The sequence below is a fragment of the Haemorhous mexicanus genome, chromosome 9, assembly GCF_027477595.1.
Source record: "Haemorhous mexicanus isolate bHaeMex1 chromosome 9, bHaeMex1.pri, whole genome shotgun sequence".
Taxonomy (NCBI): Eukaryota; Metazoa; Chordata; class Aves; order Passeriformes; family Fringillidae; genus Haemorhous; species Haemorhous mexicanus.
This window is the reverse complement of record NC_082349.1, coordinates 26,528,505-27,047,665: the sequence shown is the minus strand read 5'-3', so window position 1 is coordinate 27,047,665 and position 519,161 is coordinate 26,528,505. Positions and strand designations below refer to the sequence as shown.

The 519,161-nt window shown below is 42.6% G+C and overlaps 7 protein-coding genes and 5 long non-coding RNA genes across 43 annotated transcripts; 5 read left to right on the top strand and 7 right to left on the bottom strand.

Annotated features, from left to right (window-relative positions):
• Positions 1-25,705: 25,705 nt before the first annotated feature.
• On the bottom strand, positions 25,706-29,521 carry LOC132330799 (uncharacterized). The gene is made up of 2 exons (XR_009487438.1): positions 29,259-29,521; positions 25,706-26,427 (listed from the first exon to the last, which is right to left on the bottom strand). It is a non-coding gene; the product is annotated as an uncharacterized LOC132330799 (long non-coding RNA).
• Positions 29,522-56,834: 27,313 nt separating this feature from the next.
• Positions 56,835-90,176, top strand: TNR (tenascin R). The gene is made up of 21 exons (XM_059854603.1): positions 56,835-57,388; positions 60,082-60,558; positions 61,747-62,010; positions 62,814-62,929; positions 65,289-65,439; positions 68,013-68,282; positions 69,971-70,156; positions 73,030-73,119; positions 73,232-73,495; positions 74,070-74,339; positions 74,450-74,569; positions 75,087-75,230; positions 75,883-76,002; positions 76,288-76,431; positions 77,012-77,142; positions 78,105-78,237; positions 81,186-81,337; positions 82,248-82,344; positions 83,091-83,252; positions 84,704-84,867; positions 85,393-90,176. The coding sequence occupies exons 1-21, from the start codon at positions 56,893-56,895 to the stop codon at positions 85,510-85,512; spliced, it is 4,071 nt and encodes a 1,356-aa protein (XP_059710586.1). The 5' UTR covers positions 56,835-56,892; the 3' UTR covers positions 85,513-90,176.
• LOC132331293 (uncharacterized) lies at positions 60,817-100,774 on the bottom strand. 5 transcript variants are annotated; one of them, XR_009487543.1, is made up of 10 exons: positions 99,531-100,772; positions 82,170-82,322; positions 80,663-80,781; positions 79,654-79,799; positions 72,195-72,273; positions 71,270-71,995; positions 70,997-71,154; positions 67,203-67,380; positions 66,839-67,052; positions 60,817-62,116 (listed from the first exon to the last, which is right to left on the bottom strand). It is a non-coding gene; the product is annotated as an uncharacterized LOC132331293 (long non-coding RNA). The 5 variants fall into 5 exon arrangements; XR_009487541.1 differs by having other exon boundaries at positions 72,195-79,799; positions 99,531-100,774; XR_009487542.1 differs by having other exon boundaries at positions 71,270-72,273; positions 99,531-100,773.
• Positions 98,859-107,948, top strand: KIAA0040 (KIAA0040 ortholog). Its single transcript, XM_059854602.1, has 2 exons — positions 98,859-98,936; positions 104,492-107,948. Exon 2 carries the CDS (start codon positions 104,603-104,605, stop codon positions 104,933-104,935), a length of 333 nt encoding a protein of 110 aa, XP_059710585.1. The 5' UTR covers positions 98,859-98,936; positions 104,492-104,602; the 3' UTR covers positions 104,936-107,948.
• Positions 107,949-125,847: 17,899 nt separating this feature from the next.
• Positions 125,848-127,271, bottom strand: LOC132331290 (uncharacterized). The gene is made up of 2 exons (XR_009487538.1): positions 126,815-127,271; positions 125,848-126,190 (listed from the first exon to the last, which is right to left on the bottom strand). It is a non-coding gene; the product is annotated as an uncharacterized LOC132331290 (long non-coding RNA).
• A 134-nt stretch (positions 127,272-127,405) lies between these two features.
• On the top strand, positions 127,406-130,168 carry MRPS14 (mitochondrial ribosomal protein S14). Its single transcript, XM_059854600.1, has 3 exons — positions 127,406-127,546; positions 128,274-128,432; positions 129,680-130,168. Exons 1-3 carry the CDS (start codon positions 127,502-127,504, stop codon positions 129,860-129,862), a joined length of 387 nt encoding a protein of 128 aa, XP_059710583.1. The 5' UTR covers positions 127,406-127,501; the 3' UTR covers positions 129,863-130,168.
• A 1,190-nt stretch (positions 130,169-131,358) lies between these two features.
• CACYBP (calcyclin binding protein) lies at positions 131,359-137,102 on the bottom strand. Its single transcript, XM_059854601.1, has 6 exons — positions 136,921-137,102; positions 136,187-136,379; positions 135,403-135,499; positions 134,781-134,880; positions 133,362-133,456; positions 131,359-131,670 (listed from the first exon to the last, which is right to left on the bottom strand). The coding sequence occupies exons 1-6, from the start codon at positions 136,939-136,941 to the stop codon at positions 131,511-131,513; spliced, it is 666 nt and encodes a 221-aa protein (XP_059710584.1). The 5' UTR covers positions 136,942-137,102; the 3' UTR covers positions 131,359-131,510.
• A 3,404-nt stretch (positions 137,103-140,506) lies between these two features.
• RABGAP1L (RAB GTPase activating protein 1 like) lies at positions 140,507-367,792 on the bottom strand. Of its 15 annotated transcripts, none has more exons than XM_059854584.1 (26): positions 367,658-367,792; positions 348,273-348,440; positions 346,887-347,076; positions 345,437-345,647; positions 343,363-343,537; positions 342,479-342,639; positions 341,900-342,010; positions 338,152-338,218; positions 336,797-336,899; positions 335,734-335,900; positions 331,458-331,602; positions 319,508-319,601; positions 314,904-315,054; positions 245,674-245,787; positions 234,895-234,969; positions 231,367-231,492; positions 229,866-230,009; positions 217,303-217,344; positions 199,401-199,529; positions 159,020-159,112; positions 151,586-151,696; positions 149,760-149,864; positions 148,512-148,595; positions 147,963-148,034; positions 146,644-146,841; positions 140,507-146,312 (listed from the first exon to the last, which is right to left on the bottom strand). In XM_059854584.1, the coding sequence occupies exons 2-26, from the start codon at positions 348,405-348,407 to the stop codon at positions 146,157-146,159; spliced, it is 3,159 nt and encodes a 1,052-aa protein (XP_059710567.1). In that variant the 5' UTR covers positions 348,408-348,440; positions 367,658-367,792; the 3' UTR covers positions 140,507-146,156. The 15 variants fall into 15 exon arrangements, with proteins under 15 accessions (XP_059710567.1, XP_059710568.1, XP_059710569.1 ...); XM_059854585.1 differs by lacking the exon at positions 367,658-367,792 and adding an exon at positions 349,511-349,530; XM_059854586.1 differs by lacking the exon at positions 234,895-234,969.
• On the top strand, positions 177,073-186,269 carry LOC132331287 (uncharacterized). The gene is made up of 5 exons (XR_009487537.1): positions 177,073-177,211; positions 178,024-178,143; positions 179,729-179,785; positions 180,092-180,248; positions 184,034-186,269. It is a non-coding gene; the product is annotated as an uncharacterized LOC132331287 (long non-coding RNA).
• On the bottom strand, positions 292,653-294,480 carry GPR52 (G protein-coupled receptor 52). The gene has a single exon (XM_059853503.1). The coding sequence runs from the start codon at positions 293,964-293,966 to the stop codon at positions 292,881-292,883; it is 1,086 nt and encodes a 361-aa protein (XP_059709486.1). The 5' UTR covers positions 293,967-294,480; the 3' UTR covers positions 292,653-292,880.
• A 42-nt stretch (positions 367,793-367,834) lies between the features above and the next one.
• Positions 367,835-368,805, top strand: LOC132330797 (uncharacterized). Its single transcript, XR_009487437.1, has 2 exons — positions 367,835-368,458; positions 368,548-368,805. It is a non-coding gene; the product is annotated as an uncharacterized LOC132330797 (long non-coding RNA).
• Positions 368,806-371,087: 2,282 nt separating this feature from the next.
• CCDC180 (coiled-coil domain containing 180) lies at positions 371,088-399,511 on the bottom strand. Of its 14 annotated transcripts, none has more exons than XM_059854574.1 (37): positions 399,393-399,511; positions 397,671-397,894; positions 396,767-396,849; positions 395,442-395,551; positions 395,225-395,353; positions 394,951-395,061; positions 393,729-393,824; positions 393,322-393,485; positions 393,026-393,145; positions 392,287-392,366; positions 391,508-391,596; positions 390,967-391,086; positions 390,188-390,361; positions 389,559-389,674; positions 388,187-388,313; positions 387,703-387,766; positions 386,872-387,101; positions 386,084-386,202; positions 385,373-385,548; positions 384,045-384,225; positions 383,359-383,505; positions 382,956-383,100; positions 382,629-382,745; positions 382,097-382,219; positions 381,126-381,239; positions 380,210-380,448; positions 379,565-379,617; positions 378,700-378,796; positions 377,629-377,700; positions 376,567-376,633; positions 376,245-376,389; positions 375,728-375,888; positions 374,771-374,908; positions 373,717-373,828; positions 373,367-373,472; positions 372,707-372,845; positions 371,088-371,319 (listed from the first exon to the last, which is right to left on the bottom strand). In XM_059854574.1, exons 2-37 carry the CDS (start codon positions 397,763-397,765, stop codon positions 371,188-371,190), a joined length of 4,491 nt encoding a protein of 1,496 aa, XP_059710557.1. In that variant the 5' UTR covers positions 397,766-397,894; positions 399,393-399,511; the 3' UTR covers positions 371,088-371,187. The 14 variants fall into 14 exon arrangements, 13 of the variants coding, with proteins under 13 accessions (XP_059710557.1, XP_059710554.1, XP_059710553.1 ...); XM_059854571.1 differs by having other exon boundaries at positions 399,346-399,484; XM_059854570.1 differs by lacking the exon at positions 399,393-399,511 and adding an exon at positions 399,052-399,196.
• Positions 399,512-519,161: the final 119,650 nt, after the last annotated feature.

The window sequence follows — 519,161 nt, the reverse complement described above, 5'->3', positions numbered from 1 at the left end:
ATGATTTCTGGTGTGTCAGTGGGGGGAGAGTGAGGAGTGAAGGAAAGGAAAGAGAAGAGAGCACAACAGCTTGTGTCCTGCTCGGGAGTGCTACCTGCAGGTCTCCCTTGGCTGAGAAAGCTGAGTCACTGTGGCAGAAGAAAACAAAATTGCTTCCTTCTGCCTGATGGCAGCTGTCTGACACATCCCACTGAGCACTAGTTTGATTTCCATTTTGCTGCATTTTAAGAGAATTTGGTGTGGAGTGACTGTGCTGAGCATCCTTCCCAGCCAGCCCTCTCCAAAGGCAGGCTGATGTGATGACCCATTACCATTGCTCTTCCTGCTTCCCCTGGTTTCAGGTCTGGGTTTCCCCCAGCCTCTGGCTTCTTTATCAGTGCCTACTAATTTATTTAGCAAACTGCCCTGGCTGCTGTTGTACCCCAGCCTGTTGGCAGGTGACCTCATTCCTTCTCTCCCCCCCCACTTGAACACCCTCTGTTTTTTAAATTGAAATTGCTCTGACAAAGCCAAGATCTTTAAAACAGAAGAAAAAAAAGCAGCTGTTTTGAATGCTGTAAGGTTACTCCTTGAATTAAACAGGGAAAGATGTTTAACATCAGCTGCCTTTATTTTTTCAGTTTTCATTCTCCTTCAATCAAGATAAAATGCAAATTTGGTGTCTGGCCCTAATTAGAAACACAGCAGCTCATAAACACAAGTTGATGGCAATTTTTTGCCTCTGTCTCTGTCACAAGAGGTAATGCTCCTTATTTTAATCCCCTTAATTTTATTTCCTTCAGGTAACTCTTCACAGTTGACTAATTAAGTTGCATATAATTACTGTAATTTTGTTTGTATTTTTTTAAACAGCATGTGGCCAATATTTTTTTTAATTAGTCACCAACTCAACAAATGGTTCCTGTCAGGTTTTCGGCCTTTTTAGAGTTGGGGGGTGATTGACTTTGGGAGGGATATGCAGAGGTCTTTGGTCCAACCCCCTGTGCACAGCAGAGCTCACTCAAAGCTGGATGAGGTTGCTTCAGGGCCTGGAGATGTTCACAACTCAACCAAGCAAGGATAGAAGATTCCTAAGTCCCTCTGGAAAACCTGTTCCAGCACTTAACCATTCTCCCTTTGGAAATTAATTGCAGAGGGTGGGCACTTGGAGTCTTTATTCTCATTTTCTTCTTTTGAGAAAACCAGGTTACAAAGCCCTTGACTGGAAACTGCCCCAGAATGCATTTGCCTCCAGCTCTCGTGTCCTTGCGAGAGGTGTTAGGTGAGTCACATTTTTTGAGAAAGGGAATTTAAAACCTTTCTTGGCCAGCCAGCATCTTCAATTAACTTTAAAGCATTTAACAGAAGAGTAGGAGGAACATGCCTCAGTGCTTAAAAAATTCAGTGCTGTAGGGAATTGAAAATGATGGTCAATAGGAAATGTAAATTAATATCAATATGTCAGGGCCCTCCCGCAGTGAGTGTGGCCAGCTGCTAATGCCAGTGTTCCACCCCAGTGCTGAGCCCTGTTTGTTTAGGGTAATTTTGTTTAACTATGGAAGGTCATAATGACATCAGCAGATAATTGAGAAGGCAAATTAACTCCTTTCCAGCTGAAAAGTCCTCTTTCCTTTCCCATTGCTTTTCTGGAGGCCAGAGATACCCAGCAAGGACCTGCAGCAGTCCAGGGGTGAATAGAGTGTTCACTGTGGAGAGCTCCTCTTGTGTGCCAGCAGCTCCTGGTGTCCTGGCAGGCAGCTGGGGGGGTGATGGCATCCTGCCTCCTGCCAGCCTTCCCAGCCTCATGGGATGTTCCTCACCTGATCCCAGAGGGGGGTTTTCCTTGCTCTCAGCAGTGTGGAGACCATGTCCTGCACCTGTTAATGGAATATCTGTAGAGGTCAGAGAGTGTCACCTGCCTTAAATGCTGGGCATCTGAGAGGTTTGGCTAGTGGGAAGATGAGCTTGAGACATGGGAATCCACAAATTATAGCAGCATCAGTGCCACAAAGACCAGAGCCCACATCTGTCTCCTGGAGCTCTAGTCCCCCCAGCCTTCTTGTAACCACCACCACGTGGGTTGCTTTAATTTTGCTTTCAGAGCAAGCTGCAAATTCTTGAAGTAATGATCATCTCGTCTCTGTTCAGTTACAAGGCAGTATTTGGGTATGTTAAGTCTTTAAATTCTTCTTAATTTAAAAATGGTTAGTTGGGTTAAAGCAAGATTAATTCTCTGCTCTGTGTGTTAACCAGCAATTTGAATTAAGTAGGTCTTGCCAAAAAACTGTTTTAAATCTCTCCATCTTAGCTTTCACCTGTTAAATCTGGCTCTGGCTGATGGCTGGCCACTGTTACTCAGCAGAGGCAGGAAAAGAATTTGCCCTCCAACATCAAGCAGCAGGGAAAATTTCCTAGGAGGGGAAAGAAAGTGCCGGTTTTTTGACATCCCTTAGAAATAAATTGTGAGAAAGAAAACTAGCATGAACTTTGCTGACCAGTGTGCAGGGGAAGGGGAGAAGGTGGTTCCACCTCTCCCAGGCCACAGCACCTCACAGGGCTCCCTGCATCATGAACATTTCAGGTGAGGGAGGGCTCCACATGTACATCACAGCCTCTCATCTGCCTGGAATAGAAAGTCTGCAGTGTGCCTGCTACCATCAGTGGGCTGTGGTGGAAAATAGCTCATCAGGGAGTGAGGGGACAAAGCCAATCTCACCTGATAGCTGCTTGCCTAAAGCCTCTGATCCATGCAGAGAGAGACAGGTTTTATTAATCTCTCAGTTCTGCCTTCTCCAGTATCTCCCAAATCTGTTCAGGGAGTTGTATTACCTCAGTGCTCTTGTTTGACTCCCAAAATTTGGGGGTGGAGACTTGCGTGAATAGCAGAGGAGTGTGAGTGCCATGGGAATCTCTAACACCATCATCCTCCCTGAAATCCTTCCAGTGCCTCCAGCCATCCAAGAACTGGGGAGCACACTGTCTCAGATAAGAATTTGGGAAATAATTTTGGAGGTAAAGGCTGTCTTTAGGAGGCCTGAGTAATAGCACATGAGAGCTGAAACTGAGCCAGCAGCATAAGCACAACACAAATCCCAAACCCACAATGTGCCCTTCCAGCCCCAGGAGCCTTCAATCCGTGAATTAGAAGTGTTTGTTTCAGGATTAACTCATCATAACCCCCTGAACATCAGGAGCCTCCCAGGGAGGGCCACCCAGCACGGTGTGTCTGCAGGGAGGCACAGGCACAGTGCTGGGCTCTGATGGCTGAGCCATGGAGGTGTGAGGGCACTGGAACCTGAGTGTCCCCTTCTCCAGCCCACAGTGACCACTGGGGGATGAGCAGCTCATGCTGCAGGCACGATCCCAGCAGCTGTCCTGCCCACTGGGATGGGCAGGGCTGGGGAGGGAAAATGCTCAGCAGCTCTGAATTTGTCCATAGGGGACTTATTTCAACAACAAGTTTGTCTTGATTACGGTGCTTAATCTGACTTGTCAGAATCTCCATAAAACCATTTGGGTTGTTTAAGAGGGAAAATACACTCCTTTTATCCTCTCAGACCTGAGCAGGAGCTGGTCTGAAGCCACCAGGACAGCTGCTCCTGTCCCGTTACCTGTGTCCTGGGTCAGAGGCACGTGCTAGGGTCCTGCCTCCAGGGATGAGCTCTCACACCCCAGCATAGTGCCAGGGCCCAGCTACCCATATTGCACATTTTAGAGTCATTACTCAAGGCACTTTCAGACTGATTGGAAGCCCTGATGTCTCCTGTATTCCTGGTTTTTCCTCAGTCACAACTCCATTTTCAGCCAGGGATCCATGTGAAGACACAAGTGAGGATTTAGATTCCTCGGATTTTGACTTAAGTTCTTTGGCTACTTCTGCTGAAGCAGCGTAAGGAGGTTTGCCATAAACTACAGAGACTTATTTTGTTTATTGCCTAATAGTTACAAAAACAATTACCAAGAGCCAGTGGCTCTTTCCTGGTCCTGTGGTGACCAAAAAACATCCTGAAGCTGGCACTGATCTGCAGAGAGCAGAGCAGCCTGTGCCTGAATGGGGCAGGGGGTGCTGAGGGCAAGGGAAGTGGGGCTGACCCCTCAAAGGCAGCAGAGCATCACGCTCCAGCTGGCACCAGGCTGGGCTGAAACGGGCCAAAGCCCAGCAGACCGTGATGGCACAGCCCCAGGCAGGGCTCTCAGTCCTGGCAGGGACATGGGACAGCCTTCCCTGGGGCTGTGGGGATGGCAGGGGGGCATCCCCTGCTCCCCAGCTCTGCACTGAGGAGGGGGAGAGCTGATTTCCAAGCTCTTGGAATGGGATGAGAAATGATGGGTTGGCATTGCTATCGAAGGGCAGTGCAGCCAGGGAGAGTTTGGAGCAGCACATCTGTTTTGTGAGATCTTAAGAAGCAGCTTCTGTCTGGTGTTAGTGGAGAAGACATCCCTGCATGCCCCAGAGAGAAGAGGAGAGGATAGCATCGATTACAACCTGTCCCCAACCCCTGCTTTCCTCCTGTTCAGTTTTTTTCCCTGTAGGAGATTAATGGGAACTCTTTGTCTTCTAACATGACTGTACCTTATGAATTCCCTGTCTCGTCCTCATCCTTTAAATTATCCACATAATAAAATATGTATTCAGTGATTCCAGGTCATAATTTGATCTGCTTAGGGAAGAAAAGGAATGATAGAGAAGAGTTGCCAGCATGCTCAGCTCTCCTCCATTTATCTTTATTTATCTTCTTTTTTCCTAACAACTTGTGTGCAGCCAAGTGATGGAAATTCCAGTACCTGTGTGCTGGTTGCTTCCAGGACAAGCATCCCCCTCGTGCCCCCCAGCTGGGCAGGACCCACTGAGCTGCTCTGGCTGCCCCACCCACCATCTGCTGGCAAAGGAGATGTTTGGGGTGATGACCCAGCCCTGTAACTGCTTCTGGGATCAGTTTTATCCAAACTGTGAAGTGGGCAAAACCTTTCCTCCATGCCAGCCCCACGTATGTGCTGGGTCCTGCAGGAAAGTGGTTGTGCAGGAGTGAGCCTGGAGAGGCACATGGAGCACTGGGGATGTGCCCAAACTGCTGGCAAAGGCACAATGGCATGGCCTCACCCCAAGGCAGAGACATGGGGTTAAGGTTCCTTCCTTTGTGCAGCTTCTGTACAGCTCTGGAGCTGCCAGAGTTTCATTTTAATACCAGATTTAAGGTCTGAACATGGGTTTAAATTATTTCACTACATTCCTGTGACATCTAAAAAGCCTTGTGCATGGCAATAGCAGTGCTAAAGGGCATCTTTACACTTGAAAAAACCCCAGGAATCTGTAATGTCCTGATGTTGCTGAGGTGTGCTGCAATTCCCACCAGAGCTGGGAAGCTGTCTGTGCCCCACAGGCCTGCAAGGAGGAGGAGGAAGAGGAGGAGGAGGAGGGAGAGGGAGCCCAGCAGCTACAGTGCAGTGTGTCCAGGCATGGAGCACCCCCATATATATACAGGCATGTTGGCTTCACACACCTGCTGCAGCAGCTGGGCTTCACATCAGTGCTGCTCCACAATATTGAGATTTATTCACAGGTAGCACATTGGAAACTGCTTGGTCACTGCAAGACAAACTTCCCCTGGCTGCATAGCAAAGGTGTTTGCTTCTCCCCAGCAAGACCAAAGATGGACACAGCCCAGGGGCAGCACAGGTTGGAGCTGCCAGCACATCACCCACCTGAGCTTCCTTGCATTTCCCACCGCTGGAGCATCTCAAGGGCTTTCTCCTCTCCTTTGGAAACACAACCTGCACTGAAGGAGCTCTTGGCAGTGCACTGGGGAGAGGTTTTCCCAGCCCATCCCCAGGAGGACTGAAGCCCTGCTGGTATGGACTAACACAGGACCTGAGCTGCCTTGCCATAATGCTCACATCTGTTTGGTGGGATGGTTTTTTGGCTCTGTTGCCATTCTCCACACCCTTGCCAGTGCTCACATTCTATGACAGCAGATAATCTGGAGGCTTTGATTGAAGGGTTTATTGCTCTCATGATTACAGTCAAACCATTTTTAATATCTCTTTGGTTTACAGCATGCTGCTCGCTCTTATTACAGCCCCTGTGTATTCTGCAAGCTCCTGCTGTCAGCCCCCCATGGCCCCTTACTCTGAGCATCCTGCCAGGGCCCTGAGCACCCCATCCATGGCTCCAAGTATCTCCCCAGACCTCCCCAGGTCTCCAAACTTCCACCCTAGAAACTCAAAAATCCACCCAGAGCCCTAAGAACTTCCCCCCACCATAACCCAAATCTACCTGAGGTCCCTAGATATCTCCCCCAGCCTCTCCACAGCCTCTCAACAGCCTTGAGCATCCCTTCCATGGGGTTCCAAGGGGCTGCAGTGCCTGGTCCCCAAATCTACCCGAGGTCCCCAGATACCTCCCCCAGCCTTGAGCATCCCCTCCATGGGGTTCCAAGGGGCTGCAGTGCCTGGGATGCTGCCCTGCCCAGACGGAGCCCTGCGGGCTGAAGACCTCTCCAGGACTGTTCAGCCTTCTTGGAGCTCTGGGAGAGGAAGGCGGTGCCTGTCCTTGTCTATAATTGAAATAGATGGAATCAGGACGGATCAACATCTAATTCCTCGCCTGGGTGAATGGAGACATATGTTTAATTTTCTGGTAATTCGGGCTGGGAGCCGCGCTCGGTTCCTGTGCGCTCACGGGGGATGGCGCTGCCGGGAGGCGGCTCCGCACACGCGGCTCTGCACAAAGAGCTGCTCCCTGGGGCTGCGGTCTCCGGCGTCCCCGAAAGAAGGAATAAAAGCCATCTCCCGAACTTTTTCTGCCAGAATTCCCATTTTTCTGCAGAATTCCCACAGCAAGGATGCTCAAAGCCCAGGGAAGTGGGCGGGCACTGGCTGCAGATCTGTTTCCACACAAGTTTTTTTTTTGAGGGATGTACTGAGAGGGGAACAGCAGCAGCTCACTGCTGGGCATCCCCCTCAAGACTGCACAAGGAAGAGATCTCGGGGCTTTCAGGCCAGTCCAGAAGGTCTCATTCACTGGAGAGTGCTTTTCCTGTCACTGAAGTGATGGAAACCCCTGGGGTATCCCTGAGGCTCAATCCCCACTGGCATCAGCAAGGCAGCCTTGTGAAACATGAGGGTGCCTGTGCTGTGTGGGTGATTATTGCCCAGAGTCCCAAAATGAGAATGAGCAAAACAGAGAGGAAAGGGATTTGAAATGATCTCCCAAATAATTTTTCTAAATTAAGGTCTCCAGTTCTTCCCAGCATGGCCCTCAGGGACCCCTTCAGACCATCTATGCCTCATGCAAACCACATGCTCTATCCTCCAGAGACTGTCCCTTGGAAAACTTCTTGTGTTGGCTACAAAACAAGCTGGTTTCCCATTTTGGGGTGCACTTTGCTCTGAAGTACATGTAAGAGCAAGGGATTTTGTCTATGTCTCCTCAGCATCATTAAAGTTTCATTAAGGACCCTCAAACAGAGGTGATAGGTTTGGGCTCTGCTTGACCCTGCTTTTCCCTTGCAACAAAGAATAACCTTCACAGGAATTGGAGCACATGGGTTTTACAGCCAGGTACCTGCTCTGAGGGACTTGACTGAGAAACTCCTTAGTGGGTGGTCACACTCAAAACGTGAGTATTGGGGACATTGCCCTTGACTTTGACTTGCAGGCTCATTGTGGTGGCTGGGCAGTGACTCCTCCAGCTGGAGAAAGCCAGGAGGGCCTGATCAGCTGTTCCAGTCTTGGTACTTATGGCTTCTTGGGCTTTTTTCCATCAGTGTGGTCCAAGGAAAGTGGTCATGCTGGTACATCTGTAAAGCCAAAGCTGAAATACCTCATTTCCAACTCAGGCTTTTGCATGACTGTGATGCCTTAGGCTTTAGCTTTTATGTTTTTCAGATTCTGTGATGCTTTAGTGTGTAGTTCTGAGCTTCATATTAACTGTTGGTGAGTTCTCTTCACAGAGTAGGGAGACAAAACAATTTCTTCTCCAGCTGGGGACCAAGGACAACCACCCAAACTTCAGGCCCAAGAGAACAAACATCTTGGCCTGAAGAGAGAAAAACAAGAAGGATGGGACTTCATAACCTAAAGCTATTAGACTATTAACTCCAATCGACAATTAACAATTAATTAAAGCTATTAGAAAATTAATTCCAATATGCAAATGGACCAGAACTGATAAAGTGAGAGACCTTGTGACCGGGTGTCCATTTTTGTGACCATTTTGGTTCATCTTGGGTGTAGCCCTGGCTGGGCTCTTGTGCTGCCCAAGGTGGATCCACTGAAGCCTTTTAATAAATCCCTGCTTTATTCTTTAACTCTGTTCTAGGTCAGCCTTGACAAGGCATCAATAGTCTGCCAAGTTGCCTCCCAGCTCACTGGTGGCACTCAGGGTGTAGCTCAGCCAGGGTTAGTTACCTCCAGTGTCTGAGAGCATCCCAAAATCCCTGCTGGCTTCCTCAGAGTGGTGGGTTTCACTCTGTGCAGGATGTCTGTGGGAAGGTACAGGTACACTCATCTAGGTGAGCAGAGCTGAACAGCTCATCACTTACCTACAGAGCTGAACAGCTCATCACTATTAATGGCCTTTATACTTCTCACTGAGCTTCCCCTTTAGGGAGGCAGGAGGTAAATTAGGCAATTTACCCAAAGCAATGTGAGGAAATTGGGACATGAAATTGTATCTGAGGAGTCATGGACCATTTAGGACCACCTTGTTCCTGTGACTGAAAAAGGTCTGTTTTGACACACCAGGACAGAGTCTCTAACCTGAGGAAGTAGCTTGCCAAGAAACCTATCCAAGTTTTGCGCAGAATCAGGTGGAATTGCTCTTCTCAACTTCGGTTCACCAGCTCAGCTGGGAAAAAATACTTTCTACTGTCAACAGTGCTACTCCTTGTTGAGCAAAAAGCTTTTGGAGGCTCATTACTTTCAATATTCTGGTAGGTTATGATGTTAAAAGGAATTAGAGTGCTCCAAATACGCTGTGGGTGCCTGCTCCCTCCTCCCCAGGCAGCTCTGTTCCCCTGTCCTGTCATGTATAACTGACACCCCAACCTCCCAGCTGAGTAACAACCTTCCCCTCCAATGTTAATTAACCTTTGGGGGCTGGGGGTGTCAGAACCCAGAGTTGTGGGTACCACCCACACTTGTTGTGTGGAATTACAGAATTACAGAATGGTTTGTGTTGGAAGGGACTTTAAAGACCATCTCGTTCCACCCCCAGAACACCAGGTTGCTCCAAGCTCCTTCCAACCTGGCCTTGGACACTTCCAGGGATGGGGCAGCTACAGCCTCTCTGAGCACCCTCTCCCAGGGCCTCAGCACCCTCACAGGGAACAATTTCTTCCTAATATCCCATCTAACCCTGCCCCTGGCAGTGGGAAGCCATTCCCCCATCTCCTGTCACTCCACCCCCCTTGTCCAAAGCCCTCTCTTTGGAGCCCCTGCAGTCACTGGAAGGGGCTCTAAGGTCTCCCTGGAGCCTTCTCTTCTCCAGGCTGACCAAGGCTTGTCAGCCTTCCCTCACAGCAGAGCTATCCCAGCCCTCCGACCATTCCTGTGCCTGGATTTGCATCCAGACCCCAGCAAGGCTGAGAGGTCAAGCTCAGTTGGCTCTTTTTTTTTATTTGCACCCCATTTTAGCCGCTTTCCTCCCTCTCCTCTCTCCCTCCCCTTCCCTTCCCGCGGCCCCGCTGCCCCGGAGCCGTCTCCGGGCGGTGCGGGGGGGCTCGGGGCAGCGCGGGCGGTGGGAGGCGATGCGGCGGCGGTGCCGCCCGGGTGTGCGGGTGGGATTTTCCTCCCGCCTCTGCCCGCTAGGCGGCTGCGTGCGGGAGAGCCCGGAGCGGGGAGCGGAGAACAGGGGAGAGCGAGGAAAAAAAACGGGGGGCGGGGGGGGGGGGGAACCAAGCTGCTGAAATTTAAGGAGGGGACGGAGCGGCAGCGAGGCAGTCCCGGGGTCGCTCCTCTCGGCCGCAGCAGCCAGAGGGGCTGCCGGTGCCAGCAACGGCGCCAGGCCGAGCCCGGGCACCCGCGGAGCGGGGCCGCCCCACGCGCATCCCGGCGGCAGCAGCAGGAGCCGGCCCGGCTTGGCCCGGCCCGGCCCGGTGAGTGTGCTCAGCACCGCGGACAGCTCCGCGTTCCGCGCTCCGCCTTCGCGTTTTGCGCTCCGCGCTCCGCGCTTCGTGCCCCGGCTCCGCGCTCCGCAGGCTGGGCTCCACGCTCCGCGGCGCTGAGCTCCGTGTCGCGGCTCCGCGCTCCGTCTCACGGCTCCGCGCTCCGTGTCACGGCTCCCAGCTCTCCGTGTCACGGCTCTGAGCTCCGCGGGCACAGCTCTCAGCGCTCCGCTGCCCCGCGCAGCCCAGCCGCGCCCGGCCCCGGCTGTCCGTGCTCTTTGCTCTGTGTGTGTTTCCCCTCTCCAGCCCTCGGCCGGGCAGGCGGAGCGGAGTTGAGCGCGGAGGGAAGCGGCGGTGGGCAGGAGCCGCGATTCCCCCGCCGCGCCGCGGCGTCTGCCCGGCCCGGCCGCGGGCGGCTGTGCGAGGGGAAGAGGGCGTCTGTTGGGTATTTTTTGGGGGTGGTAAAGGCTGCCTGCACTTTCTGCAAGTTCCTTTTGTGGCTGGAATGAGATTGAAGAAATTTGGCTCTCGGCACCTGCGTCATACGGAGACAGTTCGTGGGGGGAGGAGGCTCCTTGCTGCATCCTTGCAGGCAGCGCTGGGGGGCTCATTCACACCCTCTCCCCGTCAAAGCCAGGCTCCATTTCTCTTTCCCAGCCCGCTCCCTCCCTTCTACCCGCGACTCCCACTCCCCGCAAGGCCGCCGGAGCAGCAGCATCCCCAACTCTGGGAGCTGGGAACGAACCGGGCAGCCTCTCCCTCTCTCCTTCCCTCCCTCCCCGGCTGCCGCCTGCGCCTGGATGCTGTCGGCGAACGCGAAGCGCACCCAGGCTCTGCTAAGCCTTAGCCCCGGCTTTCTGCTTCAATTCACCAAAGTTTGAAAGCAGTTTTTGCCTGCTCAAGCAGCGACGCTGCCTTTCCGTAGGAGAGCTGACCCCTGGAAGAGGGGAGAGCTTTGGGCTGAAGGATGCTCCCTGAGCCTATGCACAGCTGCGACTTTTAAAGCCAGGGAGCGGAGCTTGCTTGGCGAAGTCACCGCTGACGGAGGGGTGGTGGAGCACCTGGAGGAAGGGACGCCGAGGGTGTGTCGGAGCAACGCATTAATTAGGGGTGCTTCATTAGCAGTCACCTGCTGTGGCTTCTGACAGAATCCATCCACCCGGAGAGGAGGAGAAGGCTGAGCCCAGTGCGGGGGATCCTTTCTGGAGCGGCAGGGGGCTCGATGGAAGGAAGCATCCCTGTGTTCTGCCGTCCTGGCTGGAAATGGGGAGCACCTGGCCTCTTTAAGCTCTTGCCTGTGTGTCGGCTGGGCAGCTGAGAGCAGACATCTCCTGCTGTGGCACTGAGGGCTCAAGGAAGGGTCAGATTTGGGCATTGGTTTCTACTGGCTGCATCCCTGTGGCTGCCCCCGTGGGACGTGTGTCTGCAGGCAGGGAAACTGAGGCCGGGGGAACGGGCAAGAGGAGAAGGCTTGGCAGGCAGGCAGGAGGCTCGGAGGGGCTTTTCCTAAACCCTCGGTGGAGCGTGAGCCTGGCTGTGTCTTTGAATCTCAGGTGCTCACAGCAATAAGCCACAAATGCCCGGGTTTGTACAGGGAGAGGAGTTCCGGAGCACTGCCGGTCCCGCCGGGTCCTCCTCCCCCCCAGGGCATCCGAGAGGTGATGTCTGCCCGGGAGCTGGGCTTTTCCTGCAGCCACAGGGCAGAGCTGGGCCCTGGGGTGGGATGGATTCATCTGTAGGACCATAGTGCCAGGACTGGCAAAGCCCTGTAGTCTGCTGGGGCTCATGGTGCTGGTGCTGGGTTTGGCTGTAAGGCCTGGAAAACAAGGATGAAGAGGCAGACTGTGTCTGGGCTTAGGCTGAGGTTTCCCCTGGGCTCCCATGTTTGTGGGGCTGCTTGTGGGGTGCAGAGCCACTCCCCTGGAGAACTCCGTGCCCTGCGCCCCAAAGCTGCTCACAGGGACTCGTCAGGTGGATTTGAGCATCAGCAAGGTGAAGCTGCAGGGACAGTTTGTCACCATGGGCAGCACATGGATCTCTTGCTGTTCTCCTGATGGTGGTGCTCCAAGCTCCCCAATCCCCCTAAAACAGCTCAAGAACTGTGTTGAGAAGTGGAAACCAATCCTGTGGGAGCCCTTCCCTGACACAGCTGCAGCTCTGACCGCTTCACCCACAGCTCCTGGGGGGTAACAGGCACCCAAACCTGCTGGGCTGGGGGGCTGCAGCTCCTGCCCTGGCACAGGGTGTCTGTGGGGTTCCCAGCCCTCTCCTTGCTACTGTCCATCTTGCCAGAGCCTACAGCAAATGCAATAAAACCCAAGAAAAAAGCTAATTAACAAGTACAAGCATGTAGGGTGTAAAGTAGATGTTTAACCTTATTATATAAACAAACATAAAGGAGACATAAATTAGGCAGGGGAAGAAGTCAATTCATTGATGGAACTGCCCAGGCAGAAGAGATAAAGGCAGCAGGAGGCAGCTGAGGGAAGGGGACACAATGCAGCCGGTGCCTGTAATCCTCCTGCCTGTTAATTGCTCTGTAATGAGAAACAAAAAGTCAATGGCGTTAGATCATGTCCCATCCCTAAGGTGGGGAGCAGCATCCCACAGCCAGGGTCAAAATCCCAGTGAGGGTAAAATCTGGGCCTGCTGGGTGCTCCCAGCTGACTCTCAGCCCAGTTTGCTGGCTGGGGTTACTGTGAGGTGCCTGCTCAGTGTTAAGGCAGTAAGTGCTGGAAGCTCACACTCTGCACCACCTTTGACAGCACCATTGGTTCCTGCTCTTCCCTCACCCACCCCACTGCACCAGAAATAAAATAAGGAAATCAGAAGGGATGGGGACAGGGCATTCAAAAATAGAAAATAAACCAGAAAATACAGGGCAGGTTCAGCAGGTGTCATTTGCCTGTCTCTTGTTCTGGAAGGGGTTTTCCCCTCATCAGTCTCCTATCCCACAAGGCAGGTCCAGTCTCCCTTACAGAAGTGCCTGAAATGAGTCCTAGGATGCCCAGCACCATTTCAGCTGACTTTCAGCTCAAGATTTTCCCTGTTGTCTGCCTTCCCTCCCACAGCCCCAAGGGGAGGTACTTCAGCTGGGTTCCATGGGCATTGAGAGGGCATTTCCCCTCCATCACCCCTGCCTTACCTGGCCAAAGGAATGTCAGTGAGCAAGCCCCTTCCCACTGGGAAACAGTCAACATCCTTCCTTGGCAAAATCTCAGCACCAAATGTCTAAGACCCCTCTCCTCCTGTGCCTTCCTACTTCTCCCAGCTTGTTGTCTTCATCTCAGAGCTGGATTTAATTTTCCCTTTATAATTAGCCATCACAATTGCTCCCAGCAGCTCCTTGATGAGCCCCAGGTAATTGTTTGGTTCTTTCCCTCCCCTGCCCCCCCCTTTATTTTCCTTGATACTTTTAAATGTCAAAGCCTGGTGTTTCCATAATTTCCATCCCCGGGCAGGAACCTTGGCAAGGTGCAGGCAGGAAAGCCATCTCCTGGCTTCAGCAGCTGCCTTCAGTAAAACACAATGCCTTTAACCAGCCACCATGGTGAGCTTGTCCTGCTGGCAGGGGAGCCTCTGGGATGGCAAAGGCTGGGAGAAGATGAGCTGGTGGGGGTATCAGAGCTGTGGGATGGCACATGTCCCATCTCCTACCTCTGCTGTCTGGGGTTTCATGCTCTGGGGGTGGTCGCTGCCAGATTTACTGGCGGGATGCTAAACTCTCCTCTCATGCTCCCTGGGGTGGCTGGGGTTTAGGAAGGGGTCTGGATTCCCCCAAAATCTCTAGAAAAAGGACAGTAGAGGTGAAAGGGCTGCTGAGGTCCCTTTCCCTGGGAGGTCTAGTGAGCAGAGATCTTCATCTGAACATTTTCCTGCTGAGCTGTTTGGGTCTGTAGGCAGCTTGACTCAGGACATGCTAGAAACCATCCCAGCTACAACCTCAGGCCTCCCTGCCTCTCTCTCTCTTTCAGCTTTGTTGCTAAATAAACACTTTTGGGGAGGGATTTTTGCTCCCCACCTCTTTCCTCGAGGTGGATGGAGCTCCAGCAAGTCACCATGGGGAAGATGAGATCTGGAGCCTGTTGCCAGCCTGTGGTGGTGTGGATCACTGCTAGAGAAATTATCCAGGGGTGTTTAACTGGCACCTGGGTGGATGTGGGATGTTCCTTTGGGCCAGCCAGAACTCTCTCTCCTGTTGGAGGAGATCACAAATCCCACACACTTGGGGGAAATGAAATGCTTGTAGCTGCTCCAAGTGTGGGAAAGTCCTTTGGTGATGGCTGCTCTCCTGAAGAATGGTTTGACAGAGGTGAGGGATTTGCTCTCTCCTTCCCCTCCACTCATGAGAGCCATCCCAGGAGGAAGAAATTAATTCAGCTCTCTGTCCTTCACCTCCAGGGCAGCTCCCTCCTCTTTCCCCCACTCATTTGGGAAGAATGGCCCACTTGAGGGCACGCAGGGCTGAAGGCTGGGGTGCAGCTGGAGGGGCCCTGGCAGCAGAAGCGCAGATATCCTCCCTGCTGGAAGGAAAAAGCCTTGCCCTGCCTGCCTGGCATCATGGGACCCAGTGAGGCGATGTCCCAGGGGAAAGCTGTTCTGTTTGCATCAGCTGGAGCACAGGGCTGCCTGCTGTAATTGCTCTGCCTTGGCCTGGCTGCCTGGCATTTGGGAATTGATTGCCCAGTCAATACTGATGCATTTGGGCTGCTGGTGGAGGGAGGGGGCCCTGGGGGATGGCTGTGCCCCCCAAGCCATCATGGGAAAGGCTGGGCTTGGCTCTCCCTCTCATGGCTAGCAGGGGAGGTGACCCCTGAGCCCTGCCCACGCCATGCTGGAGCAGGATGGAGGAGCTGCAGGGGGAGCAAGGCATGCCCTGGCTCACACAGTGGTCCCACTGCTGGAGCTCCATGCCCACCATCGTGTTCCCAGAGCTTCATCTCCAGGGAGGAGCTGTTTCCTAGGGAAGCCCTTGAGCCGTTTCCCTGATGGCTTCCTTGGTTTTGGCTGAAATCGTGTTAATCAGCAGAAATCACCAAAACCGTGGCTTCCTAAAGCACGCTGGTTTTTTTTCTCCTTTTTTGGGTTTTTTTCTTTTGGTGCATGAGTCCTCTAATCCCCGTGGGGTTTTGTAGCCTCGCTTGGCTGATCACCGCGGTCAGGAACAGGTCCTGTCGATGGAGCCTGCTAAATAACGCGGGGACAAGCAGGAAGCTTCGCCCGAGGCGATTTTGGCTGCTCCCACTGCAGGCGGCTCCGCGTCCCTGCGGGGAGAGCGTGGCTGGTAATTAAAATGCAGATTGATTTGATTCGATCTGGTTGCTGTCCCTTGGGGAAGCCAGGGACACATTTGTCGTGGGGGATCAGTGTCCTGCCCGGTCCTGCCTGGCTCTGCCAGCCCCTCACCTAATGCGTGCTGCCTCTACTCGCAGAGAGACTTAAAAGAAAATCCTTCTGCAAAGCATCAGCATTAAACTCCTCTTTAATTACACAGTTAATTCATTGCGTAGCACTAGTAACAATGTAAACCAGGCGAACGACGGCGAGATAGCACGCCGAGAATTGCCTCATTTGGTAAATAATTTTCACCTTCGTAATTATTTCCTGCAAGGGGGAGGATGCTGGGAGCACCCTGGGGGCTTTTCTGGCCGCAGGAGGGATGAGCCGGTGCTGTAATTCCTCTTTAATTACTCGTTTTCTCCTCCCCACACCTGCCTGACAGGCGCCCATCACCGCGGGCACCCCAGGACAACCACGGAGGCCCCGCGGGTGCTTTCAGCGCTGCCCTGGGAGCCACTGGCAGCACCCCTGGGCACAGGTTGGGGTTTTCCTTCGGCTTGTTTCTGTTTTTTATTCTTTTCCTCTCCAGTTTAAACTCATCTGCTTGTCATGTTATTAAGGCAGCATCCCCTTTTGCCAGCCTTGCTTAATGAGCACTAATTGCAGTGATGAAGGTGCGGGGCTCTGCTGCGCTGGGCGCTGCTGGCAGCGGCTGAGCCGGAGCTGGGCGCTGCTCCAGCATCCCTGCTACCTGACGCTGGTGGCACTGCTGCCCGCATCCTGAAGTCCTCCAGGTGCCTCGCTCTCTGTAGGAAACATGCTTTAGATGGAGCTGCTCCATTTCTGTTTCTCCCCTTGTGCTCCTGTCCAGCTCATCCTGCTCGCCCTCCTCCCCCGGCTCCGTCCCGCTCCCCCCAGCCCTCCCCGGCTTTCCCCACTCGCTCTTCCTCGCTCCGACCTTTTCTTTGCCCCGGGGCTTCATGTAAAAGCGCCATTGATGCCATCAGGCGCTCATGTGAAGAGAGTCTCTCTCCGGCTCTCCAGATGGGCACCTCGGCTCAATCCCCGTCCTGTTCTCCGCTGGGGAATAACAATGAACTCGGGCGCCACTGAGAGACGGAGAAAGAGCCGCTCTGTGCTCCGGGAGACAGCCCTGTCCCCGGGGCCAAAATAACTCCACTTGTTTTATTGATCAACTCCGGGGGGACGGACTGTGAGTGGCATACAGATGTTGCCACAGCTGGCTCTGCCAGCCCGAGTTGCCTGGGACCGGTCCCGTGTGGAGCAGGGGATGCTCTGCAGCGTCAGTGCCTCGGCATCCCCTTCGGAGCTCGGAAAGCTTCTGGAGGGCGTTTTAAAATAAAACCGAGGGCATCTCTATGGCCAAGCCCCGAGGAAGTTGCAGCTGCCAGCACCCCGACCCTCACCTGGCCTGATACCCCAGGGAAGCTGGGGTACACAGAGCCTGGGCCAGCTCAGCTTCCACTCAGCAGCTCCAGAGTTTGCAACAGGGAAGGAAAGTCCTCCTTCATGGTGTGTGTGTACACACAGAATGAAGTGACAGGTGACGGAAGCTGAACTGATCTTCTCCTGCTCCCTCCCCGCACTAAGGCAGGCTCCCTCCCTCCCTCTCTCCCTCCCTCTCTCACTCTGCTCTCCCAGGAGTGAATTGGATTAGTCACCTTCTTAATTAACTGTGCTGGTGTGAGCTCTATTAGGTATTAAATGTTTGTCACAATCCAATTTGAAAAATCCATCCAGCAGGGCAGGGTTTGGAGGCACTGGTGGCTGCAGCTCTCACTCTGGGGTCTCAGAGGCGGGAGGCTGGGGGGGACTGGGGTGTAACCCCACCCTCAGCTTCTGGATAGCCCAGAGGCTCATTTTGCCTTTGGGAAAGGTCATCCCAGCCCTCTCAGCAAGGGATAGACACAAAGCTGGCACTCCAGGGAGGGGCAGGAGTGTCCCCACGCAGCCCCAACCCCCCGAGCCAGTGCTGGATGACAATCAGGATGGAGCTGGGTGTGAATCCCTGCTGGAGCTGTGCTCCACGCGAGCCTGGCAGCAGCAGTGGGGCTGAGCTGGATGAGCCCAGCCCTGTGGGGATCCAGGGCTGCCTTGCTGAGCCCTGCAGGCTGGATGCTGTGGGGAGAGATGGCATCAGCATCCCCAGCAGCCAAGGCAGGGCTCCTTTTGAATGAGTGCCCACACTGGCAGTGAATGAGCTTTAGCTTCTGCTTGAGAGCCAGCCCAGCTCCTGAGAATGGGCACAGATCCTCCTCCTGCAGCCCCAGCATGGCCCAGGCCCCTCTCCAGGGCAGGAGGTGTCCCAGGCTCCCCAGCTCATCCTGTGTCTTCATCCCTTCTCAGCTCTTTCATTTTTCCCTCTGTCTCTTAGACACTTCCTAATCCATAACAAACTTTCACCTTTCATTTTAGCTCCCTTAATAGCCTCTGCAGAAGGACTTTATTAAAGCCTGGTGGAAACTCTGAATTCATTACAGCTCCTTATGCTCCACCACTCATGCTTTGCTGGTTCCCTGGGGTCAGGGCTCTGGTAGTTTATATGGGCCCTGTGGAGCACTTGGGCTTGTTTCTTCCCAGCCCAGATTATTATTTATAATTTTTATGTCTCTGTTCATTATGTCTCATTAATTATTTATTCTTGTAATTGAATTTGTTTTCTCCCTGCTCTAAATGGTGAGGCTTACTGGCCTCCTGGATGTGTTTTGTCATAGAGGAAATGAACCACTGAGTGGGCAGGTGGGCAGAGCATCATTGTGCACAGTAAATTCTGTGTTGTTCAGCATTTGGGGTCTAAAAAAAGCCTCCTGAGTCAATCCTGTAGGTACCCAGGGGGTCTCAGCATGGGTCACACAGCTCTTTCATTAAGTCCTGATGCATTCCAGGAGGGGAGACCACCATGGGGAGCACCACATTTACAGCAGTGGCAAAACCTCTAATCCCTTTAAATTCCTTCTCATCGATTGTGGCTTTGCAGCTAAATCACTCCCTCAGAGACACAGGAGCTTCCCCATGGGCAGGGCATTGACAGCCTGGGGCCCTCCAGCAGCACAGCAGGCTGCCCCTCCCTGCTGTCCCTTCCAGGGCCCCTGCATCCCTGATTTCCAGCCTGAAATGGGAATGTTTGCCCAGCCCAGGCAGGAGGAGGGATGCAGGGGCTGATGGGCTGGGGCACTTGCCGTGGGAAGCAGCTGGGAGGGTTTGTCTGCCATGGGTGCAGCATGGGAGAGGCCAGGGGGATTTACAGGTTCCTCATGTCACACATCATCTCCAGGTGTCACATCTTGCAGGCAGCCCTGCCTCCCCTCTGAGGCACATGGAAAGGGCTGGGGTGGGGGTAGGAGGGGTTTGGAGGTTATTGATTCCCAGAGCAAGGAACCTGCTGCTCTGGTGGGCTTTTTCTTCCCAGCAGTCAATGGAAATGTGTTTATCAGGAAACTGTGTTTGACCTGGACAAGTGTTTTACTGATGTAAACAAAGCTGGGAGAGGGAGGCATGGGGGGAGAACAGATAAGGAGGGTTGGGGGAGGAGAGGCAGTCGTGGGAAGGACCCAGAGGAGATGAAAAGTGTTGCGATACGGAGCAGTCCTGCCTTTCCCTGCTCAGGAGAGCAGGAATGGGGTGTGCACCCACCCTGAGCTTTGCACAGCCCCCTGTCAGGGGCTGGTGGGCAGGGGGGCATCACTGCCTGCCCCGGTGTCATGGCTCCATCCAGGCAACTCCTCAGAGAGCAGGGAGTTGATTTCCTTAAATTAGCAAGAGTGCGGGCAGGGGAAGGAGTGAGGGGGGCAGGTTTCCATAGAAATGGGAGCTGGCAGAACAGGCAGTGTGAGCCCTGGCAGGGGTGATGCTCTGCCCTGCCCCTCACTCCCAAGGGATGGCTTCTCCCTGCAGTTTCAGTGTACTAATTCAAGCAAAAATTAATCTCTTTGTGATGGAGGTGTTGTTATTCCTGGTGCTTTGGTAGATTATTTCTTCTTCCTCCATAGTTTGATTTATGCTGTAAGATCCTCAGGAATGACAAGAAGGAAATGCCCAGCCTCAGAATGTTGGGTTGGGAATGAGAGCAGGCAGTGGGTTTGGAAAAAAGGGCAGTTTCAAATGTCAGGGGAGTTGGTGTGATGAGGATGTGGTTAACAGAGGGCAGCCAGGCCAGCAGGTTAATGTGCCTACCCTTTGCAGAATGAACCAGGGGACATTTAATGACTCTAAAGAGCAAGGGCTGGGGTTTACATGTGCTCTTAAAAAAGCCTGTTAAATCCCAGGCAATCTCTCCCTCACCATGTCCCAGCCTCAGCCCTTGTGTCCTCCTGGGTGGGAGCAGAGCTGCCTTTCAGCCCAGCCCTTGCATGTCCCATTCACATCCCAGTGTGAGTGCAGGAGAAACCCTCCTAAGGGTTACAATTAAACTGGGGTGAAAAATCCTGAGGGATCCCACGAGGTCAGAGCAAGGTGCAGCTGGGAAAAGCAGATTTCCAACCCCACTGACGGGGACACTGCACCAGCAGCACCACAAGCAGCACGCTGGGGAAGGTGCATGCCCCCATTGAGCTGGGACAGCAGCACTGTTCCCTTCCCAGGGCCGGGCAGAGCAGAGCAGAGATGGAGCTGGTGGTGCCCCAGGAAGAATAAAGCATTGTGCTGGCTTTGCAGCCAGCTGCAGGAGGGATGTGTGTGCTGTCCCTGCATCCCGCACATCTGTGTGCTGCTCACTCCTCCCCAGCTCCTGTGCAGCCTGCCTGGCGGGGGGGGGGGGGGGTGTTCAAGAGCCCAGTCAGCAGCCCATGGGTGAGGATCCTTGCATTTTCCAGCCCTGGCCTTGCCCCAGGGATGTGCTCTGCTCCCACAGCCAGCAGGATTTGAGACAGGGTGATGCTGAGTGCGGCCAGGCCACGCTGCAGAGCATCCCTGTCCTTCTCACCCCACAGTGCTGGCTTGAAGCCATCCAGCCCTGAGTGGACCCCCAGGTATCCCCATCCTGGGGAAGGATCCCACCCACACCACAGCAGGACAGAAGGGACCCCCCCAAACCACACACAGACAGTGCTGGCACCCCCATCACTCCTCACAGCCTGTGTCACCTGGCCCTGGTGGCTTCTTGATAAAGCCACTGCCTGGCATGAGGAGGGCTGGCACTGGCAGCTTTTGTTTCCAAGCCTCCAGGAGTTTGGGTCCCTCAGCCCTGGTGCAGGCAGAGCTCTGGTTGAGTTTGGGCAGGGGGCCTGGCACACCCAGCCCTTGGGACAGTCCTGCATCAGCTGGAGAGGGCAGCAGGGCCCCCAGGCTGGCTCCTGGGGCTGCAGGCAGCTGGGGCAGGCAGCACATCCCTCTGCTAGAGTCTGACTGCTCCTGCTTCTGCCAGGGGCCCTGCAGAGCTGGCCCAGAGCAGCTGCTGAGTTTCAGCCCAGCGTGGGCTCCCTTCCTCCTAAAATAATGTGTTTGGGGGGTGCCACACCACAGAAAACAGCAGGCTTCATCATTTTCCTGTTCAGTGCCAACACTGGGCTCATTTTAAACAGCACTCCAACAGACTTAAATCTCTGGAGTACAAATTGACCCCAAGCTGGGGATGCTTTCTTCAAAATTATTTTCCCTTTCAAGTCCTTTTTGCCCTTGAATGTGTGCACCTCTCTACCCAAAGTGGGGAAGAATCTCAGCTTTCTTTTAGGGAAAGGCACTGGCTGCAGCCACATCAGTTGGTCTGTGTACCTGGCCCCAGCAGCATCCTGCCCACAGCCATAAATCACCCTCCCAGAGGGAATCTGCCTCCCCAACCCCAGGCAATTAGTATTTGCCTCTCATCCTGATGTGCCAGGCTCTTTTATTCCCACTAATCTTTCATCCTCTCTTGTTATCCCCTTTGGTGTCTAATCCTCTCTCAAATCCCACTAAGCTGCTGACGTGGCTGTGCCCAGACCCTGAGAGCCATCCAGGGATGAGTCCTGCATCCCAGACTGGGATGTTTTGGGATGCTCTAGACTGTAACCTGTAACTCAGGAGGGACCACCAGTCAGCCTCATTAGGCTAAAAATTAAACTGGGGTGAAAAATCAGGGTTTTGGGGGTATTTCCTCCTGAATCCTGCAGACAGCTGTAGAAATACATTCCTCACTTGAGCCTGGTAAAAGTACTCCCTCCAGATGAGAGAGGCACCAGTGCAGCTAATTGCTGGCTTGGGCTCCACCCTGAGGGATGACACCCCAATAATATGAGCAGGGAAATGGAGCTTCTTGCCTTGCTGCATCTCTTCCAGGGCTTTGCAGTGGGGAAATTTCCCCCTTGGAGATGTTCTGTCCCAGCCCCTGTTTCAGCATGGCAGTGGCACTGCAAACTCCTGACACCGCTGGGTACCAGCCTTCCCCCACCATCGTCCACAGGAATCCTTTCTTCTCCTTTCCCTTTTTCCTCCTGGTGACTTGGAAATGAATTATTGAATGCAAAGACGGGGAGGAGCAACCCAGAATCATCCATTCATGATGTTATTTGTGGTGTATATGATATGAAAAGTGTCCCGCGATGTCCCAAGCCCTCCCATCACGGGCAGCAGCGTTCACCGCCCGTGAATCACCCGTTAATTGCCGTGTTTGCATTCTCTGGCCCTCCCTGCAGCCCACAGCCTCATCCCCGTTAGGGCACTGGGATTGCCCGGGATGCCAATGCCAGCATCCCCACCTCCCCGTTATCCACATCGCGGCAGAGCGGCTAAAGCCACTCCGAGCTAGCGACACTGGGGCTTGTGGCTCCAGAATTGTCCTCTGGGCTCCTCGGCATGATGGGGCTGAGAGGAGTTGTCCCCTGGTGTGGGAATGTTCCTCACTCGGCGTTACCAGATGTGGGATTTGCAGGCAAGCCCAGCAAGGGAAGAGAGGAGAACCTTGGCTCCATGTGTCAGAAGGCTGATTTGTTATTTTATGATATAGATTATATGATATAGATTATATCAAAAGAAAATTATATGCTAAAACTATACTGAAAGAATAGGACAAAGGATTTCATGGGAAGGGGAAGGGGAAGGGGAAGGGGAAGGGGAAGGGGAAGGGGAAGGGGAAGGGGAAGGGGGAGGGGAGGGGAGGGAAGGGAAGGGAAGGGAAGGGAAGGGAAGGGAAGGGAAGGGAAGGGAAGGGAAGGGAAGGGAAGGGAAGGGAAGGGAAGGGAAGGGAAGGGAAGGGAAGGGAAGGGAAGGGAAGGGAAGGGAAGGGAAGGGAAGGGAAGGGAAGGGAAGGGAAGGGAAGGGAAGGGAAGGGAAGGGAAGGGAAGGGAAGGGAAGGGAAGGGAAGGGAAGGGAAGGGAAGGGAAGGGAAGGGAAGGGAAGGGAAGGAAAGGAAAGGAAAGGAAAGGAAAGGAAAGGAAAGGAAAGGAAAGGAAAGGAAAGGAAAGGAAAGGAAAGGAAAGGAAAGGAAAGGAAAGGAAAGGAAAGGAAAGGAAAGGAAAGGAAAGGAAAGGAAAGGAAAGGAAAGGAAAGGAAAGGAAAGGAAAGGAAAAAGGGAAGGATAGGAAAAGAAAGGAGAAAAAGGAAAGGAAAGGGAAAAAGGAAAGGAAAAAGGAAAGAAAAGGAAATAAAATCTTGTGACTGACCAGAGAGTCGGAGCCAGCTGGACTGTGACTGGCCATTAATTAGAAACAACCAGATGAGACCAATCTCAGATCCACCTGCTGCATTCCACAGCAGCAGCTATTCATTGTTTACACTTTGTTCCTGAGGCCTCTCAGCTTCTCAGGAGAAAAGATCCCAACGAAAGGATTTTTTACAAAACATGTCAGTGACACCCTGGGATGGCCACGGAGCTGTGGTGGCCCCAGAAAGGCTCAGTGGGGTTTTCCCACCCCAGGCAAAGCCAGCAGGCAGGGCAGGGGTGCTGAAATTGGGGTTTGTTTGGGCAGGAGGATGCTTCCCGAGCCTCTTCTGCAGCAAGAAGTAAAAGACAGCTCTCCCAGCATGGAAAATGAATTCAGAAGTCCTTTGGAAGTGCTTGTCATGGCATGAGGTGCTGTTCCTGGTGGTGGAGATCCCTCTGTAAGAGGTGGAATGTGGAGGGAGGTGAGAAGAAAACAGAGGGAAGGGTGGAATTCCCAAAATTTCGATTTCCAGGAGGAATTAGCAGAGGTACAAACCCAGCCCACCTGCTGAACCCCCCAAAAGGTGCCTGAGGGAGGTTCTGGATGCTCCCTTTTCCCAAAACCCTTCCAGGGCTGCAAATGGCTCCATCCCACCAGGGATGCAGGTGATGTCCATGGGGCCCTCCACCTTGTGTGCCACTCTGCTGGTCCAGAGAGAAGAGCCAGAGGATTTTTGTAGTAAAAAATGGTTATTTTGAGGCTGGAGGTATGCTGTACCCAGCATGAGGACTCAGTTGGGAGCCCAGGGTTGGGATTAGAGAGGCAGGGAGAAAATGAAGCCCTGAAATTTCCCTTATTTGACCCCAGCAGTGGGAGAGGTTTGGGTTTGCTCAGCACAGATGCAGGTTTTTTTGGCTGAGTTGGCAGCACGTGGCTGGCAGAGGGCCAGTCCCCAGAGCAGCAGCAGCAGCTTGGGGTTTTAGCCTTTCCCTGGGGTGAGCACAGCCAGCATCAGTGCTAAAAAAAATAAAGTGTGACGTGCCAGAGGTGTGAATCAGCAAGAGGAAAATTCCCACCACTAGGGGAAGGAGAACAGGCACAAAAATTACAGGCTGGACTCTGTGAGGCAGCTTTGGGTGGGGGAGTGGGAATAGGGAGGACCAGGGAAGGCAGGGAGCTGTGGAGCCAAGGCAGCAAGAGGGGTGCAGCAGTGGGACAATGGGGATGGCAGCTGTGATCCTCCAGGCTGGAATTGCAGCTGGGGACAGCTGCCCTAGGTGCCAGCCTCGGGACATCTCTGAAATGTTTGTCCCCAAACCCAGTGTCCTCTGCAGGGTGGAGCATCCCCAGGGGAAAGGATGCAGGAGGGTGGGTGTCTGTCAGGTTTCTTGATCCCTGTGCACAGGGCAAAGCCAGACCCCAAAAATCAAGCAAAAAGTGCATCAGGGAGGGGATGCACCCACAGTGCAAGGAGCTGAGCTCCTGCACCTGATGCTCCTTTGCCCAAAGCTCTTCTTCTACCTCATCTTGCTGTGTGGGGAGATGGAGCTGAGGGTAGAGAGGTGAGGCAGCAGGGGCTCCCAGGCGATGCCTGGTGGAGGCCATAACCAAGAGGGATGTGTGGGTGAAGAGACAGGACAGGGAGGCAGAGGTTTAGGATAGAAGGAGGTAAGGCTCTAACCAGGAGCACAGGGTAGAGGCTGGGCAGGAGAGACAGTGAATGGAGCAGTGGGTGGCTGCAGGGCTGGGTGCATGTGCAGGGGGTGCAGGACTCCAGAGAAAAGCCCTGTAATAAATGGGATAAATGAGAAGCAGAATGAGAGCACCAGCAGGAGCTGAAGGTTGGGGAGTGCTGGCCTGGGGCTGTGGTACCCACGGTGCTGGCCCACTCGGCATCTCTAGAGGGCACAGAAACACAATCATCCCCCAGCATGTCCCAGATGCAGCTCAGCTCCCCCAGCAAGCTTTATTTGCCTTCCTGTTTCCCCAGCTGTCTGCTCAGACATTGATTCCATGCCCTGAGTGGCAAGAGCTGTTTGAAACAAAGCAAGAAGCTCCTCTGTGCTCATTCCTGGCTGCTCCAGCCCAGCCCTCACTGCTGCCTCCCCTTCAGGGCCCCTGGCAGGCTGCACTGCTGATGGCATCCCCTGGCACCCTGAAAAGATGCTCCAAAGTGTGGGTGCATGCATGGTGCTCCTAGCAACACTCATAATGGGGGATTCTGCTGGGTTTGGGGTGGAGAAAATGCAGGGGGGTCCTGGTGTTGGAAAGCTGGGGAGAGGCAGAGTGAAAAGGCAGATCTCCCTCGGGCATAGAGGCATTTTTGGCATCTCCTGGAGGAGCAAATCTCCCCTGCCACAGCTTCTGCGTGCCCAGCTTTGCTCGTGGTTCACTCCCCTCTCTCCCTGCCACTGGCTAGGGGATTAAATGCACTTCTTACAGCAGGTCAGGGGTGGGAAAAAACCCACCTTGATGGTTCTTTGCTCTCCCCCACAGCCATCAGGCGTCCACCCATCCCACAGGGGCAGATGCTGGTGGGGATCAGGGACAATCACCTTGTTCTGGGGCCAGGAGCCTGCAGGGACAGCCCTGCCCCAAGGCACCTGGCAGCAGTCATGCTCCCCCCATCATTGGAGACGAGTTTTTACAACCACTTGGACAAAAGAGTAGTTTTTTTACAACAGTTTTTACAACTTCTAGAAACCCTGAGTTGCAGTTCTGGTGTCTCAAAATAGGCTGTCATTAAAGTGTCAGCATGGCAGGTCCCACTGGTTGTCAATGATTCTTTATTGTATCAGAGGCACACAGTGGAAGGCAAAGAATGAAATAATCTGTGGGATGCACTCCTCCTAGAGGGGTAACTGGGCTGTCCTTCACAGCTTGCTGAAGAAGTGCTGGTGATGGGAATGCTGCCAGCAGTCCCACCCTGAGACCTGAAACTGTGTCCAGCTCCTGTAGGGGACCACAGGGACACTGCAGCAGTGTCACCAGCACACCTTCAGTGCAGGATCCACCCTCCTGCCCCCAGGATTTTGGGACCTCTCTCCTTCCTTGCTCCAGCCTAGGATGCCTCTTGTCCATCCCAAGGCAGGGAGGACCTTGGAGCACCAGCTGGGTGTTGGTGGCACCCAGCAATTCCTATCCAGTCATTGAGAAAATGGAACAACCAAAGAAATAAGCAGGAAAAGAAACATTTGAGGATTTTCTGTTATTCTGAGGCTTTTCCTGGGGAAAACAGGGGAAGAGGGGGCTGGTCCAGGGCACCAAACTCAGGGTTTGCTCACTGCTTCCCTCTCAGTGCTCTCCAGTGATGTTTTCTTTGGAAACACACTGGCAGGGGATTTTGCTGCATGAAGAATCATCTCCTGCTGGCTCTCAGTCCTGGAGCAGGCTCTTGTTGGGATGGTTTTATCTGGCTGACACTTGAGGTTTGGGACTTTGGGTTTTCCTTCGGATCCACTGACGCCAAGGCTCTGCTGGGCTTGCTAAAAATAAGAGAGAAATGTTAAAAAGTCACTTTAGCTGACTCCAGTCTTTTTCTTTTTTTTAAATTTGTCTTTTATTTTTATTTTAAAATAAAAAAGTGGCTCTGTTCAAGAGGCGAAGGACTGGGTGGCTCACTTAGATTATTTTAATTAATCTGTATCAGCATCCCCTCTATCCCTGATGATTCTTACACCTGGTCCTGCACTATCTCCATGGAGTGAGCATGGCCAGGCTTCCTATTTCACCCCATCCCATCCCATCCCACCCCAGGTCCCTGTCACCTGCTTCACCTTCAGGCTGGGGCGATTACTGCTGTGCTTGCTCTGGAGTTTTTGGGGTTTATTGCTGTTTTTATTTTGCCCCTGGATTGGGAGGGGAGAAGGAATGTTTTGGGACTTGTTTTCCATTCAGTTTAATTCATTTTTAATCGGCTGGCAGCAGTGATTTGATACAGACAATCTTCCCGAGCTGAGGTTAATCGGGACAGAGCAAGCCTTTCACTTGCCATTATTTAGAGAGGCATTTTATAGAAATATTGTTAGAGAGGTTATTTAACCATATATTTGTTTTCATTGTGTACACAGCTTTTTTTCACGGCCTTCCCAGTATTTAATGCAGAGAGATTTTATTTATTTTTGTCATTTTGTCATTTGGAGGAAATTCAGGCCTGCCAAAGTGCCTGGGATGGATAGCCCAGGAGGCTGCAGTAATCTGTTCAGACCATCTGGGCTCCAGCTCCCAGAATAGCCTTGATGAGGGCTGGAAAGCTTTAACAAGCCTCAGCCACATCAGCATGGGATTTTTTTGAGGGATGGTGATGGAGAGATGCCCCAGTGGGCTGGCTCCTGTCAGTCCCTGCAATGCCATCCTGCTCCCAGTGCAGCAGCAAGGCTCAGTCCCTGCTGGGGCACACTAGGGTTGGAGGTTGGAGCAAAAATTAGATCAGAAGATGGTGCTAGCCCCAAAAAAGGTGACATTTAAACAGCTGAATGTTCCAGCAGCCAGGCTCCAGAGCAAAACCTCTGGACCAGTGAGTACCTAGCGAGGGCAGAAGGGAGCACACCCAGCCCCTTGCACAGCTGCTGAGCCAACACTGATTTACTCCTACAGTCAGAGCTGTACATGGGCATTCCCAGGCCAGGCACAGGTAGAAAACCACTTGTCAGCAAAGCCCCTGGGGCTGGTGCTCTGCAGGGAAAGGGCAGCAGCAGCTCTTGGCACATCAGAGATGTGCCCAGCACGGGCAGCACCTGAGTGGGGGTTTTTGTCTTGTTGCAAGGAGTAAAGCTCAGTCTGGAGACACGGAATTATCCCTCAGCTGCTGTTGCACTGCTGTAATTGAGCTGCAGTGAAGGACTCCCCGGGGCTCTCCCTCCTCAGCCCGGCAGTTTATGGTGTTCCTGCTCCTCGCCTCATCCCCGGCTGCTGCCTGGGATTGCAGGGGATGGGTGGGAAAAGGTGATGGATGGATTGCTGGCAGCCGGCTCTCAGGGAATGTGGGCTAACAAGCAGCAGGATCAGCCCCTCACAGGGGGCTTTGGGGAGGATGGTGCTGCCACACTCCAACCCCAGAATTATTTACTGAGCTTGCCAAAAATTTCCATCTCGTTGATGCTGCTAAGGAGCTCTGTGCTCTGCTGCCCATCATAGCTGTGTTTTACAGCTAGGAAACCTGTGTTTTCTTTTAATTGGTAAACCCTCCCAGATGTTCTGGCTCCAGCTGTGCAGTGAGCAGCCTGGGCAGCACAAACCTGCTAGCCAGGGCTTACTGAGGGCGTTATTTTAATCCCAGAGTTGTTTTCCACCACGTTCTCTGCTTCCTGCCAGCTTCTGGCTCCTTTCATTTAGTATAAAACCCCAAGTGCAGGTGTCAGGTCACAGAAGAGAAGCAGCTCCTCTATCTGCTCTCTCAGGAAATCCCAGGCTATGCTTTTTAAGAGGAAAACTGTGGGTATGGATTAAACCCAAAAGCCAGAATAACCAGTCTCCATCCTCATGCTGCTTCCCAATTTTTCAGTCAAATGTTCTCCCTTGATCCCAGAAGATCTTACATTCCCTGCTGTCCTGTGCTGTATTAAGCCTTTCCCAGGCTATCCCTGAGGTGTGGAGACGCCATGGCTGGGTGTTTAAATGCTCCTCCCAAATCCCTGTGGGAATGGCAGAGCGATGGAACCCCACATCCCTCCCGTGGTCTGCAGCCAGCTCAGCTCTGTCAGGCACCCTTGCAGGCAGTGAAGCAAAAAAAAAAACAACAAAAAAAAAAAAAAAAAAAAAAAAAAACCAAAAAAAAAAAAAAACAGGGAAGTGATGCTAAGTGCTTCATCTCCCTTTCTTTGTGTGCCTTTAACCGAGCCAGAATTAGGGAGAATTCCCCCGATTTTGCAGGGGGAGGGCACAGTGTGGTGCTGGGAGCTGTCATGGCATGGCATGAGCTTTGAACCATCTCTCCCCTCCCAGAGGTGTCCGTGGGGCACCTGCACAGCCCGGGGGTCACCCAGCCTGGGCTCCCCGGCTGTGCCTGCACCTGCACTGCCCTGCTCTTATTTATAGCTCCAGTTTTCCCTCCGACTCCTGTTCCCTCTTAGCGCTGCTAAGCCAAACAAGTACAAATATCTGATAAGCGCCAGGTAGCTTTTTCCCCCGAGGGATACATTATTTATGAAGCTTATCGATCGTGGGAAATAACCCAGGGGCGTTCCAACGCCAGCTACATCCCCTCTGTTAATTACCTGCGAGCTGCTCCCAGCTCCCCTGCCCGCAGCGGGGAGGGATGTGAGGAATGTCGCTCCCACCTCCTGGAGCCCTGGGGATGCCCATCGCTCTCACTCACCCCCACAGCCTGCATCCGCCATCCCATCTGCCTCCCTCGGGTCCCAGGATTGCTCTCGTGCTGCCTTCTTGTGGCGCTGTTCACGGGGGTCCCAGGACGAGGGAAGAGACGAGAGTGCTGACTCCGTGTTTCAGAAGGCTGATTTATTATTTTATGATGTATGTTATATTAAAACTGTACTAAAAGAATAGAAGAAAGGATTTCATCAGACGGCTTGAAAGGAAAGCAGAGAATGGAATGATAACAAAAGCTCCTGACTCTCAGACAGTCCAAGACAGCTGGACTGTGACTGGCCATTAATTAGAAACAGCCAGATGAGACCAATCCCAGATCCACTTGCTGCATTCCACAGCAGCAGAGAGTCATTGTTTGCATTTTGTTCCTGAAGCCTCTCGGCTTCTCAAGAGAAAAAAATGCTAAAAAAGGGATTTTTCTTGAAACACGTGTGTGACGCCTTCCCCTGCTGTAAAGGGCTCTTTAGCACCTTCTTTCCTATTTCCCTGCCTTGACAGTTCTTACAGGAAGGCATGAAGGCACCTCTCAATCTTGGTGATGAACTGAGCAGCCTGAGCTCTCCACAGCTGGCAGTTTCCCCATCCTGGAGCAGATTCCTGGGTCTCTCTGTAACCACTCCACTCTCTCAGTGTCCCCTCAAGGAACAGGAGCACTGGGCCTGCTGTCAGGGCTCTTGGCCTCTGCTGGGTTGGGATGTAGCACAGTACCCAGCTCCTCTGTGGCACCCTGAAGGGTGCCACTACTCCAGGCCACTCAAGGAGCCTTTTCCCTCTCTGAGTGCTGATGGGAAAGCTCCCAAGGGCTGCTCCTGTGTCTCCAGAGTGGCTTCTGGAAGGTGAAAGAGGCAGGAGTGGAGCAGAGGCAGGGCTGGCAGCTCTTGGTTTGGGCACACAGCTGAAACTCCGGTGACAGCAACACCAAGGGGATCACAGAACAGCTCAGGGTACAGAGGACACCGGGGTCATCCAGCCCAGCTCCCTGCTCCAGCACATCACTCAGGATGGGTCCTGATGGCTTTTGAGTTTCTCCAGGGAAGGAGACTCCACAACTTCTCTGGGACGTGATGCTTCGTGTTGCACCCCGAGAATTTATGAATCCTTGTGACAAAACCACTTTTGCTAATGGCACACAGATATTCTTTTGATTGGAAAGGGTAGAAGGTCCCTAGAGCCATTGGCCAGCATCAGGGATGGAAAATCAGGCAGGGGCAGGGATGCTCCTCTGCTCAGACAGGAGATTGTTAGGAAAATTAACCCACAAACACCAGAGGTTCATGTCCAAAAAGGAGACAGAGGAGTCCTTTCTGGCTTTATTGGAATAAAGGGAGAGGCCATGGGGCATTCCCCTGGGATCTCTCAAGTTTTTGGAGGACACAGCCTCCTTTTTATCCCAATTTCCCGGCCACATTCCCCTTATCTCTTTCCCCATTTCTGAGATACTTGAGAGATTCAGACTTCCTGGAATGCCTGATACCAAAGATTTCCCTCTCATGTACAACCCTCCCTTTTCATTTTTAATTCTTATGGAATTTAGGGGTTTTTTCTTCCCCATTGTTTCTTTCATCTTTCAATGTCTAATTTCATTTATCAGCAAACCTAAAGTTTATTTGTAAAAGCAAATATCTTTTTCCATTCACCAATCAGTGGAATCCTTCCCATTGTTTCTTTTATCTCCCAGTGCTGGTTTTATCTGCCAGCAGACCCACAGCTTGTTTGGAAAGACAAATCCACTGTTCCTCTCAGGGTGGAGGGGCACCACTGGCTGCAGGAGGTGGTCATGCCCCATTCCTCATTTCATGCACCAGAGATGAGCTGAAGGATAACAGAGGGATAACATCAGTAATTAGGGCTGCAATGGAGATGAGGTGCTGGAATTGCAGAGCACAGGGATGGGCTGTAATTACCTGCTCAGAGCTGGTGCAGATCAGTTATAACATCACTGACTTGTGTCTCAGCTCCCACCCCAGCTCCCACTGCAGCTATGATACTTCAGGGAGATGAGAATGGCTGATAAAGGAAGCAATAACAGCAAAAAACTATAAAACCCTAATGAAAAATAATTATAATATAACCATTGGTGTGGGGATAGTTAGGAATGCAGGCAAGGTGGAGGAAAGCAATGAGGAACCTGGAGCAGGAGAAGCTGGAGATTGGGCTGATGGAGACACCGACTAGCCTGGATGGAGACGCAGTTCTCAAAATTGTAATGGGAATAATTATGACTGTAATGGGGTGGTAATAAAGGTAATGGAATCGTAATTGAAGAGGGGATGGCTGTAAAGGAGGAGGTGCAAATAACAGCCTTGTAAAGGAGATGATAAGGGAGATAATGGATGGTAATGGGGTTGTTGTTAAAGGTAATGGAGTTATAATGAGGAGAGGACTGCAGCAGGTAGAAGGGGATGGTCGGTTTAACCGGGACTGTGGTGCAGAGAAGATTCTATTTCTGATTCATCGTGACAGGCTGTGCTGGAGGTGACCATGAGGCTAATAATACCTGAAGGGTTAATCCTTGAGACAAATGTAGGCGTGCCATGAGCGCGGCAGGACCACTGTCCCTGGAGAGGCAAGTGGAGGAGGGAGGAGGGAGGCTGTGCTGCAGCAGGAGCTACAGAGCAGAGCAGACAATAAAAAGCACTGTGACAAATGACCTGGGCAAGTCCTGCAATGTTTGCTTCAGGGCCGGCTTGCCCTTCAGAGTCTTGAACCGAGGAGACAGGAGTGGGGTGGGGAGAAAGCAGCTGCTGGTGGCCTCACTAAGGGCAGCCCACCACAAAGATGGGAATGAAGAGCCACTGCAGCAGAGCTGATGGTGATGGGGACCACCTGATGACCACAAGCAAGAGTTGGGAAGGGCAGAGCTGGGCACAAAAGCGAGAACATCATCCTGCAGCAGCATTGGCACCACCTGCCGCAGGGGACAATTCAGAAAGCAGCTGATGACTTCATGCATTGAGGTGGTTGTTTTATATCTTGTGTGATGAGGCAGCTCTTCAGCTCCCCCTGAAGCTCAGCTCAAGGTCCCCAACCACCCCTGCAGAGCAGATCACCCTCCCAAGGCTGCTTGCCACTCTCCACCAGCCAAGCCCCATTCCATGAGCGTGGCTCTCCTGTCAGAGGAGAAAATTACACTTCACTTGCCCTTGACAAACCCATGCCAGGTGTCACTTTCTAACCTCATTATCCTCCAGATTCTTACACATTCATTGCTTAATAACATCTTCTTGCACTGCTCTCGTTTGGAGCCTTTAACTCCTGAAGCTGCCCCACTGCAGCTCCCAGCCTGCCCTGCAATATTGGAAAAACCCTGAACACTTCCAGGTTGGATTAGCTCTGGAAGTACACCCAAGGGGGAGTTCAGCAGGGCCTGCTAACACCAGCACACCTGACTGCTCTAAGTACCCTGGCAGGTCTTCTCTTCTGTTCAAGCTGGACTCCTGCCCCATTTAATCATCCTGTCCTAATTAGCAGGGTGCAAGGGAAGGCTGGAGCAAAGTCCACAATGAATCCCTTCATTTGAGAAACACTCTGGGGCTTCCCTCAGCTCTCCTCCTTCCTGTGCATTTCCAAAAGGGTTTGGCCCAGCCTTAAAATACACAACTGCTGGAGCTGGTTCTGCACCTTCACATCTCCCATTTGTAGCTCACCCACTGCTCTGTGGTCTCTCTGGCATCAGGGCCCCTTTTCTGCAGCTCTTGTCTGTGTCTGAGGTCCATCAAGTCCCTGCAGCATCTTCCCCTTGCTCCTTGGGATGGGCTGTTGTGGTGCCTCTCATGCAGTCACTTTAATTGCCAATTTCCCTGTGCTCCTGAAGCCCTTGGATTACTTTCCCAGGGGTTGCTGCCTGATTCTCTGAGATTTTTGCAGCCCATTATCCTTACTCTGCTGTTTTCACTCCTTTTCTCGCGGCATTCTTGGCTCCACTATTTCATTACTTATTTCCCAAAATCACCTTCCACTCCTTTCAGCCAGTTCTGCTCTATTATTCCAAACCAAGCTCAAAACAGCAGCTTTTCCAGCCATCCTCCTTGGAGAGGAGATGTTGCCCTAACACACCCAGGGAGCTGAACAGCTCTGTCACTCACAAGGGAGTTTATGATGCCATTTACCACCAAGCTGGAGGTACTCTGGGTTTTAAGAGTCACTCACATCTACCCCCCTCCTCCTTTTAACTCACATGAGCTCTGTCCCTCCAGTCTCACCCCCTTTAATTTGCTGTTCCCAGCCCCTGCTAACTACAGGACAAACACATCCTGCTCTTGGTACTTTTCTTTCCTTCATTCCTCACTTCTCTTCCCCAGACACTCCTGTTCATCCTCCCAAATCCCTGCAATGCTCTTTAAGCCCTAGTCTGAGCAAGGTCCTGTCTACATCAGCCTGTATTTTGCCAACACTCAGCCACACGTGTACAGACATCACCCTGCTATTTTGCTTTCTCCTCCTTTTTCTGACCTCGCCACCAGATTTTTTTCCTGCATTTTGTTGGCATTTCTCCTGTTCTCCTGTGGATAAGTGGCACCTCCTTGCCTTGGTAGCCTGTCAGCAGAACCAGGTGATTTTTCCTGCCAAGGTGATCCTGACCTCCCTCACCAATAGCACTCCCTGTAAACATCAAGTGTCTCTGTCCTGTTGGTCCCAACTCAAATATCCAGTGTCCCTGGTCCTGTTGGTCCCCAACTCAAATATCCAGTGTCCCTGGTCCTGTTGGTCCCCAACTCAAATATCCAGTGTCCCTGGTCCTGTTGGTCCCCAACTCAAATATCCAGTGTCCCTGGTCCTGTTGGTCCCAACTCAAACATCCAGTGTCTCTGGTCCTGTTGGTCCCAGCTCAAACATCCAGTGTCTCTGGTCCTGTTGGTCCCAACTCAAACATCCAGTGTCTCTGGTCCTGTTGGTCCCCAGCTCAACCTGTCTCCATCTGACACCTCTCAGCACATTTGACCCAGAGCTCCCCAAAGCCTCTGGATTCTGCCCATGTCCAGCACACAGCATTTAACTGGCCTGAAGTACCCTCTGCACACATCCAAGCTGAAAGGGACAAGAAATACCCTTCAAATGCAAAGAACCTGGGAAATAAATAGAAGCCCCAACAGGAAAAAAAATATTAAGGGTGAGAAAACATGGGAAAAGAAGAATGCTGGAGATTGCAGCAGCCTCAGAGATAACCCAGGGACATTTTTTATCACTAAAAGTCCATTTTCAGTCACAGATGGGACTTTTTTCTCTTAATCACTTTCCCAGCAGCAAACCATGAAGTTGCAATAACCTAAATCACCAAAGGACAAAGCAATTGCAAGTCCTTGCTCTGCTGGACAGTTGCCAAATCAAACTCTGCTAGATACAGGGGGGAAATAAAAAAATTCACTGCAACAGGTCTCCCAAAGGGAAAGCAGAACAAGGGTGAGGGATAGGAGGGGAAATTGGGAGTGAAGCTCTGCTCCACTTCAGGATGAACTCATGCACACAGCCCTTGATGACCAACCTGCTCTGGCTGCCTGAGGGAGTTGGTAGAAAAACCTCCCATTTTTGTCATCCCCAGAGGCTCCTGCCCTGATAAACAACGAGTTGGAAACTTGGTGAGCAGTGCCATGTAACAGAAATCAGGGGAGGCAGTGGAGGTTTGAAGAGAAAGTGTAATAGTCAGCTTTCACATGCTGCTGCTTGGGAGGTCTGTGCCAGGAAAATGTCCCTTATCACCAGTACAGGGGAGGCCAGGGAGATCAGCTGGATATTGTACAAGGATTTCCAAATAGATCAGGGTATTTGCTGGTTATTTTGAAAAAGAGCTGCCTGAGGCAGGAGAAAAACCTGCAAAAATCTAGAGCAGAGAAAAAAAATATATGAAAATCCAGGGTAGTGCATGGGAAGGCACCAGAACACAGAGCTGGAGAGGATCACTGGCTTGTCCAGTAGCCCTAGAATGAAGCATTTAAGCTGTTTGGAGACTGCTTTCTCTCAGAGCTCTCTGCCCAGCCAGCCTGGGAGTGCTGCAGCAATATTACCCACACTGAGAAATGCCCAGGCCTGGGGCTCCCACCACTGTGCATCAGTGGCACACTCCCTCCAAGGGATTTCCCTCCAGGGATGGCAAAATAGAGACAAAGAACAAAAACCTTAAAAAAAAAAATTAGTCTGAGCTGGTGCTGGCTGCCAGAGGGAGACTCAGAGCAGGACTTCCCTTCCTATGGAGTGAGAACTGAACTCTGCCCCCTGCTTCTCACTCAGCTCCCAGATTTGTGTCTTCAGGATCTCCAGGCACCTGCCAAAGCCCTCCCAGGCTCTGAGATAAGCCAGGAATGCAAATCTGGGTGCAAGGGTTGTGTGTGAGGGGCTGTGCTGGGACCAGAGGCACTGGGCTGTCTGCAGCAAAGGGACCAGCTCCTGTTCGTTCCACATTCTCCCCTTTGTCACAGGGCCACATCTGCTGCCATCAAGGGATTAGACAGCCTTGGAGTGTGGCAGGAGAGCAGAGAACCCAAATGTGTGAAGGCATTAGCATCTGGGCATAACCTCAGCCTGCTTCTGAAATGGAGGAGAAAATAGGAAGGGAGGTGAAATCCCCATTCTTCAGGAGAAGAAATGATGTTATTTTGGTTTTTGTAGATGCCTGGGTGTTGGGGTACACGGCCAAAGCTCCCTGAGATTTACCCTGTGGGAAAATCCTACAGGATGCAGCAGCAGTGCAGCTGATGGAATTACCCTGAAAGCTGCAGGGCTTCACAGCTCTTTCTAGGAGTGGTTTTAACCATCCAGAGCAGGTTTTCTTAGGGCAGGGAGAGTTATTCTTGCCCTTTCATAGAGTACAATCTACAAGAGCCAGCAAGAAAGCCATTTTCTATTAAGATCTGTTGCTTTCAAGGGGGTACAAAAGGCCAGGAAAGATCACTCAAGAGATTTCCCTGATGTTGTGGCTTCTTCTTACTTAGGTAGGATTTGAGAGTTGGACTCTCCACCCATTTTGTTTGCAATAAAAATCAGGTGTGTCACAGCCAAGAGCTTACTGGGACCCAGCTTTGGACTGAAGCCAAATGTTCAGTTTGCAGTTCAGGGTTTGCCAGACAGACAGACAGAGGGGGTTTCCATGGCATTGCTTTGGTGCCCAAGCAGTGAGGGATACCACTCACTTTATAAAACAGCCAGGTGGAAAGGACTGGGAGAACCTTTACTGGTATACATTTCAAAAATGGGAGTAAAAACATCTCCTCCTTCTCAGCCTTAATCCTAGGAGGAAGAGGAGGAAGAGGAAGGGGTTCTCTCACACAAAGGAGGCATCCTGCAGAGATGGGGCTGCCTCCAAAGTTCCATGCCCATCACGGGTCCCCAATGCAGAGCAGTGTGGTGGCACACCTTGGGGGACACCCGGCCCTTGGGTTTGTCACCTCTGCCTTGGGGCTGCTCAGAGTGAGGGAAGCAGAGCAGCCACCCCAGTCAGTCACTCACACACTCCCCCCCTCCAAGCGATGCTCCTTGGCAGCCCCCTCCCTTTAAACACAGGACAGGAGCTGCAGAGAGAGCTCCACATGCCCCCAGCAGCCCCAGGCAGTGCTGCCAGGGGTGCAGGTGTGGGTGGGGACACCCAGGAGCTGCTCTGGGTGTGAGTCAAGGCATCCAGGCTGCCCTGTCTTCAGGGAACCTGGTTTTCCTTACATGCTTCAGCAGCAGACAACACACAGGGGCTGCAGAGCACATGGCACCACCTGGATGGGCTCTGTGCACAGCTGGGGAGGAGGCTGTCTCCGCCAAACACTGCTGGAGAGCCCAGGACAAACAGACAAACACCTGCAGTGGGTCCATGAGCTCTCTCACCTGGGCATCAGCTCAGTCTGAGTCATCCTTCAGGCAAACACCAGCAGCACCCTCAGGGCTGCATCCAAAAATAAAATCACAAGGGGGGAGGAGTATTCTTAGCCTCAGCTCTGCTCCAGAGCCCCCCGGAGAGCCTGGGATTAAGGGGAGAGGAGATGGCAAGGCCCAGGAGGTTGGAAGCACAGCTCTGGGCTGTGTGCTGGGTGTGCAGCAGCTGGGGGGACGGATGCCCTCTCCCCCTGTTTTCAGGAGGAAAGCTAAAACTGAGCAAAGCAAACATCCCAAAGGCTGTGCCAAGCCCCAGTGCATAAGGCAGTGGTCACCAAGCTGTAAATCCTCACCTGCATCCCCCAGATTCTGGGCTGGTGCTGGCTGCTGGCAGCTTTGTCTCGCTCTCTGGAGCAGTGAATGGGGGAGATTTGTTCTCCCCTGGCAGGCTCAGCTCACAGGCAGCATCTGGCTCTCCACAAAGGTCACTCTGCTCTCTTGGCATCAGCACTTCGGCCACATTTGGCAACAGGAAGCCAAGACCCACCAAAATGTGGCCTTGCAGTAATTTCTCCTCCTTCCCCTTAGTTTTAGGTTACTCAGAAAACAAGTTCCACTGGATCACGGCTCGAGAGATTTCCCTTAAAATAAACTTCAGGGCCATTTCTCAGCCAAAACTACACAAAGCTGAACTCCACCCAAGCTTGTGAGCTGATTTGATATTCCTCCACCTGCCTTTTCCAACTCACACCACACTCCAGCAGGCAGACCCAGCCTGGGGCCAGGAGCTGGAGCTCACAGGATGCTCACTGCCCTCAGCAGGGCTCAGAGCAGGAGCAGATTGGCTCCCTGCTCCCATTTCTCCATGCATTTGGCAATACATGATGGTCCCTTCCAGCTGCCATGGTGCTTTCTCCCAGCCCCAGGAAGCAGGGACTTTCACAGCTAATACAGTTTTATGGCTATTTAAGATTTGATTTAAGTTCCTGCTGTCACAGCAATTTAAAAAAGTAATTTTTCATGTTCTGAGGAAGGCTGACATGAAATGCAGACAAGTTTCCATCATCTATCCCCCCAGCCCCCCTCAAAAACCCAATCTAGACTAGACATGAAGAAGTTTTTCCATAACTGGAGTGGAGGGGTTCTGGCACAGGTCACCCAGAGGAGCTGTGGATGGGCTGTCCCTAGAAATGTCCAAGCTGGACAGGGCTCAGAGCAGTGTGGTCTGGTGGAAGGTGTCCCTGCTCATGTCAGGGACAGACAGAAAAGCTGTGAGGTCTCTTTCAGCCCAAGCTATTCTGTGATTCCATGAAGATGCTGTGTGGACAAGAACATAATTACAGACACAGCAAGAGCTGGGTGAACCCAGCAGAGCCCCCACAGCTTTTAGATGAATGGATCCCATTGGCACCAACATTCTTTACCTCAAAACTTTGGGCTCCCCAAACCAGCAAATCCCAATATTTTTAAGCTCAACATAAACATGCATGTCCCTGTGGTGGGAAGTGCCTGCCCAGACCATGAGCACATCTCCTGCAGGATGGAGGGCCCACCATGGGTGCACCTGTGGCTGTGGCCTGTCACAGACATGTTTTCTGAAAAATACTTTTACTAAAATTTTTCTCCTGAGGAGCTAAGAAGCCTCAGAAAAAAAAAAATCTAAACAATAATTATCTGCTGCTGTGGAATGCAACAAATGCATCTTTAATTAATCTCATGTAGTTGTTTTTAATTAATAACCAGCTGTCTCAAACTCTCTAGTCAGTCACAAGATTTTATTATCATTCCTTTTCCCTTACAGCTTTCTAATGAAATCCTTTCTTCTATTCTTTCAGTATAGTTTTAGTATATAATTTTCTTTTAATATAATATATATCATAAAATAACAAATCAACCTTCTGAAACATAGAGTCAAGATTCTCATCTCTTCCTCATCCTAAAACCCCTGTGAACTCCACCACAGTGCCCCAGCAATGAAGCACTTCTAGATAACAAGCCATCCTCTCTCCTGTGTCTCCAAAGCCTTTGTGCACCTCAGCCATAAATCACTTTCCAGGCTTCTTCAGAACAGGGCTCACACCACCAAAGCCTCAGGTCATGCGTGCTTAAGAGCTCCATGGCAATTCAGTGGTCACTGGAGTGCTTGCCAAAAGAATATTACTTAAGCTCCTGGGAAAGGCAGGTGCTCTATCTGATTTTAATCATGCACAGGAGCATTATCCTGTGGTTTAAGTACAGCAAAAATGCAAAACAATTCTATCCAGCAAGGATAAACAGAGTTTTGTTGAGCTTCTGGCTGAGTTTTTCATCAGTTGAGGGACAGTGACCATGGCAGCTCAGGGGAAGCAGCTCTGTGTCCCTGTGCCCAGCACCCTCTCTTCTCTGCTCCCAGACAGAGCAAGATCCCACTCCCATCCTTTACTGCCACACTTCCCAGGGCAGCAACCCAGGAACTGCCCCCAGAAAAAGCCCTGGGACATCTGAATTATTGCTTTGTGTGCAGAAGTGTCCTTGTGCCCAGCAGCCCTGGATGGGGACAGCACTGCTGCCTCTTGACTTTGTGCTTCCTGACTCTGGCAACACAAAACACTTTACTGCCTCCAGCTGTTCCTCTGAGTTTAGGTTTAGGCCATGTCAAAGCTGCATGCTCCAAAGCACCCATTTTGGGGAGACTGGAAGGCTCTCAGGTCACCATGGAGGGATAGAAAAGCCAGTGCCAGGCAGGGGCACACTCAGAGCTGCACCAGCGGCTCCCAGGAGGTGCCAGAGCAGCTCAGAGCCAGCATCAGGAATCCTGGCATCAACTAAGCCCCCTCAAAACCCCTGATGGGGAAGCGTGGAGAGGGAGACAAATGATGTGGTGAGACCTTCCCTCCCTGCCTGACAGCCAGCTGGGAGAAGCTTAACGCTGGGTGCTGGTTTATAAATGTCATTTTTCTCAGGGTGTGAAGATTTAAAGACAATATTTGAAATGCTATGTCCTCCTGCGACCCTGGCTTGGCAGAGATCAGGGGTTAACCACACATCTCAAAAAAAAAAAAATTCTCAACAAATAGAGAATATACATGTTGATATTGTATATAAATGTGAAATAGAGAAGACAGCCAGCACTGTAGAGAATGAGACAGCAGAAAATCCACTTGAGAAGCACACCTGAACTGCAGAGCACAGGAGCCAGGCCACAGCAGATTGGTGCAGCTCCTCCTCTGTGACTCTCAGGAAGGCAGCACACGAGGGGCATGCTAATGCACCCCTGGAATGAGACACAAGCATTCCTAGAGAGTCCTCTGGCATTTTTTCTACCCAGTATGAAAGACAGCTTCCCATGGGCACCACACCAAACTCAAGCTGTTCCTCTAGAAGCACAGAAGAGCACAAACCCCAGCAAACATCCCCCTTTCCTCTCCTTGCCCCACCTGTGCAGAACACCCCCAGCCCCTCCTGCAGCACAATCCTCTGCTCCTGACCCATCCCAGCTGGCACCATGGAGCACAGGAATTAGTGCAGGCACACAGGCTGAGAGGATTTGATCCCAATCAGCTGTGGCTGGCACCACCCCTCTAATCACCCATCTCACCTGCCACACCTGCAGCAGACTGGGAAAGGACGAGCACAGGGAGAAGGTGGAATTCCAAAAGACCTCTTAGCAATGCTTGGTGCTCCTTTAGCTTCTCCAGAGCAGCCAAGGCAGGCCTGTGTCTAGCAGACTCAGTGTCTAGCAGACCTAGTTCTGTGCTGGGAAAGAAAACCATGTATGACAATTATTGAAATGACTTACAAGCAGAAAACCTTCTATCAGAGCATCCTGCAGCGCTGCACCAGACCCTCTGTGAGGCACACTGGGGCACTGGAGCCAAACACAGCCCTGCTCCAGCTCTGGCGTGTCCATCTCTCTGGGCAGAAGGGCTCTGGGATGAGTACAGGGAGTCCTGGCTTGCTGCCTGCCCCTGGCCACAGGAAATTTGTGATAAAAGCCCAGAACCCTGCAGCAAAACTTGTCATGCCCACGTGCTGCATGAAAAGGAAGCTTTCTCCACATACTCCCCAAGCCCTACAAAACTGAATACTAGGAAAAAAAAAAAAAAAAAAACAAAAACAAAAACCCCAACGTATCAAACTGCTATTGATCTTCCAGCCAAGGCTTGCATTGAAAGGACATTTTTTTCTGTGTATTCCACTTATAAAAGACAGGGACATCACAGCTGAGCTGTATCTCCTAGAGAGCAGCTAAATACCACATTAGACATGGCAAGGCCAGCCAGGATAGGAAGAGAACCCACCCAAATTTCAGACCAGACTGTAAAATTATTTTGTTTTCCACAATTTGGGCAGGGGAGTCATCCCTGTCAGCCTCCCAACCAAGCACATGTCTGAGGGGTCTGTTTTCCTTTCTCATTGCATTTCAGTAGAGTGTTTTGGACTTTAAGAAAGAAAAGTGCTACACAGGAAGTTCCACTGAAGTAAGAGGACTTTGAGGTCTAAAATATCTATCTAGAATGGAAAATTAGATTGGCAGCTGGTATGGTCCAATTTATAAAGTTCTTAGAAATGCCTCTGCCTGAACTAAGGTGCAAAGGAGGCCATGTGCCAAAGTCAATAGTATGGATTTGATTTGATAGTAAGTATGAGTGAGAGAGGAAGAAAAAAAAATGGGAAAGAGGTGGGGGGACAGAAAGAGAGCAGCAGAGACTAAAGAAAATGAGTAGCAGAGAATAAGGAAAATGTCACCCCTCCATGGATCCCACTGGTGTCTGGACAGATGGTGTCCAGATGATCCTCTCCAGCTGGTTTTCTGGTGGTGAGGGTGCCCAGAAAGCACAGAAAGCACAGGGTTAATGCCCATTCCCACCTCAGGCCAGGTGGGGATGCCCAGGTGCCTCCCCTGGCAGGGGGTGCAGTCTGACCCTGGGTCTGTGCCATCCCTTTGCACCCCGTGCAGTCCTGGGGTGCAGGGCCTCTGGGGAGCACCTGGGGGGCTCTGTGATGGGCTCTGAGTCCCCCTCAGCTGCCTGCCATGGCAATGTCCCCTGGCTGTGGGGACAGCCCATTCTGGAGCTGGGGGTTCCCAGCAGGGCTGGGCTGTGTCAGGGAGGGAGGATGGGTGCTTGGTGCCTCTGAGCAGAGGTTCCACCCCACACCCAAAACCTCCTGCTCCCCCTCGTTTTGGGGGGTCTGTGCAAACCTGGCCTCTGTGGGCTGTGCTGTCCCCTAGCCCCAACCCAGCCAGGGGGTGATTTCCTGCTGTGCCTGGCTTTCCTGTGGGTGCATTCCTTCCCCCCAACCTTGTTTGCCTCTCCCCAGAGCCGAGATGGTGGAACCAGAGTGTTCCCTTTGGCTGATCCACAGCCCAAGGCTCCAGGCAGGCATCTCCAAGGAGGGGTGGACTTGTGTGGATGTGGTTTCTTTGCACAGTTCTTGCTGTGATGGGCAAAACTCCTTCATAGCAATGTTCAAGGCATGAACCATATTGTGGTGGTGTTCACAGGGGTGCCAGACAAGGGAAGAGAAGAGAATGTTGACTCCATGTTTCAGAAGGATTGATTTATTATTTTATGATATATATCATATTAAAACTATATTAAAAGAATAGAAGAAATTATTTCATTAGAAGGCTTGAAAGGAAAAAGAATGGAATGATAATAAAATCTTGTGGCTGACCAGAGAATCTGAGACAGCTGGGCTGGGATTGGCCATTATTTAGAAACAAGCACATGAGACCAATCTCAGATCCAACTGTTGCATTCCACAGCAGCAGACAATCATTGTTTACATTTTGTTCCTGAGGCCTCTCAGCTTCTCCTGGCAAAGGGATTTTTCAGAAAAGATCATGGCTACACCATTTGAGTCTCTGACAGCAGCACACAAGTAAACTTCCACCACCACGGTGCTGTTCTGTGGGCTGTTATTTCAGTATTCCACAGAAACTGCTCTTGCAGTTCTGAAGCCATTCCCCGTGTCCTGTCACTCCAGGCTCTTGTCCAAAGTCCCTGGCCAGCTCTCTTCAAGCCCCTTTAGGCCCTGAAAGGTGCTCTAAGGTCTCCCTGCAGCCTAATTTTCTCCACTGCCAGCTCTCCCAGCCTGTCTGCACAGCAGAGGTGCTCCAACCCTCTGAGCTGAGATGGAAGGCTTTGCTCTTCACCTTGTTGAACCTGGTGAGGTTCCCACAGGCCCATTCCTTGGATTAAATCCCTTTGAACCCTCTCCTGTTTGCTGTGTTTCAGGTGTGTGAGAAGCAATCCAAACCCACCTCAGTTAGCAGGTTGAGTTTGCCTCATTTGACAGGGCTGTCCCACTCCCAGCAGGCATCAAGGGGCATTTGCTCCTCACTTCCTGCAGGAATAGGATGCAGCCAGAAATTCCTCAGTTTTAAATTGCTGTGCTCCAACACTGATATATAAATATTTCTGGCTTTTTCCACTGCTGCAATTGCTGCCCAAGAGATTTCATTTTTCAGTTCAGCAAGCCCTACTCAAATGGCCACAGTGTGTTATTTGTCATCATTTATCTATTGGTCTGATCAGAAGTGAAGGAGGACAGCAAAGAGAGTGTGTTTCAACTGACTCTGGTTAATTTTGGATTGGAAATTATGAAAATCTGGGAAATGCAAAGTGCTGAGCCCAAATTCTGGGACACTGGGGACAAGGAGTCAATCCAAAGATGAATTGTGACCCTTTCATGAAAGGACTTGCATCACTGTCACAGGATGTGAGAGCTCTCCTTCATCCTGAGTCTTAGATCTCCACAGAGTTCTTCAGCATTCAAACAGCCTTAAAACTGATTCTAAGTGTTTCCTTGAGAGCTAATACAATATCAGCTGGAGAACTAGACTGAGCAAAACCAGGCTCTCACATAAAATACATGGCAAAGCAGTGGCTTGGCCTCCAAGCTCTCACACTGTGCACTGGCTCCATGAAATTATGTTTTATGTTATGCATTTATACCCACTCCTTGATGAGCCACTTGCCTATTATAGAGCAGTAAACCCTAACCCAGCTCCAATCTTTAGCTGGTGCAAGCCCACACTGACTGCAGCTATTTTCCCCTCACAAGGATCTTTTTTATCTCTGCAGTAAAAACACTGAGGCTATTTCCAGTTCTTCCACAGGGATGTAAAATGGGAAGAGAGATGGGTTTTCTCACTTACCTTCATTAATATGGTAGCCCAAGTTTTCCACCCAGTTCCAACAGAAACAAATCTATTTTTAACCAAATCACTCCAGCTGAAGCCATCAAGGCCTGCTATAAAAACGACTAAAGAGTATTTTCTCTGGTGTGCCTTGATGAAAGACATTTTATATCCTTCTGGTGCCCAGCCAGCTCCTCAGATCCAGACATGTCCATGGAGGTTATCCCAGCTGGCAGGAGGACAAAACCTACGGAAATGTGGGATTTGAGCTGCACCCCCACAGCTACTGTACATCCTAAAAGGCCAGACCAGCTCTGTGCTACACCTGTGAGCCCCTCTCCCTCCCTCAAGCCAGACAGGCTCTTGCAGGTCAGGAAATCCTTGAGTCACCAGGACCTCTGAGGCTCAGGATTGGTCACAGCCCTCCTCTCTCCTCCTCCATCCCCCCTTGCTATTCATCAGAGGCCCAAAACCAAGAGAGGCAAGAGGAAATTCCTCCCTTTTTTTTGCTCCCTAAAGAGTCCAACTTTCAGCCCCCATTTTCCCATCTCCATGTCTGGAGATATCAAACGAGGGAGGACAAGGACTGCAGTTTGGACTGTCCCATTGTGATGGCTGCTGTGCTCTCAGGGGAGGAAAACCAGGCAGGGGAGGTGATGGGAACACCTCACTTCCTGCTCTTGTACCAGCAGCATGGGATCACAAAGGATAATCCCGAGCACTCCTGGCATAACCAGAGGTTTTTCAGCTGCTCACCTCCAAGGTCCCATCTTTCCTGAGGGGACCCACCTGTGGGAGGTGCCATGGACTCTTTGGAAAGCATGCCTGAAGACAGAACAGTTATTTCAGTGGTGGGATGAGGGCTTTGCTCCTGGGATGGGGAAGCAGCCCTGCAGCACGGGGTGGAGCAGGGTGCAGGGTGCAGCTCAGGGTGCAGCATCCTGGTGTTGGGGCAGCTGGTGCCCACGTGCAGGCCCAGGGCTCTGGGGGTCCCTGTGGTCAGGATGACCCTGAGATGTGTCAGAGAGTCTCTTTTCCCAGCCTGGCAGCTGAAGAAGGAGTCAGGATTCTTCTGTTCTGGTTCTCAGGGTTGTTTGTTTTCTCTTATCTGTTACATCCTTTCTCTGACCTGCTGAGATCTGTCTGTCAGGTTGGGTTGAGGCACAGTCACTGCCCTTGAGGTGGTGTTGGCTTTTTATACCAAAAACATGTACTTTATTTACAGTAATTTCCCAATACCTATCACCTATGTTAGACAGTGTGTTCCTCCCTTAAACCAATCCAAAAGTGCCACCATCACCCAGAAGATGGAGGCTGGGAAGAAGGAGAAGGAAGGACAGGACATGTCCAAATTCCTCCATCTTGGGACCCCAAGCCCCCATTCTAAAAACCCCAAAATACTACTTTTCACCCTGTGACAAACTATCATTCTACTCAAACTTTCATGGCTTGTAATTTCTCATTTTAAGGTTGGTAATTTTCTCCATGTGTCAAAATCAAAGGCACAGGGGTCTTGGGCTCTGTGCCAAGCTCTCTGGGCCCCCTGGCAGGGGCTCGAGCCCTCCAGGACAGCCAGAGGGATGTTCTGGGTTCCCACACAGGGCCACACATCTCCTCTCAGCCATACATCCATTAACCTCAGGAGATCTCCCAGATGTGCACCCCAGCAAGTTTCTTTCCTCCGGCCATGTCTGGGAATGCCAGCTCCTCAGCATACCCACACGTGTCAGACAGGTTAATCTGGTGAGAAAAGCCCCAGATTAACCTGTCTGACAAAACAGAGTCTGTCCCAGTGCCTGGGAGGAGGAATAGATCCAAACCCAGCCCAGCTGCCTGGGTGGGAAGAAAGCAGTTATCCCTGTAAATTCCATAAACATTATTTATCAAATGAAGCCTCTGCAGCAGGACTGTGATTCAAGTCTCTGCTCCAGCTTGCTCGTGTTCTCCCTGTCTTTTCAATGGGATGTGATAGAAAATCTTTGCAGGCTCCTTGTCCCAAAGGTCACTCCTCTCCTGAGGAGATCCTGCAGGTCCCCAGAGGGGTCTGGAACAAACCTTGCCCAGGGAAAATCACCCTCCAGCCTGCTCCACCGTGGCAGCTTTGTTCCAGCCTCAAATCTGGTCCACAAGTATCTGCTGCTGCTCTTTACATTCCAGGGAAATTGCAATGGGAAGGCAAGTAGAAAATATCAATTATTGGAAGGTTCAAACAGCACAATCCCTGCTGCTGCCTGCCAGGTTGCATGTGCATGTAAATCGACTGTAACGTGCTGTTTGGTTTGAGTAATACATTAAAAAGAAAGGAAAATCTGAATTTTTTCCAGTATGGGGCTTATAAAGCAGGTTGGGGGAAAGCCACAGCATACTCAACTGTGATCACATCAGCTCTGCTTCATCTCTGTGCTGTAAAATTACAGGTGAAGGGAAAATTAATCAAAAATGCACCAGATGAGCATTCCTTTTCCATCCCCCTGGCTTTGGGTAAGGGTATAAATGATGTGGCAAACCAAAGAGCAAGTAAAATAAGCCTATGCTTATTTGACTTCAGTAGGTGGGTCTGCTTTTACTGAAAGCAAACTGAGTTCCTGTGTGCTCCTGCTCAGAGTTCCCAGGGGAGCATGCTGCAATGCACTAATTATGGACAAAAAACCCTAGGGAAATAGCAGGGCTCTTCCTCTGCTGGTCCACAGCAGTGTTCTCCATTTAAATGAGGTGGTTGCATGGGGTGACAGGGGTTGAGGTGCATCCAAGCTCTTCAAGGTGATTCTGTGCTTCATTGCACTCCCCTTTATCTTCATCAAGGCATGTGCTCCATCTGTGCTGGGGGTAATGGGGGGCAGTATTTTGGCACAGAAGCATCCCAAGCCAGGTTTGCAGCCTCTTCAGCTCAGCCCTGAGGAGCTCTGGGGTGATTTGCAGACTCTGATGCGAGGTGACAGCCAAGCAGCAGGCATATGAGCACAAGCACTTGCTGCACCCGAGCAGAACGCTGGGAGCAAAGGGGGAAAAAGCCCAAAAGGCTGAGAGTGATCCAAATCCCATGGCTGGTCATGGGATGGGAGCTCACAGCATAACTGAGGTGGGATGAATGAGCCATGGTGTAGTAATTACATGTCCTCTGAACAGAGAGAGACATGGTTCTCCCAGGAAGGTCCTGGGAAGCTGTGTAGAAGCTGTGTAAAACTTAGATGAAAGAATTCAAGCAATTACTATCTCTTTTTCTGAAATCATTGTTTATAGATATGGTTCTCTGAAGTGTGCTGTTCATAGTTCACCAAAGGTGTGAGATGTTTCTACTCTGACACCAATCAAGTCTCACCACAGGGAGTCACACTGTAAAAAGACCCAGCTACTTTCATCAAACCCTTTTGCCTTCTGATCCACCTGAGGACTGGAGTCTTCTTTCCATTCCTGACTCAGCAGTGTCACCATGGAAGCTCTCCTGCCTGGTTTTCCCCATGCAGGAGTGCCTTGGTTTGAAAAGCCAGGTGTCTGCTAAGGAAGGCAGGATCCTCCCTTGAAATGGAAAATGTAAACCCCCTCCCTCTGAATAGTTATAATTTTGAAATTAAGGGGCTTTCAGTCAAAGAGATGGGAATAGGAATAATAGTTCTGTAACAGGAAAATTAAAAATACAAATGCAATAGTACAAAAACCCCCAAACCACTGCCAGAGTCAGAGCAGGAGCTGGCCCCCTGTGTGTCAGGGTGGTGGCACAGTCCCATCCCAGGGGGGCTCAGGGTGGTGCCACAGTCCCATCCCAGGGGGGCTCAGGGTGGTGGCACAGTCCCATCCCAGGGGGCTCAGGGTGGTGGCACAGTCCCATCCCAGGGGGGCTCACGGTGGTGGCACAGTCCCATCCCAGGGGGGCTCAGGGTGGTGGCACAGTCCCATATCAGGGGGGCTCAGGGTGGTGGCACAGTCCCATCCCAGGGGGGCTCAAGGTGGTGGCACAGTCCCATCCCAGGGGGGCTCAGGGTGGTGGCACAGTCCCATCCCAGGGGACTCAGGGTGGTGGCACAGTCCCATCCCAGGGGGGCTCAGCCCTCCTGCAGTGCCAGCTGTGGTTCTGCTGGAGCAGGGATCCTGCACAAGGGGGGAGTTTTCCTCTGCAGCTCCAGGGCTGCTGGAGATGGGCCTGCTCTCCCTCTGGGAATGCAGGGCAGGAGAAAGCTGCTCCTCTGGGAATGCAGTGGGCAAAGGCTGCTGTGCTGTTTCCGGGTCAGATTGGATCCAGGTAGGAATGCTTGGCTCCTCCCCTGGGCGGAGCATCTCCCCCTGGGATGATGGAATTTGATCAGCCAGGCAGGGACACTCAGTGGCCATGGACAGAAGGTAATTAATAATTAATGGCCCATGAACAGCAGAGATCTCCTGGAGGGCGGATTGGCTGTGGGAGAGATAAAGAAAACTGCCCATGAACAGCAGAGAACTGCCCCAGCTCTGACAGATGTGACTAGAACACACACACCCAGCCACATCTTCCAACCCAAGACAAGGAGGATGAGTGGATACTACAGTGACAGGTCCTGCCTTATCCTGACATCTGCAAGTCCCTGCCTGTGCATCACCATGCAGACAGACAGACAGACAGACTGACAGAGGGATGACACTGAGTGGGGAATGGGAAGAGGTGACAAAGTCGTGGCTGTTGGAGAGGGAGAAGAAGGGAGGTTTGTCTGTCCTGGGCAGCAGCACCTTTGCAGTAATGTGTTAGTGGAGTCCACACCATGCAGGTCCTACCTCACCCTCCAAAATTAATTACCAGTGCCTCTGCTAAAGATAAAACTGAAATAATATTTATTTTTGTGCTTACATTCTTGTTGCCATGTAATTAAGTGCTCCCATGTAATTAAAGAGGATTTAGAGTGTATTTATGCCCTGTGATGCTCCATAATTGCAGCTAATTTTTTATTTACAGCTTCTCAGCATCTCCAGTGGAACTCCAGGAGCTGCTGGGGCAGGGACAATGGCCATCACAGGGCTTGGGGACACAGGGCAAAGCTTTAGCACTGAAGGCTAGCATCCTGAAAGGTCTGTGCCCATCCCAAAATCATTCTTCAGAAAGTTAAACTTTCCCCACAGGGCAGGAGTGCTGACCCAGAAGCACCTCTATGTGCAAATGGAGGTGCTGGTGAGAACAGCAGCAGGAGCCATCCCAGCCTCTGTCCTCAGCTCTCCCTGGGAAAACTCCTTGAACTCCCAGAGACACCACATAAGGATGAAATAAACACTTCTGCAGCATGCAGGCCTGCTGAGGGAGGTTCATTTCACAGCTCCCTGTGAATAAATACACAGTGTGAAGTGCAGGATGTGAGGACTTGGCCCAGGCAGGAATCCCAAAGGACAGGGCTGTCCTGGCAGCAGGGCAGCTGAGGCCATCTCCAAGAGACATCAAATCCTAGTGCTCAAAGGCCAGGCTTAGTGCCAGGCTGCCAAATACTCACCTGTCACAACTCAGAGCACATTCCCAGCCTCACAATTTGGTGTGGAAGTGTAAGAGCTGCAATGAGGGATGTGGGACTCCAGGCAGCTCTCCAAAATGCAGTTTATTGTACCCAAGATGTCGCAGCAGTCCAGGGTGTGGGTGGCAGAGCTGTGCCTACAGCTGTAAGCTCCAGCTGCAGGCAGCCCTGCAGACCTTTAGTTTAGGTTACAATGCATTCTATACTTTTCTTTGCTGAGCAACTTCATACAGTAGAACCAATCTATACCTGAACTGTTATCCATAGCCTATCATAATTCCTGTAATTACCATATTCATGTCACTGTTCTCCAATCACTAAAAGTCAGTACATCGCAGTTTAAGCTAGAAGTTGTTTCTCCGTTTTCTTGCAGTGGAAAATTCTGAGGCCTTTTTTCTACTTGCAACATTGGCAGCTTTGTCTGCCTATGCCATCTTCCTGCTTGGTAAAAACATCTTCTTGTTTGGGGTGGGTTTATCCTTTGCCCTAAGCCATAAAAACCCCTTCTAACACACCCTTTGTCTCCTTGGTTATCCAGTCAGACTGGCTCAGCAATTCTTTTCTTCTAGATCAAAACTTGCTTCCATCTCTATTCCTTCATCAGATCTACATTCAAAAATCTTTCTGCTAAGCACACATATCTGTGAGACTTTCTTGTCAAACTTTCATCCTTCCCACCATAGAAGAGCTCAGTGTTAGCAACTCCCACCAGGAGCTGGGACTTCAGGCACCACTGGACCAGGGTGGTACACCTGGACCCAGAGGGGAATGGGTCACCTTCCTGCAGGACACTGGGCACTGTGGGTGCTTCTAGGTCTTCATATCTGTGCTGGAGAAGAGAGGAAAGCCTTTAACCATGAGCCATGCTGTGCCACAGCACATGTTCACAGCCTGTGCTGCATCCCAGCATCACCCACGGGGTGCTGGGGCTGGTAGCAGGGAAGAGGGACAGGCAGTGGCCAGACCAAGCTCACTGCTAACAGCTCTCACTGTGAAACTGGGCACACACCAACATAAAATTAGGTGCCCACCTTGGCAAGCCAGTCACAGAAGCAAATTTTGCACTGAGCTAGAATTCCTTCGTGGCGTGTGTTTAAATGCGGTTTTAATGGGGAGCTGATAAAGTACCTGTAAATATATATATATATATATATATATATATATAAATGAAGACAGCACCAAAATTTACTCTTTAAAATGCTGGGATAGGCTCAGATTAAAGCTGGCACCCTCACTAAAATAAAACTTAACCTGGTGATTCACAGGCTTCACAGGAGGCAGCTGTTGAGGTGATGTGAAGCCAGACGTGCTGGATCCAGACTCTTAATGTGAAAATAAAAGGAGTTTCCCCCAAAACCTCTGCTCTAAGCTACTGTTTGCTTTCCTGTGGGAGTTTACAGAGGCTATTGATATATTCCATGGCAATTCAATAAAAGAATATGTAATGAAAGCAAGACATAACCTAGGTGGCAATGACAGAGGTGTGTGTGAATTTTTTAAAGTGGCAGAATTTGCAGGGAGATCCACAGATTTCTTCATCTGCATATAGTTAGGGAAAACTGGTAAAAGCATCAAAGTATTTCATCCTTAAACATGTCACTGGTCAGCAGGGTGGAAATCATTTTCCCTCTGAAGGCTGATGGTGACAGCATGGAATGGAAATGGAAACACAGGTGTGTTTTTCTGGAGTGGTGCAGGTTTCCTTGTTGGCCCTCAGCTTTGGCCCCAAAAGTCCACAGGATCTGGCAATCAAGCAAACCACTGTTACAGTGGATGGTTTGCTTCTCTAAGCTTTCCACCTCCTTTAATTTCCCCAAAATCCTGCAACAGGCTGTGTTTAGAGGGGTATAAGGATCACAGTTAAGCAGAGGGTGCGGAAGGAGTTGATAAGGGAGAAGGCTTCATTTGCTTTCACACAGCAAGGACCTTCACTCTCCCCCTGGAATTTACACAATGACAACCTTTTTAAACAGACAAATCAGTAGGTCAGTCCTAACTGGGCACCAGGGCTGCTTCCCCTCAGGAAGCTGCAGGAGGGAATTGGTCTGCAGGACACACTGCATCTCTGCCTCTGCTCAGGAGGATCCTACTGGGGCAGACCAGTCTAATGACACAAATTTGCAGCAGTTTCAGCTGCTGAGGAGAATTATTCCCACTATTTCTCCATTAGCAGCTGCTGCAATAAAGCAATTCTTCTTTCCAGTGGGAAGTGCAAGTTCTCTCCAGTGGGACAGGAAAATCACAAGATTTTCTTCCTGAATCACAAAGCAAAGCCAAAGCAAGGCACACACCATAGGGTCTGAGAATCCTAGAATCATTTGGGTTGGAAAAGACCTCTAAGATGAGGATCCAACCATTAATTTGGCACTGCCAAGCCCACCACTAAACTGTCTCCAGGTGCCACGTACACAAGTTTTAAAAAATCCCTCCAAGGATGGTGATTCAGCCCTTCCCTGGGTACCAGAGCCTTGCCCTGTACACACCCTCACCTGCCATGGCTAAAGGACATGGCACCCAGGAGAGATTTCAGTGTCAAGGCAATAATGATGCTGATGGATGGGAATGCTGAGTTGCCCTGAACCAGGGTGCTGCAGCCTCGCTTTGGAGATACCAAAAAACTCCAGAGCTGGGGTTCTGAGCTTGCAATGCAATCCAGCTCAGTTTTCCAGCTGTGTGATCGTGTTGGAATGACAGGTCTAAGGCTGGGAAGCCAACCAGGGACACCATGGAGCTGAATTTCCCTCCCAGTGACCCCCAGAGGAAAGCTGCATGGGCTGCACCCTGCCACCGCATGGATCAGGCACCATCTGCACCAGGCACTGGGTTTGGCAGCCCTGGAAACCATCCTTCAGCAGGCTGTGGCTTATGGAAAACCTGCAGGACACTTCTCAACATAAAAATCTGTGGTGGTGTTTGAGGGTCCCCAGGATGAAGGAAGAGATGAGAATCTTGACTCCATGTTTCAGAAGGCTGATTTATTATTTTCCAATATATATTATATTAAAAGAAAAGTATCTACTAAAACTATATTAAAGAAAGAGAAAGGAGATATCAGAAGGCTGGAAAATGATGCTAATAAAAAACCTGTGACTGACCAGAGAGTCTGACACTGTGATTGGTCAGCAAGTAAAAACAATCCATATGAGACCAGTCAAAGATGCACCTGCTGGTAAACCATCTCCAGACCACACTCCACAGCCATCAGACAGTTATTGTTTACATTTCTTTTCTGAGGCTTCTCAGGAGAAAACCCTAGCAAAAGGATTTTCATCCAATATGTCAGTGACAAAAAGTCCAAAGAACACACTCAGAGGATTCCCACTCCCACCATTAACAGCAGTGGGAGCAAATCCATCACAGAGCTCTGGTTCCTGCCAGTTGTGCTCCAGCAGGGAACACATCACAGCTCTGATCACACAGTGCAGGGACTGCTGGCTCTTAGCAAATACCTGCTTGCTTCTGGCATGCCAAGGAAGCAGGCAGCAAACTCTATTTCTTGATGGTTTGTTGGTCAGCATCAAGGATGAGCACGGGCCTGAACTCCAAAGAGATCTGATTTTCCAGTTGGTCATCTGCACCAAACAGCAGGGCTTGGGGCTTACCTGGTGTTCAGAAAAAGGGAATGCAATAAATGTGCATAAATATATATACACACATATCCATCTCTATGTGCTCTGGGTGCATTAAAAGATGTCTCACTCCAAAAAAAAACATTCATTTTCACATCTTTAGTGACTTCAAAAACATTTTTATACACAATATATGGCTGAAGAAACAAATATTTTCCTTTCTCAAGCACCTTCCCAGGCAACATTTGACTTTTTTTTAAACCAAAGCAATTCATCAAAACTGCCATGAAAACAGAAATATTGTTGGACCACCCAAACATTAAACTGTCCCCACAAAATGCCACGGACAAAACTGCTGGCATCACACTCATTGTGCAGATCTGATGTCTCTGCACCCACCATGCAAGAGCCCAGCTTGCATTTGCTACATTCACATGACTAAGTTATAAAAAAAGGGCTGCAGATGCCACATTTTGGGGGATGCTGTTCCCCCCAAACCACTGCCACACCATGAATGACTTTCTCAGCACAGCTGCTCCAAGCATCCCCACACACAGGTTTCCTTCTGCATTCATCCTCATAAAGCTGCTCACACAGATACAGCCCATCAGCAAAATGTAAAAATAACTGAAAGGATATAATTAGGGTGGATGTGCTGTGGATTTAATAGGGTTTTTATATTTCTTCCTTTGCTGGCCCATAAGGCACAAATTCTGGATGGAGAGAGGCTGATGGGGAGGGAAAGAGAGAGCTTTGCTGTGGTACATGTTTGGCAAAACCCTCAAATATTTTTCTCAGTTTTCTATTGCCTGTATTTTTTATTGAGCATCACAGAGAAATTGCAGCAGATTGATTCTTTCACAGCTCCCCAAAGTTGAAATGCTTTGGAGCCAAAAGCTCAATGCCTGCCAAACTTCATAATTAACTGTGATAACTCTTTAATTTGAACTTTAATTCAAACACCCTTTTTCAGGGTGTTTGGAGGGAAGAAAAAAAAGGAAAAAAAAAAGGCAAAACAAACCAAAGGTAACCAGTTCTGGTAAAATATAGAAGCAGCCCCAAGCTTGTGCAGTGACAGAGGCAGCTGGAGATCAGCTGTCCTGTCCTGGTCACACAGGGGCCATTCTGGGATGGACAGGCATTGTCCCAGTCCAGCAGAAAGTGAAGGAGAAGGACATTGACATCAGACACCAGCAAAGTGACAGTCCCAAAGCTGCCTTCACTGCCCTAGATGGGAGGTTTTCCAAGGCCACCCCTAGGGATGAAGGGATCAAAGCCATCCAGAAGGCCACCAGCTGGGAGGTTTATCTGAACTTGGGGACAACAAAGCCATCATTAAAAAAAAAAGCTACTAAAAGCAACCTAGGTGAATTTGCTCTAATGCAACCAGTTTTATACATTAAATGACACAGAAGTTGGCTTCTTTTCTTCGTGAAGGAGGGATGAAAAACATCCAGTCCTGGATCTGCTCCCCCCCACCAATGGTTTTTAATGGCTCTGTCACTGCAGTGTGAGCTGGACTGGGAAGCACCAGGAGCACAGGAAAATGAGGAACCCAAAGGAGGAATGTTCATGCAGCTTCTGTTCCCAGGTAGACACGAGTCAAGCTGTCAGACTGCTCCTGCAGCCCCAGAGCCCTCCCAGCCCACCCTGGCTGAGCTCACTGGGATGGGTCCTTTAGGGAAAAGCAAACTGTTGACACCAGGAGCAGGAGACAGAGAGGGAATGGAGATGATGGAGCTCAGGAATGCATTCACAAATCTGGCAGGGCTTCAGAGCTGTCAGCCCAAGCCTCTGGGAAGAAGTTGAGGATTAATAGGGATCTCTGGCCTGCTCTGGGTTGGAGGACACCAAGGAGCATCCACCTGCCCTGTGGATTCAGCCAGGTTTGAGCTGGGGTCAGCCTGAACCACGGTGGCTTTTCACCATTTCACAACTAAGAGCCAGTGATATTACAAGAAATCTCCTAGCATCACTCCCCAGGGATGCCAGCATTCCCACAGCATCATGCCCTGCCCGAGGGGCAGGAGGGAATGCCATGACTTGCCACTCAGAAGGGAGAGCTGGGCAGCTGTAATGAATGTACTGATAAAGAGATTCAGGTCAATAAGGCTGGCAGTCCCTAGCAGCAGATGAATGGCTTTTGTTCTATGGGTTACAGAGTCATTAACTGCCCGACCACCCTGCTTGCTGTCATTAGTGAGCAGCCCTCCTTTATCCACCATCCATCTCCCACTCCTGCATCCACACAGAACCCCTCTCCCCCATCCAGTTGTGCTCACAAACAGGCTCCGATGTCTCTCTTGAGGCAAGCTGGTAGCACAGAGGGGGAGAGGAAGGATTTAATTTCCCCATGCCTAAACTGCTCCTGTAATCCTGCAAGGAGTTTCCCTTCAAAGTACTGGCCTGGCTGGGAGCAGCTGGCCCATGGCCACAATTCCTTTCACTCTGAGCACACACAAAAAGCCAAGTGAGAGGCCAAGGAGGGGGTGCTGAGATTCGAGCACCAACGAGTCAATCAGAGGCAGCCGGTGTTCATTAGTCCCTGTGTCCTCCTCTGTCACGGCTGCCCCATTAAGCAGGGACAAGGAGTCTCTCCTTGGGTCAGCCAGGGCCAACCAGGAGCCAGCAGAGAGAGGACAACTTGAGGAAGTCAGGGTCTGAGAACGCAACCCCAAATTGCAACTTACAGAGCCTGTCTTCTGTGAGCATAGTCAGTGCCATCCCATTGTAGAGTTATTTCTGTTTTTCTTGCTTTTCCTAAAAACCAGGGGAAAAAAAAGAGCCTACCAAAGAAGTTCCAGGTGTTGGAGAGAAACCAGCAAACATATATTTTCACTCAGCAGCAGGGTAATGGGAGAGGCAGGGATGTTCCCCAGGAAGCTGGAGAGGAGCTCCAGAGCAGGAGGGCCATTAGAAGCAAGAGGTAGCAATTGCTTAAGGTTATAGCATTGGCAGAGGCTGGCAAAGTAAGATGTGGTAAATGGCCCAGAGATGAATATTTGGTGCTTTGATAGCACCAGATTAATTTTTTCCTAAATAAAAAAAAGCAGTAACACAAGAATCTGTCTTTGTCACTGCTCAAGGGCTATGACAAGGTGTTCCCACCAGCCATGGGTTTCAGTCAGGGTTGATTTAGGCTCCACCAATGTCACAGTTGGGACAGCCACAACACACAGATTAACACCATACAACATTAGAAAGCTTCAACCCATACAGACTATCACCACACCACTTCAGAAGGCTGCAAGGGTCTGCTTCTCTGGTTCTTTAGCCCAACCTTTTATCCCTTCATGCTCACACATTGCACCTGTGTGCCCTCTGTTCCCTTCGGTGGTTGCTCAGTGCCCCTGGGCACTCCAGGTCTCATTGCTCAGTGCTGCTCACCTGCTGCTCACAGCTGTAGCCAGTTAGGGATGAGGCTCAGCCCAGCCCCACTCCCAATCACCCCAAACTGTGTCCCTACACACCAAAGCCAGCAGGACTGCATGTGTGTGGAGCTGGCCCCACATGTGTTACATAACTGCCAAGAAGGATTTGCCTCTCTGTGCTGAGCATAGTTCCAAGGCTAACACCAACCACGCTCTTTTGCTTCTGTGTTCCCAGGTCCTCCCTACTCTTGGCTGACCAAGACTAGCTTGGAAGGCTCTTCCTTCTCCCAGGAAAATGGGGACTGATGGTGAAAACACGATCCTGAGGAGTGTAGTCATCAGCTTCAACTTGCTTCTGCTGGGCACTGTCCTCAAGCCGTTTGAGTGCCGCCTGGAGATGACAACAGAGCCGGCCGAGAGGACAGCCGTGGATGAGGCAGCTGGCCTCACCAACTGCAGCCCACCCATCAAAGAGCAGCCCATGGTCTTCCACCACATCTACAACATCAACATCCCCCTGGACAGCTGCTGCTCGTCCATGTTCAAGTCTTCGGGCGAGGAGGTGAGTTCAGAAGACGACCGGCTGGCAGAGTACACGGAGCAGACCTCCAACAGCGAGAGCCAGGTCACCTTCACCCACAGGATAAACATGCCCAAGCAGGCCTGCAAGTGCTCCACCTCCCTCCCATCCCTGCAGGAGCTGCTGAGCAGGATTGAGATGCTGGAGAGGGAGGTCTCCATCCTCCGGGACCAATGCACCTCCAATTGCTGCCAAGAAAATGCAGCCACAGGTAGTAACACCATCCTGTTAGCTCTTGCTGGGGGCTGAGGGCTTGAGCAAGAGGCAGGAGAACTAATGCAAAACCTGGTGGTGCCACTCACAGTGTAACAGAGGAAAACCAATGTTTACCCACCATGGGCTGTGTCTTTAGTGAAAAAAACTTAGCTTGAGTCCTCTAAGCCAGGAAAAGCCCTGGGAGGGCTTTGGTCACTTGAGTGCCCAGGCCACACTCGCGTGAAAACTCTGTAATGGAGAAAGAGCTGAATCCCCTTTAGGGATGAAATTACAGCTGGTTAAGGGTGAGCAGGGGGATCTCCCAACTCTGCAGTCCTCCCAACACTCTTAGACATTTGCCACTGCTTGTGGGACAGGGAGCAGAGATGTAGCTGCTGCTCTCCTGAGCTGTCCCTGGGCTGAAGGCAGCCCCATGGGAGCTGGCAATAAGCCTCTTCATCTTCTCTGCAGGGGGAGTGAACACATCTGAAAAGCTGAGTTAAAAAAAAAAAAAAAAAAAAAAAGGATTAAAAAATAATAATAATTAAAAAAAGAAATAAACAAACAAAACCTAAAAAAAAGGGCACAAAACCATCAACATGATACTCCATCTGAATAAAAAGATATGCTTTTGTGGAGACCCCCAAGAGGTCCCATGAGGGTTACTTCATTAAAGGCAGCCCCTTGTTCCGCCTCAGCTGTCCCCCAGGGTCAGGAAAGCAGCACTCAGCTGAAATGAGATGGGTCAGAAGGTTTGGGCTGGCAGCTGCATTTCCATACTGATAGTTCTCCTTGTCTCGAGGAAGAGGGGCTGTCCCAAAGGGCATCCATCCCAAATGCAGCCCAGCCATGCTCATGGCTTCAGCACACCAGGGCTCCTTGCAGGGAAGAAAACACTAAGCAAGGAGAAACACACAGGGCACCTTTTTGGGGGGAAAACTGCTTTTCACACCAAGAACAGCAACAGAAAGGAAGAGAAATTGAAACAAACTCTTTTACCCCCAATACTCACTGCATTTTTCATTTTAAAGTTTTGCAGCTATTAGTTTGGTTTTTCCAGTGGTACCCCAACATCTCTGTGTGTAGGACACATTAAAATGAAATGGGTGCAATCACTCCTCAGGTCAAGAGTTCCACCAAAGGTGTGCTGGTCAGGGAGGGAGAAACAAGGGTGGACACACAGCAGGGTGGCTTGGGGTGGCATCTATCATGTGGCCAGTGGAAGTCAATGTGTTCCCAGCCATGGCTTCAGCCCAATCCCTCCCAATGCCACATCCACCAGCTGCATTAATAACTAAGACAAAACAGGAAACACCAGTCTGTGCAAAGTGAGGGTTAAAATCACGTAGGAAATGCTGTAGGAAAAACCTGTTTTAAAGGAATTAATTTGAAACTCTGATGGGCCTATTTGGGTTACTTGCAACATGCATAGATAGTCCCATTAAATATTCATTGCTTGGTGTAGTCCCCCCTCCCATCACAGATGTGCCGAGCTAAAACTGGAATAATTTCATTTATTTTTACCAGAGTTGCTTTCAATTCACTGCACTGCAAAGGAATCAGGATCCCTACCCCACCACCCAAGGCAATTTCCCTGAGGAAAGCCTCTTTTCTCCAGCACACTTACAAGCATACTCTCTCATCTTTTGATAACTCAGCTAGAGGCTGAGATCTGAAGAGATCCTGACTGGCATTCCCAGTATTTGCACTTTGGATGGGAATTGTCCTGCAAAGTAACCCAAATGTGCCTGTCTGGCACAGCATGTAACTGAGCTGCTTTTACATGTGCATCTGCTACATCCCCCCACTGGAAGAGCTGCTTGGAAAGGTCAGCTAGGATGGAAGATTTAGCTGGGGACAGAGTCCTGAGCCTTGGGGGTCTGTGGGGTGCAAAGGTTTCCCATGGTTTGGAAGAGGCACAGAAAGGGTTTCTGTTATTCCTTGGTTCACGTGAGGAAAAGCAGTACAAATCAGCCAGGAAAAGTTAGCCTGCCTGGGATAAACCCTTGGCTTGGAGCAATGGCTCTGTTTCAGGGCAAAACAGGGGAGCATTAGCAGTGTCAGTGACTGCTGCCTTCATCCCCCTCATCCCTCCTCACCCTAGAGCATCCTGTGCAAGGCTGCCAGGTAAAGAGGGGGCATTAGAGGTGCTGGCCACTGAGCCCTTCTTTTCCACAACTTCAGTGTGCCCAAAGCCAGCAGTTCTGTCCTAATCAGGTTCTCCAGGATAGCGATGAGGATGATGCCTTTGGGTACAGACCTGCTTCGTAGAGGAGAGACAGAAAGCAGCTGGGGATCTCTCAGCTGTAAAAAGGAGAAGTGGGTAGATGTCAGACCAGAGGAGTCATGGCTGGTGCAGAGGGTTTGGCCAGGGAAGGCTTTTTCCAGTAAGAGGTCTAGGGAAGTTCCTATCAACTGACTGCTGAGCTGGAGAGAAACCAGAGGGAGCACCTGCACCACCACAAGGCTGATGGCACCCATAAATTACGGGGGTCACTGCTCCCTAGGTAAAGATCCACCCAAACCCCACCAATTCTTCCCTAAAGCCACCAGTTTGCCAGAGCTGGGCATGCTCAGACGGAGAACTACCCCTCTCGCCCACACCTGCCGCTCTTCTCCAGCCCTTCCGAGGGCTGACCCGAGACCAAACCTGCCCTTCTCCCACCTCCCACCAGCTGGCTCCTGACTCTCGGTCCCGCATCCTTGCAGGGCAGCTGGATTACATCCCGCAGTGCAGCGGCCACGGGAATTTCAGCCTGGAGTCGTGCAGCTGCGTGTGCATGGAGGGCTGGGCGGGCAGCAACTGCTCGGAGCCGCGCTGCCCCGGCGGCTGCTCCAGCCGCGGCGTGTGCCTGGAGGGACAGTGCATCTGCGACAGCGACTACGGGGGCGAGGACTGCTCCCAGCTGCGCTGCCCCGCCGGCTGCGGCTCCCGCGGGCTCTGCGTGGACGGCGAGTGCGTGTGCGAGGAGGGTTTCACCGGCGACGACTGCTCCCAGCTGCGCTGCCCCCGCGACTGCTCGGGCCGGGGCCGCTGCGTGAACGGCACCTGCGTGTGCCAGGAGGGCTCCGCCGGCGAGGACTGCGCCCGGCCGCACTGCCCCGGCGGCTGCGGCGGCCACGGCGTCTGCCGCGATGGGCTCTGCGTCTGCGAGGGAGGCTACGGCGGGCAGGACTGCTTGGCAGGTAGAGGAAGGGGTGTGTGAGGACTTGAGCCAGACTTAAGGGTTGCAAAAGCAAGGATTTCAAAGTAGCCAGAGTCCCATAGGACCTGGGAGAAATCCATACCTGGCAGAGAGCATCACGTAGGACGAACCCGCCCCCTATCCCTGTCCCCAAAGACACCATGGACAAAAGTCTGGGAGGTGAGCAAAAAGCTGGTGAGGTTCATCCCAGCCAGCCAGGGCTATGTACAAATCAGGAATGGGATGAGACTGCGAGGGATGTGTCTTGACCTGGTTTATTTTCCAGCATCAGCTCCATACCTGCAGACCGCATCACTTAGGACACACTGAACCCCCCCCCCCCCCCGTTATCCCTGTCCCCAAAGACACCATGGACAAAAGTCTGGGAGGTGAGCAAAAAGCTGGTGAGGTTCATCCTATTGCCAGCCAGGGGCTATGTACAAATCAGGAATGGGATGAGACTGCTAGGGACGTGTCTTGACCTGGTTTATTTTCCAGCATCAGCCTCAATGTATGGTTATGACAATGGGAAGATGCCATCAGCTCACATCCCAGGCAGCAGACAAAGAACTTAATGTTACAGCTTACTTTAAAAGTTTTTTGACCAACCACACAAAGCAAAAGCATATTGACAGTAGTTCTATCCAGCCACTGTAAGCACACGTACCTTTGGTTAAAACAGTGCTTGGTTTTTTAGAATATAATACCTGCTTGTAAGCCTTAAAACACAATACATGAAACTCCATTATTAAGCCTAAAACTTCCTGTTATCTTACTAAATATACTTTCCTACAACTTAAAAATTATTCTAAACAAACATTAACATACAAACCATTGTTCTATTTATCCTTACTTTTCTACTTCTTACCTAATTTTTCCACTAACCAATTTTATAGCTACTGCTTGACTCTAATCACAATTCTACTATCTCTAAAACCTATCTTTTACAATTTTCCCCAAACTCTCTAATTTTATAATGCCAACACATCCTAACATGGGGGCTAAACCCTTAGTGCATCGGGTTCTCCTGAGCCTTTACCTTGTTTTAGCTGTTCAGATAACCACAGCTAGCCCATAACACCCAGCCCGTGCCTGTGGCCCACCAGCAGACCTACACAGCCTCCCACAGGAGTGGAAGAATCAGCCACACACACCCTGACACTCTCCATACCTCTGTCCTTCCCACCAGTGTCTCCCCCTGAGAACCTGCGGGTGACGGCGATCAGCGACAGCTCCATCGAGCTGGCCTGGGACAGCCCCGGGGCCGCGACTGAGTACATGGTGTCCTACCAGCCCGCCGTGCCAGGGGGCACCCAGCTCCAGCAGAGGGTGCCTGGGGACTGGAGCAGCATCAGCATCACGGATCTGGAGCCAGGTGTTGCCTACAATGTCAGCATCTATGCAGTCATCAGTGATGTCTTCAGCATCCCTGTTACCTCCAGGGTGATGACCAGTAAGTATCCTACTGCCCTTGTTGCTTGCTGCCCATGGATCCTGAGGGGATGCTCAAGCTCGCTCACTTTTTACATAAAAAACCTTCTAGCAGCAGAAACTTGAGCCTTCAAAAAGAAGGGAAAAAAGAAAAGAAAAATAAATTGTATCAGTACAGGGATATAGGAAAGGAGGAAATGTGTCCACCCTCTTCAGAAAGACTCAGTTTGGATGAAAACCTGGATGTCTAAAAAGAAGAAAAAGCTTCCAGAGTTTGGTTGAAGCCCCCAGAATGTGGCCCAAAAGGTTACATTTTTTTCCTCAGAGAAAATACTACAATATAACACGGAAGTCTCAGGTTCTCCTCCCCCTCCTGAACAGGTGATTCCCCATGATGTGGGTGATGGTGCAGCAAGAGGGGATGCTGCTGTGCATCAGGAGAAACACACTCCTGACCAGGACCGTGATGCACAGAGGAGAACAGGAGTATCAAGCTGTAATGCCAGCCTCCAGAGAGGTTTCTTGGAGACTAAGGATACAGAGGGCAGGGGAAAACAGAAACTATCCAGACCCCCCTTTGCAACCCCAGCATTCACTCTGTTCACACCAGAGTGCAGTGGGATGATGTTTCGGTGTCCATAGGTCCAGGCATTTCCCTCTTTTCCCTCCAACCCACGTGGAGCAGGGAAAAAGGAATTTTGCTAACAGACACCAAAAGTTTCCCTGTTTCTGTTGCCCAGATAACAAAATACCCACGGGGAGCAGGGTGGGTACAGCATGTGCACACCCACCCCGCTCTGCTCACCACCCCCTGTTCCCTTGCAGACCTCGCCACACCACAGGGGCTGAAGTTCAAGACCATCACAGAGACAACAGCAGAGGTGCAGTGGGAGCCCTTCTCCTTCCCCTTGGACGGCTGGGAGATCAGCTTTATCCCCAAGGTACTGCTGCCACACCCCTGGCACTGCAGGGTGCACCCTCAATCAGCTTCCAATCACCCCCTTCCCAAAACACCCAGCCTGTCTTTGCCATTTCTGTGCTGCATACCAGACTCCCCAGATTGCCAGCCTGCACTTCCCCCTTAGTTTTTGTGTCAAGACATGTGTGTCCTCAAAGAAATATCCCCCCCAAAAAATGGGGGGAAAAACCTTCCAGCCTCACTCTTGTTTTCACACCCTCTTTTAGCTTTCCATCTCTTTTGCAATGACTCTTTTCCTCATCTCCTCCTCCTCCTCCTTGCCCTGCTCTCTACACTAAACTCCCCAAAGCAGCCTGGATCAAAGTGAGCAGCTGCTGGCTCTCAGACAAGAACCTTCAGCCCCCCCGAGTCACATGCACAGTTCATTCCTGCCATGGAATTTTAATCGCAGTGACGAGCAGGTAGAAACCGTGCCAGAAAAGATGAAAGGATAAAAATGTTGCCCTAAATACCCCATATTTTCTGTGCACAGCAACAAAAATTGTACATCGAGTATTTAGTCTATATTCATAATTTCTACACCATTTAGCCATAAGTATAGCTTCAATTGTACATGGAGCCTCTTTATAGGAGAATTCAAGCACCAGAAGTAAAAGAAATGCTGATTAAGGGCTCAATTATGGTGTTTTCACTTGTACAAAACCTGCACTGGAATCAAAGGCAGCTCTGGGCAGTGGAGAACTGCAGAATTTGGTCCCAAAGTTTTAATAACTCTTAACTATGAAGTATCATTGCACAGCACAAAGCAAGGGCCCAATTGCCTTAAATAACTCAATTCTCTCATTTCCAAAGAGTTGCTGGGAGATTATTGATGTGATGTTGGCTACATCCACATGCAAATTGTGTCAGAAGTTGAAGCTCATGTAATGCAGGTATAGACCCTGGGATAATTTGCTGTCACCATCAGGTGATCATTCAGGATTAAAGCTGAAAAATATAGGAATGTCAATATTTTTTTGGTAGAAAAAATAGCTCTTTCAAACATTTCACTATTACTCAGGAATTAAGCTGAACAGCATCCCCCTGAAGCAAATGAATGCAAATCATTGGGGTTTTTTTTTTTTTCTGTTTTTAAGCTTAAACTTAAAAATACATGGGAACATTTTGGGATTTAAAGGTAAATAAGATGCAAAATGATGGCTGTTCCTGGATGCAGGGTCTTGGGTAGGTAAGGGATGCAGCTCACTGGTCTTTAAAGTTCTCAAATCCATGAGTTGAGACATAGAGTCACAGTCATGCTCCTGCCCATCAGCTGCCAAAATTGGCCTCTCTTGAGTCTCCATCATTGCCTTTTCCCCTAAAATTAGGCAGAGGGTGCTGTGTCCTTTATTTCCCTGCAAGCAGTGCTTGCTTGGGTACATGCCAAAACATTGCCACGCCTCAAACAAAACCAAAACGCATTCCCAAAGGCTAAAAACAACAGAGTTATGACTGCAGCATCACAGCCTCTGAGAGGAAAACTGATCTCCCTGTCTTCCCAAAACTGGGTGAGGAAGTGCTAATTTGGTCCTCAGCAGCCCAACGAGGATGCTTGCAGCTTCCTGCAGAGCTTTCCACTCTCCTTCCATGGTCTCTGTGATGCTCTCACCCCCGCAAAAGCTGGGTCAGGCAGGATTGCCCATCTGCTGCCTGCACTGGGGATAGGGTGGGAAAAAGACAAAGAGAAGACAGATTTAGCAAAGAAAATTAGGAAAGGTAAAATGGCAACTGATGGCTAAAATGGAAGGTTTCCTGTTTAATGAGAAAAGGGATGAATATGAATTGAGAGTTATATGCAAAGATTTGTTTAGCATGTTATTAGTGAAGACAGCAGCAAGAAAACGATCCTTTGTCCAGGCACTGGCAGGAAAGGTGACATGTGCAGTTGTTTAGAGCCTCACAGTTTTTCAGGGCAAAACCACAAGGCATAAATGAGTGTACTAAAGATGACTAAAAAGCAGGTGACAGCAAAATAAAGACCTCACAGCTTCATACCTATACATCAACAACAAAAGGCTCCTGGCACCTGAAGAGCAGGGAAAACAAGCCTAGCCAAGGCTTTGGTTTAATCATCTTTCCTCTTTCTGAACAGCAGAGGCACAAATATACAGAAGCTGGGGAGGGAGGAGGGATGGGGAGTTTTTTGCAGCCCAACACCACAAGCACTCCATACTTGGTGGGTGACTTCATCCCATCTTTCTCCCTCCATGGTGGGGTGTGCCAAGGTGACCACATGATCTGAGGAAGGATGCAACATGGGGGGCACCTCCTGTTTGTGCATCAGTCCCCCCCAAAACACCAGCTGGTGGGGGAGGGTTAATGCTTGTTTCATTCCCTGACAGAACAACGAGGGTGGTGTGATCGCCCAGCTCCCCAGCACCGTCACCACCTTCAACCAGACGGGGCTGAAGCCAGGGGAGGAGTACACTGTCACCGTGGTGGCCCTGAAGGAACAAGCCAGAAGCCCTCCAACCTCTGACAGCGTCTCAACCCGTGAGTGAGCCTCACCTGGGGGCAGCACAGCAGTGCCCAGGGCTTGGTCCCAAAAATAAAGTCCCACGGGCAGGGATGAAGCTTGCAGCCAGCATTGCAGCCACAGCTTCTTCGTGCATTGTTTTGTCCCTCTCTCTCCTGAAGTGTCACAAGTGCAGAAACTGTGGAGAGGTTAATGGGGCTGGGAGTGAAGACTCAGTTCTGCTTTTATTGTATATCTGGATAAATTATTCTTCTCTGATAATCTCACTTTTTGGAGGCTGGATGCCCTCAAAAAATATATCTACAAATTTATTACTTACTCATACATAAAGGATTAAAACTCCCACACACTTTTGTGCCACTAAATGCCCTCAAGTCCCACCAATTCAGGCAAATCAGGCAGCAGGGCCAGGAGCCAGGAGCAGCAGCATGTCCCTTCCTAACCAATTTGTTTGCCCACTCACTGGTCCATCCTCTAGACCAGAGAAAATTCATCTGGGTCCTCTTGCTGAAGGAGATGCAGTGATGGGCAGAGCTCACAGGGGAGAGGAGTCTCTTCACACCAGATCTGGTCCAGTCTGCCTTGAAAGCCAGGCAGACGTCTGCTAGCTCCACCTGAGCTGTTCCAAGAGGAAACAGCACTTAAATAGCTGCCGGAGGGTTGTAATGAGGTGCTGCTAATTGAGGCAGTGGTGAGAGTGAAGGGAGGGTCCCTCCACCGCAGCAGTTTGTTGCAGGGCTGATCTTCCCCAGCACAGTCCTCTCCTCCTGCTTTGCCTCCATGTTCAGCTCAACGTGGCTTAATAGAGACATCTCCTGGTCAAGCCAGAAACTTCCTTTCCATGGGAAGTCAGCGAAAATAGAATCTGGTACTTCAAACTCAAGGGCTGACCTTTGCAGGGAGTGCAGGTGGAGCAGAGGGCTCCAAGATCTGCGCTCCATGGAGGCATCCCTGTGCTGGCATGTCTGCCTTCCTCTGCAGCACCCCCAGAGCTTCATCCCCACCACCCTTGCTCTTCCTCAACATCTCATGCCAGGATCAGGCAGCAAAGGCATGGTTTTATGCCACACAGCTAAGTAAATGTGAATCACCTGGATGGCTGGACAGCATGAAGCAGTTGGAGATTGAGGGTATGCATGACCTGGTCCTGGCCAAGCTGGACAGCCAGCTCCTACCTGAACACTGGGACTCCCAGCTGTGCTGTTTTGCCCCCAGACCTCACCTCACTACTCCAAATTCCTCCATGTCCTTTTCTAACTCCCCTCCCAGTGCTTCCCATCCCTGCCCACATGCTTGTCCCCAAGAACTTCCAGGTGCAGCATTCAGTAGACCCTTATTATATATTGTCATTATATTAGGTATATGTATATATGGTATAGTCTGAATTACAGAACCAGAGTGGGCTTTTTCACCCACCTTGTGATCATCTAAGTGATAACACAGGCTGCCCAGCAGGCTTCATGCATGAGCACTGCCATGGCACAGGAGTGATGGCAAGGCTTGGCTCCATCCATCCATCCATCCATCGGTTAAGTCCTGCTGGACTCAAAGCATCCATCAGCCAGGCTTGAGCCCAGGATGTCCAAAGGCTGAGTGTTGTGGGGTGTGGAGGAAGGAAGGGCCCAAATTTCTGGAAAAAAAAAAAAAAAAAAAGTAAGCTGAAATGTCCAAAAAGGTCTCCCAGTAGATCCCTGGTATGAATTTTTCTAAAAACCATTTATCTGAAAGGTTTTTTGGACACCAACCATAGCCCCACACCCAGCTAGTTATGAAGATTCACCAGAGCAGTTGCATTTTCTCCTCTCTTCCCATTGCCAAGACACCAACAGCTTTTATTCCTCAGTTTAAGGACAAACCAGGAGCTGGCACCAAAGCAGGAACATTTCTAGAGACATTCCTCAGTTCTCCACACTTGGATCTTGTCTTTGGCCGCATGTTATTTAACACATTGTCAACACCTTTGAAAAGACATAATACTGTTGCTGATAAATTTTGCCAGTGATGGAAAGGATCAGAAAAGAGTAAATTGCATAGAAGAACATCAATAAAAGTTGTTTGGATAGTTTGAAGAGCTGTGCACAAAGGAAAATTACGTGTTTTTTCAATGCAAAAGTACAAGCAGCTATCTAAGAGCAAAGAACATGTGTTGCAGTTAGATACGAGAGTTTTATATCCTGGGAAATACCACCTGAAAAAGCCAAAGAGGAATTATTGTTGACAACCAGCTCAAGAGAAAGGCATGAGTTGCATTATAGCTGTAATGAGTGTCAATGAGAGAGCTGCTGGGTCCTGCTCTGGTGTCTGCAGAAAGGGACTGGGAACAAGGGACCAGGGACTGGGAAACCATGAGGACCAAACCCCCTAAGTATCTTGGGGTCACGGTCATGCCTCTTGCCTGTGCCACCTCTCTCCCTTGTCCCCAAATACCAATGTCAGCCGCTTTGAATGCCAGCCTGAAGCATCCCTGAATCTTGGCGTCCCCAGACCTTCCCCCTTTCCCCATCCAACCCTCAGGTGCCTGTTTCCCCCCCGCTCCTCCGCAGTCATTGACGAAATAACAGGTGCCTGTTTCCCCCCCACTCCTCCGCAGTCATCGACGGCCCGACGCAGATCCTGGTGCGGGACGTCTCGGACACGGTGGCCTTCGTGGAGTGGAGCCCGCCGCGCGCCAAGGTGGACGCCATCCTGCTGAAGTACGGGCTGGCGGACGGGGAGGGCGGCAGGACCACCTTCCGCCTGCAGCCCCCCCTCAGCCAGTACTCCCTGCAGGCCCTGCGCCCTGGCGCCCGCTACCACCTCGCCGTCAGCGCCCTCCGGGGTGCCAACGAGAGCCAGCCAGCCTTCGCCCAGTTCACCACAGGTAGCTAGCTGGCCTTGCTGGGAGAACTGCATTTTTGGGCGAGAACTGAATTTTTGATCGTGAATTTTTGAGCCTCTGGCTTGCTGCCAGCTGCAGATGGGCTGTCCTGCAGCAAGGAGGAAAACCGGAGGGGTTTTTGCATCTGGGGTTTAGTGATGCCTCTTTTTCTCCTGGCACAAGTGGGCTGGGGTTTGATGTGCTAAGAGGAAGAAGCGGGATGAAAACACGGTGGTTAAGATGCAGGTGGTAAATGGTGACACCTGAATGCAGGGGCCTTGCATCCCGTCACAGAGCAAGGCAGAGCAAATGATTCAGCTCACCCTAAAATACACACCCTACAACTGCCCTCTGCCCCCCTGCTGCTAGTGGCTGTTTGGCCACTAAACCTCCAGTGCAAAAGGTCCTGTTTATGCCCTCTGCCCCACAGAGATGCTCACATAGTCTCCAGGGCAGTCCAGGTGATCCCAGATGCCAGTGATGAGGCATGGATGGACTCAACCCCCATATTTAGATGATAAACCCCAAGCCAACCCCATCTTGTCCATGTCTTGCTGCAGCATGAAGGCTGAGGCTGCCTGGGACACACTTCCCCACCAGCTCCAGTGCCATTCAGACCCACAGCTTAGAACTCTGGAACTCAGCAGTTTATGTCCTTAAGAGCACCCACAGCTCAATGCAGAATTCTCAAAAGCACCAAAATGCTCAGCACAGGTCTGAGTTCACAGGGACACTCGCTCCCACTCAGCATCAAGAGCCAAGGCAGGTGCCTTGACCAAAGAATCAGCAGTCAAGCTGCTGAAACCAGCACACCCAGAAACGTGGTTATCTTATTTTATATCTTCTCTGTGCACCCTAACTGGTCAGTAAAACTTTAATTAATGTTAAGCCTGAAGATAGCTAAGGGATGTAATTTAGCGTGCCATAAAGGAGGAGTCAGAGCGTGTATTTCCATGCTGGTTTATGGTATATAAATTGTCATGTACGTTACTGCTGGATACGAGGCTCCTGCTGTAGTAACTGTGGGACGTGAATTGTGTGTGTACATATCTCTATAGATAAATATTTCAGATGGGATGCTTACCCCAACTGATTTGCTGCGTTGGCCTTCCTCGCTTTATTTCTAAAAGGCAACGTAAAAGCACCCCCCAAACTCAGATCCATCACCATTACCCACTGCCCATGGGTGCCCAGCCCCAGCTGCTGCTCACTGCAGGGGTTTATTGTGCAAACCAGAGCAGATTCAGGACACAGCCTAAGCAGCACCAAAAAACAAACCCTTTGGGCAGTGTCTGAGTATGAATGAGCCTGTAAAGATGCTCAAGGTTTTCTTCTAAGAGCAGTTCAGGCCAATGCATGGTCACTACAGAGCCCTTCTCCTCTTACTCACAGTGCCTCAGTTTCTTTTACTCTAATATGGGGGAATATATATATGTTATTTCTTTTTGAAATAACACAGAATTATCTGCCAAACCAACTTACCGAGGATGCTGCCAGCATTTGTGTCACCTTCCTGGGTGGCATCTCACAGCCTGTGCTGAGCAGGAGGTGAGAGCAAATGTTCCAGCCCTTCCTGCCAGGACATGCTCAGGGGAGGAGGGATCTCCTGGCTTTCCCCCCCCTTGCTGTGGCAGGGCTGCGGGGTGCGTTCCCCGCGGTGACACCGCGCCTCTCTCCCTTGTGTCGCGCAGAGATCGACGCCCCCAAGAACCTGCGGGTGGGCTTGCGGACCCCCGCCAGCCTCGAGCTTGCCTGGGACAACAGCGAGGCTGAGGCACACAGCTACAGGGTGGTCTACAGCACCCTGGCCGGGGAGCACTACCACGAGCTCCTGGTGCCGCGCCACACCGGTCCCACCACCCGCGCCACCCTGGCAGGTATGCACGCACCCTCGCGCCCTTCCTCCCCCTCCTCTCAGGCAGGGAGGGCAAAGGGGAACCCAAATCAGCACCAAGACTCAGTTGCCCTCGTGCTGGCACATGTCTAGGTTGTTTTGGAGTTTAGTGTTTACTGGGGAGAAGGGTTTCCTTGGGATAGAGCTCGTTTTCCCCTGTGTGTGGGTCTGGGTACACCTCCAGCAAGGATCTGTCTGTAGTAATTATATATCCTCTGAAGAGAGAGAGACATGGTTCTCCCTGGAAAATCCTGGGAAGCTGTGTAGAAGCTGTGGAAAACTTAGATGAAAGAATTCAAACAATTATTATCTCTCTTTCTGTAACCATTGTTTATAGATATAGTTCTCCAGAGTGTGCTATTCATAGTCATAATATGAGATGTTTCCACTTTGAGACCAATCAAGTCTCACCTTAGGGAGTCACATTGTAAAAAGACCTGGCTACTTTAATTAAACACTTTTACCTTCTGATCCACCTGAAGAAGAAGTCTCTTTAGGCTGATCTACAGGAAAATATTATTTCACCCTTCTCTTTTTTGCTTGTTTGGAAAGAGCCATGGGTGATGATGCCCCCGTGGACAGTGATGGGGAGCCAGGCTGCCTGAGTTTTTTGCCTTTTTCTAAACTGGGCTCAAAGCAGACCCAAATCTAGAGATGTTGGTTTTGAGCAAGTCCTTGAAGTGGTACATTATTCAGGCCAGCATAGGGGCTGCAAACACCACCCACCTCCCACTGCCAGGAAAGCCGCAAACACCTTATGCAGCAACACAGCAAAGCACCATGTGAGATGTGATTTCCTTGGTTTTTGACTAGAACTGCTTACCTCGTGGATTTGCTGCTCCAGTGGCATATTTTGAGCAAAGAAAAGAATTATATGCAAAAATGTCCTCTCATTCATCTTGAAGTTCTTCAGTCTGGAAGGACAACAGGTTCTTCCATGTTGCCTCTCTGCCTTCCCGGGACCTTCAAGGGCTCAGGAATCTGCCATATGAAGTTATAGGAGAAGGGTCAGTGGGAAAGCCAATAGGTAAGTTGCAGGCACAGCAGCAGAGTCACAAGAAAGGCTGGAGGGCATCAAGGCAATTAGAGCAGTTACCTTGAAAAATGTGGAATGTAGAAAGAAGAAAACCATCAGGGCTGGTTTCTTCTGTGTTCTTGATGAGGATGCGTGGGGAGAAGTAGGATGAGATCAGAGCCTCGGTGCTGGACTCCTGCTAGCTTTCCTTTAGGACATATATTGGCTTTCTAGGTGAGAAGAAGCATTAAAAATGGGCCAAATCCCCCTTCCTGGGCAGAGGCACAACAGTGACACACACAGACAATATCCATGGCTTGAGCTTGCCTTGGAATATATGGCAAGAGCCTAAAGTCCCTTGTTTTTCTCAATAAAACTAAAAAAGCTGCCAAGGCTCTTCCAGTCTCAGGTAAGGCTGCAAGAAACCCAACCAGAGCAAGCTGCAGAGATGCAGATTCTTAAGTCAGTTGTACAGAGTTATTTTTTATATAATACCTCCATCATCACACAAGTGCATTGCTTCCATTCCCCAGTGTACGGTGTCATAAACAAACCAATTATAAAAACAAAACAAACCAATCTAGTCATAGCAGAAAATAATGAAAAAGCCATTCTGCTAGCAAAAAAAGTCATAATGTGGATGGCACATGAGCCTCTTCCAAAGCTCTTTTTGTACAGAGTAGTCATATCCTCCAGTCTTGTTGGACTTTGTGCAAAATCCATTGGGGTGTTTTTCCAGTCACCCAGAACCTGATGGGATCCATGGTATGAAAGTAACCAGCAATTCTCTCAGCCAGTCTCATCTACCTGCAGGAAAAGCAGTGTGGAATGGCACTGAGCAGAGTTTATCAAAGATTTACACTTTAAAGGGCAGCAAGCCTGGCCCTGACCCGTAGTCTCTATTAAAAATCAGCATTTGCACAGAAATAACCATAAATATGCTCATCCCAAAAGAGCTGGGAGAGAAAAGGTTTATATCCTCCTGCTCATTTCTTCCTTCTCCTACCTTCTGCCAGACTCTTCTTCCCAGAATACTTCTGACACTTGGTGAGCAGGTCCAACTTCTCCCCATCATCAAGACTGCACTGTAGCAAGAGAAAAGCAGGGGAGGAGAGTGTCTCTCCCTCCTGACCTCTTGGGAAAGGTTTTGGTGCTGTCCCTGGGTGAGGCACAGTGAGGCTGAGCTGGAGAGTTTATTGCTTTTTCTAACTTTGTATGAAGGATCATGAAGAACAGGGAAGAGGGGAATAAAGCCACCAGCAGCCAAGCAGAAGTGACAGGCTGAGGCAAGAGATATTCCATGGAAATAAAGCAGTGCAAGAGGAACGGAGCTGGATGAGTTCAATTCCCAAGTTCCTTGAGAGAAGCAACTCAGGATATTTCTACCCTAAAGAACAGGGCTTAATTCAGCTCCCAGAAAGACTGCACCTTTCCCAATTAATGTGCATTTCATTTACTCTACATAGTTTATTCCTCTCCAAGACACCAGCCCTGTGACAATATTTGATGCTGCATCACTTTGGAAAAAAATATAGCTACTTTATCATTCCCATCTCAGCTCACACACACAAGAGCTTCTATCTCACCGCCAGCAATTGCAGCAGACCTCAGCAACAGCTTTTAAAAATGGCTTGTTTCTGGGCTAAAATAACCCAAATTCCCTGTCCAACGGCATCCACAGGGCTTTTTGAAAAGACTCAGCTCTTCTGCAACGTGCAGAGGAACTGCTGACCTGAGGGATGCCCTGGAGGGTCCTCCTGTACCCCCACTTGTGGGAGGTGGAAGAAGAGGTCACACAGACCCTGAGGTCACCCTGTCATGTTCTTTGCCCTCCCTGGTAGATCTGGTGCCGGGAACAGAGTATGGCATTGGGATTTCAGCCGTGATGGACAGCCAGCAGAGTGTGCCAGCAACCATGAATGCCAGGACTGGTGAGTTTGGCCCCACTGCCTGCTCCAAGCACAGCTGGCTGCTATGGCTCAGATGCCCCCATGGGACAGTCAGTGCATGGGGACAAAGCTCTGCACCAACCCTCTCCCACAGAGCTTGACAGCCCCCGGGACCTGCTGGTGACAGCCTCCACTGAGACGTCCATCTCACTGGCTTGGACCAAAGCCACGGGTCCCATCGACCACTACCGCATCACCTTCACCCCTGCCTCGGGCATGGCCTCTGAAGTGACAGTGTCCAGGGACGAGTCACAGCTCACCCTCTCGGAGCTGGAGCCCGGGACAGAGTACACCATCTCCATCATCGCTGAGAGGGGACGGCAGCAGAGCCTGGAGGCCAGCGTGGATGCCTTCACAGGTAGAGAAACACAAGGGATGGGGGCAAGGGCACAGACCTTGTTGGCACCTCTGCCAGCCCACTGCATCCCTGGCACCAAAACCCTGGTGGTGATGGGTATGAGAATCAGGGTCAATGTGTCCACACAGGAGCAGCTGACCTCAAAATGAGGATGGCCCCTACCAATGTGGTGGCACAATCCCTTTGGACAGCAGCACTGAACACACTTGCTGTGCTGTCCTCTGTGGGCAGGGTGGCCTGTGTGCCCATAAGAAGAAGAAATGAAGCCTTGGAGGACCTCACAAGGACCTCTGGCTGAAAAGTCTTCAGTCATGAAGTGCAGACAACATACGCCATCTGCAGTGGGACAGTTCCATCACCCACCATATGGGTCTGGGATGGAGGATGTTTGCAGGTGGAGCTGAAAAAAGCACCATTTTTCCCCTCCTGTTTCTGCTGGTTGATCCCAGCAGAGTTTCAGATCAATGGAGAGCCCAGATCTTCAGCTTTGCCACCTCTTTTAAGTATTTCCCATTCAAGCACTGGAAAAAATCTGCAGATGGTTGGGGTTGCATCTCTCCTCTCCATCTTCCAGGTGTCCGGCCCATCTCACAGCTCCACTTCTCCCAGCTGACATCCTCCAGTGTGAATGTCACATGGAGTGACCCATCTCCACCAGCAGACCGCCTCATCCTCACCTACAGCCCCCGGGATAAGGAGGAGGAGGCCCAGCAGGTCACACTCGATGGCACCCGCAGGCACATCAGCCTGACGGGCTTGCAGCCATCCACCGAGTACCTGGTGTCACTGGTGGCCGTGCACGGCACCATCAGCTCTGAGCCTGTCGTGGGCTCCATCACAACAGGTACCACGGGACACCCCCCAGCAGGCATGGGACAGCACCGGGGAGGGCAGGCAGGGGCATGGGGAGTGGGCCTGCCTCCCACAGCTTTTCTTTGTGCTCCATCTCACCAGGGATTGATGCACCAAAGGACCTCAGGGTGGGCAACGTCACCCAGGAGTCCATGATGGTCTACTGGAGCGCTCCCATGGCTGCCTTTGACCACTACAGGATATCCTACCGTGCTGCCGAAGGTAAGGGGCCAGACCACTCCTGTTCATGCCCTGAGCTCACAGCTGCCAGCCCTCCCTCCATCCGCTGGCCCAGGCAAGCCACTAGGTCATCCTCACCCAGGCAGCATCTCAGTGCCTTGGGCAAAGCGACCAATAACTGGGATTGGCTCCAGGGCAGAGGATGGGGTGATGGCATGAGGATGGAAAGGGACCACTGCAGCCAGCTCGGCACAGAGGGGCACATAGAATCGCCCCCAGCAGTGTGCCCTCCCCAGAGATGGTTAGATTCAGGGCTCAGTCCTGAAATCCCAGCTCTCTCATCTGCTTTGCCTCCCTCATCTCCCTTGGCCCTAGCTTTGTCAATGATGCTGGAAAGGCCAGGCCAGCAGAGTGATGGGCTCACAGGAGTGCACCTGCAGGCACAAAACCCACTTATACCTCCAGTGCCCTGTGGAACTGCCCTCCCCACCCAAGCTCCTCCTGAGCCCCAGGGATGGGGCCAGCTATGATGTCTAAGCTCTTGGCTCCATCTCTGCAGGAAGGACAGACAGCATGGCCATCTCCAGGGATGCCACTGAGTACACTCTCCAGGACCTGCAGCCTGCCACCAAGTATGAGATTGAGCTGAAGAGCGTGCGGGGCCGGGAGGAGAGTGAGCTGGCCTCCATCACTGCATACACAGGTGGGAAGGAGCTCTTGGTGGGCAGGGAACAACCAAACAGTGTCAGCTCCAGCCCTGCCCAGGGCTGGCAGTTCCTGCTTGCACTAATACCCAGGTGACTGAGAGCAAACTGGACCTCACACCAGCCGGATGCAAGCTGGAGATGATAAGCAGGGCTCAGAAGGGCTCAGTGTGGACTTTTGAAGTATGTCTCAGCAAAGTTTATCCCAAGTATGCATGGGAAGTCATGGGTAAAAGTAATAAACCTGTGTACCAGGCACCACGAAGCCAGAAACATGCTGCTGGGCAATCATGACAACCTTTCCTGAACAGAGTACAGATTTCCAGAAATAATCCCTAGGGAAGCCCTGTCACAAGCAGCATCTGCTGCAAGCATAAAACCTTCTGCTATCGCCAGGCTCCTCAAAGCCTAAAGAAAATCCCTAACAAGCCAGACTGGGCATCTAGAAAAGAGTGGAAGAGCAGCCCAGGTAGCAGAGTAACACAAACAATGACCTCTTTGCACTCCAGCTTGGGCAGCACTAACTCCTGTGCAGGCACATGTGTCTGGGCAGCAGGGCAGGGCATAGAGCAGTATGCCACAAGAAGCCCTTCCAGCTCATAGTCCAGTCTCCTAATGCCTCTGACTCTCTGGATCTCTTCCCCCATGCAGCCATGGATGTCCCCCTGGGGGTCACAGCCACCAACATCACTCCCACCGAGGCACTGCTGCAGTGGAACCCGCCGCTGTCGGAGGTGGAAAGCTACGTCCTCATCCTCACCCGTCATGCAGGTACACCAGGGCTCTGCTTCAGCTCACCTCAACCTCTCTCCCATCCCAAAGCCCAGGGCTCAGTGGGAGCCCTTCACTGGGGGAAAAGGGAAGGAGCCCTTGCCTTGGGTTTTATAGGGATTGTGGGAAAAATCAGACCACCCTTCAGACTGAACAGCACCACTACAGCTCAGCTGCTGCACAGTACCTTATGGTGCTTCAGCAATAGAAATGCTTTTTGTCATGAGGTCATATCCAGAGACACATTTTCAATATCTACCCTAACTCATCCCTTTTTGCCTACAGTTGCAGGAGAAACAATTCTCGTGGATGGAGACAGCCAGGAGTACCAGCTGACCAACCTGCTGCCCAGTACCACCTACACAGTGTCTATGTATGCCACCAGCGGGCCTCTCACCAGCCAGACCATCAGCACCAACTTCACTACTCGTACGTACAATCCCTTCCCTCACCCCTCATCCCTAGCCATGCACTCACCCCAGGAAAAGCAGCCAGCAAGGCTGAGCCAAAGCTCTTGTGGGTGTAGAGGTAGCCATGAGCCAAAAGGACACAAACACCAATCCCAAATACCAGTGCAGGGCACAACGCAAGAACACAATTTTAATCAACAAACATCAACCATTATTTTCACTCTTTCAACATCCATCCATCCATCCCTTTCTTTTGGTGATTTCCCCTGGCTGTGGTTTCCTGAGCAGACCCCTGACCAGGTCTTTTTTTTGCCCAAGTCCAGAAGAACACAACTCATTTTGCTTGACAGGTCCCATAGCACATGAATTTTACCCTTAAGGTGGCACACAGGTAGAGGAGGACTTCTAGAGGGTTTGCAGAGCTCTGTTCAAGCCTGGGGATGGGTGATGAGGTCTTGAAACTGAGGGTGAGGATGGACTTTGGGCTGTAGCTCAGTGCTGCAAGGTTGAATCCCAGTGTACTGAGTTGGGAAGTAGGGTTGAGGTGGCTGTGTGTGAGAAATTATTGCACTTCCCTGTGTCCCTATCCACTCTTCCAGTTTTGGATCCTCCAACAAATCTGACAGCCAGTGAAGTCACACGACGGAGTGCCCTGCTATCCTGGGTTCCTCCCGTGGGAGAGATTGAGAATTACATCATGACCTACAGATCCACTGATGGCAGCAGGAAGGTGAGTGAGTCCTCACACCAAAGAGCCTCATTCAGTCAGGGAATAAGAAGGCCATGTTAAAACAAGCAGGAGAAGCCAAACAGAGCAAAAGAACAATGCTCAGTGGCTCAGGGAGGCCAGAATGGCAGACACTGCTTCCTGCTAAGCAGGATGATAGGAAAAAGCAAGAAGAGATTGCCTAAGGTAAAATGTTGAGGTACACCTACTGGTCTGGGCATAGAGGGGTTACCTGGAAAGATTGGAGGAACAAAGGCAATTCACAGGTTGTGAAACACAAGCAAGCTGAGGCAGGAGAGTATTATTCTGCAGAGATGCTAAAAAGGCCTTTTGCCCATCCTGCAAAAAAGGCACAGGCAGCTAATTAATTCTGCAATACAATACATTTGATTATTTAATGAGTGTGTCCACATCTGCCTTTCTGGAGGAGCTGCAACAAACACTGTCAGAAATACGTCATGGCAAACAGTCTGATTTCCTTTGCTGGTGTGATTGGCTCACAGCAGCCAGAGGAGAATAGCTTTGCAAAAGGGGTCCAATAATGCTGTGTGGCACCGGCCAACAACCAGAAAAATTAACATGACAGAAATCAACAGAGTCAAAACTGGCTGATAACCAGGCTTGGCCAGCTCAATTTCTTGCACTGCTGGGCAATCAGTCATGTCTTGTACTGAAGGCACATGGGTCCCAACAGACCCAGCTGACAGAGGACACAGACTGCAAACATTTAAATCCATCTCCAAACCAGGTTGCTTTCCCCCACACCCCAACAATTCTGAAATGTTGGCTATATTGGCTGAACTCACATTCACTCAATCCAGGGCTCTAAGCAGTCATGCAGTGCTCCTCAGCCAGGCTGCAGTAGTTTGTGGCTTCCCTTCCCTCCTCACTTGCTCTTTAGGCTCCCCATTGCTTTTCTCATCTGTTGCTCTTGGTGTCTGCCTCCTTCTGGGACCCATGTACAGGAGCTGATTGTGGATGCTGAGGACACGTGGATCCGTCTGGAGGGGCTTTCTGAGACCACGGAGTACACGGTGCACCTGCAGGCTGCCCAGAACGCCATGCGCAGCGGCCTCGTCTCGACCACCTTCACCACAGGTGAGGCCTCACTCTGCATCCACCCAGACACGAGGAGGCTGGCCCACATGTCAGGCTGGTAGGAATGGACTGCTCTTAGGGACCTTCCCTCCTCAGGCAGCATTCCTTCATGATCCAAAGAGGGCTACTTATAATGCCATGACCCACGGGGCTGCTTTGCTACAAAAAGTTAATGGCTGAAGGAGCTATGATTCAAACACAAGACCCAGACCAGGGCAAGGGGGTTTGAGCTTCAGACCAGGAGCCATCTACCAGGCCCTTTGCCTTGCCCATGTCTGTCCTCAAGTGCAGAAACAGAGGAAAAAAAAAAAATCCACTAAAATCAGCAGTACATATCAACAGGTATGGTCCTGGGAGAGGACCCAGCCAGTGTCTCCATGCTGTGGGCATGATCTGATTGCCCACAAATAGCAAAGAATCAGAATACTTTGGGTTGGAAAGAATCTTTAAAGGTCATCTAGTTCAATCCCCCTGCAGTGAGCAGGGTCATCTTTAACTTGATCAGGCTGCTCAGAGCCCTGTTGAATTTGACCTTGAAAGTTTTCAGGGTTGGGGTATCCCTGGAAATATCAAGCAGGTACATCTCCACCACCACCAGTGGAGTTACAGAGAGCAGAGCCCGCACTTTATCTAATTGCATTATTCCTCCCCACTCTCATTCTAGAGCATTCACAATCCGCTAAAGTAATGGAAGTGGTTTTGTTTTGAAATCAAAAAGTGGGCATGCACAGTCACCACAACCCTCACAGACAGGATACTTACTCTTCCAAGAATGAAGCTTGCAAGAGAATGTCACCAGTGCCCCCATCCTCTGCAACCATTCATAATGGAAGTTATGCAAAGCAAATTGTCCCTCATGCTCTTTGAAAAATATAGCTAGGTCAGGGTACTTACAAAAAGAATGCATCTTATTCAGAGCTAGGAATCCAATAATGTTTATCCTGGGCATCAACAGCACTGAGAAGTCTACAGATGATGTCCACCAAAATTCCTTCCATCTGTGCTGCCAGTTTAATTCTCAAATTAGGAGAATTTTCTTTGAATCTGCTGTGGATACACTTCCACATCTCGGTTACATGCAAAGGTCTCTTCACCTGCTTTTAAGAGATAACAGTTCTTGCCTCTTACACATGTGCATGAATCCAGTACAATTTAGGCAGGTGATAGAAAAAGACATGTAATATTTGAGGCCACTTGGGAGTCAGAGATGAAGCTGCATGGGGGTGACTTCTCAGGTGGGATAAAGCAGCAGAAGCCCACTTATGTCAGGCAAGGAGAGCACCTTTTCCATCAAACACAAGTGTCAGACCTCAGCAACATTAGTCCCCATTGTCAGCTGGTGCAGCATCCAACACATTTAACTTGCTCTGAAGATGAAGATAGGCATTAGCAACAAGTCAGTTTCTCCCCACTTACCCCAATATTGATGAGACAGAAGCAACCAGGAGCTATCACCAAGGCAATGCAATCCATGGACAGCATTTCTCATCAAAGCATCCAGATCTGCAAATCAGTTTACTCTGGCAATGCATCAAGGCACTTTGCAGAGAACAAGGACTTGTCTTTAATGACAAAAAAAAAAAAAAGTAAAGAAAGCCACCCAGGCTTAATTTAAATTGTTTTGCTTCCTCCTGCTTACAGTATACATCCCAGGGTTCTTCTTTTCCCCCTGACATATTAATAGCTCAGCCTCTTTTGTTTCTTGTTTGCATAAGGTTCTTGGGGAATTGTATACAGATGAGACAAAAGGAAGAAACAGATACAGTATTTATAATTTATAGTGGTTTGAGATGTCTTTCAAGGTCTCCTTGGCTCTTAAAGATATGAATATAAATTAAGAAACAAGCAATCTCCACAGAGCTCAGGGGAGCCCAAAGTCGTTGTTGAAGAAGTTTTCATTGTTGGATACTATAAAATACAAACAATGTCTCACCAGGCTGTGCTACAGACCATGAAGATGGGGAGAAAAAAGAGAGGATCTTCAACATTTGGACACAACAATGACTTTCAAGTCTTCAGGTCACAAGGTGGGGGGGGATACACCCAAGTGGGAAGCAACAGACAAGGGTTGTGCCTTGGTCCTATGGGGCACTGCACAACTGTGATGGACACACTCAGCACAGAAGATCTGAAGGTCCCTCACACCTTTTCAGTTTGTTACAGAGACATCCTTGAAAACCACGTCCACATTGCCAGCTCTGCACTTGTTTATTCCATCATCCTTACATAAGAACACTAAAAAAATAGAGATGTATTTTACTTCCCTCTTCTGTCTTAAATAAGAAAAAATTGTTCCCAGAGTTGATATTCCAATACTGCCAGAATAATTGTCAGAATTAAGACTCTTCTAAACTTTGACCACAAAATAAGATGTTTCCTCATTAGATAACACCAGTAGCACAGTCACATAGCCCATGCTACCTACCTCTAAGCATCTCACACGGCCTCATTCCTGCTCAGCTTGCAAGTGACAATTAGCTCAGCATAAGTCCACCATCATTTCCAAGGGCATGGAGAATCAGGAGAATCCCCCTGGAATGAGTACTGTAATAAAACTTGATTAGAGCTGGCAGTCCTGAGAAGAGAACAGGTTTTTGGTATTTTCACAGCTGTCTAAATAGGCTGGTGACAGCTTAAACCCCAGGGTTTCAGACACAGTGCAGAAAGATGGTCCAAGAAGTGACATCCCTCATCATTCATTGTGACATTACCACGCACCCTTCCAGTCCAAGACATATGGAAGAATAATTAATATATGCACACATTTTTTCCCCAGTAATTTCTCTGAGGTCGACAGCAGATAAAAAGTCTCAGCGCCTCGTGGAATTACTTAGAATGCAGAAGCCAAGACAGACTTTTCCTGGACTGTAACTAGTGGAGCCTGAAGCATGGGAAAAAGTTATCTCTTTGCTTGAATTTTACCCTTTTTTTTGATTTTGATTTTGCAGGAGGACGTGTGTTTGCTAACCCTCAGGACTGTGCCCAGCACCTGATGAACGGAGACACGCTGAGCGGGGTCTACACCATCTCCATCAACGGGGACCTCAGCCAGCGGGTGCCCGTGTACTGTGACATGACCACGGATGGAGGTGGCTGGATTGTGAGTATCCATGTGGCATGTTGTCCCCACCACAAAGTAACTGGGCCCCTACCAGCAAAGCACGGGAATGACAGCAGGCTCAGCATCACACGCTTCATTTCACACGCCGCAGGGAATGGCTCACGCTCCGGCAATAATAGTTACACTTGGAGAAATGCCCTTTGATTTATTTGGCATGTTTGCAGTGCTTCTGGAGAGCAAAATCTGTGAGTGAAGCTGATTTATTGTTCTAGAAATGAAATTAATGGCTGGTAGCTTTCACGGGGAATGATTCACACTGCCTGCAGAAGGAGGGTGTCAGGCGTCACCCCAATTGAGTCTGCACAGGAGAACTTTAGAAACAAATGCCTGTTTGGCTTTTGAGCTGCACAAACACTGCTTGTCTTGACGTAGATGGACTGATAGTGTAAGTAAATAATGCCATGGTGCTTTGATCTTTTTCATGTCAAACTTTTACACACATTACACAAAACCCTGCTAGATGTATAGTCAAAACCAAAAAAAATGGGCTTCCTCAAATGCTGATTTCTAGCCAGTAAATTTCCCTCTCATTCTGCTTCAGAGCATACTCTTGGATATCACAGAAACAGCCAGCTCAAAGCAGAATTATGCGCTAGAAAACCAGAGGCACCATATACTAGTTAAAGCAGAAACCTTGAAGGCCAAATCCTTCCTATTTTACCATTGATTTGCTTTGGACGTTATCGAATATCTCTTTGGTTTCTACACTTGCACACGAATTAATTGCATGGCTGCAATTAACACTAACTGGATGGGCATTGCAATTTTCTCCCCAGAAAGGCACAATGGAAAGAAAAATTATTATTTTTACCTTGTGTGTCCAAAGCCTGTCAAAGCTGTTTCTCATCTCCATCATTATGGTTTTCCCCCTGCTCTCCCTCCACATCAGGTCTTCCAGCGGCGGCAGAACGGGCTGACCGATTTCTTCCGGAAATGGGCAGATTACCGGGTTGGCTTTGGAAACCTGGAGGATGAGTTTTGGCTGGGTATGACCTTCCCTGGTTGCTTTTCATTGATGTGTCAAACCTAAGTTCCATAAGCACTGTGTCAGCTGTTGGCTCCTTGCCCTTCACCACATTCCTCTACGTTCTCCCTCAGACAGTTTTCCTTCTGTTCATTCCCTGCCCTTCACTTCAGGAACTCATGCAGAGGCACACCACATAAAGGCACACTGTGAAGGTTAGCAGCTCCCTAGTTTGTTCTCTCTAGGAGAGAAGGGGGGGTATGTATGCTGTCAGTTTTCATGGACCAAAATCCATTACTGTCCATGGATGACTACAGGTTGCACTGCTGGCCAGAAAGTCCAATGAAAGCAGGAAAGGAGTGAGTGGGAGACAGCACAGCTCTGAAATTGAATGTGCTCCTCCAAAAGCTGAGCATAAGCCAAAGGGACCTGCAGCATAAACACACTCTGGGCTTGTATGGGAGGTGAACAACAACATAAGTAGCACCAGAGCTCAACGGCTGAACGTTCCAAGCTCCAGCAGCATGAAGAAATCTGAAGCTGGACCTTGAACCCACTGCTCACAGACACAGGGAAGTGAAGCTCGAGTGGGAACAGAGATCCAGACCCCAGCAGTGCCAGGTGACACACAAACTCACTACAAGTGCTGCTGCACTTTGATTCCTCTCCTTGCTCCCATTTCCCACTACTGTTTGATTTGCCTAGAGCTTTCCTTGTTTGTTCATGGAGCAGATCCAGGTCTCACTGGGTGTTTCACTGTCTCGACAGGCTTGGACAACATCCACAAGATCACGTCCCAAGGGCGCTACGAGCTGCGAATAGACATGAGGGATGGCCAGGAGGCAGCATATGCCTACTATGACAAGTTCTCCATTGGTGACTCCAGGAGCCTCTACAAACTGCGGGTTGGGGACTACAATGGCACTTCAGGTACAGCCTCCTTGCTAGCGAAGGTCTTGGGAAATCCTGTGACTGGTTGGTCCAAGACTGTAAAGGAAATCTCAACATGAAATCTCACTTGTCTAGAGCGAGAAAAACACCCATAGTCCTTTCTGCCTTCCTGCAGCCCATCATGTAAACCAGGCTGATAAATCCCACTAAGGACATGGAATTTTCCATTGGGGATTAGATATTTAATATCAGAGACATTGCTCTTCAAATGACCAGGTCAGCCATCAGAGGTGTCATTTCACTTGGCAATAGCCACAGCTGGCTATTGATGTCGTGCTGGAGGCTGTATTTATTGCCTTTCCACAGCTATGGAAAAATCTGAAATCTCTGAGTCATTTCCTCACATAAAGGCCAAACACTGCCCAGTTTTGCAAGGACACTGTCACACCTGCTTACTTGGTTGATTCAGGAGAGTTAGAGTTACCCACCAGAAGGGAGTGGGTGCTGGAGGGAGGGCACAGGGGGTCTCTTCCTCAGAAAGGGAGAAGGGGTACAAGTGTAGCCCCTTCATCTGGGATAGACATGCCCAGTGCAAGCCTCCATGATGGAACTTCCACCATGTACTAGGTGGAACCCCATAACATACCCAAGATGCAGGAATTCCCCTATATAATATCACTTAGTTGCCACTGGAAGGGAGGTGACAGGAATCTTGACGGTGTGCAACAAAGCACTTGCTCTAACCTCAAACCCCAGGGCACAAAGCACCCAACCTACTGCCAAGGATGACAGCAATAGTCTCTCCATGGCTGGATTGCACACAGCCAGCATGGGCCCACTTCACATGTCCTTAGGGATTACCAAGGAGCATATTTAGAATGTCTCCTCTAAGTACATCACTCAATTCACCATATTTTACTCTGGCTTTTCTTCCACACAAAAGCAGCTGTCTAGTTATCCAGTGAGGATGAAGTTAGAGGTTTTGGTGGAATAAGACATCACACACCTTCCAAAAAACTTCTTCCCCTTATCCAAAAAGAGAAAAGATGGCCAAGCATCTTGGTTCAAGAGATGAATGTTTGGTCTCCTTTGAGAGGAAAAGCTCCCTTTGGCTAACAGGAAAGAAGGAGGTTGAAAGCATCCTGAAGTTATATAGCAGAGCCAAGCCTTGGGAAATCAGGGATGCCAAAATATGGGATTTAAATAATTTCTGAAACACTGAAATTCAGATCCAAACACGTATCCAAGCACTTTATCTGACAAAGCCAAGAAGTCTCAAAGATTTGCTACGGTCTGCACTGATCCTAAACAGACAGCAGAGGACCTCAGATGAACCAGTTATGAATAATTCCAGTTGACGTTGTCCCCAGACTGTCAGCTGTTTGAGCCATTAATTGGAATGGTTACCACAAACGCAGAGTATCCCAATTTCCTTGTGAAAACACCAGATATCTCAGACTCCATCACCTTAACAGCACCTCTTTCCATAGGAGACTCCCTCACCTATCACCAGGGACGCCCCTTCTCCACCAAGGACAGGGACAACGATGTTGCTGTGACTAACTGTGCCATGTCCTACAAAGGGGCCTGGTGGTACAAGAACTGCCACCGCACCAACCTCAATGGCAAGTACGGAGAGTCCCGGCACAGTCAGGTAAGGGCACAGCTGCCTTGAAAGCCTCTGCAATTTCTTCCAGGGGAACATGTCAGCAAGTCTAGGTTAGGGCTGGGGTGGTGTAATTGGTGCACCAGGGTCAGGTAAGGGCACAGCTGCCTTGAAAGCCTCTGCAATTTCTTCCAGGGGAACATGTCAGCAAGCCTAGGTTAGGGCTGGGGGGTAATGATTGGTGCACCAGGGTCAGAACTGGTGGCATGGCCCCACACCAGCTGTAGCAAAGGGAGCCACCTTCAAGCCAGCTAGGCTTTGTGCCTCGCACACACTGCCATAGTCATTTGCTGTGGTGTGTTAGATTAAAAAATGACCTACATGAAATTTGATCAGCCTTTGAGCAGTGGGAAAAAAACAATCAAGCCATAGAAGCAGGGGAGCTGCTTGCTCCTGCTATAACAAGTTTTTCCTTCTGGCTTCTCTACACCAATCGGACCTGTTTCCTTCCTCTCCTACTCTAGTTTCTTGTTAGGATCTTTCCTTAACCCTCTGCCTTTCTCTCCCCTCCAGGGGATTAACTGGTACCACTGGAAAGGCCACGAGTTCTCCATCCCCTTTGTGGAAATGAAGATGCGACCCTACAACCACCGTAACATCTCTGGGAGGAAGAGACGGTCCCTACAGCTCTGAGCCAGCTGAACCCCTCCTGCCTCCCACCACCTGACCTTTTCTGTCATTTGTTTGTATTTTATAATATGAAAAGGGAAAAAAAAAAAAGTTACTACTCATCTGAGATAGCAAGCTGCCCCTCACAAGTGCTGGAGGGAACCATGGCACAAAGAAAGGCCATGGGAAAGGAAAGACCTCATTGCTTTGCATCTGTCCCAGAGAAATACCAAATTTCCAGTCTCCCTATCCCAATACTCTGGCCCTTAACATGAGAAGAAAGAGACAGATTTTTTGATATTTTTCTAAAAGACATAGAAATCCCCAGCAAATCCCCTTAGAAATGTTTGTCACGGGGCTTGTGGCAAACCTTCCCCACAGGTACCTTGGTGTGGCCATTTCCAGCTCAGCAATGGCCAGGGATGCCCGACCTCTCCCTGCCTCCCTGTCCCCTCCTGGCAGGGAGGTCCCAAGCTTCATGCCATCCTGTAGACACCAACTCTTCCAGCAGGCAGAGGCCCATCTCCCCGCTATGTGCAGGCTCTGGACACCTGGGGACCAAGTGAGGATAAGCAAAAGCTCATCCCATCCCCAGTTTTCACAGGAGGGCTTGGCAAATATCTGCATATGTAGGCAAACTCCAGAGAGCCCACAGCTCATGTGCTGGTCCCACCACAAAGTCATCCTCGTGTGCATGAAGTGTATGGGAATAAGAACCAGCCCCAGCTTTCATTATCCACTCCTTCAAGGTGAACTCAGCCTACTCCAGGTCCATGACATCTGCCTGGGTTATGCTGAACTTGATGGAGAAGAAAGGACCTAAATTAGAAGACTTGGGAGAAGAATCCCTACTTGTGGTCCTGAAATCTAGGACCCATTTCCTCTGTTATTTCTATATTCCATCATGCTCTCTCTCTCTCTGAGGTCGCTGGTCCCAAACAAAAGAGTCTCAGAGGAGGAGCAGCAATAAAAATATATCACACAACTGCAGCCCAACCTGAAGCCAGCAGCTGTCACAGCTCAGGTGCTCCTGTTCATGGTCCTCCACCCAAACAGGGAATTATGACAATGCAGCTAAGGCAAGAGAAGTGCAAGCTGAGGAATGCCCATTTCCTTCTTTCTCCTACACCATCCCTCTTCAATGCCATCACAAGAGGGACACAAGTCTCAGTGCCTTGGTATTGCCAGCTCTCTAACAGGAAATCAACTGCTTCCCCTCCTGGAAGGTATTCTATTCAGATTTTGGAGCACTTCAAGGCCCTTGGAAGAATTAAAGAGTTTACTCTTCCCATCCTTAACTCAAGGAAGATGGACCCTTTGGACAGCTCTGTCTGTGCCCTGTTGTCATTGTCCCCATCTCCACACAGCCCAAATGACCACCATGCTTGTCACTCCTCTCCAAGGACTCTGGTCAATGCTGGGCATTGTCACTGGCCTGGTCTCCAAGAAGGGACTCATCCCTGCATCCAAGGACAATGCAGCTCATCACTGGATTTGCAGCCAAAGGAACATTACGAACGCTAAACACTGCTGATCTGGTTTTATCACACTGAAGCTGCTTTGTCTCAAAAACATCTTTCAGATGGCAACATAAAGGCATCTTTGCAGTAGCTTATAATTCAGGCCAGTGTATCTTTTGTGGTCACACTCCTTAATGTTCTGATGTTAGTCACGAAGGCTGCAAAGCTGAAGAGGAGCATTAAATGGGAAACATAGCCTCCTTCTCCATGGACATACTGGCACATGAAATCACAGCTAACACTGAGGTCAAGATCAGATACAGGGCCCATTCCTTCAGCTTACAAGCTGGCCTGGAGAAAGGATGCTCAGCAACATCTCCTATGTAAACGTGGTGTCCCTTCTTACTTCCCCTTGGCATCAAATCTGGCAACAAGTCAACCAGTTTTGGAACAGGTGAGTCAGAGGCTGCAGATGATGGGATCTCTTGCAGGACATGGCTACTGTCACAGATGGTGGCATGTCATGCCTCCTGAGCACCCACCCCTGCTTTAACACCCAAAAGCCAACAAAAAGCAGCAAATGGAACTGATTAAAGCCTAAGAAGGCTTTTAGTAGACCAGCAGAGTAAATTCTTCTCCAAACCATCAAGAATTTGTAGGAAGAAATGTCCCAACAAAAGCTGTCAAGGAGCAGTGGTTATAACCAGCAGAGACTGGCAATGGATGGTGCTGTTTTCTTACCTACCCAGGAGAAAGGAAGAGATGGCAGTGGAAACACACACTTATCATTCACAATTAAGTGAAAGGCAAATGCATTTTCTTTTCAAAAGTAAGACTCAAACAGAAAGTTTGAAAAAAAAAAAAAAAGTTTGCCAGGCTTTTCTAGGAGGTTCAAAAGAATATCCTCAAAAAGGCTGATGATTCTCTAAGCAGGTTTACTGATATATATATATACATCTCCCTCCTCATGTCTGTCATCCTTTGTACAAGTCCTGTAACCAGGATGAGGCAGCCCAGTTGACCCAACTGCATAGTCAGGTATGAAACTGGACAATATCCAATCTTCCAGTGCTATTATCCATCAGTGCTGGTCCATAACCCTCATGTGATACCAGCATGTTGCCTTTCCATGGCATTGGTGAAAGACAGTTGCTACAATCTTTTAAAGGAAAGATTTCTACACATCATGGTTTTCTCCTGGTGATAACCCAACCCAAGCCCAGGCACACAAGCAGCAATGATGACCCAGGCATTTGGGCCATTGTCTCCTGTTCACATTGACCATAAACAAGATACAATTTCCCAGAAAGTTATTTTTCTATATTGCCTTAAATTTTTTTTTTTTTTTTGACAAAGCTCCTGCCAGCAAATTTGTGCTTAATGCTGATGCTCCAGAAGGCCCCATAATTAAGTAGTTTATTCTCACCCTCCATCACTGGATGGGCTAGTTCATTCTCCAGCTAGACCAGGTTTGGCCCCGAAATTCCCAGAAACCAAGCCTGGATCTGGTGCAGTGCTCATCTTGACAGACTTGGCTTCAGCATGTGAACTTCCACTGGGCTCTGGTGGCTCCACTGCCATCCTGGGTTTGTGTGGCTCAGGCTTGTTGCAGAGCCCAAAAAGGAGCATGAGGCTGTTACCCAAACCACAGTATCCACTGTGAGATGCCATTCTGTGTAACAGGAAGCAGCACATCAAATCCTTCACACAGCAGAACATCGTGTGTGCCCATGACCCTTGCAGCCTTTCAAAGCCACCTGTTATTTCTAACTCCAAAATCCTGGAGGAGGGAAACACAAAGGGACTTTAATCTCATGCCCTATATTCATTTCCCTCTGTTTCCATTCTCCAAGCCCACCTTTCCCTTGCACACTGCCCTGAAACATAACCAAAGAGAAAGAGAGTCCTGAAAGGAAAAGCTGCTTTTAGTACAGTGATAGCACCTATAAATGAATAATTTCAAGAAGGAGAGAGGCCAGCCTCTCCCCAAGGGTAGCTGGGTTTTGGTAGGAAGGTACCGGGAGAGTATCCACACAAAGGTTGGGGAGAAGTCTGCTTCTACTCCTTAACTTTGCATTACTTTACTCTCCCAAATTTGCCCTAAACCAGGCCAAATGGGCATCTCAAAGCTGAGTACCAGCCTAAATGCACTCTTGTCCCAACCTCTTGCCTCCTTCCCAGAGGGATGCTTATCCCAGGTGAAGTGCTCATGTGTGGAAGGCACAGCTCATGCACCTTCATTCCCAGTGATGCTCTGGTGAGGGCCTGGCCAGTGGTGTCCACATGCCCACAACAGGCTCAGAGCAACTTGACAGAGTACAGCAGGAGCCAAAGTACTCTCCTGGTGCTTCACCTCCACGCCAGCTCATGACCTTCATCCCAGCTCAGAGCTGCCCTCCTGCTGGGGGTGACCACCCCCTTATCCTGTGCCCCCCCCAGACATGCCCACAAGTTATGACTTTACCAAACACTGCCAGCAATGAACTCTCACCCCCAAAAAACCCTTTAATTCCTGCTTACACCCACTAACAAAGGGTTCTGTTCTGGGGCCAAACAAAAAGCCCATCCCTGTTTCTGCCAGCCAAGCACCCTGGGATGGCCATAAACCCAACAGAGACCCCTGGGGACCACCAGCACCTCCAGGGCCACCTTGCCCTTTCCTAAAAGGATGCCACCCATCAGGGGATGGTGGTGGCAGCTCCTTGCCCCTTCCAGAGGGGAAATTTGGGGTAAGTGGGAGGGAAAGGCCCTTCCCTTGGGAGATCCTGATGCCTAGACCTGCCTCAACACCCAGCCTGCACTTCTTCAGATGTCAGTGGCTTCTCAGAAGGATGGTGACACAAAGACCTAAACAAACAAGCCACCCCTTGTGTACAGGTGTTATCCTGGAAATGTTCTTAACATGTTGAAAAAAGTTTAAAAACATAAATAAGAAGGGAGAGCAGAGGCAATGAAATGCCTCAAATAGATTAGATGAACTCAAACCACTGGAACCAAATTAGGGGGAAAAGAAAAGTAAATAAATGCATAAATAAAATCTATAATATAAATAAATAATAATATATTAAACAACCTTCCCCACCCTGTAATGAAAATGTATCTTGGAGAATGGGATCAACGCTTGTTAACCATTGTTAACCAGTATTTTTAGTCCTGACCGCTCTTAGGCTATGTATAGTTCCTTTTTTTAATGCATTTTCTATACATTAATAAAAGATACTGAAGGAGTGAGCTGTGTGCCTGTCCAGGAGTGGGCTGGGACCAGGGTCCTTGTGCATCCAAGCCCAGCAACATTTCAGCCCCAACTTTTTGCCAGGAGGGGACATGCATCCCCTATCCCTGATCTTTGGTTATCCCATTGGAGGAGCATGGAGGGCTTAGCATGGATTCACATTCAAACCTGGAGGAACAGAGCAGCTGATAGACCCAGCACAGGCAGTGTAACAAATAAACAGTGGGAGGAAGTTTTGGGTCAGCCCAGCTTTGGCTGGTGATCCCAGCTCCATCCTTGTAGGTGTTAATGACCAGGATGGAAAAAGCCCTGAGCAACCTCATCCAACCCCAGGGCGGGGAACTGCCCTGGGCAGAAGGTGGAATCAGAGACTCCCAAGTCCCCCCCAGCCCAGCTAAGCTGTTAAAATAAATAGCAATAACATGGCCATGAAGTCGGGTCAGCATGGTCGGTCCATTAACCACAGGAAGGCCGGGAGCTGGGATTTGGCCTCAGCCCAGCACGAGACATTTTGCTAATAAATTTAGCTGCTCTCATGAGCTACAGAGGCTCTTCAACTTGCAGCCAGAGAAAGCAAAACTGTGGTATGAATACTTGGGAGCAAAGGGAAACAACCCCAAAATCTTTAGTGAAAACCATTTGCCTGATTTAAACAGCAGTCTATTCCCAACATGATGGAAACTCCATCAAAAAACAGATTGGAAGGCTCATTCCAGCAGAATATACTCCCAGTGGGAAACAGCAACAACAAAAAAAAACCCCAAACAAAACTCCAACACTGATGAGCAAAAATCTCTAGGATGAAGATGAACTTCAGAAGATTTTAAAAGTCTTCTCTTATTTCATGAAGACTTTACCCAAACCTCTTTGTTTAAAGCTTTTGCATTCCACACATAGCCAGACAGGATGAGAAAGCTTGAAAGAAGCTCTTCCTCCAGACCACTTCAATATTTTCTAAATTTGACTTTGTAGAGACAAAACAGGGGAGTTTTCTTGGTGGCAACTTCTCTTTCTTGCTCGGATTTGTGAGACAAAAAAGGAAGTTTGTGAGAGAGGGGATGTCCCACCTTGGTCATGACCCTTAGCACACCAAAAGCAAAGTGTGAAGCCTGATGGACTTGACTGTCTGGAACAAATGAACTTTTTTTGTGTCTGAAGGTAGTTAGTGCTGTGGAGGACCCTTCATGCAAGGTCTATGCATGGAGGAAGATGTGTTTGGGATGGGGAGGAAGGGTTACCTGTGCTGGTACTCATCATCCTAGTCTCATTGAGCTTGGCCAAGCCATTGTCTGTCACAGCACACGTTGCAGTTGAGATGGCCACAATACACAAATATCACCATAGAATTTTGGAAGGCTTCAAGCATCCCCCTTCTTGTTCTTTAGCCCAGCCTTTTATTCCCCTCCTGTTGATGCATTGCACCTGTGTGCCCTCTGTTCCCTTTGGTGGTTGGTCAGTGCCCCTGGGCACTCCAGGTCTCATTGCTGTCAGTGCTGCTCACAGCTGTAGCCAATTAGGGGCTCAGCCCAGCCCCACTCCCAATTTCCCCAAACTGTGTCCTTCCAGTTGTCCAGGGTGTTTTATTTATGGTCTCTAAGAGAAGGGCAACACCTTCCACTGTGCACCCTCAGCATGTCTTGGGCCAATGGAGGCCCCCAGGGTCTCCATTTCCTGCAGAGAACCTCCCAAAAAGTTCACCTGGAGGAAACAAAGTCTTCCTACTGCAAAAACCAATAACAAGAGGCAGGTGTGTATCAGTCAGAGGTTGGTGCCTAGAGAAGGCAGGTAGCAGATACATGGGGAGCTGCAGCATCCCTCTGGATCATAACCATCTCCCAAAATCACAGTCAAGGCCAACGCCATGTTTCAGATGGGATGAGAAGGGAGTGAGGGCTGGCAAAAGCCCTTTCTAAACACTACAAGTTTTAATTTAAGCCAGGGAAGTGTTTTGCCCCATCACACTAAACCCTGGGGAGCTCCTGCCCTAACACACGTGCCCACCACCCTCATCCCTCTGACCCCTCTGCCTTTGCACAGCTCAGAACCATCACCATAATCTAGACATGGTCTTACATGTGGTGCGATCTCATATTTCCAGCCACTCCAACAAGCCTTCCCAGGCACACCACACTCCTCTTTGGGCACTTCCAGCCACCACAGTCCCCCCATCTGCACTTTACACAGAGATATTTCATCACAGCGCTCTTACCAAAGTCCCCTTTTTGCATGAGTGATGCTCAGGAACTTTGTTCCAACAGCAAACATCAGGAGGGTGTACAAAGGTCCTCAGCCAGGACCTTGGGCACCCATGCCAAACCCAGAGCTCAAGCAACACATTTCCAACAACACATCCTGCAGCCTCAGCCCAAAAAAAACACGAGGGAAATGCTGGCCCAGGAGCACAGTGTGGCAGAAGGAGCTGCAATGGCTCCAAGAGCAAGGCTGGAGCAGGTTGATGAAGGGGCAGCTTTGTGCCATAGATTCAAAGCTCCTTTATTTCTTAGGAGATGTCATTTTTATAGCACCATCTTCAACATTCTCAGATTTTAAATTTCCCCTCATAAAACAGCATGTGTTCATCATCCCTTTTAAAACTCTCATTCCCATCTTTATATTTTAACTCCTAGGGCTACAGGCTGTAATGCTTAGTTATGTAGAGTGTAAAAAAATATAAATTATGTCTTTACATCAAATCTAAATGCAAGGATTTTAAATTTTATAATTTAATTTTTTTTGATGTGTCCCCTCTCCCTGGGACGAGGAATGCTGTGAATAGCAGCCTTCAGGCTTATCCCCCTTCCCTGTGATACAGCCAGCAATTTTTCTGCTTGCAACTTGTTTCAACAAGCACAGAATCAATCCTAGAATGGGTTGGGAAGGACTTTGAAAGATGATCTAGTTCCAACCCATCTGCTATTGGCAGGGACAGCTTCCACTATCCCAGGGTGCTCCAAGCCCCATCCAGCCTGGCCTTGGACACTGCCAGGGATCCAGGGGCAGCCACAGCTTCCCTGGGCACCCTGTGCCAAGGCCATACCATGCTCACAGGGAAGAATTTCTTCCAATATCCCTTCTAACCCTGCCCTCTGTTAGTGTGAACCCATCCTGCCCTTGTCCTTACAGCAGCACTCCTCTCCCTTCCCAGTATTTTTGGGCTGCTTTCTGCTGTCAGTAGGAACATCAAAGGATGCAGCAATCCTGGGCCAGGCTTCTCCCAGCAGCATGGCTGATCCTCTGGCTCCTACCCAGGCTATCTCCCTGGTATTGCTCCTGCACAGGGACCGGGGCCTGGCATGGCTGCTGACCAGCAGAGCACACCAGGATGTGGTGGGGACACAAACAGCCTCTGTTCACCACAACAGGCCTTTGTCCCCGGGCTGTCCCTCGCATTTGTCCATGTCACAACAAAAGAGGAGGGTTGAAGCAAGTAACTCTGCAAATGCTCATGAGAAAAATCCTCCTTAAAAGCAAGAGGAGGAGTGGGATGAGGTAAGAAATCCTCCCTCTAAGAATTTCAGAAGGTGCTGGAAACAGGCACTTGGGTGAGGAGCAGCAGAGGGGCTGGGGCTGGAGGAGCATCAGGGCAGTACTGACCACTTCTGGGGACAGTGTCTGTCCCTGCTCCTGGTCCAATGTTCCCTGGCTGCACCCAAGTCAGGCCAAAACCAGATGGCATCTCCCTGTTCACCCCTTGGATTGGTTCCTCAGTCACACCTGCCCCTCTGCTGCCTCTACCCCCTGTCTGAGGGGAATTTACCCCTCAAAATACAGGAACCTGCTATCCCTCACAGAGGGGCAGAAAGAGGCAAAACACCCCCAGGAGGAAGGTCATGGTTGTTTTTTTCCCCTCTTTCACCCAGCACAATTTGCATTTCTCTCTAGGTTCTCTCGGTTCCCTCGGGTGGGTGGGTGGGTGAATTCCCAACAGGCTGCCCTTCCCCAGCCCCGACACCCAGCTGCATCCTCCCCACAGAGCCCCTGGTAGCAAACAAGATGAGGAGCAGGAAGACTTTGAAGTGTGAAGAACAAAGGTCAGATAGTCCCACCCCCAGGCAGGAGCTAAGCCCCAAGGGCAGCACAGAACATTCCAATGGCTCCAATGCCACCAGCCAAAATCCTCATGTGGTCCTGAGCCAAGGGACATCGGCTCACCACAAATGTCCAGGAACAGCTTCCCCCATGGGAGTGGCTTATGGAAGGGAACAAATAATGAAAATAATCAAAATACTACTACCAATTTGGCATCTGCATATCATTAAAAAGCAGGATTGGCTCTCCCTGCCTGCCTCAGCTAGGCTCTGGGGGAAACCAGCACAGAGGGATTGCTCCTCTTCAGCACAGGACTGAGCCAAAGGAACGGCTGTGACAGAGGGGATGGCCTGCACAACCGGTTTTTCACCTAAAAATCAACATTGGCAGATCAGATCCGACACCCATCCAGCATGGGAAACCCCTGGGGGTGGCTGGAGGAGGCATGAGCCACTGCTTCCTACAACTAGGGGCGCATGCTGCTCCTTGGGGGCACCAGACTGTGCCCAAGCATCACTCACCTCTCTGCCTTTGGTTCACACCTTCCACAAATCCAGCCCTCGGATGCTGCTGCTGACCCCATTTCCATGCTGGGGGAAGGAGCACCCCCCCCTTCACCAAGAGGTTTTCCTTCCCTGGCTTTCCCACAACTGATCCTTGAGTGCTTCCAGAGGGGAAGGCAGCACGACACGCTGCCCGGACTCACCCAGCCCAGCGCTTTCCCCACCTCCCAGTGTGTCTCCTCTCCCCCCTGCCTGCCACCAGTGCTGCCTTGTAGGATTTCCTCAGGAAGGAGTTCCTGAGGGCTCACAGACACAAAACAATCAGCTCCAAACAGTCCAAACACCGAGCTGTGCCCTGAGCAGACTGAGCCTCCTCCTCACCTGCACACAGGTCCTTTATACCACAGCTTTCTCTACAGGCATCCAGCAGTGTTTGAAGAGGCACCTGAAGACCCCCACTCAATCCCCACCTCAGCATTCTTCTCGTCCAAGCATCAGGGAGGGATGATCCTGCAAATCCTGACCCACTTTGGCAAGCCCAGCTGCAAAGCCTCCCATGTGATGGGTGGGCATGAGGCACCCCCAAAACTCAGCAGCTTTGGGTCATTTTCCCTGAGAGCAGCACTTGGTCCCATCCTTGCCATCGTGGGACTTAGCCCCAACATTTAAGGGCAACACCAAAACAGCCCCAGGTGGGACCTAGGCGGGAGTGAGACACCTGAGCCCAACCTACCCTCAGAGCTCCCCCTTCCTGGAGGGGACAGAGCCCAGCTGGTACCAAGGAGGGAGAGGAGGGGATGAAGCAGCTTCTCCCAAAACACCAGCTCTGTGTTTGTCCTCCACTCGTGCGTCAAGAGTCACCATCCCATCCCACCCCTCCTCCTCATTTTCCTCCAAAGCCAGAAAATCCATTGCTGCTGCTAAATACCAAGAGCTGCTATTTTTATCCAGCCCACGACCAGGGTGTGCGTTATTTTTGGTGTTTGAACTGCAGGCTTTTTTTGTGGGAGGGGGAGAGGGAGGGGAAAAGGCAGAAGCATGGGGGAAAAATGAGAGGAATGTTTCTCTGGGAGCAGAGTTTTCCATTGCTTACTTTAAGCCAGACTAGTGTCTGCAAATAGAAATCACCAGCAGAGAGCAGAGGAAGCAGCTGGGAAAGAAAGGTGTGATCATGTCTGCAGTCACTCCACCACTCCCACCATACTGAGAAAACCCCAAATAAACCGACCCTGGCTACCAGCTGGGTGTTATCAAGGAGTAAAGCTCACAGCTGTGTAACAGGGCAAACTGGTAACAAAATTAGATTAATCCAATGAAATAAGGGGGAGGCAAGAGAGTGTTTCTATTTTCAGTGTAAAATGAGTGGTGTTTTCAAAATCAAATTAGGGATTGAGGGGGGTCTCAGGAGGAAATTGAAGTTGTCGTGGTGCTTTTTGGCATGGGAAAGGCTTTGATACAGCATGGAAATAAGGATTTTGGGGAAGGATGGATGGAAAACAGGAGCTGGAGGTGGGATTTGATTTCCAGCTGGTCTGAGGCCTGGGCTCAAACTGACATCCCATGAGGTGACAGGAGCTTGCCTGGCATGAGCTCACTCGGTTCCTGTGCTTGAGGGGCACCAGCAAGCAGGGAGACAATCTGGAGCTGCAGTGATTCATCAGCAGCTGAGTCACGGCTTCCTGTCGCCCATTGAAGTTTCTGAGAAACAAAGCACGATTCCTTGGATCCCAGATATGCTACGTGCCAAACAGAACAAGGAGGTGGCCCATTCAAAATCCCTGCAAATGTACCTTTTTTTTCCATGCCACATGGGAAGGAGCCTCGGCACACCTTGCTGCAGGAGACATCCACGGGGTCAAGCATCACATGCTGTTTAGATTAATCAAAACATCTCCTACAGACTGCTGTGGAATTGGAGTTGGAGTTGCAAGGGACCTTTACGGGTCAGCTATGGGGAGGAGGATGCTGGCTTAGAGCAGTGGACTGATTATATTTGTATATTCATTAATTCTAAGTTTGTTAAAGTCTATCTGATGCTTCCCAGCTCAGTGTAATGGCATCAAGACTCCTTCACAGGTAGCATCATTCCGAGACATCAGCACTAGCAGTGCCCACCACCTTTGCCACATCACCACAGCACTCCTGCCTGAACCAAGAGGCTGCCAAGGCACCGTGGTCAGAGGGGCCCCCAAAAATCCAGGGAAGGTGTAAGGGCAGCAGCCCCTCCCTTGTCAAGGTCTCTGCCAAATTAAATTAGTGATAGGGAAGTGTGGAGCCCCAGTGGGCTGTTTGCCCAGGGAATGAAGCAAATATCCCAGGTGCCAGGGACAGGCTGGGCGTTCACTTTCCCAGGCCTAGGGACAGGCACTCTGAAGCCTAATGCTTTCAGATATGCTCACCCTGGGAAAGCTCTGATGATGAATATTTTTAGTCAATCCTGTTAGAGGGGGTTCAAAGGTGGCATTGTGCTATCTGGTGCTGTAGAGTGGTCAGGTACCCCTCAGGTGACTGTCAGCAGCCAGGTGTGTGCCCTGGGAAGGGTGTTTTCACAGGGGGATTTGGTACCACAAAAGAGGGAATGGCTGCAGCTCAGTGAGATGGGGGGAGCTGGGATAGGGTCAGGGAATAAGGAAGAAACAGGATGGGGTGAGCTGGGATATGGAGAGATGGGATGGAATAAGTCAGGATAGGGTGAACTGGGATATGAGAAACTGGGATACAGTAAGCCACGTGATGCAAAGTCTTCATCCTCCAGAATAAAATCAAGGGAAAAGTTCCTGGCATTAAGCAGCAAATCTTTAGGGAAAAATTGCTTGGTGTTTCCCACAGGACATAAACAGCTGCCCCAAGGCTATGAGGAGGCACTTAGCACAAGCTGTAGCCTACAATGTGTGCTTCTGAGGATCTCTCACCTCTCCAACTCCAGCTCTAGGGTGAAGGCAGCAGGAGGGCAGCAGAGGCTGGCAGACAACTTACCTCTATCCCTCTTCCCTCCTATTCCCAGAACTGCATTGCTCCTGGGACTGCCAAGTCACAGCACTGGGAACGTGAGGCTGTTTTCCAGGAGCCTTCAAGGGTCAGATAGCTCTGGCTAGCCCAGCTCCACAAGTCAGCACCAAGGCTGAAGCGGCAAAGCCAAGCCACTGGCTCTGGAGCATGAAGGAGGGCAAGGAGGGCAAATGTGGGGATTTTGCAATCCAAAAGGACTTAGTCCAACCAGAAAAATTCCAGCAGAACTTTTTTCTAGCTGCAGCTTGCCCAGCTGTCAGCATCACAACATTGTGTGGAGGCAGTAAAGCCCTGGACTGGAAAGCAGCCGGGATTCAGCAATTTCTGGGCATCACTGCCATGGTGTTAAAAAAGAAATAAGTGGGAGAGAAAGTAGCAAGTGAAGAGTGGGGGTGGCAATGCCAACGGAACTGAGATCACAGTTTGAAAATATTGAATCACAAAGTCATTTAAGTCATAAAAGCCCTCTCAGGTCATCAAGTCCAACCCTTAACCCAGCAATGCCAAGGCCACCACTAAATCCTGCACAGCCAGGAGTGCCTTTCCAGGTGGAAGCATCCATCATTATCCGTGGTTGTACAGCACCCTTAATGCTCCTGGCTGCTGCATCACCTCAGGCAGTCCCTGGGATGCTCCATCACCCCCTGCCTGGCTGCAGCATCCCCTTTCCAGGGATAGAGGGTGGGTGTGACGGCAGGGCAGGAGTGACAACACGCAGGGGGGTGCTGATGGCGTGTTGGGTGGAGGTGAGAGGCAGCAGGTTGCCAGTGGTGCGGCGGTCCAGGGTGGTACTCCTGGCACTGCTCTTGGGGAGCTGGAGCTCTACCCTGCCCTCCCCATCACAGCAGAGGCATCACCGCCCTGCAGCCCTCCCTGCTGTCTTCCAAAAACCCTTCTGGGAAAACCTGGGCTGCACCAAAGCCCGGCTAGCCACACACTTGGTTCCCTCCCTCTTCCACAGCAGGTTCGGGGCTGGTTTGTGCCCCGTGGCCGCCTCTCTCCCAGCCGAAACCCCTGAGCCCGGCGCGGCCCCTCGCTGTGTGCGTGCCCCGCATTTCGGGTTCGGCCGGAGGGCGGGGGGAGCCCAGGTGGGGCCGGGCGGGCGGCGGGGCCGGGCCGGGCCGGGGCGGAGGCAGGCGGGCCGGCCCGGCCCATTGCCCGGAGCCGCCGCACGCCGGCCGGGACGAGCGGGCGGGACGGGGCCGCGGAGCAGAGGTAGGTCGGGGGTCCGGGGAGTACCCGGGAGGGCGATCCCGGGGCTGGGCTTTATCCTGGGTGCCGTGTTACTCAGATTCAGGGCTTTTCTCGCCTTTTAGTTATTTTTTTTTTTAAGGCCACATCATCTGCTTCGCGGAGCCCGAGGGAAGGGGGTGAGAACGGGGGCTGGGAAAGAGCGATGAGCAGCAAGCAGCCCTCAGGGGACGTGTGTCCGGGACGGTCCGCCTGGCACCGGGCTTTTGGGGCACCCGAGCTGCACCCAAAACCGCTGTGGTTTGAACACCACAGAATGCTAGAGTGTTTGCCTGAAGGGACTTTAAGGACACCTCGTTCCAACCCCTGCCATGGGAAGGGACACCCTCTACTAGACCAGGCTGTTCCAAGTCCCGTCCAGCCTGACCCTGAACGCTTCCAGGGATGGAGCATCCACTGTTTCTCAGGAAGCCCCCTGAGCCTCTTGGAACCGGAGCCACAAGGGATCGACCCCAGGGAGGGCATGGCTGGGGGCTGTGCCCGCCCGGACAGGCAGCACTGCCCCTTCCGTAGTTTGGAGGAGCCCCCAGTGCATCCAGGGATGACAGTGGCGCTCACCTAAACTCAAAACTGATCTTTTGGCCACAGTCGCGGTGATCCGGGGGCCGACGGCAGCCGCGCGTGTGCAGACGGCGATGACGAGTGGGCTCCAGGCAGCAGCTTGCAAAATAGTTTCACTTTAACCCTGTTATCCAACATCCATATCAGTAGTTTTCCAAATCACTCCCTTTAGGGAATGAAAGCCTTTACGCGTGGCTTCTGGCAGGAAAGTTTGGTGGTGGTGGGAACGAGATGAAGCTTCAGCTGGTCGTGTTTGCTGGGTGGTGGCTTTTGGTGTTTGTCTTCTACGTTTGAGGAAGGTCTCTGTAGCCGGCTGCGAGTTCTGGGAGACCGGCGGCAAAACCCTTCTTAGTCACCATTTCCGAAACAGCAACGTGCAATCCCTGCTAAGGAAACTGCTCACCCTCGGTGTCGGGTTTCATCCAGTTTTCCTTTAAGTCTGCAGGTGCAAGCAGGGAAAATAGGTGCCACTGTGTGACAGCATAGCTGTGTCCCTGCTGGGTGGATCAGGGAGCTCAGAGGCTGTAAAAAAAATTAGCCTCTCCCTGCCTGAACCACCGCTGTCACTGCAATGGAAAGCTGATATAAAGCTGACATAACGCCAGTAACAGACGGAAATGGTTGTTTAATAATGTGATTCCTGCTTTGCACTCCTTAGCATCAACTGCACAAAGTGTGGTCTCATCTGTGTGAAGGAAATGGGGGTGGCTGTAGGTCAGTTGATTTCATGTCACCTCCACAGGTCATGAGTTGCAGATGACCACAGAGCGCAGGAGTGTTGAAATAATCCAGAAATAGTCAGGGCACACCCCACAAGTCAGTTGTCCCCAGAGCTGCTCCTGCTCTCACTGTGGATGCAGGGAGCAGCCACACTCCTGGCATGAGTCAGGCGGCATCTCAGCTGAGAGGAGCGGGTTGAGCTTTGTTAGGTTGGAGGAAACTTCATGAAGACATAAGAGCCTGTTGAGGGATGGGCCTAAAGAGCTTAACTGGCAGAATGACCTCCAGCTCTCTCCCCTCTGCCACGGTGACACAGCACAGCAGTTCCAGTAAACTGCAGCTTTTCTGCAAACTCTACCTCCATGCCATCGCCGCGGTTGCTCTGCAGCTCACAGGATGTGGACAAGCCAGCATTGCCAAGGCAACCCCCTCTGTTTTGGTTTCCCCATGCACAGGCTGGCAGCTCTTACCCCTCCAGCTCAGCCAGGCAAGCCCTGCATGCCAACGGTTTGTGGTGCCATCTCAAGCCATCCCTCAAAAGGACCTTATTTTCCACCCACGGCCTCCCATAACTGCAGAGGAGTGGCAGATGTTCCCCACCCTTGCAAACCAGCTCTTTCGAAGCCAGTGTGGATTAAAGAACCTCATGCTGGATGTGCAATGTTGATTAAAACTTACACAAGTGGCACGAAGCCCTGTCATGCAGAGCTGCCATCAGCTGGAGCCATCCATCCCTGGCCACAGGAGTTCCCAGGCCAGTTTCCATGTCAGCTTTCCCCTGGCTCTGCCAGCACCAAAAACAAAGAGCTCATTTAGCAGGATGCTTCACAGCCCTCTCTGAGACACAGCCCTGTCTCCCAGTACCTCCCTGGCCCTGTTTTTTGGTCCCATATCTTGACCCAAAAAATTCAGCTGATGTCCCAATGGCAACTCCACATGCTTGCAGCAAGCAGTTCACACCCATCCTGGACCACAGCATGTTCATCTCTAAGGGGAGATGTCACACCAAATTGAGCAGCAGTATGGATATTCCTAAATGCAGCTCCTCATGGTGCTCCCAGGTTTTCAGCTGGCAGTGGGTGGCCTTAGGTAACCCCTCTGCCCTTGGAGTTGCTGCCTCCAAACACATCAGTTTTTCTACTTTCCCCTCCCCCCCAATTTTTTTTTTAATATGAAACTGAAGAATCCCATTATTTAGCACACAGACATCCCTTCATCTACAAAACAAAAAGCAATGCACACACCAGAAAGAAAAGGCATTTGAAAACCAGCTGCATGGCCATGCTGGAAGATGGCCCTGGGATTTGGGTGCTGCTTGGTCAAGGCAGGGGCAGGTACCTCCACCTTCCCCTTCCAAGGGATGCACATTCAGCTTGCCCAGGGTGGCCACATGTCCCCAGCTGGACACTCTGCAGTGCATTCAGCTCCAGTTTAAAGTAGAAACATATCAAAGGGCTTTGCTTTTTTTTTTATCTCCCCATTCTTTTTTCCTCTGCAAACAATTAATTACAAGTTTAAAAGGAAGTTCCAGCCCTCCTTCCCTACCCAGAAGTTTAGAGGCAGTAAATATAAAGCAGTTCAGTGCAGGAATAAAACTGTACATCCTGTTTTGTCTGAATTTAAGGCAGTTGTTGTTTGGAGATTGTATGGGGTTTTTTACTTCTTTTTTGGAGTCCAGTGTATCATAGGCATCCTGTATTCCTGCCTGGATAATGAGCTGTCAGGATACTTATGGATAATTGGCAAACCTGCATCACATGGATGATTACACTGAAGAAAAGCTGCTCTGTTTATTTATGTTGCAGTGTAACCTTTACTACAGCTGCCCCAAAAAAAAACACCTAGGTGAAGATGAAGGTCAGGACAGGGCTTTAAGAAGTAGGTCTCACTTATCTCCCCTGTGAGCAAATGCAGATCTGGGATGGTCCCAGTTGGCTCCAGGCAGGGGTTAGGCAGAGGTTGTATGGGATTTGAGTCTCTGAGTGACAGCCTGTGATTTCTCAGGTGGGGATATTGATGATATTTCTGTCCTCTGTTGAATAGTGGAATGAGGGAATGTGAGGAACAGCCAGTTTTGATGCAGCAGACTGGACAAAAATCCAGTAATAATAATATTAGTAGTAATAATAATAATTATAATAAACTTCTTCCAGCGAAAGCCAAAACCACCTCCCAGAGCACTGCATTTCATTCAGTAAATCTCAAATGAGAATTTTTTAGAAAGGTGCCCAGGGAAATTCATGTTCAAAAGAGAAACCACCATCTAATTGGGGCCAGCTCAGCTGTGTGCTCATGCAAATCAAAGCAATAAATCCACAGTGGTCAGTCTGTTTCTGAGGAACATGGATAAACCCCTTATTTTTAACAGAATCTCAGCACTTGTGGAATCCCAAATCGAGAGCTTGGAATCCGTGCTGAAGGATTCAGCTCCTGAGGTCCTGACAGTCAGGTCTGAAAGCCAGCAGCCAGGGGACACCAGTGAAACCAGACCCTGTACAGTTCTGTAGGTCCCAGGACAGCATTTTGGAAGGCAGGTTTTCCCTTGGGAGCTGCTTTTTTGGGGGGCTGCCCAGGAGTTTCTGCCCAACAGCATCACAAGAGCTGTGGTTAGGGCTGGGTGGGACCTGTGGCTTTTTTGGGCGAGGCTGGTGGCTTGGTTCTTCCTTTAGGAGTGGGGTGGAATGGCACAGCGAGGCAGAAGGAAGCACAGTGGTGCTAGCTGGAGAATCCTAAAACTCTCCATACAAGAGAGCATCCCTTAGCAGGTGCCAAACAAGGAATAAATGAGATTCAAAGCAAGGAAGGGCAGTGCTGCAGACAAGGAGGATTCAGCCAAAACCAGCCTGGGTCCCCTTCCTGTCCCTCCCTCAACGTCCCCGAGGTCTGTGAGAGCTGCCAGAAGAAAAGATACGGAGTTACAGGGGACAGGTGGAGCAACCCGTGTAGGACATCTTTGGTGTTCAGGCTGTACCTCTCAAGATTTTTTTTTTTCCTTTTACTGTGCCTCAGTTTCCCCTCCTGGGCATGTGGGGATTTAAGCATTCCCTCAAGAGGCTGCAGGGCTTGAATCCCAAAGGCTGGCAAAGACACTGCTGAGCAAGGGTGAAATAGGGTGTTGGAGCCTGATACTGCCCCTGCCAGCTCTTCATCTGTACAACCTCTAATTTAGTGACCCCTGTGTTGAACCAGAACTGCAGACTTGCAGCACAAAGGTCCCTGCTCCACTCAGATGCTTTGCCTGGCCACAGGAGGGGAAGAAAGATGTGAGCAGAGGCAGCAGCTGCCTGCCCCTGCAGGAGGGCTTCCCTCAGAGCCCTGGCACTCAGCAGCACCTCTCCCTCCCTGAGGGAGGAGGAAAACCTTACGTCAAGCCACAGAAATGCTTCTCAGCCCTACCCAAACCCTTGGAGCAATTCCCAGGTGAGGCACAGCAGCAGCAACTCTTCCACCCCAGCCAACCCTTTTCCTCCCCTGCTGCTGCCTTTGTGGCCAGCCCTGGGTACATGGAGCTGTGGGTGCAGGGCTGCTCACTGGGCTCTACCAACTGATCATCACCTGTGAGTCTCACTGACCACAGTCCTCATCCAGAACACAGGGGGTTAACCCACAGTCCCCACCTCAAACCTGCTGGCAGTGCCCAGGGTGCCAGAGAGCAGGAACAGACCCTGCCTCTGTGCTGCCCATCCCAGACCATGGGCCCTGAGAAACAGCCTGGCCAAAGATACCCTATCCCAGGACTGAGAATAAGGAGAGACCTGTGACATGTGGAGTCCTGGCTCCTGTGGCAGTACTGTGTTTCCACAATGGTCACTTGCCTGTACATCAGGTAAGTCCTTTCCTAGAGAGTAAAGCTTCTCCTGCAGACAATATTTCATCTGCTATGGAACAAGCCCTACAAAGGGCTAATAAGAGCTCCATGCTGTGATTGCTCAGCCAGGGCTGATGTGTAAATCCAAAGGGGCAGTATTAGAGGCTTGGCTAAATTCCTAGGTAAGTAGGGATGCCCAAAGCCCTCCTCACCCATCCCCACAATCAAGAACAAACCCCAGGAGATAGGAGGCTGTGTTTCTCAGATGAAGACACCCAAAGGGACATAGCAAGCAGCACAGTCCATCCCCCATGGCTCCAGGCCCTCCCAAGGCAGGAGACATCTTACCCTGCTGAGGCTTCTGGCAACTCCATGGAGAAAACTGCTGAGGGAGCAGGCACCTGATCCATGTGGTTTCTTGTCTCTGCAGGCACCATCCAAGGACTCTTGTGGACGCACTAGCTGCTTACAGGAGCTGAGCATATCTCAGGGTGCCTTTCAAGCAGAGGAGGCAGCACAGGCAGCCTACTCAGGAGCTGACATGCAGCAGAAGATCAGCTCTTTCTTTAATTCCATCTTGGAGCTCATCCGTACCAAGCACGAGGAAGGCGTCTTCAACACCGTCTGCCTGGCCGTGCTCTTGGGTCTACCATTTGTTGTTCTCCTTGCCTTCATTTTCATCTGCTGCCACTGCTGTTTCTGCAGAAGGAGGGGAGAAAGCACAGGGAAAGGTGGCCCCAGCAGCAATGGGCAGCTGCATGCCGAGAGGAAGAAGAAGAAAAAGAAGAAGAAGAAGCAGGATGAAGAGGACCTGTGGATCTCAGCTCAGCCCAAGCTGCTCTTGCTGGACAAGAGACCCTCCTTGCCCATCTAGCAGACAGGAGGGTGTTCAGGTTCAAGAGACCCTCCTTGCCCATCTAGCAGACAGGAGGGTGCTCTTCTCCTCTGAGATGCCAACATTCCTTTCACCTGTGCACCAGGAGGGGCAAGGAGATACCAAAGCTGCTGCCAGTTTATGGTGACTTTCAACAGAAGCTGACCCCCCCAGCATGCTGAAGAGCCAACAGGAAACAAGGCACAGGCTGTGCAAGCCTCTTCTCCCCCGCCATGACAGCATGCCCCGGGGCAGAGACCCCTGCAAAGGACAGGTGAGCACACAAGGGTGACCTGCCACCGCGTCCTACGTCCCTCCTGCCACGAGCACAGTGCACACACGTGGGGCTGGCACACAGCAAAGGGCGTGCCAGGCTCTCCCTCTGCACTCAGCTGCCAGCACACAGACAGGGGTGCACAGGACAATGTTCACCCACAGACCAAGCCACCTGCACACTCCCCCTGCACAACACAGACTGCTGTGAGTGAAGCAGGCACAGACATACCTCCTTTCTTGCCCTGCCGTGGAGATGGCACAGCTTCACTGTCGAGGCTCCGTCCAAACCCACCTCGCTTTATAGGCTCAAAGTTGAGTTACACCACAGCCCAAAGATGTGCCATCTACCAGGCCACCAAACCAAAGTCTCCTGTGAGCACCTGAAGCTAGATGCCCTCAGCACAACCTTAGAGACCTCAGACACCATGCTAAGGCAGCACAGCAGAAGGATGCCTTGCCACCTAGGCTAGAGGCAGGCAGGAGAGAGAAGGCTGCCCGACCAGCCATTTTGCACCAGCACTTAAGAAAACACTTTCATTGAAAGACTTTTACAAACTTGTCATGAAAGAGCTCACCATGCTACTGCAAGAGCAGAAACACGACCTGAGGCTGTGTAAAAGCTTTGCTGCGGGCATTAGAGTTATTTATTGAATGACTACTAAAGAAGAGCAGGACCAAAGGCCCCTCTGGAGCAGGGCCATGGACATGGAAGCAGTATTGAAGCAGCAGACATGGTTTCCTGGCACATTCAGCTATCACCTCTCCCTGCAGCCCTTATGCCACATGTCAGACACACACAGACCCATGAGCAGGTGCTGCCCCAGCTGATGCCAGCTCTGTGTGCTGCACTGAACGTTTCTGGATGGCTGTCAGGCTGACCAGCTCCAGGATTTTGAATGTGCTGCAGAAGCAAAGTAAATTCCATGTGCACAGTCATCCCTTACACAGGGGTACATTGTACAGCCAGACTCTGTACCTCTCTCCATTCTCATGTTCTGGAAAGACAGTTCAGCTGGGCACAGCAGCTAACAGGACCACACACAGCTCTCATCCCTGCTCTGCTTCCCACCTGCCCCACCCTGGCTTGTGTTCCCATCCTATATCCCTTGAGCTGGGAGTCTCCTGTCCTCTCCACTCTGCCCCACCAGGCTCTGTCTCCCCCATCTCTTTTTCCATTGAGGGATGCATGTGTGTGATGAGAATCCCCATCACATCTGGGTTTTGCCCTGTATGTACACTGGATGTCTTCCTTCCATTTTCTTCCAGTTCTTAAGCTGCTGGAGCAGACCAGAGCTACCAGCCAGAGCCAGGCATCTGGGGAACAAGCAGCCAAACCCACGTGGGCAAGCTTGGACAGAGTTGCTGGGCACAGCTGCTTCCATCCCAGGCAAGGGTGATGCCACCTTCCCCTCATTTGGAGGACAAAGCCACCAGCTGGAAGCAGCTGTTTGTGCCACCCAGTCCCAGCACAGGCTGTTTTGTCCAATGCAGGCAGGGCTGTGATGGTCACATCATGTCACAGGGCTTGGCTGTGTGTCACAGGGTTTTGTGCTGGGAACAGCCATGAGGCTGGGCTCCTCCTCACACAGTCCTTTAAATTGACCCCATATGTGCCTTATTTTCCACTTTGCTTTGTCACCATTGAAATTAGTGACTCCCTTCTGCTCCAAAACAGGAAGAAACAAATAACGGTATAAAAATTAGGATTTGCCACATGTCATGCTAGGAAACGCAGAAATAGCTCTGATCTCTGTCCCAAGCTCCCAGTCTAGCCAAGATCCTGGAGAACTAGCACTGCACTTGTATTATTCCTCCTTCCTTCCCTCCTTCCCCCATCCAAGTGCTTTTCTCAGCCCTCCTGCCTCCACACTCACCAGGTGGCCAAAAGAGCCCATGCAGGTGCTGTGATCCAGAGGCAGGAGCAGCCCTGGAGGCAGGGTGGTGCTGCCTGGAGGAATCAAAAAAAATCAGAGTAAAGGGAAACACGGTGGGAGGCCTGAGGCTCAGCCAAACAAGCAGGGGCACGGAGGCAAGTGAGCACTGTCAGAGTACAGCCTACCTGGTGGGGAGGTGTCAGGCTTTGCAGGGCTTCCTGCAGGAAGGCTTTTCTCCAGAAACCACAGCAAGTAACTCTTCAGGTGAGGGCAACCAATTCCTACAAGAACCAAAGAACTGCCAGGAAAATGTGAGCTTTGGATCACATACATCTCCAGATCCAGGCTTTGGGAAGTTCAGAGCTAGGTCTGAATTTCAAGGGCTCCCCAAAGTCACCATTCAGACCACCCCTGGGCTGGGCTGGGAGAGACCAGGATACAACCCTGCCCTGATCCATCCAACCAGTGGATGGTCTGAGCCTCCACACTCCCTAAAGCTTGGGGCTGGCTTCCTTGGTGTCTGCTGTTTGGGCCAAACCATGCACTGAATCAGCTGCTTCTGGAGGAAAAAGCAAAAGAGCAGCAAAAGCCTGAGGTGCACTGGAACCTGTTATCCACCAGCTGGGCAGCTGGAACCCTGCAGCCCCCACATTACCAAGGGGGCAGAGATGCACAGTACAGAAACTCCACTGCACAGTCCCTGCTCTCCAGACACCCCAGCCCTGCCTCCCACAACTGCATTTCAGTATCAACCTTCCATTTTCCTGAACAAGTCCATGCAACAGGGAACAACAACAAAACAAATCTTGTGCAATTTTTTTTTTTTTAAACCAAAAATAAATGACTCCTAAACTGCAAACAAACACTGTATTTCAATCTCTTGGCCATGTGTTTATTTTCCTGGGGAAATCTCTTGTACCTGTGTCCTGGCTGTAGATAAGACACAGGGAGAGCTCAGCAGCAGAGGCTGTGCACTCTCTGCCTGCAGCCAGCTGTGCAGCTTAGAGATTTTTTTTAAAGAAACAGCTTAACTTAATCAAGTTAATGGCCTTGCTTTGTTAATGAGCACAGCCAAGCTGCTCTACCCAAGGGCAAGAAGTAGTGGGAAGAACAAAAGGTTTGTGCTGTGGGAGGTGGGCTGCAGATTTGTTTCTTCTTACAGAGGATCAGGAGCACAGACTAGTTAACCCCAGTTGGTTTTGATCAGACAAGTATTTCATGGTGTCTGCAGCTTGCTGGGCAGAGCAAATCCTACACCACAGAGCTCTGCCTCCATGTTAAAAATAAAATAAAAAATAAAAACCTGCTTCTCAGCCGGATGAGGCACCAAGCTGCCCCTTGCCCACAAAGCTGAGGCTCCGGAAGAGGCTGGTGAAAGAGGAGTGCAGAGCACAGATGAGCAGCTAGAAATGGCAGAGGCCCACTTCCTGGAGAAGAGAGGAGCTTGCTTTTCTCCAGATGTTAGACACTGGATTTAGGGCAAGGTGTTCTTGGGTAGCCTGGGCTGTAAGGGGAAAGGATAGTTCCAGGGTCCTAGGTTAGAGATATGCAGTGGCTGAGGTGAAGTTTAGCATCCTGGAGCAGTCTAAAGATTGAAGGGAAGCAAAAATGCCCACTAAATCCCTCTATGATGGAAGAATTGGATCCTCACTGACCATTCCACTATTTATTCAGCCAACAAAGCATAGAGCAGTGACCAAAAGTAACTGCACTGCTTTCCAAGCAAGTGTCCAGTGCAGGAAGACACTTCAGATTTCTCTCCAAATTACAACAACACAGAAACACAGCGTCTTTGAGAAGAGCATCCTCTCCCTCCTCTTCCTGGGTGAATACAGCAACATCTCTGGGGTCCCAGAAACAGGAGATATATCACAACAGGTAGGTCCTGGCTGGTAGGACCCAACTACAGGACAATCCTCATCAACACAGCAATGCCAAATCAGTGAGGATCCTTCTGGAATTCAAATTCTGCCCTGAATGTGTTAAAAATCAGTATATAAACTTTTAGGTGATCTCAGAGCGAGGCAGAGGTTTTGAGAATGTGTTGGCCCTCCAACATCACTGTTACAGGGCCACAAATTACAGCAAAACAAGGATAGCAAAGGGATATGACATTTTTATGGCACTACCCCAACCATCCTGAGCCTCAAAGCCAGAAAAGCCAGTACCTCAAGGCAAACAAACTGCGTTATCTGAGCAGTCCCAGCCTGCTGAGCTGTAGCACAGGCTCTAGTTAACCCCAAAAAGGTCCTCTCGCCGAGGCCAGCTGGATATCGGGAAGTCTCTCCTGCCTGAAGAGACAATGCCATCCTGTGGCTGGTCGGGAATACTGACTTTCTGCAGTACTTTTCCAGCAGCTCCCACTTTGCCCTTCCTGGTGAGAGGGGAGCATTAGGAATGCCAGACAGACCCTCCTCATAAACTGCAAATAAGATGCCTCATTTGCCTTTAGCTCAAAAACAAAGCTTATACCACAAAGAGAATACTCCCTGCTCTCAGAGGGGATTCAGCTTTAGGATGGGATTATGTTTTGCTGCTGCACAGGAAGAAGTCATAGGTAACAATCATGCCTGCTGTTTTTTAGAGCATACACTTACTTTTAGAGTGGCTGTCTGTGAGATTAGTCCTCCTCTCCCTCTCAGCCACCTTCCTGATGACTTCACTGAGCCCTTTAACTGAATAACAAACTGAAATCTGTCCTTTCCTACAGACAAGTGGGCAACAGGGAGAAAACACTTCAGAGTAAAGAGCCCTCATTGCTTTCCCATGTCCTTCTCTTCATGCTCTTAGCACAGAACCTGCAAAACACTTCAAGTGCAATTTTCCTTCCTACTTCTCTCACCATTAGTCTCCTCCTTCCCCTAAACCAGGGCTTGGATAACCTAACACAGCTCAGATGAATCTCTGCTCACCTGCCCACCCAAGAGGCACAGCACTGAAAGTACTGTGAAGAATTTAGTCCTCACCTTTGTGACACAACTCGTTGGCTCTCCTCAGCCAGGTCCCAGTGAGCACAGGTCAGTTAAGCGCTTCACAAAGTAAGTCACAAAGGGAGCACAATCCCCATATCCCTGTTTTGGAGCAGACCCCAAAGACCTAATCTGCAAACCCACTGCAGACCTGGGTAATGCTTCCATTTCATGCAAAATGCTTAAATAGGAAGAAAAACAATTCTACCACCCAAAGCAAAGAAGACAGAACTATTTAAGACCTCCTTTATTTGTGATTTTTGTTACTATTTAAGACCTCCTTTATTTGTGATTTTTTACTTTCTCCAAAGTCTGGGAAGGATTCTTTAAAGTGTATTACTCAGCTTAGCACTGCAATAGAAAAGGCCATTAAGACATGGGACAACCATGTCCCAGTGTGCTCAGACAAGGAAGCCTTTGAGCAAGCAGCATTTGGTTAGCTCATACTTCTTCCCTGGCTGGAGCTGGCTGTCCAGAATTTTAATATCTTCTTAGAAAAAAAAAAAAAAACAAACCAAAAAAACCCCTCACCTATATGGCTGTGAGTAAAATAAAGTATAAAAAAAAAGGCAGTCAAATGTGAAACCATGCACTGGGGCACACAGGATTAGTTTAACTCCAAGGGATGCTCATTTTAGAGGTGGATGACAAGTGTTATCATTTCAGCATCACTACCTGCCACACTGCTGATGAAAAAGCAGAAGGCAGCAGATGGAACAGTTGCACAGGGAATTTGGTTAATTGTCTGTAAGCAAGCAGTACAGAGAGGTAGGTCTGGGATGGTGAGCAGAGCCTGGAGGAGAGTGGACCTTACATTCATCCTGTTCTGGGCCTCACCCTGGAGAGTGAACATCTATCTACTGCACATCTCCTTCATATTTCTCTGGGCTGGGAAAAATTCCACAAGCAAAATAGCAAGATTTTAACCAGCAGAGATGTGATACTGGGGGCTGAGGAACCCAGTCTACAGAACACACATGGGTTAATGAGCCTTGCCAGCAGACTGGCAGCATTTCCCAAAACCCAGTTCTGCAGGAAAAATAGGGAATGTGCCCAAATAATGAGGAGAACTGCAGACCAAAACAGGGAGGGATGATAGTCTCAGAAAAGTTCACTCTGATGTAAATTAGGGGGCTATTATTTGTTAGTAGGTTCAAATTTGTTTTTGGAAGTCTGAAGTGGATGGCACCAGAGAAGGACAGAATTAAGAGGAGTGTGCAGCCCAGGTTTCAGAAAGAACAACATGTGTTAAGGCTTGTTTTACATAAAGTTCACAGAAGTTTCATGTATTGGATCAAGCAGGTTCTTGTCATGCTTAGCCAACCAGAGTATCTACAAGCAGGATCCCTCCTAATCTCTGGAACATCACCCACCAGGAGCTCCAAAGGCTGCTAGCAGGTTGGCCTGCAGATCCAGATGTCCCTAGGTGCACATTGGTCAGCTATTGTTTCCTTTGCATTGGAGAAAGGTGTCTAAAGCAAACTTTGTTAAGAAATACTGAATAATTATCTTTGGGTTGTTCTGCAGAGAGTTCTGTTTAAGCCCTAATCTTTTTCCTCTTCTCTGATAAAGACTTCCTCCTCCTCCCCAGGACTGGCACATTACTGGAAGACTGATCTTCATCTCCATAAAAGAGATGGACAGTTCATGTCCTTTCCATGACCCCCAGTTCACACCCTGGGAAAAGACCAAGGAATTTCACTTACTAAAGTGCCCAGACCAGGTGTAGGAGTCTACCACTGCCCACCTCAAATATCATTTAACCCTCCAATAAACAGAGACTTTAATTATAATCAGTATTTCAGACATTCTTCATCTAGATCAAACCTCTGTCTGTCTTGGAACACAAGAGGACTGAGCCACCTTCAATCCCAAATTCAGCCTGTACAGTGAGATGTACCCCAAAGCATGCACTAAAAGCCAAGAGAAAGACTGCATCGGACACAGTGAGCAAGCACCCAGTGTGGTTCCTAGTGTGTGTTCCTTTAGGTGCTCCCCTCAGAGACCAAGACAGCTCCACCTCAAGTAGCTCTGCCCACAAGAAGCAGGGAGCCATGAGCTCAGGTCCTCTGGATCCAGGGAGGAGAGAGTGAGAGCTGTAAGTTTTGTTATGGATCATTTTGCTTTCTAATGAAATGAGTTGGAGGGCAATCCCTCCTGCTCCAAGGAAAGACAGGAAGGAAACACAGCTCTGTGTGTTTTCTCCAGGCTATGAAGGGATAATCAGTACACCAGCTCTGCTGCTCACCTCACAGTGACTGCTCGCCCCGTGCTTCCCATTGAGCTTGGCCAGGTTGAGTTCTTGTACCACCACGCACTGTGGTGTGTCAGGGCACAGTTGCTGAGAGCCACATCATTGTCCCCTTCCCATGCTGTGAACTTCCAGCCATTGTGGTGGGTCCTTGCACCCCCTAAAAGAAGGATCAAAGACACAGATAGTTACTACAGCTGCTCAGCCTGAGGGCTTAGCCACCCTTCAGGTGGGACACAGCAGGCCTGGCAGGGGAAGAGCCACAGCACAGGGTAGGTGTGCACACAAATCTCTACAGCACTGCTAACAGAGAGCATGTACAAGGGGTGGATCCTCCTAGCTGAAGATATACACCTCATGGCAAGAGGGTATTAAAGGATAAATGGAAAACTATGGACACAACAGGGATTTACCAGTGGCAGAAGCCAGCACTGCTGTTGAGCAAACTCCCATCTGAATAAAAGACACTTTTATTCCCTCTCAGCTGGGAAGTCCCAGAAGTTGCTGCCCCATCAGTTTCTTCATAGAAACTTTCCAGCTTGCCTTTTCAGGCATTTCCCTGGGTCACACAGCCCTCTCTTCCCCATGAACAAGCAACTCATCTCCTGTCTTCAGCATGAGACAGGCCCATGGGCACACTCTCCTCAGTCTCCCTAGGAAGCTTTTCTCCTCAAAGAGAACCACATCTGATCCATGCTGACCTAAGGAGCTCCACCTCTACTGGCAAGACAAACACACAGGTGCCAGCATTTGCTTCCCTGTGCAGAGACAGCAACAGTACCAGGCCCTCCTCACCAGCATTGTCTCTGTAATTCCCCACTGACAGCCTGGGTCTGTCCCTGCTTGAGGCAACCTGGAGGAACTCATGGACAGCACAGACAGATTCTCTGTCTGCCCACAAATCCACACAGAGCTTGTAGCAGATGGAGCTGCTGCTTGTGAGGTTGTGCAGCTTGTCAAGACCTAGAAATAAAAAACAATTACTCTTTAAAGTAGGAAGCCTGTTCACCTCTGCAGTCTTAGACTCTCACCCCATGACCATTTTGGTAAAATCAGCTATTTCCTGCCTCCTCCTTCTCTGCTTGAGGCTTCATGACAATTTGCCAAGTTTATGCTGTCTTATCTCAGTTTCTGGCAAGAGACAGAAATATCAGAAGAAACAAACAACCTTAACCAGCACAAGACTGGCTGTACCGCAACATTATTTTTCCCAGAACATTTAAACTCTTGCTCCAAAACTTTGCCCTATTTAATGCTGGATTCTCTGATTCACACACTGCATTTTCTGGCTGCACATAAGCACTGGGGCAAATACTTAATTTTACAAGTTTTACAATGTACTTTCCACAAATCTGAGCATGACCTGAACACTTAGACAAAACAAGCTTAGACAAGATCCACAATGCATTTGGGTTTCTAAACTTCACCAAGATCAGAGGGGCTTGACAGTAATACCCAACAATTTCAGTGGAGAAAATCACTTATCACTGAGAGGTGAAAAAGCTAATATTTTTCTCTGGTTGTTTAGGGAGATTGCTATCAGAGAACCTCAGACCTCACTGCTCCACATTCACACACACTCCCCACCTCAAGGCATCTATCTGTGCTTCTGCCTCCAGATTCCTTTAAGTCACTCAGCATCTCCTGTGTGCCCAGAGCTGAGGTGCATGCTCACAGCACTAGCAATGAGAACACCAACAGGCACCAGCTGAACTGCATTGACTGTACACACACATAACCCCAGCCTGTTGGGTACACCAGAAGCCACTACCCTCCCTGAGACATGCTACTCCGTCCAGGAAGGAGCTGAAACACAGGAGTGCAGCAGAGAGAAAGGAGCCTCAACTAACATTTGTATCATGTCCATGTTATTACATTCATCCAAAGCAGGAAGAGGAGCAGAGCCCCACTCAGCATCCCCCTGCCTCTGTCAGCGCTCATGTCACAGTACACCTGCAGCAGCCTGCTGCCATCTCTGTTCAGGTAAATGGTGTACATGTCACTGGAGGCAGCAGTCTCTGTGAACAGAGCAGGAAAAACTGTCCAGCAGCAAAGTAGGAGGAGGCACTTCACCTTGGGAAGCTGCTATGGACAAGGGCACTGGGAGAGAAGCACAGAAAGCACAGCCCCTCTGTGCCCTCACACAGGGCCCAGCTGCAGGTAGCAGCTGTTGGCCTTCCCCACTGCCTGGGAGCTGGCACAAGGATATGGTCCCCAAGGGCTGCAAGAGATGGAACTCAACTTCCAGAAGAGTAACTCAGGGCCAGCTCCCAAACCTTGAAGAGAGGTCTTTTGCACATTCTTTGGGAATGTGTGGAGACCTCTCCTTTGTGAAAGTTTTGTGTAGCTTTTATAGTTTGTAAAGTAAAGGGTCTGTCAGTCAGAAATTCAAGGCATATCTCCCTTCAATCTGCTCTCAAGGCAAGATGTTTATGGTCAGCTGGGAATTCCACCTCCCTGGTACTACAGATAACTCACTACAGGACAGATATCTTGGGTTATCTCACCAATTAGCAGATTCCTGCAAGGGGGGAAGATGACCTGAGCTGTTGCACCAGCTGATGGAACAGATAAGCTCTTCTGTGGCAGAGGGGAAGTCCTGCTACACCACTGCATAAATGAAAGACACACACTGCAGTGCAGGACTTGGGCTGAACTGCAGGTGCCTCAAAGTCCACCAGTGGCCTTCATAGCTGGCAAGCAGCAGAAGCCTAGACCAAACACTGCAAGCCTTCTACAGATGTGGTTTTGGGATGTTCTGAGAGCCCAGCAATTGGCTCAGCTGTGCAGTGCCCAGGAGCTCCTCACATGTCTGCTTAGTAGTATCCATCAGGCTCATCTCTGAGGAGCACTCACACCTAGGACAGATTTAGGCTCCATGCCCCAGTCCTGGAGCACAGCTCCAATGTGGCCTGCAGAGAGCCTCTACCCTTTGTTCCCTACTGCAGATGAAGAATGACTTCACAGGCTTTGTTGCTGTCATGGTTCAGTTTTCTTTAGTAAATGCAGGGACACAAAGAAACCTAGAGCCTTACAGTTCAGTCTGTGCTGGATATGGGGACCAGCTCCTTCACTGGCATCAGAGAGTTTTCCAGTCAACAACAGTCATCAAAAAGTGATGTAAAAGTGTATCTTTTGAGGTGCCAACAAGGGGGCTGCAGTACTTCCCTCAAGATAAATGCAATTTTTAAATGTGTTGAAAGCAGCAACACTAGAAGAAGCTTCTCCCTAATCTTCATCCTGTGCTTACTGTATTCAATATGTTTTGGGAACATCTAAGGAAACAATTTGATGAGGTTTTAGTGGCTTTCCAAGATGTACAGAGGAGGTCCTTGGTGGACAGTGCTGGCCTCCAGGGAAGAGTGCTCCAGCCCTGAGGTATACCTGAGTTTATATCAAACTATAAATGAATAACTTATCTCAATTCCCTGCTCTTCCACAAATCTCCCTGAAGGACTGTGGGCACGTTGTTGTCTGTCTTTTCTGTACAAACCAGGCTAAAAAAGCCTGGCCCTGAAGAATGCTATGAGGATAATCATAACAAAAATCATAATGCATCAGTGAAATGATGCAGTCACAAAAATGCCACAGAAAAACATAAGGCCATGCTTTGTCTTAGACAAACAAGAAGAGTCGAGCAGGCTGGCTCCTCCCAGGAAATGCTGCACTCCTCATGCACAGTGTTACTGCTTAAAGCAGATAAAAAGGCAGAGAGGAAGAAATCAAAACACCAAATGTAAGAGCAGGGACAGTAGCTCTGTAGTTCCCAGCCCATGCTGTTTAAAAGGCTGTAAATTCATTACAACTGAGGACCACCTTACACCAGGCTCATGAGTTAAGGGTATTTCATTTAGATAATGAACTTGGGCTTCATTTGGGAGAGCACTAAACAACTGCTTTAAGTGAAACAACCCAGAAACCTCCTCAGACAAGTTCACTACATATGTATCTGCATCTGGACAGGAGAGGGAGCTAAAAGGTACCAAGAAACAAGGGATGGGAAGGGCAGCCTCAGAGGCTGCAGTCTCGTAGCATTGCCCTTAAAGGCAACTGGCAGTTCTCGTGGGTGCAGGGGCCCACCACAGGCCACTACTGTTTTATTAGACTATCAAATACATTTGGGAAAAACAAATGAAATTTGGTAATGAAATTTGGTAATTTGATTCTATGTCTAAAGATCTAAAAGAGGTTTTTTGTATTCAAAACTAAATACACAAAACCCCTTGCTTGTTTTTTTTCTCCAGTGCAAACTGGTAAATCTAACAGAAGTTTTATCTTTAGCTGTAAACCATGTTTTGACCATGCAGTGTAAATAACAGCTACTTCAACGAGTCACTATTTTGATATTTGTGGAGCCAAATAATTTTGTACTGCTGGATACAGTGCAAGGAAGATAAAATAGGTGTGCTGACCGCTTCCATGTCCTGCCATTCCTGGTACATTGGTAACCATATCTGCACATCAGAGCCAGGGTGGCTGAGCTCTGGCAGAGTCAGTCATCCTCTGCCCTGCACTGGGTGAGATGGGCTGCTGGTTTCTGTGGAACAGCTGAGTGAAATCATGGGCATCCAAACAGGGCTGCTCTTACTCCCTCTCCTCATGGGCCCTGCTCATTTCTTCCACCTCTCATCCTTTATTTCTTGCCAAGGGTGAGCCTGAACTAGCAAGTTGAGGGGTGCCCAATTCTGAGGTATTTCAGCTGGGGTTTAGGTCTCCTCCTCACAGCTAGGAGAGCAAGTCTCTTTCTTTGGGAGCAACAAAAGCACAGCCACTGCCCAGGCAGAGACAGAGCTCAGGCAGAATATGCTGCTACTGGCTTTTGTTTTCTGAGGATCACAACATCTTGCCTGAGTTGTTTTGGGAATTAACCAATAAAAAAACCCAAATCACCTGCTCAGAATCTGTGAAATGCGGGTCTCTGCCACTTTCAAATCCATCCCACTGTTACAATCTTCTCTCAGCCCAATTCTCAGATGGAAACACAACACTAGATTTCAGGAGTTCTAATTTCATATCACAAGAGAACAGCCTGCTGTAATGTCACCCTTTGAGGACAGCCATACAACCCATGACCTTTACAGAGAACAACTTTTTTGTTTGGTTTATTGAGATTTTTTAATTCACTGAACTACTAAATACATCTTAGCAGCCTGAGCAGTGAAGGTCTTGCAGATGCCTCTCAAATTATTGGAACAGCATTTTTTATCCTTGTGGAGCCTCTAAATTCCAGGGCACAAATGCACAATAGCCACAGTGTAATTTACCACACGCCAGCTTAGCTGCACTGTGACTTACCACACATTAGCTATGGTAAAAGTTGTGATATACTAATGTGATGTACCACCTGCATGTACAAATATCAGCTCTTTTGTGAGATGAAAATACATTACTTTTCACTTTAATGAAAGATGCTGAGGCTTGTTTGTACCACCCTAGAGCAGCACACGCTGGGAATTGGGAATTTGAATAAATCACAGCTCAGCTCGTTAGCAGTATGAGATGCTCACCTGTGGCAAGAAAAACCAAGAAAATTATTTTCTTGTGTGATATGAAAATCAAGTTTGCTCTTTAGGTCTAATTGCACTGCAGCTGAGTACAGACTGTGCTGCTCTGCTCTTCACTACTGAACTCCCTGTGTGCTCCAGGAGCTGCCCAGACATCTGCACCAGTGAGAACATGGGCTGGCTCGAGACAATGAACCAGCTTGAAAGTAGGGGATTGACTGAGCTCCATCACTGTTTGACTGATCCCCCCATTGAGAGCTTCAGACAGTTCCACAAATTCCCCCGAGGTATCTCCCGCTATGTCTAGTCTAATTTATATGCTTAAATGTGTTGGTTAACATCCTGAGTTGAGCACCCCAAATATTCCTCCAGGTCATTTTTGTGAAGAAGTGCACATTGCACATATATAAGACTATTTGTCAATAGTCAGTAGAAACTGCTTCTGCACTCATAGTCACAGATGGACTGGTGGAAATAGAGGCAAAATTTCATTAAGAGAGTGGTTCAAGAAGTTTACCAATCTAGCTGCAGACTCAGCTGCAAACACCCTTCCAATGGAGACTCCCTGTTACCAAAGAACAGCAAGCAAATATACTGTTTGGGAGATTTGATTTCCCATCTTTCTTAATTTATATTATTATCCAAATAAACATGTTTTTTCTTTCTAACAAACACTCTGCCATAATTATCTGTCTGAAATGTGTATGAGTCCCCTGTCCTGTTGGGAAATGCTACAACAGTCACCCAAAGAAATGCCTGGATATGGTTTATAGCATTTTAAGGGCAAGGCATGAATAAGACATTGCAGGTGGTCATGAGGTTTGAGTTTTGGCTGTGGTTCTCTGTACTAATAGTAACTGGTCTCTTGCCTTAGAGCCTGTCCATGACAGGACTCAAGAGTCTTAATCTGAGCTGGAGACCTGTTCAGCCACACTAGTAAGAATTACATGGATTTTTTTATCTCACTAAAAATGCATGCAAAGCAGGAGAAGCTTTACCAAAACAAGTAAAATTGATGAAGGATTTTGACAAACTCAGCTCCTTCCAGTGCTGCTACAGCTCACCTGTCACAACTCTGGTGCTTGCCTTCTTGCTCCTCTGCCCAGATGTCTGACATTCCGTGTCTGGCTTCAGATCCAGTAAGGTGATCATGTCATTTTCACTGCCCACCTGTATTTCCTTGGGGTCTCCACCAGCTGAGGTGTATCTCCCCATGTACCTGTCTGTTGCAGTAAAGTGGAAAAATTATAAAAAAAGGCTTCTTAAAATCAAACCTGCTCTCCTGGAATCAGCTGCTGGCCTTGGCAAGCTAGCACTTGGCAAGCTCCCATGTGAGAGCAATCCTGGTGGGAGCAGCCCATTAACACAATCTATTCCTGGGTGAAAAACAACCAGCACCTGTATAAACTGTTTTCACGCAGTTAGATAGAAAAATGAAAACTGTCTCTCACAAACAACTGTCCCTGCAGGTAGACACCAAGAGTTGGAGTGACCAATCAATAAAGAATAACAACTTGTTACTAACCAATGATAATAATTGACAAGAAAGCTCCTGACCAATTGGAGTCACACACAAGGTCTGTAAAACTGTATAAAAAGGAGTTATGTGAATAAAAAATGGGCTTTTTCCACCATGAAGAATAGAGTCTGCATGACTTGTTCCCATACCTGTCTAAGGGAGCCTCCACCTTATTCCATGAGACAGTGGTGGTAACTTTTGTCACTCGGTTGTCACATTGGTTGGGCTATTGATTCCCGAGACAGCATTTCAAAGTGCAGGATTAGCTATCTCCACTTGAATTAAACCCCTAAAACACCTGTCATGGCATGTTAGGAAAACATTCTTCCCTGGGAGTGGGGGGAAGCACTGGCACAGGGTGCCCAGAGAAGCTATGGTTGCCCCTGGATCCCTGGAAGTGTCCAAGGCCAGGTTGGATGGAGCTTGGAGCAGCCTGGGATAGTGAAAGGTGTCCCTGCCCATGGCAGGGGGTTGGGTTAGATGATGTCTAAGGTCCCTTCAAACTCAAACCATTCCATGTACACATTTCCTTTATTTTTTTTTGCCTTGCTCCTCTGGCCAGCAAAAACACTCACTTAGGTTTCCCCCAACAGCCTTTGAAGAAAAGCATCCATAAGAAACCAGGAGAAAGAAGGAATGTTCTATCATTTAGATGAAACTCTCCATTTCTTTCTGCAGGCAGAGCTTGCAGGCTACCTGTCTCTTTACCTTCCATAGGTACCAACTTGAGGATTACCTAGATGCCTTAAAGATCTAGAAATAAAACAACATACTTTTGAGACAGTGATAATATAGGAGGTAACATAAAAGATGGTCTTTAATTGGAGACCCCCAGGGGCAAATATGGAAAAATGCCCACCTCACACAGGGTGAACACAGTTTTGTAAGTTTAGCAAATTAGCATAATTACAAGAAACACCAACTAGAAACACAGGTGATAAAGCAGTTCACCCCCTTGGCTCAAACTCTCCTGGAGCCCCTCTTCTTCCAGTTGTTAATAGGAAAGTGTCTTGGGAGAATAGCTCATCCCTTGGTTCCCAGAGGAAGCAAGATTAGGATTGAAGCCGCTGAAATGCATTTTGTCTTTCCATCTATTGGAGTAGGAAAAATGCTGCAGTGAGCCAGGAGCTGTAATTATACAGCAACAGTCTACAGAGCTACGAATAAATGAAGAATATATAAAAGCAAAAATCAGTTTGGCATCAACCTTCTGGCTTGCCCCCTCCCAGCTCCAAGTACAGGGCCTACCTTTTCTCTGCCTCCACTGCCAGCCATCTGCTGCTCCTCCCTTTCTGCCTTTCCTGCAGACCTGTCTCAGACTCCCTCAGGTTTGCTATTTAAGCTGATGAATCAGAGCTTGGTGGCAGCTCTTGAAGTAGCTGGTATTTGCTTATTTGCATCTCCTAAATTCTTGGGGTTACATAAGAATATGAGCATGGGGGTTATTATTTCCCTTTTTTAAGAACCTTTACATCCCCCATGTCTGTCAAGAACAGCTTGAAAATACAAGTCAAGCATGTTCCAAAAAATCAAAGTCTACACAGGGCAGAAGAATAGCCTTAAAATGACAATGTGGAGGTTGTAGGTTCTGTTGTTTTTTTAAAAATTCATTTTAATGGAGTAATTTACACAACAACCTCAGGAATGTCAGGCCTGATACGGAATTTTTCAGTCTTTGGAAGCAGCATGCCTACCCTTTTGTAAGATGAATTTCAGAAATTCCGTAATCTTGTAAGTAGAATGAGAGTTTAAAATTCTTCAAGGTCTCTTTTGCAATAGAGTAGCTCAAAAATATTTTGCCATTTTTCTTTAAGACAGTCAGTTAGCCAACAGAGTTGTTATTCCATACAGAGGCTAACTCACTATACTTAGCCTGTGTCTGGATGGAGCTATAAGTCAAGTTAAGGGTGAAGTTACTGTAAAAAAGTAAAACACTGAGCTAGGCCTAGGGTTTAGTGTTTAGTGTTTAATATGGAATGCAGGCAAGCTCAAATAAGGTATAAGCAGACCTGGCTGCAGGGCATGAATGAAGAAGCAGTCAATTATGAACCTTTTGTGCTGGAATTTTGAAAGATCTGTCCCCAAACCCTGTAATAACATCACTGTAGCAAAAGCAACTTTCCACATAGCAGTCCTGCCAGTCACTGAGGATGGTTTCCTTTCTGTGTTGTCTTTCACAGGTATGACAGTGGCATCATGTCTGTTCCAGGTTTGAGGCTTATAAAGAGCAAAAGCACTACCAACAATTAGGAAAGATGGCATTTTTTCTTGAAGAAAACTGTTTTGTTTAGTTTATCCAGCTCCAGGTTTGTCATAGAGGGGAACTTAAAGTTTAGATTTCTATCCAACTTGCTTTTTGTCTTTTCAGGGCTTTGATCTAGGCTTGCCCTTAGGGCAGGCACATGGACTGCTGCAGGTGGGGATTTCCATAATATCAGCTCTGAAACAGAAGAATGCCCTTTTTTCCTAACAAGGACAGAATTAAGTGCATGAATATGCCTGGAAACTTGCTATCTAGAAAGCATAGCTTTCTCCCTGGGGAGACACCCCTCCTTATGTGACAGGGGAGCCCAAACAGATCTTGCTGGCCATTCACACATGAGAGAAGAATTGTCTTTGATTAAGTCTGACTGTTAATCATTCCTGCCACTTCACCCACGAATCCTCACCAGTGAGGATGTATCTGCTCTTAGGGTTACTGCTTTTGGGCACCATGACCTGCTTCTCATCCATCTCCACCATGGATCTGAACTTCAGCTTGTAATAATGCACATCTGTTTTAGGGCTCTCCCACCCCACTTGCAGGGACTACTCCACCTCCTCTGTCACTCAGATGGTATTGGCGGCAGACCAGACTGGGAAACACAGCAGAGAGATGTAGGGAAGCAGCAAAAGCACAAAATGGTAAATAGAAGACAGAAAAGTCACAAAACAATGCTCCTTCCCTGCCCAGATTCCTGCTGTAACATTTTCCTCAGCCAAACTGAGGATTCAAGCAAGGACAGCACAAGAGTTACTTCAACAGGTTTAGTTTTATCCATGGTAACAGTCCAGCTCGGGTGTTTGCTGGCTCTGAGTTCCCACCTGCTGTGCTGGAAGCAGGAAAAATGCCAAAATCACCAAGCTTTTCACTGTCTTGGCCCAGTACAAGCAGATAGCACAGTATCAGCTGCTAACCAAAGGACATTTCAGCTCTCAAGAAGCTGCTTCAAATGCACAGCTTTTGCACACTCAACCTCTTAGCCTCAGCAGGATCATGCTCATTCAGTCCTGGGAAGAGCCTATGAGGAGAAATCATTGCTGCAGACATTTTTGGACAGTAAGTACCTAGGAATGACATCCCGCCTACTTTAAAGTTCTTTCTTCATTATTCTTAGTAACATGTTGTCTTTATCCTGCATGCTTCCATTCCTGCTTCTTGCAGCAGGCAGCACTACAAATTCCCTAGAATTCATAGGTGTTAACACATGTAGGATTTGGACATGAAAAATGGAAAGAGATGAAATATGCAATACATTCAGCCCCAATGATCCAAATCTGGGAACAGATTCTCCAGAAAACAATGACATAACTCTAGGCTGGGAAGAGAAAGTGCTTTCCCTGAAATCTAACTTTAAAGATTTAAAACATCTGACTCTTCAAATAATACTACCTGCTCCTACCTGTACTGGCTTCTAGATGCTTGGGCTCAGTGGCAATCCCCTTCACCTGTGATGGAAGTGTGACATTGTGAGATTGCATCCTGGCACCATGCAATCTCACAATCTCATAGCTGAGCTGCTCTTTGGGCACATGGATTTGTTTCACCAACATTCATACCCAGCTGGATAGTCAGGAGGTAATTATTCACATCAGTCACTGGATCCCAGCTGACAGCCAGGGAGTTCAGCACCTGTATATTCTGGGGAGAAAGAACTAAAAGAGAAACAAAGAAAAACATGGCTGTGAGGATCACAACTTGCCACATGGCCAAGCATGAAATTTTTTCAAACTTATTCTGACTAAGAAAATGCAGAACTAGTGTTCCCAGCCTGTAGTCATCTTGAATTTATCCATTTCTTTCTGCTCAACAGCATATCATTAGATAGAAATAAATAATGCAGCCAGTAATAAATATAATTTCCTGGATGACTCTTTGCATCTTCTAAACCCACACTGGCATGAGGAAAACTCTCTCATAAAGCTCTCTCTTACCAATGCATCTAGGAAGAGGAAGACAAGCCTAACTCCTCTTTTCCTATAACTGTCAGAGTTAATTAAAAATGTCAATTGGTCCCCAAAACTGGGGAGTGCAGCTTCTCCACAGCAGAGACAGAAAGCTGAGCTTTTCTGATTGAGTACTGATGGAAACTTACATTTGGTGCCTGGAGGAGACCTGGGCAAATCTGCTGCACATAAGGCATTTCAGGACACCAACAATACCTCAACTGTTTTGTCACAAGACAGACAGCTCCTTGGTGTCTTGAAAGCAGTGCATATAGAATATCTGTTTACCATCCAGTTTACCTGATTTTAATTACAAGTGAGCTCATCCTAAGCTGATCAAACAATCTATCAGCTGTATTTCATTAGCAAGTTTTGTGGTTTGACACAAGCACCCAAGAAAGCTGCTCACTCGCCTTCTCCTGCTACAGCTGGGCAGAGGAGAGAAAAAAATTAAACAAAGGGTTCATGAGTTGAAAGAAGGACCAGAAGAAAACACTCCAAGGGCAAAACAGGCTCAACTTAGAGGTATAGAGTGACTTTTTTACTAACAAAATCAGAGCAGGATACTGAGAAGTAAAATAAACCCTTAAAACACCTTTTCTTCCCCCAACCTCTCCCTCCTTCCCATTGACAGCACAGGAAGATGGAGCATAGGGGTTTTGGTCAGTTCGTCACACAAAGGTTTCTTCTGCTGCTCAGGGAGATAAGTTATTCCCAGCTATGCTTTCCCACCCCAACCCATCCTCTCCCTCCAAGGGACACAGAAACTAGCTCCACCTTTCTTTTTCTCCTGTGCAGACTTCTGAAACAAATCAAAGAGATTGCTTCAAAGCTCTGAACAAATTTATGTCTAAATTCTGCAGATTCTCATCCCAGTCCATTGCAGGAAACCCCCAAAGCTTTGTTTTGTGTGGTTTACTTCCAAACCTCTGGAGATGAGGTCCCCAAACACACAGACACAGGCACAAAATCCCTTTGCTCGGCACCTAGTGATTAATAGCATTCTGGGCTGTAACATGATCTTGTGACTAATTAGGGCTTCATGGGAATCACAAACTGAGCTCAACATTTTCCTGGGCTTAGAAGTCATTTCAGAGGAAAAAACCCTGGACACAAGCATTTCTGTCAAGCATAATTAAATAGAACAACTTTTTTGGCTTCCTCATCATATAATAAAGAGATTTTTTTCCCCCTGCTGTTAAAAAGAGTGGGTTTAGCTGACTTTTTGTGGAGAATATAATGTCATACATATAACTGGCAATAACACCATATTAGGGAAGAATGCCTAACAGTCAGATCTGCCAGGCACAGAATATTCTCCTAAGGGAAAGGATAAAAGAAATACTGTTCACACCTTTTCAATTATTGCAGAGGAAAGCACAGGACAATGAAAGCTGGAGAAAATGTGAAATATTTGTGTGAGAGTTTCCAACAATCTAACTCTGCAAGTCTTTTTCCATCCTACTGCCCAGTGTTTGAGGATTTAGGGTATCTGCCTAATATCATGTATTAGGAACAAGCATTCTAAAAAGAAACCCTTCTAGGTTAAACCCTAGCTCCATTAGACCCAAAGGCAAAACTCCCATTTATAGTAGCAGATACGTAGTTTTATATGGTTGGAGGAGAAAACCTGGGAGAGCTTAAGCCCTCCAAAATAGGCTTAAAAAACCCATTAAATACTACTGCACCTTTTGTAGTAATAATACATGCCCATAATACAGGATTACATGTTTGTGTAAAGCTTCAAAATCCTTGGAGGGCATCTGCTCTAAGAAGTCAGAGACAAACTGAGGCTTTCCCTCAAAACAAACAATAGGAATCTCAAAGAAATTAAAAATTATTTTCTCTTACCTATCACCTGGGCTCTGGTTCAGAGCCCTTCTGATGCAGGCACCACTTGCAAAGGTAATTTGAGCAAACCAAAAAGTGACCAAATCCTCTCCCCAGTCCAGCTGCAAAGCAGCAGCAGTCCCTGCAGGGAGTTTAAGAGCCCATGGACCAGATGAAAGGAACCAACAGAGGCCTCAGGGCGTTTCCCTCTTCCAAACCACCTAAGGAGCAGGCTGCCTTTAGGAGTGATTCCCCTGCTCAGCATTCCTCTTGCCCATCAGCAGGGAGAACCATTTCCCATTTGTTTTATGGTCTGCTACTAGTCAAAAGCCAGAAAGCCTCTCCAGCTCTGTACATGTCTGTAAGAATCACAGGATGGTTACTGAGAATACCGTATCAGCAAGCACATCTGTAATATTAATGATGAGGAATGCAGGCAGAGTACATCAGAAAATAAAAATTAAAAAGAAAATTAAACTCAGCAGCAGTCAAACATTACATTTATTCAGCACAATACTTTCAAAAATCCCTCAAGAACTACCCACACAATTATTTAACCAGGTGCATTACTGAGCCCAGTTTTTAGCTGACAAACCCTCAGATTCTGAACAGTTCCTTTGATTTACAGCAACCAGAAGCTGTGCTCAGGAAGCAGAAGATTGTAGCAGCCTGAGGAATGCTAACATGCATCATTAATCCTTGCCAGTCTCAGCTGGGAAAATGCCAATCACACAGGTGATGCTGTTGAGCAAGTGAGGGAGTCAGCCCTGGCTGAAGAAATAGCTCTCCTTGGCATCCTCACCCATTCCTCCTGCATCTGGACCATCTAAAAAACACAAAAGGAGAAGTCATATACAAAATATTGTAGAAAAGAATGCATGCTGTAACATCAAAATCCCCTTTGATAGCATCTATTTTATCTGCTCTGCTGATATACATACCAATTAATTTTACCATCCGGAAAAATAGCAAGTTATAGAGAATTATAAAGCTTGGAATTCTCCCCTTGCAAACAGCAGAAAGCTACCACAGTAAGCACCTAGGAAAGCTGCTGACTGCAGCATGGATAATAAAATTTGATTAGCCAGCCAACCTAGCTAATTCTTCCAGATTATTACATACTTCTGGACCAGTATAATATACCAAACATCTGAGTAAAACAACTAGCACACACAGAGCAAGCAGCTTGACAAACTGAGAGAACCAGCTTCTCGAATGACTTTTTGAATGTAGCTAATGAGCTGATACAAACAGAAAACTATGATTTCAACATCAAAACTGTGATACATGTTCTCCCTGAAATCAGGAAATAGTATTTTAAATGCTGCCTAAGCGAAGTCCCAGTCAGCGGAACAGGACAGTTTCTCTCACTGAACAAGAACGATGGAAGCAGAATTTGCCATTTGTTTTTCTCTGTTTGGGGTTATGATTATTCAGGTTTGGATATTACCAAAGGTTTGGACAACACTCCAAGGCATGCAGTGGAATTCTTGGATTTGTCCCATGTGGGGCCAGAAGCTGAACTCGATGATCCTTATGGGTCCTTTCCAATTCAGAATGGTCTACGATTCGAAACCCACCATTAGAAAAATCCCCTGCAATCCATAGGTATAAATCTAGGCATTCAGGAGTAGTCCTAGGTGATAAACAAGAAAAAGACACCCCTAAGGAACAGAACTAGCCCAGAGCTGCTTGTCCCGCAGCAGACAAGCGGTCAGGACGCCTATGGAGGATGGGCTCACAGAGAGGGACCCACAACGGTGGGGCGATGCCTTTGAGTCAATTTTCCTGCTGGGACACTTTCCCTGGCATGTTCACAGCCACTCCCCCTCAGCCCGGGATAACTCTGCTGCAGCCAAGGCCGGACTCCGATGTTCCTATGGCAGATCCAGCTGCGTCCAATGACGGGTGATGCCAGCGAGCCCTGCCAGCACTGCTGAGATATACACAGCGCTGCCCTCAAGTGCGGGCGGGGCTCTTAATGCAATTCCAGCCGCAGAGGGTTAAAAAACACGGGCAACGCGCACTGGGGACGCAGCATTGGGAACGCAGCACTGGCAGGAGGCGGGCGCGGCTCGAGGGGCGGCCTGAGGGCGGGCCCTGCCCTGGCTGCGCGCATGCGCGGCTCGGCGACAAGATGGCGGCGGCCGCGCTGTGCTGGGCGCTGAGGGCGGCTCGGCAGGTCAGACCGACTCCTTCCTCTCCATTCGTCTCACCCTGCTTCCCCGCGTCTCTCCGGGACCCCATCCGCCCGGCCGAGGCACCGGGGAGCGGAGATGCGGGTAGTGTTTGACCGCTGCGGGCTTGGCCCGGCCCCCGCGGCGTGGGAACATCGCTGATCCGGTGTTATGTAGCGTTCGGTGTAGCTTCTGTCTCTCTGTGAAGAGAACTTGCTAACACTTTATATGATGTTCAGAGTTATATACTAATACAGTAGGGAATCTGGTATGAAAGCTAAAACTCTCAAGGCATCGCTGTTAGTTAGAGAGAGCAAAGATCGGTGGTGCCCTTCGTGAGGAAGATGTAGACAGCGATGAGGTGTAAGAAGTGTAACGTGAGATCCAGGAGTTAAACGATACCGGAGACACAGGATCCGAGCGAACGGCTGGAGCCGTGTCAGGGGAGGGTGAGGCTGGGTATTAGCAAAAGGGTTTCCCCATGCGGGTGTTCGGGCTCTGGAATAGTCCCCCCAAGGAGTGGTGACGGCCCCAAGGCTTGCCAGAGCTCAAAGGCTGTTTGGGTAACACTGAGGCACATGGTGGGATTCTGGGGGCCAGGCATTGAACTCGGTATTTGTCGGTCCCTTCCAACTCTGGATATTCCATGCTTTATGGAAATAACAATTCATCCTTGACTGGGGCAGACTACATACAACAGGCAGGTATCACAAATTTTATTTTTTCAATCAGGTTCTCCACTCATCCTGCCCAAGGCAGGTGCGGAGCTACTATGTGGACTGGAGGATGCTGCGGGACGTCAAGAGAAGGAAGATGGCCTACGAGCATGCAGATGAGAGGCTGCGGATCAACGCCATCCGCAAGAACTCCATCCTCCCCAAGGAGCTGCAGGTACTTGCCAGCTGCCTGGACCCAGACAGGGCATGAACCAGATCATGGCTCTTGCTGCTGTGGTGTGCTCAGGGCCACAGCAGTCACTTTATAGATCCAAATGGCTGTCCCAGGTCACAGATATTGTGTTTCCCCAGCTCACAAGCACAGAATCATGTCATATTCCATAGTGACTTCGGCCTTTTGGGGGTGTTTACAACACCATGTTCACCTGACTGGAGGTTATGTGCATTGGGTTTGGGGTTTTTTGAAATCAGTGCTTGTGGAAGCAGCATATGTAACACTAAGTACAGTGAAGTCACATGCATACACTGCCCTTAACATACATTGACAAACCTATTTTCTTTACTTCCAATAATTCAGAATAATAAACTCCAGATTTTTTATTTAAAAATCTGAATGCCTGATCTAGCCCAAACCACCAATCTGCACGATTACAAATATTTCATTTTACTTCTTGCCTGAGCTACAAGCATGTGAAACTTGCATCAGATGTGGGTGTTAAAACTGTTCTTAAAAATCAACCGCCCTGCTCTCAGCCTGCCTTACTAAGCACCAAAAACATTTGCACGTATCAGACTATTCCTGTGTTTGATCTGGCCATGATAATTACACATCCTGGGAGAGAAAAGCATATGAATTTGCTTTTATATATTGACTTTACCATTCTTGGGCAAGTCTGACTGGTGCTGGACGTCCTTATGAGGCAAAACCAATACAGAAAAAAGCCCCAAAATAAGATCCTGTAACACCTTCCAAAGAGCCCTATATGAGATCCCTTTTACTGATACCTTGGCAGGCAGTTAATAAACAACATATATTTAAATTCAGCTCATCTGAAAGGACTAGCCTACCCTGCAACGAGGAGAAAGCCAAACGTGTTTTTGACTAAATGTAATTCCTGGCTTGAGGTTATTCAGGCTGTAATAAGATTAAATCTTGGATCTCTTAGAGGGCTAGCCCACCCTGGAACAGGACTAAAATTAGTGACTTGAGATTGTTCTGTGTAATAGGATTAATCTGGAGGTCTCCACGTGGATCAGTTTACATTCACTGTTGGAATGCCCAGAAAGGGTGGGCTGAGCAAGGTGAAAGCTCCCAATTAAATAGCAAAGCTTATTCATGAGGTGGTAGAGAAACTTGTGACGGTTCCTATTAAACATGTGGATTTTGAGGTGTGGGAGTAAGGCCCCTCTAAATCCCAGGGAACACAGATAAACTTTTGTGTTCTGGTCTCATGTTTTTAGGAAGTGGCTGATAAAGAGATCGCTGCCCTGCCCCGGGACAGCTGCCCTGTGAGGATCCGGAACCGCTGTGTGCTGACGTCCCGCCCTCGGGGGGTTAAGCAGCGGTGGAGGCTCAGCAGAATTGTTTTCCGCCACTTTGCTGACCACGGTCAGATGTCCGGTGTACAGAGAGCCATGTGGTAACAATCTTCACATGCATGTGCAGTCAGGCAGATGAAACAAACCAGGCTCATTTGTGTGGGTAATTAAAGCAAGACTGTCCTGCCTCAGAACCCAGCATCAATGTCAAACTGCTAAGGGAAGGAGTTGTGCTGATTCATTAAACTCACTGGATTAGAATTGGTAGCAGCTGACCAGCAGCAGCACAACTGCACTGAACTGATCTGTGTGAGAGGCAGTTTGTGAGAAAAAAATCACTATGTGATGGTTGCAGAACTAAGCTGAGGTTTGTGGTATGGGCAATATTAGAAATAAAGACATACAGCACAAGGCTTGTTTAAGCTTTTTTTTTTTTGTTGCCATCATACGGTAAGTTCATCATGGTAATTTGGGTAAAAGCATCAGTAAAACTGCACAACAGGACAAAGTGGTATTCTGTGAACAAGGGCAAGCACAGAGTGGGAATAAAACATGGCCTCAAGTATAGATACTCTTGCTATGCTAACTCAATATATGCGTGTATTAACGAGCAGACGACGTGGCTAAAGGACCTGTTACAAACTACACTGTGCTGGTATTTCTCCTGTTCGTAGCTCAGTCCCATGCTTCAAGAACAAGGTGGCAAGGAAGCCCTAGTCCAGACCCTAACAGGAGAGTAATGGCTTCCTTAATTCACAGGTAACAACAAATCTGTCCTTGGGAGACACATGAGAAGGAGGCAGGAAGGACACAATTAACAACAGGCTTGCTGCTAAGGTCATGTTTGCCCTGTACTCTTCTTCAAAGCACTGCAGTAAATGGGGAGCAGTGGCTGCTATGTCCCCCTCCCCAGCAGGGGCTGAGAGGTGGCAATGAAAAGGCCAAATACCACTAGCAGGAAACTGACAGCAACCCATCACACCCAGCTGAGTTATATTTTGGTGTATAAGCCATCTTAATATATTTACTCTCTTACCTTAAAACCCTTTCAAAGTTGTCGGAGAAAGTGTTTCCTACTTCACACTGCTGGAGCCAGGGCAAGCTCCCTGTCCCTGGTCTCCTGCTGATGACCACAGACTGCATCCTGACTGATGCCATCTCAAAGACGGGCTCACAGCTAGCCCAAGCACTTTGATTTCCAAAATTCATAGTAATAGTATTATTAGACAGGAATAGTTTCTGAGAGTAATCATTAAATTTGAATACCACAGGATTAACACCATATTGTTTCTGCTTAACTATCAAATGCTTAGATGTTCTGCTTTCTTCAGCAGTTGTCCCTTTGTGACCTGCTTTATAGTTCAGCACTTTCCCATTTTTTAATCAGAAAGCTACACCCTGTGAAATGAGCATGACACTAGCCCCAGCAACCACATGGGTCCAGCTGCCACTGGCAACAGAGGCTTTAAACCCATCCTAGTTTAAGATTGTTTTACATTGTGTTCTCAGTCTCACAGCACTCCTCACTCATCTGAGGGGCTTTGGATATATACCCTATGCTTCACTCCTCAGGAAATGCTGAACCACTTGACTGACAGGAATGCTTTAGAAGCTATTTTATTTAAATATTTTCTCCAACCTGAAATGGAAAATGACTGTCTTTGCTTGGAAGAAGGTTATGTAAACGATGATCTTTGCAGCACAGCGTGTCTCACATGGAAGATCAGTTTTAAGGCAGCCCCTTAGAGTGCTTTCAGATATCCATTGGTATGTCCCCTTTGTACTGCTTTTCTCTGCTTTCAACCCAGGCCTTATTGATGGTGCGCTTCATCTCATCGTCTCCTTCCGCATACATCTTTTTTAAAATGTTCATAAGCCCTTCACTAGGATCTGTGGTGTCATAGGCAGCCTTCCTGCAAGACAGATACGTGAGAAGGTCAGGAATACCCAACAAAAGGAAGTGCTAATGCTTGTTTGAAACGTTCTGGTAACAGGACTTTTGCTTTGGCAAAGTCTTTAGGTCACAGCAGTCTCAGTCAGCTTCCAAATAGGAAGAACCCTAAGAAACACCTTTAAACCAAGTGCAAGCTGAGTGGTATACCTAGAGATGTCCCGTGGGGTGGGACAATATTTTGGTGTGAAGCATTTTGCAGTAAACATGACTCTGGACGCACTCCCAAAATTACCTGCAGGAAGCAAAAGTGAAATATAACAGACAGAGAAAGCGCCAATACCTGCCTTGTGTTACGTGACAGGTGAATAAAAATGGAGAAATGACCACATCAAGCACATTCACAACCCAAAAGGCTTTTTTCCTGATTCCCATTTTTCAGATGATCTCCAGAGGTTAACTGACTTCTTAACACATTGCATTTCAAAGCAATTTTCTCAGGTGATGAACAGTGCCACCGGCAGTAAGCAGCCGTGGAGGACATGGCCTGTATGACCCGACTATAAATAATGCCCTCTCTATCCCATTTCCCAAAATCGTGTAGGTAGTCCTAGTGCAGTCTAGCTCAAAAACACAGCGGATGAAAACAGATCAGCAGAGGGAGCAATTTCGTCATGCTCAAGGCTAACCATCGGCTGCACAGACCCTGGCTGGGAGCAGCATTTCTGGAGCCACTCGTTTGACAAACAGTAAATCTTCGGGAATTCTCTGCACAAGATAAAGGTTTAACAAAGTGACCTCGTCCCTCCAGAAAACTGCATTAATTGTCAAGTCACTTCCGCTTAAATCTCCTGTGGTGCCATCTGAGTGGAGAAGGCTGTTTTGCCCTGAATTCCGGTACTTAACACCTGATCACTTTTAGCAAATCACCCTAAGAACATAGACAAAATGAATTGTTGTTGGCAGGGATAAAATTCTCCAAAGTGTTCTCATTCTTCAAGGTGTCTGTACATGTAAAATAACATTAAATCATTATATGATATACACATATATATATTTTATAAAGTCTCTTGTCCCCAGCTGTTTCCTGTTGTCATTTACCACCCACATACCTGTGTATGAATAAGTTGCCTGCTACTCCCAAGCACTTGAAGTGTTACACACTGGCTTGAGACTTTGGAAAACCATCTAAGTAAACAAAGACCTGCTTTGCCAAAGGCATCCTGATGCTGGGATTTTTGTGCAGGCACTTCACACACAGGTGACAATAATAATTTTGACCAGTAGAGCTGCAGAGGATCTACCCATGCATTTCTATATAATACACACTTGATCTAAAAACAGTCACCTCACTAATGCAGTTTTTGCAATGAATGCAGCCATCAAAATGCAAATGAATCTTTCATTGGTTGATTCCCTTCAGAATTCTCACTGCAGCTCTTCCCCATCACATGTCCTATGATGCAGCCTTCATCGTTAGCAATGAAACAGTGGAGGAGTGGCAGCTACTCAAAGTATATTTCTTCTACTTGCAGTTCTACAAGTATCAAAAGAAACCCCAACCTAACGATGCTCCAACATCTCAGGGCCTGTCCCCCAGACCACCAATCCTCAGAAGAGCTGCACAGTCAGCACAGATCTCTCCCAACAGTCCTAAAACAACACAGAGAACAGGAAATGGAAAACAAGATGGAGGGTTGAAAAGACACTTACTCTTTCTCTTTGCTTTCTTTTTCCACTTGAGTGAGACAATCCCATTTTTCCTCCCGCTTCTTCTTACACATGACAAGGATCATGTCTGTCTTTATCTGTATGGTGAACAACAGCAAGAAACAAATTCAGAATGCTTCATAAAGGGATGCCAGTCAAAATGAGTTAGGTTAGCTTGGAATATAAGCCTTTTCCATACTCACAAATTCCTAAGACATTTCTCTCAGCTATCCATCGTTATGTAGCATACTAAAATTATAGCATGTACTCAGCCTCAGGGTACAAAGTATTAACTCCACTGTGGATAATTTATATGTGTGGTTAATATAATACTGGTAACAGACTTACAGTACCAATACAGAAGAACAGAACGTGCTGCAGGAACACAGTCAGTGATCTGAAGGATGCTCAAGCACCCAGGACTTCCTGGTAAAGAGTGACTATATGTACTAGACTTCTCCAAGCATACCAAATTGAGGTAGAGGCTCCTCCAATTTATTTCTCCAAGGACAAGAAACTAGTTTTAGGGTATTGCTTAATCTTGCAACATGTCTGCAAGTTACAAAGCCTGTTGACTTGCAACCCTGACCTAAATTTCACAAAGAACTCCTGCCTGCCACAGCAGACAAGGCTCTACTGCAGCTTTAGCTTGGCTTAACAAATACATGACCACTGCTTGGTTTCATACTGTATTAAAAATCACCAGAGCACCACTCTAGTTTATTTTAGCTGGTTTAGTTTCACTGTGTACTCATTTTAGGCCAATTTCCAATTGAACCAGTAGTTCTTCACATCTGATGTCACCAAGCACAACAGAGAACTCACAGGAGGTATGTGACACATTTCAGCCTGGAAAGGTGCCACAAGCAGCAGAGTACAGATATCAGCATCAGCAGCAGTACAATGTTACCAGTCGTCCAGGTTTTGGCAGGGATAGTTAATTTTTCCCTTATAAAATTAACATTCTGCAAGGGTTAAACCACCACACCAGTGTTCAGTTCTGGAGCAACACACCCTTACTAAGGCAGAGCAGGTTCCAGACTTGGCTTTGGGAATTAAGCCTATTTAAGCTTCCCAAGATTTCAGTCTGCTGACAAATCTCCTAAAATCACAAAGAATTTCTCAGAGGTATTTAAAAGCACAAAGATGCAAATGAACACTTGGTGGTATTTTCTGCTTAATTATTTCTGAAATCCTGCTGGTGAGCCATTAAATATCCAGACATGATCTCTTGAAATAGGATTCCAGAGACTAATTCTGCAGTTATGACAATCACAGATTAGTAAGACTCACGTTCACAGTGCAGAGATTTAGCAGCAGAAAGGACTGAACATTAGAAGGGAGTCTCCTGAACTAGCCAGACAATGAACACGATCCTCTGTGAGGGCCCTCAGTGACCTCTAACAGACAAGGTGCACTGACCTTTCTAGAGCTGCCTTCCACTGAGATGGGCTTCAGGAGGTTGTTGAAGGTCATGGTGTAGTTCTTCCCATTCAGATTCTTCACTAGCAGATCAAATGACCTGGACCCAGGAAGTGGAGGGAGGAAAGGCAAAAATATTCCAGTCATTACCCTGTGTGAAAACCCTTTAGCAGGCATATTCCTTAGGAAAGCAGAGGAGTACTTCTTGGGAAAGCAGGCCAACAGGCTTGAATTACTTTATCCCCAGGCCTCTCAAAACGTTCAGTTCAATTTTAACAGAGAAATTAAAAGGACCAATCCAGACTCACAACAAATCAAGATCTTCAGGATCCTTTCTACTTACAAACTTGGAAAACCAAATTTCCTTAATGTACACCTCAGTTCTATCACCACAAACACCCAGGGCTGACACTGTATGCCTCGTCAAGCACTGTGAGGTGCACTTGTAAGATGAAAACACCCTGATACCATCAAGTGCTACTAAAAGCTAATACAACTGTAGTTTAAAAAAAGAGAAAACGTGGAGGAAAAAAAAAGGCTACAAAGAGAAAAAGTGGAGGAAAAAAAAGGCTAATCCAACACTCCTGCATTTCAGTGTTCTTGTGCTACAAGATGAACTCACCTCTCTGTGAAATTCACCTGCACATTCTCAGCGGGAAGCTTCTGGACACCATTTAAAGAGATGTAAATCTTAACAAACTTATCTGACTGATCCCAACCTGGAAGTGAAAAAAAGGGATTAAGTTCTACCTTTCCTCCATAAGTTTCAGGCACTCCAACTTCCCCCACAAAGCCCCCTAGAACAACTAAGGTCTTTTCCTTACTGAAGTAATTTTCAGAGCGATAAAAGGAAAACATTAATTATTCAGGAATAACTTGAGAGCTAAGGGAGGTCCCCCCATGTAGCCCTGTTCCCTAACCCCTGCAAATTCTGAGAAAACCCACATATTAGCTCAGGTCTAAAGAGAGCAACCTGGGCTGTGCAGGGGGAGTCAGAGCCAGCTGCTGGCTCCCACTGCAGTTTCCTTGACCCAATTCTTCCCCTACTCCCTGCATCTTGAGCAATTCCCTGTCCTCTCACCTACATGGGGAGCAGAGAAGCCAAAGCTTACTCTTCCATTCCTGCTAAACACTAACCAATGGAAAAATACCAGCTGGTACAGCAAGGATACTTCATGCATCCCACCAAAAGCTATCACACAAACATGATCAATACACACCGGGGTTCGGACTGTAAGTAAACATGTGGCAGCTTTTAAAGTGGGGTCTCCAGTGTGGAATAAACTGGAGATGTGGAATAAACAATTAAGGCTTCACTATGATGCTAAGTGGCAACTCTAACTCCCAGTAATGCCACCCTGCCATCTCTTCAGAGAGGTGCTGGAGCTCTAGTAAAATAATCTTACCATAATTGTTTATTTTCACTGTGTACCCTCCCAGCGATGACTTTTCTTCCTCTGCCACATCTTTTGGCTTCGGCAGAGGCTGATTCTTGATTTCCAGCTCCAGCTTTTGTTTCTCTGCCACAAGGACATCACGCACCCGCTTCCTAGTGGCATTCGTGAGCAGCTCTTTAACTTCTTCCAAATCTTTCTGCAACTGGTTCAAAAACAAAGGATCACACGTATACATTAGTCTTTGTGCTCAGGGCTCATAGCTTTTTATGACAATTTCACGTATTCCAGACGCTAAAATTTCGGCTTTATAAGGTCAGTAGTTTAGTTTCGCACTACAACTATTTAAGCACGGAATCATCCCTTCCCTACCCTTGTCCACTCCTGTGGATATGTACAATCACAAAATCCTAATTCACAGAATGGGTCGGGCTGGAAGGGTGCAACTCCCCTGCTCAACCACGGCCATCTCAGAGCACAAGACTAGAAAAGACCTCCAAGACCACCAATTCAAACGAGGTTTAAGCTCTCAGTGCTTAACTCTTCAAACATTAAAAACCAGCAGGAACCAACAGAAGCTGGGTGGATGACACAGCTCCCTCAACACGCACCGCCGCACGGTGAGACCTCCACAGCCCTCAGGGAACGCGGGGACTGACGGCTCCCGCCTCCAGCCGGGGCCCCACCGCTGCCCCTCGCCCAGGACCCCGCCTGCGCCCGGGGAGCAAAGCCGGGAATCGCCTCACCTCCTCCCGCGCCACGGCCATGGCGGCTCCCCGTGGAACCTCTGGAACCTTCCGGCCGCGGGAAGTGACGCACGGCCCCCGGCCCCGCCCGCTCCGGCCCTGAGGAGGCGGGACCGGGAGCTTCTCCCCCCGCCGGGCTCTGACGGACGGGCGGGACCGGGAGTTTTCCTGCCCGCCAGATTCTGAGGGACTGCCGGGACCAGGACCTTCCCCGCCTCCCGAGCTCTGAGGGACTGCCGGGACCAAGAGCTTCCCCGCCTCCCGAGCTCTGAGGGACTGCCGGGACCAAGAGCTTCCCCGCCTCCCGAGCTCTGAGGGACTGCCGGGACCAAGAGCTTCCCCGCCTCCCGAGCTCTGAGGGACGGACGGGATCAGGAGCTTCCCTCCTTCCGAGCTCTGAGGGATGGCTGGGACCAGGAGCTTCCCCACCTCCCGGGCTCTGAGGGACGGGCGGGATCAGGAGTTTTCCCGCCCCCCGGGCTCTGAGGGATGGCTGGGATCAGGAGTTTTCCCGCCCCCCGGGCTCTGAGGGACGGGCGGGATCAGGAGTTTTCCCGCCCCCCGGGCTCTGAGGGACGGGCGGGACCGGGGCCTTTTCCGGATCCCCGCCCTGCTCAGTGTGAGGGGCGGCTGAGGCGGGCACGGGTTAGGTTTTAGTTTGGCGATCGGAAATTTCCCCCTCATTTTACAGCAGGTGCCCCCGAGCTCGTGGCTGTCAAGGTCCTAGAATAATTTTGCAAACTAAAGTGTTGTTTTCCTTCTTCGGGAGAAGAGTATCAGGCTCATGTGGTGGAGGTAAATAGTGATCAAAGGGGGAGAAATCTCTGTTCCCGGCCTTTAAAAGAAGATGGGCTTATAAACTAAGTGCCCTGTCTCCTCTAAACGAAATAAACTCTAAATAAACTAAGTGTCTGCTCCTCATTTTCATGGTTAAGGTAGAAAAAGACCTCCAAGATCAACTCCAGCAGGGTTTAAGCTTTCAAGTTCTAAGATTTCATCAATTAAAAAACAACCAAATCCAATAGAAGTTGGGTGGAGGCACAGTGCCCTCAACACTCACCCCTGCAGAGGGAGACCCCCCAGAACAAATACATAATAAGCTTTCTACGACAAACCCAGAGAGTAAGTTGCTGTTGGGAAATTGTTCCTGACCTGTAATGTCACAATGTGTACTCTGGGAGTGACTTTGTGAGTGAGAGACTTGGTTATCAAACCATTTGCAAGGAAAACGTAGCTTTTATTTACATAGCATTTGGCTATGTGCGTGTAAAAACATGCTGGTGTAATGCTACCAAGGTTCCCTTTCAAGCATTTTCCTCATCACAAAAAAAAAAAAAAAAAAAAAAAAAAAAAAAAAAATATTACTGTTGACACTCTTACTAAATCAGTGCAGTGAGCACCTACAAAAAAAAAAATTCTATAGCCCCACTGGGCATTAAAATTTCCCTTTAAGAAAACAATAAGGCAATGGCATTCTTTCTCTCAGCAGGAATGTAGAGGAGGCAGCGTTTGCCCCCAGATGTCCTTTATTAACAGTGTGACCCATGGCAGAACACAGCCCTTCAGCACTGGAAAAGTCCATTTCTCCAGAATACGGAGCCAGTTACAACACCCATTCTACCAAACTGAGGAATGTCAGCTCATTTGGTGATACATGGGCTTAGAGTCTGGGGTTTTGTCTCTTCTAAAGTGAACGCCCAGGAATTCATCTGTAAAGAGATCTGTAGAGGTAGGGAGGGAAGAAGAAATTTGACAAAAATTAATTCATAGAAGCCCTGATGCCAAAGATTTATGTTCAAGTTGGCATTCCCCAAAGTGGTTCTAACAGATGTTGCACTGAGGTGTTTATTATAGCCCTCTGCTGCAGTGCTTCAGGATCTGCTGTGGAGAAATGATTTGCAAAATGAACTGTGGTTATTCTAAATTTTCATAGGACTAAGCATAAGCCTGACCATCTTCAGGAACAGCACTTGAAAACAAGATAGTTGATTTTATCCGGGAAATGCAATATAGACAGCTGGAACGTACTTTTATGGCATTTTTTAAAATTGGTTAAGGGCAGTTGCTTGTCCCAGAACATGTCGCAGTTGAGACAGCCACAACCCACAGAGTATTACCACACAATTTCAGAGGGCTTCAAGCACCAACCTGTACAACCACACCACTTCAGAAGGCTGCAAGCAGCTGCTTTTCTTGTTCTTTAGCCCAACCTTTTATCCCCTTCATGCTCACACATTGCACCTGTGTGCCCTCTGTTCCCTTTGGTGGTTGGTCAGTGCCGCTGGGCACTCCATGGCTCATTGCTGTCAGTGCTGCTCACCTGCTGCTCACAGCTGTAACCCACTCCCAATTACAACAAACTGTGTACCTACAGTTGTTTATTCAAACTACTTCCTTATAATTTTTTTTCTGTGTAGCAGCAACTGAGAGAAGGAAAAAATGTTTTGTTTTTTAATTTAGCTATTAATCTTTGAGTTTCTCCACACTCAGTTGTTGTCTTATATTATAGTTGTGGTCTTATATGTGGTCAAGTGCTCTTATTTTTTTACAATTTAAATTGGTATTGCTTTCTAATTTAAGTTCTGGCTAGAGGAGGAAGTGCTTTTGTTAACATAGAAATGCATTTAAAGTGAGTCTGTAATTTGTTTTTTTCTTAAGTTTTTGTTTTGTTTTGTTTTGTTTTTTTTAAGTGTTTATTTAGTTTCCGGAAATGGTGAGCATTTCTGTACACATGGCACTTCCCTTTGAGTGGCAGCTTCCATGTGGAAGAGTTGTCACTCTTGTCATGTAAAAACAAGCTCCACATAGCTCTCCTTTGCAGGAAGCTGCAGCAGCATCTGGATGCTGCCTGCTCTCCTGACAAACCCTTTGGATAGTGATGTGGAGGTAAATCCATACAAAATGTTATGGCTGGTAAATTTAATCTTCAGCTTTTGTCCCTCTTTGCCTTATCTTCCCCTGAAGTGCTGTGTGCTTTTGCTGTTATCTGGGAACAATGGCAGTTCTTCTCAGTTAATAGAAAATAAATCCTGGAGCAGTTGCTCACATGGAAAAATGGTTTTATAAAGCATTTGGATACTTTTGACTGCAGCACATTCTGCTCTGTGCTGTTCTTGCTCAGCCCTGCCTGTCTCTTAGTAGTCACTTGCCAGTTTCTTGCTGTTTCCTTCTGCCCTCTGTGTCTCTTGCTGCAGGCACGCTGCCTCAAGGCTTGAGTACTCCAGGGAAGCACAAAGTTCTTAACAACAACCATTATCCCACTGCTGTGTATCACTGCTGTACTTAAGGAAAAGCATTCTCTGTGCTGGACATCTCTCTGCTGGCACGTGGAGCAGAGGAGCAGGGTGAGCCCTCAGCTCTCAGGCACAGCTCTCTGTGAACAGGGACATGATCCTGAGGAACAGGCTGGAATTAGCATGCATCCCCTTCGGACAGCCAAGCTGCCAGGTCACTGTGCCCCGGTGCAGCAGAGCTGCTGGTGAGAACTGCGTCAGAAAACCTGACACAGCAGCTGCTTCTTCCTGCAAACACATTTAAGCTGCTTCTTAAGTAAATGGCTTAGGAAAATAAGCATCAGATCCCCAAGTTGTTTTCCATTTCCATTTATTTTACAAGGCATTGTTCACACAATGATAACAAGGTACTGATCTGAACAATTCTGTAACAATTAAAAAATTAAACATTTGTTGTGACCAGGTACATTGAATTGCACTTTTAATAACAAGCATTACACTTATATTTTCATGTTGTACTTTATATAATACATGGATGTGTTACCCAAGTAGTGTTAGTACTGAGTGGTTCTCAATTGCAAGTGTGACCTCTCTATGATGCTCTTTTTTCCCCTAACTCTTCAGGATTTGTGAACTTGGGACACACCCAGATCACAAGTCTGGAAAACTTCATTGTCATGGAGTCAGAGCTTTGGAGCTGCTCTGTTTTCAGTGTGCTGGAGTGAATCCACCTTAATGGCAGACACAGAGGGAGATGGATTATGCTTGATTAAAAACTTTTCTGCATTCGTATGTCATCTTTTCCCAGTTCAAAGAAGCCAGAGCATCTTCTTCCATGGGAAAGCAAGAGTTTCCAAAGCTCAAGAGAGCTCCTGGCACAGCTTTCGAGAGTTGTATAGCAGAATTGCAAACCCAGGGATTACTGAAAGACAGGAATTGAGATCTGAAGAAAAATCTGGGAAAATCTGCTGTGGTTTGCATTTGTGGCACCATCCATGTATTATATAAAACACAAAAATAAGAGAAACTGTAAGGAAATTAGTACAGCCCAGGATTCTGGTGGTATCAAATGAAATTTATGATACCAAATCCTTTTGATGTATTTATCCCCTTGTCATTCTGTTTCTTATATATTATTCTATATGTAAGATATAGTTCTCCAAAGATACATATATATTCCTTTACAGGTTAAATAAAAGCAAGTCACACCAGAATAAGAAAATAATAAAAAGTAATATTCTAATTCTGTACCCATTTTTTGTTTTTCAGGTAAAAAAAGGATGAAATACATTCAGTAGCAAAGCCATTGGGACCCAGGGGAAATGAAGAGCCCTGTATTCCTGGAGAATTGACCTGTATGTGTTAAGTCACAATCCTGAAATAAATTGTGTAGACTTCTGACCTAGGAAGGATAAGGTCTTGATCAATGCTGAGCGTTATTTATCCAGTTGCAAATTCCTGGCATTTCCCAAAAGCCACCTGTGGATTAGCTCAGTTCTAAAGGCTGCTGTGACCTACACCTCTCCTAACACCTGAGAGATCCAAACTTGAGTGTTTCATCATGTCTCCCCTTAGTGTTATTACCTGGGAGGAGCTAATGGCATAGTTCCCAGTAGGATATTAGCACAAGAGACAGACAAAGAAGTCAGTTTTAACCTCTGTGTTTGCACATCTGGTGCAGCCCCCTCAGCAGAGACAGGGAGTGTTTGTCAGCCACAGCAATGCCTCAGACCTGAGGGGAACATCTCTGCCCTCTCCTCACCATCAATCAGACATGACACTCACTATGGTTTTCTCTCCAGCAGCTGGAAGAACACCAGCACTGTAAGGTAAGAGTGCTTCTGGTATCAAAGCCAAGGGTATTTAGGTTTAGGAGATGGGGCAGAAGTGGCCAATTATCCCTGAGTCTAACAGTAAATGAAAATCCTCTGAGTAAATGAAAATCACCTGATTATAGTTCTCCCACACATACAATCAGTTTAATGGATTTCACTGCAGCTACTTAATAGAAGGAAGGGAACAGCCCCACCTTGATCCTGTGGAGAAAGCATGGCATGTGACTTCCAAATGTTGATACTTTAGTGCCAGTAAATGCAGATTTTTATTTACTCCTAAACTACCATGTTCAGTCAATGAGTGGCATCACCACCCTGAAGTCAATGCGGTACTTCATGCTTTGTGAGGGGGCTGAACTCTTGCAGTTCTTGACTTTTTATCTCCATCTCCCCTTGGAAATGGCTGGCTTTATTTCAAGTTGTTCTTCACACAGTGGCAGAGATGATCATTTATTTTCAAAGAAATTTCAAGGGCCAACTAAGAGAAGTCATTTAAAACATCTAACAAAGAAAAAAAAAATACTGCTTACCTCTGTAAGCACTTGAACTTAGCTGTAGCAATGTAATTCAGCTGTAGCAAATCAAATCATTAATGGACAGGACAAGGGTGGGTTTGTCCACTGGCAGTACTGATTGCATGGCTGACTACCTTTCCTTAGACTGTTTCTGCCAAACCCTAATGCAGATGCACCTCAGGGATGTCACAGTTTCTTGGCTTCTCTACTCATGGTGTTCTTTTTTTTTTTTTATTCCTCTCCAGGTACATTTAGAAATGTAAACTACGTGGAATAAGTCCTATTACTTTAGAATATTAAGTTTGGTTCACAAAGGTAATACAAGACTAGTTCACAAATGTACCACATAACTAAATCAGCCTTGCTTCATTTAGCCTGTAAAGTGTTACAGTCAAAGGAAAACCAACATTTTAAAGTGAAAAGAAGGACTTTTTTTTTTTTTTTTTTTGCCCCCCATATTGGGCATCTCAGGAAGAGATTATAGTCCACCAAGATAAAAGTTGTAGTAAAAATATTCTTTGGAGGTTTGTTCCTAATCAAAGTAAAGACTTTATTTCAGAATGGTGCATTCTTAATAAAATTTAAAAATAGGTTTTAGTTCCACATATATATTTATAAAATTCAAATTAATTTTAATAAAAGTTTGATCTGAACACATAATTTACTACAGACTCAGGGAAAAAAGGTTGATCACTCCAGACTTAGGAGCTATGTTAGCTGTTCCAGTGCCACATGGAAACAACAGTTTCAGTGAGACCTTGATGATGTTTCCTGCTGAAAAGCTTAGCAGTAAGCCAGCTATCCCTGACAAATCCACCAAGGATATGTGTGTAGGTAGTTCTGTCACTCAGAGATCTCTTTTCTTGCAGGAAACTAAATTTCCCAATAGCATCTATAGTCAGCAGATAGAATTTTAGCTTGCCTGGTTTAATCATGGAGTCCTGCTCCTTTCCTTCATTTCTGAATATTTCTCAAGGCAATGCCATAGAGCTATTTTCTTACTCTTTGAGTAATGCTGAGAAGATGCAGTTTCCACCTAAATATTAATCTTCCAAATTCCATTGCTACAAATGCTACCTTGGCTCTACAGCTGGAAGGTGGAACTTGTTTAGTGCCTTTAGGGTCATTGCTTTCTGAAACTTCCTTTGGGTGAGGTAAGCCAGCTTCCATCCGTACAAGGGTTTGAAATCATCATGGCTAGCAGGTAGCAAATGTGGTTTTGCTCCTGAAACTCAACTTCCAAAGTCAGAAAGCAGCTACACTGAGAAAATGAATGTTGTGCCAAAGTTTGTTCTGTGAAACATGGTGACCTTATTTACCAGTTCCTTTTTGATGAATTGGGAAGTCCCACTCCCATGATCTATTCATTGGACCCTCTGAGGTGATTCAGCTCATTCATTTGACAGAACATGAACTATAGGGGGATAAATCCACCCACATCTTCTTTTGTTGTTGTTTTTGATTATCTTCAGTACATACTACAACAAGGACAAGGGACAGGACTGTACAATGGGGAGTTGGAGGGCTGAGAAGGAGTGAGCTCTTAACTCATCTGCTCAGGGATTCACAGCCTAACACATTTCTTTACTCATTCTTACTGAACTTTTCCAATCATGGTTTTAAATCCACTTGTGAGTATGATTTAAGATAAATGAAACAAGAAATTCAGACACTTGTCAAATAACCAGTTTCCCTCATGGGCACAGTACTCTCAAATGCAACAATCAGATGTTCACCAGGTATCCTTAAATGTCACTTCAGATTTATTATGAATTCAGATTCACATTCTGAATGTGAAGCAGAACTGGTAAGTGAATGACTAACACTGGGTTTAGTCAGTCGAGAGAATGGAAACATTTATGCAAATATTGTGAGCATGACAGTGACAAGGGCAAAAGACCTTTGATAACATTTGCAAAAGGAATACCTTCTGTTTTTCCCCCTTTTGTTCCTCACTGTATTAATAATTCCAGAAAATCACTGTTCTTGAAGGTACATTTTAAAATACTAAAGTTTTTAACTCATTATTTTTAGAAGAGAGAATTGTGTCACGATGGTGATTATATTTTGAGCTCTACTTCTATCAGCTGACTGCCTTTTGGAATTTTTCCTTTGGCACTGGTAACATTAAATTTGCCTTAGCCTGTTGAAAATAATTCACAATTATGCTTGACAACAAAGCACAAGATGGGTATTATTAAATTTTATTGTACAAAACTGACAATGTATGGTATTCCTTAGAATTAAAAAAAAAAAAAAAGAAAAAAATCAAAACAGAACTAGTGTCCCTGGAAAAATCTTGTAAATGAAACAATTAATACACAACATTTAGTCCAGAAATGACATTTACCTGCAAGACCATCTTCAGACATGACACATATAATTAAAAAAATATTCCATCAGTTCAAGCAATAGTTTAATTTTCCATGAAATAAGTATTTCTATGAACACTTTATGTTTAGTCAAAACAAATGCTTTTGAACTTTCTTACCTTAAGAGATATAAAACAACCAGACAGGTTTGGGTATCACCAGAGAAGTCTACCCCCACAGGAAAGTCTAGGGCTTGTATTCCACTTGAAACTGCTTGTTTTTATAAAAATAAGTAATACCTACAAAGTGTTCCCTAACCAAGCACTTCTAGCAAACAGATCTTGTTTCGATGGTATTTTATTCATCAGTGCAGCACAAGCCTCTTGGGTGTTTTATTTGATACCTCATTTCTGTGTCAAATTTGGAATCTGAATATAGATCCAGGGCAGGGTTTTCATTACTTTTATTCACAAAACCTACCCTTTATTGCACAGGATTTACAAAAGGTCAAAACCATGCAAGGTCTCCACTCTGCTTCTCAGCAAAAACATCAAATAAGTGTCAAAACGGTTCTCCCTTTATCCCAGTGGAAGGAATTATTCCTTGGAGTTCTTAATATAAACATGAATTAAAAAAGGGAACTAGGGAACTTTATGATAAATTCCAGTAGGGCTGTAAACAGCCTTTAAACAACAGTGTTACAAAAACTGCACTACCTGTATTTCGGAAGAAAAACCAATCCAAACGAAGTTGTAAGGGAAGCTCATAGCAATTGTGCCAGGAGAGCACAAACCTACCTTTGCTATGGCCTAAGCTTTACAAAAAGTGCTTCTCTGCAGGATGCAGTTGCTGGGATAAACTTCTGAGATGGTCCCAGGGCCTAAGTTATCCTCAGTGTCTTACACTGTGCTTTCTCGAGAGAGATTATGCTCTGTATTATGTACTGCACATTTTCCATTCTCTCTCTTCCTCCAGAAGAAGAAAAACCTTCTGTGCAAGACAATAATAATTTCAAATTAGATGTGTATTAAAGACCTAGTTTGAAATATTTATTTAACATCTAGTCATATAAAATAAAGTGTAAAAGTATGAAGGTATCAGAACGTGGCTTTCAGCAAGGCAGTATGGGAAGTAGGAATTCAACATAAACCAGGACTTTTTTGTTTTGTCCCCCCTTTGAAAAGGGTCACATCAGAAAATGAATGAAAAACACTGAAGAATTTCACGTCAAGCCTGCACTCCTGCCTCATTGTCCTTTGCCCAGGAGGAGAGACCGGCGGAAGAATCCTCCAAGGTTCCAGCCGTGTTGTTCTTTGTGCTCTGGAGCCGGCCGAGGCTGAGCTATGTGCTGCCCTCTCTGGGAGGCACGGGCGGCTGCGGCTGCGGCGGTGCCTGCGTGCCTGTGGCCGTTTTGATAGAGTTCAGGGTTTTGCTAAACCAAGAGTTTTTGGCAGCTTGGATTTCATTCATAAGGGTTCCTCTCTGGTGCTCCAGCTCCTAAGAAAGCAGAATAGTCAGAACTGATCAAAACCTAATTAATTAACAAAAAAGCATCTTCACACTCGGTCCCTGCAGTCCGGCACTTCCCTTGCAATCTCCCAGGCATTGGGGAGAGAAGACATTCAAACTGCTGAAACAGCACAAGATATTTAAAGACAAATAAAATCATCCTCTACTTTTTAAGACAGCTTTTTTTTTCTGAAAGTTCTGATATACAGGCATGCAGGTATGTGCTCCCTTTTGGAATAATTTTTTGTATGATTCAAAATAATCTTGGACTGAGCATGAGGTTAAGGTGACCACCCTGCTGTACTTGGATTCCACCTACCTGAATTTTGCACTTGGCTTCCACAAGCTGCAGTTTGGTCTGTGCAAGCTCCAGCTCCATCTCTCTCAGCTGCTTTTTCAGTGCATCCTTCTCATCATCTGTTTCGATGCCTTTGTTGTCCGTGCTTACAGCAGGCACCTTCAGTGCCCCCTCCTTGCTGAAAATCTCACTGCAGTGTTTGCAGGCCATCACTTTACCCTGAAATACCCAGAAAGCTCATTCTCAAACCATGTTACAGGAGCTGCTGTACTTCCTGGAAGAACCATTTTATTTGTCAGACTGCCTCCATCTCAAACCATCTAGTACTGCAGCTTTTATAATTGCCATGAAAAGAATCTGAGTTGTTCATGAACAATTTCCATGGTATGTTAACCAGTGTAAAAATTCCTAAAATCTACTTAGCATGCTCTAAGCACGCAGACTTTGCTCCTATATTAGAATCTCTTCTTGCTACCAAAGCTTTGTAATATTTATGTCAGCACAACTCAGAAGAGTAAATTATGTCTGAGTAGATGAAACAGCTGGCCTGGCTTGCACAGACTAAAACAGGACATTGAGCTATTTCAGCAGAATATATGAACATCAATCCTAGAATTATTTTATGTTATTGTCAATAACATTAGGAAGTCACTAAAAAAGAACAAATCCAGTTCAGCTTGACTACTAAAGAAATATGTAGCAGCTACAGCAGAGGGTAAACAACTCTGCCTACTTAGAATTATTATTATTATTATTATTACTACTACTACTACTATTATTATTATTACTACTACTACTACCTGTCAGGAAATGTTTATCTCTTATGTAGGTGTTCCTGGTAAGGGGTTTAGAGAAGGGAGAGGAGCCCCTGTGGATATTCTGGGGATGGCTCCAGTTGTGCCACTTGGTTTAATTACTTAAACCAATTCTACCTAAATTACAGAAACCCAAATGTATAAACCTAGTCCAATCTGGCCAAGTCCAATCCCTCTGCTGTGCACACTTGAGAAACAACATGTTTTGTCTTCTTTTTTTTCCCCAGTTAATCAAAACAGCCAAGTAAACATTGTTTTCTCTACATTTTTTACCAGAAATATGTATTTTAACAGCAAAAAGAAAAGCCAAGTACTAAATGCAGTTCAGTTTGAGAGTTCCACAGTGTCTGATGCAAGAAAAAGAACCATGAAAGGAAATAAACCCTTTCCTTGTTTACATCTGCTGAAAAATGCATGTGGGGCTATTGATGTGCTTTACCTTCAGTTCACATCTCAGTTCTATACCCCCGGCATTCAGCAACACCTGTGTTAGAAACATCCCCTGTGCAGAGACATTGTTCTCACCTTCACAACTTCCAGTTCATCCTTACTGGCTGCTTGTTGTTTCTCCAGCCTGGTACTCAGCTGGGAACAAATCTGGAGCAGAAAAGCAGTCTCTTAGCTCAAGTTTACTATGCTAAAGTAGAATCTGTGCTTTTTAACAATGGTTTTTTGCTAGAACCAACTTCTTAAATTCTGCCTCACTCAGTATATGCATTCCCCCCTTAACAACTCCACTGCTGCTGCTAATGATAAAAACCCAGCAGTATTCAATACAGAGACAGGAACATTTTATGGATGAGTTGGTTTATGATGTTTATACTGCATTATGTCACAAAGTACAGAAGCATTCACCCTACAGTACTAAAATTAGCTGAAAGACAGGTTATTCCTGACTGCCTGATTAGGAGACTATTAGGAAAGCCACAAGAAGATTTATGACAAATTACAACATTGCTCTCTGAAAGCCTGAAAGGTGGAGCTTCTTTGAAGGATGAGACCTGCAATGCTGAAAATTCAGCTCTTGTATCAGGCTCAAAGAAGAAATATGAGAGAGGGTCTCTGGAATGGTACCTGTTTATACTCTGCAATAATGGCTGTGGTTTTCTTGATCTCAGATTCTGCCTTCTCCAGCTGCTTCCTGAAGACTTCCTTCAGCTAGGAATTGAAGGAAGAAGTTACACAGTACACTGACAGAACTTCTCAAAACATATCATCTGATTGTTTTCTTTGCGTCTTGCTGTGTTTACAACAGCTCTACAGCTGCTGCTTATGAAATTCCAGTTCTCAGACAAGTGTCTGATTTTCTCAGTTTACAAATACTGATTATATCAGTGATAACCAAGAAGTCTGTACTATGACCCTTTATCTCTGGTTAGAGAATTCTCCTGTAACTTAATTCCCATTCTCTGTGTTAAGTGGTGGTACATCATGGCCCACAGAACACAAAGAAAATTATTACTGCTAAGTGGGGTTTACTGATTTAGTTTTTGTTCTTCTGCACACTGTCACAGCAGGTTTGGCCAGATTGTTTGTTTGTTTGGAGATGGAACAAGAAGAATCTCTCAACACTGTCATCTCTGTAACAGGAGAAAAAAAATCTGTTTGGGTCTGTGGCACTGAGTGAAAACAGAGCTAACTCATCCCTCCTTCAGAACCACTCCACTTGGAGAGCCCTTTCAGTAGGAAAAAAGCCTCACTGCCTTACTTATGGCAAACAGAGAGCTCCATTTTAGAGAGACACACTTAATTAACATTAATTGTTGCAGTCACTATTGCCAAATAGCAAAGATAAAAATGAGGGTATCACTTTTGAAACCTACATGTTAGATATATGGGATTACAGAACAAAGACTGAGTTTTTTGCAACTGAGTAGAAACCAGGTCTGGTCAGCAAAATTCTCCGACCCCTGTTCTTCTGCTGTTGGGTCTGGCTTCAGGCAGGAACATTATTTAAGTGAACCAGCAGCTGAATCCAGAATGAGCTCTTACAAGAAAACAACTCCTCCAGCTCCTTCATTTAGATGTTTAAGAGGTCTGATCACATCTCCTTAGCTGAGATTGCTCACCACCAGTGACAACAATCATTACAATACTTGGAAGAGGATAAGCTATGAAAAACTAAACATTCAGAGCTCAAGTAAAAAAACCCACTAAAAAATGTACTTTGGAAAAAAACATCACCCTGGCACTACAAACTTTGAATCGAAACTGCATTTTGAGGATAAAATAATTTTCACCATTGCAACACAACCACAGTTTTCTGCATATCATTTTTCTTGCATTTACTAACTAAATGGGAAAAGCTGGAGGATACCTTACCTGAGCAGTTTCCTCTTCCTGCTTCCTTTTCTCTTCCTCAGTCTCCACTAGCTTCTGTTTGGTCAGGAGAAGCTCCTTGTTCAAAACATCTGCTTTGTCTTCAGCCTAGAGTCAGGGATACTTGTGTCAATCAGACATTCTCTGTGCCAGTACAAACACACTGGGATGTACAGCTCAGAAATACACCAGGTTCAGGTTTTAGCATTGCCTTTTTCTGCCCTCTAATGGCTCACATAACTTTTTGATACAAAATCCCCATTTACTGAATTATTTCACTGTGTTTCAACACCTGTGCAAAAGAACCCTTTGGCCAATTGCTTACCTGTGCCCAGGTGGCACATAAGCACAGATACTATGTCCTGGCACAAACAGTGATGTACAGGATATTTTTGTTAGGAGCAATATTAATCTAAGCAAGGTCAGCATGAGTTACCTCCTGTGTAACTTCAAATATCCCATTTTTTAATCTGTGAGCAGAGAAAACATAACTGTAAAATACTTAGGTGCATTGTACCCTACAAAGTGATCAGACAAAGGCAAGTGTAAGAGACAGGACCACCAGGAAAATGGTTTATTGGTGCAAATAAGTATTACGTGAAGAAACCTGAAAATTGAGAATATAATTTTCTCTGGAAGGACCAAGCTTGTGGTGACACACACTGGGAATGCTTTGTTTTTGTGAGCACTGTCCTCACTTGATCATCAGGAGAGAAATTCCAATACATCCAAACATTTCTCAGTGTTTGGATTTATTCTGTAGGCCTCCCCAGCTGGGAAACACACATAGCAGTCACCACCCTTCCTGTTCAGTAATGAGGTCCAGGACAGGAAATGTTTGTGGCCAATTAACACTGACTTTGCTGAAATTACAGGAGGGAAAAGGGCATTGGAAACAAGTAACCATATAGAACTTGTCTCTGAGCTGAAGTTTGGTTTTCTACCACTGTGGTGGTCTCAGGTTATTTTTCTGCCACAGTAATAATGATTAATGAGGATATTGGTGGTGTCTGAGGGCAGCAGAACCAGCTCCATCTCTATGACTGAAAAGATGGATTAAGGATTTTTTCATTGCTGTGTAAGGCTGTATGGGAGGAGAAAGGAAAACAAACGGTGCAAGAATGGAAAATTGATGAGATAAACATCTTAAAACGTAAGTATTTGGGGATTACAAGGATATATTAGATGAAAGGCCTGTTTAAGATATGCTTTGAAGGAACTACAAATCTTTCCTCCTTTTTTGTGCTCATTCCAGTTTCTCCAAGCACCTGCAGTGTAGAAAGAGAGGGCTGAATGTGAGGTTCTCTGAAAACCACTGTGTGTAGGGCAAAGGGCTCTGAATGCTGCTGCCCTCCACATTCCAGTCTCCACAGGGAACACCAGCAGTTATCAGTGAACACCCAGGAGCCCGTTGAATTTTTGGTGCTGTGCCACTTCATTATCTCTGAATTTTGTTGGCTGTACTAGAAGTGCTGTGAAAAACAGATCCAACAGACATTTTGCAATGCTTGAAACTAGTCTCCCAAGAACTACGTGACACCTTTTTCAAGGAAATGTTTGTTCTTTGCTATCTGCCTAAAGGTTATGGCCTGCATTTTCTAAACAATCCCCAGCAGAGGAGATGCAATCAGTCTTGGCCAGACCCCACTGAATGCCTACATGGCACATGGAAATACAGCTGAGTGCAGCTAAGAGTGAGGCTGTCAGGAAAATAAAGGCAAAAAATAATTACACTTGGAAAGTGTTCATGCTTTCACTTGAGCACAAAGCAGGGCTCCCCCAACTGCTGCTGCCAAGCCTGAGCTGGGAGCCAGCTCTGTTAGCATTACCTGGTCCAGGTCATTCCTTAAGGCAATTTTGCTGGTCACAAGCTCATGGGCAAGGTCATCGTTCTCCTGCTCCAGCCTCATGCTTGCTTCTTGGAGCCTGCGGTTCTCCCTCTGTGGAAAGAGAAGAGCAACCAGGAAAGGAAATTAATCCTCAGGAAGAGCAATGAGCAAGTGCATGGGGTGTGCCAAACACTGAGAAGGCAAGAGTGCACATTAAGACAGGACTGCTGCTCTGGGAAACAACAGTGAATTAAGCCAGCAGTGCAAATGCAGCTATTCCACTTACATCCCACTGGTTTGTGTTGTGAAAGGGACACCCTGACTGTAGTGTTTCCCTGTCAAAAAGAGACACTGACCTCTCCACAAAGCACTTGGTTTCTGCTTGCTCATCATCTAAAGAACCTAGGAAGATAAATCCCACCCAGCAGCAGTGAACAGGGACCAATTAACAGTTACTCATAATAATGCTTCCAAGCAAAGTAGAAAGCTGTCCTGCTCCACTTTACAAAATCCTGTCTGCAGGGATCCATAAAAATAGCTCACTTTGTAGGTGATGCAGTGCCAACTTCCCCTCTCCTGTGGGGCCAGCACAGAACAGCATTTAGCAGGGAACTCCCTACAGCTCCAGCATCCTGTATCACCATTTGTGTACTGCTCTGCACCTCATGCCAGTGACACCAGAGTGTACCTTACAGTGCCAGGTGGAGGGGAACTCACCCCTGAGCAAAGCCCAGGACCTGCTGGGGGCACTGACAGGAACACAAAATGCACAACTTGGAGGCTGCAGGCTCTTGCTTCACTGCCCTCCCTACCCACTCCACAGAGGCAGAAATGACTATCTGGAGCATTAACCACAGGAGGTGAAGGAACAGGAGAATGAACAATCATTCCTGTTTTTTAGAAATCTGTGACTGCTGCTCTAGAGTTGAGAAAAAGAACCATATTCAAAAGATGCCTGTGGGTCACTGGACTTCTAGGGGTTCAACATCAAATACAACTCCTCATTTTCAGAAGAACACAGCCAGGTGGGACAGACAGAGGTGCCTTCCTCCAAAAGGATTTTAAGACAAAAAATCTGTGCTGGCCTTCCATCACTGTACATCTTTTATACCAAAACAGGCTGCGAAGGGAATCTCTGCACTATGGAAATTCAAGGAAAAGCACCACGTTCATATGAAAACTCATAGGTGGAAAAACAATAACCTATATGCTGAGATTTCAAAAAGGACTTATTCTCACCTGAAAGGTAACTTATGTTCTCCAAAACAAAACAGTGACAGTCCCCATGTATCAGTAAAAGTCAATCATATATAATAATTTATATATTAGCACTTGTAACATTTCTCAAGAGTTGGTCAGTGAATGCATTCCTACAAAATGTGATTTCTTGCATAAGTTATTCACCTGTTTTCACTTCTTCCTACTCATCAGCTAAGAAATTGCAGTTTTTATTTCTGTTGCAAGCAGATTTTGCATGTTTTTCTTAAACAAAAACAGGAGCTCTAAGAGGATGCAAAAAAAGGTTCCTTCTGTGTGGGAACTTCCTCTGTGGCAGGAAGTGGAACCTCTACAAATTTTCTCTTGTTAATGTGACCCTATTGTGTAACTAGAATAGGCACTGCCCTGCACAGGGAAGTAAGATGGTTTCCCTTCCAAAAGATTGTACTTTGAATAACTTGTTTTGTACAGAAGCTAAATAAAATGCCTCTGTCTTAACACAGTTAAAATAACCACTGCTAAAACACACACAACTTTGGGGACCTTTCTTATTTTAAATGCTCTTTAGTCTGTTTGGGACAAGGAATTTTAAAAATTAAAATTTTTCTGTAAACGTCATAAAAGTTTTAAAGTGTAAAACCAAATTGCAGTCAATAATGATAATACTAACAACAATCTCTAACACATCTTTATTCCTGTATTTCATTCAGACCATCTTAGAAATGTTGTTTTTATAGACAAGGCTCTGCCGGTTGTCAGAACCTGAGTTCACCTAAAACTTCAGACCTGAGACAGACCAGATTCTGCAGCACCAATACCTTTTCACAGGGATGTTGCTTAGAGGAAGAAAGCAGCAAATTGTTACGACTTTCACAAAATAACCAAGTTGGCTTTATCATTTTTGCTCTGTCTTTGCCAAAAGCTTCAGTGTCTGCCAAGCAAGGCACGCAGTGTGAGGCTGAGAGTTCCTGCTTTGCATTCGCAGACAAGTGGGTAAGCAAGCTCTGTGCTTGGAAATGCACTATCCTCCTCTTAAACTAGGGTTCACATGGCAGGTTGGCAGTGAGGTAAAGATCTCTTACCTTGGGCATCCAGTCAATAGCTACAAGATGTTTTCAGCTCATTCAGTGACACCAACTCTGAATGTGCAGCTGAAAGGTTCTCACAGGACCACCTTTACTCTTCCTCCACCCAGGGCAGTATGCCCGATTAGCTGGTTTGTCTTTTGCAGCTCCTCCCCCCAGGTCCAGCAGGGTAAAACTGCCTCCCTTCTCAGGAGGAAACTCCTAAGTCTGCCTAAGTCTAAATAAAAACTAACAGGACACAGTAAAGACAGAAAGAGCAAAGAGCAGCGCTCTTCATATGTAGCAGGCTATTTCCATAGGCTGTGAAATATTGAGAGTTTTATGAAATATGCTCACAATGACAAAGTTCAGCAGATGGAGCTGGTCTGTCACAGCAGGACTCACATCAGAGGCAGCATTTTTAACTGGCATCAGCCAACTAGTCAGACCTGCTAGTTGTCTCTGGTGTAGACAGACAGCTTCCTGCCTCCTCTCCACAACACTAAATTTACTATGACAACCATTTCCTTCTCCTCAGTCTCAGAAACTGCTCAGTTTCTACAGTCAGTAAAATAACAGATCCCTCATTCCCAAATTCCTCCTCCTGGTTACTGAAGGTGTCTGGTGAACTCAGGTTAGCTTTTAAAAGGAGGATACTGCATTTCCAAAGAGGACAAACAAAGCTGATACACACAAACACAAATCAACTTACCTCCTGTAAAGTCACAGACCAATTACTGCTTTCAACCATTGGTGTAAAGACAGTGAGAACAGGATATAAAGAAATTTCTAATACAAAAAAAAAAAGTTGCTTATTCTTCATTGAGTTTTTTGTTAAGAGTTTTAGAGAGAGTTACTCCCGCTTCCATCACACACTGGGTGAAAAGAAGATGACAAACTTGAAAGCAGTAGGCAAGCCTCAGTTCAGGATTACTGAAAGGCTGAACTCCACCCTCTGCTCCCTTCCAGGCTGCACCAAGGAGCAATTCCTGAGGAGATTAGTGGCCATGATGCATCCTGTCAGTGCTGTACCCAGCTGGGCTGTAATGAGTCACCAACCTCGTTAAGCAATTCTGTTTCTGTTCAGCAACACCCTGCGCTGCCCTTGGCTCAGGGAGGGTTAGTTTCCTTCATGGTGGTTAGTATATGTTGGGCTTGTGCTGGAAAAGGTGTTGGTAGGATAGAGATGGTTTGGTTATTGCTGAGCAGGGCTTGCACACAGCCAAGGCCTTTTCTGCTTCTTGTAGCTCCTCACCAGTGAGGGGGCTGGGGGTACACACCGGGCTGGGAGGGGGCACAGCCGATCCCAACCTACCCCAAGGGACAGTCCAGCCCACATGGCACCATGCTGAGTGAGTAAAGCAGGGAGGAGAAAGAAGAGGGACCTTTGGAGTGATGGCATTTGGCTTCTCAAGTCACTGTTATGTGTGATAGAGCCCTGCTCTCCTGGAGATGGCTGAACAACTACCTGCCTGTGGGAAGGAGTGGCTGAGTTCCTTGTTCAGGTTTATCTACTGAATTGTCTTCATCTCAACCCACACTTTGTCACTCTTACTCTGGGGATTCTCTCCCCCAACCTTGTGGTGGGGTGAGCAAGCAGCTGCCTGAGTTGCTGGATGCTTTAAATCAAAACATCCAAACCCCAGCCCTCTGAGTATGAACAGCTCCTCAATGATGGAATGAAAACACTGATTAAAATTCACTTTCTGGATGTGAGCAAACTGAGGTCTTCATAAACTCAGTGGAAAGGGCTCTTGATGTTGGAGGAGTTCCAAAGGAAAATCCTGTGAGCCTCCATCTAGAAACCCAAAAAGCTTTTACAGCAAGCAGTCCAGGAAAGCCTCTCATGGTAAGCAACACAGAGTTGTGTTTTCTGTTTGGTGACTTTGGAGAAACATTCCCCAAAGTGCCCCAGCACATTTTTTAAAGAAACAACAGACAATGTCCCACAGCAAAAGTCACCATGACTTTCCTCATGGCGGTTGACATTCAGTGGCCCTGACTGAATAAAAATGATCAGTGTATTAATTTTTGCTTCCCCTTCAAATCACAGAGAAGACTGTTACAGAGAAGGCTATTATGTACAAATTACACATTTAGTCACACAACTTCTCTATTGCACAAGGAGGTCAACAGAGGAAAAGGAGAGAACAGCAGCATCTGCTTGCAAAACTCCAGCCCTTCTTTGTACAACTACATCCTCTTTATTTTAAATCAGTCCCCAGGCTCACTTCTGGAATTTTCTCATCAAGTCAAACCAAATATTGTTACATGAGGCATTCTCAAACACAGAAACAAAACTCCATAATATTTAGAAAAACATCAACCTGAAACCTATTACTATTTTTTTTTTTTTACACATATGACTCACTTTTCTTCCTAGCTTCTAAAGGGAATTTGTAATTTAACTAAAAGTTACAAGATTTGGTGACAAACAACAATTTAGAACATATTTCACTTTTGCACCTTTTAAAAATCGGACAAAAATGTGATAATTTGTTATAAACAATGGAAAATAAAGTGAAAACATGTGCAGAAAAACTTGCATTTTTCCTAAATAATACCTGTAAATACAGAACTAAACAAACAGCAAAAATAATGGCACTCTTTAATACTGTTCCTCTGGTAAATCAAATCCCAACATGCAGAATACATGCTGGGCAGGAACTGCTGTGTGTTTGACACAGCTCATGGGAGCAGATGAATTGAACCTGTCAGGCAAACACAGCTGGTTCCTGGGCCAGACCCTGCAAAACCAGCCCATCTCCCTCTCTCTCAGGAGGCCATCAGGGACTTCCTCTGAGGGCTGCCACAGGGAGGTGCCTCACTCAGACATCCTTCAAATCTGCAGCTCACTACAGCCCATGGGCCTGACAAATTCCTGCTGGTAACAACAACTCTAAAAATTATCAATTGATTTAAAGCTCTTTTCCTTCTTGACCCATATGAGGAACATTCTGCAGGGATCTCTACTCCAGTGATCCCATCCAAGAAACATCCCCTTCCTAGCCAGCAAAACCCTCGCTTTGTTTGGAAGAGAAACTGTAAAAATCACAAGGTTGTAGGGCAGTGGGGCACAGCCCACAGAGCAGGAGCTGACAGTAGTGCTGTGCTTGCAGGCAAGGCTGGCTTTTGTCCTTTCCCAAGCCAAGCCTGGCTGCTGAAAGCCCTGCAGAGGTGCTGCCCAAATGAAATGCATCTCTGACCATGCAGGCTGCAGAGTGCTCTCCTAAAAGACAAGCAAAAAGCAAGGCTGGCTCTCCATGTGCTGCTTGGGAGGATCCATACAATGACATTTTCTTGCTGCCCTTTGGAAACACTCCTGAAATGTCACTTCCTACAAAACCTCAACTTCACAGATCAATAAAATCTAACAAGCAAGACAAGGAAAAAAGAACATTTACAAGCATTTTTCCACCCATCAACTGAAAAACGTGTCCAGACTTTGAAGTTAATGTGCAACTAACCTATTACAGGGACTCTCTAATCACAGCATCCTTAAGAGGATCAGACCCAACACAGCTTAATAAAAAAATCCACAGTGAGTTTCAGAAGCACAAGCCAAAACCCTGGGCTGTGATATTGACTGTGACAGTGACTCACATCAACAGTGGCCCAAGAGTCACTTCCTATATCCTCCTTTGTAGCTTGGATAATGTTCTTCACAGTGCATTGACCAAGATTAACTAGTTAATATGCTTTCACCAAGCTTTAAAGAACCCTTCTTTGATTCCTAAGCATTATTTTAATTCCACAGTACTATAAGTGAACCACTAGGAAAATACTTCAAAGTTAATCAGCAGCCAGTTGTGGTTTTTTCCAAATGACCAGGTCATACTTGCTATTGGTTCTCAGCAGCTACAGCACTCCTAAGTCTCATAAACAATAAAATCTCCAGCCTTTGACAGCAAAAAACCTACACTAAAATATAATTTTCTCACAGACAAATGCTTTTTAAAACAAAACAAACAAAAAAAAAAAAAAGAGTCAGTTTGATTTCGTACCTGTAAGTTTTCCTTGTCACATTTATGAATTAAGGCACATTCTCTCACCACAGATCTTCACACCCTGGTTTTCTGAACATGGTGCACTTCTCTTATGTTTACAGGCCATGTCAAGCCTCTTGCACTCTGTGTGATTATTTACCCCTCCACACCCCTGAAGACCCCACAACAACCACAATGGCACAAACATATTAAGGCACAGTGAAGAACAGCAGGCAAACAATACAAGGATGTGTAAGAAATGTCAGTTCCCAGCTATCCTGGGCAGCAGGCAGTAAAGTGCTTCACCCCTGGCAGCTTCACCTAGAGCAAACTGAATGAGGAATAACCAGAGTGAGGAATAACCAGGTCCAAAACTCTCAGTTAAGCCTGTGCCCAGAGGCAGACCCTCCAGCATACAAATCTATGGCAGCAGAACGTAGCTGTGACAATGAAAGCAAATACATTGTAAAGATAAGCAAAGCTGACCTGAAATTGAAGAACTGTTCTTTTTCAGGGAACTATCAAGCTATCATATTAACAACTGAACCTTATTTCTCTGCTCCTTTAAAGAGGAATATCCATCCCTATTAACTCTATTGCAGTAGTACCTCAGGACCCCAGAAGACTCTGGGTCCCACCACAATTGGTATTATCTTAACAAAAAATTACTGAAGCTTGGTATAAACAGGAATGAATAATAAGGATCGTATCAGCCAAGGAAGAGTTCATCTTCCAAAGTCTCTGTGGATGCCACTGCACACAGCTTGCACTAGAACAATGTGTATTTTCTCCTTTCTGTGTCTGTAGCTGAATCACCCTTTGTTTCTGCGGCTCATGAAGGTCTCCCGTAAAAGTGCAACAGCAGGAGAGTTACCTACAAACATATAAACTGAAAGAAGAAAAATATTATATGTGGCTACTTGCAGATGACTTAAGAGTTACAAATTGTGATTGAAATATTCTTAAATATTCTTGGAAAAAAAGGCTAAATCCAAAGTTTCAAAATGCTTATTCAAGAAATGGGGTGAGTTCACCTTCACTTCCCTAAGGTCTGCATCCCTGGCACATTCCAGGGAGGTGAGCATGGTACACACACCTCTATTTAACTGCTGGAGACAGCTCACTCCTCATGGGATTCACCAAATTCCCCTAGAGCATCTCCCTACCTTGTATCTGTCCATAGGATCTTCCTGCTGCAGCTGGCTCTCTCGCATTGTTTGGTACTCTCTCTCATATTTCTTCAGCTTTTTCGTTGGCACCTGTGGAACAGATTTGGGAAACATGCATTTAAAAATGAGAGGAATGCTGGAAAAGCTGACTGAAAGCTCTCCCTACCAACAGGAAAGTGAGGAAGTGCTGGAGAGCTGCTGCTGAATAAAGTCTCTCCCCACTGTCCCCCCTCCCCTAGTCATTAAGCCGTGTCAAACACTTACCAATACAGCTCACATCAGAAATCTTTCTGTGCCCACTGCTGCTAATTATTCAGACATTTAAAGGGAAACAGAACTGGAGACATTTTAGTAAGACTAACAAGAAGAAAAAAAGCACAGACAAGTGGGAGAACAGGAAAGAGGAAAACACATTTTGATACATATGATTCACTGAAACAATGCTTTAGCAAGACAACTGTTAAAAGTGAGATGAGAACAAAGCAGTGCTCATACAAAAGGACCAGACAATTCCCTGGGGGAGATCCAAGTAATGGTTTTATTGCTGAGAGAGTATTAATGTCTAAATTACAGCCTGTGACCAATGCCCTCATGAAGTCTGGCATCAGAGCCCTCCTAGGCACAGATGGAGATGCCGCAGTGCAAGCCAGCGGAGAGGTGGCTCAGAGAAATCACAAACAAATTTGGTAAACAGCCATGCAGAAAGGTCAAAACCCAGGCTGCTGGATCCTGGGAACACTTCCACTTCAAACATTGATCAGAAGGAGCCTGTGTTCTTTCCAACAAAGCATGGGGAGCCTCTGCTTTCCCTTCACCTTCTGGTTGGGTCTGCAGTGCTCCCATATGTCCCTGGAGACCTCTGACAGCATTACTCAGGTCACCTGCTGGCAGCTGGAGAGATCCCTACTGCCATGTACCACCAGGAGTATAAACAGCTTTCCCTTGATCTGGCATGCAGATATTCCTATTGCCTGTATTGATCATGCTTAGCTGCCTCCTGCTGTGAGGACATGCCACTGTCACCTTGCCTTAGGGCAAAAGCTACTGCCAGTGAGCAGAGATGTGAGTTTCTGTGCAGTTCTGGAGCTGTTTTCTCTTTGCTGGTTGTCAGCCCAATGCCTCTTTGCTCTGCAGCACCCAAAGGGACCAAGCAAGTGCTCCCTGCTGCTGCAGAGGGAGGTGCAAGTAGCAAACATGAAACCCATGATCTACAGAGCATTAATAAAGCAGCACCAATTCCCACAATTACTGATGGAACCTGAAATCAGCCCCCTTAAAGCAAACAAAGAGAAAACAGTAAAGATAAAACCATGAACTACATTGGGCAAACACAAGGAAATTTCACTTTGATGACACAAAACACCATGAAATGGAAGTGACTAAGAGAGCTTTTATACATTTCAACTGAATAATCCTCCTAACACAAACCCAGCTAGCTTTGGCTTGGCTGCAGCCTGAAACTGTTGAGGCTCTTTAATAATCATAAGAAGTAGAAATAATTTCAGTACAGTGTTTTAAATGAAATAAACCCATCACACATCCAAAGCCTGCTCCATCCTCTCCTTTCACCACAATTACTGGACTTTCATTTAGAGAACCAGATCAAAGCTCCCCAGCTGGGGTGTGATAAGGACACTCTCCAAACACAGTTCTCAGGTTCTGCTGTGGAGTTTTGCGCTCCACTATGCAACCACCAGGAAATAAAGATAAATATGAGGGAGATTTTGTGGTGTAGGATGGCAGAAAGGCACAACACAGCTGTAACTTAATGATGATCTGTTCAACCAAAGATTTTCCTGATTCTTGATGCTTTTCATTGAAACCTTTAAAGTGCATATAAAAACTAAGTTTCACTATACAGACAGCCACATGAGTGCTTCAGTAAGAATCCTGCCATCAGAAGGAACAAGAGATGTAAAATAGATTTTGTGTCTGTAAGTTTGTGTGTCTATAAATTGATTTTGTGTGTAATTGTGTAAGTAATACCTGAAACAAGCATCATATCATGCAAGCATCAGGCTTGACATAGGAAACAGCTTCCAGCTCTTTGAAAGGTGATAGTGACTGCTGCACGTTAGTATCTATTTATGCTACAAATCTTAACTGGGAAGTACCTAAATACAGTGAAAATCTATCTTAAGGGGAACTCCTACCACACACCAGTCCATACTAATCCACTTATCTTGTAAAATAGAAACTGGAGCAAGTATGCCCAAGAACTTTGGCAGGGACTACACTTCACTGCTGCTGCCTATTCAGCCACATTTCTCCAAGGAGTCTGATAATTTATTACAGCACTTTCTTCTTCTGAGTATACACTAATAAATGGAAAAAAGAAATTTAAAAGCCCATTTCCATATTTCCCAATTTAATTCCCTGAAACAGTTTGTGAATTCAACAAGGGATTTCTCAGTAAGCATTTCCATAAGTGCACAGTGCTAGCTATGCTTCAGTCTTCATGAACTGATCCTGAACAAAGTGCTCATAAATTCTCTCTAAAAGCTTCTGCAATATTGATTCCTTTTTTCTTTTTTTAGCACCATGGGGTATATTGGCTTGAACTGATGCTTATCAAATTTAGGAGACTCTTACAGTGTATAAACATTCCTCATAATTGTTTATCTCAATATCTTATCTCACTGAGTTGTTTTTTTTTTACTGCCTTCCAGTATAAAATCATGTTGTAAGTAGTTATATGCAGGGAAACACCCATGCAGAGCCTCTTAATAAAACATCCACACAGAAGAACTGAACAAGCAACTTTTTCCTGAAAAATCCCAATGGCAGCAAATGCTTGAAGGACTCTCTGCATCGTGGGAGAGAAACTTTGGTTTGAGCTGCCCCTGTTCAGACAGGGCTGGGGAGATTTGCTTCAATTCCTGGCAGACCTGGGCATGGACAGTGTACACCAGCACCTGCTCAGCTTCAGGAGACCCTTCCCTCACTCTGATCTCCTCAGCTGTTTAAAGGCAGCTCAGCCTGGCCTTGCTGGATTCATAAATCACACCTATGACTCCTTCCTCCCCCGTGTTTTATTGCTCTAATGCAGCTGCAGCACTCAGAGCAGGCAGTTGTGGCTGTGCTCAATGACAGCCAAGGAAATGGAAGCAGAGATGGGAAGTGATTTCCTGAGCACATTGCAGACAGCCAGAGGCTGATCCAGACAGTGAAATCCTATTACTTCATTTCTGATTTCCAGCGCCACCACAATGCCAAAGTGAGCAGGGGATCTGCTTCCCAGCTCCCCACTTCCTTTCTCTACCTAGCACTGCATTAACACTCCAAAAATACATTGTCCCACCACATTAACAATGTAGCCAGTATTCTCTAATCTCCTCACTCTTAACACTTTGTTCTCTCTCAGTGTAAATGAAGAAAAAAAAAGAAAAGAAAAAAGCCAATTAAGAAAGTGTGCAGTGCCTTCCTTTCTCATTCTCTGAAGCAATGACATAATTTTCTGTTCCACTGGTGATGGATTTGCTTGGTAATTCCAGCTGAGGTGGGGATCCTGCCCCCTGCAAAGGGGAGCCTCCCCAGCCCTCTTTGGGTGAGCAGAGACACTGGAGCAGCCCAGCCCAGGCTCCCATTTATCCATCCCCACACACCTGCCCTGCTGTGAGCCCCAGCACAAGCCAGGCTCTCCCCACTGCTGCAAAGCAGGACCACTTCCAGCTGAGCCTGGGAGCCTGCTCAGGAATGCTGGGGCCACAAGAGTCTCTCACAAACCACACCACAAATGCCTCTCTCTTGAGGAGATCTGAGTTACATCTGTGTGCAATTCATTTCCTTCACCTTATGATTTAAAACACTATCAGAAGAAATTTCACAATGAGGCTTGGTTCTGTGAGCTTTAAACAGAAGCTCAGCAGATTAGCAATAAAAACTTTCCAATCACATGCAGCATCTTAGTTCACACTCAAAACTGTGCCATTTTGTTCCAGTTAATACTTTATATTTGAAACACAACTACATCAAGTTCCAGGAAGCAAGCAGCTCTATTTTAAGGAATACAGCTCTATTTAAGTACTTTATTAAGCCAAATGAAGGTTGTAGTGTAACAAAATTAGATTAAAAAAACTGACTTGGTGCTACTCATCTAATTTGTCATAACTACAAGCAACTGTACCATCCTTTCCTTAAAATGTGGTTGGCAAAGCAACACAGAGTATCCTGTCTAGGAATAAGGCTCAAAAGCAGATAAAGCCATTTGTTTTTTATTCCTGGGAGGAAGAATAATGAAAAAGAAAGAACAAACCCCACAGTACTGTGCTGACACAACAGACTTGTCTCCTGCATTGGACTTTAAAGGGGGGTAATGGAATATTGTACTTAGCTATTATTGCAGTATAATCTAAACAACTCTATCTCCAATGAGATCTTAGCCACAAGCATGACATCTGAAAGGGAAAATTGTAATTTTTCTCTAAAAACCTCTCTTTGGGGTGGGTATTCTGCACAGAAAACCTGCAACATCCATTTGTAACAGCAGGATTGACATCGGCTGCCTAAAAAGAAATTCCAGGTCGGAGCACAGCTTGAAGAATTCCCAACTCTCCTTTTGACACCATGCAGGGAAAGGCTCACTGGGAACAGGCTGTTTTACCAGTTTGAAAGCCCTGGAAGAGTCCTCCTCCAGTGTTTCCACCATGCTAGAGTATCCCATTCATCCTGCATCCAACCCCACTGTAAAGCTCCTCCAGCACCATCTGATCCCTGGTTTTGGGGCACAGTAAAGTCCCAGCTGTCAGATGCTATTTTACCATCTAAGCCAGAAGGAAGGAGTTGTTCCCTGAAATTCCTTGGAGAGATGTCCTGCTGAAAGCATGCCTGAGCAGCAGCTGCACAGCAGCATCTCTCCACCTCGTGTTTGGAAACAGAGCTGAGAGAAATGCTCTTTTTGTATCAGCAAAGCAGCTCCACCCCAGCACACCTGAGCATCCCTTCCATGCAGGGGGAGATGCTTCTTCTTGCTGCAAGTCACCTCCTTACCAGCTCTGTAAGTTTAAGAATTCCTGAAGAGAGTTTTCAGGATTACAGAAAGCCAACCTGAAAGCCACCTGAAGGCAAAGGAAACCAGCACTGCTGTGAATTTTCTTTGATTTCTCTGCATTAGTCCATTATCAAAATGTCTCAATTGCAATGGCACATTCAAAGCAATTTACAGAAACAAGAGAAAGGCAGGTTGCAAAATTTACAGAGCACCTGCAAGATTTACTGTGATTCAAGCAAGCAGCATCAGAGTCAGTGATGCTGGATCATTTCCAACACCAGATCCTTTTGTCAGATTTTAATCTCCACAATGTACTTCCATTCAGGAAAATCCACTGAACCAGGTATAGCCCATTATTCTTCTGCAGCCCTGCTGTTTAAAGATCTGCTTGGTTAGGCTCAGTTAGCAAAACACTAAACTAAGAGTAAGCTGAGACAGAGGGATGTTCAATAAGCCCCATTGTACAGCAGTCCTGCAGCACCACGGGAAAAGAGGATGGAATTTGGATTCCCTGAACTGTAACTCTAAACACCAGCTTGTACTTTTACACCGAGCACAGTGCCTGTGCTTGACAGGCTGCAGGGGAGCATCTACAAAAAAGGGCCAAGGAAAGGATGGTCTCCTTGTGGCAGATGCTTTTCAGAATCCCAAAATGTCTTTCTGCCATCAAAAATTCATTTGACAGATAAGAAATCCTACATAAGCAAAACAAATGCATAGGCTTTCCTATGCATTTATCCACTGTAGATGTGTGGATAGATGTGTAACAACTAGGGCTGTTATGTTGCCTTGTTGATGTTTGCTGCATTTTGTTTTTAGCAACATTACCTCTTTTGAGGATAAATGCAGTGTTTTGAGCTCACAGGGTGCATGTTAGAATTACTTGTGGTATCAGGAGCTACAAAAGCTTCAGTTGGTGAATTAGGGACACGTGTGAAAAACGCCAATCACTTGTTTTTAAAATTTTAAAAGTTTCATAGTAATAAAGTGGTTATAAAAATAGTAATATAATTAGAGTAATAAAAATTTGGACAATTTGAATCAGGACAACATGAGACAATAAAAACAAAGAGTTACAGACATCCAGGTACCTCTTTGTGGGCAAAATAAGCCCAAAAAAGGACCCACATTAACAGAGGATTAACCCTTAAAAGCAACAGCCTGTTGCATGTTCATACACCTCATCCATGATGCATGAATTCCATTCAAACACAGGATTCTGTCTGGGCAGTGTCAGCTTCTTCCTCTTAATCCTGACGGCATCATTAAGCCTGAGCAAGGCAGGAAGAAGTTTATTTCTTCTGATAATGGAGCAATAAATTCTTCTTTTTTGAAAGACTTGGGTGTCCTGTGGCTGCTATCTGGTGTGAGTCCTTTCTTTTAAAAAAAGTATCTTAGATAGCATAGTTTCTATTTTCACATTATGTTATAACCTAAAACTATATTTAACACACTACTTAAGAAAATTAATACAGCCTCACTTTCTAACATAACACATATAGTATTAATTTTAATATTTGTGAAAAGCCAATCATGAAATACTCATTTTTCACACATGGAAGGTTTATTATCCACTTCAATTCTTTGTTTTCGTAAAGAAGAGACACCCTGAGTGGCTGAAAAGCAGTGCTTGGAAATGGCCAATTATTTCCTGCCCTTGCAGCTGATGTCTCACAGGTCTCCCAGACACAAGTGCTTCCTTCTGCACAGGTAAGGGCTGCAGCAGTGAGACACACACCAGGAAAGGAGCAGCCAGAGCCACTGCCAGCCTGCACAGCTTGCACCTCAATGGCTCTGCTCAACAGGAATCCTGGGGTGTGAAAAATGAGTATTTTATGATTGGCTTTTTGCAAATATGAAAATGAATATTATATGTGTTATGTTATAAACTGATGCTGTATTAATTTTCTTAAGTAGTGTGTTAAATATAGTTTTGGTTATAACAAAATGTTAAAATAGAAACTATGCTATGTAGGATAGTTTTTTTAAAGAGAGGACTCCCAGTGAGATAGCAGCCACAGGACACCTAAATCTCCCAGAGAAAGTGAAAAAAACTCCATTACTCCATTATTGCTCCATTATCAGAAGAAATTAACTTCTTCCTGCCTCGCTCAGCCCTGAAGACGCCGTCAGGATTCAGAGGAAGAAGATGACACTGCCCAGACAGAATCCTGTGTTTGAATGGAATTGATTCATCATGGATGAGGTGTATGAATATGCAACAGGCTCTTGCTTTTAAGGGTCAATCCTCTGTTAACGTGGGTCCTTTTTTGGGCTTATTTTGCCTGGAAAGAGGTACCCAGACTGTCCCTAACTCTTTGATTTTATTGTCTTGTATTGTCCTAATCCCAATTGTCCAAATTTTTATTACTCTAATTATATTACTATTTTTATAACCATTTTAGTACTATTAAACTTTTAAAAACAAGTGATTGGCGTTTTTCACATGGGGTGAAGGACACTAACATCAGAAACAGCCTAGATGGAAAATACCTGCTAACAGGTCATGTTTATTACCTGCCCTAACTTGGAGAATGCCTGAACAATGAGACCTCTGCTACTGAGGATTATCCAGGCTAAACAGAGCTACCTGTATATAGGAATGTGCCCCCTGTTGATGGAGTGACAAAACTATCCTTTGTCTCTTTGAAAAGGAAAAAAGCCCAGAAGTTTCTTTCCTCAATTAGTGAAAAAGACACCTCATAGGACCTGGGGGACTTCACCTCAAATTTAAGGACAGCCAATTGGACAGAAGCCAAAAAGTCCTGCCTTAGCAATTTACTAGAAAATGAAGAGAACAAAGAAACTAATGGCCTTTGTGAGGTGCTTTACCAGGGGCAAGGACCTCTTACACCTGGCTCGGTTTTTCTCTGCAAAAAGTTTGTTATTTTGCCTTTTATTAAAACTTTTCTGTTTCTAACACCTCCACAGAAGCCATCCTGCTGATTTTATGCCTTCTAAGGTAGTGAGCTATCTTGGGTGTGACAAAGATCTCCAAGAGCTTATGAGACCTGGCTTGAGGAGACCATATATCACCTGTATATGCCACAGGCACAGTGAGGAGTGGGGAACTGGGAGAGTGATGCTGCCCAGCCATCTCAGTCACACCCTGGGTAACACACTTCCCATGAGCAGCAGCCGCTTTTCCAGCACAGGATTTATTCATCAGTTTGTACCTCATAAACATAACAGCTCCAGGTGATGCTGTGCCTTACACAAAGCCCCCTTTTGATATACAGCATTTGATGCTGAGGATTTTATGTCTCCTCAGTGACTGTGTGAAATCCAACTCAGCCCTCCCCACCAGAGGTACACAATTCATTCTGATTGAGCTCTAACCCGTGTCCACAACAATTCCAGAGCTTTGGTCACATTTCTTAGCGCATCACAGCAAGAGAGAGAACAGCTAGCAGGAAAACACACACAGCCCTCACCACCATCCCTGTGACAAGAGAATCAGACATGCAGGAGAAAGAACCAAGGAATTTTCTTCCATCACACAGCAGGAAACAGCCTCTCCCAGTTACCCTATGGTGTTAGGGCTCCTTTCCTTCCAACCTTGTTTATCCTGAATTAACACAGACCTACAGCACAACTGCCAGCACAAGGCCAAAAATTTATCAGTGCCAAGGCTCAAACCAGTGGTTTTACCAAGGCTTTACTGTAAAACCCATCCCATTGAACATACTTAGCCCACAGAGTGCACAGCTTTCAGCTAATAAACCCCTGGCTCAGGACATTTGCTGAAACCTGCCATGAGACTGGTGAAACCTGCCTGTAAGACAGAGTTCTGATTCTGCTGAATGACTGAGCCACATCTTGTCTCTGTCACACTCTGTGTCCAGCACAAGATGAAAAATAATCTACTTCCTGAGATGGAGGATGGGCACTCTGAACCATATGCCGAGGTAATCAAAGAACCTTGCAGTATTCTTCAAACACACATTCTATGTGTTAATATTATTTTAGATTGAGTCACAGTATCAAAAAAATCTCATTTGCATCTTTAAAATCAGCATCAGGTTTCTCTGATGCATGTGGAGGCCCTTGATGCTCAAACCTGTCATTACTTTTGTCAGTATTTCAAACCTACAAGTTACTAAGAGCAATTACTTTTTAGTGCATTACTTCACTAGCAAAAAATACATGCCTCTTCTATATCAAAACTGAACCACTGTGGAGCTGTTGGAGTGGGTGCAGGAGGCCATGGAGATGCTCTGTGGGCTGGAGCACCTCTCTTATGAACACCAGCTGAGAGAGCTGGGGTTGTTCAGTCTGGAGAGCCACTAGAGCCCCTAAAGGAGCTCCAAGAGAGCTGAAGAGGGATTTTGTACAAGGGGTGGAATGGCTTCACACTGCCAGAGCACAGGGTTACATTAGCTAGAGGAACACAGTCTTCACTGTGAGGGTGGGGAGGCCCTGGCACAGGGTGCCCAGAGAAGAGTCCTGACACACCTGTGCCACTCTGGTTCCAAGAGAGAGAGCAGAGCTGAGCCCAGCCCCTCACCCCCAGCCAAAACCTCATGGTACCCCTGCATTTCCCAAAGCCCCCAGCTCTTCCTCCTCCTCTTCCCAGCTACATCTTTTGTCTCTCTTGTGTACAGTTGTTATCATCTCTTAGGCAACAAATGGGAGAAAATTCCCTAAAAAAAAAAAAAAAAAAAAAAAAAAAAAAAAAAAAAAAAAAAGGAAAAATCCTAACCCCCAACACTGTCTGATAAAAGTATCTTTACAGTTTTAAGAGTCTTCTCTAGCACTGGCTTCACTACCACATGAAGGATTTATTTAGTAAAAGCCAGACCCTCCAAGGAGTATCCAACAACCACAAAGCATGAATTAAAAAGCTCAGGAAATGGGTCAAAAAGCCACTGTGAAAGGGAATCATTATCCACTGACATCTTTCATTTTTGGTCAGTGACATTCTGGGTCTTTCTGGGCCTCATCAAAGATCCAGCACTATCAAACACTACATCAGTGGCCTGCAAATGAAAGACACAATCCAACTAATAGAATTTGTGAATGACAGAAGAAATAACAGTGCAGAAGAAGGACCAGAAACTGCACACACACATTTGAGGTCCTGGAAGTAGCTTCCTCTACTGAAACACACCACTGTGCTGACTCCAGAGCACATGGCCACAGGATTTTAATGCAGCTTGGAGTTGGGGTGGAATCCCATGAGGAGATCCCATGGGAAGGACAGAGGATGGGGTAGTGGGAGACACATGCTGGGAAAGTAGCTTGCCATTGTCTGGGAAAGACCCAGCTCTTCCTCCACAGCCCTCTCCCTCTTACCTCACTGTTTGGTGGCAAGCTGACCAGAATAAACCTGCAGAAATACTTCAATCTAATTATTTTTGGAAATGGTTATTGCATCAATACCATGGATAGTTCAGCCCTACAAGCAGCTGTTGGTGCTGCTCAGGAGGACAGGGAGCAGTGTGAGACTGGGAATAAACACTGGTACAGAGAGAAGGGAGGAAATAACAGACCACCTTACTGCCCAAATGTAACTGTCCTGTCAGAGCCAGGCTGCAGCAGAAGGGCTGATGTGAGCCCTGGGATGCACAAGAATAGGGGAAAGGAAGCTGACCAGGGAAGGTCAGCCCTGGATTGTCACTGAGACCAATACTGTAATACTGCAGCTCATCCTGGGAGAGGCAGCTAGGGAGAAAACTGAAGAGGATGCAGAGCAGAGCACCTGAAATGTTCATGCAGAGTATAAATGCCCCACAGTGAGAGATGTAAGAGCTCAGAATTCTCAGCACAAGGGAGCTGCTCCAAAGACAAGGCAAGAGGATCAGGACAGAATCTGGCAGCTCCTGCCCACAGAGAGGGAGGGACAGAGGTGGGGACAGCTCCTTCAGACAGCCTGAAAGCTGGATCCCTCCTTGTGCTGGATAGGAAAGGGTTCAGATGAGGATTGGATCTGTGGAAAGAGCCAATTGCCATAACAACGACCACCCAAACTCCCCTCCTCCTCTGGCAGCAGCTCCAGGGAAAGATGGGCTTCACATGCTCAAGTGCTGCCAGGGACTCTGTACTGCAAGACTCCACACAGGCAGAATTAGAGATTCAAGGAAAAACTGAGAGTGGAAGGGCTCCAGGGGGCACACAAACCACGCTCCTGCTCAGGCAGGGCAGGTTCAAAGCCAGAGCATGCTGCTCCTGAAGGCCTCCAAGGATGGAGATGCCAGGGTCTCCCTGGACAGAACTGCTTTCCCTTGTGCTGAGCCAGAACCGACTGCTGCAAATTAGAACCATTTGTCTAATGCAATGTCCTGTCACTGTGTGCCTCAGGGTTTGGCCCTCTGCTTTCTATGAACTTCTTTTAGGTGGCTGGAGACTGCAATTAGATCCCTCCCGAGCTTTCTCCTCCTCAGGCTAAATGCCCCGATTCTCCCATCCTTCACCATGCAGTCAGACCCTTCCATTCCATTCCCCTTTCCCATCAGTCTTCCATTCCACTCGCTTTAGCCTGTGAATATCCCTGGGCTCTGTGGGCTCAGGAGCATTCAGGGAGAAAGACACAGCCAGCCCTGGGCACTGCAGAGCACAGGTTATCCACCACAACTCCCAGCCTGCACTCATGCTGTCCAGAGATGCAGTCCCCATCCTGCAGAGATGATGGAGTTTATCTGGTGGAACCCAGGAAATTCCTCTGGCTGCCCTGGAGGACTTGAGACCCTGACAGGGGGCTCAGAGACCCTGGCACAGAGCCCAAGACCCCTGTGCCTTTGATCTTGACCCATGGAAAAAACCAATTTCCAACCTTTATATGAAGAATTACAAGTCAAGAAAGTTTCAGTAGAATAATAGTTTGTCATGGGGTGAAAAATATTTTTTGAGGTTTTTAGAATGGGGGCTTGGTGCCCCAAGATGGAGGAATTTGGGCATACCCTGTCCTTTTTCCTTCTTCTTCCTAGACTCCATCTTCTGGGTGATGTTGGCATTTTTAGATTGGTTTAGAGTAGAAACTCACTGTCTGATATACCTGATAGGTAGTGGGAAGTTATAGTAAATAAAGTACATGTAGTTTTTAGTATACAAAGATAACACTGCCCCAAGGATGGGCAGTGTGCCTCAACCCGACCTGCCAGACAGACCTTGGCGGGTTGGAGAAAGAATGTTATAGATAAGGAACAATAAACAACCTTGAGTACAAGAACAGAAGAGTTCTGACTCCTTCTTCGACTGCTGGGATAGGAAGAGACTTTCTAACACATCTCAGGGTCGCTCTGACCAGCAGAGATTCCAAGATTTATCCTTCTCAGGATTTTGCATTTGCCTTTGCACTTGCTGAACCTCAGCAAGCTCCTCTCAGCCCAGCACTGACCCTCTGGTTTGTGCCCCCTGGAAAACAGGGTGCATCCTCTTCTGGTGTCCTGGCCTGAAGATGTCAAACACAGCCCCCCTGTCAACCCCCAAAAATGTTCAGCTCCCAGCCAGTTAGACTTCAACCCATGGATGACCATGTACTGCACTTCTCCCAGGCCTCCCAAGTCCTTCACCAGCTTTGCAGCTCACCCACCCAGTCTAAACCTCCTCAGTTCAGCTTTGATGAGAAGCTGAGAGCTTAAAAATCCTTATGGCAAGATGTGCCAGTGTGCAACCACCAATTCTTTCTATGAAATGGCTGATAATTCCCCTGAATAGAGAGCTAAACACAGCAAGGCAGGCAGGAAAATGGAAACACAATGAAGCTTTCCACAAGAAAGTCCTTCAGCTCTGGATTAAGAGGATTATACCACTTAGAATAGCATTTTTATAACCCCTTGAGTCCAAGTTTTCTGCAGATAAACTGAGAATTGAAATTCCCCACAGTAAAGCTGCTCAATTCTTGCACAAACCACAAAGCAGCCCACTTATACATGCTGCTCTCCCTGTCTGTGCAAAGTAGTTTCAGAACAACTTGAAATTCTGAAAGCAAGACCACACAGCAAAACAACTGCATCTCACAGTGACACTGCAATATGACTAATTTTATTATTATATATGTTGTGGGATTGCTATTACACAGTGAAACATATTTAACAAAACCTTAGATCATCCACATCCTGTTTAACTTTTTAAGAGCATCAGAGCAACATTATAAAAATACTGCTAAGCTTTCCAGTGAAAAATACAGCTGGAAGGGATGGACACTGGTAACTCAGATGGATACAGATGATGGTGGATAACAGCAGATCATTCTGACTGTGCCCAAGTTCATGCTTGTATGGCACTGGCTGTGTCAGAAGGTCACACAGGGCTGGCCTAAAGCACAAGGAACCAGCACAGGTCTCACCTGGCCTGGTTTGGTTTTGGCATTAACCCTTTGTCACATCACGTCATGACAGGTGGCTCTCTGTGCAGGAGAGACTCCTGTGCCCCCCAGCCCATTGCACAAGCCAAAGGAACTGCAATGAGTTACTTGTAATGCCAGAGACCTTCCAACAAGACCACCCCAGCCAAAGAACGAAAATCCTTACAGAACTTTGTTTTTTATTCCTTGCAACCTGACCAGTGTAATAAAAAACTTTTCAAAATAACTGAAACTGCATTTTGCAAAGCCAGCAGATGAACCTCAGATTGCAACATAGCTGTGCTATTAATATGAACTCTTAGAATAAACAAAATGTGCACAAGTCCTTCCTGCAGAATGTCCCTTTGTGTACAGACCACACCTTTGTGCAAGCTGGTGAAGTGACTGTGAGAGAGTCAACACAATTTGCCAAACTTATCTTGCCTGTCAGCTTGTCCCACAGTTAAATGTAGCACCAGAGAACCAAAAAAAAACCTTTTTGGGCCATCAGGTCCTGTCCTTTCATAGTGCAGACCCCCATGCATTGTCCAGTCCTATCACAATTCTGAGGACAGCTTCATTTTAAACCTCTGCAGGTTGTATGCACTATTATTTGCTTAGTTAATATCCTTCAAAAACCAGTTTAAAAAGCAGTTAAGTTCTTCCTATGTAAACCCAACAAAAAAAAAGATTTCTTAATTTCTTTACTAGCACATAGCACACTGAAACATGGAATCCTAGAATAATTTGGGTCAAAGAACCTTAAAAACCATCTTGTTCCAGCACTCTGCTGTGGGCAGGAACACCTTCCACTAGACCAGGCTGCTTAAAGTCCCATGTTAATACACAAATATGTTAATACACTCTGATTCCAGTAAAAAAAAAAAAAAAAAAAAAAAAAAAAAAAGTTGATCAGAACAAACCCTTACACTAAAGTCAGTTAGTCAGATCCTCTAAATTAAAGTAATAATGATATTTTCCTCCCACAGTTGTTCTCTTTTTACTAGGAGATAAGTAGTTAATTCACAGAGAAATGTTTTTCATCTTATTTTCAGAGTGGCAGAAATCATCAGGAGATGCGATGTGGTGCTTCCACACCAGTTCCTCTCTCTCCTGGTCACTCACAGCTGATTCAGAGCAATCCAGAGATGCAGAACACAGTTCCTGTTACTCTGCAGCTGCCCAGACCTGCGGAGCCATGGCTGAGCCCATCCTGGCAGCACTTCCCAAAGGGTTAAATCACAAGCTAAGCCACCATGACAGGTCTTCTCACCACAGGGATTTAATTCAGCAACTGCAAGTGCTAGCTCTAGAACACCCCAGCAGTTCAGAGCAGGAATCCCCCAGGAAAACCCTCTGTTCATCACTCCTTGCTGAAAGAAACTCACCCTGGGGCTCTCCCAGAGCTGCCAGTACCAGGCTTAATCCTATTGCAACACCAGGTCCTGTCTGAGGGAGATCCTACTCTGGCCTCCAGGCAAAAATCCCAAGCTGCCACAGCCACGAGCTAAGGCAGGGCAAGAGGATAGGCTGTGGCTGCACAGTGAATTAAGGGATACCACATATTTAAAAATATCCAGCAAGGGCAAAGTGGGTGACTCCTGATATGCTTGTTAACCAAAGCCTGCTCAGAGCCCAGCCCTGATGATGACCACATCATCTCACAGCATGGTTTTGTCCATACTGAATTTCTAGATTTATTATCTAACTTTTGCAATGGACCTTGAAAATTCTGGCCTAAAGAAGGCCAGAGACAGGAAAAAGCAGCATAATAAAAGAGATTGGGCAGAATTCTGGTTTTCATCCAGAGATTTAATAATCCTACATGAGATGCAGGAAATGAGTTCATGCATCTGAGATCTCCTGAGCATGGAGAGGCAGAAAAACCCAAGCAAGAAACAAGCACAGCTTTACCCAAGATACTATAAAGCAAATTTTCCTTTTCTGAGATCACCTTCCTTTGTCCCAGCAGAGGAACTGACTGGGTACAAACACACACCTAGCCCCAAATCTGCACACATGAGCACTTCTTTGGGCTGCTGAATTTGTATTTAGCCTGAAATGTTAACTGCACCTGCTTGCACATTAACCTTAACACCTATACATACATTTTTATTTCAAAACACTCCCTCCGACTGCTTCTAGGCATCCTGGCTCCAACATGAGCTCAGCTGTAGGATCTGAGGCCAAAAATGAACTCTTGCACTGTATTTCAGAGCCTGAAGCTCCCTCCAAGCACTGAGATCTCCGTGACAGAGGGAGATGACCACACTCTACATGTCACTTACAGAAAGAGATAGAAATAGCATATTTGATTCAACTAAAAGGTTTTTACAGATATGTATGCTGATTTTGAATTGTATACAAGTGAAACATCACCATTCTCAAGGAAGGGACTGGTTCTCTCAGATTTCGTGATGAGGGTACCTGCACCCCAGAAACAGCATCTACCCCGACCTCTTGACTTACATTCTAAGAGTTTACAGCTAGATTGGCTTAATTATTATTCCAATTAAGTAAAAAATATTATTGTAACTATGATCCTACTGAGCAAATCATATTCTTCTGAACCTAGAAGTTAGAACTTCTTCTTACAACTCCTAAACTTAAGAGAGAGATTTTAATAATCTCATCTGAAATAAATTAATTTCATTTAGTTGATACATGACAGCAAATTTCTGAAAAAGTAATAAAATAGAAACTAAGTCATAAAGAGAGAAAGTGAAGAACAAAGAAGGGCACTAAATAGTAAACTTTGAGCATTACTGGCAAAGGAGGAACACCTACCACAGCTTTGGGTTTGCTGCCTGCCACCAGGTTGGCCAGCAAATCCTCATCTCGCAGCTGCCCAAACACGTGGGCATCGTAAGCCACCACCATGGAGACCTCTTCCATCATCTTGGCTGCCCTCAGCAGGTCCCAGCCCGAGGCTCAGCTCCTGGCAGTTGTTCACACCCAGCTGGGGATGCTGCTGGGGAAGGAGTGTCACCAGAGAGAAAACATGACCCAGCAGATGGGGTTTGCCTCTCCAGGGTGCCTTCGGTATCACGGGAAGCACACAGGGCACACCTGCTCCCACTCCCACACCTGGCTTGCAGAAGGTTTCTGCTGAAGTCTGGAGGAAGGCAGGAACCTCTTTTAGTTCCAGTATTAGGCCAAAGATGAAGCAGCAGGAGACAGACCAGATTAGGATTAAACAAGGAAAGATCTGTCAGCCAGCACTGAAATCACTGCTGCACTTCTCCAGTTTGGTAGCAATTGTTCATTCTTTATGTCCAGTTTTCTCCCATGAAAGCTGATATTCCTGTCAGCAGTCTTCCCTTCCAAGGAATTGCTGCTTCTGGATTATTTGTCAATTCACAGAGATCGGTATAATGCTGATTTCTTTCAAGCACTCCTTGAAATTTTCTGCCAGTTTCTAAATCTCTCCTTTAAAATCTTTTAAAACACACACTTCTGCTTTTCTGCAGATCTCATCTGCATTCTGTACCCCTGTAGATACTTTGATTTTAGCAGGAAGACGATGGCATCAAGTCACAACCCTCCAAAAAAGCGTCCTTCCGTTTCCAAATGTAATAACGGGTAAAACAGCCCTGGAAAATGCAACAAGGCTGTAAAACTCTCTCTTGAATAAACTGGTATCTCCACAAGTGAAATGAAAACAATTTATGCAATTAAAACTTTCCACAGAAGAAGGTTTTGAACTGAGATCTGGCACTGGTCTTGTTTTAGGTAAGAGGTAATATGTTATCTCTTGTCTGTGAATCCTAAATAGCGGAGCAGCCTTCCAAATTGCTCCTGATTACAAATTCATTTATCATAACTTCCTTTAATCCAACTGACACAAAGTAAAAACAGCACAAGGAAAAAAATACAGGAAAAAATAATTAAGAACCAGTACTCTGAAAACTGCAAATGAAAATCTAGAAAACAATATAGGATTTGAAGAAACTAACAAAATGTCCCAGAACAAACTCCTTTCAGGACAATCAGACAAGGTAAAACTCCATCCACTACATTTTTATCTTCTCTGGAAGCCTTTTCTTTCTGGTGAAAAATCATACCTGCTCAAGAAACAGAAATCATTCCAGCCATCCATTTGTCTCCAAAAAGAGTCCGTGCTCAATGCAAAAGATCTGAAGGAAATGTCCAGTGCAGGTTGGTGTGGCATATGGTTACACTCTGGTTTTCCAGAATGAATAGTCAGACCCACCTTCCTTTTCTTTCTCCTCTCTTCCTGGAGTATCGTTATCAAAGATTGCAGCTATCTAAATAGCACCAGGTGCTATTTGCATTTGAATAGGAAACTTGAGCAACAGCTCTAGCGGGCAGGATTAAAACCCTAACAATCTCTTCCACTTATATAGTGGGGAGAAATTACACTTTATTGCTAGGAAACAGAGAGTTCTAATAGGCTTATGGCAAACAAAAAATGCAGCACTTGAGGTTAAACTCTTGAGACTAAAGCAGATTCTGATCATGCTTAACCCTTGATGGACAAAGAAAGATATTCTTCCCTTGAAACGCACCTATAGTTCATTCTTTCCTTGTTTTTCTTCAAAGGCGATTTTTTCCAACGAATTAATTAATTCCTGCAGTAGAAAGACTTCAGATTCTAGCCCAGCTAGCGAAAAGGCAGCTCTCCGTGTCACCTGTAGAAAATTCCTACCTGCTGTTCCAAACCCAGCTCCGGTTTTCTGAAGCCTTTAAACGCTGCTTCCTCCTCACCTCCATTGCCTCGGGGGGGTTTGGGATCTTCCTGACGAGCGAGTTCCGAGCGTGGGGCTGCTGGTGCCCCTCTCCGGTGTGCTGCTGGAGCTGGGTCCCTTCCCACCTCCCTTCCCACATCCCTCCCACCCGCTGGCACTCGCGCCAGGGGCTCCGGCAGGGCTTGGCATCACCTCGGAACAGCCAGGTAGGCAGGGGCGGGAGCAGGTGGTGTAACAGCGAACATTCCCGTGTTAATGAAAGAGCAGTTTAATGCTGGAATAAGGGCAGAAGGTGGAGGATGCAAATTGTCAAACATCCTCCACGGCTGCAGCTAGTCGAACCCCTCCCCTGATTTAGCCAACAGGCATTCCCATTTATAAGGAATTATTTAGCTTTTTCTTTTCCTCTTTAGACAGGGAGGTTGCAATTATTTAACAGAACTACATCGGCATATTATTGTATAATTAGGTCAGTAATTCTCATACCTATTCATAACAAAGGGCTTACAATTTTGGCATGTTCTAACCAGCAATTGCAAGAGCTAACAACTGATTTGTGACGTTGGCTGATGCATCTCTTTAAATAGAATGTTTTTCAGTTGTTTCAAGCTAATGAAGCCGAGCTGCCTGCAAATCCTCTGATCCTGCATTTTACCTCCCTGATAACAGCCTGTGCTGTACCCTGAATCAGCACACAAAATTGGAACTATCAAGCCAGGCAAACGAAATATTTTGAATTAAACTGACCGGAGCAAACACATCCAGCCAGGCACAAGTGCAGCCTGCTCACACCTGAGTAACTGCAAGGGAGAGGGCAAGCACAGGTGCCCTCCACCACCTCGCCAGGCTACACTACACACTCCTCCCAGCCCCTCCATACAGAGCCCTCCCCTCTGCTGGGGTTTTTGGGTGCTGAAGTGATGGATAATCTACCAAAAGACAATAAAACGTAGAAGATTAATATTTCCTGACAGCAAAGAGCAAGTCTCTGCCTAACACCACATCTACCTTCCTCAAGGATCAGGAACACAGCCCCCTCCGTGACACAGCTATGAAATCCTACCTCTAAAGCAGGAATTTTTGGAGAAGCCGTGCAACCAAGCAGTCAGGAGACAGAGGAGAGCCAGCAGAAGGACAGGTGAGCTGCAGAAAACTGTGAACTTGTTAAGGTAAGGAGCTCTAATTGCCGTTGTTGGGATTTATATGCCGGTGGTTAATAGAGGTGAACGGAAAATTCCTGATTTGAGCAAACCAGCTCTCCTAGCAAAGCAAAATCCTGCTCACTCCCAAGATAAATTCATTCTCACTCCACCCCCAGGAATGTCTTGCTGCTATCTGACAGGGATAGGATCTTCTGACAGACAGGGAAGTGAGGTATGTGCAGCTCCTTGGTAAGCCTCCCTTCCTGCCACAGCTCCAGGAACACAAAGGCCTTTTCTGTGATTTGCCTCTCATGCATTAATGAATCCGGGAAGATCACAGCCCTCTTCACTGGAGGAAACATAAAACCCCTTTCAGAGCACTTGAAATGGCATTTGGCAGTCTTCAAGATAAGTTTACATGTCTTTTCCCCCCAATGGGAATGAATAATGATAGTATCAGCTCTTCTTGTAATTCTGAACCCACAGGAAGGGCTTTTTCAGACACATCCAGCAAGTGAAAACCACCTGGTCACAAGTCAAACTCTGGATCACACACATGGTTCTATTCTCTCCTCTCCCACAAAGGGCTTGCCAACCATCAGAGAGCAGCAGAAACTGGAGCTCTGTTCCAGTTTTAGACATGCTTCTGGATTCCACATGATGCTGGAATGCAATCACCATGGCTCTCAGGAATGACCTGCACCATTCCAGAAATGCAGTTTCCAGGCTCTGACTGATCGGTGACTGCTTCTCCAAGATTTATTTTTATTATTTAAAATGTCAGATTAGCACGGCCTATATTTTTTTTTTCCCCAAAAGAAGTGGGTGTTTGAACCTGTGTTTCTCCTAAAATAATTCTCCAAATGTCTGGAAAAATCTGGGCTTGATGTGCTTTAGCACATACAGTTACAGGGGCAAATCCTCCCTATTGGCTTGCTCCTGGTTTGAAAGCAGGCCCAAGTGTAAACTCATTTCTGCAGATTAAAGCCAGCAAAGCCATCCCACTGGAGAGAGGGAATGTGCCCCCCCAGGGGTGGCAGAGGTCAGCTAGCTGGAATTGCTGAGGCATTTCTGACACACCGGTGATGCCCTCCCCCTCAATGGAACTATGTATCCCAACATAGGGAAGAGCTGAGGACTTGAGAATCTTCATTTCATGGTGCCAAATACCCAAATTCCCCTCTCCCAGCCTTCCCACATCTGCTGCATGCCACACAAAAAGCTACTCGTGCTTCCAAGCTACAACTGCTGCATAAGGATTTCCTTCCACAGTGTTCCTATAGAAGATCTTTAAAGAAGGAAAGTAAAACTCTCTATCAGCCTCACCCCAGAACTCCAAAGGGGGAAGAGCAGTGCAGCCAGTCACTGCCCAGTCTACTGGAACTCACTCCCTGGATATCTCTAAGCTCATTCTCAGCTAATTCTGTTCTGTCTTTGCTCTGTTCCTCACTAAGGTGGTTATTAGCACTTGAAATCTTAAGGGTTTGGGTCAAGTTTCCTCTTCATGTCAGGTTTTACATAACTTAGAACTACAGCTAAATAAGGTATGCCCAAAATAAATCTGCCTCTTTTGATTTCTAGGAGCACACAAACATGAACAAGATTAAACAGCAGCATAGCTGGGACACCAGCCTACAGGTACATGCTCATTATTCACCTCAGTCCATTCCAGATGGTTTTGAACCTTTTAAAATGAATTCATGAACCTCTTTGGATTTTTAATTCATTAAATTCACATTTTTACTTCATGTTTTCATCCACCTTTTCTATCCTGCCACTATCACTTTTTTTGAGGGCAAGAGAAGTAATTTCCTCTCTCCAGCTAGGCTTCCTTCAGGTGTGAATTGTCTGCCAGAAACATTTTGCTTCACGAACTTCCTTCTTGCCTGCTGAGAATCTGGGTTAGAGTTGCATTGACTTTTTGCTCGTTCATGTTTTTTCCAGTGGCAAAGGCAGCACAGGACTCCAGCTGAACCACCAGTGGATTTTATTGCTTAGCCCCACAAAGAGCTGTGGTGTGATAGGTGATGGAGGAACAAGGGAAGAACCAGACATCCCTGAGCCAGTACTGATACCAAGAGAAGGAATACTAATTCTTAGTGTGAGTTTTTTAAAATTCTTAACAGATTTTACAGGATATTTGGGGCATACTTTGTAATTACCTAACGTAACCAATTGAGCTGAGAATATTTTCTCCCTCCCCATCCTTTTGTTCTGCCAAAATGGGGAATTTTTTTTCCTTTTTGGAAAAACAAGGGGTGGTACCAGTGAGCTCCCCAACAGGCAAACTCTCCTCCAGAGAGAGTAATGCCCTCTGAGTGGGCCAGGCTGGTCTGGAGTAGTGAGAACACTACAGAAACCACGCAGAATGAACAGGCAGAAATTCCTCATCTGCCTTGGAGCATAACGTCCTGAAAACCAGCAGGCTTCTGCCACCTGTCTCCTGTGCCACCCCTTCTCTTTGAGGACCCTTTTTTATCTCCTTCCAGTTCCATAACAGCAGACATCCACAAGCAACTCAATTCCCCAGCTCAGAGAAGTGATGACAGCTCCAGAGCAGGGCCAGGTACCAGGGACTTCCCTACACCTGCCCCACAGCCATGGCCAGTGTCTCCTAAACCTGTGCTCTCCGAGCCAAATCACCATCCCTCAGCAGCTGAATGGGCAAATTAACAAGCTGTTTGCCATTACAAGTGTCTCTGATATTCCCTGGGGCTACCAATCCAAGACCTGAATAATGCTTGCATGGCATTTAGACCACACAAATGTCATTTAGAGCTAAATTCCCTAACAAACTCAACACTACCTGAGAAATGTATGTTAAACTTGTTGCATTTATTGCTTCACTTGGTATTGAAAAGAAAACAAAATGGGTCAAGCATATTATCCAAGAAAATTAGCATAAGGGTTGTATGGGGATGCTTTGTACTTACATGGATTTCTGGCCTGGTTTCAGTACAGGTTGATTCAGGGATTTCACCCAAACAACCTGCTGTCTTTTCACTTACAGCAAACAAAAGATACTAATTAACATTAATCAGCACATTAAATAGCAATATCTCTCACACGAAGAGACTCACACAGGGCCCAGGATTCCATCTCTCCATGGTTTTAATTCTCTTTCCAAAGAGGGGTTAATGGTCCTTACCTATGTCCCTAAGAAGACTAATAAAGGTAAAAATACTGGAAAATGCAAAACTCTAAGCTGTGCTATTACTGATGCTGTGTGTCAAGTTTGCTCCAGTGCTGAAGCAGCCATGCTGCACAGGGAGATTGCAGTGACATATTTACCTGGATGACCTGAAGTGCCCTGCCTCAGGTCACATTTTAGTATCTTTACTGACTATCACTTTGCACCTGACCTTCAGTCTGGGACAAGAAAAAGAAGGGGAAAGAAGAAAAGGCTGGAGAGCCAGATGCCATGAGAAATTCTTTTAGATAAGTAACAGGAAGAAAAAGGCAGGACCCCAGCACATCTTCTGCTCATCAATCCCACAGGAGCTGGCCATGCACAAACTCACCTTGGCTGTGCTGGAACCTCACTGACACCCTGACAGGAGCCCTAAGGGAAAGCTGAGACATTTCTATATGGAAACAGCACAATGGTAATGGCATATTCCCAAAACAGAAAATACATCTGCCCTATGATTGCTTGAAAGATGAGATAAGGAGTAATTAAGACTGAAGTGATGTGGGTGAGCAGGAAATGGCACATGGTGTCAGCCAGGCTGGGCTAAACCAGGCAGACCAGTCCAGGCACCTTCCCTGAGGTTTAGCAGTCAGAGTGACTGTGAGACACAGTCTAGACTGAGGCATGCCTGATGACTCTGAAATGAGATCACTTCATGCATTTTGCATTAAAAGTACAAACTACTGCCACCTTCCAGGAGAGTGGCACGTCCCTCAATGCTGGAGTTAAAAATCAAGGCATTAACTTGGAGGTCACAGGACTGAGTGCAGCCCAAAAACATCCAGAGAACAGCACTTGCTGGTAGGTGTTGATACCAAAGGTAACAAACAGCTGAGACAGAGAAGGCATTTGACCTGACACCCATTTGCTAGGAAAGGCAGAAAGCAGCTAAGTCTGTACTTCCCTGGACAAATTCCCTGGCAATTTGCACAGGTCAGCTCCAGGGGAGAAAGGAAGATCAGGACCATGCGAGCTGATCAGCTGTATAAGACTACCAGTAGTACCCACTAATCTAAACCCCACATAATCCTCTGCCCCTAAAGCCCTATTCATCATCATCCAGCACAGTGAAAGGGAAATTCTGTTCTCACAAGATGATTTGGGAGACAAACTATCCCAGTACTTAACTGTGCTGATCTAGTCTCCCACTGGGAAAATCTGCATCTACATTTAATGCTTCAGTATAACACAATGAAAAAAGCTTCTGCATTTACATGTGATTTAAAGATTACCCAGTCTTGATCTGACTGTTAATAAGCTTATTTTAAGAGCTCAAATGGTATGTATGGAGGGGCAGAGAAGGCAAATGCTGCCACCAGTTATCAGAGAGCTCTGTGTGATAATCAGGTATTTCTTCAGAAACCAGAGACCAGAGCTATTTCCATGTATTCTTCTACCCTCCCCATTTGGTTTATTCCAAGTTTGTCTTTTATTTAAAATCTTGACTATAGGTCTTGTATTACTTACTACTATGATACTCCATAGAAACGAGACCCTCCCTAAAAAAATTCCAACATAAGGGATTGCTCCAGCTCAGCAGAGATGGCCACAGGGCAGGAGGACATTTTCTCCTGGTATCAACGTGCTCAGCACTAAGTGCTGCTTAAGCTGAGGTCAAGGTCTAAGGGCTGAGCTTCCTTAGAAGCTCCCTCACTCCCAGTGCTCCTGTTGAGTCCTCTTAAGGTCCAGCTAGAGGCCTATATTTACATACAGAATTGGGCCATAATTTCGAATCTGTATTTTAATTTTTAGTATGTCTTTATAGACATAGAGGAAGCGTTTGTGCAAAATCTGTTTTGCAAGAAATGCAAGGGAAGTGCTGGTAATGAGTGAGAGCTAGTTTCTGCTTGATCTAAAGGAAGAAAACCCCATCAAACAAATAAAAACAAAGGATGTAATAAAATTTAGAATGATTTGCAAAAAAAGTTTTTAAAAAGAGGCTTCTATCACCATAAAATTCCTTAATGTATTTCCAAAGTACATATTTTATATGATCACCATCATTAGTTTCACTATTTGGAAAGTCAATGAACAAAATAAACCTCACAAGAAAGCAATAACATGAAAAAGAAAAGCTGTGCTGCTGTCTACAGTGAATTTCACATGTCATGTGAGCCCAGGTACCTACATAATGGTTCCCAAGCTTATAGATGTCCTTCTCTCATTGGTGACAGAGTAACTCTGATTCCCTTTACTCTGTCACAGAATCACAGAATGCTTTGGAAAGGATATTTAAAGATCATCTTGTCCAACCCTGTTGCAATGAGCAGGGACATCTTTAAAAATAATTCCTCTGTGTGAAAGCAGTGAAGGATTTGATCACCTTTCTCAGACATAGAATTGTAGGTGAAAAAGGTCTTAGGGTTGTTTCTTGAAATGCAGAACCTTCCCAGAGAAATACACATGGACTGAGTAACACTCCTGGCACTGGAATTGCCTGGTGACTGGCAACTGATTTATCAGGACAATAACTGGACACCCCAGCTTTAAGGAGAATGAAAAAAATGAGTCCTACTGGTGACACTTGTGCTAGAGCCTGATACTGCCTGGTCTGACATGAGGGTGAAGGTATCTCATGAGGAAAATTAAACCCAAAGGGAAATTTCTGGGATGCTAGCTAGAACTATGAAATTAAGAAAGACCAGAAACAGATCTGAGTAATTTTTCTTATCTCTCCTTCTTATCTCCTCGCTCAGCCCTGAAGACGCCGTCAGGATTCAGAGGAAGAAGATGACACTGCCCAGACAGAATCCTGTGTTTGAATGGAATTGATGCATCATGGATGAGGTGTATGAATATGCAACAGGCTCTTGCTTTTAAGGGTTAATCCTCTGTTAACGTGGGTCCTTTTTCGGGCTTATTTTGCCCAGAAAGAGGTACCCGGACTGCCCATAACTCTTTGTTTCTATTGTCTCATATTGTCCTAATCTCAATTGTCCAAAATTTTTATTACTTTAATTATATTACTATTTTTATAACCATTTTATTACTATGAAACTTTTAAAATTTTAAAGACAAGTGATTGGCGTTTTTTACAAAAGACAAGCAGGACAAACAGCCAGGCCATGATACAGCATTCCTGCCTGATGCTTTCCTGGCTGTGAGAAGTGACTCACATCAGTGCAATGATTCTCTGCTTGCCAAGGAGGTTCTCTGGCAAGGCAGGATGGAACAGAGCACACCAACCACTTCCAACTTCTCTGGTTTGGGGAGCACATCTGGAACAAATGGCACAGGAATATCTTCATTACTCCTCTGCTCTCAGCTATCCACCTGTAGCCATTATAAATGCTCTGCCAGTTTCTCTGTGCATGCACATTCCATCAGCAGCCTGCTCCTGCCCTGGATACAAATTCAGACAAAGCTGTGCCCTGGCTGGGATCCCAGCCCCACCCTACAAAAATGGAGCTGGTCCTGCAGAACTGCCTGTACAGCAGGGCTCTCCCCTGCACGGCTGGGAAAGGATAACCATCTCCTCACTCTGGCAGAGCTGGTTAGGCTACAAGAAGCCTGGAATGTGGACACTGCTGAAATTAAAGCAGCCAGAAATCAAGTAAGAAGAAAAATTGGCTTAAAGCCATCTTTGTTCTGACCCTTTTTATTTCCATCAAGGACTGTTATGACCAAACACTGGGTAGGCAATCCATGGCCAGCTATGCCTTTAAAACATACTTCCATTATCTCCTGGAGGCCACTGCAGCTCAGCAAATATCCTGAGAAGTTTGCTCAGTTGATGAACAGGAAAAACAGAGGATGGTGCTGGACAAGCAGTTATGTAAGTCAAGGCACCCTGGTGCAACCTGGAGCCTTGTGGCTCTGCTTCTGCAGTAGGGAAGAGATCTGTTTAGCTATGTAAATAAGATGCATAAATAAATAAATAAGAATTGCAATGGGCTGAGAAAAGCACCCAGACCCTGGCCTTTTCAGTATCTTAGCAACAGGCTGGCTGCTGCAGGGTAAGAGAGCATGAAATCAGCATCTCTTCAGCTAAAGACAAATTGAATGGAAATGTGGGGAGCTGGTCTTTTCCTGGCAGCAGTGAGGGAAGAAGAAGTAACTGGTGAATCTGATCCAGTGGGCATCCTTTAGGAGGGGTTCCTGAAAGCAGGGATTGTTAACTAATGTGGCTGAGAGGCTTTGTCCTGCCAGCAAACTGATACATTCCAGAGCATGCCTGGGAAACCAATAATTCAATCTTGATTCAAATGTCTGTTACAGTCACCTCCTGGGTTAATTACTTATTAACCATCTTAAATAGCTCAAACCCAGTTCTCCTGGCCTCCCCTGGCTATGTTAGTGCCAGCTGACCATAGAGCATGTTTTCAGTGGCAATTACCTAAAACATCTCCCCAGCACTGCACGCTCAGGTTTTATCACCATGCTATCTCTGCACTCACTAAAGGAATGTGCACCCTGTGAATCTTTAAGTAACTGAATCTCAGCAATACAAACCCATTTATTCTGGCCAGGTAATTCCTTTCCAGCCTTCTGGAACGGCCTCATGTGTACACAGAGGAGGATCATTATACAGACAGCAGGTACTAGAGAGAACTGAGCTATGAGAGCAGCAAGAACAACATGTGGACATTTCATGGAGGACTTAAATGAGAGTTCTGAATAAAAGATTTCTCTGGGTCACCTAATCTGACCTAATCTGGGGCTGGAGTGTACCGGCTGATTGTTTTCCACTGCTCCACGCAGCTGGATCCTGGCAGCAAGGCAGGGACCTGTGGGGCACATGATCACTGAGGGAGGTGTGGGATGGTGGCTGGGTCAGCAGAGGGGCTGTGAAAAATGAATATTTTATGATTGGCTTTTCGCAAATATTAAAATGAATATTATATGTGTTGTGTTAGAAAGTAATGCTGTATTAATTCTCTTCAGTAGTGTGTTAAATATAGTTTTAGGTTATAAAAATTGTTAAAATAGAAACTGTGCTACATAGTGTACTTTTTTTTTCAAGAAAGGACTTGCAGCGAGATAGCAGCCACAGGACACCTAAATCTTTCGGAGAAAAAGAATTTATTGCTCCCTTATCAGAAGAAATAAACTTCTTCCCGCCTCGAAGGCGCTGTTAGGATTAGGAGGAAGAAGTTGACGATGACCAGGCCGAATCCTGTGTTTGAATGGAATTTATGCATCATGCATGAAGTGTATGAATATGCAACAGGCTGTTGTTTTTAAGGGCTAATCCTTTGTTAACGGGTGTCCTTTTTCGGGCTTGTGCTGCCCAGAAAAAGGTACCTGGACATCCGTAACTCTTTGTTTTTATTGTCTCATATTGTCTTAATTCAAATTGTCTAAATTATTATTACTCTAATTGTATTACTATTTTTATAACTATTTTATTACTATTAAATCTTTAAAATTTAAAAAAAACCAAGTGATTGGTGTTTTTCACAGGGGCTGAGCAGCTTGTCCAGGAATCCAGCAGGAGGAGCAAAGGGAAAACACAGTGGCCTTGCTCCTTGCTTTATACACACACTGCACAGTGAGAACTCACTTCACTCCTTATTTACAGATAACTTGTATTTGTGTGGCACTTCAGCTACAGTGAAAACCATCTGGGGGCTACCAGTGAACCAAATTTACTTGGAGCAGGGAAACTTCTCACCTGCATTTTATCCCCCTGAGGGCCCCCTCACAGCACTTCATCTTTCCTGCGATGGGGTGGAAGGTTTAGAAGCCATGCCCAGTTCCATAGGCAGGAAATTACACAGTATGGAGCAGGATGGCTGCTTTCAATCTTTACAACTTTAAAAACTAATTCTGTGTCCTTGGGAGCTGCACACACAGATGCATTTGGCAATGTTTTGTTTCCCTCTTTGTGTGGGGTTAAAAGGAAGGCAACTGTCGCTCGGTGAGTGAACTCTTAGATGAGATAGCCTCCATTTCCTTAATGAGCCTATTAAGTGACTCATCAAAGGTGTAAGGACCAGTCTCAGAAGGGAGAGACACACAGAGATAACTGACTGCACTGAGATCTTCCTAGTGCACACAAAACAGCCCATATGCTACAAGAGTTAATTGGGAATAACGTGATTCCAGTGCTAGAGAAGTACACAGATGGAAAATACCTTGTCACTTTTCCTTTTTGCAGGCTGGAGGTGTCTGTGCCTGAGCTCCCAGCTCCAGCTTTTCCTCCTCTGATCGGGGGATGACAAAATGCTGCTGTGACACATCCATCTCTGGGGTATCTGCAGAGTCAAGCACCTGGTGGAACTGTTTGTGCTCCCTGAGCCTGAGCAAAATCCGTGATGGAAGGAGGAGAGTCTTGGTTTAGATGACAAGAACCAAAGACCATATCAAAAGTCAAATGGAATTTTATTCTCTGTTTTCCTAAATGAATCCCTGAAGGTGTGCATGCCAGGATTTAATCTCTCCAAAGAGATTAAAAAGTACTGCTATATTAACACAAATACAGCAGGCATACACCAACCAGCTCACATCACTCTCCAGCACACTGAATTTTATTTACAAGGTTAACTGTGATCCACTGTTGCACATTTTCCAGAAACTTGTGTTCTGATTGTGTATTAAGAGTGGAGCAAGGGAAGCAGGAAGAGCAAATAGCATCAATAATGCTTAGGAGACTGCAAGAGATGTACTAAACCACATGCCTATTTCCCCTGAAATGTCACTTTATGTCAACTGCCATGGTTTCCAGACTGTCAGAATTGAATTATATTGTGATTACATCCTATTTGGACAAGGTCACAAGAATAAAAGTTTAGTACTTTCCTCCATATTACAGGTGCTGTATGTTCTTACACTCCTGGAGCAGACTTTTTCTAATGGCAACAAATTTGCCTTCAGCATAAAATGCTGCTTTAATTCCATTAGTGCAAAATGAGGCACATTAAAAAATTAAGAGCCATCATTAGTGATGTTTCTGAGAAGTCTCCCACAGCACAGATGTCTAAATTCCCTTCCTAATCCTTACAGTTCACTTTATATCATAACAGCAACAAGAAGGGAACAAACACAAACCCCAGAGCTGTGTAACGTTACAACAGGTGCTTGTTTTACTCGAGCCTTCATCAGTGAGTACAGGTGTGTGAAACCCCTTGCACCAGGGACTTGAACATTTCTCAGTTTTTTTCACCTTTCCAGCAGTTTTTCTCCAAATTCCTATGACAGGATATAATCTTGGAGAATATTCCTGCATGGTGGATCAAGGGTTGAAAACCCCCAAGTCACACAGGTGAACAGCTGTGCTGTTTAAACAGGGAAAAGCCCTTCTGCCAGACAGGATCATTACTGACATTTTGTGGATGTCACAATAAAGAAAGACTAAAGGAAAACAGAGAGGGACTCTTGGCTGTTCCCAGGGGAGCCTGGGCTCCCAACAAGCCCCTGTGTGAGCTCCTAGCCCAGTGCTGGATCTATAACTGTGCTGCACCTTCCCATTAGAGACCCAGCCACCAGAGGAGACGCTGCTGGATGGATGAGAGCAGTGAAACATGAGATGGGCTCCAGCCCAGCCCACAGCCAGCCCTGCTCCCAATTCCCCTCAGCAATTACTGCTGCCCCTGGGATGGAGCATCTGCACTCCAGGCTGGCAGTGAGTAGTGGTGGAGGTTTTCCAGGCTCACCAAGTGCAGGCAGCACCTTCTTCCCCTTTACACCCCCAGCCCTGACCAGAAGTGGTTTTTACCAAGTCTTGAAGCACTTGGATTTGTTGTGTTGGCTGGAGAAGATGGCTCTGGTACATACTGGGACAAAAGGAAAAAACATATGGCTAAACCAGATCCCCATCAGCTAGAGAGCCATTGCCTTTGCAGAACCCTCATCAGAATCCTGGGAAACACAAATTGTGCCAAGGAAAATGCTCCTTTCCCACCACATGTCCTTCCTCCTGCAAAAGGAACATGCCCTACTTCACACTGGGCTTAGAAAAGGGAAAAACGAAGCAAGTTCTCTTGAAGGAAGCTCACTACAACACAAACCTACATTTCACTTTGCATTACAAGAAAAACGAGAACCAAATTTGCCTCAGAGCTTCCTGCTGCTATTTAAAATAACAGGACTTGTGTCCCTATACAAGCTTACCTGAGTATGATGGTCTGGACAAGCAGCTGGAATGAAGAAAACTGTGGTGGGATCTGTATTCTGTGGCACCAAAATACAGCTCCTTTCAGTGAGAGAAATCTCCTTCACCTCTACCTCATGAGGAAAGACATCACACTTACTGGTTTCAGCACTGTTTAACATTTGAAAGTAAGGCAGTGGTGACAAGGTGATTCAATTTTTTCCTTATTTCTGACAGATCTGGTAGATTGCACAATCATCAAAGGGAACAGCCTGACAATAAAGTTTTGTGCGTCCTCGACAGTGGGAGAAGAAATGAGGCTGAAGTAAGGAAAGCAGGTGCTCAGATGCTAAAGCACTATTCAATTGCTAAAGAATTCTTCAATTGCTAAAGCATTATTTAATCCAGCTGCTTGCAACAGGTGCCCTGGGGCACACAGGAGCAAGTGGAACATGGCACCCTCATCAGTTAGGAAGCAGGTCACCCTCATATTTTCTGAAAAATCCTCTTTGCCAGGATTTCTTCTTGGCCAAAAATGAAAACACTATTATCTCATTTGCTTCCCCTGTGTTTTGCTGGTTTGAAATGTGGTCTGGAGATGGTTTATCCAACAGGTGATTGTTTGATTGGTTTCATGTGAATTGTTTTTACTTCATGACCAATCACAGCCAGCTGTGTTGGGACTCTGGAAGAGAGAGTCATGAGTTTTCCATTATTATCTTTTAGCCTTCTGTAAGTATCCTTCCTCTATTCTTTAGTATAGTTTTTAGTATAGCATAATACCAAATCATAATAAATTAGCCTTTTAAGAACATGGAGTCAGATTCATAAATTCCTCCTCTGACAGGGGACCCAGAAAATACCACAGAAGCAAAGCCCTGAACCCTTCTCCAGCTCCTCCCACTGCTCCTGACTGGCTGAAACAGAATCAATATTCCCTGCTATGCAAAGAGGGAGCATCCTGGGCGGCTCACTCAGACTGCCATCAAATTGTTCCTCACAAGGATGCACTGTAAGGGCACTGATCTTTTGCTCTGAGCTGTGGGTTAACCAAAGGATTGCTGAGATTAAAAAGGAGCTGCTCAGACACGGTTTGACTCTGTGAAGAACATCAGCTAGAGTTTAACTGCTTTTCCCCCAGAGGTTGATGCATTAAGCTCTGAGCCTCTCCAAGTTTGTGTGTGTGTGTGTGTGTGTGTGTGTGTGTGTGTGTGTGTGTGTGTGTGTGTTAGTGAGCACATACCTGTGTTTCCTGTGCAGCTCAGGAGGGAGCAGCACCCTCCAGGCTGGTGCCATGTGCAGCTGCACCTGGGCTGGGGGACTGCTGAACCTGAAGATTTTGCAGCTCTGTTGTCACAGTAACTGTGTGATTCAAGCTGACACTGGCCCCTGAGCCATGCGTGCACACTGAATTCATGGCTCTACTTCCAGATTAAAGAGATTATTTATTAACACAGAATCACAAAATTATTTGGGTTGGAAAGGACCTTAAAAAGCTCATCTTGTTTCAATTCTGTGCCATGGGCAGGGACACCTTTCACTATCCCAGGCTGCTCCAAGCCCCATGCAGCCTGGCCTTGGACACTTCCAGCGATCCAGGGGCATCCACAGCTTCTCTGGGCACCCTGTTCTGAGAGCCTCCCCACCCTCACATGGAAGAATTCTTTCCCAATATCCCATCTAAATCTACTCTCAGTTTGAAGCCACTGCCTCTTGTCCTGTCACTCCATGCCCTTGTAAACAGCTCCGCTCAAGATTTCGGCATCTATACTAATTATTATGCTGATTAATAACTTGGAGATGAGATTTTCAGTTTTTTCATGGCTTTTGATTAACTTGCAGAATCAAATCTTGGTTAAAAATTATTGTCCAGGAAATTGCATTAATTAATTAAGCAAAGGAAGTTGAAAGAATAACAGACAGCTAGGGCAACACAATGAGGAGGTCTGATCTTCATCTGCTGCTGGACCATGAGGTGCCAGCCGGATGTAACAGCTTATGCCCAAACATAAACAAACTTAACAATATAAACAATGTAACACCATGTTTGCCATACTACTCAATCTCCACAAGAGAAACAAGGCTACAATATGCTACCAAAAAAAAAAAAAAAAAAAAAGTAATTAACTGTAGGGAACCAGAGAATCTTGAAGCAAAGCAATCAGAAGATGCTAAAAATGTGAATATTGCCCTTATAAAGCACCCAGCTACAGTGTTGCTCCAGCAGCTACACACTGCTCAGAGAGCAGCCAAGTAACTACTTGCTGAATTTAATTTCCAACAGTGTCAATAATGCCAAAAACAATGCCTGGGGTTTGTAATGGCAAGTTTTTAATAAGACTTTCAGCTCTAAAAGCTGCTGTCCCTGCAGAGCTCTCTGTTTATGAAATGCAGCCACTGTCTCCAATACTTAGTTTTGTTTGTCCCCTCATTTTCAAAGCAGAGGAATAAATCCAAGTGCAGGTGCCTGAGAAATCAAACACCAGCAAAAATACAAGAAGACAGTGCCTCCAGTGCCTCTTCTGTTAGTTTGCAAAAGGCCTGGGGGAAATAAGGGAAAACTGTTAGGCTTTGCCTTTTCTTTTCCTTCTCCCCCCAATTATTTTTACAAGTTTAGCTCTAGGTCTCAGCATAGCACAGTGCTTCAGAATTTGTCACCTCCTTTAATTTGTCAAAAACCAAAAGGAATCCAATGTCCCATCCCAACTGTTCTCTGTGCTACACTGAGAGTGAATCTCTGCTTTCCCCCTGAGTCACTGTGGCCATTGGCCATTAGCTCTGGATTACTGGAGCTTCCTGCAACTGAGAATCACAAGATGGGATGGCAGGATGGGATGGCAGGATGGTTTGGGCTGGGAGAGATCTTAAATCTCCACTTGTTCCACCCCTTTGCTGTGGGCAGGGACATCTTCCCCTGGCACAGGTGGCTTCAAGCCCTGCCCAGCCTGGCCTTGGACACCTCCAGGGATGGGACAGTCACAGCTGCTCTGGGCAACCACACCAAACCCCACCCGTGGCTGTTTCCAAAAACTTCATTTTTTTTCATTCTGTTACATCTGCAGGAATAAAATAACCACAGCTTTTGGTTAACCACAGCCATAATGGCTGTTTAAAAAAGAGAAAAGGCAGCTTGAATTTTTTTCCCTAAACACAATCACTTCCCAATGCATGTATTCTAAGACTTGTAGACTTAAAAATAAAAGCTAATTCTCTGTGGGTGCCCTGAACTCCCAGCAGACAACAGAGCTTCTTCCTCTGCTGTTCAGAGGAGATAATTCAGAGTTTCTCAGGTCACAGGAGATGAGTTCTAAAAAAATTAAGATGTAATATTTTTCGGGGTCATAGACAGCACCAAAACTTTGGCCGGCAAGGGTCGTGCCTTGGCCCCAGTGTCTTTTGCATATAAAAACCCCACATTTCCTCAGAATTTCTATGCTGATTACTGCCAAGTGCTACCTGCTCCCTCAGACCTGACTGCCTGAAAGATATCCAAGAGAAGCACAGAGGAATTCGCACCTCCAGGGAGATTTGGCCATCTTAAGTCTCAACAGTTTTGTTGATGTTTGAGTCAGCATCAAGGAACACTTCCTTGCCAGCATAAACATGGGGTGCAAAGCTTGTTTCCAGGCATTTCTGCATCTGCACTTTTACCCACACCTCTTTCTCCACAAAATGTGAAATCCTGTGGGTTTGCTCCTTTTAATTATGGTTGTAAGTGCTGATGCTGGGATACATTTCTTCCTCTACAGCCTCTTTTGTATCACAGAAGTGTCTCTAAAAAGGACACCATCTTACTGGGAGAGTAAGAGGTACTGCAAACCTGCCAGGCACCATCACCACAGGCTTTCTCCATAGTCAAACTCAAGGCATTCTTTTGGAAAATCAGTTACTGGGTTTGTTTCCTCCAAAGGAAGAAGAGAGTTGAGACTTTCTCCTCTAAAAAGCTAACATGAGCACTGTGCTGTCAGTAGGAACTCCAGACACCACTACTGCTCAGCATACAGAGCACTGCAAGAAGGGAACTTTGTATGAGGTATTTTAATGTGTCACCTCACAGGGGATGAGCCAATGCTCCAGCCAACCTCCATCTGGGACTGGAGTTCAGTTTGGGAAAAAGGTTCATTTCCTCTTCCTTCTGGAGCTGAATTATTTTAGACACATTCTGGCAAAGATGCCAGAAGACAGAGCTGTTAACCAGTGTGACTCCTGCCATCTCCTGCTCTCTGCACTATTTCCAGACCCAAGGATGGAAAGCAGCTGTTTTTCATCCAGGGAAAGGAGCCAGATTCAAGAAGCTCAGGCCAGAAGGCCCTGCTGAGGATGCTCTCCTGCTCCCACTTGGAACAAGAACATCTGGTGTCACACTGAAAAGCCCTGACTCCTGATGGCACCAAGGAGAACAAAATGGATTTAGGTGCTCTGCTGAACCACGGAGCAACTTTCAGGGGCCTTCCTTACCTTGCTGAATGAAACCACTAAGAATTCGGGCAAAGTGATACAACTGCTGGGGATAGAGACAATAAATGTTTGTATCAACTTTTCCACATCAAACTTTTACAGCTCTTGGAAGACCTTTACACTGCAACACTGCTCTGGTTGATGCCACTGCTCACAGGTACATATGATAACTAGTGACTAATACAAAGACACCAAAATATTTATACTCACATTGCAGAACTACTTTAAATTGTTAAAATGTGATTATACTTAAATAACACTCTATTCGTTTCCTATTGATAAAGAATTAATGACATACCTGATGTCCCATACAATACCAACTCAGTGCAAATGAATAAAAACCAAACCAACCAAACTAAATAAAATAACTGAACAGTTTTACTAATGCTTAAACACCATGAAAATATAGCCTCACTACTGGGCAACATGCCTGCTCACTGGAATATTAAATAAGTATTATAAGTTAAAATAAATAAACATTTCAAGCTCCAACTGTTTTAAATTAACAACATTCCTTTCTATGGTGTTAACACTTATTACCAAGATTACAATCACATTTAACATCCAACTCCACTGCAGGCACTTGAATGTGATTTCCAGATGCTGGGTCATTGCAGTGCCCTACACCACAAAGCTGAGCAGAAAGAAGGAAGCTGGAGCTGCAACAGGACAGGAATTACAAAACATGACCCTTGTCACCAGGACAAGTGGATCTGCACTTTAGAGATAACAGCAGAGACATAATAAGGGCAATTGATCATTAGCTTTTCATAAGAAATTGCACACAAGCATGGCAGGGTTTTCTATAGATCTAAACCAAATCCTTTTCAATTTGGTTTGGCCTTTTCTGAAGAAGTTGATAAATGAGCAATTTTTAACCTGTCCTTTATACTGGAAGGTTAAATAGATACAACACTGGTAGAACCAATGCTTGTGTAGTTTCAGGGCCTTTCTGCAGTGCCCTCCTTTGTTCTTCTGCTGCATTTTGTGTTGTCTTAACATGACAGCAAGATCCCCAAGTATCTGGATAAGTACACACATACAGAGATAAGCACAGAGTGAGGGAATGCTCTAGAAAGAAGCGAGACAGCAAACCAGCTACTCTTAATCCTACCCATTGAAAGTCACATAAATCAACAGGTGAGTTAAACCATGTCTGTAAAAAACCACATCCAGATAGATTATCAACAGAGGTGTGAAGCCAGCCAGTCATCCCCACCAGAAAGGTGTGAGCTTCAAATCACCACTCTCAACTGAAAACATTTAAATGGCAACATTATAAACCTGCTTTAAATGTCACCACGGAACAATTCTGAAATGAGAACAAGCTTAGCACAGCTCCTGCTACTGTAGCCTGTTGTTCTTGTCTCTGCTATTATCCAGGGCCCTGGTGCCAGCTCCAGCTGTAGGTGACAGCCTTGGCAGTACAGTGAGAGGTGACAAAAATGTATTTGGCTGCTTTGCATTGGGAAAGGCACTGTTTTTATTCAGGGCCATTTGCTGGTGTTGAGAGCAGCAACCTCGTAATGCTGCTGGGGGGCCCAGTATGGCCCAGTATCATCCAGAAGGGAGATTTACACAGTTGGGAAGAAACTTTTCTTGGAAGAAGTTCAATATTTGAGATCTTTCCTGCTGCTGAGGATGGTGAAAGATGAGGCCAGGAGTCACTGCAGTGCCTGAGCCAGGTAACAGAAGGTGACTCTACAGATGCTGCAGAACAACCCTTCCCTGCAGGCTCCTGTGCATCTCATCCCACATGTTCACCTCACCTTCCCTGGGCACAGGGGACATCCCACAGGTCATTCTGAGGATGTCCCCACCTATCCATCTGGTGCACTCCACCTCTGACATTTCCAGAGCTGCAATGGGACACATTCTGAATTTCCAGAGCTAACACATGCTGAATATCAGCTCTGCTTGTTTGCAAATGCCACGGGACAGTCAAGGAGAAAGGGGCACAACTCCCTGAATTCACTGGAAAATTACAATCCAGGCAATGGTCATACAGAGTAGATCTCCCAGTGAGACTTTCTCCTGTTCCACACCTCACTTGCCTGAAGTCAGGTGGAAGAACAGTGGTGATGGGACTCCTCTATTAAAATCCAAGCTCATTATAACTTCTTTAGGACACACAGAGATCTGTGCAAGAGAAACTGCAAGACGATGCAAAAGGCAACTGAGGCAGATGTTGCGAGCATGAAGAATTTGTCAGCTGTTTTCATGAAACAGCACCATTAGGATTAACCTTCATGAAATCTAGAAGAGTGTCTTCATTCATTCATTTATAAAATTGGGCCTCCAGAGACACAGAAAAGCTTCTGAAAAATCTTGTAAAGACAGGAAAATGAGGAAAGTAAAAAATCCCCTCCCCAAAGCATATGCATAAAAATCCCTCTATGATTACAAATCCAGGCTATATTATTTCTTAGGCCCTATTATTTCATAGCATGAATTAGTTCAAAATGCTCTTCAACAATGGAATATGACCCAACAGGCTCTGCAGGAAAACACTACTGGTAATTCCAATTCCACTGATATTCCCAGTCATTTACTAGTAAATGACTGAAATCCAGACCTAGTGAATAACCACCAAAAATAATTCTTAATTGAAGAAGACATTCTCTAGCACATTCTACACAGAAATTTTATTTAATAGCAGCATTTTTCTTTGTATTTGCAGATCTACTCTTGAGAGAAAGACAGATACCAATCCTTTTCTTCAAAAAGTAGTATGATAGAACTATTTCCAACACAGCACTTTCAAAATCCAAGGGTTACATCCTGAACTCATTGAAAAGTTGTGAAATTAAGGAGAAAAAACACCAAGCAGTCTTAAATTTGCCTTCTGCAGGACTAGAAGTAGCTCAGCTAAAGCTCAAGAAAAAAGTAAGCAAGGAGAGGTGGATTTTTATTATATGTTAAACTCCTGTTTTGTTCTGAGGTAATGTGGGAACAAAATTAAAAGAAACACTGGAAAAGATATAGCTCACTATGAAGCCTGGCCACAACACAGCTCTGTTTTTAGGTTTTTATGCCTGTGTAATTAGCAGACGAATCTGAAGAAAATCCTCCATTCACTTACTGTGTGATACTTGCTCTAAAACCCTCTATTGTTTAGTCTACAAGTACTAATACAACCCACAAGCAGTGGAAAGACACACAGTGACTCTTTCATCCAGCACAAAAAAGCAGTTTAAGAGTCTGGTTCGGCTTTTTTAAAACAGAATAAGTTTTGCTGCATTCAACAAGACAGACTACTGCTCTCCATACAACCTCTGTGCTCCCTGGGACTCTACCACTGGTGATCAAGTCTAAAATCTCCTGTTTGAGCACGTCAGCTCCTGCAATTATTAGCACCTGGTGGTAAATAAATTCAATTATTCTAATGTCTAATTATAGAATCATAGACTAGTTTAGGTTGGAAGTGATCTCTGGAGGACATCTTGTCTAAACCACTCCTTGAAGGAGGGTGACCTTCAGCAGTCATCTGTGTTTGGAGTGTCTCCACAGATGGACACTCCAGAACCACCAAGGCCAACACATTCCTGTCCCTCCTAGACAGTACAAAAAACACGTCCAAAAGCCAATTTATTGTCACCAGTTAACAGGATCCAGGGACACACCAATGACCCAACAGCCACTGCTCCTCATCCTCATCCCACACCAGAGACCATGGCCAGAGAGATGCTCCAGTGACCATGGGGACAAGTGGCACCTGTGACAAGGGTGCAAGTCTGGGGACACACACTCATTTAATTTAAGTTTCACCCTCCCTCCAACGGAGTCTTGTGCTGAGTTTCCTCACATTGAGTTCCTGAAGTCCCTTACAGGATGAGTTGTACACCCAGGGAGTCAGCAGAGCCTGAGTCCCTAATCACACCAGAGCAGCAGTTACTGACACAGCAAAAGGTGACTTCAACCTTCCACTTTCTCCCACCCCTGATAGCCCCAGGTCTTTGGCTCTGAATTCTCTCTTCTTTTCAGTAATTCCTACTAATCCTCACACACGTCTATACAAGTCACACACACAAGGGGGGTGACTCAACTCCATGTTTGCTACACTCACCTGAGCTTTTCTCTTAACCAGAACCCACAGTGTGTGAAATCCTGTGTATGCAGTGAATTAATCCACTGTCAAACCCTACCCCTTCCTGTCAACTAACAGTTCAGAATGTCACTCTCTTCCCGTAACTGGCCCAAGGTGCTGAACCCTGAGCATCTGCCTCAGGTATATTTCAAAATACTTCCCCAATAAAGCACATCACCTACACATGCATCCAGTACTCAATGAAAAACTAATGACAAATAACATCATGTGACACACAATATATTGCACAAGAAAAGGAGAGAGGCATGAGAAAATTGACAAATAGCTCTTCCAACAGGTACCATGAAGACTTCAACCTCCCATCAGAAAATACACACTGAGTAAGTAGCATAAAGATAATTCTCCTGTACTTGTTAAGTCCTTCAATTACTCATTTTCAACAACCAAGCAGAGGACTAAACATCAAACTGCAGCCTTGTACTCACAAATAGTCTCTTTCAGCAGCAGAATTGAAATTCAAGTACAATTTTACTAAAACATTTGCACAGATCTTCTTTTCCTTGGCTAGAATAAACATTCAGATGGCAAGACCTATTTTTTCCTAAGATCAGTGTTTTAACCAGAAGGGGAAAAGCCCTTGCTTAATAAATGATGAAATGAAGCAGCACAAGGGAAATTAACAAATATATTGAGAGAGATAAAAAGAGGCAGAGTATTGCAGGAACATTCTTCCTAGTGGGATGTTCTCTGTCCATCACTGGGCCACACCAAACATGCACTTCCCATCAGAGCTCACATTCCAAGAAATGACTAAAACACTTTTTCTCCAAGATCAAACATTAAGCCCCTCCACAGCAATACATATTTCAACCAAAAAAAAAAAAAATTCAGGACCTTCCAAATGACCATGTTATGAACCTCTGCAGCCATTTTAAACAGGTTTCCACCCTCAACAAGTTACAGTCATGCTTCTCTAATTTGATTCAAGTCCAATACTTGTAGTCAGTAAGTTCAGAGTAGCCTGACTTCTGACAGCAGAATCTTGGGTAGGGTAGAATATAAAAACATATTCTGTCTTGGTAAGCTTGATATACAAACAAAACTCATTTCTACCTCAATTCCAATGTATTATACACAGCACTCAGCAGATAAACAGCTTCTGAGCAAAAAAAAAAATATCTGAGCTTTGTTTGAATGATTATCACACAGTGATTAATTGGTTTACTGCAGTCACTGTTTATAAAACAAATAAGGAATTAGTGAGTTCTGATAATTGTTGACAATGCACCGATTTTCTGTTTTAATTATTAGCTTGTACCCAAGCAGACACAGAGAGAAAAGGTCACAGATTCACTTTCTTTAAAGACAGAAGGTGTGTGTGTAATTATACAAACATATATCAAAAGCAATAAACCAGTGATTTAATTTCTTTACTTTGCCCATGCTACTGCCCTTCTTAATGTTGCATTTTACTCTTCCTGTACAAACTGCTGGCAGAATGAGAAGCAATGAAGTCCATCCTTACCTTAATATTGCAAGCTTGTTCCATCAGTCTCCGGGCGTTCTCCTCAGCTCTGTACCTCTTGGGCAGCTGAACCCTGAAGAATTTTAAAGCTCCTTCAAAATCAGCCTGGAGAAGGTCCTCTTTGGAGGTCTGCAATTAAACACAGGGAACTACAGTAAACCCTGGGAACACGCAGTCATGCTCTTCTACTTGATTTGTCATTTACTGGATGCATTCCAGACCACCAATATTCACATTAGCTCTAAGTCACCCTCCTTGAAATCAGCTCTTTTAACTCTGCTTCATATAACAAACAGAGACTAAAGCCCATCCAAGGAATCCTAGGCAGGGCAGCACAGAGGACTGCAACATGGGAATGGATTTTATCCTTCTATACTTGACAGGTAAGAAAGGGATTCTGGCTCAGCCTGTCAAGATGTCAGTGAAGAATAAAAAAACCCAAACAAGCAAACGACAAAAACCTAGGAGAAATTCTTACATTTCCTGGAAAGCTTGTGCATTAGACCATTACTGATTCTCATGGTACTGCCTTAAAAAGACAAAGCATATATATTTAATGTATGTATGGTCACAGACATGAAGAGCAGAAGCACATGATTCATACAAGGCATCAGCAAGTCAATGTGCTGAAGTCTGTGACACAATTTTCTCAAAGAACACTGCGCCAGAAAATGTTCTACATGTTTATTTCTACATCTCCCATGCTCCTGGACCTCTCAGTGGTGCCAAGTCTAAAAGGCCAGAAGATGTTACACATTCACCATGAATCCACTCCTGTCCCTGACAGAGCCATGTGGTTCACAGGGACAAATGTATCCATCCTCCAGGTTACTGACACCTGCACCAAGAGTTCAGAAGGTACCAAATCCCAAGCTTTGGGATAGTTCCTTTCAATGATTCACAGAAACGGAAGGTCCTGACAAGACATTCAGAACATCATTTCAAAAATGTGAATTTCAAGGGTTTTAGCCCAGAAAAGAGTAAACAAAACTCTGTCAACATAGGTACTCATATGGTGGAGATCTACACTGTGAAATGTGTATAACTGCAAATACCTCAGCAGCAGCACAGGCACTTTTGGTTAAGGTTAATTTGGTTAATTTTGGTTAATTGCTGAATTAATTGCTCATGTACCACTACCACCATTTACTTCCATGTGTGCCTCCTCTCCTTTCTCATGAGTAACAAATGCCCAGTGTCATTTTTTGCCTCATTACACACAGTAGGTACATTACACACACGTCGGTTTAAAGTTTGATTCTTAATTATGTTGTTATCCAGTGGAATCCAGAGAATCCCACAGTGGCTTGGGCTGGAAAGGAACTTAAAGGCCACCTCATTCCAACCTCCTGCCATGGGCAGGAACACCTTCCACTAGACCAAGTTGGTCCAAGTCCCATCCAGCCTGGCTTTGGACACTTCCAGGGATCCAGGGGCAGCCACAGCTTCTCTGGGCACCCTATGCCAGGGCCCCATCACCCTCACATGGAAGAATTTTTTCCAAATATTCCATCTAACCCAGTGCTCTGGCAGTTTGAAGCCATTCCCCCTTGTCCTGTCACTCCAGGCCCTTTTCCAAAGTCCATGTCCAGCTCTGTTCTTTTCTTTCCTTATTGAGTTCACTCAAGATTTGTTTGATCCTCCTGTTGTTGACTGCTGAAGAAGATGCTGGGTCATCACTACAGGGACCCAGGAAGAGCTGCCTTGGGGGTGCTGATGAGAAACATTCAGTTTTACAAACCATCCCATCTGATCCTGTCCATGTTCAGCTTTACAAACCATCCCATCTGATCCTGTCCATGTTCAGCTTTACAAACCATCCCATCTGATCCTGTCCACAATCATTGGCAGCTGCACAACTTGGCTGAGGCCCAATCTGATGAGGCTGAAGTGTTGACAGAAAGCTGGGGCAGTTGGTATGGGATGAATTAGATCCACCATCCAACATACTTCCCCTGGATGAGTCTTCCTGAGGCTGTGAATGCTCTTGCCACACTTAAAGCCAGATCACTGGGCTGGTTGTTGGAAGCTGTTGAGTGTGGTGAGAGCAGTTGGTCACGCCCAGCACCTCTTCCAAACCCAAAGGGCTTCCAGGGAAGTTCAGTGGATAGCAGTGGTGGAAAAGCAGTAGAGGTTTCATGGGATCACAGAATCCTTAAGGTTGGAAAAACCCTCTAAGATCTAAGATCACTGACCCAAGCACTTACCCAGAACTGCCAAGTCCACTGCTAAACCATGTCCTTAAGTGCCACATTTGCACAGCTTTGGAATTCTTCCATCACTTCCCCAGGCAGCCTGTTACAGTATCTGAGCACCTCTTCAGTGAAGAAATTTTTACTAATGTCCAATCTAATGGATATTAGGAAAAAATTCTGTTTTGATACCCAGCTCATCTCTCTTCTTTTGTTCTCAGCGATGTTGGTATCTGCCATCACTACCCAATTCAAACAGATTTCCTAATTGCTTGGCCAATTTGCCTTCTTAGGATGCTCCTGCACATCCAGTGCCCTCCTCTTCCCTTCCTTTACAGCAATTCTATGTAAAACATTTCAAATCAGATTTAATTTTCCCAGGCCTCTGCTTGAATCATTGTTATAGTACTATTTTTAACAGTCCCCAAAAAATTACATTTATTAAACTGAAACTATTGACAGCTTTGAGGTCTCCATGCTGAAAAATCTGTAGTCAAAGACAATCCCATAAGATCATGGAAATAAGAACTTCTCTAACAGAGTTTGCTCAACTAAGATTATAGTTATGAAAACTGCAAACCATCAAATTGTAAAGGTTGGTTAAATGAGTGATAGAGCCCAGGCATGTCAGTTCCTTCTACTTCACTGAAAATATTTCCATTTCCTTAAAATCATCTGTTCATCAAAATACTAGTTTCACTATTAAAATCACATAAAAAAAAGTGAAAAATAGAAATTTTGACATCCCAGGATTGACATTTCTTGACATTTTGTGACTTTAATCAATAAATTATAAATATATCTCTGGAAACTTCTGGCAGCTGTTTGAGAGGCAGAGATTTGTAAATCCTTGGTTGAAGTCACTCAACTCCTGAAACTCATCAACAGCTGATTTCTAAACAGCTGATTTCTCTTACGAAACCATCTGTAAGTTTAATGAGCTAATCATTAAAGTTTGGCAGGTGCATTGCATTTGTGAACTTCAGGAAAGTTTTTTATTATTATAGATGTTATTTTTAAATCAACATATTTTTGATTAAAATCTATTTTCAAACCCAAGCAAATAAAGAGACTTAGTCAGAATTATGACCCAAAGGCTCAGTTTGCATTCTAGGGTGGGTTTGACTAAATATGTTCTCAAACGTTCTTCCCACATCACTTAAGTATTTCAATATAGTCATAAAATTATCTCAAATGAATGAGCTGAAAATTAGGAAAAGCCCTTTCCCAAAAGTATTAGCAAAGCTTTCAAATCTAAAGGTAAAGTTTGGAAAAACAGCAAACGTTCAAAAAGCAAGAACAGAATTTGAGAGACTTAAACAATGTTAATTCCTTTTTTAAAGTAAATAATGTTCCTGCTACTTTTACCAAAATGTTTAGGAAACTGATTAAGACAAAGGGAAAAGCCTTAGATTTTTTCTTTAATTTAATTTCTCTGTCTTCAATTATTAATCCTGCTGCTTCATTTATTACTGCCTCTATCAAAACTCCTATTCCCACCTGGGAACCAACATAGCAGAAGAAATTTTGGATGAACCACACTGCACATCCTTAATTTAGTTCTTCCTCTTTCGTACAAACAGATGAAAATTACTTATTTCCATGGAATTTTAGGTACAAATTTCGATTCCTGTAGAATGTCAGTGAGCATAAACCACCTGTTTTACACTTTATTGAACACGTGTCAGAAATGAGGCCAAGATGTTGAAGTCTGAAAAGAACCTGACCATGCTTTACTATTAAATTTGCTTCTGGGACACTAAAAATGTTTGTAAGTATCCTCCAATTTTTCAGTATTTATATACATAAATATAAAACTTATTATTAGATATATTAATAAATGTATATGTTTATATACCTAATGTATATGTTTATATACCTACAAGCAAATATGATATTTATGTTTATGTATATAAGTGTATATACACTTATACACATAAACATATTATTTATGTACAGAAAATGTACAAATGTACATACATATATTTATATACATATGTATACACAAACATACATATGTTCACAAAAATGTATTTATACATAAATGTATGTATATACGTTTATATACATACAGTATTTATTTCCATAAATATATATAGCATGGATTATATATAATATGATAATATCTATTTATATTATATACATAATACTAATGTATAGATATAATATATGTTATATGAAAGTATATTTTGTTATTTATTGACTATAACACACAGATCTTAACTCCTATAAAAATTTTCTGGGTTTAACTTCTTAAAGAAGATACACAGTGTAAGACCAAGGTACACAAGCTATTTCCTGCTAACCCAGAGTGCAGTGCTGCTTGCTGCATGACTTTGTTCTGTGCTGCCCTTTGACAGGAGCCACAGAGCTGAGGGCTGCTCAGTGAAATTTACATTTCACAGGAAATGTAAATCCCCTGACCTTCTCTGCTGGAGAAACTCAGGCTCCAGGCCTGGGCAAGTTTGGTGGACAAAACTGTGCTGCAGTAACATCAGAACACACTTATAGGGCAATACACCAAACTCTTGTGCTGGCTTTTTTTATACTATATTATCAAACCCTTCTTTTCCTAAATGAAATCCATGCTCTCTGTAACATGTTGGTACAAAAATGTTGTGGGGGAAAGAAAACCTCAAGGTTTGTGAGTGGAGAGCTGGGATCCACAACCACAGCACTGCTCTTGTGCACACTCAGTGAATCCCTCTTCAGGCCCTGCCTTTCTATGGAGCTCCAAACTTACATGGCAAAGTTCACTCTGCCACACACAGAACTGATGCAAGTGGGTAAGAAAATCTCCTGGCTTCACCCACTCGGGGTCATTCCAAAGGGAGCAAACCTCCCAAAACTGGTGCTGTTCTACCTGCCCAGAAGTGTGCTCAGGTAGGAGGTGATCAGAATTTTTCTAAGACTGGCATAAATTGTATTTATCACCTAATACTGCAATGACACATGCTCTACCCACCCCAGGCATTTATCCCCAAAACCACAGCAGAGAAAGAAGCTATGCACATTCAAAAAAAAAAAAAGTGTTTCATTGTAAGAAACACTGATGCTTTGAAGGATCTTCAGTTCTGATCAAATTCCTGGTCCTCAGACGTGTCTCATTTTTGAAATATTACCAGAACACAGTCTCTCCTTTCTGAGAAGGGTGTGTGTCAAAAGGCCTGTATGTCAGGAGAGGCATATTTGACTAATAAAACCTGACAGGGAATCACATTGACTCTGCAAGTCAAGTCTCTCTCATTACACAAAGCACAATTTGTACTATTTTACCTTTTTCACACTCTTTATTTCCTTTTAATAAACAACACTATGCCACTCAGCAAAGCCAACCTGCCTGGAAGATAAGGGATGTGAAATTGCCTGGTGTTCCCCATGGGCCAGATACAAAACCTGGTGAAGTGAAAAAGAGCTGGGTGGTTTTGTCTCTGCTTTCCTTAGAGCTCATCACAGCACAATTCAGGGTGATTTGGCAGCCCTTGCCCAAGAAAAACCATCGACAGGATGAGTGTTTTGGTACTCTGGGAGATAACTGGAATAATGATAACACACCCAACAGCTCAAACCTTGCATCATCAGGGACCAGACTCAATTCTACAAGTGACCGTAAATCCCCAAATGCAGCTGCACTGTAGTAATGTGAATTTTTGATTTTTATGTGGCATCTCCCAGAGCAGGGACACAATGTTCCAAGCACCCACGCTGTCTGTACCACTGAACAGGTTGTAACACACAGAGCACATGGATTCCTGTGGATCCTGAGCAGCACCAAGATGGGTTCAGTAGGATGAAAAAAATGGACATGTCACTGTATATAACCACATTATGGGTGTGGGAATAAAGGAAAGGCACCACAGGAAATGAGGGGGAGCAGGAAAGGACTGTGTTCCCATGGATCACACAGAAATGCCATTCTGGTGTGCCAGGCCAGGGACAGAGCTGCAGCCAGGCGTGGTTACAGCACCCTGAGCAGACCCAGCCAGGTCTAGGCACTGACTCCGGGATTTGCCACCCTTCTGTGGGTTTAGGGCTGCTTTGTACAGCAGCAGAAATGAGAAAAGCGTGTTCTCTGTGCCATAGCATGGCACACCAACTGCAGGCACCCCCCACACAGACAGCATTTGCCATGATGGATGAAAACACCCTTAACAATTTATTTCCCAGATAATTTTCAACTTTTTTACATACTGTCAACTGCCTTTCCAAAACCAAACACAGAAACAGCCAAAAGCCAAAATACATCAACACAGCCTGATTTTTAAATGACGAGTCTGTAAAGCCAACCTATGATATGAAAAGTATAAAATCTGAAATGCTGACCATTAATGCATTTGGCATCAGTACCTAGAAGGTGACTGGGCACACTGCTTATCTGGAATCATTACTGAGAACAAAAGCACTCAGGGATTTAGATGTTTTTTTAAGATTCAGCCCTGGCTGATGATCCTTAAGGAGTGGCACTGGTCCCCATTAGCAGGACGAGTGTCCAGCCTTGCTGAGCCAACATCAGAAAGAAGGACTCCCTGCTTAAGAGATGGATTACGAGGAGCTGAGAGGAAAAAACAAGAGCCCCCTCATCCCTCCTGGGGGCAGAGGCAGGGTTGGGAGGGAGAATGGCAAATTCCCAAGGAATTCATTTCATGGAAAGGTGATCTCACCGCAAGCAGCCGAGGCACAAAGAGGCGATGCCCCATGCCCAGAAGTTCCAGCACCCGACACGCGTATTCATTCACCAACTTGCTCCTCTCGTCGTGCATGTCCTGGGACTTCTTGGCAGGTGGGGTGAGCTTGGCAGCCGGGCTCTTGCAAGGTACCCCTTCTTCCATGAGCAGCAAGTAGTAAGAATCCAGAGTGAGAAGAACAGGCTTTATAAACGGCAATTTCCAAAAGTGCAAGATTAGGAGAGCCAGCCTCCAGTCTCTGGAATGGGTTTGGATGGCTGCTCCAGCAACGCCCCTTTAGCCTCTCAGGAGAAGAAAAGCATCTTTGCTAAGAATCGAGGAAAAATATGATCCACCGTGCTGGCTCAGCCAGAGTCCGAAGGAGATTTGAAAAACAAACCAGAGAAACCATGGATCTAAAAAAGGACATAAAAATCAGGAAAATGGCAGGGAACGAGCACGGGGCAGCTGGGCTGGGAGCAGAGCAAGGGCGAGCTGCGGACGCTCAGTTCCAGCGCGGGTGTGCGGGAGCCGGGAGCGGCAGCAAGGGCAGCACAGCCCGGGCAGTTGTGAGGCTGCACAGAGAAAAGGATGAGCTCATTGCAATCCCGCTCCGACAACAGCGCTCGCTCAGCATCAGCCACGAACGAGTGGGAAAGGGGGGCTGGGAGCACCAGGAGGAAAGGAAAGAGGAGGAGGAGGAGGAGGAGGAGGGGGTGCCTGGGCACCGGGAGCCTCTCAGGGGATGAATGCCGTAATAAGAAACCAATGGTGAGCACGGACGGACGGTCGGGCTCCCACCCTGCCGCCCTCCGTCAGCTCTCTGCTGGGCTCTGGCTGTTCCATCAGCAGCACATCAGCCGCATCCTTTCAGGCTCCCTAGCGGAGAGGGATCGGCCTCCCAGCCGATGGAACTGCTTGTACATGCAGTCTGCTTGGGAACGATGAAACAGCCACAGTGTGGGTGGGGCAGGGCACCCTAACCCTCCCAGTGACCACCGGAGAGGGGCCAGGGTGCCGGGATGCGCTCGGGGAGCCACACACAGCCCAGCTGCGGGCTGAAACTCAGTCACGTAAAACACCAGCACCGCCAGCGCTGTGCTCTCGGGAGGTGCTTCTTAATCTGGAGGCGATGGGCAGACAGGGAGTGATGTCAGCACATGCGTTCGTATGGATTCTAGAAAAGCGCCGCACGTTTGTGAGCAGAATGCAATGATGTCAAACCTGGAGCGGCCCGGCCGCCTCCCCGTGCCAAGCGCAGCCCAAGCGCCCCGGCCATCTGCTCCAGGCAGCCCAGCAGGTGCGGCTCCAGCTCACACGGCTGCCTTTGGAAAACATGGCTTTATGCTCCTTCCTTTTAGCCTCACCGTAAAATGGGCTGTGTAACAGAACAACACCCATTTCCAATTGCTGCAACAGGCAGAAATACTCCACATTTCTAAAGGTCATCATTTAAAATATTGTGAGAAGCTCTAAACCACATCAATGGCAAACACTTCTGTAACTGTATATTTAAACTCTAAAGATCATTTTCCTAACATATCAAGAAAAAACATATTTGCTTCAAATACTAATAGAAAGTAAATATCCAGAGGATGGGGTCACTGCTTTAAAATAATAAACATATTAATGAGTAGCTAAAATGTGGAGATCATTGAGTGAAAAGTGAACTGAAGTATAATTATACTAAGAATCTGTATTTTAATACAGAGGGGGGATAGGGAGTGGTATTTGAAGTTGTTGGCCTGAGGGGACGCAGGAAGGAGCTGGGAAAAGCATTAAAGCATAAGTCAGAAGTCCAAGGCAGCAGAAGATGCCAATGGGGCCCCCAAGGCTGATGATACAGGACTGACTCAGCTGAAGGCCCTGCAGATGTGCACTAGTGAACAGGCTGCTCCACAGATGGTGCTCTGCCAGCTGATTTAAATCCCCCAGCTTACAAGCCAGTGTTCTTCACGTGAAAATCTGCAAAGGCTGCTGCAACTCTGCCAGGCTGAGATGCAGGTGTTCACTGAGGGCCTTGTGCACAGCAGCCACAACCAGCACACATTTCATTCCAGTTTAACGCTGTGGGCAGGATGGGAACTCTCCCATTCTTTCCAAGCTCCATGCACACACAGTTCCAGAGATTCAGGTTTATTTTTCAGCCCAACCCAGCACAGGTTACACACCAGAAATGTTTCTAGGGAAAGGGTTTAAAGGAAAGGAGGCAGCTTTGCCTGTTTCTGAATTCTGTGTTAAACACATGCTGGTCAGCGTGATATTCTAGAAACATCAGGTTCTGCTGCTCTATGTGAATAAAAACCTTGCTTAAAACAATAAAAAAGGAAGAAGTAAGAGCACTGGAAGTGTGGGTGCTGGGCAGAAGTTACAGAACTGACCAGGCGCAGAGCCACCAGTGACCTGAGGGCTAAACAGGCAGTGGGATAGGGAATTCAGAACACCAGCAGTGTCAAAAGCCTTTAATTCTTTATTGGACTTTTATTCTTTATCAGACTTTAATCAGCTAATAGCTCTGATCCTCACAGAAATTCAGGTTTGGTTCATTTTGGTTAAGGTCTGGGCCTATGAAAAATGGAATTAACTGATGATTAAATAAAGTCTGGAAGTCTAAAAATTTGTAATGAGACCCCATAGTCAGAGGTGAAAACCAGATGAATTCAGGTTATAAATGAGTGCAAATTTTTAGGAATGAGGAAAATTACCTGCGGGATTACTTTCTCAAGAAATGTAGTCTGCTACCATCATTATATTTTTTACATCATGCCTGGAATTTTTTAAGAAGTTTCAAATACAAAAACTTCCAAGCCTTGACCAAAAAATCTTAAAATCTTCTTAATTTTATCAGTTGATATCCATTGTTCCATGGTTTTCAGCAACTCCTTTCACACAGTGTAACTGTAAACCATCATTCAGATTTTTATACTTACTACCGTTCTTATTTATTTCCATATCCTCACTGAACTCTATAACTTATTATAATTTATATTTATCCATGTCTGACCAGGAACTGTGATTTTTCCTTCATGTATACCATTGGATTACTGTCTCAAATTCTTCAGAAGGGCCTGACTGAAGTCAATTAAAAACCTAAAAATGGCCCGAAAGGTAATAACTAAGGCAGAAACAAGATGTCTGAGGATAAACACACATTACTCGTGCTTTGACTTTCATCTCATGGACTGTCTGGCCTGTAAGTGCAGGAAAATTCTGTTTCTGGCCTTCCTGTCCATGAAATGCCTGCTCACTCACACAGCTCTGATGCAGTTCAGAGCTGCTTACACTCACACAGCTGAGGCCCACTGAACTCAGAAGAAATAACTGCCAAAACAGTCTCATAGTAAACAAAACCATACAGAATATTACTTGAAATTATCTACATTCTGTACCAAGGATCTTGATGGGCAGTCCTTTATAAATCTCTGTATTTTAAAATATTAAATCTCTGAAATTACTAACTTTGAAAAGCTAAATAGACTAAGATGGGAATAAAAAAAGAAAAGGTTATACTTTAAGTCTGTGGTATTTTCAGGGTCCCCAGGATGAATTGATGAATCTGACTGCATGTTTTTAGAAGGCTAATTTATTATTTTATGATATTATATTAAAGAATGTTATACTAAAACTATACTAAAGAATAAAGAAAGAATACAGACAGAAGGCTTAACAAGATACTAATGAAAAACTCGTGACTGCTTCCAGAGTCCTGACACAGCTGGCTGTGATTGGTCATTAAGTTACAACAATTCACATGTTGGATAAACAATCTCCATCCCATTCCAAAGCAGCAAAACACAGGAGAAGCAATCAGATAATTTTTTTTCTGAGACTTCTCAGCTTCCCAGGAGAAGAAATCCTGGCAAAGGAATTTTTCAGAAATTATGACAGTGACATTAGTCTACTCCTGTCAAAGGATAAGACAGCCAGCACCAGAACAGCTCTGCAGCAATCCACAGGAGTGACATTATGGCCACAGTAAGAATTTAACCCTCTTATCACAAATTACTTTGTGTTTTCTGTTCTTCAGGGCTAATTACAGCTGTTTAATTTGGATTTAGCAAATCCAGATTATACAGCTGTATACAGAGAGAACACATGGAACACAGAGAGAACACACTGTACACAGAGAGAACACATGGAACCAATAGGTTTCCACAGCAGGTTCCAGCAGGGATCCATGCTGGTTGGTTCTTGAACAGCTTGGGAAGAGGATAAGGATGGGATGACTGTCTGCAGATCTCCTCAATTATTCAGGGATTTAAAGACAGGGGTTACAATAAAGAGCTGCAGAAGGGCCATAAAAGACTGAGTGACTGGGCAGTAGAACAGCCAAGGAAAGTCAATGCAGATAAATCTGAATTGATGCATATGGAGAACAGCATCAATTTTCCACATAAATTATAGACTGAGAGCTGACAATTGCTACTCAGAAATGGATCTTGGGACTCACTGAGGAGAGTCCTATGAAAATATCACATCAGTGCACAGTGGAGGTCAACAAAATGCATCAATGTGGGAACCACCAGGGAAAGAGCAGAGATCTAACCAGAGGAACACCATTATTCTTCAGTAACTTCATGTGGGATCCTTCTCTGGGATCATTCACCATGCTGATCCTCCCTTTTCAAAAAAGGGATAACAGAGATGGAGAAGTATTTAGAGAAGGAAGGCTCCAAAGGAAGAGATAAAAAGACTGTGATTATTAAGCCTGGAAAACAGAAATTGCTGTGGGATATGCAGACTTAAAAAGTCCTGAGTGTTGTGGAGAAAGGGAAGAGATACCAAGTGTCCAAAATGCCTGCTGACAGAGGAACCTCACATGAAAGTCACAGGGTCCAAAGCAAACAAAATAATCATTAAACTGAGAAAATCTCTGGGCTACTCACTCACATGTGTTCAAAAAGCGAGCAAAAAAAAAAAGCCATGAAATAACAATCCATGCAGAATTATTAAACATGAGACACCACTTTTTTCTCAGAGTTTTCAAGACATAAATTGCCAGAGGCAAAAGAAAATTCTTAGAAGTCTTTCCCACATATCTGCTGCTGGCAGACACTGGCGTAGACAAGCCAGTACAAGTCTGGTGTGGAATGATTTATATGTTTTCATTCACTTCAATTACATACTTGGAGAAAATATTTTCCCAAAGAATGATTAAATTTGCTAGGTACATGAGATAGACACACTATATTCAAATTATACCCAAAAAATGACAACAAATTAATTATAATATTTTTATATATAATATTTAATCATTATTTAAAATAATTATAATAAAAATAATGGTTTCAGTCAGAACTGTATGTAACCCTGGAAACACCATCTTCACTTTCCAACATCCAGAAATTAACAACACATGATATAATAGGAGTCATTATTACCTAAATTAGAGTTCAGTGGTGCTAAATAAATTCAGGTCAACAAATTTCATGTTTTTTTCTCTGCTACCAATCCTCCTTTTGAAAAGGGAGTATGTCTCCACCCTCAAAACTCAAAACTTAGTGTGAATATTCACCTAACAGGAACAGAACTGATTTTAGGTGTTAGGAGGAGATCAAATGGGCAGAGGGAGTAACTGATCAGCAAAGGATGAATTTTCAACACACAAATAAATGTGGACTTCTAAAAATAGAAAATATGTTTTACTAAGGCTGGAAAATCAGTGGTCTGGAAGTTGAATGATTCTGGACATTTTCAGGCACAGACTTTTCTTTCTAAAGAGATCATCTCTAAAAATCACCCAGGACAGGCTTTTGGGGTAGAGGAAGTAGGTCTGTGGGAAAAATTATTTAGCAAAACTTAATATTTAAGGAAATCTTCAATTTAGAAACTAGAAATACAAAACCAGTACTCTGAAAGCCTCTTAAAGCCTGAATTTCTTGTGCTCTGCTCAATGCAGAAGGCCTTAAAGGAGAACAGATGGTTCTGCTCTCTAGCTCCAAAGAGTCAGGATCCTCTTCACTTCCTCAGGTGTCAGCTCTTACCTTGGGATCAGTTACATGAAGAAGATATAAAAAAAGGGGTATAAAAATAAATCTATTTTGCCTTAGATTCTAATGTGGACATTTCTGATTTTTTCCTTGAAAAGAGCCTTTTGAAAATGTAATGCAATTACACAGTGGACTAAACCAGCTCACCTGGAATCAAACCCAGTTCTGGCTGGAAAGAAAGTTGTCACTGTCAACTCCTGGCCTAAAGCAATGATGACTTAAAAAATCAGTTCAGGCTCCTCAAGCCATTGCAAATGCAAAGAAAGAACAGAGCAAGAATCAAAACTCTTCAACACAAGGCCTCAGTCACATTACCTACAATCTTAGTGCCCTTTTCATCTGATACCTCTCCAAAATTACCATAATTGCCGTAATTGCCATAATTTCATTCCTGACTCAAAGGCAATTGACATTTCTGAATTATCTGCATTGGCAATATGCAAGTTTTACCTAAAACAAGCACCAGTGCAGTCTTCACTGCCTGCAGAGGTTTAGCCAATAAGATTATACAGAATTTCTGTAAGATATGGAAGAAGTTGGTCACTCAAACTTTTTTTTCTTATATTGCTTGCTTTTATATAAAAGATAAAACTGATTTCCTTACTTGCTGACCTGAACCCCTTGGGTTTTTCCTTTTTCACTTCCTTAAAAGACAACACTACTTTTGAAACATTAATGCCCCAGGCCAGACCGTGGCAAGTGATAATTTCAGGAGCAAATGATAAAGGGAGGCACAATCCCAAGGGATGTCACACTGGTCATTTCAGTTTCCACTGGCAGCCACACATCCCTGAGGGAATGGGTGGAACTTTCCCACGATCAGCAGGACCTAAGGTGCTCAAAGACAGATGACTGCTCTGACTACCTCCACTCCTCACAAGGAGAAAGTTTTAAACTTTAACAGAGAAAAAAATTTCAGATCTGCTTTGAAGGTTCTGGTGCAAGTGGTAATTCAGGAGAGAACTGATCTGGGTAAAATCTGAGAAGAGCTAGGTCCGATGTCTGCCCAAGGAAGACAAAGTGAAAAAAGAAAAGCTACAATTGATTATGTGTTCCTTAAGAATTGAAATGTAAATCTATACAGAAGTACAGCCCGATTTTATTCAGAATTTTTGCTCTTACACCAATTCCCTTCTAAGGTGGGGACAAAGTATTTGTGGAACCCTCTGGTTAGTCAGGAATAATATTTCACACAAACATAAGAGCACAACACAGTCCTCAGAGTTACCAGAGCAGAATTCTTTAGAAATAAGAAAATACAACATAAATTCAGAAAACATGATGTGACCTCTGTTAGAGATCCAGTCACCTCTGGAGGTGATGCAGAAGATGCACTGGAGTTCAACCACACTGAGAGTACTGGGTTATTTAATAAACAATGTGAATGGGCTCTGTCACCACTTCAAGGTGATAAAAGCAAGTGGGAGTGGTGCTGGAAGGGAACTGTTTAAGATGAAGGACAATGCTGATGTAAGAGTAGCTGAGGGTAAAATCATCAGTAATAAATTCAGTCAGGACTAAGAGAAATGGCCTTCCAGCAGCAGTTCTGAAAGCTGCTGGTACGGGTTCTGAAATAGATGCTGTGTCACATAATGGCACAACAGAGCAGAAAAGCAGGTCTTCAGCCCAGGAGGTCTTTTCAGTCCAGATACAGAATGAAATAAAGATAATAAATGGTCCTCCTCATCCAAGGTACTTTTGACACATTTTCTTTTAGAATCTACATCTGCCATTATATCTGGGATAGTGCTCCCTGATGTCTGGGACACTGACTGACACAAAGGGCTTTGAGACTGAAAGGTGCCAGCAGAAATAACCAAGAAACACAACTCTCCTGTTTGTGTAATGCTCAGATATCTCCTTTCACATGCAGAGAGGAGGAGTGAGTGTCATAACTCTCAAGAAATGCTGCTCACCTTGACCTGAATTCAAGGAATGATTTAGAAAAGTACTGGGTTTAAGGTATTGTAGGGACCAGAGTAAATCTCTGTAAGATAACAAAGCACTGGCTGGAAAACACAAGCAGTCACAAAACCATTTCTCACTCTTTTCTACCCATTTTCTTTCCAGTATTATAAACCTTCCTGATCAGAACTATGGCTTTCCTCTAGCATTAAGCAACACATTTTTTTAACACAAAAAAACTCAATTAGCAAAATGTTAAGAGTTGTGGATCACAAACTCTGTGAGAAGATGAACTCTAGAAATGAAAGCTTTGGACATGCATCTATTTTTAAAGCCTCTCATTCATTCTTACATTTCCAGAGACCATGTACTCTTCCCTGCTTTTTCAGGAATTAACAGCCACAACAGCAGTGAATCTAGAGCCTGAATTCTGCACAATCACGCTTTTTAATTCCTGCCTCAGTTTGCTAATTCCAAAATAAAGTTTGCCTTTAGCTAGTTTTGCCAAGTTCTCAGATCATAAACGAGATTTAAGAATTAAGCAGTGAAATCCATCAGGTGACCAGTAACAGGACCCAGGGAATGGCTGCAGCTGGGTCAGGGGAGGTTTAGGCTGGAGCTCAGGGAAAGGTTCTTCCCCAGAGGGTGCTGGGCACTGCCCAGGCTCCCCAGGGAATGGGCACAGCCCCAAGGCTGCCAGAGCTCCAGGAGGGTTTGGACAGTGCTCCCAGGGATGCACAGGGTGGGACTGTTGGGGTGTCTGGGCAGGGACAGGAGCTGGACTTTGATGGTTCTTGGGGGTCCTTTCCAGCTCAGGACATTCTATGATTCAATGAAATACTAAAATAAGAAAGAAAACTGACAATTTATTTCTTTTTCTTAGCACACATGAGGATTTTAATGCTTTTAATTTCCAGCAAAGAAACAAACCAGCTGATGACACATGGGATTAGGAAGTGTGCTGGCACTGGAAGGGTATATTATTCCCTGCCATTCTCATTAATTACTTTAATTGGGATTTTAAAAATGAAAATATCAATGCTGTTTGTTGTTTTAAACCACAGATTTTTATGCTGTCTTTTTCTACATTGGGGTTCCCCTCACATGCCAGTGCTCCACTGCATTTTCCACTGCTCAGAAGATGAGAGATGAGGAGTCAGGATTTCCACAGCTCAGGATCCTGAAGGGTAATTCAGATGCAGTCCCTACATGATGCAAGTCAATGACTGCCAGTGTGAGACAGTGCCACGAGCTGGGGACCATGAGCAGGCTGTGCAGCACATCTGGATGCTACAGAACAGAACTCCATGTTTGCCTTTGATAAGAAATCAGATTATTGCCCAAACTTGGTTTTCACAGCTGAAGAGTTTTAATCCTCTAGCTGTTCATTGCTGCAAGCATACTCAGAGTGTGGGAGAAGGGAAGAGGAAGGATTGCTGCGTGTCTCAAATGTTTATTTTCTGAGGATGACTGCACCAAGATGTCTCAGGCAATTGGTCACAGGAGTAGCACTGTCATCTCCAAACTAACAGCATTCCCTATGAGACACAGCCCTGAGTGCAGGAGAGTTCCAGATAAAAGCTTCTCTTCCACTGCTATTCAGTGAGGGATTTGGATGCACACACCTCACTAGAAGCAAGGAAAATGGCATTTACACAATAACAGCTCCAGTATTCCACTGATGAAGGATTCCCTTATCCAAATTTAAAATAATCCAAGAGGTTGTGGATGAGAGAATAATTGCTCTGTTTTAACAAAGAACAAATCCTAAGGAGCTGTTTTTATTCACTCCAGAATCAGAGACAGACAAGAGCTTTGAAACAGTTTTTAAAGCAGCTTTTCTGCAGCATATTCAGCTTCTGTAACTTGAAAAGAGCACCACACTAAAGCACTTAGCCCCTAATGATTAGGAGAGATTATGAACACATTTGAATAGGACAAAAATTACTTCATTCTCAACTATTTTCTTCTCTAACAGAAGAGCAATTCTTGCTGAAAGCAAATTAGAATGCTAATTCGATTTTTTGTAAGCACCAGCTCCATCTCCATGCCACTGTGGAGCTGTGCTCTTAGGTGAGTGTTTCTGACTTAGAATCTTATTTTTTTTACCTTGGTTTTCTTTGTTTGGCTGCACTATAGAAATACTCTGTCACATGAAACCTCCTTTACCATTTATTTAGTGTCTATTACTGCTGAAACAGGCAGCTAGAGCATACACATGCAGGAAGAACTACTATCACTGCCACAAGTAGAATAAAACCAACTCTTTAACTTAGAAAACCGTTATAAATAAGAGTCACAAATTAAATTATTGAATTTACTATTGTATTTGTGGGGTGCCTCATGAAGGAAGGAATGATGAATTTGACTTTTCTTAGAAGGTTTATTATTTTATGATATTATATTATATTAAAGAACGTTATACTAGACTATATTGAAGTGTATAGAAAGGATACTTACACTATGCTGAAAAGATAACAATGAAAACTCCCGACTCTTTCCAGAGTCTGACACAGCCTGGCCCTGATTGGCCAAAGAGTGAAAACAACTCACAGCAGAATCCAATGGAACAACCACCTGTGGGTAAACACTCTCCAAACACATTCCACATGAGCACAGCACAGGAGAAGCAAATGAGATAAGAATTGTTTTCCTTTTCTCTGAGGCTTCTCAGCTTCCCAGGAGAAGAATCCTGGGCAAAGAGGATTTTTCAGAAAATATGATTGTGACACAGAAGTTCCCCATATTAGAGATTGCTGTTCCTCTCTCAGTATCACAAATACATTTGATACCAGCCAATCACATTTTATACAAAAGAACCCAGACACAAAATAGATATGCTGTGAAATGAATCTGAATTGTTTTCTTAACAGTAATTATATGAGACATTTGAATCTTCAGACTGCATCCCTTGTTCCACAAGCTTTATGTTACTATTAAGTTTAATAAAAACATGTCTATCCTAAGTACAATTTTGAAGACACCTCTATCCAAATGGATATTTCTCCTTCATTCCCCTCTTCAGATGGAGAAGGGAATGAAGGATGAACATGAAATGAACACTATTCTTGTTCCTTTAAACATGATATTAAAATAATTAGTATTTTAGTCTAATAAAACAAAATACATTTTCAAAAAAAAAATTACTTACCTTTAAGAGAGCCAAAGCCACATGGAAGATTATGTTCATACCCTGAAAAGAAGAAGAAAGAGACTTCAATCAGTCCCAGCATACAAACCTTTTTTCATACCTATCATTTTGTGGCATCAAAACTCAATCTAAGTCCCTAGGGAACCCTTCCCTTTTCCTGCTACCCTTGCAAGTTCCTCACTGAAGCCCCAAGGCAGTTTCCAAACTCCCACCCTGGGGGAAGATCTCAGCTCTCTGGGGAAACTTCAGTGAGGGACTCAGGTGCTGTGGATGTGACAGGCTGTCCCTCCCTCTGTTGCAGTGCCTTGCTTCCATGACCAGTGCAGGATATTGGCAGCAGCAAAATGCAGAATAATAATAATAATTAATATTCCAGGTGATAAAGTTTTGTTAAGTAACCAAGCTTAGCTATGATTTATCAGGTATAATCTTGCATACTCAAACTGTAAAAAAAACCCAAATAGAACAAAGATAACCCCTCAAGTACAAAAGACACCTTTTTTTACTGTGTTTAGCCAAAAGTCAAAACTATTTCAAAGCTAAACAAGCTGCTGTCTGTATCCAGTAGTTGCTTGCTGGTTTGCAAAAGCTGGAAATACAGATGTAGAGAAATGCATTCAGTGAGAAATACAGGGACAATAGGCATTTATTTGAAGATTAAAGAAAGTCTGCAGCCTACCTGTGTTGATAATTTAAGATTATAAACAACTTTATCTTCATCCAAATATGAAAAACACCATATGCAATTCTTGTTTGCTGTACCATGTACTTCATGTTCAGACTGTTTTCCTGAACTATATTTTCCAAATCTTCTTGCCTTGTTTAATGGCATGATAAATCTTTTCTAACAATAGCTCCCAGAGCTGGTCTCTAGAAACATCTCAACAGATTTGCACACAAGTAATACTGCAATTATATTTTATTGTTGTGGGATAACAACAAGACTTGTGACAAGGAAATGTTTCCAAGCAATTTCTGCTTCTGCAATTGAATGAGTTTCCAATCCTCTTCCTGAAAGCCTGAGACCATCTTTCTATAAAAATTAGCTTTTATAATAACATGCTGGGACTTTACAGGAGCTTTCTTGGGAATAAATTGTATTTTTAATGTAGATAGTATGGTGCCTTACAGGTATCGTACAATTAATGAGTCCTGGAAATGCTGCAACATCAGACATAATGAATATTTCAACACTGAGTTACTTTGCAATTCACTGCATTACCATTGATAACAAAATGGTTTTACCCACTAGAGGTCACAATTGCAGCAGGACTGAGTCTTGCTTCATCACTAGGAAACCCTTCTTCCAAATGGCATAACAATTATTTCAAGTTGTTTGGCTTTATGTGCTTCTTTTTAATGGAGAAATGTAGAAAAACTGAAGTCCAGTTGTGACTTTCAGTCATGACGTTGATAATACCAGAGCTCCAGCAGCACTGAATAAGTTCATAGTACTTTCAGGTTTATTTCAAATATCAATCTGCAGTCAAGAATTAATTCCATACAGTTATGCCATTCACAACTTTTACTTCCTAGCAGAGAGGACTGACAAACTCATTGTCTGTAAATTATAGGAATGAGAATGTAAATGAGAGGAATATCAACAAGCTATCACAAACACTGCACTTTATTCTTAACAAACTGATCAGATTTTGTTATGAGTAAGACTACTGCATCTAATAGTTGGAGTGATGCCACAGGTGTGAGCTTTTATGTTTTTCAGATTCTGTGCTGCTGTAGTGTGTGGGTCTGAGCTTCATATGAGGGGATGGTGAGCTCTGTGCACAGAGCAGGGAGACAAAACAATTGCTGCTCTAGCTGGGACCAAGGACAAATGATCCAAATCTCAGCCCAAGAGCACAAACCCCGTGGGCTGAAGAGAAAAACAAGCACGATGGGACTGCCTGGGCTAAAGCTGGAACTGGACAATTCACTCCAATATGCAAATGGGGCAGAACTTATAAAAGTGAGAGACCCCGTGCCTGCTCGTGCATTTTGGGGCCATTTTGGTTCATCTTGGGTGCAGCCCTGGCTGGGCTCTTGTGCTGCCCAAGGTGGATCCATTGAGGCATTTTAATAAATCCCTGCTTTATTCTTTAACTCTGTCCGGCCTCTGTTCCAGGTCAGCCTGCTCAAGGCATCAGGACTACTGAGGATCAGTTCTCTGTGTATTTTCTGGCACAACCATAAGGAAATGTACACAGTTCTCATTTATTTTCTAAATATTTTTTTCTGATCTGCCTAAAACTAATGCTGTTTCTGAATTCAGATGAATAAACTCTCTCCTGGTACTTCTCTTACACCATCACTCCTCACATGGACAGCAGCTGCAGCAGAAATAGGTTTCTGCCTCCCTTGAAAATCCTCATCTCTTTCTCAAGCCCCACCAGGCAAGGGGCAGCTCACAGACCTGCTCCTGTTACTTGAGGTAACTTGATCAAGGCTCAAGCACCCTAAAATCAGAACATGAAAGGACTTAAAATACCCCCATCCAACTATCCTGAGCAGCATTCTGCTACTCTCAGCACCAGAAAAACACCTGCAGCCTCCTCCTTCCTCCAAGGCAGAGGGAAGTCCTGAATCAATGCAGCATTTTCAGCTGAGGCAGCAATTGCTGCAGTTTCATTCTGCTCAGTGGGACTTGCAGGGCCAATACAGCCAACAGCTGGGTGGACTGGAGCTGGATGCTCCAGATTTCAAAGCACTGAAAAAACTCACCCCATGTTTGAACAGCACACTGGTTAACCACTGATCTGCCTGCTGCAGTTATTTGTCCTAATTCATGCAAGACTCTTCTTCCACAGCCAAGTTTAATGATGATGGTTATGAAAAAGAAGGCTCAGCTCATTTTGTCACAATCTCTTATTTAAAACCTTAATTTATCACACAGTGATTTATAAGCTTCAGCAGCTGTTTTAGAAGAAAGACTAAAAATACCAAAGTGCACTAGACATATAAGTCATGGGTAGCAATATTCCTCCAGCAGTTTGATAATGGACACATGGAAGTCCATACAAATCATCCATGAGGGGGAAAGAGAAGGGAGCCTGTACGAAATGAGCTTTTGAGAATGACTTTTTAAAACCAAAGGTCATATGCTTAACCAGGCATTTTGAAATAAATGCTGAATGTCTTGGGAATGGTTTAGATCTTATATCTGGGGTGAGCTTTCTTGAAGTGCTTTTTGGTTTTTGGTTGGTGTTTTGCTTTGTTTTTTGGTAGTTCTCATTTTGTTTCGGTTTTTGGGTTTTTTGTTTGTTTGGTTTGGGTTATTTTTGGTGATTTTTGTTTGGTTGGTTTTTTTGTGTCCGGAATGATCACTGCCTCTTTCAAACCATGACACTGTAATACCATGCAGATCTCATACTGAGATTTAAAAGATTTGCACGTTTGAAAGTTGTTCAGAATTTCCTTAACACTTTTTTTAATAGAAAATAGTCAAGAGTAAAATTATACACTTTTAAACAAGAACTTGTAAGAGCACAGGAATGGTGAGGGGCTTGTCATCATGTCCTGTCACAGAATCAGGTGTTATTTAAGGACCCTCTAAAGCTTGTGTAGAGGCCTTGAGAACTTCAAGAGAACTCATGAAACTCAGGGGTTTTGGAGAAGGAACAAACCCAACTCAGGGAAATGGAAGGGAAAGGGAAAAGGAAAGGGAAGTTGGGAGTTTTTACTATATTTCAGCCCCCTTGCAGCTCCTGCTGACTACCACACTGACCATCCTCTGCTTTACAGGAGCTCTTACTCCACAAGAAAGAGCATCATTTAGCAGAAGAGCCCTTCATACCTACTGGTACTGGGATGAACACTTACTATCCAGGAAGTGCCCATTTAATTCATAAAGATTGTGCTTCACAGAAACATCTGCTCCTTTGAACTATGTGTCAAAACCCCTGTAATTTCCAGCCACCACTGGAAGAATGTTCTCATGGGCAAACCAGTGAAACTCTCTCATGAGACCGTAAAAATGAAATTACTCATGTGCAGTAAAATTCAGACTAGCTGAAATAAATGGAAATGTTAAGATGTTAACCCTAGTCCAGTGAGAAGTTTTCCAGTTCTTAACTCCCTCCAAAGCCAAGATTCCTCCTGCAGATAGAAGCCTCTTTGAGGAGTCCTCTCTTTGAGTCCCTCTGCACTCTGAAACAAGATGATTTTTGAAAAGGCCTGAAAATTAGGCTGGGAACAAAAAAAAAAACTGAGACTGGTAAAGATGCTGTTCCATGGGACCCAGTTTGCATTCAGTGGGACCTCTGTGACAGAAAGGCTGCCTGTGGCTTCCTGCTGAAGGGAGGAGGGACAGATTTCTACATCTGACCCAGCCAATCTGCCCAGAGGCCAGAAAAAAAAGGAAGTCAAGGGGCAGCAAACCAATATTTGCTAGGACCAAAATTCAACAGCCAAGCACAGAGCTGAGTGAAGATAAACAGTTTAGCTGTGTGTATCTGGACAGCATTTGCACTGGGGATTACTTTAGAATCTCTCTCGTGTTTTAAAGCTTCTGTTTAGTGAGAGAAGCTTCAAGAGAAGACAGGCTATATTCAATATTAGCATCTCTCCAACCCAGAACCCCTGACAGACCTTCCTCTGGTTACACAGTAATACCCTTGGCACCATCTTCACCAACAAAAGGAAGTGAATATCTTTAAAAAAGAAAAGGAAATTTAATTCATCAATGTCCTTATCTGTGTTTTTTTTCCCTAGATACGCATGACATGTGAAAGGAAACAGTGAAAGTACTAATAAAATTAAAGCTCAGCACCAGGTAAAAAGACAGATGTAAGAGTCAATCACCTCCTTAAGGGCTGAGAAGTCTCAAGCCCCACATGACATGAACCTCTTCCAGCTTTCTAATAACTGAATTCTCCCTTCTTTAAAGGGACACTAGTTATTCAGTGAAGTTAACTTGACATTGCTTCATAATTCCAAAATGTTCCATAATTATGTGTTCAGTTGCACAGTCTTTCAAGGGAGCTGCAGAGGATAATTGGGGTTACAGACTCTAAAGGAGAATTAAAATTCTATTTAAGTTTTGGATGAGTTCCAGCAAAACAATTACTTGGCAACTCTAATACGTTGAGAACACACAAGAAACTTTAGGAATGTCACAAACATCTTTGTTTTGTTGACAAGATGAATATATGGTCTGAAGCTCAAAGTTCCCTTTGTAAGCAGGGCAGCCTTGGAACATGCTCTGCAGGGGCATGCACGTTAATTAACATCTTTTAGGCACTTTGTGGAGCTTGTACATTTATTCTAGCTCAATGACAAGATGACTAAAGGAAAAAAAGGTTAAAACTCTTGTTCAAATAAGGCACAACACAAATTAGCAGGTTTTGTGTAAACAACAGATACAGCTTTCTTAGAACAGGAAAAGATCAAACAAAAAGCAAATTACAAAGAGCTCTCACTGCTAAGGTGAGTACAGTGGAGTTCTCAGACTGGGCTTCCCCCAGTGACTCCATATGCATATACAGCCTGAAATTCTGCCACACAGGCAGGGAGAAAACCCAGAAATCTCCCCCTGATCTATGATTCCATGAAAAACACACATAGCCAATTAAAACCAGTTGATTGAACTATTAGAGAAGCAGGTACCAGGGAGATGGCAAAAACAGCACCAGGGGATTCTGGATTGATTTGAGTCACTTTTCTGTATTCTGCAGCATAAAACAGCACACAATAAACACCAGGCAGCCATGAACCTGAATTGGTATGATTTCACGTGAAATTGTTTGTTTGGATGCTTTTACAGAAATAAATGGGATTTAGGAGTGAATATTTGCATGTTTGGGGTGGTTTTCGTGTCATTTGCTGCTGAGGTGTTGCTATGGCTGAATGAAGGTAGAGGCTGCTGTGAGAATAACATTTTTTTCCTCTCCACCTTCTGTGACTGCTTGCAAAGAATAAAAATTTACAGCCACAGAATTTGAAGTCTTTTCCACATATCAAACTGCTCCCTTGCATGAGGTGTTTCTGCAGTGATACATTCCTAATTCACCAGCAACTGCTTATGGGCTAGCAGCATCTGTCAACCAAGCCAGACACTAACGCTACTCTTCTGGTTTGTAAAACTTTCAGTTGCAGGAGTTTTAGACATTTCTGTCCCTTTTCCCAAACCTGATTAATACAGGGACAGAGAAGGGACCTCAATCCACAATGGGCACCAAGGGTGTTACCACACACAAGGAAACAAAAAGAGGTCTTATCTCTTTATTTAACACAGGTCCTCCACCTCTGGGGTAGAAACAGGGAATGGCTGTTAGATGTGCTCATAGGAGAAGGAATCTTCCAGATCCCAGTTTTCATGAGAGCAGACAAGGTGAGGGCTTCAGAACATCTCTTGACAGAGAGTTGTGCCCTGTTCCCCCTCTACCTGTTCTCACACACCACAAAGAAAAATCCATGCCCACACTAAATCAACATCTGCCCCCCCTGCACTCCCTCTGATATTCCTAATGTTACTCCTCATCCTCTCCCTTCCCCTGCCACGACACAGCCCTGGCTCTTGTCTCTCTGAACCCTGACACTGGTCTTCCCTTTCCAATGATGAATTTTGATTTTACATATTCAGAAAATCCGTAACAGCCTCAGATTCCAAGCACAAAGCAACAGAAAGTTTTTCAGCACAGACAGACTGCACTACCCTCTTCTTTAAAAACATTTCCCAAATTAGCTCAGCTTCCTGGATTTGCTCATGGAATATCACCCTCTCATTTATGATACTTTCCTTCAGTTATTTCTAAAGTGTTGTTGAAGCTTGCAAAGACTGTTTAGGATATGCTGCTATTCCAATACAGCAGATGGCGCTAGTGTTAAGTAAGCATTATGGAAATTTACTGTATTCCTAGAAAAAACAACCAAGTGAACATCAACTAGCAGGTGGCTAAAGTATTTCATGAGCAATGGGGAGAGTAATGCAGAGCCACAGTGTGAACATGGCATTAGATGTGTCACCCTTCTAAGACGCAAACAAAGTCATCCAAACCAGTCACTCATCATTTTCACCCAGATCTTAGAACATTTCTAAGAAGCAGCCTTAATGTTTAGGACCACAAAATTTATCAGCATCACCCAAAAGGTACCTTCTGTTCTCTTGGAGTGCAGACTCTTGGGAGACTGTTTTTCCTTTGCTCATGCTGAGTGTTCATCATCAGCCTTGTTATTTTGGGGATGAACAGGCAGCACCATGACTGGAAGATACATAAATTATGGATGTTCACAGGAACAGCTGGACATCCTTGAGTCAAGGGTTATGCCAAACCCTCTCCTAGAACCTCTCAGATTCCATTCTCTATTAAAACATTCTTCTCCTTGGTCCAAGCCTGAATTATTATAAATTCTGCTAGAACATTCTGTGTCCCCAGTCCCCATGGCAATACATAACATGGTATTACACACCTCCAGCAGTTCTGCTGTTGACTGAATTTTAAATGCAAACACCTTACACTACTTGTAACCTTCACTTTGAAAAGAACTTAAAATTGTTTATCATTATAATCAGAATGTTTTTAACACACACATCCAGAAGCTTTAAGTAGTTCCTCGTGAAGCACACACACAATCAAATCCTACACCCTTCTTTCTTTCTTTTTAACTTAATTTCTGTTCCAGTGCTGAAAAGCCCCCACAGTGGATTACAGCTGTAGATCATCACATGAATTAGGCTAAAATCACTTTTCCTTTGGATTTAATAACTCATCTAACTGCAGGAAAGCCAAACATCCAGATCTAGTAAACCTGAGGTTATTTCCATTGCAGACCTCCCATTTCTGCAACAGAAATAATCATGATGGTTGACATGTCAACAGATCCTTGAGTGCAGCAAGCCAGCATTACCACTGGACATCCAAATTCTAATTCCAGTCATCCATCTGGAGTCTGAGAAAACCTATTCTCCTTCTTCTAAATTAATTAAAAGCTAATTATAGCAGTCTGGGAAAGAAATCCTTTCCAGTCCCTTTACATGAAACAGCAGTGGCTGATAAGGATTTCAGCAAGACTCAGCTCTCCAGCAGGCCTGATACAAAGGGACTGGGCAGGAGGAAGGACACAGCCTAAATGCCAACATTTATTTGCCTGTATTCCTAAAAGGAACACAAACAGACAGCTCCTGGCCTTCTCCAACTAACATGTATGGCATTGACTTCACTCTGGGAAACAGTACTGAAATAACACAGACAGCTCCAGCACAGGTCTATGCCTACTTGGAATTTAAGCCCAGCATTTAATATGCTGTTACCATAAGACATTTTATTTCTAAAAAGTCCATTCTTGTGTTTTGTGTGATTTCTTAAAATATTCATAGCTGGAAGGGTTAACAAATGTAGACAGCATGGCAATACAAGTAAGTTTAAAAAGTTCGATTTTTCTTCCCCTAAAGATCCACAAAAGATAAACAACTGTGCAGTCTTCTATTTAATTCACATTTCATCTCAGTGCAGATTTACAGAGGAAGTGGGCTTGTTCTTGACTCAATTCCTGAGGAAGTTTAATAAATTGAAATGTTCATCTGTTCTTTCTCAGCTCTGTTGAAGGCATCACAGAAGACTGTGACAGTGACAGATAAAAAATAGCAGGCTGTTATGGTCCCTCCTCCTCAGCCAGCCCTGAGCGCTACCAGACGGCGTCTCCTGGCACATCCATCCCCAGCAAGACACACACAAGACAGAAATCAACTCCTCAGCATCAATATTTGTGATTCTGCTCTGATTTTCAGTGTTTCATTAGGAACGAGTGCTCCCAATAAGCAAATCTCCACAGTGTGGTGCCAGGTTTTAGCTATCAGTGAGCGCTCGCTCAGCAGCACCGCGGTGTTCACATTTTAAATGATTTTTAAAGACACCTATCAGCCTTTGTTGTGACAGAAAATTTCTCAAAATCGATTATAAAAAGTATTTTACACAACATTCTGAAAGCAACAGTTGATAAATAAAGGTCAAGGAGTGATGGTATCCCAGCTTTCAATTCCCCCTTGTGAAAGACACTTTCCCTTCTTTGCTATTAGCTGTATTAGTAAACATTAAATAATTTAAAACCCAAACCTGATAATTAGCTGCATTGCTTTGTATCCAGTCATGATCCAGTCAGAATGGCAGCTTAGTAATCAAATTACAGAGTCAAATTATGCATTATGATACTAAAATAAACAACTGTCTGTGCCAGCCCAGGAAGGGCAGCATGCAGGAGAGGTTTTTGCATATTGCCTAAAAGGAGAGAAGTAGTATTTTATATCCCCCAAAACTGCACACAAAAATAGCCAGATTAACCTAAAATGGAGGTTACCCATAGTGTTTCAGAATTCTCAGCTAATAATGGAATGACAGCTTGAGCTCTGCACCTCCTTTAGTTTTGGCAGAACTGTATATATCAAAAGGTTAAAGAAATTTATTTTTTAAGCAGGAAAAAAAAATATGACAATTTTGAAAATGCTTACAGATTATCTGCCAACTGGTTTGGGTTGTTTTTCTCTTCTAAATGCCTACTGAAGGTCATTTATTTAGTGTTTTAAAAACAAATATTTTAATTTTAAATGAAATAGTTTAAAACACAAAATGAAGTGAAATGGCAACTGTTTGATATTCTGCAGCACAGCTGTTGCACTGAGGACAGCTCTGAGTGACAAGAGCTTTACCTAGATGAATTGCTATTTCTGAGCATGACTTTAAATAAATAATTTAAAATAGAACAAAAAGAGACAGCAAAACAGAGCAGGCTTGAGAAGTGTTCAATAACATCATGTCATATTGACAGATAAGACTGACAAATCCAAATACAACTCTACTTTTCATCAACAAAAATGTTCTTCAATGCAAACAGAAATAGCAAAGGGGAAAAGACAAATGAAACAGCTGCAACAGGCAGCTAAAAGGAGCCTTGTAGAAAGATCTCCAGGCTCCAACCCACACAGTTGGCTGTAATCACATTAAAACTTTCACCTGGATCAACAGGTTTGTGTTTTTATTACAAGCAGCTGATTCTTATAGGATGTACCAGGCACTGTGGTGGTGTACCTGCCTGAAGCCCTAAATTATCTTCAAGCTTCTGTCATGGGAAGAAAAAGAATTCCAAAATGTTTCATTTCTGCATGGGTATGGGTGACAGATTCTGCCCCAGAATTACCCAGGTAATATTCTAAGATCACTGGAAGTTGAAGTAATTTGAAGAGTTTATTCACATCTTCAACAGCCTGGTTACAACTTAAAATAATAATAAAAATTATTAAAAAAAAAAAGTGCTAGGAAGACAACAGAATAACATAACTCAGTCACACAGAAGCTATGGCCAATTCCAAATTTGTGCAAATTTACATCAAACTGCTCTGAAGCAGTATTTCCTGTGAGAATGATGAGAAGACCATGACTGTAGTGACAGTCATTTTGAAGGGATTTTAAAAAATTCCTCCATAAAACTTAATTCCCATCATAACTTCAGCTCCTTTTTCATAGATATGCTTCTGCCCAGGAGTTCTGTCCTCAGCTTGTGCCTCTGTGCAGGCAGGGGAAGGAAATGTGCCTCCCTGGTCAGCTGGGAAATTCCAGCACTTCCAACAGGGATCGCTCCTCTCTGAACTGAAAGCTGAGTATCTGTAAGGATCAATTTCACTCTTCCAGCCACAATCAAAAATCCACCAAAAAACCCAAGCCAATACTAAAACTCTTGCTTGACATGGAATCACTGAATGCTTGGGGTTGGAAGGGACCTCTAGAGATCAGCTATTCCCAGACATAAATTGTTCACCCATAATTCAAATCTTTTCAAGGCAGCCAAATTGTCTCCCTTAAAATTATTAGTTAGCAGCAATGGTTTTAAACGGTTTTCTTCCCCTAATTTTTGCTTTCCTGTAAGAGTTGCACAGAATGTGAACATTTTGTAACCACAGACAGGACAAGGATGTGGAGAAAGAACAAGTCAGAAACTTGAAAGGTATTTAAAATTCATCTGTATCTATGAGAAATTAGGGAAAAGGCTGGAAGCTTGTTTTTACAAACTTAAGACAATTCACTTCAAAGGCTTCTTGCTTTTCTGGGGATTTTTTTCTGCAGAATATGTTTCAGTGTTAGCAGCTGCCACTGTTTTTTCTCCTTCCAGTTGCCAGAATTACCAGCATGCTGGTTGTTCAGAGATAAAGTAAGGAACAATTTAATGCAGAAAAATTATGTTTTGATTTCCCCCATGAGTCCTTCCAGAGGCTGACTGGACACACAACTTCTGTATTCTGTCAAGGAATGGATTTTTCCTGGCTCTGCCTGTGGCCATAGACCTACAGAATTGACTTGCTGTCTACAATGAGAGCCAACTAGATTTTTATTTTAATCTATGCCCCTCCCACAAATTCTCGGACCCACCTGTTACTTGAGAGTGGTTGACTCCTGACTCTGAGGAGCATTTTTCTGATAGCCCACACTGGTGCCTCAGGACACTGCCTCCTCACTGCCCCACTCTTTCTCAAGATGTCTGCATGTATTTTCTCTCTGGAAATAAATTTTCTTACTCTTTCTGGTTTATTTTTAGCCGTAGCAAAAGCAGCTCCTTTAGCTGTGTGTGATGACCCTCCACAAACACTGACAAGTTTTCCCTTTCCCTGGCATGTTCTAATGTTGCACTCTCTTACTTTCCCCTTGGATTTTCACCTTCTTTCCCACCCCAATTGCTTCAGACACACTGAGATAAACGTTGCCAATATTACCTTGCTTTGATAACTGAGCATCAACATGCAGAGTAAGAAATAGTCTCAAGGACTGAATCCTACCAGGGCACCTGCAGCAAGCCTGAAGATTCTCAAAGAAAATATTTCACAATAAAAATTAACAAAATGAACTAGAGTCAACAGTGTTTCATACTAGTGAAGCCTTCCCCATTTAAAACTATCAAATGTTTTATCTATTTATTTTCATGTTTGTGACCCCTTGAAATTGGAGAGGAAATCAGTGACAGGTTTAAAAGCAGGAGTAATGCCATGGACACTCTGACTTCCCACTTACAGAAGGCAGGACTGGTATTTTCCCAAAATAAATATTCTAGATTATCAACCTCTTCTGACTGGCTTTTAAAAGAAAGTGTAGATATATCTACAGCACAGACACCATTTTGTATCTGGAGTAGTGCATTCCTAGATGGAACAGCATGGAAAAGAACCAAAAGGAAGGAGCTTCCTTCAGTTGTGTTTGGCCCTTCCCACTCTGCTGAATATCAGCCCACCCTTTCTGTCTGTGCGCACTCTGAGCCAGGCCACTTGGAGAGCTTTCCTTGCTAGGTGTCTTCAAGAAATTACAATTCCTAATTCTGAATACTCATTTAACAAATTAAATGAAAAACAGATGCGTGCATCAGATATTCCTCATTAGACCCCTCAGCAAAAATAATGAGGCAATCCAAAGTTCTAATTTTAAAACCAAACCAGTGCTTCACTGAACATCTTCTGTTCCATATAATCAAGGTTTCTACATAACTACACACATTTTATAATCAAGCAGTAAAGGACTTCAACACACAAAATAAAACAAGAATAAAATATTGATGGAGTGGAGGAAGAAATTTCTGATTCAATATTTTTTTACCTCACAAAGTAGTAAGTCAATGATGTGGAAGACCATGCAGAGTGGAAACTTGGCAGTAAAAAGAGTGAGAAACCATTGGGATGCATACATGTGAGCTTCCAAATTGAGGTCTAAGAAATGGCTGTGCAAGTCTGGTAGCTGCTCCTGCAATAAAGGAAAAAAAAAATGTTTCACAGTTACTCATTAATTTGAGTTCTTCATCCATACTTGCAGTAAGGACCAGGGTGCTAAATATCCAAAAACACAATAAAGTGAAAGCCTGGCTTCTTTTGAGCAGTGAAGACATTTCTTGATAAATTTCAGTGCCCATGGTTACAGTTTTTAGTAAGATATCCACAGTGGATTCTATCACAGTATCAAGGAGAAATTACAGTATACTGAGAAATTACAGAATCTTCAACAGTTGAAAGGCAGAGCAGTTGTAAAATCTATGTCATGCTGTATATTTTAAAGTTATTCCTTTGCTGTCTCTTGCTATAAATGCTTCTGCCACAAAAAACAGTGGCTGCAGGAACCAGATCACTTTGCAGAGCTTGAAAGCAACAGAGCACACAACTCCAGCAGACCATTTCTCTAACTAGGAGCACATACAAGCAACACAAAATAAGCACTGAAAATCCTACTGAACAGTGACGACTGTCACTTAATAAAGTATCTTTGTTAAGAGTATATTTGTTAATCTGTTTGTTAACAAAAATCTTTGTGGACATAAGTAAATATTGAGAAGCCCATATGCTAAAGTGTCACACTAATTAGTATGCAATTTCACTCCAAGTATGAAATCTGCACAATTTGACATCTGAAAAAATACCATTAAATTAGCAATAGTCTGTTTTGTTTGGTTTCAGTATATCCCACAGAGGTACATGTGAGAGTTGACTTCATCAAGCAGCTTTTCACTGTGCCAGCAGAAAGGCAGGGCTTAATGAACTCTCAGTAATTCCTTATTAGTCCCAACAACAAGGTATAACATTTGCAGCCCTTCAGTTGTGCTAAACTGCTTGATGAAATAATTCCAGCTGAAAAAAGGGCAGAGTCTTGGAAGAGACAGTAAAAGCTGCCCAGTGGTCCACACTTGATTGGTATTTCATAGGCATCAGGATGTCCTGATTTGCCTGACCTCTTAACCCACATAATTCATGGGAAGTAGGACAATGATGGAGGCAGTCCAAAGGATACATTGGCCTCAACAGCACAGAGATATTCTCTCTAAGCAACATCAGAAACAGAGAGGGGGCAAACAGAGAGGGGGAAAAGGCAAATACCTGCTTGGATACAAAGATTAGCTGCAGAAGTGGTGTATCAGAGACAAAATAAATTAATAACAAATCTGAATCAAGATGTTTGAATTCAGCTATTAAACTTTGCTTTCCCCCACCTCTAAAAGGAAAGGGGATTTGAATGTGCAATAGCTTTTGGAAGCAAAGCATTCATCTCTTCTTCATGCCAGTATTTCCATTTATGAAAGAAATCAAAGGAGAATTTGTTACTCTGGCCCCACCTGCATTAACTTCTCCAGCTGGAAAAATTTGCAATGGAGATCTTCAAAGTTATTTCTGTAGAGGTCCCTCAGGCCATAGTCATACATTATTTTCACAAATACACAGAATGCCTGCTCCTCTGGCATCTGTTTGCAAAAAGACACAAAAGCAAGGTTAATAACAGAGCTAAGGCTGGACATGCCTTACACAGACACACACTCCAACACCTTGTGCACAATGAATTCAGAACCTGGCATGCATTAGAATTTTCAGCCTAGTACTGTGAATGCTGAATTAACTAACTAAAATCTCAGGGGGACTAATCTCCTTGATGAGTATCTGGATTTGGCTCTGTAAGGCTTTCTTTGAAGAAAATGTGGGATCATATCATGAGTTCATGTGTGTCTACATCCCTACAGCAGCACAAGTGTCAGCAGCATTCTGTCAAACAGGTATGAGAACAACCAGTACACAACTCTCAGGAATAAAAAAAAGAATGAAAATAAAATAAAATAAAAAGATAACTCATGACAGTGATGTCTAATGAGAGATACTTGGTTAAATGGGAAAAATTCAGGAGAACTAAGGTACAGCCAACCTCCAGTGAGAGCAATGCTCATCCACTTTCATCCAAACCCCAGGACACCAAACTCTGAAGTCTGGTTTCCCACAGTCCCATCTATTAACGTGCTGACTTCTTCAGAAGCCCTACATCCATAATCTGCTTCATTGTGACCAAAATTTCTCACCCAAGAGTGCTTTGGAAGGTGGCACTAACACAATTGTCTGAGCCACTCCACACTTCTGTTTGTTGGGAGGGCCCACTGAATGCTGACCTGGTGGGAAGCCCTGGGTCACAAAACCCCCACATCCCCTTCCCCTGTGCCTTCAGGGAACACAATAATGACAGGCACAAACAGAACCCAAATCAACCTTTCCATCACATTCAAAATGTGCTTTCTTTTGGATGCACCAGATTGTAACAAATAAAAACAACTGCTGAGAATCAAGAACAACTCTTGACCTTTTAGTGTATTCACTCATTTGGTCTACTGCCAGCTTCTTATCAGATACCTGCTACAGATAAAACCTCAGCATTTTCTTCCAAGTGAATTTTAGGCTCTTGATATTTCCCTTCAGGGTTTCATCTTATGCTCAGGCCATGAGTAGGGCCTGTCTCCAGGGCCATGGGCAGACAGTTTCATTTTTATTTTCAGACATCATAAAGGAAAGTAACAGGTTAGCACAAAGTATTTCCAGATTGGATGATGCCTAATCAGTCTGGGCTTCATTTACCCAAGACAAATTCTTAGGAATTTCAAAGCTCTTAATCACAATTGTATCTGGATGGAATGATCCCACCTGACAGGATAAAAAAGCTGCAGACAAAGTAAAGGGAAGAAATAATTTGATCCTGACCAAAAGGCTTGAATCTGCTCTGTAAGACCATGAGTGCAAATTTCAGGGGTTTTGGTAAAATACAATTAATTATTTCTAATGAGATGACAGGTGCTCATGCACAGGCACATCTGCCCTACATGCTCACTCAGACTCTTGTGCTTTGCCAACCACCTCTTCCTCAAGCCAAGGAGATGGAACAGAGGTCAGGACCAGGCCAAAGAGCTCCCCAAGTCCTTGCTCTCAGTGAACAGAGGTTTTCCAGTATTACCAACCCCAAGAATTCAAATGTATAAATCAAATTTTCTTTTTTTTTTTTTTTAATTTAAGCAGAACACGCATTTTGGGCATTGCCATTCTGATTTTTAGCATTTAGATATTTGCCCTTTGCTATAGTTTCTCTGAAATCACAAAAGCCAGAAATTTTTGATTATTTAAAATGAAATTTTAGGTGGAGGTTTTCCCCCCCCTGCAGACAATGACTCAGAAAAATAGACAAGAAAAAAAAAGTCAAGTACTGTGAGCCTCAAAGTACAATTGTTAGAGTTGGCAACACTGTTTCCCTGTGATTAGAAGTTACCTGCATTCCCTTGATGAGAATTTCAAAGAAGCAAAATCACAAAAACAGAGGATGGAGGTTCAGGCTACCCAACCATGCCAGAACACACAAACATTGAAGAGAAAGGATAACCTGTCCCAGGGAAAAAGGCAAAGGAAGGGCTCTGGAAATCCATGAGAAGGTAGAACAGTTAGGAGGGTCTTACAAGTGTTCACAGCATCCAGATTTTTTGAGAATTTGAGAAAATGAGCAGTTTGAGGGCATCTTAGGAAGCTCCCCAATCACTTGGGCTCATTGAGACTCCTTGCTTCCCCCTTTCTCTAAGAATTGCACTTTAATACCCTCTGATGAACCCAAAAGTTAAAAAGGGTTTATTAAAATTAGTGTAATTTCCATTTAACAGTCCCTGTGTGCAGGCAACTTCCTCCAGCTCCAGAACCACTAAGGACAGAGCTGGTTCTCTGTAGCAATGACAGCACAGCACTAAGGGAGAGGAGCTGAGGTATTAGTCAAATGTTAAGAATGACACCCACACATTTCTAAACAACTCTGGTATTGAAAATGGCTCATTTTTCCAGTGCAGCTTCAAAATCCTGCTTTGGGTAAAAAATTACCTGTAAGATAAGCTATTTTACAGTCTATGTTAGACTGCAATAATGGGACTAGTTGGGGTTTATTCTTAAAAGACGTAAAGCTTCTCTGCAACGCTGTCACTGCGTATCATGGTTCTCAAGACTTCAAGGAATCACAGCTCTCTCTAGGAATTACAACTTAAATTAATCTGAATTTCAGCTCCAAACGCCCTGGGAAGTGTGTGTATAACATACATAACACCAGCAGCTGTCTCAAACCCACACTTCAAAAGGTATTTCAATCCTGGCTGATTTTACTAATTAAAACCTGAGAGAAAAAGCAGGCAAGAGCTTGAGTAAGAATTGGGGTTGAGCTTTGGGCTTATTCAGATAGACTTTACCTCACTAAATACACTCTTTGAATCTGCTGCTTTGCCACTGAGAAGTCAGATGTAAAGCACCTTGCACCTATAAAACTGTGTATTTATTTATTTATCTCTGGACATACACACACCCATGTGTTTATAAAGGAAGCAACAGATCAAAGTTTGTGCAGTTTTTGACTACAGGCTAAAATATCAAGGTTAAAAAATCAGCTTTCCCTCAGAAGATATTACAAAATGTCCCTAGTAGAAAAAAATCTTCCAAAAAATCAGTGAGACTTCTTGCTTTAATGATCTACTCTGAGAATGTCTCCTGGAGTTAAATTCCCCATAAACACAAAGGGAGCTTACTTAGGTGACAAAAAAATTAAAAGAAAAAATTAATATGTAACAAATTGGTTTCAGGTTTTGACACAGAAGTACTTGAGAATTTAATTGATTTCTCCCAGATAAAGGAAATCTACATTCATGAAGATAGAAACCATTAATCTCTACAGCCAAAAAGCAACAGGAGGAAAATTAATACAGGCAAATAAATAACAATAAATATCTGTCAAACAGTATGGCTGCACTACAACTGATTTTACAGCTGCCCTGGTTTCAAACATCAAAGCTTCCGTTCTGCAATTAACTCACATGAAGCAGAAGCACAGCTGCAAGGAAGGACTGTCCCTGGCAATAGCCAATGTCTTCATCATAGACAGAATAGGCCTAGAAAAAAGAAAACCAAACTGTATTTAAAAAGCACAGGCATCACCAAACTGTGACATCAAGGAGCTGTTCAGGACACTGCCAGGGTCTCAAGGGGCCTGCAAGGAAATTGAAGAGATTGATTCCATCAGGAGCTGGAGTGACAGGACACAGGTAATGTTCCCCATGGGCACAGGGCAGGGTTAGATGGGACATTGGGACAAAATTCCTCCCTGGGAAGGTGGTGAGGCCCTGACACAGGGTGCCCAGAGAAGCTGTGGCTGCCCCTGGATCCCTGGCAGTGCCCAAGGCCAGGCTGGAAGGGGCTTGGAGCACCCTGGGACAGTGGGAGGTGTCCCTGCCATGGCAGAGGTGGGATGGGATGAACTTCACGGTCTCTTCCAGGCAAAGCCATTCCATGATTATCTGTGTAACACTACTCAGGCTAAAATCACATAGGGGGTAAAACTGTAATCACTTTTGTGCTTTCAGGGCTCTTCTAAAAACACCCACAGGTCTCTTTCAACCCTCCACAGATGCTGGAGTTGTAGTTGTAAATTATTATTTTTATTTTTCAATCAGCCTAAAAAGAGATGGATGCAATTTCCCTTCACCTAAATCAAGGATAATTCAGCTTAGTGTTAACGATAGAACTTTACCAGTGCAACAAATATAACATGAAAACCAGGGTAGTTTGTGCTGGGGGGAAAGCGAATGTTTGTTTTTGGAAAAACAAGTTCTGACATTATGCAAGTACAGGACCTAAGGTTAGAAAACTGCTGAGAACTACTCTAACCTGAAGATTTCATCAGAAACAGTTTTTCCATGCCCTTGTTATGCTGAAGAATGAATAAAACTCATTTTCCTACGCTATGACAGACATGCTTTTTCTTACTCTTAAAAAAACCCCAAACTAAAATAACTAAACTTTCCTTCCCCTTTACTTTTCCAAGATGAGAAGACAGATACTGTTTTTAAAGAGCTGCCAGAGGATGTTAAGAATTTGTGGAAACTTGTGAAAGTCTAAGCAGGACCAGCAGGACTGACACCAGAGGGAGGGACATCCTGAGAGAAAAAGCAAAATACTGAGGGTACAGCCAGGGAAAAGCAAAGCAAAGGACAGAGCCAGGGAGGAAGGAGCCACAAGGATCAGACAATCCAGTTTTCAGTCTGATGGACTTGTGAGGAATTCTGCAATGACTCTGGAAGACAGGATTTCTCTAAGTGCAGAATATTCTGAGTATTCCTTCAAAGGTCACTGTTTCTGAACAATTCAGCCTTACATTTCCTTTGGGAAAAGCTGACCCAGGACTTGCAACCCTCTGCCCTTTGTGCTGCTCACCACTCCTTTGAAAGCTGTTAGATGGCATTCGTCAGGAAATGAGTGAAAATAATCCCAGCCCATTGCTCAGTTTCAATGGACAAGAAAATTCAAGAAGACACAGAAATCACTGAAAAATGTTTAATTAACCCTCACAATCCAGGTTACCAGTTTAAAACAGGTCTAGTCACAAAAGTCAAACATAAAATCTAACCTGAGAAATGTGCAACAGCAGATACAAAATTCAGTTGGAAAAAAAAGATGCTCTCCATAAAGAAGTTAATTAGCTTTAGAAGTATTAAATTCACAGAAAGGACTTGAGATGCTTAAATTAGTATTTTATATCATTAACTAGAATCATTCACTGGTTAATCACCATCATGAGTCTTTATCTATTTGTTGCCCAGATCTATCAGTTTGGAGATGCCTAATGTCTTGTCTCTGTAGCTTTCCTAAATGATGTATTATTCCTGGTTTTGATAGCCCAGCTCCACTTGGAAACAGATGTGCAGAATTACAAATGAGAAATTTGATTTATGATTTCTTCCTACTATAAAAAACCACTTCTAATTTACTTCAAAAAAAATATCTAGGCTGAAAAATGAACATCAAATTATCAGTGCCTGGGGGTTCTCTGTTGTGAAAAGCATTACAGTGATTAATTTGCTGAAAATAGCAATAAATTGATCCAAATAGGTTATTATAAAATAAGTATTGAGAAACCAACACACTGGAGAAAACAAACTGCTTCCAAAACTGACATAGATTGAAAAGTACAGAAAGTTTTAAGAAATAAAAACATACTTCTTATGAGATTCTGAAAGAAGTTAAAGTTACAGCAAGAGAGAGAAAACAAGGAGGGTACAAAAAAATCCTCACTCTGCAGTTAAATACTAAAATATAAAGGAAGAATAGCGAAGTTTCTCATAATCAACTTCCTAAACACCTTTGAGCCTATAATAAATCCATTTCAAACACATCCAGAGCAGGAAGGCAAAGTCTCTGCTTGGAAAATAGATGGTCACTGTAAGGAAGTTGTATTTAAGCTCCAGCAGAAAATTCCTGTGAACTTTCCTTGTGTTTGTTTTATCACAGAAGAATCACAGGGTTTGTTACCCTGCTGGAACCATTTCTAACAGGGGATGTGTTGAAGGATCTGTGTCCAACAAAGTATCAGAAGAAATCATAAATTAAAAGGAATAAAATTACTGAAAAATTATGAAGAACGGCCAGTATTCACCCAAAAAGCTTGAGGGGAAAAGTAAACTGGTAAACCACTAATTGCCTGATTGAAACAGAAGAGATAAAAAAATAGAAACTTTTCTAAAAAGGTTGATCCACAGAACTACAAATCAGCAAGTAGTGGATAATGTGGTTTAAATAAAAATATGAATTAATTAGTGGACACTGCCTACATAGGAGAAAAATGTCAAAGGGCCCCAGTAAAAAGATGTAATTATTAAAATGCCCTTGAAGCAATCAAAACACATTTAAAAAATTTAACTGCTTGATCAATTTTTTCCACTTTTTAAAAAGTTTTTTTTGAAAAAGAATTTTTTTGAAATTCATTTCCACAAGGTCCTTCCCCAAAATCTGATCTTGGCAAGCAGCTGTCTGCAGATACAAACACAAACTCTTTGGACACAAACTTCAGTTCTGCATCAGAATTAGAACAAACAAAGAAAGAGTCTGCTCTTAAGTCAAAACAACATAATCCTGACAACCAAAGGTTTAGTTTTTAATGAAGTCTCTAAAATATGCAGGATTTCATTGCATCTACCCAATGCAGAGAGACTTTGGAATCTTAATGCACATCACATTTCCAATTATACTGTTTTATTTTTAAGCAACCTATGGGATTTGGTAGTGCTGAAATATGATGTAATTAACCAGAATAACCTCAAAAATAAGGATGCTGCCTACAGATACCACCATAATATCATATCATTAACTAACAGGCTAAGATTGACTATTTAAGATTTATGCTTCTAACTTTCATTTTCCACATGAAATATAAAAACAAAGCAAAATCCCAAATCCCCTATTTCCACTGCAGTCATTGTAACTTTTTAATTTCAAGAGGATGGGATTTTCCCACGACAACCTGTGGCACCTCACAGTTTTTAACTTATTATTCTCCTAAACTCTTGAGAAACTTTCAATTACAATTCCCCAGTTAACTGAGATTTTAAATATTCTCTGTCTCATAAATGGGATTTAATGAAGGTTCTGACTTGAAGCCTATTTTCATTCATTTTTAACTGAATGAAGATTTCACATACTTGAGACATCTTTCTAATAATTATCTGTATTCTGAAAAGAGCTACTATGGAGTTATTAGTGCATCATCATTAGGAAGTGAATTCTTTGGAAGCAGATTCTTCTCCAAGTCCATGAGTGAGAACCATCTGCACTTTGGGAAAGAGAACCAAGAACCCAGGGCTGGGCAGAAACTCTTCTCCAAATTATTTAACAGAGGAAAATCTCCCAAGATCAGAGTTTTCTGTTGACAGAAAAATTCCATGTACTAGCATTTAAACAATGAAGGGAAAGATGGCTGAATTTAAAACTTCAGCTTGGATTTCTGGAACTTCTGTCTGTGAGTGCCAGCAGATTTAAATGAGGAAGAAGAGAGGTTAGGCCTCTCCATGAAATGACCAAGGGAAGCTACTCAGTGTTTAACACTGATGTAGCTCTGCTGAAATATGCTTTAGGAGACTTAAAAGACTTCCATGGTGTCTGAAACTCAGAGTGTCTCAGGAAAACATCCATACTTTAAAGCAGACTTTTCACCCAACAAGGTATTTTATTATTTTTCTCGTTATCTGAATTATTACTAATTAAAATTATTGATTTTTATTATACTTTTATTATTTTTAATTTTATTTTAATGCTTTCACACAAGGTATTTTTTTACATGCTCAGTCACTAAATAATTTTAGTAACAGCAGAATTTAAAAGTCCATACCTGAATTTATAATAAGACTAGCAGTCTGAAAGTAATAACATTCCTATGGGTGCAGCATTGAGTATGTATCACATTACACAAGGAATTTCTGCAATAACTGAAAACTGTATTTTTAGACATTAGTTACTCACTTATGGAGTACCAGGAAGAGGTTGTTACACAATGTGCCTCTGCCAGAGCTGGGAGAGCTGAGAGGATGAAGAAATCTTCACTCTCAACCAGGCAGGCCCCAGACAGAGCACTCCCAGAATTCTTCAGGATTCCAGGCTGACCTCCCCACTGGTACAGGCTCAGCAGAAAACTCTATTATTATTATATTTCATTGCATCTTTCTCTGTGTGCAAGAATGGGGCTGCTGAGCACAGCTGCACAGAGAAGGATCCTTATTACCATGTAAACAGAAGAAAACAAGGTAGCACTAAAAATCCTCTGAATGAAACAAGACAACAATATTACCTAGCACTGCTCCTTCAACCCAGAAGAAAATCAACAACTAAAAATAGGTGAAAAATAATTATTCACTGATTGTGTTTATCCTATAATTGGCAAATAGATTTCTGCAGGAACAAAAGAGATCTGCTCTCTGACAAATAATTACACCTGGACAAACACTGAAACTTCCCATTTGTAAATCTAAGGAGTTATTAAGGATTGAAAAATGTGGAAGAATACATGCACAGCAAGGTGACTACCTGAAAAGACATGCTGAAATAAAATGGAAATGAAAATGTAAAAAAAAAACCTGTGAAAAATCAGACTTTCAGCCAGGCACTAAGCAGAAGCTCTGCTGAAGCATAACCCATCACTCACAGCTTATCATAGGCATAGAAGCTGCTGGTTTCAGAAGAGCAGCTCAAAGGGATTTCCATATTTCAATATACAGTAACAAAATCTAAACCACCCCATAACAGAGCCCACTTAGTGTTAGCATTGCTAGAATGCAGTTTGTTATTCTTTTTATGTGGGTACCAAAAAACACACGCTGTAACTAAAACAGTGTTTGGTCTCACAGCAAACCAGCTACCACACTCATCCTGCACCTAAAACCTTCAGGCAAGTGAGACCAGGATTGGGGAAAAAAACTACAAATCTCATTCACAAAGGGATAAATATTTAGTAACAAAATAGATCCTGATACAAATGATTAATATCCTTCTGCAAGGCCTCAGCTTACTGAGAAACACTAACACCAACTCTGAACCTCTGAGAAGCAATTCTACCATTTTCTGAAAATCATGGTGTGTGTTTTCCCAGTCTGCCCAGTCCCAGCTCACTGACTGATTTTCCTGCACCGTGCTCCCTGTTCCCCATTAAAGGAACTCCCCATGGGAGTTCCTTTAATCAGAAAATTAGGGAAAACACATCTTGTGTTAAATTCTGCACTGCACACACTGCAGAGAGCTGAGAGGACTAATTCTGCCAGGTGCTCTGATTCCCTGGAGCCTCCAGCTATGAGTATGGACAGAGCTTGGAAGCAGGCACTGAGCACTACTCAGTTATGCATTGTAACACTGAGGTGAGCTCTTCAAACACAGCTAGAATTTGCAGAGTATTTAAACAGAAAGCAACCAAGAAGCAGCAGTTTTCCCAAAGATGCCCCAAAATTTGCTCTGTGAAAATCCAGCTTAAGTGGTGTCCTCAAGTGAAATCTCCAGTCTAGAATCTGAAACTCTTTTCATTCCTTATCACCACTGTCAGTCCTGAAGTTTATTTTTAGGTACTTTGTCACATAAATGTTCTGCAACAGAAAAAGTTCCCATCTTTCCTGGTTTCCTACTGTGCTGAAGAGGAGATAAAGAGTTGGAACAAAAACTGGCAGACCTGTTAAAAAACAGGCAGTGAGCTTTTAATGATTTTCCTTTTTATCTGACAGCTCAGATCATCTCTCATTTCAGTGGAGAATGAAGAAAATGCTCTTCAGCTTTCTGCCCTCTCACTTGAGGACAGACCCTTCCCAGCCATATTCAATAATTCCATCCTTCAAACTTCTTCCTTTCACATTAGAATAAAGGGATAAGTACCCAGCACCTCTGGTAAAAGTTATTCTAGTGATACAAAGCTGCCACATTATTACTTTCAACACAGATTATTATTTTTTATTCCCAGTGGAATGACAATTTTATAAGCAAATTAATTAGGCTTTAACAATGTTTCTTGAAAAAGAAACATACTGGAGAAAACAGTTTATTAATCATAAATTCAAGGTTCAGTCAGACCCAAACAGACATCTGTCCCAGCCACAGTCATTTTAGAAAACCATGAGAGGATGAAGGAGAAGTGAAAATGCTGGAAATCTCTGCCTGGAAACCTCCCCAGCAGTTGTGACTGATCTCAATACTGGCAAGTAGGTATAAACCCTTCAATGTAATCAGTAAGTTTATGAATAATTCCATGTTGAAGACTGGATGTGGCTGTTCTACCAGAGAGCAATGCTTCCCAAATCCTTCTTTGAATCAACAAGCACATGAAAGAATGAGGGAGTCAATAAGATCACCAGGATTTTTATAAACCCTTTGCCAAGATCCCAAAGGCTTTTCAGGGAACTGAGCTGCTACAGACCATCCCCTCACACACCCAAATAATTAATCAATTAGGAGAGAAAGCCAAAGGCAGGAATAAAGTCAGTTCCAATCCAAAGTGTGAAGGTGAGGTCACTCACAGAGCCCTGCAGAAAGATGTGCAGCAAACATTCACAAACCTTAAAGAACACATAAAAATAGCACAGTAAAAATAAAAATACATAAAAACAGTAAAAATAAAAACACAAAAATAGCACAAAGGCTGCTGATGAGACAAAGCTGTTTGGAGTAGGGAATTAGAAAGTGACTGCAAAGTTGCTATGCAGAACATGTTCCATCAGGAACAAGTGTTTGGTGACAGAGGTCATTAAACTCCAGGTGCACACAAAATGCTTCACAGGAAGAGCAGCCCTCAACTTGATGGACACACAAAGAGGTCTCTGATCAAAGATCACAAAATCCCAGAATGGTTCGGGTTGGAAAGGACCCTAAAGCTCATCCAATTCCACCTCCTGCCACGGGCAGGGACACCTTCCACTAGCCTAGCTTGCTCCAAGCTCTGCCAGCCTGGCCTTGGACACTTCCAGAGCTGCAAGGATGGGGCAGCCATAGCTTCTCTGGACAACCTCTGCCAGGAAAAGAACTCCCAATATCCTACCTATCCCTGCCCTCTGTCAGTGGGAAGCCATTCAGTGTGTCCTGTTACTCGAGGTCCTTTTCCAAAGTGCCTCTTTGGCTCTTGTGGAGCCCCTTCAGGCACTGGAAGGAGCTCTAAGGCCTCTCTGGAGCCTTCTCTTCTTGCCTTTTTAAAAATGGGGGTTATGTTTCCCCTGTTTCACTCAGTGGGAACTTCACAGGATGCCCACGACTGAAATACAATGGACAGTGGCTTAGTAACTTCATCGGCCAGTTCTCTGAGCCACAGATGCATCTCAGCAGGTTCCATGGCCTCTCAGGCTCCTTGGAGCATCTCAAACCTCATCTTCTCCTGCACCGGGCAGTTCTTCATTCTCTCTGTCCCTGCCTTTGCCTTCTGTGGCTTCAGCAGTGATGTTGGAGCACTTGCCAGTGAAAACACAGGCAAAAAAGTCATTGAGTACCTCAGCCTTGTCTGTGTCCAGGGTTAAGCAGGTTTGCCCTTCCCTTCTGGACAGGAAGGAACATTTTCTCCCACAGTCTCTAATCTTAGTTTTATCACAGACGTACCCCCGGAATATTTTCTTGTCATCCTTATCATCCACGGCCAAATTTAATTCTCTCTGGGCTTTAGTTTCCTAAACCTGATCCTTGTCTGCTTGGACAATTTCTCTGTATTCCTACCAGACCAGGTGCCCTTGTTTGCAGCCTCTGTAGGCTTCCTTTTGTCTTTGAGTTTGTCCAGGAGCACCTTGTTCATCCACACAGGCCTCCTGGAGTTTCTGCCTGACTTTCTCTTTGTCAAGGATGCAGCACCTCTGAGCTTCAAGATCCTTCAAAGAAAAGAGAACCGTGGCATTCACAGTCTCTGAACAGAGATAGACATAATTCTCTCTCCCAGGATTTTTCCTGGGGAAGGCAGTGAGAAGCTCAGAGAGAAGAAAACAATTAAGAAAACAATTCACTGCTCCTGTTGTTTGGCACATGTGGAATGTGTTATGGAGATTGTTTACCCAAAGTGATTTGTCAATTGGATTCTGCTGAGGCTTGTTTTGTTTCCTTGGCCAACTGGGTCAAAGCTGTGTCCTGACTGTCTCAGTCATGGTTTTCCTTTAGTATCCTTTGTATAGTATACTATAATATCTCTTTAGTATAGTTACAATATAGTATTAATGTAATACAGTATATTTTTAATAAAGCAACTGTTCAGCCTTCTGAATCAGGGAGTCAGAGCACATCACTCCTGAGATTGGGGGAACCTTGATACAATAACTAACAGCTACAGCAACTTTCTCTGCAGCAGCAGGAGAGGCCTTGAGAGCAAGGAAAGCCCCCAGATTTAGAAAACATGCAGAACTATTCACATTTCCTGCAGAAAGGAAACAACCCAGGAAGGTCTGTGCCCCCTTGAAGCTGCCTGCTAGACAGATAATTCCTCTAAGTTGCTTCCAGTTTTGACAGATTCACTCCTTTATTTGTTCTTTAATAAACAAAATAGACAGATATGCCTTAATGAAAAAGAATTTTTCTTTTCAAAGAACATTCCCAAATTCTTTCATCATCCTCACAGAACTTTTACAGATTCTTTCCAATGTAGAATAGTAGTCTTTAATTCTGGACACTGTAACTAAAAGCAGCTGCAAAACACCGAGTTGCTCAAGTCAAACTGCTCCTACAGGAGGTCAGTCCATCTCCACATCTTTTACACCTCATTATTTACTATCCCCTTTTTCTCTGTGTCACCACGATATCTTCATGAGAAAGGACCTTCTAGATCCTTCCAGGTGACTTACCAGAGTACATGGAGTGAAAAAGGGATATTCCTAATGCTTTGACTGAAATCCATTTATTCAGTGCTTGTTTAGGAACCTGCTGGCCAATCTTTAACTCCATAAAGATTATCTAACTCCACAAGTGTATCTTGTTCATGCTCTACCTTGTCCAGCATTCATACATTCTGAGCTTGGCAGGCTACAGGAGCTACAGAATTCCAATCAAAACACCTTCACCAATGGAACCTGTATTTCTGGCTTTTTGTGTTAGCTTGTCATGATCTATTTTCAGTAAACTCCCAGGCTTTCATTATAACATACTTCTCACATTTAATTCTTGAAAAACTGAATTATCCCATCATTGTTCACTTAACTGGTATCAAAGTGAGAAGCCCACAATTACCTTCACTGTTTTTCTTTTCATAGACTGGCACAGGAACTGTTTCCTGTAGCCCTCTAGAGCCCTTCAAGATTAGGAAGAAATCACTACCATTGGTTGAAAGTTCCCTTTATTCTCTAATTTTGTGCTTCTTTTAAATTGTGAATTGCTCACAATACTGAATCCCAGTAGCTAAGCAGCTATATTTAATAGTCATCCAAATTATTATTTGAATAGGAGTTTGTATCACCACAGAATTTATCTGGGGAACAGGAAAATGGGTCATTATACCCCAAAGGCTGAGCACTTTTTTCTGCTTGCTATGACAACTCCATCATTTCTAGTAATCAGCAGGAGGTGGAAACAGCAAGAAGGAAGAGGAAAGGCAAGGGAAATGGCTTTACCTAAGGCAATCATTCATTCTATATGAACAGAATGAATTCTACATTATATAACATTCTACAGAATATTCTACATGAATTTTAGAAAAAAGAAAGGGGAAACAAAAACTGACTGCCAAAACCACAGCAAAGTCTACAACTGCCAGGCAGAACAGTCCCTGCTTGGCTGCAATATTTTACCTTCTGGATCTCTCTCAAACAAGAGAAGTCTGTCTGTACAAGATGGACAAATCTATTGATTTAGTACCTCAACTTTCCCAGGTGCAAATTGGAAAACTTTAAGAGTGTTTTTCATCAGAGGTGATCTGGCAGCTCAGAGTGAAAAACTCTGCTCCCACACTGCTTCTGGAATGGTCAAAAGCTTGTTCTCCAGGTAATTATCTACAGACATTCTGATTTAACCTCACAGCAGAGCTTGCTCTGAGGGTCTGTTTCTCCTCCTCTGCAAATCTCTCCACCTCAGAGCACAAGAGGAGCTCCTACACTACTCCCTCTAAAGAGGTGCCTCTCTCCCACCTCAGCAAAGCCATCTTGAGCTCTTCTCACCTGCACCTTAGGAGGTACCAAATGCAAGGCTGGAAAAGGGAATGCAGAAACACCAGTCTCCACATGCAATCTAAACAAAGCTTGACAATCTTACTGATTAACAACTTGGACCAGACAGGGTTAATAGGGCAAAACAAAGTCACACAAAATACAGAACATTAAAATTGAGAGTACTGACTGTACCTTACAGATTTTGTACAGAGATTCCTGCCCATCTCCTTCTGTATCCTTAAAATAATCATGTGCTGGATATGTACGATGGATATCTCGTTTGATGACACTCTCCTGAGCAGAATCCTGAAAAAAAAAAAAAAAAAAAAACCAAACAGAAAAATCCTGACACATGAACCCATTGACAGTATAATTAAATGGAACATAATAGAAAATTTAGCATGTACTCAATATGGATACATTAGATAACTGCTTTGCTGACTTCTCCAAAAATGCTTTGAGAAGAAAATGAAAATCCTTTTTAGTCTCCTATGCAGTTATAGCTTGACAGTTGAACAAGAGCAACATGGCATGTTTTCCGTCCTGCAGGCTTAAGGTTCAGCTTTAGAACTCTGAGGAAATTACCAGTTGTTTAATTGTTGGTGAGGTTTTACCACAGATCATATACTAACCGTATTGCCCTGGCAGTAAAAAAACCCCCCCAAAACAAAAACCCAAACAAACAAACAAAAAAACCACACAAAAAACCCTCTCCACACACAAAAAACCCCCCCAAAACAAACAAACAAAAACAAACCAAAAACAAAACCACAAAATATTAGGCTGTCTCTGTCTTGCAAGTTTAAAGCTACTAATTTGAAATGCTGTATGCATGACTCTACAATAAAAAGTGTTAATTAAAAACTCATAAAGGATTTCTGTAAAAAGATGGGAATCACTGCAAACAGACCTAAAAAACACCACTGTGTGGATGAGGAAGTTGTATCAAAATGTCAGAGCTGGAGCTACAACAGTTAATTATCTCCAGGTTCCAGTGAGCTGTACCTTCAGGTTGGCAAATATCAAATGGTGCTTTTCTCCATTACCTTTGTAATCCTAAAGGAAAAACCAACAAAACCTTCTCCTGTAACTTGGAATATAAATCCCTTACAAATAACTTTTATCTTGAAAACAGAGTGTTTCTGTTACAGAAAAGCTTCTAAGCTCTCAGATTGTGTCTTGTTAACCAGGATTCTCCATAAAAAAGCTTCTTTACACCTGCTGGAGTCAGCAAGAATTTCAGTGGTTTTTTTAATTCCATAAAGTCTCTATAGTGAGCCTGCACCACACAGTGATGCAGCTGCCAGGTAGCTTAGCCAGAAGTCTGCAGCAATTCCCTTCTCCAGTTCCTTTTTGGATCCAAAACACCGCAAGGAGTCACTCCAGGGGAGATGATCCTACCCCAGAGTTGACAGCCACTGCTGCACTTCTCCATTCCCTTCAATGACAGCTAAGGAAATGGCTGCAAGAAGCTCAACCACCACTTGATGTTGTCTCCCTAAAGCTGATGGCTTCCATTGATCTATCCAATTCCACTATTCTCATGTTCAGTGAGCTCAACTGTGGCTTTCCCCTTGTTTGACATTAATACCTCAAGTACCAGAAAGCAATGTGATCTGTGTTTTGTGAAGCCAGAGAACCCCAGAATGGTTTGGGTTGGAAAGGACCCTAAAGCTCATCCAATTCCACCCTCCTGTCATGGCCAGGGACACCTTCCACTATCCCAGGTTGCTCCAAGCCTTGCCAGCCTGGCCTTGGACACTTCCAGAGATGCAGGGATGGGGGAACCTCTGCCAGGGCCTCACTGCCTCACAGGAAAAAAATTTCTTCCCAATACCCCACCTATCCCTGCCCTCTGTCACTGTCAAGCCATTCCCTTGTCCTGTCACTCCAGGTCCTTTTCCCAAGTCCCTCTCCAGCTCCTTTGGAGCCCCTTTAGGCACTGGGAGGGACTCTAAGGCTTCCCTGGATCCTCCTCTTCTCCAAGCTGAACACCCCTGGCTCTCTCAGCCATCCTTTCCTCACAGGAGAGGTGTTCCAGCCCTCTAGAATGCCAGGCACATTTCATATGCTATGAAAGGAAAGGTTACAAAGAAAGGTGATGCTTTCAATATGCCAACTGGCACCACAGGAGAAAATAAACACATTTTTATGCTTTGGCTGTGTTATCATCATTATTCTCAGGACATCTAAGCCCCGTGCAGCCATCAGCAACCAAAATTAACCACACTGTCTAAATCACAACCAAACAAACACAGACTAATAACAAAAAAATTATAGCAAGCAGTTCTCGAATCAGACTTCTTTGATGATTTTTTTCATTTACATGGCTTCCAAATACCAGAGAGGCTGGAGAACTTCAGTCTGCCTCCCAAATCCATCTGACAATGCAGTTACATTGTGAGAAAATGCCTTAAGCAGCATTTAAGATCTACCAGCAAAGTTACAGAGGCTATTCTAGAAATCTGTTACAGGTATTTTTCAGCATGAACTTGAGACGATCCAGGGCAGGGTTCAGGAAAATCACCACATCCAGCACACACAAGGTTTTCCAGACAAGCTGAGACATTGTGCTTGAGTGCTCAGTACTTCTCTTGTCTTGAGTGGAAAAGCCAAAGTGTAACTGAGCACACAGAAGTTGACCAGGAGAATGCCCAAGTTAGGGCTAAAAATATTTGTGTAAAAGCCCAAATGCACATTAATTTTACTGAATTAAGAGGAGCCTGAAGCAGTCTTGATTCAGCCCTATTAATGAAAGCTGTGTCTAAAAAATATAGAGGAAAATAATTAAATGGGCCCAAAATAAGATTTACATGCAAAAACTGGAGAATTAACTCCTTCTCAAAAGACAACCTCTCTCTGAAATAGAATAAACCCATAAAGGAAATAAACTAAGTAATTAGTCTAGAGGGAAAATAGTTTGGAACTACTTAAAATATATCAAAAATACTTTAGTTAAGTTTCTGTCTTTTTCCAAGTGGAGTTTGTAGATAGCACTGCTCTCAAGTACCAAAGCACATGAGTTTACAGACACCTTCATTTAGGTTTTCAGACCATTTTTATTCTTCTGAAAGTCATGATTAGTCAGTTTATCAGGAAAAAAAACCCAAGGTGAAATGGCTACCAAGGCATTCAGGGTTCTAATGATCTTACTTCTAAAATTCCTGTCAACTCAGAGAAAATATTCTACTGAGGAAATTATCTTCACATGCCAATGCTATGACAGCTGCCATGCTACTGACCAAGCTCTGCCTGGAGTTGTCTCTCTTCCAGAACAGCTGAATTTCTGCAGTGGAGCAATGCTGACTCCTTGACACTCCTGCCATTCCCAGCTATCAAGAAGCTGCTGAATACGAGCCATTGATGCCAGAAGGCAGATCAATACAGATATAAAACAGAGAGAACAGAAAACTGTTTATGTTAAATAAATGTTAAAAGAAAATTAGGAGTACATAAGCAATCATAATAAAGAAATACAGGGCAATCTTCATGCATTCATTTCAGGAATTTTTTAATTAAGAACATCTCATACACACACTCCAAAAAGAATCTCTACTCATTTGCTGTCACAAGTGGAGCCACTCTGGTGATGAATTACAATTAGGGAGCAGAAGAGACTCCTGGAGGTAGAGCCTTGTTTATTTTGTTCCAAGAACTGAAGAATAAGCATTGTACCAGCCAGAAGAAATTATTAAGAAAGAAAAATCTCTTGAGATTTAATACTTCCCCAACTTTTGCCCAAAATGACTTTCATGAAAACAGGCACATACCTAATGAAAAAAATGCCAAAAGCACTCAGCTGAGTTTTCCTTACTGTACTGCCTGCATTCCAACTTCTGACTCAGTATGAGAGATGCAGAACTGCAGTTGCAATTAAAGGAATTCAAGAGTTTAATGTGACTACTGAATAAATAATAAACCAGATAACAGGTGTCTCAAAGCTGGCATTCCAACCGGGCAGCACTTCTGACCTCAATCTCCTTGTGTTCCATTTCCCTGCTTAATAATAATTCCCCATCTCAGTGGGGTGTTATGAAAATCAATTAACATCTGAAGCACTGAAATGCTGTAGTGATGAGTCCTGCAGAAATGCCAAATACGAGAATAATAACTCCAGCCTCAAATCCTGATCTGAATGGTGTCTAGTGAGGCACAGGGTTACACAAAGCAAAAACAGCAAAGGGAAAGAAAAAGAAAAAGAAAGCAGCTCATTAGATATGCACTATTCCTTGTGTGCACAACCAGGCAGAGACCCCAGGAAGAAAACAACCCAAAACAAAAGAACTCTGTGGGATCAGGAATATACCATTATGTACATGAGTAGGCAATTTTCATGCTGTACTTCACTTCCAAAGGCTTATCTCTGACCTTTAACTCACTCAAGCTGGGTTTTATCACATGTGTTTACACATGGAAATACGATTTACATTTTCTAGTGGAAGGTATCACTACCCATAGCAGGGGGGTGGAAGGAGATGAGATTTAAGGTCCCTTCCAACACTAACCTGTCTGGGATTCTCCGTGCTGGAGCCTCAGTTCAAGCTCATCTGCTTGGCCCATTTTAAAGGTCTGCACCTCTGGTGAGGCTGAAAGAGCTGATTTTGAAGCAGGCTGTCTTGCCTGTACTTCATCTCTTCACTAGCTAAAAAAAGCTAGATCCTGAAACCAAGGAAAGAAGGAAAAGGGGAAAAAAACCAAAATGGGCTTTCAATATTGAAAATTACCATGCCCATGGTAATTACCATGCACCATGAAATCTGGTGTGTCATGCCTCTTTAGGATCAGATACTGAAACTTTTCTACATGTTGTATGGAAAGTAAGATTCCTAGGCCAACACAGACATTCACCACTTGTTTATCCAGGATGTGAAACACATCTGCTAATATCTGGAGTTGAAGGTACCCTCAGTAAACTGCCTCCTAATCCTGAAAAGCCATAAATTTAAAAACACTGACTTGCCAGCTGCTTGTTACTGACATTATGACATTGCTTCAGTAGCCAAGTGTTAGCTGAAGGAACAGATTTTTGGCGTATTTTTTATTTTGTTCCTTCAAGTTCTCTATGGTTCTGTGCAGTTCCTCCCCACATGCACGTGGGTTATGAATAATAACTTGAAGCCCTCTAAAACACAATCACAATCAGGCAAAAAACACAGAACACACAAAAGTGATGAGGTCAGTCAGCCTGGGTTTGAAATGATCAGCAAAACCAGCATGTAGCTCTGTTCTGTTCTTACTGATGTCCTACCAAATTCCTGCTTTCAGTGAAACCTGACAGCACATTGTGCCAACACATCTTATACCCATCATCAATCCCTTTCCTCTCCTCGTTTTCCATAGATATTATAACCCTCCAAGTAGAATGTGTGATCCAAGAAAATCCCAGGTTCTCTACTAATCAGTATTTGAAAAAAAGAAAAAAAATCAATAGCTCCTTTTAAAGACATTGAATAAAAGATGTCAGGCTTATGCTCAGTTCTTCTGTAGTGTTTTTGTAACATATACCTTGTCATTCAGCTCCTGTCTATAAATAGATTTTCTTTCAATCAGCATCAGCTTTTATTCAACTGAGAACATCCAACACTCAGAGAGTACTAATTAACAGAGAAACAGAAACAGAGAAAAAAAGAGGATTATTCTTTAGAGCATTTTTTTTTAACAGTTACATATCAATATGCTGAAAGTCAACACAGTATTTAAGTTAATTCAGTAAATACCCTGGTCAGCTGAACTTTGCCAATTCTGACTCACTATCTGCTGTATTTATTGCTCTTTGGACAAAACTGCTTTCCACAAGCAGAAGGAACAGAAGGGTTCCTGGCCACAGGGCCAGATCAATAGTTTGTATCTGAGCAGCCCTGGCAGGTCACACCTGGAGCTAAATGTAGTATCCAAGTGTCTCTTCTCTCATCATTTTAGATTACTAAAATAGCTCTGCCCAAAGGAAGTAAACATCTTTTATCACATTATGTCCCATTCTTCTCAAGCTGTTTTTGAGCAGGTAGTAGCCAAATTTTGAGAATTTCCAAGACAGGATCCTCAGAAACAATCCACAACATGTCTCTTTTTAGGCCAGGTATGCAAATTTACCTACAATTTCTAAATAGACTGTTCTCTAATTGTTAAAAAGCTGGTGGGATGGGACTCTGCTGCTTTTACACATATTACCAGTGGGACTGCACTGGCCAGAAGCTTGTTAGGAACTGTTGTATCATCCACATGACTGCCAAGAAACTGAGAAATGATGCTCACTTTGGAAGGCTGTCAAAGTATTTCACAGAATCCTAGAGGATCATTAAGACTGGAAGAGACCTTTAAAAAAGATCACTGAGTCCAACTGACACCCCAGCATTGCTGTGTTCACCACTAAATCACATCCTCAAGTGCCACATCCACACATTTCTTCATTTCTTCAAGGATGGTGACTCCATCACTGCCCAGGGGAGACTGCTCCAATGCCTAGTCACCCTTAGAGAGAAAAAAAAAAAAAAAAATCCCTAATATCTAAATTAAACCTGCCTTGGCCCAACTTGAAGCCATGTCCTCTCACCCTGGCAGACAGTTTTTCTCAACACTTAAATCAATCTTAAAACTCCTTCGGAGCAGGATGATGAGGACATATTGACCACCTATCCAGCATAAGGTTTTTATCCCTCTCAGAAGCTGCTGCTGAGAGCTTTTAGCTGCAAGATGCTGGGTAAGGTAGACCTGGATGACAGATAATGACAATTCCATGGTTCTTAAAGACTGTGGAAGGAAAAGGAAGTCTGAGAATAATACTAATACCTATGTCAATACTATTCTGTAGGCAGCTTTAAAAAAGAAAGTGATGTGTTGTGACAATTATCTTAAGAAGGAGAAGGAACTTTGTACTTGTTGGAACAAGTACAGTGGATGCCATGAAGTTGATATGAGGACTGGAGTTTCTGCCCAGTGGAGAAAATCTGAGAAAGTTGAGGCTGTTCAGCCTGGAGAAGGGTCTGTGGAGACCTCACAGCATGTTCCAGTATCTGAAGGGGCTACAAGGAACCTGGAGACAGACTCTACATCAGGAACTGTAATGGCAGGACAAGTGGGAATGGCTTCACACTAACACAGGGCAGGGTGAGAGGGAATATTGGGAAGAAATTCCTCCCTGTGAGGGTGGGAGGCCCTAGCACAGGTTTCCCAGAGAAGCTGTGTTTGCACTGTCCCTGGAAGTGTCCAAGGCGAGGCTGGAGCAACCTGCTCTAGTGGAAGGTGTCCCTGCCCATGGCAGGGGGGTGGAATGAGATGGTCTTCAAAGCCTCTTCCAACCCAAACCATTCTGGGATTCTATACTGTAGCAGTCACAGAGGTAAAAAAACAGCTCAGCCCTTAGCAGGATTGAGTCATCAATCAGCAACAGAGGAGATGACATTTTTCTCTAAAAAAATCCCAACACAATTAGATCAGACACAAAACAATTCTCCATAAACTCTGTTGTTCTGAAAAATAAAAGATACCCGTGACCTTTACTATCTTTGTGGTTTGTTTTCCTTCTCCCTCTGCCACTCTGTACACACTCTCTCTCTCTCCTATGCTACTGATACATAATTTATTCTCCTTACTCTGCCACATCCTCTCTGAATGCTGTTGACACTATTTGTGCTACTGGGCAAGAGGTCAACTTGTGAATGTACCAGGCTTGATGCTTTACTACTGGCCTGGAATGGGATGAATTCAGAGTTACTCCCAAGGACTCAGCTTGGAAGCTCCCTGATCTCCCACAAGAGCTGGGGTGCTCTGTACACCACCTCATGGCATTTTGGGTATGTTTTTCCCACACATCTGTTTGTAGATCCCACAGTATTTCCATTTCTATTTAACTATGTTGGGGCTTTATTTGGGTTATGTTACCTTTAGCAGGTTTGACATCAAGCATTCTTTTGTTAAATGCTGAAGACAATTGTTTAAGCACTGGATTTTGGCTGACATTTGATCTGGTTTTTAATGGCTAGCACAGCACAAGGTTGGCTCTCTGGAGGATATGAGGATAGATTAGCCCAAGTAAATGCCACATTACCCAGTTTATTCATGACCATGTCACCTTTTTCTCTGATAGGTCTATAGGCACTACTTTACAAACAGACAGTTTGTAAAACTGATAAACAATGAAAAGGTAACCAACAGATTCATCCATGTAGCAAGTAATTTTGTCCAAGTTCCTTCTGGTTTGCTGACTTTTAGATTAGGTTTCTGATTATGTCTCCTCTGGTAAAGCCACAAGTGTATTTGTAAAGATCAGAAAAAAATGTTCTTGTAATCAATCTGCAATTTGACATTCGAGTATTTCTGACTCTACCACCAACTCAGAATAATCTCCAGAAGCAAGTGGAAAGGTTAAGGCCTGTTTCTAACAAGAAATGCTTGATTGCCCCAGTATCAGAGGGTTGTGGAAAATTCATGTGAAACTTCACAGGAAATGGAAGAAGTGGTGTATTTGAATCCTTGACTCCTACCTATCTACCCCAATTGATGGTGCTCCAAAACTTACTATGATTTTTCACAAATGCCTAGAAATTTTTACAAGAAGTATAAAACCCCAAAAATATTGTAATGCTTAAAAAAAAAAATCAAATAAAGAAGAAAACCCGGGGTCTTAGAATGTAAGCTTCCTATAGCATTACTGACCAAGGAGCTGTCTATCTAGTCAGGGTTTCTTTCAACACAATTTTATAAATTCTGAAGTCAGGCCTACTTTTGCCATCAAAAGACAACATGATCAATGTAACCAGCTCAAGTCTCATTTTCCAGACTTGTCCTTTACAAGCTGGGTCTAAGGAAGAATTCCAATAAAATTCACAACTATACCCTACTAGCACACCCTGACCTTTGGCATCTGCTATTGCTTGCTGCTAGCAAAAACTTAATAAAAGGAAAAAATGCTGCAAGTTTATCCAATTCAGTGACACTGATCTTAACAAGGAGGAAATGCCTTGCAGGAACATCCAGATAAAGAATTGCCAAAATATTGTCTTTTAAAAACTCCTTAAGCTTGTAGTCATTGAAGTACACAGACTTATTTCTTCAAAAAGGAAACTCCTGTCCCTCATTTTCTTAAGCAATGGAGTTCTTCAAATAATCCAGGCAGAAACACTTCAGCAAGACCCACGGCAAGCTGGAATGTTTACATACCAACTCAGCTACGTCCCAGACCCACTCCCTGACAACAGCTCTGTAATTCAGCAATCATTTGATATCCTGGACACCTCACTTTAATACTTGCTGTCACAACATCACCCTCACCTTTTCTTTGCTGCAAAAGGAACTCATTATTTGGAAGGACATTGTTCTATAATGGAATCTTAATAGTCCTGGAAGGTGAGTAGTTGTAAAAACAATCTTCTCAATTCTCTTTATAAGAAATCCAAAAGCTGGTGGGTTTTTTGACTTGAGAGCCCTTTGCACCACTGAACACTGACTTCAGCCCACCAGACCAAAGACTCGGGATCTTTGGGAGCATAAAAGACCAAAATCACTTTTCAACAAGATCTCTAAGAATCCAGACTGAGGAAACAGTGCATGGCAGAAGATGAAGGCCAGCCAGAGAGTTAGGGAAAAAGACAAAAATACAAGCACATGGAGTTCATGCCTGCCTCAGTCAGAATGTGGAGGAAATTATGAAATGTGCCATTAATGCTGTACTAGATGGAAAAGTTAGGTAAGGCCAGCTACTGGTGCCCACAACACTTCATTCTATTTTCTTCCTGGTTTTTACACAAATTTACTTTAAAAAGTCCTATTCATCTACAATTTCTGAATCCTTCACAGTGTCTGAGACACTGAAGACAGCTGCTGAACCTGCAGCCCTTTAGGGGTCTGCTGAGCAACCAGCAGGCAGTGTGTACTGTGAGTGCATCCTGCAGCTGGCTGCAGGATGAAGCATGGGCATAAGCAATTTAGAGATGCTGATACAAGGAGATTGCTCTTAGCCCTTCCCTCAAGTCTTCTCCTGGTTTCAAGGAGCGGGAATTTAGCACACAGAGACACTACATATAGCTAAAAGCAGGTTTAGGCAGATGCCGATTAGGCTTACAGTGAATTGTATCAGAGCTTATTCCTCAAAGTCTTTAATACAATTTTAGATGAACTAATGAAGAAAAATACAGGAAGGACAAGCATCACAAATCTTTGACTGGGAAAGGACCTATGGAGGTCATCTGGTCCAACCTGCCTGGCAGTGCAGGGCTTGTTGTCCTGGACCATTTCCAAGCAGCTTGGGAGGTGAAGACTCCACAATCCCCCCGGGCAACCTGTCCTTGCTCACCCCACAGTAAAGGAGTTTCTCAGTATGTATGGTCCTGTGTGCCCACTGAGGAGAGCCTGGCTCTGGTTTCTTCACAACCTCCCTCCAGGTATTTATGCACATCAATAAGATATCCTCCAGCCTTTTCTGCTCCAGGGTGAACAGTCCCAGCTTCCCCACAGCAGAGATGTTCCAGAACCTTCACCTCCTCACTGGCCCTTGCTGACTCCTCGAGTTTCTCAGGGTGCTACAAACTGCCATGCCCACCAGCTCCTTCTGTGCCTCCAGCTCCAAGCAAACCAGCACATGCAGGCTACAGAGATTTCTGGAACCAGCCTCCCCACGTTCCCAAAGCCCCACTTCCCAGCAGAGAGAACAGCACCACACAGGACAAAGAAGGGCCATGCTGGAAACCTCTGCATGTAATTGGGACCTGCAGGGGCAATGTGTGAATCACCACAAGAAACTCTATCTTTGCTTTTTTATATTGATCCAGTTTATTCCTATTGTTGGAAAACTGGAATTCACTTTCGATTGCCTCCTCAGATTCAGATCAATACAGCACTGACATCAGACAGGATTTATCTGGTCACATATGGGTCATAACCACCACGACCAGACAGTGAAAGGACAGCACAGTACACAGAAATAATCCAAACTTAAATTTCAAATGTTACCAGTCTTCTATATATACTGCTTTTTTGTGTATTTGAACATTTCTCAAGCCCTTCACAGAGGCTTTCATAGGAAAAACTAGATTTTAGGGATACTGCAGAAGTTCTGTCTGCTTGTCAGATACCAAGGAACCATGGGTGCATCTCTTATTTAATGATTAAATTTAGTTATTCCAATTATTGTTACTATAATGGGGAAGTTATCTTGATTTACACATAATCCTGTTACTTCACAATAATCTCTTACTGATTGCCTTGATTTTCAAAATAAGACAAGAACAGAATTTCGGTTGATGTCTATGCAAACTCTCTCAATGACAAAAGTGAATCTGTTTAAATATGCTAATTCAAAGTGAACCAACACTGTCTCCTTGGCACCTCTGACATTTCTCCAATGAGCAATACACAAAAGGGAAAATCAGTGATTTCCCATCCCATAAGAAAGTAAGGAGTAAACTACTTTACAGAAGTCATTATTATTGCTGACATATGCAAGCAAGTTAATAATAATAATAATAAAATTACCAACAAATTGGAGAGCTGACACCCTCTCCTTAAAATATGACGTGCATTTAAATTAAGATACAAACAACCCCATGGACCAAATCTGTGAAATTGGGACTCTCCTGTCACAGAATCTGGCAGAGAGGCCAAACCTCATCTTGGAAATGGCTTCACTTCAGGGCAGGAGAAGAAACCTGCCAAGGAGCTCAGTTCAGTGGAGGGAGAGATGTTTCCTCACTCAAGAGGTCTCATATTTAATATGGCTGCATGTGCTGCTGGCAGTTGCTGAAACTTCAGTTCATGAGAAAGAAATAATGAAAAAAAGAATTTCAAAACCCACAAAAAAATTGTATTAAGTCTTCACAAGGACTGCAGCACAGCTATCCCACTACATCGCTGTAATAAAACCTGATCTTTGGAGCGGGATGATCACAGAATCACAGAATAATGAGGTTGGAAGAGATCAGCAAGTCCAACCTATGCCCTAACACCTCAACTAGCCTATAGCACCAAGGGCCATGTCCAGTCTTTTATTAAACACATCCAGATATGGTGATTCTACCACCTCCCTGGGAAGAACATTCCAGAACTTTATTATCCTTTCTGTGAAAAACTTTTTCCTAATATCCAACCTCTACCTTCCCTGACATAGATGATAAAGCTGCAGAGCCCATTAGGATTGGCATTTCATGTCTCTGCCTTACACAGGGTGCATCCAATTCTTTTAGGGTATAAAGAGCATCTGAACAACACCCTTGATAACATGTCCTCACCTTTAGTCAGCACTGAAGTATTTAGTTGGACTGGATGATTGTTGTAGGTCCCTTCCAACCAAACCACTTATTTAATTTTATTTTAAACCTCCAAAGAAACAATGCACTTCCACTCACTCCTCATCTTACAATTCCTGTGTGATCCCTTCAGCAGAGCACAGAGGCTCCCAAATCACAGCAAACTCCCTGAGGGCACACAGCCCATACAAGCATAGAGCACAGTCACAAGGACATTTCTACCAACTCAGTGGCTCACAAACAGAACCCTGCTTAGGAAAAAATCAGACAAAATGAGCACATTTCTTTGTGGATATGCTTATTACTACAGGGCAGCATTATGGAGAACATTTTTAATGTGCATTTTGGCATTGTAAACTTCTCCAAATTGTTTTATAACTATGACCCAAAAGGCAGGTGTACCTTGTCTAAGGATCCATCTAAATGACTTTATTAAGATAATGAGTCTGTTTTTGTAGGAATGGACAGAATAAATGTTGATCAGGGCATTAGCAGTATTGAGTCTCAACAGCAGTTCCACCTTCTCAAGACCAAGAAAGAAAAATAAATTTACTGTTACAAAAAGTAGGTTACAGCTTTTCACTTAGAGATTAAGCAGAGGGAAAAGATTTATGTCCTGTTATATAAATGTCTTACTAAGATAGAATATACAATATGGAAAACATCAAAACTAGATAAAACCAGATCCAATAAAACCGGATCTTAGTCTAAACACAAAATGGTAGGAAGTTTTCCATAAAGTACCTGCAACTTTTTCTGCAATGATTCAGTGAGCATAAAGATAGGTTTCTATTTACAGGAAAACCAAAAAACGTGTGTCCAGGACATACCTGGAGTGTCCCAGCCTTCTGCTCTCCTACATGACAGTGCCCACTTACCCAAGTTTCCTTTTAATCAAAAAATATTTTATCACCAAAGATTCCAAAAGTATTTGACTTGATGCACAATTTCTTACAAATCTAACATGAAACTAGGATATTGTATTCATAATGAAAATTTAAATAAATTACAATGTATGTCTCAGTGTAAGGTAGGGAGATAATAATTTAACAGATAATTCTAGCTTTATAACTGAAGAAGATTTTATCTAAGTTTTTTTAACCCCAATAAATCTCCCAACACAGTGCCACAGTGGCTCAATCAGCAGTTAACAATATTAAAGTTCACAGCCTGTTATTTTCAGTTCAGTTCAGCCTTGCTTTGTGTGATAGGAAAAAAGACAAAATAGAGAAGACAGATTTTTAAATTATCTCTATAATTTTCTTGGAACTAAATTTGGTGTTTCAAAGCAAGTGGTAGAAAAATTACTTAAAAGTTCTGCCCAATCTCAGCAGCAATGTCAGCCACATATCAAAAAATGGGATATATTAAAGTGATACGAAACTTGGAGAGGAAAAAAAAAAGTAGGGGAGATAAGCTTCCAGGTTTAAAATTCCAGGGCTTTACCATACTAAAATACAATTATTGTAATTTTTAAGTTGCCTTATATTACTTCATATACTCTAGTGTTTAAAGAGCTCATCAGAACTCAAAGTGGTGGGGAGAAAGATAAGAACTCCCAATTTCTCCTAAAAGATGACTTAAAACTCAGTATAGAGGAGATGGAGCTCCAGCTTTCCTCTGATAACACACACAGAAGTGCAGTTTCACCATGTCCAGGAGACATCAACTTTGCATATTTCCCACTGACTTAGGGATGATCCCTTCCCCCATGAAGCACATTTTAGGTTGGGCCATGAAGAGTTAAAACTCACAGCACTGACTGTCTCTAATTCTCAGGCCCATCATATAATTAAACAGTCCATCAGATCTTTTGCTTGTTTGTCCTTTAACACAGCCAAAATACTAATGTCTAAATTACTAACTTCAAAGCATTTGTTATTCCATATGCAATTCATATAATTCCTATAATTCTTGGTCATCCAAGACATGTCATGTATTGTAGCTTCACAGAAGAAAATATATAATGCATAAAACTTCAAATAAAATGGCTTTTGCTTTGGATTGTTTCTCCCTGTGCACTGCTCCAAGAAAACAATATAACACACACTGCAAAAGGGAAATACATTAAATTTGCAGAGGGGTCTTTTATTTGTCTTTGACATTATTCACAACAAACAAATGGTCCAAGAGCAGACCTCATCAATAATTGACAGAATGATGGGAGGAACCTTGCAGGACAGAAACAAACAGTGCTGGGAAACCTCTGGGCAAGAACAAGGAAAAAAAATACAAAATAAATGCTCAGGAACTACACTCATGTGGGTTAAGATAAACCACACCATCACTCATTACTGGCACTGACCATCACAGGGTGAAGCAGCAAACCAGAGCTGGTTAAACTTTAGAGCTAGCAGAAGTCTCTAGCTTCATGAAATAATATCAAAGTGATGAATGACACAAAAATATTACATTCTAAGTACACTGAACACACCTTAACCACAGATCAAAGTGCATTACCATCACTGCAGCTGCAAAGCAAATGTATTTTTCACACCTATTTTCCAGTGGATAACCTAGGAATAGCCAATAATGTTGTTTTTTGAGAGAACAAACAAGTATTTCAGGAAGTTTGCAAAAAAAACCTCCTCAAACCAACAGCCCAGACCCTTAAGTATTTAACTGTTAATTTGTAGGCCAATAGTTCTTCATGCTTTGTTAAGCCCACTACTGATTTTCCAGCTGGCTCCCAGAGAGAAGAGAAGAGCAGCTCTTAGCAGCAGGCTGAATTACAGCCTGAGTGCTGGGAACACATGAGGCTGCTCAGAGGTTCCCACACATCACCTCAAAGAGAAAGGAAAAAACCAAGAAAGGGATTTATTCCAGCTAAGCAAAATAAAAATTGTACCCAGGAGTTGTTGAAATCCACATCTGAAGGGGTTTTTAGAGAAAGCACCAAGAGATGACTGAAATCACTAAAGATAATGTCTGGGTTCTGTTGTTACTTTTTGTCAGTAGAACTACTGGAATTTTTCAAGATCTCAAGGCGTGTCTGTAACACGAAAGTAATCTTTTAATTTCTAAGGCTAAAACTGTCATTATGGAAAAGTGTGCAGTATTACTATAATATTTTCTGAAAAGTTTTCCTTCCCAGGATTTTTTCCTGGGAAGCTAAGAAGCCTCAGAGAGAAATGAAAGCAATAATTATCTGATTGCTTGGACATTGTTTACCAACAGGTGCATCTTCGATTGGTTCCATGTGAATTAAGTTAATAACCAATCACAGCCAGCTGTGTCAGACTCTGAGTCAGTCACAAGCTTTCATTATCATTCTTGCTAAGCCTTCTGATGTATTCTCTCTTTCTTTAGTATAGCATTCTTTAATATAATATAGTATCATAAAATAATAAATCAGCCTTCTGAGAACTTAGAATCAAATTCTCATCTCTCATCTCCTCCTAGGGACCTCACAAACACCACAGTGCAGCTCCAACCTGCACAGCCACTCACAAAAATTGAAGTCAACAGCTTGTAGAATTGTGTTTGATACTTCAGAACTAATTTTCTGAGGCCAAATGATGGCAATTTAACCCTACAAACACACAGTGATCCTACTGGAAATTAAGGGGATTAAACATATTGAGCATCATTTTGAGTCAAAGGGCAAATTAAGCTCTGCCTCCATTAGCCATCTCCTTTGGAAACGCAGCATCCCAGCTCTGTAAGGAGCACAAGGCAACTGCAGTGACCGTGGCTTGTGCTGCCCCTCCCCTTGACTGCACATCCCACACACTCCCCCAAGCCAGCAGCAGCACTTATCTGATCACACACTGAACTAATCTAGGCCACAGCTACCCCAGAGGAAAATACATCATTAATTTCCATCCAGGTCAGCTCCCTGATGACTCTTCTGGCTGCTCACACGAGCCACAGTGGCAGTGCAAAAGCAGAGGAGGTGGCAATGGTCAGCAGGGCAGGCCAGGGGGCAGGACTGCAGCCAGACCAATTTAGAGCAGATGGAGCTCTCAAGGAACTCCCTCTCAGCTCTACCAAAAGCAGCAGCTCTGTGCCACTTCATATTTCATGGAGGGAAAAGTTTAAAGGTCCTCTGCAACTGAAAGTACTGGAAAGAACAAGGCACAGCAGCTGCCACCCTAAACAGGAGCTAGCATGATTCATCAGCAGCTGTGACACAGGATCTCCCAGATCACCTGTTTGTGCTTACTTCTACCATTATAAATATGTGCATGTTTATTAAATATTGTTGGCATTTTATTGCAAAAGTTCCATACCTTCTTGGGGATTTCTCATGGGCAGCTCTTCACCGTACTGACTCCTTCTTCTTCACAGCACAGCCAACAAACTCCATTTCTCTCCTCAGCCAGCTCACCCACTCTTTTATAGCACTCATCCTTATTGGACACAGCTGTGGCCTGTTAAGGGCAGGGCTGTTCCTAATCTTCGATAATTAGTGCAGCTGCAACTCCTCAGAGGTGAGATTACCTTCTGCACTATCTTTATTTTCTTACATTCTATCCCCCCACAAAATATTATGCATATTATTATACATAATATAATGTCATAAGGATAATATATACATAAGTCTAATATTTTGTATATTGTTAAGTATGTGTCTATCTATAGGAAGAATTCTGTCTGCTGATGCAGTGTAGGAATGGACATCTGTTATCAACAAAGAGATTGGCTTTGCTTGATTGCTCATTAACTTCTCTTGGAGATTTCAGTGCCTCCTACCTTCATGCAGTGCTCCCTGTAATACTAGTTAGCTCTCTACTCAGGAAAGTTATCTGCATCTCTAGCAGCCAATCCTATTTTATTTTCCTCCCTTAACTCGTTTTTAATGTATTTCAGTATTGCCACAGACAATATTTCTAAATGCAGCAGTAATATGTTGTGGTATTTCTTAATTTTGAAAATGCATTGAAACCAACACACTTGAAGCTTTTAAAAACAAGTAATTTACATGGTAACCAGTCAGGCACAGAGGATCAAAACTTGGCCAAAGACTCCTCTGCCAGGTAACTGTAGCCAAAAATAAAAACCTCAGCTACAAAGAAATGGAGGCCAGCCAAGTTAATTTTGTACAAAACCACACCAAGTAAGAGAGCAAACCACACCAAGCAGAGAATTGGATTTCCAATCTCTCATCTTTTCTGTGAAGGATGCACAACGTTGACAGCACAGATGGCACCGACTCAATCCTAATCAAAACTAATGAAGTTGAACTTGATACATAACTCTTTAATGAGCAGAATGTATTTTTGTTTTCCCATCCATTTTAAAACTATCATACAGCAATAAAATCATTTAGACAGCACAATAAATGCACAATGTATTATAACAGAGGTAGTATTTTGTGAACACCTGAGAAAGTTTGTAGTACATGATGAAATATAGAGATTGAATTGAATTGAATTTAGGTAATTTTCTTGTCCCAATATAAAGATCAATTGGTATCATACCATTCATCTTTAAACAAGGAAGTCCTGTTCAGTTTTTTTGTTTTTAAAAGAAACTCTACAAGGCAACGCACTTCAAAAAAAATACCCTCGTTAGCATTTCAATTCATATAATGCACATACATGGGAAAAATTATGGTAATGACTTAGATGACATTTCACTTTGCTGGCAGCTACAGAATTAAAATCTTCATGCTTGAGGGTCAGAGAAACAGAATTAAAATCTTCATGCTTGAGGGTCAGAGAAACAAGGAAAACCTGGAATAACTGAACAGATGTACCCCATCTAGGTCACTATGTCAAATTCAAAATGAAAAAAAAATCTATATTTTTATTAGGTTGTCTTTAATTCTTTTCAAAATAAAAATATCTAGAATATTTCATAACAAGTAATATTACCCAAAAGAAGACAGAATTAATGCATGGCTTACAGTAAAAAAAAAAAAAAATCAATAACAAAACAATACAATGGGCTTTAATTGTCAATGAGATGAAGCAAGAAAATTCACCTCCAGCACAGATCAGGCACAGTGCATTATGCCTCCATTTTGAGTTACTGACAAGCTGTGGCTGCAGTTCCATGATATTTCATGGAAACATGGCTGCGCTGCCCCAGGCACTGAGGGAAGCAAGGGAGGGTTCTGGCACAACTGCACCAGCACCCAGATTGGCACCTGGCAAACACCTGCACTGCACTGACAGAAGGAGTGGCTGCAAGGTGAGAGGAACAGTGGATTTGTCTTTCCAAACAAGCTGTGGGTCTGCTGGCAGATAAAACCAGCACTGGGAGATAAAAGAAACAATGGGAAGGATTCCACTGATTGGTGAATGGAAAAAGATATTTGCTTTTACAAATAAACTTTAGGTTTGCTGATAAATGAAATTAGACATTGAAAGATGAAAGAAACAATGGGGAAGAAAAACCCCGAAATTCCATAAGAATTAAAAATGAAAAGGGAGGGTTGTACATTAGAGGAAAATCTTTGGTATCAGGCATTCCAGGAAGTCTGTTCCTCTCAAGTACCTCAGAAATAGGGAAAGAGAGAAGGGAAATGTGGCCGGGAATCTGGGATAAAAAGGAGGCTGGGTCCTCCAAAAATTCAAGAAATCCCAGGGGAATGCCCCACAGCCTCTCCCTTTATTTGAATAAAGTAAAAGGACTCCTCTGTCTCCTTTTTGGACATGAATCTCTGGTGTTTGTGGGTTAATTTTCCTAACAAAGGTAAGGGCATTTTCCTTGGATAATACAGAACTTCAGGTCATCTCTCCTTATTCTGCCTCCTCACAAGCTTTTATCAGGCAGGCACCTGGAGGTGCAGGACTGCAGGCATCCAACTGCACAAGTCCTGCTGCTTTGGTATGAAATGATGCTGTGAAATATTTCTTATAGCTTTTTATAAATGTGCCATCAAACCCTGAATCAAATGTACACAAATAGGTTAAAAACTGAAAAAACCCATGTTTCATCTGATCTGATTTGAAATAAATTAAACAAAACACCAAACTTCATGATGGAAACAGTAAAATAAGTGTTTTTAACCCTCCCTGCCTCACTTAACTGTTGTGCAACCAAGAGTGAAAAGCACATTACAAAAGATACTGTGAATGTAATAAAAACAGCCTGTTAGCATTTTTATTAATTATCTTCATAAATATATATTGTGCCTTGCAATTAAAATTCCGTGTGCCTGAGTTGCCATGGCAGCACAACTTCCACAGCACAATAAATTCTTTCAGCTCAGCCAGGGCCAAGGCTACAAAGCTGGAGGCAGGCTGGATTTGGAACATTTCAGGGCAACCAGTGGAGACAGGGCAGAGATTATGAGGAAAAAATAGCTTCCACTGGATAGAAAATGCAGGAATCGATATTGAGCGAGCCTTGGGCATTTCCAGGGTGACTTGTGAGGAATGCAAATTCTGAGGTCTTGTTCTTTTTTCCCCCCATCTGAAATTGCCTTCCTGGTGCCCTAATAGCTAAAACCAACTGTGCCAGACTCTTTGGGCAGCACTCACCCTGGGCAGCCCAGCTGGAGCTATAAATAGTGCTGCTGCCATCTGCCACTGTGTCCCACACTATCCCTGGGCTGCCAGAGCATGGCCAGACCTTTTGCCAGGCCTGCAGGACCTCACTGCCAGGCACAGATAATGAGGTGAGGAGCAAAAATGGGACCACTGTAATTAACTGCTGCTGTGGTAGTCATTACTAGGATGACTGCTGAGAGAATCTGTAAAAGTACAATTAAGAGTATTGTGTACAGTATGTGTGCAGGCACTTCTCTTACTGTAGAGTTCAGACACAGTTCTCACAATGACACCATCTTTGCTTTCAGTTTCATAGAAATAAGTAATAGGTAAAAATAAACCTCAAATATCAACTGCAGTAGCCAAAAATAATCCAGTTGGGGAGGCCTAATCTAATGATCTGAGTGAGTCAGCACCAAGAAACTGGAGTGGGTTGAGAGAGTGGGGTTTGCCCTCTCCTGCCCTTTTGCTCTGTCCACTATGCCCAAAGCAGCACAGACACTGGGGCAGACCCTGTCAGTGCTGCTGCAAGACAAAAGATGACAGCGAAGCATCTTTTCCCTTCCAGAGTAATCCAGACAGTTCGGAATTTCAGAAGCAACCCTCATGCTGTTGGCATGTCTGTGGTCAACACCTTTCACGTAATGCCTATCCCATGGAACAATGGGGCCCCTCTGAGCACATGAGGCCACAATGGCTGAGAAATCCCTGATTTCACTGGTGCAATACACTGCATGCAGCTGACCACAAAATTATTGCCTGGCACTGCCAAATAACATAGCTAATTTGGGAAAAACCATTGCTTTGGAAGCGTTCAAGGCCATGTTGGACTAACTGGTCTACTGGAAGATGTCCCTGCCCATGGCAGGGGGGCGGAACCAGATGAGTTTCAAGGTCCTTTCCAAACCAAACCATTCCATGGTTCTATGAGAGCTGATCTCTTTATTTTTTCATGATTAAATACTTCTGGGCTTGATTCTGTTCTTACTGTGGCCAGAGGCAGAAATGCTACTGGTTTAGCTATGCTAAGGCCACACTGTTCATAAATAAAAGTGATATCTGCATAAAGATTTTGACATAATTATTCAGAAATCATATAGAATTCAGCAATGCATACCTTATATTTCTACATCTATCCCTGTACAGTTGCAATCAGCTGATTCAGAAAAAGCACAAATTGCTTATTTTTTTAAAATTATGTGGTTCTGAGTACCTTGGGTACCCTAATAGTCTTGATGCTTTGAACACCAATCTCCTGTTGCTGTTTGCTCCTGTTTTCATCCCATATTGATGGGATATAATATACTCATATTACCATGGGCAATCCTTCTGTACTCAGCACCTGTGGTGCTGCACATGGAACACTGCATGCCCTGGGTCAGGTCCATCAGTTTCATCTCCTGTAACTACAAAATGGAGAGGGAGCAGCAGAGAACCACCAGGTTGGCTTAAGGCTAAAGCCTGTGACCCAAGAAAAGGGCAGGACTGCCTGGTTTAAGTGGACAAAGAGAAGGTCAAAGTGCAAGACAACTGCAGTGTATCAGGAGGGAAACATCCTGCTCTGGTTCTCTATGTTCTATACTTATAGAATCTCCAAGTCATTTAAGCCAAGCACTTTTTTCTGCAATTAGGACATGGCTTGTTTGTATTGGTACACTGGTATTTTCTTAGTACAGGAAATTTTAATTTTCTATCATTCTAATACAGAAAAACTGGTTTGACATAAACCATAACTGCCCAAAGCCTTTTCAGTTAGAAAAAAAATAACATCAAGTGATAACCTTTTGTTTATCATTGCAATATCTCTGAAAAAAAAGGAGTAACTTTATAGCCTCTACAAAAATGCCTCCAGCAGGGCTCAAACCTACTCTAAGTGTTCTGCCACCAGATCAAGCAATAGTTTCCAATGTTTTCCTAAAAGATCATGCAACTTGCATCATTTTATGATGATGCATTTTAAGCTCAATTTTGCCTGCAGTCTTCAAGCTTTTGGGGGTCTGTCAAATTCTAAAGAAAATACTTATCTCCTCTACCTATAAAATCTAACAGGTGCAGAATGGGAGTTGTAGTTTCAGGCCCATCTGCACTCGGTTTTAAATGCCAGGTATGGCCAAGTGAATTGCCAGCACTGCTCACACACAGCTTTGTGAGCACAGTCACACCAACATAACTGCCACTCACCTTCACAAAGGAGATGTGAGAATAACAAAATCTCATTTACCCCAGGCTATTTTCTTCTGAGATATCCTCTACTCACGCTGTGCAGTGATGGGACATTGGGAAGCCAGAGCACCAGCACGTTATCCAGAGTGGATTCAGAGAGGTCTGTCAGGTTTTCCTAGACCCAGCTGTAGCTGCCTTGATTTAGTGATAGCCAACAGTCCTCCTCCCAGGGAAAGGCCTAACTGCATGTCCTTTAGACACCCCTTGTCCACCCTAGGCTGTGCCTCCTGGATGGACCCTGCAGGCACATGAAGCTTGTCCCGTCTCTGCATCTCTTAAAGATCTCTGCCCTAAAGACTGGAGCTCTTCAAGCACACTTGGAGTAGAGAAGAGATTGGTAAACAAAGATTCCACTTGGAATCATGCTAGTAACTTGCCTAACTAACAAAAGTCACTGCTGTGTGGGCTGAGAACATGTTCCAGCTCAGCTCTCTAGTTTACAGAATCAGAGAACAATTTGGGTTGGAAGGGACCCTGAGGATCATCTTTACCCAGCCTCCTGCCATGGGCAGAGACCCCTTCTACCAGGCCAAGGTGTTCCAAACCCCATCCAGCCTGGCCTTGAACACTCCAGGGATGCAGCAGCCACAGTTTCCTGTGTGGGCCTCACCAGAGGCACTGGTTCAGGAGGATGACAGCTGGGGATCAGTGTTTTATCCCCTAACAGCAGCCAGGATCTTCCAAAGCTTTCCCACTTCCTTTGAGCGAGCATACACCACACCAGCCTGCACACAGAGATCTGTCAGTAGTGAGGTACCTAAAGAAGTCACTCCAGTACCTACAGAGCAAGCCAGTAGGAGGAGATAACAAACATTCACGTGTATTTTTTCCAAAGCAATCTTTCTGACAAGGTAATCTCTAATGCACTCTAACCCATGTACTGTTAACTTGTGCACTCTTGGCACTTTAAATATCCACTTTTGCTTCACATGGGAATTTTTGCTTCAGCAGTGGAGCCAGTGAAATAGGAACATGACTGTTCTCTAGGCAGCCAGCAGAATTGAAGTTTCTCACAAATGAGTCTATCAACGATTTTGTTTCAATTATATGTTCAGACTGCCAAATTGGAGAAAATGAATCCTTTGTTTAACTTTCATCTCTTCCCTGAAAAGATAAAATTCACCTGCCTGAATAAGCAAAACAAGCACAGATGAGTTTTTTTCTAAGCACAGAGAAATAGTAAGTTGTGGAAAACTGGAGGTACAATCAACTAGCTTAAAAAAATCTCTTATCAGTACTGAAGTAAACAGCCAAATTCATCTGCAATTTTAGAGTTCTTTGACTACAACAGAACCAGAGGTGTTGAGGTTGGGAGGGATCTCTGAAGACTGGCCAGTCCAAGCTCTGCTCACAGCAGGGCTGTTCAGGACCATATCCAGTCAGGGCTTGAATATCTGCAGGGATGGAGATTTGGCTGCCTGTTCTCTCATTTCACAATTCTCACAGCAACAAGTTTTTTCTCAGCATTCAACAGAATATTCTGTATTTCAGTCTCTGACCACTGCCTTTTGTCCTGTCACTGGATCACTGTGTTTGCCTCACCTCCTTACCAGCCCCTGTCATCAGGTTTTTGTACACATGGGTAAGACCTTCTCCTTCCCCTTGCCCATGCCCTTGATGTGTGTTTGGCACTAACATTTCAAACCTGAGCAGTCAGTAAGAGGTCACATTTCCTGAGCACATCAGCTCCCTCTGGACACTACACCTTCCAAAACGGCAGCACTGCTAGGAATGGGTTAAACATACCAAGCTCTCAAACCAATACCTTTGAAAACAGCATATTTCTTTGATAATGTCTTTATTTAGAGGAGATTAACAAAATTTTTTCCTGTTTTGCATCAGACAGGAAGTTTCCATCACAGTGAGGTTTCCAACCAGCAATCAGTGTTTTGCTTGTAAAATACTAAGCCTGAAGCACTACAGGAGAGAAGCAGAACAAAAGGGTTTTATCATTATTCTTCATGCTTTAATTACCTTTATCAAATGCCAATTGAGACAAGCTATTTTTAAACCCTACCACTGATTCTGTAATTACATTAACTTAACACAGATTTTATTCTTCTCTACTTATACAGGTCTGCCCTAAATAAACCTTAAAATATTTGTGCAGAAAGTACCACAGGATATTTACACACCAACCAATTTGAAAACAGCAAATTCCAGACACAACTTGAGGTTAAACTTGTCAGTTGAGCACGCACAAATTACAAAAGAAAACCAAAGGATACACTGAAATGATTTAGCACTTCAGTAACAGAGATGAGTGGTCATTAAAAGATTTCCTACTATGTGGTGGAAATACAATTTGTAATAGTGCAAATACAAATTGACATGGTGCCATTTTAGTATTACTTATGTGGTATCATTTTTATACATCCCTCGAGAAAACAAACAATGAAAACACCTTTTTCTTTTTTTTTTAATCATCACTTTCAGAGTTAATATCTGCCACTAAAATAGTAATATTTGCCAAAAAGCAATGGAAGGTTATTAAATTGGGTGCCATGGTTTAGTTGAGGTGTTAGGGCATGATGTTGGACTTGATGATCTTTAAGGTCTCTTCCAGCCTAGTCATTCTGTGAATTCTGTGAAATTCTTTTATTAGATCATAATGATTGATGTTAAAATCTTCTCTACTTAGATAAATCTATATTTTGAGTTAGGCAGATGAGTCTTTCTGGAGGCTCTGGATAGAAGGTGTCCAGCACTGAAGCCATCTTTAGCACAGAGAAATCAGGAAGAAAAAAGCCACAAACTTACACAAAAAGTCCTATGAAAAACAGCTGAGTGAGCAGGCGTTGTTCAACCTGGAGAAAAAGAGGGGACCTGTGCTCCCCACAATTCCCTGATAGGAGGTTGTGGCCAGGTGGGGATCAGGCTCTGCTCTCAGGTAACAAGTGACAGGTTAAGAGGAAATGGCCTTAACCCAGCCAGGGTTTGGACTGGAGATCAGGAAGAATTTCCTCACAGAAAGGATGCTCAGGCATTGCAAAGGTCTGGATTTGAGATCAGGAAGAATTTCCTCACAGAAAGGATGTTCAGGCATTGAAAAGGTCTGGATTGGAGATCAGGAAGAACTTCCTCACAGAAAGGATGCTCAGGCATTGCAAAGGGCTGCCCAGGGAGGTGCTGGAGTCCCCATCCCTGGAGCTGCTCATGGAACAGCTGGAGATGGCACTCAGTGCTCTGTTCTGGTGACAAGGTGGGGATCACAGACTGGACTTGCTGACCTTGGAGGCCTTTTTTCCAGCCTAAATAACCCTGGGATTCTATTCTATAGAGAGGGAAACTGTACACCTGGATACTGAGAGATGGCAGGAGAGCAGCCCAATGGAAAAGAAGGAGAAGCTGCCCACCAACAATGTAAGGAGGCACAGCCCAGCCAGAACCAACACAGGGTTTACATCTAACACTTCAAAAGCAGGGACACAGGGAGAAAAATCAGTGAAATGTCATGGACTAACACACAAACAGCACTACAAACTGGAACTAGAGCTGAAAGGTTTTCCAAAAATTTTCCCTTTTCTGAGCAGGGTGCTAACAAGGATTTGGACTCGCATTCAGAAGGGCTTTTTCTGGCCAAACAACCCTTACAATTGTTAATGCCTGATGGCTGAGCACAGCAAGAAAGGCAGAGCACACCCATCTCACATCTGCTGTCTGCCTCAAAGCTGGGACCTTCAGACATGAGAAACATCTATTTAAATCCCTTTTAAGCCCAGGAGAAAATTTAATCCACTTCTTCCATATCCAGCCCAGTGAGTGTTCAAAGGATCTCTCTCAAACATTCAGCTCTTTCTCAAACATTCAAAGAAAGCAGACTATCATCACAAGGGGGGTCAAAGGATGGACAAAGGAGGGAGAAAAAACTCAATCTATTACCATGAAAAATTATTTTTAATAAATCCAAATCTTGGTAGACAGTCTATTAACACAAGCTTAAAAGGTGAAGAACAGAAAAAAGGAGCAAAGATCCCAAACCATAAAAAATTCATGCTGTTTGATTTGAAAGGCTTCTCTCTTTTACACATTTTGAGCTGGAGCAATAAATGCTTTTTAGGAATAGTCTTAGCATTGTGTAACTTGCACATATGTGCAAACTCAAAATATAATGCAACCCTTCATTGTTCTGGAAAACTAAAGGAGTGCTAAGTATAGCTCAATCCTGACAATATTTCTTTAAAAATACCTAATTTGTTCATTCTGTGTTCTTCTGCTTTGATAATTATTTCTTTTCATCTCTCCCTGACTCACACACTGAGGCGACCAAAGGAGAATGAACAAATAGAGGTGGGAGGGGAGTTGAGAAGTGGCATGGACTTGAAAAGCTCTGAATGCCTTCAATCATCTGGAAAATCACAAGTACCAATCTTTTAACTTCTGTAATTAAAGACTCATGACATGAGCTGAGCAGCTCTTAGGAGTTCACTGCTAGGTACAATTACATTTTAAAGGCTTTTCCTCATTTTTTGGTGCTGCTTTTAGTATCTAATGCAGTATTTAAACCACTATACTTTTAATTCCATACTGAACAACCTGACTTGCAGTTGAGAAGGGCAAGAAAAAACTGTTGGGGAGGCACAGAGCTCTGCCATTCCCCAGCCATGCTGGTTTGAGACATTCATACCCATGTCTTGATGGAAAACTACACTTTGATTTTATGGGAGACAGAAATGAGAGCAAATCATGCTGAAAATCTCAACCAAAAGTGGGGGCAAGTTGCATTTTCCCCACAGTGAAGTGTGATGTGTCAAGAGTGCTACATCCATCAGTGCTGCCTTGGGGGGGTCCCTCAAATCTCTGAGGGCGTGTCTCCTTCTGAATATTGCTAGGGTGCCCTTGTGATATGAAATAAAAACTAAGAGCAGAAAGAATCTTAAAAATGGGGAAAGAGAATAGGCATGATGGTGTCCTCCATGGTCAGATTTAAACTAGATTTTGAGTTGCTGCTTCAAATACCTCCTTTCCTCTCAATTTTCTGCCTAATTTTGGCAGTTATTGTCAGCAGGTATTGTAGAAGTACAATGCACACCCCTCAAAAAGGATATTGCATGTCAATACTCGCTGTGCCACATCCACACCAACCCACACCCACAACGAATTGTATTGGATAATTGGTCACATTTGAAGATTAAGAACTAAATTTTGTAAGGACTAAAAATTGCTCAGCACTTCCTACAATTAAAAGACAATAGTATGTACAATATGCTGTATTTCAGCTCTAAATTTAGAAAAATCACTATCTCCAAGTCGAATACAGAAAGTCCTAAAGAAATTATATGCATCAAATACACAAGTAGCATTTTATATTTAAAAGAAAAGTGAAACATAAAATTAAAAAAAAAATTGCCATTTAAATTAAGCTGAAGTGCATGAAAATAACACTGTGGGGCCAAAACACAAGGCTGTAAAAGAAGGAGCCTCCAGGTTCTTTTTTTTCAAGGGAAAGAGCAGTAATTCTGTCAGGGCTCAGGCCCAGGAGATGGGAATCAGGAAAAAGAGGAATGCACTTGAAAGTAATCCATGTCAGACTGTTAATACCAACATACATCTCTTTGACATGAACAGAGACCAACAAACACAAATAATGTGTAGACAGAAGATAATCTGTTTATATTTCTACTTTGCTTTTTAGTTAAGAATAGATATTGTGTAATGAAAGGGTTTACTGAAAGCTAAAAATTCTGCAATTTTTCAGCAATTATTTAGCAATTGTTGCAATTAAAGAGACAAAAACAAGGGCTGATAATTTCTCCTAAAGAACAGCAATCTCTGTTGATATGAGGAGGGTTCTCCATCACTCAAATTTTAATCCTGATTCTCCTATATAGATGTGTTTAACAAAATCAAGTAACTATTAATTTTTAACTCTGCAAATACACATTTTATCAAGGCCCTAATAAATCCTCAGACCTTGTGGATTCCAAGTCTTCTGGTTTTTAATAATATGATCATATCCAGAATTGGTCTGGCATGTAAATATAGCAAAGTAATATGTTCAGAGAGTCAGTTTGTACCTAAAGAAATGGCTATATAAATAAATTTATCTTTTTTCCCCTCCAGTATTTTCAAGCAGGAACAAAGCTTCTAAATTCTGCCAATTAAAAAAAAAATAAAATCTCAAACATTTCTTTCTAAATACCTAATAGCAGAAACAGAAAATAGCACTGTTCAAAGGATTGTGGACATGGAATTAGCACTGGTAAATCCTACCAAGACAGATTTTTCCCAATTTCACACTAGAAACAGGGCAGGCAAATGGACTGAATTAATATTTCACAATGGTGAAAAGAAGGAGAGAGGTATTTTTAGAAGAGAAATAAAACCAAGGTTAGTTTTTTAAAGAAACACTAACCTGAGACCTTTTCCTTCCAGGGTTCCTACCAATAATTCCTCTTAGCAAATATAAATACAAGAAAATCTAAACCCCAAATAAAGGAATAAGAGTAAGGCAAGAGCCTGGGCTGGTAAGGAAGTTGCACAAAGCAAATTAATTACTTTGGTCAATAGCTGTACACTCTTGGAACCACAAAATATATACCTGACCAGCTGAGTCTAAGCATGCAATGACCTGTACAGATTTAACTTAATTTATCTTTCATATAAAGTAGAACAAATGATTGAACATAAATACCCGAGTTTGAGCAGCTACACTACAGCCCATGTTGGATACTGGAACTGAGCAGCTCAGTGACCTACAAAATATGGGCCTTGCTTAGAAAACTGAAAAAATACCTGCAATTTTTCAGAGCAGAAAAGGACTCAACTCGATTGCATTCAGCATAATTTGGAGACTTCTTTTTGCACATACTTCCACAATGATTCAAAATTTTCCTCACATCAAACAGTAACAAAACAAGCAAATTTTTTATATGTATGTACTGTGATGACACCATTTGCCTGTTATGTGCAACTACTGGAAAACACTAAATCTGAGTGAGTACATTCCCCAAACCTCCTCCTTGCTTGTGCTGTGTGGGATATTTCTGGTCTTACTGAGCAGCCTCACTGGAAACTCCTCCCTTTGTTTGCAAATCCTCCATCTCACTAATAGCAGAACTCCCACAGCAGTAAATACTATCTAGATCCCATATTATTTCCATTGCCAACACTGATGGCAATGAGGCTGCTGCCTCATTTTAGCTTCACGTGAGCAGCACAGCTCTACCTCAGCTCTGACTCAGACATCCTCATTTTACCATCATTACTCTTCAAACTCTTAGGCTGAGCAGTGCTCTAAATCATTATTACTCTTGGTTTTCACTCTTAGTTTTTGATTTTAGCACAATTACACTTGCTTTGCTAATAAAAAATTACTGGTTTCCCACATAACCATGGAATATTTCCCAAGCCTTCTGGCACGATGGGGAATCAGAACATGGAGAGATGCATGTTTTAAAGAGCAAGATCAGCAGCCAACTGAACACAAGAATACAAAAGTTCTTAACATAAATGGGGAATATGATAATAACTATTAAAATTTGTGCAACACTTGCAACATTTGATTTAAATTGTGTATGTACATATATTTAATATGTTAGCTATTAAAGGAATATGAACAGTATAAAAATTAAAAGGAAAACTGTATTAACATTTGACTTGTAATGAGATAATGACTGGCTATAATTAAGACAAATGAGTACACTACATTTCCATTTAGCATATAGAACACTATACATTGCATTGTCACTGGAGTTGGAACATTTAATACTAAAACCTTTCTTAAAACAGACAGGTGCCATTTCCACTTAACAATGGTTAGCTCTCTTGGCAGTAGTATGTGCATTAAATATGACCAATGTTAACAGGAATAAAGGTTATTTTCTTTTAGACAGCAGCATTCAGAAGAAATAAGCAATTATCTCTAATTGGCTTCTGCCTACCAGCACCTACTCTGTTGGAGATGACAGAGGCAGAGAAGCAGGGCTGCCATGCAGTACACCAGCAGGGTAGATGGTTTGTAACAAGAAATGAAGATGAAGAAATGAAGACATTTCAAAGTCTACTGACACTCTTACAGTGCAAATTACAAAGCAGTTTCTGAGAAAAACTGAAGTTACTTTAAACAATTACTAACGTAAAGTCATAAAATTAAGGTAAACTGAATTTGATAATTGAAGTTGATGCCCCTCCTTAAGAAAATTAACTCTCTGCTGGAAGGAATCTCCTTGGTTTCAGCAACCAAACAGCCTCTATTTCCCTCTGGCTCCTCAGCCGTAGCCTGAGAGCATCCCAACTGACACCTACTGGGCAATATCCTCCTTCTATTTCACTGGCCAAACTGAACAATCATCTGAACTGAATGAACTGAACCCTCCTGATCCACACTGCACCCACATTCCCTGCAGTGCTGCCCAGCACAGCTCAGGGGCTCCATCATCTCCCTCTGGGCAAATGGACAAGGCCAAGTGTGCCATGGGAGGCAGGAAGAAGCTCCTTCAGACCCGTGGCCTATCAGTTATTCCCTCCTAGTGAAACAATAAGAGCAGAATGTGGCAACACAGGGAACTACCAGACTACTCCAGCTGAGCCTGTGCCTTCTCTGCTTTCAGTCCCATGTAATTTAAATTCTCTTCTGCAGACTGGAAACGGGAGCATCAAAAGCTAAGAACAGCAATGTCCAGAGGAATGCCCACACAGTGCTTCAGGTAAAAGCAGTGCATTATACACTCCACTTTCAATATATTCATTATCTCTTCTCTTTATTCTCCCAAGTGTTTTGCTGTTGAATCAGTTGAGCAGGATTTACAAAACTTTGCCTTGCTCCTGAAACATGCTCAGTTTCAGTAACTTTAAGAGTGGTGACTAAATGTTAGCACTGACACCACTCACACACCATCTTCTCATTGAAAGGGTTCATGGGTGTTGTTTCTGTTTCAAATCTGTTTGTAAAAGCTTTATCACCACTCTTCGACCTCTCCTTTATCTTTTCAGTTCCCCTATATTTGTAGCAAAAAGTCCCAAGGCTGCTTTCAGTACCCAATTACTGAACAATGTTATCCTCAAACTGCCTAAGACAGCTTTTCAAGAAACTTGCTGTCACCAGTCCATCACTATTAGCAATGCATTAAAATGTATTTTTAGCCTCATTTCTTATGGAAATGAATCCTTCCCACCTTTTCCAGCCTTCTCTCAGTTTGTATCTCCATCCAACACCCATGGCCAGGGGCAGCAGGAAGGGATTTTCACTGACATATATGAGAAAGGCACTTGGCATTTTTAACTGGAGCCCATTTAAATATTGTTAGAAAAACTGATTACTTCAAAATTTGTGCTTTCACTAAATCCTTACCTGGATTTCACTAAATCTGTCCTGCCCAGCACTGATTGCAAAGCCAATACTTGCTGTACCTGTGAATAACTAGCTAGCTACTTACCAAAATCCACCCATGTATTTCAAAAAGGCTGGAACACTACATTTAGAGTGGGATTTTTTTTTTTTTTTTATTTCTGGGTGTGCGGTCCTGGGGACTTGAGGAGAGGTAGATTGGGAGGTTAAAATCCATGACAAAAATCGGTCTTGATTTAAATTTTGGCCCAAACCTTCTTCTGCTTTGTGGTGTATATACTCCTGTTTGATATTGAGGTAACTGAGCAAGTTGCTCTTGCATCAATTTCTTCTATGTTGTTCACTTTTCTTGTTTCTGCAAGACTGAAATTAATTCTCATGTAGAAACACACAGCACAATTTCCTTCACAAAGGAAACCACAATTACATCCCTGTCCATAGCTTTGTACCTTCATTTTTGTTACTTTTGAGGTCAGCTGTTTAATCATTAAAACAAATTAAATCTGTTCTTTCCTTGATAACTTCAAGTATGTAGTTGTTCTTTTGGGGAGGACTGAGAACTTTGCTTCTAAACCTGGACAGGAGACAGTAAAATGCACATGATAATCAACAATAATTGGCATCATCTGCAGCACGAGGCACCTGGGGAACAGCACTACAGCAATCACAGATGTATCTATTCACAGTAATAATATCTTTTATCAGCTCCTTATTTTGAATAAAGCATCATGAGTTACACTGCAAACAGTGCTTCAAAGCCTTACATTTATTTACAGCCAGTAATTCATCCCCATCCACATTCTCCATAAATACACTACCAGTACAATTTATTGCTCATTTAGTCTTCCCATAAGCAATGCTGCAACAATCCCATAAATCACTGATTTAAGCCTCCATAGCACATCTATGTAAGTATTAGAATTATCCTGCTATTTTGCTCAGGCTTTAGAAAGCTGTATGTAGTGGTGAACCAGTGTTTGTTGCACTAACAACCTAGACTCTTACTAGAATTTTGCTGCCCTGACCATACAGCTTGGATATTATTCACATCCTCTTACCCACCTGGAAATGCCATAAACATGAACAACTAACTGTACCTGGAAGCCTGGGACGTGTGGTTAAGTTGGCATCAAAAAGTTCATTTTCCACTGTAGAGTATTTCTTTTTTAATGGTACCAGAATGACACTCAGTTCAAACAGAGCATCAGTGACCTCTGCCAGAGGCTGCAGCATCCCTCAGACTTTAGAACACTGGCTGTAACAAAAGGAATTGTTGAACACTTTCCTGCTTTACACAAAATTCACAGAGGCCCATTCTGAAGCATGCTGACTCCCCAGGATAAGAGTTTTCACACCACTCTTCTGGTTCTTCGCATTACATTTATGGGGATAAACTTGCTAGTAATGTCAGTGTAAGATTTTTCATACTGGTTTTTGTTGCAAGGTATTTTTGGGGTAGATCTGCAGAAAATGCATCCTCATCAGAAGCAGAAGTTTTCTTCACACTTTAAGGCAGAAAATTTCCAAACTCTGAAAACCAGCCTGTCTGGTTATCCTGAGAAACACACTGACAGCTTTCCTGAGAAATCCTCTGCTAAGCTTTCAGTTTCCCAGAATTATAGAATCAATTAGGCTGGAAAAGACTTCCAAGATCATCGAGTACAACCTATGACCCATCCCCACTTTGTCAACCAGACCAGAGCTCTGAGTGCCACCTTCAGCTGCTCCTTGAACAGCTCCAGGTATGGGCACTCCAGCACTTCCCTGGGCAGCCCCTTCCAATTCCTGAGCACTGTTCCCATGAAGAAATTCCTTCTGATGTCCAACCTGAACCTCTCCTGGCTCAGCTTGAGGCTGTGTCCTCTTGTCCTGCTCCCCACAAGCCAGGAAAATTACCAATTCTAGCAAAGCCCTTCTTCACACAGTCCCATAAAAGCCTGGAATTGTGTGATGGGGACAACATTAAGAATTGGAGTTCTAAAACTTAATTTTTTAAAAATGCATTATTCATCTCAATGAATTTACATTCTTGGCCCACTAAAGACATTGGTTCATTCCTCAGACAAGGGATGCTACTGCTCACTCTGGTGCAGTCTTGCCTCACACCAAGAATTCCCAGAGACTGAGCAAACAAGGTGTTCCCAAACCCTGTTTTTCAGCTGATGCTTTTCTAACTGTGTTTTACAGCTATTATTGCTCAAATCAAGACAGCACATACAAATGTAACAGTACCGACTTCTAAGAAAACTCTTATTTCTAACAGAACTGTTTTGTTCCATAAACAGTGGAATTGGAAAAAAACAGAGAGAAAGAATGGATGTTTTCTGCTTCTTGACATTAACAAGAAGTTAAAAAGAAATCTTTACTGGATGATGGAAAGAGATAGGAAAAAAATTGCTGCCTGTTCCAACAGAGCAGAACTGTGATTTATTCCCACCCACTTGTTACCTCTCATTTTCTTTCTTATACCAACCTCATATCTAATAGATGAAAAACAGTTAAGTCAAGTCACCCATCCTGGACACTGGACAAAGTGGAACTACTGAGATTAGGAGCACAACTTAAAAAATAAATTAGAAAATAATTAGGAGCAACTTAAAAAAGAAGTGTAATGGAAACACAGCCCAGCAAGACCAAGCTCTCCATGAGGGTGCAATGGGTGCCACCCATTGCAAGCAATGGCAAACACAGGCTCTAGCATTTGTTTAATTTGATTTCATTTACCCCCATACTGTTCCACCGTTCACCCAGTTAAAATCTCTCTTTTGGAGCAGAACTCTGGCTCTTGGAAATAGTTTTTGTTGATCAAAATCCTTCTTGGTTTGTAACTGCTTTATGTTAATTGTACATGGCATGGAGACTTGCAGTTGCCACTTTAAACTAAAAAGTAGAAAATGTGCTATTTTGACACCTTGTTGTTAGGAGGAATCCCCTAAAAACACCTTTGAAAAGAATTCAAACTTCCATTAGTTTCAGTCCCCTCTTCCAACAGCTCTTCCCTCACTTCTACCCACAATGCTCTCAGGACAAGGAGCACTGCTTGCTAGAAAAGCCTGACAACACCTGGCTGCAACTACATGGAAAAGGGAGATTCAGAAAAAGAGAAGAATGACAAAATAAACAGAATTAAATATACAAATATATAAATGAATGAAAAATAGGAGGAATGAAAACAACCCATTACATTTAGCTGATAACAGTGTTCCTTGTCAGCATTGTAACCAGCAGTTCCAGGGAGACAACATAAACAGAACTGAATTTTAGTTAAATAACTGTAATCCTTCTCTTGGCTAAAAAAACAATCCTCATGTAATATATGAGTTAGAAGAAAATGATCAAGTTTCAGATCTCAGTAAGTTTACAGACTCTCTGTGAAGATTATTTACTTGTTTTAGTATGAAAGCCACAGTTGCTGAGTCACCTGTATGAGGTTTTGGGTTGCTCAGCAATCCTGAAAAATCAGGCCAGGTCTATTTAGGAGCTTCAAGTGAGCATTTGGGAATTTTATTTTAAAATTCTAGGTATTCCCCAGGTATCCAAGTGCTATCTCTGCAACACCTCAAAACAGTTCACAATATCCAAAGCTCTAAAAGCCATGAGATACAATCTTTGTCTCCAAAAGCCCGAGCTATTCTTGATTATTTATTGTCACTCTCACAGCCATTTGAGAATGACCCTTAAATTTCAAGATCTTTCCTGTGGGTATCTACCTTATAATACTGAGGTTTGGAAGAGGAGCAGCAAGGTTACTGATATGCCAGGAATAGGGAACCTCTAGGAGGCAAACAAGGACCATCAAGAAGTGCAAAATTGGTTAGAACCCATCTGGATCAGCTTTTGGTCATATCTTAATAAATAAGGGGGCAGGGGGGAAGGTGGGTTTGTCTTAGGTATATTACAGGATGGAGAATTTATTCCTGAAATATGAAAAAATATTAGCTGAAGTTTAAACAGTATAAAGAGAATATAACCTTAGAGACTGAGAAGGTGCCAGAACAGATTGAATTTAGATCATCAGATATTTTCTTCAAGATAAAAGTAATGATGCACAACCAGGAGAAAAAGTGGTTGTTTGAAACCACCAAAAAACACATCTTTTTTTTTTTTCCTAAGTAATTTTTAGTAAGAAAGTTTAGGAATTAAAAAAGCAACAAGCATTTCTAAGTAATTTTCCCCTTCACAGGTCTAAATAAATTATTTTCATAGGAAAAAAAAAGAAAATTATAGAAATCAAACCTAGTAAAGGTGAATATAACTAAGTTGGCTTCTCTTTTCTTTCATGCTCTGCCCTACTGAGAGGAATAAATTAGCTAATCAGAAGTGTAAAAAAACAACTGGCTCCAGAAGCCAGTATTTGAAAACTATACAAAGAAACACACACAAATAAGGCAAAGGTTTTAGGCAAAATATTCTGAGCACAGCTCAAACTTACACCCTTCCACAGCTTCCCACAGTGAGTGAAGGGAATGAATGCTTTGCAGTATCACTGATTAAAATCCATTTTGTCACTGGAGGGGTCAGTGCTGGTGAAAGGATTGCTCTGATTGAGCTTTGTTCTGTTTGCTCCGAGGTGTCGGTAACAACAACTGGATGAGGTCCAATCCCAATCTGGAGTTCATTCCATGCTCCCAGATGGGATCTCTGCATGTGACAGGCAGAGGAGGAAGGACATTCTCCTTCACCCTAGCTCAGAAAGGATTTGTGCCTCTTCCTCTACACTTACACATACTTATACCTATACTTATACCTATATACATATATATATAGGTAAGTACACTTATCTATACCTTACCTACATGCTATACTTACCTGCTGTGACTTACCCAACTAACAATGAAATGAGTGTGAATAGAACACTGCCCATGTTTACAGCCTTTCACTACATATTTGAATATTTCTTGTTCTAAGAAGAAGAGATCAAACCAAACTCAAAAAGAAGGCAAGTGCCCTTTCTAGCAGCGTTGAAAGCAAGTTTTCAATCATGCTGGTTTATAAAAACTACTCATCTGTTAGGAGAAGTAAACAACTGGGTCTACGTTCAATGTTAGTGACATTTTTCTATATGTTACAACCAAAATAATTATAAATATTATGAACATGTAATTTTATTAGGGTTCAGAGCAAAGATTATGCTACCAATCTTCTGAACCAGGCCTAAAAACTGGAAGTTTGGTAACTTCCAATTCCATGGCACAAAATATTGAATTCCATTCTAAATCTAACTGTGAATTCATCGAACTCCATGAAGAATGGAATCTAAATATAGCACAATGTATGCTAATATTGCCCTAATTTTGAAAGGAAACTATTAATAAGAAAGCAGGTCGACTCAAACACTGCCAGAGATGCTGCTGCAAAGAGCCAGAAGAAGTGAAGAGACTGAATCAAGAGAAATCATTCTGTCCAGGTCTAACAGCAAAAGCCACAACCTGAACTTGATTTAAAGGCATTAGCATATTTTGCTGTGGACAATTAGGGCAGAAGAATAATAAACTGAAGTGTAGCTAACAACCTTCTGTTATGCACAACGTTCTCACAGGATGAAAAAAGGCTGCTTGCAGCAACAGCCAAGGAAACAAATATCTAACAAAAGTTCTACAGACCATAAAAGAGTTCCAGAACAGTTTTCTGTTTTAAGATTGCAGTCTCATGGAAAAGAAGGTTTTTCATAAAAAGTCCCCCACACTCTATAGCAGTTGAGATTCCAGCTCTAATTTTGAATTTTCAAATGGTCCATCAGACAAACTGGACAGTAACAGCTCACAGCAACAAAAGCGAGACTCAATCTTTCATCTAGTCGTGGAATGGCTTAATGCCTTTCATATGGTCATTTTTCACTTCAAGGAAAAATGGCAATATCCTGTTAAATTTGAAAAAATCAAAGCAATGCAATTAGGGGGAGAGGGAAGACTCAACAAAGAAACTAAAATAAAATTTAGCCAAACTCTTTGGAGATACAAAGTAGAGCTACAAAGTTTTTAGAAGTATAACTCTAGGATATTATTTGAGCTGTTCTGTGTTTACCATGACAATCTATCCATTTAGAGGGTTTTTTTACTAATGTGAAATACTACAGAATATTCCTAGAACTAGAGTTTTTATATGCACGAAAAAATAAAGCTGTTTTCAAATCCTGCCTGTCAATTCACTCATTGCAAAAATAGAAAATGTGAAGTGCAATGTAGCAAACCAGAGCTGTGCTCTCTCCCTTTCCTCTTTCACAGTCTATGATTTTTTAGCAGCATTTTTTAACAGAGATGAGAAATGGGATTTTTGGTACATATGTTACATATTGTCTCCAGCTGAGCACACAAACACAGATGCACATTTGTTTCATTAGCAATGCTCCTGCTCCACTCCAGGCTGCTGGGAAGGAGAGCTAGTGAGTCAGGGGTGTAGCTGCAGAAAAAAATCAGTTTAGGGCTTGCCATATCACTGTTAGGCTGAATATGCAAAACTGAGTCAAACTTCCTTAAAATTCCAAGGTTCCCCTGAGGGAATGGGAATTGCAGCAGGAATGAAGGGTGAATATAACTGAGTTCTATTCACCTGTGATATGTTTGATTTCTATAAAAATGTACATAACTAAGGACACTAACACACAATTATACTTAAAAGCTGCAGAAATGCTTTTGGATAAAAATATTGCCAAGCTTTGATGATTTCTAGACTGCAAACATTGTTAGAAGACATATTAGAAATGCCTGCCAGTGCCCACACCTTTCTTTTTCAGTACTTTAAACTGGCAGTGACAAGAAATTTTCCAGAACGGTAACAGAAAAAAAACCCTACAGTATAATCCAAATATCCACCTGAATCAAGATTTTCTGTACAAGCACTTTTCTTTTCAAGTAGTAATTACTCTATAAGAAAAAACCAAAAATACTCATGGTCTTGCTGGCTTCTGAAAGCACGATGAGAAATTGTACTCTATGAAAATGAAAAAGACAAACTCAGTCATCAAAACAATTTAAACACTGACATCCAAAACTGCAATTTTGCCTGACATTTTCCCATCTTTTTCACAACATGAAGAAGAGCAATTCAAGCTAGCCTGAAGGTGCAGGAGTACATGGAGCTGCAAAACAGGAAAACAAACTGGAGCACAGAGAATCCACTTCATGATTTAGGCACTCAAATCTAGTAAAGGACAGATCAAGAATGCACCTTAAAAAAATCACATTTTATTCACAGAACATAATTATCAATACTGGCTTTAAAAGCAAATGAGAAAATGGCATTAGGGGCAAACCTATGTCAACTGATCCATTTTAAAATGAAAGAGTAAAATGGAACAGCCCTCCTCTCTAAAAAACTAACAAGGATACATAGTTTTGGAGAGTTGCTGACAGGCAGAACTGTTTCCAATTCTATAAATACATCAGTGACAGTTCTCTCCAGATCTAGTTTGGTTTTATTTCTCAATAGATAACACATAATTTCAGAAAAGAGATAACATTCTGCTGATTAGGAGTGGAAGAATGTTGCTGAATGGGATTATCATCGTGGCTCATTAAGGTACTTGCCACAGCTTAGCTGTTCTTTATTATTAACTTTGGGGACTGCAGGAATACTTGAGAAAATACCAGTTATTTGTTGGGAACTGTAAACTATATGTGATCATCCATAACAGGCTGTCTGGCAAAGAGATTTTACCAAGGATTTTTTAATTCCTTCTTGAATACAGCACTGCAATCCTTGCCTTTTCTTCTGTCCTGCAGGTTTGATACAAGCTTGCTAGTGGCATGCTGAAGGAGGATTTATTGGATTCTGCTGAACCTACTGCAGACTGGCTGGGGCACTCCCCATGGGGAGTCAGCAACCCTGCTTGTGCAGCATCCCTTTGGCTTCTAAAAAAGCCTGCTATTTACAAAGGGTTAAAAAGCACTCTCTGCCATGACTGTCTATAAAATAGCTTGGCTCTAACCTACTACATATATATTTTAAAAATATACCCCTAAATACTTGATCTCTGAACTAGCAATACAGTCCCCTTCATAACTGCTTTGTTGGTGCTTTTCCAAAAGGTATTTTGCTTCTGTAGCAGGAAAAGTTAGAGACAGTTTGATGATAGTGACACTTCCCCCACTGCCACCTTACACACACACACACACATGCAAAGACACACTCTTCCCTAAACCCTCTGGAATTTTTAACCCACTGCAGCTTTTACCACCCAGAGAGGTTTTGGTCAATCCATCCCATGATTCACTACACACAGAGTTTGTTTTCATAGTGATATCTTCTTTTATGGGGGTTGGGGTTTTTTTGGAACAGTAATTATACCCAGTTCTCCCCCAGGACAATCCCAACCTCAGAGATTTCTCAAACTCCCCTGTACCTCAACTCTCTTTCCCAAGTTGGAAAATCCTACAGACTAACTCTCCCTTCGCCATTCCTCAGAATTCCTTCCAGCTGTGCTACCATGGACTAGTTACAGCTGGGATTCAAGGTCTAGACACATCATGGTGATGGTAGAGATGATTTCCAGTAATCTTATTATTATTTTTATAATTACTAATATCTCAACACTTTTTGGTAAGCCATGGCTCCTTAAACTATCATCTCTATAAGGTAATGTATAGAAACCCAAAATTCCCTCACAGAAAGCAGATTGAATTAATTTTATCATTGTATGAAAAGCAAGACCTGCTTTTCTTCAGAATTCATATTTACATTTAATCTCTTAAATTTCATCTGCCCCTGGGAATCCAAATCTTTTCCAAAACAAATTATCAGCAGGTATTCCTCACATACAACACATTTCAAATGTCTCTGTACCATTATAAAGAATTTTCATCTTGGTATAATTTATTTTTAAACAAAATCAATACCATTATTACAAGAGCACTTTGTTATGATTTTTATTTTCAAATTACAGCCATTACTAATGCAATGAATTTCATAAAAATAAGATGATCACTGAAGTCCCATTGCATCAATGACCAACGATCACAGACACACTTTTCCCAAAAAAAGCGGGGGAAGTGGACAGAACTTCCAGCAGCATTTAAGCAATAACCTTCCTGTTCCACCATTACAACCAGAGGAAATACAACAGACAGATCAATTATCTCCATAAACCCCATCCAAACTACTGATTCACCACCAAAATAGAGTTTCTTCAGCAACGCTTACAAACAAAATCAGAGGCAAATGTTTCAGCCCAACAGAGGATGTTAGAGAACTTATCTGTCACTGATGCTCTTGCCAAGACATCTGAAATGTGTGAACAAGGTACAGCAATCCCTCTTTCAGACACACTGAAATGCAGCCTGAGTACATTTCAGACTGGTTGCAGTTCCCTTCAAGGACATGACCTCTCCAATACTCCAAAAAATTTTTTACACGAGTCAAGTGAAGAACACAGCTACAAAACAGCAAAACTGGATTGAAAACTCAAATTTAAAACTGATCTTCCAAAATTCAAAAGCTAGAGATCAAGTAAAGCACAGCCAGAAAATGGAAATAATGAATTGGTTAGAAGCTCTCAAAGTAAGAGATCAGAGAAAATATGTGAGTCCTGAGTTGAAAAATCAAAAATCTTGAACATAATTTCACTATGACAGCATGCAGTTCTGCTTACACATGTTAGATTTCTTTCTTTTCTGAAAGGCAACATGAGATAATTGCCTGGACAATATCAAATATCCAGTATTACAGGGAAAGTAGTTTTGGATAAACACCTTGCATTTACAGCTGTGTTTGCCACCTTGGCTTTGGTAATTTCAGCACACACTTAGAACTTATCCAGCTTGAGCCACAAACGGTCCCCAAAGCCCCTGAAATGCAGGAAAAGCTGCCACTGGAACCTTGCCTTTTATGACTATTTACAGTCCTCACGTACATACAGTGGCATTAAAACTCCCCATAAAAAATGCATGCCTGAAAATCTACCTGATTATAAAAAGATTATCATATGAAGATCCTTTTGGCATGTTGAGGGCACAGATGAAAACCAGATTACTCTGTTCTTGACCTGATAACAACTCATCACTCCTAGCATATAGATCTCTTTTTTTTTCAATTACAACGAATTTCCTTACCATTAAGAACCCTGATGACCACAGCTCTGAAAAAGTCCTGCTGAGGCAGTTTAAGGCATTATTGCCTCCAGCTGTCTCTCATCCCATCTGTAGAGAATGACAGGCAGATGCATAAGTTCAGCCCTACAAACCAGTACCCAAAACTGGGTTTTGCAGAGCTGCCAATGACCCCAAACAGCTGAGCTATGAGCAGGTTCAGCCACTGACTTTCCTAAAGAAGAACAAATCTATTCTATCACAGAAAACATAATTTGCCCATTTACAATTCTAAATTCAGTTGCTCCACAAGAAGGACTTTTCCATAATAGCTGCACAAGCATAAACAACATTGGAGAGATGATACAAGGACTGGAAACCCTCACCTGGGAGAGGTATTTAAAGATGTTCCTGCCTAAAGTGTATGAAATTTGAAGTAGAACATGTTTTCACAAGTAACTTGGGACCTTCTGTTATATTTGCCCAAACCACTACCCTGTCCCTCATTTAAATATCTCATTAACTGGACTTTTTCCATAATGAGAAGAATTTGTGTTTATTGTAATAATACATAGAAGAAGGGGGGAAAAAAAAGACATTTAAAGAAAACAAAGAATAATGCTGTCAAGTTGCAGAAGTGCCCTCAGATGATGACACGGACATCTCTGAGCTCCCCCTTCTCCAAAGCTTGGTGTTTGTCTCTTTCCAACACTGCCAGCTGTCAATTTATATTGGGAGCTTTGAGGCAGGGATGAACATCACACAGAAAAAAAAGAAAAGAAACTCTTTTCCCTGGTAATCACTGCACTTAGAGAAGTTTCATTTTGCTCCCAGTCACCTTTTTACTGTCCAGATGGAGTCACGTGGTGTTTAAAATGAATAACTGCAGCCCTGCTGTCACAGTCTGCTCCAGAGGGTTAAGGCTGGCAGCAGGCAGTGGAAGACTGGGATAAAGTCCCAAAGATTTTACTGCCTGAAATTACTTTTCCTAGCCACCCAATCAGTGCAGTTGAAAGTACTAAGGTTTCCTTAGATTCATCCTACCTTTCACAGTACTTGCACAAAGGAGGAGCCTAAAGAAATTATGGATGTAAAGTGAGGGGTTTTCAGTATTTTCCCAGGACTGTGCTAGGGCATGGAGCCATTAACAACTTCCTCTCCATTCACATCCCACTCCTTTAGCACTTACAGCTTGGAGCTCAGGGGATTGTCCTAATATCAGATGGGGAAAAGAACAATTTCTTTTCAGAATGACTAGAAAAAAACATGTGTAGGAAGCTCCTCTTAAATACCCTCTACATTGCTTTCATGCCATCAAAAATAATGGCATAGGCTTTGGTTAAAAATGCTGAGATCTCTGTATAAATTCAGTATATACTTAGAAAAAAAATTGTGTATGTCTATGTAAAAAATGGCGGGGGGGGAGGAAATTAGGTTTACTTGAACTCTATATTTGGTTTAGCAAAAAACATGTAATTTTTGGAAAGTGCTTCCTTTAAGCAATGTTCCAGAAAACACTGCAAACGTCAGGAAAACACCATGCTGCCATTTCTGGAAAGGTCTGATAATTAATTGGCACCTAGTTAACAAAGTAGTGTTGGGTTTGGCCACTCAAATGACATACATGAAAATTTTCAGTGAAAAAAACCCAACAAAATCAATCAAATTCAGCTCTTCAGTAGAAAGATGCATAAGAAAAAGAGCCAGAGGAAACAGAGGGCAGGGATGAAGTCAAAGCCTTAAACTTCTCCTTTTGGTGACAGGGACAATAAAAGTGAAAGATCTGCAAATCAGCGGGTCCTGGTGGATGGCTGGGGAGGCCACTGCCACCTTCAGTGACATTCCTCCCCCCCAGCAACACCAGCCTGCTGAAATCCTGGCACTGCCCCCTGGCACACCCAAGTCCAGGATCCTGGTGCTGCTCAGGGTGTTGCAAATGAGCTGGAAAGCTGCTAAAGGGATAGTCCCACCCCGGGAACAGCAGGGCTTGGCCTCAGATACAGACCCCCAGCACCCCAACACCAACTCTCAAAAAAAAAAAAGAATCTGGATATTTATGTGCTTAGCTACAATTGCAATATGGAAAGAGAAAACAGCTCCACGTTGAAATTAAATAGCTATTGAAATAACTCATCATTAAATCCTGATTTCTAATATTGACTGCTAAGTTCATTTACCCATAAAAGGACATTTTACTGCTTTTGCTGAGTGTAAAAACTAAGTGTACTCAAGGATATTTCATTGTCAAACACTAATGAATGAAAATTAATCAAAATAACAATAAACCCATTATTTTTAAAAGATCTTACTAAACTACCTGTGAAAGGCAGGTCAATAAAGCAACTTTTCCCAACTTTTCAACAGAGGAAAAACAAAGACTGCACAAAAACAAAACCTGCATAGTACCTTGTGCTTTACCAAGTACAATTACAAAATGGATTCTTAAGCAGAAATAGGGAAAGAATATCTTACTATAAGACAATGAGTAAACCTTAAAAGATTTAAATGTGGTTTTCACCACTACAGTTCCCTTTCCTGCTAAAGAACAGTATTTCAAGAAGAAATTTACTTAGCCAGAAAATAAGGGCGCACATAGAATTTAGTGAAGAAAAAAATATTTCTCTGGTAGTTCTTTTGCTGCCATTACACAGTTTTATTGACTTTTCCTTAGGCTGCAGACATGAGGTTCCAAAAATGGTAAGGTAATTGACCTTGATATTGCCCCTGATATGCTGCAAACATAAGTATTCCAGAGAAATGCAACATAATCCACCTGCCTAAAGGAGTTTTTTTGTATATATATATATATTTGTTTCGTTTATCTATCAGGCACATAGCTGCATTTTTTTTTGTTTAGTATTTTACATCTCATTCCTTTTCATTACCGTATTATCAACAATGATTTTTTCACATCAACTTCTTTAGTCAGTGTCTGGTCTCCTATTTACCAGATATTTCATAAATCATAAAGATCCTCAGGCACATGAAAGTGGGAGCCAGCTTTAAATGCATCATTGTTTAATTAGGTTTTCCTACAAGAACATGCAGCTTTATTTAATGTCAGAACGAAAATCAAAAGTGACAGATTGGGTGACTGGAATTTCTGTGACTTTTTTAATCCATTAAAATGCCCAGCCTTCTAATTCTGGAAGAGAATTTGGCACCAGCTGGAATCCTCAGACAGCATTAGTAAACAGTAACAAAACGTCCCTCAAATAAAAATTTTAAATCATGAGTTTAGAAAACACTTCCATAAAATGAAACATCCATAGTAAATTTAAAGATTCACGTGACTGACCAGGTCAAATCCTGTCACCTGGGAAACAAAGAAGAAAAGCAATATTTAAATCTGCTGAGGATGTTTCATTTGACAGATTCCAGGAGACATAAAGAATAGGGTGAAATGTGACTTTACAGCAGCTGAAATTCAGAGTCCAGGGAAGCAAACTAGTGTCCCTGCACCAACAACAGGAAACCAGTGTTCAACAAACCAAAAAACTCTTAAAATGAGGTGAAGAACCTTGGAACTTACAAGCTGGTTCCAGGGTATTGGATTTCTCTCATATTCTCTCCCCCAAGAACAGCCTGAGGAAAAAGGCCATCTCTAGTTCCACCCAACAAATCCACAGACTGAAGAGGACTGAATAGGATGGCAAAGAGGAACACATTGCTGACTGTGCCCCTCAGGGTGAGCAAACTTTGAGGTGCAGCCCCTGAGGCCAAGCCCTTCCCCTGACCCACCATTTTCAGGCAATAAACCTTCAAGCAGCTGCACATCAAGAGCGCTTGCTGAGGTCACACAAACAGGGTTTAACTACGGCACAACTGAGTTTGCTTGGGTGTTTGACACATCTGGAATTACAGTACCACAGTCACAACACATCTGCTGCCCATAGCCTGGGCTCACTAAATGTCAGTTTGACTTTAAGCAACTGCTTAGAACTTTTCTTGGATTCCAGAAGGTCCCATAGAAACTTGTCACCAGAAATACCAATGAAAATCACAAGCTCTGAGTGGCCAGCTCTGGACCACAGATATAAAATTACTTTACTGGTAAGAAACCAGCCCTGGAAATTGTGAGAAATAAGGTATTTCGTTGCTCCCTATCTAAGCCTTGCTTGGAAAAAAATGACAAAAAAATAACAAAACTAAATGAATCCAAGTCATGTTTGTAGGAAGAGCTGGGTTACACAACCATAGAGAGCAGCAGTGAGCCAAAAGAGCCTCCTGAAGTAAACATGAACTTGGCAAAAGAAGGCAGCAAATGCATTCCTGTAGACATGGAGCATTATGAGATCCATGCAAAGGGCCCCACTCATTTTTCCCTAATATATGTGAGAGCTGGGTGTCAGCAACAGCTCAGCTCAAGAAAAGTTTCAATGAATCTGCTTTGAAGATAGATGTACAATACCAGAAACCAGAATATGAACATTTTAGACATCAAGTAAGCAGCTTTGAAATTTGGATTTGATATTTTTTGCTCGAGTCCTAACCCAGAAGGACTATCCCAGAGAACAGAGTGCAACATCAGGGAACTAACGCCAAGGCTGAGTTTGATTAACATAATACTACTTTATTCCGTTGTTTCAACTTTCTTACAGGTTTAAAAAAATGTATAGGGGTTCAGAACCACCTCAACAGAACAGAGTACAGTATTAAGGGAGCTCTAGAGTCAAACCACAAGTGTGCACACGTGGTCAGCTTTCATTACAAAAGGTAATAGGCACAATCCTTACATACGCATTTTGGTGAAAGAAGGAATAATAGTGCAGTGTTAAAAGGCACCAATAATCAATAACTGGGCCTTTTTTTAAAAGCCAATAACCATCTAAGAAAATTACATTTGGTTCAAAGTTATAATTTAAATACTGTATTGATTGGCATGCATCTGAACCCCTGGCAATTTATTACACAAACCTTGTGTGCCCTTGCAAAATCAAAAAGATTTCATCAGTGGACCTGAAAGTCAGTTCAGTACAAAAGGACATACCAAAGCTCTCAGTCTGTATTTAACACCAAACTGTCTTGTTACCTCCTCTAAGAACACTTGTCTAACAAAGAGCTGCACAGAAGTATTTCTCTTAAAGCAAGTGTAAATTTTTTGATCCTGTAGCACTGACCTACTCCATGTGCTATGAAAACATTAGGCACAGACCACAATTTACGTTTTCTCTTAAAAAAAATATGGTATGTGCAAGTGAGGTTCACACAACAGACTGACAGCTACTACAGTAAGCTCTTTAGATTTCCCAAAGTAAAGGGTCAGTTATTTTTAATTTTCTAAGCAGTGCTACACACTGCTGTGTGCCATTATCATATATGCATTAGGAGCACCTGTGGAACGAGTAAGGAAAAACTTCAGTACGCCCTAAAGGACACTACACAGACTCCGTGTGCTGATTGAAGTGGGTGAAGAGAATGAACAGCTGGGGAAATCATCGTACATGGGCAGCTACAGCCAGCCAGGGAGGGCCATTGCCTCCTGCAGAAAGAATGGTTTGGAACTCAGGTAACCTCATAGGTGCCCTCAAACTCACCCACTGGCACACAAGGGAACACAGGGATGCACAGCATGGGAAAAAAGCGGAAGTGAGAGGGAGAGCTTCTGTGTAAGCTGTACCACAAGGTGCCAGTTTATCCCAAAGCGTCATTGTGCCCAGGGTAGGGTTTATGTACTGCAGATTTTTTATACAACTTAAATTGTACAACATGTGAGCAAAGATAGAGCTGATTATCACCTGCAGTATCTACTACAGTCCTCAAGTATATAATTTACGGATAGCTGCATACTGTGGTGTTGATTGCTTCCTCTTATATGTATTAAAATTCTGAAGGCTACAGTATACTCTGACACAAAGACAACTTGTCTACGAGAGGGAAAATGTAAGATAGTAACTAACTAATTTGTTTTATGAGGAACCGCCTCTGATGTGCTAGTTACTTCATGCCCTTTAGAAGATTTTTATTTCTGACTTTCCTCATCATCTCTGTTGAATTGTTCTCCTCTGACAATTTCACAAGAGTTCAGTGACCCTTCTTACAGCTGCCTTTGCCTTTTCCAGGATCCCTTTTAAATTCACTCTTAACACCACGGCAAGCTGTTCAAGTAAACATTTCTCTCTGGCAAGTTTCCAGATACCACAAATACTATCAAAACTCAGCACTTGATTACACGCACCAGTTTTCTTTAAATGGAGCAGGAATTAGCCCGTTTCCTTGGCTTAGGGTCCCGTACATCCCTGTCTTTTGAACACACACAAGATGAACATATTGTCTCTGACAGTCTCCGTAGTCCCAGCCTGAAAACGCTGTTGGAGAGGCTATATATCACACAGTTGCAGAAACTATTGCTTATAGCAAGCCACGTAGTCAGGAAGGAGAGTGCTGGGTTCTCCAACACCCTGGAGCTCTCCAGCAGAAAGTACATGATATAAGGGAGCCAGAGCACGTAGAAGACACTGGTTATCCGGAACAGAACCATGGCATAGCGGCGGTCGGGGCTGTGCCCAGCCTCCCCAGCAGCGTCCCCCTCTTGGTTAGGAAACCGAGCTCTGCGGTCACTGATCTCTTTGGTGTGCTGCCGGCAGATTTTAAAGATGTGGAAATAGGTGAAACATATGACAAAGGCAGCGGGAGCGTAGAGTAAGCACACGATAAAGCCAGTAAAATAGGCATTAGTTAGCCAGGAGGTAGCACACCATTCAAAAATATCTCCGTGGTAACCAGGTTTTCCCCAACCGAAAAAAGAAGGCAAGAAAATCAGGCAAGAGTAAATCCAGATGAGACTGATGCAGATTCTCAAGCGACAAGGTGTGACCAGCTGGTTATAGGAGAGAGGCTTTGTTATAGCGAGATAGCGATCCACACTGATGCAAGCAAGACATGCCATAGAGACGCTTTTGAGCACAGAGATGATGTATCCAAAAACTTGACAAGTCAAGGACTCGTGGACACCTGTTGAGTAGTGGAGCAGTGACAAAGTAGGAACCAAGCAGCTGACTCCAACAAAAAGATCAGCATAGGCCATGGTCTGAATAAAATAGCTGGTGGTGTAATGATGCACGAGTGGAGCACAGTGGAAAACAAATATCACAGTTAAGTTACCCGCAATAATTAAAAATGTTAGCAAGACAATAACGACTGTCTCAAGGATACAGATGTCAACTGCATTGTAGTGACCAAATCCAAGAGGGCAGGAGAGGTGCTCAGATATGTTCATAACACTACTGCTCATATTCAGAGTCCTCCATTCAATCCATCGGGACCGGTTCATGTTTTGTGCTTAGGGAACAGTGCAATCTAAGCCTTAGTGAGCAGGTGACCTGCTGAACAGCAGCTAAACTCTGCTTCAGCGCCTCACGGTCTCTCCTTGCAGACACTGCCAGTGCTTACATGGGAGAGGATTAGAGTCCCATAGTTGTTGATGCCTCCTCAGCATCAGTGCATCACCTCTGGCACACCTTGGCTTTAAGGAAAGAACGAAAGAAAGAGAGAAAGAAAGAAAAGAAAAACAAAAGCCAGAAAGAGAAAGGCCACTGATCAGCTCCTCCAGTGCTCTTGACCCATCCTTAGCAAACACAAGGCACTTCTAAAACAAATAGAAATAAAAACTGACAAAAGAGACACATTCATTTCCCAGGGAAGGAGGGGAGGGAAATCTCTGACTTATTTTCCTGAGAAAGTCGTTTACTTTGGAATATACTGGGGAGAGAGAGAGGAAGGGAAGGAGGAACCTCAGTACAGCTCAGGTTTCCTGGACCAGCAGTTACTGGAGATTATCTCCAGTAACTGCTGGTCCAGTCAGTCTGTGATTTAAACTAAGACATAAAGATTATCTTTATGTCTTAGTTTAAATCACAGACTGACTGGAGATTAAAGGAAAAAGTTCATCCTCTAATGCTGTCTTTTCTTGTTCGATTCAGAAGATGATACTCCATCCTATCCATGCTATTCATTAGAAAGGTAAGGGAAACATCTTTGTCAAGGTTAATTCCAATAGACTCACCACTATTTGGGTATGAATAATGAATTTTATTTAGGGGGAGACCGGTGGGGGATGAAGGAGATTTGTCCTCTGACTCCCAAGAAAGAAAACATACATCTCACGTACAATGAGGAAGATCATGTCTATTCATTTAAAAATGAAAATAATTTAAAAATAGATTTTGGAGACTAATGTCAATATTTACAGTTCCTTTAAACAGTTATAGTCCATTACAGTTACGAATGCCAAAATCATAATTCAGTGTTCCCACAGACAAAATAAATCCTCTTGAATTTAATTTCAGCAATGGCAATTTAAAAGAATCATCTTTAGAAACTCTGCCATATCTACTACAGTGGATCAGCACCCAGGAGTTCATAGGTATATCCATGATATTGCTCACCTCTGTAGCAACAACTGAATCATTTCACAAAACCCCACACAACGAGCTCAGAAACTTCCATCTGCATTCTGCTGGGAAGCTAATGAAATGCTGATTTGACTAGAAAAGCTGCCATTGTTTACTACTCCATTATTCTGTTGCTCAGCTTCATCTTCTCAGGCATTTAAGGTTTCTACATTTATTAGATGATCTGCATAATAAATAGTTGCTTAAAAAATTATTCTTCTATTTGCAGGACATTACCTCGTTCATTTTATTCACAGCTATGGAGAGAGAAAACATTAAAAGCATCTTCTGTGTTCAGTTTTAAGTAAATGCTTGATTAGTTCAGGAATCATTAGGCAGGTAATTAAATGTATACAATCCTGTTTTTTGAAAGGCCCCTAGAATGTTAAAACCATCATTAATCCTAGAGTTCCTGAGACTAGAAGACCAGCAGTGAAAATAATGAATCCACATAAAATCATCTCCAAGGTCATTCAGCTGGCGTTTGCTTTAAGTCTCTTTAAAAGTACCAGGATCTCTCTGATGTTTCTGATAGTCCTTGCCATGTCTTCAGGACGAATTTCAGATACTAGAAAAGCCAAATGTTCAATTCTGTCGCAGCACTTTGAGGGAAAGCATTCTTTTTGGAGTTAATTTCCTGTCGTGCACTGCCACGCTGTACAGAAAGTCCTTTCAGATTTTATAACATCCCCGAACATTTCCGCCTATTTGCTCCCTTTGTCTATGAGCAACAGAGCACGTACAAAACCACTCGTTTCTCCAATTCCCTGCTAAAGCAATAGAGAACCTTTCTCACCTACACGCATCCTCACCAGCCGCTATATCCAATACTTGTCAGGGAGTCAGCGCTGTTACCGCGGTGCGGCTGGAGCGGCTGCCGCTGCCTCCCTGCTCCCCCCGTGCGATCATTGCCTGCACCTGAGCCCGCTCCTCCTCCTCCTCCTCCTCCTCCTCCCCGCCGCAGCCCGCCGGGCGCTGGAGCGGTGCCGGCCGCTCCCCTGCTCCCGGCACATCCAATGGCGCCGCCGCTGGCACCGGGAGCGGCACCGGGAACGGGCACCGGACCCACCGAGCCGGGCACCCGCGGCTCCCGAACCGCTCCGAGTGCCTCGGGAGGAAGGCAACGCATCCCTCCTAGAGAGAGGTGTGTACATAATCCAGACACATAACCTAATGAACTACCGTCATCGCCCCGCTGAAACTGGTGGCTAAAACAATCCCATGTTATTCATTGGGCACTCACCTTTCAAGGATCACCTGCTGGGGTTTAGCTTGGTAAAATACCTGCTACAGTGCCACACAAATTTTCTAGTCTCCCTTATAAACCCCCTCTGTTAATTACATCCCCAAATGAATTTCTTCTAAACTTAACACATATATGTTACAAAACTCACCTGTACCCATTTTTGATACTGTACCAGTATTACCAGTACCCTAATAGCTTCAACATCAGTTTAAATACAAATACTTGCAACACATTATTTTCCAAACTGAACCAATTAACCCAGCACTCTACTCCTGCAAACAGATGCAGCTGTTCCCTGATTAAGTACTCAGAACTTCTGGTTACTTCATGCTTCCTAAAAATAAACCCAGTCACAGAAGTACAAGCATCAAAGTTATCTTACAGACACTCCATGCATCCTCAGACACTGAGCAGCAAATTTAATTACCAGAACACCAACCACAGAACAGCATTTTGGGCTATTGACCAGCAGAAGATGTGTCTTGGAGGCTTTAACCAACCAAGTCATTAGAAACTGCAGTGTTTTAAGTCCTTCTAGCTCCACAGCAAACCAAAGGCAAAATTTTAACAAGCTGCTCCTGAGTTAACATCTTGTATTTCGAGTATTGCCTGGAGCCAGTGTCCAAATCTGAATGACAAGTCTGTAGCAATGTGAAGCAGCACAAACTGCAGCAGTGTAAGAGTGGTTTGCAGCAAGGGCATGTGATCCTTCCAAAGTCTTCTAGCAGAGGATTTAAGAAAAAATTAAACTATCTCCGATACCTCAGAATGGTAAATGGCTGTAATGACAGACTCAATGACTAAATCTAGACCCTGAGCACAGCTTTAAGCCCCAGTTATCCATACCAGAGCAGAACAATAGGGAGCAATTTTTATTCCTCCTCTTCCCACTCCTCTTGTGGGGGAGGAGGAGGAGAACACGCAGCGTGTACAGGCATGGCAGTGACCAGCACTTCTCTCACTTCCCCTCAGGGCAGATCGTGGTTGGCACCAGGGATGTGAACAGCCAAAACATCTTAAAATGGACCTTAGGAAGCCCCAAAGGTACAGCCTGACAAAGCAGATCACAGGAACTTCGTGCTCAGTACATCCTGCTCCACACAGATTTAAGGACTGGTAACTACTGAAGCTTCCAGATGTCACAGTGACCATCGAGTCACCTTGGTGTCAGGTCAGCCCCAGCTGGTGCCTGATGTGTGAGCCCAGAGTGTTCAGCTCTGAGAACAAGCACTCCTGGCAGTCATATGTTTCAGGTCTGCTAGGAGAAGTCCAGGCTCTGCTGAGCAGGTAACAGGAAAAATCAATGGAAACCTCTGCTGGCTGGTTCTAGACACAGGTAAAATGCGTGCTCTAAAGAAATTTTAACTGAAGGGACAAAGGGGTTCAAAAGCAGGGAAGTTTGACTTCTTTGGGAATATGAGCAGTCTTCCTTCACTACCAAAAAACCAGTCATGCTGCAAGCTGCCAGTGGCTTTATCACCTCAGCCACTGGCTGTAAACTGCACCATGCTAACAGCACTGAGCTGTACTATTTTATGTATATTTAGAGGAATATATATAAGTGAAAATTAATCAGAAATCAGCTAGTCCTGATGGAACTATGCAGTTACAGAGGGAATTTTACAAAATATAGCAATACCAGAATGTTGTATAAGAGACATGTTAAAAGCTCTATAGGAAGTTTTTTTTATTTGGAGATTAGAGGCACATTTGGGCCTCTGGCAGAGTTTAAAACAAAACCTGCTTCAAGATTTTTTCTAATTTGTGTTTTAAGGAAAGGAAGTGAGGAAGAAAAAAGTTCTAGTGGAAGAATTGCTTTACTGTCATCAAGGCAGCATCCTACATTGTGCTCATGTTCCCCCAGCTGGTTACATCCAGCTGGTGGATCTGAGTATTCTTCAAGCCCAACAGAAGGAGCAATTCCTCACCTTCTTTATACATCAGCCACAAACAATACAAATCACCATACAAAACAGAAGGCTCACACCATCTGATCCTGCTGAAAACAGAGGGGATGTGGCAGGAGCATGAGCTTTGCATATGCAAAGCAATGTTGTGAAAGCAGTGGTGATGTGTGACCCTGAAAGGAAACCAGATATAGCTTCTCAGACAGAAAAAGTCCACATGGAAGGAGATTTAGAAGCTCCAAGCAAGAAAACAATCTATTAGTCATTCTGTTTGAAAAGGAACAGCAATATTTGTTTGCTAAATTCTTTGTTGTAAGGAAACAAGACTGATCGAAGCAATCTCTGCAGTGCACAAAGCAGCATCTCAATCACACCACTCATTTCTGGTTTGAAGTCTTCCCTTCTTAAATTATTGATGGTCAGCTGGATTAAATGGACAACAGTAATTTCTGTAAAATCTTTCTGAAAGGCATTGATGAGAGCAAGCAGGTCCAGCTGAGTGTGAGATGAGGAACACAGCAGTTATTTATTTAGATGCAGACCTGGATGACAGTGTTGATACACATACCAGCTCATCAACCTCTATTTTTTCTGCCCAACTGCTTTTTTTTTTTGTTATTTTACAGTATTTTTTCTTTTATATAGTTTCTCAGAAGCCTAAAGAATAAGGGTGTTTCATTCAGTTTGCTTTTTTTTTTTTAATCTTAACTACATCTGGAATTATTTACTTTTACATGTATCTTATGGACACCCTGGTTTTGTTTTTAATGCCTCTAATAATAATTCTATTCTATAAAGCTTGCATTTGTAGTGCAGCTTAAAAGTAGCAGAGAATGAAGAAAAAACATTTTGCCTTAAAAATTGTGTGTGTATGTGTGCATAGATAGGGTTTTCTACATCGTACTGGTGTTTGAAGTTGCTCTATGAAGTCACATTAGTGCTGTATTTAAGGCAGAAATGGGTTCTATTTGTTATTTGGAATATAAAGCCTCTTCCCCAGATCCACCCACTGCAGCTGTCTATTTAAAACCTGCTGGAGAGCTTGCGCTCACACAGAACACACGGGGAGTGTGACCTCAGTGCAAGCATATGATGAGATATAAGAAGTGTCTATATATTTATAAATAAACCCATTCTTTTTTCTCAAAACAAACTTAGGCTCCTCAAACCCCTCATACCCTGTGGATACCATCTGACCCCATGTCTTGCTCCAAAGCAGGGGGACAAAGTTCTAAGAGCCAACACCAAATTTAAGTCAAGTTGTGCTGGGTTCTACATTCAGCTGAGCTGAACATCTCCAAGGATGGAATTTTCACACTGGGACCCTGTTCCAACGTCTGACCACTCTCTCTGTGAGTCTCACCATCAGCTCATTTGTCCTCATCCTCCTCAACACTAAACACACTGTGGTGAAAACCCACAAGTGGCAGCTCTGAAGGAAACAGTATACTGTAGAAACTTTTAAACCATTTCTCCACCTGCTAGACTCATTTTTCAGTTTTGCTATAAGAGATGAGTTCCTTTCCTTCTCCCTCTCACCCTATGATCCTAAAGAATGCCATAAATCATTTTGCAGTGCTGTGGCTCATGTACCTGGTGCTGCAACAAAAATCAAGAGACACCAGGTACAGAACTGCAGTTCTGAAATGCAGATGCTCTGGTGGAGCTCTCACCTCCTGGTACAGGAAAAAATTCAGCACAGGCCTTTTCTGCATTAGGGCAAAACTGGATCTGGTGGCAGCAGCAGAGTAGGTTCTGTAAGGTGGGGCAGAAGGAAGAGGCTGGTATAATTTGGAGTGAAGGGTGTGGGCAGCTCAGGAGAATGCAAGGGGACAGCAGCCTTCTAAAAAGTCCAGAGCTGTGAAGGGAGCTAATGATTCCTTTGTCTTTTACTACTGCTACTCCAGCAGGCTCAGCTCAGCCTGGTCCTCTGCTGCACTCCCAGCTCAGTCCTTTTCCAGCACTGTTTCTAATGATGCAAATATTAGCCAGTATCACACAAGTGTTAGGTAATTAGGATGCTGTGATGCAGAACAAGAAGAAATGGGCAAATTAATTCTTTTATGTGTATCAGTAGAGAGAGATGGGCATTCACATTTGCAAGTATATTGTGCAGTCTTTTCATGCTGTTAAACAACAATTACATCAAATGCTTCTAAAGTTTGAAACTTTCAAATTACTCCTAATATTATTCATGTATTTAATGAATATTATGCAAGATTTTGGAGTAAATTGCTACAATCTCCTTTTAAACATTACTGTCTGTGATCTCATGGCTTTTATTTCATAGCATCACAGAATGGTTTGGGCTGGAAGGAATTTTAAAGATCATTTTGTTTCAACCCTCCCCACCACGGGCAGGGATGCCATTCAAAGATGCATACAAAGCAAATATTTTTCTGAATTCTAGCTTCCCTCAAGATGATATTGATGGTCCTACAACAAATTGAATCCACTTTACAAGCTCAATCCAGATGACAAATACCACCAAATTCCTGTGCCCTGAATCGATGGAAATAAAACTCTGTGCAATAAACTATCAATCAAGAAGGGAATTTACTTCAGGGAAATCCTGTGCAGCCAACCGAATGGTGGTAATTAACATTTTTCAGGAGCCAAAGAGCATTTGCTTTCAACAGCACATAAGCTACAGAAGGATGCTATTTACTGACTGACCATATATGATAAGAAGCACCAGATAAACTTAGGATGGCACAAAAAGCAAAAATTTAAACATGTGCCCTCTAACAGTTTCATGCATGTGCCACTTATATTAAACCACCTGCTCTTACACTAACAGCAGTTTAAAAAAGAAAAAGAAAAGTATACTGGCAAAACAACACCAACTTACTATCTTCCACTGCTCCCATCTTTCAAGGGACGATTAAAATATTAAATCACAGGACAAAAGCAATTAAGAGAACTGTAAATGAAGACATGCTGAAATGTAGAGAATAGTCTATACAGTGCAGGTAGCACTGCCCTTTCCTGTGGGAATAATTTTTCATATTTCAAAAAAACACATAAGAGATTTTAGTACTACATTCATTCAAACCTTTTAGAGACATATTTTGACAGAGTTGTACTTTTAGTAATACTTTTGTCTCTATGAAGCCAGGAATTACATTCCATAGATATTGGTATTCTAAAAGCATATTTCAAGTGGGCACCAAGAAATTGTATGTTGAAAAGGATTCCAGCTTGCCTGGCAGGAGCATAAGCTCAGTCAGTATTAGCAGTAATTCCATTTCAGCAGAGCTAGAATAAGAAATTTTAAAGCTATTAAAAAAAAAAAAGAATCCCAAACATTATGATTGCCTGCTTCAATTTTTCACACACTACAAGCCAAGCAGTTCTCTTAAACTACAGCATGACCTTTTAAAAGGCAAGCAATTTTGATTTAATGAGTTCAACTGATGAATAATTTATTGCAGCCTTAATTAGGCAGCCAACTTGTAGGGCCCATGCAAAAGTAATACTAAGAACACGAGGATTGAACCCACATACACCTGTCCTTCAACACAAAAAGTCTGGATGTACCACAGAATGGCTCCACTTCAGTCTAATTCTCTCTTCTTCTAGCAGTTCTTAGTGAACTGCCAGCTCTTATGTGACAAACTCACCCAGACAGCAAGAGATTGAAATCCCCTCTCCATGGAAGTGGCTGGGGTTAAACCATAACAGAACATCCTCCCAGAACATCCAGGCTAACCCAGACAGGCTGGCTGGAAACACGTGCCTGGTCACACCAACAATTTATGCTTTAGTTGATTACAGAATTGACACATTCCACCCTAAGCCACTCCTTTAACAGATTTCTTTAAAAATAGATCTTCCTCAAGGACATGAGAGGTGGCTCAGAAAAACACTGAACAATCAGGATCATTTAGGGGATGAAGGCACTGCTCCAGCTGTTGGCAGGGGCAGACTCAGTTCAGAACTAAAGAGCTGCTATTTGTTTTAGTGCAGGGTCTTCTGGGGAGCAGGTGGTACCAACCTCAAATCCCAGTAAACCCAATTCCACTACTTCTTGAGAACAAAAAAGCTAAAAATAAAGTAAATAGTGGATTTTCAAGACTATTTTAAACTAAGTGTTACTCAGGATTACTATTCTACCACATTGTGAAGAAATAGGAAAGAAGAACATGAGAAGGATATGGCACAATAACTATTTATAACCTGAAGGGTGGCACAATTTATTTTTATGGATTTTAAGCTCAGCTTCATTTAGACCAAATCTTCCTCCCAGCTGGAAGTGCTGAAGAGGTATCACTTTTGCTCTCCTCCAGCATGGATCTAAACACACTTGCATCAATATCCATATATGAGAAAGGACAAGGAAGAGCTTCCTGCTGAGAATGATCTACAGGGAAAATTTTGCCAATAACAGGGGAAGTACATTCCTGGGGAACTCACAGACATGGAATCCAGAAATGAGAGGTGCTAGGAAAATGCCACTGAAAGCAGGAATTACTGACTTCCCCCCGCCAGTCCTGAGTTAAAAATTAGCTACTTAAAATGTATAAAGTCATCATACATCTGATAACTATTTTTCAAGATTAACAACATCTAAATACATTCAACTTCCAATAACCAGCAAATTTTGTCTTATTAGATAATGAGGACATTTATATTTATAGCCAGAAATTGGCACATGTAAAATGTTATGTGAGCTAAGAAATCATTTATTCTAGAAGAAATACCAAACCTGATATTATCCCATCTCTTAAAAAAATTGAAATCAAATATATACTTGATCATAACTAAGAAGTTAAATATAAAGACAACATTGATACCTACAAATCCTTTTGGAAAGGACACTATCAGGAAACGGAGAAGTCAAATCCGTAGATTACATTCCAGGAAAACTTCTTTCACCAATATTAAATTCACACAGAAACCTCTCCCCTCTGCTCAAGATTATGGCTTGAAGCTGGAAGTCAATCTCTTTGTTCATATATTTTGAAGAGATATTACATCAAACTGCCCCAAACAGGCTGAACTGCCTCTAACTCAGTGACTTTACAGACATTCTGTATATTGAAGAAAAGATATTAGAAATTACCCTTTTAACAGTTAAGGTTTTCTAATAAGACTAACTAAAAGAAATAAGAATGAGGAAAAGCAATTTTTTTACAAAGAAAGGTTTTAAACAAGTAAAAATTATTTGCAGAAAATTATTTGCAATCATTTTTCTAAGTTATGAAAATACTCAGTAGTCAGAAAAAATGCCACAGAAATGGAATAAGGCTAGATTTAAAAAAGCCTTATTTTTCAGCTAATGTTCTAACCCAAGTGCTCACAGGGGATGAGCTTTAACACATTGCCTTTCCCCTCAAGAAGGTTCTTTATAAAACAAAGCAAAAAGAAAAAAAGGGGAAAATGATTACATTCAAAAAGCTACATTTTATTGTTATGGCAACTGATGTGCTAAAAATAAAGAAATAAAGTTGTTATGGCAACTAGAATTTTAAAGGCAGTCAAAAGTAGAATAATCAAACATTCTGCTGGCTTAAAATGTATCATCTATGACTCAATTTACAGGAAGAGCTTCAAAGACAAATAGAGGTTGGGTTTTTTTGGGGGGCATTCTGCTTTAGAGATCACAATTAGTACACTTCCAGAGAACTATACGGAATTCAAGGGAGCATCTCAAGGTGAGTAGAAAATTGCACATGGCAAGTTCTCACAGTCAGGAGGAAGAAACAAACACATTTTATCACTTCTCTGATGTGCAGTGACCTTACCTAGATAAAATGTACCAGGCTGCCCAGAGAAGCTGTGGCTGCCTCTGGATCCCTGCAAGCATCCAAGGCCAGGTTGGACAGGGCTTAGAGCAACCTGGGCTGGTGGAAGCTGTCTTTGCCCACCATGGGAGGGAGTGGACTGAAGATGAGATTTAAAGTCCTCTTCAACCCAAACCATTCTAGATTCCATGATAAAGGTTACTTAATGATTTTAAATTAAGTACTGGAAAGTTAGGATGTACCAAAATTGATTTGTCTGAAGCAGCAGAGCTCTGCCTCTGTATGTATGGAATTCCAAAGGTGCCTATGACTACAAGATGATCATATCTTTAAATTTCTGACACATCCTTGATGACCATTTCAGGGCTCCTCATTAAACAAGCACTTTCAATCTCAGAGAACTCTTCTACTATCCATTATTTCTCAGACTGTCAAAACTGGTACTTCTATTTAAAATTAACAGTACTGGGTGAACTGTGAAATATCTTAAAAGCCATACTGAGACAAGCCTTAATTAATAATAAGCAAAGTATTTAACAGATACTTCAAGAAATTATGACTAGAAACAGTAACTTGTACTGGAAATATTTGCAATTAAACCATGTACATAGCATGTGCTAGGATCCCAGTGTAAGCTGGCATTTTAACACAGCATGTGCCTTTTCTTTTGGCTTCACTGCACTGAAAATTAAGGTTGCTACTAGCAGTACTCATATCTCTTTTCTGACCCACGTGAAAAGTCTCTCACCACAAACCACAGGAGCTTTCAGTGAGCAGAACTAGCATGGCCAAAAATACAGCTCAAAGTCAGGCTCTTTGCTTGCACTAAATGGAGAAGAACCAGATTAACTCCTTATTGCAGCAAAAAATCAGATTTACACTGGAAATTCAAATAAAACACAGGGCTGTGCAACAAGGCTAACACTGAAAATTCAAGTGGATTTCTGTAGTTTTGCTTCCCCAGCCCCAGTATTAGTCCTTGAGGCTGGACATACAGTTAACTCATCCCCTCTCAAGCAGCATGTGAAGCTAGCATTTCTAGAAATGTAAATTATGTAGGTAAATATCTTACCTACCTATGACCAAGTCAATAGCTTCTGCAAATGACACTCCATGTACAATATTCACCCTACATACATTTTCAGGAGTCAGGATAAATCTCGGACATGGGAATATCAAGACTTTAAATCCCAGTTTCAGAAGTGTATCTCTGCTTGGGCTAAAGGAGCCTGGCTGCCTGTTTCCAAGGCTTGTTGCTGACTCAACCAGACACTGCAGACAGTCCTGAAAAGACAACCAGCAACTGCTGCTCTGAGCTTTCTATGAAATTAACTTCCTCATTGTGTAAGCCTAAACTTAATCAAGTGCATGGCTGCCTGAAATACATGGTTTTGAGCTCAAAAAAAAAAAAGAGCAGACATCCAGATATTACTCCTTGACTGCCAGCTGTGTAAATCCACTGCTGGCATTCAGCATCAGTATTCTTCTTGTATCAGGGGCAGCCATCTGCATTGAACACACATATATGCATGTATAAGTGCATCACCAAAGAATACTCATTCTAGCATTTTTGGGTGTATTTTGTCCATAATGTGCATTTATATATTTTCAGATTTCCATTAAAGAAGAATTGGAGAGTCTTTACAGAAAGGAAAAGGAAATCCCAGACAAGCGACAACAAAGCCCAAAAGAACTTTCTGGAATTATATTTACAAAGTCATGAAAGAAAGGGGGCATGGTTCCAAAAGGTAGTTCCAATTCCTCTGCCATACAGGTACCAAAAAGTGTAATTAGACTGCAATGTTACTGTAATTAACCTGCCTAAGGCTGCCTCACTCATCCATCCTGCCCAGCCCCCAAGCTTGCTCCCATCTCACCCTGACAACACACCTGAACAGTGATCCTCCCTGAGAGCAATGGGGGGAAGGAAATTTTCTAAATCCAACTCCACAATTCCTGTGACTAGCCCTGCAAATGCTAGGTAAGGGTATAAAAAAGAGATGGAACATGCAGTATAAGAAACCTCTTTTGGCAAGCACGCCATCTGAAACTGTAATCCCCATTAATGACTATTTAGTTTTAATGCAGGCTGTATCTTGTACTACTGAGACAAAAAAAAAGGTTGTATTTTGGATTACTTTGAAGACAAACCACCCATCTGAAGACAAACCACCCATGTGAAGACAGCTTTGTCATATGCAGGATATGATTAAAATATGTGACGCTCCACATCATCAGCATTTGGTTGACAGTTTAAAAAGCAACTGATGAAAACCCTCAGCAAGAAAAAAAATTCCTAGCTGCCAAAATATTTGTCTGTGTCCACAAAAACCTACATAAAAGACTGTTAGAGTATATGCAATAGCAGACTGCAAACAATCTCCTTCTGGTTAGTTTACCTCAGCAGCTGCAAATTTGCTTGCTGACAGGAGATATGACTCTTCATTTGTACAGCCACTCTCATCACTGCAAAGGGAAAAAAATTCCTTAATGGATACAGACGGTAAAGCAGATCTACAGGTTTCTAATCTCTTTTGAAGTGATTACTGTAAAATCTACCTTAATACCAGCTCAGACCCTTAGAAGAATATCCTACAGAGCACATAAATAACCCTGTCATTGGGGGTTTCAGCATGAAGAAGTCATATGTAAAGATTCAGAAGTCACTCCTATTTCAAATTCCAGTTTGGATTTAAGTGATGTGTTCATCACTTCCGTACTCTTCAATATTCTACACATGCAGCTCAAGCTTTGCTGGGTTTGTTACTACTTCAATTGTTCTGAACTGATGTCCACAGCTATGGTAAAATGTGCTTTAATAAAAAGCATTGACCACCAGCACTGGTGTTTACAAAGGCATTTTAAGAGACTTTAAACATTTAATGTTTGGATTCTTAATGTTCCTCTCTAAGCACTTAGAGCATTACTTAATTTTTATAGCATCAAATATTAGCATACTGAAATCAGCAACTAATAGTCAGGAAAAGGTGGTTTGCTCTCTCCAATAAAGGTATTTAAGATTTCTAAAGCTCCAGCTCTGGAGTGCTGCAGCCTCCTGAATACCAGTTATGCAATCTTTATTTGAAAACAGAGGCTGGTTAGGAAGAAGTGGTTTGGAGAGGAAAGAGAAATACCAAGAGCAAGTTGATTGCCTCAAACACAATTATTTCTCAGCAATCCCAGCTCTGGCAGTGGACACAGACATTACCTTTTCCTTCAGGTAAACAGTGGCCTGTGCTGACAGGGAAGATCCTACCCACAGAATTCCATAAAGACAACACAATCTGCAGGGAACTTCTAAAACAATCCAGTTTTACTCAGGAATATAGAAAACCATGGTTTAAAATGTCTCTACTACAGCTGCTCTTTCAGCATTAGCCTCATTATTGCTAGAGGAAAACAACACTGACTAACAAACCAACATTCAAATTCAGCTGGGATATCTATTTATGTTTTATCCAGGAAGGAATAGCAGGGATTTTTAAACCAGCACTGAGGTGCCAAGTCCTAGCAGCTCTTACCACACTCTGAGGGAACATTGAGGCAATGACACATCCCAATTCCATCCTACTTAAAAACCACTTGTTATCTACATCAATATTCATATTTCCTGAGCTTATGACACTATCTGGTGCAATATCTATTCTTCCTGTAACCATCATTTAAACCTATTCAGGCCATAATACTGATACTCCCTTGGTTTTATCACTGTTTGAAATGATGGGCAACTCTGCTCCCCTGGTTTGTAGATAATGGATCATAAACTCACACAGACAAAACAGAACAGGCTCCAAGAGGGCACATGCAAATCTCACTTCTACTCCACCCTTCAGAATAAATGTGTCAACTGATGTGACTTTTAGGGCAGAGAGGCCATACATCACCTCAAGAGCCAGGAATTGTGTTGTTTTAATGTTCTTATATGTGGTTATGTATGGAAAAGAAACTGCAGAAAAATTCTTAATGCAGCAGAATATTTCATCATTTTATGCAGGCCCTGAAAATAAAATACTACTGTGATATTTTCCACCTCAAGTATCATACAGAAACATTAAAATTTAGATAACATAAAAATAAAAATTACTAATTGATGCTCCTCCTTTATTTCCTGAAGGGACTTGTCACTAAACTGATGAATTCCTTTGAAGATGAAGACTTAGCATAAGATTTTTCCTTCTGTGCACACAAAATTGAAAGACTTTCTCCAGATGAGTGCTAAATGAATCAAAACTTGGCAAATTAAATTCACCTCAGGGACATTTTATTCCTGAGTTTGTAAAAGAAATATTAACGTTTGCTGTGGAACTAGGTACCCTGGTACATTTATCATAAACTAAACCTTTTATCTGAAGTCTGAATTTAAATGAAGCAATTTAAAGAATTAAAATTGTATCAACTTCTACACTTCAGAGACAATCATTTTTCACTGATTTCTAGTATTTTCAGTTCCTATACACTATATTGTCCCACAGTGTTGCAGCACCACTAAAATTATTCGAAGTAGGTGACTGTAACTGTCAGCACCAACAGATCAGCTTACACCAGAAATGAAGCTTCCTGTCACTCCAACCAGCAGGAGCTGATTTGTCCCTACAAACCACATTACATTATAAAAATATCAAGACTCTCCTTGCCATGAAATGAATGATCTCAGTTTAGGAGAAGAGTTGAGTAACAGTCATCCTATCCTTACCCTCTGAGAAAACATGGGGAAAAGTAAGACCTAAGAAACTGCCTATATATACAGAATTTCAAAGAAACAGGGAACTCAGAAATCTAAGTGATCAGTTCCTCCAGAATTATTTTGCTTAGTGCCTCATTTAAAAAACAAAGTAACAGGTATTAGCTCTTCCTCTTTTCAGTCAACAGAAAAAAAAAAATCACATTTTTGTTATAATAAAATATGCTTATGTAACAGGATCTTTTACAATTGTTTAGCAGACTGCTATGCCATCCTTGATATCTATTTCCTTTAAAAGTCAAGGGAGACAAATCTGAATTAGTAAGGAGGCAAAATAAATATGAAAAATAAATAAATAAAATCTATACCTTGCTATGGAGGTCTAAACTCCCCCATTTTCAATCAGGACACACAGATGCAGCATTCTGAACACAAATATTTCCTACAAAAATACTCTAATGTTTCAGTCCATTAACCAGCCTGCTGTGGCAGCCGGTGAACAGTCATCTTTTTAATTAGACACCCTTACTGATTAATTAGTCTCAGAACACTGAGCAGGGGAACCCTGCACAATGCCACTGGGACAAAAAATATTCCTCTTCCCCTCCTTTAGTGCTAACTTCACATCCTTTGGTATTGCTGCAAATAACAAGCTTGATTCATTTTCTACTCCCCCTAAAAGAGCCTTCCTGTGTAAGGAATTCTCTCAATTCCCAGCTAAACAGTTTCACACAAATTGTATTTGCTCCACACAAATAAAATAAATTAAAAACTAAATGAACAAAGCCACACAAACCTGGCATCAAGGCACCAGTTTCAAAGTCAACTGCATTTAATCTTCTTTGGATAGAACAAGTGACTCACTTGTGATCTCCTCAGTTTTCCTTTTCCTAACTATGCAAGCAAACTGGCAATAAAAATTAAAAAGCCAAGTAAATATTAAGTGTGGAACAAAGAAGCAAATGCCTTTTGTTGTTTGAACAGTTTGGATAAATCCAAAATTTAAAAAATAAATAAATTTCTGCATTAGGTTTACATCAAAGTTGATCTTCAGCCCTTGAAGCTCAGTCTGAAGACAGATGCACCAAGAAACAGATAACTAGAGTTAATTCAATACATGGAAGATTGTGTTTAAACTTCAACAACAGGTTTTGCTATTTTCATCTATCCTATTTCTAACTTTTAATTTTGGACAAGACACAATTCCAGAAACCTGGATTCTTAACTTTTGTGGTTTTTTCTTTTGCTTTAAAAAAAGAGGAGTTGTCTTGCAGGAATAAGAAATAATGCTGGTCCAAGCTGAACAGATAAACTACAGATATTCACTCTAAATTGATCAATTTCATCCAGCCCCAAATCCAATCCATTTGATCCACCTTCTGCAGCAATGGAAAATACTTTCCTATAATTGCTCACTATTGCATGAGAATTATACTGCTGTAGTAGTGACACCCTTGTTTAGTGCCATTTTCAAATTATTAAATTACTGAGATCTGTTATTTTCATGATATGGCAATATCTAATCCCCAAATCAATGCCTCTCAGAGCTTGGAAGAATTCTTTGGATTTTCACTCATATGAGGAGTGCCTTGAAATGTTATTGGTCCAGAGACAAAACACCAAAAAATAGAGTCAGCAGAAAAAGCTGGGTTTTGGCCAAGTCTTCTGAAGCCTGACCCTTTAATTAGTTATCATCTCTAACTGTCCTGGGCACATGCTCATATTGCCTAAGGAAATTATGACAATAAACAAATAATCCTATTTTTGGTTCTCTTACAAGTCATTTGGAAGGACAGCCATTCAATCTTTCTTTAAGAACTTCAACTCAATGTCACCATCCAGTTCAAAACCAGGCATTCTCACTCCTACACAAACTTTTAATGTTTTGAGTAATGCAATACTACCAACATCTACTTAATGTGAGGCTTATTTTTCTGATCTTACTTAAAAAATAATAATAAGTTTAAAACAAGCTTTGCTTCCTTAAACCACAGCAGCTGCTGCATTTAGAATAAGTCTATATATGCTGTTAGATGAACATACAGTTAACTTCTTAAGGGAATTCCTATTGCAAACTGAAAGTCTTATGAATAAATCATACAGTTTAGAACCAGAAATGCTACCTTAAAACAGTCCACCCAAAAGTTTTCAGACTACAGAACATGAGTGACAGCCTCCTGTTCCTGTTCTCATTTTACTTACACTACTACACTCAGCCCTGAGAGGAAACAAGTCTCACCCTAGAAATTCAGCAGTGAGAATTCATCCAAGAATGGAACCATCTCAAACAGAGAAGCAAAACTCTGATAAATAAGCATTGTAAGAGACAATAAATAAAGCATCTGTCCCCATGCAGATGCAACAGGTATTTTAGGCTCATTGCTGCATCACTGCCATCATGTGACAGCAAATTTCTACTCATGCTCACAGTGGCAGTGCCTGACACCTGCTCTGACAAGGACACACTGGGGCAAGGGGAGCACCATCCTTGATTCCTGCAGCAGACAGTCACCACTCACTCCAGTCACAAACAGGCTACACTGTGGCTTGGCAGCCACCAGTTTATCAGAGCTCTGAATACACCTCACCGTGGAAAAATTCATTCCAGTCTCTGGAGAGGAACCAGTGAAGATGAAATAATGCCAAGCAGGCAGGAGGAAACACTCTGTCAATGAACTGACCTCAGCTTGTGCACATTTTTCTATATTCTTTTAACAAACAGATCAGACATGCTTTTACAAAAGCTCTTTATTACCCCTTCATTATCACAAGCAGATTTTTCTCACTCTGATTTTATTTTCCTTACAATAATTACATAAATAAAAATACACATTTATCCCTCCTGATGCATGTTTGACTTCCCCCTTCCTGTCAGGTGCCACGTGCAGCACCGTGAAGAGCCCATGGCAAGGGAAGTAAGGCAGATTTTGATTGTCATACAGAACACATTTACATATATGTCAGAAACGAAACAGCTGCCAAATCACAACTCCCACTCTCTAAAATTGTATGCAAGGCCTATTATTGTGCTCCAGTCAAAATTCCTGAGCAGCTCATGGTAATCATCAAGCTGGAACTCAGCAGGAGACCCAAGAGAGTGCTTGTCAGTACTTGTGAGAGCACAAAGATTTCTTTCTCCCTTCCCTCCTGGAACTCCAAACTCACCTAGAGATGGGAAATGAATGTTCTGATCTAGGGGAAAGGGAACACAGCTCACCAGATCATTCCTGACAGACTGCTGGACTAGAGGACACGGAGGCCTTCTGGAGAAAATAAGTGCAGCATTGACTTTTCTAAATGAGACATTTTATTTTGATTTCAGTGCTGAACTGAGACTCTAAAACAAGCCCCAAATTACCCTCTCCTAGAGAACACACTGCACCAAGCACTCCTGTAGCTGAGAAACATTGCAGCAGGTTCCAGAGCTTTGCATACAGATGGATAAATACAGGATAAATGCACAGCCAGATTTCTTAGGTGATGGGACTGATAGCTGGCCAATCTAACACAGCACTGCTGCACAAGACTGGAACAGAACAACTAATGTGTCTATACCATGGTCTCTCAATTAAATTTAAATGCTGAGAGTCTGCTGTCACTCAGAGTATCACAAGGCACACATTTTTGGCCTGTCAACAACACAACTCTCACTAGTGAGCACAGTTTCACTAGAAGTTAACCAGTAACACTGTACAAAAATCAGTTTTTACCAGATTTCGCTCTGTCCCCAGAAGAGGCAACCATTAATCAGGTTGTCAGTACTAATAATTCCAAGTATTGAGTTCATCCTTCAAGCTGTGACAGATTCATGGCAGAGATTTTTCTACAGGTCTCTAGTGCCCTGTTTCTCACAGAGGTGCTGCAATTGCCAATTCAGCCCAGGGGTGCAGGTCAGGCTGGATGAGCAGGGAAGGGCTGGAGTGCTGGGAGAGCAGGCTCAGAGGAAGGATCTGTTACCATGGGACAGAACCTCAGGGACTGCTCCAGGGACTGGCAGCAATGGGGAGCTGTTTGAGGAGGGAGAGAGGATTGTGGGGTGTCAGTAGGCAAATGGTGCAAGTTCACAGATGTTTGTACCACCTCCTACTTCTGGTATTGAGCCCACTTCACTCCCAGGACTGCAAGTGCAGAGCATCATCAGCTCTCCCCACTCCCCTAGGACTGGCTCAGGAACACATTATGTTCAAGGAATACATGCTGAAGTAATCAAGGCACCCACAAACACATCCAGCTTCCAGAAGAGAAACATCAAGCAGAATGACCAAAACACAAGGAGACAGTGAATTTGTACAAACATATACATAAACTGAAAGAATCAAGATGAAAATGATGGGTTTGATTGGAAGATTAAATAATTGTGGAAAAAATAAAATTTGCATTGTTGGGATATTAGCATAACAAAAATGCAGATAAAAGAAATCAGTTCTGCTTTCTCATACATGAGAAGCAAGTGAACAGTCATTAATACCCAAATAACTCTGAAGCTTATCATTATTATTATTACTATCACTATTATTATTACTAAGTTATTACTGACACACATACAACCACGATTTTAGTAGCATATACTACTAAAATATACATTCTACTACTCTCTCTGCTTAATTCAAATTACTGACACACCAAAATTAAACTGAAAAGTTCTGTTCACAGACAAATATCAGATAATAATTAATTAAAAAAAAAAATCAGCTGACACTTTTTTCTGGAGCATCCCATATTAACTCCTCCCAAAGATGGGCCCTAGCTTTGGTATGGCACAGGCTCTCTCCTGTTCATTTCTTTCATGAGTCTTTTACTGCCAAATGATGTGATTGCCAGCAGTTTAGACAGATAGACTACAGAAGAAGTTTTGTCACTTCAGAAGGAAAATTATTCAGTTAAGAAAAAAAACCCTGTTTGCATAAATGCTTCCGTTCAGCAGAGGATTTAAATTTTTCATCAGCAACACTGCAATATTTCGTATTAAATACTGTATGAAATATCAGCTTCCAAAATACACATCACTGCAATACCTCTGTAGTGAAGAGGCCAACTGTTACAAGGTACTTTTAAGGCACAAAGCCCCAGCATCAAGATAAACCTTGCATTTTAGAAGTTTTCCACTCCCTCCTCCGCCCTGAAACAAACATCTTTCCCACTTTTGGAAAGCAGGAGCAAATAATGGAGGTGGCTTTGATGCACCATACAGCTGACAGATGTCCTGTGAATGGTTTCTAAGGAAAATGTAACAGAGCTACAACATCAAAATGAAAAATTCACACTAGCAAAACATTCTTCCTTCTTGGTAAAGAAAAAAGTAGCCACCAGGACAGCTCTCACTGTGGGGATGCTTCTAAACTTCACAAGCATAATTAATTATGTCAACTTAAGAGGACAAGTAGCAAAGCAATATGACAATAATAGGAAAGGAAAGTTTGAGTAACAACACCTACCCCAGAATTTCTGTGTGGACAGATCGTTCATAAGCCAGGTAACAATGCCAGCACTTGCTCTGAGCAGCACAGGAAATTATCTCCATCCATTTCTGCCATTTAAAGTCTGAGACTGCTGCACCTCCCAGAGCTGTAACAGGGCAGAGCCTCCGAACCCCAGATATTGAGATCACCTCTGACACTTCACAGAGCTCCTCCCTTGTGCCATCACAGACCAAACAACCCCACAGACTTCTCAGAATGCTGACTGCACTGATGGACACAGAATGGGAGCTGATTCCCAAAAGGATTCTCCTCTCAGCTCACCCATACAGCAAGGACACTGGTTTCCTGCTAGGTCCAAATGTTTTTAACATTCTTTTTTAAAATAAACAACAGAAAGAAGAAATATTCAATTTTGTGCCATTTTGTTTGAGTTTAAGAACTGAAAACCCTAAAATTAAGACATATATAAAACAAACTTTTGAAAAAACAAAGTGATGGATGTGAGTTTTTAAAAAATCCACAAGCAAACACCTGAACAAGGTGATGTTCTTATCATCATCACAGCAAGAGAACAGAAAGCTAAATGTCAAGCATTACTACAGATATAGGTCAGCAATTTCTATTGCTAATGCCATGCAGCAGGTACCCAAGGCAGGAGGTAAAGTCACATAATCACAATTTCAGTTGTTTAAAACAAGTCCAACTGTTTCACTCTTCTGCTGCCCTGCCACTGACTAAAACTGCTACCCAGCAGAACTCACCTCAACTAGAGGAGAGTGAATAAAAGAAGGAAAGAACAAATAATAAATCCCTTACCATTGTGATGAGTAACCTGTATTTATCCAGCATTGCCTGGTTGTCATGGCATCCTGCCAGCAGCTGCCAGATCTCTGCCCTCAGTGCTTCTGGAATACCGCTCTTCACCAGAGTGGACAACCCATTTGGCCTCACAACAAGGTTATTGTGCCTGAAACAAAGATAATCATTTACCTGTTATACTTCAACTACAGGAGTCAAAATAAAGATTAAAAACATCAAAAATCTTTAAAGTTATTCACTAAAGCAAAGTCAGCAATTGGCAACACAAACTTTTCTTCCACTGGTTATGGTAGTTAGTGTTTGTCAGATGGAAAGCAAAAACTCTGCAAGGATTTACAGTAAGAACCAGTGGCAAAATGTAGTGATATACAAATTCTCTAGGTGTGGAGACATTAAGGAAAATTAACAATAGGCAGTTGCAGAAATCAAACTAAGTTGGCTAATGAAGAACAATTTGAACTGAAAGAGAAAATTATGCCATCTGTGCAGACAATTCAATTTAAATATTTGTTCAACATAATATATTTTAGCTCAGGTTCAGAAAAATAAATTTAAAATAACATAAGCAGTACAGAAAAACAAATTTTGGAAAACTAAGACAATTTAACACTAGTATTATGAAGACTCAATTTCTATTCCACACTTCATGCCAAGAGTAAGCTCCAAGTGCCACAAACAGGAACACCTGCACACACATTTGTACAATCCTAATATTTCAAATAAATCTGCCTGTTGGTCTGAGCTGGTGCTTTAATATCTGGATGTACACACACACAACAAGAAATGCAGGAACACAAATCACTGCACGTGCACAATGTTACACAGCTCTCAATCACAGATGTTGCAAAGCTCTTTTGGAGATACCAGTATTTGTTGATCTAGATATAAACCCTCTTAGACTCAGGACAATTTTCAGAGCAATGCAGCAGAAGGCTGCCCAAACTGATTTTTGGCTCTCTGCTGTAGGAAGTGCTGTGCTCTCCCAAGTGCTTTGACCACTGTGGTGTTTCCCATCTCTCCTGGAAGCAGAGCAGTGAGAGTGGCTGTTTAGCCAAATGCCAGCAAGCTGTGATTAATTAAAGCACCTGCAATTTGAGCCTGGATTTGCAGTGAATGTTTAGAGTACTCATTCTATGAAACAGGTCATTAGGACACGAACTGGTTACCACTGCTGTTTAAATTTAAAAGAGACTCTAACCTATTTCATTTTCCTATGCTTTGGGGATGATATCCCTATTTTTTCAAATGGCCTGAGAACTGAAAAGAAGGTGATTATATAACACCCTTATTCTTTTAAAGACAATAATTATTTTTATTTTTAAATGTGCAGTGCAGTACAAGTAATTTCATCCTTATCTTCATCCCTCAGATACCCAAGTAAAAACTTGCTCCTTTTATCTTTTTCAGTCCATTTTGCAGTCAGTCACATTACTTTAAAAGTCTTGTGATGGGAAAGAGCTAGAAAGAAAACCAGTATTCACAGAAACATTAAAAGCACTAAACACTAAAAAGACTTGCACTGGTTCCGAGGAGGCCACAGAGATGCCCCAAGGGCTGGAACCTCTCTGCCATGGACACAGGTTGGGATAGCTGGGGCTGTTCAGCCTGGAGAAGGAAAGGGCTGCAGGGAGACCTTATCATGGCCTTTCAGTACCTCTAAGGAGCTTATGAAAAGGAGGGGGAATCTTTGTAGGGACAGATAGTGACAGAAGGGGGAATGGTGTTAAACTGATAGAGGCCGGGTTACATGGGTACTGGGGAGAAATTCTTCCCTGTGAGAGTGGGAAAGCCCTGGCACAGGGTGCCCAGAGAAGCTGTGGCTGCCCCTGGATCCCTGCAAGTGTTCAAGGTCAGGTTGGACAGGAATTGGAGCAACCTGGGATAGTGGAAGGTGTCCCTGCCCATGGCAGGGAGTCGGAATGAGATGAGCTTTGAGTCCTTTCCAAACCAAAATACTCAGTGATTCTATGACCAGATACTCTGAGCAGTCACAGAATTATGACATGCATGTTGAGGAATAGATAAATTGTAAATACATCAGAAAGTTGAAGCTCTAGTTGTGGATTAGTTTGGTTATTACATGGTTCTGGTCATACATGTCATCCCCTGAGGACTGGGCAATCAAATGAAGAGCTAAAAAGGGACATTCCCATAGAAACATAACAGAGGAATTTTAAGCAATACCAAGGAAACAATACAAGGCAACAACTAACATCCATGCTGTAACATCATCCTGAACATAATCCCAACCGAGAATTAAACAACCAGACTTTACTGGCCCTGTCCTAGATTTGTGTTTTATGGCAGAGGTAATACCTTAGCAATGAGTCCACACTGGACAGCATTACCAAATTCCACAGCCAACTTTCCAAGAACTCTTTCCATGGCTCTTTGGGAAAGAGCCAGTGCATCCATAATCCTTGCTCAGAACAACAGAAGTGAGCATACAAAAAAGCTCTTATTACTCTATCCTTACCATTCATCATGTGGGGGAGTCACCATTCATGGATAGTGACATCTTTAATTTGTTACAAAATGTTGCAATTCTCCTGCACAAACTCATAAATACAATTTTTAAATATCAGAGCAAGGACACAGAGCAGCAATGCACAGAATATGCTCCAACTTGACAAACACATTTCTGATCAAAGACTGTTATTTATCATTGCTACTACTTTTTTTTTAAGAAATAGTTGAGCAGTCAGCTAAAGCAGCTTAGCTGGCAAGAACAACTTTAATGCTGAGGATGCAGTAAATAGTAAAATAAACAGATATAGCATCATTTTACAATTGTTTGTTCTATCTTTTGGGTAAATTATTTTATTCTCATTTCTGTTTACATCCTTGAAGGAGAGTACTGGAGCAGTGTTTCTGCTGAGTCCAATAAGTTACAGTGACATTTTAATGAAATAAAGCAATTAAAATGCAAGAAATTTTTCATCTAAGAGACAAATCAGCACACCAGTTCCTCAAGTGGAAATGTTAATTTTTGTTTATTTACATTTTTTACAAGTGCACAGATCTTCTACTAACATATGGCACAGTTTTCAAAAACACTACAAGATTTTACTTTGATTTATTTTTAGTTTTCAAATCCTTACCAATTCTCACCTGTTACTCTAAGTTTTGTTCTTAGAATGTAACAACACTATTCAAGAACTCAAGTAGTTTACAAATTTGAATTTCTCTCCACAGGTAATATTACTGGAGACACTCCTGAAGAAATGTTTGCTAGTCTTCAAACAGGCTGGGATCACCCATTTCTCAACCCATTTTAAACTAATTTTAGGCTGCTTTAACTACTAAACAATTCTCTTGATTTATGTGTAAGTTATGTTAGGATTCCAAAATAATTTATTCCAAAAGGCTTAAATGTTTTGCCTTGTTGATAAGTATACTTGAGTAACCAGAAGAAACAGTTGGATCTATGAAACTTAAGACCATGAGCTGTGGCTGTCTTTTTACTTCAGCATGCTCATCCACAGAGTCCAGATATTTATCAAGGACACAGGTTAAAAACAGAAGAATCAACTAACAAATGATTTTTTTAAAAAAAAGTTAAATTGAAAATTGGCATCTTCCAGTCTTGGATCAAGGGCAGAAACTTGGGTGACAGAATAGGTAAAAGCAACCAGAAGGAGAGGGTTCAGTTAAGCTCAGTAAAACCTCCTGATGCCTCACGCAGAAACCTCTGTGTGACATCTCCATACAGATGAGGTCAGCAGTAAGAGGCTGTTTCTCCAAAGCTACAGAGTAGACAAGTAAAGGGAAGAATTACCCAAATAAATCCTTAAAATGCTGTTCATCTCTCTTTTTGGAGTTAGGAAAAGGAAACAGCCAATTCCAGATTAAGGGCCTCTGATTATTTTTGTCTCCAGCAGCAGGAGCTATTGCTTACACAGGGAAAACCAAGTAAGTGGTTCTGGCACTTGCTCAGGTCTCTCTGAGGCAGCAAACAGACAGACTTTCCCCTCTCTTGGCACTCTGTGCACTGCTACTGAAGCACTTAATTAAACAACAGAAATAACACTGTTGAGAACATAGTCTGGGCTTACAAACACTCTTCATTTTATTCACCAACAGAAAGTGTTTCAGTGAGATTCCCACTGTTTCTAGATTCCTTTTCAAGTGCTTACCTATAGCACATTTACAAAAATAGGGGAAAAAAGTGCTTCTAAACAAACTAAATGTACACCAGCTGGCATGCATGGCTTAGGTGGGACACATGGGAGTTGCTATGTCTGTCCCATCTTGGCACTGAGTTTCCTGAGGATTTAACAGCCAGCCCCAAATGACCACAAAGTTCTGCCCACACCTGTGAAGACCCATACCTGCTGTGAGAGCACATATAAATACACCCTCAAACACCAAACAAAATGACTTTTGCACATGGTACAGGAAAGATTGGTCAAAAACTCCAAGTTATCCATACCAGTCCCCTTTAAATTAAGATTAAAAACTACACTGCAATGTGTCTTGCATTTTAGTTTTTAAACTATGTAAGCTGAAGAATGTTAAACCTCCTGCTCAGGAGCATGTAGTGTCATAACCCAAATAAAAGGTTAATATCTAAAAACCTAATGTAAGAAATTAAGCATTACCATCTCCCCAGTAACTCTCCCCAGGAATACAAAATCTTCTCAGGACAATCCTTTGACACATCACCAGTGCCACTGGAGAGTTCATTATCACTCTCTGTAAAAATAAAGAAAAAACAAGAAAACAAAAGCATGCACAGGTTTACCCAAGAGCACAGACACTAGACATGCATACATACAGGTCTCAGACAATTTTTTCTCATATATCAGTTTTAAAAGCATAAAAAGATACAAAATTATAATTGGAATCATAAAGAATGTTTAGCAGACTTCACCAAACAAGTGTATTAATGAAGTTACCATAAAGTTTAAAAGAACAGAACTAGGGAATAATTCACAGCAGTGTTACCAGAGAAAGGAGTGGGACCTAGAAAAGCATTATGTGAGAAAAGCTGCAAGGCTGTCAACTCTCCATTTAAAGAAATGTGACAGTGTTTCCAAAAAAGTCACATCCACTCCAGACTTCACATAGAAGTTAGTTAAAACATAGTAGGTAATGCTACTTTGTTACATCACATCCCTTTGGCTGTCCTATGGTACCCTGTGCTCAGGAAGCCTTCTCTGAGCCACAAAATCATCTTTTTTTACTGAAGTAAGCCCATGGATGAGCAGAAAGAAACCAAAACTGACATGAAAGGCCACAGTGCATGGAACAGAGAGAATTGCTTCAAATGAAAGCTCATAACTGACACTTAGAGTTATATACCAATATATGACAAACACCCAAACCCAGAAGGGATCATGTGGGCCTGGAATAACATGCTCAAGAAACCATCCAGACCAAGTGTTCATTGGGATTCCAAGGCTTGTGCAACTGCCCACAGTCAGCTGGACAGTCTAACTCCATATGGCAAGTCCTCATGCAAATATGGTCTTGCAGGTAATTTGGCTTTTTTCCAGTTTTACATGAATAAAATACTGATAAGAATCAAACCAGTGCAACTCCAACAACAGTAGATGCTGAGAGGCTCCAGCTTTCAGTGTCTTTAGTAGGAAACACGAAAAGAGACACAGCCACAGCCCTCTTATCATCATCACAGAAACCCAGAACAATTTGCTTTGGAAGGGTCCTTAAAGCCCATCCAGTCCCAACCCCCTGCCATGGGCAGGGACACCTTCCACCAGCCCAGGCTGCTCCAAACCCTGTCCAGGCTGGCCTAGAACATGTCCAGGGATGGGGCAGCCACAGCTTCTCTGGGAACCAGTCACCTTCAGGAGCTGCGGAAGCCATGGGCAGTTTGATGTTAGAGGGCTCCAAGGCTGCTCTCTCCTATGATCTGAACTCTCTCCAGAAGTTAAAATGCAACAAGAAAAGAAGAACCAAAGCTACATCTGCCCCCCAAATCCCTTCAATATTCTCTTCCACACAGCTCTGTCACATCTTGTTGCTGATCTAATCCCCTGAATTCCCTCAGGTGCATTAAACACTTCAACTCCGGCTTTATGTCGACAACAGAGTTCAGGTAGAAGAGGATCTTCAGCACTTGTGCAATTACCCTGTTAACTCTTCATCTTTATCATTCTCACTTCAATTACAGATTTCTAATTTATATTCTTAGCAGTCGTCAAATACAAGTCATTAATAAAATATCAGTGCTTGAATCTGACAGTGAGCTGTGAGGACAAAGACAGCATTTACTGTATTTCAAGGACAATTAACAGTACAAATGTTGTCCTGAGAGAAGCATACCAGAAATCACTGTGTTTCAAAATGAACACTACATGGGTGAAAGGCTTCAGCTTGGAACCTGTTTGCACAGCTTTACAGTTCTCAAATACCAGCCCAACCTCCATTCAAATACTTCCCTATTACAGTTAAAAATAATCCAAACAAAGTAACTACCCACCTGCATCACAAATCCACAAAAACCTTCATTTTAAATTTCCCAATCTTTTGCATGCATTCACTAGACCTAAAGATGGATCTAAAAGCCCCAAGTTTATAATTTTAACTAATATTTTCTATCACAGTGACAGGTTTCCCAGTAACCAATGGAATCACTTGTGTCCTGAGGGAAAAAATGTATTTGAAGACTCAGTTTCCCCCTTAAAATTACTAAAAATAGTGTAAAGGCAAATTTCCTCACTTACCACACAGACATGGCAATAATGAGCAAAAATAAGGAACTAAATGTATTCATTTAATTCTCTCCTCTCCTGAATTGCACAACTGTGTCAGAGGGACCAACAATAAATGCAGTCCCTTCTACTTCCTATGGCAAGAAGAAAAAAAAATTTAGGAAACCTTTGAGATGAGCTCATTTGACATTCAGGGTACATGTTAGTGATACTGGTATGTATTAAGAAAGTCAAGAAACCCAGCTCACATCAGGAATTTATCACAAACCACAATTTCAGAAAGGTTTTATGCATTCAAAGTAAAGGAAGAAAATTTGGCACCAGATGCTGAAAGGAAGAGATTAGACATTTTTTGGAGAGACTGAAGAACTCCAGCACATCTCTACAAGAGATAATGTTGAAAACACATACAAACAGACCCTGCAGCCTGGAATGAAATCTGATAAAGATGACTAAAATCCCCCAGCAGACCAAAACGTTTCAAAATGCAGCCACACTGAATCCTGTGAGCAACAAAGCACAGTAGCTCTTACTGGATCCAAACCTGAGCTTGCCAAGGAATACTGACATCAGCCTACAGAAACACACCCCTGGATTTCTCACTGAGCTGGTATTCCCGGCAAAATCCTTCCAAGTTCTAAAGGAGACCAGTGTTATACAGCAGATACACTCCAGTGCTTCAGCTAGAAAAGTCTCTCATCTGGAAGGCTTGGCAGTGTTTGAAATGTATTATTCAGTTATAAGTCAGAAAATCTCAGGCCTTAATTAGAAATGCCATATGCTCGCTTTCAAAAGATGCTAATGTCAAACTTCAAAATAGAACAGGGCAAAGGGAAGAGAATAAACAGCCTTAAAAACCTCTACTTTGTTTCCATTCTAAAGAGTATTTCCATATTCTAACCTCTTACAGCATTAAGGTATAAGCTAAGAAATAAGGGATGCCATGGGAGGGATATTTAGATGTTTTTCTCTGAGTGTTTCTACGTGTTTTTCTCCACGTTCCATAGCATCTATAAGGCAGCAGAATTTGCCAAAGCATAATTTAATCCACCCTTACTCTGCTGGGAAAGGCACAGATCCCTTTTTCTAAATGTTCTGTGCATTTCTCCTTCCTCCTGTATTTACCATGACCTCTCAGAGAAATCAGGGCAATAAGACTTTGTCAGAGAATGTGGGCAATGGAAGACATCTCAAGTGAGCAAACCTTGGGGTTGTGAATGTGTGTACACACAAACAGGCTTTAAGACCAGCCCCAGGGAACAGTAAGTCTCAAAGGTTTTCTGTTTTGCTTTGAATTGCATCATGATTCACAAAACTCACAAAAAGGTCATGCCTCATGAATCAATTCCCTGAATTTAGAGCCTTTTTAAAGCAAGCCTGAAGGATCACACTCCCACAGCAAGCACTGCTCTGTATGGTATCAGCATGGAATAATACTTTGGGCTGGAAGAGACCTCTGGAGATCAGCCAGTCTGATCCACTCCAAGCTCTGGTTAGATCAGATCACTCCAGGACCTGAGTGAGAGGTGTGCTGGGTTTGGCTGGGAGCACAGGAATTTGGGAGGGGACACAGCTAGAACAGATGACCCCAACTGACCCAAGGGATGCTCCAGACCATAGGGCATCATGCTCAGCATACAGAGCAGGAAGGAAACTGTGATGTGATGCCATTCATCTTCCCAAGCCACCGTTGCACATGATGGAACCCTCACAGAAAAGAAAATTGGCAGTCTATACGGATATACATAATTTTATCAGCTCATTCCAAGGATTTCACTGCTCTTTTGACTCAGCTCAAGCCTAATTTTTTCTAACCTGCAATTTATACCATTTACCTTTTTTTCCTCCTAAGCAATTTCAGCACATCTCACAAAAAACCCCCCCAAAACCTTAGCCTTTATTGTTTCTTCTCTTGGACACTCTATCTATTTCCTCAAAGGACAAATTCTCCACACCTCTGCTCATTTCCCATTTTTCTCCTCCAGTCTGTATTTTTCTTGATGAGAGATGTTCAAACAAAATACTGAGGCATCCAGTGTTCAAACCAGAAAAATTACATAGACAGTAACTAGCATAAGCAAATACCCCATAGGAAAAAAAAAACATACATAGAGGAACACAAAAGCTTGGCCTCCTTCCCATCTCTTATTCTGATAGTTCAGGGTATCAAACAGTGGTCATGCTCAAAGGGTAACTCCAGTACCCAGAGCAGTACTAACAGGTTAGGCAAAGACTGTAAAAATACTATGGGAAACCAACCCAGAGCAAAGTCAGCACAGAGGTTCCTCTTTCTCATCAGGGATTAACAAACACAAATTTGTTTATTTGCTTTGCCATTTTTGGCTTAAGGAAATAAATTCTGGTGAAGGACTCATACCAACAAAAATTGGGGTATTTAATGTGCTTGAATGTCATTTTTCATCTTCCCTGTTTTACAATAAAAGGGTTTTTTTGTTTGGTTGGTTTAGGATGCTTGTTTTTTTCAGTGGGCCGTTTTTTTTGCAACACACTTTGAAATTTAGCTTTAAACAATACTCCCCTCATCCATATTTTACACCAATTATATAGCTATAGAGCAGCTTTTCTGAGTGGTTCAAGTTCTTCTTCAGGAAATTCTACTAGTTTATCTGAAATATGGCAGTATCTCAGAAGTCAAACTCCTTTTTCAGTGAACAAAACCAGAAACAAGGTGGAAAACTACAGAGTTGTTTCAGAGATGCTGAGCATAGAAGTAAATAAGTGAAGTACCTCATAAAATGTGTAGAAAAGCATGATAAAGCATATTTAAAAATGAACAGGTGAGATTTGAGTACTGATGTGAAGGAGAAGAAAGGATATTAAATGTGTTTTAATTAAGAAGCTGTTACATGTGAAATAAAAAGAGTAGGTGGAACTGAAAAATAATATAGCTAGAGCAGTCTGAAGGAGAAGGAAATCAGGTCTCTAAGATAGGTGGGAATAGAAATGCAATAATTCAAATATGAACAGTTTGATTTTTATGTAAGAGAAGAACAAACCTGAAGGATGAGCTGAAGCTGGCAGCATATTATCAGAGAACAAGACAGTGTTACTGACATGGAACCTTTCCATACATACAAGATAAAAGAGGATCGTGAGAAAGGCCACAAAAGCAGCAAATTTTCATTTATAAGGTAACAGGGAATTATAGAGCATGAACTGTAGTTCTGCCAGGGAAGAGGAGAGTGAAACAAAGTTTAAGTCACAAAAGTCACTGTTGTATTAAATAAGGCAGATTTTCAGAAATGTCCAATTTTTCGTGCATTACAAAATATTCTGATGAACACAGAAGTACTTCCAAATATCTTCCAAATAAGTGATTTATGAAATGACAATCCTCAGTATAGTCTCTTATTTAGAAGGAAGAGGAATAATCAAGAGCAAAAAAAATACAGATTAATGAATCTGAACAAAGACAACTTACACTGAATTCTGCTCACAAGAACTTTCTGCTTGTGTTAGTTCTGTAACTAACTTGAAAAATTAATTTGGCAACTACTGAAGTACATGTAAACAGAGCAAAAACAAAAAATAAAGGTAACAGAATTTTTCACTAAAAGCAAACCAGTAATAGAAAAAACCCAGTATTCTGATTTTCATTCCTTTTTATGAATTATATGCTACACATTTTTCACTTAGAATCATTCAAACGAAACCTAATGCTGACAAATCACAAAATTTTGATTACCTTACAAAAGACTGCAGATTTAATTGCTTCTTTATGTAACAAAATCTGAATCCCAAACCCTGTATTTGATAAACATAGAGAGGGTGGCACAGCACACAGCTGGATGACCTCTGCCCTTTCCTCACTGCACACCATAATGCACCGCTTTCACATGTTAAGGACTGTGCAAAAATCTCCCAAAATATTTGTACTTGAGAGCAGTCCTGTCCTGTTGGTTGTGTGCAATGGACAGCTAAAATTATGTTTTTCTTTTTCATACAAGAAATTCTGCATTTTAAACCCTATCTTATATCCTCATATATATCCCTACCTTTAAAACCCTTTGTTCTATGTCATATACTTTCAACACAGACGCTGCATCAGAGTCATATGAAATGAGAATTATTTTTAAATGTCACAAAAATAAACCTTAACTGGGCATCCAAGAGATGATCCTCCCATAAAATTGAGCCACCATGACATCCCTAAATTTGATGTACAAATGCTTAAAGCTGACTAAAAAGTGCAGAAGAATTATTGCTTCAGTTCAGTAGTTTTGCTCCCACACAGATGACAAAGCCAACTAAATGCTGCACAGTGGAGGTAGTCTTGTAAACACAAACATGTTCCACACATACCAGGCTGTCTGATCCCTGACATCTCAGAGAACAGGCAAGGAAATAAGACTGGAGGTGTTGTCACAACTCTAGGGCAATGCATTAGTAATTTATCAATTTGTAGATTAGAATCTACTCCCATCTTTGATATAATCAATGAGAAAAAAAGAAATATCAGTGTTAGAAACACTCAGAAGTTATGTACTGCCTGGCATTTAAGGCATTATGCCAGGCACTTGGATTAGACAGAACTTGCACTCACCAAATACCAGAAAGATAATGATCAATGCTAAAAAAGAAAAGAATCTCACACTGAGGTTAGGGGAACTGTTGGTTGAAACCAGTCTTTTTAATAATCTTTATACAAAAGCAGTTAATTTTTAAATTATATGAAATGTGCAATTCTCTAAGCAGTGGCAGCTTGAGGCCACCCAAAACTTATGACTGGAAAACCTGAGAAGATCCTTTAGCAATAGGGAGTTTGAATTCCTAATAAGCCAGCAGGATTGCAAATCCTTTCTCAAACTGATTTCAGATAGACAAGCAAAGAGAACCACTAATGAATAAAGCATCCAAATTGTTCAAAATAATCTGCAATTGCTTCCAGACAAGATGAAAACACCAATTTATGCTCATTTTGTGTCTATTTTGTACTTCAATCTGAAGAGATTTTACGAAAGTTATAAAAAAAACCAAAAAGCCTGAAATCCAAAAAACAGAATTCACTACGATCCCGAAGAGTTGAAACCTACCTTTATTTGAAAATATCTTTTTCTATCATTCTGCAAAAACAAACCAAAGGCATCAACAGATTTCCCCGGAGCATTCAGGAACCACAGGCCAGAATTAGGGAATTCTCTTTTGCCTTTAACCTCACAAAGGAAATGTGAGGAACAGATTTTATCAAAGGAAAAAATCCCTACCCACAGAGTGTTCCCCCACACACTGTGCAGGAGTGCTGAGTGGACACTGGGGAAGAAGAGAGGGGTAAAAGAGCTCAGAGTAAGTCACACTCCCTGGGTGTGTTCCACTTCCTGGAACAGAAAAACAACCTTAAAAACCCACAATTTTCCTTTTAATTGATAACCTTGCAATTTCATTAAATACTTCTGCAACCCACAGAAGTGCTTCAAGTCTGAAACACTTCAAATACTCACCTTTTAACACAAAGGCCATACTTGCATGAACAAATCTAAATACAACTGTAACTATCAACTGCCACCACATTAAAAATAACAAGTCCTCTGCACTCAGTATTTTTATGTTTATTTAGGAAAGTATCACATGATCACATTCCTCCTAGCAGCACAATAACAGCTGCAGAAGTTAACTGAGTGCATTTATTTTATGATTTTTAATAACACAAGTGAACTTGTAAAGTGTGAAAATAATCCATTTGGGATTATTTTACAAACAGTAGAGTCCATAAAATGACATCAGGTTTGTCAGGAATATTTTCTTTTTATTTGGATGCTATTCTTAGTAGTGTCTGTATTTTAAAACTCTTCCCTTGTGGAACTGCAGAAAGGGTTCTTGTCTGGAGATAGCTACTGACCAAACAGCCTCGTGAATTTAGAATTTTTAACATATTAGTTCATTTTTATGGAGATAGCAAAAAGACTCCAAGACAGATTTAACTGATCTTCTTTAGGACCCACCAACTTTACTCAGTGTTGGATTAATATAACAAACAGTTCCTGTCAAGTACACAAAGCTATTTTTAATTGGGATTAAAATGCAGAGCTGACTATTTCAACACTAGTCATGTAATTTCTCACACAATCACCCTCATTTGTTCACATCATAACCCTTATTTTATCATTAAATACTCAGTAGTTCTATTCACTCCTAAAACATCACCTCCTCTACTCCTTTGCCTTCCTGAGTACTGAAAACAGCCTCTACCCTCCCACAACACCTGACACACATTTTGACTTCCTCTGGCTGATCACCTTTGATCATTCAGCACTGCCCACCTCTCCCCTCCTGTACACACCTTTCTGTGTGACCAGCACAACATCCCCAGAGTTTTTCTGAAACTTTCATGGTTCCTTACTCTTTCATGTCTATTTTCAATGTCAGATCCTACCATCTCCACACTGAACTTCCACACCCCTGAAGTTCATTTTTCTTTTGTCTATCTCTTTTTGTTCTTAGTGTTCAGACAGCTAACAGGAATAGAAAGACAAAAGTTTTACTTCCTTCAGTTTTTTATTTTTTCCCTTGGCAAACAAAACGCAAATGGAAACAGTTTTGTGTTCCTGGAAGTCATTTGAGAGTGTTCCAGAAGCACCCTACAGCTCATGTTCAGAAGCTTCTTTCTGGTAGGCAAGTCACCTTTTACCTGTTTCAGGTTATCTGCTAAACATTCTGTGCTTACTCTGCAGCCAACTCACAGATAGGAACAAGAGCTCCTAACCAGATACCTGGGACCACAGAAAGCTTCAGCAGCAAAAGTAGCTTCAACTCAGTAACCATCAGCTTAAAGAATATTTTCTGGTTTGAACAGAACTTCTCCTGCTTGGAGTCATCCTTAACCTTCCAATTTTATTGTGACTCCAGAAGAAACTCGAATGGAGTTATCTAGTGTTCTCCTGAAATGTCAATTATCATTAAAAAAAAAAAAATTTCAAATATTAGAGTCAAAGCAAGGTCATCCTTTCACACAGAGTCTGAGCTGCTAAAAGCAGCCAACCTATTCATCCCTTTCTCCCTTTGTTATTTATTCCTGGGACTATATCCTCCTTTAAATGCTTCTGCTGAAAAGCTATTTCCCCCAACCCTTAAGCTCCCAAGTGCAGCCAGCCACTTCATCCTCTGCAGAACACTACTACAATAAAATGCTCTCTGAGCTTTGATTTCAATACTGCAGTATCCACACCATCAGTTCTGGGCATGCTCTCACCTTCCTTAATGCTCCAGAAAGGAGAAAAAGGAGTTCAACCAACTCTGCTCTGCACCTGCTTACAAGGTTCTACTTAAGGTTAACACTGACCTTTTCTGCATATTAATAAAAGCTGATACTCAAATCTACATTATTTGAAACTTTTCCAGAAATGGTAAGAATTTCCTCATTATACATTTGAATCTTTTTAAAATTATATTTAGAGTTTAATAGAAAGCTTTTTATTAAGGAGTGCACTTTACATTTTAGGTTGTGACAAGAGATTATTAAATTTTTTTTAAAACTATCACCTCTAAAGCAAGGGACCATAAGTGATTGGATTGCCAGAAATATCTTTTACAATATTAGTAATTAAAAAACAAAGGTGAGGTTGAACTATCTCTAAGTAACAACTGCACAATCTTAGCAAAGGTCTTAATTTTTTATATAGCTATTCACATGAAAAATCAAGCTAAAATGTGAAAAAATATTAAAAGCTAAGAATGCTATTTAGAGAGTTTATGAGCTCCACTTTCTACAAGCAATTCCTAAAAGATACTAGGCCTAACTTTAGTACAGTGATTATTTAAAATCATTATTGGCAGGTACCATGTTTGGCCTTTCATTAAAACAAAAAGAAAGGAATATTGGAAAATGCCTTCTTTTTATGACCATATTTATTCATATACTCATGGCACAAGACATCCCAGTGAGCTGTGTGCATGCAGAATACACAGAAATCAGATACAGTGCATTCTTATACCAGAAAAATGCAATGTATAGAGCTTTTGAAATCAATTAAAGAATATTCTGTGGGCATAGAAAGAAAAAGTAAAAAAAAAATTAAAAAGGAGAAAAGTAAAAAGAACCTATATAGCCAGGTAGCTATCACACTTAACATTAAAATAGAAAAAGCCTTATTATTCCAAGGCCAAGACAAGACATTGGAAACTCAAGGGGTTTTTTTCCATCATCATAATTAGTACCCTGAAAAGAAAAAGAAAAAAAAAAAGAAGAGATTTATTTAGAAAAACTGCAAATGACTCATTGAACCTGCATATCCTCCAGGATAAAGAACTTCTCAGCACAGAACTCTAAATGCGGTTTCCATGAGAACAGAGGCACATCATATTTTTAATGTCTTCTCTGAGGAAGTAATCTACATTTAAAATATGGAAACTAGCATTAGAGAACTAAACCAAAGTTAAACTTAGGTTCATCCTCCAGTGGAATACTTGTTCTCTGTAATAAGATTAAGCCACTCTGTAATTGCACCAAGAGGACAGTACCCATGTTATTCCTAATTGTGCTGCATTCACCACATTCTGGAACAGCTGCATCCTTCCCAATAACTGCCATATTGAAACAAAATTATTCAGTCATTTAAACTAGCTTATCAAACAAGTCTCAGAAATCAATTTGGCTCTACAGCTCACACATCCAGCAAGGAAAAACACCAACAGCTGAATTACACTAGACTGATCCACAAGTTCCAAAGGCCAAATCTGAATTAATTCTTGCTATGAACAGCAAAGCAATCCCAAACACCAATGAAACAGAAGAAATCCTTTGGAGAAAACAACATTTTTACTCTTCAGGAGTAGCACCTGATAGAAAGGGGGGACTGACATTGCTGATCTGTGCCCATTCCCCTCCCTTTCAGGAATCAGATCAAAGTTCAAAGAGCACCTGACTGGGGTTTTTTGCAAGCTTGGTGTCACCTGGCATAAGTGGGGTCGGCTTGTGAGAATAACCATGCCTGCCTGCTCCAGCCTCTGTTAATCCCAGGGTTCTGACTCATACTGCACAAGCTAAAACCCAACACTTCCCAATAACTAAGAATCAAGGAAGAAATTTTCCACGGTAGTGAGCGAGACTTTTTACAGTATTGACAGAAGAGTGGCAGAATCTGAAGAACAGCTTGGTAAAACAATCACAACTCCTGGTAGGTCAGACATGCAGATCAAAAATGGCACAGGGAAAGCCTATTCTGAATGCTATGGGCTAATCCTCAGAGCACAAAGAGAAAACAGTAGGTCAAGGGCCTTCAAACAATCAACAAAACAAAAAATTCCACCCACCAGGAGGAAAAAAAAATCCCAAACCATCAATGGGAAATATGCTGAGGTACGTTAGCTTTGGAAGGGGCAGGCAAATACACTGGGTCCATGAACTGCAGCAATCCCCAACTGAACTAGGAGATATTTTAACAAACCCTAGATATAAATGAGGGAAACTAAATCACTTGTTAAGCAGACAGTTAGGGGATGAGGAAATTCCCCATGTGAGCTAGTCTGGGATTTTTTTTGCTTTCTTTGAAAACAGGCATTTAAAACCTGCCATTTTCAAAGCCTAACTTCATGCTGTCCTCTTCAGCAGCAAAGGACATTCAAAGCAAATGACTTCTGACCAGATGAAAATCCATTTGAAAAGCATTTTCTAACCTGCTGGCAGAGCCCAGGTGCCTCAGCAATACATTTGGAAGCACACAAAGATAGACACACATCATCTGCTGCTGCTACTGGAAGACACCCAAACAATGGCTTGGTAAAAATATTACTTCTAATAGAAAAATAATGGTGATCTTTTTGTCCAAAGCAGCTGTATTAAGAATTACTTGAGTAAATTAACAGCAGAAATATAATAGTATACTATCCATGGAAACTGTAAGTGCTGATTTATCCTTACCTTCTTCTGCCTCATCCTCCTGGGATGACATAGGCCCTCCTCCACTTGTTGGGGTGACTAATTCTTCCTCTCTGGTAGATTCTCTTTGCAGGCTGACAACTTCATAAATTGCATCTCCAGCACTTGTGTGGCTTTTTCCTTCAGACTAAAGCAAAACACGGGTATGTATTAGGTTGAAAAATAAGGCTAAACAATAGTTTGGTCAGGATTGCCTCAGATTTTTTGCCTTGGCAAAAATAGATGGCAGTATCTGACAGTTCTGTTTCTCTCAGTTTTATAGGTAGAAAATATCAATAAAACTGCACAATTTCCAAAACTGCCTCTTAACAACCATTTTCAGTATTGTTCAGAACAATGATTAAAAAAACTTGCCAATTTAAACAGCTATAATGAGATTAAGTCGAAGAGAAATCTCAGCTAAAGAAAAGAGGAAAGAACAAAGAGGAAAGATACTGGAATAAGTGAAACAGCAACTGAATGCCTGAGGGGGGAAAATATAATGCTAAGAGGTTTTTTGTAGGTAAAGAGGATACTACAGAAAATACAAAACCTCACCCTTTTGAAAAGCCTTAAATTGTGAACAGCTCTTTTTATTCCTTTACTCACTAAAAAAAAAAGGAAAATGTATCTATTTTTCTTCAGCAGAACACATTTTAAAATACACTCCTTCCAACAAGAAATGAAATGGAACCCCATGGCAGGGGGTCTGGAGCTAGATGATCTTGAAGGCCCCTGTGAATCCACACCACCTCACAATTCTCTGACTTATGAAAAAGAAGACAGTTAACTATAGTTTAAGCAGTTGCAAGTTTTAAAATAAAATTTGTTTTTCCTTGGAGTTACAGTTATGAACACAGTTATTTTTCAGTGACATGCAGTGATTACTGTATTTTTAGAGAATTGTACATAACTGCAAACTAATGATGGTATTAAATGAAGCAACCCAAAATGTGGTGCTATTTTTTTCTTTGTGCATCTTGTCTAATCCATTAAAATAAGGTAATTATTGGAACATACTAAAATCATCAAATTAACCATGAAAAATAACACAGTTTCAGTTAGAGTACCCTCAATTTGTTTGGAAAAACAAAAATGATAAATTTGAAAGGCTCCACAATACCTGCACAGGAGATATACACAAACTACTGACCAACACTTGCAATTTCAACCAGCTGGTGAAATTATGCAGATGAGCAGCTAAAACAGGGACTGTTTGGACTGACACAATACAAGTTATTTTTTAGTGAAAAACCTTTCCTCATTTATTTTAGGTTAATAATGGAGACCCACTTCTCTTAAAGCAGAGGCTCCAATTATCAGCCAGTAAGCTGACTGAATTTCTCATGAAGACAGTTTAATGAATTTTGGAATGCAGGCATGAATAGCCTGAATTTTGTAAAAATTAAGCAGGGTAACATTAGAGCTGTTATCCCTGTTTTATTCTCACATAACACCATTATTGAGTAATTACAAAGTACTTGGTTAAATCAAGCAAGTATTGATAGCACTAATGTTATTAAGCTATTAATAACGTTATTATGGGTATCTATAGCTTTTATTTTTGAGAGAGTAAGGCATGAGATACTGTGGGTTTTTCTGCATGTTAAAATTATCACAAGTCTTCCGCTCCTTGCACATGTTCTGGTTAACTGCAAGACCCACCCGTATAAAACGTAAAAAATTTGATTATTGGTTTTCTCTGAAGCACAAACCCACCATTACAAGAACCATGTTCTTACAACAAAAATGTGCACAAGCAACACAGTAACATAGCTAGAAAGAACAATCCTGAATGACACCTTAACCTGCATTTCTGTCAGCTTTTAGCATTCTTTATACCTGAGCACACCTTACCCATCTCAGTTCAGACTATTAAACGTGCCTGAATCTTTCCTCAGAAGGGTTATGATTTTTCTACAATCTACTTAATGCTCAACTGCTTTCCCAAGAAGCTCTCAAATGGCTGATCCCACTACCGGAGTTATTTCCCAAGGAGTAACAGTGCCCTGAGGTACAGGATCTCTCAAAGGTGTTGGCAGGAACAGCTACTGCAATGCAAACTGACCAACTGAGAACTGGTGAAATAAAGACTTGATACAAGTCACCCAAAGAGATCCTGGCAAACACAATCAGGACTTCATCTTGCAGAAGGATCACTAGGACTAAAAATAGTCCTTTTTCAAAGATCTGCACAACAGACTCTGAATTTTGCAGCAGGAAGAAATGCACGTGTTTCTTCAGGGAAGAGAGGCATGTGTATGTTTGTCACATTTTAAGGGGTGAGAAAAAGAAAGCAACCATATTAATTAAAAATGGTACAGTTGCAAGTTATTTAAAAGGCAAGCTGAACTGATAAATGATAAGCATCTAAGAGCTGAGAACAGAATACTTTTAAATGTATTTTCTTTAATGTCAAAAGGCAGATATTCTTATTTGCATGTAACAGTCAGCTTTCTCAGATTTCCTCAAATTCCAAAGTGCTATACTAATCTCTAGAAGAAATATAGAAACAACACTGCTTGAGATTTATTTACTCCCTAAGTGTTAAACACAGCAGCAATTTTTCCATGTAACATCAACACAGCTTGGATTTTTCAGACCTATTGCTGTGCCCCACAAAAAGATGGCAACTCAAATAGTCCCATTAGGCTCAGTGAAATTAAATCACTGCTCTTTGGTTCCACTAGACAAAGATCAGGCACCACTGTTCCAATGCCCACAGTACAACTGGCCTCTGCTCTTCACTTTTTGAGCCAATACCAAGACAAAAGTCTTTGGAGAAAGCAGGTGAGCAGTGGTACAGGAGGATGCAGCTGCACATCATTCTACAGTGAATGGGCAGATGGACTCCTATATGTACCTCAGCCAATGCCAAACCCAGAAGGGACTTGAGCTACCCTCATAAGAGCCCCACTCTCTTACACCTCAGCAACAGGTTCCTTTGCCTTTCTTACAGCCATCTGCCCTCAAATTGTAAATGTCAGCAGCCCATGGATTTTACAATGAACAATTACAGAGCCACTGCCCAATTCTACCAGTCAAGTGGACTTGCTTTAGAAACTGTAGAGAATTAAAGAGAATTCAATAGGCAGGTTCAAAGTAGTTTTAGCCCACAAAACCAATGACTTACAACTCATTACAATTCAGTTTACAAAGTGTGGTGGGTTAGAGTTATTTCCTTCACAGTGGCTGCTCTGGGCTTCTGCTGGAAATGGTGTTGATAACAAAGGGGAGTTTCAGCTCCTGCCCAGCAGCTACTGACAGAGTCAGGGCCTTTGCTGCTCTTCATGCCAGCTGCCTTCTGTGCACCAGCCAAAGGGCTTGACGTGCACAGAAAGCTGGGAGGGGACACAGCCAGCACAGCTAACCCCAACTGACCCTAGGGATGCTCCCGACCATATGGCATCATGCCTGGCATGTAAAGTGAGGGAAAACAGGAAGAAGGGGGGGGCTGTTTGGAATGAGGGCATCTGTCTTCCCAAGCCAGTGTTACACTGTACTCCAGGGGATGGCTGAGCACCTGCCTGCCCATGGGAAGTGGTGAATGAATTCTCTGTTTTGCTTTGCTTGAGCACATGGCTTTTGCTTTCCGTACTGAACTGTCTCCATCTTAACCCACGAGTTTTCTCACTTCTACTCTGCTGATTCTCTCCTCCATCCCACCATGGGGGAGTGAGTGAGTGGCTGTGTGGGCCTTGCTGGCTGGGGTTAAAACATGACACAAAAGCACTGAAACCATACACATGCTACTCAATTCTTCTGCACTAGAGCATCCCTGAAATAAACAGTTAAAAGAAACAAGCTGCTGAGGAGCAGGTGCCATACTAACTTTTATAAAGGCCAAATTAGGACATAAGAGACTGTGGTGGGGTTTGAGGGTCCCCAGGACATGGGAAGAAATGAGAATCTTGACTCCGTGTTTCAGGAGGCTGATTTATTATTTTATTATATATATATTATATTAAAAGAAAATTATATACTAAAACTACACTAAAGAAAGAGAAAGGATACATCAGAAGGCTAGAAAAGAATGATAAAATCTTGTGACTGACCACACAGCTGGTGGACCCTGATTGGTCATCAAGTAGAAACAATTGATATGAGACTAAAAGATGCACCTGCCACATTCCACAGCAGTGGAATAATTATTGTTTACATTTTGTTTCTGAGGCCTCTCAGCTTTCTCAGGAGAAAAATTCTGGCAAAAGTATTTTTCAGAAAATATGTCAGTGACATGAGACAAACGTTCTAAATCAAAAAGAACCAAAGGCATTACCTGTTTTAGCTTCATATAGAAGGTTTCTGTGAAGGTTTTCCTGCTGAAGTACCAGAAGCGTTCATTGGCAGGATACACGCGCACCACGGTCTCCAGCAAGAACCTGACTGGCTCCACCACCTCAGTAACCACCATGTCCACAGCCACAGTCATGAACACACGCTTATCTGAAACACAAACAGGAAAAAAACAAGGCACAGCCCAAATCTGTAAACTGCTGTTCAAATACAAAATCCTGTTTCATTAATGATTCTACTGCACCTGTTTTATTTGTCTGAGTTCTACACCCTCCATGCCTGCTGCACAGAATGAAAGTGTGCATTAACTATATGATAACTTCAAAAACAAAGATATTATGTCTTTGTTTTAAAGACAGAGGCAAGACATCATGCAAAGAAAACACCATTAAAGTACAAAATCCCCAGCAAACAAAAGCAGCATGCAGAGGAGAAGGTCACACTGAATGGTAAGGAGTTCTGTTACATGCTACTAGAAATAATGTGGTGTGAAAATCCATCAGCAGGAACAGAGACACTGGCTGTAGGCACTTGGATATGCCTTTAAGCAAATGACCTGAGCTCCGCCTCGGGACAGGAAACAAATTCCAAGCTTACGTTCTAAGTTTTTAAATCCCATCAGAGAATGTAAGTTCCAGTAATAAGAAACTCTTCTATATCATCAAACACTTGAATGCATCATTGCCAGCTGCCCCAAGATGAAATTTGTAATCACCTCACCACTAGGAGGAGAATCCCAATGCCTGCTATTCATACTGCTTTGCTGAGTACAACAATTTGCAAATGCTTAGAACCAAAAATCCCAATAACCAGGGATAGGTACATCAGCCCCAAACACTGATGTAACATCTCCAAATCAGCACCACACTGTTCCATGAACAGTTATTCACAAGTCTGTGTTGGGCAGGTTTATGCAGAAAAATTCCTAGCAATGGACACAGGGAACAATGTTTCATGGATTTAGACATGCACCATGACTGCCAAGAGAAAGTGCACACACCAAACCCCTGGTGGGTAAAGCAAACACACAGATTAGGTTCCCCTACCTTTTGGAGTTTCCTCATTAAGTACTAGAAACATGGGTGCATTAGGATTCCACATTCCAGTAATGACATAAGCCTTCCCATCAGAACTCTTTCCCATGGATTCCTAAAAATAAAATCATACAGGACTGTATTACAGTCGTGGGTTGAGATCTAAGTGAGGGGCATGGTGATGGGAAATAGTTCTAGGAACCTTAAAGAACATCAATTAATGGAATGAACTATTACTAGTACGAGGCAAGTAGATACTTCCTGAAGTTCTCAGGAATAGTCCCTATAGATCACACAGGCCTGTTTGGTAGCCTACATAGATAAAAGGAGACTGATGTTCCCTCACTGAAATTCAGTTAGGGATGTAAGAGTGAGTTCTCCAGATTTAAATATGGAGAAAGGACGTTGAAAGGAAATTACAAATGCCTATTTCTGTGCTACAGTCAAGAAACAAACTAACAATTCATTACATCCAGCAGTTAAATGTACTTGGAATGTCAATGTAAAGAGAATTCAAGGTGGAGTAAAGACAGAAATTCAAATACAGTAAAAAGGTGTTGTATAGATTTTAGAAACAACAACACTCCAAAACTCATTTAACTTATTCAGTTTTATAACCAAATAAAAAAGGGAAAAATCAGAACTGATTTCAGCAAATTAAACCAGGGAAAAAAAAAAAGCTGGTAAATACAATCAGGCAAATAAATGAGTCTGACAAGAGAACTAAATACTGGTAAATAGAACCAGCAGCATGAGCACAGAAACAAACTGCAAAACTGGGACAACTGTAAAACCACAAGAGGTCTGATGGGTTTAACTCTCCCAAATTTGCCCTAAACCAGGACACTCTAGCACTTGAAAATGGCTGTATTATCCACAGAGAGAAAGTAAATTGGCATATTACAGAAAGGATCACATTGCTTTGCAGTTCTCTCAGACACAACTCTAAGAAACAGAATATTGTAGAAGACAAGTGAATACTTTGAACTCTAGGCAAGAATTTAAAATCAAATGAAGGAAACAAAAAAAGACAAAGTTTTCAGCACCCTGGAAAAATAAGAGCACTTCCCAGGCACCCAAATATGAAAGCAATTATTTATTCTAAATTTGTAGGGAACATGTTTAACACAATACAGAAAGCTCAGTTATTTGTAACAACCCAATCTCTGCTTCACTAATTGAACAAAAACCAGATGCCACAGGTTTTTCTGTGAAATGAAATGATTTGTCCATCTTATGATTGGTAGATATCAAATCTAAGGATTTAAGAAAATGCAAAAGGTATTAAAAGCTCATTTTGCTGGAGTTTTTTTCTTTCTTTCCAATCATCTTATCTTATTTAACAGGTTATTAGGGCTAAGTATTACCATGTCTAGTAAATGCATGTCACTGTTCTTCACATTTCGTCCAGGGCTTAGCAGCATCCCAAAGCACCTGTGAAGTTTATTTAAAACAACCATAAAAAAAAAAAAGGGAAAGAACATATATTAGCTTTTCACAATACAATAATCTTTGCCTGAACATAATGGACAGCCACCTACTGCCTCTAATTTTAAGAGTACCTTTCAGAGAATTGTTCGTTATTGTTATGGCAACGCTCAGGAAACAACACAATACATGTTACAAAAAAGACGATTAAATTATTTTCCAGAATGAAGATGGCAGAAAGTAGCATCTGGCCTGTGACAACTCAACTGTCCCTAAAGACCATTTATAATTATGAGTTCAAAGATACCAACAATTCCTACACATTAGTGATGGAGACTGCCAGGAAAAAAAATTCAGTCTCTCCTCAGTTGATTTAAAAAACTGTTCTCATGTAATCATAGGAAAAAAATACAAATTCTTTTATTCTATTATTCACAAGAGTATTTCTGCAAAAAAATCCCATAGCATCACAGACCCTTAAAAAAAAAAACCAAAAACAATTTGCTCAATTTTAAGACTTCATTCTTCATTTTTCAAAATTTGAATTTGTGTGATATACAGGGCCTTGAATTCCAGTCAAATAATTTTAAAAGAAAATGCTCTTGATATTTTTAAGAGGGAAAAAAAAAAAAAAAACAACAAACCCAAAAAACTTCCTCAGACATTCAGATTTTCAAACTTCCTGACTACTGAAGGCACAAATCCAGGTCTGAGGTCTCTGCAAATCATCTCTCTCATTCTCTCCTTTGAACATACTCCATTATGAATAAAAACACCAAACAGAATTATGTATTTGCAACAAAGAGCAAGCTGTCTTGCACACATTTTTGAAAAACCTTAGATCTCAAATGGAAAAAGGGAAAAAAAATGAAAGTAATTGCTATTTGAAATACTATGGAAAACTGGGGCTGTAATTTAAAGGGCTTTGCCAGAAGAATTTTTCTTCTGTTTGGTTCTCTGATAACCAAACTGCTTTTTCACTGACTTTTAGAACTAAGTCGTATGCTGAACAATATTGCTTGGACATATGAACACCAGCAACTAAAATTTTAATAAGACTATGAACTGTAAAAGTCTCAAGATATGCAATCACTACCCCACCTAGCTTTCTCCTATTACATTAGGGATATATGGTTTTCATTTTTCACCTCATTACACTTAACATCCACAACAGTATTTTCCACACTTTTTCACTACCAGAAGCACAAAAATCTAAGTGGTAAATAAAGCAGTAGACAACGATTTTGATTTATCTATATCCATAATGCAGTGCCAAGTAAAGCATCCCAGGCAGCTCACATACAGGATCTGGATTTAGCCACACAAACCAGATTCTCTGAGAGACTAAAGCAGGCAGAACCTAACAGCATACCTGCTACTTCTTATTCCTGGGCCAAAATAGCTCTGAGAAAGCTACAACTGATAGTAGTAGGGAGATCACCAGCTCCTGCTACAGCTGCTACAGGGAAATGTAAGGCCAAGATGCAGAAGCAGACCAAATATTTGTGCCTTTCAAAGACAACAGCTTCCAGATGCTGCTCCTGCTGTGCATCACTCAGATGTACAGAAGTTCTGATGCGTGACAGCCAAAGTTTTTGGGAATTATGTTTCCAAAAGAATGGGAGTCAGGAACAAGTAACCCCTGCCTCTCACAAAAGCAGACTTATGATGCCTAGCAGCATCCTGCTGCAAGAAGAGTCAGGGCTACTCTTCCCTCTTATTTCATAGAGGAAAATCAATTCAAACCAGGTCAGGACCCCCACTTGCAGAAGATGGACTTTACAGAAATAGTTATCAGCACATTCGGCCTCTGACAGAAGGGGGCTCAACCACACACCCAGGATTTAAAATGACCTGCACAGGTTGTGGGCCTCAGTCTCACTTCCGTCTTGCTAGATTTCGGCACTTAAAGGTGGCTACCAAGCAGCTCTGTGCAAGTGCACAGACTCCACTACTTTCTAGACCAGCAGGAAAAAACCAAAAGAACTGTAATTGTTATTCACTAATGTATATTTTAATTTATAAAAACAAAAATGCTACCCAGAGATAAAACTGATAGTATTAAGTTAACATCATGACAGGACAAGGGGGAATAGATTTACATTGTCAGAGGGCAGGATTACATGAGATATTAGTAATAAATTCTTCCCTGTGAGGGTGGGAGACCTTGCCACAGGCTGCCCAGAGAAGCTGTGGTTACTCCATCCCTGGGAGTGTTCAGGGCCAGGCTGGAGAGGGCTTGAAGCAATCTGGTCTAGTGGAATGTGTCCCTGCCCATGACAGAGCAGGGTGGTCTTTAAGGTCCCCTCCAACCCAAACCATTCTGGAATTCTGTGATCTTGAAGAGTTTCCACTACTAATAAGAAACCAACCAATATTCTGTAATGCAGTTCTAAGGATACCAGCCTAGACTTTAAGCAAAGGTATACCTGCATAACTCAGGATTCACTCTCATGTATGACTGGTAGCAAACTACATGTAAACACCACTGTCCTGAAAAGAATATCAATCCTTCCATCTATGAGAATGAAAGACTATTTCACTCTTAAGAACAGTTTCCTTAAAGCCCCTAACCATCATCCAGAATTTTCTTCCTGAATCCTATACACAGCTGAGACCTGACATCCCCCATGGTGGGACTGAAGCTATGTAGTGCTTCAGTCATGACTCAGAAATAAACACCATCTCTTCAGCTCCTTTGATCCAAATAAAAACTGGCAAAACCCTGGTCAAACAGGGCACAAGACCAGGAAGGGCCAAAGTAATGCATGAAAATAACTTTCTGCATCACCCTGACCCAACCCCAGGCTCTGTCTGAACACCAGGAGGAAGCACTTTCTCTCAGCAGCAACCAAGTCTGATCTCCTGAAGTCATGACAAAAGATTTTTGAAATCTGGAGACCAGTGACCAAATTTCTTCAGAACTACTTTTTTGCATTTAATTTCCTCTTTGAAATACTTTTGAAGACACATTGAATTGCTCAGAAGCTCAGTCTGATGTAACCTGCATTCATCTTTCATCAGCTTTGAATTTTAATCTTCTCAGGAGTAAGTACATAAAATGACTTACAAGCCTGTGTATGTCATTTCAATTAAATAACTTTTACACAGCAAAGCTTGTGGTGATAAAAATAACATCCCCAATTGATTATTCTAAACACCAACAAAATAAAAGCTAATTTCTAAGAAAGATAGTTTTACATTGGGGAGAAAAGCAATAATCAAATGCTATTTGTAAATGCCTCATTAACTGAGCTCTGGAGGCAATATTGTTTAAATTAAAATTGCACTGAAAAGAGATAATTTAAGTCAATGAGTAGCAGAAGCTTACTTTTACAATACAAAAACAATGATAAAAATTTCCACCATATATTCCTTGTCAAAAACTTTAATTTACATTCTGAAGTAAAAGCTTGAAACCAAGCAAAGAGATCAGTCAGGTTTTGGGAGGGTTAGGGGGCAGGTTTTCTTGATTCTCCTTGTATCTTGAACTTCCTTTTCACTACAACAAAATTCTCCAATTGTTACTCTTTTGCTAAGATTGCCATCTGGTGGCACTAATTCTGTTGTGCAATCATTTGAGTTATTGGTACATTTTTTTCCTATCACATAACTTGCCAAGTCAGAGAAAACTGCATTAAATACCATTCTTTAAAAATCTAACCACCATTTTTGTAAATGTTTTACCTTTCAATGGCCAGTTCTTTGTTGGAAAGTTGCTGAACTGTGATCACCACTTTCTTCTCAATTCCCTGTTTAAGCTTGAAGTACAATTTATCTCTATCCTTTGGCACAGGGCTAAAAGAATAGAAACATCCTTCAGCAGGTATAGAACATGAAATGTTGAATACAGAAAAGAGATTATGCTTTCTAAATTTTAAATTATTCAAAATTCATTAGATTTTAAAAAAAAATCAAAATAAACCACTAGACTGTATTTACTCAAGAAACTTAGTTTGAGTAAAGTTTTTAAAAGACTTCTTACTATCTTTTCCATTTGCACAGGCAGCCATTGAGCATCCATAAAAGAAATTATGCAGTGAAAAGAAATTCACTTGAGAAGGTATCCTGAATTTTTATCTTTTTACAGAAAAAAATACAGAGAAGAAAATTGTAGCATCAAAAGAGCAGCTTCCTATTTACAGCATGTCTGCTCGCAAAAAGAGGTCAAATGAATTTTGTTGCAACACAGCAGTTGTGTGTGTGGAAAGTAGCTTTGTGCTTTTTCCAAAGATATTTCTGCTTTTCCCTTTCCATTCTGATTACCTAAAATTTCCTTTTCCATCATCTTCTTTGACTTCTAAGGAGACACTGAAAGTGTACACATCACTGTCTGGTGTGGGAAGAACAAAGTCCTTCACGTGATCAGATGCTTGTTTGGAAGAACGCTTGAATGCTGTGGAGAAACTGTACAAAATTCGGCTGACCTGCAGAAAAGCAAAATAATTAACAGTTTGATCAAGTATAAGGGTGTTTTTTAATGAGGCACTGTGAGGCTTTTGAAGGTCAAAAATCACTTGCCTCTTATATTGAACACAAATCATGCCAGATGTACCATAAAGCACTCAACACCACGTGTTCATTAACCAAGCCATTTCAGTAACAACATCTCCTATTTCCATTCCTGATACATTCCCTGCTCATGTCATGCTCAGTGAGTTAATATAAATTAGATTAGAGATTAGGAATGCAGCTCATTAGAGGACCTGCATAATGTACTTTTCAAGTTGTGTTTTTAACATAACATACAACGTGCCCTGGTAGATGCCAAAACCCAAGGAGATTTCTTCTTTTTCAGCCTCTTTTTCCACCCTAAAAAGTCCTTTTCTCCCACGATGTCACACAGTTACTTCTGAAACAGCTAGGGGAGAGTACTGTAACACGGTTCTTTTAATGAGGCCTCCAAAAGCCCCAAATGAGGCTTTCCAAATCTTCCCATTACAGTGCACTTTGGAATTTTATTGAAATACTAAAACCAAAAACTTAAAATCATAATATTCATGTATGACTAGCTGCACATTCTGCAAAACTCATTCATGTGTGCTAACACATTTTTCAAGGCACTATATATCATTTCCATGTTGGGAATGACCTCTTCAAACAGTGCTTGAATCCTTTTCCCCAGTCACTGCACACCACAGAATACTTACAGCTTCTTTAATCTCACAGGAGAAAACATGGATATGGAACTCTTCTGTCCCACAGCTGCTCTCAGTAAATGCAAAGCAGTCACTCTCTGAAGTCCCATTTTGCCCCCTCACACAAAACAACACCTTATAGATGGGAAACGAAGCTATCTCCAAATTGCACAGTTGATTAATTATTCTGGCAAGAAAAGGAACAGAAGATCAAAGGAACAGGTCAGTAAAACAGACAGGCCTACCTAAAAAGCTTTTCTGCAATTAGATAAACAAGGATCTAAACTCTAATTACTGCTAGATTCAAGTGGATGAGGTGGGCAGCAGGAACAGAAATGTTATGCTTTACAAATTAAAGGTGTAAATGTTCCTGATTGTAACAATGACTTAATTTCTTTTATATGCCACAATACAGACAAACACAGTACCTCTAGAACAGACAGTGAACAATGGCCATTTCTTGTGAAAAACACAAAAGAAGAAATGTAGAAACCACTGAAAGCCCTAAAAATGTGACTTGTATACAAAGATCAAAGAAAATGCAACATGAAAAATATCTGTTCAAGAAACAGTTATGAAAACTATTTCAGAATCAACAGGACTACACAGCTTAGCAAACGCTGCCACATTCAGGTTAATATTTAGCACAGATCTAAGACTTCACCCAAAATTTTAAAATACTCTCAAAGACAGAACAAAAAGAATATTCCAGAAGCTTAGAAGCAGTAGTGGTGTTTCAGAAGAGACTGGTGGATAGTGACTTTTAAAGAATAACAAATGTTCTCCTCTACCTTTTCACTACTGGTCCGTATGCACATTCACATCAAGGACCATAAACATTAGTCACCTAAAATCCCAAATCTGTAACAATAAAAATATAGGCCTAATCTAAAGGCAAGAAGAGCCCTGGGAGGATCCAGCACCCTGTAATTTTGGTGGGACATAACTGGAACCTCACAGGACAAGTATTCAGAGAGCAGGTATGAACACACTCCTCAAAGCCAACACTAGTATCACCAAAGCGCTGATGGAATGTGTTATGTCACCATGTGAATTCAACTTTTCAGTTCTGTGTAAGTTCTTAGACAGTCCCACATTTACTGATCTCCTCTGAAATTCAAGATCAAAGGAACCTACTGTTTCACATGCAAAACAACCCTCCTGAATGGCCACACTGAGTACAAAAAAACAGGCACAGAACACCTCACATCTTGTGTAAGGGTGACTGTTGCCATTGTAGAAATACAGAAATACAGAATTTTCTGATGTCAAATGAAACTCAAACTCTTCAAAGAAAAAAAATAAAAGAAAATAATACAGATTCTTGAAAGGCTTTCTCTTCCTCCACAAGATGATAGTCAATACAGAAACACAGCTCAGGCAAGGAAGGAAATCTAATCATATCCTTCAGATACCTTGATATCAGTGCTTAAAAATAAACATCTTAGATATTGAGATGTTCCCTACTTCTGGATGCAAAAATGCTACAGGTGCATGTTTGGTGCACCCTGATCAAGAACCTTTGACTCCCTCATCACTAATTAAAAGACCCTTCCCACACAGGGAAACTAAATCTCTTCTAGTATCTGGAGACTGGCAGCCATGAGGCAGACATGGGTCAGAGCTGGCTTCCGCACAGCAATGGCTGGGAGCAGAGACTGACACCTCAACTCTTAGACATAGATGGGAGAGTCTAAACTGACACTTCTGCAGCAAACCCAAGGCCAGAAGGACTCCTGCAACTCGTGGACCTTGGAGGCATTGACAGACTAGGGAGGTCAGGAGAGCACAGGTATTATCAGCTCTCCCTTTCCACTAGCTCTCTTATTATCACATTTGAACAGATACTGAGGTAGAAAAAGATGATTTTGCTGGCACTGTGTGGTAGCTGGTACCACCAGCCATGCAGTGTATGGTAAATCTGAGCACACATTTTGCTGCTTCAGAGGAATTTCTCAAAATTAACTCCCTTCAGTAGGAACCTCAGGCACAAATCCAGCAATTTTACTTCCCTGTGCAAATAACAAAGTGAGAAACCACTTCTTATGTGTCTGCTTAAGCAATAAATGAAACTCTTGTGTGTTACCTTACAGAGCCTTCTGGAATGTTTGGGACATACAGTGTGACAGGTAAAGGGGCTTGACTTGAGGACTTCATGTTTGCCATGGCATGTAGAGCTTCTGGTTCATTCCGTGGGGCTGACACCTTTGTACAACCCAAATAAGTCAGTTTGTTAAACAACACACTGTCCTCTTCCAGGGGTTCACTGGGAGAAGATGGCCTTGGTGCAGAGATTTCTGAAAATGAAGAAAATGTTTCTTTAGCCATTTGCTTTTATTTCCATTTAATTTTATTTCCACATTTTTTATTTCCAATGAGTTCCACAGTCAAATCTCCTACATTTTCCAGGAAAGGACATGAGAGCAGACAGTTCAGCTCCAATAGCAAGAAATCCATTTGACAGCTTAGTATTACTGTGAAGTCTGTTCTAATCTAATTCATGTTTCCAAGGGTGGCATGGGGACAAAGTGCATTTCGATTCTCTTTGGCACCACAGGAACACAGCACAGATATTCTGAATCTTTCTAAGCAGTCACAGAATCACAGAACATCAAGGGGCTGGAATGAACCTTGAAGATCACCTAGTCCTGACCTGTTACTTCTATTCCTTATTACTAGATACTGCCATAATACTTAGAATCATAAAGGCTGCAAAACTGAATTATTCCTGTTGGGGCTGGAGTGGGGTGAGAGAAACATATCTACAAGTATTTCTTTGTTCATTCATGCTAAGGGCTGGGTTTTGTTTGAACAATGTCAAACAGGAAGACAGTAAGGTAAGTTTCTCAGAAATACAGCAAACATGTAATTAAGAGATGGGTGTTTCCATTCCATATAAACTATTTCTTTTATTTCCAACAGATGCTATGGGAATTAGCTGACAGAATATCACAGAAGTAGCATGCTATTGAGGTAAAAAAGAATTATAGTTTAAAGAACAAAAAGATGACCACAGCCATCTTGTATTCCTAATATATGTAACAGAATGCATGTATTTTTATATTGCAGGTTTTCTATATGTATCTAAAAAAGCTACAATATATTTTACTTAAAATATATACAATATAGTTTACATTAACAGCTTTCAGTCCTCCCCTCTCCATGAAAACTTCATACACCAGGCAAGTACCTCAATCATTCTTAGCAAATATTAAATCCTAAGCTAGCCTTACTGCTACCTGGTGACTGCACCAGAGATGGCCAGTTCCATCAGTTTGCGCAGGGTGTATTTCATTTGCAGGTAGCACTATCCTTGAACACTGTCCTGAAACTTCTTGAGCTCCAGCAGCAGCAGATCCACCTCAATTATCACCCACTCAGCAACTCATACAATCTTCAGTCCCAACCAGGTACTCTCCAACATAGTTTTAGAACAAAGCTCTGGAAAGCTTTATATTCATTTTAGGGTTAACTTGAAACTGCATAAAGAAAAAGCCTGCCATGTGTGATGTAGGGGGAAAGCACTCAGGCAATACCTGTAGCAGAAGGGTCTAAAACAAGCTGCAAAGCTGGCTGGGTTGTTTGTCCTGCTGACCCATCTCCAGCTGCCTGGCCACTGCCATCCCTGAATCCTTCTGGGAGTGCAGTGACATACTGGTCTTTCTCAGAATCCCGCAGTATCTCTTCCATTGCCTTCTCCAGCTCCTCATCTCCATCTGAAAATACCTGTAAGGAGAAGGAGATGACATTTTTGAAGGTACTTGTAGTTTTACTTCCACTATTAGTTTTCAAACATATAGTCTTACTAATTGCAAAACTTAACAAACTTTGCTGAATGAGAAAACAAACCAAGAATCAATAAAATTTAATCAAATATAATCCATTGTCACATTCCCTTACATAAAATGCAGATGTTCTCAAAGTTAATCCAAAAACAATTCATCAAAAAACTACAGACTTCTCTTGGAATAACAGATTTGTGTATTTAGAGCCTCCGTTCAGACTAGAGATCAACAGACTTTACTATAATTAGTCTTAAAGAAAATTTTACTTTCTTAGTCATATCTAGTCCATTTCAGTTGCTTCACCAATTTTCCCACACATAAGAGTGGTGCAAGCCTAAGGAAATAAAAAAAAAAATTGGAGATACACACTCCCTAATAGAAAAACAGAATCTTTCACAAGTACCAGCTTTCAGACAAAAGAAAACCACAGCCAATGCTGCATCATGGATTCCGCCTCCAGTCCAACAGCCTCTTTCCAGACTAAAGAAGCAGATAATGTCTAATATAGACAGAAATTATCAGCTCTAAATAACTGTCAAAGAGTACAGCAAAGACAGACTACACACTTACTGTCATTTCAGGGGGAATAAATTCCTTTTGTTCCAAGCAGAGCAAAACCAGTACATTGGCTGCTACATCTCAAATGGCAAAGTTTGTATTTAATCAACCAGCTGTCATCCAAGTGCTAAAATATTCTGCTATTTAGAGGTAGAAATCTTTTAGAAAAGGTCCTACTCATGCCTAAAGTAGCACTAAGCCGGAAAACTAAATTAGAAATTAAAGCGCAAGACATGGTGCAATCTATTCCTATATAGACTAATTACATGCTTTTAAGATAATATTCTTTATTGAGGGGTCAGAGACTGTTAAGCTTTAAACCAAATCTCATCCTTTGTAAAGTCCTTTACTAATGTATAGATCCACAGAATACAACAAAGCTAACTCCCAAAGAAATTATTAAAAGAAAACTGAACTGCCACTTTTGAACAGATTTGTTTAATCCAAGTTGTTAATTTCACTGGCAGTCAGCAAGGACAAAAATTACAGTCTAAGACTCTCCTCTACCACACACCAATTATGCACTCTTTCCATCCATACAAACCTTGCTACACATTTAAAAAGAACATCAGAGCAAACCTTTAGCTGTGGCTTCTCATCATTTCCAGAGGCATCCTCAGATTTCTGATGAACCAAGACAAATTCTTCATTAATTAACGTGGATACAGTCTCAGGAATCCTGCTGGCTTTGCTAAATGATGTTTTGACTTCCATCTCAGGTCAGTATTTTCCTCCTGCCACCAGGACCTGAAAATGAAAAATAAATAAATAAATAATTAGTTTTGAAGTTGTACACAGTATGTTAATAGGCATAATATAAAGATATTGTGGAATAATACTTAAGATGATACTACTGTATTTCTCAAACTCTGATTTCACTGGCATAAGGAACCTTATGATTTTTAGGATAGTGTTTAAAAGTCCAGTGATTTAACAGCAGTGGCTGTTATCTATGCATATCAAATAAAGAGGGGTCACCTCAGAGCTTTGACTTGCTCTGTTTTTAATCTTCCAGAGTCTGCTTCCTCTACCTCCCTAATTTGTGCCCCTGGTTCTCCCTCATAGAGGTATTTTCCTTACCCAGAGTGTCACAAAGGCCATGTGAAAATACAGATTACCTGAAGACTAACTCCTCAAAAACTGCATACTAAGTGTATGCTCTCCACATAAAAACATTTAGCAATCACTTATGTGAGGGGCTTTTGTTATTCTTTATATCTACAGGGGGTAAAGTCAAAAGTGATACTAAACCACAATCAGATCCTTCTTGCCTAACTTCCCTGAAACCACCTGCAAGAGTTAAAATTAACCATACCATTTTAAAATATAAAATATAAATAACAAAACTATAAATATTACAGCAACCAAGAACAAGTCTTCCCATCTCTGCACAAGAAAAAAAAAACCAATTCTAGAAACAGAGAAAGGACAAAATACTGTTCAGCCGACACATTATAAGTTCATATAAAGATACAGAGCTGAAACATTCCAAGCATGCCAGCATGAGGACACCTATTGTAGGCATCCACCAAATAAAGCCAGCATGACCTACATGAACTCAGAATGTCTTCCCTCACTCCTTAGAGAATGAAGAGCTGAATCCTAGACTTTCTTATCTATTTTTATATTTTCTGTGTCAAAAAAGGGAAAATATATTTTCAGACTTTAAAAAGAGCATGCACTTCTACACATGGTCTACTTCCATTCCAGCTTCCTGAAAAACACTGCTCTGGCTGAGTGCTGCGATGTATTGTGCTTAGGAGTCAGAGTTCAGGTGAGTCACACACAGCACAGGGGAAAAAATCTGTGACTGTCACCTTTGGGAGGCTGGAAAGTGCCCAAGGAGGAACAGCTCAAGCCACATCTGCTGTGAACAGGAACAAGAGGAGGTTAAGCTTCACCCTGCCATTCCCAGCAGCACCAAGGAGCAGAACTGCACCACTCTTGCTTCTCTTCCAATTCCAACCACCCAGAGATCAAGAGAAGAATGCTGAGTTAGATCTAGCTATAAGGAACCAGAAAAACAGCACAAGAAAGAACAAAGACATGCACGTTCTCCACCATTTTGAACAGGTGTTACTTATAATGTTAGCAGGAACAGAAAGTTTAGCAATTTCAAACCAAAAAAAGCAAGCGTGAGAACCAGACAACTTTCAATACTGTAGTATTTTCTATCATTTTTGAAATTACAGTTAACATGCTTTCACCCTTTTTAAAGACTTGGTTTAACGTAACTTACATGCAACTCCTCAAAAAGCTTTTCCCTCTCCATAACCAACCCACAGTTTTACCCATCAACCCACTGAGGGTATTACATGTGGGAATCCCAGAAAAAAGAATTCAAGTTCTTTGAATAACTGACTTATACAGCATAAAAACTTAATAGAAGTCACCTTAGAAAAAAGCCTCTAAACAACAGCTGGAATACTCAGACAGTGGCTACAAATTTGGATGAGCAGTTTCACACACACTGACACCTTTCAGATCTCCAGACCAACAACAAACAGGAATATTTTCCTGACAAATGATGCAAGCTGAGTTCCACCCAGCCTACATAATGGACTCACTGATGCAATAGGTCAATTACTTTAAAGCATCTTTGCTTTAAAGATTTTTTTGCCAAGGGAAAGACAAGGCTTTACCACACAAGTTTTTAAGTATGTTACAAAAAGTTTATTAACTCCATGTATTTAACAAGTGTTGTAAAAACATTGCTGAAGAGCTTGTTTGTAATAAACAGCAAATCTAGCTTGAAATACTAATTTCAAAGTAAACCCTCTACATGAAAGTGAATGTCAACTATTACAGAACTCCTTGAAGGCAATGAAAGGCCATTAGCTATGGTCCCCAAAAAACAGCATATCCTGAAGAATCATTACCTTTGGAGTGACATCAGCACTGGAAAAAACAGTAGAGGTGACTGTCAGTCACATTAGGAGTAAAGGCCCAGGCTATCACAAACCCCTCCTCCCACTGCACACCTCTTATTGCTGCACCTGCTGATGACAAAAATGAAGCCTCAACCACTGCTTCCAGCACTCCTGCACAAAGGAGGGATCACAAGATATCCTATTTTGACAGGTTTTTGTGTTTTAGTCTATTTAATTTTTGAGCTTACTTATGGGAGCGTAACACAGACACTATGAAGTAAAATGGTTCTACTTTATTTATCATCAGTCTAATGAAGATTGCTAACATCAGATTATCAACAATTCTTTCTGCAAAGAACTAAGAACCAACAGGCACCATGTGAACTATGAAGTGTTTTCTATAGCAGTATCTCAATAATAAAAGTAGGAAAAATGTACCATTTGTAAAGCCAAAAAAAAGTAGGATCATGCAAATACAGAAGCATACTGACACACTAAATACTTATTTTTGCCCCACATGGGTAAATGGAGATTAAGAGAATTTCTGCTTCCTAAATATTAATCTGAAAGTAAATACTATAAACATTAGATAACAGGGAGCAGCTCCTTATTCAGGTCAGATAAAAGCAACTGCAAGAAAGTGTATGGCAAATTGTGAAACTGAGTTACAAGGCCTTTAATGTATTTAAGAGTGTACTCCAAGCCTGCCTTTACAAGCAGCTTAAACCACCACAGCCAGTGCAGACACACACCTTTTTCTACACACAACTACATTAACTGGGGATCAATGAGCACCCCAGAACTCCTCATCCCAGTCCTTCATTACAGACTATTCCAACCTACTGTCAGTGCTCCCCTCTCCCACTGCCGTACAAAGCAAGCCACTTGAGCTTCAGTTTGGCAGTGAAACACAAACACAAGCAGATCAGGCATTTGCGAAAAGCTTTATACACTATATTTTATGATCAGTCTTTGACCAAAAATAGGTTTTAATGCCAGAGATGAACTATCATAACCAAGTAATTTCTTCAAACTAAATAATTTAAACTCTGACATGAGCTTCCCTCAAGAGTATAGCTGAGATTCTCATGATGACTATTGAGATTTACACCATCTTAAGTGGTAAGCTACCAAAAGAGAAAGAGATTCCATTTTTTCATTATAAAAACACAATCTAATATTTCAGCCAAGGGCTTTTGAGGAAAAGCAGTAAAAAGAATTAAATTCTTTCGAAAAGAATCATGCATTAAGGTTTTTTGAGGCAGAGAAAAACATCTGAATTTTTTTTCTTTAGTAACAAGAAGAGAGACACGTGCACTCTGGATTTTCCAGCCACCAGCCGTGAGTGGATGGTCACTCTCATTCCCCTTATGTCATTGGCTCTGGTCCTCTTTTTTACTCACCACCAAATTATTCACTTCAAACCTCCCTTTTCCTACACATGTCAAGAAAAAAGGACAGTTGACATACTAAACATGAACAAAATCTAGGAACAGACTCCTACTACTAAACTCAAGCATCTCATTTTTTAATTGTCCTTTTTGAGGAAAAGTTCAAGAATGTAAGAATTTATTTCTGACTGCATTATTCAGAACATATAGAAGTTGTTCAGTCCACAATCACATCAGGTTTACTCCCTGATGACCTCAACAGCTGAATGCTGGCTCAGAGTCCTGAGGAATGAGGTTCAGCATTTGCTTTACCACCTTAAAGTTTCTGGGAGGGCAGCAACCAGCAGTGAGGAGCTGACAGTCAGGGACAGGAAAGAGCAAACCCAAAACACTTCAGCTGCCTCAGCTCCAAGGCCAGCTCCTCAGTTTGAGCTGCTGGTGGAGTTCGGTTCCAAATGAAAAACACACTCTGTTCTGCCAATGGTGATCCAAGGATTGAAACATGGTCAGATGGTACCTTCCCAAATCCTCAGAGCCAGGAGTCAGAGTGGCTCCTCCAACAGCATCTTCCAAAAGATGACAACAAATTCTGCTGTCAAAGACTGTGGGAAGTCATTGCTACAAAAGAGGTACCTTGAACAGTCATGCTCCTTCCTACAGAGAGGGTATCTTCCCCCCCCCATCCTTTGGTGAATACTATCATACACACATAAAAAAAAAAATCAGGAACAAATACACAGGAGGAATTTTTTCTGAACTCAGTGAAAGAAAACCTACTATGATAAAAGAATTAATTTTTTAAAAAATAAGGGTTTCAGAAAAGGTTTTCTGACAAACAAATTTGAAGACCAAAAACTTTTGAGATACAAAGAAATTATTCAGACAATTTTAAGAGAAACTGTGTGTGCAGGTGTGGTATGGTGTGTGGTTCTTGCTCCAAAATATATTTTAAGCCATAGAGACAACACAAGGAAAGCAGAAAAGCAGTTGCTTTTCTCTGTGAGCTTTAAAATGCAGTTTTGGTCAAGCCAACCTCTGTGATGTGCATCAGTTCCCAGAGTTTTGCTTATACACAGTTGTGGATAAAAGGTAACTAAGCCATGCTACTTGGACTGGTTTGGGTCCAGGGATCAGAACTTACTTTCACATGCGTTCAGTACTAAGCTGTGGAAGGCTCAAGCCCAGCAGCTTCCCCACTTCATTCCAGAGAGGCACCACAAGTTCACTGCAGCTGCCTTTGTAAAGCAGCCTAAGTGATTAAAGAGCAAGAAGGGTGAAGAACAGTGATTCTAGAACAGCCAGGGGATTCAGCACTGAATCAGAGCAAAGGACACGAGATAGAAACACTCCTGATTCCTTCTCCCCATAACTCTTCCATGTAGTTATATTGAGGCCAGACTTGCAAAATCACACCCCATGCAGAACACAAACACCTAGGCAGTGATGTACATCCATGGGATTGCAGAGCAGCACAGGCCAAGGCACTGCTGCAACACACACTCATCATCACAGGAGAAAGAATCAAAGCTTCTGGAAAGCCACTGACTTTCCAGAAGGAAACTGCTCTGCAGACCTGATAGATTCAAAAACTTCCTCTGCAAACTGGTCTCCAAAAGTAAACATAATTTTTACATTAATCAGTCTTCTGAAGCAGGTAGCAGACTTTTTTGTATTTATTTTGAGATTGTATTTGCTAAATATTTCAAAGTTACTACTCTAGGTCACCGTTGGTTTGCAGAAAGAAAAAAAAAATCTTTTGCTTGACTATTATAAACACTTAAAAAATTAGAAAATGTGGAGCTACGAAAAGACAGCAATTAAGGAAGACAAAGGTTGACCTGTTTTCAGCAAGCAACAAGAAACATGTTTTGAAAGGAAGTTTCTTACCTGCTTGAAAGAAGACAATCAAGAGTGGGCTAATTAATACTTTTTTTTTTTTGCAGAGAAACAAAATCATCCTGTATTACAGATAGGTTTGTATTAAAGGCAGGCTTCAAGGCCACACAGTTTGCCTGACTATCTCAAACTGCAAAAAACCCCCAAAAAGTGGGAAATAAGTTATATCTATTTTCAGAACTATGCTTCCTCAAGAGAATCTCTGGAACCTTTGTGAAGTGGAAGGTCCAACAGAGCTGAGCAGAAATTAATCTTCTGCTAACTGAAGTCTGAAGTAGAAATATACACCAAAAGGCACAGTTTATTCCCTCTTTTGAGCTACAGGATACAGTGCAGGACAGCAAAATAAGCATTAAACTGACAAGCCTTGCAATCACTCCATGACTCACATTTCCAATGACTGAAGTAGTGTGGTGACTCTCTAACTCACCCCTCAGGGATCAAGACATGGACAGTGCCTCACACACAAACACATCATCACCAAGGGTCTCAGGCACAGCATCTGCTTTTCAGACATGTACCAAAACTCTGCATTAGCCTGGCTCCCACCCCATGAGCTCCCTGACTTTAATGGGAGGCACCTTCCCCAAAAAGCCACAAGCGCTGCAAACACACAAAGCTTCAGCTTTTCTCTTTTTCTTCCCTGAAAGACTAAAAAACCTGATAAAGTTCTATATGATTCTCTATGTTGAAGCAGTACAGCTCACCAGCTGCTTCAAAACCCTCTGCTCTACTGACTGACACTTGCAAAAGAAAATCCTAGATGTCATAAAACCAGTTTGTTTAAATCTCACTGACCACAACAGCACAACAATTTCAGCTTTAGTCTCAACTCCTTTCTGTGTAATCTTTTTATGAGAAACTGTCTCTGTGCTCACACTAAAAACTGTTGTATTATCCACAAATTGTTCCCCACTCTTATCTCTGGCAGTGAAATACTATGTAAAGAACATAATGGAAAAAACAAATAACCATTTTTTTGGTTTACTGATACGATTTCCCAGGAATAAAATCAACTTAATAAGCAACAGAGCTGTACCACCGTATTTTAAACACATACATATATGTAGATAAACAATCCTTATTTCCAGAAAAGCACTGTTGAGAACAAAAATCTTTTCAAACTAAAAAAAAAAAAAAAAACAAACACAACAACAAAACAGAGCCACAAAAAATAAAGCAAAAAACCCCCACAACTAGAAAGTAACCACTGGCTTATTTTGGCAACACTGCCTCCTCTGAGAAAGCAAACCCCCACTATGTAGTCAACAGCAAATAATTAGTCTGTTCATGATGGCAAACTGTTTGGAATTGTTGTACTGGGTGCCTAGAGACAGAGGTTTTTCCAGATCCTCTTACACTTCAATAGCCAAAATCAATCTCATAGCCAAAGAAGAGCAATTCAAGGAAAAGAGAATCAAAAAAGAACTACATAAACAAGAAAATGTCTTCTCTCCTTCAAAAACACACATCTGCATCTCCTCAAATAAATGATAAGCAGCATTTGTCAAACACACCTCAGTGTGAATACTGAGACATTCAATGGAAAGGAGAGAACCAGCTTCCCTGACTTGAACCTCTGTGTTACACACAACCCACTGAAGCACTTAAATATTACACAGTCACAGTGCGGAGCAGCTTGAGGGAAAAATACTGCTTTTATTCAGCTTAAAGTTGAAACCACAGAGGTGAAGAACCATTCCCAAAGGAAATGGTGGGCATATGGCTGGTACTGAGCTGGAGCATGACTCAAGCAAGGCAAACTGAAAAAACTGATCTCAAGGCCTAAAATGTACATCTTGGGTGGCAGAAGCACCATGAACACTAGATGAAATGCCAGGTAAGTGGAAGCATGTCAGGAAAGCTGCTGGCTACAAAGGCAGCCTCCCAGCAATCTGGGGGCTTCCTTCTGTTTACTTGCACAGTTTGAGCAAGCAGGAGCCATGGATGACAAGCTGCACCTTAGATAAAACAAAGTTAGTGGGATTCTTATGAACAATTGTTTAAATAAATTGTGAGGCCTAAGATTTGTCCACACACAGAAGAGAGACATCAGTAGGAGAACAGAGCACACAAGTACACTTGCCTCTTCCTGCCACAGACTGATTCATGTTTCAAAGTATAGTTGATGTTAGTTTATCCACTAAGTGTTTAACCAACCTAAGGAAATATATTTTATTTTCAGCCACTTAAGAGACTTTTCTTGTATTTATTCCACTCCAAAGAGTCTAACAGGTAAGTGTTCTTCAGCTACTCTATAGGGATGTTGCCAGTGTTTATGTGTAATTTATTAAAAATAAATCAACAAACCATCGCTTATACATCAAGTTCTGGCAAACAAGTTTACTCATTGAAGCAGTAGCTCATTCTGCCGCAAGGATAAAGCAACTCTAGTACACTTTCACACTGTTTCCCTGACACCACAAAAAACCAACACTTTAATTTAGGCAGCCAGAAATTGATTTGTTAACTCTGGAAAATATAAAGTAGCAAGTAAGAGAATGCAATTTTTCAAAGCTGGAGTTTGGCAAACCCATGTTGCTTTTTTTGTCATTGCTACATGATGCTCACAGGCAGAATTCAAATTGAAACCAATCACCAGCCAAGTTACCAAACTGTATCACCACTCAAAAATATAATGACCTATATTCCAGATGAAAGCATAAGCATGATGCAATCTTTGTTATAAGGAGATTATTCAATGGTTTATTCCCTATCTGTAAAAATAACAGTGTGGGTTTAATGCAGCCAGTGGAACAACCTCCGTCCATTAAATAAATTGAGTATTTCAACCAGGAATTTTCTTCACATACTGTCCAGAAATAATTACATGATGTAGAGCAAAAGAGCCCATATGGAAGAGCAGTGTGAGACAAGGCAGCAGAGACCCCAGGTGCCAGTCCTCTTCTGTGCCAAACAAGTGCCTTATCCTGTGCCACTGAAACCCACCAGATATCCTGATTCCCTGCCCTGCACTGACTGCCTCCAGGGTTAGTAAAATCCTTGTTCGTCCAAGGCAGAATTGGAAGTTACAACAATTATTACCTTGAGGTTTGCAATGTGTATTCTGGGAATAAATAATAGCAAAATAATCTTCCAAAAATACAATAAAAGTCATTAATTTTCTTGATGCAATTTTCTTATCTCACATTAGTCAACAATCATGAACAAACCCAGTACCTATCTGATGAGGCTGGCTATCCAGAGCAGTTTGGATTTTAAATATTTAATCAGATTTTTAGTTTGATAAATTCACTTGATTGCATAAAAGAATCCAAAAGTCTGTATTTTTTATGCGTTTTTCTCTTTCCTTCTTTTAAAATCAGAGTCTCACTCCTAGAGTTTCAGAGAGCATCCCAAATATTACCACACTGTAATGTCAGTTTCAACATAAATGATGCATGGTGATCATTAAATGTAGATATGAAAACTTACTATCCATGTTTACATACTGAACACTCCCACAAAATACTTTTACTTAAGGAAACAAACAAAGTCACAGGCAGCCAATATAAAAGTAAAAAAAAAAAAAAAAAATCACAGAAAGATGAAGTGGTCAAACAAAAAGGCCATGCTCTATGAAGTGGTTCTATAAACCTATCCTTTCCACAACCTTATTTTCAGCATCCTGGCCCTCTCTCCTTTAAGTCAAGAGTGTTAAGTTATAGACAAGCTACAGAATGGTCAAACACACAGTCAAGAGACTGCAGCTACCAAAGCAGTGTCTCAATCAGCCTCAGAGCCAGAGAGGGCAGTACTGCCCTGCCAGGAACAAACCCATGGAACAAGTAAAGCACGTTCAAAGCAAGGAACCCAAACCTGTCACAGCACATGTTGCAGTCAGGATGGCCAGGATACACAGCTTACCACCATACACTATCAGAAAGCTTCAGCCCACACAGAGCATCACCTCAGAAAGCTGCACGCACCTGCCCTTCTTGCTCTTTAGCCCAACCTGTTGATGCATTGCACCTGTGTGCTCTCTGCTCCCTTTGGTGGTTGGTCAGTACCCCTGGGCACTCCAGGTCTCATTGCTGTCAGTGCTGCTCACCTGCTGCTCACAGCTGTAGCCAATTAGGGATGAGGCTCAGCCCAGCCCCACTCCCAATTTCCCCAAACTGTGTCCCTACACAAACCCAAATATGAAGAGTGACCTAGAAGAAAACCAGCATCCCACCCCCTCATCCAAGTCAGAGTCAATTCGTGCAAAGTCATCAGTGGGGTGTTCAGAAGCCCCAGTAAAAGCAATGATAATAAACTGCACAACTGCACTGTGCAAACGCAGAACTGCTGCGGCACCTCACATGAATTTCCTGGGCAATGTACACAATAACTCACCTGCTCTTTCCATACTCCCCAATGAGACCCCTGGAGCTCAACTACGCCAGAAGTAACAAAAAACAGAATCACAAAGGCCAGAGAAAGAAACTGGGAGAGACTGCTGGAACAAGGATCACTTAAATTGGTCTTATTACACTCTTTGATTTCTCTGGCTACTGTCAAAAGCTCAATTCTAAACCACACTTCAGTCTGACCCCTTTATGTTGAGTCTGACTTACTGATATCTCTATATGATGAACGAAAAGAAGAATCAGGAAAGGGAATCTATAAGGGTCAAAAGCACATTATTACTCCAAAAACCTATGGAGAACTTCCAACTTCACATTACTGTTTCAAAACTTGACAAAATATTTTCTTGGACATTTTGATCACCTCATTTCCCCTCTTCCCTCACAGTTTCTGTACACATGTAATAGGAAAAAACAGTAAGTTTAATCCTCAAAACAATGTAAAAATCAGTTGCTGACTTCCATTCCTTACTTGTTTCCTGAGAATTGTTTAACAGTTATGTCCAAGAATTATTCTCGTTATTGGTTCCTGACTTCTTGTGAGTTTGTGCTGCCAACACTAATTTTTAACAATTAGGATCAAGCATGGCAGGGTTAAAAACACCTCTTAGGGTATGAGTGCACCTCTGTAAACAAACACAAACTGTCTAGAGAAACAGAAGGGACCAATGTCACCAGACTGCCTGACCCAAGTTCCAGCTGAAGTTTTACTCCAGGAACAACTGCTGGCACACCAAGTTCTCATTCGACTCCACTGTTTTGCACTCCTGCGCTCACAAACACTGAAGTTCAAGCAGAAGTACTGAAAAGTCACCCGGATTTCAGTAGCAGCTGGAAGATGCAGGAGATGGAAAATGGCCTTAAAAAAAGCTGCAAATCTTCCTGCTTTCTCTGCTAAGACCACACTTCGCTACCAAGCACCAAAGTGAGCACAACAATGCACAGAACACAGACCAAACTCAGCAGCCAGCAGCAGGGGCAGCCATGCAGCACTGCCACCAACCAGTTATTTGAGAGTTCTCTTCAAAATAACAGGAAATTATGAAAGTGTACACCAGTGGAACAAAATAAAATGAAGGGTTTACAAAAAAAAAAAAAAAAAAATTCATTTCCTGCCACATGCATTTCAGGTTAGTCAATCTAAATCATACAATCTAGTATTTGTTTCTCAGTAACAGCTAATTAAAAAACCTCCAAGCTTCTAAGGAAAAAAATACCAGCTTGCAGCATTCAAACTCTTCATAAAGGGAAAACTATCAATATCTTATTTAAATACAAAGAAAAAATAATTATTTTCAAATTTTAGTCAGCTTTTAAATTTCTCCACCAACTTCTAAATTAAAATTCTGGACCCTGTATTTTGTATCTAAATATCCCTGTATCTGTCACAGGGAGAGACAAAGCACTAGACTAAGAATATTTGCATTTTATTTTCACACTGATTTGCCTGCAGAGGCCTGAGCACTGAAAAGGCACAGCATAGCCTTTGCCCTAAATTAAAATCTTGGGACAAGAATAAAGAGTTAGAAAACAAAGAGAAAAACAACACATACATACTTCTTAAATTATATTGTATTTGTTAAAAATATAAATAGGTATTTGTATTTTTACAAATTTGTGTACTGCGATAGATCTGTGGATCTCAGCAAAATAATTTTGTCTAATTTCAGAAAAAAACAGTAATATTTTGCATAGGCAATAGAAGTACAAATTACTGTAGTACAAACTGTCTCACTGAAAGTAAGATTAAAAGATTAAAATGACTGAAGTACAAACTGTCTTACTTACTATGCTGAAATAGAGGATAATAAGACACCAGATCTCAGCAAAGTGCAGTAATCAAGTCAAAATATTTAAATTGATCATCTTTAAACTGTTTCCCACTGAAGGAACTTCAGAAAAGGCAGATTGCTAGAGAATTTACAACCAAAACATTCAAACCCACCTGGAAAGATGCCACTCTTACACCACTGTGAAGCTCTAACAGCTCCTGAGTAATTGTACTCAGCAGAAAAGTAAAGCATTAAATGTAACTACTTCTCAAATAAACACTGTAGGGAACAGAGGAGGAAATTCATTTCTGGTTAAAACAAAAACCAATTTACCAGAACAAGATTCATTTCCCTAAACAGTAGCAAAGATTATCAAAATTAACTATACAATTAGTTTACATTAGAAGTTAATCCTTTGAATAAGATTCTTGGACAAAGCCTCAATTCCCATTCTTTTTCCTTCCAAAACAAAAAATTAAGTCATATGCACGGACAACTGCAGCAGATCAGCATCTGTAATTTGCTTTCTACCCCCCCAAAAAAGTGGCTGTGTGACTTAAGGTACATACATCAGACATGACCTAATCAGAAAGGTCAGCAATACCTGAACTGAAAGCACAGCTACCTAACTTAGCTCAACACCCTGAAAGTCAGAGGTTGAAGCATCACTCGCCACTGACAAGAAGTGTAACCTCAAGACTATTCCATAATGACTAAGTAGGCGTCTTCTGGAAACTTGCACCATCACACCCTGCAATACAACATACAGAGGTTTTGTAGATTAAAGAATAAATAAATAAACACACACACAAAATGTAAGAGACGTTCTGAGAGCTATGTTTATTTATTTACCGGCAAGAGAACACCACAGAGAGATTGGTCATGACCAAGTTTTATAGCACATGCTGACAAAGGACTTTGTTGTCAGTCACATTCACACTGATTTCATTCCTCACCTGTGTCAATGATACACTGTATGACAGAAACCAACTTATTTCACTTCTAAGCCCAAGAGTGACATGGAAACCTTACTAAGCCATTTAGCAAACGGCCTTCAAGACCCACTCTTAGATTCACTCACTGACTGAAATCCTGTTCTGACAGTTTACTGCTTCTAAAAATACCCTTCTCTTCCCTCTTCTCCGCCCTTTTACCTTTCCTTCTCCAGTTAGAAATCTTGTGGGAGATACCAAGAATTTGAGCAATTAGGACAGGAAGCTGTCCACCTCGTTAGCAATGAGCTTTACTATTTAAGAGTTTGCCAGTAGCTAATGTAAAATAAAAGATCACACATGAAAGCAAATGTGCAGATTATAATTTTATCATTAATTACCACAGTTACTGTGCACTGTTTTGCATCAAAGTGTAACTCCAAAATCTTTCTACTACAGCAGAAAACACCTCAAAAGCCCCAACCATGCTAAAAAGGGTATTTCTAGTCCACACAGACTAAAAATATCACCCATATTATCCACACCAAAGCCCTATTTGGACAGAGCAGCTAGACCAGTAACTGACATACCCAAGGTTTTACCTTGATACCACTGAATCCCCAGAACATCAGCACAAATCACACTTACACCAGTTAGGAAACTGTAGGATACATCAAGCACCTGCAGAAGGTTTAAACTAACCAAGAACTTTGTTTCAGACAGTCTGTCTACACAGATTGTAACTCAAGAACTCATTCCTTTACTTGTCTTGAATAAAATTGCTTCAATATCCAAAATTTTAGTTTAGCCCAATGATTTCTCAAATGGATTCATGCATCAACAGAAAATAATCAAATTAATTCCAACTGGAAGCATTTATGTACAGATGGCATCAAATTTTTATCCACCCATCTTGCTGTTAAATACTGACATCTTTTCAATGAAAGGGGAAGGGCATACACTGAAGCTGTACATTTCTACATGGAGTTAGTTATTTTAGTGATGGGGGAAGAAAATTAATTTAAAAAAAAAGATATGTGGATAATTTTTCTCATTGCTTTGTCTCCTTGGTACAAATTGCACTCTACATCTCAGGCAGGGTTTACCCCCTTACACAAGAGCTTGATACTGCTTGCTGCTTGTTTAGGGGGAACTGAAATCTTCCCTTCAACCACAACAAGCTGAGTTAGAATCACTCATTAACTAACACTTCAACTAATTTTGAAGTTTAACATATTTACTGATACAAAAGTTTTGATCTCTGCTTCACAAGCACCCAGCAGGCAGATGCTGGAGAAGCTACCCAAGAGCAGCCCAATGACACAGCTTTAGGATGGCATTAGGAAAAATCAATATTGGCAGCAAAAGGAAAGGCTCTCCTTGCTCAGTGGAAGAAGTCACCTGTTAACAAAGTACATGGAAAAGGGTAACATACATGTAGCTTTTTTTTGCCCCAGTTTTCAGTGGCAAGGTCCACTCAGAAGCCTTCCAGACCCCTGAGCCCAGTAGCAGTCTGCTGGAGTGAGAAGTCCCCTCCAAAAGAGAAAGATGAAGTTTGGAAGCACTTCAGGAAATTGGAAATAAACAATCTATGTAACCAGATGGGCTATATCTAAGAATCCTGAGGGAGCTGGCCAGTGCAGCTGATCTATCACACTCTACCACTTTTTAAAAGGCCATGACACTGTGAGAGGCTCCTTCAGACAAGAAAAAAGACCAATATCACAACCAATTTCAAGAGCAAGGAGGAGGATCCAGGCAGTCCATGAGAGGATTATAGAGCAAATCCTCCTGGATGGCATCTCTCTGCTCAAGGAGCAGAGGAAGAAGACAGGAAATAGCCACCATGGATTTAACAAGGACAAACCTGAAGAACACAAGAGCTTACTGCAAGGAGATGACTGCTTAGCAGAGGATGGAAGAGCACAGAACACAGAAAGCCAGTAACAGTCTCCCGCAGGATCCCTACAGCCAAACTGGTTAGACAGGCATGGGGTAAGGGAGCAGTGAGGTGTTTGGGAATTTGCCCGGACTGCTGAGCTGAAAGAACAGCCACCAGCTGTACCAAGCTCCGTCCAAGCAGTTGCAATGGCATCCCCTAGGGATCACCTGGATGAATGCAGCAGTACCATCCAATGTCTTTAGGAATCACCTAGACTCTGGGACTGGCTGCATCCTCAGGAAGTTTCCAATGACACCAAAGTGGAAGGAGTGGTCAGCTCCACTCAGACCTGGACAGGCTGCAGAAAGGCACCTCGTGAAGTTCAGTGAAGGCAAGTGCTGGGTCCTGTATCAGTGGCAGAACAACATCCTGTGACAAGACAGACTGAACATGAACTAGACAAACACCCGCTTTTTCAGAAAAGTATTTGGAGGTCCCAGCAGACAAAATTGTGAAAACAAGTCACCAGTTCATGCTCATAGCAAAGGCAGCTGAGCACAGTGTGGGCTGGATGCAGGAGTCCAGGCAGGAGGTCCAGGGAAGGATGAGTCCCCTCTGTTGAGCACCTGTGAGTCCATGTCTGCAGTGCAGCCAGGTCTGGCTCCCTGGTACAGGACTCATACAGACACTCTGGAGCATGTCCAGTGGCCAAGCTGGCCAGATGGCAGGAGCACATGGTGTACAATGAGAGGCTGATGGAACTGAGTTTGCACAATCTGCTCAAGAAAAGAGCTCTAAAGAATCCTTATTACTGTCCGCTCTCTAATGAAAGGCTGAAGAAGAGAGAACTGGACTCTTCTGGATGACGGGCACTGACATGTTAAGAGGCAACAGACACAAGTTAGAAAGTAAATTTCAACTACCTTAAAGGGAGGGAGGAAATAAAAAATCACTGAGTGCAGTCAAATGTGGAAATAGATTGCCCAGAAAGGTGTTAAAGGCTGGAACAATCTTATCTAAATTATTCCTACTTTAATATATGCAGGGAGCTGGATTAGATGACCTCCAGAAGCCCCTTCCAACCTAAATGACTCTCTTTTAGGAATTAACTATTTGACCTGCCAATTATTCTATGATAGAAACTTTCCTTCAGCAGGTTTTGCATCAGGTTTATTACTTTCAATCATGTGTTTCAAATTCCAGTTCTCCTGTACATAGTCAGCCTGCATCCAGTGTTGTACACAGAAATGTACATATCTCTTCTCTTCTTGCCCTTAGAACTTCTTTCCTTTGTACTGCTGTGCTTCCCCCACAAACCAGGAACTTGTTTTCAGCATCAGAAAAATTCTTGCACTTTTAAGCTTACCTGATCTAAAAAAACCCACACCTTCTTCAATAATCTGGCTAATGATACAGGGGTGACAAGAGTAGGAAAGCAGATGGCAGTGGTGCATCTCACTGTGGCAAAAGTTACTTTTTCTCTCTGACCACTTAAAAGCATTAAAAGGACACTTCTGCTACTCTTTCCAAAGAGTAAGAAATATTCCATGAAAGACATAATCTAACATGTCTTCCACAAGGGCCTTACTCACCTTTCAGAGCACTCTATTTTACTAAGCAGATTTTGTTGCCCCATTTATGTATTTATGTTCTGTTTACAAACAGTCACACCCAACAAACTAGTTTGTCAGCATCACAAAGTCCCCTCTGGGAACACTCCTGACAGCAAATTTAAATAAACACCTTAGAAGCCACAGAGGTTTTCTAATAATCTATACATTGGTTTTGTTTCTCTTTAAAGTTAAGAATACAGGAAAAAGGTGAAATAAATAATTTTCAAACATGTCAGTCTTTTTTATGGACTAGGACTCCATCAAAAAACAAAGAACGCCTTCACCAATCCAGGTTACAATAATGGCTCCTTCAATAGCTGTACCAGGATAACAAGACTGAGACTGGAACAAACTGCCAAAGGTATGAATTTCGAAAAACACATCTTCTCAAAATATACTTGAAAACAACGTAACCTTCACTAAAAGGACACCTTCAGGAAGCTCAATGTTAATGCCTGAAAGGTGCATTTTAATTCTTACTTAATAGGGCAAGATTAAAATTCATGGGGAGAAACTGGGAATTATTACAGTAATGATTAGTGTAGCTGGTGGCCCAAAGAGCAAACAAACCTTCCATGGTGTATTTCCACACATTTTTGCATCCTTTTTGTTAAAAGTGCCCTTTTTTTTTTTAATACCAAGATCAAGAGTGCCAATAAAACCTATCAGTCCATGGGGTGCATAAAATGAGTATAATCCCATGACAAATTAATCTAAACTAGAAATCAGAAAGTGTGTCATTACTAAGGTCAGCCAAGTTTGAAATAGCCTTCCTACTACAGCAGAGGTAATAGTAATATACAACTAATTATTTTTAAATTAGAGCTGAATAAATTTACAAAACCCCCTAACAATGCTGAGATCACTCCCTGAAACTAAGAACTCTCCAAAAAGTTCAGAAAGCAGAACAGATGAACAAAGGAGAGAGAAGAAGAAAACCACAGCAATTTCTGTGGGTCCATGGAAGAACACAGAAACACAGATGGCTCTTGAGTCCATTTAATGTTGTCAAAAGTCAATAAAAAATTACACTATGGCTTCATAATCAATATAAGACAGTATTGGCAGAAAAAAAAGGGCCACCACCTTTACTATCATTGCCACCTTCACCACAAGTCAATCAAACCCACAATGTAGGTTCTGCCATTAACTCAGTGACCACAGAGGCAGGTCCCAGCTAAGGACATCACAACACCTGTGACTGCTCCACTCTCTCCCCTACCAACACTCAACTTCCTCCTCTGGACTGAGCCAACGTTCACATGGCCAGGCAAGAGAGCTGGGTTAGGAAGTTGTTGTAATCAGAATACCTCAGGGAACGAAAAAAAAGAAGAAATAGAAGTACATCTTTTTAACCAGATTAGTTCTTTTTACTCACTTCCTGACTGTGGAAGTCCCTTTAATGAGAGAAGAAAAGGAGTAGCCACAATGAAGACTATCTTGAAATGCTAGGGAGTACACCAGGAACACAAGAGAGCCACATTATAAACTTCATCTTTTTGCAATCCCCTTACTAACAGGACCACAACTTAATCTGTGAATCACTTTTTAAAGAACTGAATGCTATTTTGAACAAAGCAATACATTTCACTGTAACCATTTTAAAAGAAACACTGCAGAGCAATTTTTACAGTTCTCATCTATACAGCCAAGCTGTTCATAGTCCCTGAGTCCTTTTGGAAAAAAAGCAGTTATTTTAAAAATCAAATAAATAAAACAAAACTAACCCAACATGATTTTCCACCTCTGCCTAAAAGAAAAGGAAGTAGTGGAAGGCTCTGTCACTCATGAGTTTTGGGGTTCATCACCTGGTGCTGGCTCCCCTCCAGACACTCACTGGCAGCATTCTTACAACACTTGAGTCAATTTGTGCTTACTGTAACTGTATTTGTAGTCTTTTCAAGATTAAACTACAAAGTAAGTGAGTAATCATATAATTATTACCATCTAACACACATAAACAGTTAGCTACAATCCTACTTAAAACCTAGACAGACACATAATTTGCAGAACCAACCTTATAGGCCCAGTAAACCTTCATACAATCTGGAGGCAGGCTGGTCTGACAGGCAGTCAGGATTTGGCTTATATCATAGAGGTTTGGTTAAATAAAGCCACAGCACCTTTTCTGCACTTAAAGGGATAACAAAATGTTGCCTGCACCATCAACAAGAGATCTCTCTGGAAACTGAAAGCACACCTGCCCTTCTGAAAGTTTTAGTTGAAAAACCACGTGGTTCTGAGACTAGAGCTCGACAGGGATAGAGACAAGCAATGCTTACCTAATCAAGTTATTTCTTAATTGTCACTAGATTTTTTTCTCTGTTTTAAAGAAGAACTGACATTTTGAATCTTTTTTCCCCCCTCTTAGGCCCCACGATGGAGGGATACAGCTGTGAAATGTGGCAGGATATGCCTTATTCACAGCACTAGCAAACCAAGCACTCGTGGCAACACAACTTCGAGAGAATGACAGCAGGAGCAAAGTACACCCGACACTGCAGGAACTTATCCAGGAGGAGAGTCAGCAAGTCCATTTCCTTCACTGCCGTCCCTGCTTCAGATGGTATCAGCAGGCTTTCAAGTACTTTTATCTAAAGACAAGAATTTTGTACCAGCTTACGGACCGGGAGAGAGTGGAAGAGGGCTTAAAAAATAAAACAAACCACCAGAAATGAAACAAACAACCAGAGGAAAAAAAGAAAAAAAAAAAAAAGAAAAAGACAACCAGCCCAAAACAAAACATAACGTAGATGAAAATGAATGAAACTGAATGAAACTGACGCATGCAGACGGCACGGATTTAGGACAGTAGTTTGCTAGTCTGGGCTCTTGGGAAGTGACTTCACTTTTCCCGCGGAGGAGGCAGGGAGATAAACGCTTCCACAGCGCTCTCGCATTCCTGACCACGAAAACAACTTTATTTTTTAAATCCTGCACTGTGCTCCAGCTCCTCTCCTCCCGGAGCGCCACTGCCCAGGGAACTCCACGCGCACAGACAAACACCAAATAACACGAACCGGCGGGACCATCGCCCCGCGCCCCCGCCGCCCCGGGTGCCCGCGGCCAGCGGAGGAGCCACCTCAAGTCAGCGGGCACTATCTATCCTCCGTCACACGGGCTGGGCCGGCGGCTCCCTCTCCTCCCGCGCCCGTTCTCCTGCGGGAGCGGCGACCTCCCCGCCTGCGCCCCTCATGACACCCGCTCCGCTCCACTCGCCCCGGCGGGGCAGGCCCGGGACAGCGTCGCGATCTCTCACCGGTGCAGCCGGACCGTCCTCACCGCGCTGCCGCTGCCTCCAGCCCGGTGGGGCCGCGCAGCCGCCTCAGGGCCGGGACAGCGTCGCCCACATTCCGGCGGCGAGAGGGCGGGCGGGTGCGCGCGCACGGCTGACACGGCGTGAGGGCGGGAGGGAAGGAGGGACGGCGGAGGGACGGCGGCCGCTCTCGGCGGCGACAGCCCCGCCGGCGGCCCGGGAAGTGCGGGGGGCTAGCGGCTCCGCGGCCGGCCCGGCCCGGCTTGCTATCGGTGTTGAACTCTTGTGCGGTCCCAGGGGAGTCCCCCTTCTGGGACACAATTATAGAATGGTTTGAATTGGAAGGGCGCTTAAAGACCATCTCATCCCACCCTCCTGCCATGGTCAGGGACACTTTCCACCAGAGCAGGTTCCTTCAAGCTCCATCCAGCCTGGCCTTAGACACTTCGGGGGATGGGGCAGCCACAGCTTCTCTGGGCAACCTCTGTCAGGGCCTCACCACTCTCACAGGGAGAAATTTGTTCCTAATATCTAATCTAACCGTGCTTCCTAGTGGTAAGCAACTCTTCTGGATCCTGTAACTACATGCTGTCGTAAGTAAATTGTCCCCGTAAGTTCCCTTCAGGTACTTGAAAGGCCACACTGCCTTCTCTTCACCACTCTTTTCCAGGCTGAACGATCCCAACTCTGTCAGCCTTTTATCACAGCAGAAGTGTTCCATCCCCCCGATCATCCTGATGCCTTGTCTGGATACTCCAACAGGTCCGTGTTCCTCCTCTGCTGGGACCCCAGAGCTGGAGGCAGGTGAGGTCTCACCTGAGCAGAGGGGCAGAATCCTCCCCTCTGCTGCTGCCCACGCTGATTTTGATAAATGCTTCTCTCCCACCTGTCAGAAAGCATCCAGCAGGCAGCAAAATGTGTCAAAAGCCTCATCCCCAACTGAAGGACAACGGAATCAACCTATAAATCATGGTGCTCTTCAGCAAAAATGAATTAAGCTTGCCTTCAGATTTTGTACCCTGGTCTTGCCAAGTGTGGTAGATGTGTTTGCTTGGTGGTTTGGTGTGGTTAAACAAATATTTAAAAAGTAAATATCTATGCTTAATTAAGTATCACTATTGTTTATGTTTAAATAAAATATGTTTAAATTACGACAGCTTATCTTGGGTTGTGTGTGAAACAAATTATTTTAAATTACCGACAGCATCTATACAGCTTGTCTGTGTTCTCCCCATTTCAGATGCAGTTCAGCAAAATCTTAAGGAATTCAGGTCACAGCCTTCAATAAAACAACTTCAGCATAAAAGCCAGTGGGCTGTGTCCTGTTGCCCGTGGGACAGCCAGACTGCCCATGTGGGCATTGATTTTAGGCTGTTTTCTTGTCACTGGGGTCGAGAGGTTTGTTTGTTACATGGTCTTTTTTGAGCTGAACTGTCATAAAAAAGCCTGTCTCAAAGGCAACCAGGCAAAGGAGAGCATTTCACAGGGAAGAAAAAAAAAAAAAAAGCCAGACTCTCTGACCAGCTCCCCATTTAAGAATTCTTATTATTGTTTAGAAATTGTGTAAATTCAATTACCTCCAGATTACTTTTATCCCTTTATCCCACCAGGGTTCAGATAAACCACAAAAGCATAGTGAAAGCAGAAGAATTCAGAGAGAGGAAGAAAATTATTTTAATGACTATGGCAGCAGAGAAATAGTAAGAAGAGAGTATCCATGACACTGCACCCAGGCACTGCACTCTGGTGTATGAATGTGGGCAATAAACAGGAGGAACAGAAAATCCACACAAGGCAAGGTAAGAAGGGGTGAGGCAAAGAAGGGGCAAGGGAAGGACAGGGAGGGGCAATGCCACGGAGGGGCAAGGTAAGGTAAGGCAAGGAAAAGCCAAACAAGGGAGGGGCAAAACAGGGCAAGGGCAGGCAAGAGAGGGGCTATGAAAGGCAAGGGGAAAGGCAACAGCAAGTTAAAGCAAGGCAAAGAAATAAAGGGAGGAGGTCAGCAAGGCAAGGGATAGCAAAGGAAGGAAAGCAAAGGCAGGATAATGGAGGGAGGGAAAAGGCAGTGGAGGGGGAAGGAAGGCAAGACAGTAGAGAGTAAAGAAGGGGCAAGGCAAGGGAGAGGCAATGAAAGGAAAAATGAAAGCAAGGTGAGGTAGAGGTAGGCAAGAAAGGGCAGTGGAGGGGTAGGTAAAATAAGGAAAGCAAAGAAGGGGCAAGGCAAGGAAAGACAAGGGAAAGGAAAGAGTGGAGTAAAGCAAGAGTGGAGCCTGGGATGGGCAAAGAAAGGAAAGTGAACATAAATCAAGGGAGGGGCAAGGGCAGGCAATGCAAGAGGGGTCATGGGGGGAGGCAAGGACAGGCAAGGCAGAGGAAGTGCAAGGTAAGGGATTGGCAAAGGAAGGAAAACAAATGCAAAGCAAGGGATGGGCAAGGAAAAACAAGGCAACACAATGGAGAGGCAAGGGAGGGGCTAGATGGAGGCAGGGAAAGGCAGGGAGGGGTAAGTCAGAGGGGCAAGGTAAAAAAAGTCAAGGCCCGGCAAGGGAGTGGCATAGGAAGGGTGAGTCAATACAAGGCAGGAAAAGGGAAAAGGGAGGGGAAAGAATGAGGCAAGGCAGAGGAAGTGCAAGGTAAGGGATTGGCAAAGGAAGGAAAACAAATGCAAAGCAAGGGATGGGCAAAGAAAAGCAAGGCAACACAAGGGAGAGGCAAGGGAGGGGCAAGATGGAGGCAGGGAAAGGCAGGGAGGAGTAAGTCAGAGGGGCAAGGTAAAAAAAGTCAAGGCCAGGCAAGGGAGTGGCATAGGAAAGGTGAGTCAATGCAAGGCAGGAAAAGGGAAAAGGGAGGGGAAAGAACGGGGCAAGGTAGGAGCAAAGGATAGCAAGGAAAGTAAGGGGTAACAGAGGGGCAAGGCAAAGGAGGGGAAGGAAAGGCAAGGCAAGGCAAGGCAACAGAGGAGCAGGCAAGGCATGGCAATGAAAGAAAGTGGGAGGCAAGGGTAGGCAACACAAGGTAGGAGAGATGAGGCAAGGAATGGGAAGGGTAAGCAAGTCAAAGCTTGTTTAATCAAGACAACATAAAACATGTATCTTCCTCAGGCTGGTCATCTCCAGTCAGAGGTCTCAGTGCAGAAGTGCTTGGGCACAGGGGCCTTGATGCCAGGGTGCTTTGTTAGGGATAGTTCTCTTTCATGCCTTGGGGAGTTTTCAGACCAAACCAGCTCTCAGGGGCAAAATCGCAACAAAATCCTGTAAACTCTGCTAATAAATACGCATTAAGTGCCCTTGCACAGAGGGTTCATGTGCACAAACAGATAATACTGAAAGCCAAACCAGGTGGTTATGTAAAGATGAGTGTAGTAGTAGTCTTAAGCCTGAATATGAAGAAACGAGTGGTAACATGGCAAAACAAACAAAAAGGCAAAATGTAGTTTCTTTCAATGCAGCAGATTAATAAGATAAAAATTATCAGTGACATTCATACAAATTTGTCAATTTACACCAACAAAGCTCAGCAAAATTTGACTGATCTCAGATGTAGAGTCTCTTGATCTTGCGGACAGATTCTTCCCACCAATCACTCCAACGCTGAATTGCCAGCAGCTGATCTGCACTTTCTTCCTTGATCTGGGCAAACAGCTGTTCAACTTTACTTTTGTATTTCTGTATAAAAAACCCCAACAATTGAGGACAAAATTAGTAGTGATGAAATATATTTTTATTTGCCTAAATCCAGGTTCTGATCCATTGTGTCAGAAGACTGCATAGAGGCCACTTATTTTTTGCCTTTGAGAACAGAACTAATATGAATAATTAACTATTAGCTGTGTTCCTTCTGTGTTTTTTTTTTTAAGACTTCTGAAATTAAATTATCAGCATTATTTAAATTTTGCTCAAATGCAAGACCTTTATCTCACTTCCATTAGTTCTGAAGAGTAAGGAGTTGCCTTCTCTCAAGACAACACAGGATGCATTCAGGCTCTTGCTGGAACTTTTTAACTCAAAAGTATGAACTGAACTATTACAAAACTGCTAAAAAGTAATTTCCTCTAGACAGAAGCTTGCAGACCACCATAAAAACCTCAAGGCACTTTATTATTCTTAAAGAGTCCATGCTCCAAAACATAAAGTACTGTATTTTTAATGCAACACACATGTAGGAAAATACTTCTGTGGTGTGCATGCATTTTATATCCAATCCTTTTATCCAGCCATTTGTATCCAAACAACCACATTCCCTTCAAATCTGTGCTGTAATCAGGTTCCTGGGCACCAGAACTAGATACATAAAACACACATGCAAATTGATAGTTTTGATGGCATTTGCCATCATTGACAGTATATTTTACATTCCCATATTAAAAGCAGATATTTTAAAAAAGTTAATTTAGTTCAGTGGGAGTACAATTACTTCCAGGTCAGATGCATAAAGACATCTCCAAGTGATTTAACATAAAAATATTATCCTAACAGCTGAGCACTGCTGTTTTGAGAACCATTGTCTGTGCCAGTAAGAGGCAGAGTTGTCTGCATTCTTTTAACAGACTCAATAAAGAAAGAGTGATTCTTGTGATGGTGAAAACAGTCATCTGTGATAGTTGTGGATAAAAGATAGGTATGAAATATTTTACAGCTCTTCATCTTTTATGGGAAAATCAGCTTTTGTGATCTCAGGCTGAAGCTATAGGCTTCAGAAAGAAAGGTGAGTGAAAACAAGCAGGACTGCAATGGTACTGGGGCACAGCTGCTTTTGGAACTATGATGCTGCCAAAATGCAGTGTCCCGTTTCTGACACCATCCATGTTTCTCTGCTGAAACAATTCCCCTTTGTCATGTCTCTGAATGAGAAGACTCCATGAGGAACCAACCCAGCCTGCTTCTGACAGCATCACAAAGAAATGGACATGAGAAAGGATTCCTTCACACAGATAATATGACCTTCAGATCAGCAAACACTGTGTACTTTAAAAACTTACACACATAACTAAGATTCTGTAATTGTCTTCTTAAAAAACCAAACCCACTCAAGAGTCCTTCCCCACAGACCCACCTTGTATGCAGCTTGTCTTGCATCCACCACTGACAGATGGCCCAGGGTAGTCTTAGCTGTTGAAACTGATGCAGTTCCTCTGCAGAGAATATAGTCGGGAGTGTCAGGAACAGAAGTCTCGGGTATGCCTGGCCAAGACCTATAAAAAACCAAACCAACCAAATCAAACTCATGAGAAAAGAAGTTAGAGAACAGATCATACTAATTCAAGTTACTTGGATTAAGGTGCCAAAGATCAATGTTATTTTTTTTTCCTACAAAAAGTTTACCCTAAAAACATCTTTGTTTAGTACAACCATATGTTATTTTAAAGCATCAGGATCTCTCCACAGTATAGAATTAATTTCTTCTGAATGACAATACACAGATTATTCATAGATCTGAATGTAATGAATTGATAACTAGTGACAAACAAGTGGCATAGCAATAGCAGTGACATGGTATTGTTTTACAATACTATACATGATTCATTATTTGGATCATTGCAACCCTTTCTTTAAAATCATTACCCACTCAAACTACCCCATTACTAGTTCAATGACAGTACTAATGATGAGCTGCAGTTTCAACAAGTGCAGCAAAAACTATCAGGACAGGGCTGGTTATGAGTTCAGAGCAGAGGAATTAGACAGAACAGTGTCCAGTATCTCCAAATACTACCTCCTTCCTCGTTTGACTAAGTGTTGAACTTTGGAGGTTCCTGGAGGAAGTTCAGTTTGTTCACGACACAATAAAGTTGGCATCTTCTCTGTGGGTATTTCAGTTCCTGGGAGGTAACAGAAGATATGCTCAGCAGAAACAAAACAATGTCAGGAATACAACTGTTTTGGAATAATTGTGCAGCTCAAGGCTCTTCACACTCAAGAAATAGCTTTGCATGCTTTATTATGCAAATCTTTTAATTTAAATCAAATAATCTTAATATCAAAACCTCCTCTTCCTAGGGACAGACTGCTGCAATCTTTGACAAGGGAGAGGAGGCCTGAACAAGAAATCTCTTCTTTTCTTACCTGCTACTTTTACATCATCAACAGTGATGGTTTCATCTAGTTCCAACAGGAGCTTTTCAGTGAGGGCAGCCAGTGCAGAAAAAAAGCTCTGAGCACACTCAGCAGCACAATCCTGTTGCAACATTGGAGACAAGTGAGAGGAATTCCTTTGATAATTGGATCTCCTCTCCTTTTTACTTGGCTCTGAAAGACTACACAAATATCAAACCCTGGCATTCTGCAGCAGGTGCAGATAACAGACATAAGGCTCAAAGTTGCGCATAAAAGGGTCTTAAAGTGTCTCTGCAGTATTCTTAACATTGCCTGATTATCTAAAGATCAAAAAACTGCAGAGTTTTGAGTACAGGTACCTAGTAGTTACACATTTGTGTTAAACGCGATAAGAGAAGATGTGCTTAGCCCAGGTGTTACTCTCAATCAGGATATTTGTGTTTCTGTGTCTGTATGCAGAGCTAGGAGTAGAAGGAGCTACTATGGAATTCAAAATACCAGTACTCTGCAGACAGTGTAGAATTTAGAGAAGGTGGCTTGAGAGAACTAAAGAACAGGCTTTAATGCTGGGGAACCAACCTTCAATTAACCCAGGGGACTAAGGGGGAAAAGTATTTTGATTCCTGAATCTCTCCTGTAGATTCAGCTTATTTCAGCTCTTAATCTTATGTAGAAAAGTGTCATTATTTGCACTGATGAAATACACAGAGAAGAAACCCTTCCAGGCATCTGTTATCTGGAAGTAAGAGAACTAACCAGAGCATGTCACCACCATAGCCAATACTCCTCCCCACCATTAAGCTCACAGCCAGCAGATTCTATGAATGATATAAAATATCAATAAGTTCTACAATGTATCTAAGCAGCTGTGTGTGTGTGCAGATATATTTATGTCTATATTGATCTAATGCTGACAATGCATCACTTAAAATATAGCAATATAAGAACAGGATTGCTTAAAACTGAAAAACAATTTGGATGAGGAGGAAAAATGTATCCAAAATACACCCTTCTTTCCAAATACAACATTTAAGTTCACATTAAGCAAGGGCTTTACAATTACCTGCAGCATCTTTGTGTTGAGGTAAACACCATCAGTTTGCTCTTTTTGCCTTTTTATTTCCTCTTGGCACAAAGCCTCCAGCTGAAGGGAGTTATTTGGGTGTCCTAGGGAGTAATGTAATTTTCTCCGGTGCATAGTCTTTTAGCAAGTATGGAAGAAAGAAATGCCTTCAGTAAAGGATATACTGTGAGTCATAAAGAGGAAGAAGTAAACCACAAACATTTTCTATAAAGGTATTCAGAAAGACAAGGAAAATGGAGCTACTTCTTGGGTGTCTGGATATAAGCTTTGCAGTGCAATATGCACCAAAGTGCCTCTCTGCTGGCCTCTGGTCTCACTTGGGGATTCATTTTCAACAAAAAATCATCATCATCTTTTCCACCACGTGGTAAGTAAGGTATTTTTTATATCTCTATATTTGTAATTTTTACATTTCTGTATTTGTAATTTTTACCTAATTTTTAATACTCAGACACAATCTCAAGACACTGGAGCCTTTTCTGTGTGATCTCCATTATGATTCTGATCTCAGTTCTGATATTACTTGACAAAATATGCCTCTTTTATGAATGATGGTAAATATAGTATTTCATTATCCCTGCATCACAGTTCTTACAGAGGAGTGCACCCATACATTAGGAGCTGTCTGGCCATACTCCAAGGTCACAGCCCTCACGGAGTTGACAATCCAAGTGTAAGATGACAGGCAGAGCTGAGAAGATTAGAAAGAGGCAGCCCAATGCTGGAAGCTAGGAGAGGAGGGACAGAGTTCCATGAAATCCAAAGCTTTCAGGAGAACTAAGCAGACTAAGTGCAAACACAGAAAACTGTATCTGTGGTCAGCTCAGCAGAGAGTGATGAGGCAAACAGTGAGATGAGAAAAATAAAATGTTATCACTCTGATGCACTTACCTAGGGTTACACTACAAAGCATTCCAGAATGTCCATGATACATACCTTCATATCTTCCCAATCTTTCAGCTGTCTATTGAAGAGATGCTGAATTTGACCAGTAAAAGAGCTGAGTTTCTGCTCATGTTCTCTTAAAAGACTTTCCACGACCAGTTGGGAAACAGAAGAGAGATTCTCCTCAAACCACTTCAGCTGATCCCGAAATTCTTTTTGGAAAAGACAGGGTGTGCATGTGACACAAACAGCCTGGAATTCTCTCTCACAGAGATTGTGTCCCTGACATTCCTTTTTCGAGGCACAATGCTTTGAGAAACATACACTTGCTCAAAGATGTGACTTTGTACAGGGCTTTTAACTTAGTCAAGTGCCCTTATACACTTTTTGTAGCTGATAATACATACAAAAAGAATATTGGCTCAATTTCCAGTAAAGTCAGCTGGAGTTTTCCACTGAGTGTGATGGATTATGACAACAATGTAATTCTTGGTCACTGCAATTTTCACCTTACATACTAAAAAATTACATACACCAGAAAATGCAAGTCTTAACTGAATAAATTTACCACTAAGACAGAAATTGTAGTAATCATCTGTCTGCCTTTGGTATGACAGTAGTTTCACTCTGAGCATTTCTGCCCAGTGTTCAAATGTGTCTGGCAGATCTTCAAGCATTCCCAAGTAAGGATTCTTCTTGTCTCCATAGAACTCCTGCAGAAGGGAAAGATAAACCAGAAAAATGTTAATAACATATTTTAACACATCAAATCTAGGTAAATAATAGTAGGAAGGAAAATTTCTGGAGTCTACCAAATGCTGAAAGAAGCAAATCATTTTTCTGACACAGGAGTACAGCAGAACTTACTGAAGAATATGACATTTCCTTACCTCACCAAGGCAGAGCAAGGTGTTGTTACCATTCCAGAGAATATTCATAATAATCCCCTTAAAAGTACTGAAAACAAAAAAAAAAAAAAAAAAAAAAATTTTAAAAATATCACCACTCTGTTAAATAATCACACTGGCAGTATTCACTGTTTTTCAAGTATTTTGTTCAGGTTAATTTTAGTACATTTTTTGAAGCATAGACAAATCAATGTTCAGAATGCCTAAGAACCTTCCCCCACATTAGCACAGCTTCCCTTCATATGCAGCCAGGACAAGGGGCTATTGTAATTGCTCACTGGAGAGCACTGCCATGTCACTGTCACAAAAAAAAGCAATCTTAGCCAAATTCCTGTGCCCAAAGAGCTTACCATGCATTTTAGATAAAGCAAAAATATTTCAAGGTGGGTCCAGCTGTTTACTGGAATTATTTTGAAACACAATATGGAATAAAATTCCCAAACACTTAAACATCTTAAGCATTAATTTGAATAGTTTTGCATGGCATGTACAAAATATCTCAGTTCTATAGACTACAGCTGCACATATGAAGAAACAATATATAATTTTCTTAGAAAAGAGGAATGAAACCTGTTTGCTCCTTGTTTATTCCCATTAATGGAATATTGAGCACAAGAATGAAGATATAAAATGTGTTTGTCTTCTTAGGTGTGAAAATAATTGAAAGAGAGGCTATTTTACATTCCCCACTCACTTCTGATAAATGTACAAAATGGGCTCCAATAAGACCTCCCACTTCATTCTGAATGAAAGTCAGAATGAAAGTCATCTGGTTCATTCTGACATTAGACAGAATGAACCAGATGACTTTCATTTTTACTATTATTATACTGCAAAAGGAACTCTTCTGGAAGTACTTTGACCTATAAATATCAAAGCTAAATACCTCAAAATTCAATGGTGTACGCTGTAAGTCACAATGATTGATAGATAGATAGATAGATAGATAGATAGATAGATAGATACATACATACATACATACATACATACATACATAGAGGGTTTTTATAGATTAACTTCTTGTTCTGAAAATAAATTACTTACTCACACTCTGTAGCCTTCTTTCCAAATATCTGGAATCTCTCATCCTTGGTAAGAGATTTTCTGCCTTTTTCACTGGAAAGGAAAAACATTAATTTGAAACTATCCACAAGTGTTTTCCTTCTCTGGCTGTTGATTTGAGCTAGTCAGTCATATGACAGACATGAAACTGGAGAAAAATTAGATAAAGCCTAACTCTAGAACCAGTATTCTGTGTGTCCTGGTTCTGGCCAGGATGGGGTTTATTTCTGCAGTAGCCAGGAGGGGGTATGGCCAGGACCTGGAGCTTATTCTCTACCACCTCTCATCATTGTGGGGTGGCTGGAAGGGTCCCTGCTGCTGGGGAATGTGGTGGCAGTCTCAGGGGTTTGCTCATGGTGAGGATTCACACGAGAATCACTTGCCTCTCTTGTACACTTTGCTATTAACATTGCTGCTGTTACTATTAGTTTTTTTATCTCATCACTGTTTCTAGTAAATTGTTTGTATCTCAACCTTATCTTCACCTTTTGTGCCTCCAATTTTCCTTTCCAGCTGCTGCAGGGAAAGGGAAGTGAGCAAGCAGTGCATAGTTTGGAGTGTTTTGCTAGGAGCACAAAATTGGGAACAGCATTCCCAAACCATGACAATATAAAGGTAGTATTTTGACAGAAAAATATTCTCAGAATTCTCTTCTAAACTCTCAGTTAAAAAAAAAAAATGTTTTTGTTGTTTTCACTATTACAGTAGTTCATTTCATCAATCTGTGGACTAAGATGAAGACAAACTATTTAGGCACACCTGAAAATTAAGCCACATTTAAAGGTCAGTCTGTATTTCAACAACTTTAAAATACAAAACAGCAGCAGATGAAGGAGAATTAGAATAATAATATTTTTCCAGTCAAAATCTGGGGGGGAAAAAACCCACAAAGCTGATCATGTGGACATAAACAGGTCAGAGATTCCAAGTGATAAGGAGCAGATGGAAAGAAGGCTGTACAAACAAGCTGTAAGACTCAATGAATAGACAAAGTTTAGGTAAATTCTTGCATAGGAATATTTGAAGTGGAATTCCTTGTTTTAGGGTTCTCACCTTTTTTTTCTCTTGGTTTCATCTCGAGATGACCTCTTGCTAGAAGACTTCTGAGAATGTGCATCAGATACCCTCTTCTTTACTGGGGGAAGAATTGCTTATAGTAACAAGAAAAGAAGAATATTGCACAAATGCCAACTGAAGTGCTTCTTATGTCTATATATATTTTGTATTCTTATTTCTATAATGTTTCCTTACAATATGGAGGGGACAACTGCAGGAACAATCATTTCTGTCAGCCAGGCCTGCAGTAACCCAGAAGTGGCAATAGCAGTAAAGGTTATGTGCTGGAGCATGAGTCCCAGGAATGTCACAGAAAATGCATGATAGATGGAGGAGATTTAAAGCAAAGTGAAGGCAGGTAAAGAAAGAGAATGAATGGGTTACATTCACAGTATTGGTGGTCATAGGGACTTGCAAATGTGAAAGCTTTGGAAATGGCTGGAAGAGTCAAGGTCTGCAGAAGAGATGAGGGAATGGGAACACTAGGTAGGAAGCATCTGGGGTTACCTCTGTGTTCACCTTTGAGTAGATGATGATACAGTGTGAGAAGAATTCCTGATTCCCTATATACTTAATGATTTCTATTCTGCTTCTTTTCTCAACCCCATTTCCCTTTTGCTATCACAAACACAGGCACTCTTTATAATAAAATTATTATCTCATTCTGCAGCTTTCATTGCTTTAGGAGGCCAAAATCATCTTTATCTAAGTAAAGATGTTCAGGTAAAGAGCTGAGAAGCACAAATATCTCAGAATTCCTAGCATAGAAGCCACTGGCCTGGACCATGCTAGACCTGTGCAGTAAAATGCCAGGAACTACAATTTACATGAAAAGAAAATATTAAAAGAAAAATAGGCACACCTGGATTCTTTTTCCCCCGATTTAGGTCTTGGAATTTTTTTGATGGGTCAAATCTGAAAAGAAAAAAAAATAAAGAGCAAAGTACTACTGCATATCCTGTCCTTTTATGTTCTATACTATATTATATACCAAACTAGGCAAGTTCTCTATCCCTATCATGTGCTAAGTGAGTTAAATGTCTGAGATCTTACTTAACAGATAGGGTTACTTCTACAACTGACAGTGTATATAGAGGTAATTTCATAGGGCTGATTGTTTAACTGGAATTTTGGAATTTCTACAAGCAAAACTACATTCAAATACTATTTGCAAATCAAACATTTGTCACACTCTTCATTTTACACTTTGTGTATTCAGTCAACTATGTAGCAGGTAGTCACCTTTAACTAAAATAAGGCTCTAGAAGACAAAAATTAAATACCTAAAATTTATCATTGTATACTAGATGTCACTCACAAAGGGGTGTTTTTGGCTATGAGAAATCTTGGGTTTAAAAGAAAACAGTCTCAGCTAGATTAATTTTTAAACTTAGACTGATTAGAAACTATCTAGTAGTATTACCTATGATGAGTCTATTCACTAGTTGTGGGCAAAGAAAAATAAAGAGATGGACAGAAAAATACCTTTAGGCTAACAAGTACTTACCCAGCTAAATTTCCAAAAACTTTTATTGCCATATCATCAAACATTGAAGTACCCATTCCACTTGGATTTAACAAAGGGAATTTGTCAGGATCCAGTCCCATCACCATCCTTTTGCTCTCATCTCTGAGACTCTCTCTTGGAACAGCAGGAGCAATGAAATCTTGTGACCTCCGATCCACGTCAGGAGTGGCTGAGTGCTCTTGCAATGTCCCATCTGTGCCAGGAGTGGTGAAGGCCTCCTGAAATGGGAAGAAGAATGAAGCCCTCTAGACCACAGCAGGCAGTTAGTGAAAGCATTCCATGCAATGGCTGACTACTAGAGCAAATTTTCTAAACAGACAATATCTTGCTTCACAGGCTGAAATAAATGTTTTGTCATTCTAACAGCAATGTTATTACAGCTATTCAGCTCTAAAACTCTTCAAAGCAGTTAAGAGTAGGTTCTCATAATCATCATAAACAGTATTTAAGGATATACTTCTTAAAACAATGATCTACTGAGATTACAAAATAAAGACAGACTTTCCAGGAAAGGGAGGAAAGAAAACACAACCCGTTTGATAAAAACAAAATCCCTTCAGGACACATTTGGGATTTAAAAAAAAAAAACAATTTAAAGAAACCTGTGAAATATGTACCTCTGAATAGTGCTATAGCTTGAAAACAAACTCTTGTGAAGAACTGAGCAACTCATTGCAATGCCATGTATCTCTTCAGCATTTTGTAAACTTACTGATTTACTCAACCTCTTAAAAGGCTGTCCTAATGTTACAGTGTCTTTGACATCTCAGCATAATGCAGATTCTATTTTCATTTGAGAATTCAAAGCAGAAATTCTAAAAAGCCATTAAAACATGTACATATGAAAATTCTCCCAATATTAAATAAAATACAGAGAATGTGAATGTTATCTTACAGTGGCAGGTGGGATCTTTGCTTTTACTTCAAAGCAGTCAAGATACTCGCACCTCTTTTTCAGTTCTTCCAACATGTCTCTGGCAAAAGCATACAACTCTTCAGAAGTTAAAGCCTGAAAGATATGATAAAACAGATGGTATTTACTAAACTGACTGTTCTAACCTTTTCACACATGCTGACTCTTGCAAACAATATTATTTGCCTTTGTTCTGTTGCCAGTTTATGTACACATACATGGAAGCAATGAGATTGTGTAAGAGGCTGAGGTTTTGGTTTGGCAAACAGGAAAACAGGTACTGACTGTCCAAAAGGACTGCTGGAGTTTTAAACCCAGATGGAAAATAAGCACCACACAGTTCAAGCCTCCTTGCCCTGATGGAATAGGGAAGAGAATCAAAAACTTGTATGTTAAGAACAATTTAATCATTTAAAGTAAAGTGAAATTCAGTGATAATGGTAAATAATAATAATAATAAAAAGTGAAAAACAAGTGATGCACAATGCCATTGCTCACCCCCCGCTGACCAATGCCAGACCCCCCTTCCTGAGCCCAAGCTGGCTCTTCCAGATAACTCCGCCAGTTTATAGACTGGACATGACAGTCCATGGGCTGCAATATCCCTTTTTTGGCCAGTTTAGGTCACCTGTCCCAGCTATGCTCCCTCCCAGTTTCCTTTGTGAACTTCCTCAGCGACAGAGCAGGAGACAAGGAAAAAAAAGTCCTTGGCTTAGGATAAACAGGACTTAGCAAAAACTGAGTTATCAACACCATTCTCATTCTGAATCCAAACCACAACACTGTGACAGCTACTGAGAAGAAATTAACTCTATCCCAGCTGAATGCAGGACAAGGACCTTTCTGAACAAAAATTCTGTGTTTCTGCCCAGCCCCAAAGAAACATAAGTCTTTCTCAAAAATATTAGTTTGTACCTAATTAATAACAATTTATAACAAGTCATATTAAATACCATTTCATGCTGATTAGAAGTTGCTTCTTTATCTGCAGTAGAATCAACATAAGCATCTTTCTTCTGCTGGAGGTTTTCCAGGTAAGACTTAATTGTGAGTGACTGCAAATTGGAATTTGCTACCTAAAGCAGAAGCAAACTTTAAGAAACAGGAGAAGTAAAGTCCCCAATCACAGGAATTTCAGAGGCTCCACTATCAAACCATTAGAACCACTGATAAAAACTGGTTAAAAATCCCCAGTACTCAGAGGAGAAGCTGAAAACAGTAATTCACAAAAGCAGCTGCACCACACAAAAATATTGGTGAATTCAGATGTACGTACTCAATGTGCTGCAAGGCCGGTGTTCCAGCACAGTTGCAGCAGTATTAAAAATAAACTTTCAAGTGGCTAGTGACAGAAAACAGATTTTAAATTAACATTAAAAATTATGTAGTATTTGTCCACTATGAATTCAGCCAAAATCTCCTCAAAGGTATAAAAGAAAACTATTTTATTGAATTTAAGCAAAGTTCTGATGTTTCTGTTTGTACCTCTGATTTGATTTGCAGTCGTAGATTTCTCAAATATTGATGGACCTTCTCCATAAAGGCTTGACTCACAGACAGAGAAGCAAACTTTTTTCCAGACTGCTTGAAAAGTTCAGTAGCCTTTAAGAATGTCAGAAACAAAAGACAGGACAAGGTAATTTTTCAGTTTTTAAAACATAAATGATAGAACTTGCCATTCTACTAAATTTTTACGTCATGTAACTGCCAAACAGGATAGACTTATAGTTCTAATCTGAAAGCAGGCTGACTGCAAATTGTATCAAATGTGTCAATAGAAAACATCATTTGAAATAATGTAATTCTGCATACCTGCTCCAAGCAGCTCGATTTTATTTTCTTCACATCTGTCTTGATTGAAGTTTCAATCAAGTCAATTTGCTTACTTTCCTTCTGAAGACACTCACTGGAAAACTTTACCTCCTCGGATGCAAAGTCACCACCCTCTGAAAATAATCTGAAAGCAAACATATAAACAATTGGCTGTGAGTCGTTTTTCTCCAAGACCATTTTAGCTAAACAGCCCTGAAATAACACAAATGTGATGAAAACAGCATAATAATTGTGGTTTAACAAGATATATTTCTTTTTCTAAATAGGAAACTAGATGAATAACAAAATAAACATTACTTTTACTGTTCAGTCTGTGCAACAAACACCGATTCCCAGAACTAAGTCACCATTTATAAACAACACTTCCATGAAATCTATGTACCTGCAACTTTTGAGAAAAGCAGCATTCAAATCCCTTAATTTTCCAAAAGCTTCCTCCAAGTGCTCCTGGTAACTTCTCACAGTAACCCTGATTGATTCCAGATGGTTGCAGAGCTCTAATTCCACATTATTGCTGGAAGAAGCTGACCTAATAGCAAATAATAAAAGACAGGGAAAACATGTCTGAAGAGGAACACATGGGATGATTCAGCAACTGCTGGCTGTAAAGACATGAGAAAAATTGAGGACTCCAAAGTGATTTATGACTCTCAAAGCAACTCCCTGAGCTGGGATGGTTTGGATGAACCCATGGAAGATATCAGCAACAGCTGATATTACTGGCCACTTTTCTTCAAAAACAAATAATCAACTGATATTACTGTGCACATTCAGTAGACTGGATAAACTCTAAGCAGATGAAACACCTTTTCTACTTAAAGACTGCCAGCACTTTGAAAGGAGATGAGAATTTCCATGTGTTCAGTCCTGACTTTAATTTCTTCAGAGAAAGAGAATGAAATTCTTTACGTTTTCAAGTTTTATGATGTAGCCTTCATTGAAGAGCTGATTGCTCTTACATATAAAGTTACATATAAACAGGTTGAGAATGCAAACCATAAACATCTCAGACAGCAATCAGGAGTAATTAACTAGGGAGATTCACAGCAACAGCAGTGGCACACTTACTGCTCAGTCACAGGAGTGTGGAGCAAGTCATACTCCAAGTTATGGACTCGGGAATGAAAGTTTGTGTTGAGGTTATTGAGCTGGTCTGAAAATCTGAGGAATTCAGCTTTCTCCTTTTCCAGGCTTTCTGCCAGCACTGCACAGTGGCACTCAAGGTGCTCTTTGTGAAGTGACAGCTCCGCTGAGAAGAAAGGAAGTTTACAATAGGGATATTATTTCCTCTTTACTGTGAGCTATCACAACACTCAGTTAACGTGTGATCAGCAGCAGCAGCAAAATAAACACAGCCAGACCTCATGGTAGCTAAAACATACAAATTAAATACATTCAATTTGGTTTCTTTGACTTTTCTCCTGTGAAAGACATAGATCCTTAACAGCTCCTAATCCATTCAAACCACAAATGTCTCTTGTTTACACTAAGCATTCTTTTTCCTTTTTTTTGGTCATTGCTGACATCTCCATTATTTCTCTGTTGTCAGTCTTGTAACAAAACTAAAGGTTACATTTTTTAATGGAAAATACACTTTTCCTGGTTTTGGGAGTGAAAGAAAAAAATAGGTTTTGGTCTCTTTTCTGGAATGATAGCTGGATAAAACAAGAGCCAGCCAATCACTTCAAGAAAGCTACCAGAAGAAGCACACATCCTCTCTGCAGAAAAAGGGAAATTGAAAAATTATTTGCCTGCTTTCCAAAAGAATTTTTTAGCTTATATGTTAAAGACCAACAAGCCTGTCTAAAATATATTTTCATCACCATTAAAACTTGACACTTCCCTGACACATGCAGAAAGAATTTTTATTAGAAGATGCTCTGTAGCTGCTCAATGATATATCAGAATTAAATCCTCCCTCTTGTGTTTTCAGAAGCTCCACCCTGACATTTTGGCTCTCTCAACTTGCTAATTTCTTTTTCTGCAACACTTGTAAAATATTTTTTGTACACCACAAACTCTTGTTAAATAATTTCAAGGTGGATAAGAATTCACAAACATTTGCAATATAATGTTCAAGATCTTCTACAATCCAGTTGTTAATCAAGGCACTGCTATTTTTCCAAAAAAAAAAAAAAAATAACACAGCACAAAAAAATAACACAGCACAAAAAAAATAACACAGCTCTTCCTTAGGTACAGGAAGAGCTATAGAAAAGAAATGTCATTTTAAAAATATATGAGCAGCATAGTATACTGGGAATTTATAGACACTCAACTGCTTTGTATTGTCCTCTATTACTGAGTCAACTACTGCTGAAAGAGATTTTGGCCCACTTAGGACCATCTCTAAATGAGGACTTGTGATGCTCAGAATACAAAAAAACTGTCAATACCAGCTCGAACACTGTAGATATTTGTCTGTATCTCCTCCTGCTTTTGTTGATGCAACTTAAGATGTAGCAGGAGTATTGAATTCAGCTCCTCTTTCTTGGCAGCTACAAAGACATAGGAGTTGCACAAGGATTCTGCAAACCATTCCTCCAAGTGTTGAGAAAAGCAAAGGTGAATCCTATGATTGAAAAAGAAATATTACAGGAATAGTAAATAATAAATAAGAATTTATTGAATATATTATTTCTAAGAATTCAGCTTCTGGCTATAGGAAGGTACTGTTTCAGTACCATTTGCACAATACTGGTAGAGTTTTTGAGCTAGCTGCTCAGTATTGAGTACCAGGAATTTTACCTTCATGGCTCTGCAGTAAATTTGGGCAAATTACTTCTCTTTCTGTAATATGTTTTCTCACTAAATAATTTTCCATAAAATATGAATTTTCTGTAAAGGTAAATGTTTTTGTGGTACTTTGACAGCCGTGGATACAAAGCAATGTAAATATTTTCTCATATTTGAATAAATGTAAAAAGAGGAATAACATAGTAATTGTACAATCATAATTTTATAATTAAAAACTAACTATATAAATATCTAATGAAATACTAGCAATTAGATAACTTTTCCCTCTCTAGTCTACTGTTTCTTCTAAACAGCTGAAATTTGTGCATCACCTAAAGAGAAAGAAAGAACAGAAATTGTTCTCAGCTCACCTTTCTTTCAGTTCGACAAACATGGCTTCTGTGAGAAGTACATATTTCAGGTACATAGGAACAGAGTCTTCATTTTCATATTTTGTAAAATAACTCTCTGTGATGTCAGTCTTTCCTGCCTGTTCAAGTCCAAGAAGAGTGTAAGTATTTCCACTAGCAGTGGAAAAAACCTCTGTGGCAATTTCAGCACTTTCTCCCTCTCTGCTCTTGGACAGTTACTGGGAAATTGTTGGAAATTATCACATTACTTTTAAAGGTATCAGCATAGAATCAACAGTGCACCAGCTAGTGTAAGAATCTTAAGGATATTTAGAATAATGTTCTCATTCTCAATTTGGACATTTACACAGTGCTGGCAATATTTATATATTTATATATTTTATATACTTATATATAAATATATTTATAGGCCAGCAAGACATAGGCAGAGTTGACAATGTTGTAAAAGGTTTTTTTAATGGTAACAAATTCATGGAAACTGAAAAATTAATACTTAGGTACAAATACTTCGCTTAAAACATTCACCACAGGCTGAGAACACTGTGATGAATGACTAATTAAAAAAACTATGCAAAGGGTTGCTACAAGGGTAAAAGATCCAAAAGAATGGTTGTGAACTGTTTTATTCACTCCATTTTCCCAGAAAAGGATCTAGATCCCTGTGTGCTTTGTAAGCAAACTAAACAAAAAAGGACTTTCTACTCATTCTCAGCAGAAAGATTTCCTATTCCTCCTTATTTTGGACAAGACTGCCTTCAACTTCAAACTTAATTCTCTTGCTCACTTACCTGTGTAATGCTTAGTTCCCATTCTGCATGCTCATTTTCTTCACTTGTATGAGGAATACTCTCCCTATCTTCTTCTTCCTCTGTTTCTTCAATTTCCTGTGCCAAGATCACCTGTTTCTCTGTTAGCTTTGTTTCTCCAGCTGATTTCTGACAATTGTCCCTATCTTCTGGCACCAGTTGAGAGAGGAGATCATCCCGCTCTGAAGGCTGGGATGTCCTTGCCTCGAGCCCTGGGGGCAATTTTGGATGCCACAATGTCAGAAAGACCTAAAGCTATTAGAGGAATCTCCAAAGGAGGGACACAGAGATAGTGAAGGGTCAGGAGGGGAAACCATATAAGGAGTGGCTGAGGCCATTTGGTTCAGCTGGAGGAGACTGAGGTCACATCAGCTTTGATCTCTGACTAGGGACAGGACCCAAGGGAATGCCTGGAGCTGTGCCAAGGGAGGATTAGACTGGGTATTAGACTGGAAAAGGTTCTTCCCCAGAGAGTGCTGGGCACTGCCCAAGCTCCCCAGGGAATGGGCACAGCCCCAAGGCTGCCAGAGCTCCAGGAGGGTTTGGACAATGCTCTCAGGGATGCACAGGGTGGCATTGTTGGGGTGTTTGAGCAGGGCCAAGAGTTAGCTGGACTTTCATAATCCCTATGGATCCCTTCCAACTCAGGATATTCTGTGATTTTTCTCTCCTTGCATGATGCTCTCAGCTTGCTGCTCCACCATATGTTCACCTTCTGAAGCCTCAACTACTTATTTACAGTTAAAACAGAGTAACAATCTTCTGGTAACAATCCAAAGAAATACAGATTGAAAAACAAGCATGCAGAAATACCTGTTTGGACTGTTGAGGTATTACCTTGATCTTGAACTGTGGAGTCTGTCGTGCCTTGCACGTTCTAAAAGCAAAACAACAACAAAAACCACCTGCCACACCATTTTAAAATATGGATTTGCTTTCTGCTAAGAAATCCATATCCCTTCTCAAAATGTATCTATTTCAGTAAGACATGATAGTCTTGAATAGATCACTCATTAAAGAACTTTTAACACTCAAATCAATTACTCTGTTACCCTGTAGTTTTCTGATCAAAAGCCAAGTGAATTTGCTAAAATTCTGTTTGTAACAAGGACAGAGTTAAAAGTGTGGGACTGAGAAATGTTTTAGTTTCCCACTGCTATCTCTACCAAAAGCACTTTATTCAATGGCTGAAACAGTACTTTATATAATCTGAATTTTAATGGTAATGTAAATTTTCTCTAAGGTGAAAAAGTAATACACCAGTAAGGTTTTAAACTGGAAGAAACTTTCTTTTTACCTGTTTGAAGATTTCCTTCACACTAAAATGCTGATTGATGGATATACTGTAAGAAATCAACTCCCACAAAATAGCTTTTGGATAAGCCATTACTTCACTCATTACAATCTGCTTGAATGTCTCATTCCTGTCAAATTTAAGGTCACTGTTTAAGAGACTCAAGTATGTATAGAAATAAAATTAAGTGTGACTACAGTGCCTTCAAATCTAAACCTAACTTCTTTGATCAATCTCATAAAACCTTTAGGCTAAATGTTGCCATTGATCTGTTTATACTGAATACAATCACATCCTGGCTTGTTAGAGATTAGTTCTTTACAAATAAATAAATGCACAAAAGTTAAGAAATATTTGCAATGAAGCCTTTTACATCCTTCCTTTTGGATGGGGAACCATTCAAACACTGGTTACATAAGAGAGGTCAGATTACTGTCTTCCATGTTAGTTCTGCACTGTGCTCAGCTGTGACTGAGCCTTTCTGGTTTATTTTCATTTTACTTGAAAATAAAAACTAACAGTTCAAGTTGAGTCTAGATTCAAGAAGAATCAATGTTCACACTTGTTTTTATTTATATTTACATTTGCTTTGTCTCCTCAACAAAGGTAATTATGGGGAATTTATGTACGTGTCAGATAGGTTGCATTGTATTTTTACTTGGTCTCTTACCTCTGGCTTTTTAAAAATTGTTTGAATGATTACTAAGAGTATCAAACACCCAGCTCTAACCACAATCCCACTGTGAGGTGTGTGAAGGTGTGTGAATCTGCCCCTCATGTCCATACTGCTCTTCTAATGTGCCTCTGATCTAACAGGCAGGAAAGACCTCCTGGGTGTGAGAACAGAGCTGCTTCCTCTCAGGTTTCACACCTGCTGCTAAGGTCTTTAGCAAGGAGAGCAGTACTGTACCAATTTTTATATGGTTTTTAAGGTTGCAAATGCCTAATCATGACAAGGATAACAGAGAGCTTACCAAAATAAATAATTTGGCTACTTAAAGATCTTAGTCCGTGCAACTTTGAATGAGATCAAGTCAGTGAGTGCAGATGTGGTGGTGCAGACAAACTTCTGATTCCTGTGATTCAAGAATCTGAACCACTACTTTTACCTTCTGAATAAGGCATGGATGTGATGGTATGCACACTAATGCTGATGTGGTATGGTTTTTGAATAATAACAGTCTTCCTTTGTCCAATTCCTAAAGTGTGGGTATTATTTGCCTTAACCTTGTTCATTATGTACATTATTTTATAGTCTTAGATGAAGTAAAAGTCTTTTTCCATACCTTCACATAACAGCATAAACAAGGTGTAAGTAGTACCACCCATGTTAAAATATGCTTTACTTTTTAAATTTACAATACAAAATTCATACCTAGTTCTAATTTGATCTAAAGAAGTAAGGGCGTTCTCCAAATATTGCTCCAGCTCTTCTTCACACCTGGCCATTTTAATTTTTTCCAAAATCGTATCCAGATTATCTTTCCACACCTAAGGCCACATTAAAAAGCCAGTAAAAACAGTTCAGTATATACTAAAATCTCCATAGCTATTTAGGATTCAAGTAATTTGATTATGTACATATAATTCTACACCAAGACCTTAGCAAAACTCATCACCTATGAAGATCTTCCTAGGTAATGAACAGCTCTGACATTGCCACCCCAAGCTGGCTGTTTTAACTATGAGAACTTGGCATCCAACCAGACTCCATACCTGCACAAGATCTCATAAAAGCAACTTGCAGCCACTTTATACAGAAAGCAGCAGTGATCTTTATCACTTTTGCCATATCAAGAATAAGACAGGACTGTCCATCCAGTGTGAATCAAACAGGTAGCAAAAATGCACCTGACAGAATGAAACTGAAAAGCAAAAAGTCCAATATAAAGGTCAGATACTATGTTTTTCATTGTATAGCAGCTATTTTGAATTCCAGAGGGTTCTTTGTATTAAGAACTCCTTTCTTTACATTATGCTACATCCTTGTTTTTATGTTTATACCTGTATTATGTTATCCTGTTCCAATCCGTATTCATCTACTTTCTTCTGAAGTACATCCTCCTGCTGGGACAGTTGGAGTAGATGAAAATCCCAGAGATCCATGGCCTCCTGAACACAGCTGTACAAGCCTTGACAATGCTGCTCATGCCATTTAGCCATCTCCTTAAAATCACTCTAAAGAAAAACATTCAAGTGAACAAGTTATGTTTAAACTGCTGGAAGGTGAAATGAATGAGTAAGATGATATGTAACATGATAAAAGGCTGCCTGGTTATTACATGACTAGTATTCAAAATGGTGTCTTCTATGTGGAGAGTAAAAAAATCCAGGTAAACTGGGTAAGAATGTGCATTTTTATTCTACAAGCTTTTGTTTATTCTGACATCATAAAGCACTGAATCACATTGTACAATTTATCTCTTTAGGAACAACTGCCTGGTCATTCTTATGTACAGAATCACAACATACCAGATTGGAAAACATTTGGGAGATCATTAAAATCGATTCCTGTGTCTTTTGGCAGATTGGGCCATACCTCATTTATCTCTATCATATGTATTTCAGATATAAATTGTAAGAAAAATACAATATATTACAAATAATGAACACAGTAATTATGAACTCTTTCATGTGAAACTCTTCCACACCAAACTTTGTTTCTTTGCAGTGTTTAGTCACACTATGGACCTCAATGACCTAGGATGCAGAAGGTATTGCAGGGAGCACAGGAAGAACAGACTAATCCCAAGAAGTGATAAAAATAAATGTAATCAACATACATCCATGTGCTCCAGTTCTTCTTCAAACCTATTTTTTAGTTTCTCAGTCATCTGAAGCATGTTGTAATGCACAACTTCAACATCTTCTGCTGTGCAAAAGTTCTTATCCAACAGGGTCATCTAATGAAAAGAATAGCAAATTATTGACATGCATGACTTTTAGAGAGCATGACTAAATTTAGTGATTCATTTCTTGTGACAGACAGAGAAAGACTCAGTCTCCTAGATCCCACATTCTGTTAGAAAACACTACAATTCAGCTGGATACAGAAGGAGAAATTGAGGCAGAGAGGTGGAATTTCTTTGCCAAGATAAGCCAGGTTTAGCACAAATGCTGAGCACCCCCTTCATTACTTTTACACATTTCAAGTACAAATACCAAATACTACTGTGAAACCAAACAGATGGTTACTTTTTGAACAGCATAAGAGGTTAAAAACTAATCTGACTTGTTATCCCAATGTTTGGTGGATCCTCAAACACATTTTATTGTAAAGAGACACTGTACCATGGCTACCACACCCAAAGCTGGCACACTCACCTTGCAGGTCTGCACTTTTTCCTGACATTTGCCCTGGACCAGCTCGTACTGCACATGCATTTTCTCCACACACTCTGCATTATGGCTGTCTGAATGATATGGAACAGACCGCAGTCAAAATTCTGTATTTCACAGTGCAGTGTGAAAAGGAAACATGACAGAGGCCCTGTGCTGAATCTCAGCAGAGAAAACAGATCCCAGCAGTGTCCGCACACCTGAGTGACACTAACAACCAATCAAATAAGATGTTTTAATACACAGCTGTTTATAATTATGCTTAAAAGTAGCAAGTTCTTTACAATTGCTACCAACTTATTTGCTACCATGCAGGCTACAAACATCACAACAGGACATGCTTGGAGCAAGAGAAGGAAGGCATAAGTCACACAGAGGGAAGGCACACTACAGAACACAGAGAAAGGAAGCACCTCCAGTACTTCTTCCCCTCTCCTTCTCCAAGAGTTAAAAAGGAGTATTTTTGTATGATTGAGAACTGATCCATGTCAAAATTAAACTTTTATTTCCCCAGATTAATTCTAACCAAGCCAGTTCCTGCTAGATGTCACCATGTCCAAGTGTTTGTACCAGGCAGCTTCTTTGGGTTTTACTGCCAGCTCAAAGCAGCTGAGAAGGTATGTGGGAACACGTGGAACAAAGAATAGAGAAAACATGCACTTTCAAAGCAACTCATTGCCCAGGAAAAATGCCCAGCATCATTGCCCAGTAAAAAAGAGAGTATTGCTTGAATTCCAGACTTTTTTAATGATTTCCCAACTTACCTATACTTTTGTTCAAATTCTCCAGAGTTCTGTACCATTCATTTATGTCAGATTTTGTATGTTTTGGAGGCAACAAGGCACTATCAAAGTAGGAAACAAGAGTCAAGTATCTTAAAATACAAACCAGTCAGTTGTAGAAAATACAAAATTATGAACCAGAGTACCCATACTAATGTGCTTTATTGTATTTACAGCCATCTTGGCAATGAAAATCAACCAAAGAGATTGTTGTTGTTCTGTTTACTACCCAACAAGGAACTAACAGTAAACTACCTTGTTCCTACATGCACTGTAAATAAACTCCCTGTAAATATTGCAATGCATTGCACCCAAAAATACTTTTGTGTTCAGGATGGACATTCAAATACAGCAGTGTTAGATTTCTATCCATACACCTCTCTTAATTTATTACACATGGAGAAAAGAACCACCAACTTCTAGCTCTCCACCATCTTTGTCTGCCCATTTCTAGCACGTTTCAAAAGTCAGTAAGATTTACTTTTGCCTTCCTGCATTTTTAGCCCTCGACCACCACCTATTTAGTGTAGCTGGTGCACTGAAAATCAAGCATGCATTTTTTCCATTAAAAATAGCTGTAGAAAAATAGGTTTAGACCCTGTCTTACTGCTGAATTTAACAATCACACACTGACAGAAAGCAAAGTGCATTTTGTAGCCAAGCCCCTCATTAACTCCAGAAAGAACTGTTTTCCTTTATGCCATATCCTCTTTTGCCATACCCAATGTGCTGCAAAACCCTCAGTCTCTGTTCACTGAGTACAATCTGCTCCTTTATCATATTTTCCATTTCCATTTTCACAGCTGGGGGATTCTGTATTTCTTCACTTGCCATAAATTCTCTGCAGGATGGAATAAAGATATGTATAATGGAAACATGATATCATACATTATATCATATGTGATATGTATAAAGAAAAAAACCTTTTTTTTAACTTGTTGTTTTACAGAAACTACAAGTGAACACTAGTCACTTTGTGTTATTCATTGTCTAAACTAAGATTGCAAAATTTCTGACCTGAAACTCTGCACTACACAGTTCTTTTGGATGAGCTTCCAGTCCTTGACTCTCTCTTGCCATTTCAGTTGATGCATTTTTTCTTTCTCAAGCTCTGATTTCATTAGATTAAAGAGCAGCTTGGCAGTTGCCCTCTCATTACCCAGCAGTGCTCTGTTTATATTCTGTGTATTAAAAAATAAAACCAGGAGTAGAAGCAGCATACAACATGCAAAACCAAAAAAAAATTTTGTCTTCTACACAAAATGAGGGGAAAAAAGAATAAAAATGATAACAAATACCATGCAAAGTAGAAATCTCTCTATATTTCAGTGATTGATAGGCAGAAAAAAATTGATTTCAGCTGGGAAAAAAAAGACATTCTAGGAATATTCAGACTGCTATCCTGCCCCAGTTAAAACATTTACCATGGCCTTATTATTAATGAGCCTGTGAACATCAGCTGCCAAGAAGAAGGAAATTTCCTCCAGTTTCACAGTGTACTTGGTCAGTACATCTGCTATCTGTGCAATAAAAGAATAAGGAAAAACAACAACAAAAAGTTAACTCAAATATCAGTTCCCCAAGTTAAAAAACTACATGAACTATTTTCCATTAAAAGGAATTCCATTAGATTAATTAATTATTCATTAATTAAATCTATTAAAGTGAATTAAAATTAATTGGATGACACACGTAAATTACACAAGTAAATTACACAAGTAAATTTTAAAATATTAATATTAATTATCTTGAAGACTGATTTTTTTCAGTAATTCATAAAAATAGTAACTAAAACATTCCACTTTGCTACCACTTATCTGATTTCTCTTTAATATCTGTGATAATTGAGTGCTCTGCAGACAGGCTGCAATATGAATTTAAAAATCAAACCAAATTCCTTTCAAATACCTGAAGGAATTCTACCAGTGCCTGTTTTAAGTGAACACAAAATTAAAGCAAATGTGTTCATCTCTGACATTTGTTGTAACTAATCTAACTAAACAGAAAGGTCACTGGGGATTCTCTTGGACCTTTTCATCATACCTGAATTACAAAGAAGAGACTGGCACTGATTGAACAAACAGCTTTTCTTTGCCTACAAGGACAGTGCAGCAAGCTCTTCTATGGTCTATTCATTTTTTTAATCCAAACATTTCCTATGATGTCCAATGGCTTTTACAGGTTAGGTTGAAGACTACAAAACTGCAACACGTTTGCTACTGACACCCAGCCAACCCAAACTAAAATCGAGTTAGGTCATGTCTATGCTCCTTCTCAGCTGCAGAATAGGTATGTCCCCCCAAAAATAACAGACCAAATGAAAGTTTGTCCCCCCAAAAATAATAGACCAAATGAAAGCTTCCCTCCAGGGAAATAAAAGCAGTACACATATTCCTTCCACCTTTAGTACAGGTAATTGTGAAAGAAAGAAACACCTTCAAACTAGGAAAAAAGTAGCTTCTCCTGATTATGTGGGTGTAAAATGAGTGAATAGTTTATTGGTGAAAAGAAAGCAACCACCACACAACAGAACTACTGTCAAAGCTGTGACTCCTGTGGAAACAAGCTACTCTTTGCTCTGCACCCAGCATTATATCAGGAAATAACAATCTTATGCTTAAGTAAGTTATTGAGACTGCAGCTCACTTTCATGGCTCGACTCCTTTCAATCTCCTTTAGGGATTCATCCACTGCCCTAATCCACTTCCTTCTGTTTGAGGATTCCTCATGGATCATATTCCAGAGTTCTTCCAAACCCTGCAATAAAAATCTACTCTCAATTTCACTCAAAAGTGAATATATATAAAAGAAAATTTAAAAAGTAAAAACCCAATAATTTAGGAGTCCAGTGAGCCATAAGAAGATGTTACACAGAGCAGATACAAGTAACTGAAGTTGAGCCAATGCTGAGTTGACTTACTTCAAATGAGAAACCTTCCAAAGCCATGTCAGACGCAATCTTTTCAAACAGAAGTTTACTCTTTTCATCTGATTTCATCACTTCAAACTGAAGGAATTCTTGAAGATTCAAAATAGAGGCTTCCATCTCCTACAATGGTAGGTCAGTGTGATCATTTGAATATCGGGCCCTGACTTTAGAAGAGCACTCAAGACTGGATTACAAACTCCTGCCTTACCCTGCCAATGCAGTCCAGCTCCTGCTGCATTTCGGTCACTGCTCCATGGTGACGCTTCTGCCGCCGTTCTGCCGGGTACCTCCATGCACTGCTGCCTGCTTCCTCAGCAACTGCCAAAGAAGACATGAGGATTCTACAGCCTGGAACTGTTACTGCAGAACATGGGATGCATGAACAAGAAATCCCTAAATCTACACTGTGACTGCTGTAGTTAGTGCAGCTTTTGTAGTGTGCAACATCTTTCCATGGGAAGTGCAATCTTAGCAAATGCAGGTTAAAAATACTAGGGCGTATTTTAAAATTTCCTTTATTGACTTCTGATTTTCACAAGGAGAATAGCATGGAACTATCAACTAAGCTCAGGTATGATGTAAAAAAAAAATGCAACATTTCAGGAATGAGGTCTGATTACATCAAAACTGGAATTTATCATCTAAACATAACCTGCGATTGACTGACAATTTCACAACCATTTTTTTTCCTCTATTAGAAGACTCTTAATCTTCAAAATTACCTACAAATCATCAAAAATGTGTGAGGCCATTTCTGAGCTTGATTTTTGTTGCTTTGCAGGAGAAAGAGCCCTAGTGTGGGTGTAACCAAACTGTGTATTCTACTCCCCTCTACCTCATTTTGTGATGAGCTGTTAATGCTGGGGGGTTTTCAGTACCCATCTGAGGCCCAGGATTCAAGCTGAAAATGAGACAGGCAAACCCTGCAAGGTGAAGTGTTTCTTTATCCTTAAAATGACAGCTGGGAAAGCAGCAGCACCACTATCCAGTGAGGGTCATCTGTGCTAATGGGCCATGATGAACTAAATATGCACTGACAGCAGAATGGGAAGGTGAAACGGCTATCAGGGACTCCAAAAAAAATATTCTACATAATTCCATTGTGATTACATCATTCCATTGGGAACCTCCCTGCACTGGGGGATGTACCCCACTATATGTAGTTTAGGCTGTCTGGAGACTTGGGACACCACCACCACTGGACATCCAGAGGAGGAACCCAGACTTCCACAAGACCACCCCTTCTGACAGCACTGCAACAACTGCAACCCTGAAACAGGGTGCCAGGCTGTACTCTGACTTTGTGGTTTTCAACCAGTTTTTCTGTATCATTGCATTTGCTGTAATCTTTCTATTAAATTGTAACTCCAACTTGAAATCTCTCACAAGGTATTTGTGTCGGGTTAATTTCTCCTGCTGGTTTACTTTCAAACCAGCACAACTTTGTACCTTGTTCAGCTAAACCTGTTACAGGTATCATATCTCCTGTGACTGCAAATTAAAACTGATGGCATTAAGGGAAGCCAGTTTTACCAAATACATCAGGCAGGCCTCTGACTTTCTCAGCTGAACTTTCATCTACACTTCTCCATGGCTCTGGAAAAGTTGTAGGTTGTCTGAAACAGAAAGAGAATAAACCTTCAATTTGTACTAAAAGTGCACCAGAAGAGGGACTAACATAATAGTATAATACACTTCAATTGGCAAAATGTAACATTAAAGTGAACATGAGCATCATTCTAATTTCAAAGAATGTAATTCAAAGAATCAAAATTGCTTCTTCTGAGACAAACTGAAGTCTGGGTAGATCCCAACTCCAAATCTATTAGGATGGCATTACAACAATACATGCTAGATTTAGAACATGTAAACTACAGAGACTTACAGAATAGCTCTAAAAGGTAAAAAACCTATGAACTCTTAAGGAGACACTAGCAAGAAATACGGAAATAGCCTTAATCTGCCCAGTGCTTTTCCCAACAGCTTGGGCACTGTGTTTCTCCTTGGGGTCAGTGAGAATCCCAGTATCATTATTCAGCAGCTGGCTTAGGGTAAAAAAGGATGGATGCATTAACTTCATTCTTGTTCATTACATTATCTTACATCATCACATAAGCCATTTACTTGGAAATACAGCCTAAAAAATATGTGTCAGACTGGGTGCATATCCAGATTGCTATGAGCAAAGAGAATTTCTTTTCAAAAGGAAAGCCATACAATATGCCTGCCATTGCAAATATTAGTCTGTTAGCCTGCACTTCAACAAGCACCAAGCAGTTCATTATACTAAATTTACATTTGGCAAGGAGACAGTCTATTACAAGTTGTTAGTGCTATGATCAAGAATTCAGGAGTTTCTAATTCCCAGTGAAAATCTGTCAATTTAATACCTTTAGTTATGAACATATAATTGGGATTTTATGCTTCTGTTCCCTACCTGTCTGACTGTGGTGTTTTTGTGAAGTCACTGGTGAGTGTTTTTCTAACACATTTCTGCTGATTACTTGGTAATGGCAGGGCATCAGCAAACATTTCTGAATGCTTATTTAAAGTGAGCTTTTTACTCTTCTTAGAGCTCCTTGTCTTCTTTCCTTCATCCAAAAGATGGGCTAAGTGCACCTTCAAAGAACCACAATCTCAACAATCAGAATTCCTTCAAACCTACAGAAAGGAGAAGAGACAAAATAATTAATGAAAAATAGAAGGGGAAAGACAGCAGTAGAGAAAGGTAAAATAATGAACCCTACATGCCACACACATTTTCATCTATGGCTATTTTCAAAATGAGAAAAAAAGGATAATAATTTCCTCAGAGAAAAAGTGGAGTAACTGGATGGCGTTGCCTTGCTTACAGTTACCAAAAAAGTTAACAACAGAGTGAGAAATGCCTGAATCTGGCTAACTATGCCTCTAAATGTTTTACTGCTGTGTTATGATTCTGCCTTCAGTTAATATAACCTGATATCCAACAAAGAGATGGGAACACATGTAGATGCATTGGAGAGCATATGCTGGAGATAACACATTCATTTTTTACTAAAACAAACCAAAACCAGAAATGTTGAAATTGACCTGGGGTCATTTCAACAGCCAGAAAACTGACTAACACAACAAACTCTTTTGGCTTTTGCCAAATCCTTTGCTTTTTTTACCTTGGCCTTGAAGATCTGTTTGCAGCCTTCCTCTTTGCGAACATGTCACTCCTGTCCTGTTGAGAAGGACAGGAGTGGCTCATCGCAGCTGACTGGCCAGGCCTGCTTCCAGAAGAACTGGCAATTGCAAGCTGGGAGCCAAGAGGAGATGCAACACTTCACTTAGGAAAGGGGGTTCCTTGCTCCTTGAATCATAGAATGGTTTGGGCTGGAAGAGACCTTAAAGATCATCTTAGATCATCTTCCAACCTCCTGCCATGGGCAGGGACACCTTGCACTAGCCCAGGTTGCCCCAAGCCCTGTCCAGCCTAGCCTGGGACACTGCCAGAGATCCACGGGCAGCCCAGCTTCTCTGGGCAACTTGTGCCAGGGCCTCAGCACCCACACAAGGAACAATTCCTGCCCAATATCGCATCTAACCCTGCCCTCGGGCAGTTTGAAGCCATTCCCCTTGTCCTGCCACTCCAGGCCCTTTTGCAAAGTCCCTCTCCAGCTCTCTTGGATCCCCTTTAAGCACTGCAAGGGGCTGTAAGCTCTCCCTGGAGCCTTCTCTTCTGCAGACTGGACCCCCCCAGCTCTCCCAGCCTTTCCCAGAGCAGAGGAGCCCCAGCCTTCAAAGCAGCTCCGGGAGAATCCTAACGCTGAAACTCCACGCCTACCGCTCACCTTACAGGCCCTGCGAGTGTCGCTCCCGGAGTCGCTCGGGGTCGCTCCCGGCTCTCCGCCCGTCCCCCACGGGGCCCTCAGGCGGAACCGCGCGTGCCGTTGTCAGACCAACGGGGCGGGGAGGGGGGGAGCGGGGCCGGCACAGCCTCAGCCACCGCGCCCTCCGGTGGCCGCTCCCGGCAGCACCCGGCTGACTAATACCGGCCGCCTCGCCTCATCCCGGCCGCCTCGCCTCGTCCCGGCCGCCTCTCCTCACCCCGGCCGTCCCTCCTCGTCCCGGCCGCCTCTCCTCACCCCAGCCGCCTCGCCCCATCCCGGCCGCCTCTCCTCGTCCCGGCCACCTCATCCCGGCCGCCTCTCCTCGTCTCGGCCTCCTCGCCTGGTCCCGGCATGCCCACTGGACAGATTTCCTCACGGACACCGCAGAGCCCGTTCCCCGCTCCAGGCGTTTGCGCCTGCCCACTCCTCTGCCGAGGGAGGAGCAGCTACTGCATATCTTAATGTTCCCAGCAGCTGAGGAATTGCCATGGAATAACTTTCAGCACAGACCTTTCAGCTGGAGCTCACTGTTCCCTCTGCAGACTTCTCCCGTGCTGGAATCACTCACCTGCCCTTTGGCAGCCGGTGACCCCTCAGGTGTGACCTTCCAGCGACCGACCATCCATCCATCCATCCATCCATCCATCCATCCATCCATCCATCCATCCATCCATTCCATCCATCCATTCCATCCATCCATTCCATCCATCCATCCATTCCATCCATCCATCCATTCCATCCATCCATCCATCCATCCATCCATCCATCCATCCATCCATCCATCCATCCCTCCCTCAGGCTCCCGGGGAATCCATTCCCGCCAGGAGCAGCAGGGCTGGAAGCGCTCCAAGGGGGACACCGGGCGGTGGCTGCCGGCACACACCGGGTGCTGCCCGCTCCTGGCATCTGCTGTCCTGGCACGGAAGGACGGGAAAATAATGGATCATCCACTTACCATGGAAAGCATGGCTCCTTTGGAGAAGTGAAAGCTCTTCTTTGCACAGAAGAATTATTTTAATAATTTTACGAAAATAAAATTTTATTTAATAATTATTGTCTTGTAGCACTCTTGTTAGGAATTTTTAAAGGTTTTTTTTCTGTTTGGTGGATTTTGGTTGGGTTTTTTTGTGTGCATGTGCTTGTTTTGTTCTGTGTGTTTTGTAGAGTTCTTTAGGCAAGATTGATTTGAAAACTGAACAGTCCTCCACCATATTCTCCTGAATTCACCTGAGACTCTTCCTAGGCATCTCCCTGCTCCCTTTTGCAGTGAGTCCCACATCATTCTGAAGGAGCTGTTTGCTCATGGTTTGGATGGGTGCCCTGTTTGCTGGGTGATAAACTGGGTGATGGCCAGGCCCACAGAGTGGCAGGAAATGGAGTTCATCCTGCTGGTCCTGTTTAATGTCTTTATCAGTGATCTGGACAAGGAAATGGAGTGCACCCTCAGTAAGTTCACAGATTGAGTGGGAGTGTTTTTCTCTTCTGGAGGACAACAGGTTTTGGGGTTCTCTACAACTAAAATTCTGCACAGTCCCAGTATGTGCCCTATGCTTACCCCTTCATCCAGGTAAACCTGTAACCTCTGCACCAGAAGCCTTTATTCATCATTTTGAGTGACAGCTCTGGACATGGAGAGCAGTTTGTCACTCTATTAAATGTCAGTCTTGGCTGTAAGGCACATGCTACTTATAAATGTGACTTTTTTTTAAGGCTCCAAAGAGTGTTTTGCTGTGTATTGTGCATCATGTGGGTTTGGAAAGAAAAATTTCCCCAGGCCAGGAAATAGATATAAATGACAGGTATAAATGACAGGAGATGTGAACTATTCACTTTTGAGAGCAGTCTTTTAACTCTTTGTCTTTCTTTCCCAGCTTTGTAAATGTCCATTAAATACCTCATAAAATGCTATCATGATATAGCTACTTCTGTAAGGAATTAGATAATCCTGATGGTTTACAGGACACTTGATTTGGCCCAGGTAAAATGCTGTTCACAATCATTTGTCACCTCAACTGTCACTACAAACAGCTTTTGTGCTGGTGGTCTTTGGGTGCTTGAGTTTTGATTTTTTGGAAAGGACTTTGCTAATTGCACAAAACAGATATATTTCAATTTATTCTTTCTCTCTATGAGTTTGAGTTTGCTGATTTTAATTACATTTTCTTAGTAAAAGGCAGTAAGAGAAAGTATTATAATAGAACTTTGAAAGCTTTCTTATTCATAAAAATTTCAGTTACTGAACTTTTAAGAAAAGAAGTGTGCATCAACTTTGTCATATTGCTAACCTCTGTAAGCAAAACATAATATGTAATTGAAGTTGCATCTTCTTATCTGGAATGACTAGGAAAAGCATTTAATTTGGTAATAATGCACCAAACCAATATACTTCTGAAACAAGTATCAACAGAAAGAAAACATTTATTTTAAAAATTACCACAGTTTAACTGTTTTTTTAAGTGTTAGCAAAAGGGACTCTTTTGCATTTTCTTCTTTTCTTTTAGTTTGTGGACAAGTTTGAAAAAGAAGACTCTGTCTCAGCATTTTTTCAATGGCTTTAAGGAAGAAGCTTCACAACCAGCCTGGGCAGCCTGTGACAGTGCCCAGTCACCCTCACAACAACAAAGTGTTTCCTGGAGGTCAGAGGGAACCTCCTGTATTTCAGTTTGTGAGCACTCACTCTGGTGGTGTCACTGGGCCCACTGAAAATAGCCTGGCTCCATCTGCTTTGATCCCTCCCTTCAGGTATTTATAGACATGGATAAGATCTCCCTAAGGCTTCTCTTCTCCAGGCTCAATAGTTTCATCTTCCTCCACGGAGGAGTTGCTCCCATGTCTCCATCATCTTCACAGCCCTTCACGGCATTCTTCTGAGCTGAGGAGCCCCAAACTGGAGCCAGCTCTAGGGGTGCTCACCAGTGCTGAGCAGAGGAGAGGAATCCCCTCCCTTGGCCTGCTGGCTGCGCTCTCAATGCAGTTCAGGATCCCAGAAGAGTGCATATTTTGGCTTGTGTTGACCTTGGTGCTCTCCAGGACCTCCAAAGCCTTTCCTGACAAAAGCTTTCCAGCCCAGCTAGGTGGCCCCAGTATGCTCTGGTGCCTTCCCCTGCAGAAACAGGACTTTGGGCTTCCCCTTCTTGAACTTGTGATGTTCCCGTCAGCCATTTCTCAAGCTTGTCAATGGCAATATTATCCTTCATCACTTCTTCTGAATATTATCCAATATTCACCACTGGTGTTGAGTTGTTCTGAGTAAGAGAACCACACAGGATTGCATGACAAGAATTTTTGTGGCAGTAACTGCTGTGTGCAAGGATTTTCATTTGTCTTCCTCAATAAATATATAATGGAGTTGTAACACTCAGCTGGCCGAAGAAGATGTTGCTTTCAAGGGCCAAGCCACCCAGAGTGGGTGTGTGGTGGGGAGCCTGGGCCACCCCTAGGGCTGGCTCAAGAGTCTGTAAGTGACATGAGGAGGTCAGCACTGAGGGTCAGGCTGGATGCTCTGGTCCTTGGGCAGAAGGTAAAGACCCAATATGTACAATACTAGTTTGGTCAGAGGGAGGTTCAAAGATCTGTAATACCTGTTGAAAAAAAATTCCATTATGAAAAGGGAAGATATTTCACTTCGTTTCTTGAACTTCCATCTTCTTTAAAGCAAAAAAAAAAAAAAGTTCAAAGATAAGCCAGTATGAATCTCATAGAACTGATTAGTATCTATGTTTCCTAATTCAATTTTTAAACTTGTGTGTTAAGCAACTGAATTAAAACATGTTGCTGTAATTGTGGGTTGAGGCATGTATTATGTCCATTAATAGTCTTTATTATTTATGAGATATAGGCAATATTCAAATCTTTGCATAAAACTTCTTGGCTAATGCAATCTAAATATCTAAATATAATTAGTGGAACAGTTTGTTAGTGTAATCATTGCCATGGGCTGTAATTAACATAAATTTTAATTTCATGACCTTGTAGAAGAGATTATAATTGCACAAACCATCATTGTGCTGAGAATGTTTCCTCTTGAATGTTGTTTCTTGATGACAATCACCAAAATGTTTTGAAATTATTATCATTATTGAAGTACTCATCTGCACTCATAGAATCAGAGAATGGTTTGGTTTAGAAGGGGACCTTGTAAATCATCTGGTTCCTACCTCCCTGCCATAGGCAGCAACACACATTCCTCTAGACCAGTTTGCTGTAAGCCCTGTCCAGTCTGGCCTTGAACACTTCCGGGGATGAGGCAGCCATCTCCAGGACAGCTTCTCCAGGAAACCTGTGCCAGGGCCTCACCACCCTCACATGGAAAAATTTCTTCCCATCTAACCCTGCCCTCTGGCCGTGGGAAGACTTTCCCCTTTGTCTTGACACCCCAGACCCTTGGAAATAGTCATTCTCCATCTTTCCCATGTGCTCCCTTCAGAAACTGTTAGGCCACCATTAGGTCACCCTAAATATGCCCTGGCTACTATTTTGAGGGACAATTTACCAGGCCTGGGATTCTAATTTGTTAACTCATACCTCTTAGATGCTAGTGAATGGTCAAAGGGAACAAATTCTTTGATTTGTACTCAGCATCCTCTATCTGGACACCAAGAGTTTGCTTAGTGGGAATGATGGAATTGGTGGAATTGTGGGGTCACACACATAAAGCTTCTGTCAGGTTTGGGCTCATGTCTCAAGCACCAACCATCCACTGCCATCTTGGTGAAGAGAATTCTACATCCAAATGGAATTTTTCAGGCTGTGAACTGCAAACCATGCAGTGGGGTCCATCCTGCACCACGCAAACCTGCCATGGCAGTATTGACAGCTGGGCTGAGCAGCACCACTGGCTGCCACAACCTCAGCAAACAGTGTTGGCTAATCAAAGGATCAAAGTCCTCATCAGTATTGGCTGTGTGGGAGCTCTGCCAAGGAAAACATTCCGTGGAGTTGTCACATCAATGTGTTGAACCTTCAGCAGAAGGAGGATCCTCATTGCATGGCTATGGATCTCTTAGCTGGAGAAAGGGACAACCAATCTTTTGGCTACTCAGGAAAATATTGCAAATGGAACTGCCACTGCCATGCAAGCATTTCACAAGTAATTGGCTCGGTATCACAAACTGCTGCTCAGAAGTGCCCAGTCTGAGATTAGTTGCTGGCTACAAAAGGAGGTGTTTGCATGTTAGTAAATACTACCTGCTGTTGTCTCTGTAAACCAAGATCAATGCATTGAGACCAGTCTGAAATTCTGGAGAAGACTAAAGCCCTCATGTGATGTGATAACCAAAATTAATTAGTGTAAAATAGCTGTTTTGTTGTCATGGCTTAGCTTTTGTTTCCCAGGTCACAGGGCAGCTATCAACAGGTTTTGGCTGTACTTATTCTCTAAGAAATATGACTTTAAATGGGTGCCAGTTCTCTTCAGTTTTTTCCAGGGCATCTTATCCACTACTTCCTTAAAAACCTGAAAGTTTTTTCTTCTAAAATTTAGGGTCTTAATCACAGCCAAACTCTTAAGTGCTCCTGCATATAAAAGTCAATATATAGACAAATGTTTACATAAGCCAGGGTGACTGAACACAGGGGAAAAAAAAATTTAAAAAGCAGCTCTCATGCCAAGGATCAAAGCCCAACACTAAGAATTCCCAGCTGGCACTCCCAAGTGCTGCAGCAGTACTGAGTGCCAAGGCAGAGGAAACTGCCTTTGCCATTGCAGCCCGTGCAGTGCCCTGCAAAGGCAAGGGCTGGCTCACTGCTGCTGTCCTTCCCCAGCCACGGATTTCAGCCCAGACCTCAGTGTTCTCATCTTGGGCATTCTCAGCTCTGCACTGCAAATGTGCTGCCAGCGGGAGATGGTTCTTTGCCACACTGCATCAGCCATGGTGCAGATTATTCCATTCCTGACAATTCAGCAGAGTAGAATTTACAGGAAGAGTGAGTCACCAGTACCAAAACTAGGTTCTGTTCCTAATTGTTTCACAGAGATTTTGGGGGATTTGAACATGCCCTCTAATACCTGCTCTGTTTATGTGGCTGTAAGATGGAATTGTTTTTTAAAATTCCTAACAAGAGTGCTACAAAACAATAATTATTAAATAAAATTTTATTTTCATAAAATTATTAAAATAATTCTTCTGTGCAAAGAAGAGCTTTCACTTCTCCAAAGGAGCCATGCTTTCCATGGTAAGTGGAAGATCCATTATTTTCCCATCCTTCCGTGCCAGGACAGCAGATGCCAGGAGCGGGCAGCACCCGGTGTGTGCCGGCAGCCACCGCCCGGTGTCCCCCTTGGAGCGCTTCCAGCCCTGCTGCTCCTGGCGGGAATGGATTCCCCGGGAGCCTGAGGGAGGGATGGATGGATGGATGGATGGATGGATGGATGGATGGATGGATGGATGGATGGATGGATGGTCGGTCGCTGGAAGGTCACACCTGAGGGGTCACCGGCTGCCAAAGGGCAGGTGAGTAATTCCAGCACGGGAGAAGTCTGCAGAGGGAACAGTGAGCTCCAGCTGAAAGGTCTGTGCTGAAAGTTATTCCATGGCAATTCCTCAGCTGCTGGGAACATTAAGATATGCAGTAGCTGCTCCTCCCTCGGCAGAGGAGTGTCCTGGGATTGCAGTTTAAGGACCCAGAGCATCATTTGATGAAGGTGGAAAGCCAAAAAGCACAAGCCCTCTGCAGTGCAGGTTCCCTGCCAGAGCTGCTGTGCACTGCTCACACAGGGCTGAGGAGGCACGGGAGGGTGCAGGCGCTCTCTGCTGTTGAGTCCTGCCTCAGAAGTGTCAGCAGAGAGCCAGAGACTGGGAATGATCTGTGTCCTGGAAAACCCCACCTTCCCCCTTGCTTTATGTTTATCCTCTGCTATGCCTTGGCTGGTAAAAAGAATCTGAAAAGATAGACTGGAAGCTGGGAAAAAGCAGCATCTGAGTGTTTGTTTATCTGAAGTATTTGTGCTGGTTTGAGACTCAAAAAATTGGATAGACTTCTCATAAGAGTTTCTTCTGGGATTTCCAGTTTTTATTTATTCTGATCCTAATCTTATGCAAAGAAAGGAATAAAAAAATCCCTTGTGGCTGTGCAGTTTACAATCCTATCAAAACTGGTGGGGAAAATAGCTTTAAAATCAGCATCCTCACTTTCTGAAATCTCTGCAGTGGATCACCTATGCTTTAGTAACATTATTCCCATGAAGCATTACACTCAAAAGGAAACTACAGCCTTTAATTTCAAGATACCTGTGAATTTTAAGTTTCTACAGTCATTATTTAATATCTGACACTCAACAACATACATACACAGTAAGAACCTCAGCAAATACATTCCCTGTTGAAATCTGAGGGCATGAATCTCTGATTTAATATTCCAAACAGATCATGTCCTTGGGGACTTCGCCTTTTTTTTTACCTTAATGTTCACACATCTGCATATGCATCTGGAAACATTTCTTTAGGTCAGTAGGTAAAATTGAGTGGCATTAGAATCCCAGGAAAAACCCTCATTAAACGCAGAGCAAAACAAATTTAGCTGGTTGTATAGTCAGGTGATTTATGAAGCCCTAACAATGCTGTGTGGGCACATGCTCTAAGCCACCATCAGTTCAGAGTTCTGCACTCTTTGGCCTCAAATTTATTGAAGATTGGATGTCCATAGGTCCACATGGAGATAGGTCTAGCTCTTCCTCAAAAAAAGAAATACAGAAACATGAAGTAGATGCCTTCTGTTGGAACTAGTTCAGACTGAATGTTTTTTCCATTGCCTGTATCTGATGATGTTAAGCAGACACTTTAAAACCAATATTAATTTGTTTTTGGGGTATTTTCCCTTGCTGTATTTCTGTTGTGGTTTAGGAATGCTGCTCCCCAGTTCAGTGACTCTCCCAAACCAGATACTGCTTCCTTGCTCCCCAACTTCCCCTTCCCCTTTCTGGGGGTGAAGTTGAGAACTGGAGCACAAAAGGTGAAAATCAGCAGCTGAGAACAATTTCCTGGAAACAGCAAAAAGATAGGAAAACAAGCAGTAACAGCAGCAGTATTAACCACAAAGGTGTACAGAGGGTGATTTACATGCAAAATGTTCACCAGGCTGGGACAAAGGAAAACGGTGGACAGCTCCAACACCCTTCTCCCAAGAGACACTCTCCCTTTTCCTCTGCCCTGGCAATGACCTAACGAGGAATATTATAACACAATGTCCTGGGCATGCCCCCTCCTGCTGCTCTGGGCTGGAACCAGAGCAACTTACTATCATGAATCCAGAAAAAAAAGTAATATTTCTTGCTTACCTATAGAACAGTAACAGAGCATGCCAGCTATGGCCCTGCAGAAGTAGTGTAAGCTGAGTTATCACTGAAGAATTTCTTACTGCTTGTCAAATAGAAGAAGTCAGATATAATCCAGAGATAGTTTCTGAGTAATTTTTTTTATCTGAATGTTAAGGTGCTGAAATTATTCTAGGTGACTCCATTCACGTTCATCCAAAATGACTTGACATTTGGGCATATTTCTGCAACATCTTGCAGGTTAAAAGATAAAACCAGGATAATTTATTTTTGGTTGTCAAGTGCAATAATTCGTTGCTGCTGTAGCTCACATAGGGAAAAAATCTGTTCCTCAATAATTTAATATTAGAAGTAATAAAATATCCTTTAGAAAAAAAATGAAGTAAATAAAACTGAATAAAACCAGGTCATCTGTCATGGACAGATGCAAAAACATGAACATTTGCACTCTGGTGAGACTGGAATTAGACTGGAAATGTATCATATCAATAATGATGTAGTTATGATCACTTGATCTTTATGAAATACCTCAGGGTGTGCTAGAGACATTGCCAATGAGTAAAAATAGGTGAATAATTCACCCAAAGAGAAGGGAAAGATACAGAAGAGAGGAAGCAGGAAAAGGGAGACATAAATTGGACTAAATGAATGTCAGGGGTTTCTCACATATGAGTTGACATCTGTTGCTGTGGGATTGTTGTCGCTGGTGAAGGGGAGGAGGAGAGAGAGAAGGCCCTCCACAGCAGCTTCTCCTACTTGAGGGGATCCTGGGCAGGTGGTCCAACTCCCAGGAGAGCTGTCTCCTCGATTCTCCTCACGCATATACAATCCCAGGTAGCTTAAAGAGGTCCAACCAGATGAGGAAGGAGGACTCTGCACACTCTGCTGAGGGTCCAACTGGGTTTATTGAAGGAGCAGTGAAGGATCGCAGGCAGGGTGGGTAGGAGAGAAGCAGGGAAACAACCAAGCTGAAGGGAAGCAGGTGGCAAAGAGCAGAGAGCTGGGCGGGAGCAGGGTTTATAACATTGTAGCGAATAGGAGGGGCTAGGGTACAAGGAACCAATGGGATAGGGGACCAGAGGAGGAGCAGGAATGGAGTGATTGGGGACGTACAAATGAAATGAGAGGAAGAGGGTGGCACCAACATACAGTCCAATGGGGAAGGGGGAATCACAGAACTTTCTAGATCTTTGGGAGGGAGCCATAGTTGACGGACACCTACAGGGGAGTGCCCTCCCAAGGCATCTCCACCCCATTGTTCCTAGGGTCTCTGCCCACATCTCCCCCTTTTCTGTTTATTAAAAAAGGAGCTTGGGAAGGGAGGGGGTATGTCTTTGTCCGATATGTGGGTACAGTCCGTGGAAGGGATGTATCGGCGCGTTATAAGGACTCGCGCAACGAGGTTTGGATACATCCCCTTCTTCTTCCTCCTTTTCCAGGAGAAAGCAGAGTTTTGTGTCCGGCGGTGCGCATGATTGACCTGCTCGTTGGCTGCGGCGTCTTCAGGCATGCAGTCAAGGTATGGTTTCACATACCTGCCGGGAATCCATTTTGGTCCAGACCCTGTAGAGACACAAGCAAAGCCTCTCCCCCACGTAATCAGTGGAAAAGGTCCTTCTACTATTTTTGATTCTGGATCTCGAACGAGCACAGGAGGTTTTTCCTTGAGTTGTGCATGGGTGTTATTATGAAAATGTCTGAGGATAGGGGGATTGGGCTCCTTCTGGGAGCAGTTCATGAAGTTCATGACGTACAGGGCCTTGCACAACTTTTCAGGACGGGATGAGGTAACCGCTGGGTCATTTTGTTGCTGTAATAATCTTTTAATTTTTTATGTGCTCGTTCAACAATGGATTGACCTGTGGGGTTATGAGGGATGCCTGTGGTGTGTGAAATTCCCCATTGCTGAGTGAACTCCTTGAACCGTTTGGAACTGTAAGCTGGACCATTGTCAGTTTTTATGGTCTTTGGGACTCCCAGGGTAGCGAAAGCCATGTAAAAATGTTTGAGTACATCCCGTGCTTTCTCGCCTGCATGGGCTGACGCAAACACAGCGCCTGAAAAAGTGTCGATAGACACATGTATGTATTTGAGCCTCCCAAAGGGGGCGTAGTGAGTAACGTCTGTCTGCCAGAGTTCAAGAGCACCCAAGCCTCTGGGATTGACACCAACTGACATTGATGGTAGGGAAAAGGCTTGGCAGTTGGGGCACGTTGCTATGATTGCTCTGGCTTGTTCCACAGAAATTTTAAATTGCCGCCTCAAGGCGGGGGCATTTTGGCGGTAAAACTTGTGGCTCAACTGAGCCTGCTGAAAAGTGTCCGGAACAGTGTGGAGGGAGACACCCAAAGTGGGACTCGAGCTGGCTGCCATAGCTAAGTGGTCTGCTCTCCGATTACCCTCGGTGATGGGACCGGGCAGGTCTGTGTGAGAGCGGACGTGTGTGATATGATAAGGTTGCTCTCGGTGGGATATTAACCAAATTAATTCAGAGAGCAAGTTAAACAATTTTTCATTTTGGACTTCTTTCAGCAGAGCATGTTCTGCCCGCTCAGCTATCCCGGCGACGTAGGCCGAATCTGTGACCACATTTAAGGGTTGTTGGAATTTTCTGAATGCTCTCACGACCGCAGCAAGTTCTGCGATCTGGGGAGATCCATCAACAGTCCTGACATTGGATTCCCACTTTCCAGTGTCATTGTTTCTCCAGGTGATCAGTGACTTGTGGGACTTCCCACACCCGTCAGTGAACACCGTGAGAGTATGCTTGAGTGGCACGTTGCTTTTGAGTGGACGAGGAGCCAATTATAATGAGTCTTTAAAAAATTTATGTTTTGGATAGTGAGTGGAAAGTTTTCCAGGATAGCTATCTAGAGCGACCTGTAGATGTTCATTGGTCTGCAAGAGAGTGTCCAAATCATCGAGTGTAAATGGTAAGTAAAAGCACGCCGGCTCACAGCCCGCAAGGGTCTGGAAGCGACTCCTAGCCTTAATTATAAGCTGTGACACCAGCTCTTGTGGTGTAGTGATAGTTTTATGCGGCTGGTGCGGCAGGAACAACCACTCAATGATAATGAGCAGGTCTTTTGAATTTGCGTCCCACTGAAAAATGAGCGCGTGGAACTGAGGGGCCTTACCTAACACCGCGATTTCCAGCGGAAGGGACCGTTCTACTTGGTGGGCTTGGCGGGACTTCATCGCAGCTGCAACCCTGTCCAAAGCTGTCCGAGCTTCTGGGCTCAAGGCACAAGGTGAGGCAAGGTCTCGGTCGCCACGTAGCAGGTTGAACAGCGGCGCTAACTCCTCTGTCGTGAGACCCAGGAAGGGCCGAATCCCCGTGATGATCCCGCAAAGTTGTTGGAGGTCGTGTAGAGTGCGTGGATCGTTCCGGATGGCAAGGGTCTGAGGCACGATGGTTCTTTCAGTGATCCGAAAGCCGAGGTATTTCCACGGGCTGGAAAGCTGGATCTTATCTGACGCAATTTGGAGTCCTGCTCGCTCAACAACAACCATGATCTTGTCCCGTGCCGCTTTTAGGTAGGCTTCAGTAGGCGCGCATACAAGGATGTCATCCATGTAATGCAAGATGACAGCTTCCGGAAAAAGCTTGCGTACTGGGGAAAGGGCTTGGGCAACAAAAGTCTGGCAGAGCATCGGGCTGTTTTTCATTCCCTAGGGCAAAGTGACCCAATAGTACCGCTTATACGGTTCTTGTCGGTTGGTGGAGGGTACAGAAAAAGCGAACCTAGGGGCGTCACCAGGGTGCAGCGGGATGTTAAAAAAGCAGTCTTTGATGTCGAGGACTGCAAGCGGCCAGTCTCTCGGGAGCATGGAGGGGAAGGGGAGACCAGGCTGAAGGAGACCCATGTCTTGAATGACCTCATTAACTTTTCTGAGGTCTTGAAGCAGGCGCCATTTGTCTTTGCCGGGTTTTTTGACCACAAAGACTGGGGTGTTCCAATGACTGTGGGAGGGGACAATGTGTCCCAGGCGCAGCTGCTCTTCAACTAATTCGTTGAGCGCTTTCGGTTTTTCTTCAGGAAGGGGCCACTGCTCCACCCATACCAGCTTATGTGATTTCCAAACAAGCGGTGGGGTGGTGCGCTCAGCAGTGGCCCAACCTAAAAATCCCAGGTGACATCAGGGATATCAAGACGAGCCCCCCATTGAGATAGAACATCCCGGCCCAGTAAGGCTATGTTTGCGGTGGTAATGAATGGCCTTACCGTTGCGATTTACCCCTCCGGCCCCTCTATGGTGACAAGGTGCTTGCTCCGCAGAGAGTTGACTGTTCCACCAATCCCAGAGACAGTGCCGCAAGAGGGCACCAACTCCCAGTTGCGGGGCCACTTCGCCTTGGGGATGATGGTGACATCAGCTCCCGTGTCTGCCATCATGGTCAAAGTTCCTGTCTTTCCAGGAAATCAATGTGCCAATGTTGGGTCTTTCCCCAGTAAGCGCTCGAGAATAGAAAACGTCATGGCTAGTTTTGTCGTCGTCTTGTCCTGGGAGTATGTACATCTGAGCAAAAGGAGCGTGCTTGCAGAGCGTAAAAGGTGGAGAATTGCACGCAACTGTCACAGTAACTTCGTTGTACGGCCACACCGTTACGACCTCGGGGATGACGGAGAGTTCAAAGGGGGTGTGCTTGTTGTCCCCTAAAAGGAGTACTTCGACGGCCTGATTGTGATATGGCGGAGGTAAGTAGCCTGCAGAGACCCGGACGATCTCTCTGTCATCCAAGATGAGATGAACAGAGCTGTAGAGGACCCTGCAAAAGCATTGATCTAATGTCCCTGTCCTTCGGAGGTATTTAAGGCCGTCCTCGTGGCTCCGCTCCTCTGAGATGATTCGACCGGACGTGGGCTTTCCTGGATGGTGGGGAGAAACGGCCTGCCATTTGGTGTCGTCGCGCGGGACCGCTGCGCGCTCTGCCACTCGTTTCCCAGCCGCCGAGGGGCGTGCTGGAGCTTTGGTGCGTGTGGTGAGGTAGTAGGAGGCGGGCGTGCCGATGGCGAGGGCACGAAGGAGGAAATACGATCGTCCGACAGGGGATACGGGCAGTTGGCATACACGTGACCATATTGTTTGCAATTGAAGCACTGGGTGTTATGCAGTGCGACCATCGCTTCCCCGACACCTTTGCTCACCGCTGCTGCTACCGTGTGCTCAATGGAGGTGGCCCTGGTGCAGGCGGTGACCATCTGGGTGATGGAGGGCTCGGGATCCTGAGGAAGGGCCTTGAGCACCTTCTTGGTGTCTGGGTTAGCGTTGGTCATGGCCATCTTCCGTAACAGTTCATCTCTCGCCTCTACATTGTCGATCTGGCGCTCGATGGCTTCTCGCAACTGATCAACAAATTTGATAAAAGGCTCGTCGACTCCTTGGTGGATGGAGGAGAAGCTCTGGAGCAGGGTGGAACTGTCGGGCAATTTCAGGAGGGCGGTTCGGGCTGCTGACTTGATGTCATTTAAGACATCCACCGGCAGAGCGGCTTGGTCTTCAAGCCTGTCAAACACGCCGTCTCCCGAAAAGGCATCCAAAGCATCATTCCCCAGCCCATCCACCTGATGTTTATCTATTAGAGGTTTCAACAGTTTTTTCCACTGAGCCTCCCAAAGGAGGAACTCAGTGGGGGACAACAGCGCCGTCATTATATACCGGAGGTCATGGGGGATCAGGGTGTGTCCCGTGAAAGTCAAGTCCAGTAGGCTTTTCAAATATGGGGAACCCCTCCCATAGTCCTTGGCCGCCTTTCGTAACTTTTTATTTCAGAATATTGTATTTGCTCCCACCGCGTGTTCCCATCCCGGCTCATGATGACTGGAGCCACGAACCGGTCGAGGTCCTTTGCAAACTCGAGGTCCCCCTCCCTGACTGCCTCCTCCCGGATCCGTGTCCAGCTACTACCCGGCCTGATAGTATGGCCAGGAGTGTAGCAAGCGCCATCCACATCGGATGATGAGACTGCGCAAGCCAAGACACGGGGCCTCCGGCTGACTGGAGGGTCCTGGTGACTGGAACCCCGGCAATCCAAGATGGCTGCCTTCCGGTCTGGCCCATTTCCAGTTCCGGTCTGGGAACCGGAAGAGGCTGGAGACCGGGGGGTGTGGCCCGAGGGGGCGTAGCCAGGTGGAAGGCTGACGTCATGCTCGGGGGCGGAGCCCTCATGGGGAGTAGAACCACCCACTGAAGGCCCACCCAGGGGAGGTGCAAGGGAGGCAGGAGGGATGGAACCCGACGGACACGTCATCGCCGCGTTGGAAGGGGCGGGACCTGACGCAAGGGTGGAACACGACACAACGGAAGGAGCGGTCGAAGGGGCGGGAGGTGCCGATGAAACAGCGGGAAAGCTATGAGGGGGTGAAGGGAAGCCATTTTGGGGCGCCACGAGGTTGACGCCATTTTGTGAACTGGGGACAGAACAAGGCTGTGAACTAGGAACACGGGTGTTTGGATTGAGGGTGAGGGTAGAGTCCAAGCTGGGGTGGCCAGTCCCAGGTTGGTGTAGGGACTGAGTGGGGCAGGAAGCAGCAGGGAGCAGGTGGCAACCCTGTGCCCTTGGGCAGGATCTGGGTCCTGTCCCACTCATAGGGGAAAATGGCTTAGGGTCATGTGGGGAAGAACACGGGGGAGGAGAACTGGGGACCCCAACTTTCTCCCTTTCTTTTAATAACTTAAAAACCGGATCAAAATTAACATTGAATTTTCCCGTTCGATAATTCCCTTTAACCTGTTCGTTATAAATACATCTCCCCACTTTTCCCCAAAACGAAAGAGAAAAGGCATTTTCCTGAGAAATGTCAGGAAAATGTTCAAAAAGAAATTTAACAAAAGATTTAAATTCCCTCTTTTTAAAAGAAATGTTCCCCAACACAAGGGTAGTTCTAACTTGGAGGTAAAACTCCTTCTCGGGGCGGGTTAATTTAAGACCCATCTCCCCGAACTCCCCCCAACAAGGTAAATGTAAGAAAGAAAATGACGAGCCCAGGTGGAGCGCCCTTTGGCAACTTGACTCACCCAAAGCCGGAAACACCGGGTGAAAAGAAAGATCCTTGCGGAGGCTGGCTGGCTCCTGCCGGTCCCTCGGGGTCGCTGAAGCTCCCTCAGAGCTACAGAAGTTGCAGCGAAGCACGGAGGGGTGTCGGCAGGCCAGGCAGAGCAGTCCTCTGCACAATCGAGGATTTGCTCTCCCTGGAGCTGGAACCAAAGGGCGCTTGTGTCCTGTCGTGGCTGCTCACGGAGTGCCCACATCGAGGAGTCACTCTCTAGGACCTGGACGAGCCGATGACTGCCCAGGCCTCACGTTTGGGCACCAGCTGTAGGATTGTCGTCGCTTGTGTGGAGAGGAAGAGAGAGAGAAGGCCCTCCACAGCAGCTTCTCCTACTTGAGGGGATCCTGGGCAGGTGGTCCAACTCCCAGGAGAGCTGTCTCCTCGATTCTCCTCACGCATATACAATCCCAGGTAGCTTAAAGAGGTCCAACCAGATGAGGAAGGAGGACTCTGCACACTCTGCTGAGGGTCCAACTGGGTTTATTGAAGGAGCAGTGAAGGATCGCAGGCAGGGTGGGTAGGAGAGAAGCAGGGAAACAACCAAGCTGAAGGGAAGCAGGTGGCAAAGAGCAGAGAGCTGGGCGGGAGCAGGGTTTATAACATTGTAGCGAATAGGAGGGGCTAGGGTACAAGGAACCAATGGGATAGGGGACCAGAGGAGGAGCAGGAATGGAGTGATTGGGGACGTACAAATGAAATGAGGGGAAGAGGGTGGCACCAACATACAGTCCAATGGGGAAGGGGGAATCACAGAACTTTCTAGATCTTTGGGAGGGAGCCATAGTTGACGGACACCTACAGGGGAGTGCCCTCCCAAGGCATCTCCACCCCATTGTTCCTAGGGTCTCCTCCCACATGTTGCTAGATGAGTTGTGCCTGGAGGTAGCAGATATTTGTTGAGCAAATAAATCCAGCAAGGATAAAAGTGATCCTGGGTTCATCCCTTACACTCAGCTGCTTCAAGCTACATCAGTGCATATTGATGCCTCCTCAGAGTCTTTGAGCAGTGTTGGAATCCTGGATGCTGAGAATTTTGAACTTTCCATGCTTAAAGGCACAGACCCACAAGAGAACACTGCATTTGACCCTGAGGCTGTGAAGAAGGTTTCCAAAATTGAATGATAGCACTGGGATTGTTGGTGTGTAGTTGTTAGAAGTTGTGAGATGTCACAGGGTGGAAAACTTAAGAGTTTGGGATTTTAGAATATAGAAATAAATATGAAGCAAGATGGAGGTTTTAGGGTTGAGGCAGGTTGTTCTTCTTTACCTTCTTCCTTTTTCTCCATGGATTTGGGTGGCATTTTGTAATTGGGCAGAAAAGTCTGCATTGGGGGCTCTGTGGGATCAGTTATTGGGTTAAAAGGGAAAATAATCTAGGTGTCTGCCGGGGGCTGTGTTTCTTGCCGGTCAGAGTGACCCCGACTAAAGTTCGAAAGTTTCTTTTCCCAGCCCGGTACTTGAAGAAGAAGTCAGGGCTCTTCATTTTTTCGGTCTCAAGATTGTTTATTGCATCTTATCTATAAAGTTCTTTCTCCCTGTCCAGCCGAGATCCATTTGGCAGGACAGCCAGAGGCACTCCCCCCCTCCTCCAGGGCGGTGTTATCTTTATATACTACAAACTACGTGTACAATATTTACAGTTATTTTCCAATACCTATCATCTATATTAGACAGTGAGTTTCTACTTTAGACCAATCTAAAAGTGCCAACATCACCAGACAAGATGGAGGTAGAGAAGAAGAAGAAAGGCTAGACACGCCCAAATCCCTCCATCTTGTCACCAGAAACCCCTATACCAAAAATCTTAAAACCTACATTTAGACTCTGTAATTATTTTATTCTTACACTATTTACACTATTGTGGCTTTTATCTCTTTCTATAAAGGTGACAAGTTATTCCGTGGTTCATAATCGAACCCACTGGTGTTCTGGGCTGTGTGCCAGGGTCTCTGAGCCCCCTGGCAAGGGTCCCAGGAAACTCCGGACTCCCAGAGGGATGTCCTGAGTTCCGACATCTCCCCCTTCTGTTTGCACCAAGAAGACCTCTTTGGCAGCTTGGTTGACAACCCGCCATATACACAAAAGAATGCATGGCGCAATGAACAAGAGAACTAAAAACCCTACTAAAATATAACAAGCAATCATCTAACAACAGTTCTACAACACCACTGATTCTCACACCCATGAAGAGACCCAAAGTCCACAGTCTTCTGTGGGCAAAACACAAGGGTTGGAATCTCTGTGCAGTCCACATCTCTACATCTTCTTTTCTGCTTATGGAATGGTCAGCGTTTTCTTGCCCACGCTTCTTGTCAGCATTGTCTTGCACTGGATGGAGTTTCACATTCTTCACTGAGATTCACCTGGACTTTTGTACCTGCTAAAACACAAACAAATCCACGCCCCCGAAGAGACTGGAGGATTTTCTCAAAATCTCGGAGGTGAAGAATGGGTCCTGATATGAAAATAAAACATTGATCAACTCTGTTTCAGTCTCTATGCAATTGCATAGGGAAATGTAAAATGACAGCAATTAGAAATCAATTAGATAATACACATAACTAATAACACATCTGAAATCATACAATTGTCAAACACTACAACACTGAACTGTCATCCCAGAGTCTGCGACAGCTGATGAACCTTACAACAACAGAGAAGTGGAGAATCCATGTCTGGATTCATGTTTCTCCAAACTCCTTCTGAAAACAGGCTCAGCTATCATAGACGGTCAAATTGCCAAGCCAAAAGGACTTGAATACTTTTTGATGCAGAAAACATCTGGGCTGATTGTCAATCACTCCATTCAAGTAGAGCTAGGACTTGGCCAGAGCCCGAACTCTAATTGATGGATATCACTTAGCACATTCTTAAAATGAGACTCTTAAAAACAGCAATTATGAATAGGAAACCTTAGGATTAAAGATCTATCAAACCATTAAATAATTGGATCCTTCTGAAACTTCTGTTGGGATAGAAATTCTTCAAACACAGTAGACGTCTTGAATTCTTGGCTGAAGTACCTCTGTAATAACTGAAGAAACAATAAATGAAGAAAACCACAAAAGCGGCAATTTGGATTTAAAAGAAATCCAAAAACCTGTGAGTAGTTAGGAAATAAAGACAAGATTCTGAAGAGACGTGGCTTCTCACAAAAGAGATAGTGGAACACTGGCTGGCTATAAACACTACAATACCCTGATAATAATTCTTATCACAAATTCTGAGAATTCTCATTATATAATCAACTATCAACAGGAAGTATTTGAAGGAGTTAAGACAACTCTTTTAAAGTATTCATATAACATTAACAGCAATCCTTATTTATCAGTATTACCTATAAAATCTAAAAATAACAAAGGTTACAAACTCACTAACAATCCCTAAAACTCTGAACCATTGCTAAAACTCTGAACCATTGGAGGATCAGCTGATGACCCCACAGATAGGATCTGATTGATGTTTCTCAAATGCTCTGTCTTCAGAGACACTTTGAGTAATTGAATCCTTACTAATACTTCTATCTTTATATGGTGCCGTCTCTCTCCCTGAGAGGCATTTTTCAAAATAGATTTCCATCTACATCATATTTGGAATAACATTGATTTGCATTGATTTTCCCTTCTTTTTTCTGTATCTTGGGCAAAAGCCTGGTGCTTTCTCACTTTTCTCTGATTTTGGACAACTTTTTTTTTTTTTTTTTTTTTTTTTTTTTTTTTTTTTTTTTTTTTTTTTTCTTTCCACGCCCATCTTTTGCATCTGAGACTTGATCATCTGATAAATGCTGTTTCTGTCACTTCTGTGGGACTAGCCTGTTGAAGAGCTCGGTGTGCCTCACTCAACATGTGCTGCACCCGCGAAAAATCTCCAACTTGAGATTTTGATGGAGGCTGAAACTGTGTGCTGGCTGCTGCGGTTGGCTGGGTGCCCATTGCCCTGGGATCGGAGAGGGGTGGTACCTGGGGCAGCCTCTGTACCCTGATCACGCCCCGTCTCTGCCTGTGCCGTCACGGGAGTGTGGACAACCCCGCCCCGACCGCGCCTCCCCTGCGCTCGTCTCGGCGCAGGCGCGGTCTCGGAAATGTCCTTCTCTCTCTGATCGACACCAGTACAGCTCAGATCCCATTCTGGCCCCGTGCCAACACCCGCAGCCGGCGCGCGGTCCCTGCTCGGCCGGTGCCCGTCCCGCGTCCGCGAACTGGAGAAAAACCCTTCGCGCCCCGACTTCCGGGTCCTGCATCATCACCACGCGTCTCCTGCGTCTGCCTACGGGCACCGCCTGGAGCCCTGCAGCTGCTCCAAGCCCACCGCCCGCGTCTGACGTGGACGCTATGATTTGAGAGCCCTTCCCGGACGTCCCGCGGGTCTCGCCCTGCGCGCGCGTCCCTGGCACCGCGCCAGCTGAGGCCGCCGCTGTCGGTGTCATGCTCACAGCCCCCGCGCCGAAACTCGCGTCCCCCACTGCCTCCGCGCTCCCCCCGCCGCTCGCCGCCGCCGCCGCGCAGCCACGCTCGCCGCGAGCTGGGCTTTCGGGGTAGAGGAATTGGAGGCGGTAAAGCTGCTTCCCACTCCCTCTCATCGGGAGCTATTACCCGCTCCCTCTCATCGGGAGCTATTTCCCGCCCCCTCTCATCGGGAGCTATTTCCCGCTCCCTCTCATCGGGAGCTACTTCCCCGCTCCCTCTCATCGGGAGCTACTTCCCCAGGGCTGGTTGGGACCAGAGACAATCTCTGCTTTGAGCTTTGCTCTCCTCCCCCCGCCCCTGTGGGATTCACAATTAATGACCTTTTAGCTCTACTCCGGGATCTTGCCGTAATTGCCTCTAACATGATCCTTGCTGGGGATAAAAGCTTCAAGGCCGTTTTACCTTTTTTCAGAGATTTTCACAAGTTGTGTGGCTGCCAGACCTTGTAAGGCTGACAAAATCCTTAACTGTTCCTGAGAGCATGTCCCCTCCATGTTCTCAAATCTCAACCTTCTTACCAAAAGCTGAATCATTTGCAAGGTCCGTCCGGAGGTCGCCCTGGTCACTGGCCCCCCCGTCAGATCTGGATGCGAGTCTGTTTAGCAGAAGTTGAATCTTGGATCTTCTGTGTGGATTTTTTTTTCTTTTTCTTTTTCTTTTTTTTTTTTCTTTTTCCCTTTTTTTTTCTTTTTTTTTTCTTTTTGGGAGTGCCTGCTTCTTTTCCTTGTCCTTTTTTGTTCTCTTCACGGGCTGTGTTTCAGCGGCTGATGTCTGGTGGCGTGGCTGCCTGCCAACTGCCCACCTGGGTGCTTTCTTGCTGCCCAACGTGTCGTGGTCTCTCTTTTGCAGCCCATCTCTTGCAGCCGTCTCTCTTTCCGCCCATCCGGGTTGTTCTCTTGCCGCCCAGCTCTTGCAGCCCACCTGGGAATGCCAAATGCCGGGTCTTTCTTGCAGCCAAGCCAGGGAACGCCAGTTGCCGCATCTTTCTTCGAGCCCGCACAGGGAACGCCAGTTACCGTGTCTTTCTTCGAGCCCACCCAGGGAACGCCAGTTGCCGGGGGCTGTGTTTCTTGCCGGTCAGAGTGACCCCGACTAAAGTTCGAAAGTTTCTTTTCCCAGCCCGGTACTTGAAGAAGAAGTCAGGGCTCTTCATTTTTTCGGTCTCAAGATTGTTTATTGCATCTTATCTATAAAGTTCTTTCTCCCTGTCCAGCCGAGATCCATTTGGCAGGACAGCCAGAGGCACTCCCCCCCTCCTCCAGGGCGGTGTTATCTTTATATACTACAAACTACGTGTACAATATTTACAGTTATTTTCCAATACCTATCATCTATATTAGACAGTGAGTTTCTACTTTAGACCAATCTAAAAGTGCCAACATCACCAGACAAGATGGAGGTAGAGAAGAAGAAGAAAGGCTAGACACGCCCAAATCCCTCCATCTTGTCACCAGAAACCCCTATACCAAAAATCTTAAAACCTACATTTAGACTCTGTAATTATTTTATTCTTACACTATTTACACTATTGTGGCTTTTATCTCTTTCTATAAAGGTGACAAGTTATTCCGTGGTTCATAATCGAACCCACTGGTGTTCTGGGCTGTGTGCCAGGGTCTCCGAGCCCCCTGGCAAGGGTCCCAGGAAACTCCGGACTCCCAGAGGGATGTCCTGAGTTCCGACAGGTGTCAGTCCTTAATTGGATAGTTTAGCCTTAAAAGACCTTGTACCAAGAGATTGTTGGTCATTTTGTGCCTTCTAATGAAAAGCTGCTGCACTCACAGTTATGATACTGTTTTACTGATAAGAGATAATAAACACTTGAGTTCAAACATGAACAACTGTCTCAAGTGCCTTCAACCCCAACCTAGGGAAACTGATAAGCAATATATTTCAGAAACCTCCACATCCAGGAGACATTTTTGCTTCTTGCTTCAAGCCACAGATCAGCTTGTGTTGTGCATCTGAGCTCTGTGCACCAGGCACATGCAGGATAAGGATGCTCCTGCTGCTCAGCAGGCTGCTTGCTGATTTGTTTTCCTAATAATCAGAGCTTGCATAGCTCACAAAATTAGAAAACAATGAATCCTGCTGAAATCAACTGTCTGCCTGAGTGCATGCTTTATCCAGAGCTGCTGAATCCCTAATCCTTACACAGTCCTTTCCAAACAGCCAGACAATCAGATACACTTCAGTTCAGAAAATATTCTTTGCCTTCCCTGTATGTTACAGAAAGCTGAGACAGTATGCTTTGCTATTGAAGAGGCCTCCTGCAATTGTATAGATATAACATGAGACAATTTCCCCCACAGGAAGATTATATTGCCATGGTAACCAAGAAAGGAAGTCGATTTAGCATTGGATTTCCCATTTTCCTCAAGTTCTGTATTAGCATTTGCTCGTGGCAGTTATGTTATTTAGAACCAAAGAACTTTAAGCAAAGTTATAAAATTTCTGGAAGCACTGGGAGTTTGCTTACATTATGGGAAAGTGGTATTTCTCCATTTTAATAAGTAGGCTTTAATATAATCATAAAATGGTTTGGCTTGATCTTTAAAGCTCCTCTAGACCAAGCCTCCTGCTATGAGAAGGTATAACTTCCACAGTGGAAGGCAGCAGAGATCAAATTGCTTGACACTGGCCAAACTGATAATGAGCACTTACAATGATGAGGCATCCACAAATTCTCTGTACACCCATTTGAGTGTCTCACCAGCCTTGTTGTAGAGAAGTTTTTCCTTTTAGCCAATCTAAACCTACTCTCAGTTTGAAAAGTTGATGTCACGTGCAGAGACTCCTTTGGGTTTGGTTGGTTTTTTTCCCAAATACTCCTGCTCCTGAATACTTCACATTTGCCCCTTACATTGTATCCAATCCCTTATTTCAAAGCTCATGACTTAGTGGTGACCTGAAGGAGCTGCTGATGATGCTGAGGCTGGAGAGATTTTTGATTTGGGTCATTGATGCTGCAGAATGTGATTTACATTCAGATAACAGCATCACTGAGAAGTGTTCGTGTTAGATGCTGTGTAACTGCTGAACAGGAGAATCCAGCAGTCACCACAAAGCTTTCAGCTGTTTGAATTCAGGTGTGGGATTCCCCACAGCTGCTTTTAGTGTCTCACCATGGAACCTCTGTCCAAAACCCCTGCCTCCTCTTATGGGGGTGGAATGCTGGTAAAATAAAGATTTGGGGTTTTTTTTTTTAATCAAGAAATAGGATTCAGAATTGAAAGACAAAGCTTAGCCAAGTTATTTGGTGACCATTTGATTTTGATCAGCTGGTAGAGTAGCAGATCAATTGCAGAAGTCAGCCTTCTTTTGACTGCCTTCTTCTGATGACCTTCTCATTATGTGACAGCATAAAATTAAAGAACCTCCTCATGACTACAAGTCTTAGTGTACCTCCTCTTTAATTAATATTTTTCCGAGGAATGTTCTGCATCAGAAGAATTAAAAAAATTTAAATTGGAGCAGAGGGCTGTACTTTGTGTAAGATTTGTTATGACTGAATAAATGTCTCTGTGCCATTCCAAAGTGAATGTTCTTATGCATGCAGACAGAATACTGGCCATCTCTGATGTGCAAGCTATTCCTTTGGACAAGTCACAAACAGATATAGAGAAATGCAAGATTCACTGGGAAGAGATGAACTCAGAAGTGGCAGGGACACACAGCAAGTCAGTGCTCAGAGGGGGGGGTCTAATTCCCATTTCTACGGGGATTTGTCCATTAGTGTCAGAACACAGTAGAATAGAGCCTTGCTGCAGATTCCTCCAGACAGTGCTGGAGCTGTGTTCTAATGAGCTGCAGTGACACACTCCCACTTCCAAACTGCTAGTGGCTCTGGAGTACCTTAATCCTTCATGCAAAAACACTGCTGTGTAAGAAGATAGACATTAATTGCTGTATTACGGTTTGAAGAGTTCATGAGAAGTGACCTTAAATGCAGATTATTACTGAAGTATAAGCAATCCATAATAAAAGCTTTGATAACTGTGTCGTGATCTTTACATGGCATGGACCATATTTATCTAAAGTACCTACAAAGCCAGCAAAATGCAAAAAAATTATAATCTTGCTTAGATTATCATGAGACAAGGAAGACAAAGATGAAACGGCAATGACCACATGGTACTGCTCATCATGACTGCATTGAATGACTTAATAAATTCTCTCCATCTCTAAATTATATGAACTCACATTTAAAAGTAGATGATGCTTCAATGGTACTTTTAAACAGCTATGCTTACAACAATTTGAATTTCCTGTGTTAGGAATAACTCACTTTTTTTATACAATTCAGAGGGGGGAAAAGTCCTCGAAGGAAAAGCTGTTTATTTGGATCAAGGAGTCAGCTTAGCTGGGTGTCTGTCTCTCCCCTGAGAGGTCAGCGCACACACCCTTTGTCAAAATGTTCACATTTTATACCCTGTGGCTGCTGTCCCCTTCCCCACTGGATGGGTACTCAGGAACTTGCACTCTCTTCTGCCCACCTGCTCTTTTCTTTTCTCTCATCCTCCTTCCCCCTCTGGTCACATCTTCGACCCTGCTTCTCTCCTGATTCCCAAAAACACCTCACAGGTGCAATGGCCCCATTAAACAAAACACATAGATAACAACCAGTAGGAAAGAGAATTAACAATCTACCTTTTTTTTTTTTTTAATTCCATAATCTTTTTGGGCTGAAGCAGAATGTTATTTCTTTTCTCACACCTGCCTGTGCAGTAGTAACTCTTGCAGTTTCTCTTTCCCTCCCTTTCCTCCTTTTCTTGTACTTCTGCTTTAAAAGTGGATAACAAGTTAGAAGACAACAAAAGGTGATGGGGAACAAGCCCCTTATCACTGTCTGCTTGAATTGTCATCCATAATAAATATATATAGTATTTTGTACTCAGCAATTACAGAAAGGGCTGTGATTGTTCCATCAGGAACTATTGACAAATTAGCATAAAATGGCATTAATGAAGAAACAATTATATCTGAAGGTCCTTTATTATTTGATTTCCACTATTATTGTTCCTTAACAACTCTTATCACTGACAGTGCACAAATTCACTCACCTCTCCAGCTCCATTTAGTCCAAAACAAAAGTGAACAACCATCTTATATTACACTTCAATCATTCCAATTGTTGTAATTCATTCTTACTTTTGACAATAATGCAGGAGACAATTTGCCAAAGTGATCCTAACAGCAGCCAAATTGTTCATGTTTCCATCCACACAACAGTTAAGTATGGAGATCTGCAGTCTGTTTTTTCCTGGACCTTGACTGCACATCACTCTAAATACCTTCCCTTTATAAACACAAATTCACATTATTTTTTTAACAAGCTCACAAAGCAAAGCTGAATCTGATCCCCTAACACTGTTCATTCAGCAGGTAGTATGGACAGAATGGGAGCCATGCTGTGCCCAGACAAAGCAAGGAGGAGAGAAATAGTCAGAAAAGGGAGAGAGAACAGAGATTATCAGCAGTCCTTAGATCCCACTGGATCCTGCTGTGTGGATGGTTCTGGAGCTGAGCTTGTGAATGAACAAAGGAAGTTCACCCCAGTAGGCTCTTTCCCTTTATTCAAATAGATTTGCAGGACTCCTCTGCTGCAATCTGAAATGCAAGGAGCTCTCAGAACTTTGGGCCTCTAAGCCAAAGCTTAGAATTAACCAGAGGATTTGATCTGAGACCTTGGGAAAGGCTTCCAAATTCAGATGCTAGAAGCAAGCAAGCGAATTTATAGTTTAAAGCAGAGACATGTTAAGTAAAGGAAAGTTTAGAGTTTAAGGGTTTAAGATATAGAAAAAATAAAAGTAGTTGCAGAGGTAAACAAGGAACTCAGAATGCAGCACTGTAGGTTTGTGTGTCATTACATGATTGGGTGAGAAAGCTTACACTGTAACATAAATCCATAAGATGAAATATTTAAGGATTGGGTCAAAAACATAAATATCCTTATTGGCAGGTTTTTATTGGTCAATAACTCCTTAAAAGGTCTTGTAAGTAAGGGTCTTGGGACCTTCTGAACCATGCTGTAACAATGTGAGCCTAATTCACCCTTCCTGCCTACAGAGAAGATAAGAAAAACCACATCATTAAAAACAATTCGGAGGTCCTGTCTCTAATTCCCTCCAAAACTCCCCACAATGAATTATCCCTCTTCTCAGTCTCCTTTTTGGACATAAACCTCTGGTGTTGTGAGTAGTTTTCTGTACACAGTGTTTGAGATACAAACATGCACTAAAGTCCCAGCTGTAACCTAACAGACATGTTAAGGGTCATGTTATCACAAAAGAAATAAAAAAAATAATAAACTACCCAGCAGAACAGGTTAAATTATCAAATATCCAGGGAAATAGATCAAGGCTAGATATCAGGGAATCAGAAACACAAATATTGCCCATAAATTTCAGGAATTTTGGGTGAGCTCCCAAAGAATAAAAGAGTAGAAAAATTTCAGATCAAATAACACTCATGGATCAGGGCTAAAAGGCCATTTGGGCATTAAATACCTCTAAAACCCCAGAAAAATGGACTGAATGTGTAGCATTTGAGTATTTGATGTACTGGCTTTCTAAGATTCTGAACATACCATGACTGCTGAAAAGAGCTTTAGAGAAAATGCCATGGTGGGAAAAATTTCTAGAAGAGAGTTACAAAAATATTGTGCCTGATTTTATTAGGCAGGAATACATAAATTAGATAAGAGAAGAAAGAAGCCAGGAAGACAGAATTTTAGTGCTGCTGTGAGCAGAAACCTGTGTCTCAGAAATGTGTTGCAGAATATTCACTGGTTCAGTAACACTGGGTTTAAGTGAACCCAACCAAGTTGCAATTAGGGGAGAAAACTAGTGTTTCACATACAGAATAATAATCTTCTTAAATAAGAATTACTGTTGAAGCTGCTCCAATTCTCAAATAATCTAATAAATAAAAAGAGGGTGAATGGTAGTACAGATTTAATTTCAACAAGTGGGCAGTTTGTAGGAAAACTGCTCATTTACTGTAAGAATAGATAAAATAAGTTGCATAGAGTTGTTCCTTTGCATTGTTTGTTTGTTCTGCTTTTTTGTGTTTGTTTTTTTTTTTTTTAATTTTAAATGACAATTTTCATTTCAGAAAGTCAGCCTTTGAGAGTTTCAGGGAATGAGTTGATGAAGGAAACTGAGGAGCTTAAAGTTATATAGGATTTTTCATTTCCAGATAGATATTACTTCTTTAATCTCAAATCATGTACAAGAGGGAAAACAATACAAGAGAAGGCTCTGAATCTGAGGAGATGAGTAACTCCTCCTGTAATCTTGTTAGGGGTAAACACCAGGCAATGATAAAATAAATGGCTGAAGGAAGATGTACCTTAAAATCAAAAAGAGGAAGAGAATTTGTACATTGCTTCAATCAAGATAAACTAGTCTTCGAAAAAAAGATGTTAAAACAGACCTTAAAATCAAGAAGAGAAAGAGAATTTGTACATTGCTTCAACCAAGATAAACTAGTCTTTGGAAAAAAGGTGTTAAAACAGATGGGGAAAGATTTAGTGGTCATATAAATTAAAACAAATAAGGAAGAAGGGGAGATGATCTGCTATGAAGGCATTTGACAATGAAGTTACTCTTTAAAAGAGAAGGCTCCAAAATCAAGACCATGCTTTAATTTTCACTAAGGAAGAGGTTATTGGGATGAGACTGTGGTACTGACTCTAACTAGAATAATAGTCAAAGGTCTCAGTGCATTCAATTAAGGGAACAAAATAACCTCCATCCTCAAATTCTGAAAGAACTTATATGTGAAAACATGTTCTCATAACAAGGATTTTAAATAGGAAGCATTTCAAGGCAGCTGATAAACCATTATCCTGTCTAAGAATGTGTTTACTTTTTTTTGTAAAAACTCCTTGATAAGCTTATAACATGAATCATCATTGTTTTCCAGACTAATTATATATAAGAAATATGTAGGGGTATTAAGGAGAAGATGTTAATTAAAAAAGTGATCTGATTGGAAAGATAGGTTTCATAGGAACATACCAGGGGTGTTACAGGTGCTGATCTAAAAAAATACAGACAGAGGTGGTAGTGATCAGTACACTATCCCCAAAAACATGATGCTACTAATAATGTATACATTCCTTAAATGTTCTGCAAAAATCATCCTGCACTAAATAACCATTGAGACCAAGATTAAAAAACCCCATGAAATCAAATTCTTTACACAGACAGGTAACACAATTGCAAAACAGCAAAAATTCCTTTTGGCTTGTTTCTTTGAATTATTGTATTACCAGACCAAGCCATTTTATCAGTGTACAGTTTATAGACTTATGTTACCAATTTGTTTTTTATAAACATTTAATCTCAATTCCCACAAAACACAATGCTTCTCTTTAATCAAGATATCTTTCCTGAATTCCCCTGCAATTATGGAAATCCCCCATGTGTCTTGGTTTGCTTCACCAAGAATGAATCATTAGTGAAAAGGAGCACTGGATTTCCAACAGTTGCAACCAGTGGATTGTATTCCTTTCTCTAATAGAAAAATACCTCTGGATCATTTGCCACTTTAGGTCTTTGATTATAAATGCCTTCATTTTGTCACCATAAGACCTTACCCAGTGCTGTGAAAATCCTATATGTAATCAATCAGACTCTTAAATTATCATGAAAGTCAAACACAGCCCCATTAAACTGGAGGGAAAAAAGAAATCATCCACTGAAAAAAACCCAAAACCCACACAAACCCAAACCAGCACATTGCTGGTTCAAAACACATGGGGTTCCAATTTCAGAGCACACTGCTGGAAGAGTCCCTGGTGCCTTTTTCTCCTCTGCAGGGTTTCAAATTAGAATTAGCAATTAGAATTGGTAAAATTAAAGGCAACAGGCAAAAAAATCACTGCTTGGTAATAGAATTTTTACAGTTAGCTTATAGGATTTACACACATCTATAGTGATATTCTCCTATTTTTCAATACTTTCTTGCTTTAGAAATGGCACAAGATATTTAGGTTTTCAAGGAATATTTGAAGGTTTATTTGAAGGAATATAAGAAGGTTTTTAAGGAATATTAGTGTTAGCCTTCAAAATGCAGCACTCACCCATTTTTGAACATTAAATTTATCACACATAGAATTTTGCTGCAAGATTTATTTATTTTTGAAGAATAAACCTACAGGTTTCTTGCTGTCAACATAAGATGTGGTCAGGTAGATGTCATTCCCATGCAGAGTGTTTGTTGCAAAAATTGTTTTTGAGGACCAAAATATGTTGCCCTTGTAATTTTACCTCTCCCCAGAAAGCCAGATTTAATTCTCTTGAGAAATATGCTAAACAATTTACTTTATTTGTTTGTTCTCATATGGAAAAGGTTTACCATGTTTATGTGAATAAAGAACTACCCTATTTTTCCTCTTGCCCGCCCATTTACACAAGTGTGTAACCTACACCACATCCACTGGATCAGAGAGCTGTTGTTGGTCTCAGCTGGACTAAAAGGAAGCTCACAACCCAATCATTTGTCTTGGCCTAATGCTTCAGCCACTGTGCTTTTGGACAACTTGTTTTGCAGAAATATTCTTCACCGGTGACTGCTGGGATAATGAATAAAAGAGATAAAAACCTGTCTACTGATTCAAGAGTTGCAGAAGACTGGAAAAGAGACGGTTTAACCATCATTTTCTTGGGAACTGTCAGGGCACTGGTCTGCTTCTGAAAGGTTGTGAGTGACAGCCTTTGCATCACTTGATGATTTTATTTCTCTCCTCTTCCACTTCTCCTTCACTTACCAAACTGTTTCTATCTTGATCCAGCAGTTTTGTCTATTTCAAATGGAACTGCAGAAGTCATTCTGGGCACAAAAACTGTTAAAATTCTGTGTATGTAGCTGTTGATGACACTCTAATATACAAAGTGTGTGTAAAACTGGAGTATATTGAAATGCAATGCCAAAACTTGTGACTGGCATTGAGAACTGAAAAAGATGTAAAGCTCCTTGAAGTTTCCTTCTAACTGTAATATTCCAACTCTCTTAATGGAATTATTGCACATTGGAAGGAGGTGGCCAAGGTGATAACACAATTCACAAGTTCAAAAACTCATTTTATCTGTCAAAAGTCAGGAAACACTGGTTTGTTATCCCATTGTCACATTTGCAGACATCCAAGCTATCTGCACTTCTGGCACATAATTCCGCATATTATGAGCTCCTCATCATTGTTTTCCTTCAGATTTTATTATCTACCATAAATACCAGCTGCTAAGTCATTTTATATAGTCTGTTGATGAACAGCTTCAACACAGAGACAAATTCAGTGGAACATTTTCATGTCTCTTTGGAACTCATAACCCAGAGCTGTGATGCTGAGTGAACATGATCATCACACTCAAATATTGGCTGGCACTGGAGTGAGAGGTAACTGAGAGGGGAGAGGAGCTAAAGGGGTGTTTTCAAAGCTTTGCTGCTCAGAGGTGCTGTCAAGCAATGCCTGTCCCTCAAGGAGGTGAGCTTTCTGTCACAGAAGTTTCTGACATTTGAGTTTCTCTGCTCACTTCTCTGTTCACTCAACACCTTATCATTCCAAGTCCTAGTAGCAGAGATAAAATGTCTTTTTGACATCATTTGACCCTAAAGTTATCCCAAATCTACTGTTACTGTTTTATCTGTTGCAGATAAGGAAGGCAGAGAATTAAGGAGTTTTCTACAAACAGGGATTGAATAACTTCATGTTGTTATTTAACACCAGAAAATAAAGTTGCCTTTTTAAGACTTGATTGCTTTACTGCAGCTATAATTCGATACAAACTATTAACTACAACATCAATTTCTAGTTTAACCACATGTTACCGATGGACTGCCTAATTATGGGGAGGTTAAGTGGCTGGCGAAGCAAATTTTATCGAGAAGAAGCTGCCACTAGTAGAGGTTTCATGCTATTTTGTGTTTCTACTTGACACAGAAATTCTGAGATTTGAGATAATATTAGATATGCCAGTGTTTAGTGGTTTTTAATTTCCTTTTTTTATGTGTGAATAGAAAGATATTTTGTTGTAAGCATGTCTTATAAAGTAAATGTAAATGAATAAAACATAAAAATAAACAAAAATCCATGACATGAACTTGGTATGTGTCTACTTCATGAATATTGATTTGCACATTTATTTTTTAATCTGTCAGATTAAATCATGAATGAAGCTGAAGCCCCAACATGAACTCTATTAAGGGTGATCTAACCACACAAGGACTTTGTAGGGAAATACTTTTCTTTTTCAGAGATGTGTGGAAATGCTGGTTATTCTGACAGCACAGTCATGGTTTTCTCTTGCAAAGTGGAATGGAATTATGTGCAGAATGGAATTATGTACAGAAAATCCCATTATTATAACTGAGAGACATTATTCCCTTTAGTTTGGGTAGCATATCTTCAATAATGAATGATGACTTGGTGTTTTCAGTGCACTGTTTCTTAAGATGCACCTGAATTTTTAAAAAGAAGAAGAAAAAAGGTAATTGTGGAAATTAGCTAGTGAATAATTAGGCTGCACTAAGCTGTATTTTGCCCTCATTATTCTGTATTTGGCCTATTGGAAAAACTTTGCCCTAGTTTGTTTCACAGGATCTTTCAAGAGATATTTAATTAAAAACTGTTCATCTCTATCAATGACAAGTCTTCTCAGCTTTTAATTGAAATGCCATGCCAAGCCAGCTTTGGTTGAGTCAGGTTCAAGACCTGATAATGGAAGTTCTCAGCTGGCATTTAATATCCTTGTTTCTGGCTTTTTCTGTTCCTTTCTCATTCTCCAGCCCACAGCTCTATGTCTTGGTTTGTGCCAGTCAATATTTCTAAATTTCTGCCCTGATTTCCAGCCTGTGCAGGAGGGAAGGCTCTGTGGGTACCACTCCATCCTCTGTGGTGGCTGCTCTTTCCAGTGTAGACTGAGCCACAGTCACAACTGGAAGGCAAAATTTGCTGAAACATCAGCAGACAGATGTTCTATAAAACCCATTGTAATAAACTATAAGAGACAGTGGAGTTTTTTAAAAGTAAAATGTAATAATTTTATCTTTCTTTTGAGATCAACCATAAATTCTAGTAGAGGCAACCAGCTTTTACTTTTATTGACATTTCTGAGGAGATTAAAGTATATATATATGGTGTATGGTAAGATAAGGTGTATGGTATGGTGTATGGTATGCTGCGCTAAGGTGTATGCTGCGCTAAGGTGTATATTAGTTTTAATAATAAACTGACAATATAAAAATAAAAAATAAAAAGTAACTAAAGTAACTTTATAATACTAAATAATATCCCCATTCACCTATTTCACCCAAAAATAAATTTTATACCTTTAAAACTAATTCTGAAAACAAACAAACAAAATCTAGGAACTATACATGTATATATTAACAACCTACAAAACTACCAATATATGAAAAAGGTAAAAATTTTCAGGCATCACCAGCAGTGCTTTCCTCACAGGGTTAAATAGTTTCAGAGCTATTTCCCAAAACCAGAACATTTGTCACTATGAGCAGGACAACAGCCCAAGTTCCAGAGCACCATCACGACCTTGGACTTCAGACATTTTTTCCTACAATAGTCAGATTTTTGATTGTTTCAATCCTTCTTGAAGAAAATAAAGGAAAACAAAACAAAACAAACCCCCTCACATCCCTGCTGGATCAGAAAAGTTTACATCTCAGAGGAGTGAATATTTGGCTTTGGTTTTCCTTGACTTGCAATCACAGAATCATTAAATTTGGAAAAGACTTTTAAGATCATCATCAAGTGCAGCCATCAGCCCAGCACCACCACCATGTTCACCAAGAAACCACATCCTCAAGTGCCACAAACACAATTTTTTAACTTTTTTTAGGATGGTGACTGGGATATTTCCAGTCACATGCTGATCATAGCAATATCATATCAGTGAGATGTGATAGCTTCAAGGTTTAAAGTCTCCATTAAACATTAGATTAACAAAGAAATGGATTTATTTGGACAGATTGCATAGGAGGTTTTAAAGTGGAATTCTGAAAAAATAGAGTTGTTTCAATTAAAAAAAACCTAGTCCTCAGTTAAAGCAGAGACAAAACCAAGTAATTTAATCTATTTTCTCATTTTTATTTAAGACAATCATATATAACTAATTGCCTCTTTTTTTTTTTTGTTAAGAAATGAATGAACCTTAAATCTGGGGATGTATTCTTTTATACTGCCTTCAACAGAGACAATTGTTTTACAGAAACAAGGTGGTTTATCCTCTTGAAGGACTTTGTGGAGTCTGTCTGCATAGAGCATGTTAAAAAATTAATCTAATTAGCTGAATTTATTCAAAATACACACTTAAAAGGGTTAAACTGAGATTAGGACATAGCCGTGTTATAAATTGTACAGCTATGAATAGGAAATGATCCCTGAAAAAAGGGCTAACGTAAAAAAAAAAACTAAGAAAGAAATCAGAGGTACAGGAGGGGGAATCCCCACTGTTAAAAACATGTTAGCAATAACTGGATCTAAGAAATTGATTTTCCACATAAGTGTACTGACAGGTCAAGTTCCTGTTCCTTTTAATTTTTACATTTATAGAGTATTTGGGGTTTGGTTTGGAGCAGTGCTAAATAAAGCTGCTCCAAAGGGAAAAAAAAATAAAACATATAATTTAGGAGAAAAGCTGACACTAAAGTCTAGTTGAAGAGTTATTTTTAAGAGGGGATTTCAAGATCTCAGCAGTAAGAGTGAATAAAGTGGAGAAGAATTCTCCAGGAGTGATGCAGGAGGAGTGGAATGGCTGGGGATGCTCACAGACACAGCGTGACAGAAAATGAGTTTGAATATTTCTGGCTCTCATCCATCAGGTCCATAAACATAATAGCTAAAGCTTTAGAGCAGATTGACTACTTGGCAAATAATCTAGGAAAGAATTTGTAATGATGCACACATCTGAATTCTGGATGAATTCAGCTTTTCCAGTGCTGCTGCCTCTAGTATCTAAAGACCAGGAGTAGTGGAAGTGAGGTCCTGTGGTATTTGCTGGGTCCCCAGGATGAAGGAGGAATGAGACTCTGACTCCATTTCTTAGAAGGCCAATTTATTATTCTATGTACTTATATTATATTAAAGAATGTGATACTAAAACTATACTAAAGAATAGAGAAAGGACACAAACAGAAGGTTATAAAATAATGATAATGAAAACTTGTGACTGCTTCCAGAACCTGACACAGCTGGCTGTGATTGGTCATTAAGTCAAAACAATTCCCATGAAACCAATCAAACAACCACCTGTTGGATGAACAATCTCCAAGCACATTCCAAAGCAGCAAAACACAGGAGAAGCAAGCAGATAATTATTGTTTTCATTCTTCTCTGAGGCTTCTCAGCTTCCCAGGAGAAGAAATCCTGGTGAAGGGATTTTTCCAGTGACAAGGTCCTGCTCACTCTATAAGGACATTCTGTGTCTCACTTCTGTGAGGGAATTTTCTTGAACAAAACATCATCCATGCATGAATTTAAGCTCTGAGATTCCACTTTCTCCCTTCCAAACATGTCAGACTTCACTGGGCATAGCAATGAATCAGACTTTGAAATCTGAGATCATACATTTTCCCATTATTGCCTTTCAACCTCACTGTAATCTCTCTCATTTGAAGCATTGAACAGGAAGAGTTCTAACACATCAGGTAGCTAATTTTTGAGTCAGAGGTGGTTGTCTTTTCATTTTTATCCTAGCTGAGGTCCAGAGCTATAACACTGTCATTTTAAACATTTATTCCAATGGATTTAAGTGCAAACACTCGAGATAAAACTAAAGATATAACTGCCTGTCTGTCTTACTCCATGGTGGAAGCAAACTCTTCTATCTCAACAGTGCTGTTTTCAGACTGACAGGATAAACTGTGAATTGCCACTTTCGAAAGCTAATTTCTAAAATAAATCAAAGACCTTTCTAACCTCAGAAGCCTGTGTTGTGGTCCCTGACAATACATCCAAGAATTGAATGGTTTTCTTGTCTGCAATATAACGTCTAAGAAAAATTTTATAACATTTTCCTAATTTTGATTATGTTTTCATTCATATTTTAAATACAGCTTTTTGTGAAGTAATCTAAAATTAATATCATAACCAGAGCATTTGAATTGTAACAAATCCCACACATGCCTGCTGATTCTACTTCGCAATTATGATATTTCCTGGCTGGTTTTGCTCATCCCCTCTTAGCAGACAAACTAACAAGGCCAGTAAGAAGTGTTTTATAATGCTCACATGTGTCTCTAAACCAGACCAGTTATTCTACAACTACACTTAATACCTCCTGAAGAAATGTAATCCCTGTGTAAAATAATATTTTCTGTAGTACTCCTTACCTTAGGATCTCAAAGTGCTGCTGTGGTGGTTGACCCTGCCTGGAGGCCAGGTGTCCAACAAAGCTGCTCCATCACTCCCCTCCACAACTACTAGACCAGATAGAGAAAATATTACAAAAGCAAAAAAACAAAAAAAATCCAAACAAACAAACAAACAAACAAACAAAAAAACCAAAAAGCCACCAAAAAAAAAAAAAAAAGAAAGAAAAATAAATCGAAGAAGTCAAAGGAAAAGAAAAAAAATTAAAAAAAAATGTGGCAGCAGCACTCTGACCACAGAGAGAAGCACAACTTTGCCAGACATCATTCTGGGAAAGGCTGTGAGAAGGTCAAAGAAGAGAATGAGAAACAATTCCTATCTTAACCTGCTGTACCTGGTATTGGGAACATGTGGAATGTGTTATGGAGATCTGTTTACCAAAGAGCAGTTTCCTAATTAGCCAACGGTGATGCTGTTTTAATTAAAGGACCAATCAAGTCCACCTGTAGTGAACGAGGGTATAAAAAGAATGGGTTTCCTAATAAAATATGATCAGCCTTCTCTAAATGACCTGACAGTCTATGTTAATTATCACCCACTTCTGGCCCAGTGTGATGACAAACAAAGAGGAAAAGAAGAGAAAGAGAAAAAGTAAGGCTGCCTTTACAGAATTGTAAGAAGCCCTGTATTGGCAGCTCTGTTTTTCAGGGGCCTGGAAGTCCTTAAGGACTTAAACTTCAAAGATTCCTCTCTGGTGGTGGCCACGAGAAATGCAGGATATTTATGGAGTGCATTGATGCAGCTTCCTGACACCAGTGGTCAAGGAGACAACGAGTGGAAGTGCTTTGGTGGATCTCATAATTAATGAGATGTTTGGGATGTGAAGCTTAGTGCTAGTTTTGCCTGGGCTGGTCATGACACTCAGGGTATTGAGAGTAGGAAAGTGTGAAAATGTGAAATGACAGCCCTAGATGTCAGGGTAGCAGCATTTGGCCTGCTGAGTGATTTAGAAGAAGGACAAAATAAGTCTGTAAATATTTTCCAAGCATAAAGTGCAGAAGAAGGTGGTTGGAAGAAGCCAGCGTGGATTTATGAGAATAATGTCTGACCAAAATGTTTCCTTCCAGCAATCATTTTGTCTTCTACTTGGGAAGACCAGCAATTTAAAAAATAGCTTAAATGAACATGAACAACCAGTGTCAATAAGATTTCCACAAGTCAGAATTTCCCAAACAACAGAAAAAAAAAGTTTGAAAGATTTTAAGCTGGAAAGACTAAGTCTGTTATCTTACAAATGTAGAACTTACATTTTAAGTAATTTACATTTTAAGAGATTAAATGATACAGGTATTTTCCTATTCTGCCAGTTTCACTGTCCATGCCTTAACATGTGGTGTGGCTTTATCCACTAAATCCTAAATATACTTTATACATCTTGGTAGACATTTTAGTTATAAGACACATCCATTCACATGGCAACAAAAGTACACACGATGGCAGTAGGCACCTGCAGAGCTACAGAACTGTAATTACTTCCAAATTATAATAAATTCCCAGGAATTTAAATGCAATTTCTAAAAAACAAAAAAACAACCACAAAAACCCCCAAAAAACCATACCCTAAGAAGGAAGAAAATATAAGAGCTGGACCCATGCTGGCTTTTACCACAGGGGCATGTAGGGCATTCTGATTTGCTAATGTTGTCTGGATTTTTTTCATTGATGAATTTGAAGATTTATCTGTATCAATTTGTTATGTTGGCTACAGACCTCTTATCCAACGGCTCAAATGTATTAGGAAACTGGTTGGTTTTCAGTTTTATCTTGGACACATTAAGGTTTTTAAACTTCTAAAAAAAACTTACATATGACAGCTTTCTACTGGAATTCTCAACATGTATTTCAGAAAAGTATATGAGATATTCTCCTGCAGTTTCAGAAGCACAAATACCTCTTCAGGCCTTTAAAATAATTTTTTAAATTGTTATTTAAACAAAATTGTGAAAGAAATGAAAATACCATGTGTGCTTCTGTTACTGGGGGTATGCTGGGGTTTTTTGTTTGTTTCTTAAGTCATTGGTAAAGATACATGGAAAGAATGTGTTTAGAAATGCTAAATTAAGTAATTACAGCACCTCTTTGGCAGATTTAAGTGGTATTAAATTCAGACATGTGAATATTATTTATTTCACTGACAAATGCACATTCCAGCAAACATCCCTCATTCAGTCTAGTCGTTAAATTGCTGTCACTTGATTAATAAAAATGCTCTTTGTGCTTCTGAATCTTCAGTGATGTCATGATGAAAAGATGTGTTCTGCTGTGTAAAATAGGATTCAAAAGCACCCCAATAATAATTGGAAGACTTTCTTGATCAGAAGTAGTTGCTTTAGACAGTAAGAGTAGTGTATAATTTCCCTGTATAGAGGTGGTTAATGCAGCTTAGGACCTGACTCTGGGCTGGCTGTAATTCTTGCACTCAGGGGAGAGGAGAGAAGAAAGAGGAACATTGCTTTGTGTTTTAAAGATTTTATCTCAACATCTCTGCAATTACAAAGTGCCATTCCCACAGTGTCTGGGGGACTGACTTCCTCAGGAGGGCCTAAACCCTTGGAGAATGATCTGTTGGTGAATGGCTTTGCTCCATCTAATGTTTACATTTGGGATTAAACTGTTTTAAATTTGAAATGGACCATTTTGCTTTGAAGCTTATATTTTACACTAAAGACTGGCATATGAAGAGTTGCACGTGAGTGTGTGCATAAAGAAATCCAATCCAATATCAAATTGATCAGGCTGTTCACTGTGGACAGGGCACTGCTCATCTGCGGAGCCCAGAATCCTCTGCCCATCACATGGGAAATTAAAAAGTCAATAATATGCTTTGGGTTTTGGCCAGCCCTTAAGTGTCATCAGTTGGATTAGATGATTATTTTAGTTGCCTTCCAGCTGAACAAGTTTGCTCTATTCCTCCCTGTTAGAAACTGGTTTAAACACAGAAGACCATAGGAAAAAAAACCTCAGTGAATAAAATGGATCAAACCCAAAACGGTTCAAGATATTCCCAAAAAACATGATTGAAACCAAATGAGGTTAGGTGTTGGTGTAAGAAAAAACTTGATATGTTTTATTAAAGAGTAAAAAAGGAAAAGTGGAGGGGAGGGAGGGAAAAGAGAAAGGGAAGGAAGGAAGTGGCGGAAAGAAGTGGCGGAAGGAAGGAAGGAAGTGGCGGAAGGAAGGAAGGGGCAGAAGTGGCGGAAGGAAGAAAGGAAGTGGCGGAAGGAGGTGGCGGAAGGAAGTGGTGGAAGGAAGTGGCGGAAGTGGTGGAAGGAAGTGGCGGAAGAAAGGAAGGAAGGAAGGAAGTGGCGGAAGGAAGAAAGGAAGTGGCAGAAGGAAGGAAGTGGTGGAAGGAAGGAAGGAAGTGGCAGAAGGAAGGAAGTGGCGGAAGGAAGTGGCGGAACGAAGATAGTGGCGGAAGGAAGTGGCGGAAGGAAGTGGCGGAAGGAAGGAAGTGGCGGAAGGAAGTGGCGGAAGGAAGTGGCGGAAGGAAGGAAGTGGCGGAAGGAAGGAAGGAAGGAAGGAAGGAAGGAAGGAAGGAAGGAAGGAAGGAAGGAAGGAAGGAAGGAAGGAAGGAAGGAGAGAAGTGGCAGAAGGAATGAAGGAATGAAGGAAGGAAGGAAGGAAGTGGCGGAAGGAAAGAAGTGGCGGAAGGAAGTGGCGGAAGGAAGTGGCGGAAGGAAGGAAGGAAGGAAGGAAGTGGCGGAAGGAAGTGGCGGAAGGAAGGAAGGAAGGAAGGAAGGAAGGAAGGAAGGAAGGAAGGAAGGAAGGAAGGAAGGAAGGAAGGAAGGAAGGAAGGAAGGAAGGAAGGAAGGAAGGAAGGAAGGAAGGAAGGAAGGAAGGAAGGAAGGAAGTGGCGGAAGGAAGGGAGGAAGGGAGGGAGGGAGGGAGGAAGGAAGAGGCTGAAGGAAGGGGGGAAGGGAGGAAGGGATTAATGGAGGAAAGAAGTGGCGGAAGGAAGGAAGTGGCGGAAGGAAGTTAGTGGCAGAAGGAAGGAAGGAAGGAAGGAAGTGGCGGAAGGAAGGAAGTGGCGGAAGGAAGGAAGGAATGAGGGAAGGAAGGAAGGAAGGAAGGAAGGAAGGAAGGAAGGAAGGAAGGAAGGAAGGAAGGAAGGAAGGAAGGAAGGAAGGAAGGAAGGAAGGAAGGAAGGAAGGAAGGAAGGAAGGAAGGAAGGAAGGAAGGAAGGAAGGAAGGAAGGAAGGAAGGAAGGAAGGAAGGAAGGAAGGAAGGAAGGAAGGAAGGAAAGGAATGGAAAGGAAAGATTGAAAGGAACTCTCACTGCTGAGAGTCTTTCCTGGCCAGAGGTCCAAGGGCCAGGCTAAACAATCAGGTGGAGTTTTAGACTAATCTCCAAAAATTTTGTGGATGCTAAATATAAATTCCTGATGTTGAGAGATACTTGCTAATCTCAATATCAGAATGCTACATGTGTAATTGACAAAATCGGATTAAATTGAGCGCAGGGAGTTCTCCAGGATTAATTCAGTAATTTTCAGAATAATTTTTTTTTTTCAGAAAACATAAAAATATTGCAAAACTAAAAAAAGTATTTAAACACAGTAAAAGATTCATGTTTGATGTTTAGACCTTGATACACTCCGTGTGAAATGCTGACCTCACGTGGAAAGCCCAGACTCAGGGCTCCAGGGCTAAGACACACTGTGTAGAAAACTGAATCTTTTCTGTTCCCCTGGGACTGGAAGGGAGGGGCTGATGTTGGCTGTTCTGGATTTGTTATTTCCTGAACTTTGCATCAATTAGAAAGAAGCCTGCCACTAATAATCTCATTTCCTATCACTGCAATATTGTTTAGCCTTCTTATCTTACTGACCAAAGGATGCACAAATAACATTATTTTAGTTCTATAATAAGCAAACAGCTACAGGGAAAGTCACCTTAAAATGCAAAGAATTGTAAATAAACTGAAAGGCACAAGGTGCATTGATTTTTCTCCATAATAGCATGGATTGGTCATTTGAAACGGCACTTTTCTATTAATCCACAAGTAACTTTTATTGCATGGCTGCTGAAATAACTAATCTGTCACACCATTTGCTGTTCTCCTGGGAATTGTGTATGGCTGTGCCAGCTGCAGGGTTCACAGAAATCTCCAGCAACTGCCTTCTCCCACACTGTGATTCATAGCTGCTGCTGTAGATGTATTTTAAAATGGCTTAATTTTAAGAAGGTTTTTAATGCTAAATTAATTTTGCAATTTTGTGCTCATCAAGATTTCGACATAAACATTGTAAAATTATTGATTTTCTATTAGCAATGCCAGCAATGTGAGTAACTGGGATTTTTTTAACCTTGGTATTTTGTTAAGTTTCTTTTCTTGTTTGAAATGATACAAATTAAGGTGAGCATTCATGTGAAATAGGCAATTCTGCCAGCACTGGCAATGCACTTTTATCTAGAAAGTAGGTTTGGGCAGAGTATGGACTATTCCCAGTTCTTACTGCCTGGCCAATGGATTTCAGCTGTTTTCCAGGAACCAAAGCTAAGGAAGAATAATAAAAAGAAACAATCCAAAGTAAACAACTAAAATCAATCAGCATTAGAAATAGAGATTTCATTGAGTTTAAAGAATGAAGAAATACATGGGAGTTATGCTGATATGATAAAAATATCCAAATATTGGGGCAGCCACAGCTTCTCTGGGCACCCTGGGCCAGGGCCTGCCTGCCCTCACAGGGAGGAATCTCTTCCCAATATCCCATCCATCCCTGCCCTCTGGCAGAGGAAAGCCATCCCCCCTTGCCCTATGGCTCCGTCCCTTGTCCCAAGCCCCCCTTGTCATTCCCCCTTGTCCTATGGCTCCATCCCTTGTCCCAAGCCCCCCCTGTCATCCCCCCTTGTCCCGTTGCTCCATCCCTTGTCCCAAGTCCCTCTCCATGGCTCCTGTAGCTCCTTCAGACACCCCAAGGTCACACCGAGCTCACCCCAAAGCTCCTCCTCTCCAGGTGCACAATCCCAGCTCTCCCAACCTTCCCTCCCAGCAGAGCTGTTCCATCCCTCTGCCCATCCTGGTGCCTCCCCTGGGCTCTCTCCAGCAGCTCCAGGTCCCTCCTGTGCTGGGGCAGCTCTGCAGGTGGGGTCTCACCTGGGCATAGGGGTGGAATAGCTAATTCCAATGGGAAGTCCAAAAAAAGAGAGTAAAATGAAGAACTGAGCAGGCTAACTGGTTAGTTTAACTGGTAGCAAAAAAAAAAAAAAAAAAAAAAAAAAAAAAAAAAAAAAAAAAAAAAAAATCTGGAGACCAGCAAAGAATGTGGCCTGTGTAAACAAAGGAAGGAGAAAGAAGCCAAAGTTAAAGTTTAAATCTCAGGGTTTAAACCCAGTCTCAGGACTGCAGGGAACTGAGGCTCTGAACACATCACACCAACAATTGTGCTTTACTGAAAGCTGTTATTAAATGTGATACAATGTCTAAAGAATTCTGAGCACTTAACTATTTCTTTGAAACTATTCAGTTTGTGTCTCTGTACTTTTGCAGGGTGTGGCTTTTAGGCATTTACAATAACTACTATGAGTTAATGAACTTGTTCATGTACTCGTGGTAGACAATTTTATTCTTTTTTCAGGGCCTTTGTGAGAGCAATTTTAAGTTCTTATTGTTTCTATAGAGTGAATTTTGAATATAGTTTAAATTAATCAGTTAAGAAGATTAATCAATTAATCACTGATTAGTCAATTAATCAGTGAAAATGTTATATCTGCTAGATTTTCCATTTTTCAGGAAAATATTTTATTATACTAAAATGAAGTTAACCTAAAGATTAAAGCCAGCAGGCTGGAAGTAAAAATCTCTGAATTTGTATCCTGCTGTGCAATAAATTATTTGGTCACACATAAATACGTTCTCTCTTTTCTTGTATAGGAAAACTTTTTTTTTCTTTTTCTCCATTCTATTGCTTTGAGATAAATGGGCAGGCAGAACTATAAATAAATATTTTTAAACATCAAAAATTAAAAAACTATATATTCTATATTAAAATTATACCTTAACAGTACTGGGGTACAATAGTGTGTCAGTGAATTGGAGGAAGGGATCACTTTGTACTGTGTATTTTATTCAGCAGAGTCCCTGCTACTAAATTTTTAACTGAAAACAAATTGGGTCATTTACCCCTGGAACTGTAGCTCTTGGTCATGCTTTGTGTTGGTTTTTTTGTCAAATTTTAAACTGATTTTCTATTCCTACATCAAACTGTAAGGTGTTGAAAGGCTGCCATTTAAATCAAACATCTCTGCAATTAAATTGAGATATGTGTGTGTTATAGGATTGCCTTAAGTAGCAATAGTGAGCTTAATACCAAACTTATGAGTAAAACTGAGTTGGGTTTTGCAGGGCCCTGGCTCAACATTTAAAAATTTTAAGAGTGTACTTTGAGAACACTCTAACAATTAAACACATGAAAGAAAAATTTTGCTCTCTATCTAAAATTTAGAGAAGGAATCAGATCTGAAAGAGTGATGACTTTAAAAAATGATTGAAAGACAACTAGTTAAGCAGAAAAGAAAAGAAAAAAAAAGCCTTAAAAATATCAGGGAGGACAATATGTACCTTGCAAAAACAGTATGTGGGAGGTGATACATTAAAGCTAATGTTAGAAATATTAAGTATGACAACAGATGGGCTAGTTGTACAAATAAAAACCAAAAGTATATTTTTGGCAAAATTACTTTAAAAAAGGTAAGAAGACAAGTGACTTTTAGATAGGTTAAGAAATGTTAAACAAAAATTGTCCATGATTTATAGAAAGTGCACTGTTGTTACTGCAATGAATCAAGTAATTTGGCTAGAACCAGTATTAACTCATTGTCCTAAAACAAAATCCTCATTAGGCCCAAACAAGCTGTTTTTGATTGCCAGAGGAAACATGGCTACAGTTTAAATTGCAGACTTTACCATTACTTCACTGGATCGTGTCACAGAGGTATTTATGGAGCCTGTGCCATTCTTCCAAGGCTCGGGTGCCTGAGTTGTCACAGAATATATTTTGCCTTCTAGAATACACCTGAGAACACAGGTGTATATGAGAACCCAGAGTGCAGTTTGGGTGTGCAAACTCCACAGTGTATATGTCAGAATTCACGATTTGATCAGACACAGAAAGCTGCCAGAGGCTGATGTTGGACTGGAATCTCCCTGGAAACTCCAGCAGGCAGAGCTAGAAGGACTACCAAGAGCTCCTGTAAAAAATCTGTCTTGTGAGAGGACCTTAAAGGCATCAAGAGTTTCCTCTAAGTGTTCCAATCTGCTCCAACATCCACCCATCCTTCCCACCAGAATGGTTTCTCCAAAGTCCAAAAGTCTTTTTTTCCTGACCTAGTTGAAGAGCTCTGATTCTGGTACTATCCAGTGTGGAGATGGGTATTTTGCCTATTTCTAGCAGATATTCTATCAGCATTTTACCTACTTCACATGATCTTTGTAAGGCTATTCATGCCTAAGTCTTTCTTCTTAAAGCACATTTCTTGTGGCTATAATTACTCTTACTGTTCTCCTCAGAACTCTATTCAAAGTATTGCATTGCTGTTCAAACTGGTTTTTTATCATCTCAGATAAAGTCCACCAGTTCCACATAATCTCAAAACAGCTGAAGTCAAGACGCACTAATATTTCTTTGCCTGTTGCAAACATCCTTTCTATACTAGTAAAAAACTCTTTCAAATATCTTTAAAATATCTATTAGGAGTCCTTTAGTTTTGGATGATACAGACTGAGACAGAGAAGGATTAGAAAATCTCCTGAGGTCCTTTCCAGATTGTTTTATCAAGATGCCAACAGCCATTGTAACCTTTTCCTCTGATTTATATAATTGCTACCACATATTTTATTCTTTTTGACTCCTGTGTTTAAAGAAGAATGAGGGTTTTTCTCTGAATATCTACAGGAAAACTTCATTGCACCCTTTATTTTCCCTGATAGGCTGCGCTTTGGATAGGACAGGTGGGGCAGGCGGGGAGCTGTAAAGTAGAATTAAAACCCTCTAGCTCTTATTCCACTGCTTAGAACAATAATGTTTTAAAGTTCGAATTCTTTTCTCATTATACCTTACAAACTACAACAGAAGGTGTTAAACTCTTGTTCTTTTTATTTGGCACCTGACAGCCTTTGCATCTTCCAATTATTTTTAGCTCTATTTATTCCTAATTGTATTTTTTAGGGGTTTTTATGATTTAATATTCTGCTTTGCTAACAATACAGTTAGAAAGACATCAGTTGCCTAGAATGTGAGCAGAACATAAATTAAAGTCTATTCTGCTAACAGTTATAAATAGTAATTTAAATATACTCTTCTTTAAACATCCAAATATTGACATTGATGCAAGCAGGTCTCTAAATTCTGAAGTCACATGGCTAATACAAGATTGCACTAAAAAGATGAACCAATCTCCCAATTAAACAAACAGACATGAGACATAACCTAGCATGGGATGCCTATGATTGGTTTAGTTTTGCAATTTGACAGATGATTAAAAATTGCCAGTGGTTCTATTTGAAAAGACTAATTTGTACAGATCATTTTGCCTTAATGAGGTTCCATGTGAAGATGAGCTAAGATCCATTGAGCTGGTACATTTTAATTAGTACTCTGGAGCTGGTGCTCCTCTCTGTCACTGTCTTAATTTTTGACTTCCAATGTAGATGATCAAATGAAAAAGCATCTTTGGGGATTTGAAGCCCCATCACCAGTTTTTCCACTACAAAATGCATTTCAACCTAATTATGTGATTGCTTTCTCTGTGCTGTATTCTAGGATTAAAATGTAAAACATTGCTTATTTCATTTATCCTGATGATACAATAATGATTAGAACTTCCTTATCCAAAGCATGTGTTGCCTGTAAAGGCATTTATAAAGCAGGTATAATGTAAATTATATCTTTCTAGTGTTTTGGGTAATAAGGGCAACTTCAGAAACCTACCACTATAATTATCCCATAAATAACTTCCCAAAACAACAGAACTGTATGTTTATTATTAGATTAATTTACTGTCACTAATCAGGAACAAAAGATCAAGATATTATGTGAATTCATTGTGATTTTATTGAAGTTTGTGTTTAAAAGACTGCCAAAATTTTTTGATATCACAACAATTAGATAAAAACAATTCACCAGTTCAGGCCAATTCAGTTGTATATAGACACACACACACACACACACACATATATATCTCTATATCTATAACTATGTATATATATAAAAATTAAATTAATAAATTTCTTTATATAACTAAATATATATATCTCATATATATAACTAAAATATCTTTTTTGGCCTATTCAAAAAGATTTCCCAGAATTTACTTTAGAATGAAAGGAAAATGACATTAATGCAAATATAGACAAGAAAAAAATAAAATGATAAATAGGGAGATATATGTTATGGGAGAAAATTATAAATACGGAGATATATATGTTATAACATATATAATTAAACATATCTATAACATATATATAACTAAAAATATATGTAAATAAATATATAGAACTAAATATATATATAATATATGTATAACTAAAATATCTTTTTTGGCCCATTCAAAATATTTCCTAGAATTTACTTTAGAATGAAAGGAAAATAACATTAATGCAAATATTAACAGGAAGAAAACAAAATAATAAAAAGGGAGATATATATAGCTAAATATATATATATAAAACATATATATATGTTATAAAACTAAATATATGTATAACATATATATTACTAAAAAAAACCCCAAATATATACCTAAATATATATAACATATATATATGTTATAAGATATATAACTAAATATATGTATAAAATATATATAACTAAAAAATCCCAAATATATATAACTAAATATATATAGAACTGACAGAGTCGACGGGAGACAAGCACATCCGATGATGATCAACAAGTCTCAATTTATTGATTTTACATGCGTGCTCTTATAACAGTGATAATAAGGCTCATACATATTGCAAAACTAAAGCTCACTATTGGTTCGCTATAAGAGTTCAGCTCAACTTTTGCTATCAGATACTCAGGATGCCTGTGTTTTCTCCTCTCATTAGGTAATCTCTGCTTCTGCATCCCGTTATCGTATAACTTCCTGCTCAAGGACACTCTGGCCCTGCCAAAGGCCCCCCACCAGAGGCCCATTGCTTTACCAGCTGTACTTTATCATGTCCCTTCTCTTCAAGCCACGTCTCCACAAAACTCTCCACACTTCCCCCGTTTTCTTTTTGTGCAAGAAGGTTTGTCTGCCAGGTTTTTTCTATCATTCGACTGACCATATTCTGAATGCAATTAAAAATACAAGGCAAAATAAGCAAAAGCATCAAAACTATGCCCAGTATCCCTATAGCATATATTACAAGGTTCCTTAGCCATGGTCCAAGTCCCAAGCTTTTAAGCCATTCGTCAATTCCTAGTCCTTCCTCTTCTTTGAGACTGTGAAGTCCCTGTTGTAATTCTTTTATTTTAGCATGAATTGATACAGAGTGGTCGGACAAATTCATGCAACACATACCTTCAAATTCTTCACATCCATGCCCATGAGCTAAAAGCAAAAAATCTATAGCGGCCCTATTTTGTAAAACAGCATGATTAACACTTTGCACATCTGCAGTTAGCATATCTAGAATTTCTGACGTCTTATTCAATTCATCTTTGGCCCAACACCCCAATTGCTTTGCTAAGTTCATAGCTTTATTTGCAGCTCCTCCTGGCAAGATAGTAGAAACTATCACTTGTTTTAACTCACCCCAAAACTGTGGGATTCCTTCTGATTGCAGTCTAGGTCGTGCAAGCTGTGTCTCTGCCTGCTTGAATTTCGGCTCAATTGCATCAATAGAGACACATTGGGGTGAAACAATGACAATTTTCCCAAATAGCAAGGTCCTCCCTGTGGTTTGGCCGGTATACCATTCCAAGCTCAGTCTCCACAAATTAAAAATATCCCTGTGGGTAATTTCTTCGGGGCAGTGATATTACTGCCGTTGCATTGGCAATAAAGCTTCTTATGCACTATACCTGTTTCCAGGGATGAATCTAGGGTAGCCCATTTCCCTCTATTCTGATTAAGATCCTGGGAGTTTAAGGGCTCAAAACTGATCCAATTGCTCTTTAAGGTGTTAGTCATACTGGCGTTTGCACTTCCAAAGAGATCCAACTCCTCAGGAAGAATGTGCAAGGTGGTATTAAGTGACAGAATTATTTGACATTGACGGTAGCCATCATTTTGTGTAGGGTTTATAGGGTCGAAAGGTTTTTGCACAATGTTTGATTATCTATCAGACCACAAAACTCCTTGGGAGACCACACAGGCAGGCCCACTAAGCACGTTCGAAAGGGGTTAGTAACTCCTCCTAAGCTAAGACAAAGCGATGATTGATTAGTTTGATTAGCAAGCGTTATCCATATATTGTCTCTTGGCTGATTAAAGCGCGTTACTCCTACTACCCCAGCTATCACAGCACTAAGCAACACAACAAAAATAAGCTTCGTTTTTCTCTCTTATTTTTCTTCTTTTTCTTTTTAATCTTCAGCGTCCCTAACCGTTGTAATTTTAGATCCTGTAATTTTCTTAAGCATTGATCCAATTCTTCATCGGGATCCCCTTTAATGGGCCCTACTACAGAGTGCTGTGTTAAGGGCACCAACTTTTTACACCTTGCAGATGCAATATAGGACCTACTTTGAGCTTTAACCCTTTTTACAATATGATTTAATTCCCACCAATAATAAGCCAAAATCTTTTGTTCAGGCGCTTCAAAAAGATTTAAAGCCGAACCTATGTCAATCTTGTTTGTTCCCTCAGCTCCCTTTGCCAGCTATCAAAACGATGGTCACACCAGCACGTACCACTCCACAATTGCCGGATCAAGGACTGCTCTATCCAAAAGGTCTTACAGCAGCCCACGCAATGCAATGCCACCCAAGCAGCACAACATGAACAATTACAATCAAGACAGTTCTGGCCCGCTGGGCCCCTTATGTTAAAAGATGACAGTGATTCAACAGTTTCAGTCAGCTCCTTAGTAGTCTGGCAGTGTGTCACAGCCCTGTCGATTGCCTTCGGGTGTCCCTTCAGCTGTATCAGTAGTGGCCGTAGGATCACTGGCAGCTTCTCCTCTAGTCGCTTTTTGTCCACTTCTGTCAGATTGCCCACCAACCGCTGCATTAAGAACAGGTTTAGTCCACTTTGCGGGTACCCACACAGCTCCTGTATTGTGTGTATTCGAGCGGCATTTCTGGCACCAGATCCCTGTTGCTCGTCATTCCCGACACATGTGACTCATGCCTCCGCATCGGTAACATATCATCCGATTTCCTGTCGGAGCCGGGGTAAGTGCAGCTGACGCTTGAAGGGGTGCAAGGGCAGCTAACCCCTGCTTCTGAGAAGCCTTTGCTTGTTGTTGTAACCCTAATCCCAGCTGATTGATAGCATCTACCAAACAGACTTATCCTACCGGCATCTGTGCCATTCTTTCTATGGCACAGATACCGGTATCTTTCTATCGCTTTTTCTATGGTCCAGTTTGCACCTAGTGTATTAATTACACTCCTAGTAGCTGAATTACAATTCTGAAGAGCACATTGTTTCAACAAAGCCCCTCTCATATACTCGGGTACCCCTGCCTTCTCAATCGCAGCAGCAGCTTTATCTATAAATGAACCGAACGATTCCTCCCGGCCCTGCTTAATTCCCATATACACGGGTACTCCTCCCGGTTCCTTCACTCTATCTATTGCTAATCTAACCAACCTCATTGCCTCTCAGCACTTGTCCGGTCCAATCAGAGCCTGTGCTTCAGTGCGAAGAAATGCTCCTAAACCCATTAGCTCATCCACAGTCACCCCATGGAGAGGGTCTCCTGGCTGCCGCTGTATCGCTACACACTCATTAACAAGCGCCTGCCAATGTGCATTAAATAAAAGTTGTTGATGCTGAGTGAAAATCAACTTCACTATCCCTCTGCAATCGGCAGGCAAAAGTACCTGAGTATTCCAAACATAATCCAACATCTGTCTTGCTGGTTCACTAGTTACCCAAAACTGACTAACAGTAGATCGCAATTGTGATAGCAATTTCCAGTCGAGAGCAGTAATTGTTGCTAGTAATCCTCCACCAGCCTGTGCCTGGAAGGTCACCGGGCATGCTAGCTGGGTTGCCGCACTAACTGCACCGTCATCCCCTCTCTCCAAGCCATCTTTCACCAGCGCAGCCCAAGCCTCCCTTCGCTCCCTGGCAATGGCCTCGGCTAGGTCGCTTTCCGCCCCAGGGATCGGCTCATTACCCTGCGGGAATTCAACAGTAGGTGCCCTCGGCCGTGGCCCCTGCTCTTCGCGGGGTGCAGAAGGCTCACAAACGACCTCAGGACCGGCTCTGGTAGAAGGCGATGGTGGAGGCGGCAGGACCACCTTTGTGAACACAGGGGGTAAAGGAGTGGTCTGATCCTGATCACTCCCATAACTCCTATTCTTGGTGTGAGCGGCAGATGCCTGCTCAGCTGCTTTCTTTTCTGCCTGATGCTGCAGAAGCTCATTGTGTACCACCCTCCAAAGCTTTCCCAACTTTCTAGCCGTCTTATCGTCCTCTAATGTAGCCTCCCATAATAAATCCCCGAATTTTCTCCACTCTGTCAACTCATGTACAGTATGAAGATTTGCAAAGACTCCCTTGGCATACCCATATGCTAAAATCCCCGGTAACTCCTTTTGTAAATCTATCTCCTTAACCTGCCGCTTTTGTAAAAAAGCGGTAAATAAATCATATGCTGCTTGCCTTTCAGCGCTGTTGCAGCCCCTCAAGGTCTCGGCAGCACGTATCGGCCAGGCTCGTCTGTACGGACACCCAGGGCACAGCGCGTTTCTTTTTTTTCACGCTTTTTTGCCATCCCGGCTGCTTCGGGACCCGACCCGGTCGTCGCTCGTCCGTGGTGTCTGGCAAGGATCACGTCGTAAGGGTCACCATTTGACGGAGTCGACGGGAGACAAGCACATCCGATGATCAACAAGTCTCAATTTATTGATTTTACATGCGTGCTCTTATAACAGCGATAATAAGGCTCATACATATTGCAAAACTAAAGCTCACTATTGGTTCGCTATAAGAGGTCAGCTCAACTTTTGCTATCAGATACTCAGGATGCCTATGTTTTCTCCTCTCATTAGCTAGTCTCTGCTTCTGCATCCCGTTATCGTATAACTTCCTGCTCAAGGACACTCTGGCCCTGCCAAAGGCCCCCCACCAGAGGCCCATTGCTTTACCAGCTGTATTTTATCATGTCCCTTCTCTTCAAGCCACAAAACTCTCCACATAGAACATATATATAACATATATATAAGTAAAATATCTTTTTTGACTTATTAAAGAAATTTCCTAGAATTTGCTTTCCTTTCATTTAGAATGAAAGGAAAATGACATTAATGCAAATATAAACAGGAAGAAAAGAAAATGATTAATAGGGAGAATCCATGTGGTAAAATATAATAGGGATTAAATTGTCATCAACACTTATAAATTATTTTCTAATGAAGATGAAGGTTCTTTTTTAGCTTTTCTTTAGTTCAAGGACTTCCTGAAAGTCATTGAATTTCAGTTAAACCAAATTATTCTTTAGGAGAGGGATACTTCCCTATTGAATCCTGTAATATGTCTCCAGAACTTATCAAAAAACTCAGGTTTATTTCATCTTGAGCGGGGTTTCCAAGGAGTATTTTCTGTAAAAATTTTTATATTTGTTCCTTTATTTATGTTTTATATAATGTTTTATCCTTGAAATGATAGTAAATGAGGCAAAGAGCACAGTCCCAAGATGTTTAGGAAATAAACCCAGACAATCACTTCAGTATTTTGTGAGAGCCTTTTGTTTCACTCACAGAAAAATGAAAAACAAGCAAAATAATTTCTGATTGTTTAATTACATTATGATCTCTTTCACAGCATTACAAAACCTAATATTCAAGCAAAGTGTTTTCTCCAATTCTCAATGACAGTTTTTCTAAACAGAGCTTCAGGACTATGGAATTCAGGACGAAAATCCAGTCAATGAAGGCATTGCAAAGCACTAACAGGAAAAACAGATTAAAACTTTCAGCTTGAAAAAGCAGCTGACACATTTCACACGTTCACCTCTAATTAATTTTCTAATCTTGTTATACAATGAAGTATTTCTATCCTCAGTTTTACATCCTGATAGCTCCTATAGCTAAAATCTCCATATTCACACACTCAAATTCACTGCTACTTGCAGTTCTGCTTCAGAAATTCACTTTTCACCAACATTCTTTGAGTAGTTGTCACCAAAAAGCTGCAAGAGCATGAAAGTTTTAATGCAAGTGTTTGCCTTTTCTGCTTTTTAAAGGTCACATTTGCCTTAGGTTCTATTACATTCATTTTTTTTTACCTTTCAAGAGTGACTAAACCTCTTTGCTCCCTGCTGATGTTCCTCAGGCACATTTTTTTTTTTCTCAACATGGTAAGGTTTGATTTTGACAATGCTTCCTAATAACAAACACAACTACGGGTGAAATGCTTGGATCCACATTTTGAGAATTGTTGTTTAAGAACTTTTAAAAAAGTTTAACTTTAGTCCACTAGTGCTCTCTTCAAAATTACCTTGGTCATACCTCAGTTGTCCAGTGTAATAGATGTGGATGAGAGTGAAAATGAAATTAATATACTGTATTATAATATAACATATTATTATATAATAAATATAATACTATAACATCATATAATAAATATAATTTAAGAAATACAATATAATAAATAAAATAAAGACATAAATAAATACAATATAATAAAATACAATACAATACAATATAATACAATATAATACGATATAATATGATATTATATGATATAATAATATAATATAATATAATATAATATAATATAATATAATATAATAAATATAATATAATATAATATAATATAATATAATATAATATAATATAATATAATATAATATAATATAATATAATATAATATAATATAATATAATATAATATAATATAATATAATATAATATAATATAATATAATATAATATAATATAATATAATATAATATAATATAATAAATATAATATAATATAATATAATATAATATAATATAATATAATATAATATAATATAATATAATATAATATAATATAATATAATATAATATAATATAATATAATATAATATAATATAATATAATATAATATAATATAATATAATATAATATAATATAATATAATATAATATAATATAATATATAATATAATATAATATAATAAATAATATGCATGGTTTATTTATTACCTACAAGATAAATGACTATACTTAATATACCCACCTGTGGAAAATCCTGTTGGAAAATTCTTTGAGAAGAAAATATTGACCAGCAGCCAATGAAATTGCCAGACCCAATGCAAGAGTATATTTTACAGTGCCTGTAGGATGGAGATGCAGCTCTGTGCCAGGAAATGGAGTTATTATAGGTAATTGTGTTCACAGCGAGTTAAATTTACTGTATAGTTGTAGAACAGGCAACAGAATTATAGTACACAGATTTCCTGCCAGTCTCTAAACATATTATTGTGAGCATGGAACAAATAAACAGCAAGAGCCTCTGTAAGAAGGAGATCTTTGCCATCAAGTAAGAAGATCAACAAATCACAGAACAAATCAGGCTGGGAAAGGTCTTTGGGATCATTGAGCCCAACCTATGACCTAACATCACCTTGTCAACCAGACCATGGCACTGATGCCACATAGAGTCTTTTCCTAAACACCTCCAGAGATGGTGACTGCCACTCTCATATTTCCTGGAAAAATCCCTTCTCCAGGATTTCTTCTCCTGGGAAGCTGAGAAGCCTCAGGGGAAAAGGAAAAACAATATTATCTCATTTTTCTCTCCTGTGTTTTGCTGCTTTGGAATGTGTTTGGAGATTGCTTATCCAACAGGTGATTGTTTGATTGGCTTCATGTGAATTGTTTTGACTTAATGACCAATCATGGTCAGGCAGTGTCAGACTCTGGAGAGTCTCAAGTTTTTAGCAGTATCTTGTTAAGCCTTCTGTAAGCCTCCTCTACCGATTCTTTAGTATAGTTTTAGTGTAGTAATCTTCTAATATAAGTACATAAAATAATAAATCAGTGGCAGGTGACTCCACCAGCTCCCTGGGCAGCTCATTCCAAATGCCCAATCTCTCTTTCTGTAAATAACTCCTTCCTAATGTCCAGCCTAAACCTCCCCATGTGCATCTTAAGACTCTGTCCTCTTGTCCTGGCACTGGAAGGGCCCACAGTGCTCATCTGGTGCCAGCTCCCTGCTCCAGTAGGGCCATCTCATAGCCCATGGAACAGGATGATGTCCAGACAGCTCTGGAATATCCCCAGTGAGGGAGGCTCCATACCCTCTCTAGTAAATCTGTTCCAGGGCTCAGTCAATGCACAGGAAAAAAGTTCTCCCTGATATTAAGGTGGAGCTTCTTTGACATCAGTTTCTGCCTTGGCCTCTTGCCCTACTGCAGGGCACACAGGATGCGGTAGCCCTGCGAGACAGAACAATTTCTGGAACCTTATGGAGTTCCCACATCCAGCTCTTTCTGGAGAGCTGCAAGTGCCTTGAGTGCCAGGAATGCACGTCTCAAATTCTGCAGCCCAGAGACTGGTGCTGAAGGAAAAGAACCCAGTAAGAAGAAAGGATTAGTGGAGGAAAATGAGGTCAAAAAATTATGGAAGTAAAGATATTACAAGTTGATTCCAGCTTTTTGCATCACTTTTTGCCTCACCAAAGAAACCAGGCCATTCAGCAAAACCATAGGAAACTGAGGCTGCAAAGGGGGCAGGAAAGATTCCTCTTATGTTTCTCTAAATGCCTCAGTGACTGTTTATTTGGGGTGTTTTTCCTCAATCTTATTTTTGTTTGTTTTTCTGTTATTGTCTACTTTTTCCTCAACTCTCTTTTTTGTCACTGCCTGTGCAGCACTGTTACAGTTTCCTTATGGGGCTAAGCTTTATCCTGTGGTTGCTCTGTTGTGCATTTGAAGCAGTCTGAAAAAAGCTGGAGCTGTCTGTGAGCAGCACAGGGCAGCCCCTGATCTCTAACAGAGACACCACCACCAAAACCTGTGTTGGAACCCAGGACATTCCTCTGGCCGCCCTGGGTGATTCGAGACCCTGGCAAGGTGCTCAGAGACCTTGGCATGGAGTCAAAGACAGCTGTGCCTTGGATTTTAGCCCATGGAAACAATTACCAACTTTGTGTGAAGATTTACAGGCCACAAAATTTTGAGTAGAATAATAGGTAATTTGTCACAGGGTGAAAAAGTAGAATTCTAGGGATTTAGAATGGGGGCTCAAGAAGCAAGATGGAGGAATCTGAGTGTGTCCTGTCCTTCTTCTTCTTGGTCTCCATCTTCTGCTGTGATGGTGAAGCTGATTGGTTTAGAGTAGAGACAGACTGTCTAACATAAAGTAAATAAAATAAATAAAGTGCACATACGTTTTAGTATAAAAAGCTAACACCACTCCAAGGGCAGGGACTGTGCCACAACCCGACCTGCTGGACAGATCTCAAAAGGGCAGAAAAAGAATGGAACAGATAAGAGAAAATAAACAACCTTGGAAAGCAGAACCAACAAATCTCAACTTCTCCGGTAGCAGGGCTGAGAAAAAGACTTTCTGACACCTTGGGAGCCATTTCAGCAACACAAAACCCAAGAAACCAGGACACCTAAATCCAACACAACACTCAGGGGATTCAAATAGCTTGTTGTTGATACCTGTTCATGGAGTGTCATACCTGCTGCTTGATGCAGAGAGGAAATCCATAACTTGTCACAAATTAGTGGCATTCTTGTCACTAGCATTAATAGGGCTTCTTTGAACATTGCAGATTTATGATTGAGTGTACTTGGACACTTTTCTTCTTAGAGGGTTTACAGGCCTTAATCCTGTAAATTAAAATGAGTTCATTGCATCAATGTGTTTGTGCAATGAAAATGTAAAGTTAAATAAGCAGAACATTAATTGTGACAATAACAATAAATTGATGCATTTTGAGTTAACTTTGTCATTTTAACTGTCTAGCTGGCCAGACAGATAAGCCAAGCTGCCAAGAGTTACCTTTGCTATTTCTGGAGAAAACATGCGTTTTCCTCCATGTTTCAAATCACCATTTAAAAATTGGAATTAAATAATGATAATAACAACTTGAAATTTGGAAATTAAATGATGTATGGAAAATATATATCTTTGGTTAATATAATTTTCACTAGAAAAAGATAAAGCAATAAATCATTTATAAAGATGTATAGATTAAAATAGGTAAAAAGTAAATGGAAATCAAAAGAGAGTAGGGAATGTAAAAATGATATTTTTCTTGCCTGTGTCCCACAAGTTAAGCTTTTTGAAGCACTTTGCTTTTTTTTTAATTGTGAGACAGTATCATTTTTCTGTCTTACAAGTCAGAGTATTCTTGTGCTGTAAATACTATTGAAAGAGTTTTTCTCCCTTGAAGAGGTGGTGAGACATTTTAATTTAAAAAAATAAATCAAAATATTACATAAAACTGGACCTCTTTATTATCACAAATTATTTTATAGGAGAGTTCTACACAGCACTTGAACTGTACATCTACATGTTACTGAAATGGAAACGCCTCTAAATCCCCATTTTTCAGGTTTCAAGTTTCATCTTCCTTTCCACTATCTTTAAGCTGAAGGAGGATAGATTTGGGTTAGATAGTGGGAGGGAATCCTTCCCTGGGAGGGGGGCAGGCCCTGGCAGAGCGTGCCCAGAGAAGCTGTGGCTGCTCCTGAATCCCTGGCAGTGCCCAAGGCCAGGCTGGATGGGGCTTGGAGCAACCTGGGACAGTGGGAGGTGTCCCTGCCCATGGCAGGGGTGGCACTGGTTGGGCTTTGATGTCCCTTCCAAGCCAAACAGTTCTGGGATTCTCTGATTCTCTGTTTCTGTGATTCTATGAGCTAACTGGAGTGTGATTTCAGCACAGTTACACCTTGCTTCTGAAAATTTGCTTGACAATTCACATTTAGGCCTATGACTTCTTCACGTGGACCAGGATATCTGCCATTTATTTATCCTCTCCTCATTTTAAAATGGCTGCTGGACATTTGGCACTGACATCTCAGAGGTTCAGCAGTGATGGGGCTTGTGAGGTTATTTCTACGTGCAGAATGCTCCAGCAAGGGACACAAAAAAGAAGAAACCAAATGCAGCTTCTCAGCTTCCAGGGGATGACTCAAATGCTATCTGCAGTTCCATCAGAATGACATGTTTGCTTAGAAACTTGATGTTCTGGGACAAAATGTGAAAGTGAGCAGCACTCCAAACTGAATGGCAACAACACTACCAAGAGATCTGCTCTCCTAACAGAGCTGTGCTCGAGGGATTTTGGAAGAATATTTTATTTTATTTTATTTTTAGAATACATCTATTTGCACTTTTTATATCTTTCACGTATCACTTTTTAAATGCTTCTAGTACAACTTGAACTATATTGGAAGTCTGTTTAATGTAGTTGTTGCTCACTTCTACACCCAAGCACCTACTGCTTTTCACTGACACTGTTGAATCATAAAACAATGGTCTGCCTATTGAGTGTTTCAGACTGCCAGGATTTCATCAATGTGAGCTCATTTCACAAGCAGCCTCTGAAAAGCAATGAGAAAAAGCCTGAGATTGGCAAAAGAAATTGCCAGACTATATTTAGGATTGTCTCATAAGCATCACCAGTATAGACACAAGATTTTAAAATATCGTAATTAAATTAATCATAAAAACAAATCTTCAGTAAGAATCTTAAATGTGTAATTGTTACTGATACTGAGCTAATAAGTTTTCTGCTAGTGCAGTTTGGTATGCCAGAAGATTCTGAGTCAGTGTTCAAAACATCTTGACAGCATTTCTACAAGTAGATATGACAGACAAACCCTTCTTGAAACACAGCCTAAAGGGAAATAATCCCCTCTGCAACTTCCTACCTAAATGTGGATAATTTGGCCTAGGATATAGATGACTTGGACAGGAGGGCTGGAGTATTAATGTAGTGTAGAGTGCACCTAATCACGAAGAGAAACATCATTAATTTGGGACAGCTCAGTCTTTTTCATGCCAAGAAAATAGCTCTCAGTCGTCCAAACCCTTCTGCAGCTCCTCTTCATAAACATCCAGCAATATATTGGATGGCAAAGGGTATGCAGGAAGCCAGAACCATCAGGGAACTCCCATCATAAAAACCAAACCTCTACAGGCGCCATCTTCACCTCTGGCTCCTGCAGCAGGAGTTTCAAGAAGAGAATCTGTAGGCCTTGCTGTGGTGTTTAGGAAACTCTCCCTTCCCACTTCCCTCTCCTTTGCCCTAGGGTCTGTCTTGCATTTGCAGTGTTCCCAGATGAAGGAAGGAATGATGAATCTGACTCCAAGTTCTCAAAAGGCTAATTTATTATTTTAAGATACTGTATTATACTAAAAAATGCTATAATAAACTATACTAAAGAATAGGGGAAGGATACTTACAAAAAGCTGAAAAGATAATCATGAAACTCGTGACTCTTTCCAGAGTACTTAATTGGTCATTAAGTCAAAACAATTCACATGAAACCAATGAAACAATAACCTGTGGGATAAACAATGTCCAACCGCATTCCAAATCAGCAAAACACAGAAGCAAATTAGATGATTATTGTTTTTTTCTTTCTTTGAGGCTTCTCAGCTTCCCAGGAGGAGAATCTTGGGAAAGAGATTTTTTTCAGAAAATATGACGGTGACAGGTCTGTGTTTGGTCTTTCTGCACATTGTCCTGACAGTCCCATGTGTCTGCATGGAAAAGAGGTTTAGATTTGGTATGTGCCATGAGTGCCTAAGGATGCTCTAGGACAGCACAGCTCAGACAATACTGACACAAAAACCACTCACGACTGCTCTCAGTATTTCCTTCACCTTGGATATCAAACAAATCCTGTGATGGCTGAGCACTGTTGCTAATTGGTACATAACAGGAGCTTTTACTCACATGTACTCAGAAAAATAGATAGCACGGGGCGAGCTAAGCGCTGTCTCAATGGAGGTTTAATATTGGTCATAAACAGCAGCAGGATGCCTCAGAGAACATGAGGGCTCAAAAAATATATTGTTAAGATCACAATAGTAGCTAATGAATCCAGCAAAATGAATGACTTCTGAAACTTCTATGAGAAATTAATTCCCATTATGCTTCCAGATCCATAAATACAGGGCACATTTTTCTAATTGTGTGCCAGTTGCCAAGTTCAAATAATTTGACATTACTCTCTGACTGTAACCCAAACTAAAGTAGATAAGAATCTAACCTATACCATTCCTCAGATCATGCCCTTAAGTAACACCCTTTAGATAGGATGTTATCCCAATTCCTCATTCTGATTAAAAAAGGCTAATAAAATTCAGTGAACAGTGAACTATCCCAATAAATCACAATTATACTGATTATCCTGTCAGTATTAAAATAACTGAACTTTTGCTGAAGTCACCTTATATTGAACACTCAGAATGTGAGCCTCACACAACATCAGCATTGATAGCATGGCTAACAATGATACCTTGACTATTAATCAGCTATGTGAATTCAAATATTAGGAAGACTCATAGGAAAGAACCTAAATTATTTCTGCTGTGCACTGTTGTGGTGGTTTTGCACAGCGTGGTAGCAGGGGGGTCACACAGGTGGCTTCTGTCAGAAGCTGCTGGAAGCTTCCAGCATGTCCGGCAGAGCCACTCCCTGGTGGCTCTGAAGATGGACATGCTGCTGGCCAAAGCCAAATAGAGAGGTTTGTAACACCTCTGTGACATCAGATTTAAGAAGAAAATCACAACAAAGTTGTAATTTTCCAGCTAGAGAAGAGGAGGAGGTGAGAGCATGTGAGGGAAACAACAAGGAGACACAAAGGTCAGTGGAGAAGAAGGGGCAGGAGGTGCTCCAGGTGCTCCAGGTGCTGGAGCTGAGATTCCTCTGCACGCTGTGGTGAGACCAGGGTGAAGCAGCAGTGCTCTTTCATGGGGATTTACGGGGGATGTAGAGATCCACTCACAGCCCGTGGTGATCTATGGGGGGGTAGAGATCCACCCACAGCCCATGGGGATCCATGGGGAATGCAGAGATATACCCACAGCCCATGGGGATTCAGGAGGGATGTAGAGATCCTGCCACAGCCCATAAAGGAAGTGCTTGTTCTGGAGCACGTGGATCCGTGGAGAAGGCTTTGATCCAGTGGGAGACCCGGTGCAGAGAGGGCCCTGCTCCCAGTTTGGAGCAGCCTGTCCTTGGAGGACTGCAGCCCATGGGAAGAAGTGACCTACAGTGCAGCAGTTTGCACTGAGAGATTTTGCTTGTGAGAAGGAACAGAACTCTTGTGGCTTAATCTGTGTTCGGATCTATCTTCAAATGTTGCAAGTCTGCCACTTTTTTTTTTTGTCAGAAAAAACGTTGCAAATAGCAAATCGTGCTACACTTAACAAATGTCTTCTGGCACCATGGAGATAAGATGTGAGCAGAAGGGCATCCAGGAGACGTGTGACACTTGCGGACTACAAACCCTCTTTTGTGGAGCACCTGCTTGATATTCCTGCTCAGTCCTTTCAGTATATCTTTTTACTAAAATAATTTCACTCTCCGTACTGTTTTTGCAAACCTTATAGTGTTATTTTTATGGGGCTCAAATTTCTTTCACTCTCTTGGTTTCCTTTTGTTGGAGTGTTCTGGGAATCTTCTATTTGGGTGGCAACAATTAACCAAATCTTCACAAGGTATTGAAATGAGATCCTTCCCTAAAAGACACCTTCAGCAGAAGGGTTTATTCATTCCATCATGTTCTTGATAGCCATTTTTCTTCATAATCTTTTGCTACTACGATAAGCATCAGTCATGTTGAAAAGATTTAATGAGTAACAGGCCCTATTACAGTAATAAACAACTTCAGAAAAAATGAAAGATGGTCAGCTCATTATAGGTGTATCAAATTAACAGCACTGCTTGGCTAGGACTCTGTAAAATTTACCAGCTCATTAACACCATGAATCATGTTTGAATATTTGGTCTGATGAAGAGCTTGTACTGTACCACTTGCACTGGCATGCTGGTGGTTGTACAAGTAATACAACACCATTAGTTTTGATAATTGCTGCTCACAGTTTGGAATGCATGGCTAATAATCAGTCTTTAACAAACTAGGACAAATTCCTAAACTGTGAGGATGTCTCCATTTCAGCGGCAGTGCCATGGGCACCTGGCAGGTTCAAAAGGACCTTTAAAAGCAGGTATGGATGTGCTACCTGAGCAAACAAGATGTGAAACAGCCTTAAAAGAGATTTTTAATGGAGATACCATGGTCGTTCCAATGCTGCCACGCCCAAGATGGGTGGCAGGTCTGGCTCCTTGCATGCACAGACATGATTCAGTATTCAGGAGTGGGCTTTCATTCAGCTCTGACATATATTCTATTCTGGATATATTAATAATAACATTTGTCCAGAAAAAATATGGTATTATGGACATGTCTGCCAGGCTTCCTCTAAATAACGTAAGCCTTCAAGGGTAAAAGATATCTACATTAGTTTTTTTGCAGGTAAAAAACCCTTTGAGAATTAAAGATACGTTTTTACAGCATAGCGTTTAACATATTCTTAGTAGAATACAATCTTTGAACTTTATTTTATGACCATAAACATCAGTAGGGTACTTGATTTTTAAAATTAATCCTTATATGTTTCACCTTAACATTTATAAATCTATATATCAGATCAAATATAGATGATACAGTTCTTAAGTAATTTAACGCATGGTCTTAGCAGTAACCAGAAACTATCTCTTGAAATACAATATAATCCTGGTCAGTGAATGGTTAGAAGGCATTCTTAAGGCAAAAATTTTCTGAGACAGGAATTTCTGTTTCATTCCAGTACTGTTTCACATGCTTCACACGTTGCAATTTTCTTTGAGAACACTGGAGTTTAAGGACTGGAGCAGGTTGTTCAGAGCCTGGGATTATCACCATGATTTTATAAAACATTTCAAAGCAGCACCTGAACTGTACTTTTACATGGTACTGAAACACCTCTATATCCCTGTTTTTCAGATTTCAAACTTTATCTTCCCTTCCAGTATCTTTAATGTGAAGGAGGTTTAGATTAAACACCAGAAGAAATCCTTCCTGCAAAGTGTGATTTAACTATACTAATAAATCTCTTTATGATGCTTTAAGCTGCATAAGAAACATGATTGTTAACGCAAGGTGAAGAATTTATGTGAGGTTAGCAAAGAAGTGAAGAATCTGACCAAATAGAGAATGCCTGCTTCTTAATGCTAAATTGAAGTTAAAGAGTTAAGCTTTTACTGTTTTCTGGAAACAAGACTATGTTGTCAGATTTTGGTAAAAGACAGAAGAGAGTGGGAAAGAAAATTACATGTCTGCCTGTGGGGAAAGAAGAAAGTTTGACAAGAAAGTCTCACAGATATGTGTGCCTAAGAGAAAGACATTTGAATGCAGAGTCTGATGATGGAATAGAGATGGAAGCAAGTTTTGATATAGAAGAAAAGAATTGCTGAGCCAGTCTGACTGGCTAAGCAAAGAGGCAAAGGATGTGTTAGTTAGAAGGGGTTTTTATGGCTTAAGGCAAAGGATAAACCCACCCCAAACAAGAAGATGTTTTTACCAAGCAGGAAGAGAGCACAGGCAAGCAAGGCAGCAAATGGGGCAAGTAGAAAAAAGGCTCAGAATTTTCCACTCTCAAGAAAACTGAGAAACAACTTCTAGCTCAAACTGTAATGTCTTGACTTTTAGTGAGTGGAGAATAGTGACATGAATATGGTAATTACAGGAATTATGATAGGCTATGGATAACAGTTCAGGTATAGATTGGTTCTACTGTGTGAAGATGCTCAGCAAAGAAAAGTAAATAATCTATTGAAGCCAAACCAAGGGCCTGCAGCTAGAGCTGACAGCTGTAGGCACAGCTCTGTCACCCACTGCCCTGGGCTGGTGTGACACCTTGGATACAATAAACTGCATTTTGAGGAGACCTCCTGGAGCCCATATGCCTCATTCTGGCTCTTACGCCTGCCTGCAATCATTTTGTGTTTTCCCATCACAACCAGCCCTTGGGATTTAGTGTATTGGAAGGGCTGATTCCAGTTTGGATGGGGTGTGTGGAAATAAGGATGCAAGTGCAAGGAACAGAAGGATGGTGGCCAAGAGGTGGGAGTTTTTCTGTGGAGGCAATATGGAGGTTCACCCTGCAGTCATTTTTAAAGCAGTAAAAAAAGAATAGCATAGTACATATGTTTATGTGCCACAGTACAGGCTAAATACTCTGAAGAAGAACCATATATTTCTTTCTCTCTGAGGAACTATTCAAATCAGAAGAAGACTAAAAAAGTTTTAATTTCACTACTCATAACTTGTGTCATCATGTGTATCTCTGAAAATTCTCAGTTAATTTAAAGGCCATTTTGGAAAACTGAAAAAAAAAGACGTTTGAAAAAATAGTTTTAAACTTCAAGAAAATAAAGAACAGTTATCCTGGGTGAATCACCAAGCCTGTTGGGTTCCTGATACATTGCCATTAGTTTCATGTGAATGGAACAAATCTCATTTGCACCTTCTCTTTCCCCTATGGCTATAGTTAACTTATCCTCCCGCCCTAAGCACTGGTCTGACAAAACATAAAATTACACAGTACTGCACAGCAGAGTCTCGTACTGGGTGAGGGCTGCTGCTGGGCTTTGCAAATCCCACAGCTTGTTCTAGTTGCATTATTTAGAGCTGGGGAGGAGGGTGATCCATTAGAGGAGGAGAAATCACCACCCACCACTACCCTGACATCAATCTCTTTTATCACACAGTGGCATTAAAACCATTTGCTCAGGAAAAGGCCATGGCACCACAAAAGGGCCTTGTTTTGCACAGTGCTTGGACAATCAACTAAGTGGATTTGTGCAAAGCATTTGGCACTGTTTCATGTGACATACTTCTCTCTAAACTCAAGATATGTGGGATCTCTTAGAGGATATGGCACTGGCTGGATGGTCAAATTCTGAATGTTATGGTCTAAACATCATAATAAATATAATGTAATGTAATGTAAGTAATATAATACAATATAGTATAATAAAGTGTAATATAGTACAGTATAATATGATAAATAAAATAAAATAATAAAATAATAATTAATATAATATAATATAATATAATATAATATAATATAATATAATATAATATAATATAATATAATATAATATAATATAATATAATATAATATAATATAATATAATATAATATAATATAATATAATATAATATAATATAATATAATATAATATAATATAATATAATATAATATAATATAATATAATATAATATAATATAATATAATATAATATAATATAATATAATATAATATAATATAGTGTAATATGTGATATAAAGTGAAATATAATATAAATGTATCCCTCTTTCTTGTAAGTGACACTGCTTTATATCCTTTTCTCTTCCCATCCAATTAGCATGCAGCCAAATCAGGTACCATTGGGAATACTTCCCCCCAATATTCATATGCTTCAGATGATGCCAGTGCAAACTAATTCTCCACCATACACATTTACAGTATTTTTCTAGGTTGTGGGAGGACTTTAAAAAAATTTCTGTGGTCTGCATTTCTGCTCTTCAATGGTGTAATTTATAATTCCACAGACAAAGAATTTCTAAACTAAGTTTTTAAACACATAATCAGGTGCCTATAGAAATAAAAGAAATTGCAGCGATAAATGATGTTCTGTTCTTGTTGGTCTCAAACACCTTATATTTGAGATAAGGATTGGATGTACTTTTCAGCTTGAACTGAAAAAGAGAAAAATTAACATAACCTCAGCAGCAGTCTCATTGCGCTGCCTCCAAATAATTACCATTTTCCATTGTCCCACTGCAGGAGAGAGTTGTAGAAATGAGATGTAGTGTTGTCATTCAAAACAAAACACTTTCAAGAAGTTTAAGGTGCTGGATATGAGATGCTCTGCAAGGAACAATGTTTGGATTTTTCAGTTGCATTGATCACACGTAGCAGAAAAAGATCATAGCCAAAGTGGCAATTTAAAATTTCCTGACTGAATGTATGTGTCTAAATTTACTTTAAAATTTTTTAAAATTACTATAAAGCCATAATTTCTCTGAAAAACTGGATTTAAGCAAAACACCACATTCTATTTCTTTTACTTAAATGATATAATTCAAGGTCTTGAGGATCATGTATAATCCAGTAATTCGAATTGCCCCTGTAAAATTGCAGCTCATGTGTGTGTTTTCCTTTTAAAGTAGTTTACAACCATGTTTATGGATCATAATCCAGTGTCTTTAAAAAGAAAAAGCACATTCCTAAAATTTAAATCAGCATGTGGTGACAAAAACATTTTTAAGTCAAATATCTGAATGTAAGGTTTTATTAAAGAATTTTAGAATGGACATAATTCAAAAAGATAAATCATTGACTTGGCCCTTCTCTTTGTAGCATTCCACATCTTTTCCAGGGTTCCAAATAAGGCGGAGTCAGGGTAAATATTTCTCCTTAATTAAAGATATCTTTGTAATTTATACCAAATATTGGTTGCATTGTGTACATGAAACAATATTTCAGCTCTAAATTAGTGCCCTAGAGCTGTAGTACAATTTCTCCTTACTTTTATATCACTGGACTCTCAAAACCTGGACTTAAAAACATGTATTGGCCAAGCAGCTGTTACAAATATCTTTATGACAAGTCATTTTCTGGGAAGAAAAGAAACAAACCTATAGAAGCTCTTCTCAATTAGAAGCATTTTCAAAACAATTTACCTCCCCAGGTGGCTCCAGGTCTAACAAACAATTGAGCATGGCTCTACAGTCCCCTTACAAATTGCACATATAAATGAATATAATTGCTGTTTTTACTTCATAATATGTAAACTTCATGACAGCTGAGAATTTGTCGACTTCCAAGTTCTTGCTGGAAGTTATTCGGCTTATAAAATGAAAAAACTTTCCATTGAAAAAACTGACATGTATTCAGCAGCAGCGTTTCTATAGAAACTTGTTTTAATTACAGAATAGAATACATTTCCATAACAACCCAGTTCCATTGTCTTCATATTATGGCAAGTATTGGCGCATCTGAATTTTCCAGATATTAAAATTAACTAATTAACATAAATTTCCATGAATATTTAAAGAAAAAAATTTGATCTCTTTAAAATTTATCTTTGCTGGAGAAAACAGATAGCTTAAAATATGGATTTTCATAAATCCAGCACACTTACTTAAATCTGTAAGTTGTTCATTGAAGAAAAGGGAAATTTTTTTTGCAAAGTGGGTGAACAATCTTTCACATTACAAGTGCAGATCTTAATTATGCGGACACTTAATAAAGACATGTTTCTCCTGCTTTCATTGTTTTTTAATTTTGGAATACTCTTCATAAATCACTCAAAGAAGGAAAACTAAATATCTCTGGTTGTACACATGCACAATCCAACCGTTAGCCTATGGGAAATACCAGACCAAAATGTTTTCTTTCTAATAAAAATTCATATTCTGGTCTGGTCTGTGCATGTGCCATTCCATTAAATTGTGCTCAGCCTACAGCCTGGGGGAAATTTATGGTCACACTGCTCAGAATAAAGGAGTTTTTGGAACAATTATCAATTGCTGAGCACTCTAGGTACACCTTGAAGCCCAACCAGACTGGAAGTGTCACTTTGTAATACAGAAAAATGAAAAATTTGCCATTACATTTGTTAAGTAGGTGCATTATTTAAAACAAGATCTTTTCCTTTTTTTATTGGCACAATCTTATATTACTCTATGCTCAAAAGTTGATTAAAGGGGAAACATGGGGAAATCCATTATAACAGATCTAAAAAAAGCTATGAAAACCCAACCAATTTAACAATTTAAAAGGATCTAAACAGTTTAAAGAGTTTAAAATTCCAGCTGATTTACTTCATACTGAGGACTTTCCTTGGGATAGGGAAGTGGTAACAGCAACAAAGCTGACATTGTTCTAAAGCTCAAGAACTGTAAGCCAGGAAATAACTAATGCCAATTCCTGTCTTCTGTCGTTCTGCTCATCTCTCTGCAGCCTAGGAATGACAAAACCCCTGTACCTATTAGCCTGCAATTAACACACTGTACAAATCATTAAGGATATTTAGAAGTGGTACAAATTCAAGCCGATTAAAAGTTAAAGTTTCATCCTTCCTTTCCACAATACTGCTTGACTCCATGTTGAGGTTGGATCCCTCATCATTGTCTTCCATCTTTTCCTTTATTTCTGTTATTGTCCTGCCTTTTGTAGTAAATATTAAATTTTGTCATTCTTATATTTATGCTTTCCTTGTGCCCGTAGAATTTTTTTATTCCCTTTGTCTTTATCACAGTTTGTAGATATGACTCTTGGCTTTCTTTTCTGTCCTTCCTTTCTGTGTAAATAAAATAACAGTAAATGATGGTGTCAGAACTGTTCAGTGATACAAGGCACCACAGAGGACTGAGTAAATTACTATTTTGGATCTTCTCTGCTTTTCCTGAATTAAATGGATTTGAGCTGGCTGTTCTCTGTTTTCCAATAGGCAGTAAAAATGAGGTTTTTTAAAATGTCAATTTAGAACTTAAAATGAAAATCATCATTTTATTTAAATGATTATGTTATTAGCAATAAATATTAATTTTATTTTGTGTTTATTTTATTATGACTGCTAATAAGTTATCTTTTACTCATAGAACTTTTTAATGGGCTTTTCTTTATGCCTATTTAATTTCTGATGCAGTAGAAGAATGTTGTGGTGGCAATTATATACATCAGAGAGAAGCTTATCTGATAAGCCATTTCACTGAGATTCTTTGTGTACAAATCCACAGCAATAAAAGCCTGGTTTAAATCACCTCTGTCTCCACAAGCATCCTTTACAAAATACAACCATTATTAACAAAAACTGCTCCATGAACTTTGACTACGTTGCATAATCTGAATAATAATTTGTAGACATAGAATGTGCTCCAGAGAATTAATGTGCTGGCACAGGCATCCTCAATGGCCGCAGGTGGAAATTTTGTCACAATCACACAAATGCTGATGTTTCATGTAGGATGAATGATCATGAACATAGAATGAATGGTCAGCATGGAGAAATCCTACTGAGTGCACTTGAATGTGAAAAAAATTAGACGAGTGGGTTTGTGTGCAAGCACATTTTTGTCCTGTAAAAAACTGAAATATTGGAAAAGATTTAAATTTTTTATTTCCTTTTATTTGAAACTGCTTACCTTATCTATATTTGTGTCCTCAGTTAGTTTTCCTTGTTTGTTTTGTTTTTTCTTGTTGGTTTGTTCTAATTTTTTTCTTTTTTTTGTGTAGACCTGAATTCCTCAGTATTTTTCAAAACTGGGATAAGGAGTGTCAAACTGCTTTCTTGTAACTTTAAGGTGAGACATATCTGTCAAGTTGTAGTAAGGAAAAATTTCCAAAGAAATACCTGCTGGATGAAGCAAACACATGGAATTCTTGATGTTAAAGTTGATATTTCCCTACAGCTGATATTTTTATCTTTGACCTTCACATTTATAACCTGTATACAGATAAAGGCACTCGATTCAATTGCAAAGTCACTTGCAGCTGTGGAAAGGGCTGAGGAATTCCTCACAGATAAGGAAAAACACATGGTTGTGCAATTTATACTTTATGTTTTCAGCTGATGAGAAAGCAAAATCTATATGGTTTTCTATAGCTGCATAAAAATAATCTTTCCTAATTAAACTGTATCTTTCTGAAGATCTAAGGGTACCTCTAAATAAAATCTTATTTTGGTCTGTCAATTGCACACTGCATGCAGCCAACAAAAATGCTGCACTGCTTTCACTGACCAAAAGATAGATTTGTAGTACAGAGGGATGATATTTGGGATCTGTCTGGCAAAGGTCTCCTCTACCCCAGGTGGGATATTTAAGTCCCCTCCATACCCAGGACTCTTGGAATTCCTCTCTATCAGTCTGCAGCTCTGCCATCGTCTCTGTATTTCCATGTCTGAGGCATGCACACACAAACAAAGAGGCCTTCTCCACTCTGGCTTTGTTTTTTTTTCCCTTTGTAAGGTAATCAGTTGAAGGATCAGAATTAACAATGAAAGTGATAAGGCACAAATTTATTACAAACCAGGGAATACCTGATAAACACGTATCTTCTAAGAAATATCTTCTCTATTCTTCCATTAAAGAACTCCTGTCTTGTGTGAAACCATTGATTTCTTGGGGTATTTTCCTGTGAGTAAAGTGCCAGCTGGAATCTCTAATTTCATTCTTCTCACTGCAGTATGAGAAAAGCTGTTGTTCAGTGTCCATTCTTGCTCTAATAATTTTATATATATATTATCAAATGTTATGCTGTGTATACATAGAGGGAGTCCTAGCATATTTTTGTGGTAGTATAGAGAAGATTTCCACAGTTTCCTGAAGCACATCACAAATAGCTATATAATTTATTTCTGAGAAATTAATTTTTTCTTATTTGCTACCCAATTTACAGATAAACAAACACAGACTAGCCTTCTCATTCAGGTTCTTTGAAGTGCCTGGTAGGAAACTTATTGTAATTAGAAAGAAATCTAATATATTGATATGTTGTTTTCTTGGACAGGTTATTTAAGGCAGAAGAAGATCAAGAAATAATCTTATGTGTTAGTCCACAAACCTTGTCCTCTTACTCTCACAAACAATATTTGGTTTTAATATTGTTAACTTAATTTTTTGATCTTTTCTCCTTAGCTATCCTTTTAAACATTCTGAGGTTGTACAGGAAATGACCCTTGCCAAGAAAGCAGGCCTCTAAGTAGTTTTTGCAGTGCTGCTCACACAAATCATGGAATTCTCTTCTAGACATATTTTTCTAATTACTGCTTCAGCTTTATCAAAGATAAAGGGCAGAATTGCCTTTCTCTAGATGAATAATCTTCCCTTAAAATAGCCACTAGGGCTAAAGTTTTGGTACATAATGTTGAGAAATACCCTGTGATTCTAGGCCTTCCTAAGGCAAGGCAATTGACTTTTTAAACCTTTTTTCTGGCTCTGATTTGATTTGATAGCTGAGTCTGTGTGACTTGAACAAACACGAGATGGCAAGAAGCAATAATTAGCACACAGCCTTCTCTTATGTTCTCCCTAAAATCTGTGGTTGATGCATGCAACTCTTATTCAGAGAGGCAGCTACACTTGACACAAACCATGAGAGGAAAGGTAAGCGAAAAAAATGCAACTTTCAACCCAGAATCAGATTAAAAGAGCACTATTGATTCTTATAAAAGGGAAATTCTTCTCCTACTACAGAAAGAGTGAATCAGCAGGCTTGGTAAATATGATTTGAATATCATTTCAAGTTGCTCAGAGTGAACATTTTCCCAAGACTAATGTGAAGAGCTTGAATCTCTCTAAATGGAAGTTTCAGCCTGTCGGGAGGAGCAGAAACATCTACGAAATTTTTCTTGCTGTACATGTGAAAGTCTTCTTTGCAAAGAAAGCAGTTTTGATTCTTGGGAGATAACTTCTTGATACATAATTCTGTCACAAGCAGCTCATCGAAGAACTACAGAGTGGAGCTGTATACAGAAGAGGGCTTGCAGGTTGACCTGTGTGAGATAAACAGAAGTAGAATTTTTGGTTCTCAAATCTAAGGGCATTCCACACTATCTGGTCAGGTGAGAAATTTGCATTATCATCACAAGGCAAGAAGGTCTGTACCATTGTACCATGCACATGTACCTTATCATGCATAAATGAAGGTAACATAAGAAATCTGCATTTTAAAAAACATCATAGAATAGGATATCTTGAGTGGGAAGGGACTCATTGGGATGATTCTGTCCAACAATCCCAGCCTTCACCTGGGAACATTGCCCAAACTCTCCTAGCGCTCTAGCAGCCTTGGGGCTGTGCCAATTCCCTGGGGAGCCTGGGCAGTCCCCAGGACATTTTTTCCATTAGTACAAGTCCAATACTTCACTGACCCTGCTCAATTCGCAGAGCACAGTGGAATGATATCCTGATATTTTCTGAAAAGTCCCTTAGCCAGGATTCCTTTTCTTGGGAAGATGAAAAGCCTCAGCTCCTCCATACTTTGCTCCTCTGACATGTGGGCTGGAGATTGTTTATCCAAACATGTGATGTGTTTTTAATTAATGGCCAATCACAGCCCAGCTGTGTCAGACTATATGAGTCAGTCACGGGATTTTATTATTCATTCTTGTTTAGCCTTCTGATGCATCCTTTCTCTATAGTTTAGTATAGTTTTAGTATATAATGAAATATAATGTAATGTAATATTTTATTATGCAATATGGTATAATGATATAATAATATAACATAACATAAAAGAACATATAACATAACATAACATTACTGTAATATATAATATAATAAATATAATATAATAAATTTATTATATGAGAACATGGTGTCAAATTCTAATCTCTCTCCTCGTCCTGGGGACCTCACAACACCACATAAGGCAGCTCCTAGGGATGCATCCAAAGATTCATTTCATTTATCAGGGTGTCAGCTCCTTCTCCCTCCTCTGCTGGGCACCTTCACTTTGCACTCAAACAGAGCCCAACTATGCTCTTTGAACGATGCCTCCCCAGACTCGGGTAAGACTGTGCCCAGGTGAAAATCACCTCTCAGAAAACACCAGGAGTCAAAAAGTCACAAGATTCCTCCACACGCCCACGCGCATATCTGCAACACCAAAAAGCCTGTCAGGTTTAGAGAATGGTTCTCAAGGCAAAGCAGGGAAGATAAATCCTCTATGATGTTAAAAGTGTCACTCATGAGTGAAGATTTTTATACAAGATATTTTTCACTCCAACTCCCACTTTCTCTGCAGACCTATGAGGACCCTCAGAGCATTTAAGCAGTGGAGTCTATTTCTATTCTTCCCTATGGATCTTCATTTTTGGTTCCCATTCACCTTCTTAAGAAAGAGAACTGTGACATTCTTCCTGTGTCAACATATTTATACAGTTTCTCTTATCCTATTTTACTTTTAAGCTGCTAATTATTTTCTATTTAATTATTTAGTTATTTTTACTGGATGTAGGGTTTGCATTCAGGGCATAAAAAGCCAATTTGCTCTCCTTTGGCTGAAATGAGAGACTGGCTCAAAATGATTAAAAAAAAAAAAGCAAGAAAAAAGATGGCCACATAGAACTTTCTGGAATTCTGACTCAACATTTAGGATTCCTAGCTATTGTACTATTAATATATTAGATAACTTGTTAATTTATTAGGTGATACATGCAGGTATATTAGTATTAAAAACCAATGTACAGTTCGGAAATGTTTTCCTGTCTAGCTTGCAGAAGGTTTCATCAGCAATAGAAAGGGAACTGCTAACAACTGCAAGGGCTCATGAAATCCTAAGACTTAGGACAAAGTACAAAATTTTGAGACTGCAAGTAGCTAAAAATTTAATTATTGAAAAGAATGATGCAGAAACTGCTGATGCTTGGGAAGCTTAAGAAAACTCCAAACGAGCAGCTGGCATTCATATTCCAGAAAAGATGGGAGAAAAATCTTGATATTTGCATCTTCGATCTCTCATTTATAGTTTATATCTTCTACATTTGAGCAGACAAAAACCTTGCCTAGATGGAGAACTAGGTGAAGAACAGTTCTAAGAATCCATTAAAAATTCTTAATTAGAACAAATAATAAACTAGAATGCGTGTCAAACTATAACACAGTGATCAGAATGTGTGGATTCTGAATGTTGACTCTGCAAGACACACTAAGCAGCGCAAAAAGGTATTGTCATGACCTTGCTACTTGCGTCTCCCTAAGACAAATTCTAGTGTTTCAGACAAGATAGAGAAAAATTTCAAACCCTTGTTTAATTTCAAGCTGTAAAAATATTAAATATGGGTGATAAATTAAATATCTATAAACATAGGCTGAAATATATGGAAATATGTAATGAGTTAGAGAAAATTTTCTTATGCAATTAGAGATAGAATCATAGAATCTAAATTTGGCTTCTCTTTTGGGGAAGTCTTGATGCAGTCCTCTGAAGTTTCCGATCTTAATCCTTATTCATTCTCAAAGAAGCTTTATATTAAAAGAAGTATTTGGGAGAGGATGGTTTCTTTGTTCTCTTCTGCTTCCTGGGTTTCAAGGAAGGTGTTTCAATGCCCAGCAGAATTGTGTAATTAATTGTATTTATCAAAAGCAGTGTGAGCAAATGCTCTGAACATCTTTGCTCTTCTAAACCTGAATGCAATTTGGGTGAGTCACTCTCCTCAAAGAGATTTAGAGAACACCATTTGGGCTTTTTGTACTTTCTATCAATGTGCTCACATTTAAAATAATTGTATTACACTCCAAGCTGAAAAGGCTTGAGGAAGCAGAAGAAAACAAATGGCCTTACTGGTGTAGCTGCACCTCATTCTCCAGCACTGCCGTGCAAAGAACATCTCCCAGTGTAACACTGAACAGAGCCTAACTTTGTATCGTTCTGTGATCAATTGCAGCTTTTATTACTATGACTCTAAGTAGAGGATATTCAACAACCATGATCCAGGCTTTACCAGGGGTTTTTTAGTGCTCGTAGCAGATTTTTTCAGGGAGCAATTACCATGGCCTGGTGAAGTCAGCAAAAATGAGATGAAAAAGAGACTTTGTTGTGAGAATAAGAGCCATGAAATGCCAACGAGTTCTTTGCTTGGTGTTGGTCAGGAACAAAATGTAGCAAATGAGAACCTTCGGGGATATTTTTAAAATAGAGGTAGCATCATCTTTTTCAAAAAAATTTCAACACCCAGAGACAGAATACAGTAGATTTGACAACTACATTTTTTGCTAGACCATAGCAAAGGTGTCTTTATCGACATATGATGGATGAATAATTTTTCCACGCAAAAGAAACATTTAGACTTGACACAGAATGTGACTGCTGAATTTAGTTTCTTATTATTTTTAAATGCAAGCAATAATTGAAATAATTCTAACTTCTATATAATTAAGTAGTAAAGATGAAGAAATTTTAAAAACCCCCACATTTCCACTCTTCTAACATTGCTCAATTTACCTGCAGAACAGTATCAGTTTGCAAAGATATTTTTCTTCCTTTACCCAGAGCAAAAAAGGTCCACCTGTAAGTCACTTGCAGCCTTTAGTATGCTTGTCAAATATTCTAAATTTTCTAAATACTTGTTCTATTTTGTGTACAAATGATGGAATAAATAAATAAGTGTTCAACATCCAACCAAACAGATCAACCAAGTATAAAGGGGGAAATATAAGGAGGAGATAGGAATTAATGACTTACAAGAATTAATACATGAAAAAATAACAGTGGATAAGAAAGTGTGTGGCCATATTTCATCTCTTGATGAGTCTGTTACCTAGGAAAAAAAAGACTGAGCTCTTGTATAAATGACCCTGTGCCTGTGGATTTGATTTGATGAAATTCTGTAGGACTACAATTTATGCAGAACAAGGAAGAAGATTGTCAGGGGAATTGTTTATTAGGCGAAATAAAAATCCTAGATACCTATTTTCATTTCAATGAGGTCCTAAACAATTTATTAACTATGTCTTCTTTACTGTCAGAGTTTTTGAGCTAACAAAGCTATGCAATGAAAACTAACCAATTACCTGATGCAGCTGATTAATCACCTTCTTTAAAGGTTCCTGTAGAGGACAAGAATCATTCACTGAAATGCAATTGATTCCAGGAGACATGCAGTTGGCATTGTTAGGACAGCATTTTGACTGCTAACAGGAAGTTCATTAATCTGCTTTGCCTGCTGGGCTTCCACCAAAGGCAATCCAGTTAGAAGTGCCATAGTGTGTCCTCACATGTGGCAGTGAACAGACATCATTCAATTTTATAGCAGGAAAAGCTGGTAATGAATCATCTGCTATTCCTAAGAAAATCTCTGCAAAAATATTAAGTTACCAGAAAAAAAAAAAAAGATAGTGTTTTTGACTTCTTAACACAAAAAAAACCCCAGAAGGATTCAGAGGTACAGTAGAAAAGCATGGGTTTTTTTTAGAGTATAATTATCTTTGTAGCTATGCTTTTAATCACCATCTTCCAAACACTTCAGGAAGTTTTGACTCTTTTCAATAATCTTCCAATGATCTGCTGAGATACCATTTTTTAATAAAAAGCTTAGAGTATGCTTAAGAGATCAATATAAAGATTATTATGTTTGAAATACTTATATTTCCTATATTTATAATGATACTCAGAATGATCTAACTTAGTGAGCTCCAACAATTTCCTTACATGATGCCCAAAAACTAATGTCTCGGAATGAATAAAAGAAGTGAACAAAACTTGGATGAAAACACTGTTTCGCATTTGTTTTTTTCCGAAACTTGAGCAGCTGGCAGTATTAAAATCGACACACTCATTTTGGAATGGGGTTTCAAGGAAATCTTGAAACATAAAACTCAAAAAATTATTAAGATTTTTATTCAGAAAAAGATGTGACAGCAACAAATTTTTGTTACATTTAACTGGACAAATGTACTTCTGTTTTAAAGATGGAATTTCATCTGTTGCAGTAGAATCTCTTCCCAGACATGTTCTGAAAGGAACGGGACGTTCTGACAGTGACAATGAGGTGTTTATAGGTTATATTTTATTACTGTGGAATATACAAAGTGATAAATTAATGATATCATCATCATCTGTTAAAACCAACTAAAAATATTGAGAGGCTGGAAAACAATATGTGGAAGAAGAGGAACATTTCTTGTGGGAGCTGTGACCCACAGGGAGACCACTCAAAAGCAAATTTATCTTGGAGGACTGCAGTCTGGGGAAGATTCCTTGCTGGAATGGCTTCATGTGAGGACTACATGAAATGACCTGGAATGGAGAAGAGATATGTGTGAGAAGGGAGGAAGAGCAGAGAGAAACTTATGGCATGGGGAGATTTCATTTTTGTCTTTTTCTCTCATCCTCCAAGTCTCTTTCAAATGGGAATAAATTGAATTAATTTTAGCAAGTTTTGCCCTTGAGAATCAATGGTAAATAATTTTATGGCTATTGTCTTGGCCCAAAAGATTTTCCTTTTATTTGTCTTCTCTCCAATTGACGAGGGGAAGTGAGAGACTGAATGGATGAGGGCCTGATCGAAGTAGATCTACCACCCAACCTTCATCAGACTCTACTAACTCACTGTAGGATTGTAGTGCAAGGCTCTCTAGGTCAGTGACTTTCAAACAAGTTTTGTATTGCAACCATAACTGGCAGTAAAAGTCAGCATAACTGAGAAATAAAAATGCATTCACACCATGTTCACGTATGAATTTGCTGACGCCAACACAGGGCTTGAATTGCACAGACACCGAAGTTTAAAGCCGAGAAGTTATTTTTACATGCTCATTACATGCATTCCTAATGGCAAAATTGATTTTTTTGTTTAGAAGATTTTACTTTATAGAACTATTTCAGCTGAAAGAAAAAAACATCCTCTGGAAAGGCAACATATTTTCATAAGAAGTTTAATTAGGAGAGCTATTTCTGACCTTGTCTCCAAACATGACATAGTGAATGACTTAAACTATTTGTGAGCCAACCCACAATAAGTGTTTATGAAAAATGGTAATCTTGGCGTATTTTAGAAAACAAATTAACTGGAGTTCATTAATACAGCTTCCTTTGATAATGGAGAACGTGGGAAAATTTTGGTTTCTGCAATCTCTGTGAAATCTTACTGTCAGATGTATTGAGATCTTAATCTTGGTTGAAATAAAAAAGTGTTTATCCTTTCCATCTTGGTTCCTGAAACTTTCTTGTTATTGGCTCTAATCTCCTTTTCATTTCTTTGGAAACTTCCATCCTAAGTGCTGTGGCTCCACTCGGGTTCCTTCTTACCCAACAATGTCTCCTGTGGTGCACCAGGGCAGCTTTCTGGCACATCTTGAACAAGAAAGAGCAGCTGCAGACTGTCAGACTAAAGAACCCAGCTGATTTTAGAGTGGTCAGTTCCAGGTAGGGAAATCAGAGAGTGGAAAAATAATAAACTTAATAAAAGAGTTTTTTTTCTGGGGCAGTGGACATTTGGGGAGAGTAACACGATGAGGGCAAGGGAAGTTATTACATCCACCAAATGTGGAAGAGTAAATTTATGCAAATATGTAACCTGAAGACTAAACTCATCTTACCAGGACCAGGACTATGTTTATTAAGAAGAACCTGGTACATTATCACCATGTTTACCTGCCACATAGAAGTACTCGGTCTGAGAAACGAAATGCCAAATCAGCTATCAGCAAGACTTTGTCTAACACAAGTTAGACAAAACTGGGTTAAATTTCCTTGATTTGTTCCATTTACCAGGACAGGTGAATGTTTTTCACTCTGAAGGAGACCTGAAAGGCACAAATTGGCCAAAATGACAAACATTTTCTGAATTCAGAGCATATGAGGTGCACAAAAATTCTATGTATGAGGTTATTATCTCTAACACAAATATCGAGTATAAATGAATAAACCTAGAGAAGTAATCCATGAATGAACTTTGGAATTGAAATCTATAGAGGTATGGTTGAATGGCCTTTTCCGTTAAATATTTTGGGAATGACGGTGGTTAAAGTTTTTGTCTGTGGAATTCCAATTACAGAATTATTTTCCCACTGCTACTCTAACAAAGCACAAGCCAACACAACTCATCTAAAAAGAGAACAGATGGTTAGCAACGTTTTATAAAGGACCAACTTGATCCAGCAAGAATTGATTCATATAGGGGAATTTGCCTTTGAATTGTTCCGCAAATTTAGTAGCACAGAAATAACAATACCCAAATAATTTTGACTTTTAAAAGAGAATCTTTGACGAAAAAATCAGCAATATGTGAGGTTGAACATATTAACGACCCCATTTCGCAATCATTCATACATGAACAGAGCAAATTCTACAATTTTGAAAGGGGAAAAATATCTCTACCATGGTTAAACAAATAAAACTTGGTGTGTATTTATAAATCAGTGCTCTATATCACTGTAAAATTTAGAGACTGAGGAATGATTTGGGTTGGAAGGGACCTTAAAGCTCATCTTGTTGTAAGCCCCTGCCATTAGATACAGCTTCAGAAGGGATGTAAGACACAATATACTCACAGTATTTGCACCTAAGGGAGCCAATTAAATCACATCTTGTTTGACAGAATTCGAGAAAGTACCCTAACATTTTAGTCATGGGTGGAGACTGAGCCCTTTTAAGGTTGCCTGCTATGGAAATTGGTGTAGCATTTGTGTGACAGATATCTGAAGGACAAAAATGATTTCCTCTTCAGTGCTTTTTATGCTGATTTCAATGAGAGGTCTCAAGTGATTAGACCCTCACACTGCACTTAGCAGAGAGCATGAGTCATGAAGAGTTTCAGTGCAGAGAAAGACAATGGCTGTGTGCTGAGCCGCCAAATATTTGTGCTCTTTTACACTTTGTGGAATGTAAAATAGATTTCTTTGCAAAGCAGAAGGACCATATTGGAATCAAGCTCACAAATTCTCAACCATTCTGAAGAGCAAAATCTAATATATGAGCACAGGGAGAAGACATCAAAAATGAAAGATTGAGTAGGATAGACCACTTTCAAATTTCCTAATGTAGACTTCCTCCAGACTCTACTACGTACTTCTCATCAGCTTAAGGTAAAAAATAAAATACAGTTTAATAAAGGTGATTAAAGACACTAGCAAATGGGAATAGAAATGAAGCAAATAGTGCACAACATTCCAAATGTGTTTTGTTGAAGTCTTCTCCCATCTGAGAAGAAATAGCAAGACTAACAAATGGAGCTGTGAGAAATTCTTATCTCTCTTAAAATACACTATAACCATTCAGTTTATAAAATAGTGGATTAATCTTCTTGTTTTGTACATGCTACACAGTTTACCATTCGTCCATGGAGGAAACTGCAGAGAGGATATCCTCTGGAATATAAAAATAAGGTTACTTCCAAAGAAATTTTCGGAAATTTCGTAAAAATCGTACTTAGTGTGCACACAAATTTCTGAAGTGTGGAAAAATGTTTGATTATAATCTTCTGGAGGAGTAGGCAGTTTAGGCAGAAAAAGGGGAATAAGACAGCCAAGTATCACACAATGCTTGTTAAAATTAGTAGAAAGAGGGCCAAAATCACACTTTTGACCATATTTTCTGAACACCAGACTTGGCACCATGCTTAAACGACTGAAAAGCATTTTACCAGTGACCCTTACAGCCATTGAGGTAAATAAAACTAGCATGAGATGAACGGGACAACACCTGAGAAGCAGTCTTTGTTTTCTTTGAAGTTCCTATTCATGTGTTTTCTTAGCCTTTACTCAACTACTGAACATGAAATGATCTCTCCCACATGACCATATAAATTAAAGGGTTATACACTATATAAGGCATTTCACTCGAAGTCCTGGAATCTAATTTTCTTTTTACTATCTATGCTTAAAAACGAGAGCCGATAACATGTAAAGCTGTAAAACACATTACAAGATTAACATTTTAGACTCTTGATGAAATGCAAAGGAAATACTAATACTATAGAGTTATATAATTTTACATATATATATATACACACATATACACTTTAATGTAATTATTATTAATTATATGCTTATATATATATACTTATATCACAGGCATAGTTAACTTTAAAAGTAGTATTTAAAATAAACCTTTTTTTTTTGGAAGTCAAACCAGAAGATGCTAATTGTCAGCAAGGGCTAATTACATCATACCTCGAATGACACTAGTAATTGTTTGTGAACCATTCATCTTCGGGGGGGAAGAGAAGAAAAACCTTTCTCACTAATGGAAAAGAAGGCAAACATGTGACAAGCAAACCCAAAAAGGATAAGTATTGCAAGGTTAAATACTTGTATGGATTTAAAAGCTATCCTAAATCTCTCTTTTTTCAAAGCTTCTCTGGGAAAACACCGTCATGCTATACAGGAGGTACTTTTTAAAATGCTTTGTCATATAACCCTCGTTTTATTTTATCCATGCCTTGTCCTTACGCTTTCAGCAAGTTGAAAGAGCTTTGGATACTTTCTCAGATACCTCTTTCCTTGAAAAATATCTAATAGATTTTTCTTAATATGTTGGAATTAATCAATAAGGGAGATAAACTGAAGGTCACCAAGACACACCACTCATCTAAATCAGTTTTTAGGACTATTTTGAATTCCCTTGTCCTGAAAAACTTTTGAGCCTTGCAACAGAATATTCCCATCCCTTCATTTCTCAGCGTTACTTACTGTAGCAGGATGATAGTTTCCTTCTCATCATGCTCTGTCAGCCTGAAATGCCATTAACAATAAACCCTCACCCACATTCTGCCCCTGCACACATAGGCACAGGCTTTGAGTCATTCCTCTCTACGCACACCAAGTTAATTTAAAAAACATTTGTACAAATTGTCCTCATTTATTGATTTAGTCCTGGAAAAAGAGAAAGGGGCACTAAGCTACATCATATAAATCTGACTCCTCTTTTATCAAAATACAATTTCTTGCCAATACCACATATATTTATTAAATCTCTGTAACAAGGCAGATAGCAAGCAAATATGCAAAATTATGTTGTTGAAGATGTAAAGAAGCTCATTAATATGAATTGCAGGCAGAACTTCTGTCTAGAACAAAAGAAGCAGGTTTTGGATATGTAGTTCCCTCAATAAAAGCCTGTAAAATTCTGGAGCCTCAGAGTTTGCAGGACAGCAATGAATATTTAATGTCATGTGGAGTAAGTGCCTGGTTCTGGCAGTGCCTTCTTATTTATACTTCAGTCTACCTGTGCCTTGAGCAGGTAGACATGCAGCTTCATGAAACAGATTTTAAGTTTAGTAATTCTGTTAAAAAATGATTAAAATATAGAAATGAGAGAAATCTGTAAGTAAAGAAAAAGCAGACGACAATACTTTAAAAGTTCAGTTCAATTTCCTACAGAAGGAAGACTAAGGGCTTTTGAAGAAGGGGAGAAGTTATCTTGAAAAAATGAAAAAATGCTTTAAAACTGCAGTTATTGACCAGCTGATGTGAAGAATTAATAAAAGTAAGTAATAAAAACAAAACCATAGATTTTGAAACAGAAAATCAGAAATAGACACCATCAAATTGATTTGCAGGCTATGGAGCAGTGAAAGTCCAAAAATATAGATGAAATCAATGTTTGCTCCTCTTATTTTTATTTTCTCATACTCAAATTCTTCGTAGAAGCCAGGGAAATATTGATCTCTGTATTTGGTGTCATGGCCAGTTTTGATCCCACTCCCTCAGTGGAGAGGGAGACCTCCTGCTATGGGAATCATTTGATGGAGCACATTAAACTATTTTTACATGGAACATAATCAGGCACCCTTGTTCCATGTTTTGTTGATATTTATTCCCATGAGTTGCATTATATATCTTCATTCCTCCCATCTAATAGAACAGATGGGAAGCATAAAGATAGTTTATAGATATAGGAATACAGAAATACCGGGAATACACAAATATATAAGAATAGCTTATAAGAAATATGTGGATAACGATATCTGTTATTCCAACCTTACAAAAGCATTCTAGGACAAAAATAATTAATCAAGTGCAGATTGATTAGAGCTGGTGGAAATGCATTTTGTTCAAGATTTGAAGTTTTTTAACGTATGTGCTTTTTATTAGCAAGGACCAATGATTATTCTACCTATTCAAATGTACAAATAGAATCCTCTTAAATTTTAGGACATATTTATCCACACAACTTAGGGTTTTGGAAAAAATTTACATTGTTTAACACACTCTAAGATTCCTAAAATGATGATGACTAAAGTAAATGGTCATTCTCAGGAGTGTATGAATTAATGTCCAAAGGGGCCACATGGCTGCTTCTCCATGTGTCAGGCTCTTGGGCATACAGAGTCTAGTAGACATCCCAACTAAACACTGTGATAGGGGAACCACATTGTAAGAGTTAAAGAAGAAAGAAATTAATTTTTGTCAGGTTTTGAAGACACTCAGCAGTTCGTGAACAGGCTAAGGTACTATTTGGTAGAGAAGTGAGAATTTTTAGGTATTGCAAGTATAAAAGCCAAAATAAAAGGTGATAATAATCCCAGCAAAGAAAGTACAGACATCCTTTTGAAAAACTATGTTGGTTTCTCAAAAGCTCATAAAGGCTAATGATATCTATATCTACAAAGATTATTTTCCTTTCCGTGTGTAGCTGGTGCTTTTTCCTTCTGACAACGCTTCCAAAAAAAATTTAACTATGACTTTCAGAGTGGGTCAAAATTGAACTTGTGTTGTTGGAAGTTTACCTAACTGTTCTACTATTGCCGTGTTTGGAGTAATTCTAATTATCTTCTTGAATACATGGCCATGGTCTTGCAGATCCTTAATAGCAAATGTCATTTCTTTCCTTTTTTTAAAATATTGAATAATCAGGTAGTTATGGCGCACAAAATGGAAAGTAACGGTTAGTACAGGATAATCTGCTCAGTGAAGTTCAGCTAACTGTTCAGTTGCCCTTTCATAGCTAATTGGGGAGATTGTTTGAAAAAAAAATGTTGGTTTTATGACCAGAATAGAAGAGGAAGGGGCTTTGAGGTGGATTGACATCTACAAAAATTATTTCTGAGCTTATTGTTTTTCACAGGTCACCTTCACGGATCAATCAGCAACTTTTTTTGGAAATGTTACATTACATTTCAGAAAGGAGTCTCTTTACTTTTCAAAACCACAGTTTATTTCTGTATGTATCACGTGCTCAGGTTGGACAGACCTCTACAAAGGATTTAGAAATTCTTCTTTCCAAGAATTATTTCACTAGAGTAAAAGTTTTTCTGATACCAGTAGAATTTCCAGCTCAACACAAAGAGGATTCCTCATCAGAAGCAAAGATCGACTTTACTTTTTTCTCATTTTCAGCTCAAATGTGGATCTTGCAGCTCCTCCCGTTCATAATCTATCCTTTCCACGAGACCTGCTGACCCCAATTAAATCACATCTCAAATAACACTGCTCATTCTTAGAGGGGAGAGGGGAAGCTGAGGAAACAGTACAAATTTAAAATAAAATGGGTGAATTTTACTACAAAGCAAGTTTTGTTAGCTGTGACTCTTCAACCCGTGTTACAAGGGAGGTCCTTGTAAAAACTTGGCTACAAACCATCTTGTAATTTGACCTTCCACAAAGGCACAAAGACAATAAAAATACACTGTTTTTGAAGGTCAGAGTAATGAATGATGTCACAGGGGCTGGGGATGCATCTGTCAAAGATACAAATATCAGCTGTTTCTGGGTAACTAACCCAGTTATCTTCTGGAAGAGCTAAATCAGAGATCCATTCCCAGCTAATGTGAGAAGCAATGTAAGACAGCCTAAGGTGGTGTCAAGATGATGAGCTGAAAGCTATCTTGATTTATTTTTTAGTTTTATTGTTTTTAAGGTGTATGGTCTTGAGAGGCTGAATTCAGTGAGTAATTAGCTTCCAAGTCACAATTTAGAAATCAAATGCACTGCAGGGTCAACTGTTATCTGAGCCTTAAGCTAGAAAGTCACAGAAAGTATTTACCAGTTAGGTAAGAGTTAAGAATTCAGAATAAATCTTTGGTTTTTGTGGATAATTTACAAAGGTATTCATAAATTGTTTCTTTATAAGAAGTCAGTTCCAATTTTGCTATGGTCTATTAGTTAAATCCTCCTCTTTTACATGTACACCAGGAAAGCTGATGATCTCACAATGACACTGAAAAATAAATTTTTAGTTAGGAAGATCAGCATATCCCCAGTGGGATCTGTGCAATTTTATATTATCTGAGAGTCTTACTACTTGAATTTTTTCCTTTCTCCAAGCAAAATTATCAGTTTAGCAGGTTACACCAACAAAAAAAAATCAAAACATGATGCCAAGGTGACAGCACTGACCAAGGTTTCTTCTCAATTACTCTCAGCAAAGTTGGGAAGAGATTAAAATTCAGTGTTGGTATCTGCTCTTACCCAGTGGCCCCTTGTGGCAGTACCAGTGCTTGGTTTTTCAGGGTCTGTATTGAAGGCACTTGAGACAGATGTTCATGTTTGGACTCAAGTGTTTATTATAACTTATCAGTAAAACAGTCTCATGAGTTCTGCAGCTTTTCATTAGAAGGCACAAAATGGCCAACAATCTCTTGGTACAAGGTCTTTTAAGACTAAGCTATGCAATTAATAACTGGCACCTGGATTATTTTCCCTTCTAACCCAATAACTGATCCCACAGAGCCCAAAATATGGACTTTTCTGCCCAATTACAAAATGCCACCCAAACCCAAGGAGAAGAAGGAAGAGGAAGCGTGAAGGGACCCAGGATGACACCCTGTGCCCTCCATCTTTCTTCCCTCCACAACATACTAAAAACCCCAAACCTAAATTTCTCATGAAGTGACACACAGCGCTGCACTCTATAATCATACTTTTGTGGATTCCAGTCTATCTTGAAGTCTGGGAAACTTCTCCATGAATGAGGGCCAAAGTCAGTGCTGCCCTGGGGGTCAGGGCAGATAGAGAAATATTCCCTGTGTTGCCCTGGCTTATCCACATTCCCTAACTCAGGAGGAGGAGTGGCTCTCCATCCAGTGTCTGCTGCCTCCCTGTGGTAATCAGAAAAACACAAACTTTCACAGACTTAGGAGGGTTTGATTTGCAGCCTTGGGAGAAGCTTGGATTGTTGTAAAAATACAATACAACGACATGAAGCAGAAAAAATGATAAACTTATTTTTCTATAGTTGTAAGTAAGAATAAGTAAGTGGGAAACTGCAGTGATAAAATTTTGAAGGGTTTATAGTGTAGGGTTGTGGTTGTATAGAATAAACTGACAGTTTAGAAATTGTAACAGAACGTGTGCATGTCAGACAGAAGCCTATTGGAAAAAAGTATCCACAGTGCAGCAGAAGAAAGTAAAGGTGTCAGGTTAGAAAAACAATATAAACCTGTTTATTGGGTTAGAAAGTCTGTATTGCCTTGTAACAAATAAACTTGTGACTATTCAAGGTATGGCTGAATGCTTGCTCCTCTAAAATCTCACAGCCTCTGAGACTGATGTTCATCTGAGCAAGAAATTCATTCTTAGCCACAAAACAAAATTGCAGACAATAATAATACCTGCCCACTGGCACTGCCCTAATTTTTTAAGATTTTTCTAAGCCTACTGATATTTACATTCTTGTAACGAAATTTCTCACACACTTTATGTAAATAAATTATTGTTTTGTAGTCTTTTACGGTGCAGGAGAAATTTGGACTGCTGGTTTGTCCAAGTCATTGGAGAGGTGGCACTGTCACCCTCCAATCCACTGCCACTTTTGCAAGTCTATAAATGTTGGAGTAGGAATAAACTTACCCTATTTTTACCTTAGAAATCCCAGTTTCCACACTGTTTTATTTTGTGTCCTAAAGCAGCACACAGGTTCTGTGACATTGTCTCAGAGAGAGAGGAAAGAAGTGCCAAGGCAGCTTGAAGGCACTGTGGGCTAGTGAGGCCACTGCAGACAGCAACCCAAAAGCCAGAACCAACCATTCTTTGGAAACTCAGTAATGTCCTGGGGGTGGGCTAAACAACATTTTCAGCAGGAGCTACCAGAGGCAGCAGCATGCTGTTCGACATGTTTCTTGTCCTCTGCCAGAGTGAGGATTCCTCAGCACCTGAGGTTATGCCAGCAGGGTGCCCTACATGACATCCCAGATGGTGCTGTGATATCCTGCCTGAAAATGTTAAGGCTACCTTATTTTAGATATTATTTTAGATATTATATCTTTTTTTATTTCTTATTTCAGCTTGCTGTTTTTAAAAGTTAAACTTTACCCACCAACACCTAACCTCGGCCAAGGGGCAGGAGAGATCTTTGTGGGAAAACTGTAACTTTTAAAAACAGCAAGCTGAAATCAGATCTGAAATAACAGTACTCTTAATTGGACTGGGGTACTTGCTCAACATCAGTTAACCTGGCTGTTGAAAATAACACCTTAAGTCATAAAATTTTCCTATAGATGCAAAAAAACATTAATTGCGTGGGCAAAAACCAAGCAATCATTTATAATATACAAAAGTTCAAGCAATCATAGGGGCCTTTTGGGTGTAAATTTATGTGCTCCAGCAGAAATTTGTATGATTTTTAGCTAGTATTGTTTAGGTACAAGGGTTTGCGATCACTGACCATCACAACAATGTCATTAATCATATTTACTGCTACTGAATTAAAGTGTAATATTGGAATGAAAGATGAGCAGGGCATGCAGGAGGCTTATCTACAGCTCAACAGTCATTTCAAAGACTGTAACCATCTGTTAGAGAATGAATGAAAGGTAGGAATTGTGCTCATGTCTAGAAGAACTGAAGTTTTTGTTATAAATGCAGTCTAATTGAAAGGAGACACCACTACTTTTATAGCATTAAATACAATATGTTAAGTCCCAAATACTCAAATTAAAAGTCAACAGGTATGAAAGCATGTGCTATTAAAAAAAACGCTTTAACTGAAACTCTTGTTCAAAACCAGCTAGTCTGTTACGGCTTGCTCGTCATTTTCATTGTCTGTATTAACTGTTTAGAAAGTCTAAAAAGAAAAATTTCTAGTTTCTTAGATAAGAACCATCTCCACTTTATTACTTTCACTTCCCTAAGAGAGATGCTACGATTTTCGATTATTATATGAGAAAAATTTGTTTGCCAAGTGAGGGTTAAGGAAGAAAAGTGATAAAATAATCAAATAATATTAATGATGAAATCTAAAACTCTTCCGTTTGTCTTTGAAGCCTCTCAGTCTTGTTTTGTGTCTACTTGAGAATGAAGATAAACTCAGTTGTAGAAAGAAAAGAAAGGAAAGGAAAGAAAGCTGTCCAATCTTCTTATACTGATAATTGCAAGTTGTCATAGTTCTTCGTGCTCCGTGCTTCCCTACGACAAGGCCCTCAATTATTAGTTTAAACACATTCTGCTATTTTTAGAGATGGGTCCTCTCAGTTTTCTTTGTATTTTACTGATCACCATATTTGGGACAAGGAGAGAAATAGTTTTGGTTTTAATTCTTTGGTCTAAGAAGCCAAATGGATATTGAGTGCCTATTTCACATGCCAAATCTGCCAAGTCTTGGTAGGTGGTTTTGCTTTCCCTTTGGTTTTCTCCCTCCTTGTTTTGGTGGTGGAAGATTTGGGTGAAGATTTTGCTTTGCACAGAGTGCTGGTGGCTGAGAAAATGTGATGGCATAGAGTGGAACAGGGAAAAAAGCACACTGCTTGTTGTCTTGTGGATTTAGCATACTTTATGTCCTGCATGTTATTTTATGGGAATATACCCAGACCAGCTTTTCCCTTGTTTACCTTCTCCATAATACATTTCCATGTAAAACGAGAACTCCAGCGTAAAACTTTTCAGAGTTTGCTTATTTAAAATTAGGCTGTGTAGAGGTGTTCAGACCACTTGTACCACTCATCACAGAGTTCAAAGAATTATCTTTCAACGGGCCTCCAATGATACCTCAGGTTTGAGCTTTTCTATTTTTCAGGTTCTGTGCTTCTTTAGTGGGTGGGTTTGAGCCTTATATCAAGGGATAGTGAGCTCTGCACAGAGCAGGGAGACAAAACATTTCCTGCTCTAGCTGGGTACCAAGGGCAAATGATCCAAATCTCAGCCCAAGATCACAAACCACGTGGGCTGGAGAGAGGCAAACAAGCAGGGTGGGACTGCCTGGGCTAAAGCTGGAATTGGACAATGAACTCCAAGGTGCAATTGGAGCAGAACTGATAAAAGTGAGAGACCCCCTGCCCGCTCGTGTATTTTGTGACCATTTTGGTTAATCTTGGGTGCAGCCCTGTTTGGGCTGTTGTGCTGCCCAAGGTGGATCCATTGAGGCCTTTTAATAAATCCCTGTTTATTATTTTGCTCAGTCCAGCCTCTGTTCCAGGACAGCATTCACAAGGCATCACCAACACCATCAAAAATGTTACTGCAACTAGTGACTTCCTCAACAGCATTTATTTGAGTACCAGGCTAAGAAAGTTGAAGATAACAAAAATGCAAATCGAAGTCTTGAAAATGTATTTTCCGCAGCAGTACTTTTAACCCTCTGTCTTTAAAACATAAACAATGAAATGACCATAATCCAGATTAAAAATAAGATCATATCTGTAGGGTTTTTCTAAAAGTTCATACATTTTAAGTACTACTCCCCAGCCTCACTAAACAAAAGAATCAAGAACACTCTAACTGAAAAAAATATTCTTCAGTTCGGGCTTTATTGTGTATTCAGAAATTGTACTATATTTTAAGTATTTCTAATCCTAAGTAGTAAGAATAAAGGGAAAGTTTTCACTCTGGAACAGGAATTTTATTGGATGTGATGCACTAAATCTAGTTGAACATTAACTAAACTCAACTGAACATCAGTTTTGCAGAAGGCACTCTCCAAAAGCTTTTAGTAAGGTTGGGGGAAAGAGTAATTAAAACTTGGAGTGGGAAAGGAAAGGGAAAATTTTGTGGAAGCAAGGACTCTAACTATCCAAGTATTTAGGTTCAGCCTTGTTTCTTGTGCACCAGAGTGAACAATGATGGCAGATTTATTTGTGTATTTTCATCTTCATCCATTCCTTCTCATATTTTATTTGTCATGGGAGAAACCTGTAGAGGTTAAAATGATAGTTCCCTGGTTTCTCTTCAATGTTTCCAAACCTGGGCATTCAAATCGAGTGAAAATAACTTTGTTGATTAAATTAAGAGAAACAGTTGATTCCCTCAAGGGTAGAGAGGCCTTACAGAGAGATTGTCATGAATTAGGATACTGGGAATCCACTGACTCTATGAAATTCAACAAGTACAAATGGCAAATTTGGCACCGGGGATGATGGAGTCCTGGGTGTACATCCAGGATTAGGGCACTGCCTACATCTCCAGGAAGTCTGTTACTGTATTTAACCACTCTTGCTGTAAAGAAATGTTTCCTAAAATCAAACTGGGACAGGGCAACCTGAACATATCCACTTAAGCTATATGGACTTTTAAGGGCAGGGTGCAAAGGTGGGGCCAGGCACTTTTCAGTGGTGTCCAGTGAAAGGACAAAGGCAATGGGCACACACAAACACAGATTATTCTGTCAAACATCAGGAACACAGAAACCAGGTTTCACTTTGAAGGTAAACACGGGCACAGTTCCCCCAGAGATGTTGTGGGGCCTTCCTCCTCAGAGATCCTCAAAAGCCACTTGGAGATTGTGCTGTGCATCTCTAGGTGTCCTGAGCCGGTTTGATTCTGTATCATCCCTGCATGGGCTAATTTCACAAAATTTCTCTTTCTTTGATCGCTTCCTGGGCCCATCTTGAAGTTTCCAAACTGGTGCTCTAAATAAACTCTCTAAGTTAAAACTATGACGTCTGTGAAATTTCCCTGGGATTTCCTAGTTCTTGCAGTGCCTCTGTCAAGCTCTTAAATTCAACTGCAAGAGCTATGTCTTGTCTTCAGTTCTTCTAAGGATTAGACATTTTTAATGATTACAATGAAATTTAAGGAAGTTTTGTTATCATAATTCTTGCACTACCTCCTAAACTCATGAATTTCTCTTCTTTGGAGTGAAAAAAAAATGGACAAATTTTATGAACTAGCTCCTATCTTGGGATGTAAATAATTGAACAGGAAATGAAATAATTTCCGTTATGTATGAGTGATTGGCTCTCCAACAGACATTCTAATTTAATGCATGCATGTCTATAATATGACTATATATTGAAAATTTAAGTTCAAACATTTTGCCAAGACGTTCACTCAGATTGTATTTCTTAAAGGACAATGGATGAAGTAAGGAAAAAGCAACATGTTAGATGATGCACTGCATAAGTAATGCCCAGAAATTATCTGCATTTTGAGTTGTCTACCTCCCAGCTGTTCTTCAAATATGAAACACCAGCCAAAATGACACTGAATAAATAATCCAATGTTTCTAAAAGGCTTTTCATTTCTTCCAGTTTCTTACAGGGTTCTGTGCTAGCACGTCAGGCCACGATGCAAATTAGGAAGTACAGCGTGGAATAGAAGATGTTCCACACAAATCTCCATTTGTCAGGTTTTTCTGTTTCAGAAGTGTCCTCATTTGTAAATATTTATTTACAAAGTGTTGTGTGCAGGATGTACCACTTTTCATGTCATCTGCAGAGCTGAATGTCCTGCAACTCTCAAAACTTACACTTCCAGAATGAACCACCAGGTATTCGGGAAGTTGTTTAAACACTCAGGAGAATAATCTCATTTTCACAGTTACCACTGTAAAAACATATAAGCTAATACTTATTTTCCTACTCTCTACAAAATGAAAGTTTGTTCCAGACGTGCTTAATAAGGATAATCAAGTTAAAGTTCAGAAAATGCTTACCATTTTGCAGTGAGGTATATATTGCTTCTTCAAGAGATTTTGGACACTATCTTTCCCTGAAGCACAGCCAAGAAGTTTCCCCAAGAGAATTTATTTTCTTAGGTGGAATTTCCTTTTGGAATTAGAAAGACAAGCATGGCCCTTTTTCAGCAATGGTGCTGTAAACAGCACTCGCCTGAGCTGTGAGAGGTGACATCTGGCTCCCTACCCAGAATTAGACCGAGGAAGGATTTTTTTATGCAGGTGGCAGAAAAGATTTTCTGCTTGGGCTCAATGGCCTTAGACGTTTTTTCCAACTTTAAATGTTTCTGAATGATGCTAAGGCTTGATGAGGGTGTAGGCAGTGTTTCAGTATGTATGGATGAGTACATACATTAATTTTCCAATTTTTCAGGGGGCTTTTTAACATTTTGTCTCTTTAACGATCTTCGAGAAGTCGTGGATTTTTTTGTATGCAAAATAAGATTAAGAGCAGGCATTTTTTAAAATATAGCTCCGGTCAAGAACAGAGGGGAGATTAGAGGTGCTCAGGTCAGTGGATTTAGAATAGTGTAGCACTAACAAGAGTGTGTAGATGGCAGAGAGAGACTTGTAGAAAGACACTTTAGCAGATAGAATATGCATTTTTTGCACAGAGAGGGCACTCACATCACCTCTGTCAGAAATCTTGGGCACTGCTAATAAGAAATTAGAGGCATGAATTTCCATTCAGTCAAAGAAATACTGCCAGGTGTTAAATCTATTTAAGAGCACTTAAAATAGGCATGTAGGGGAAGACTAACGCCCCCCAGACCGACCAGCTGTGTTCAAAATTATTTTCTTCCACACAGAAATAGCCCACAACCACATTCTAAATTATTGCACGGGATCTGGGAAGAGCAACAGCAACCTGAGACATATGGATTGCTGACCTGAGCAAAGAGTTTTTCTGTCTTGCAAATAAACCACCACATTAATGGGAAAAAGAAAGAACACACCAGGTTTTATTCTGTGTTAGTAATACCTCATCACATTCGACCACTGTCATCATCTTTTTCCCTCTGAGGTATTTGTTAAGTGAAGAACTGTGGTATCAGAAAGCAAGTAGAATTAGTTTCCAGGAAAGCGAAGTGCTAGGTAGGGCTTCTTGGAGTGCAACAGCAAAGCTGGATTCGTTTTGAAATACTTAGGTTGCTAGGGCAGAATATGAGACCCCTTAGATCACTCTTTGTACCTTAACTATAATAAAACACAATTGAACACTCCACAGCCTGCTTCCACTGTTAAGAATAAGAAAATCAGGGAAAATGACAAAAAAAATCCTATTGTTGTGGGGGAAAAAATTGTAAAAGGGAAAAAATTAATGTAATTTGGTAAAGGACGTTGAACATTATGTGGAAATGGCAGACATTGCCAAATTGCTAGGATTCTGAAAAATATGAACTATTGATCCAAATACTGGTGGGGAATTATTATTATTCTCATCCCCCCATGCCTAGCATTCAGAGGTGAGTGGGGATGTGAAGTAACTGGCTGAATAATGAAAGGAGCAGGATGAAACATCAGTCTGTGCAAAACACTGCTTTCATATTGGTGCTGGAAAACATGCAGGCATAATTCACACCAAATAATCACAGGACACCAAGGTCGCCAAGCAACAGAGCTGAAAGCAGCTCTGTCTTCACATCTGAAGTTTTTAAGCTGGGTAAAGCATAATTTACAGATACTTATTTTGAATTCCCTCTCAATATGTGTCAGGAACTCCATGGCCTCTCTGAGGGCTGCTGAATTATTTAATTATTACTGTGTTGTTAGGGAAGAGGCAATACAGATAACAACACAATATCTTATGACAAATCCTCAGCAAGATCCGGTTTCTGGGGAATAATTCTTCCGCCAAAAAGGAATTTAATGACTTGACAGATTGCACAGGATAATCTCCAGCCTTCCTGGCCAAGAATACAGAAATAATTCTCCAGGTGACCAAAGAGTTTCAACCAGGAGCTAAAACAAGATACAGAATCTCAGCTTCTACAGAACTTCTTGGGAGGACCTGAGATCTCCTACAATTTGCATTGCCCCTGCCATTTCCAAAAGCATTATTCCCCTGCATTTTGATAGGGATCACCAGCCCTTTACAGACATGATAGACACTCCGCCCCCTCTCCAAGGTTCTTGCATACATAAATAGTGTAGCATGTAGTACAAGAGTGATCATTTTATAACTTTGAAACTGGACCGTGACTGACACTGCTTATGGTCACCCAGAAGATCCTGTATTTGAATAAAATATCATCTGTAACATATGAATTAAGTCACAGATTAAATTAGATTGCAAATCCAACAGTAACAGTACAGAAAATGTTTATTTTCAACATTATTGTAATGGGACCTAAAATAAATTTCTGTGGGGAATTTTCCCATAACACTTTCTATAACTTTTTCTAGAAAGGTGACTAAAATTCTTTTTCACTTCTAGAAACCAAGTTGAACAATTTGAATCTTACAGGAGAAATTCACAGGCATTAGGCAAGAAAGGACAATTAGAAAGGCTTATAAACAGCTTTTTTTTTCCTGTGAACTTAGTACATACAAGATTTTTCTTTGACAGTTTTTTTTGTTAACTCGTGTCTCTAAGATGCAGTAATCTCTGCATTGATTGATTGCCAGCAGGTTTCTTCTGTCCACTCTTGTCGGAACCAGGGCATTCCTCTGGCTGCCCTGGAGGACTCCAGACCCTGACAGAGGTCTCAGAGACCTTGGCATAGAGTCAAAAACACCAGTACCTTCAATTTTAGCCCTTGGAAACAATTACCAACATTGTGTGAAGATTTACCAGCCATAAGAGTTTGAGTAGAATGATAGGTAATTCGTCACAGGGTAAAACAGTAGAATTTTGGGGTTTTAGAATGGGGGTTCAAGAGGCAAAATGGAGGAATCTGGGTGTGTCCTGGCTTTCCCCTTCTCCTTCTTGTCCTCCATCTTCTGCTGTGATGGTGACACTTTTGGATTGATTTAGACGAGAGATAGACCGTCTAACGTAGGTGATATATATTGGAAAATTATTGTAAATAAAGTACACGTAGTTCATAGTATAAAAACCTAACACCACCCCAGGGGCAGGCAGTGTGCCTCAACCCGACCTGCTGGACAGATCTCAGCAGAGCAGAGAAAGAATGGAACAGATAAGAGAAAATAAACAACCTTGAAAAGCAGAACTAAAGAATCTCAACTTATCCTTTGGTCACAGGGCTGAGAGAAAAAAGCCTCTCTAATACCTCAAGAGCTACTTCAGTCTCAGAAACCTGAGGCATTCTAAACCCTGTTGGTTCTTATTTCAGCTTCATGTTCCTTCTTCACTAAAAAAAAGCTTTCAGCACCTTTTCTGGCTTTAATTTTCCAAAATTCTCACACATTTAAACCAACCCCTTATCACAGCCAATACTTCTGCCATGAGGTACCAACTTCCCCATTTTCCATTTGGTTTCCATGTCACTCACCAGCTTTCAAAAGGGTTTTGCACAAGTCCACAATCAAAGGTACTTTTTTAATGCAACTTTGTCATAAAGAGTGGTCATTCTACACCAGTTCAGAGAAGTTGTCTGCAATTTTAGTGGCTTCACAAATATATCTATCGCTCTCTCTCTATATATATATACAGCTATCCGCATACTGGTTAGCTGTATAAAATTCATATATATTGCTCTTATGCTTTGTTTCCACAAAGCAATTTCAGACAGAAATAGGAAGCATTAATTTTATACAAAATAATTTATAATTTTAGTCAGAGACAGAAACACACAATGCAGTGTATGATCATCACTGCTGTTCTCAGTGATTACTTTACAATATTCTGAAAAGGCAAAATAGCAATGACTTTCTCTGAGGCTGAGATTTGATCAACCACTTCAAGGCAAAGCTATTCAGCTCAGATACACTCCTTATATTGACCAAAGATTTATTAAAATAATTTGTTGTCTTCTTTTTGTATTTGTTTTCTTGCATCTAATACAGCTTTGAGCAAGTGCACTGCAATTTCTAAAACATATGATGATTGTTTTAGATGAAAGCACAGAAGAGGCTGTTCAAAGGGGTTAATGAAATGCTAATTTTCCACTAGCTGTAGTAGTACCTAGTGCAAGACAAGAGTTTAAAAAAATGTTAAATAATAGTTTAAGTGTACTTGAAATAAAATAAAAAGGTGGCTTAACTCTTTCAGGGTCTCTTTACATCCAGTGTTACGAGTCTGTATTTGCACCAGAGCAAGAGGTTCTCTTATCCCCAGACATTAGGAAAAAGAATAGGGATAGGTACTGCTCCTAAAAATCTTTTATCTTGACAAAACACAGCCTAACCAATGTTTTCATCTGTGTCAAGAAGGACGAATACAAATCAGCATAACAGTTCCTAAAGAGCAGCTGCAGTGGAAAACAAAAGAATGGAGGGGAATCACTGAGTATGAGCAAACAAAGCAGCAAGAAATAGTGATATATGAAGAATATGTGTCAGGGAATGGTCCCTAATTCTTTGGGATAATTATAGCTGCTGAGAAGATGGGCTGAGCACTCCAGGCCCAGCTGGTATTCCTGAGGGACCCTGCTACTCCCTATCCCTAATAAAGCAGCTTGCTGCTTGTAGGGCTTAAAGGAAAACAAACAATTCTCAGTACCTCTCTCCAAAAGTAGCAAATGCACATTTTAAAATTAATTAGGACAAGCTGAGTGTTTCCCAGCTTGAGAAATTTATATAAATATTTTAGGCCCTCTATCTGGCGGGTTTGGGTTGAATTGGTGTAGCAGAAGAGCAAAGAAACCACAAAAGGGAGATTGTTCTAGCACTAACAGGACTGCAGGGCCCACACTCCAAGTTCCTCCTTTCCCATAGGAAACAAACACCTAAATTACATTTCATTGCTTCTGCAGACCTCTATTCTCCAGTGCGTTTTCTCTCTTTACAGCTAATATTGTAACAGAATCAAGCATGGCAGTGGTTTGCCTTCTCTGGCACAATTACAGGCATATCTATTCCTGTGTGTAAATTAGTTTACAGCTCTGCTGCGTGTTCTACAAGAGCAGAGACTAATGGAGAACAGAATAAGATTGAGGAAAAATAAAATTGCTGGGAACATGATAAATCACCAAAACGGTGTTGATGTGACAAAATTAAACAAGAGAGACATTGATTGACAGGTTTTAGTCAGATATTTATTCTAGGACATGATTAACAGCCAAATGTACATTTTGAGAAGGATGTCAGTACGAGGATAACTTTTAAACTGCAACTAAATTTTATTTTATTGCTTGGTTTACTTTTCAAACAGTTTAGAAATAAAGATGGGTCCATATTCATACTTCCAATCATGATGATCACAGGGACTTGTCAGATTTGGTGATGTACTCCATAAACATACAGATAGGACCCTAAAGTTTACTTGACTAAGATCTTATTTAGATAACATGCTGTACAGCAAAACTAGCACAGATATTTAGTTAATTTCCTAGGGTCTGGCAGTGCCCTGAAATGCTGCACTGCTCAGAACAATGCAATATCATGCATCTGAATTTAGGAACTTGAAAATAACGTTGGAATTTCCTCTTTTATTTCTTTGCATTTTGCAAAAGGCAGCACAAAACAATATGATTTTCTTAAAAGCTTTGGGAATGCTGAGGATCCAGCACATCATGCAGCAGATAGACTGCTTCTCATTATAGCAAGTATCAATTAAAGGTTTTTCTCCTCTTTCTTCCTTTCATTGGGAATGGGAAATAATTTTCCCATGTGAGAAGTTGTCAGGGGAAGGGTGGCTGTTGTTCAGCTCAGTGAAGTGTGCTCGAATTCAAATGAGCAAGTTGAGCTCATTGACTTATTCCTGGTTACTGACAGACTGAAGTGTACAATTATGATTCGTGTCAAGTATTTCCAAACTAGCTCCACTGTTGATTCAAGCTATTTGCATGGAGATCCAAAAATACCTCCTCTTCACCCCACTCACCATCTTTCTGTCTTTACTTAACAGCTGTGGCAAGTGACAGAAGTTCCAGTTCAAAAATTGCCAGCAGGCTTGGGTATTTCAAAAGTAGCTGAGGCACAAGTATATTTATGTTTTTTTTTCTTGGACATAATAACTGTTGCCTGTATAAAATTGTTCTGCATGGTTACTTCTATTCATTTTTTACTAGTTTATTATAAATCTCTATGAATTCTTTTCGAGTATATATTTTGTCAAGGAAAGTAGTCCTAGTTTTCCGGAGATGTATTCCAAAATAAAGAGATCTCTTTTATTCTCTCCTTGCATGCAAGGTGATCAAGCAGTTTTGGTAATCCTCCAGGATAATTTGTGAAAATTCATTATATTCTTCAAAGTACTCTCCTTCTTTTTTATATGAAGAGACCTGAGTTTCATTTCTTTTGTTGAAAATACCAGCACTCTTTGTAAGCATTTATGTTTTGAGGGTGATTATAATTTTTCTTTTGTTCTTGTTTACTCTTTTATCTGGTCTTACAATACTAACTGGTAATGGAAAATATGCAAGTGAGATCATTACAAACCAGGAAAATATCACAGTGTTCTGGCATTTAAAAATAAAGAAGTCAGTCTTCTAAAGTTCTCTCATCTTCATGATATGAATGCTGTAATTGATGGAAATGTTTGATTATGGTAATGTTTGATTACTTAGAAAAACTTTGCACACAGACAGAGCCAAGTATCCCAGTGAGATAGTGGATAAAGGTATCAGAAAAACATTAGAATAAATCTGTAGGTGTTTGAGAAATCCTGAAGAGAAAACAGATATAATTAAAATAACTGTTAACTCTTCAGCATTTGATAATGTTATCTTTAACAGATTAAATACTTTAGTGAGAAAAAAGTTTCCATTTTTTTTAACCTTTTAAATTTTCTATTTCATCTTCTCGCATTGCCCATCTGCCTGTATTTTTCCCAACTCAACTCCTGTTCCTTTTAACCTTTCCATATGATTTTGCAGAACTGTAGGATTCTGATATATATCTGCCATGTGCTGTGCCACCAAAAGAGGGAAGAGTCCAGATTGTGTTCTGAAAAAGGAGGAAAATTGGGAAACTCAGTCTACAGGTTCTCCCCACTTCAACTTTTCAAAAGCCCTTGATACATGAGGGAATTTACAGATGGTGCCTTGGCTCTCTTTCCAAGACAGTATTAAAACCTTGCTCACTCAAGGGACAGGTCAGCAGGCAGAATAAACTGAAACCCTCCAGTGCATGCTGTCCCCAAGGAATAAAGGGAAAAGTGAAACTTTAACTATGATCATGGTGAGTACTGATGGTCAGCCTCACTGCATTCCCTGCACATTTTTCAGCACCTGAGTGCCGTTTCCTAGAATTCATATTTTAATTCTGAAATCCTGTTTATTTAGATTTGTTTTTTTTTTTTTGCAATTCTCTTCACATCTAGGAATGGAAATGTGCAGGAATGCTGTCTGTTATGTTCCTTTGTCAACTGAAAAGGGGCCTGGAGAGCTGTTCCCTTTCCCTTTAGAAGGGGGAATTTCTCAACAAGGACAATGAGTTGTACCATCCCATATTATGGGATATTTCAAAATCCCATAACAGCAATCACTTCTCACCAGAAAGGAAACATACCATTATTTATTTCTACATATAATGAACACAAATATTCCCTAGCAATATTGTTCCTTCACCTGTTTGCCAAGTACCACTACAATTTTTAAAAGACAGAAAAATTTTACTCAAGTCCCCCATAATGTCCTTTGTATTTGGAGGTTCATTGTAGACCAGAGGAAATTGATGTGGGGATATCTTTTAAAATTCCAGAAGCCCTAGCAAAACAGTGAAATATACATAACTCTGAATATACATAACTTCTGAATTACTAGGAGACAACCTATCCAACCCAATGTCTTTGATGACCACAAATTCTCAAGGATGCAAACTTCTTCATTAATATTTAAATGGCACAGCAACTGGCTCACAAATGCTCATGTGTGTCTTTATTATTTTTGATCCCACATTATCCAAAGTTTTCAGAGTGGGATGACATTATTAAGCTCTAAAGACCCTGCTGCAATTATAAAGATGCAAAAGAAAGCAGGCTTAGGCAATTTCTACTTGCTCTTTCTTTATTAAACTTTTCCAGCTTAAAAAGATAAAAATATAGCAGTTTGCTGGTGCATGATTCTTTTAGTCTGCAAAGCAAAATTTTCCCTAAAGCCTCAGGATAATACTGTCAGCCAATATTTGCCCCAGAGGGAAACACAAACAAGATAATTTATAAGTGTCCTGGGTTTTTTAAAACTCAGCAGGAAAATTAAGCCTGCTCAAGCTGCCCCATTTTGATAGTGGAGGAAAAATACCAGGAGGTTACGAGTTGGAGTCACAATTTACTGGAGAAATTGCAATAAGCACAATGATACTAATGAAAAAGTGTATAAAAGGGGTTTGCCCATAAAAAGATTATTCACCACCGAAAGATGTCACCTGGCCCACAGGGACTAAACCAAAGCAGCAGCTCTTCCCAGACCATAACCAACATTCATTTTTTAGGAACTCTTTCCTATTTCTCAAATGCACCTCTTCATCTAGAGCAATGCTCCAGGTTCCAGCAAATGCAGACATTTAGGGGTGCCTTGGATTAGAAAGCAGGAAGTTGAAGTTGTCTCTTTGATGTGTTGGCATCTATAAGAATGGCATGAAAACAGATGTGACACTTTTTAAGTCTGTAAATTTGGTGTTCGATTTGTCTCAAACTTCCACCAAAAAGAAAGAGCTGGGCATGTGATGATATTGATATAAACTCAGAGTCTTCTGTATATTGTGCTTGCATGTAAATGTCTGCTAAACTGCAGGCCAAGTTGTGAAATATATTAATTTTAAATTCAAACTTTCCCTCTTCTACCAGCAAGTGCCCTACTTAATATCTTTTCTTTACATTCCTTGTGACTGAATGGATTGCATTGCTGGATTCCTTGTAAGCTCATCCTTTTCCCTGCTTGACTGATAGGTGAAAATCAGCTGTGGAATTCCTTCTTAGGCAGTGGACAGGTGGTGATGGCCATACAGGTGTACCCCACAACCCTTCTAGGCACAAGGTGCAAGGTGAGCTCCCAGGTGTGTGTCTGTGCCCCTTTGGTCTAAAAGTCTTATTGTCAAATACATTTAAACTGTAGAGCACAAATGTTGTGCTCCCTCAGCATGCCCGTGGTCTCCCTGTGATGGTTTGACAGGTGCCCAAATGCCAGAGAAATCAGCACAGGAAAAACAGAACTTGAAACAAAATGTCACAACACACAGAGAAAGTGAAGCTGAAGGGTGAGTGACACTAATCATTCCCCACCAGGGGCTCTTATTTTAAAAGTTTTGTGCTTGAACTGAAGGGTACATAGCAGTTTAAAAAAAACTAAATTATTAAACCCTGCTTTTCTTTAATGCCAGCCAGTACAGAGGAATGTATCCAAAGTAATTTCAAAGTGAAAAAGAAGAAAGGAATGAGAACAGAGGTTGGTAGATAGGGAATAATGTGTTCAAAGCAAAGCCTTCTTATCCAAATGAAGAGAAATGAGGAAACAACAGCAAAGAGAGAAGTGCTGTGCTGTAGGCAGATCTACTTTGACTCAGCTTGTTTTCTCCATCACTGCAGAGGGAGAGCTGCACCATCAATCACAGTCAGCAAGACTTTTTCCTGTTAAATACACAACTTGTCAGGCAGGTAACTAAATGCAGAATATTCTTCAGCAATGTATCTTAGGACAAGAATCCACACGTTAGGCATGACTTTCACAATAAAACAAATAATTACTCAGGTCCTCAGGGCCTGAGTAAAGCTTTGAGGGCAATTTCCCAGCAGCCATTCCCTGAGCTGAAACTTCATGGGAAAGTGTGAACTTTATGGCAAGGGGGACTGATTGAAACTACATCTCCAACAACATCAAATTTCTCCTATTAGAATAAATTATTTCCATGCAGAACAATATTTGCTGAGTAACTTCCATCAAAACTTCCTTCACATCCTGGGATGAGCAGTGTGGCATTTGTTGCAGGCAGCAGGCACCAGCTGCTGTGAAATTCCTTTTCTCAGTGATTCATCTGTGCAGCTTGGAACAGGACTTTTGAATGTTGAAGTGGTGAGCTCAGGGAGGTGAGATTGTTCTGGGAGATCCCTCTGCAGGAAGTAGGAGGGGAAAAAAAGGTGTTATAATGCAAATTTCCTTTAGAGTTTTGCAAATCCCTGCTATGGGCATTTTGTTTTCAAGGGTTTCTCTTTCACTTGTACTCTATCTGTTGAATTCTGTGTCTTCAAGCCAGGATTTTCCTATGTACCAAATCTCAGGCTGATTCTTGAATAATGAGAAGATTTCTTGTTTCTTCTAGCAAAGACACAGAAATAACATAAAAGTTACAAGCACCATTCTTATATTAAGTGGCCTGTGTTGTTTTAGGAATAATTCCATGAAGGTGAATTGTCCCTCTTTAATGACATTTCAAAGGCTGTACAGAGTGTAGAAAATGATGATAGAGAATTTGGAAGCTCTTCACAGGGGTCTGAAACATTCCTCTTCAAACTGTTACTATGAGGAGCAAATTCAAGCTACACAGGATTTTCAAAAATAGTTTCTTAATATTATCAGTGAGGTCATAATTTAATAATTATTTTCCTCAGCACTGAGTACTTCCAATGCCTTACATAAAGGAGGATATAATTATTATTATATTAAAAATAGAATATTATTTTGTTCTGTATAATTAAATTATGAATCTGCCCTCATAATAAGCGACGATGTCTACATGAATGTCGAAGAAGAGACGGCATTGAAGCGACGACGTTGAAACGACTACGTAGACGCAAATGTCGTCGAAGCGACGACGTCGAAGCATCGATGACTATGTCGAAGTGATCATTGACGACGCATCGATGACGATACGAAGACTTCGAAGCGACAACCTCGACACGAACGTCGACGAAGCGACGATGTCAAAGCGTCAACAACGATGACGAAGCGATGATCGATGGAACGTCGATGGCGACGCGACGACGACGAAGCGAACGTTGACGAAGCGATGACGTCGAAGTGACAACGTCGAAGCAAGCCTCGTCAAAGCGACAATGTCTAAGCGACGACGTCAAACAATGACGTCGAAGCGATGACATCGAAGTGAACGTCATCACAGAAACGACGTCTAAACGTTGACGATGATGTCTAAGCTATCATCGGCGAAGTGACGACAATGCAATGACTTCAAAGCGATTACGTCGACCCAAACGTCGTCGAAGCGACGATGTTTAAGCGTCAATGACGACGTCGAAGCGATCATCGACGGAGCATTGACAACAACACGACAACGACGAAGTGTACGTCGACGAAGCCTCGACAATGATGACGATGACGAAGTGACTACATCAACGCGTTGACGACGACGATGAAGCGAACGTCGACCAAGCGTCGACGGCGATGCAACGATGTCAATGCAAACGTCACCAACGCGACGCCTTCAAAGCGACGTGAACGTTGTCGAAGCGTCGACGTCTAAGCGTCGATGACAGCGTCGAAGCGATCACAAAGCAACAATGATGACACGACAACTTCGAAGTGACAATGTAGACGAAACAACAACGTCAAAGCGATGACGTCGAAGCGTCGACGATGAAGCGACGACGTCGAAGTGAACATCGACGAAGTGACGACGACGATGACGATGCAATGACGTCGAAGCGAATGTCGACGAAGTGACGATGTCAAAGCGATGACATCGAAGCGAACGTCGTCTAAGCCACGATGTCGGAGTGACGACTTCGAAGCGAGGATGTCGACGCGTCGACGATGACGACGAAGCAAACGTCGACGAAGCGTCGATGATGATGCGAACGTTGACGAAGCGACAACGTCAAAGCGATGACGTTGAAGCGAACGTCGTCTAAGCAACGACATCGTCAGGAACGTCGATGAAACGACGACGTCTAACCGTCCATGACGATGTCGAAGCGATTATCGACGAAGCGTCAACGACGATGCGACAACTTCGAAGCGACGTTGTCGATGCGACCGTTGACGAAGCAACAACGCCAAAGCAATGACGTCGAAGCGATGACATTGAAGTGAACGTCGTCGAAGCGACGACGTCCAAGCGACGACTTCGAACTGTGTATGACAATGACGAAGCGACAAGTTTGAAGCGACGATGTCTAAGCGACAATGTTGAAGCACACGTCGTCGAAGTGACGACGTCGAAGCGTCGATGACGACACGACGACTTCGAAGCGACAACCACGACGCGAACGTCGACGAAGTGACGACGTAGAAGTGTCGACAACGAAGACGGAGCGATCATCGACGAAGCGTCGATGTTGATGCGTCAACAAAGCGAACGTCGACGAAGCGTTGATGATGATGCAAACATCGACGAAGTGACAACGTCAAAGTGAACGTCATCTAAGCGATGACGTTGAAGCAATGACATCGACGGGAATGTCGACAAAACGAGGACATCTAAGCGTCGATGACGATAGCGAAGCGACCATCGATGATGCGACGACTTCGAAGCGACGTCTTTGACGCGAACGTCGACGAAGCGACAACGTCGAAGCAATGACGTCAAAGCGACGACCTCGAAACAACAATGTCAAAGTGAACGTCATTGAAGCGACTACGTCTAAGCGTCGATGACGACGACGAAGCGATCATCGATGAAGCGTCGACGACGACATGACGATGACGAAGCGAACGATGTCAAAGAGACAACATCGAAGTGACAACGTCATAGCGATGACGTCGACACAAACGTCAAAGTGATGACGAAGCTACTACGTAGACGCGAATATTGTCAAAGTGACGACGTCAAAGCACCGACGTCGAAGCGACGACGTCAACGGGAATGTTGTCGAAGTGAGGACGTCTAAGCGTCGATGACGATGTCGAAGCGATCATCGATGATGCGTCGACGACGAGGTGACGAATTTGACGCGACGACGTCGAAGCGACAACGTCGACGCGAATGTCGAACGTTGATGAGGCATCGATGACGACGTGACTACGTCGAAGCGAGCGTCGTCAAAGCGACGACATCTAAGCGACGACGTCGAATGACGCCGTGGAAGCGACGACGTCAAAGTGAGCGTCGTCATAGAAATGACGTCTAAACGTCGATGACGACGTCTAAGCTATCATCGACAAAGTGATGATGACGACGCAACGACTTCGAAGCGACTACATCCACGCGAGGGTCGACGAAGTGACGACGTCAAATCGTTGACAATGATGACAAAGAGATCATCGAAGAAGCGTTGATGACGACGCGACGACAATGAAGCGAAGGTCGACGAAGCTTCGATGATGACGTGACGACGTCGAAGTGAACGTCATCGTAGCAACAACGTCGGAGCGACAACGTCTACGCGAACGTCGTCGAAATGACGACGTCAAAGTGTTGTTCGTTGACGACGACGACGCGAATGTTGATGAAGTGTCGACGACCACGCGACGACGACGAAGCGAACGTTGATGAAGCGATGACGTCGAAGTGACAACGTCAAAGCAAGCCTCGTCAAAGCGACGACGTCTAAGCGACAACGTCGAACGACGACGTCGAAGTGACGACATCGAAGTGAACGTTGTCATAGAACGACGTCTAAACGTTGACGACGACATCTAAGCTATCATCGGCGAAGTGACGACGACGACACAACGACTTCAAAGCGATGATGTTGACCCAAACGTCGACGAAGTGACGATGTCTAAGCGTCGATGACGAACTCGAAGCGATCATTGACGAAGCCTCGACGACGACGTGACGATGAAGAGATTATCGACGAAGCGTTGACGACGACGTGGCGACCACGTAGAGAACGTCAACGAAGCGATGATATCGTAGCGTCGACGACGACGACAAAGTGAATGTCGACCAAGCGTCGACGGCGACGCGACGACGTCGATGTGAACATCGTCGATGCGAATGTCATTGAAGCGACGACGTCTAAGGGTCAATGACGATGTCGAAGCGATCATAGATGAAGTGTCGATGACGACACGATGACTCCGAAGTGATGACGTCGACCAAGCGACGATGTCGAAGCGATGACATCGAAACGTTGACGATGAAGACGAAGCGATGACATGGAAGTGACGACGTGGAAGTGTCATCGACGACGATGAAGCGATTATTGACGAAGCGTCGATGACGACGCGTTGACAACGAAGCGTACGACAACGAAGTGTCGACGACGATGAGATGATGACGAAGCCAATGTCGAAGAAAAGACGATGCTGAAGTGACGATGTCAAAGTGAACGTTGTTGAAGCGACGCCGTCGAAGCGCAGACAACGATGACAAAGCGATCATCGATGAAGTGTCGAAGACGACGCGATTACATTGAAGCAAACATCAACTAAGCGACGATGTCAAAGCGTTGGCATCGAAGCGACGACGTCGACGCGAACGTCGTCGAAGCGACGCCGTTGATGCGAACATTGTCGAAGTGACGATGTCGAAGCTTCGCTGACATCGACAAAGCAATGACGTAAAAGTGCTGACATCGAAGCGCCAACGTCGACGCAAACATCGACGAACCTTCGACGATGACGCGACGACGTCGAAACGATGATGTTGACGCGAACGTCGTTGAAGCAACGACGTCTAAGTGTCGACGACAATGTCAAAGCGATCATCGACGAAGCATCGATGATGACGCGACGACTTTGAAGTGACGACGTCAACCCAAACGTCGTTGAAGCGATAACGTCGAAGCGAGGACGTCGAAGCGTCGATGACGACAACGAAGCGAATGTCAACGAGGCGTCGCCGACCACGCAACGACCACGAAGCGAATGTTGACGAAGCAGGTATTTCTTGCATCCTGAATGTGCAAAAATTTTACTCCATTCCAGGTGTTCATTAAGTTCACTTAGAAGCCACTTTTATTTAGAAGATATTAAAAGAATCCAGATCATCATTGCTATAATATTTTTCTCTATGTCTTTCAAGACACTCATAAAATATCTTACAGGGTTTTTCATTTCCACATCCAAATGTTAACTCACACAAATAGATTTAATTTTGTAAAGACTGACTTTCCAGCCAGCTCACTTCCTGCTTAGTGAGCGGAGGCGCGAGTTTAATGACTTCATTATTTCATTTTAATGAAATATACCACCTTAAAAATAAAGCATATATTTCATATAGATTTTATAAATATCAAGAGCTCTGCCTTAATTTCCAGTACTTGCATCTCTGGGCTTCATATTGCATTTGCAGACATCTCAAACTGGGCATGACACAAAATTTATGACTGAAGGGGCCACAGTCAATCTCATGCCATGAATACAGCTCCAATGCATATTCACCTGTTTTCATTTGGGAATTGTTAGGTTTTAAGGTGCAGGGGTTTATCTGCACCTTGTTCCTTCCTTCTCACCCTACTCCAAGATATTCATGCTCTGAAAGGGGCTTGAGAAAGGGAACACCCTAAACTTGTGAACATCTTGAGTTGCCAGTGTATTTGTCAAACCTGAAAGTGAAAAACACTGAAGAATGAGCACAGAAATTCATACCACAAGAATTTCTTCCCTCCCAACATTTTGAGTTCAAAACGTAATTTTATTTGTTTGATGTGTCATTGATTAGTGGGCTAAACGTAGCAAAAGGCAAAACGTCAGTTTTTGCTGTCACAAATATTTTTGAAACTGAAATTGAAATTGATGAGATGCACATCTGGCTTGTCTTCCCACTCCATCTCTTTAAATGGAGGAAGGACACAAGAAAAAGAGAAAAATGAAATTTAAATTCCCTCTTTCTTATGAAATCCACATTATATAATAGACCTGATTTATAACAGATCTGTTTAAAATCAGTATCAAAGACAGCATGCGCATAGAGCAAGGCCTCAAATGCCATCTTACTGACCAGCCTAAACTAACTTTAGCAAAAAAAGTTTTATTTCCTGGGTTATATTAGAACCTGGACTTCAACATCCTCATGTGAGCCCAAATTGTGACACACTTCACAAATTGTAACACTTTTATTACACACAATGTAATATTGGTGAAAGTGAGATCTGAAGTTTGTGCAATACTGGAGATGACAAACACTCAACCAAGACATCAAAACCACATTTTCATTGAAGGAAAAGGGGGAAATTCTGCACCAAAGAAAATGGCAGCCAATTATTGATATCAATGCTGTTTCTTTTCTCCTTATCTAATCTGTCTGGTTCTTTAATCATTAAAAAAAGCCCTAATGGCAATATAACATTGGAAACAATATTCAAAGCTATTTTGGTTACTTTTTTTTCCATTTACATTCTTTTGACCATTGGAGGTGTTCATTCTCTGCTTTCTCTCTCTCTCTCTTTTTATCTGAAATATTTGATTATAAAAAGCATAATGCAAATAATGATTATGGTTTTTCAAACCAATGTTCATATTACCCTGTTTGATGAAAAATTATATAACAAAATCCCAGAGGGATGAAAAAGGATTATTCAAGAATCCAAACTTGGGTTTGAAAATTCCAGAATGTTCACACTGTAGAAATGATCAGCTTAATAATTTAATTTAGGAAATCTAATATACTTCTTTCCATTTCTGTATTTTCTTAAAGATAGACCAAAGATGAAACAAAATGAAAAAGGAAAAAAAAAGGTCTCATTTAGAGAATAAGAGAAGAGTAAAAACCAAGGGAATTTGTGCAGGAATAATTATTGAGAATGCTAAACAGTCTGAACCAATCTAGAGCAGTGGTTTTTTACTTAGAGAGGCACAAGGTCAACTTTATTCATAGCTGGCTTGTAAAAATGGGTGGAGAATTGCCCATAGAAACACAGGTTGATGACATGAATATGTGCAGGAATTGACTTGTGACTGTAAAAAATAGTTGCAATCTTATTTCAAGGTGTCTCACCCTGGTCCCTATTCCCAGTGACACCAGTTTTAAAACATTTCCACAGGCAGCTTTGTATTTCCATTTTTAAATTTTTCAAAAGGTTTTTGGGGCTCACATTGACACTCATCTTTTCTGATTATTCTGCTTTAGATTGCAATCAAGGAAAAAAATGAACATTTCCTTGCAAAAAAAAAAAGACCCTGTGTAAGGCACACATGCAAAGGACAATGGCATTTCAGAGAAATGAATGAGAATCAGACATCATTTGCTCAAGGAGGCTTTTAAAATCCCCACTTAGGACTGTCACCTTGACAAACTGTGTTCCAAGTTCCAAAGATTTTTATGTAGTCAGGTCTCCTCTAATGAGACTTTCACAGACAGTTTGAAGAGCTAGAGTCAATTACTCACTTTTTCCCTTGTGAAACACAGCTGGAAAATGGGAATGACTCCTTTGATATGGATTCCATTAACTAAATTCTTATTTTGGTTTAAAAAAAAAATGTTATTCCAATTGCTAATTATGCCTTTTGCAGCCTTTTTGTGGATTTACTCATGGCACATATTTTATTTTGATTGTCCTATTGTAAGGGCCAAGGTTAACATTTCGGGTTTACATTAACTGCAAGTGTTTCACGTTTAAATTAAAGACACACCTTATGTACAATTTAGAGCCTATTTTAGCCTTTAGAATAAATAAAATAAATGTTGGGATAATACATGCCCTCTGGGCAGCACTTAGCTATTTCTTACTGACTACTTCATGATGAACCAGGTTTTTGACAACTTGGATGGTGACCTATTGTCAGAAATGTCTTTAACTTGATTTTAATGGTAACCAAAACTATTAATTTTTGTTTCTTTCTCAGCTTCAGAGTTTTTATTTTTCATGCATTTATTATGTTTCAGCAAAGTCAGAAAATTGAATGTTTGAAGAACTCTGGGCTTTTACAGAGATGAGTGAAAGTGTGGGACTTTTGTGTATTTTTTAAAATTCGTTGTTTATAAAATGTGTATTTAATAAAATTTACATATTAGAAGAAGTTTTATGATCTTCACAGACATTGAAGGACACACTTGGCACTGCCTGAGATGAGGATTACGGTGGTGTAGGTCTTATTATACAGAATTTACATAAGTTAAATAGCAGATTCCTGGGAGCTGAAAAAATCAACAATGTGGATAAGAAAACCTCTGCTACTGCTGTGGGAATAAAAGGAGATCTGTGGCACAGTGGTGGTTTTTCCCCCTGGATTCAGTTCAAAAGCTGGCAATATCACATTAAAAACCTCTGGTACTTCACCTGGGAATCAGCAACACTTGTGTACATAGGAGATAGAGGTGTGTTATAATATCCATTTATTTTGGATGATGATTGTTGTCATTATAATAATTATCATAATTTTAGAAATCTTTTCAAAAGAGAGAATATCTGACTGCTGAAAATAGCAATTTTGAAATTTCCCCTGCCTGTGCTGTTTCTGAACAGGGAAGTAGGCAATTCATGACACCACCCTGCCTTTTTACAAGTAGGAAAAAATCAACAGTTCCACAACAAAGAATGTAGCAGGAAAAGACCATTGAGTCTGTGCTAATTTTTGTCAGCAGGATGAATTAACTACAGGCCTGTAACATTGGACTTTACCATCTTGGAGGTCTTTTAGAGCCTTAATAATTCTATGATTTTTTGCCTTCTCCTCACTTCTCCTTCTTGTGAAATACACTGATCTTCCTTGCCTAAGCACCTTCACTGCAGCTTTCAGCTCATCCCTCATACAAACTCCTTCACTTCCTGGTCTCCTGCTTCACATGTCAAACAAACCTTGGGAAAAATTGCTTTCAGACCCTTTTTAATCTTTTTATCAGTGGTACAATGAGGGCAGCCATGGTGTCACAGGATTTACAGGAAGGTGACACTACTAAACTTAAATCATAACTTTCCAACATATAGAATTCCTTTTCATATTTCCAAAAAGCCAATGTTACAATATTTATCTATAAGAACTACACATTAACAGAAAGATCCAAGAGTGCAGGATGGTTTTAATGACCCTGCAAGACTGGAATAAGCCAACAGCTGTGTACAGGTTTATGGAATTCACAGGGAACCCCGACGAGGGGGAGAGAGAATGAGGCATTTGGCCCATGGATATCAGAAGGCTAATTAATTACTTTATTACACTATATTTTTCTATATTATATTACATTACATCTAAACTGAATCTGCCAAGCATTAAGCCTGCACACTCTGCTCAGAAACTTGTGACTGTTACCTGACAGTCCTGACACACACAGTTGGCCCTGATGGGCCAAGGAAAAAAAACCCCATCACTTTAGGTAAACCATCTCTATATTGCATCCTACTTTAGCATAAACACGGGCACAGCAAGTGATAAGAATTATTTTTCCTTTCTCTGAGGTTCAGAGCATGTGAAACCCAGAAATATTCTTGGGAAGAATTGTGCCTTGCTTTTCTCTGTGCAGAGAAATGTGGGGCTGCACAGGTTCAGTGCCCCTGCCCTGGGAGGAGCTCATCCCACAGAGCTCCCAGGGCTGACAAAACCAGCCCCTTGGAAGACCTCTTGCTCTTTTAGATTTTATTATAATTCAATTCCTTTCCTTTCTAGTTTTCTGATGAAATCCTTTCTTCTATTCTTTTAGTGTAGTTTTAGTATAGAATTTTCTTTTAATATAATATATATAATAAAACAATAAATCAGCCTTCTGAAACTTGGAGTCAAGGTTCTCATCTCTTCCCTTGTCCTGGGACCCCTGTGAACACCACCACAGGCATCCAAAGCAAATCCCAAAGCAGCACTCCGGGCAGTTCCCAGCATACCCCTCCTCTCTCCAGAGCATTCAAAGGAATTCTGATCCCAGATGCTGCACCTAGCCAGCAATTCTGGGCTGATTTGGAAAGTTTATGCCTAATCTTGCCTGGCATTAAAATTTTTTACATTTCCTGACTTGCTAGAAAAACAAGATTACACTGAACATTTGTTACCTGGAGTCAATGAGGATATTACTTGGTCACACAAGGGCAAATCCTCTCATTTCAATTCTGGCAAGGAAATGGATTAAGGTCTTTATCTTCACAGAGTGAAACACAAATATTTAATTCTGGTTTTCATGTTATCATCTCACATGCTTTGCTTTTTGAGATCAGTCACCAGGATAGAAATAAAAAGGATGTACCCACGAATGAGAATAAATATTCAGATTGCTTCATGAATATGGACAGCAATGACAAAAAGGAGACATCAAAAGCCTCACAAGATTTTCTGTCTTCAATAATTCAATTTTGCAGCAAAGTCAGTTAGTGACTGGAAAATAGCAGGTTGAAATGTTGCAGACTGAGCAAAGGAAAAATGTCTGCTATTGTTTTGTTTGCAATCAAACACAGATTTTACAGTACAAATCAGGTTTATAAATGGTTTTACAAGTTTACAGGGTTTCCATGATAAGAGGAGCCCCAAATTCCCACACTGACAGATTTTTCTAAATATCCTTCAACATTTCAATGAACCTTTATGTGCTACAAAACTTCCCAGTATATGATCTTAGTTTATTGGCTTTTCCTTGAAGTCAGAAAGATGACTTTGCAAGAAGTATGGAAGCCTGAAGTAACTGGTGATGCTTAAGAGAGAGGAAAAATGTCACATTAAAATAACACAGATATAAATGTCCAACTGGTGCTGTGCAGAGCACAGAACACAGTGACAAAGTCTGACAAATTCAGCTGTTGGGCATTCTCAGTTGGAGAGAACACTGTTTAATCTGGAAATGTTAATTCCTGTGTTTCTGTATTAATGACCACTCTCTCTCACATGGTAAAAGGAAGTTAAAACATCCATAAAAAAAGAATAAAATAATCTCAAAACCTTTTCAGTCAATAGTGAGAGCTTCAGAATGAAGATGTTAATTATGTTCTGAAAAGTACTTCTTCCATATGGGACATAAAAAAGGAAGAGAAGAAAATTGATTATGAAAGCACGAGTAGAACTTTCCTATGAATTACAGAGAAATTTTAATTACAGTAAAAATTCCATTGCTAAAAGCAAGAATTGGCCAAAACACCCATAAATTTAGAATTCTGTCTGTCTCCCTAACCTGAGAGGCAGCATAACATTTCAAGAAACCATCAAGATCTCTGCCCAGAATAGTTGTGGCTGCCTCATCCCTGGAAGTGTTCCATTTAAATTCTATTTAAATAGACAAATTGTATTGATTGCAATGATAACCAGTGTGAAATATAGCAGGGAATTTCCCAGGTAAACATTTTCCCTCGACCATATCAGATGAAAGACACTGTGAACCAAGTGATGAATGAACACAGAAATTTGACTGTAATATTAATTGCAGGTGCAGCTGAACCACAGATGAATTTCTGCTATCATATTAATTAGATAGATAATCATGATCTGTTTCTTTAATAAGACTTCCAGGTATGAAAATATAATCCTGGATTCAGGGTTATATTTTCAACTGTGAAAAAACAATTTCCATATTTTATGACTATTTTAAATTCTGTACCTACTGTGGCCACATTTTGTAATTTTGCCATCATTTGCAGTGAATTTTGTAATTTGTTACAGCTATTCCTCAGATTAGTCCATCACCCAATATGATATTTTTAGTGCACACAAAACCATGGTAGCTAAGCAACCAAAAAAAAAAAAAAGGAGGAAATTGAGGACTTGATGTTGTCTCAAAATGACCACATTTTATGCTTAACAGGTGTTTGAAATGGACCCTACTCATTAAATCCAGCCAGATTTCTGCTGGCTGACCAAACTGCCTTCATTCAGCTGATGGGCTGGTGTTAAAAACCTTACAGCTTCATGATTTTGGAAGCTAAATGTTTATTCCATGCCCTGGCTGTGCCTCTGCAGCCTCTGGTTCCCTCCCAGCCTCCCTGGGAGATGAGGTTTACATGGAGGGGCTGATGTGGTGCCCCAAGCCCTGCATTCATTCCACCTCGGGGGAGCTGCTACCAGCAAAGATGAAATGAAAGGTTAAAGAGCAGTTTCTAACCATGGTGGTCATCAATCCCCAGTGACACACAAAGTGAGCTCACATTAGCTCAGCCAGTGGAACTTACAATAACAAATTGTGTAAACACAAAAGGGTTAAGTCCTGCTTAAGAGGGAGAAAAAGGACTTGACTTGAGTCTCTTTCAGCCCTAAAAATATATCAATAGCATGGAAATCTAGACTTTTTACATCCAACTTAAAAATTGATCTGGGTCACATACTTAGATGGATAAATATGTTTTACTTCAATGAAAGATTGGATTTCTTCTTTTTTTCATGCCTTAAAAAATAGGTTTTTTTTCTTAAAACCAACCCTCAGGCTGTTTTTGAGAGTTTATAAGAGCTCTCTCTCTAGGTGCACATTACAAATACATATAATTCAGATGGTTTGGGAGAAATTTGTATGAAAATCATGACCTAAGAGTGAAAATCCTGGCTAAGGATAACCATGTTTCTTGTAGTCCATATGCCAACAATACCATCAGGTTATGAATTACACTTTCAAATATAATTGCAAATAATCTCATGGTCTTGAGATTTGCTGGTCATGAAACTGCCCTAAAAGAATTTTCTAGTTTCTTCAATTTCAGCTGCTTCTGACTAATCCACTAAAATTAATATCAATTCTGTTATTGTTAGAAACATTGCCTGTAATTTATTTGGTAGAAAAAAGAATGAAAAAAAAATTTTAGTCTTTATTCTATAGGTGTACATTTGAAAACCTGTAATATTTATTTATTGCTTGTCAAAAAACAGTACTTAGCAATGTAGGTGTAGATTACTAGAAAATGATACTATATAATTTAACATGAGCGTTTAGAGAATATTTGTTGTCAGATCCCTTTCTACTTTGGCCACTCTTAAAATGTACATTTTAGAGAACTGAGAAATTTTTGAGGTGTGTATTATCTATTTGTGTTTTTTTGTAAACACAATCAAAATGTCTCATAAATTGTTGAAGGCTTCACTTTCTACAACAATTCTCTATTACATGCCGAGCTAAGACAAATTTTAATTTTATTTTATCCCTTAACTATTCTTTTATCTCAATCACATATTTAACTACTACCTATTTGAAACTGGTTCCCTGACTTTATGTTGTAAAAATATTGACTTTGCAATTCAGAGAGACTATTTCTCCATCTAGTGCTGCAAAACCAGCTTATTTTATACCGAATAACTGGAGTACACCATAAATAAGATAGACTTAAAAAAAAAAAGCACCAAAACCAACCAATGCAAAAAAAGGCAAACAAAGCTAAGACAAAACAAAACACACAAGTCCAGAACTTAAGTTAACCCCTATCCTATCCAAAGTTCCCTGATGTAATGTGAACTCCAAATTCACTGTCAGTGCCACAATAACTTGGCACTCGGGCTCACTGCAATTCACCCACACGTTTAACCTGCACCAGGAAAAACTGAAGGTTATATAGGACATTCAATGTAAAAATTCCCTATTTGTCATGGAGCAGTGTGATCCTTCAGTGTTACCAGTCTGTTAAAAGATAACTCAAGCAAGAACACTGTCTTGGGGTGCAAATGCAAGATGTGGCTGGGTGTGTGTGTTCAATTCCCATCTGTCAGAGCTGGGGCAGTTATTTTCTGTTCTTTGGGCAGTTTTCTTTATCTCTCCCACAGCCAATCCTCCCTCCAGGAGATCTCTGCTGTTCATGGGCCATTAATTATTAATTACCTTCTGTCCATGGCCACTGAGTGTCCCTGCCTGGTTGATCAAATTCCACCATCCCATGGGGAGATGCTCTGCCCAGGGGAGGAGCCAAGCATTCCTACCTGGATCCAATCTGACCTGAGAACAGCACAGCAGCCTTTGCCCACTGCATTCCCAGAGGAGCAGCTTTCTCCTGCCCTGCACTCCCAGAGGGAGAGCAGGCCCATCTCCAGCAGCCCTGGAGCTGCAGAGGAAAACTCCCCCCTTGTGCAGGATCCCTGCTCCAGCAGAACCACAGCTGGCACTGCAGGAGGGCTGAGCCGCCCAGGGGTGGGACTGTGCCACCACCCTGAGCCCCCCTGGGATGGGACTGTGCCACCACCCTGAGCCCCCCTGGGATGGGACTGTGCCACCACCCTGGGATGGGACTGTGCCACCACCCTGACACACAGGGGGCCAGGGCATGTTCTGACTCTGGCAGTGGTTTGGGGTTTTTTGTACTATTGCATTTGTATTTTTAATTTTCCTAGTACAGAACTGTTATTCCTATTCCCGTATCTTTGCCCCAGAGCCCCTTAATTTCAAAATTACAATAATTCAGAGACAGGGGATTTACATTTTCCATTTCAGGGGAGGCTCCTGCCTTCCTTAGCAGGCGCTGTCTTTTCAGACCAAGACAAACACAAAAGAGCATCTTGCTTAAAGCAGCTGAGTAGCCTTGGTTCCTCAACAAAACTAATTCATACTAATCCTATTCTCAGAGATTATCTACAGAGTTGCATAGATGGAGACAGAATGTTAGTTAATAACAATTTACACTTAATATTTTGTAAAATCAGTTTAAAAGAAAGCAGACCACAAGAAATTATTTTGCAGTCTTAAAACTCAAACAAGCAGGAAATCATCAACAAAATAATTTTGGCAGAAAAGACAAATTCCTGTATTTTCAAAAATAACATGGAAAAACGCAGGAATACTAAAACATTTCAACAGTCCACATACTCTTTTCTGTAAACAGCATGTGAGCAAAGAATTTCAAACTCCTTTTTGAGCCAGCACTGCTGATGGCACATCTATCTTTTAGATACTGATTCCTGGCTTTGTGGTGGTGTAAAACAGGCACTTCAGTTTAAACATCCACAGGTGCAGCATCTCTGTTACAAATGTGAATAGGTGTGTTTGGTGACTAATCTTAATTATTGTGAGCACTCACCACATGCATTTCTGCCAGTTAAGAACCAAAAGCCATCAAAATAAATTATTTTTATCCCTGCTGAATACGTTCAGTTGGCAAGAAGTATCCAGATGGATTGTTTGCCATAAGTAAAGGGAAAAGAGATGAAGAACACTGCAAGAACACTGGCCATTTTGCAGCCTTTATTCTTCCAACTCTTTATAGGGTAAATTGTGGGAAAATAAGGTTTATTTACTGGCACTACTGAGAGCATTCAGCTGAAAAGCTGCAACACAGAACCAGAAAATATGTCATTTCTGAAACTGAAACATTTCACATTTCAGACAATAACCTAATAAACAGGAAAATAATTACTTGGACTGCTGGCTGCAATGGACTGTGGTTTACATAAAAGGACAGATAAAAATCTCAAGCTATCAGATGCATGGATGACCACTCAAAAGCAGTAAATTTGAGGTCTGTGTTTCATGCTAATTGACATATTTTTATTGGGCAGCTTGTCAGAAAAGTCACAGAGACGTGCAAGCATCTACAAATGAAAACCCTAATTTTTGAAAGATGCTTAACAGCATTTGGAAATTATTTCAGTACAACAACAACTTCAGTAGCTGGGAAGACTTGGGGACAGATGGCTTTGGGACCTTGGAGTACATTTCATAGTATTATCTTTGAGTAATTTAATTAAGCAGCTACTATTCCTTGCAACAGAGCTTTTTGGAGTAACCCAAGCAAGAGGAATCCAATGAAGTGGCATTGCTCTGCTTCCCTGCTGGCACCCTGGCTCAGTTCAGAAGTGTGGACTGGGGAAGAGCAAGACATTTTCTCTCTCTCTCTCTCTCTCTCTCTCTCTCTCTCTCTCTCTCTCTCTCTCTCTCTCTCTCTCTGTGTTTTCCTGCTGCCCATGTGGAGGGTGTGAAGGGAAGATGCACAAAGACAGAAAGGCTGTGTAAATGCTCACTGAACATGCAGGAAACTCTGGGCATTTCAAGCATCCAATGATTGTGTAAAATACAGGTGAATGAAGTCAGAGACATCCCTTTATTCCAAGAGGCAAGGAAACAGAGGACAAAGGGACAGCTTGAAGGAATTCCAAAAAGGACATGGAAATCACCCTTTCCAAACTGGAAATAGTCAATTTTCAGGCAAGAATAGATGTTTGGTAACAGGTGAGGGCCCTTTCAAAAGTATGAAAGGTCTAGACATGAAATGTTTGAAACCATGAACCAAAACCTTGTCTCCAGTACATCAGATAGGGCTCAGCCATGTTCCATCTGCTGACATGTAACAGAACTTTTCTACTGCTGGCCTTAAATTACTCATTTATCCAGCTCTAGGAAAGTAAAGAGAATTCAATCTGCACTCAATTCATAAAACTCCAGCATCACAGAGACTGAATTTCTTTCTTCTCCCTCATTTTCCCAACTTCTGGCATCACTCCTGGCTGGTATTGCCACTGGAATTGACACCTTTTGGTGCTTACATGGTACAGGTAACTGCATTGGGAAAAGCACCAGTAAAAAAAAAAAAAAAAACAACCCATTTATCCCTTTTCCAGCTGCTGTTTTACTGGACTGCTTTCAACCTGAACAGGTTTAAGGGTGGCTGTGAGTGGAAAGTAATTTCCATAGATTATTTTTCAAAGAAAGTGATTTTAGACAGCAGGAGGAAATGATGAATGTTGCATGCAATTTACCCTTCTATGCCAGAAATAATGAAAACTAGGACAAGCTGTTCCACAGAAGGATTAGACACTTACCCAAGATTGGAAAACTGTCAGTATCTGTAAACATTTTCAAAAGTTTACACTACACTTGGGAATCTGACTCTTTTGAGTCATTTTGGAAGATATGCTCCTTTTCTTAGAATCCTTTGAAAAGGTCTAGGAGCTTCTATTTCCATAATTTGTGGGGTTTTGACAAGAGAATTATTAAAAGGTTAAAATGTGTATCAGCAAATAAAATGTGGGAACAAATGAAAAGAGTTTGCTCTGCTGAGAATGTTAGTTATATCTTTGCAATATTTACAACAGATCAGGAAAACAGAAGTGCTGGGTATAGGTGGCAAGGTTTTGGCAGCAGGGGAGGTGTGTGGGGGGAGAGCTGTGTGCAGAAATGCCAGGGACAGCCTTGGCAAGGACACAGACAGTGGCAGCCACTCCCAGCTGCTTCCTCCTGGCTCCACAAGCAAAAACTGTGCACAGGAATGGAGAAAAAAAGGAGAAAAAAAAAAAAGACAACACCAAGGTGAGAAAAGAATGCAGCTGTCAGAGCCAGGGTTTTAATTAATTTGGTTAGTTTTTGACCATGATCATAATTTGTAAGTGATGTCCCTGTCTTTATTTTGACCCACAAGCTTTTTTTGGCTTCTGTTGCCATCTGGGGGGGAACCAGCAGCATGCCAAGGTCAATTCCCCACAGAAAATAATGTTCTTTTCCTTGGGAGCCTTTTCTTTTATGGTCCTTCTGTGTGCCAGCATTGCCTTTGATTCCTTGGGGTTTTTACCCACATTGCAAGTGCAGTATGCACCAGAGTGAGCCCTAACCTTTCTAGCTGATGTAATAAAGGCAGGGAAGAAATTCAGTTCTGTGTGTGTTGCCAGCCAGATTATTAGCATTGTGGTCCTTAAAAAACTGAACAATCTCTTTGTATTAGGACAAAATTTTTATGGTTTTGTTACTAATGCCAGTTAATATTTACAATTTTCTGTGTAGCAGCAGTGAGACAGAGCAGAGCTCCCACACAGAGCCCTGTCATGCCCCTCAGGCGGGTTTCACAAGTGACAATGTGCTATGTCTTTTGAAAAGAACAGCAGTTTTGCCAAGAAAACAAAACGAGTCTGGCCAGCATTCAAAACATCCGAATCTCCGAGCAATTTTTTTATGTAGACAGGTTGTGGCAAAAACAAACCCTCAAAACAACTTTGCACTTCCTGAAGCAGTTGCTCCAAATTTTCCATACTAGCAGATGCAGTAAGTCAAAACCAATGTAAAGATCTCCATATGACAGGTCAGCAAGCCTGCAATTACCACAAAGCTCTGAGTAGGTTGGGTTTATGTTCTACATTTCTTCTGATAAAGATATTAGGAGCTAAGTCTTTATACACAGCTGCGTCTTAAAAAGGCGCTACTCACTGGAAAAATAATAATTCTTTTGCTACTCATGGCTTCAAAATGCAGCCATTTTTTAAGTGCTTGGATTTCTAGATGAGTCCTAAATAATTCTGCAGACAGACTCTTGGGTTTGGTGCATATGGCCTTTGCAAAGCAATGGGTAAAACCCTTACTTTGTTTGAATATCAAATATATCTGTCTGTGACTTTTAAAATTTTTAATGTAGCAATTTAGCAGAGGTACTCAAGAATTTTTTTTTACTGTTAAAATGTTTAATGGTTGTAGCCACAGTAATGAGGAGTCAATGTCCTGACAAGCTTTAGTTGGGTGTTTTGTGCAGGCAGACTTGAACCACAAAAGGTGTGCTAACATGAAAAAGAAACTGAGTTTTTAGAGATGCTGTCTTAGTAATTCAAATCTCTCTTGGAAATGCATTTTGCACCTCCTACCTGTGAACAGTGGCCAGACTTTTAAAAACTCCATGCTAAAAGTGCAGCAACCAATAAAAACATAGTTGTGGGACTGGTTTCCTGGTTCAAGTATCATGGAATTGTTTAGGAGAAAAAGGAGTAATTCTTAATTTATGTTTATTGTGGGTAAAACAATGAAAGGCACATGTTCAAAGGTCATTCACAGCCCTCAACAAGAGGTTATCATTTGGCATGCTAATGTCAGCAGGGATCCCAGCATGTGGAGAAATTACTCTGTGATTTCTGAATAAACTCTTCCCTGAAGTGCTGATTGTTTTTTACTGGAATCCTGTTGTTTCAGCTCAGAAAAAACAGCCAAATGAGTGGCATGAGCTAAATGTCAGTTCTGACAACTATATTCCACCTGTCAGATTTCTGGTGCAGTCTGAAATCAATTTATTTGATTCCTGTCTCCAAGTGCTTATCAGCTTGCATTTCTGAAACAACTGCCGCTGAAAATAAGTAGAAACAACCTTATACAGCTGATATGTTGGGTTTGCTTGTCATGGACTTTCTGATAAACTGTTTTACACAAAAATACAGCTTGCTTGTGAAATTACTCAAATCTTCACCCAGAACTGAATCCTAGACAGAGTCCTACTGTGCTTCCAGTTGGAATCATTGTTGGGTTCTAGGAGATTTCAATCATCCCCGAGACTGGCATGTGGTTATAAACATCAGAGGTTGGACTTGATGATCTTGGAAGTCTTTCACAGCCTTGATTCCCACCAGTGACTCTCTGATTCTGTGATCTGTAACAACAGTTAGACCCCTTGTCTCCTTTTCTCTCCAGTATTTCAGAAACATTAGTCATGCTCTGATCTTAAGACTTGCTCCAAGTCATACTTGAGGGACTTGGACTAATAGTTAGAAAAATTACTTAGTATTTCATAAATCTGCAAGGTTCTCATTCAACACTGATGTCTGCTTTCTTTTAATGCGATGGGTCTGTCTGAGGTGTAAATGCCTTTAATCCTAGCAGTCCACAGAGTGCCCTTTTTGGGTTTGTGACTACAGCAGTACTGGTAACACCCCAGCTTGGGCATTGCTGAGTAGAACTTTGAAAACATCAAGGATGCCTCTTTTATCCACTCTGTCCCTGCAGCAAGTAGGCTGGGGATGGGCAAGAAAGTGGGAGGGAAGAAACTGTGGGAGACACACAGAGAGGGAGATTTAGGACAGGCAACCATTGCTCAGTGACTTCTGGAACGTGCAAGTGATTGCTTCATTGTCATCCCTTGTGTGTGGGATCTCCCCTCCACCCCTTCTCCTCTTTTATTTGCTTATTAAACTATCTTTATCTCAGCTCATGGGTTTTCTCACCTCTGCTGTTCCAATCCCTCCTCCATCCCACCTCTGCTGTTCCAATCCCTCCTCCCACCAGGGAGTGGTGCTGCTGACCATGGAGAGCCCACTCCATGTGAGTGTGTGCAACATGTGATGCACGTGGTTGGCACCTTCTGACTCATTTGTTGTTGGAATCCTCTCAGTGGTTCAAAAGGAACACCAATGAACACTGAACAATGCAAAAGGATGTGAAAACCCCACGAGATTTGAAGATTCTCAGGGTTTCTGATAGTTAAACCACAAATGAGATGGCACAGACTGCCTGGGGCAATTTCTAGTGCTGACACAAACTCCTGCAGCTATTTATCATTAGAAAATCAAACTTAAAAAAACCTCCCTGAAACCAAAACAGAGCAATTCAGAGAATACAATCTATTTCTTTTAGATCTCAGGCGCAAATCTGAGGGTATCTTAGTAAAACTGTGACACATTAACAGAGTAAAATGAAGGTTTAGCACTAACAGATCTCTACAGCTGTATTCAAGCAGACTGAAAGTTTACCCTTAACAATTTTCCTAGATATGAGCCAGTGGCCATCCACAAAAATTTTATGTGTTGCATGCAGCTTTTCTTCTGGTAAAGAGAAAAAATGTCAAGAAAACATAAAACTCTGTCAAAGCCCAAACTTCAGCAGAGAGTATCAGATATTTTCTGCTGGATATCAATGTTACTGATTGTAATCCCATTTTAAAGCATTAAAAAATCCAGTCCTAGAAGAGCTGTGCTGAATCAAATTTTCATTTAGAAAGAGCCAAATTATTTTTCATTTTTATGTCTGTCTTT

Coding starts and splice junctions, on each gene's coding strand:
- TNR (XM_059854603.1), top strand. CDS start 56,893: ATGGGGACTGATGGTGAAAACACGATCCTGAGGAGTGTAGTCATCAGC. Junction 81,338..82,247: donor CGGATGGAGGTGGCTGGATT/GTGAGTATCCAT, acceptor CCTCCACATCAG/GTCTTCCAGCGGCGGCAGAA. Junction 83,253..84,703: donor GGACTACAATGGCACTTCAG/GTACAGCCTCCT, acceptor CTCTTTCCATAG/GAGACTCCCTCACCTATCAC.
- KIAA0040 (XM_059854602.1), top strand. CDS start 104,603: ATGCAGCAGAAGATCAGCTCTTTCTTTAATTCCATCTTGGAGCTCATC.
- MRPS14 (XM_059854600.1), top strand. CDS start 127,502: ATGGCGGCGGCCGCGCTGTGCTGGGCGCTGAGGGCGGCTCGGCAG. Junction 127,547..128,273: donor CGCTGAGGGCGGCTCGGCAG/GTCAGACCGACT, acceptor TTTTTCAATCAG/GTTCTCCACTCATCCTGCCC. Junction 128,433..129,679: donor TCCTCCCCAAGGAGCTGCAG/GTACTTGCCAGC, acceptor TCATGTTTTTAG/GAAGTGGCTGATAAAGAGAT.
- CACYBP (XM_059854601.1), bottom strand. CDS start 136,941: ATGGCCGTGGCGCGGGAGGAG. Junction 136,380..136,920: donor TGGCCGTGGCGCGGGAGGAG/GTGAGGCGATTC, acceptor TTTTTGAACCAG/TTGCAGAAAGATTTGGAAGA. Junction 134,881..135,402: donor CAGGTGAATTTCACAGAGAG/GTGAGTTCATCT, acceptor TCCTGGGTCCAG/GTCATTTGATCTGCTAGTGA.
- GPR52 (XM_059853503.1), bottom strand. CDS start 293,966: ATGAACCGGTCCCGATGGATTGAATGGAGGACTCTGAATATGAGCAGT.
- RABGAP1L (XM_059854584.1), bottom strand. CDS start 348,407: ATGGAAGTCAAAACATCATTTAGCAAAGCCAGCAGGATTCCTGAGACT. Junction 345,648..346,886: donor TTTAGACCCTTCTGCTACAG/GTATTGCCTGAG, acceptor CTTCATTTTCAG/AAATCTCTGCACCAAGGCCA. Junction 199,530..217,302: donor TGGCTTTGGCTCTCTTAAAG/GTAAGTAATTTT, acceptor GTTTAATTGCAG/ACCTCCAAAGAGGACCTTCT.
- CCDC180 (XM_059854574.1), bottom strand. CDS start 397,765: ATGTTTGCTGATGCCCTGCCATTACCAAGTAATCAGCAGAAATGTGTT. Junction 393,146..393,321: donor TGTGTAGTGCAGAGTTTCAG/GTCAGAAATTTT, acceptor TCCATCCTGCAG/AGAATTTATGGCAAGTGAAG. Junction 388,314..389,558: donor TTAGATCAAATTAGAACTAG/GTATGAATTTTG, acceptor TAAATTTGACAG/GAATGAGACATTCAAGCAGA.